Source organism: Peromyscus californicus, unplaced genomic scaffold (genome assembly GCF_007827085.1).
Source record: "Peromyscus californicus insignis strain IS unplaced genomic scaffold, ASM782708v3 Scaffold_6__1_contigs__length_162567912, whole genome shotgun sequence".
NCBI lineage: Eukaryota > Metazoa > Chordata > Mammalia > Rodentia > Cricetidae > Peromyscus > Peromyscus californicus.
Window position 1 is genome coordinate 146,708,006 of NW_026294584.1, and position 536,921 is coordinate 147,244,926.

At 44.2% G+C, this 536,921-nt stretch overlaps 10 protein-coding genes, 1 long non-coding RNA gene, 1 other non-coding gene and 2 pseudogenes across 22 annotated transcripts in view; 8 read left to right on the forward strand and 6 right to left on the reverse strand.

Annotated features, from left to right (window-relative positions):
- Positions 1–45,544: 45,544 nt before the first annotated feature.
- Positions 45,545–72,492, reverse strand: Mansc1 (MANSC domain containing 1). 2 transcript variants are annotated; one of them, XM_052720655.1, is made up of 4 exons: positions 72,082–72,492; positions 59,187–59,505; positions 53,801–53,941; positions 45,545–47,129 (listed from the first exon to the last, which is right to left on the reverse strand). In XM_052720655.1, exons 2-4 carry the CDS (start codon positions 59,407–59,409, stop codon positions 46,228–46,230), a joined length of 1,266 nt encoding a protein of 421 aa, XP_052576615.1. In that variant the 5' UTR covers positions 59,410–59,505; positions 72,082–72,492; the 3' UTR covers positions 45,545–46,227. The 2 variants fall into 2 exon arrangements, with proteins under 2 accessions (XP_052576615.1, XP_052576616.1); XM_052720656.1 differs by lacking the exon at positions 72,082–72,492 and adding an exon at positions 59,901–60,625.
- A 6,410-nt stretch (positions 72,493–78,902) lies between these two features.
- Borcs5 (BLOC-1 related complex subunit 5) lies at positions 78,903–159,518 on the forward strand. Of its 2 annotated transcripts, none has more exons than XM_052720193.1 (4): positions 78,903–79,192; positions 82,526–82,669; positions 131,031–131,188; positions 157,715–159,518. In XM_052720193.1, exons 1-4 carry the CDS (start codon positions 79,135–79,137, stop codon positions 157,940–157,942), a joined length of 588 nt encoding a protein of 195 aa, XP_052576153.1. In that variant the 5' UTR covers positions 78,903–79,134; the 3' UTR covers positions 157,943–159,518. The 2 variants fall into 2 exon arrangements, with proteins under 2 accessions (XP_052576153.1, XP_052576154.1); XM_052720194.1 differs by lacking the exon at positions 78,903–79,192 and adding an exon at positions 79,206–79,561.
- Positions 159,519–162,500: 2,982 nt separating this feature from the next.
- Positions 162,501–282,920, reverse strand: Dusp16 (dual specificity phosphatase 16). 6 transcript variants are annotated; one of them, XM_052720190.1, is made up of 11 exons: positions 282,667–282,920; positions 267,567–274,891; positions 265,039–265,109; positions 261,272–261,339; positions 253,681–253,822; positions 205,470–206,060; positions 203,254–203,392; positions 190,500–190,663; positions 173,587–173,746; positions 169,034–169,157; positions 162,501–167,621 (listed from the first exon to the last, which is right to left on the reverse strand). In XM_052720190.1, the coding sequence occupies exons 6-11, from the start codon at positions 205,695–205,697 to the stop codon at positions 166,457–166,459; spliced, it is 1,980 nt and encodes a 659-aa protein (XP_052576150.1). In that variant the 5' UTR covers positions 205,698–206,060; positions 253,681–253,822; positions 261,272–261,339; positions 265,039–265,109; positions 267,567–274,891; positions 282,667–282,920; the 3' UTR covers positions 162,501–166,456. The 6 variants fall into 6 exon arrangements, with proteins under 6 accessions (XP_052576150.1, XP_052576151.1, XP_052576148.1 ...); XM_052720191.1 differs by lacking the exons at positions 265,039–265,109; positions 267,567–274,891; XM_052720188.1 differs by lacking the exons at positions 267,567–274,891; positions 282,667–282,920 and having other exon boundaries at positions 265,039–265,286.
- Positions 282,921–283,042: 122 nt separating this feature from the next.
- On the forward strand, positions 283,043–313,713 carry Crebl2 (cAMP responsive element binding protein like 2). Its single transcript, XM_052720197.1, has 5 exons — positions 283,043–283,340; positions 301,342–301,539; positions 304,618–304,762; positions 305,705–305,741; positions 310,808–313,713. Exons 1-4 carry the CDS (start codon positions 283,326–283,328, stop codon positions 305,716–305,718), a joined length of 372 nt encoding a protein of 123 aa, XP_052576157.1. The 5' UTR covers positions 283,043–283,325; the 3' UTR covers positions 305,719–305,741; positions 310,808–313,713.
- Positions 291,103–296,724, forward strand: LOC128098778 (60S ribosomal protein L21-like; annotated as a pseudogene).
- On the reverse strand, positions 299,231–299,340 carry LOC128100271 (U6 spliceosomal RNA). The gene has a single exon (XR_008214772.1). It is a non-coding gene; the product is annotated as a U6 spliceosomal RNA (small nuclear RNA).
- A 10,131-nt stretch (positions 313,714–323,844) lies between the features above and the next one.
- On the reverse strand, positions 323,845–345,707 carry Gpr19 (G protein-coupled receptor 19). 2 transcript variants are annotated; one of them, XM_052719455.1, is made up of 2 exons: positions 345,509–345,707; positions 323,845–325,129 (listed from the first exon to the last, which is right to left on the reverse strand). In XM_052719455.1, the coding sequence occupies exon 2, from the start codon at positions 325,126–325,128 to the stop codon at positions 323,899–323,901; it is 1,230 nt and encodes a 409-aa protein (XP_052575415.1). In that variant the 5' UTR covers position 325,129; positions 345,509–345,707; the 3' UTR covers positions 323,845–323,898. The 2 variants fall into 2 exon arrangements, with proteins under 2 accessions (XP_052575415.1, XP_052575414.1); XM_052719454.1 differs by having other exon boundaries at positions 323,845–325,168; positions 345,509–345,705.
- Positions 345,708–345,841: 134 nt separating this feature from the next.
- Cdkn1b (cyclin dependent kinase inhibitor 1B) lies at positions 345,842–383,278 on the forward strand. Its single transcript, XM_052719456.1, has 5 exons — positions 345,842–345,958; positions 346,048–346,181; positions 378,705–379,222; positions 379,749–379,879; positions 381,959–383,278. Exons 2-4 carry the CDS (start codon positions 346,111–346,113, stop codon positions 379,868–379,870), a joined length of 711 nt encoding a protein of 236 aa, XP_052575416.1. The 5' UTR covers positions 345,842–345,958; positions 346,048–346,110; the 3' UTR covers positions 379,871–379,879; positions 381,959–383,278.
- Positions 383,279–386,897: 3,619 nt separating this feature from the next.
- On the forward strand, positions 386,898–414,992 carry LOC128099505 (uncharacterized). Of its 3 annotated transcripts, XR_008214553.1 has the most exons (5): positions 386,898–387,034; positions 405,919–406,218; positions 409,866–410,002; positions 410,369–411,209; positions 411,390–414,992. It is a non-coding gene; the product is annotated as an uncharacterized LOC128099505 (long non-coding RNA). The 3 variants fall into 3 exon arrangements; XR_008214552.1 differs by having other exon boundaries at positions 409,866–411,209; XR_008214554.1 differs by lacking the exon at positions 386,898–387,034 and adding an exon at positions 400,620–401,522 and having other exon boundaries at positions 409,866–411,209.
- Positions 414,993–415,744: 752 nt separating this feature from the next.
- LOC128099817 (40S ribosomal protein S2-like) lies at positions 415,745–417,043 on the reverse strand (annotated as a pseudogene).
- A 22,810-nt stretch (positions 417,044–439,853) lies between these two features.
- On the forward strand, positions 439,854–445,305 carry Apold1 (apolipoprotein L domain containing 1). The gene is made up of 2 exons (XM_052721203.1): positions 439,854–439,981; positions 442,197–445,305. The coding sequence occupies exon 2, from the start codon at positions 442,200–442,202 to the stop codon at positions 442,938–442,940; it is 741 nt and encodes a 246-aa protein (XP_052577163.1). The 5' UTR covers positions 439,854–439,981; positions 442,197–442,199; the 3' UTR covers positions 442,941–445,305.
- Positions 445,306–447,227: 1,922 nt separating this feature from the next.
- LOC128099106 (60S acidic ribosomal protein P1-like) lies at positions 447,228–449,992 on the reverse strand. The gene has a single exon (XM_052720792.1). The coding sequence runs from the start codon at positions 449,054–449,056 to the stop codon at positions 448,682–448,684; it is 375 nt and encodes a 124-aa protein (XP_052576752.1). The 5' UTR covers positions 449,057–449,992; the 3' UTR covers positions 447,228–448,681.
- Positions 449,993–468,125: 18,133 nt separating this feature from the next.
- Positions 468,126–480,739, forward strand: Ddx47 (DEAD-box helicase 47). Its single transcript, XM_052721032.1, has 12 exons — positions 468,126–468,255; positions 468,892–468,985; positions 471,788–471,976; positions 472,202–472,273; positions 472,456–472,574; positions 473,104–473,175; positions 473,760–473,876; positions 474,931–475,077; positions 476,059–476,196; positions 477,892–477,962; positions 478,683–478,812; positions 480,244–480,739. The coding sequence occupies exons 1-12, from the start codon at positions 468,169–468,171 to the stop codon at positions 480,373–480,375; spliced, it is 1,368 nt and encodes a 455-aa protein (XP_052576992.1). The 5' UTR covers positions 468,126–468,168; the 3' UTR covers positions 480,376–480,739.
- Positions 480,740–534,280: 53,541 nt separating this feature from the next.
- Gprc5a (G protein-coupled receptor class C group 5 member A) overlaps positions 534,281–536,921 on the forward strand; it is a 20,268-nt gene continuing 17,627 nt past the window's right edge. The window contains exons 1-3 of the mRNA XM_052721631.1: positions 534,281–534,293; positions 534,409–534,524; positions 534,767–534,872. Coding sequence (XP_052577591.1) covers positions 534,281–534,293; positions 534,409–534,524; positions 534,767–534,872 — 235 coding nt within the window. The remainder of the gene's footprint in view (positions 534,294–534,408; positions 534,525–534,766; positions 534,873–536,921) is intronic.

Consider the following 536,921-nt stretch of genomic DNA (forward strand, 5'->3'; position numbering starts at 1 on the left):
ATGGATTTCAGCTGAACTGCTTCTAAAAGACTAAAAGCTTAATCAAGGCTATAGTTCCTCGTCCTCACACCATAAATACCTTTCTGCCTCCTGCCATTACTTCCTGAGTGAGTCACCATGCTTGGTTGTTTCCAGTGTGGCCTTGAACTCACAGACATCCAGGCGGATCTCTGCCTCTGGAATGCTAGGATTAAAGGTGTGTGCTACCACTGCCTGACCTCTATGTTTAATATTGTGGCTGTCCTGTTCTCTGACCCCAGATAAGTATTAGAGTGCACAATTATTGGGGTACATAATACCACCACACTGAAGCACTATGCCACAACTTACTTGGCAATGACAGTAAGATGTCTTAAAGAAAAGTCTTCTAATTCAGGTAAAGCTACCCATGGAGGACAGAAGCTAGGGACTCTTGTTACAGAGAGCAATGGATGTATCTCAGTGGTAGAGCCCTCACCCAGCATGTACAACATGGCTCTAAGTTCTAGCCTTAGGACCACAAACATAAATAAATCTAGCTGGAACCATGAACTTATCTCAAAGCATCCAGTGGAACTAGACACAGTGAGTTATGGTTGGACAGTGTGGTAGAGAAGAGAAGCTAGGAAAGGAGATCAAAAGGAACTGAGTGGAAAACTGACTGAAGGTAGTCCCATGAAAGACAGGATGGTCATGAGGCGCAGGCACAGTGTAGTAAGGAGAGACGTGCTGGTAAGGGACATTGGGGCTTGTAACTACCAAAGGGTCATTAACAGGACTAGTCACTATTTATTGTGCTGAGTGGACAGAGTATTAAAACTGCTCCTAATGGCTCACTGCTGTACCCATAGACCAGAGCATCTCTCAACCCTCTTCAGAGAAAGCTCTCCTTGCAGTAGATGTCAATTAACACAGAGACCACAACTTGTCAATGTGTGGAGAAAGAAAGAGATCGTGGAGTGGTCAGCCCTGAGTGGGGCATACTTATCCATACCCACCCACAAGGCTCAGGGATCTTCAAAGAAGAGGGGGGCAGCAAGATTGTAAGAGCCAGAGGTGGTAGGCAGCATCGAGGAAACTTTTCCAGGTAAAACAGGGCAGTTGTGCATATCAACTTGGCAATTGTGACGGCATATACAAGACTTGCACCAGCACCAGCCAGACAAACCCCACCCCCAATAGAGGAGAGAAAGGTGGGCATGAAATCCCACCCCTAGCCAAGGAGCCATTGTCATTTGATAAATGATGGGCGATGGAGAGTCAGTTTTCATGAATGGGCCCCCTGGCATGTCAACGACACCCTTGGGCAGGCCCTACCCCCAAAATTAACTGGGCAGTACAAGCTGAACTTGATGCAGAAAAGGAAAATGAAAAAAAAAAAAAAAAAAGAAATCTCAAAGTTGAGTGGGAAGGGATGGGAGCGTGGAGAGAGTGCTTATGGGCAGAGTTAGGGGAGGGAAGATGGATATGGTCAGAATGCATTCATTGGCTATAGGAAATTCTCAAAGAGTTAATAAATAAAATAAATAAATAAATAAAAATATTGCTTAAATTTTTAGTCATTTATCTAGACAAAGGTAGCCCTTGAGCCTCTGGAGCCAAAGCTGCCTTAGAACGACTTTCTCTGTCTACCTCCCAAGGGCTGGCATCACAGGAGTGCACCACCACTTTTGACCCCAGTCTATTAACAATGCCAACATTTTAGGAACGCAACCTAGGAATCAAATACACACCTTTCAAACTACAGCCATACCTCTTGGAATTAATCCACAGAACCCCCCCCAAAAAAAAATTATAGACATTTTTATACAGAAATAAAGCCTTATAATAGAAAATAAAAATAACAGCGAAGTGGCTTATCAGTTGTCTTAGTTCGAGTTTCTATTGCTGTAACTAAACATCATGACCAAAAAGCAAGTTGAGGAGGAAAGGGTTTGTTGGGTTTATGCTTCCACATTGTAGTCCATCACTGCAGGAAGCCAGGACAGGAGCCTGGAGGCAGGAGCTGAGGGAGAGGCTATGGAGGGGTGCTGCTTACCAGGTCGCTCCACGTGGCTTGCTCAGCCTGCTTTCTTACAGAATCTAGGACCAGCAGTTCAGGGGTCACCCCACCCACAATGGGCTGGGTCCTCCCCCATCAATCACTAAGAAAATGTTCTACAGGCTGGCCCACAGCCCCATATTGTGGAGGCATTTTCTCAATTGAGGATTTGCTGAGGGCCACGGCAGTATACAGCAGGCTGACAACTAGTGTTTGGCAAGTCGACCCACCAGACGTAGAACTCCCTGACGGGGAGCCCCACCAGGCAAAGCCGTGGGGTCACTGGCCGTGGAAACCGGCTGTTTTCTGTCTGTGACTTTCTCAGGTGTCACCCTAAAAAGAACAGCTGTGGGGTTCCTTCCACAGCCCATTGGTAGTGTGTTTTACATCTTTGGGCACACTTAGAGTTGTGAATGGTCAGGGAGATGATTTCTGTTTAAGTTGTATAATTCTGATGTATAGAAATAATACCAGAATATTCTTCTTTACCGACACAGGATTGTAACAGTATTCTCAGTCACAAAGACAGTTAATTTTAAACTTTAAAACAAACCAGCCGGGCAGTGGTGGCGCATGCCTTTAATCCCAGCACTCGGGAGGCAGAGCCAGGCGGATCTCTGTGAGTTCGAGGCCAGCCTGGGCTACCAAGTGAGTTCCTCGAAAGGCACAAAGCTACACAGAGAAACCCTGTCTCAAAATACCAAAAAAAAAAAAAAAAAACCAAGCTGTTCCAGCAGAAAATACACAAAGACAAGATCCCAGGTGTTGTTTGTTGATGAATCAAGGTCAGAACTGAAGCAACTTTGGTAGACATGACTCCCTGCAATTCTCTTTCTGCACGTACCACTCAAGGTTCGGCCTGCTACTCTTGTTAAGTCCTGAATTTCAGTGTCATTCTCTGCCTGGGAAAAAGTGCAAGGCAAAACGTTTACTCACTGGCCAGTCTTTGTGACCAAACTAGCCTGAGAAAAACCGTGTGACTTACCATGTGTTATGAGAATGACTCGGACCCTGAAAATGTAACATATAATTGTGCAGAGTTTGGCTAAGGAGGAGAGTGAGCGATGTGAAGGAATGGTATAAAAGCCGGGCAGAGGGTACGAGTGAGTGTGTGAGTGTGTGTAGGTGTGCATGCTGAGTGAGGGATGTAGCTGAATGGGCAGAGAGAAGATGCAACATACAATTGTCCAGAGTTCGGCTGGGAGAGGAGCAGCGGTGTAGAGAGAGGGGCCGTACAGAGCAGCTGTGAAAAGAGCCGGGCAGAGGTGAGAGTGTGTGTGTGTGTGTGGGGGGGGGGGGTGCTGAGGAAGGGGTGTCAAGGAACTGTGAAGGAGCAGTGGGTGAGTGAGTGAGGTGTGGGAGGGTGCCAATGTGTGTGCTGAGTGAAGGATGTAGCTGTCTGGGCAGAGAGAAAGGAGGAGGAGTGTGAGAGATAAAAGAAGAAGCATGAGAGTAAGGTGAGAGAGTGAATGAACGAGAGAATGAGTAAAGAGTAAATAAATGATGTAATACGTGAAGGAATGTAACAGTAGAGAGAAGAAATGTGTAGATGTAACTGTGCAAAAGAGGTATGTGGCTGTGTGGAGAATTTATGGGGAATGTAACTGTGAAATGTAACTTGGCTGTATGGAGAATGTAACAGTGTGGAATGTATTTATGGGGAGACAGCTTTTCAGAGAAAGAGATTTTTCTAGATGGAGTAAAAGAGTAAGTTACCATCAGAGAGCATGTATGTTTCCTTATTTTACCCCTCAGATGATAGAAACTTATTTCTAAATACCCTCAGATTAAAAAACAAACAAACAAACAAACAAAGTTTCCCTAGCCCTCGCTACTCTGAGGCATTCTTTTTATTTATTTACCCTGGAGCAGTTCTGGGGAGCTGGCCTCCCATGGTCAGCGTTAAGGTTTCCTCCTCACAGATGACTAGAGTTTGTGCCAAGCTGACATAAATATAGCCAACACAGCAGTTAAGAAGTCAAAGAGTGCTGCTCTTTCAGAGGACCAGAGTTCGGATTCCAGCAGCCATATCGGGAAGCTCACGCTGCCTGTAACTCCAGCTCCAGGGCTTCCTATGGGCTCTTCTGGCCTCCACAATCACCAACATTTACACGCATATGCCCACACACAGACACAAATAAATCATAAAAAGTGTCAGTTCTTACAATTTGTCCTAATCAAGAGTCTGAATGCCCTTCAATAGGGAACAGATTAGTTATCAGTGTTTGCCTATGTGGGATTATTATACATCTGCTAGAAAAGAATGTAATTGATTTACATGTGTTTATTAGGAAGTGTAGACATACTGTGCTATTAATTTTATGGGATCATCTATATATCATGATGCAAGTTTTTATTTAGAGGAAAAGCAGCCAAGGGAGGAAGAGAAAGAAAACCAGAAGGAGAAATGCCACGTAGCTCTTCGATGTCTGGATTTGCACAGACAGGGTCGAAGTGGGGCAGTGAACATGAAGACGTTCACATGGACACAGAACATTGTATTTAGGGAGGTAGGAGGGCATGTCATTCTGCTGTAGTTTTTATTTTGTTTTTAGCATTCTAAAGTTCTCAATCTGTGGGACAACCCCTTTGGGTATCAGATACCCTGCATATCAAATCTTTACATTATACATTACAGTGCATAACAGTAGCAAAATCACAGTTATGGAATAGCAATGAAATAATTTTATGGTTGGGGTCACTACAACATGAAGAACTATATTAAAGACTCAGAGCATTAGGAAACGAGAACCACAAACAAACAGATTTTACAAATTCCAATAGCTTTGATTTTTTTGAATTTTTGTTTTGTTTTGGTTTGGTTTGGTTTTTTGAGACAGGGTTTCTCTGTGTAGCCTTGGCTGTCCTGGACTCACTCTATAGACCAGGCTGGCTTTGAACTCACAGAGATCTGCCTGCCTCTGCCTCTCAAGTGTGGGGGTTTAAAGGTGTGTGCCACTACCACCTGGTCTTGTTTTGTTTTTTTATTAAGCTATGTGCACATGTCCAAGGCAGATCATAGCTTCTAAAAAGATCTGAAAAGATATAAACTTTCACTTCTGGCTTATCTTTAGCCTTATCACAAATAGGAAGTAAAGGCGAAGGCAGAGTTATAAATAGCCTTGGTGTTGGATCAAACGCAACGCTAATTTGCAAAGACTTAGGAGTGAGGCTTTGTGTTTGGTTGGTTTTTTGTTTTGTTTTGTTTTGCTTTTTTAACTGTAGGAGCTTAAGGAAATTTCTGTTAAAACATTAGTTGGCCACTAATCTAAAGTAACATTCTACAAAGACCACACAACACAAAGAAAGCAATCATTAGAAAAGTGGTTTAGAAGAATCGCCACACCAACATCTCCAAGTAAAGCCAGCAAATACCGAGGAAATGACACCTTGATTCTCCAAGTTATGGGATTGTGTTCAAAATGTCCCGCTTTCAGCAACAATAAAATAGTGAAACACACAAGGAACAGTAAAGTGTCGATGTATTCATAGGAGGAGGAGGAGAAGCATAGAAATTAAAATGACTCTGGCTAGCAAGATGGGAGAGTACTTGCCAGCCGAGTCCAACAACCTGAGTTCAATCCCTGGAATCCATGTAAATATGGAAAGAAACAATTCTCAAGGATTCTCTGACCTCCAAGTATGTCACACACACAGAGACACACACACAGACACACAGACACACACACACACACAGAGTAAATACGTACAGACATACATATACGCTTAAAAAAAAAAGAAATTAGACTGTCTGCACAAGTACTTTAAGTCAACTATCTTAAGTATACTTAACTAACAAACAAACAAAAAACCCTACTCAGACAAGGTGGGAGCATGCTATTAACCCCAGCATTTGGGAGGTGAGGGTGAGGAGCAGGAGGAGCAGGAGAGGTGTTCAAGGACAGCTTCGGCTTCCTGCAAGTTTGAGATCAGCCTGAGCTAATGAGATCTTGTCTCAGAGAGAAAGAGATAGAGAGACAGAGAGGGGAGGAAGAAGGAAGGAAGGGAGGAAGGAAAGGAGGGAGGGAGGAGAAAAGAAATTAGAGGAAGTCAGGTAGAGAAATACAAACAGATACATAGATGTAGCTATATGCATTTCCTAGCCCTGGCCTATAGGCAGATGTGCCCGTTGAAAAGCAGTCACCAAGGCAAGATTTGGTGAGTAAGAGTTTTATCAGAGTGCAATTGCCTCCTGTGACTCTCAGGTCTTGATAGTCACACCTCTGTGAACTGTCTCACACTGGATAAGGCTGGCCTGCTGGAGCCATGGCAGAGTGTGACCTTACGGCTAGACGATACAAAAGAACATTAGCAGGTCAAGATCCACCTCAGAAAGGCACCTGATATCAACCTCAGGCCTCCACACGTTCTACACACAAGCACACCCCCCGCCTGAACAACACTGCACACCAAGAACAGTGGCTTCTGCCTTGAGCTCTTGGAGCACACGCTGCCATGCCATAGGACAATAATGAAGTCCAAAGCTAGTTGCATCATAATATGCTGGGTCTCTGCCCATCTCTTGGTTGGAATCATGGCAAGCTCACATCGGCTAGGTGCTGCCCCACCTGAGTCCTAGAAGGTAGCAGTTGCTGCATGAGCCCCTCCCCCCAGCGGGGGAGGTAAGCTGAGCACACACCTGTGTGCACAGGGTGAGGTGGTGCACTGGCTGGCCTTCTGGGTCCTTCTCTTTCCTAGGGTGATTGTCAGTGACAGCAAAACCAAACCAAACCGGAAAACCAAGGCTCAGCATGGCTTCCTGGAGTTTCAGACAAGTCACCATTTGATCTCTGCCCTCATTCCAACAGACAGTAGGGAGGAAACACAGGGAAGAAAAATGAGTGGAGCTAGCACCTGCCTAGAAACCCAGCACTTAGGAGGCAGAGGCAGGAGGATCATGATGAGTGTGCAGGCAGGCTGGTCTATGTAGAGCATTCTGAGCTGTGCTGGACTAAAATGAGACAGACAAAAACACAGACACAGACAGACACAGAGACAGGAGGCAATTCAAAGTTTCTCTATAAGTGGGTGCCATAAAACTTTTCACATGGGTGTCATGGGTGTGGGCAGACTTTTTATGACTGTGACAAAACGCTCAAGGGAGATAATGTAAAGGACAAGAGGTTTGTCTTGGCTGGTGGTTTCAGGGCCTGTGGTGAAGCAGAGGATCACGGTGGAAGGACAAAGCCCAGCAGAGAGAGATGCTCATCCTATGGTTGCCAGGCAGCGAAGAGTCAGATGCAAAACAAACGCTTCCAGGGCGCACCTACTTCCTCCAACTGTGCCACATTTTCTAACGCCACCATTCCTGGCTAATACCATCAGACCGTGAATCTGTCAAGGGTTTGTCCATTGATTCAGGAAGCGCCCTCACAATCCAGTGAACTCTCAACTGGATCCACCAGGCGGGACCTACCCTTCATCACATAGAGAGGAAAGGTCCTTCTGGAAATAATTCTAAAAAGTATTGGGGTGATGGGAAGTCCAGTTCTCAATCTCAAATAGCTGAAGACAAAAAGTTATTCGTATATAATTTACCCGAAAGAAACCTTTGAGCATGTTTTAAAATAAAAGTACTTAGGCTATTTGAAAGATAAACATGTTGTAAGCATAAAGTTTTATTATTTAAATCCATAGCGCTCTTTAATGATTTTATTTTTTTTAACTTGAGTAACTGCCTTTTCTCTTTTCTCCATATCCAAAATAGCTGTAGTTCATTCACAAGACTGAGTGGAACCTCAACATTTAAATGCCTAATCTCTTTCATCTTTGGCACCAATGAACTGGATTTCCCCGCATGACTCATCTGATAACAAATTTCCCAGCTCACATAGGTTTAAAGTTGTATTGTTAGTAAAGCAGCAGCAGGAACCGCGCCTCAGGGTTTGAGGTTCCATCCTTGACATTGTGTTTTAGCACGTGTGTCTGTCCTCAACACAAGCATTCTTCTTTCGTGCTCTGAAAAGGTTTTGTGACGTTAGGAAGTTTTCACGTCGTTCTACTTCTCTGCATCTCACTAAAATCTCACCACTTAATATGCTTTCAGCCCGAATCTGAACTGGGAAATGCCAATTCCTTCAATTTTTCACACAAAATGAATGAAATAATGCTGCTGCTGCTTTAAAAGCACATATCCAGGGCCTGAAGAGAGGGCTCAACTGTTAAGAGTACTGGCCGCACTTCCAGAGGACACAGGTTCAACTCCTGATACCCACATGGCAGCTTACAACTGGCTGTAACTCCAATTCCAGGGGATCTGACAGCCTCACACAGACATGCATGTAGGCAAACACCAACACGCAGAAAAATAAATAAATCTTAAAAAAAGCTTTTTAAAGAAAGCACATGTCCAGACACATAAAACATGGTCTTAATCACACTCCCATCTCCATTCCTAAACTCCCAACCCCTGATCATTCTTACCATTTCTGAGAGAGAGGGTGAAAAGGAATACTGCAATCAGGAAAGGAGAAATTATTTTTCCTTTTCTAATTTCAGAATCAATTCTATTTGAGGGATGTATAAATCTGGTTTTGCCTTCAAAATACAGAGAAAACAATCAATCGTATTAAAATTTACTTTATGTGAAAACACTGCAGCAGGACAAGTTGACTAGACAAGTTGACTCTCAGTAGTCAGAGAGCAGGAGAGAAGGAGGAGTCTGGGATTCCTGGCCCATAATTCCAGCTAGTTGGGAAACTGAGGCAGGGCTGCAAAGTCAAAGCCTTCCTGGGCTACAGAGTGAGTTCAATGCCAACCTGAGCAACTTGGTAAGACTGTCTTAAAATAAAAATTAAAAACACTGGTGGGAAATAGGAAGCTTGTCTAACATTCCCAGGGCCTTGGGATCAATTCTTAGTTACTCACACATATATGGATATAATCATATATATACATGTATATATTTTAAACACTTCTATGAAATATGCATTAATGCAAACATCTCCATTTTATATATGTGGGCATTGCAGGACTAAAGGTGTGATATCTAGCCTGAGATCTCACAACCAGGCCATCTGGCTCTAGAACAGAGGCTCTTGATAATCTCCAGTACTTCTCTTAAGCCTCATCCCAAAGGGAAAAATGGCAGATTTGAGCTGAAAAGGTAGAATGTAACCTAATTCCATAATCATTGTAAAGGGCCACCCTCCAAATGTCGGAACCCTCATCATTATCAGAACCGCCATGACTAGGTGTAAGACATCCTCAGTTATCAGGCCTGTTGGTTGTTGACGTTTCCTCAGAGAGGGAGGAGATGCAAAGGGTCATTAGACCATCACCTGAGATTTTAGCCACAGCCACCCCCACATTCTACCTAGCTGTTTGTGATTCTGCCCTGATTGCGTGTGGCTTCATGATCTCAGGTGGTGCTAGTGTATACAGTCAGTTGAAGGTTAACAGAATGGGGAACTCCATCTATAAAGCTATGATCAGTTCTCATCTATATGCTGGGGTGGCACTTTCTACCAGTGTAGCTGTCTGGGGCCACCTACGCTCCTGTAAGGAACCTTTCACCATGTTCTGTCAGTAAGCGCAATAAACGTACTGCTTCCCCAAGCTGGACTTCGGTGGAATCCAATTTTGGTTTGTCACTGGTGCTCTCTAGGGATGGGTAGATGTTAATGACCACCCCAGGTAAATCGTTCTCACAATAGTAGTCCAACACATAACACAACACACTCTCCCCTATACTAGAAAAATGCCCAAGATGCTCACCGATGTCTAACTTTCCCCGAGGAAGCCAAAGGAGACTTTGCACATTGATGACAGAAACTGAGCTCATATTTGAAGTATCAGGATGTGTACACCAAAAAGAAACTCAGACAAGGGGCAGCATGAGCAAGAAGAGCTGGGAGAAGCTAGGTGTGATGGAGCACACCTGAAATCTCAGCACTGGGAAGGTGGAGACAGGAGGATCAGGAGTTAAAAGCCACCCTCAGCCTCGTGTGCTACCTGAGACTCTGTCTCAAAAACACAAAACCAAAAGAAGAGGGCTGAGGAGGAGGCGCAGTGAGTCAAAGTCCTTGCCACTCAAGCCTGATGACCTGAGTTAGATCTCCAGAACACCGGGTGAAGAGAGAGAGCAGCATCCTGAAAGCTGTCCTCTGACCAGTGCATGTGTGTGAGTGTGTGTGTGTGTATGTGTGTGTGTGTGTGTGTGTGTATGTGTGAGTGTGTGTGTATGTGTGTGAATGTGTGAGAGTGTGTGTGAGTGTGTGTGAATGTGTGAGTGAGTGTGAGTGTGAGTGTGTGTGAATGTGTGAGTGTGTGTGTATGTGTGTGTGAATGTGTGAGTGAGTGTGAGTGTGTGTGTGAGTGTGTGAGTGTGAGTGTGTGAGTGTTAGTGTGTGCGCGTGTGTGTTTTTTAGATTAAAAAAAAAAAGTATGGCCGGGCGGTGGTGGCGCACGCCTTTAATCCCAGCACTCGGGAGGCAGAGGCAGGCGGATCTCTGTGAGTTCGAGGCCAGCCTGGTCTACAGAGTGAGATCCAGGACAGCCAGGGCGACACAGAGAAACCCTGTCTCGAAAAACCAAAAAAAAAAAAAAAGTATGAGAGCTAGAAGCAAGGACACCATTCACCATGGTAAGCCATGTGTTGGCATGTAATCTAAGCTGTAAAGAGAGAAAGAACTAAACACAACAGAGAAAAGAGAACCCTGATCAAGAAATGTGAGCTTTGTTGATGTGTTTTCTTTGAGATAGGATCTCGTGTTGCTCAGGCTGGCCTTGAACTTCATATATAGCTGAGGATGCCCTTGAATGTCTAGTCTTCCTGCCTCTACCTCCTGAGTGCTGAGATGGCAGGTATGAATTTATGTGGTGCTGGGAATCAAGCCCAGGGCTTCATACATGCCAAACACCCTTCCAGCTGAACTACATCTACAGCCTGAACTTTGTCCTCTGGCACAAGGGTTATCAGGGCATGAGCAGAATACAACTTAACTTTATTGCAACCCTTAGAAGCATACTTTGGGGTCTAGAACAAATCTCTCCCATTCTCTTCTGTCCCTCTGTCTCCTTTTCTATTATTTGCTTGTTTCTTATTTTAGCTACATACTTACTCATTTATTTTTTGATGGGAGGGGTCTTGCCATATAACCCAGGCTAGACCATAAGCTCTTGGGGTCATCAACCCTACTAACTTAGCCTCTTAGTACTGTAACTAGAGGCATATGTCACAACACACAGCTTTCTTATTCTTTTAAATCTCACTTTACCTGCTTTATTTATTTATTTATTTATTTGTATGTGTGTGTATTGTGTATCTGTGTATGTATGTGTCTGTGTCTCTGTGTCTCTCTCTGTGTGATATGTCCATGTAGGGAAAAATACGTGTGCCAGACATAAATGTGAAAGTCAGAGGCCACCTTTGGGAAGTCGATTCTCTCCTAGTGCTGTGTGGGTGCTCAGGTAATTCAGCTTTCAGGGCTGAGCCTTTTGGCTGACTCCCACTTTACCCAATTTAAATGTTTGCAGTGTGTAGGGAAAGGGGGAAGATGCTGGACTGTCTCTTCCCTGGAGATTCTCCCCAGCCACTCTCAACCCCATTCAAGCCAGCTGACACTCAGGGTTTATTAATGATGACGCAATGCTATTGAAGAGCAAGAAGTAATTCGATGACAATCAGATTTACCCTGTGTAGACTGATGTGGTTAAATGCGACAGAGGCAGGGTGTGACAGTGGTCCTATTAGTAACCATCATGGAGTGCTTTATAGTTTACCACTCTTTATAGTGTAACTCTTATAGTTACACACTGGGCTGTTTGATCATCAAAACAAACCAAGGAGGTAGGAATTATCCATTTAACAAACCAACTAGGTATCATCCCATTTCCCAGATGTAGGAGGCAAAGCTCATGGAGCCATGTGAGTGGCTGCAAAGAATGCACACGGGACTCCACACTCCTCCCTCCTAGCCCTGCTGTCTATGCGTCTCCTCTTTAACAACATTATTTGATCTTAATTTCTCCACATGCATTGGCTAGCAGAAGCTTGGAGACTTGAGTCTGCCTTCCCTTGCAAAGCATGGGTGTTGACCTCTGGCTACTGTGCTTGGCAATACAGCCCTCTGACATTTTTTCTAAGAACACTCTGATCCTTTAGTGGCTCAGTGGATCAATTGTGTATCTTGCCATGACACATATGGTCTCTTGCCTTACAGCTTCTCTCCTGCTGTGGCCAACCATCCGAACTTGTCCCAAACTGAAGAACTGAGGACTGTCACTGCTGCCCCAGGACAGTTCTGGGCAAGGCAGGGTGTAGCTGGAGTTTTCCTGGTCCTGCCTAGCCCACAGTCAGGACAAATCTCTCTCACCCTCCAGTCCCGCAGCCGCTCAGACCCAACTGAGTAAACACACAGAGACGTACATTGCTTACAAACTGTATGGCCATGGCAGGCTTCTTGTTACCTAGTTCTTCTATCTTAAATTAACCCCTTTCTATAAATCTATACCTTGCCACATGGCTAGTGGCTTACCAGTATCTTACCTGTTGGAACTCATGGCAGTGGCTGGCAGCGTCTCCTGACTCAGCCTTCCTGTTCCTAGAATTCTCTTCTCTCCTTGTCCCGCCTATACTTCCTGCCTGGCTACTGGCCAATCAGTATTTTATTTATTAACCAATCAGAGCAACACATTTAACATACAGAACATTCCACAGCAGCAGGGTGCTTGGTTGTCTTCTAGCGCCCTCTAAACAAACCCAATCTCTTAGGCGCTGGCTTCTGAGCATCTCTGGACCCCAGCAACTGCTGCTCCGTTGGAGCCTCCCTGTCTTTGCTGACGCTGTTCCTCCAGTTGGAAGTCTACATCTCTACCTTCTACTTTCTACTTTTGCTTCAAAACTCTGTTCTCAAGCGCAGATACTAATTTCTCTAGACCTTTGTTGATTTAAAGATCATCTCTTTTCTGTTTCCATCTCGATGTACATAGGCCATTTTCCTAACCTTGAACTTTGGTGCATTTTGTTTTTTCATTTGAGTGTGTTATAGGACTGAATGTGCCCTCTGAAATTCATGTGTTAACATACGGATGAGAAATGTTTTGTTTTGTTTTTCCTGTAAAAGATAGTTGGGTTTTTCTCTGTCAAAAGTAGTTAGCTACCAAGGATTCAGATTTCCTGAACACTCTCCTTCCTCCTTATATCAATTAGTCAATCAAGGTAGATTGTGAAGTGGACCTATCATCAATAGGATGAGACAAAGTCACAACCTATGTCATAGATAACAGACAGAAGCCATCTTGGCCAAGTGTGGGTCTTGGCAAATGCTTTGTACAAAAAGAATTGCCTTGCCAAGTTACCTTTACTTTGTCCATGTGTTGATTTGTGGGACACTGAGATTATTTTTGTTTGTTTGTAAATGTATTATCAATCAGGACATGTAATCCTAGCACTTGGAAATTAAGGCTGTAGATGAAATTCTAAATAGTCTCAGTAAATAAGAAACACAGAGCCAAATACAGGGGTAATAGCTGACGAGATCAGAGAATTAGCCAAGAACCACTGACTACCCTTTAGCTTACCACCAAGTCAAGTTTCCCACACGAGAGAGCTTCTTCATGCCTAACCTGCACTTTTATTGCTTTCCTGTTCTGCCTTCTCATTGGCTCTAAGCCCAGCCACATGACTTCCTCATCACTGCCTGTCTATACAGACCTCCAGGTCTCTGTGGTTGGTACTGGAATTAAAGGCTTGTGTCACCACGCTTGGCTATATCCTTGACCACACAGAGACTCTGCCTGCCATGTGATGAGATTAAGGGCATGGGCTACCACCACCTGAATTTTGTTCCTGGCTCGATATGACCTCTGATCTCCAGGCAAACTTTATTTATTAACATACAAATAAAATCACATTTCAGCACAATTAAAATATCACCACAAAAGGCAGAAGAACTGATAGTTCAAGGTCATCTTCGGAGACATATTGAGTTCAAGGCCAGCCTAATAAGCAAAGTCTTGGTATTAGGAGATGCGATTTTAGGGAAATAATTAGGTCTTTGGGAGGGCAACCTTTATCACTAGGATTGGCACTTTATAAGAAGAGTCATGAGAGGTGATTCTTCTTTCTCTCTGCTAAGTAAGGACACAATGAAAAGATAGCCGTCTACCAAGCAGAAAGCAGACTCAACCAGACCAGACACCAGTTAACCACCTGACCCTGACTTCCCAGCCTCCAGAGCTATGAGGAATAAATGCTGGTCATTTAGGCCACCCAGAAGAACAGCTTTTTAAACTGTGGGTCCTAATCCCAAGTATGCTTGTGTAATTGAATGTGGATGTTTTAAAAAAAAAAAAAAATCTGGCAAGAGCAAACATGCAACAACCAAAAATTAATTAAAAATCAAACGCAATAAAGCCAAGGGGCTTCTGGCAGTGCTCAGCCAGGCCGCCAGGCCGCCATGCACGACTCCTGAAGCCTGAGGCCCAAGCGCACCATGTGGGCACACCTTACACTATGCACACAGTTAGTTACACATCACAACACTAACCATCGCTGCCTGAGACACCTCGGCTGAGATTTGGAACTACTGTATGATTTGAATTGCAGTGTCTTTACTGTGCATCTAAGTATCTGTTCTTAACAGAAATATAATGGTTTACTTACAGAAAACAAAGACTTTTAATATTTTCCTACCATTATTGTCCACCTGGAAGTATAAAATTTGCCTGTCTTTGGGTTGTATTGTTTGAATATTTGATGGTTAATATTGAATAAATGGTAAAAATGTATACATATATATATTTATATCTCAAAGAATTGCCTTAAATAATTTTTTAAATTTATTATCAATGAGCATTTGATTTGCATATCTAGTTTACATATCAAATATGCCTAGGATCACATTAAAATGGAGCAGGGAAACAGAAGTCTTGAGTTCTCCCTAAGGAGTCTCACTGCAGAGAAGAGGTTCCATCAAGGACCCATGGTAGGAGACTTAAGAAATGACCAAGAAGGCTTGGTCTTCCATGTTTGGGGGTGCAGACTTACATGTTTAGGCAATGGAGGGACAGTAAAATAATCACTGGCCCTTTGTCTATAAACTTTGTTCAGGGGAAAAAGTGAGGGTAAAAAATAAACAGCCAGGGCCTTTGAGATGGCCCAGTGGGCGAAAACACTTGCCTTTCAAGCCTGAGAGCCCAAGTTCAACCCCTGGAACAAATGGTGGAAATGAGCCAATGCCCAACAGTAATCCTCTGACTTCCACAGGTGCACTGTAGCGTGCATGCATTGACACGAGAGGGCACACACACATGTGCACACACATACAATAATAATGTTTAAAAATAAATAAATAGACTGGTGTGGTGGCCCATGCCTACAATCTCAAAAAGTAAGAGGCTAAAGCAAAGGATCATACATTGGAGACTGCCCTGGGCTATACAATGAGACTCTACCTCAAAAAACACACAAAGCAAAAGCCACAAATAACAGTGTTGTATATACAAATGTATGCTTTTTATTTGGGGGCGGTACTGGAGCCTGAATTTACACATGCTGGGTAAGCACCCTGTGGTGGACTGAATGAGAATGGCCCCCATAGGCTCATAGTTTGAATACTTAGTCACCAAGGAGTGACATAATTTATTTGAAAGGATACGATGGGAACCACCTGCCAGGGGTGGCACCACCCACAATGGGTTGGGCCCTCCCACAATAATCATCAATTAAGAAAATATTCCAGAGGCCAATCTGGTTTTTTCTCTATTGAGGTTCCCTCTTCCCAGATGACTCTAGCTCATATCAAGTTGACATAAAACTAACCAGCACAAGGGATTAAACTCAGGACATCAGGACAGTGTATCCATCCGCTGAGCCTTCTCATCAGCCCCTCCATCTTATTTTTTGAGATAGGGTCCTGATGCAGTTGAGTTAGGATAGCAGAGATGGATGATCAGTAGCTGCTGGCAGACGTGACATACTTTATTTCAGGTGAGAGCATGCACCTTTGGTCCCAAGAACATATTATAGAAAATCACACAAAAGTGGATTCTTGCCAGAGAATTACATAATGAGTTACCTCACAGTCCTGCTTATTGTTTGCTCATGGTTCCCAGGACATCAGGTAGCAGCCATCTTAACTAAGCCATACCCGACGTCCCCAGCGGCTCCATGTTGGCTGTCTACATCTCTACCCGGCACTTCCGGCCTTAGTTCTCTTCAGGTCCCTCAGTGAACCTGGAACTTGCCGGCCAACCTCAGGCACCCATCTGTCTCTGCTCTCCAGTGCTAGGATTACAGGCATGCCCCAACCTGCAGAGTGTGTTTGTCTGTTTTCCTGGGTTCTGTGATGTCAGACTCAAGTCCTCATGATTGTGTGACAAGTATCTTATCATCTGTGCTGTCTCCCCAGCCTCAGGTCCTGGGGCGGGGGGGGGGGGGGGGGGGGGGGAGCAGGGGTGTGTGTGTATGTGGTGTGTTTGTGTGTGTGTGTGTGTGTGTGTATGTTCGTTCAGTAAGTCACCCAGGTTGCTCTGGAACTCACCCTGTATCCCTGACAGACCTTGAACTTGTGATCCTCCTGTCTCAACCTCCTGAGTAGCTAGGATGACGCTCCTGTGCTATCAGGCCAGGCTAACTAAACAAACATTTTTAAAGAAAACTGATGTGGTAGCTGGTCCAACAAGAATAACACCAAATAGTTCTAAAGGCTTCCTACTCTACAAGTACTAGACCCCCTCCTCAGTGCGTCTGTCTGTCTGTCTGTCTGCCTGCACAGGTGTACCTGGCTGCAGTGAACATTGAAGAGCAAAGTGAAAAACACTTCCTGAAATAAAAAGCTCAAAATAGTCTCGTGGCTGCAGAGGCACGCAGGCAGGTAGGTGCTGTATAAACAATTCCCTGGCAGCGTGAGTCTCAGACTTGATCTAGCTGCAGAATCACCTGCAGGGCTTAGCACAGAGATTGCTGTCCAAGCCAGAGCTGGGGGTGTGGCCTGCAGATCTGTGTTTCTCTTGCTGTCTCCCGGGTCTGCTGTCTGGCTGGAGACAAGACTTGGAGCACCAGCACTCTGGCACCCATGTCTTGATTCTCCCCCCACCTCCGAACCTGACTGCTCTGTCTTGAGACAATCGAGGTCAAAGTCCCTGAGATCTGAGATTTCCCTCTTTCCTTTCTGACAACATTCGTCCATCTTTTTTTTTTTCTCCACAGACTCCACCTCCTTTTATTTATTTATTTATTTATTTATTTATTTTTGGTGGTGGTGGTGGGGCAGGGCAGTCAGGTTCAAGGATGAACTGTTGATCCTCCTGCCTCACATTCCCAAGTTCTGAAATGACAGACCTATGTCAGCATACCTGGCCTCCTTCTTTTGAAAGACTCAGAATTGTGCTATGGTGTGTAAGAGAGAGGCAGGGGAAGATAAAAACAAACAAAACAAAACCCCACGTTCACTGTTCCTTCCTTTTTCCTCCCTTCTTCCCCTCCCTCTCTTCCTTTTCTCTTTTCTTTCCTTTTGAAAGGCTTTAACATGGTTCCCATTGACTGTTTTTCTTCCCCCCCCCCCCCCCCCCCCCCCCCCCCCCCCCCCCCCCCGCTGCCCTTTTCCATGCCGTCTAGCACTCTGCTGTTCATACAGATGATTTGTAACTGATGGGTCATTGCTGGTCCCGCTTACTCCCGACCAATCCACTCATCCTCCGTAAGTGTAGGAAAAGCCGGAGGTTTAGAACATGTCCCTCTATTAACTAAGTTTGCTTTGCTTTTCATTAACATTACTCACCCCAGCCCACACTTACAGTATAGAGACGAGTACTCACCTGGTCTGAATGTGAAATGTCCCCCCAGGTTCACGCGCTTGAATGGTTGGTCCCCACACAGTGGTACTCTTCAGAGAGACTGAACGACCTTTAGAAGGTGGAGACTGGCTGCTGGAGGAGGGTCACTTGGGGTGGACCTTGAGGATGCCAGCCTGACCTTGCTTCCAGGCCTGGTCGCTTCCTGACTACCACGATATGACAGTTGCCTCACACTCTGGCTGACATGGCCTGAGCCAATCCTGCTCCCATGCGGTTTTGGTCATGACGGCTGATACCCACCAAAAACATGAGCCACATGACTCCTTCCTCCCTTACTCACTCCTGTCAGGAGTACAGGAGGAGAATCATACAATGGCCCTCGTTAATAAAACTTTCACTTCAAGTAGATGTCCACTGGCAGTGCCCAGGCAATGAGCACCTTCCCAGCTCCTAGGAACAAACTATGAGAGGTTTAAGCAATGGTAAGGCCATTACCCAGGACCTCAATCAGTTTGATGCAGTCTGAGACTCTGCTCTGACCAATGAGACATAAGGAGACATTGTCCCAGGTGTGTCTAGGAAATGTGTATGTGTATATATGTTTTGCTTTTTGAGACAGGGTCTCAGTACACCCAGAATGGTTTTGAACTTTCTACATAAAGAATGAACTTGAACTGATTCTCATTTTGCTTGTTTGTTTGTTTGAGAAAGGTCTCACTATGTAGCCCTAGCTGGCCTAGGATTTACTATGTAGACCAGGCTGGCCTCCAACTTACAGAGATCCTGCCTCTGCCTCCCAGGTTCTGGAATTAAAGGCGTGCGCCACCATACCAGGCCTCTGGCCCTGCTTCCTGCTTCTTCATTGCTAGGCTTACGGGTACGTGCCACCACAACTAACAAACCCCTTTCTCCCCTCTCCTCTCTCCTTCAGGAATTGAACCCAGGGCCTTGCCCATGCTAGATAAGCACTTTACCACTGAGTTATACCTCAGGCCCTCTTAGAAAGTATTTTTTCTCCTTTAGAGAAAGTAAATAGAAGAAGGCTTTTCTGCAGCTTCCATAAGAATACAATGTTTGGTGCTACGGCCGCCATTTTGTCACAAAGAACAGTTATCTGCACAGACAAAAGGTAATAATACATTTAGGATGCCAAAGCAGAAAGTTGGAAACCACCTAGGTTATGTCTCTTGGCCACTTACCAGAACTCCCTATCTTTAGATTTCTTGCTGTGTGAAATAATAAACCCTTGTTTATTTTCTTTGAGCCTTTGTGCCTCTAAAACATTTTCCCCTATTTTGAGATTGGGTCTCACAACACAATATAACCCTGACCGGCCTCAACCTTGTAAGACTCCGTCATCTTGCTTCTGCCTCCCAGGTGCTGGGATGGCAGGTGTGGGCCTCAACACCCTGCTTCTCAAACTTTAATGTGCACATAAACTCCACTCCGCCATAGGCATGGCCATGTGCATCTGCAGTCCCAGGACTCAGGACCCTCAAGCGGGGTGGGGGTAGGAGGGTGTCACCAGAGTCCAGGAGTTTGAGACGAGCCTGAGCAGTAAATATGAGCCCTCTGTAACTTCCTATTGTTCTACCTGGCACGAAGAAACCTGAGGGAGGAAGGATTTATTCCAGGTCACAATTCGAGGGGAGAGAGTCCGCTGGGGAGGGGAAGGAACGGAAGCAAGAACGGAAGACAGAGAGTGGACAGGATGTGGAGTCGGGCTGTCCATCCCCAGGGCCCGCCCCCAGTGACACTTCTTCCATCCAGGCTCCACCACCCAAAGATTCCACAATCTTCCAAAACGGTGCCACCAGTTGGGGACCACACGTTCAAACACACAAGCTTATGGGGATACACTTCATATTCAAACAGCAACTCTGTCTCAAAAAAAGCAAACCAAACCAAACCAATGAACATTTCATCATAGAGCCTGGGATTCTACATTTCTTTCAGTCTCCGAAGTGATGTCCATTGCTGATCAAAGACCACACCTTAGATGGTAAGAATCTAGGTTATTTCCATCAAGCATTCTTTTATTCTTGCATCCTGGTTGATAGTATACCTCTAGCTTACATGCATTACTAAAATTAAATAAATAAGTTACTAAATATCTTCTAAAACTGCAACTGTAATGCTTTTCCAGATCCATTTTTGCTTTAAAAAAAAAAGCTAGAGCTAGTGGGATGGTTCACTGGATAAAGGAGCTTGCCACCAAGCCTGGAGACCTGAGTTCAATCCCCAGGACCCACACGGTGGAAGGAGAGAACTGTCTCCTGCAAATTGTCTTCTGACTGCCACATGTTTGTTGTTGGACATACTCTAGCATACACATAAATAAATAAACATAACCAAAAAATTAAAGTTTGATGCTAATAAAGAGAAAAGAGGGGACTCTCCTGAGAGGCTCATGTCCCTCTTTGGTGCATACACTGCTCTTTCATTTTTTTATTTTGTGAGATTCTATTTATTTTTTTATTTATTTAAGAAATTTTTTATTCATTTTACATACCAACCAACCACAGGTCCCCCATCATCCCCCATCCTCTCCTCCAAAAGGGTAAGGGCTCCCATGGGGAGTCAGCAAAGCCTGGTACAGTCAGTTGAGGCAGGACCAAGTCCCTCCTCACTGCATCAAGGCTGAGCAAAGCATCCCACCATAGGTAATGGGCTCCAGAAAGCCAGCTTATGCACCAGGGATAGATCCTGATCCTACTGCCAGGGGCCCCTCAAACAGATCAAGCCACATAGCTATCTCCCAAATGCAGAGGGCCTAGTCTGGTCCCATGTAGGCTCCACAGCTGTCGGTCTAAAGTTCATGAGTTCCCATGAACTTGGTTCAGTTGTCTCTGCAGATTTCCCCACCACGATCTTGACCCCCGCCCCTTGCTTATATAATCACATTTTACGTGTATGAATGTTTGCCCGCATGTAAGCACAATCATGCAGTACCTATAACGGCCAGAAGAGGGTGTTAGATCCACTGAGACTGGAGTTACAGACAGTTGTGACCTGCCATGTGGGTGCTGGGAATTGAGCCTGGGTCCTCTGAAAGGGCAGTTAGTGTTCTTAACCTCTGAGCCATCTCTCCAGCCCCACCACTACCCTTTCCTTAAGTCTCTGTGGAGATGACTCAGTGGGTAAAAGCACTTACAGACAAGCCTACAGCCTGAATTCTAACTCCAGAAAACCTACACAGTGGAAAAGGAGAAGCAGCCCCACAAGCTGTCCTCTGACTTCCACACATGCGTGCCCTCAAATGTTTAGAAAACATTAAAAAGAAAGAAAAGGAGTCCCAGAGAGATGGCTTAGGTTTGAGTGCTTGCTAGCTGGGCTATGATGATGCATGCCTTTAATCCCAGCACTCAGGAGCTAGAGGCAGATGGATCACTGAGTTTGAGACCAGCCAGGACTACACAGAGAAACCCTGTCTCAAAAATCAAAAGCAAAATAAAACAAAAAGAGTGCTTGCTGCTCTTCCAGAGGAACCAAGTTCTGTTCCCAGTACCCATGTCAGGTGACTCACAACTGCCTGTAACTCCAGCTCTAATGGATCAGACACCTCAGGCACCTGCACTTACATGCACTTTCCCACACCGAGATAATACACATAATTAAAAATGAAGTTGGGTTAGAGTAATAGCTCAGCAGTTAAGAGTATCACCTGCTCTTCTAGAGGACCTAGGGACAATTCCCAGCACCTACATGGTGGTGGCTCATGACCATCAGAACTCCAGCTCCTAAGGATCTGACACCTTCTTCTGGCCTCTTTAGGCACTACACATACATGTGGTACACGGACCTATGCTGAGGATGTCATTCTGTATGCTGTGAAAATGTGTTGCTCTGATTAGCTGATAAATAAAATGTTGATTGGCCAGTAGCCAGGCAGGAAGTATAGGCAGGGCAAGCAGAGAGAAGAATTCTGGGCTGAGTCAGGAGTTGCCAGCCAGACACAGAGGATGCAAGATGACAAGGCAGAACTGAGAAAAGGTATCAGCCACGTGGCTAAACATAGATAAAAATTATGGGTTAATTTAAATGTAAGAACTAGTCAGTAATAAGCCTGAGCTAATGGTCAAGCAGTTATAATTAATATACACCTCTGTATGTTTTCTTGGGGGACATGAATGGGAGTCGGGCAGGACCAGGAAAACTTTCAGCTACAGACATACATGCAGGCAAACACCCATGTACATAAAAACAAAATTAAAAATAAAATAAATTAAATATTTTTAAAAGAAAGAGAAAAAGCCGGGCGGTGGTGGCGCTCGCCTTTAATCCCAGCACTCGGGAGGCAGAGGCAGGCGGATCTCTGTGAGTTCGAGGCCAGCCTGGTCTACAGCTCGAGATCCAGGAAAGGCGCAAAGCTACACAGAGAAACCCTGTCTCGAAAAAAAAAAAAAAAAAAAAAAAAAAGAAAGAGAAAAAGATGCAGGGTGGTGGCAGCACACGCCTTTAATCCCGGCACTTGGGAGGCAGAGGCAGGTGGATCTCTGTGAGTTTGATGCCAGCCTGGTCTACAGAGTGAGTACCAGGACAGCCAGGGCAACACAGAGGAACCCTGTCTAGAGAAACAAAACAAAAAAAACAAAAAAAAAGAAAGAAAGAGAAAACTTACTTGCAAGCTCACAAATGTCCAGAATTTATTATTGTAGTCTGATCATAAGCTGTATAGAGATTACTAGTGTTATAGGCTCTTGTGTCTGGTGGGGGCTGTGAAAACGTTCATTTTTTTTCCTTTTTGCTTAAGTAGACTTCTGAAAAGTATTTCTATTCCAAGTTTCATACAGAGAAACTTAATTTATCCTAGCTACCTCCCACCCACCCCATGGAACTAAAAATAGCATACATGGATGTACTTTGTGCCAATTTCCCTTAGGACGTCTGCAGATGTTAACACACACTTCAAAGTCCAAAAAGGAACCTGATTTTCACGCAGGAGTGGGTGGAGAATGGAAGTCCCTTGATCCCCAGGAACAATGTGGTTGGATATCACTGTTGTTTCCTCTACTGAGAATTTCTTTGCTAGCAGAGTATGAGTCTTTTTATTTTAGTGAAAATTTGATACCTACAGTAAACTTAGAAGCCTTAATTCCTTTACTACCAAAATGTATACTTCCCTAAACCCAGGGCAAAATATGATTAATAAGTTGAACAGGCTAGAGATGGCACAGTGATTAAGACAGTTTCCTGATCTTCCATTGGACCTGACTCCAGTCCCAGGATGCACATTGGGGGTTCACAACTGCCTGTAACTCCAGCTCCAGGAAATCTGATGCCCTCTTTTGTTGTCCATAGGCACCCACACTCTCATAACGTATACCCATGTGTGTGCACACACACACACACAATACATACACATAAATAAAAATAAAAATAGTGCATCTCCCTTTTCAAAAAGAATAAATAAAACATTCATGAAAAGGGGAAATTCCATCCACTGAGAACTGGGAAAAGGATTTCAGGTGGGAAGTTCATTTATTACTTTGCTAAAAATGCAAATTGAAGCAAGTGTGTCGGTGCAAGCCTGTGATCACAGTTACTTGGGAGGCTGAAGTAGGAAGATTGTAGCCTGGCTCAGCTACAGAGTGAGTTCAAGGCCAGCCTGGACATCGATACCATCTACCATGGTTAATATTGTAAACTTGACAGGATCTAGGATCAGTTAGGAGACAAAACCTCTGGGCATGCCTGTGATGGATTATCTAGAGTAGTTAAACTGAGGTAGAAAGACCCACTTTGCTGTGGGTGGCACCATTCCCCGTGGGCTAGGGTTTGGTGGGCATTTTGTCATAGACCGGTAACTAATATACCATCTTAAGCAACAAACAAACAAAATCAATGAAGAAAAGATGGGTTTACCCCTGCAATCCAGCACTTGGGAGGTGGAGGCAGAACGATCAGGAGCTCAACCTCATCCTTGGTTACATTAAAGTTTCTCAACCAGCCTGGGCTACGTGCAAGACTGCTTCACACAAATCAAAAATACATTTTTAAGAGGGCTCAGGATATGGTTTGGTGCTTGCCTACAATGTGTGAAGTCCTAGGTTCAATTGCCAGTATTGCCATTTTAAAAAATGCTAGCTGATCCAGGTGTCTCGAAGTACACTTGTAACCTCAGCACTGGGGAAGCAAACACAGGAAGGAGGCATGTTCATGGCCAATGTCCGCATAGGCAGACCCTGCCTAGAAGAATAACAGAAAGAATAAACCAACACCAAATTGAACACTACTGCTCTATGAATACCAAAAGCATCAGGTGCCTGGGCCAGCAAGATGGCTCCACCATTAAAGGTGTTGTCTTTGCCACCAAGACTGACAACCTGAGTTTGATCCTGGGACCCACACAGTGGGAAGAGAGAATCATCAACTCTGGGTTCACTCCCCGTAAGGGTAAAAAGAATAACGAAAAGCATACGTGAGTATACAGGGGCAGTGGGGAGTTTAACTGCTACTCGTCTACCTGAAGGGCCGAAGGGTTACCAGAGCCTTAGACCCCGAGCAGAAGGGGTGCAGGGTCAGACAGTCGCTGGAGGAAGACTGCCAAGCCACAGAAGCCCAGCCCACCAGAAGCCAGGAGAATAATCAGCTGGCTCACATTCTCTGTCCCCTGCTCTCCTGCTGGCAAGTCCTGTGAGCCGAACTGAACAAGAAGCCAGAGGGGAAAGGAAGTCATCCATGCAGTCCGTAAAGGGCAGCTTCCTGGCGCGCAGAGCCAAGAGGAGAGTTAAGTACACCCGAGGGGCAACATGGCAAACGTCCAGTACACTCGTGACTTGGCACTCTACTTCCAGGTTACTTCGCTCTAGAGACCCTTACACCCGTGAACCCTTGGACAGGCATAGACTATCCTGCAGATAGTGGGGTTTTGTTTTTATTTGTCTCTGTCTTCTGGGTGTGGAATCACAGATGCGAGCCCCCAAGGGGTACTGAAGATCAAAACTAGGGATCTGTGCATGCTAGGCAACCCCCCAATCCCTTGTTTTTGATTGATTAACGGGTTGGTTAATTGATTGATTGACTGCTTGATTAAGACAAAGGTCTCACTATGTAGCCCTGGCTGACCTAGAACTCATTATGTGTACCATTCTGGCTTCAAACTCACAGAGAAATGTCTGCCTCTGCCTCCCAAATGCTGGGATTAAAAGTGCCTCCCACCACACCCAGCCTTTTAGCCTTACTTTTAACAATATTTCAAATGTATTCTTTTGCAGTTTCATGATGTATACAATGTATCTTGATCATATCTACCCCAATTCTCCCTTCTCAGTCTCCCTCAGGCACACCCCAGCACATCTGCCTCCCATTCTACTGTTCTGTCCTTTTTTTCTGTAACCCACTGAGTTCAATTAAAAATGCCCACTGGGAAGGAGCTTGGACCTGCCTAGGCGCAGTGTGCTGGGCTCTGCTGACTCCCCATGGGAGACCTCACTTTGGGGGGTGTGGGGATGCGGGATGGCTCAGGAAAGAGGGCTGGGGGGTAGGGGAGGGAGGAGGGGGGAATCTGTGGATGGTATGTGGAGTGAGTAGAAAATTTATTAATAAAGAAAAAATTCGAAAAAAATAAAATAAAATAAAAATGTCCACTGGAATGTTGACTTACCTTGTTGCCTTGGCCTCGTGTGGGTGACCACAGCTGTTGTGAGTTCAAGAGTGCAGCAGGCTGGGCGGTGGTGGCGCACGCCTTTAATCCTAGCACTCGGGAGGCAGAGCCAGGCGGATCCCTGTGAGTTCGAGGCCAGCCTGGTCTACAGAGCGAGTTCCAGGACAGCCAGGGCTACAGAGTGAGTTCCAGGAAAGGCGCAAAGCTACACAGAGAAACCCTGTCTCGAAAAACCAAAAAAAAAAAAAAAAAAAAAAAAAAAAGAGTGCAGCAGTTGTGTCCAGAAAAGAGCATTTCACAGCACTCCTCCCCATCCTCTGGCTCTTACATTCTTTCTGCCTCTTCTTTGGTGATGCTCCTGGAGTCGTGGTGGAACTGATACAGCTGTCCCATTTAAGGCTGAGCACTCCCATTGCAGATTCTCCCACAGAGACCATGACCTCCTAAGCCATGAGCTTTTGGCCAGGTCTATGGTACTAGGCATGAATTCCTTCCTGTGGAATGGGCCTCAAATTCAATCAGGAAGCAGTTGTTAGCTCCACCAACAGCTACATCTTGGATGACAGGTTGGCATTGTAGCATGCAAGATCCATCAATGGAGAGGACCACTGAAGCCTTTTCTCTCCCCAGTGGTCTAAAACAGCACCCTTGTTCCTATGAAAGCTAGCCAGCCAGGAGTAAGTGCTGTTGTGGAGTGTTATGTTAACTAGGCAAAAATGTGTTACATTTGTTTATGCTGTGGAATATTACTTTAACTGTGTAAAGCTGTGTTATATTTGTTTAGGCTGCATTTGTTTAATGATGTAAGGATGTGTGTTTGATTATGTAAAGATGTGCTGCATTTGTTTCACCTTGCCTGCCTAAGGCGCCTGATTGGTCTAATAAAAAGCTGAACAACCAATAGCTAGGCAGGAGAGGGATAGGCAGGGCTGCCAGGCAGAGAGAATAAACGGAAGGAGAATGTAGCTAGAGAGTTTTCTCCCCGGGTCCCGCCAAGCCCCAGCAGTCCGACAGCCCACTTATAAAATAAACACACAGACGCTTATATTATTTAAACTGTTTGGCCTAATGGCGCAGGCTTCTTGTTAACTGTTCTTATATCTTAAATTAACCCATTTCTATTAATCTATACTTTGCCACGTGGCTTGTGGCTTCCCGGTACCTTACATCTTCCTTGTCCTGATGGCGGCTGGCAGTGTCTCCCTCCACCTTCCTGTTCTCTCAATTCTCCTCTCTGTTAGTCTCGCCTATCTTTCTGCCTGGCTACTGGCCAATCAGTGTTTTATTTATTGACCAATCAGAGCAACACATCTGACATACAGACCGCCCCACAGCAGGAGAATCTTGTTTCAAAACAAGGAATGAAAGAAGAAGGGAAAGAGAATGAGTGAGAAAGAGAGGAGCACGCTCAGGGCAAGAAGCCAGGCAGCCCCCAGCCAGACACAAGGAGCAGTGAAAGTAAGACATACAGAAGGAAAGAAAAGTAGATAAAGAGAAGCAGGTTAACTTAAATTAAAAGAGCTCTCCAGAAATGAGCCTAAGCTAGGCCGAGCATTTATAACTAATAAGAAGTCTCCGTGTCATGATTTGGGAACTGGTTGGTGGCCCAAAAGAAAAAGCCTGGTACAAAGTTCTCTGGTTAGCTCCAGCTTGATTTATCTATGTCCTATGAAGGAAGTTATGTAGCGCCTTCAGCAGTATGGTCCTACGATCTAGTTATGGTGGGCAACCCAAAGTAATGAGGATATCCTGTTTCCCCAAGTAAAAGTTCATAGGAAGGGGACCCTTACCTGGTACCCATTTACTAAACCATGTCTTCTGGGGGTAGGATTGTCTATCCATGACCGGCACCTGTGTTCAAACTCCCCCTTTTAATTCTATTCTATTAGCTTACCATGGAGTGTGTTTGCATAAGGCTTTTTTGTGCATCCTTAGTTTTGGTTACCCGTCTCCCATCTCCTTGTTTTACCCATCTTGGCTGCATTTCTGTTGCTGTGATAAGAGACCACGACGAAGGCAACGGATAAAAGGGAGCATTTAACGGGGCTCCAGAGGATGTAGCGTCCTCTGGCCCCCACAGCTCTGCAGCTACTGTATTCGTGAGCACAGATTGCTGCCCCCCCCCACCCCCACCCCCCACCCCCGCCAACACACACTTTAAACAATTACATGCTGAATTTAAAAAACTGATGGAGTGGCCGGGCGGTGGTGGCGCACGCCTTTAATCCCAGCACTCGGGAGGCAGAGCCAGGCGGATCTCTGTGAGTTCGAGGCCAGCCTGGGCTACCAAGTGAGTTCCAGGAGAGGCGCAAAACTACACAGAGAAACCCTGTCTCGAAAAACCAAAAAAAAAAAAAAAAAAAAAAAAAAACTGATGGAGAAAACAAGACGGCGTGAAGGCACTGCAGGCATAACACGGCATTCTGTTTAATAGGAAATGTCTTAAAACATAGATAATAAACATTAAAAATATACAAACAAGTAAATCAAAATATAGAATAGGGATGGTGAGGTGCCCGCCATGCAAGCTTGACAACCTGAATTCAGTCCCCTGAATCTGTGTAATGGAAGGTGAGTGCCAGCACCTTCAAGCTGCCCTCTGACCACTACTCTCTCTCTCTCTCTCTCTCTCTCTCTCTCTCTCTCTCTCTCTCTCTCTTTCACACACACACACACACACACACACACACACACACACACACACACAATGTAATTTTTACAAGTTTAAAATATAGAACAGTCCGTATGTGAGCCTAAGTCATCGCCATCAAGTATGCACAGAGCATGTGTATGCGTTTGTGTAAGTGGCTTCATAGCAGGTCATCCCAGCATTATTACCACAAACGTATGAGTGATGCATCGTCCCATGCCATGCGGAAAGCTACAGTGTCACTGGACAATAGGGAATTTTCAGCTCCATTATAATCTCATGGACCCAGCTGTGTGCAGTCTCTTGTTGCCCTCCGTCTTGTTATGTGGTACACGACAGAATCCGATGCTTTAAGTTTACCACTCGGTGTCCTTAGTACTTCCCAATGCTTTGCAGCCACATCTTCAAGCTTGTTCCCAAACCTTTCCACCCTTCCTAAGAACCCCAAATCCATAAGCAGTTTCTCTCCATTTCTCCCTATTTCCAACCCCTGACAACCACTGACCTGCATGCTTCCCAGCTCCATGAAGGTGCCTGTTCTGGACATTTCTGCAGTCGGTCCGTATGACACAAGCATTTGTGTATTGCTTTCACTTCAGATAAGACTTTAAGATCATTGACATTGTAGCATATATGGATACATCATCCTTTTTCAAGGCTGAAGAGTATATGCACTCGAAGTCATATTTAAAATGATTTTAGGGCCATTAGGTAAAGTCAAGGCTGATAACCTGGGTTTGGTCCCCAGGAACATCTGGTGGAAAGAGAAAACCAACTCATTCTGATCTCTGCATGTGTGTTGTGATGTGTGTGTCCACACACTTTTGCACAAAATAAACACACACACACACACACACACACACACACACACACACACACACACACACACATATATATTGTTTTTTGAGACTCTTTTAAGTATACATTTCAAAGGCATTGACAATACATACTTCCACTGTTCAATATACACAACCATATTTGCCCTAGATCCTTGGGTTGCTTTTTTTTTACTTTCACTAGTGCTAGAGATTGAACCTAAGACCTTGTTTATGCTAGGCAAGAGCTCTACCTACAGCTAGATCCCTCTTTTTCAATTTCTTTTTTATTTGGAGACAGTGTCTCACTAAGTTGCCAGGTTGGCCTTCAGCTTGGGACTCTCTTGCCTCAGTCTCCCGCGTGGCTGGGACTTAGGCTTACATGAGTGCCTGTTTGAATGCTCTCCTCTTTCCTGCGTGACCAGAGTCAGGAGCTTGGGAGGAGGCCATCACCTGCACACTAGAAGGCAAGGCCAGGGGCCACATCTGGGTGTGACCGTGACGGTGTTTCCAGAAGACATTAGTGTTTGAGTTTAACTCAGTAATTACCTTCCTGGGTGTGGGTGGGTATTATCCAATCTGTTGAGTGCCTGAAGAAAACAAAACAAAGGAGAAACACACACAGACACACACACACAGACACACACACACAGACACACACACACAGACACACACACAGACACACACACACAGACACACACACACAGACACACACACACACAGACACACACACACACACAGACACACACACATACACACACAGACACACACAGATACACACACAGACACACACACACAGACACACACAGATACACACACACACACACACACACACACACACACACACCTTACAGCTTGAGACCTCTCGTTTTGTCTTCCTTTGCCCCCAAACTAGGATTTTCACTACCATCTCCTTTGGTTCTCAAGTCTTTGGACAGAGACTGACACAGTATTGACTTTTATTTTATTTTACTTTATTTTTGGTTTTTTGAGAGAAGGTTTCTCTGCATAACAGCCTTGGCTGGAACTCACTCTGTAGAGTAGGCTGGCCTCAAACTCACAGAGATCTGCCTGTCTGCCTCCCATGTGTTAAGATTAAAGGCATGTGTCACCACTGCCCGGTCAGCATTGACTTTTCTGGGTCATGTGACTTATCAGCCTCCGTAAACTATCAGCTAGTCCTCATTTTTTAAAATCTATCATCTACCTACCTATCATTTTTTATCATCTATCAATAATCTATTCATTTGAGACATAGCTTCCATGCAGCCCAGGCTGGTCTAGTATTTACTATGTAGCCAAGCATAACCTTGAACTTTAAATCAATTCTTAGTTTCCTAAGGAGAGTATCCTCAGAGTATTACTTCCAACAGAACCAGGCATGGTGGCACACAGGCCTGGAGTCTAAGCATGTTCTTAGCTATGTAGTGTGTTTGAGACCAACCTGGGCTACATAAGACCCTGTTTCAAAAGAAAAGACAAATTATAGCTCAGCTGGAAATGATTGAAGATGGAGGCAGGAGGATCAGAAGTTCAAGTTTTGGGCTGGAGAGAAGGCTCAGCAGTTACAAACATGTGCTGCAGGTTCAGTTCCCAGCACAGCACCCACGTGGGCGCTCATAACCCAACTGTAACTTCAGTTTCAGGGGATCCAGTGCCCTTTTCTGGCCTACATGGGCACCACACACTCACATGGTGTGCATGCATACATGCATGCAAATGCTCAAACACATAAAATAAAAATAAGTAAATCTTATTTTTAAAGCTCAAAGGCATTCTCAGTTATATAGGGAGTTCAAGGCCAGCCTGGGCTACATAAAACTGTCTCAAAAAAAAAAAGGTACAAACTGATAATTGTTTAATGTTAGAATGACAATAAGAAAGCCATTTTTTAACAAGTCAATGGGTAGATTAGTGAGAAGTAGAAATCAAGCATGCAGGGTTTTCTCGGCCCCAAAGAAATTCCCGGAGTTCCTGGTGGTCTTGTTCCTTGAGACAGAAAGGAGAAGCTGAGGTGTGGGATAGAGTCAGCTTGGGGTGGGGTGGGGGTGGGGTGAGGAATGGGGGTGGGACTGTGGGGCAGGATGGACAGCCTCAGTCGGCAGCCTCTCTAACTGGACATAGAGAAATGTAAGACTCCAGTCCACATGGGAGAGCTTCAAAGGTTTATGTTGTGTTCTTTCTTATCTCACTTCAAAAAAGCCTAAAAAAAACCTCTTTTGCAGGATTTAAGCGGGTTGTTTCATAGGCTCCTTTCCCAAACATTAGACCACTTAGCCCCCAAACCAAAGGGGTGTATTCTGGACAGATAGTGACTCCCAGCCTACCCATAAGGGACTGGGGTCCTGGGAAGGCTCAGTCTCCTGGCTAGAGCTCTGCTGTCCTGATTGCAAGTCTAATGACACGCCATTATGTCAAGACGGAAAATGGTCAGTTTAACAGTCGTCTTCTGAATTTACTTTTTCTCTTTCTTTCTTTCTTTCTTTCTTTCTTTCTTTCTTTCTTTCTTTCTTTCTTTCTTTCTTCCTTTCTCTCTCTCTCTCTCTCTATATATATATATACATATATATATATATGTATGTATCTATCTATCTATACATCTATCTATTTTGAGACAGGATTTCTCTGTGTATCCCTGGCTGTTCTAGAACTCTCTGTAGACCAGGCTGTCCTTGAACTCACAGAGACCCACCTGCCTCTGCTGGGATTGAAGGTGTGCCCATCACCACTCAGGTTCTTTCTTTCTTTTCTGTGATACTGGGGATTGGGGATTGAACTTAGGGCTTGTATATTGTATGTTTGAAGTATTCTACCACTGAGCTATATCCTCAATCCTTTAATTAATCATTAATTTTTGGTTTTTCGAGACAGATTTTCCTGTGTAGTCCTGTATGTTCTAGAACTCTCTCTGTGTAGACCAGGCTGACCTCAAACTCAGAGATCTGCCTGCCTCTGCCTCCAAAGTGCTGGGATTAGAGGTGTGTGCCACCACTGCCCAGCTAATATTTTTATTTTGAGAAAGAGTCTCATTAAGTAGCCTAAGATGGTCTCAAGCTTTCTCTGTAGGTCAGATAGGCTTTGAGCTTTCCATTGTTCAGATTCAGTTACCCAAGTGGCTGGGATTACAAACCCACCAGGGCCCACCAGGTCTGGTTTAAATTGACTCCCTTTGGGGAGTGTTTAAATGGAGCCGGGAAGATGGCCCAGCCAGCAAAGTACCTGCACCTGAGTATAAGGACCTGAGTTCAGATCCTTGGCACCCCTAAAGCCCAGGCTCAGGCTTTAGTCAGCATCTTTAGTCCCAAGCTTGTCTAACTCAGAGCTGGAGGGCTGGGGTAAAAACAGGTATATCCTTGAAGCTCATTGGCTGCCCAGCCTGGCTCAATCCATCAGGTCCAGGATCAGTGAGAGACCCTGTTTCCTAGTTGCATTTCCTGTTGCTGTGATAAGACACCTTGACAAAAGCAACTTACGGGGAAAAGGGTTTATTTGGCTCACATTCCCAGGTTACAGTTCATCATTTCAGGGGAAGTCAGGGAGGCGGGGACTTGAGACATCTAGTCGCATCCACAACCAAGAGCAGAGGGAGCATAAAAGCACGCATGTTTGCACTCAACCTGCTTTCTCCACTTTTACACAGTCCAGGTTCCGAGCCTAGGGAACGGGACCTCTCATATTCACGGTGGCCGTTTCCAGCTCCAACATGGCTGGCCTCAAACTCACAGAGGTCTGCCTGCTTCAGCTTCTTCAGTGCTAGCTAGGATTAAACTTGTGTGCTACTACACCTGGCCAAAAAAAAAAAAGTTTATATGGTATCAAATGTGTAAGTTACTCCTAGCTACCAGGCAAGTGTCTGCTTGTCTTTTACCTCTTGGAGGTAACTGAAACACTTCCTCTTTTAATTCTCCATGGGGAGACTGAAAGCCCAGACAATGGCTAGACCAACTGTGGCCAGTAAACTCTGACCCACAACCTCTGCAGTGAGTAATTGACTTCTACCCAGAATCCCATTCACTTTCCAACACAGGACCAGCCAGAAAAAGCCAAGTACAACTGCCAAACCAATTGCTTAAGATACTCCATTTCTTGGTAGCCTGCCTCCACCTCCCCTGTTCCAATGACCTCAGATCCCAGCCTATCCAAAGCTGTCCCTTTTCACTCTAAATTTTCTTTTCACCTCCTCTGTCTTCCTCGGGTCTCTGCCAGAGTCAAGAGAGGGTGGCCGACACCTTCTGCAGCCAGCTCTGAGTAGACATGTCCTCCACACTCGTCCGAGTTGCCGTCATTTACTTCCATGCCACTGGATGAATAATAAAAGATGCCATAAAGCCACGCTATGAAAAGAGCATCAGTTATTAAACATTTGTAAAGTGCTTTACAGTCACTTTGGTGTGGCTCATAAACACCTCCAAAGTACTGATACCCCCATTTCAGAGCTGAGAAAATTGAGAAGGAACTAGGAGATTAGGTGACTTGCCCAGAGCTAGGAGTGGAACATAAATTTTAAGGTCTGTTGTTTATGCACTGAGTGCAGCCTGCCCTTTGGAATCGTTACCATTTTAAAGTATTTGGCTCTGGGTTAAGTGAATATTAAGCAGTAGATCACATTTCAGCCTGGCAGGCGTGAAAGTATTGTTTTTAGTTTGTTTTTCTAACTTTTAGTAGGGGACATATGGGCTACATTAACTCTGCTGCGGAGCACAATTTCAAAGATAGTTTCTCTTCCAAAAAAATTTTCACCGTCATTTAGCATTTGAAAGTTCAGCACATGCCATCAGCCCTCTTGTTTTTCTCAAAGTTTTGCCTTTTGCAGGAAAGTGGGTGGGAGGTCACAAATCTAGCCAGGAATATGTTTTGTGATTGTGTCTGGGGATGATTTCCAATCATGAGGGGAGAGGGGATGGGGACAGCATAGACAAAGTTTCTCTGATACAGGGCTCCCCTTTTTCCTTCCTTCCTTCCTTCCTTCCTTCCTTCCTTCCTTCCTTCCTTCCTTCCTTCCTTCCTTTCATCCTTTCTTTCGTTCTTTCTTTCTTTCTTTCTTTTTTTCTTTTTAAACCACCCCTTCACCTCCATCCTCCACACCAGCCAAAGCCTTAAGATTGGAAACTGAGATTTATAGCACCTAATTAGAGTATGAGGATGCTGGTCTAGAAGGCAAGGGAGGATGGGAAAGAATGTGTTTTGCTGGCTCCTTGCTGTCTGCAAAAATGTAGCTGTCCCTGGCCCCACCACTCTTGAGTGTTTAAGGAGGAGGATTATTGGCAACAACATTTGATCTAATTGTCATTGTACCTGGTCATCCCAGCACAGAAACCCTTACTGGTTAGAGGACATCAGCCAAGGTTAATCAAGTCAGCATTATGTGTGTAGTTTCAGTAACGACTAAATAATAGAGCCGGAGGTAGCTCAATTGGTAGAGTGCTTGTCTAGCACACACAAACCCATCACTGCATGGACCAGATTGAGTGGTTTCTAATCTCAGCACTCAGGGGGTGGACGCGGGATGATTAGGAGTACAAGTTCATTCTTGACTATATAGAAAGTTTAAGGCCAGCCCGGGATATACGAGACCCTGTCTCAAAACAAACAAAATAAATAATAATCTACATTTGCCTGCTGCGGTGCATCTGCCTGGTCCCTGGACTCTCATGCTCCTGTGTATCTTGTCTCACCCACTTATAAGCACAGCTCCAGATCACAGTTCCCCTCCATTGCCATTTCTGATTTCTCCATTTTGTTCTTCTTTTCATCCCTGATCTTATTACATTCCAAGCCTGTAGATGTATGTGATCAGAAAGGTGATGTGGGAGTTGATAAAGTTTTCTTTGATGCCATAAGTGAAATGCGTCTTGTTTTGCTTTGCTTTTTCAGACAAAGTGTATTACTTGCCTGGACCCCCACCAAGTAGAGTAGCGGGGCTGGCTTGCAAGCCCCAGGGATTTACCTGATTTTGCCTCCCCAGAAGTGGAATCACAATTGTGAGGCTTTAAAAAAAAAAACACAAAAAACAGCTTTGGGGGACTGAATTTAAAAGGCTATCACATCACTTACTGAAACATCACTTACCATCACTTACTGAATATCCCCTTTTGTTGAAGAAGTATCTATTTTGGCTTACAGTTAAAGAGAGTACAGTAATCATGGCTGGAAAAGATGGCAGTGGGCATGCAAGGCTGCTGACTCCGGGTAGAGCAGAGAAAGAAATATCTACACTCCCTAACTTTTACAAGTTGTGTCTGGCTGCATCTGTGTTTCCTTTTGTGCCACGAAAAGAAAAGTCAGGGGATTAGAGAGATGGCTCAGAGGTTAAGAACGCTGGCTGCTCTTCCAGAGGTCCTGAGTTCAGTTCTCAGCAACTATAATGAGATCTGGTGCCCTCTTCTGGCGTGCAGGCATATATGCAGACAGAACATTGTAAACATAATAAATCTAAAAGAGAAAGGAAGAAAAGAAGAAAGGAAGAAGAAAAGAAGTAAAGAAAAGCCAGTAGTCTTTAGAGCATTGTAGTTTAGAAGATGTCAAAACTAACCACTAGGCTCCTCCCTCCCTCCCTCCCTCTTTCCTGCCCTCTCTCCTTCCCTCCCTTTCTTGGGCAATGCTGGAGTTGAACTTAGGGCCTCACATGTGCTAGACAAACACTCTATCACTGGACTATATTCTAGTGCCCTCCCCCAACTTTGTGCTGGTGGTGCTGGGAATCAAACCCATGGCCTTGCCACAACCAGGCAAGTGCTCTACCCCTGAGCTGTATCCCCCAGGCCTTCTAATCACTATGTATTGATCACTAATTCAGTGAGAAGGCCATTGGGGCTCCAAAGCAGAGAAAGCAAGGATGGAGGGGTGGAGGACCAGGTCAGACAGGTCCTGCGGCTCTCTGAGCCGTGTTTTTCTCGTCCCTCACAACATGTAATTAGGATTAAATGGGGGTGGGGGTTAGGTACACTCCAGCCACAGATGGCAAACGATAAAGATGCTAACAGATGAAAAAGAGGCTAAGATGAGTGCTAACCTTCCAGACATTCTGCGTATTGTCAGGCAGAAAAATTAGCCACATGAAAAGGCAAAAACAATCCAGGCTAGGTAGCACGTGCCAGCAGCCGAAGCTGCCCTGAAGCTACTCAGGAGGCTAAGGCAGGAGACCACTTGAGCCCACAAGTTCAAGGCTAGCCTGAGCAACATAATATGACAAAAAAAAAAAAGTCAAAAGGGTACCAAGATGCTGAGGTAATTCTTTTGTGGTCATTATAAAGACACTATGTACATAGTCATCAGAAGTATAGAATTTAGTTTCAGCAAATCATATATACTTTCATTTCCTTTATTTTCATATAAATGTATTTTTCTTACAAAGAATAGAGGGAAAAACAAATGTTTACTAAAGAAATTGTGCAGGGCATGGTGGCACTGTTCTGTAATCTCAGCACTCAAAAAGCTGAGGCAGGAGGATCACTGTGAGTTTGAGGCCAGCCTGGGTTATGTGAGACCCTGGCCCCAAAAAAAGGGGGATGCAGAGGAGGAAGAAACCTGGGAGGAATAATACCCACCTTGGAAGAGTATAGAGGTAGGGGTAATACTTGACTTGGTTTTAAAGGATGGGAGGATTTGCCAGGTAAAAAGGGGAAGTTTACCTACAAGCACAGTGGGTATCTTGACTTGCTTATGTATCTGGCATGTTAAAGAAATGATGGGGAGAGCTGAATACATCTCAGATTTTGTGGGAGGAAGGCAGATGTTAACAGCTACTTTCTAGAACTAGCTTTTAGCTAGTGGTAGAGTGCTTGCCTCGTGTTCTGTCTAGTTGTATGCCAACTTGACACAAGCTGGAGTCATCAGAGAAGAGGGAGCCTCGAGTGAGGAAACGCCTCCATAAGGTTGGGCTGTAAGCAAGGACATTTTCTTAATCAGTGATTGAGGGGGAAGGCCTAGCCCATTGTGGGTGGTGCCATCCCTGGGCTTGTGGTTCTGGGGTCTATAAGAAAGCAGGCTGAGCAAGCCATGGGGAGCAAGCCAGTAAGCAGTACTCCTCCACGGCCTCTGTATCAACTCTTGCCCTCAACGCTTGATGAACGGTCATATGGAACTGTGAGTGAAATAAACCCTTTCCTCCCCAACTTGATTTTGGTCATGGTGTCTCATCACAGTAATGGTAGCCCTAACTAAGACACCTATCATGTAACAGGACCTGGATTTGATCCCCAGAACTAGGTGGTTAGATGGTGTGGAGCATGAAGAGCCTTGCCATGCCGCACTCCGCTAGTAATGTCTGCTACGTAGTAGGGACAGATTGTCTTATGTTTGGTATTACATGCCTACGTGTTGTGATTAAAAGACGACTGGAAGTTGTATGGAAGGAATGAATTGGTGATGCAGGAGCAGAGGAAGGAGAAACAGGTAAGGACACTATCCTTGTGCTGCTGTAACAGGACTCCTGAGACTTAGTCATTTAAGATGAACAGAAGTTTATCTCTTACAGTTCTCCAGAATTGGGAATCTAAAGTCCCTAAGGCCGAATCTGATGAAGGCCTTCACCACTCTTTGGTGGATGGAAAGTGGAAGAGAAGGAAGTACCTGCATGTGAGAGAGAGAGAGAGAGAGAGAGAGAGAGAGAGAGAGAGAGAGAGAAGAAAGGGGGAGAGGGAGAGAGAACAAGAGAGAGAGAGAAAGAGAGAGAGAAAGGAACCCACTTCTACAATAGGTCATTAATCTATTCATGAGAGCAAAGTCTAGCCACTTTTTAAAAAATGGTACAAGGCCTCAAATGCTGGGCATTGCGCATGCTAGACACGTGCCCAACAACACCAGCCCAGTCCATTCATCTGTCAGTACTTCACCTCCTAACCCTGTTGTGTCAGAGAGTAAGTCTTTAAAACATGAACTTTAAGAAACAGAGTCAACCGGGCCGGGCGGTGGTGGCGCACGCCTTTAATCCCAGCACTCGGGAGGCAGAGCCAGGAGGATCTCTGTGAGTTCGAGGCCAGCCTGGTCTCCAAAGCGAGTTCCAGGAAAGGCGCAAAGCTACACAGAGAAACCCTGTCTCGAAAAACCAAAAAAAAAAAAAAAAAAAAAAAAAAAAAAAACAGAGTCAACCAAAGTGAGGAGGCAGTGGCACCAGGTGACTCTGAGAAGCATTTCTAAGAGGAAATGGAATCAGGACATGAAGGCTCGCTCCAGTAATCCCAGCACTTAAGAGGCTGAGACAGGAGGATTGTCATGAATTTGAGGCTGGCTCAGTCTACAGGGTGAAACTCTGATTCAAAAGGGAAAGAAGGTAGAAGAAAGGAAGGGAGGGAGGGAGGGAGGGAGGGAGGGAGGGAGGGAGGGAGGGAATAGGTAGTACATAGTAAACACTGGATGTAGTGGCCAAGGCAGTAGACAAAAGAAAACAGTACTTTGCAGTTACCCAGCGAAGGATGGACTGAAGCCGGGCGGTGGTGGCGCACGCCTTTAATCCCAGCACTCGGGAGGCAGAGGCAGATGGATCTCTGTGAGTTTGAGGCCAGCCTGGTCTACAGAGTGAGATCCAGGAAAGGCACAAAGCTACACGGAGAAACCCTGTCTCGAAAAACCAAAAAAAAAAAAAAAAAAAAAAAAAAAAGAAAGAAAGAAAATAAAAAGGGAAGATGGACTGAGTAGCAAATGGTACTATGTGGTGATATTGTGTTCCCCAAAATATTGTGCACCCTAATAAACTTATCTGGGGTCAGAGACAGAACAGCCACTGGATACAAAGGCTAGAAAATGGTGGCACTCACACCTTTAATCCTAGCGTTCCAGAGGCAGAAATCCATCTGTTCAAGGATACAGCCAAGCATGGTGACACACGCCTTTAATCCCAGAAAGCGAGCCTTTAATCCCAGGGAGTGATGGTAGAAAGGAAAGATATATAAGGCGTGAGGACCAGAAACTAGAAGCTTTTAGCTGGTTAAGGTTTCAGGCTTTCGAGCAGCAGTTCAGCTGAGATTCAGAGGCTTCCAGTCTGAGGAAACAGGACCAGTTGAGGAACTGGCAAGGTGAGGTAGCTGTGGCTTGTTCTGTCTCTCTGATCTTCCAGTGTTCACCCCAATACCTGGCTCAGGTTTGATCTTATTAATAAGGACTTTTACGATTCCTGCTACAGTACTATTTACTAAAATGAAGAAACATGGAGACAGGAGCAGCATGGCTGCCTAGTCCAGTGTTCTCCTGATAAAAGAGTGACTCTTCGTGCTGGAGATGTAGCTCAGTTAGTACAGGGCTTGCCTCGCATGCACAAGGCCCTGTGGTCAATCCCCAATACCCTATATATAATCCCAGTCCTGGGGAGTTAGAGGGTCAGGCATTTAAAATCATCCTTAGCTACACAGAAAGTTCCAAGCCAGCGTGGGATGCCTTTCAGCGGCTGACCTATTCAATTCCATATTCTTGTCTCAAGATGTCATCCTTTTAACAGCATTTAACAGCTGTTCTCTAGGACTAGGGTATAGCTCAGTGGTAGAGTGCTTAGCTAGCATGTGCTGGGGCCTGGGTTCAATCCTCAACATTGTAAAAAAAAAAAAAAAAAAAAAAAAAAAGAAAGGAAAAGAAAAAGAAAGAGAAAAAGAAACAAGTTGTTATCTAGATGTGTCTGTTTACTGCAAACCTGTTCTGGTTACAATGTGTAAAAACCTGAGGAGAACGAACTCTGAAAATGCACAACCAGGGCAAGCGGCCTGAGGCAAGTTGCTTAAATCTATCTGTGCTCCAGTTTCTCCATCAGAAAAATGAGGATTAAAAAAAACTCATGAAATTGTACTCTTGAAACAGAACTGGTGTTTGATGCTGGGCGCTCTGAAGGCCATGGCAGAATGCTTCAAGAAGCATTACTAGACAGCCTGGGTACCACATGGCTGGAACTGCCCATTCGGGTGATCCACCTGGAGGGAGACAGGTGAGAAATCCTAGATGCTCTGCCATTGACTCTGCACACCACATGCCTCCACATGGTGTGTGTGTGTGGGGAATGTGTGCTGGGCATTGATTCTTTCCACTCCAAAGTGCCTGCTGACAGAGCTCAAGGGCTTGACTACCAAGAAGGCCTTGAAGCTTCAAAGGAGTGTCAGGCAGCCAGAAAGACGGGGCCTTAATAAAGTAGGAAGTCCAGGGGGAGACCCTGATTGCCTCTACTCTAGCCAGCAATGCTTTAGTCCAACTCAAGGAGCATATGCTCTTCAAGGACAGCAAGCCAGGCACCTCCTGAGTTCACATGCAAGCCTAAGCCCTGGCAGAGGCACAGGCCTTCTCTGGAGTAGAAAGCCAAGACAGCTCCCCTGTGTGTGTTACGAGCCCTTCACAAGCCACATTCACAGACCCTTTGTTTCACAAGATAGCTTTATTTCTCGATTGATATTTAAAAATTAAAGTGTTTTGCATTGAGAAAAGAAAATTAAAGGTTGTTGTAGATGAGCCAAGTATGGTGGCACAGGCCTGAAATCCCAGCACTGAGGAGGGGGGGCAAGAAGATCAGGAGTTCAAGGCCAGCCTCAGCTACATAGTACATTCAAAGCTAGCTTACTCTACCTGAGACCTGGCCTCAAAAATTAAACAAACAAGAACATCTTTAATCCAACTGCTTCCTTACAAGACATATTCCATGGCTACTGGCAGAGAGAGTCTGGCCCCACAGCGTCCCTTACCTGGACTACAGATGGCTACAGCCTCCTCTCTGGTTGCTTCATTGGAGGAAGCATTTAGGAGGCTTATGCAGGCCTGTAATCCCAGCTTTTCAGGAGGCTGAGGCAAGAAGGTCCCAAGCACAGGGCTTGCCTGGTTGCAGAGTTGCATTTCAGGCCAGCTAGGACAACTTAGCAAGACCTTGTCACAAAATAAAAAAAAAGGGCAGGGTAGCTCAGTGGTAGAAGATGGAAAGAAGAAAAGGAAAGAAAGAAAGAAAGGAAGAAAGAAAGAAAGGAAGGAAGGAAGGAAGGAAGGAAGGAAGAAAGAAAGAAAGAAAGAAAGAAAGAAAGAAAGAAAGAAAGAAAGAAAGAAAGAAAGAAAGAAAGAAAGAAAGAAAGAAAAAGAAAGAGAGAGGTCTGGGATATAGCTCAGTCAGTAGAATGCTTGCCCAGCATGCACAAAGTTCCTGGGTTCCCACCCTACCTCTGCATAAAACCAAACACCATGGCATACTTCTGTAATCTCAGCACTCAGGAAACAGAGATAGGAGGATCAGAAGTTCAAGGATAAGCCTAGTCTCAGATCAGCATATGACTACCTGTCCAGTGGGTTTCCTCAGGGCCAGGCACCTGTAGAAATGGACTCTTGCTTGGCAAGGACCAGTAGTCCATGAGACAGCATAGGAATTTGCAAAATTCGGGCAGCTTACAGGCTCTTTTCTCTCTCATTATATTGGTGATTCTTTGGTGGTTTTTAGTTCTACTTTGGCAATCACACATGCAATAGCTGTCATTTTCCCTGGAAATTCTGTTCTTTCTTGAATATTATCTCCTAAGATTCAACAGGGGGCTAATGCTTCTCAAATCTCTTATCTGGAATTACTAACTACAACTCCTAATCCTGGGAACTTTTCTAACTCAATAGAGATAGTTAGGTACATATGAGAAAACAACACTTGAAACATTAACTATGTCTCACAGTTTTGGAAAGGAGAGTAAGGCATGCATACACAGCATAGGGGAAAAGCCTCAGGAATACACATAGTGCCAACTGTTGAGAGTAAGTTCCCTGGACACTAAGCATGGAATCATTGGTAGGATCTGGTATGCTCCAATGGGAAAAAATATAATGTAAAATATGGCATGGAAAGATCCATCTTTACCATACACAGGAGCTTATATTGGTGGAAGAAGTATGGTATAGTGAGATGGGAAAAGAGGGCTTTGTCAAGGCCTGCCTTTTACAGAGAGATTGGGACATGGGACCCTCCTTTAGAAAAGGAAACTGTATAAAAACATACCTTGCAGACATGAAAGAATTGTTTGGGTTTGAATATTGTTGTCCTTAAAGCATTGTGCCCATGTCTATTATTTTTTAACTTTGTAACAGCAAGTAGCTGCCAGCTGACATAAGAGCTCCAAGAGCGGCAGGGTGGTGGTGGCGCACGCCTTTAATCCCAGCACTCGGGAGGCAGAGCCAGGCGGATCTCTGTGAGTTCGAGGCCAGCCTGGTCTACAGAGCGAGATCCAGGACAGGCTCCAAAGCTACACAGAGAAACCCTGTCTCTCAAAAAACCAAATAAATAAATAAATAAATAAATAAAACTAAGAAAAAAAAAGAGCTCCAAGAGCAGGATGTGTCTGGCTCAATATTTAGTTCATCCTGCAAAAATACTGAACCCTATGTCTAGAATAAGGTTATGCAGGGGATGTGAAGGTGTATTTGGGGAAGCATAAAGGGGAACAATGGGGGCTTTCATAATGATCATGATGTATCCCTTAAATTATGATGTATTTCTTAAGATCAAAAGTAGAAGCCAATAATAGAGCTGTTCATGTAACTCTGGTAAGAAATACTCTGTTAAAGTGTAAATAAAGATGGCTCGAGCTATTCAGGGCCACTTGAGTGCAATCTACTTGGTGGTCAGATGTTTCCCTTGTGCTGATGCCCCTTTGCTGTCTCAGGACCTGAACCTGAACCTGAGGCTGGTGTTGGAGCCCACCTAGGATTTCCTAGTGGCTTTACCCAGAAGGACTGCATAAGAGGATGATTGGACCTCGGGTCTGGGTACCAGGTGTTTGGAAGGGTCTACACTTGGTTGTATCTAGCAAGGGGGAGGTCTTTTGCCTCGCCCCTTGGCATTGTTATAAAAAGCCCTTTGGAATAAAGTTCTGGACTGGTGGGTTTTGACCCAGGTCCTCCCCAGGCTGTAGCTGTATGGTCGCTACATGAGTGTGTGGAGTCATGTGGATCCATGGAATGAAGACACTCGTGTAGCGACCACATAGCTACATTTGGCGCCCAACATGGGGCTTGAACCCACGACCCTTCATCATCTAGGTATCTCTTTCTAGCTAAGATTTCTCACTTCTCCCTACTCAAGAGTACCCTGGGTCATAAAAGTGGGGACTGGTCTGCCACAGGCTGGACCCCAGCAAAGGATATCCTTGCCTGCATAGCTAGTTTGAAGCCAGCCTGCACTCAATGAGACCCTATCTGAAAGAAAAAGAAAAGAAGGAAGAAAGAGAGGGAGGAGGAGGAGGAGGAGGAGGAGGAGGAGGAGGAGGAGGAGGAGGAGGAGGAGGAAAAGGAGACATTTAGAGCCAGGTGTGGTAGTAAATAGCTGTAATCCTGTACTTCTAAATGGAAGGCAGGAGGATTGAGAATCTGAGGCCAGCCTGGGCTACAAAATGAGACCTTGTCTCAAAAAAGAGAAAGAAAAAAAAGCAAGCCTTTCCATCCTAGGAGGGACTGCAGCTAGGTGGAGCAGAGAATCAGGAGGAAGCATCCGAGAACACATAGCAAAAGCTTTTCTCTGTACTCTCCAAATCCATTAACAAAGAGGGGAGCCATTTTCAAAGCCCAAGGCACCTGGTTACTAATCTAATTCTGCTCTACAAGTGGATATTTAAAAAAAAATGCTTGTTAAATCATCTCAAGGCTTTATTTATTCAACCTACTTAAAGCTTATATAAACCCCTTGGAGATTTGTGTCAAGCTGTTAAGTTGGAAAAATAGGACTTTCAATGGGCCTGCTTTTCTCTTAAAAGAGTTTTGCCTAGACCATGGTGGTGGGCGTGGTTATTAGGAGAATGGAGGGGAGGAAGGAGGTGAGAGGAGACGAGGAAGAAGGGGAGAAGACTGTGTCATTTTCTCCTTATGCTTTCATGGCTACTCTTGGTAACCAGCTACCGCCCTCTAGTGCTTGCTATATAGTTTGCATATGAAGTCCAAAGGAGTGTGTGTGTGTGTGTGTGTGTGTGTGTGTGTGTGTGTGTGTGTGCGCGTGCGCGCGCGCGCGCGCGCCTGCCTGTCTGCATATGCATGTACATGCATGTAGGTACCTGCAGGGATCAGAAGGGGGTGGATGTTCAATCATCTGGAACTGAGTTACAGATGGGTGTGAGCTGCCATATGGGTACTGGCCACTGAACTCCAGGTCTCTGAAAGAGCAGCAAGTGCTCTTAACTGCTGAGTCATCTCTCCAGCCTCCTGAAGCCCATTTTTATCTTTTTTTTTTTTTTTTTTTTTCCATTTTTCAAGACAGGGTTTCTTTGTATAATAGCCCTGGCTGTCCTGGAGCTTGCTTTGTAGACCAGGCTGGCCTCGAACTCACAGAGATCCGTCTGCCTCTGCTTCCTGAGGGCTGGGATTAGAGGTGTGCACCACCACCACCTGGCGCCCATTTTTAATCTTTAAAAACCATGTTTAGGGACTGGGAAATACAGCTCAGTCAGGAAAGTGCTGCTGTGCAAGTTTGAGGACCTAAGTTAGGTCCCAGCAGCCACTTAAAAAGCAGGGTGCAAGGGTGCACGTCTGTAATCCTAGCACTGGGGAACTGAGACAGGAGGATTTCTGGAGCTCACTGTCCAGTTAGTCTTGCCAAATGGTAAGCTCCATATTCAGTGAGACCTTGAATAAAAAAATGAGGTGGAGAATTTGGTAGGGGGAAACAAGCTGTGGTGATTAATCTTGGTTGTCAGCTTGGCACACTTAGAAAGACCAAACCTCCAGGAAGAACACCCTCCATCACAGCGGCCTCTGGACATGTCTAGTTGATGCAGGAGGGCCCAGCCCCTGTGGGCAGGACATCCCTAGACGGAGGGGCCTGGGCTGTATGAGAAAGAGAGCAAGCCGATAAGCAGGGTTCCTCCATGGTCTCTGCTTCAGTCCCTGCTCTTCTTGCTAACCTGCTCTCTCTCACTGATGAATTCCCACCCAGAAGTGTAAGCCAAATAAACCCTAAGTTGCCTTGCTCATGGTGTGTCACAGGAACAGGGGTCAGACTAGACTCCCACCCAGCACTGGCCTCTGCACCCCACATACAGGTACGTGTGCATATACAAATGTGTCCAAACCCGTCTATATCCACATGGGTCTACCATTCTTGTTTTGTAAGAACATCGGAATTCAGATATGAGGTGTCCAGCTGACCCAGGTGGCCTTCTGTACTCTTAGTTACCCGGCCTCCCCCTTGTCTGGCAAACTCTCTTCCTTATAAGCATTTCCCAGAAATTTCAGAACTTAACCAATAAAAAGTATAGCATATTAATAAAAATACTATATATTACTCCTAATATCATCCCCAGTAAACCTGTAATTGACTGCTGTTCAAGTTTAGATAGTCATAAATAATATCAGTAATTTTTAAACTTGGTACAATTTTAGAAAATGTTAACACTTTAAAAGTTAGGCCAAATCCCAGATGGGTTTGTTTGGCTGTGTATTAGAACTAATTTAGCTAGGCATGGGGCACATATTTGTAATCCCAGCACTTGGAAGGTGGAGGCAGAAGGATCAGGAATTCAAGATCATCCTTGGCTCCATAGAGAGTTTAAGGCCAGTCTAGGCTACATGGAACATTGTCTTAAACAAATAAATAACAAAAACTAACTTTATCATTGTCTCCATGGTGGATTAATATTCTGCTAAAATTCTCCCAAAGGAACTTCTTTGGTCATTGACGGGAAAAGAGAGGTTGTCGTTTAACATGGAACACATATTTTCATCATTTCATCATTTTGCTGGTGGGAAGAAATTGAAAGCTATCCAGCTGGCCATACCACCTAGAACAATACTGAGTAACAAGAGATTTATTCAAATATTTAATTGGGCGAAAATACATCTGGAATGAGTTTTATTGGAATTCATATAAAAAAGGAAAGAGAATCCATTAAAACTAGTATCAAACAGTTGTCATTATCTGGAATGAGAAATAGTAACGAACTGTAACTTAGATGGCCTAAACTGATGTCTAGATGCAGGTTTCTAGTTTATACTCAATAATATTTTAGCTAGGAATTATTTTCAGCTACTGTTTTACATACAGGTCACTCAAATAACTTAGTGTCTTTTATCCTTCCTCTTCTTAAAAACAAAAACCCAAAAGCCAAGCAAACAAAAAGAGTGGTTGGGCTGGGATGTGACTCAGGAGCAGAGTGCTCGCCTAGCGTGCAGAAGGCCCTGGATTTGACCTCTAGTGCTGCAAAAGAATTCAAAAAAATTTTTTTAATTAAAAATTCAGACATGGTAGTGAAAACCTGTAACCCCTGAACTGGGGGTTGGGGGGAAAGGCAGGAAAAACAGGGGTTCAAGACCAGCCTGAGCTACCTGAGCCTGTCCCAAAAATGGAAAGAAAAAGAAGAAAAGTAGTGTAGGCATCCTTCAAGCTATAGTTCCTACTGAGATGGGCTGGGCTGAAGGAAGACAGGTGCATTTGGCAATGAGTTATTACATGAACTAAGAGATGCCCACTGTGTCTTTAAATGTCAACATAGATCCCATTGATCAAGTAGTCGAGTCTTGAATAGCGTTTCCTACGGAGGGATTCTGCCAGCATCCTACCCAAGAGGACGAGGCCTATTACCAGGAACAGGACACCAAAGAGCAGGGTCCCAATGAGAAGCCACTTCTCAAATGAAAGGCCATGCTGGCCTTTTGGAACTCTACTCAGTGATGAACTACCTACACTGACCCTCCCATTCTCCCAGGAAGCAGTCTTGCTTTTATCAGAAGACTCTGAGGTTGTCAAAGAAAGGACCGAAGAGCTCTTCCCATGCTCCATGTCTGAGGTTAGCTTGGAGCCTCCTCGAAAGGGCACTGTTTCTAAGATGCCTTTCGAGTCTGTATGTGCCTGAAAGACAGTAGTCGGAGCTGCCTGGTGGGTAACACTTGTAGACACAGGGGTTGCAGGGGGCTTCCAGGTCTCAGTGGTTACAGGTGGAGCTGTGGTGGCTACCCTCTGCTGTAAAGTCACAGGTGTTGTCGCTGAAGCAGTGGCCAACAGAAGTTCAGGCTTCAGAGTGGCAGAGACATCGTGGAGAGAAGCAACAGAGACGGTGGTAGATGGGGTAGTCACGTTTTCAGGGAGCAGAGGAGCCATTTTTAGTTCTGAGGTTAGCTGCAAACTCTGGGAATGGCCTTTTTCTTTATAAACAGGGAGCTGCGGGCTCGCTTCATCAATCTTGATGAGTTTCTTCTGTGAGTGAGCTGAGGCAGGGGACCTCTGCGAAGATACATCTCTCCAAAGCAGGCTGGTGGGCTTTGGGTAACCCATGGCGGGAGGGGCCCGGGGAGAAAGTACTGGCGAGGTAGGGACAAGTAAGGGAGAGTCTTCTGGAGTTAACTTTTGGAGTGGTGAAGTAGCTCTGGTCAACGGAAAATCTGGAAGTATGAAGGAAACAAAAAGGAGAGTTAAAACATCCACACTAAGATAGATGTAAAATACAAATGTCACCATGTCCCCCACTGCTGATACTTGATGCCTGTGCTGGTTAGTTGTTTGGTGGTGTTTTGTCAACGTACAGAAACCAGAGTCATGTGGGAAGAGGGGACCTCAGTTGAGAAAATGCCTCCTCCATCAGATCGGCTGTAGGCTAGTCTGTCAGGGCATTTTCTTGGTTAATGACTGATGTGGGCAGGCCTGGCCCACTGTGGGTGGCACCGTCCCTGGGCTGGTGGTCCTAGGTTGTATAAGAAAGCAGGCTGGGCCAGCCGTGGAGAGCAAGTCAGTAAGCAGCACCCCTCCATGATCTGTGCATCAGCTCCCGCCTCCAGGCTCCTGCCTTGGTTTCCCTCAATGATGAACTGTGATCAGGATGTATAAACCAAATAAACCCTTTCCTCCCCAAATTGCTTTTGGTCAGTGTTTCATCACAGCAATAGAAAGCAAATCAAGATGAACTGACAACTTGTTTCTCTGTCTCTCTGTCTCTGTCTCTGCCTCTCTGTCTCTGCCTCTGTCTCTCTGTCTCTGCCTCTGTCTCTCTGTCTCTGTCTCTGTGTGTGTGTGTGTGTGTGTGTACACTTGTACATGCATGCTGGAAATGAACACAGGGCCATCTTGTACACATTAAGCATGCACTGTACTACTGAGCTACATCCCCAGCCTTAGATACTTGATATTTCATCAAAGCATGTATAAAACAAAAAAACACCAATTGCAAAATATCACAACAGTGTCTCTCTACCTCACGCTGTGGTTTATTTCTAGCTTGGCACAGAAGAGAAAGTGGGGGTGGGGTGCATCAAGCTGACTGAGGCGTAAGTGGGAGCAGCAACGAGGCTGAAGAAGCATGGTGTAGAAGGCAAGAGGTTTAGGAGGATAAAGATGGGCGAGGGCAGAGGCAGGGCAGGGAGGGGCCGGGGTGGCCTGAGCAGGAGGGGACTGGCAGGGAAAATGCTGATGTGGGACAAGCATTCCTGCAGACATGTCAACTGCCAATGAGACAGGTAATCAGGGGACAGATGTTCCAGCCTGGGCATGGGACAGGTGAGAAAGAGTAATAGAAACCTTGGGGAAATGAGGAGTCATGGGAAGCAGAAGCCGGCCTTTAACAGTGATGAGCGTTTGACAGAAAGGGGAGGAGCGGACTTGGAGGGTCTGGACTCCTTAAAGAACACCGAGCCAAAGGACTAGCACAAGGCCGATAACATTTTCCAAGTATACTCGGGGTGGATGGCTCTCCAGTGTTATCAGAAGAGGGAGGTTATTCAAGAGACTTGATTCGTACTCTCAAAGCTTGGAATTATAGAGCGAATGAATGCCTTAGGTTATGAGTATGATGTTTGAAACCATAATGCCCACACTGGATAGGCAGAGCAGGGCTATTCAGACCAACTCCTAAGGAGGGGATTTGACTACCAGAGAACACTCAGGGTTTTGCTCTGAGCCACACAGCTACTTATCACAGTCCAAACTGGAAAAGCTTGTCAAGGCAATCAAGTGCAGTGAGGGGTAATTTAAATTGCTCGGTGTTAACTCTGCTACTTGGCTGTTTAAACTGCAGGTTGGGGCTGGGAATGTAGCTGGGTTGGTAAGGCACTTGCCCAGCATGTGTGAAGCCCTGGGCTCAACCCCAAGCCTGCCATAAACTAGGCACAGTGGAACACACCCATAACCCCAGCACCCAGGTGGTGAAGGCAGGAGGATCAGATGTCCAAGGCCATTCTCTGCTGCTACATAGCGAGGTCAGGACCACCAGGGGGTACGTGAGACTCTGACTCAGACACTAAAGAGAACCAGGACAGAGAAAACGAGACGGACAGAACTGCAGGGGATACCGACGGCAGCAGCCTCCTCTCTCCCTTTCTTCTTCAGGACTCCTCCATGCTGGTCTCCAAAATAGACCCGTCATCTCTCCTAACAGATCCAGAAACAACTGCAGAGGTGCGATATCTTGAGAGTGCTCACTAATCCTCACACTTTCCCATGGTTCTTTATTATTTATTTTAGCTTTTTTTAAATTATATTTTAAGCATTTATTTATTGGGGTGGGGGGTGGCACACATGCCCCAGCATATGTGTGTAGCGGTCAGGGGACAACTTGTAGAAGGTGGTTCTCTCCTTCTGTTATATGGGTCCCGGGGACCAAACTCAGGTCGTCATGCCTGGCATCAAATGCCTTTACCCACTGAGCCGTCTTGCTTCATTTTTTCGGAGGCCGTCTCGCATAGCTCAGGCTCTTCTTGAATCTGATACACAGTCAAGGCTCATCTTAAACTCCTGATCCTCCTGCCTCCACCCTGCTGGAATTATAGGCATGTATCACCCCACTAGACTACGTGAGCCTTTAAAGCTGCCACTTGATTCCTGTAGGACAGGGTTTAACGAGAATGGCCAAATCCCGCCTGCCACCCACCTTTCTGTGGTTTGCAAGCTGTGAATGAAGTTTACATTTTCAAATGGCTGAAAATAACTGTGAATGAAGTTTACATTTTCAAATGGCTGAAAATAATCGTGAATGAAGTTTACATTTTCAAATGGCTGAAAATAACTGTGAATGAAGTTTACATTTTCAAATGGCTGAAAATAACCAAAAGAATTTTTGACATGTGAAAAACCATACACTATTTGAATTTTAGTGCTCTTCAACCAAGTTTTACTGGTGTCCAGAATGTTCATTGATTTATAAATTCCCTGTGGCAGCTTTTACACTATAAGGTCAGCGGTGAATAGATACAACTGGTTGCACATGGCCAGAGTACCTCAAACACAGGCCTCCAAAACCTAAGTACTGTTTGACACTAGACAGAAAAGCTGGTCGACACGTGCTATAGGCTACTGTACTCTCCTCTAAGACAGAAGTAGAAGCTGGGTGTAGTGGTGATGCCCATAATCCCAGCACACAGGAGGTAGGAGAGTCAGGAGTTTACAGTCATCCTCAGCTGCATAGCCAGCTCATGGCAATTGAGCCTGGTTTACATGAGACTGTCTCAAAATACTTCACCTCCAACCAGCTTACAAAAATCTGGGTGCTTGAGCTTACTTTTTCCTCCAGCAGCACAGGCAGATCTCTCCCTCTTTAAATTTCATCCTTGTTTAATATTTTTTTATACATTACTACAGGTGACTTCATCACATTCACAGCACCACTATCTGCAGCGTTAGGTATTTAATAAAAATGATGACCCAGGGGTTGGGAGTGTAGTTTATAGTATGCATGAGCCCCCAAGGTGGATCCTCACGATCACACACACAAAACAAGCAAACAAAACACACCTCAGCATGTTTCATTTTAAAGATTAAAAAAACAAAAAAGTCAGTTAGATGGCTCAACTGGGCTGCCAAACCTGAAAAGCCTGAGTTAGTTCAGTCAGTCCCCTGGACCTACGAGGCAGGAGAGAATCAACTCTCACAAGTTGTCCTCTGAACGCCACACTACCAACGTGGTGAGCACAGCTACACACACACACACACACACACACACACACACACACACACACACACACTAAATAAACAAATAAATAAATGTTATATTAAAAACTTTAATAGTCTAAAGTAAAAAGAGAGCAAGAGAGAGAGAGAGAAAAAAAAACAAAACCACCCAAGACCGTTTAGCTAACCGACCTGCAGTCTGTGTGATATTAGAAGTTAGATACGTCCATTGACAAGAATGACCAAAACAGCTGTTTGCCTTCTCAAGCATTCGCGCTCAGCTGTAATGAAAAGGCAGCCCTAGTCCCATTTGATAAGACGCATGGGTTGGCCAAGAGCCTAGACCCACACAGAATCCTCCACACCTGCTCCTCTTACCTCGCCCACTGCTGTTTGCCCTGGGCGGGGCTTCTCTTTGTGGACATAAGCCACGGGAGCTGGGAAACAGCCCTGGGCCTTCACCTCTTCTAAGAGTTTTATTTTTCAAGGGATTTCACTGAGTAAAAAAAAAAAAAAAAATGAGGGACTATTTCTTGGAAACCAGCTAAGCAAACAGATTTCCAGTTTATTGGGTTTCTGAAACCCACCCATTCTCACAGTCCTCGGTAGAAAAGATACGTTACAAAACTATTAAAGACACGTTGATGTTGAGCTGCAGTATTTTCACAGACTGAGCAGAATCCACTGTGAGCTTTCAAAGTGTCAGTCTGTAAATATTCGTCAGTTGGTTACAGGAAATAAAAGTTCCTTCAGAACAAACCACCAACCAGATATTTATGTTTCAGTTCAGTTCAAACAGAATAATTTATGATCAATGGAATAACTCAGCCCATAAACACGAGTGTATTTATAAATAGAATTAAGAACATAACTTGTATACATCCTGTAGGAATAAACAGTCCTCTGCATGTGTCCAGGATCTGGTGTCACTGCCAGGAAATGTCCTTCCACCTGATCTGTGTTCATTATGCCCCCTGGTGGCTACCACCAGACAGCTTGATTCCAGTTCCTCCTCCTCGTACTCATCCTTAAAAGGATCCTATGGAGGTAGCCCACTTCCCTTCCCTCTTGGCCAGCATCCTTATCTTGTTTTTCTTCTTTTGCACATTCTAAAAGCAATAACAACTCTACAGAAGTAATTGGAAAGCGAGAAGACTCAATCTTCAATTGTCACTTAGGTCACCATAAGCAGATCATTAAAACAATCTGTGCTTTTCGCAACTGCTTAAGGAAATGTCTGGCACATTGGGTTTCCCTGGGTCTGGAACAAAATTCAGGCAACCCCCTGACTCAGGAAACGGAGCAGTCAACACCCAGGTGCCCCAAGTAGTTCATTCCACAAACACGCCAACTTAACAAGCAAGAGAGAACCCTTCATTTCACTCTATCTCCTGACTCTAAAACTCCTCAAAATCCCCCAGTTCACCCATCTTGATGTTCAATTCAAAAACTAGTATTCAGCCTTCTTGTGTTCATTTCCCTGGCCACCAGCAAGTCCTACCAACCTCACCTCTCTCCATCTCCTTTACCATCTCCCTGGACCATCTTCTGCCCACATCTCACCTTTCACCTCTCTCCATCTCCTTTACCATCTCCCTGGACCATCTTCTGCCTACATCTCACCTTTCACCTCTCTCCTTCTCCTTTACCATCTCCCTGGACCATCATCTTCTGCCTACATGTTACTTCCCATCAACCAGTCTTCCCATTTCCCCTTTCTTGTAGCTTCAAGGTAGTTCCCAAAAGAGTCACCAGTGAGAAGTCTACTTTGAGAAGTCTACTTAAAGACACCATGGATGCACACAGCCATAGTCCCAGCACCTAGAGACAGAGGTAGGCAGACCTTTGTGAGTTCAAAACCAGGCTAGTCTACATAACAAGTTTCAGGCTAGCCAACACTAAATCAGAAGGAGACTCTGTCTTACAAAAAAAACCAAAAAACTAAAGTAGGGGCTGGAGAGATGGTTCAGTGGTTAAGAACACTGGTTGTTCTTCCAGAGGAACTGGGTTCAGTTCCCAGCACCCAGGGGATCCGACACTCTCACACAGACACACATGCAGGCAAAATACCAATGCACATAAAATAAAAATGAATAAATCATTAAAAAAACAAAAGCAAAACAAATCATTTAGGCAGACAAGATGGCTCAGAGGGTGGAGGCACTTACTGCATAAGCCTGGCAATCTGAGACCTGAGTAAGACACCCAGAATGCACACAAAGGTAATCAGGGAAAACTAAGTCCACAGGCCTCTCGCTGACCTCCATGTATGCCATGTTATGTGTGTACAAGCGTGTACTCTCTCTCTCTCTCTCTCTCTCTCTCTCTCTCTCATAGTAATTTTTTAAAAAGACACCATGGAACATGCCTACTTAAAAACTTCCCACAGCTTCCCCTACACACCTCGAATAAAACCTACGTCCTCTGGATGACAAATGCATATGTGGTCTGGTCTCCCCACTTTTCCCTCCCCATACTCTACACAGCTTACTTTGCCTCTAGGGTATTGGAATGAATGATTGGCCTTCAAACATTCCAAATCCATTCTGCCTGAGGATCATCATCGTCCTGGAAGATCTTCCCCATCTTCTCATATCTGGCTCCTGGCTTTTCAGATCTCAATCTAGGGGTTACTTCCTCAGTGATCGACTCATTTAGGGGGGTCCCGTGGTGATGATTCTGTTGAGTAATCTCAACTCTGCACATTCTTCTTGGGCATGCATTATGGTTATTATCTCTATCCCCAAAAGTCAGTTTCAGAAATAAGAACCGTGGTTGTCATGTTCAGTGCATCATCCCTGGAGTATAACAAGTGTGTCGATGCATAGGAAATGCCAAATAACATTTGTTATTTATTTAATAAACTGAAAAATAGAGTATTAACAACCAACAGTTCTCTCTTAGGCTAGCCTGGGCTACATAGGAGACTTTGTCTTTTTTTAAAAAAGAAAAGGTTTCATAACAAACCTGTGCACTTTTAATAAATATGAAGGTAAAACAAAATTTAAAAAATACTGCCAGATGCTACCGTAGGAAAATATATTTTTGTTTAATGAATTTCAAATCATGAAATATTTATAAACTCTTTTAGTACTTAGGCTCTTATAGGAAATCTTCCACAGAAACCAGAGCTTTAAATAGTTCAGTCACAAAAGAAAGAGGACAATGCCTCCATTACCTCTGATGAGCCTGTAGCTCATAAGTCCCTGTGCTGGCTTCAGTGGGCAGGCTTCCTCACTGGGACAGAAAAACAGGAAGCAGTTGGGCTGGCTGGCTGGCTTCCGGGTGTCGAAGATCATCAGATTACATGGTTTGTCCCCTGCAATGAAAGATGTGCAAGCATGATTTCGAAACAGAACTCTTGAGAGAAGGGAGAGCTGGAGGAGGAGCTTTACATACTCCAGGGCACTCTGTTCACTTTGCTGACCCCTCAGACCATTTCCTTTTTCTTAGTTTAGTGATATAAAGCATCTTCAAAAGACATCGATTTGGTTTATAAACCCAAGTTAAAGTAATCTTGGAAAAACCATTTTTTTTCTATTTAAAATTTTATTATTAGCCGGGCAGTGGTGGCACACGCCTTTAACCCCAGCACTCGGGAGGCAGAGCCAGGCGGATCTCTGTGAGTTCGAGGCCAGCCTGGTCTACAAAGTGAGTCCCAGGAAAGGCGCAAAACTACAGAGAAACCCTGTCTCGAAAAACCAAAAAAAAAAGAAACAAAACAAATAAAATTTTATTATTATCTATTTTATATGTCTGTGTACCATGGGCATACAGTGCTTGCAGAAGCCAGAAGAGGGCATCAGATCTTCCAGAACTGGAGTTACAGATGGTTATGAGCACCATGTGGATGCTGGGATTCAAACCTGGACTCTTTGGAAGAGCAGCCAGTGCTCTGAACCACTGAGCCATCTCTTTATCTCCCCAAACCAATTTTTTAGCAGCACATTTAGTTCTCTAGAGCTAAATCTTCCCTTGGTTAAAATAGCTTTTGGAGGCTAGAGTGATGATTTGTATCCTAGCACCTACTTGACACAATCATCCGTGACTCCAGTTCTAGGGGATCTGATGTCCTCTTCTGGCCTCTCTGATACCAAGCACACACACAAGATAAACATATATGTAGGCAAAACACACATACACATAAAATAAAAATAAATCTCAAAAACAACCTCCCCGCCCCCCAAATCCCATGGTTTAACTAGGTGTGGTAGTATAGACCTATAATGTCAGCACTCAGGAGATAGAGGCTGGAGAAGCAAGAGTTCAAGGCCAGTCTCATGCAGTACAGAGTGAGTTTGAGGCCAGTCTATAAAAGATCCTATCTCAAAATACCGAAGTCTGTAGATAGGAAAGAAGAGTTAGGCCTTGCCAGGACTCTACTGCTTCTTCCTCCCTCACTCACCCGAGGCAGCCCCGCCTTTTCTTTTCCAGCAACGTGACTCACAGTGGCATTGACCACATTAACCGTCACCTTGATAGGCTTGAGATACACCTAGGAGTTAGTGAAGCACACTCCTGGGTGTGTCCCGAGCCTATTTCCAGAAAGGATTACCTTAGAGGGCAAGACCAGCCTCGACTGTGGGTGGACTGTCCCTTAGACTGGGAACCTGGATAAGGAAGAACGAAAGTGTGGAAGGGAGAATGCGAGCTGCACGGCAGCACAGGTCTGTAATCTTAGCACTTAGGAGGCCAAGGCAGGAGGGTCAAGAGTTCAAGGTCATCCACAGCTACACAATGAGTTTGAGGCTAGCCTGAGCTACATAATACCCTGCCCCAATCAAAAGCTGCACATAGTTGTATATCCTATAATCCCAGTATTTAGGAGTCAGAGGCAGGAGGGTCATTCCAAGTTCAAAGGCAGTCTAGTCTATACAGTGAAACACTGTCTCAAAAACAAACCAACAAACCAACAAAACAATTTATGTGAAATATAAATATTATCTGTGAGGACTTAATGCTGGATATATGGGTATTTCTCCTGCAACACAGAAAACCAGGCATTTGTCCTCAATTCTAAGAACTAACGGTTTCATACCTTATTTTACAGTGAAAGTACTCATACAGCTTTGCCACCCAATGGAGCTTAGTTCACAGATTTTTTTCTTTTTCATTCATTCATTTATTCATTTATACTTATTTATTTATTTTACATCCCAGCCGCAGCCCCCCCCCCATTCTCCCCTTCCTCTTTCCCATCCCTCCCTCCCCAATTTCTTCCTCTACCGTCTCCATCCAGGAAAGGGCAAGTTTCCTATTAGTATCAATAAAACATGGCATATTGAACGGAGCATGGTGGCACACGCCTTTAATCCCAGCACTCGGGAGGCAGAGGCAGGTGGATCTCTGTGAGTTCGAGGCCAGCCTGATCTACAAAGCAAGTTCCAGGACTCTGTTACACAGAGAAACCCTATCTCAAAAAACCAAAACCAAACCATGGCATATCAAGCTGCAGTAAGAGTAAGCACCTCCCCATGTATTAAGGCTGGGCAAGGCGACCCAGTATGAGAAGGAGGGTCCCAAAAGCCAATAAGAGTCGAAGACAGCTCCTGTTCCCACTGTTAGGAGTCCCATAAGAAGACCAAGCTACACAACTGTTACATATATACAGAGGGCCTAGGTCAGTCCCATGCAGGCTCCCTGGTTGTTGGTTCAGTCTCTGCAAGCCCCTATGAGCCTAGGTTGGTTGATTGTGTGAGCCTTCCTGTGGTGTCCTTTCTTCTCATTTATTCAGGAGTTAAACTAAAAACTACAGCTTTAAAATCCTTTGATAATTTGATGACGGCCATAGACTAAGAAAATGAACATCAACACAAAGGACACAAAATTTTGCCTATGATTTGGGGTTTTTCTGGACCTAGCACTTTATTCAAGAGCCTACTACTACGACAAAATAACTGATGTAAACAGACAGAGGGAAGAAAGACCAGCTGGAGCCCTTGGTGCCAGAGGCATCAGTCTAGGCACTTCCGGGGTGGTATGGAACTCATGATTCTGAGGGCTGGGATTTCAGGTATGAAATGCTCACCTCTACCTCTACTTCAGATAAATGTTTATCTCAACGTTTGTAAGATCATTGCTTTAACCTCTGAGCTAGTGAAGCTTCTACATCAATATTTATGTATTTAAAAAAGGTAGAAATTTAAGTTAAATCACTCTACGTTCTATAAACTACAGCACCAGAGAGCATACTGCTCAATTTGAGGTCATCAAAGGGTTACTTCCTATGGATATCAAGTATAGGGTCTCTTTCCACACCATCTCTCCAAACCCTTGCCAATAACTGGGTATCTTACAAGTCAACCTATTTCTGAATCTAACCAGCTGGGGTTAGCACCAGACTCCGTAGGCTTAAGGGTTCTCTGCTGCAAGCCTGCTGTCCTCTCAGAAGCCAGGGGAGGTGTCAGGTCTCAGGTTACCTAACTCTGTGACTTGACTGCAAATTCAGAGGTTGCTACAACCCTGCCCCTCCCATTTGATAATCTGCTAGTATGATTCATAGAACTCAAAGAATAGTTATATTTACAATTACATTGTAAGATGAAGGCCATAAATTGTTTTTGCATGTGTGCTGGCTATTGATAGCCCAGGGCCTTCCCCATATAAAATATAAAGGATACAAATGAACAGTTGGATGAAGGGGTACATAAGGAAAAGTCTAGAAGGGTCATGATTGTAGAAGCTTCAGTCCTCATGGAATTGGGGGATGTTCCCCTCCTACCACACAAACATATTCACCCACCTGCCTGGAAGCTCTCCAAAATTCATCCTTTAAGGACCTGTATGACAGCTCCATTGTATAGGCATAATCACTTCAAGTCACCGACCCTTTGGTTCAGTGCACCCTTCCCTGGAGACCAGGGCACAGGGATGAATGTTCCAAGATTCTGACCAGAGTTTGCTCTTTCTGATGACCAGCAGCATCTAGAACAGTCTGTAGGCCTGTTAAAGTAGCCTCAACTAGCACAAGTGAGTTATAGTTGAAAGGCACTTACAATGAGACTTGTTCCTGTCACTCCGTACATCCCAAGGGTTTAGGAGCTCTGTACTGAAAACACAGGACAGCCTGTATGTAATCCCAGCTACTCAGAGGCTGAGGCAGGAGACTGACAAGTGCAAGCCTGGCTGGACTACAGATGGGTTCAAAGGCAGCCTGACAATTTAGTGAGCCCCTGTCTCAATTACAAAGTAAAAAGAGGGAATTGGAGAGACAGACGGCTCAGTGGTTCAGAGCACTTGCTGTTTTTACAGAGGACCCAAGTTCGGTTCCCAGCACCCAAATGGCAGCTTACCTGTAACAGTTTCAGAGGGTCTGACACCCTCTTCTGGCTTCTACTGGCACTGCACACAAGTGGTGCACACACACACACACACACACACACACACACACACACACACATATATTCAGGCAAATACTCATGTAGCTGGAGTTTTCTCCAGTCCTCCCAGCCCCATGGACCCCACATCCACTTATAAAATAATCACTCAGAAGCTCATATTAATTAAACTGCTCAGCCATTAGCTCAGGCCTACCACTGTCTAGCTCTTACACTTAAACTCAGCCCATTTCTATTCATCTATACCTTGCCACATGGCTCGTGGCTTACCAGTACTTTACATCCTGGTCTTCATGGTGGTGGCTGGCAGTGGCTGGCAGTGTCTCTCTGCCTCAGCCTTCTACTTCCCAGACTTCTCTTCTCTCTTTGTCCTGCCTATACTTCCTGCCTGGATACTGGCCAATCAGCGTTTTATTTATCAATTAATCATCCACAGCACACTCATACGCATAAAATGAAAAATAAACCATTCTTTAAGTAAAAAGAGGACTGTGGAAAAGAGCCAAGTGGGAGAGCACTTACCTAGCATACATGTCCATGAGGCTGTGGGTTTTGTCCTTAGTTAGAGTACCACCAAAAAATAGGGATCTGAGACAAAGACTACATATACATTCCTCATGCCATGGCCTCATAGAAAGAGAGGCTGAAGAACAGACACCTGGTTTAGTGTCTTGCCCATTGCTGTTTCATGCTCCTTGATGGTGAGGTCTTCCAATCCTACGTACTAACTCCAGCACTTGGCAAGGTGTGGCATACTCAACAAAGTTAACATTGTTTCGCACAGAGAATTCAGATAGGGTCATGAGCAAAGCTGAATCACTGCCAGCTCTAAACACACACACTTCTCAGTTTGTCAATTTGAGGCCTGGGATGTTTGAAGGTGCTGATTTAAATCCTTGAGCCTACGTGTTCTTCTACGTCACATAAATGTATCAGATTAAATGATTCCCCTCCGGACCAGCAAGATGGGTCATCTGGTGAAGGGGTTACTGTGTAAGCCTGGTGACCTGAGTTTCATCTCTGAACCCATCTAAGGGGTATATGGACACACTTATCAGCAACTTAATACAACTCTAGGAAGGGATAGTGGAATATACTCAGGGACAACTCCCAGTCACTGTGTCACTTGTCTCTCTGCTCCAATGAGAATCACTGGTACAAACTAACCAGTCACACCCTCCAACTACCTTGTCACAAAACACACAGGCCCCAGCAGGCCGTACTGACCTGCTATGTCGTGTGTTGAGCAGCAGGCTCCGATGCAGTCTTCCTGAGTTACCGTGTGGACCGGCTCATTGCCTCGGATCCCTTTTGAAAGAGAAGACTGGATGTCGATGACAGCATCCTCTAGACTCTCGGTGAGGCACTTCTGACCAGCAGACAGCCTCGGTGTCAGCAAGCAAATTACTACCAAAGTATAAGCCAAGCTCTGTTCCTCCCTGAGGAGCATTCTGAACTCCTGCTAATCTTGGTCTCTCTTCAGAGGTCAAGGATGACTCTTTCGGTCTCAGCTTACTTCAGGATGATTGTACAGATTGCTTTTTGTCTAGAACAACAACAACAAAATAGAAACACATCAGTGACCGTTGGAGGCTGAAGCAGGAGGATCAACATGAATTCAAGACCCACCAGGGCTATGTAGTGTGAGTTCTAGGCCAGCTTGGGTTACAGTGTGAGATGGTGCAGCGGGTCAGAGCACTTGCCAAGTCCTATCATGAGGACAGGGGTTTGGATTTTAGCATCCATGTTCAGTGGTTCACGAACTGCCTTATAACTCTGACTCCAAGGATCTGACATCCTCTTCTGACCTCTGCATAGGCACTGGCACAAAGACAAGACAGACAGACACACACACACACACACTTATCTTTAAAAATAATAATATTCAAAAAACCAAAAAGAATAAAAGCAAATAATAATAGTAATAAAAGCTGAAAGTACCTGTGAAGAAGTAGAAATGGTAGTTCTGTCTTTGGGTTTGAGAGTCCTTCATCTCCGGTCCTTACCCACAGGAGGAGGAAGGCCATAAAACCGCCAGTGCTGAAGCAAGGCCGATAGCTCAGCACTCCGCCTTTCTCAGAACAGCAATGAGCCTGTAAAGCCGTGTGCTGGAGGCAGGCGCGGACTGTGCTAAACAGCTCACACACGTTCCCCTCTTGAGTCCTTGTACCACCAGCCCGGCAAAAAGTTGCTTCTCTTTAAATAACAAATGAGAGGCAGGAAGTCTCATGCTCGAATTCTAGGAACTGGTCCGTTAGAATGGAGAACATTCTGGCTCCGATAAGGGAAAGTTCAGGGGTAACTTTTTTTTTTTAAATCTCCAAAATACAAAAGTTAGTTACAGGAGTGGCACATGCCTGTAACCAAACAAGAAAAACACACAACTCTAGAAAAATCAGACTGTATTAAACACCAACCTCATAGGTAAGCTGGTTTTTTAAGGAGAAATGCTAAATTGGCAAGCCACACCTCACCTACCCATCCTCACGTTCCCAGAATACATATTTTGTTGGCTTAATGCAGAATTGTACTGCTGCTTTTCTTCTGTTCTTTCCTTATCCTGAGACAAGGTCTCACTGTGCAGAGCAGGCTGGCCTGGAACTCAGAGACATCTGCCTGACTCTGTCGGCTAAGTGCTGGGGTTAAAACTGTGTGCCACCACACTTGGCTGTGGGTGTGCACGTGTGTGTGTGTGTGTGTGTGTGTGTGTGTGTGTGTGTGTGTGTGTGTGTACATATGCATGTGTGTGTATGTGTGTGTGTACATATGCATGTGTGTGTGTGTATGTGTGTGTGTGAGACGCACATGTGTATGGGTGGGTGGATGTGGTTATTTGAATGAGAAATGTCCCCTATAGGCTCGTGTGTTTGAACACTTGGTCCCCAGTTGATGGTGATGTTGGGGAAGGTTATGGAACCATTAGGGCACACAGCCATGCTGGAAGAAGTACATCACTGGAGGGGGGGCTTTGACGATTTATAGCTTTGCCCCAGTTCCTGCTCCTCTTTCTCCCCCTCCCCCATTTTCTCTCTGCTTTCCTGTGTGTAGATAAAGATGTTATCATCCAACTTCTTGATCCTGCAGCCATTCTATACCTTTCTGGCCATTATAGACTCTCCCTCTGGAATTATAAACCAAAATAACCATATTCTTCTATAAGCTGCTTTGGATCATGGTATTCTACCCCAGCAACAATAACAAAAAATAACCAATACAGTGTGCACCACCCTACATGTGTGCGCGGAGGTCAGAAGAGGATGTTGAGTGTTCTGAAGCAGCACTCTCCAGCTTATTCCCTTGGGACAGGGTTTCTGCTGAACCTGGAGCTGGGCTGGCTTGCTAGGACACTTTCCACCCCAACCTCCGCATGCCCAGCACAGGGGTTACACAAATGCCTGGTATGCCTGGCTTTTTTTATTTATTCATGTATTTTTTTTTAGGTATGAGTACTCTGCATGCATGATAGAGTTTCAGATCCCATTATAGATGATTGTAAGCCACCATGTGGTTGCTGGGAATTGAACTCAGGAACTTTGGAAGAACTGCCAGTGCTCTTAACTGCTAAGCCATCTCTCCAGCCCCCTCTCACCATTCTTTTTTTTTTTTTTCTCTTTCCAGAGCTGAGGACCGAACCCAGGGCCTTGCGCTTGCTAGGCAAGCACTCTACCACTGAACTAAATCCCCAACCCAGTATGCCCGGCTTTTTATGTGGGTGCTGAGAATTCAAACTCAGATCCTCATGTTTGAGCAGCAAATGCGTTACCCGCTGACTCAGCACCCCCAGTTTCGAAGTCCTGCTTTTTTAACCTTTCTTTGACCATGATGTCCGTTGGTAATCTAAGGCAGCTTGGGCTCTATCCTGAGAGAAATGATCTAAAGTGCGTAAGATGGAGCTGAGGGTGTGGCGCGAAACTACCACACTTGCACAGCATATCTTAAAGCCCATTAGAAGCCAGTTATAATAGCAAATTCTTTTGGTTGTAGCTCATTTGTACTGTGTAAGGAGTCTTTTCCTGTCCTGTCAGCCAGGTCCCAAATAACAACATGGAGACTTATTAGTTTTGAATGCTCAGCCTATATCTTAGGCTTGTTCCTAACTAGCTCTTACAATTTAAATTAACCCATTTATATTAACCTACAGTCTAACACATGGTGTTATCTCTCTTCCATCTTTCATCTCCTGTTTTCTTTCCATGTCTCCTGGTATCTCCTGCATGCCTCAATTTCTCCTCCTCTTCCTTTCTGTCTGCCCAGAAGTCCCAACTATACCTCCTGCCTACCTATTGGCCATTCAGCTTTTTATTACACCAATCACAGCAATACACCTTCACACAGTATACATATACCCCACAACATTTCCCCCTTTTTGTCTAAATAAAAAGGATAAGTTTTAACTCTAATATAGTAAAACTATATACAATAAGAACAATTATCAGGTAAGAATTACTTTTACAATGTTCAGTCTATCTGTATTTAGCAAATTCAAAGAAAATACTCTATTATCTATCTTATCTTAATGAATTTAGAGTTTCATACCTAAACCACTTTCTATCCTAACTTGTATTATTATCTTAAAACTATTTTTTAGACCTCAAAACATTTTCTTAGATAAACAATTTAAGCTTTTATGCTCTCAACCTTATATACTTTATACTTCTTTTGTGAATTTCTTTTCTGAATTTGATAACAAGGAAAACTATAATTATAACTATCTAGTCTTCAACCCTATCAAAGACTGAGAAGGATATAATATTACCTGAGTAAACAGGAAGTGTAGCATAAACAACTTCCAAACTATAGAAATAACAGAAACAGTTGGCTGCCTGGACAGTCACCCAAGGATTCTCTGCAACAATGAAACATCCATCTTCAGCCTATAGGCCTAGAATATCTGACAGACTTTTCCGTGAAGCAGGAATTTTGAAGGACTGTCCTACCTTGTCTTGGCAAAGTTTGGCAGTTGCTTTCTTTTGTGTCATGCTTGTTCAGTTTGGACAGTATACTGTCAGCAATCAAGGCAAGGACAGTTTCTTGCCCAAATGGCTAGCTTTGCCATATTGAAAGCAAACTCCATATGGAGGTTCTTCGATACTCATCATCTTTTCTGAAGTAGTTTGGTGCTGCCAGGAGCAGATGTGTCTCAATGTCATGAAAAGCCTTATGTTATTAAAACAATTTAAATGCCATATTCTGTAGGTCTCTGAAGTATTTGAAGACCATCTAGCTATCTAAAATATATCTCTGTATGACCTTGGAAACGTATCTAACATGACTACAGGTTTGATTGTTACAGATGACTAACAATCTGTCTTTTTTTTGTATAATTCTAGATAGCTTAAGGACTAAAACTTTATATTACAGTATAACAAAAAACCCATAAATTTGTATCAATATACAAAAATCCATAGCAATGTAAAATATTTTCGAGTAGTGGTTGTTCAAAAGTAGACTCAACAATCCACCCTTTTATCCCATCATTTCTATACTATATCTCCCTTTTCCCCTTCAGAAAGAGATCCTCAGATCTAATCTAATTTAGCTCCTTTTTCCTGACTATGAGCAAACACAACTCATAGCCAACCCTGCTAAATGATGACAAACATCCATAACCCACTGAATGACCAAAAACCACCCACCACACCTCTTGGGAATGTGGACATATGTTTTCTAGACTGCTTCCTATTGTCTGGGGACAATAGCATCTTTAGGCCTCCCTGAGAAAATTGAGGTAATGGTCAAGTCTTGGGAGAGCTAATTGTATCACTTGTTGTCCACTCTCTGTGTTATGGGAAAGTATAGAGCTTATCTGAAGTCTAGCTGGAATAGTCTGTTAGGCTTAATCATCTCAGTTAGCAGCTTGGAAGTTGTTCTGGATGCAGAATTTTGAGGAAACTAACTGAGGCATTCTGAAAGGCTGGATCACCTGTGCTACTTGTCTTTATTGGTGTTTGGTCCTTTTTTTTTCTGAAAACACATAAACTTTTAAAGGTAACGTATATATTTGCATTAACACAAGTATGAAATGTGTAGTGTGTACATGTCAACTAAAGATGATTTTTTATTCTATGTTTGAGCCAATAAAAGGCATTTGTTAACTTTGTAAGTCTGTTTGGACTTTATAACCAAACCTCTATCCATGCCATATGAAAGGATGGTATGTAATAATAAGTCATGAGGACTCTGTAGCCAACAAGATTTATCCAGTCTCAGAGCTGTCCCCATAGCAGAGGGATCAGCATAAAATACCTATCCTGTAGGGTTTTTTTTTTTTGCCTTTTTCTCTCATGTCTGCAGCCAAGGTCCTGAGGAGATCTCCCCTGATCAAGTCTGATCTTTATTAATTTTGAAGAAAAACCATAACTTATTGTTTCCTGTGGAACCAAAGGCATAACCTGACTTCCATTTTGAAGTTAAGACATTCTTAAAATATATAGGTTGGTTTAATTTAGCAGTTTCCATAATCCAATGTCTCTCAGCAGCTATTTTTTTTGTACATTAGCATTTAAAAAATTCAAAGTCAACAAAGTGCCATAAGGATTCAGATGCCCTGTGTATTTCCCATTACATGGCTTATTCTTTTTATATTACTTTACTCTTTCTTTAAAGACTTTACTTTTATTATTTTTAAATTGTTTTTTTCTATGACTGTCTATATCGATTTTCTTTTCTTTCTTCAGTTTCTAAGCACATCTTTAAGCATACTGTGTCTGTTCAGAGGTTCTCTGTCTGGATCTGACTTGACTTAGAGCCTGCAGCTGCACACTTGCAGCGTTCTCTGACGCATGAGCCAAATCTCAAATTGTTAAGCCTTGGCTAAGCCCGCTGTCACTAGTACATGGCCTGGTGGCTGGCTCTGCCCCCGTAGGGTCAGTGAGAGCAATCCCTCGTGCCTGTGGACCTGGCCTGGAGCAAGTCTATCCGACCCAGCTCCAGTAGGTGCTTCTACCTAGTTTCCCACCACCAAGTAGCACGATGGCCAAGTGCTCAGTTATAGGACCTCTTAAAAGAGCCATACCTGTGTATGTTGCAAACACTAAGCCTACTCAGAACTTTTTCCCCCAGCTTTCTCAGGGCCTATGTAGATTTACATGCCCCATGTTGGGTGTCAAACGTAATGAGTCTTTTCCTGTCCCACCAGCCAGCTCCCAAATAATGACATGGACACTTATTAATTATGAAAGTTTGGCCTATGATAGCTTAGGCTTGTTCCTAACTAGTTCTTTTAACTTACATGAACCCATTTATATTAATCTACACGTATATATAATTCTATCACATGGCATTACCTCTCTTCCATCTTGTGCTTCTTGTTTCCTCTCCATGTCTCCTTGTGTCCTGTTTTCCTCAATTCCTCCTCTCCTTCCTTTCTATCTGCCTGGAAGTCCCGCCTATACCTCCTGCCTTGCTATTGGCTGTTCAGCTTTTTATTATACAAATCACGGCAATACACCTTCACACAGAGTACAAATATCCCACAACAGTACTGTTCATATAACAGTCACTAGGCTCTGTGTTTGGTTCCCAGCACAACACACACAGGGCCTGGCAGTACAAACCTACAATCCTAGCATTCAGGAGGTAGAGACACATCAGAAGTTCAAGGTCATCCATGGCTACATGACCAGTCTAAGATATATAAGACCCTGTCTCAAAACAAACAAAACCAAACAGATAGTTTTTTTTTTTTTTGGTTTGTTTGTTTACCTGTAAAACTCTAATGAGAGCTACAGGCCTAGATTAGTGGTATAGTGCATTGGTATAGTGCATGGTTAGTGTGTTCAAGGTCCTGGGTCCAATCCCAAGCATCAAAAAACAAAACAAAGAAAAAAAATCTATCCAGGAGGTGGTGGCACACATTGTAGCTGAAGTTTTTCTGGTCCTGTCTGGCTCCCATGGCCTGCAGCTGCTTGGACCCAAGTAAACACACAGAGGCCTATGTTAATTAAAACTGCTTGGCCATTAGTTCAGGCCTACCACTGACTAGCTCTTGCATTTAAACTAACCCATAATTCTTATTTATGTTTAGCCATGTGGGTTGGTACCTTTTCTCAATTCTGCCTTTACATGGTTGCTTCCTCTGTGTCTGGCTGGCGACCCCTGACTCAGCCTTCCTGTTCCCAGAATTCTCCTCTCTGTTTGTCCCACCTATACTATACTTCCTGCCTGGCTACTGGCCAATCACCATTTTATTTATCAACCAAATCAGAGCAACACACATTCACAGAATACAGAAAGACATCCCCCACAACACGCCTTAACCCCAGAACTAATGAGGCTGAGGCCAGCCTGGTCTACAGAGCAAGTTCTGGGATAGCCAGGCTTACACTGAGAGAAACCCTGTCTCAAAAAACAAAACAAAACAAAAATCTCTAGTGAAAGAAATAAAGGCTATCTAAGCAAATGGAGAGAAAGTCCATGTTTGTGGCAGGAAGACTATTATTAAGATATCAGTTCTTCCAAATATCATCTATAAATTCAACCCCAGCAATTCACTCTGTGGATAACACCAAAATGATTTTTAACAATTACATGGAAATGCAGAAATGAGAGTCAGTCAGCACAACAGTGAAGAAGAATGTCAGCAGACCAGCATTTCCTCATTCAAAGCTTACTAGAAAATTACAGTTATTTTTTTAAAGGTGTATTGGCAGAAGAACAGACAAAGAGATTAATGGAAGGAGATATAGGCTGCGAGGAGACAAATCCAGACAACTAATCTTTGGTAAAGGTGCAAAGGCAATTCAAATATAGTGTTGGGGGTAGAGAGACAGCTTGGTGCTAAAGAGCATTTGATGTTGTTATAGAAGACTGGAACTTGGTTCCCAGTACCACCTTAGGGAGGGAGCTCACAGATACCTCTAAATCCAGCTCCAGGGGCTCCAACACCTTTTTCTGGCCTTTGCACACATGTGTGCATATTTATACACAGACACATAAATAAAAATAAATTAGATTAAAAAATTGTGTTGGAACAGTGGGACAGACATATGTAAAAAATAAATGGAGAAGCAAACGTTTTACCTTACACAACAATGAACTCAACATGGATCTCAGCCATAAATGTATAACACAAATCTATATGATTCCAGGCAATAACAGAGGAGAAAAGTCTTCATGTTCTTTGATTGATTAAATGATGTGTTTTAAAGTACAACAGCAAAAGTATAATCCCTTTAAAAATCTGCGTTTTTTTCCACATTGATTTTCTGTGTATAAGTATTTAGCCTGCATGTGTCTATGTGAACCAAGTGCATGCACGGTGCCCACAGATGTCAGAAGACAACATTGGCTACCCCTGAAACTGGAGTTACGGGTGGTTGTGAACCACCACATGGGTGCTGGAACTGAACCCAGGTCCTCTGCAAGAACAACAAGTACTCTTAAGCACTGAGTCATGTCTCCAGCCTCTGATGTTATATTCAATTACAATTAAAAACTGCTGCTTTATAAAAGCCACTGTTCTCCGTGTGTGTGTGTGTGTGTGTGTGTGTGTGTGTGTGTGTGTGTGTGTGTGTCTGTGGGTGCACATGCTTGTGCGAGCTGATGTTCAGGATCTTCCTCAATGGCTCTCCCATCTTTTATTCCCATGGGTTTTAAATCAAACTCAGAGTTTGCTGACACACTAGTCTCTCTAGCCAACTTGCTCAGGATCCTGTCTCTGCCTTTCAAAGACTGCCCAGCCTGCCTGGAATTTGTGAGGGTTGGGGATCCAAACTCCGGTCCTCACATTTGCCCAGCAGGTGCTTTTACCCACTGGGTTTTAAATCATCCCAGCCACAGAGAAGATATTTGTAAAATACCTGTCTGGTAAAGGCCTAACATCTGAAACTTATCAAGAACTCTCAACAATAAGAGAAAAACTAAAAAAGGGAGCCTGGCATGGTGGTATATACCCTTAATCTCAGCACCCAGGTGGCAGAGGCAGGCAAATTATCTGTAAGTGTGAGGCCAGCCCAATCTATATATTGAGTTTCAGGCCAGCCAGGACTGCGTAGTGGAACCCTGTGGGGGGAAAAAAATCCCAGAAAAAACAGAAACAAGACCAAAACTAAAAATTCTCAAAAATGGGAAAAATATTTGAGATGTCATATATATATATATATATATCTGATGACAAATAAACATACTGAAAATGCTCAACATTGTATCATCAAGGAACTATTTCAATCAACACTGAGACACCACTACACATCTATTAGAATGGGAAAAATCCAAGAACAGACAGCACCAAACACTAAGATGTGGACCAACAGGAACTCCCATTCCTTGCTGGTAAGAATGCAAAATGATGGGGTGGTGGTGGCGCACGCCTTTAATCCCAGCACTAGGGAGGTAGAGGCAGGTAGATCTCTATGAGTTCGAGGTCAACCTGGTCTACAGAGTGAGTTCCATGAAAGGCTCCAAAGCTACACAGAGAAACCCTGTCTCAAAAAACAAAAACAAACAAACAACAACAACAAAACCAAAACAAACAAAAAAAATGATAGAGCCATTCTGGAAGAAATGGGGTGGTGTCTTTCAAAGTTTAAAGGTCATCTTACCATAGAATTCAGCAACTGTCCTACATGTATTTATCCAAATGCATTAAAAACTGTCAGAGGGACAGTTTAGCTGCTAAGAACAGATACTGTCTAGAGCTGTCAAACTCCAGCTTCAAGAGGATCTGACACCCTCTTCTGGCCTCTTTGGGCACTTCAGGCTCCTGCACAAATCAGTACACACACACACACACACACACACACACACACACACACACACACACACAATTAAAATTAAATTTTTGAAAAGTTTGATTCTAAACAAAAAAATCTTCATGGGAATGCTTATAGCAGCACTCTTCAAAACTGCTCAGAGTTAGAAACAATCAAGATGTTATTCCATAGGAAAATGGATAAATAAGACACAATCATGTATTTAAATGTTATTCAGCAATGAAAGGGAATGAATTATCAAGCAACAGAAAGATAGGAAAAAAATCTTCAATTGTATATTGCTAAGTGAAAGAAGCCAGTCTGAACAGGGTTGACTCTGAGTTTGACTCAGAATATATCCTGATAGTCTGGAAAAACCAAACCAAAAGTACCAGAACTGGGTCTGGAGAGATGGCTTTGAGGTTAAGTGCACAGGCTTCTCTTCCAGAGGATCCAGGTTCTAGTACCAGCATACGCATGGAGTTAACAACTATTTGTAACTCAAGTGCCAGGGGCTATGATGCCCTCTTCTGGCTTCCTTGGGGAGTGCACACAGGTGGGCACAGACCTACATGCAGGCAAAACACCCATAGACATAAAAGAAAAGAAAAAGGAGAATTTTATTCTTTTTTTATTATTGGCTTTTTGAGACAGGGTCTCTCTATGTAGCTCTGGTTGTCCTAGAACTCAAAATGTATACCTGATTGGCCTCAGACTCACAGAGATCTGCCTGTCTCTGTCACTCAAGTGTTGGAATTAAAGGTGTGTACCACTATGCCTGGTGAAAAAGAAAAATTTAAAACCCTAAACATATATTGGAGCTTACTAAAAGGGGAAGAGGGATGGATAGATGGAGTATGGAGGCTTCTCACAGCTGTGATATTATTTTGTATGCTAGCTAGTATAACAAATATCTCATTGTATATCTACTAAGACCCATAGAACTATAAAACACTTCAAGTGAACCCTACATGAATAATGAACTTTAGTTGATTAACTAACAAAAGTTAGCATACAAAGCCAGTCTATGATAATAGGACACAAGTATAATATTTCCTTTGTTATTACATCCAGTTTCTGTGTACAGTGAAAGGGAAATGTATCATTTTCACATGCCAGACTCTATGTACTTTATACAGATCATGTCCTCAAATCTTCACAAGAAATCCAGTGTAGCCCAGCATGGTAGTTCACACCTGAAATCCCAGCACTTGGGAAGACGAGGCAGAGGAACCAGGCTTTTGCATAGCCTGAGCTACATAGTGAAATCTAGGCCAGCCTGGAATACAGTGAGACCCTTAATACACACACACACACACACACACACACACACACACACACACACACACACACACACACACAGAGAGAGAGAGAGAGAGAGAGAGACTACCCTAATGAGACAGAGCCTATTTTAGTCCCACCTCCAGTTAAAATAAGAAATAAAACAACTGCGTGATGTACATGCTTCTTTATTTAATAAAAATAATAAGTGAAGTATCAAATAACTGCCACACACTTTTGAAGTAGTGTTGAGTATAATCTTTTGAGACATCTGTTAACGAGTAACACCTATGGAAAGTGTCTGTGCTCTTTAGTGGTGGTAAACCACAGTCACTGCTAACACTGCTGTGGCTTCTGTCTACATTCTTCCTGACGGAAATGCTGCTTTTCAGTGAGAGGCTAGGGAAGTAATAAATTTTCCCAAAGTTTACAGACTTCCTGAATTCTATCCATGGAGCCTGGAGAGTGGAGAAGGAAGGGAGGAGGAAGGGAGGAGAGGGAGAGTTTGATATAGTCTGTCCTGAAGCACTTGCACAGACACATGAACTGTGCAAGGAGACTGAGCAGGAGCTGTGCTCTCGGGGTGCAGGAAGTAACATCCCTAGAGATGGCTCAGTGGGTAACGGCACTTGCTGCCAAGCCTGATGGCCCAGGCTTGACCCTTGGGACTCTCACAGTAGAAGGAGAGAATTAATTCAAGTTGTCTTCTGACCTACACTATGCACCAGGGTATAAACACATATTCGTGTGTGCACACACAAATACATGCTGTTGCTGTTTTAACAACAACAAAGGTATTGGCATGGTGGCACGTACCTTTACACCACTGACTGTGGCAGAATATTTGTTTACACTGTAAAGATGTGTCTCTGCCAAAGGTGCCTTCTGATTGGGTTAATAAAGGGCTAAAGGGTCCACAGCTGGGAAGGAGAGGGTAGGCGGGACTTCTGGGCAGAGAGAGAGAGAGAGAGAGAAGCTGAGAGGAGAAACCTAGGCACATGATTTTGCTAGCAGACTTGGAGCAAGTCGGATGAGCGTACTAAGGGGAGGTAACCGAGCCACATGGCAGAACATAGATTAAAAAAATATGGGTTAACTAAGTTATAAGAGCTAGTTGGGGAAAAGCCTAAGCTAAGGTCAAGCTTTCATAATTAATAATAAGTCTCCAAGTCATTATTTGTGACTGGCGGTCCAAAGATAGCCCAACAGGAACGCTGGCTACAACTGGGAGGCAGAAGCAGGCAGATCTTTTGAGTTTGAGGCCAGCCTGGTCTACATTATGAGTTCCAGACCAGTCAGGGCTACACAGTGAAAATGCAATTAATTAAAGAAATAGTTTCATTAAATTTACCCAACAACTGGTTACTTAGGTTTCTGACCTTTTTTTTTTTTTTTTTTTTGTCCCCAATTAAGGATTATGTATTAGCACAATCCTGGGGCCAGGACCCAGAGCCTTCTACACTGAGCTGCACAGCAGCCCATTAAGTTATCCAATCAGCTATTATTTGGGGTTTAAGGCCTAGAAGCTCAACTTAATCTTGCTGAAAAGGGGGACAGACACAGATGGAAGAGAGAAATTCCAGCCTATTAGAGTCACTCAAACTTAACTTGTACGTAGTTATTTCAATTATTGGAAATTATTTACAACATGCTATCAAGAAGTCAATAACTGTCTCTCCTCTCTCTCTCTCTCTCTCTCTCTCTCTCTCTCTCTCTCTCTCTCTCTCTCTCTCTCTCACACACACACACACACACACACACACACACACACACACACACACACACACACTCACAATCCCTTTACAGAGTATCACACAGCAGGTTAAACAAGGAAAAGGAAAAACAAGCCATGTGAGAAAACATGGGAACTTTTCCCTTTGAACAAACCGTGTGCTGCTCCCGGAGTGCTTTGGCCTCCCTCTGCGGACAACTTAGAGCTTGTGCCATTTATAGCAGGTGCTTTCAACCCGCCTGCCATCTGCTTTGGGATATTGCAGCGACACACTTTGCAGACCAGCCCCTTTTTGCCCTAGCCTGGTCCCTGGGGTCGCTTTGGTGTGGGTGCCTGAGCCGAGGAAAAGAACAGCGCTGCCCTCGGCAGGGGTCCACTCTACCCGAGGCTCGCCAGGGGAGGAAAGAGACGCCTTTACCTGCAAACGAGAGATCCTTGTGGTCCCCGTGGCGCTTGGGCTCAAGGACAGCTAGGTGGCTTTTTCAAAGGACCGGCAAAGCGCATAAGGGTCTGGAGAGGATCGCAGGGGATGCTCCGCAGCTCGCACACTGGCTCCGCAGATTTGGTCGTGATCAAGTTCCTGCTTCCGTCGCAGCGACTGAAAGTTTGCACGGGGGAAGGGCGCGTCCCTGCCCTGCAACCCGGAGCTGCTTCCCAGCAACATCCAGCCTGACCGCCCCAGCCGGGACGTGGGAGAGCCCAGGCTCCAGGTCCTCAGCACCCGGCCTGGCGCCACCGCACCCAGCACACTGTGAGCCACTAGAGGGAGAAGTCCGGACCCTCCGGATCATCAAGCAAGGGTCTGCCGCTGTGCTGCCGGATGGCTGAGAGGCCCCGAAGGGCAAAGCACAGGTGCTGATGGGGGAGCCACACACCCAGGTGTGTACTCAACCCGCACACCAGGGTCGCAATCTTCTTGTTCCTTGCTTCAGACGCAACCACTGTAAGCGGCAGTCGCCGCCGCTTTTGGCTGATTTGGAATTCTTCGTGTAGGCAAGGGTGACCTTGAACTCCTGATCCTCTTGCCACTGTTTCCCAAGTGCAGGTATTAGAGGGGTGCACCACCACATTTGGTTCAGTAACACCTTCTTGGTCAAAGTTCACAGTGCATCCTATTTGGGCATAATTAGGAGAATCCTATTTCCATAACTGCAGAACAGGAGGGGCCTCAATCACAGCTGGCAGGTCCCCAGCTAACTGTAAGGCAACCCTGGGGGAGGCATTTGGCTTTGGGGGGATTTACTGAGTGGTTGTTGTTGCTGTGGGTTGTTTGGTTTGGTTTTTTGTTTTTGTTTTTTTGCTGCTTTGAGACCGGTTCTCACCAGTCTGGCTTCCAACTCCATATGTAACTGAGGAGGAACTTTTTTTTATTAAGATATTTTCTGTTCATTTTACATACCAACCACAGATGCCTTTCCCTCTCTCCTTCCACCCTCCCAGCCCCACCCCCACCCCTCAGCCCACCCCCCATTCCCACCTCCTCCAAGGCAAGGCCTCCCATGGGGAGACAGCAGAACCTGGTACATTCAGCTGAAGCAGGCCCAAATCCCTCCCCTGGACCAAGGCTGTGTAAGGTGTTCCCCCATAGGCAGTGGGGATCCAAAAAGCCCGCTCATGTCCTAGGGATGGGTCCTGATCCCACTGCCAGGGGGCCCCTTAAGCAGATCAAGCTATATAACATGCAGAGGGCCTAGTTCATGAGTTCCCTCTGGTTTGGTTTGGTTGTCTCTGTACTTTTCCCCATCATGATCTTGATGCCCCTTGCTCATAGAATCCCTCTTCTCTCTCTTAGACTGGACTCCTGGAGCTCGGCCTGGTGCTTGGCTGTGGATCTCTGGATCTGCTTCCAACTGTTACTGGATGAAGGCTCTATGATGACAGTCAGGGTATTCACCGATCTGATTACCGGGATGAACTTTTAAGTCCTGATCTTCCTGTCTCTACCTGCCAAGTGCAGGGATTACAGGAGCGCTAGTCCAGTTATGATTTGCCTGTGAGAATGGATAATAACGACGAAGGCAATGATGTCCTTTGCCGTGGTTAAAATGGCATCCCTAAACAATTAGCATAGCCCTTTGTATGTTAGAGTCGTTAAATGTATTTAGCTAAAATCTACTTGCTGCCAAATGAATGGAAAGCGAGCATTGATGGTTAAAGTAGCTCTCACCCACTGCCCCCTCACCCCTGCTTGCACAGAACCCCAAACAAATGAGCCCTCACTGACACGCTGATGCAGTTTGGTCTAACTTTCAGCAACATCTTCACTTTGGCTGGTGTGAAAGTTTTCAAACTGCAGTTATAGATGATTATTCTAGGCCGGTACAGCCAACGTGTAAACCCAGCTTTAACCAATAGCTGCAGGAGGTATACGTTGCCAGAGAAAGCTCGTGAACAACGGTCCATTGTGTGAAACCACCTTGCGGTAGGTAGACGGTGACCCACTTTCCAGTTATAGTAATGTTGCCACGGCTTGGTACCAAAGGGTTGCCAAGGGAAACTACACTCCGGTGTGGATTAATTACGGCACTGGAATAATTTTCCTGCTGCAACAAGATTCCGTCTACACATATCCCATCTCTGTAGATGATATGGTTGGGGGTGGAACCAGGTAGCTCCCCACCATTAGAAATTTCAGGTTACAGGGTGTCTCCACACCTGCCTCATAAGCCCCAAACTCAAGATGGGAAAGCAGGAAGATCAGGCCATCGTGGTTGCATAGCCAGGACTTCAGGAGGCCCTGTCTCAAATGACAAAGAAGCGTCGGCTTTAGTGTTCTGCGACAGTGCGTGTGTTGTACGTCTCAATTACAGCAGGGAACCAAGGTCACTGACGAAAATAATGACTAAACAAAACTTCCGGGAGCTGGACCGGAGGCACAGGTTTGTAATCCCAGCTAAAGATTAGACAGCAGGATCACAAGTTTAATGTCTGTCCGGGCTACAGAGTGATGGTACAGCTAGCAGGCCATTTAGTGAGGCCCTGTTTCAAAATACAAAATAAAAATATCAAGAGCTTGAAAAGTGGTTGTGTGGCTAAGAGTTCATACTGCTCTTCCAGAGGACTCAAATTTGGTTTGCCGCACGCACAGCAGGCAGCTAACAACTGCCTATTAAACACTTTTTGGAAGATTTATTTTTGCAGGGCATGGCGGCACGCACCTCTGATCCCAGCACTCAGGAAGTAGAAGCAGGCAGATCTCTGAGAGTTTGAGGCCAGCCTGGTCTACAGAGGGAGTTCCGGGATAGCCAGAGATATATAATGAGACCCTGTCTCAAAAAAATTTTTTTTAATTTTATGTATATGAATGTTGACCTGAATGTTGTGTGAGCATGCCCAGTACCCTGGAAGGACCAAGAAAGGTATTAAATCCCCTGGAACTGGAATTATAGCAGTTATGAGCCACCTTATAGGTGCTGGGAACCAGACCCAGGTCCTCTACAAGAATAGCAAGTGCTCTTAATCACTGAATAATCTCTCCATCAGGTAAAAAAATTAAGAACCGGCTATATAGCTCAGTGGTAGAGCACGTTCCTAGCATGTACAAGGTTCTACTTTCAAATCACAGAATAGTGAAAAGTATAAAATAAACATTTCACAATTCTGTTGATATGAAACAGATGTTTAAATAGAAACCAAATCCATTGCTACCTCATTGCACAGTGAGGTTTTGTTATGTTTTTGAAATGGGGTCTTCTTAATGCAGCCTAGTCTAGCCTTGAACTCAAGACCTTTCTTCCTCAGTTTCCTGAGTGCTGGGATAATATTACACTCTGCCCTGCTGGGTCCTCCAAACCCAATTGGGATGATGAGAGAATGAAGGTAGGACAGACACACAGACACATGTATAGAAAAGCTGGGATCCAGTAGGCTGAGCTTGCTCTAGTGGAGGACCACAACAGCAACAGAACCCAGAGAGTAAGTGCTCTGGATTGAGGAGGGAGGGCTGTGCATACAGCTGAATAAGGAGGCAGACTTAGCTTATATTGGTAGAAAGGCTCTGTAGGGAGCAGTTCCAGGCTGCAGCCATCCTGAGGGAGGAACCTGGGGTTGATAGTTTCTATATACACAGCATTCGAACTTGGACCAGAGAAAGCCTTTGTCATCCCTTGGAGGCTCATCTCGAAGGCTTTGCTACTCCCGTGGGTCTGAGGCACTGGGATCCTTGACATGGTGTGCTCATGTCAACAACACATTAACTCAGGGCTTCATCTGCCCCTTGCACATTCACTCAGGGCTCCCTCTGATCCCCACGGCATCACAAGTGTATCTCACTGGGTCTAGCACCTGAAGGGATTTTTGATCCTCTTCCCTAAGAGTTAGGACTCTCATCTACACGGAGGCACTTAAAAAAAAAATAAGCGTCTTATTAGAAAAATATCTGTTATGTACCTCAAGAGAAAAATCAATAAGACAGGGGGTCTGACCTCAAGATGCTGCAAGTTCTGTGAGCAAGATAGATATATCAATGACTGTGGACACACAGATAGTATGATAGAAGATGTTAACTAAGGAATCTCAGAGGATGGTCTTCCAAGAAGAGCCATATAAGTTAGATCCAAACAGGAGAAGCTCAGCTAGCTAGATAAGGAGGAAGAGGAGGAACAAAAAATTGAGTAATAGCCGGGCGGTGGTGGCGCACGCCTTTAATCCCAGCACTCGGGAGGCAGAGCCAGGCGGATCTCTGTGAGTTCGAGGCCAGCCTGGTCTACAGAGGGAGATCCAGGATAGGCTCCAAAACTACATGGAGAAACCCTGTCTTGAAAAACAAAAAACAAAACCAAAAACCAAAAACCAAAACCAAAACAAACAAAAAAACCAACCCCCCCCCCAAAAAAAAAAAACAAAGCAAAACAAAAAACTGAGTAATCCAGAGAGAGGAAACAGACCACTCAGGGATCAGACTATCTGGCCCGTAAGTTGCCTGTACATTAAGGAAAAAACAAATATTAGTCAGAATATATTAGTTTTCTCTCTTCTTGCTACATGGAGAATGGATTGAAAAAAGTGAGGTCAGAGGCCTTCTGACTTCTAAGAAATGATTTGAACTGGGCATGGAAACAAAGGAGAAATTAAAGAGACAAGCTCTCCGGGACTTAGCAACTAGTTAGATGCACTGGTGAGGCAAGTGGATTTTTGGATGGGAGACTGGGTGGATGGATGTGTTGGGTAATATAAGGAGGAAGAGGCAGCCTGGAGGAGGCATCAGCACGAAGAAAATAAGAAAACTTCAGTCTTGGGTGTATCACACCTCTGTGTGATCAAGAATAAAAACACTTCACTGGAAAAATCAAGAGAGTTGTTTCTAAGATAGGAATGATGGGACAGCCCTATAATCCAGGACTTGAAAGGTTGAGGTAAGAAAATTCTGTGAGTTTAAGGCGAGCCTGGGCTACAGAGCAACCCTGTCTCAAACATCAACAACAAAAACCACAGAAAAGAAAAGTTTTTTTTCATAAGATGTGATATGACTCATATATATGAAAGTGATATATGTAACAGAGATTGCTGCTATGATAAGAGTCACCAATCACAAATGCAGAAAACTTACAGTACAAACACTCATTACATTTTCTTGTCAATGAACTGTAGGTTTCTTAAGGATGAGGGCTACGTCTTGCTGAATCGTTTCTTCTTACCTCTAACATGTGCCTAGCACCTGACAGGTTTCCAGTTAACGCTGAGTCAGCAAATGAGGGCATACTAAATTCCATATTACATTACACCCACCCATTTAAAGTGTATACTTCAAAGACCGGAGAGATGGCTCAGCAGTTACAATTGTGTACTGCTCTTGAAGAAGGCCTGAATTCAGTTCTCAGCACTCATATCCCGGTAGCTAACAACTGGCTGTACCTCTAGTTCCCAGAGCTCTGGTGCCCTCTTCTGGTGTCCACTGGTACTTCAACCCACTTGTCCCTATTCCCGGCTCCAAATAAAGTCAAGAAGGAGGAGGAACAAGAAGAGGAAGAGGAGGAAGAAGGAGAAAAGGAAGAGGAGAGAGAAGAAGAAAAGGAAGAGGAGAGAGAGAAGAAGAGGAAGAGGAGAGAGAAGAAGAAAAGGAAGAGGAGAGAGAGAAGAAGAGGAAGAGGAGAGAGAAGAAGAGGGGGTGAGGAGGATCAGGGAACCCTCACTCTGAGGACTGAGCCACTCAGCCCAACCGGTAGTATGCAATTCTGCCTTTATTGCAGGTGGCCTTGGGGGTGGAGGACTACCTGGGGGGGGGGGGACTGGAGCCTATAGGTGGAGAGTGAAGGGTGGAGGCTCTGTTTACACACTAAGGGTTGGGTGAGTGATCCCCATATTGGGTGCTGAGCTTCCAGGGAAGCCGCTTTTAAGTCATCCATGGTTCCGCCTCACCCACTGTTCTGTAAACAAGCCTAATAAACTTATTGGTTCCTCAGAATGTACTTTGGTGGTAGTTGGGACTGTAGGAGGGTGTAGATGTATTTATATTCCCCCTAGGGAAGGAATTTTAGCAACACAGGCATATATCATAGAGACAGGTGCTTGTACTTTGTTGAAGCAGTTGAGGGACCCCCCCCCCCCCCCGCCCCGAAGGCGTTGGGTTACTACCTGTATATTTGGTTTGCTCAGGCAAGCAGTTTCTCTTTTGTATTATCTGTACATCTTCCTGGCCATTGGTAGTTCCATAGTGACCTGTCAATAACCATCAAGAGCCTCAGAAAGTGCCTGGGTGCACTTCCCGTTCAAGAGACGCAAAGCAGCATGCACTAACAGTTTCTCTCTCATTTCTAGCTCCTTTCTTTACAGTGTCTTGGCATTTTCTGTATGGTCGCCCACTGCTAAACCCCGTTTTCAAAGTTTAGAAAAGAGCTTTGCTTCTGTATTAGTGTGGATTGAAATTTGAGGTCTACAGACCACCTTTATTCTACATTGGTAAAACGGGTAAAAATTCCTATTTTGCCGGGCGTGGTGGCTCACCTCTATAATCCCAGGTTGAGTCAGGGGGATCGCTACCAGGGATACATACAGTGTGAGGTCCTATCTCAAAAATAAAAACCCAGTCCATTTTGCAAAGTTGTTCGAAAATCATCAGGATCACAGTGCTTAACCTTGGTTCTTAAAGGTGACGTGTCTTCGGTAGAAAAGGGAGTTACCCTCTGGACACCTTTGGCCTTCAGGAGTCCTGGCCCTTTAAGACAGAGCCGCCCCAACCTCCAGCGCGCGTCTCCCCGCCCCGCCCCTCGGATTTGGGGGCGGGACCTCCGAACCCGGAACTGACGGCTACGCGTAGCCGGTGCCGCCAATCGGCGTCCCGGAAGCAGCGAGTTTCGGCGTCTGAGCCAGTGAATGACAGCAGCGCCGCCCGCCGGTCACAGCGGTGGCCCCGCTGGCGTCCCGAGCCTCCTGTCAGCGCGCCCCTCGGGAAGGCGAGCGGCGTGCCTGTGGCCCCGAGGGGCCTCCCCGCTCTCCCCGGCCCCTACCCCGCCGTCCCTCCGCTGCCGGCGCCATGGGCAGCGAGCAGAGCGCGGAGGCCGAGAGCCGCCCCGGCGATCTGAACGCCTCAGGTCGGTGCCTCACCTCCCGCCCGGGCGCTGCTTGCGGAGCGGGCGGCCCCGCGTGGTGGGCCCACCGGGTGCCGTACCACAGAGAAGGCGTGGCCTCCCCCCCAGCCCGGGTCCCCTAAACCCGCACGCTCGGCTTCGCTCTGATCTTTAAAAGACGACCTCGTGAACGCTCGGTTCCAGGACTCGGCACTGACGCCCGAGATTTGGCTCACTGTGGATGGATAATACTCAGAACCTCTAAGATCGGGCTTCCTGCAAAAACGGGGCGTCGAGGTTCCTTTTTAGAAGGGACCTGTGAGCGCTGGGCGGTCACCTTCAATGTTTGGGTGCAAATGTTTCCAGAAACTGCTTTTTCCACTCAGGTGTCGGGTCTGTGGTTTTTTTGTTTGTTAGTGTTTTTAATAAGTTGGTCAGATGGCAGGCAGGGTCTGGCGTATCTTCTGTGGTCCACATTTTTTAGATCTCTAAGCGTTTGAGGTAGAAATTGGAAGAGTATTGTGCTAGACCTGTAGTGAGTGCTCAATAAAACAGTGGTAATTGAAAACCATTTGGTCCTTTTTTTTTCTTTGTTTCCCACTTAGTTAACCTCTGAAACTGCACTAGACTGGATAAGCTCAGGGCCTCGTTAGTTAAGACCTCTGACCTAAAGAGTCTTCAGAATGGCTCTCTACTTGGTAACATTTGCCACTCAGAAATGTGGAAGCTAACAGATGTAGGGGATGATTCAAGCTGAAGGCATTCCTCCAGACCGTTCCCTCAAGACCCTCTGTCTGGGAACTTGCATCTACTAGCTTTGCTGTGTTGCGTTTCCTTGGAAGACCCAGAGTGTCATGTCTGTAGATAACAAAACCGCTGTAATGGCCATCTCTGACTTTCTTGCCTCTATGCCCCGCCAAAAGCATAGTTCAGGGGACAGAGCTTGGCGTCCTTTAACACAGTTGCTCATCCAGGAACCAACAGCATAGGCTTATTTCTGATAGAATTTGCTTTACACATGTTTATGTGTAGTATTTATAGTAGCCCCATTTTTACACACATCTTTATCCATTTTATGCATAAAATAATAGAGGTGGACTAGAATGCTTTGAAGTCCCCTTTCCTTTGGAGTCTGGGGAAAGGAGGAATCATGTAATTTATAACAGGAAAGATGTTTTGGTACTGCTTTTGTAAAATGTTAGATGAATTACCAAGCCGGGATAAACTGTTCCTGAAAAGCAATAAAAGTAACAGAACACCCCTCCCAGCCCCTTCTCCCCACCCTGGTGCCCGCCCCGCCCCCAAGACAAACTCCAAGCATCAGGAGAGGCTAGTTTCCAGAAGGCGGAGTACTTCCGTGGTATCCTCAGATCTGACTGATGAGCCTGAGTATACCAATTGCCTACTAGAACCTTTGAGTATAAGACACTTTAAGGATTCATTCTTGTTCTAACCAGGAAAATATTGGGGTGGGAAGTCTTGTTCTAGGGAATCCCTGGAGGACTGAACCTCTTCCCTCCCAAGGAACCTGAAATTGACATGCCCCAGAAGTCCCTTCCAATTTTCTGAATGTTGCCCTGGTAATGCTGCACTAAGGCTCACTGAGCCTTAGGAATAGACTTATAATTTGGGTTTGAAACCAGAGGTTTTGGCTAAACTGGCTCTGTTCAGTACACCTGGTTAGCTTTGCATTCTGTGTCACTAAGAAGAGTCCTTGTCCCCAAGGACCCAGAGACTTCAGTGCCTTTCCTAACTCTGTTTCTAGGGCTGTTGGCCTTGGACAAGTCCCAGACAATTTTGTTCTTTCATTTGTAAACTATGGACATATATCAGGAGATCAGGACAATCAAAAAAAGGAGATGTTGGGCTGGAGAGATGGCTCAGAGGCTAAGAACACCGGCTGTTCTTCCAGAGGTCCTGAGTTCGATTCCCAGCAACCACATGGTGGCTCACAACCATCTGTAATGAGATCTGGCTCCCTCTTCTGGCCTGCAGGGATGCATGCAGACAGAACATTGTATACATAATAAATAAATAAATCTTTAAAAAAAAAAAAAAAAAAAAAAAAAAAAAAAAAAAAAAAGGAGATGTTAAAAAAATCTACATATAGGAAATATTAAAAAAAATCTGCCTATGCTTTTGTGTGTATAATAATAAAATGCTTGGTTATGCAAGAATTTCATACATGTTATATGTTTCTATATGTGCGAGAGTTTTGGTTTTTTAATGTATATATAATAGAAAATAGAAGTCCTGGGCTAGGGCCATAGCTTAGTGGTAGGGCCCTTGCCTAGTATTCGAGAAACTCTGGTTACAGTCCTTAGCACCACAAAAAAGAAAGAAAATAGAAATTCCCATAGTCTGCCTATGCCAGCTCCCACTACGTAGAAATATTCATTTTTTTCTTCCTTGGAGACGGTGTTTCATGTACTCTAGGCTGATCTATGCTCCCAATGCTGTATATTATTTTATTATGTGTATAGGTGTTTTGCCTGCATTCATGTCTGTGCATCACATGTATATAGTGTCTGAGGAGGCCATAAGAGGGCACTAGGTCCACTAGAACTAGAGTTACAAATAGTTTTGAACCAACATGTGAGTCTTGGGACTTGAACCAGGGTCTTCTGGAAGAGCAGTCCTTAACCACTGAGCCATATCTTCAGCCCCTGTTCTTGAGTTTTTAATCTTCCTGTCTCTACCTCAAGGAAGGAGATGTGAGCCACTATGTCCAGCTGAATTACATTTCCCCATAGTATTTTGTTGTTTAGTTTTATTTATTTATGTATTTATTTATTTTGAGACAGAGTATTACTATGTAACTCTGGCTATTCTGGGATTCACTATGCAGACCAGACTGGCTATAAGCTCAAAAGAGATCTGCCTGCCTCTGCCTCCGGAGTGCTGGGATTAAAGGTGTTCATCACCACACTAGCATTTACTTTTAGGTTTTTGTTGTTCTTTTGTTTTTTTGGTTTTTCGAGACAAGGTTTCTCCGTGTAGTTTTGGTGCCTGTCCTGGATCTCACTCTATAGACTAGGCTGGCCTCGACTTCACAGAGATCCGCCTGGCTCTGCCTCACGAGTGTTGGGAGTAAAGGTGTGCACCACCACCACCCAGCTGTTATTGTTTGTTTTTAAGCCTTAATCCACTTCAACATCTCAAATACAAAAAGTAGCCATTACCACTCTTGGGAGAAGTAATTTATCATTTTAAATAAGGATGGCTTTGACGAGAAGCATGTATGTTAAGATCAGAAAAACCTCTGTATACTGTGAACTACTCTTTCTAGTGACTATGTTGGTGGGCAATGGTGGCTTCCCATCATGCACTTCCTGATCTGTGTCACTTGATTTGCAGTGACCCCATCTCCAGCTAAACATCGGGCCAAGATGGATGACATTGTGGTGGTAGCTCAGGGCTCTCAGGCCTCCAGGAATGTCAGCAATGATCCTGATGTCATCAAGCTGCAAGAGATTCCAACCTTCCAGCCCCTTTTAAAAGGTGAGAGGTTATACCCTGTATTACCTGGACTTGCCGGGAAGGTTTAGATATGGCCCTGCTACTCTTTCCCCACATATCTGTATGCCTTACTCTTTTGTCTCTCTTAGGTCTTTCCCTAATTGGCATCTTCTCTGAAAAGTCTTCCTTGACTGCCCTGTCTGAAATTGGAGTCTCTTTCCCTGCCTTTTCTTTGTGTTCTGTAGCACTTAATCACCTCTGACCTATTGTAAAATAGAAAACATTTTTACATTTATCTGTTTGTGTGTGTGTGTGTGTGTGTGTGTGTGTGTGTGTGTGTGTGCATGTCACAGCTTGCATATGGAGGTCAAAGGACAACTTTGAGGAGTGTGTTCTTTCTTGCTGTCATGTGGGTCCTGGGGATCAAGTCAGGTTTAGTGTCTTTACCCACTGAGACATCTTGCCAGCCCAGCTGGTTTACTGTCTGTATTTTTCTATTAGAATGTGAGTTCCAGATGACAGGAACTTTCTGTTTCTTTCCACTATTGAAGTCCAGCACCCGAGATAGAACCTGATATAAAATAAGGATCGAGTAAATTAATGAATGAATCAGTGTTACTGGAGGTGGCCCTTCCCCGTTATATTTCCATGAAAAGATTTTCATTATTTGTGGTTTAGACTGTGGTATGGCCTGACTGGTTCAGACTCATAGAAAAGTTCTGTCACCACTGCTGCACTGGTAATTAATTCTGGCAACTGTTTTTTTTTTGCATGAGAGAAAAGTATGCTTATGAGAGGAGAGGTTACCTACCTGATTAGCATATTTCAAGATGCTTTATATGATGACTATAACTTTACTGTTTTCGTATTTCCCCATTAAGTGGAGTTTATTTTCTTTATCTTTTGTGTGGGTGTGTGAGAGTGTTGTGTGTGTACATGTTTGGAAGCCATAGGTCAACCTCCAGTGCTGGTCTCAGGAGCCATCCACCTTGTTTTTTGAAACAGGGTCTCTCACTGGGACTTGGGACTTGCCAATTAGGCTAGGCCAGCTGGCATCATGGATGTGCCTGTCTACACATACCTAGGCCCGGGATTACAAGTATGTGCTCCTACTTCCATTTTTTATGTTGTTTCTGGGGCTGGAACTCAAGTTCTCATGCTTGCATGAGAAGCATTTTACTGACTGAACTATCTCCCTATTCCTGGAAATGATTTTCTATTAACTGGATGGAGCTTCTGCTATGTGAGTTACTCAGATTCCCTGCCTCTACCCCCCACAAAACACCCCAAATAAAACCTAAGCAATAATGAGCATAAATAAGGGTTGTGGCTTAGTTAACCTGAATCTTTCTTCTTCTTCTTCTTTTTTTTGATAACAATATCAAAGACTGAGAAATTTATAAAGAAAAGAGGTTAATTTACCTTACCCTTCACAATGAAGACCATGGCTCTGGTATCCTCTTGGCATCTGCTGAGAGCCTCCCTGCTGGGTCATGACCCGGAGGAGGCTGACACTTCACAGGGCAGAGCAAGCTGCTAACTTGATCTCTCTTTCTCTCCAAATAAAGCCATTCATGCAGTCATAGGCTCCACCTTCATGGCCACCTCCTCTCCTGGTTACTTTCCAAAGGCCCCACCTCCAAATCCCGTTAGCCTATGATTTGTGGGGAGTAAGTTTCAGTATGAACCTTAGATCTGACAAACAACTAGACAAGAGCAAGCTGGTGTAACAGACTCAAATAAAGCATCTTAGTAGCTATTTGTATTAAAATGTACCCTGGCCCCACATCCATACACATACCATTCTTGTAATTCTTGCATCATTGAGTTTGTTTAAGTGATTTGTGCAAGATCAGACATCTGGCAGAAAGAGATTGCTTGAGACTTCTTCACCAATGTCAGGTCCTACATTAGTTACACCTTTCCGGGATGCAGCTAACAAAAACAAATAGCACATCCAGGTGATCTATATATATCGTATTCTTCCCAGCAATTCGTCTGCTTCACAAATGAAACCGTTCACGTTTTCACTCTCCCCTGCACTGGCCATGAGATGAAACTTTGATAAGCCCTCTACTCTATAAGAGAACATATTGTATTTTGTTACTTACCCATCTTCTCATTCATTTTCCCTATCTTGCGGAGTAACGTGATTCTCCAATGAAGCCAACATTAATGAAATTTCTCCCTTCACATAGACTTGCCCAATCTTGAGAAATGTAACAGCTGGATATTGATAGTGTACCCTCCACCCTTCCTGGATCTGCATGGAGTACTGTCCACAGTCACTTTCCACACACCTGCTTCCTGTCCTCTCCATCCTCTGACTCCCAAAGTCTTCCAGTCCTTCACTAGTCTTTCGTGACTTATTCTTGACCTTTTCACCTTAGGGAAACACTAAACGCAAACCAGAGTTTAAGATATACTTAATAATTTTCTGGGATTAGTTGTTTAATTATTTGAAATGATTCACATGAGAATAAACTGACTAGTAGGGAAAGTATCTAGGAGAAGACTTGGTATTAAGGGAAGCTAACATGAGTTAAGGTCATCCACCTTGAACGTGAGTGATGAGTGGGATATAAGTGAGTGCCTTGCAGAGTGATGCTCCTGGACTTGATTACCTTAGTAACTAGGCTATAATCAGGGCTTTGCCACCATCTAACTACATTGAGATAGTTATAGAGGAGAGGAAAGCTAGTGAGGGGCAGGTGACTCTGAGTATGTATCTGGATTTGGCTAAGGAATTTAGAGAGGTCACTTGATTAGAATGGCAATGTGTGGCTTTGCCCAGACCACAGGCACAAACAAAAGCGGTGAGTGTTTACAGATGCTTGTGTTTCATTTGTGAATAAGGAATCCCTTGGATAGTAATTGGAAAAGACAGGCAGACAGGACAATTGAGTAGACTAACGATGATAAGTGTCCAATTCCCCTCAGTACTTCCCCAGGAGAGCTATTTTGTTTTTTTCTTTATAGATGAAAACTTTGGGATTCACCTTAAATTCCTGGCCTTATATCACTGGTTGTATCACCAGCCCATCTTCAGGTGGTATCGGGACATGTTGACCATAGAGTGGGACTTGTTCCCATTGTAGCAGAACCTGTTTTGTAAATCACAGCTGGCCCAGGGAGATGGCGTGTGTGTGTGTGTGTGTGTGTGTGTGTGTGTGTGTGTGTGTGTGTGTGTGTGTGTGTGTGTGGTGTGTGAGCTTGTTTGGATTTTAGGTGCCAGATTGGTTGCAGAGCCTCCTGCTTTGACATTGTTCTGCCTGGTGATTTGAAGCTCTGGCCCCTGCCTCCTGGGCTGTTGGAGGAGTTGCAGGCCACTCATCACTGTTGCCTTTATACTGCCATCCCCTTCCCTGCCTTGCTTGCTTTCAGGGTGAGGCAATTTCTTAAAGCAATAAAAAAAAAAAAAAAAAAAAAAAAAAAAAAAGGCCACCCAGTGAAGGCTGTACCCCCCAGGTTTGATTCCAGAAAGCTTTTATTCAAGTTAATGAGAGTTTATTCTTTCAAAACAATATATTCAACTATTACAGAGTTCACTATTGTTCCATAATGTCATATGAGGTAATCTAATGCTGGTGGGTGATCTGCAGAGGCAGACTGGGCGAGTTTGGGGCTATTTGTATGTCTGAGGTAATGTTTGCATTTTAATAAGCAAGCAGATTCTTTGGTTTTAACTCTTTTGCATAAATATACATGGTATAATTTATGCTTTACAATACAAATATCTGTTCCTCTTTTTCAAATCAAAGAATTTTTTTTTTTCATAATAACCTCAGAGTTAGCAACTTATTTTCATATGTAAAACACTTACTAGGAAATGGAAGAAAACTAGAAAGTAGCAATGTGGCCGTGACAGAACACAGAAGCAAATTGTTGATTTCATGTCCGTTACTAAGATTCCAATGTATTAAATAAGCCCTACACATTGCTTACTTAGAATTCAACCACTCGTTTTTTTTAATGAAGCTGACTATTTTATATCATTCTATAGGAATGAAGCATTCGCAAGAGAAATGCAATATTGTTTTTATGTCAAAGTTACAAAAATATCCTATTCACTTTGGGTGGATGAATAGATGCATATACACACACAACACTGTTTGTGACTGACCTGCCATTTTTGTTCCTGACCTTGGATATAACATAAGGGGTTGTCTTACAGCCTAAGAAAGGACCGTCCTTGTTACCACCAGGAAGGTCCAGCTTATACAGCACAGATGCTTATGTGACACTGAGCAGCTTTGTTGGGTGTTTGGAGAGTGGGTGTTAAGAACAGAAGGCAAGTGAAATGGATTCGGATTATTAAAGAGCTGGGAGCTGGGGAGGGGTGCATGCCTGGAGTCCTAACACCGGGAGGCGGAGCTGGGAAGGGGTGCATGTCTGCAGTCCTAACACCGGGAGCAGAGCTGGGGAGAGGGTGCATGTCTGGAGTCCTAACACCGGGAGGCGGAGCTGGGGAGGGGTGCATGTCTGTAGTCCTAACACCGGGAGGCGGAGCTGGGGAGGGGTGCATGTCTGAAGTCCTAACACCGGGAGGCGGAGCTGGGGAGGGGTGCATGTCTGCAGTCCTAACACCGGGAGGCAGAGCTGGGGAGGGGTGCATGTCTGGAGTCCTAACACCGGGAGGCGGAGCTGGGGAGGGGTGCATGTCTGCAGTCCTAACACCGGGAGGCAGAGGCAGAAAGATGGTTGCGGCAAGCCTGGGTGTAAAAGACACTGAAAAGGAAAACAAAAAGGAAGAAACAAAGGCAGCCTTTTGTCTCGTCTTGGGTGGAGCTCAATCACACAGATCAGCAGTGAAGAGTCTCAGGCCCTTGGGGACACTTGGAACACTGAGAACTCTACTCAGCTGGGGGAAGATGAGAAAGAACAAGAGGAAGTGAGGTTTCTTAGGATCGGTTTTCTCCACCGTTCCTCTTCCCAACCACCCCCTCTGTCATTCAAAGATAGAAAGTTTCAGAATTCATCAGACAGCTGTCCTCTACCAGCTGCCAGACATCACTGAATTGGAGAATGGTGTACCGAAGGACTGGCTGAGAGAATGGATCTTTTTTATTTTTTTTAACTTTCTTTTTTATTAGAATGGGTCTTAATCAGAGGCACAGTCCTGTCTGAATAGCTTAAAGTCTTCTCCAAGGACAGATTGATTCTAAGTACAGTTTCTCCCAAACACCATGTTGGAAAAGTTGGTAGCTTATTCCTGACTACTTTGTAGATTTAGTTATGTGTCTAGTAGCTGTTGGGTTAAGCTTTTCAACATGAACTCTTCACCAAAAGACCCAGCCTAAACGAGTGAGAGGAAATGCCAGGTGGAGAGCTGCTTCAGTCGACTGGGAAGCTGAAGCATCTTCGGCAGCCTCAGTGGTTCGCTCTTATTCGCAAGCCTGCGGGCCTGCGTGGTTGGTCCTTGTTTCTGTCCCATCTCAGAGATGGCTGCCTTCTACTGTAACAGCCCACACACATTTACTTGGCTTCTGGATTTCTTTTCCTCTACCATCCGGCTTAGTGTGCCTCTCTTCTCTAGTTCAGATATGTACAGAAAGGCTCTTTAACCATTACTTTGTTTAGATTCCATCCTCCCTCCTAGCTACCCTGCTTTGCTCTTTTGTTCCAAACCTACTTACTAAACGGTCACTATATGCTTCTGCTTTTGCCGTTCTTGAAGTTCTTATTTGTTTTAGTGTGTGCATGTGCACAGGGCACACACATGCTGCAGCATGTGAGTGGAAGTCAGAGGACAGCTTGCAGGAATCAGGTCTCTCCTCCTCACTGTGTAGAAACTGGGGATGGAGCTTGGGTCAGCAGGCTTGGCAGCAAGCGCCTTTACCCACTGAGCCATCCCTACAGTCCCACCCTTGCTTGAGTAAAAGAGAATTACGCATGTTCTCTTTTTCCTCAGGCCACAGCTGCCTCTTCTTTTTCATATCTAATGCAGGTTTTCATCCCACTTCATAAATTTCCTTTTGGTGCTGTCACTCTGCTCCAATCCCATGATGCTAGTTTTTTCTAGCTGTTCATGCCCATGCTGGTAGGGTTTTCTGGCTGCTTATTAACCTCTGTTCTCCTCTACATGCATTGTTGCCTAGTGCTCTTCTGGAGAAACACGATTCTAAGGATCCTAAGTACTTTGAAATGTAGACATCAAGACGATTGTATTGTCTAAATTTGTATTGTCAATTTTCATTTTTGTCCTATTTCTCTAGCTATGAGCTAGTAATTTAGCCCTGTACTGTTGCTTTGTTTGTTTGTTTGTTTTTTTGTTTTGTTTTCGAGACAGGGTTTCTCTGTGAAGCAGTCTTGGCTGTCCTGGAACTCACTCTGTAGACCAGGCTGGCCTTGAACTCACAGAGATCCACCTGCCTCTGCCTCCCAAGTGCTGGGATTAAAGGCATGTGACACTGCACCCTTCCTGAGACTTTTTTTTTTTTTTAAAAATCAGATGATAATGTACACTTGAATGTCTTCTTGAAGAGAAAGGATTCTATAAATGTTGAGTATCAAGGCATAGTTAATAGTGTTCACATTGTATGTCTTTTCTGATTTATTTACTGTCATCATTTACTAAAAGAGAAGTATAAAATACCCAGCTATGGTTGCCAATTTGCCTTTTTTTTTTTTTTTTTGCCAGATTTTGCTTTGTGTAGTTTGGGAGTCTATTATTAGTCTCAGTAATGGTTACATAGTGATCTTTTTCATCATTATGAAGTTTCTACCTGTTGCCCCATCACGAAGTCTGTTTTGCCTAGCTTTCTTTACTTTATTCTTATACTTGTATAGTCTCTTTCCATTCTTCCCCTTTTAATCTATTTATACCTTTATATTGAAAGTGTATATTTTATAGACAACCAACTCAATAGTAGGTTGCTGCTTTTATCTTAGGTTGGACAGTCTGCCATTTAATCATGTATAACTTGATCTGACTATTGAAATTGAAATCAACCATTTAGTTTGTTTTTTATTTGTGCCTTGTGCTTTTGTTCCTTCATATGTTTTCTCTGCCCTTTTTAGATCAATTGAATATTTTAGCATTCTGTTTTAGTTTTCCCCTATTTTTGTTTATTTTTTTTAACAGCATCTTGTTCTGTAGTTGAAGTTGGCCTCACTTGAGACAGTTCTCTTGCCTCAGGCATGGACCACCATGCCAAGCTGATTTCATTTTCTTTTTAGTCTAAAAATTCTAGTGTATCTTGCAGCGTGGGTCAGCTGAAAAATGTCATTTTTATCCAGGTTTTTATAAAATCCTTAAAGAATGAGTACAAAAAGTACTCATTGTTTTTAAACAGATCCAGCAAGACTGTGAATCTCATCTTCCAACCCACTCTGTGTTACTGCTTATGGAATCTATTGGTGTACTTTTTCAAAAATTAGTACTGTTCTTTTTTTTGAGATAGATGTTCACGTAACCCAGGCTGGTCTCTAACTTACTGTATAACCAACACCAGCCTCAATTCATGGTCCTCCTGTCTCCACCTCCCAAGTGCCTAGGATTAGCATCAGGCATGTGCCACCTTGCCCAGCTGGAGGGTTTTGTTGGAATTAATTGTATTGTCATGGCTGCACAATGCCTTTCTTATGCTATCATCCCTTCTACAGTGACCAGCTTGCATTCTATTATAAGGAAGAGTTTCCTTCTCCCATTTGTTTATTTTTCATTTATTTAAATAAGTGTAGAACAGTGGACTCCTGTTTTGTTTTGTTGCAAGTAAAGTCGTTATTTTCGTTCTTCAGGTATTCCAAGTGTGTTTAGTTGCACACTTTTAGTCTAATTCTTCATGTCCCTTTGATGAATTCCTGCTTCTCCTTGAACACATCCTTAGTTTCTGGAACAGTATCATGCTGTCCTGTCTGACCCTAACACTAGAGTCAGGCACTCTTTAAAGTATGTCCTGGGTCTTCTAGTGGAAGGTAACATCGAGGAACCATCCTCACATCTCCTCAGTGGATTTAGCTAGGAAATATATGTATATGTATCTACCTGAATATACATAGTTAACACCAGAATGTGCTTGTTTTTGTTTTTACCTATATTTGAAAAATAACGAGTTCACACTGGTATGTGCCATGTATTGTCTTTTTAATTAAATTGTGTGTGTGCATGCACACACACACACACACACACACACACACACACACACACACGATATGTTTGTGTCAGCAATATGCCACTATGTAGGTATGTAGGTCAGAGGACAACTTTGTAGAGTGTGCTCTCTCCCTTCCTCCTTTACATAGGTTCTGGGGATAAACTCAGGCCACCAGTTGCAGAGCAAGTGCCTTTACCTTCTGAGCCATCTCACTGGCCTGTTCATACCTGTTTGTTTTAATTAAATACTATGGGCTATTATTTCGTTTAATATTTTGCCCCCACATTTCCCTTTCTGTGAGACTCAGTAGGTCTATGTTAGACAACTTGATATTTCCTCCCAGGCTATTATTGACTCCTTTCCCTTCTTGCCTCCCCTTTTTCCTTCCCCCTTTTTTCTTTTCTTTTAAATAGAGTCTTTAGAGTCTTGCTATATAGCCCAGCCCAGGTTGACCTACAAGTCATTATGTAGGGCAAGTGGCTTTGAATTATGTGTCCTCCTGCCTCAGGTGCTGGGGTTACAGGCTGCTCCTAACACCCAGCCTTCCTGTTTGTTTTCTTTCTGTAGTGCTTGGGCTCAAACTCGAGGGTGTTAGCAAACAAGCACAGTGCCACCGGTCTCCATCTCCAGCCCTGGTACAGCTTTCAGGTTTTAATTTTAGTCTTCTTCCTTTTTACCCTTATTTTGATTATTTTCATTGCTATGTTTCAAAATTTAGTAGTCTGTTTTCTCTTTTGTTAATACTGTTCTAAATCCATCCAAAGTTTTTTTTTTTTTTAACTTTTATTGGTTCTCTGTGGATTTCACATCATGCAGTCTGATCCCACTTATCTCCCCGTCCCCTCACACCCACCCTCTGCCCTTGCAACCTATCCCCCAAAACAAAACCAAATTTAGAAGAAAGACCAAAAAAACAAACCAAAACAAAACCAAAGAAGAGAGAGAGAGGAATTTTGTCGTGGAAGCTGTGGTGTGGCTCGGTGAGTCACACAGTTTCCCCTTTAGTCCATTCATCTTTACTTGCAAGTGTTCGTTGCTAGGAGTCATTACTCTGACTCAAGGTCTCTGGCTTCTGCTAGCTCTCACTGGGGCTCCTCTTGGATTTCCTGTTGTCCTGTGTTGTGGTGATCTTGTTTTGGATCTATACGTTTGTCCCTTCACATGCTCCAACAGTTCATAGATGAGGTAGATGATGGGGTGGGACAACTCATAGTCCTGGTTCTGGGCCTGGGTGGTAGTTCATCCAAAGTATTTTTAAATCAGATCCTGTATTATTCATCTTTAGATAACCACCCTGAAACTCTTCTATTTGTCTGCTTATCATACTATCTTTCTCTGTTTCGAAAATCTAAATGCATTTATATTTACTTTTTCTCATTCATTTTTTTCTCGATTGTAGTTTTTTTTTTTTTATTGGTCAAACATTCTCTTGGTTACAAGTCCTCTTCCTTAGCTTCTTTGCATGACTGAAAGTTTCTTTTTTTAAATTGTAATTTATTCATTTATTTATTTATTCTTCTCTCACATTCCAACCGCAGTTTTCCCTCCCTCCTCTCCTCCCAGCACCCCCACCCCCAGATCCACTCCTCCTCCATTTTCCTTCAGAAAAGAACAGGCCTTTCAGGTATATCAACCAGATGGCATAACTAGTTGCAATAAGACTAGGCACAAACCCTCTTATCGAGGCTGGATGAAGCTACTTAGGAGGAGGAAGAAAAAGGGTGGGGCTCCCCAAAGCAGACAAAGTGTCAGAGACAGCCCTGCTCCCACTGTTAGGAGTCCACAAGAACAAGCTACACAACCCTAACATATAGAGGTCAGACCCATACAGGCTCCTTGACTGTCGCTTCAGTCTCTGTGAGCCCCTAGGAGCCCTGCTCAGTTGATTCTGTGGGCTGTGTTCTTGTGTCCTTGACCCCTCTGGCTCCTACAATCCTTCTTCCTCCTCTAAGGGATTCTCCAAGCTCCACCTAATGTTTGGCTGTGGGTCTCTGCATCTGTTCCCATCAGTTACTAAATGAAGCCTCTCTGATGATGATTATGTTAAGCTTCAGTCTACAAGTATAGCAGAATATCATTAGGAATAATTTAATTGCTGCCCTCCCGCACAGTCCTGTTTGGTTCTATCCTGGGTCTCTCTGAGCCGTCCAGCCTCTGGTTCCTCACTCTCCAGGCAGTGTCAGGCCTGGGCTCCCTCTTGTGGCATGGCGTGGGTCTTAAATTGGACCAGTCATTGGTTGGCCACTCCCACAAGTTCTGTGCCACCTTTATCCCAGCACATCTTGTAGGCAGGACAAATTGTAGGTTGAAGGTTTTATGGCTGGGTTGGTGTCCCAGTCCCTCCACTGAAGTCCTTGCTTGGTTACAGAAGATGGCCAGTTCAGGCTCAGTATCCCCGTTACTAGGAGTCTTTGCTAGGGTCACCCTTGCAGATTCCAGGGAGTTGCCATTGCACTAGGTTTCTACCTCACTCTCAAAATGCCTTCCAGTTCCAGTTGTCTCTCCCAGTACTCTCTGCCTCCACCCCCTCCACCTGATTTCTCTTGTTCCCATCCCCACCCACCTCCAGTCCACTGGAGAAATCTATTCTATTTCCCCTTCCCAGGGAGATCCATGCATCCCCCCTGTACCCTTCTTGTTACTTAGCCCTTCTGGGTCTGTGTTTTGTAGTATCTTTTACAGCTAATATCCACTTATAGTTATACATACCATGTTTGTCTTTCTGGGTCTGGGTTACCTCACTCAGGATGATTTTTTTTTTCTAGTTCCATCCATTTGCCTGTAAATTTTATGATGTCATTTTTTTTAACAGCTGAGTAATACTCCATTGTGTATATGTACCACATTTTCTTTATCCATTCTTCAGTTGAGGAACATCTAGGTTATTTACACTTTCTGGCTATTATAAATAAAGCTGCTATGAACATAATTGAGCAAGTGTCCTTGTGGTAGGATGGAGTGTCCTGTGGTATATACCCAGGAGTGGTATAGCTGGGTCTTGAAGTAAATCAATTCCCAATTTTTTGAGAAACTGCCATATTGGTTTCCAAAGTGACTGTACCAGTTGGCACTCCCACCACCAATAGAGGAGTGTTCCCCTTGCTCCACATCAGGATCAGCAGGAGCTGTCACTTGTGTTTTTGATCTTAGCCATTCTAACAGAGTCATTTTGATTTGCATTTCCCTGATGGCTAAGGATGTTGAACATTTCTTTAAGTGTTTCTCGGCCATTAGAGATTCCTCTGTTAGAATTCTCGGTTTAGATCTGTACCCCCATTTTTAAATTGGATTGTTTGGTTTATTGATGTCCAGTGTCTTGAGTTCCTTATATATTTTGGAGATCAGCTCTCTGTCAGATATGGAGTTGGTGAAAATCTTTTCCCATTCTGTAGGCTGCTGTTTTGGTCTATTGATGCTGTCCCTTGCCTTACAGAAGCTTTTCATTTTCATGAGGTCCCATTTATTAATTGTTAATCTTAGTGCCTGAGCTATTGGTGTTCTGTTCAGAAAATTGTCTCCTGTGCCAGTGAGTTCAAGACTATTCCCCCCTTTCTCTTCTGTCAGGTTCTTTGTATCTGGTTTTATATTGAGGTCTTTGATCCACTTGGACTTGAGTTTTGTGCAGGGTGATGGATATAGATCTGTTTTCATTCTTCTACATATTGACATCCAGTTAGACCAGCACCATTTATTGAAGATGCTTTCTTTTTTCATATATATTTCTGGCTTCTTTATAAAAAAAAATCAGGTGTCCATAGGTGTGTGGATTTATGTTTGACTCTTTGATTTTGATTTGATTCCATTGATCAACCTGTCTTTTTTATGCCAATACCATGAGGTTTTTATTATTATAGCTCTGTAGTACAGTTTGAAATTAGGGATGGTGATACTTCTGGAAGTTTTTATTGTACAGGGTCGTTTTTAGCTATCCTGGATTTTTTGTTTGTCCATATGAACTTGAGTATTGTTCTTTCAAGGTCTGTAAAGAATTGTGTTGGAATTTTGATGGTGATTTCATTGAATCTGTGGATTGCTTTTGGAAAGATAGTCATTTTTACTATGTTAATCCTACCAATCCATGAGCATGGGAGATCTTTCCATTTTCCGATATCTTCTTTGATTTCTTCCTTTAAAGACTTGAAGTTATTGTCATACAAGTCTTTCACATGCTTGGTTAAAGTTACTCCAAGATGTATTATATTATTTGTGGTATTGTGAAGGGTGTTGCTTCCCTGATTGCTTTCTCAGGCCTTTTGTTGTTTACATATAGGAGGGGTACTGATTTTTTTTTTTTAGTTAATCTTGTATCCTTCCACTTCGCTGAAGGTGTTTATCAACTGTAGGTTGGTAGAATTGGGGGGCCACTTATATATACTATCATATCATCTGCAAGTAGCAATACTCTTTTCCTTTCTAATTTGTATCCCCTTGATCTCCTTTAGTTGTCTTACTACTCTAGCTAGAATTTCAAGTACGGTATTTAATAGTTATGGAGAGAATGCACAGCCTTGTCTTTTTCCTGATTTTAGTAGAATTTCTTTGAGTTTCTCTCTGTTTAATTTGATGTTGACTGTAGACTTGCTGTAAATCGCCTTTGTTATGTTTAGGTATATCCCTTGTATCCTTGATCTCTCCAAGACTTTTATCATGAAGGGGTATTGAATTTTGTCGACTGGAAGTTTCTTATAGGCTAATAACATTACACGTTTTATGGTTTTAGTTGTATGTTCCTTTGAAGGATGCTAGACTTTGCTCTGTCGTACATGTTGCAGGTTACTTATTTTTGAACTTACTTTTTTTTTCTTTTTGAGACAGTCTTTCTACATAACCCTGGCTGTCCTGGAACTTACTGTGTAGACCAGTCTGGCCTTGCCTCTGCCTCCCAAGTCCTGGGATTAAAGGTGTTTACCATGCCCAGTTCTGTTGTAGGTTCCTTAGAACCAGTGTGACTCTTTCTAGGCTTTTCTGTTCCCCAGTTCTGTTCTCCAGAGCAGTCTTTTTAATTGTTGTTTTAGCTTTTGAGATAAGGGTCCCATGTAGCCCAGGCAGGCCTCCAACTTGCTATGTAGACAAGGATGACCTTGAACTCCTGATCCTCCTGTCTCTACCTTTCGGGTGCTGGGATTACAGGTATGGGTCACCACAACTAGTGTAGAGCAGTCCTCAGGGTATCATATCCTTGCTACTCTGGTGATAGACTCTGAGCACTCTACCTGTGAGAACTCCACCTGTGGCCCCAAGTTCCATGAACTTATCTACTGGGACTAGTGGTAATATGAACTATTCTTGGCTTTGTATGAGATTGAAAATTGTTTGGTTTACCACTTTCCTGTGGTTGTTTCTCCAGCTTTGTGGAATTCATTTACTTCATGCATTTACATATTAGTATTAGTTGGAGATTGACGGGCATCCTGGTACAGAGTTCAAGGGTCCCTTTACTAAGGTCTTGCCTCTCCCACATTCTGCTGTGTCAGCTTGAGACACTAGTTTTTCAAAGACTGTTCCCTTTCTCTAGCTCAGTAAGGAAGCTGGACTTTTCTCAGAGATGCCCTTTGCTATGGACTGAATATCTTTAACAGTTTCAAACTGGAGGTTGCTATGGAATCCTATGATGGTATAGGGAGCCGAAACCTTGGGCCTCTAGGTGATTTACTTATAAGGGTGGCACCCTTAGGGGTGATTTTCACGCCCTTACAAGAGAAGATGAAAAGAAGAGCATGCTTGTCTTTGCCAGCTGGTGAGACAATAAGCAGGCTGTTGTCTGTAAGCTAGAACCAAGTCTCCGGGCTCTCAGGCCATGGATGTTCCAGGCTTCAGAACTAGGAGAAAGATTTGTTGTTGAAGCCACCCATCCATGCTGTTCTGGTTACAGCTGCCATGACTGAGTCACCTCCCTGGTCTACATCCTGGAAACTGCCTTTAGGCAGTGAGCTAGGAAAACAGTGGGCTTTGTTTTCCTTCTCTCAGGGACCAAAGTCTGGCCCTGCCTGTTGTATTGCATCTGAAGAGTAGCTCACATATTTTTTCTGCTTTCTATTTGTTTATGACTAGAAGGCATAATAGTAATTAATTCATTGTAGAAATTTGCAATTTCTACAAAAGTAGAAAGAAACTTTTTAATCCATGTTTTTTTTCTGTTTTTTACCCCTTCTTTCATTTTCAAGCCTCATGCCTGTAGCCTTTAAATCATTTTTGCAACACCCTGCTAAGTATCTGAGTGTTCAGACAGCACAAATGCAAATGATACAACATGGTCTCTAACTTTAGGAGTTTGGGTAGTTTTGTGAGCAATTTAGACAGCTCACAGTAATATAGTATGAGTAGTACTGCCAGTATACTCCAAAGAATAGGCATGCATGAGGGAGGATTATTAATTTAGTCTGTTAATTGGGAGTAGGTTTCACAGAAGGAGAAACATTTGAGCTGGACTCCAAGGAATGAGTGAGAAGTTGCCATATAAAGACAGAATCGGGAAGGGCATTCTTGGTCTTAAAATCTTTGATATAAGTAAAAAGAAGCTATATAAAGCCAAAATAACTCTTTGCTAAAATTATATTTGGGATATACTGTAATCTAGATAGTCATAGGTAAGGAAGTGAAATTCTGATTTCAGCTTAGGCCTTTTTTCTTTCCCCAAGTTTGAGATAAGTTCTTCCTGTATAGCCTAGACCATGATAGAAAAATACTTTAGTATTGGGCCATCCCTCCACTTCAACAGTAAACTTTGATCTTAATTTCAGTTACTCTTATGGTTAGCTCAGCTTGGTTATGGTGGATCACGTCTGTAGATCCTAACACTTGGAGGCAGAGGCAAGAGGACTGCTGAAAGTTGGAGGCCAGCCTGGTCTGCATAGCAAGTTCCAAATCTACTTGGGCTCCATAGTGAAACCCTCTCTCAAACAAACGAGAGTTTACACTTTAGAATAATTGCAGGCATATATACTAATTATTCATTTTTCTTTACATTTGTAATTTGTGTTATATTCTGAATTTAAACAAAAGTAAGTTCCTGGAGATAAATCATTGTAAACAATATAATCTCCTGTTTGAGCTAGTTAAAATACTGCTGAAGTGTGACAGTACTCGAGATGTATTTATTTTCTTTGAAGCTCTAGTTTGTCAGTGATGTGTGACAGCCTGAATAAATAAGGGTGGATGGCATAAAATTCTGTCAGTCTTTTAAGTTTCTCTACTTTTCAAAAACCCTCATATAAGCCATTTTAAACATACTAACATCTAGGAGTGAAATGTTAATTTAGGGATGGTGAGACTTTATAAATATTTCCAGAATTGGAAAAAATTTCTCTTCCTTCCACTTCCCAAATTTTAACTGATGATTGGATAGCTTGTTTTGATAACAACCTTACAGTATTCAGAGTTAATTATAGATAAGGTTCTTAACTCCTGAACAGAAGGGAAGTAGTATCCTAGATTTAGAACTGTGCTATTTATTTAAATATTTATTCATTTATCTGAACAAATTTATTCATTCTTTCTGTTCATCAGATATTTTTAGGCTAGAGATACAAAACCAGAAACCATGACTGTGCTCCATGAAGAGTTCCTGGTCTGTTTTGGGGAACTGTCATGGTAGCACATAGTAAGGGCTCACAGGGCTGTAGGGACCTAAAGGAAGGAAAGTTATTCTGAAACTTAAGGTTGGTAAGAATTAGAACAATGTGGGAAAACTTTTATTAGTGATCTTGCTAGTGTGGATTAAGCATGCCTTATTCTAAATGCTTCGGGAAATCAATGTTTCAGGTTTTGGAGTTTTTCATATTTGGGAATATTTTCATAGGCTTGAAATGCTTTAAAATCTGAAAATTCTGAGCACCGACACCATGTTCAAAAAGTTTTAGGGTATTTCCAGTTTTTGGATTAAGGATGCTCAACCTATAGCTTTCTCCCCCGGGCCGCGCCCCCCCCCCCCCCCCTCGCCAAAGCAGGGTTTCTTTGTGTAGCCCTGGCTATCCTGGAACTTGTTCTGTAGACCAGGCTGGCCACAAACTCAGAGATCTGCCTCCCCTGCCTCCCAAGTGCTGGGACTAAAGGTGTGTGCGACTACTGCCTAGTGCAACCTGTAATTATTTCCAAAATATTACTGTGCATAAGAAGCTCCCAGGTGTAGCTGGGCGGTGGTGGCACATACCTTTAATTCCAGTTCTCGGGAGGCAGAGGCAGGTGGACTCTGAGTTTGAGGCAGTTTGGTCTACAGACAAGACAACCAGGGCTACACAGAGAAACCCTGTTTTGAATGCCCCTCCCCACAAAAGAAGCTACTAGGTGAAACTTTTTAAAATGCTGATTAATGGTGAGGCCCTGGCTCCAGATCCCCTTTCAGCAATTGAGATATAAAGCATCTGTTTATTACACTAGCATTTTAAGTGACCTCGAATGGGTATATGGGCAGTACATTGGAAAAACTAATGTTCGAAGATGGTGAACTTGAATTCTGCTTATTGTCACGAAACTGTTAGATTGTTAGGCTAATGATTTCATTGGGTTTTTTCCTTTGTGGAGCTAGGGATTGAACCCAGGGCCTTAGGCAGCCTCGCAAGTGCTGTGCTATGGAGCTTTGTTCCTCAGCCCCTAGAGGTTTTTAAAGAGATGTGGTTTTGGAAACTTGTTACTGGACTTGGGTCCCGAGGATCAGTCTGAAGTCTCCAGGTTTGGATGCATGTACTCTAACTCTCTGAACCATCTAGCCAACCCAGCAGTTCTGGTTTTTGACAATACTTTTGCCACTAGATGTCACTAGACTAAAGCAGTTGGCCAAAGAAGTGTCTGCACCCTGTGCTGTTTCCAGAAGCTCTTGCTAAGAACACAGGCTTCAAGCATCTGGATTTCTTTTTAGAACCAGGTCACAGCTCATTTCAAGTGCAAGGTAGTTGGGAAAATATACATGTTCTGTGACATACTAGCAATCTCTAATGCTTCTTTTAGTGTTTATCAAGACAAAAGGAAAAAATTCTGACCACAGGAAAGTCTGTAGTGACTTACATTATGTGTGTAGAAAGCCCCTTTCAGTCTATCACTGTGCTCAAAGAAATAATTGAGTTTATTGAGTAAATAGACAGTTTAAATATCTGTCTGCTGGTGAGTGGATCAATGAAATACCATATGTCCAGGAAATAGAATAGAATACTATTCAGCACTAAAATGAAACTAATGGATGAACTGCAAAAACATGATACATGGATTCAGGAGAGCCGACCCAAATCAGAGGAGACCCCATCAGCAGAGTAGAAGGAAAAATAGACATGAAGAAAGTATCTAAGTAGAAATCAAGAGGTAAGAAGGCTTCAGTGAAATGATCTTAAGTTTGCAGGTTATCCTTGGTCCTGCCTTCAAGTCTGGGCAATTTTGGACCTGAGTCTCTGGATATTGGGTGGAGATAGAGTCATGTCATTTATTTTGTTTATTGTTAGTTGTTTTGACAGTTTCATACATGTATATAACCTACTCTGTTTACTCACTTTCTATACCCTCTCTTATCTTCTCTCATTCCCATGAACTCTCCAATACCCCGTCTCTTTCTTAGTTGACTTTTGGGTTAACTGGGGCCATCTGTGTGATCATAAGATTGAAACTATCCCTTGGAGCCTGGTAGGGTCACAAGTGGGGACACAACTGAAGGCAACGAGTCCCTTTCCCCAAATCTATTAGTGCTGAACTATTTCTTGAATCTAACATCTAAGGTTATTTTGTTTTGTTTTTGTTTTCTCAAGACAGGGTCTTATGTAGCCCAGGGTGGCCTTGAACTCACTGTATAGCCAAGAATGACTTTGAAGTCCTGGCCTTCCTACATCTACCTTCAAAGTGCTGGGATTTCAGGCATGCACCGCCACCCCCAGTTTTATGTGGTGCTGGGGACCAGTCTCAGGACTTCATGCATGCTAGGCAAGTGCTCTACCAGTTGAGCCTCATCCTGCCCCAGCTCAGGTTGTTACCATTAAGCAAATGCTGCCCTAGGTTCTTGTGTACATGTGCTTATATGAGCGTTTTCAGTTGCTTAGGGTCAGTTCCTAGCAGTTCCACGGCTAGGTCTTATATAATAAACTTTAATTTTACCAAATTGCCAGCCCTTTTCAGATTGGCTGCACTATTTTGCATTCTTTGAGCAGTGTTTAAGTATTCCATTTCCTCTGTCTTTCTGAATATAGCCATTGGAGTAGATATGTAATGGTATGCCATTGTGGCTTTCATTTATATTTCTCTAATGATGAGATTCTTTTCATTTTCATTAACTATTCATGATTCTTTATAAATTAATAGTTACTTAAATCTTATGCCATTTAAAAATTGTTTTTTAACTTATACAAGAATTTCTTTATACATTCTGTCAATATCCCCTTTATCATGTTTACAGATACTTTCACTCTAGTCTGTGACTTCTCTTTGTATTTTCAAAAAAATTTCAATATTATTATTTCATATCTATATGTTTTATTTGCATGTAGGTTTCTGTGCTACGTTTGTGTCTGGTGCCCATGGAGGCCAGAAGGGTGTCAGATCCACTATAACTGGAGTTACAGATAGTTGAGAGCCATCGTGTTCATGATGGGAATTAAACCTAGGTCTTCTGAAAGAACAGCCACTGCTCCTAACCACTGAGCCATCTTTCAGCCCTCCTGTATTTTACTGGGTATAGAATGCCCCGTTGGCAGAATCTTCCCCAGAACTTTGTGTGTCTCTCCAGGCTTCTGTCATTCTAGATCAGTCACCTTTCTCCTGTGCTCAGAAGTCTTTGGACTTTGGTCCTCAGCAGTTTGTGCCGTGGCTAGTTCTTGGCCTCTGTCTTTGTCCCATAGAGGGCTCATTGAACTTCTTGATTTTGTGGATTAGTATTTTCATCAGCCTTAGTAAGCTTCTCTCCTGGAATTCCCATTGAGTGTGTTGGCATGTATGATGTCGTTACATGGACCTCTGAGGTGCTCTTAATCTTTCCGAACCGTGCTTCCCTCCTGGTCTTAGAACGCAGGGTGTCTGTTCTCAGGCTCCGACTCCTCTGACATCCCAAGCTCCTGAGCTGAGTGTTTCATTATATTTTTCACCACCACAATTTCCATTTGATGTGTGTGTGTCCTCTTTATTGAGACTCTCTTCTTTGTGGATTCATTATGTTCACATGTTTATTTAGTTATTTCATTACGATTCCCTTTGGTTATCTACTGTAATAACTGCTTTGGAAATTTTATCTGGCATATCTTACACCTTGGACACTGAGCAGCTATTTCCATTACTGTTTCCTCCACTGAGTGTGACTCATACGTTTTTTTCCTTTGAATTACTCTTTTAAGGTTTTGATAAGAACTGGACATTTTAGAGGCTGGAGAGATGGCTCAATGGTTAAGAGCACTTGCTGCTTTTCCGGAAGACCTGAGAGAAAAGGAGTTTCTCTTACTATTATTTTAAATAGTGTGTGTGCACATGCATATGTACTCACATGTTCCTGTCTGTGCGGGTGGAGGCCATAAGAAGATGTCATCTTCATTGATGTCATCTGTCTCTTTTGAGACAGAGTCTTTCATTTGCCTGGAGCTCAGCAATTAGATCAGCCCTGAGATGTCCTATCTCAGCCTTCCGAGTGCTAGATTTTAAGTGCCTGCCCACACCAGGCTTTTTTTTTTTTTTTTTTTTTTTTAAATGTGGGTGCTGGTAAGGACTTTACTGTTGTCTAAGTGCTGGGGTTAAAGATATGCACCAAGTGTGACCAAGTCTGTTTTTCTTGTACATGTTGAAAATATGTCCTGGCTGGGCCTCAGGAGGCTGAAGAAAGAGGACCACAGGTTCAAGGCTTGCCTGCAATACAGAGGAAGACCTTGTCTCACCCTGCCTCCAAATCTCTATCTTCAAATACTTTTTTTCTTTTCCTTTCTTTCTTTCTTTCTTTCTTTCTTTCTTTCTTTCTTTCTTTCTTTCTTTTTCTTCCTTCCTTCCTTCCTTCCTTCCTTCCTTCCTTCTCTTCTCTCTCTCTCTCTCTCTCTCTCTCTCTCTCTCTCTCTCTCTCTCTCTTTTTTGAAACAGGGTTTCTCTGTGTAGCCCTGGCTGTCCTGGAACTCACTCTATAGACCAGGCTGGCCTCAAACTCACAGAGATCCGCCTGCCTCTGTCTCCCAAGTACTGGGATTAAAGGCGTGCACCACCACTACCTGGCTTCAAATGCTTTCTTTAGCATAGTTTAATTTCACTTTGATTGAAAAAAAATTTGCTTTTTGTTTCTTTTATCCCTTTCCCCTTCTTTTCTGCATGCTTAAGGGTTATGTTTTTTTATGGTCTGGTTTTTAATCTTCATTGGGGGCTTTAAAAATTCACATTCAGATTTAAAAACATGGCTGTCCTCGGATCTCAACACATGACTTTCTTTTTCATGATTTGGGAGAGTCTTAGGTAGGTCATGGGCCGTGCTGCCTCCCACTTCAGCACACATCTTCAGTTAACCCCCCCCCCCCCCCCCCCCCCCCGTGTGTATTTTACTATCATGCACTCCAGTTCCTCTCTATCTTCATGCTTTGTTGTCATGGTTTTCTTCCATGTATGCTATAACCCACAGTGTGTGACTGCTGCCTTTGCTTTGGATGGTGTAGGCTTTGTCGGCCACCTGGACTTTGTTATAAGATAGCAGCCATAGACGACGGATAAAGAATGTGACTTGACTTAGAAAATCCCAGTGGGGGAGACTTGGTCCTTGGATCATGCCTTGTTGACTCCCACTTCAGACAATCAGTGATTCAGAGTGATTAAAATAAGAAAACGGTGTTTCCTATTTACTTTTGTTTCAGCCATTTCTGGAGACTCCTGTTTCCTTAGGTAGATCCAGGTTTCTGTCTTCATCATGATCCTGCCAAAAGAACTTCCTCTACTGTTTCTCTTAGGGTAGGTCTGCTGGTAATAAGACTCTTGCCTTTGTCTTTTGTTTTCTGATAAGGTCTTTATTTCTCTTTAATTTTTTATAACTTTACTCTTTTAAAGAAACATTTTATTTATTTTATGTGTATGTAAGTCTGTGCATCACAATCACACAGTGCCCAAAAAGCCTAGAAGAGGGCATCATATCCCCTGGAACTGGAGTTACAAATGGTTGTGAGTTACCATGTGGGATGGGGAGGTGGTTTGAAAGAAAATGACCCCCAAAGGGAGTGGCACTATTAGGAGGTGTGGCTTTGTTGGAGTAGGTGTGACCTTGTTGGAGGAACTGCATCACTGTGGGGGTGGGCTTTGAGGTCTCTTTTGCTTAAGCTTCCCTCAGTGTGACAGTCAGTCAAATTCCTGTTGCCTGTAAGATGTAGCACTCTCAGCTCCAGCACCGTGTCTGCTTGTACACCGCCATGCCCCATTATGATGATAATGGACTGAACCTCTGAACTGTAAGCCACCACAGTTAAATGTTTTCCTTTATAAGAGTTGTTGTGGTTATGGTGTCTCTTCACAGCAATAGAAACCCTGACTAAGACAGGTGGGAACAGAACCTGGGCCCTCTCAATAGCCAGGGCTCTAACTGAGCCATCTCTCCAGCCCACTCCTCAGTTCTCAAAAAATAATTCTTGTTTTTCTTCTTTCGGTATCTCTTTTCTGTGTCTAACTTAAACAAATTTTCCTTTATTTTTTTTTAAATTAAGAGATAATTTAAATATAGCAAAATGCACCTGCTTTAATCTGTAATTCTGTAAACATTGATGGATCCATACCTGACAAACATGGTACATAGTAATTCCACTATTCCTCAAAACTTCTCCCATGTACCTTTGTGGTCAATCTCACTCCTTACCTTTGTGTCCCACTACCATTGATCTGCTTCCTGTTCCTCGAGTTCCTCTTTTCTGGTGCTGTATGGAATCATACGGTGTGTATCCTTTTGAGTCTGGCTTTTTTCACTTAGAGTAATGCAATCAAGAGTATGGATGCATACTATCAATAGCTTGCTCCCTTTCATTACCAATGTTTGATTTTATGGATGAGCCATAGTTTGTACATTTTCCAGGTGGAGAAAATTTGGAATGTTTCAAATATTTGACAGTTATAAACAAAGCCATTATAGTATCAGCTTTATGGATGTTACAATGTATTCCAGGATTGCTTTTTAAAATATTTAATGAAACCAGGTGTGGAGGTGCACACCTTTAGTCCTAGCACTTGGGAGGCAGAGGCAGGTGGACCTCTGAGTTTGAGGCCAGCCTGGCCTACAGAGTGAATTCCAGGACAGCCTAGACTATACAGAGAAACTGTCTAGAAAAAAAACAAACAAATTTAGTGAACCAATATACAGTAAACAAGGACTATCTAAACATTCAGTTCATAATATTCTTTCAACACCAAGCATTATTAAGAGTTTTTTCTTCCAAAACAGAAATGTTTTCTATTCTCATCATAAGACAATATGTATTCACTTAGAAATTAGAACAATCTTTTTTTTTTTTCTAAGCTGATCTGGTTCCTTGTGTAACATGATTTTGTGTCACTCAGCCCTCTGGTTTGAGACCTGCATGCATTCCATGTTGGTCCTTGTAGAGTTTGACCTATGCAACTGAGCACTTGCATTGCCATGCACGTGCAGGCTGGGTCCTTGTCTTTTCTGCAGGCTGGATCTTCTTTTTCTGCATGCTGTATTCCTTTCAGTGCAGTTCAAGTTTAATAAGGTTTCTTGGCAGCACATTCACTGGAGTCAGCTAAAACCCTAAAGTTTTGTTCACATGTCCTGATGTTCAGCCATACCTCCCCATCATCTGTTTTTACAGCTAGTTTTTAGATCGTTATTATAAAACAAATATTCATTCAACTCTGTTGTGCAATCATATTTCCATATTGTTGAAGCTTTTTTCTTTTTCTTTTTTATGAATCCAAGTGGGATTATTCAAATGATCTTAAAATGCTTAACAGGGCAGAACCCAGATGAGAGAGCCATCGGAGCTCATATAATACTTTTGTCTACAGAGCAAGAACTCTGTCTGGTAAGAATTTTTTAAAGAAATTACTTAGGTTCATCTTAGAATTTTGGGAGTATATCGCTACATTATGTGCAACAGGTAAGAGGTAATGTTGGTTATCTATTGAGACTCTGTTTTATTTTAGTTTTGAGACAGAGTCTAAAAGGCTGGCTCAAACTCACTATATAACTGAGGATGACCTCTAGCATCCCATCCTCCTGCCTTTACCCCTCAGTGCTGGGACTCCAGGGATGAGCCACTATGCCCTGTGCAGGGGATGCTGGGAAACTAACTCAGGTCCTTGAGCAGGAGGCAAGCAGTCTACCAACTGAAGTATATCTTTAGCTCCTCTTCTGTTTTTCTTTTCTTTTGAGAACAGTCTTCTGTAGTCTAGTTTCAAACTCAGTAGATAGCTGAGATTAGCCTTCAACTCCTGGGATTACAGGCATCTGCCACCGTGCTTTGTAAAATTTAAGATTAAGATTATTTATTTTCTACAGCATTTGTAGTGAATTCATCCTAAGCAAGTACTCTATGTCTGAGCTCTATCCCTGGCTCATGTGAGACTCCATTTAGTATTTTATTATCAGCACTGTGCTTATTCTGCTTATCATCAATGCAGGATTTATTATGATAGCCTATTCCTTACCATTTTGTATATTTATTACTAGTACAATGCTTACTTAAAACACAGAGGTGTTTTTTTCCTGAGACTTTAAGCACTGTGTGTGCTCTACTTCTTAAACATAATTACAGTAACCAGAGAGAGGTAAATCACACTGTTGAAAAGAGTAAAAATTTGCTTTTAAGACTTGCCCCAAACCTCAAATAGGAAGGATAATAGTGTCAAGGCTGCCAGTAATTTAGACTATATGATATCAACAAAAAGGAACAGTTGGCGATGGATAGTTAATAGCCAACAACAAAAGCAGTGCATCTGTAAGCAAAGTAAATCTAATAATGACATCCATTGCCGTCTTTGGTTGTAGTCATAGACCCTCGGTAGATAAGCCTATCAATAAGGCCACCTGGCCAGACAGCATCCCATAATTATAAAATAAGGGAAAACAGGACAAAGGATCAATAGTTAATGAAAGGAAACCAGGTGTATAAGGAAGACACACAGAAGAACAGGTAAAAGCCACTTGGACTGCTCTGAGCACCAGGAAGGGCTGATCTCAACACTGTAGCCAGATCGGTGTCAGCGCCTGCAGCATCTAGAGAGACTAAACATAGGCAACTCCACACAGTAAGGGTATTGCATGGAAATGGGAAAAAAGTTCCCAGATAGGAGCATAACTCTCTTTGGTTAGCAGTGATTGAAGTCAGTCCTCTTCCAGTGTGCCGTAAGTTCTGGCAAGGAGCTGTATTTCTGAGGCTTATTTATTTTGGCCTTGGTTTATTCCTATTTTGACTTTGGTAACTCTCAATTGAATCTCAGTCATTTCAGCTTAGGGATAAAACACAGGTTGTTGAGGCAATTGCTGTGAGTTCAGTTAGAAAGTATGCAGAAAGAGAACTATCTATAACCAGAGTACTTTCCTAGGCTCAGGCATATGTACACACACATACATATATACATAAATGTGTGGTATATGTATATGCATTTGTGTGTATGTGAGTGTTCACCCGTGCAACTTCATGTGGAGAAAAAGTTTAACTTTGGGAGATCTTTCCTCAGTCACTTCTCTACCTTATTTTTAATTTGTATTTATTTATGTGTGGTGTATGTGTGTGTGCAGGTGTGTATAGAGGCCAGAGGAGGACATCTGGTATCCTGCTCTATTACTGTCTTCATTACTTCCTGAGACTGGGTCTCTCATTGGACCTGGAGCTGGACTGGCAGCCAGCATGTCATAGTGATTCTCCTGTTTCCATCTGCCACAGTGGCACAGGCCATTCATACCCAGCTCTTTTTGACAGTTTGTTTATTTTTTAATACCAGTTCCAAACTCAAGGGCCTATGCTTGTACAGCAGCTGCTCTTACTCACCAAGCCATCTCCCAGCCCCTCTACCTTATTTATTTATTTTATCTGAGGTAAGTTCTCTTACCGAACCCAAAGCTTGCCCTTTTGGCTAGCCTGGTAGCTTAGCCAGCTTCTGGGATCCTCCTGTCTCCACTCACTGTGCCAGGGTTATAGACTTGTGCTGCTGTACCCAACCTGCTTTTGTTTTTTAATGTGAGTTCTGGTCTTTATATATATATATGCAGAAAGTACTTTACCCCTGAGCCAGTTCCCCAGCCATTACAAATAAATATATTTTTATTATGCACTTATAGAGATTTTTTCCCTTTTGTGCAGGTGAACTCAGCCCAAGAATTTCCACATGCTAAGCATATACACTCACCAGTTCTTCACCACAACTTCTAAGTAGTTGGTTTTGTTGTTGTTTTGCTAGTTTTAGTTGGCTGGTGTTTTTGAAACAGGGTGTGGCAGTTTGAAAGAAAATGACTCCCAAAGGGATTGGTACTGTTAGGAGGTGTGGCCTTGTTGGAGTAGGTGTGGCCTTGTTGGAGGAAGTGTGTCACTGTGGAGGTGTTCATATATGCTCAAGCCATACCCTTTGAGACAGTCTACTTCCTGTTGCCTGCATATTAACATGTAGCAGCTCCTTCTCCAGCACCATGTCTCCCTGCATGTTTCTGTGCTCCCTGCCATGATGATAATGGGCTAAACCTCTGAAACTGTAAACTGCCACAATTAAATATTTTCCTTTATAAGAGTTGCTGTGGTCATGGGGTCTCTTCACAGTAATAGAAACTCTAACTAAGACACAGGGTTCTTCTTTATCCTTCTCCTTCTCCTTCTTACTCTTCCTCCTCCTCCTCCTCCTCCTCCTCCTCCTCCTCCTCCTCTTCCTTCTCCTCTGTTTTCGAGACAACATTTCACTGTAGAGCTTTGGCTGTCCTGGAACTCACTCTGTAGACCAGGCTGGCCTCAAACTCACAGAGATCCACATACCTTTGCCTCCTGAGTGCTGGGGTTAAAGGTGTACACCAACAACAACTGCCTGAAACAGAGTCTTTCTATGTACCTCAGGCTGGACTTGAACTCACTATGTATCCCACTCACCTCAAACTTGCAGTGATCTTGCCTGAACCTCCCAAATACTGAGATTAAAGGCATGTAACACCATACTTGCCCTGCAATTTTGCACATCTTTGCTGGAATCTTCATTAAGCTTAGCTCTAACAGTATGACTCCTTAGAGTGTTTGGTTGCTGCTGTACTTGGGCACAAGCTCCTTAGCTAGATATGAAAATCTCAAGTGATCACCTCCTTTTCGCCCATTGCTTACATCTATCTTGAGCTCCAGAGCAGAGTGACAGCCACCTCTTGTCTTTATGTCTTGCACGCCTTTACTTGTACACTCTGGTTAGAAGCTGTCTTCTTAGCATTTCTTTAAGATGGAGATTTGTACACACATGAGGGCTACTATGTGCCTGGCTAATGTGCCTGTAGCAAAATAACTCATCTCTGTTCTGGAACTTACATTTTTTTTTCTCTTTTTGAAACAAGGTATCACTATGTAGCCCTGGCTGTCCTGGAACTTACTATGTAGACCAGGCTGGCCTTGAACTGGCAGAGATCTGCCTGCCTCTGTCTCCCAAGTGCTAGGATCAAAGGTGTGTGCCACTATTCCCAGGGAGAGTACTTACATTTTATTTGTTCATCTTACTAGAATGTAAGTTTTTCTTAACCTATCTCTCTCTCTCTCTCTCTCTGTCTCTCTCTCTGTCTCTCTCTCTGTCTCTCTCTCTGTCTCTCTCTCTCTCTTTTCGAGACAGGGGTTCTCTGTGTAGTTTTGGTGCCTGTCCTGGATCCCACTCTGTAGACCAGACTGGCCTTAAACTCACAGAGATCCACCTAGCTCTGCCTCCCAAGTGCTGGGATTAAAGGAGTGCGCCACCACCACCCGGCCCTCATCACCCCTCCCCCCTTTTTTTTAACCTTCTACAGATTGAAAATGACATATTTAAGTAAATCACAGAAAAGAAAAGGAGGAGATATTTGAGATAGCTACTATGGTTGTGCAAGGAGCATGTTGAAAGTCTAATTTTAAAGTATGTATCCAAAGTGTAGAAGGAGAAAATGTACAAAGGCAACTAGAAAACTATGATATGAGTAAGCAGAGTCAGGATATATCAGAGCTGGGATCAGCAGACACTTCTGAGGCGATGGGCATAAGGGTGAATACGGAGGAGCGAAAGCAGCCATGAGGGGCTCAGTCAGCTTCTTGGGCTGAGGTCATCCCAACGTGTGACAGAGCGGAGCTGTGTAACACCTCCTTTGCTTCCCTATTTTCTGTCGTAAAGAAAGGTAATTAACTGGAAATGACAGGACACAAGTCACTAAAACCCCAGACAGAAATCGGGAAGTCTAGGAAGCTGATGGAAGATTTTTGCTCCTCTTTTCCACTGTATTCTCTCTCCCTGGTTGCCCTCCTCTCCTCATCCCTCCTGCCGAGTGTATTGAAGGACTTTGTGAATGGAATTATTAAACTATGGTTTTTAATGAACTGTGGAGTACAGGAGAGATGCTCAAAGCGTAGACACAGGAAAGAGAAGAAGTTAAAGCGGGGAAATGATTCCAAAGGGACCCCACTGCAGCTTCTAGAGATCAGAGCCAACTCTTTCTACCTTCAGAGCGAGCTGCCTTCCCGAGCCTAGTGTCTCCAGTCTTCTGTCCTTTACAAACTAACACATTTCAAAGTAAGCCCCTGTCTTAGTTAGGGTTCTATTGCTGTGAAGAGAACCATGACCACAGCAACTCTTATAAAGGAAAACATTTAATTGGCACTGGTTTATAATTTCAGAGATTTAGTGCATTGTCTTCATGGTGGGGAACATGACAGTATGCAGGCACACATGGTGCTGGAGAAGGAGCTGAGAGTTCTGCATCTTGATCCGCAGGTAGTGGATCTGATCTCTGGTCCTCATGACAGAACAGTAAGCACGTTTAACCTCTGAGCCATCTCTCCAGCAGTGACCCCCCGAAAAAAAATCCCACAGCTTTGAATGTGTTGGTGTCATGTTTCCTGTTGCAACTGACTTGAGTTTCTGAGACCTCAAAGTCCACCCCTACAGGGACACAATTCCTCCAACAAGGCCACACCTCCTAATAGTGCCACTCCCTATGGGCCAAGCATTCAAATACATGAATCTATGGGGGCCATACCTATTCAAACCACCACAGGCCATAAGAAAATCAAAAGATGTAGGAGGGTTCTGATTTTGACCTTATTCAATATCATGGCAGCTGACTTAGCTACTACCTGAAGAACCCAGATGTACTATGCTGTGGGATGGTCTGTATGGCAAATGTGTTGCTGATTGGTCAATAAATAAAACACTGATTGGCCAGTGGCCAGGCAGGAAGGATAGGCGGGACAAGGAGGAGAATAAAGCTGGGAAGTGGAAGGCTGAGTCAGAGAGACACTGCCAGCCACCACGGATGAGAAACAGCATGTAAAGATGCTGGTAAGCCACGAGCCACGTGGCAAGGTATAGATTTATAGAAATGGATTAATTTAAGCTGTAAGAACAGTTAGCAGGAAGCCTGCCACAGCCATACAGTTTGTAAGCAATATAAGTCTCTGTGTTTACTTGGTTGAGTCTGAGCGGCTGTGGGACTGGCAGGTGAGAGAGATTTGTCCTGACTGTGGGCCAGGCAGGAAAACTCTAGCTACAGTAATATGCACTCACTGGAGATTTGTTGATTAGCTCTCAGGAAAGAGGTAGAGACATAAGAATCACATTTGTCGATGATACTGGATAGATTATCTAACATGGATGGATGCCAGAACTAAGGGTCAAAATGGTCTCAGTAGACTCAAAAGACAGGCTGAAACCACAATAGCATTTAAAATCAATACCTCGACTTATACATTTAAATTAAAAATAACCAGTCATACATGGATGTGGCACAAATGACAATGACAATTCAGTGCAGAATTTTAATGGTCTCAAGTCTAAAAAGTGGTCATAGGCACAGAATGTGGTCCCAATGACTGCTGGAGGCTTTTCAGGCTAAAGAAAGGAATTTGGAGGCAATGACTTGAGATTAACAACTGCTATTATGGTTTTGTTTGTTGCACCAGGAAGCATGACACTGGCACATTCAAAGCTGTGGGATTTTTTTTGGGGGGGGGTAAGAGTTGCTGGGGAGGTGGCTCAGAGGTTAAAAGTGCTTATTGCCCTATCCTGAAAACCAGAGATCAGATCCCAGCACCTTTACAGCTGGGCAACTTACAACTGCCTGTCACTCTGGCTCCAAGGGATCTGGTGTATGTTTTAGCCTCCATGGGCATTTGCACACAGTTGCACATACTCTCCCACAGATATACACATATAAATAAAAGGAAAATAAATCTTTTTCTTATAAAAAGCTGTGTTTTTGGGTGATTGGTGTGACAATGGTCTGAGATGGCCACCCAGGTAGGTAGCCACTATAGTTTTCTAGTGATTGTAGCTGAATGTTTTCCTGTGTTCTGCCCAGTCCGCAGCTGCTCAGACCCAAGTAAACACACAGAGGCTTATATTAATTAAAACTGCTCGGCCATTAGCTCAGGCTTTGTACTGACTAGCTCTTACACTTAAACTCAGCTCATTTCTGTTAATTTATATGTTGCCACATGTTCCGTGGCTTTACCTGTTGCCTTTACATGCTGCTCCCTGGACGGCAGGCTGGTGTCTCCTGACTCAACCTTCCTCTTCCCAGCATTCTCCTTGTCTGCTTATCCTGCTTATACTTCCTGCCTGGCTACTGGCCAGTCAGCATTTTATTTATCAAACAATCAGAGCAACACATTCACAGCATACAGAACATCCCACAGCAAGTGATAGACTGATCAAAGTCCTGGCTGAGTTAGGGACAGTAGAAGGAGTAAATCTGAAATATCTTAAGAAGAGATGAAAGACTGGGTAGATGGAGAATGAGAATGAAAAGCAAGAGAAAATATACCTGACTGGGGAAGCAGAATAATGGCAGAATTGAGAGGAGAGATTAATTAGTTGAATTGTCTCATCTGAACCACGACTAGTAGAGTAATTTCAGTGGTGTAATGTAGGCTGGACGGCATGGCCTAGCACCTTGAAGCACTTCTCTGGTTGTGAATGAACTCTCGATGAGGTGGGACTGTTTGTGGAAAGGAAGAGCAGCAAGTGTCTTTTAGACTTGATGGTTTTCTAAGTTGATTTTGCCCTGGCGGCAGCCTCCCAGTCATGGCAAACACTCTGCATTGATGTGCTTAGCACACATGTACTGTTATGTGCAAGGCTCTTGGGAAGTTGGGGGGGGGTATGAAATCATTGTACTATTATTTCAGTGTTCGTGCCAGAGAACCATCCATCTAAAGTGTTCTGCATCTTTAAACCAGGGTGAGTACTAATAGGAATTTATAGCACTCTTGTTGGAAATTGCTACCCTCGTTTAGAAGCCATTAACAGTTGTGTTGATAAAATAATGTTTTAAATGGAACATATGAAACCCATGCTTAGCAGCTTTACCCTTCCAGAACACTAGCTTATAAAGTACTCATCAGAGCCTGTGGGTGGGATGAAGTCACCTGAGCAATTTTCTGTAATTACAACCTTCAGAGCTGCTTCCTTTGTCTTTTTCAGGTTAACTTAAAACAAACTCAGCAGCACAGCAGTGCAGAACCTATGATTTTCATTTTCTCTCTGAACGTGTTTGTCTGTGTGTGTGTGTGCGCGTGCGCGCGCGTGTGTGTGTGTGTGTGTGTGTGTGTGTGTGTGTGTGTGTGTGTGTGTTGCCAGGGATGGAACCCAAGGACTCTTGTATGCTAGTCAAATGCTGTACTACTAAGCATACCACATCCTGGGATTTTGTTAAATAGTCACAGTTACAGGGGAAGAGAGTTTTCTATTCTTGTTCCTTCTTCAGTTTACTCCAATTTGTATTTCTAAGAATGTTGGAACCCACAAACACCAAGCTATCTGCCTGAAGATTACTGGGCTCTGAGTGGCACCTCTCCAATCACTTCTAAATCAACTCCTCTAGGATGCCCCGAGAACCCCAGAAGGAAATGCCGGTGTCGTGTCCTGTCAGAGCTCTGTGGGTTGGACTCCTCATGCATATCCCGGAATGTGACAGAATCAGCCAGCACTGGAGGCAGCTTCTGCTTTCTGATGCTTAGACCCGGAATGATGACTTTCCCACTGTAGATTCTAATACGAAAGGACCTACACTACAGGGTAGTTGAGGCCAAGGGGCCTTGGAGGGAGGATCTGAACCTGATATAGTTAGCTAGTGCCATCACTTCCTGCCACACGTAAACACCCAAACCTTATTTTCTAGTAAGGTCTTTGAATTTTAGATTGCTTCATGCGTAGAATAAAATTGTTGGCTTTCCAAAGCACTTAATGGTGCCTTGCCAGAGTGTATAGTGGGGAGTATGTGACACATCCTTCCTTGCTTTTTTCATCTCTTCTTTTTCCCATCCCTCAAGTAACAAAAATGATCTAGAATAGTCTGGGGCTTGTATTTTGTTTAGGATCTATTAGCTCTTTCTTACAGCACTCAAACAGAAATATCTTTTCAGGGGTTAAAAATGGTCAAGTCATCTTGTGATGTTACCCTTTTTTTTGTAACTCAGGGACAATATTCTGTCTTGCTGAGGCTGTCTGGAAAGTTCTTTGAGCGCACGTATAGGGCCTTAGGTCATAGAGATGTTTCAGAAGATCTGTGAATACATCAAGAACATGGGAAGAGCAAACAGAAGGAAGTTAATCATCTTTGTTGCTTCAGAACTGAGCAAACGTTTTGGGAGAGCGAGGTTTGTGCTGGACATCACTGAATAAGAATGAGTTGATGTCACAGTTGGCCAGAAGCAACTTTTTTTTTTTTATACAAATAGTACAACATGGTCGGGAGGAGAGATTGAAAGCAAAGGGAAAAGAATTCTAGGGGAAAATAAGCTGGAGAAGGAATGTAAGAATGACTTACTTGTTGTGGATAGAATTACTATGGTATAAAAGCCATGCTTTTCTTATCAGGAGAGTCTGCCTTAGAACAGAAGCTGAGGAAGGGGGGATGTTTACTGGCTCCTCTTCTGGCTCAGAGGACTGCTGTGTGCTGATCCCTGAAGAGGGTTGTGAAATTGTCTTGACTCACTGTCTAGGAGGAATGGCCCCGTTGCTCTTTTGGTTCAAAATAGCCCTGCAATAAGTCTCTAAGATGTGGTAATATGGAACTCAGAATAGTCATTTCAGCAGACGTGTTCAAACACTGGAGGAAGTGCCACCATCTCTGCCCCACCCCAACCCCAGTAAATAGGTGAATTTATTGGAAATTTGGGCAGCCAGATTCAGGTGACTTATTGTCCATATTTCTAGAAACTCACCAGTGTCAAGATTGACCAAATACAGGGTGAAGTTACCTGGAGTGATCTAAGTAAATGTCTATGGTCCAAGCTTTCTTAAAATGGAGGCGTGGGCGGCAGGTGCCGCTGGCATCTTGAGTGGGCTCGTTTTCATTGTGTGTGTACTGTGCTGTGTTTGGAGCTGGTGAGCTGCTCACGAAATACCAGTAGTGCCCCCAGTTCTGTGACAGTTAGGAGAGGCCCTCATTCTTTGGGATTTTCTTGAGAGGCAGGGGATACTGAAGATAAGATATAATACCAAACAGTACAGTTTTCTTTGTGGTGTAGCTAGAGTTTTCCTGCCTGGCCCACAGGACAAATCTCTCTCACCTGCCAGTCCCACAGCTGCTCAGACCCAACAAAGTAAACACAGAGACTTATATTGGTTACAAACTGTATGGCTGTGGCAGGCTTCTTGCTAACTGTTCTTACAGCTTAAATTAATCCATTTCTATAAATCTATACCTTGCCACGTGGCTCGTGGCTTACCGGCATCTTCACATGCTGTTTGTCATCGTGGCAGCTGGCAGTGTCTCTCTGACTCAGCCTTCCACTTCCCAGCTTTATTCTCCTCCTTGTCCCGCCTATCCTTCCTGCCTGGCCACTGGCCAATCAGTGATTTATTTATTGACCAATCAGCAACACACTTGACATACAGACCATCCCACAGCATTGTGGTTTGTTTATGTAAAAATCTTGAGAAGTTTTAGGAAATTGCACACTTGAAGTGCAACACAGCTTTCATTTGAAATGGATTTTATTTCTGAAAACAAAAACTAGATAAAGTAGTTTGGAAAAATGGATGGTAGCAAAGACATTGTCAGGAAAGAGAGAAAAAGGCACATGGCTTCTTAAGTAGCCTGCTGTTTCCCAAGCGGCACCAGCTGTCTAGTCCTGTGGGTGCTTCCGCTACTTTCTAAGAGGTGGGAGGTGAGCAGCTCATGGTGGAGACAGGGGTTGGAGGAAAGAAGATCCAGGACGTGGGGAAGAGGCAGGCATGATGAAGCAGTTGGGATTGTACGACGAGAGACAGAGAGATCGTGAAAGATGGGAACGAAGAAACGGGAGATCTCCTGTGATGTTGTCAAGCTTAGAACAGTGGTACTTCTGGGACAATTTGGAATGCCACAGATCTGAAGCTTCTAAGAGCAAACCCTCTGAGATAATGGTACTATTGACAGACTGTCACCTGCATGCCAGAATACAGTATTTAATGTCCCTTTGCAGGTTTCAGCTTATAAGCATAAGACATGTGTCTTCCTAGATGTTAAGCCACCATTCAGTAACACTGTGTCTTTTGCTGTCATTGTGGTTTCTAGTCTCAGTAGTCATTTACCCCCAGATTTCACCAAGTCTGACCCAGAGAGTCATAGTTTTCCACTGATTTGGACTTTCTGAAAGTAATGCAATGCATTTTTGGAAAAGCTATGCACCATCACTAGCCAAACATTAGCTTCAAATTTGCCAGATGAAATGCTATTAAATAAGATGCACAAATAAAGGAAAAATTTATGAAATATGAGCAAGACTCCCTAATCTTTGTTATCAGCTTCTAACCTTGGTTTTGCACCAAGGCCTAATTGAGCCTAAGAACACTTCTTGGACTGCTTCCCCAGCATTCATTCGGTTCTGCAGACAGACCTTTAGTTGTATGCTTAGTGCTGGCTTTTTAAGACTGGCCAGTTGTCACCCTAGCAGTCTTTCTTCAAGTGAAAGTCTCGTTTGTGTCACAGGCTATTTCTCTGAGCACCCAGTGTGTCACACCATCTTGTTAATTGTCCAAGCTTGCTAACTTTTACCACAAATAGAAGTTACCTGGTCAACCACACGACTAAAGAGAGTTCCTAGTTATTCCCAAATGTTGCCTGGGGCTGAGGGCAAGGTGTACCAAACCCTCTTTGGGAAGTAGCACCATGGCTTGCATCAACTTTACATCCTAGAGTTTAAGGATTCCTGCTGTGGACAGAGAGCCTTGTCCTCAACAGAGATTGCCTCAGTAGAGATCACTAATGCTTATCATAGGATTATTTAGAAATTCTCTTGCATTTATATTCTCTTGGCATATAGAAGAAGTAACAGATGCTCTCTATTCATTCAGTTATATCAGATTTTAATAATTTTACTATATTTGTTTCAGATCTTTTGTCCCTTCAAGAAAAAAAGAAATAAACTTAAATCTCCCATCTCATGGGTAATGGCTAATTTTGATTGTCAGCTTGAGACTCTTAGAGGCCAGGTGGCACATGCCTCTAATCCTAATCATTAGGAGGTAGAGACAGGATCAGGAGTTCAAGGCTAGCCTCAGCTACATAGCAAGTTTGAGGCCAATTTTTGGTACATGAAATACTGTCTCAAAAATAAACAGTAATAGTAAAGAATTAATTAATTTGTCCCATAGTGCACACATTTTCACTTTGCCACACGTAATTTAACCTTCAAAGTGGTTATGCCGATTTATACCCTTGCTTCCTATGTTGAGTTCCTGTTACTCCATGTCCCCAATAAAAGCTGATATTGACCAGCTGTTCCATGCTTACTGATTAATTTAAAGGTAGTGATGTGCCTAGCAACCACCACAAGCAAGACTGCTATAAACCTGACTTTCTAATTCCAGCCTTCCTCCTTTAAAAGGATTATTTTACTTCTGTGTCACAAATCCAAGATAACTATTCTATAGCTTTTTATGCTCAGTTTTTGATAACAAAAGATTATGATTACTTTAAAGAAATGGGGAAACAACTACAAAAAAGAAAATTAAAAAATTCTACCACATAGGAATAGCCATTAACACTTCGTTGTGTGTTTCCTGCTTGTCCAGTGGACAGACACTGGGGCATGCATTTGCTTACAGTTAGAATTGTACTGAATGCATATTTTACGTCACAGTTTTTATTAAAATTACATTCTGGCTTGTGCCATATCGTTTGTATATTATTTGAAAACACCAACATTATTTGCTACCTTTGGGCAAATATATTAATTTAATCATTCTCTTGTTTGAGGACGTTCAAATAACACTGGAGCCTGAAAATAAAATCTGGCCGTGTAAATCCTCATATATGTTTCTCTGGGATAGCTCTGTAGGAGAAGTCAGGGAATGTTGATGGGTTTGGGTCCAATAGGTTGTGACCACAGCATCTAGGAAGGGAAACATGGCTGAAAGAGGAAAATAACATGCTTCAGAACCAGGGTATCCATTCACTTTCTCTCCTGGTTGAGTTGAGTGGTAAATCTCCTCTTGCTTCAGTTTGGAGGTCCTTTTGTTACTAGGGGCAGTACTAGAGCAAAAATTTGCCCTTCTATGAGCACCCGGGAGTTACTTGTCTTGTAGCATACAAAGCTCATAGGATCTCAGAGCCGGAAGGGACTTTGTTTCTGACTTGAGTGATATGCTAGTTACTTTTTCCTTCCTTCCTTCCTTCCTTCCTTCCTTCCTTCCTTCCTTCCTTCCTTCCTTCCTTCCTTCCTTCCTTCCTTCTTTCCTCCCTCCCTTCTTTTCTAAAAAGATTTGCTTTTATTATCTTATTTATATGCATGTATGTATGTATTTCTGTGAGTGAATGCCATTTGTATGCAGGTGCCAGAGGAAACCAGAAGGATCTCTTAGAGCTGGAGTTACAGGAGATTGTGAGACACCCAGTATAGGTGCTGGGAACTGCAGCTTAGCCACTGAGCCTGTGAGAGATGGCTTTTTCCTCAAGCCATTTACTTTTTTCATTGCTCTGACGAAAGCAATTTAAAGAAGTGTTGGTTTACCTCCACTGGCTCACAGTGTGAGGACACAGTTCCTCACAGCAGGGAGACAAGGCAGCAGCTGGGCCTGTTGTATCCAGCCAGGAAACAGAGAGAGATATTTGTGCTTGTTCTCAGCTTCCTCCTGTGTATTCAGTCCTGAAATGGGGGTGCCCGAATTTAGGGCAGGCCTTTCCACCATAATCCTAACCCAGTTTAGGAACTCCCTTAGAGCCTTGCCCAGAGGTTTGACCCCTGTTTGGTTCTAAAGCCTGTTGAGTTGGCAGTATTAACCATCACAGACGTCTGGTTTGGAATGTCTTCCTGAAGTAGACTGTTGCCCTTGTGTGGCCAGAGAGCTCATTGGAATATAAGGCAGCTGTTCCCTTATTGGACAGCTGTGATTAATTGAATCTCCTCCTCCAGATGAACCTAAATCTGGCTTTCTATAACCTTCACTTAGTCTTAGTTTATAATGAAAGGCTACCTAGGGCTGAGGGGATAGTTTAGTGGTAGATGACATGTTTATGCACAAGGCTTTGGGCTCAATGCACACCTAAAATAATTCTGGAAATATTTTTACTTTATGTATTTTGTATTGGTTTCTACTATTATTAGCATAAAAATATATGTGTTTGGCTTGCTTTTAAATTCATAAAAATTTTAGCTTTATTTAATTTTATTTTCTGTAAGACTACATGCCTGCATGTGTGCATGTATGAGTGTGTGCCCACACGTGTGTCTATATGAGTACATGCCTGCATGTGTGTCCATGGTTAGAAGAGGGCACATCCCCTGGAACTGGAGCACTGATGCCTGTGAGCTGCCTTGTGGGTGATGGGAATAGAACAGTCCTCTGGAAGAGCAGCTGGTGCTCTTAACTGCTGAGCCAACTCTCCAGCCTGCTTTTATTAAATTATTTATTTTCTTCCAATGTATTTTGCTTTGTCTTGTCTGTAGAGAAAATTATGTACATAAACATTAGTAGGATAGGAAAACTTTCTATGTATTTTTATACTCAATGGATAGACAGGTCCAGAGTGTCCAGGGCACTACTCATTTTAGAATTTTTTAGAAGTCATATATAAGAAGTGGTTTGAGTGCACATAGTCCTCCTTCTCCATTAACAATAGAAACTACGTTGTCCTTTCTTCTTTCTTTTTTTGGTTTAAAGATGTTACACACATGATCTCATCTAATTGCTTTATAAATATCTGGGTCAGCATTTCCTCATTTGCTAATGAGGGTTGCTGAGACTGAAAGAGCAGTCAGAGCTGAAATTTAAACACAAGTTTAGTTCGAAAGCCTGTTGATTTCATCAGTTTGCAAGCCTGTTTCCCTAACCAACCTGACTTTTACACACGTGCCTGTTCAAAATGCCGGTGTGATTTTCGAGTACTGAGTCACTTTGTCACACTGGCAGCGTGAGTGTGATTTCTGGAGCTGTGTGGCTTCTGCTTGTTTTCCTTGTCACTCTCACCTGCTCTCTTAGTTTTGGGGCCATCAGAATAGAACCTCCTTTGGTGGCCCAGCTCTCCCTGTACCTTTGTGATGCCTTTCTGCCTCTGGAGAAACGGAAGCATAAAATGAACGAAGGGCTACAGAGAATCACGTGATGTTTCTTATGAATGTTATTGACCCACATTTTCTACAAAGAAGCATGTTTTCACAGCTGTGTGCCTTAGGGACAGTGGGGGGGTCAGTCTGAATCTTTTTAACTCAAGTATTTTCTACAGCAAGGGTACTGATGCATGTGTTCGGGGACTTAGAATGTGGAAGCCCATTCTTTCAGCCCCAAGGTGGGAATCTTTGTGTTTATGGTTTCATAGCGATTCAGATATATTATCACAGTGAACTTGGGGCCAGAGGTCAGAGAACTAACTAATGAACCCACTGATTGTGTCATTTATTGCTGTAGGTCAGTCAGACTCTGTGTATGTTTTCATGGAGTTGCTAGGGAAAGGAGCAGAGTTTACTATGTGGTATTGTTGATCTTCGGTATCATTTTATCCTGTAGCTCCATATAACTGCTTTTCTGCATTTTCAAAGGCTGCATCAAACAGTTTACAGATAAGGCCTCACTTAGAACCTACACATATCTTCAAATAAGGGTGAGGTAAGCTTACTTCAGAGGCAGGAATGAGTTCATTTCTTTGCAGTGACAGGAGTAAAATGTGTGTCATACACTGGGTGTGGTGGGGACACACCTATAATCCCAGCACTCAGAAAGTTGAGGCAGGAGGATTGCAGCAGGGTCACAGACTTGCCTGGGCCACATAATGAGTTCCAGGCCAGCCTGGGATGGAGTACAGAGTGAGACCCTGTCTAAATCTCTCTCTGACACTCTGTCTCTCTCTCTGTCCTTGTCTCTCTGTCTCCCTGTCTCTCTCTGTCTCTGTCTGTCTGTCTGTCTCTCTCTCTCTCTCTCTCTCACACACACACACACACACACACACACACACACACACACACACACGCACGCGCGCGCGCACACACACACACACACACACTCTAAAGTGTAGTTACTCAAAAGGTAAGTACATTTAAATGCAGTGGGATGGTGGGTATTTAAGTTTCTTAGATGTTGTTAGAGAGTTTGAGCCCTGGCCCAAGAGAGTGCTGTCTTAGTCTGTTTGTGCTGATATAATGAAACACCCAAGAATGCATACTTTAGAAGGAACATTAATGTAGTTTTTACAGTTTTAAAAGCTGGGCTACACAAGATCCGGTGCTTACAACTCAGTGAGGATTCAGGAATCAGGCTTTGCTCTGACCCCATACTGAACACAGAAGCTGAAAGGACAGAAAGAGACCTCCTCTGTTGAGTCTTTTATAAAGGAATCTCATTGCCTAGCCACCTCATACAGACCCTACTTCCTCATACTGTCACAAGTTTGGAGGGACATATTCAAACCAATAGCAATCACCTAGTGTGTAGATAACCCTTCCCTTAGAAAATGAAAATCTGGGGGGGCTGGAGAGATGGCTCAGCAGTTAAGAGCACTGGCCATTCTTCCAGAAGACCCAGGTTCAGTTCCCAGCCCCCATATGGCAGCTCAAAACCATCTGTAAATCCAATTCCAGGGGATCTGATACCCTCACACCAATGCATATAAAAAAAAGTAAAGTAAAATAAATTATATAAAAAAGAAAATGAAAATTTGATGGGCCTAGAGAAATCTCAGTGGTAAAGAGCATTTGCTCCTCTTTTAGAAAACCTAGGTTTGGTCCCCAGATTTATAATCATCTATAACTCCAGTTCTAGGGGTTCTAACGCCCTTTGGCCTCTGAAGGCACCAGATATGTACATGATGCACATGCATATATATTCAGGCAAAGCATTGTTATACTTCAAAAACAGCAAAAATAACCAGGCATGGTGGTGCACACCTTTAATCCCAGCACTGGGGAGGCAGAGGCAGGCGGATCTCTGTGAGTTAGAAGCCAGGTTGGTCTATATAGCAAGTTTCAGGCCCACTAGGAATACACAGAGAAATATATTGCGCGCGTGCGCGCGCGTGTATGTGTGTGTGTGTGTGTGTGTGTGTGTGTGTGTGTGAAAAAGAAAATGAATTTTTGAGGGCCAGCAGATAAAGACACTTGCTACCAAGGCTAATGACTTAGTTAAGTCCCTGGAACCTACATGGTAGAAAGAGAGAACAAATTCCCCCAAGCTGTCCACTAACTCCACACACGAGCCCTTGGATATATGTACCCCTCCTCTACACAAAATAAATGAAATATAAAAAGAAAATTATGGAAAGTGAAAATTATGCAAGTTGAGACTTGGAGGAAAACTTGGTTCAAGAACTCTTGTTTCGAGGCAAGGAAATGTAATTTTCATTTTGTTTCCTGTTGATCTCTTTTCCTCTCTTGGCGTTCTTATTACAGGAGTATTATAGAATGCGTTTGCTTAGTAAAATCCAAAATTAATTGTAGTTGGGCTTTTCTTTGGGCTGCCTGCTCACAAAAAAATGACCCAGAGACTTATATTAATTATGAAAGCTCAGCCTCAGCTTAGGCCTGTTTCTAACTAGCTCTTACAACTTAAATTAGCCCATTTCTATTAATTTACTTTCTGCTTTGTGGCTTTATTACCTTATCTCTGCACTGCCTATCTTGTTTGCTCTGCGTCTCCACCTCCTTCTTCCCAGTGTCCTCTGTGCCTGGAAATCCTGCCTAGCTATTGGCCATTCAGTTTTTTATTAAACCAATCAGAGTGACACATCTTCACAGTGTACAAAAAGATTATCACAGAACAATCAATCAGCCTGATTTAGTGTTAACTACACATAACCTAACGTGTATCATCTCACCCCTTTTCTGAGGTTCACTGGTTTCAGTTCATTCCCAATGTACTGCAGTGTCCTGACTATCAACCTCCACTTTTCCACACTCTCAAACTGAACTCTGAAGCCATTAACCTCCTAAGTCCTTCTGCCCCAGCAGTGGCAACCATTATTCTCTTTCCTTTCTCTAGGAATTTCACTGTTCTGTGAACTTCATGAAAATGAAATTAGATAGTAGTTGTTCTTTTCTGGCTTACTTCAAATAATGAAATGTTTTGAAGGTTCATTATTTAAGTCTGAGTAATCCTGAGACCAGACTTCAGGAGTCAGTTTTCTCCTCTTTTCAGAGTCTTATGCTCATTAGACAAGTCTTTTGCTTCCTCCTGTGAGTTATCTCCTAAGTACTTTAGGCTTTTGATGGGATTATTGTTAAACCTGCTTTCTTGATTCCTGTGCTTTGTAGATTTTGCATTATTAGTTCATGGAAATGCAACTGACTTTTGAGTTGACTTTGTATCACCTTATTTTACTAAGTTTTGTTTATTAATTCCAAAAGTATTTTTGACCAGTGTTTAGGGATTTCTACACAGAAAATCATCCCTATGATCAGAAGCCACTTCATTTGTGCCTTCCAGTTTGAACACATCTTCTTTCCTTGCTCAACTGTTCTGGTTGAAACTGGTATCATGCTGGGTAGAAGGGCTAAAACATGGGCTTACTGCTTTGTTTCTGATCTTATGTCTGGTCTGGTTTTTTTGAATAATTATTTTTATTATATTTCAGGTCACTTGTCAGTCTTATTTTTGGAGACATCATACTACTTTGCCTTTTTTGGTGTGTGTGTGTGGGGGGAGCTCTTGTGCCCCTGTGTGCTCTCTTGCACCTGACCATCAAATTGTCCTTACTTTCTTTTTATTCCTGCCTTTCTTGTGCTTTTTTAAAATAGGATCTCATGCAGTCCTGGATGATCTTGAAGTTGCTGTGTAGCCAAGGCTGGCCTTGATCTCCTGATCCTCTTTCCCCCATCTCCCAAGTGCAGGATTACAGTCATACACATCACCATGCCTGTCTATATGGTGACTTTCAAAGTAAAAGACATTTCCTCGTGATGTGTCCTAGGGTGCTGCCTTTATAGCCTGAAGTCCAAACTATGGATCTACCTGCTTAGGTGGGCTGCCCTGCTGATGGCAAATCAGCTTATGAGCCACTCATGGTAGTTCAGCTGTTTCCTGTGTAAGGATCAGCTGATGGGGCCACAGTCCTGCTTCCAAGGACCTTAGTAGGCCTAGCCACTCAGGGCAGGTGCCTGGATGTTCTGCAGTGTTGCTGACTGACACCTCTTTGCACCTTTGTGACCCAAAGCAGTCATCAGAGATCTGTTCTCAGATCCCTAATATTTAGAGGACAGATTCATTTTGTCCACTCTTTTCCATCAGTTCAGCTCTTCACTTGCTAGGTTTATAGCTTTGTGCATGGAGCTGGGGAGTTTGGGAGGGGTAGCTGCTACCATACTAAAACTAAATTTGACTGAAATTAACTTCAAGTTACTGAGCAAATCTACTACTGGAAGTAATTCTCTGTCTGTCTGTCTGTCTCTGGTTAAAAAGATGAAGAAGCCGGGCGGTGGTGGCGCACGCCTTTAATCCCAGCACTCGGGAGGCAGAGCCAGGCGGATCTCTGTGAGTTCGAGGCCAGCCTGGTCTCCAAAGCGAGTTCCAGGAAAGGCGCAAAGCTACACAGAGAAACCCTGTCTCGAAAAAACAAAAAAAAAAAAAAAAAAAGATGAAGAAATGTAGGAGGATTCGACCTACTTCCAACCCTCCCCCAACACCTTTTGTTTTCTATAATCAAAACAACAGCCAACCTGAGAAATGTTACCTCATTGTGGTAGCTTTGTTGTTGTTTTCTGTTGTCTGAAATGAGGTGTCTTACTCTTTAACCCTGGCTTGCCTGGGACTCCCTATGTAGCCCAGGCTGGCCTTAAACTTACTGCAGTCCTCTTTTAGATGTCTGCTACCTCGCCCATCTTATGGTTTTGTTCTGCATTTCCCTGATGATTAGTTATGTCTGACATCTTTTATGTATTATATCTATTATGTATTACTGGCTGGCCATTTTAAGATTGTTTTGAGAAATGCCTCTTTAAGTTGCATTTTAAAAATTATTTTTATTTTAGCTCCTATTCTAATTTACCTTCTTTACCCCCCCCCCCACTTTTGGTTCATTGTTTGTTCATTTATTTTTTGGTTTCTGACACAGGGTTTCTCTGGTTGTTCTAGAACTCACTCTGTAGACCAGGCTGGCCTTGAACTCATAGATCTGCCTGCCTCTGCATCCCAAGTGCTGGGATTAAAGGAGTGCACCACCACTGCTGCCTGGCATTTTTTTTTTCTTTCTTTCTTTCTTTCTTTCTTTTTTTTTTTAAACCTTCACATATCTAATGTCTGCTTCTGGTGGTTACCTTGGGAGGTGGGATTGTGTCTTTGGTATTTCCTGTAAGGCTAGTACGTAGTGATATGTGCCTAGCACACACACATGGTATGATAAGTTAGCTCAGTCCTACAGACAGAGTTTGTAACCCTGCTCATTTGGCTCCTGCAGGAGCTGGGAGTTGGCGACTTTGGGACAGAGAGTAAAGGTATGTAAGTGGAGTGTGTAATCTGTGTCAGGTGTAGCATCGTGTAACTCTTACAGTTACCCTTAAGGTACAGAACATGAAGAGCTGGAGTGTGGAGAAGTGTGATGGCCACTCCATTACATGTACTCAGTGACAATATCTGGATCACAACCCCAAGTCTACCTGACCCCAGAGCTCATACCTTTTCCAGTATCCCTCGGTGTCTCTATTTCCTACCAGATGAGTTCAAACAGAGAACAAGCCTGGGAGCCTGGAGATTGTTCAAGAAGAGAGAGGACTCGAATATTTGACTTAGCATTTCACAATCTCCCTTTTCATTTAAATAACTAAATTCTTAACTGGAGGGGACATTTCTTGATGACACTGAGGTGTCATTTGTGCCTACAGATCACCTGTGGAAAAGCTATGTGTACTTGGGGTCTCACATCCTCTGATCTTGTTTCTTTGGTCCATATGCCATGTCCAACTAAGCATTTAACCTTGTCTGGAGGAAGAGCTTTTCATGCCCTGACACAGATTATCTTGAGGACTGAGTGCCACTTCAAAATTCTTGATTTTTTTTTTGGATAGGATTTCATATAGCCCAGGCTTCAACTTGCTGTGTAGAGAGGATGAATTTAACTCCTGGTCTTGCATCTCCATACCAAACAAGGCTGGAATTCTAGTCATGCCCACCCTGTTCAGTCTATGCATGAACCTGGGCTTTGTGTATACTCATCAAGCACTGACCAGCTGAGCTACCTCCCAGCCCCACCAGCCCTACCACTCTGATTCTTAGAGAGGGAGGAGTGGGACTGATGAGTTGGCAAAGCAGGGTAAGACACTTAGTCTACACACACACACACACACACACACACACACACACACACACACACACACACAGAGAGAGAGAGAGAGAGAGACAGACAGACAGAGACAGAGAGAGAGACAGAGAGAGCGAGAGAGAGAGAGAGAGAGAGAGCCAAACATGGTGCACACCTATAATCCTAGTACTGGGAGGTGGAAATGAATATCTGTGGGATTTTCAATGGCAATTTGAGGAGGACACTAGCATTTAGCTCACACAGAGGGATTTTTCTTTCTTTCTTTTTTTTTTATAGCATGTTGCTTAATTATACCTTCCCAGTAACTTTTGCCAAAGTAATAGAGTCTACTTTCTAGATTCTGTCATTTGAAAAAAAATATGTGTCCAACATCATACTATTAATTTCTAATTTTACAACTAAGCTCTAATGGTTGAGAAATTCAGTTTGGCAATGGCCTAATTTAATAAGCACATGGCTCTGTACTGTGCTTTATGTTTTAACTCTTACGATGTTTAACATAAAAGAACTCAGAAAAATGGGCCCCCAATTTCTAACACCTGTGATTTTTCCACTTAGCCTTTTACATGAAGTTGGCAGTTTGTTGGCTCTATTAACATCTGTCTGGACCCTTACCTCACCAGTCCCTGGAGTCCACTCCTCATTTTGTATAAAAAGAGTGGTTTCAACATGTTCTTAAGAAATCTGTCCAGTGTTTGCCATTTGCAAACCCACCACTTAAAAATGGAGTCCACTAGGCCAGGTTTTAGCTCAGTAAACATCTACTTTGTGTGAATCTCTGTTATGAGCTGAAGACAACTAGAAAACTAATAGCAGTGGCTCTGTTCCTAACTAAATTAGAAACTTTATTTAACATGAAAGTCAACCATAAGTATGTGGACAGATGTCTTTTATGGAATGAGGTGTTATGATGTCTGCTTTTTTTTTTTTTTTGGCTTTTTGGCTTTTTGGCTTTTTGGTCTTTTTCAAACACAAAGTTTCTCTGTGTTACCCTGGATATCCTGGAACTTACTTTGTAAACCAGGCTGACATCACACTCAGAGATCCACCTGCTTCTGCTTCCGAGTGCAGGGATTAAAGGTGTGCACCACTACCACCTGGCTAATGTCTGTTTTTTGTTTTTTTTTTAATGGCTCAAAATATATTATAAAATTTGATTTGTGGAACCTGGATGTATTTGGGTATTCTTTTACTTCCTGGTTTTTCTATAGTTTGAAAATTGTGCAATAAAAGGTAAAAAAGAAAAATCCCACTTACAACTAATTATTTAAACGTAAATTCTACCCTGGCATATAACTCATTACTTTGTTTGACACGATCTTGTGTGTCATAGGTTGGTTTTGGATTCATTACATAGTTGAAGATGAACTTGAACTTCTGATCCTCATGCTTCTGCCTCCCAAGTGCTGAGTCCCATGAAGATGTGAGCACTGTGCAGCATGCCTGAGGATTCTTGACACAGCACAACTGAATGGCCCACTGTGTATCATGCTGTTGGGGAAGAACTTTGGGTTGAGTTCCAATGTACGAAAATAGCAAGGGCCTGATGGTGGAAGGGAACAGGATGAGTTTTGGCATGGGCGGCCCAGCACTTGCCCATCGTCATATGTCTTACACTCCTTGTGCTCTAGTGTAAGAACAGCACAATATGGCATAATGAGTGATTCTCAGACTATGCCACCTGGAGGGCAGATGTCACAGGATCTTCAATACCCAAAAGGTAGTCTTCGAGGTCAAACTATGTTTGTGATAATATTTGGACATAATTTGCAAACCAGTGTCAATCTCAGAAGTGTGTAGTAGAGTTTCCCAAGACTCTATGAGGATAAATGGCAACTTACATGCAGAGGAGATAATAAGATCTATCATTTTCTATTAAGCAAAACACTGAAAAGATTATAGTGGGTATAGGTCAATAGGCACCCATGCTTGTCATACTTATAGTCATGTTAGTTAGGTTTTTAGATATACAGATATATATGTCAGATGGATAGACAATCTTCAAACACTTTATAAACCTAAAGAATATAGCATTTAACTGTTTTAATAACTTAGAATTCTGTTGACTTGAGACACGATTGCTCCTGGCAGCACCAGTCTACTTCCGAGAGGATGTTGGGCATTGAAGACACTCCATATGGAATTTGTCTTCTTCTTGGCAAAAATGACCTGTTGGGCATAGAACTGCCCTTGCCTCAGCTGCTGACAGTAAGCACTCTGTCCATTCTGGACGAGCAAGACACAAGGAAAAGTGACTACTGAACCTTGCCAAGACAGGGTAGGATAGTCTTTCAAAAATTTCCTGCTTCTGATAATGGTCTGTCAGATATTCTAGACCTGTAGTCAAGAGTAGATGCCCCAATGTTGTAGAGAAACATTGGATGACTGTCCAGGCAGCCACATGTCTTTGTCATTTCTTGCAATATTTCAGAAGTTGCTTGCTTGCACTTTCTGTTCACTCAGGTAATATTACTTTGCTTCTCAGGTCTTTGATGGTTACAGTTATATTCCACTTATATCTTAACTAAGAACATATCAGGTACTAGATTTATATTCTTCAGAATGGGACAGCTATTGGAGTAATCTCTGTACTTTGCCATTTACCTATATTCTGGACATCTAGTATGTGTTTCTTGCTTGATGTTGTTCTTGTTAGTTGTAGTTCCATATTTGTTTATGTTATTACCCTTTCTTTCTCCTGGACAATACTTGATAGTCGTTCTTATTGTATATACTTTTGTATTAGATTTAGAACCTTCTTATTGAGACAAAAAAAAAAGGAAGTGTAGTGGGTATTCGTTCCACTCATGACTTGGGCCTACCTACCCCAATAGAGGTGGTGCTTCTTGTCTGCCTACATAACCTCTTAAAAAGGAAGAGAAAGGGGGGGGTCACACTCTCTCTTGGGTGGTGAAGGCCAGGTCATGGGGTATGAAGTAGCATGTGATCGGTCTCCAGCTTTCCAAGGACTCTGTAATTGGGTTTAACATATCCTGTATTTGTGAATGTATTTCCTCATTTCTTATCTTAATAAATCCTTGATACCCCTTAAACAGACTCTCAGATTTTGCTAACAAAAGACTTCTGAAAATATAAACCAGTATTACCCTTCTGACATTTTTGTTTTGGAAAATAGAAATATTTTCCTCAAAATAGGTTATATGTTAATCTGTGAAGTGCTACTATTATTTTGAATATTTGTGAGACGCATGCAATTATTTAACACTAAAGAATTTTATCAGTCTTTTAATAGGTTAATAACAGTAGATACAATGTCAGTAATTATTGAGGATATATAGGAGGGGCTTGCTTGATACCACACTTGCAGAACTGTTGCCTTGGCAAATAAAAGTCCATGGACTTAAGTTCTAGTCAGGACTTTGCCCTCTGACCAAGTATAGTAGCCTCTGTAACTGGATTGATTTCTTTTGAAGTTGATGGTAGTAATTTTACCCTGACCTATGCCCCTATAGGAAAGCATGGTGGTTCAATATAAAAGTGTCAAGAACATAGTCTTCTACAGCTAAGCCAACTAATGTTAGGAAAAGATGCAGCATTTCAGGCCCGTTAGCTGGCAGTCTGGCTTTTGTTTTAATTTTGGTATTAAATTCTTATAATTTCCTTATATATTTTTTCTTAGTTTCTCAGATAACCATGTTAGTAACCAATAGGAATTAAAATTAAGTAAATGCATCTTCCATCCTGTTGGGGAATATGTTATAAGATATATATTACTTTTGTTTATATTGCATTTGTTTAACTCTATGAAGCTATGATACTTTGCCTGTCTAAAACACCTAATGATCTAATAAAGAGCTGGACGGCCAATAGCAAGGCAGGAGAAAGGATGGACAGGGCTGGCAGGCAGAAAGAATTAATAAAAGAAAAAAATCTGGGAGAGAAGAGATCTAGGAGCAAGAGAAGGAGGAGGACATCAGGGGCCAGCCACCTAGCTACACAACGAACAACAGAGTAAGAAAGAAAGATATACGAAAATAGAAAGATAAAAGCCCAGAGGCAAAAGACAGATGGATTAATTTAAAATTAAGAAAAGCTGGCAAGAAACAAGCCAAGCTAAAACTGGGTATTCATAATTAAGAAGAAGTCTCAATATGTGATTTATTTGGGAGCTGGGTGGCAGGCCCCCAAAGAGCTAAAGAGTAAGAAAACAACCAACAACATAATCCTTTTCATTCAAGAAGAGATGTCTTCTTAATACTTCAGAGTAGTGTGGTAAGGCCAGGAGCATGGTCTGAGGGAAGCTACTGCTCCTTTCATGATGATCAGAAGTCACTCGGCCTCTCTGTGTCCTGGCTCCCTTGTGTGGAAAATAGGGCTAAGGAAGTAATGCAGAGGCAGCACCTGGCCAAAGCATCCAGTGAGTGGTTGGCATTCCATAAAAGAGCAGAAAACACAAAATTAAAGTCTCTTTCCTGCCTCCGTGAACCCCAGCTAGGTTAGTCACAAGTTTATCAGCAGTAGTTCTCATTTCATTTTTCCCCTCTCTCCTTTGAAGGGCTCTTGAGTGGACAGACATCCCCAACAAATGCCAAACTGGAGAAGCTGGACTCTCAGCAGGTGTTACAGCTCTGCCTACGGTACCAAGATCACCTGCACCAGTGTGCAGAAGCGGTTGCTTTTGATCAGAATGCTCTAGTCAAGCGAATCAAAGAGGTAATGCATCTGGGGCTGGGGGAGGGGTGGGGCTACCATCCCAGACTCATGGGAGTAGTAAGACATGCTGGTGAAGAGTGGGTCCAGGTGAGACCAGCCTGGTGTTTTGACTCCTACTTTACAGCTGACTTGGTCAGACTTGTTTAATTTCTCTGAGCATGAGAAATGGACCTCATAGTAGCAAGGTTGAGTGTGATGAGACTTCTCAGTGGTTGTTAGCTGTATTAGTATGTAGAAAGTCTTGCCATCATAAATTTGCTCTAGTTATATCTGTGTTTAGCTTTTTTCTTGTATATAATTTCTATATTTTTCAAAGTAGATAATGATTTATTTTGAATGTAGGAGCCTTGACATATTCTTTGCTCTTACTTTTCACTATGTTAGTACATGAAAAGTTTAGTGGTTCTTATTGGCTATATGTGATTATGCCTTTTTAACCCTAAATGTTTTTGTGACTACAGATGCAGTATCATTCGTGTGAAATAGCCTATAAACGAAGAACATGGTACAGTCTGGGGCTGCAGATTTGTTGGGAGACTGCTTGGTTAGCAAGCGTGGGTCACTGGGTTCCATCCTCAGACCATGTAAACTGAGATGGTGGATGTATACATGTGATCCCAGTGCTCAGGAGGTTAAGACAGGATCAGAAGTTCAAGGTCATTCCCAGCTACATACCAAATTGGAAGCTAGCCTTGATATATGAGGCCCTATCAATAAATAAATAAATAAATTTAAAAACATGGTACATATGTGTAGTTACCAATAACCATAGTAGGTTCTTTGAGCACTGAAATGATTTATTGACCAGTTACATGGTACAGTTTTGAGAGCACCGAGGAATAAGCAAATACGCATTCTAAAATTTTCAGTCAAGGAAGAACTCAAATTCCTGCTGTGAGGTAGTATCATATAAAGGAAAGTTTGAGAGCTTTATCTAGAAGAAATTGCTTGGGAAGATGGCACCACTGGGTTTGTTCAACTGGCATGGGCCCATCAACTCTGCTAAGAGAAGATGGGTTGTCTGTCACTACACATTGTTTTCTAATTAGTAATAAAGACAGTCTGTTCTAGGAGATTCTGAAGTAGTCATGTTACAGTATCGAGTTTCAACATTTAGCATTATTTTTCAAGAAAGATATAAATATATGCAATTTTCTTTCATGAGTAAATGACTTGGTCAGTCAGACTTACATCACAGTCACAAAACGCCTGGCATAAATTTATCTAGTTTCAGCACATGGCCATGTGTTTCCATGGTTTCTAGGTTATGATGAGGCACAGCAGCATGGCAGGAAGCATGCAGTAGAGCAGAAGGGTTCGGCTTGTGACAGCTGAGAGGCACATATCAAGGGGCCAAGGCTAAAACATCCTTCAGTGCATGCTGCCAGTGACATGCATCCTACAGCTAGGCCCTCATCTTCCTGTACATGCCATCAAGCTATCAACCTACCAAGGAGTTAATCCTGATTATGTCAGAGCCCTCATGATCCAGTTACCTCCTAGTGATTGGATCCATATGTTGGACCCCAAGTCTCAAAATAGGAACATTTTGAGGAGGACTTCATGTCCAAATCATAGCAGATGCTATTATCTGGCTCCATTCAGTATGACCTTCCTCACTGCTAGGCATATATATATATATGCCTATATATATGCCTATATATATATATTTATATTTATATTTAGAGAGAGAGAGAGAGAGAGAGAGAGAGAGAGAGAAAGAGAGGGTCTCATGTAGTACAGGTTAATACATAGCTTAGGATAACTAAACCTATGGTCCTCCTGCTTCCACTTTCTAAGTGCTGGGATCACAGGTGTGCACCACCACTCCCAGTTTATGCAGTGCTGGGAATGGAACCTACGACCTTGGGCATGCTAGGCAAGTACTCTACCAGTTTAACTATATTCCCAGCCCTGGCCTTTCAAATATTATATACTTTTCTATTTTTTTTTTTTTTTTTGGTTTTTCAAGACAGGGTTTCTCTGTGTAGCTTTGCGCCTTTCCTGGAACTCACTTGGTAGCCCAGGCTGGCCTCGAACTCACAGAGATCTGCCTGCCTCTGCCTCCCGAGTGCTGGGATTAAAGGCGCGCGCCACCACCGCCCGGCTTTTAATTTTTTTTTATTATATTATGATCCATATAGTTCTTATCCCCAAACATGAGTATGCATAAGTATTACTTCAATTTGTTCATTTGAATGATGTGTTCTCCCCTCCCTCACTAGGGTGTGGCCCATGAATCATTGTTTTAATAAGCTTGCCAAATGATACCTAGTGCTGCCCTTCATTAGCTAGGTTGTGGGAAGCACTGGTATAAAGGGCTACTTTCCAAAACAAGTCCTAAAAAACTCATCCCATGTAGGTTAAGCTTCTTGCATATTCATCACCACACCTTGGAAACTCACATCACAGACATTTGAAGTTCTGCATACTATTTAAAGTTCTTAGGAGTCTCACAGTAAAGATAACCAGTACATTCCAAACTAATTTCACCTCAAAACACTTGTCTTAAGTAACATCTGTTAACATCCCATAAAAGTAAAGCTTCTTATTAGCATATATTTACTGTACAGAATAATCTGTTTCATTATGACACTTTCATAAACGTGTACCATATAATTTGATCATATTTACCTCTCAGTTACCCTTGTTTGTCCTTCTTCATGCCTCTGCTGACCCTCTTCAAGTAGTTTCCTTCTATTTTCTGTCTTAATGCATTTTTCAATAGTATTTTTTATTTATTCTTTAATTTCAGAGATGTATACAGTGTATTTTGGATTATACCCATTACATATCCCCCTAACTTCTCTCAATGCCATCAGCATACACATCCCTTCTAACTTCATCCTCTTTTTCTTTTTCTGACCCACTGAGTCGTAGTTAGTGCTGCCCATGTATGCATGGGCATCTGCTGGAGCATGAGCAACCCCTACCAGAGGCTACACTCCTGAAGAAAAGTGATTTATCCTCTCCCAAGAGCCATCAACTGCCAATATCTCCTCAGCTAGAGATGGGCTTCATATCTCCCCCATTCCATGATGGAATGTTGACTAGCTTGTTCTTGTTTAGGCAACCATAGCTGATGTGAGTTTATGAATGCAAGGGCCCTGTTTTACAGCAGTCCTACCCAACCTCTGGCTCTTATGATCTTTCTGCCACCTCTTTTGTATTGTTCTATGAGCCTTGGAGTAGCAGGAATGATACCAATCCCCATTTAGAGCCAAGAAGTCCACAGTCACTTACTGTCTGCTGGGACTGATCTAGAAGTTTCTTCCCTTCTAGCTTGTTTTGAAGTGCCAGGAGGTGCTATGTAGGCTGTTGGGGATGAGAGTGGGGTCAGTCATCAAGTCTTATCTGCTGTGATCCCTGTGAGCTACAGTACCAACCAGCCAGCCATGACATGTCTGTTGGTACAACAGTGACAGGGGTGTTGTGGGGTAGCCAACCATTTCCTGATCGGAAAATGCGGATGCCCAATCTCTTTCTAAGTTAGACCAAAATCCTTTAAGGGCATTGGCCAGAAGGAAGGGAAAGCTAGGTGCCAATATTTATGAAACCACTCTACGTGATTTTCATATGGAGCCAGGGTTGAGATCCAGTGTTTTGAAGCACTCACTTAAATACATTAAACTGAGTTTAAAATTCTATTTGAGAAACTTTGAGATTCAGTTTGAGTAGTCACGGTATAGTGAGCATCTCCAGTGCAAAATCCATAATCTGAAATGCTCCAAAATCTGAAAGGTTCCCACAAGTGTAAAATTCTGTATCTGAATTAATGTGATGATCACACTCAATACACAGGCAGAGGGATGTGGGTGTAGCTCAATGGAAAAGCACTTGCCTAGTCTGGCCAAGGCTCTAAGTTCTATCCCAGCACTATAAACAGGCAAACAAACACTGCACAGGCATGCTAAAAATACCACATATAGCCATCTTCAAGCTATGTGTGTAAGATACATATGAAGCATAATTCTTTTTTAGAATTAGGTCCCAGCCACAGAATATCTCATTAAGTTTATGTGGCTATTCCCAAATCAAACAACAATAAAACTTCCTGAAACACTTCTGGCTCCAAGTGTTTCAGAGATGGGATGGTCAGTCTCTAGTCACTCAGCATTATTACAAAACAAGGAACAGTTCTTACAGTGCTGAACAGTAGTACCTCAGCAGCTCTTAGGGCAGAGGGAGTGACAGTTTCAGGATTTCACTGGTGATGTCATGTGTCCTCTGTGTTTCAGTGGGTGAGTGTTAGCAAACCCCTGAAACATGCATCCATCTCTGCTCACTGAAAACCCAAGGGTTGGGATTAGTCACTTCCAGATGAATAAGGCAGAACACATAGTTTTGAGCAAGCACAGACTCTCTGCACTTACCCCAGATGCTTCCTAAAGATTTGGTTGGAAGTGTGAAGAAGTGACATAATGCTGTATGTGTTGAAAAGTAGAAACTTAGTAATCCCTAAGACTGTGCAGTGGTGGGTTAAGCAGACATCCATAAAGCTACAGCCCCTATGATCACTTTGTTTACATCAAAAGGAAACTTAGCTGTAACCATTTTTGATTCACATAAAACAATGTCAAATTTAGATAAGCCTTTGATATGAAAATTGGGTGGTGCTCTTGAATGATAAATTTATGTTTACAAATACATACATGTAAAAGGGGAGAACAAGGAGATGGCTGCCTTCACAGCCTGTGGGGGATATTCGATTACACTGTGAGTTTGCATTTGTGGTAATTAAATAAAATTAACCTTGGGTCAGGAGGCTGTGTTAGCAACTAGTTGACAGAAAGTAATAGCACCTCAGAGGGCATCCTGGAGAGATAGACACAGGAAGTAGTAGAGTGGGTTTGGAGTGGCGCAGCTTTTTCTGGTTTGGCAAAGCAGAAGCACAGGTCTTCTGTGGTTGCCAGCAAGGGAAGAGGTTGCTACTTAGCCTCTCTGAGCTGGCAGGTTTTCACCCCAGCCTTTGACTCTCGAGTCTTATTCATAATTAAAATGACAGGGATTTAGTTAAAGCTACATTTAGCAGCAGTAACAGGGCCTGCCTGTGGGAGCAGAATTCTCGCCAGGCTAGAGAAGCAGGCCAGTAACTGTGAAGTTGCAATTGCTGGCTGTGATAGCAGTAGATTAAGGCGCAGCCAGTGTGCCAAAATTAAAACATTTGGTGTGCCACGTGGGGCACCATTTATAATTGGTATTTTCTTTGGGCCACCAACTAGCTCCCAAATAAAGACATGGAGACTGAATATTAATTATGAATGCTCAGTTTTAGCTTAGGCCTGTCCCACTCTTTTAACTTAATTTAACCTGTTTCTATTCATCTACATTTTTTCTTTCATTCTGTATATCCTACTTTCCTGCTTCCTCTGTGTCTGTCTGTCTGGCCCCGTCATCTCTTTTTCTTTCTCCCTCAAGTGTAAATATTCCTCTTCCTACTTACTCTCCCTGTCTGGAAGTTCTGCCTATACCTCCTCCCTTGTTATTGGCTATTCAGCTTTTAATTATACCAATCAGGTGCCTTAGGCAGGTAAGGGAAAACAGCAACACACCTTTACATAGTTAAACAAATGCAACACATCTTTGCAGAGTTAAACAAATGTTCCACAACAATAGTCTTACAGTAGACCTTGACCACTGGTTTACTTATTGGCTGTAAGGTGACCCCCTACCCATCACTCAACCAATATTGCTGAGTAACTATGGCATACCCACTTAGAGGGAGGTCCCTTGGGGATTATAGGGAAATGTGACCTAGTCCCTATTCTCTGAAAGGTTAGTCTGGCTGAGGAAATGAAAACACACAGGACAAAAATATAAAAGCTACGTCACTATCAATGAAGCACTGTCAGTAGAGTGCTGTCAATGGGGAGCATTCGGGATATCCTGGAGCAACTGGGGCTAAGAGAAATATTAGAGAAAACTGGTCTTGTGATATGAGTGTAGACAGGTGGGAGACAGCTTGACAGTCTTAGAGGAAAATTAGCTTTGGGACTTCAGAGACAGTGAAGAAACAGAGTTGAGCTTTGATGAAACAGTCATATTTCTGCATTAAGGACCATGGCATATTGGCATTGAGAGGACCTCGGAGATCCCCTGGTCTACTCTCTCATTATTTAGATACATAAATTGAAGTCAGTTAAAGCAGCTTGCTCATAGTCATAAAATAAGATAGTGACTGAAATTAAAATACAAGTGAATAAATATCAGAGGGAATTTTTCTGTTTTTAACTGTGTGTGTGTGTGTGTGTGTGTGTGTGTGTGTGTGTGAGAGAGAGAGAGAGAGAGAGAGAGAGAGAGAGAGAGAGAGAGAGAGAGAGAATATGGAGAGGGAAACTCCACATGAGATGCATTTGACAAAATTACAGCTGTCACTTCTCTTTTGGGATTTGCCATGTTGAACATCTGGTGTTTGTGTTTGTGAGCCATTGCACATAATGGTTCTGTGAACACTAGAGCCACACAGCAAGGTTCTGATCCTCGCACTGTCTCTAACCAGTTGGGTAGCCTCAGACTGCTTTAGACTGGTTTTCTCAATCCTTGAAAGTTTCTTCAGTCTCCTGGTCTGTTGAGAGATGTAAGGACAGTAGCTGCCTGGGACAGCTCTGAGGAGGGTTACATGAGTTCCCCGTCAGTACCATTGTGTCAGCCGTCATCTTCAGCGCGTGTGGTGGCAGAGAGAAAGGCCTCACTTGCCATGAATTCCTACGTGAAGTTTCTTGATTCTAGCAGTAGGCTAAGTACTGGCCCATTTAGAAAGAACCCTGCCCTCAACAACGCATGCGTTAAAGACCAGGAGAGGGACAAGGCAGATATTTCTGTGAAATGTGGTTTTCCACAAACCCTGAGTGATTTCTTTCATGCCAGAAATATGTGATTTGGGAGATTTTTGTAGTTAATTTATCTGTTTGGTCTGATTCTAGTAATGCTTGTGAATAGCAAACTGGTTCACTCCCCAGGAAGCTTGGGTCTCCCGGAGATGTGGAAATAGATGGTGGTAAAATAGAGGTCCCTGGCTTCTAAGCAGTGGACACATCCTTCTGATCACTTTTGGAGATTTTCTTGTTATCTTGTCATTTCTGTTAAAACTTGAAGGTGACAGATGCTTTACATTTTAGGCTACATCTATTTTTGAAATTCAGGTTTACTGAAAGGCAAAAGAGGAGATTGCTGGTCAACTAGTGTGTTTTTCTTTGGGGATAGGGGTTGAACAAGACTATTCCTTCCAGCCAAAGCTGCCACATCTTTGGGCATTCTGCTGGACATACTGCAAAAGCCCATCACAGGTACCTGTTGACTGTATTTCCCTTTCCTCATAAAAGGAGGGAGTGGAGAGGGTCATGGGATCCTTACCTGAGTGTCAGCCACTACTCTCAACCAGGTGCATGCAATTCTGCATTAATTGCTCATTGTCTTGAGGGTAGGGCTAAAGGACATGGGTGGGGAATGAGAGCAGGTCCCATCTATGCAGCCCTGGAGGGAAGCCCTTGTCCATGCTGGGTATAGACCTTCGAGTGTGGCTGCTTTAAGATGGCCTTTGGTCCTGCCTATAACTCCTCACCCATGCTCTGTAAGGAAGCCTAATAAGCTTGTTGGGAGAACTTTGGTGGAATCATATCCAGATTCGTCCTTTGGACTTTAGGAGGAGGGGTAGGTGCTATTTACAGGGTTTCTGTCTCTCCCAGGGAAGGAATTTTTAGCAACAATGAGGAACTAGGGAGGAGGCAAGTGGCAGAAGACGCAGCTGAGACAGTGGAGCTTCTCCTGTCACACTGATCTGGGTCATGATTTGGTCACATTTCTACTTTAGCTGTTGTTCCTGGACACATTTTCATAGCTTCTTACCTAGGATTAAGCTACTAGGCATATTTTGTTGTAGTTAATCTGCTATTATGTTCTTGTTTAAAGCCCTTAAGAATAAACTCTGAGCCGGGCGGTGGTGGTGCACGCCTTTAATCCCAGCACTCGGGAGGCAGAGCCAGGCGGATCTCTGTGAGTTCGAGGCCAGCCTGGTCTCCAAAGCGAGTTCCAGGAAAGGCGCAAAGCTACACAGAGAAACCCTGTCTCGAAAAACCAAAAAAAAAAAAAAAAAAAAAAGAATAAACTCTGGTCTGATTTTGGTAAGGCCTGTGTTTTTTTTTTTAATCTATTTATGTATGTATATATGTATGTATTTGTTTTCTTTTTTAGATTTATTTTATTTATTTATTTTTTTAATGCCGAATGCTGTTTATTGAAGGAGGGAAGAGGTCTTAAATACAGGCTTACAGCACAATGGGAAAACCCCTGAGGGCAGAAGTTCGCTATGATGTTTGATGTTTTACAATATTGCATCTAAACTGCTAACGCCCATTATGCAGGATACACAGACAAGGAACTTCCCTTAAGCATTTAGGAGGGTGGAACCCGGCAGGGAATTAGCATAGGGAGGATATCAAGGTCAAGGTCAGCAAGCAAGGCAACAGTTACCCAAAACGGGGCCAGGACCCTACAGGTCCCCTTTTTACTAAAAAATGAGCTTCTGACTTAGGTTGCGTGGGACATCAGCCACCTTACCCGTCATGGAGACAAGGCCTGTGTTTTTAATTCTTAGGTGCATTGGCATTAATATATCCCATTAGCATAGGATGCTGAGACGCATTGGAAGGAGTTCTGGTGAAGAAAGAGCTGCAATCCTGCTCAAGCCACATGAATACATAGACTGGAAACAGACCCTGAAGTTTCAAACTCACTGCACAGATCAAGAAACCTCAGTCCTTAAAGTTTACTGGGGACTTGCCAGTAAACTTTACTGAATTTTCTATTACTGAATGACTAAAGTGATATCAAAAGATGAATCGGTGTATATGTGTGCACATGTATGTGTGCATGTGTGCAGAAGCCGGAAGTCAACCTCAGGTGTTTGTCTTGTTTTTTGAGACAGGGTCTGGATCTCACTGATTAGGATAGGCTGGTTGGCAAACCCCAGGGGTCTCTCTAGTGCTGCCATTACAAGCAAACATCACCACTCCCAGTTTTTTAAAAAATGTGGGTTGCAGGTCAGATTCAGGGCCTCATGTTTGCATGGCAAGCTCTTTACTGACTGATGGGTCTTCTGACTGCTACTACTCCTTTCCACTCTTTCTCCTGTGAGGTAAGCATCCCCAATCCACTATCTAATCCAAGATACTTCAAAATAGGGAGCTTTTGGAGCATTGACCTGAGAAGCAAATAGTATTAGATTTGGGAGCACTTACATTTCAGATTGCTGGTTCAAGGGTGTGCAAATGGTAAAGTCTATGCAAATATTCCAAACTCCAAAAAAGACCTCCAAAATCTGAAGTACTTTGAGTACAAACATTTCATATAAGGGAAACGCATACTTATAGTCTCCTTGTTTGGAACCCTTCACTTCACTTTTAGTTACTTTTTTTTTCACAGTGGACACTCAACTGATGTGTGAAGGAATATGTAGGAGCTGCCATTTCTGAGTCTACACCCAGGATATGGGGTGTGTGTGGGTAATGGGAGACTGCAGGGGTTTCCTTCTGTAATGGAGACCTGGCTGTGGCCATTTGCAATGTGAGCTGACTGCCTGTACTATGTGTCCTTGCAGGGTAAAGACTGATCACAAGTAAGAGTGGTTAATAGTACAGAAAACCCTCATCTAAGCTGGCATTATTGTTCGCCCTCTCTGCCTTCAGTTCACAGTCTGAGTAGCATGAACTACTGGCCAGGCAACTCCGTCTGCCACTGTACACTGAATCTCTTTCAAACAACATCAGCTGATTCCTGCCCCTGTTTTGAACATGTTCTGGCATCCATTTCTGCTTTCTTGACTTGAAATTATAAAATGGGTTGAGAGTGCTAGATGGCTGGCTTCTTTTTGTTGAAATATCTAGACAACGCATTTACAGGAAAGTTCACATTTTTTTCTTCTGTTTCACACATTACTCTGATATAAATTTCAGGTTGAGACTATGCAGTGTAATTATACCCCCCCACCACCACTTATCCTCTGGGCAACCTTTCTTTGCAATAAGAAATACAGCTGGTCCCTTGGGCAGCAGGAAATATAGATGGGAGAGTGGGCTCACTCCAGCTCTGGCGGTAAGGCCTGCTGTGCAGTGCTTCCTCAGGCCTGGCCCCAGGCTCTTTTCCACCATCCTGCCCTGCCAAGACAGAAATCCTGGAAGAGGGCCAAGTCGAATTTATTACTTGCCTGTTGGAAATGCAGGCTTGTGGGTTTTGGCTAGGCGTGAGCACAGCCTGGTTATTTGACTGCTCCTGCTCTGAGACTGAACTCCCTTTCCATTCTGGACACTGACTGGAGCATGTGTGAGCAGCCCTGCTTACTGCCAGTGTGTCTGCCCCAGATGTGGCCCTAGACAGCTGCTGTCAGCTCTCCTGGGGCTGGCCACATGTGCCAGGCTCTAGACCTGTCTCCTTCCACCACAGACTAGGCAGTGTTAGAGGCTTTGGGGGTAGCCTCCTCTTGTACAGAACCCCAGAAAATGCCTGCAGTCTATAAACTAGTGGGTGGGTAGTTTATAGAATTGGAACTGGGACTTAGAAAAGATCTTCCCTGTCCTACATGTCTTTATTAAAATTATAAGGAATATTAGCAAATTTGGACATTAGTGCTACAATAGTTTAGATCTTAAATGTCACCCAAAGGCCTGTGTATTAAAGATTTGCTCCCCAGGGTCACACCATTGGGAGGTGGTAGAGCCACCCAGAAAGCAGATTCCCCAGGTTGTTCATGAGTGCCAAATCCTTCAAAGAAACCCCAACCTGTGTAGTATTAACCTCTTGCTTCACAGCCACAGAGTGAATAGTTGTCCTCTTCTGCAAGTTCCTATATGCCAGCCTTGTTGTGGGAAGCGAAGCATTTCCAGAAAATTCCATGTTCCCTGTCTATCTTACAAGTTACTGTGGCACAAATTTAAAGACTAGTATAAACATCTAAGCTGGTCTATGAGGGTTCATTTTTTTTATAGTGATGGGAAGCTGACTCACTGTTGCAGTGCCTAAAATAATGCCTGGCTTGTAGGAAACATGAGTACAGTTCAGTGAATAGCTTCCTAGAGTCTTGGTTACTCCTTCCAACAAATTGATAAGCTTTCTCATTCTGGCAGGGCAAAGAACAGTTTTGAGAGTTGGGTTAGAACTGGGAGGCTAGGCTGCAGCTGGAAATACACCTGGCCTGTGTCATCTTTCAGATGTTACAGGAGTGTAGCTTGTGCTGATGTTCAGAGTAAATCTTTCTTGTTAGCAGATGGCTCTCTGTTGAGTTCAGGTTTCAGGTTCTTTACATCTGTGACTTGTGATCTCTACAGCATCTACCTGGCAGAACGTCATGGAATGGACTGGGAGGGCCTCATGGGCTGAGCCTACCAGTTTCACATAACTCTGGCTTGAACTCAATTACTGGAGCCTGGGAATGGGTGTGTGCTCATGGTTAGACTCAACTTGGATCTGTAGTTGGAGCATCTGTGTCATCTTTGGACTTCCACTCCTACAGTATACATGTTGCAAAGTTTCAGACTCAGTGTCAGGTCATAGTGAACTCCACATGGGGGAGGAAAGTGGATAGCATGTAAGAAGATGAAGGTTGACAATTACAAAATAAGGTAAAGGGGAGCATGTACTGTCAGTGGTCTACAAGTTGTAGACAGAGTGGCCTGGGTAGGCCTTCCTGGAAGGAAACCTCTGTAGACCTCCTAGCTAATCGAGAGAGCATCAGAAGACCTGGAACTATCTCTACTTGAAAGTCACCAGGCTTGTTGACCAGTGTCAGTCAATGCCCAGGAGTCTACTCCTTGCCAATCTTTTCACGCTGAACCTTCTGCACATTCTGAAGTCTCCGTTGTTGCTGGGAGGACACTTGCAGACCTATACCACTCCTTAGGAAAGCATCTCCTCCTACTTCCAGACCTCGAAGATTCCTAAAGGATCTCTTCAGGGGCTGGCCCCAAAGCTTGGGGCAGCAGTGGATTTGCTTCTGCCCATGCTAACAGGCTGCATGCTAAAACCATAAGGCTTGGTTGGCATTTTGGTGGGACTCCACAGTTCCCACTCTGCACACTGGTCAGGAGGGCTGCTCGCTTGTCTCAGGGCAGACTACATCACTACTGGAAATTGCCCATGTAGGAAGGTGACAGCCGGACTGTAGATCACAGTAAAGGACCCTAAAGGAGGTCTGAAAACAAAACTGTGATTTCTGGAATGAAACTCATTTATCTCAAATGCAGAGAGGCACACAGAGAGGGAGTGCAGAATGGTATTCCATAGAAGTGAGAGCGTGGCTTCCATGATGGCTTCTTCCTGCATCCCAGAGTACCACAGCCTGTGCGCTTCTTTCTCTTCTCTTTTTGCTAAGACTTGGATTCTTTGTAGTCAGATACTCACCTGCCTTCCATCTAATGTGTAATGGTCAGAACTGAGGTCTCCAAAATCCACCAAATTCAGGCTGCTGGCCAGCCTCTACTTCTGTTCTGTGCCTTCTGTTACATCCATGCTGCTAGAGTAATCCATGCCCTACCTCTCTGCTGCACCTGTTCTCCATCAGGCCACCAGCCTAGCCATATAAAACCATCCTAGTTTCCCTGATCAGAATGAAGCCCTTGTTTCTTCCTTAGTTCCAGGAAAGTGTTTCCTGGATCAATTTCACAGTGACGCTGCATAATTACCTCCACTGAGTAGGGAATGATATGGGCCTCTGAACTTATGATGCTCCCAGCTCATGAGCAGCCATCCAGTTACTGTATAGAAGCTCCTGGCTGCTGGCAAGGGTGGCATACCAAATCCTTAGTCAGTGGTCACCATCCCATGTTGAACATTCAGGTTCATTCTGCAGGCCGATGGTAGAGGAGTTCAGTGAGGTACTTCTCTCCACCACACCTGAAGTCTCCTCTCTGGGTCACAGGGCAGTGCTCACACTGTGAGAGCCTTAGTAAGGGATTACAGAGCACTTAGCTAATCCAGTTTGCCACTGTATAGACGTCAGCACCGGTGGGAAAATACCAGAGTGTTACTTAACTCAGACTTCTACTTTCCTTTCATCTTAGACCTTGGAACAAGGAGTCCTAAAATGACAGCTCTGCGTGTTTGGGGGTCTTCATCTGTCTGACTGTCTCCTCCAATTCCCGTCTGGCCTTTGGGGCCCAGGACTTAGCATCAGCCCTCCACCCGCAGGGTCTCTGACTTAGGGCCTCAGCTGAGAATGGTGGTATGGAGTGAGACTCTCAGACCTGCACTGAGCCCACAGCTCCTGCCTGTCTTCTGTCTGTCTGCTCTTCTATCTTGCTCCCATACTGTTTTCTTACTTGCTGCTGTTTGTACCTTTTAAAGCCCAGGCTAGGGAGCATGATCTACCTGATTTTTAACATGTTTTGTTTGGGGAACTGACTGATTAAGGTGTTGAGATTTCTTTCTTAGCTAGACATAATGCAGAAGGGAGGCTGGTGTAAGGAGAATCTGGGCAAGCCATAAACTAATGATTGGAACAGAGTGATGATGCTTTGGATTCCCCAGCTGCTGGTATCTCCTCATTCTCTCAAAGACATGAGTAAAATGTGTTCCTCTACTGAGACACTTGGATAGAGTATTTGAACAAAGGAAATGGGGTCATTTCAAAATGTCCAGTATGCGGTAATCAGTGCCACCCGGCCTGTGGTGTAATTAATGGAAACATTGGCGACAGTCTGCCCATTGTTTGCCTTTGTGCAACAGGAAGTGGCAGGGCAATCGGGAGCCCAAGGAGAAGGTTTACGTAATGCAGAAGGAAGTGGCCAGAGCCCTGCTCAGCAGCAGCTTTCTAATGCAGACCGTGGCTCACCTGAGTGCCTTCCTTCTCCTAACATACACAGAGATGTTCATTTGTTGAGAGTGTCGTTTGGTCTTTGACCTTATTTAACAATAGATTTTTGTTTCCCTTATAGCTAGAAATGGTGTCCTGAGAAACTTAATTTTAGATCCCATACAATTATAACTCAGTTGCAAGGCAGAACAAATTATGGAAAAGAAAATGTGAGCAGCAGGCTTAACTGTGCACTGGACTATGCTGTGGTGGCTCTTGAAGTCAGGACATCTGGAGTTGGGTGTTGGCTGTCCATATCAGCTGTGTGACATGAGACAAGGGGCCTGGCACTCTTTAAGAGGAAGGATGGGATTGTGACATCTTGAGGGCCCTCAGCTCTCCTCTGCTTTGTCATGAGGTCCCTGAGGCCTAGCAGGTGGAATGTCTATCTTAGTGTGTAGTGTGTAAAGAGATGCTAGCCCCTGCATGTTCACTCAGATTTGCTTTGTAAATATCCACACTGGCTCTGGGAATGTATTGCTTTTGTTTTTTAAAAAGTAAATGTTGGTGTTTATATTAGAAATCAAGTGTTTTCTTACTTTACTTGAAAATTCATTCATTATGGGTTTTGAAGAGGTATCACAAACCTCGCTCAATGTGGTATGGATTTAATTAAAATAAGCTAACATCTGAATTAATGGTTCTGTAGAAAAAAGGAGTGAGCAGAAATGAAGTGGAGGTGTCTGTTTGTGAATCCCTGCTCTACTGATTTAGTTGTTAAAATAAGGAGTGAACCAGTGAGTGTTGTACACTGGGCTCCACCTTCCAAGTCAGTCTGTGGATTACCAAAAGACGCAAACCCAACAGTGTGTTTCATTTTCTGTATGTCAAGTTAACTGCCATTTGCTGGGATGGGGTTTTGTTGTCTAATTTCCAGAGTAATAGTATACGTATGAGAATGAATGGCTGGAGTTTATTCTGAAAGCTGCCGTTGCAGTCTATTCAAAACTCTCCTACTGGGGAAACAGGGTCACTTCAGAATACCAGTATGTGGTCACTGGTGCCATTCAGCCTGTGGTATAATTAATGAAAACATCTATCCATTGTCAATTGTGCAAGAGAGTCATCCAGAAAAGACTCCTGCGGAGAATGCTGAGTCCTCTGTGGGAATAGAAGAGGCCAGAGAACACTTAGGTGACCCTGAAAGGTTCGGGGTTGAGCCTTTTGATTGTCTGAATCCCCACTAGACATCATGAAGTGGAAGTGTGACGGGAGTCAAGAGTGATGATGGCCAGAATGGGCCAGCTTTGAGTGATAACGGGGTTGCCTAGTCTCTGAAGTGGAGACAGCTAATGAATGGAAGCTGGCATAAGGAACCTAATCACCCAGGGTGTGGAATGCATACCTTAAAGGTGCCTCCAGTCAGGCACAGAGAAGTAGCCTGACTGCCAGAATCCTCTCGCTGTGTCACAGACGTCAGATTGTCATGCTGTACTCCTTAGGAATCCTTGGTTTTTATTGAAAAATGAAAGAATGTAGCCAGTCGGAGTCAATTTCCAAACAAGAAGGAAGGGGTGCTGAGGGTGCTTCAAGCCCTTCATTGCGGCTTAAAGCATGGGGCTGGACATCCGGCTTTTCCCTTGGATGGCGGCTCTTGTGGCCTGGGTGTCTACCTTGGGTTTGGAAGGCTTTCCCTGTCCGCAGTGGTTTGTTTGAGGTCCACTGGACAGTGTTTAGTTTAGGACTGCCAAACAGGTTTCATCATTGTGAACTCTGATCCTTTGCGAGTGACCACCTGGAGTCCAGTGTCAGGACAGGCTCCCCATCTAAATCAGACTTAAGAACAGCCTCAGGGAATCGCTTGGTGCTACTACAGGTTTGGAAAGAAGTTCAGGGATTGGGTTCATTTATTTAAGACTCAGATCCGATCAACAAGAGAGAGGGAGAACAAGGAATAGGAGACCATGGTAAATGAAGACCACATGAGAATAGGAAGAAGCAAAGTGCTAGAGAGGCCCACAGAAATCCACAAAGATACCCACACAACAGACTGCTGGCAATGGTCGAGAGACAGCCCGAACTGACCTACTCTGGTGATGGGATGGCCAAACACCCTAATTGTCGTGCTAGAAACCTCATCCAACTACTGAGGTATCTGGATGCAGAGATCCATGGCCAGGCCCCGGGTGGATCTCTGGGAGTCCAATTAGCGAGAATGAGGAGGGTTTATATGAGCGAGAATTGTTAAGACCAAGGTTGGATAAAGCACAGGGACAAATAGCCAAACAAATGGAAACACATGAACTATGAACCAATGGCTGAGGGGCCCCCAACTGGATCAGGCCCTCTGAATGGGTGAGACAGTTGATTGGCTTGATCTGTTTGGGAGGCATCCAGGCAGTGGGACCGGGTCCTGTGCTCATTGCATGAGTCGGCTGTTTGAAACCTGGGGCCTATGCAGGATCGCTTGGCTCGGCCTGGGAGGAGGGGACTGGACTTACCTGGACTGAGTCTACCAGGTTGATCTCAGTCCTCGGGGGAGGCTTTGCCCTGGAGGAGGTGGGAATGGGGGGTGGGCTGGGTGGAAGGTGAGGGGGGCAGGAGGGGGGAGAACAAGGGAATCCGTGGCTGATATATAGAACTGAATTGTATTGCAAAATAAAAATTAAAAAAAAAAGACTCAGATCTGAGTCCCATAGCTTACTCATTTACAGGGTACAGTTCAGTGGTCATTAGTATAAGTGAAAGATTCTGTAGCCAACACAAGCAATCCCAGAACACTTGCCCCACCCCAGAAAAGGACACACATTGTCACTTCCACTCACTGTCCCACCACCTGGCACCATTTGGGGCCTTACATGTGAAAGGAATACTATGACATGGGACCATGTGTGTCATGTTTCTTCACTTAGTGTGACACTTCTGAACTTTATCCGAGTCACAGTTTTACATTTCATGACTTTATGGCCAAATGATACTCTGCTCTATGGACACACCACATTTTGACTCTCCCTTCCTATACTGAAGGATACTTGGGTTATTTCTGTGTCTGCTACTGTGAAGAATGGTACTGTGAACACGGACATAGGAAGTTAGGCATTTCTGCAGATTTTGGTTTCCTCCTGTATTTTCCTGGGAGTTAAAGGCTGGCTAGGGATAGCTCTCTATACCATTTTGAATGCCTACTGTTAGAGAAGGGGTACCAGCTTCTCCACACTATTGCTGACACTTGTGTGGTGGACTAGTCACCACTTTTATGACCCAGGGTACTCTTGAGTAGGGAGAAGTGAGAAATATTAGCTAGAAAGAGATACCTAGATGACAAGAGGAAAGAGAAAACACAGGACAGCCTCGAGAGGGCCTGGATCCTTATCCACCAGCCCAGAACTTTATTCCAAAGGGCTTTTTATAACAATGCCAAGGGGAGGAGCAAAGGACCTGCCCCTTGCTAGATACAGCCAAGTGTAGACCCTTCCAAACACCTGGTACCCAGGCCTGTGGTCCAATCATCCTCTTATGCAGCCCTGTTGGACACAGCTGCCAGGAAACCCAGATGGGCTCCAACACACTTGCTGTTGTCTGTCTTTTGAATTGAGGCCTCCTACTGGATGAGTAGTCTTTCTCTGCTTTGGTGTTCCTTTCCTAAAGGACTAGAGACATCAGCATCTTCTCATGGGCTTACTGTCTGTTTCTGTCTTCTTTGGGGAAATGACTAGGCTGTAATTACACCTCATTCTGCCTGCAGGGCAGTGCTAATTCCTGTAGCTACACTAACTGATTTCAGCTCAGAGTAGATGCACTGAAGAAGGTCAGCGTTAAAGCAGTTTTCTTTGAATGTGGTCATATAATTTGGGAATTTAATTCTGAATGCTATGAAGAACAAATCTCCAAACATACTTGCCTATCCAGTGAGACTTGTTGTAATAATATGACCTTGCAGTTTATATCTCTGTTTACAAGTCACACTTGCATATATCATCTCATTTGCACCTTTTTAAAAGGTTTAATTGTGTGTGTGTGTGTGTGTGTGTGTGTGTGTGTGTGTGTGTGTGGTGTGTTTGTGTGTATACCTGTGAGTGGGTATGCACATGTGAGCGTGGGTACCCTCTGAGGCCAAGGGCATTGGATCCACTTGGATTGGAGTTGCAGATGGTTATGAGCCTGACACTGGGTCTTCTAGAAGATCAGTACACTCTTAACCACTGGGCTGTCTCTCCAGCCCTCATTTATAATCTTAGTATCACTCCTGTGAGACAGAAGAGAGGGGTGCTGCACTCCTCATTTTAGAAAGGAAAAGCCAAGACTGATTTCTGAAAGCCATATAAGTAGCACAGTTTACATCTGTGACTTCTGGTTTCTGTTTCTTGTGGCAATAAATTAACAGAGCACTAGCGTCTACTAACCTGGATGCTAAGAATGTCAGAGAGCATCTGAGGCCTATGGGAGAGGTTTCCCCACTTTGTCAGAGCGGCCTACCTGATGTTCCCACCAATGGTTTTTACAATTTTCTGTTGCCTTTAACTATAAAAACTTCATGAGATGAGTACCACAGTAGAACGCTGTATCTAGGGTAGCCTGAACCTGTTCTCAGGCCACAATCACTCGTATTTGGCTCCAGAACAAACTCTGAGGTAAAAGCCTTTTTGTGTTGATAGTGCCTATCGCCAAATAGACAAAGCTGGTCATGGCCAGGTCCCAGTAGACCGTTAACGACCTCAGAATTCACCAAGTAAGTGAGTGAGTGTCATTTCCCCACTTAGCTCTTCAGGAAAAGAGCAGAATCATGTGTCCCTGCATGTTCTTGCATTATCCATTCAGAGAGGGAACAAGGCTGTGATAGAGGAGGAACTGGAAACATGACAGGCAGCTGCTAGTCCTGTCCCCCACGGCCTGTTGCTCCCTAAAGCCGTGTTCCTAATGTGTTCTTCTTGTGAAATAGGATTTTTTTTAGAAGAGTATTCTTATACATTAATTCTTCATTTTTTAAAAGATTTATTTATTTATTTACTATGCATGCAGTATCCTGCCAGAGTGTATGCCTGTAGGCCAGAAGACGGCACCAGATCTCATTATAAATAGTTGTGAGTTTCCATGTGGTTGCTGGGAATTGAACTCAGGACCTTCAGGAGAGTAGCCAGTGCTCTTAACCTCTGAGCCATCTCTCCAGCCCCAGGAAATAGGATTGATGTGCAGAGAAGGTGAGCTATCTATTGGGATCAAGTCACAATTGACCTTGAGGCCGAAGTTAACAGAGATGTCACAGTAAAAGCTGAACGTTACTTTTAAAAACATTACTTTTAAAGAATGAGAAAAACAGATAATTTTACATATTTTCTTACTTAAGCCCATGAGCAATTTTTGTTTTGAGATAAGGTCTTGCTATGTTGCCCAGGCTAGCCTTAGTCTCCTGAGCTTGGCCAGTTTTCCTGTCTTTTCAGTGCTGAGAGTACAGATATATAATACAGTATTCAGCTCATGGTTCCTTTCCACTTAAGTATTGGAGAAAAATTAAAAACTTGCTTTTGTTTTGGGTGTCACTATGTCACTGGCTGGCCTTGAACTCAACCTGCCTGCCTCTGCCTCTCTAGTGCTGGAATTAAAGGTGTGTGCCCCCATGCCTGGCATGTTTTCAAAATGTCTTATAAAGGGCTTGGGATGTGGCTCAGGTTTGCATAGCATGTATGAAGCCCTGTGTTCACTCCCTAGCACTGATAAAATATTTCTAAAAACACATGGACTTGTGTGTACTTACATCATATTTTTATTGCTATCCTGTTGGGTCTGACCAAGTAGTTGTAAGAGCCACTTATATTCATAGCTGAAAACAGCAACTGAAAAGACTTGGGGCCAGGGCCAGAGCATGTGCCCAGCCTGGATCATGGGTCCCATCCCTGGTACTCCAAACTGCTGTGGATATGGCTCTGTATAAATAAAACACTGATTGATCAGTAGCCAGACAGGAAGTATAGGTGGGACTAACAGAGAGGAGAATTGAGGGAACAGGAAGGCAAAGGGAGAGACCTGCAGCCGCCCGCCATGACAAGCAAGATGTAAGGTACCGGTAAGCCACAAGCCATGTGGCAACTTACAGATTAATAGAAATGGGTTAATTTAAGATATAAGAACAGTTAGCAAGAAGCCTGCTATGGCCATACAGTTTGTAAGCAATATAAGCATCTGTGTGTTTATTTTATAAGTGGGCTGTCAGACTGCCGGGGCTTGGTGGGACCTGGAGAGAAAACTCCAGCTACACCAAACAGATAACAAAGAAAGGACAGGAAGGACTTGTGAGTAACTAGAACTCGGCTTCTTTGGTGGTGAGAATTTAGCTCTGTTGGGAAAGTTGGAGGGGAACAAGTTGTAAGATTTCATAGGTCAGAAGTTCACGGCAAAGATAGTCTTGGGAGACACACAGTGGGAAACTGTAGTGTGGTTGTGCACGGCCTGAGGATGGCTCTGGCCTTGGAGATGAGACACAGCACCTCCACCTTTGCAACAAGGACACTTGTGTGTCTCTGTACCTTTCAGTTGCACACCACATTTCCCTTTAGCAATGCTTTCCAGTCTAGATTTCTAGAATGTGTTCCTGTTTCAGTTCACATGATCAGTTACCTAGTTTGTTTTCTGCCTCTTCTAGACATTGCCTACATTCTATCAGCACTCTAGGGCAGGACTCTACTATCTCCAGTGGAGGGATGAGGAAGCTGAGGCTCAGAGCTGTTAAGTAACCAAAGCCTCCAAAGGTGATCGGCCTTTGTTTAGTGAGACCAGGGTTTAGACCCAGGTCTGGCTGATCCTCAGCCTTCACACGTGGTGTGTATCTGCCTGTCACACTGGAATGGCTCTTTGGCCTCCTGCTCATTGTATTGTTCCTGTGGTAGCCCTCTCTCCTCCTTCCATGCTCTGAGGGCCTGGACTGGAACTTGGAAAAGCCTTCTTGTGTCTGCATAGGCCATCTGCAGGCTCTGGAAGGCTGACCTACTCAAAGGTTGAGTTCTGCCCAGGTATAGAAAGTGAACCATTGGGAATTTCAACCAGGACTCTGAAGGCACCTAGATTCCTTCACCCTAGCCCAGTGAGGAACAGGACCACTGGAGCAGGCCCCTCCTGAAGCTGGATGTGTGAGCCCACTGGACACAGGAACCATCAGTGGCCACTGTACATTTGATAACCAGGAACTACCTGGAGACAAAGGACAGTCATGAGCCTGGAGCCCCAGGTCTGCAGAGTGATTTGAAAATTGAGCAGAGGACCTAAGTTCTGATCCCAAGAACTTAGATAAATCCAGGTGTGATAGTGCATGTCTGTAGTTCCAGCACTTCTAGGTGAGATAGGAGGAAGAGGCAGGGGAGTCCCAGAGGCTCACAGGCCACCCAGCCTGGGGTCCTCAGCAGAAGAACAAAGATTCTCTAGCCAAGTGAAGGTGAGGATTGATGCCTGAGGATGTCCACTGACCACACGTGTCCCATGGCACACACCCACCCAACTCAAACACACACACACACACACACACACACACACACACACACCATAAACACATAAAAGCAACAAAATGAAAAGCGAGCATAGCTTGCTGCTGCTCTCACTGTGGTGGGGCTCCCAGGGTCAGTCAGTGTAGCTCTGTGATAGCATCTGGCTGTGCTTCTTTCCTGAGTATGCCCACCCCGTGCCCATCGGCTCTTCATGTCCTAGGTTCCCTAGTTCCTCTGAAGGGATGGAACCTATTCCAGGCAGTCCTTAGGTCTTCCCTCCAGGTCAGTGGCCCATTGTTCCCTGCTGCTTTCTCCCTCTCTCTCTCTCTCTCTCTCTCTCTCTCTCTCTCTCTCTCTCTCTCTCTCTCTCTCTCTCTCTCTCACACACACACACACACACACACACACACCAGAGTCATTTGATGTTTAACAAAACAGAGACACACTCCTTAGGGATTTATTTTATGATCATGTAAAAACCTAGCTCTCACCTCAGAAAATAAGATAGTTTATTCGGAAGCCCAAAATTCGTGACTTGTCTGGGAATACTGATTCAGGTTACCCTGAATGCTGTATTTCAGTTTGGTAACAGCTTCATGAAGTTTTTGTAGTGGTAGGACAAAGAAAATCATCTAGATTCTGCATATGTGAGAAAACATGCAACATCTAAGCCAGGCTGATTTTGCTCATAATGACAGTCTCCTATCCATTTTCCTTGCAGATGACTTAATTCTATTCTCCTTTTATTCATTCTTAGAGCTGAACAAACTCTAGTGTGTATGTCCTGCATTCTACCATTCATGTCTTGATGGATGTCTGGACTGACTATTCTTTTTTAATGTGTGTTCTTGGTGCTGTAGACATAAGGATTTATTTCTGGGCTGTGTTCTGTCCATTGGTCAGTGTGTCTATTTTGACTTCTGTAGTTTCATAGTATGTCTTGGAGTCAGGTATTGTAACACCTCTAGCTCTGTCCTTTCCTCCAGGGCCACTCTGCTCAGGCTCCACTGTGGCTCATCCAAGTTTCGGGAGCACCTTTCATGTGTCTGTGCGGAACGTCCCTGGTGTTCTGATAGAACTTGGATTTTTTTCTTAATACTAATTGCCAATACTAATTGTTTTTCTGGATGTACACCTCTCAACAGTGAGATCCTGAGGGTTAACTGAACAATGAGATCCCGAGGGAGCAGCACCTCTTTCTTATGCTGGTGTCACAGCCCCCCCACCCCAATGGCAGAGGCTTATGCAGAAATTAGAGACTGATTCTCCCTGGCCTGGCACAGTGGCTCTTACCCACAAAAGACCCATGGCTCAGGCTTCTAGTAGTTTACCTCCCTGCCAAGCTCTAGGCATGACTTCCAAGTTCTCCTTCGGCTGCAGCAGAGGGGATGGAGGAACGAAGCAGCGGTGAGCAGCTCACTGCAGTTGGCGACTGACAGACCCATCAGAACAGACCAGGACACAGGCACGTGACCACAGCCGGGAAGGGTTTAAAACACAGTTGTGGAGAATAAACAGTCGTTCGCTGTTTATTGGAAAATCAAATTGTTTGTTTAAAGAGTCGGGCTTTCTTCTAGAAATTCCTGTAACCTAGTTACTTGCCACTTTTCTCTTTCTGGGCCTGCTTGTGTTTCCTGGAACAATAAAATCACGTGAACAGATAGCAGAAAGTCAGGTTACTGTGCACAGTAAGTGGTGTGGGTGGAAGGAGTTTGGGATTGGAGTGTCTCTGTCCTGAGAGCCACAGTCTCTGGAATGGTGTGCACATTGTTCACCCACAGAAGTGCCACCTCCACTAGGCAGGATCCACATGCCCAGCTGGATATGGGGCCTGCAGGGAAGCGTGTGCATCTTAACAAACACTTCACAAGATGGTTATAAAACCACTGAACTGCATGCATGTCACGGTCCATGAGTTGATTGCCAAGTACTTTAGCTATGGCCCACAGGAGCCTGGGAGGTCAGTTCAGGTAAACTCTGACTTCATGTGTCTGTCCCTGTGGTTGGGTCAAGGATGGTGAGCAGGGGAATCTCCCAGCAAGGTAGGACGTCACGGCTGGAGATGGTTCTGGAGTGTGAGCACCTGAATGAGCTGCGCTGGCTATACCCTTCCACTCCCCCTGCCCCTCCCAAGAGATTTATTTGGGGGCATCTGGGCAGACCCAGTGGCCAGGAGCACTGAGTGACTGGCAAACAGCTTCCTAAGAGCTAAGTAGTTCATGGGCAGGTCCTCAGAAGGTATCACTTTCACACTGAGTTCCCATCCAGGTGGATTTGGGGTTTTGTTCTGCCCCTCTGACCAGCTGTCCCTTTTCTCCTGAGTATGTGAAGACCAGCAGGAGAAGTACTAATACTGTCTGCCCTCCACCCCCGCCCATTTCACTGTGTACAAATAGAAGGCTTGGCTTTCTTCAGGCCTGGCTTTGATCTCCCATCTTTGTCAAAACCTTTTTCGAAGGTTCTACGAGGTACGACATTCTGTGCTCCATGCTGGAGCCAGGAAGGGAGTAAGTGGGCAGGAGGAATGGTTGTAGTATTTACAAGTTTGGGGTGAGATGAGGGTCTTGAAGGTGTAAGTGTCTGGTAAGGAAAGGGGGCATAGGTATAATGGGGTCCTTGCAGAGGGGTACAGGCATGCAAAACACAGGAGGTACCCCCCTTATCTTCTCCAGTGATAGATCTGCGCAGCTAAGAAAGGGGCATTCCAGGCATTGTTCAGGGTCTGATGTTCTGTCCTCCGTGTGGGCTGGAAGTGCTGCTGGCACTTTGTGTCCTGGCATAGGAGCTGTGCCTTCCCCTGGAGTTTCCCCCAACTGATCACAGCTTCACCAAAGCCACTCTGGGAGGAGGGGGATGAAGACCGAGTTTTGAAAAATCTCGGTACCATGAGTCCTGTGCTAGATATCTGTGTGCCATTCTGTCTTTCCCGAAACTGTGGATTACAGTCATGTGTGTGTCCTTTAATGACAGACAGATGGTCTAAAAACTGGTAGGTAATTTCCTTGTGGCATGTGAGGTACAAGCATGCACAGCTGTATGGTAGAGGCACCACACATTCAGCTGTGGGACGGTCAGTGCCTGGTAGTCCTCGGCTGCAGCCTGGACATATGCTGGGACTGGTTGTCCAGGGGCTGACACGGGGGCCAAGATCTGTTCACTTCATAAAAGCTACAGTGAGAGAGAGAGAGAGAGAGAGAGAGAGAGAGAGAGAGAGAGAGAGAGAGGGGTGCCCGTGTGGGACACTTGGGGTGTGAGGGAGTGCGAGGGAATGCAGCGCGGGGGGAACCGCTGTCTGCCCTGACTATACACTGGACTCAGGCCGCACTGCCGTTAGATAAAAAGTTTCCTCAATACATTCATCTTAGCTTACAGGAGGGGTTACTTTATGAACTAAGGGTTTTTTGTTGTTTGTTTTTTGTTTGGAGAAAGGGTCTTACTATGTAGCTCTGTTTGGCCTGGAACATTCTATTAAAGGTATGTGTCTGGCTAAACTTTAAATTCTGTAATTACACTTAAAATGCATATTGTACTACTATGCAAAAAGTTCTCTTCATATTCCATATTCTGCAAGCTTTTTCCTATTAGTTTAAAATGTTACCTTTGAAACTTAATAGATTTGTTTTTATTAGGTGTATGACTATGCAGGAGCCCTTAGGGGTCAGCAGAGGGTGTCGGATCTCCTGGAATGGGAGTTACAGGTGGTTGTGAGGGTGCTGGGATCCGAACCCTAGCTCTCTGCAAGAGCAGCATGTGCTCGTAACCAATAAACATCTCCGGCCCCATTCCACGTTGGTGGTGGTGTTGCTGCAGTGTAGCGCCAGGCTCGTCAGCGGCACACTCCACTCTCCATCTTGTCCCATCTGGTATCTTGGTGGGCAGTGACAGGCCTGGGGGTCCTTTCCTGTGATGACAAAGCCTTTTCCTCCCAAGGACCTGTCTGAGTCTGTTCTGCAGTTAACTTTTTTCTTTCTCCCTTCCTCCTTCTCCTCCTTCCCCTTTCTTTCTTTTCCCTCCTTCCTTTCCTTTTTTCTTTCTTAAAGAGAGAGAGTTCTCTGTCAAACAGTGACAAGGCATCCAGCACCATGGTTCTCAACCTATGGGTCACAACCCCTTTCCCAGGGGTGGCTTAAGACATCGGAAAACACACATATTTATATTACATTTCATAACAGTAGCAGAATTATAAAGTAGCAACGAAAACAGCTTTATGGTTGGGGGTTACATCGTGAGGAACTGTATTCAAGGGTCGCAGCATTAGGAAGGTTGAGAGCCACTGTCCAGGCAGAAGTCTAGAGGAAGCTGACTAGTGTCAGAGGCTGTGGCCATCTTAGGACTGTTGAGACCTGTCCTGGGATATTTGGGAGTGTGTGTTACTCATTCTCTGTTGAGATTTCTCTCTGAGAAAGAGTCCTGGGTCTGGTGAGATGGCTGCATGGGTAAAGGTGCTTGCAGTCAAGGCTGATACCCTGAGTTTGATCCCTGAGACCCACATGGTGAATGAAGAGAACCTATACTCCCGAAGTTGTCCTCTGACCACTGCCAACGCAGCATGAGGACATCATGTGGAGGAGCTGACAGGCTTTGTCAAGCGAGCTGCTGAAATGTATGCCTTCTGTCCCTTTCTCTGCAAGAAGGAAAAACCACACAGTACCATTTCTTTTTTGTCGCTAATTACATTTTGTTTACTCTGTGTGTGCACAGGCTCATCTGTGTATAGACGAGCCACAGTGTGCCTGTGGAGGTCAGAGGACACCTTGAGGGTGGCAGTTCTCACCTGCCACCATCTGGGTTTGGGGGAACGCATGGCTCACAGAACAACGTGTCAGCCAGTGCAGGGTTGTCCCTAATACTATAATAGATAGAAAACACCCCATGACCTGGTCAACTCATGCTCATGTGGTACGTAAGTAAAAAAAGCTGCCAGTCACATCCATGTCCAGAACTCAGCTACATGCAGAATGGAACAGGAGGTATTGAAAACATGCAGCTCTTACTGGCTCAAGGTTGTGCTAGATCAGTAGTTCTCAACCTTCCTTATGCTGCAACCCTTTAGTACAGTCTTTGGTGTTGTGCTGACACCAATCATAAAGTCATTTTTGTTTCTACTTCATAACTGTAATTTTGCTACTGTTATGAATCATAATGTAAATATCTTATATGCAGGATATCTTATTATCTGACCCCTGTGAAAGGGTTGCAACCCACAGGTTGAGAACCATTGCTCTAGACACTGGTAAGCAGAGTATGTTTTTTGTTTCTGTTTGCCTCCTACAGATGGATCTGTCCGTGGAAACCCTCTTTTGCTTCATGCAGGAGCGCCAGAAAAGATACGCCAAGTATGCAGAGCAGATCCAGAAGGTGAATGAGATGTCGGCCATACTGCGCCGCATCCAGATGGGCATTGACCAGACAGTGCCACTGATGGAGAGGCTCAACAGCATGCTGCCAGAGGCCGAGCGCCTGGAACCCTTCAGCATGCGGCCTGAGCGTGAGCGGCACTAGCAGGCACCTGCCTCCCGAGCAGCTCCTTCAGCCTCTGCCTGGGCCCTGATGTTTGCTTAGATGTGGTCATTCTTGATAACTGAAGATGGGACAGTTGAATTCCTTTGAATTCTTTAAAGAACTTGCATCGAGAGTTATTTTTATTTTGCTCAGATTTTTTAATTAAAAGTGTATCTAGACTAGCTACTGTAATGAAACTGGAGAAAACGTTAAGAAGCCATGTTCTCCTTGGCACCCTGGGAGACTTTACTCAGGCCCTCTGGGTTGTGGTTGCAAATATAAGATCTAACTGAGTCCAGTTATTGTTCCCACGAAAGCTCCCGTCACATCAAGGAGGTATCTGCAGTGTCTTCCTTTCCTGCTGGGACACTGTCTCTTTGTTTCCAGGTACCATGCCCCTTTTGTGGGTCACTGGAAACTGAATTCTCCCTTCACTTACTCCTGAAGTTGTTGTCTGTTAGTAACTGCTTTCTCATACAGAGTCCAGCCTTCCGTCACCTCGGCAGACCTCCGTCTCCGTAACAAGGTTGGCACCAACATTGCATCCTGTCCACCAAGGGTGGTCGTTCTCTCACTCCAGAGACCCACTGAGCTCTGCTGATGTGCCAGGGACGCAAGAGGAGGCAATGCAGCGTCTGCCCTCCATTGCCATCTGTAGATCATGATGCCCAGGAAAGAGATGCTGCCCATCTCATGAGTTCAAGGAGGAGATGCTCAAGGGAGGGAGGGGTGGGATAAATGGAGGGGGCAGGCCTGAAGACAAGAGCTGGGGTCTGAGGAGATCAGGGCTGGGAGCCTGAAGCCTTCACCTTGTTCCCTGTATTCCTCCAGAACCCAGAGGTGATTTATCGGGAGTCAGAATAGCTTTCAGTGTTTTTATAAGATTAAAATTAATCTGTTTACTTTATTGTGTAGCAGCTAAACTTGATCTGATTCTAATCTTACTTTTTAATTTTTAATTTTATTTATTATTGTCATTTTGTATACGATGTGTTATGTGTGAATAAGATTGTTATAACGCATGCTTGGAGGTCAGAAGACAGCTTTCCAGAGCTGCTTCCCTCCTTCCACCTTTATGTGGATTCTGGGGATCGAACTCAGGTCTCTAGGCTTGTATGACAAGCATCTTTACCCACTGAGCCCATAAAATCCTTTTTTCTTAATCAGATACTAATTTATAATGTTTTTAAAACCCAAAATAAAATGTAGGGCATACAGTAGTAGAGGAAGCATGAGTATTTAAACTACCAGAAAGAAAAAAGATTAAATCAGAAATAGGGAAAAAATGGTAGTGCTGTGGGACGGTCTGTATGTCAAATGCTCTGATTGGTCAATGAATAAAACACTGATTGGCCAGTGGCCAGGCAGGAAGTATAGGTGGGACTAAGAGAGAGGAGAAAGGAGAGAACAGGAAGGTGGAGGGAGACACTGCCAGCCGCCGCCATGACAAGCCGCATGTGAAGATGCCGGTAAGCCAAGAGCCACGTGGAAAGGTATAGATTTATAGAAATGGATTAATTTAAGATGTAAGAACAGTTAGCAAGAAGCCTGTCACGGCCATACAGTTTGTAACCAATTTAAGTCTCTGTGTTTACTTGGTCGGGTCTGAGCGGCTTGGGACTGGCAGGAAAACTCTAGCTACATAGTAATGTTTAGTAATTTCTTTTGTGGGGGTTGGGGGTTGAAACAGGTCTGACTGTGTACTTCTAGCTGGAATTCACTACAGGCCAAGCTGACCTTGTGGCTGCTTCCTGCCTGTGTCTATAGTGCTGAGGTTACAGGCACCGTTTCACCATGTGTCTAGAATGTCCCAGATGACTAAATATATAAAGATTGTCCATTTCCTTAGAGCTGGAAGAACCCAGGCAGGACCCACCCCTTTCAGGGCAGTCTTTTGGTCATATTCTGCTCCCTTCTTGGGGCTGATGCCTTCATTCCCCATGTGGAAATAGGTGAGGTGGGTTGAGAGAACTCTGGGGAGCTACAGCAGCAAGCGGGGAGTGGGCCATTGTCTCACCTGTGCTGAGCCCCTGGTGAAGGTGAGCTTTACGTTTCTGTCTCATGACTGGAGCTCTAGCCATTGCTAGAGCAGTTCCCAGTGTGGTACAATTTAAAACAGATGTTCTGTACCTCAAATCCTATTAAATACCCTAAGATGGTTCTAGACCATGTCCTGGGTGAAGGAAGTGGTAGCTTGCATTGAAAAATCCCTCCAGTGTTTTCAGTACACTACCCTTCTGTCTTGTGTATGCTCAGTTCTCAGATAATTGAGGCTCTAGTTCCAAACTGAGTTCTGATTCATTATCTTTTCTTCCCATAGTGTTTCATTCTATTTTTGATTTTCCATACTGCTTTAGTATTATTTCCACAAAGTATTTTAATATGTGATGTAGCTAGATGAGGCCCCATTTACCCTCAGAAGCAGTTTTTCCTTTTTTCTAAGATTCAGATGGGCAGAAAGTTGAACGGTAATGCAGTAGTACTCATGTCTTCACTAGACTGGGGCATTTTTAGACTACCACCACATGGTCTTCCCTGAGTTTCTGGAATGTTTAGAACCCAGCTCTATGCACAGAGACATGCTCATATCCCTTCAAAGAACGAAGGGCTAATTGTCTACAGAGCTGTGTGAACAGTGCAGGCTTCCACCGGCACCATCAACCTTACTTTGCTTAGTGAGTGCCTGAAATGCTGCTCAGACTCAGCCCCTGAGGACCGGGCTCTTCTGTCATCTCCTCATTTCATGGCAGAAGGATTGGGGATGGAAAAAAGTTGGAGCAGCTAGCTCACTTTCTTCAAGAAATTAGGGCAGGGCTAGAGTTATGCTGGGGATTCACCTAGTTGCTGTGGGTGGGTGAGGTGGTGTGAGCTTGGCTAAGCTGAACCATTTCCCAGAAGCCCCCCCTGGTCTCCTTTAGGGTGGCGTTGGCCACCAGCGAAGTTCTGATGAGATTTGGAAGAAGAGGGTGCTGAAATTTGTCTCAGGTCAGGCCCCGTTCCATCTCATACACAGCTACTGGGGTGTGCTGCAGCCTGGGTAGTGTCGGCTTCTTTGGAGCGTTCCCGTGTGCACATGGATGAAAGCTCCCGTGTGAGGAGAAGCTGCTGAGGGCTTCTGAGGCCCTTTTCCAAGGGAGTCTGGGAAGTGAGTGATGTATCAAAACATCCTTATGCTGTCTCTTGGTCGGGTAGTATCCTATGGCCTATCTGGCCAGTACAGGTTGTTGTGGAAATGAAATAGCCAGTTGTCATCAGAGAGCCCAGGATGGAAGTTTCTGTCCTTGATTTTTGGTAAGCCATCTTTATTTCCCTGAGCCTCAGTACTAGTTTGGAGCTAATGTCCCTCATGAATGTGAAAGGCCCAGTCCCCAGAAAACGGTACTGTTGGGAAGAGGTGGGACCTAGGAGATGGGGCCTGGTGAAAGGAAGTCAGGTCATTGGCAAGCATGCCCTTGAGAGAAGAATGTCTCGTTTCCCATCTACTGTCAAGTCTGTGATACTCAACTCTAAGTCATTTGTTTTGGTTTTTGCGATAGGATTTCATGTAACCCAGGCTGCTGGCTTTGAACTCCCTATGTAGCTGAGGATGTGACTTTCAGATGCTGCAGTCTCTTTCCCCAAGTGCTCAGGTAACAGACAGGTGTCACCACACCGGGCACTTGGAGAGCATCTTTACCTGTTTAGGCTGTAAGCTCCCAGGATTACCCCGCCCTCCCTCCCTCCCTCCCTCCCTCCCTGCTTTGTAAACCTTGCCTCTAAGAGCCTGTTTTGCTTCCCTGTGATGTGCTTATCTGTATTTAGGGACAAACAGCACTGGCTGCAGGTTCTTTGCTACCATGAAGGGTAACTGAAGCTGGTCATCACCTCTTGTTTTATGTGCCGATGTTTTTAACACCCGTGGAGTGGCATTAAAGCAAGTACTAACGAGGTCCGGTGGTGGTCACTTCTAGTCTCAGTGCTTGGAAGGCTGAAGCAGGCAGATCACTGTGAATGCAAGGACAGCCTAGACCACAGTGAAACGTGATATCCAAAACAAAAATGAAACCACACACACACAAAAAGCATGCTACAATACTAGGGCATTGTGGTAGATGTTTCTCTGGCTACTTTCAAGTCAACTTGACACAAGCCAGAGTCATTTGTGAAGAGGGTACTTCAATTGAGAAAATGTTCCCACTTGATGAGCTTGTGGGCAAGTCTGAAGTACATTTTCTGGACTGATGTGGAAGAGTCCAGCTCACTGTGGGCAGTGCCACCCCTGAGCCGGTAATCCTGGGTTAATAAAGCTGGCTGTGGGGAGCAACCAGTAAGCAGCACCCCTCCATGGCCTCTGCATCAGCTCCTGCCTTCAGATTCCTGCCCTGTTTGAGTTCCTACCCTGACTTCCTTCGGTGATGGACTATGATGTGGAAGTGTAAGCCAAATAAACCCTTTCCTCTCCAACTTGCTTTTGTTCATGGTGTTTTATCACAGCAACTCAACCCCAAGACATATCTTTGTTTCCCTCAAAGTTGTATCATTAGTAATCATATGTATGTACATATGCATATAAGCATGTATGCATGTATATGATTTCTTACTTTTCAGAAGTTAACTCCTCAGAATATAAAATATACCATGAACCTAGATACCTAACCAGTATTGTCTGCAGAGTAAATATTTGGTGAAATGAGTTTCAGGAGCACCACAGGCTGGAACAGAGGAATGGTGCCATTGTTTGGGTTTTATGGTTTCTTTGGTTCACATGCCAGGGAATCAAACACAGGGCCTTGCACATGCTACTTACGCACTGAGCTACATTCCCAGCAGCTGCCTGGAGCTCTCCGTGTTCCTGCCTCCGTGGGTGTGTGTGTGTGTGTGTGTGTGTGTGTGTGTGTGTGTGTGTGTGTGTGTGTGTAGTTCATAGAACTGTGGAATTGGTTTTCTTCCATCTTGACATGGGTTCTGGGGAATCTTGAAATCAGGTTGCCATGTTTGCATCTCACTGGCTAACGATTTTCTTTATCCCATTCTGTCTGCCTTGTACTGACAGCATTTCATCTCTTTAGTGTGTACTTTTGATTAAACTGGTGAGGCTAAGCTTCTCATATGATCAAATATCTAAGTAGAAGTCACTGAGACATACGTAAGATGGAGAACAAACTGTTGTTGTTGAGATAGGGTCTCACAGAGGACAGAATGCCTTCCTAACCCACTGTGTGGCCAGGAATAACCATAAACTCCTGAAGTTTCCACCTTTATACCCTGAGTGCTGGGATTTCCATTGATAACTGTGGGAGGCCAGCTCCCACCTTTTAAAAGGGTTCCTATGAGGAGGAGAAAGGGATAAGAAACTTAGATAGAAAAATAGCAAAAAGAAAGACAGAAACACAGGATAGCTTCGGGAGGACCTGGATCAAAACCCAGCAGACCCTTCTTCCTCTTCAAAAGGCTTTTTATAACAATGCCAAGGGGTGGGGCAGAAGCCCTCCCCCTTGCTAGATCAAAGCACACTGCACAGCCAAGTGTAGACCCTTCCACACACCTGGTAACCACACCTGTGGTCAAATCATCCCCTTAGGCAGCCCTGCTGGGTAAACAAGCTCAGATTCTCAGACCCTGAGTAATTTGGACCTCCACAGATAACCATGTCTGGTTTATATGGTGCTAGGGATCAAATTCAGAGCCTTATGACTGAGGCGAGCACTCTACCACCTGAGCCTCATCCCAGTTTCCAAGACAGTCTTCAAGAACTACCCTTCCTGAGTTTTTCCTGGAAGGACTATGGAGTCATATCTGTAGCAGGTAGACATGCAGGCAGCTGTCCTTTCCTTTCTACACTGTCCTTGTATACCCTGAAATCAGGCAGGTAGAGCTTCTACAGTGTGCACCTGGAGGGGACGCAGGCCAGCATCCACCACTGCTCCAGGTGAATGACATATGCGATGTATCACCTGCCACTTCCATTTTAAATGGCTAAACTCTCATTTGTGGTTCTGTGACTCCCTTCTTTTGCAACTGAAGATAGGGTGGCTCCCATCAAGGTAAGAACTGCAAGGAGAGGTAGCTTCTCACACTTATGTATAAACAGGTACCAGTTTTGATTTTATTTCATCGTATTAACATACATGACACATCAAAATGAGAAATGCACAACTGGACCGTTCAACAGCTTGCTTTACTCCAAAGAACACTATATTCATATGAAACATTTATAGTCTTTCCACTCTAACTTTACAAACGGTCTAAACGGTTTCCAGCATTTCTCAGAGTCTAGTTTTGCTCACTAAAATCACTGCTTTGCATCACTGCAGAAGACTCCAGGCTTCCCTGTGCTCACATGAGGAGAGCCAACCACCACACCACCACTGTGTGCCTCAGAGGCAGCCCTTTCAGCATGGTAGCTATGATTCCCAGAACTGATAATGTGACGTTAGCGATGAAGACTGACAGCTGTAGAGTGTGACCATCAGCTACACAGAAGGACCATGGCCAGAGGGCCCTACATGATGTACGGCACAGGCAGCACACCGCCCAAAGACACTGACGCCAACTCCCTTGGTCCTCCTGGAACATCCTTAATGACGGAGCTGTGGCTTTCGCTTTTCAGTTATGTCTTGCCAGTGTGACCAGATTTTAAGAGAGTGGATTCTTACACATTTAGCGTGTGTACCAAAATTCACTGTGAAGCTTTGGGAGCTTCTGATTACATAAGAGATTTTGATGTATATCAAAAACACAGCTTGCTGAACAGAACCTCCACAGAGTGGCAATCTGCTCCCTGGGCAGTGTCTGCTCTGCCGTCATCTTAGGCCCAGACACAGCTTATCTGTACAGAACCAGTATGTCCACGAGGCTCATAACCCTCTTGATCAAGCCCTTTGGCTTCGACCCATGTCACTCTCTGCTGGTTTTAGCGATCACTATAGGAAACATTAAGTCACATCCTAGTCAAAGGACCGTCCACTTCACAAACACAGAACACCCTGAGGTATGAGTCAGCCCCTTGCTACACTTCCAGTAAAGAACCATGACCATACCTGCCCACACCCACACCCTGCTCACGTGAATTAAGGCTGGACTCTAGAGGAGAAAACTCAAGCCAGGAAGGTGAAAGGCAGATGTGTACTGTCATGAACACACTTGTTCTTACTACCTTCTATTCTCAGCTGCCAGGATTGTGTCCACACAGTGATTGTATGCCAGGGACTGAGAAACCACTGTGGTCCTCCACTCTGACATGTCCCTTCCTCAGAAAGCAGGCTGGGACAGCTTTTGAAAAGAGCTTTCCTGTATTCACAACTAAACAAAATTCAACAACTCCTTTGCAACCTTTCTAGTATGTTTTACTCAGAATAGTTCTTGCTTACCAAAGCCCATGGTAGATTTGGAAGTCTAAGAAGATTCTAGAAGTAGTACCCTTGTTGCATACCACAGGAAAAAAAGGCCACCTAAGAAATCGGTTTCCTGCTTCAAGTTTTACCTTCCCGAATCTCCCTATAGTTTTATTCCATGTCATGAAACAGAACTAAAAAGCATGTTTTGGCTGAGAACCTGAATGGGCTATCACTCCAGCTACCAAGCCCAATGATTCACATTTACCTCTAAACCAAGTCTGTGCTCAATTTAAGGATTAACAATCCCACTTTAGATAATTCTTTGATTATTATAAAGAGGGAGGGAGACTGTTTAGTGTCCCATGCCTGGCTTAAGTCTCTAAGCTACCTGACTGCCCAATCTCTAGCTATGCTGAACTCCAGTTGGTCCCCTCTTCGTTAAAGCTGAGAAGAAGGGTACATGGCAACTGCTCGTCCAGGCCCACTGGGATTTTGTGCATAGACGGTATGAATTTGTCTGGAAAGTGACAAGTTACTTACTTATTCACAATGCCTAGAAAATGGGCTCCTAGACATGGTAGTGGTGATGGCCCCAATGTCTTGTCTGAGGTACTGGATTGGTTATAAGTAGATCTAGGCAAGGCTCCTAATAGTTCATCCAGCAGAATGATGTCCATGTCCTTCAGCTGTCAATCAAGCTTGGATTTATGACTCAGCTTTAGACAGGATCATTTCTCTTGGACTTCCCACTAGGCTCTGTCCCTAAGAGGGTCTTTCCACCTGACCCACAGCTGGCTCAGTCTCAGCGCTAAGGTGCACTAGGGAAGGGCCTGGACAGAGATGAGTTCTGGAGAGCTCTGCTGCACATGAAAATGGGAGGGATTCTGCCCTCTACCATCAAAAACAAAACCCTTGCTTTTGTGGGAACAAGATGTGCAATTCACTGAACAGAATCTCTTCTCCTGTCTGGGGGACTTCTAACATCTACCCTCCCACTCTTCTGAGAGCATTAGCTGTTCTCAGTGCAGGTGTTGAGAGAACAGCTGTGTTGATCCGTCTTTTGCTTTTACACCATAGCTCTATATTCCAAAAATAGATATGTATATCCTATACATATTTCAGATTTACAGGGAATATTTTTGTGAACAAGAAACAAAACAAAACAAAACGTCAACAGAAGTTGCATGGGTCTTTCTTCTCAGGAGACCTCAATGATTTCCATGCTGCCTGAGAAGCTAGACTGACTGCCCACTTTCCCCAGCTCTTCCCTTGACCTGGTCTCTGACATGATGCTCTCTCCAAATTCCATTTGGCAGCTCCTGCGCTTAAACTGCTTCTCAAAGGGGCTCTCTTCATGCCAGCTCCGTCTCGAGTCAGCTCTGTCACCGGGCTTCTGCCGCCTACGAACAGAGTAGACTTGGTCGCTGCAAGTGGGCAGCTGGCTACAGCTGTAGGCAGAGTAACTGGTGTTGCCTCCATAGATGGCTGAAGCAGAGTAGAAGTGTGAAGGCTCTGTGGCAAAATACCAACTATTGGTCAGGGAGGGGGCAGAGGATTGGGGAGCCAGAATATCCGAATGCCAGCCCTTGAGACCATGCCCTGCAGCGGACTTGGTGAGGTGTTGCTGGCTGGTGGAAAGGCCGAAAAGAAAGTTAGTGTGGTAATTGTCCTCTACACTCCCACTCCGATGTAGCGGTGAGAAGAAGGACCTCTGGGTGGCCCCACCACTGCTGGTTCGCACTGAGTGCAACCTCTTGCTCTGGCTCTCTGAAGGCCTGCTGAGTTGGGGCTGCTTGGGGACGTGGGCCTCCTCCTTATCTGGGCTGGTCTCTGGAGTCTGCTCTGATACCTCCTGAACAGGGGAGAACTGGCAGAGCTTGTTGGTCCCATCCAGTGTGGCAGAAGGTTTGTAGTATTCCAAAGCATCCTCTGATGAGAAGCCATGTAAAGATGCTGCCACACTGGCTGAATACGAAACCGATTTGATATCAAGAGAGAAGGAACGCTTGAGCTTATTGCTGTCTTCCAGCTTCTCCGAGGCCAGCTGGAGCCCGCTGAACGCCTGTACCAGTGGACTGTCCTCTAAGAGGGAAGGCTGTAAGCTGGGCACACTGGCAGGATGCACAAGCCTTTGCCCTGCGGCCTCTGAGGTCGAGCTGGCACAGGGTGGACTGAGAGCCAGTGCACTCTTCCATCCGCCCTCCGAGGCTGCAGGCTCACTGGGTTTGTCCAGGTGCAGCAGCTTGAGTTTGCTCTTTGGCCCTGACACTCCAGTCTGTTTCTTAATCGTCTTCTCAAAGTCCATGAGTTGGCCCAGAAAATTAAAGTTCGGAGATATGGTAGGTCTTTTTTCTTTCACAAATCTATAGAGAGGACAAAGCAAACCCCTGAATTTTACAACTGCACTTTGTCTTGAGGACACTAAGAGCAAGTGACAGGACATTACTATACCTTCCCAATGCTTTGGAAGAGAGTGCATTTCTAAGTCCAGCATCAAGGTGGAGAACACCTTACTAGGGGAGCTGTGGCATGGTAGGGTGCAGCCTCCAGGTGGTTCCTTATTTCTAAGAAGCCAAGGCTTCCAAAGCAGTCAGTAAGAGGACGAGTTGCTCAACCCCGCGCCCTGCCACACACACTGGCCAGCCCAGCAGTGCGAAGCCATTCAGCAGCATCAACACTCCAGGATCCCCTCCTGAGCTCCCACACTCAGGTCTCAAGACAGTTCCCACAAAGATGGCACCAGACGGCAGTGAAGAGCGCTCACTACGAAGGGTCTCTGGTGCTAAACCCTGTCCTGCTGCGCCGAGTTGTTCAGTCCTCACCCTGCTTATCTAGACCAGGTCAAAAGTCCCGAGGTTTAGTGGTCCCACAGTGAACAAAGCTACTCAGTGATGGAGCTGGTTTCAAAGCCTCGACTGTCTAATGCCTGGGCCCATTTTTGTGGCCACCATGTTAAAAATTTCGTCAAGACATAAAAACTCACAGAATAAAACTATAATGTGGTATGAGGGTGTGGGCTTTCCCTGCTGGCTTCAGCCTAGGCAGAAGGGCGACAGGGACAGAGGCCTCACTTGAGAGAGCTAGTGCAGAAAAGAGGACCATCTCCTCCAACAAGACAGGCTGTCTAAGCAGCTCATTTCTTTATTCCAGAATTTATAGTTTGAGAAATTCAAATATTTAAAAAAGCCAACCTAGTATATCTATATTCTTATTCTTTTTCATATGAAAACCAAATACTTCTTGCCAACAGGGCATGCAGTGAACTCAGACTCATTTGTCACCAGAGAAGACACCAGTTCTCAGTGGTCCTGCCACTTTCTGCCTTTCCCACTGAGACGAACGGAGAAAGCAGCCTAGTCAGAATTACTACCTACAGAACCTTGCCAGTTAGACAGGACAGGAAGTTTTGTTCAGACTCTATACGTGAGTGCATCAGGCTTCTTCACCTCGGAAGTACAATCAAGCAGAATGGACTCTGAGGAGCACTGTCAATCAGAAAAGGCCATGCTTCTCTAGCAAAAAAAGAGAAATAAGCTCTCCTAATCTAGTGTCACTAAAAAGCAGCTGAGGATGAACACCACACATTAGCGAGAACTACAGCTAAGCAGAACTGTTCTCTTTCTCAGACTCTGCAAGACCATGAGTCACCAGGAACCTGTGACGAGTGTGACCCAAATCATCTTGGTCTGCCTTCATCTGGCCACCCACCTTCATAGCTCTTCCTGTTGCAGGGAAAATGAAAAGCATGTCCCATAAGACATGCTCCTGTCTGTACCTGTAAGCCTCATCTAGAGACATGTCCATCCTCTTCATGATGTAGGCAATAGCAATGGTGGCGGAGCGAGAGATCCCAGCTAAGCAATGAACCAGCACACAGCCATTGGAAGCTTTTGCTTTCTCTGTGGAAGCAAATTTAAGAAAGGTCACTAGGAATCTCTTCAGTAAGGAAATCTTATACTCAGCATTACTCTGAATGTTACTGTCCATGTCTTCACCTGAGACTTCAAAGCAGGTCTGTCTCACCTGTGTAGCCTCCTAGTTATCTTTTAGCATTGTTTATCAGGAGGAAGGGGAAAGGCAGTGATCTTGCCATTAAGGTCCCAAAGGGTTATTAATAAGCAATGAGTTACTACCTCAGACTGCTTGGCTCTTCTCTCAGAACTTTCGCCATGTAGAGTGTATGTGTGCAGGAATCCATGGAAGACAAGTCAACCTCAGTCGTCACTCCTCAGGTGTACTTTGTTTTTCAGACAGTACTTCACTGGCCTGGAACTCACCAATAGGCTAGGTAGTTGGCAGGCGAGCCAGCAAGCCTCAGGGCATTCTCCTGTCTCTGCCTCCCCAGTAATGGGATTATAAGCAAGCACCACCAAGCCCATCATTTTCACATGGGTTCTGGGGACCAGACTTGGGTCCTCAGGCTTGCACAGCAAGCCCTTTAACAGGCTGAGCATCTCCCCAGCTATTTGCTTAACTCAAAAATCATGAATACACTAGACCAGAGCTCTCTAATAGGAAGCAGGAGTTACTAACATATTGCATCATTTTAATTCCCCGGAACATATGCAAGAGACTCATGGATACATTAGAAGCAAAGCCAGGGGGATTCACACAGGGCTGCCCTCTTTGCTGATGAGGAGCTTCAAAAGCTTACATGTAGGAACAGATGACATTATCCCAAATGGCCTGGAAGCAACTACCATGACTGATTCTGTTCTGAACAACTACACATGTGCTCAGCCATAAAGCTGTTGCCATGTGGCCAAATCCTTCCCTTTTCATTTATTAGTTAAAGCTGAGGTTAATTTTTTAAGGCAGGGTTTTTCTGTATAGCCCTGACTGTCCTGGAACTCACTCTGTAAAACAGGCTGGCCTTGAACCCAAAGATCTACCTGCCTCTGCCTCCCATCTGCTGGGATTAAAGGCATGAGCCACCACCACTGGTGGCGAGGTTAAAATTCTTAAAATTATGAGAACACAAGGGACCTGCACTGGCTCCTGAACAGAAAGCTGCTCCAGGCTCACAGCCTGTGATACAGACTTCTAGTAGACATGATTTCTTATTCATTATATACTAAGCAATTTAAGAGTACACAAAGAATAAGCAACAAACAGCGTCCCTGCTGAAAAAGGGAGTCAAACAGGAACAAATGAACACAATCTACACTGACACCCAGAACCAGGCTAACATAAGTAACACCCGGGCCTGTGTGGAACTCCTGTATCATCAGCCACCAGCACTGATCTTCTACTCCGTATTCTCTCTTTTTCTTGGGTTAGAGCTTCAAAGCTAAGGTTTCCACCTAATGGCAATTCTAGTTCTCTGTCATAGCCACTGGACTTTTCCTATAATTTGATTCTTCTCCCCTTTTTTTCTATCTCAAGTATATGGATGAATGTGTATATGTTGATCCCAATCCCCAGCTGGAAGCTGCTCCAAATCATGATGGGAAGCAGGCTTGGAAGGTCTAAGAGAGAAATGCAGTGTAGACCACTGCCTAGCATGTTTAAAGCTCCAAATTCCATTCCCAGCATGCACACTAAAATAATTTGGTTTCAGTTTTCCTAATTTGAGTGTATTTTCTTTTACTGCTAATAATGATCTGGGGCTGGAGAGGTGGTTCAGAGTACTTGTTGCTCTTGCAGAGGACTGGGGTTTGGCTCCCAGCATCCACACTGCAACTGTGTGTAACTCTAGCTGCAGAGTATTTGATCCCCTCTTCTGACATCCCCAGCACCAAGCACATACACACATGTAGGTAAAACATGCATAAAGATAAATCCAAAAAAATCTAAAATAAAATTTTAAAATAATTATTATCTTAAAAAATAGACTAGCCGGGCACTAGTAGCACATGCCTTTAATCCCAGCACTTGGGAGGCAGAGCCAGGCAGACAGATCTCTGTGAGTTCAAGGCCAATCTGATCTACAGAGTGAGATCCAGGCCAGGCACCAAAACTACACAGAGAAACCCTGTCTCAACACCCCCCACCCCCAAAAAAAGACTATAAGAATCTATCATGGTCCTGTTCTCACACTCCTCAATGGCTCAAATACTAGCAATATTATACAAGCAGTTAATACTGTCTGGCACATATTTTTAAAAGATTATTTATTTTTAAAAATGGGGGAAATGGCAAGAAGGTTCAGCAAGTAAAAGTGTTCGATGCATAAGCCTAACAACCCGAGTTTGATCCCTCGAATCCACAGTGGAAGGAAAGAACCAGCTCCCCAACGTTGTCCTCAGCCTCCACATGTGTGGTTGCATACGTGTGCCCACACTCATGATTCATACATACACAATAATAACAATAAAATTAAATTAAAAATTTTGAAGGAGGTTGCAAAGAGATAAAACTGACAGTCATACAGCCACAGCCCGAGTATCAATGAAGCCACATAAACAAAGGAGATGCTGTGTCCAAGTAGAAGGTGAAAGCTGACCTGGATTGTCCTGACCTCCACACATGCACCATGTCACATGTCTGCTGTGTCACACACATGCTTATGTCCAATACATACAAGTAAACAGGTATTTTTTAGAACCCTGACAGTAACATGCATTACAATATTGATGATACATTTCCTTTCCCCTTCGGTTTTCTGTATTGTGCTCATGCTGTTTTTACAACCACAATTCAGCTGATAATTTTTAAAATTAAATATAAAAGTGCTTATTCTAGAGTGGGTTCATCTGCACATAGGTCTTGACAGAGTGTGAACCCAAGTCTTGGCGTGGAAGTCACACACAAAGACCTGGCAGAGAAGGCCAGGACCATCATGCACAGGAAAGCCCTATCAGTCCTGAACGGGGCACTCAGAAAGCAGTCTACCTTGGCCGGCACTCACCAGCCATGCAAGAAATAACTGGAGGTGGCTGCACCCGTGGGAGCAGGTGTTGGGGCGGGGCTCCTCGGGAATGTTAGGCTAAGACACATTTCTGTGTAGGAAATTCAGGAGCCGCTCCAAGTTCTGGAGTGAGGAACAAGAAGACAGCGATGGAGAAACTGGAAATAACAGCAAGTTAGAACTGCAGAAATCCAGGGACAATGTGTAGGTTTAAAAAAGTACAGAAACCTTTGCTCTAACAACAACATAGACAAAAGGAGAGGGCTGAGAAGTTAAAAACTGAGGACGGACTGACAGTGAGGAGTCGGAGAGCTCATAAAAGGAAGTAATGGCCAAGGTCAGTTAGATCTACAGACAGGGAGTATTGTCAGTCAGAGAGGGTAGCCTGGGCCTGTAGTCCCAGCTACCTGGGAGGAACGTCTGGGCCCAAAGTCTGAAGCCAGCCTCAGCGGCATAGCAGGAACCTGTCTCAGAGAAAGCAAGGGTAGAAAAAAGAAAACTATAAACATTTCTTCAGAGCTACCTCTGAGCTGAGTACTTTGTAAAGTGTTTGGTGCATGTAGATTATCTGCTTTAATCCTCACACCTTCCCGACAAATTAGGTCTATTACCTTCAGCCTCTCTTTCAGCAAACAGGCACACAAGAGTTTTAAGTTAGTTACACACAATCACTTAACTGATAACCAGGGAAGAAGGACTCAAAGTTTGGCTCCAAAGTACATCCTTTTAATCAACTCTCTATGTTGCCTCAGAGCAGAATCATAGACTTAGTGGGGGTGGGGTTGAGCAGGAGCTTGGATCATGTCTCTGAATCAACATGACATGCAATGGAAACATTAATCACAACTGTCTTCTTTTTATTTAAGGGCAAAAAAAAATTGAATATACTTCTTAGAGGTGCAATGAGAAAGTATTAGTTGAAAGAATTTTCTTTATGATTGTTTTAATGTGATACAGACTAGCTTCTGTTCATGCATGTGCAAGCATGTGCTGGAATTTCGCTGGATTCAAAACTACTTGAAACTATTGATGCATAGACTGAGGCTCAGGAAATCCTGTAACATAAAATGACTTCATATGTAATGGGATGTTTTCACAGGACCTGACTTTTCCCAGGGAAAACACAGGACCAAGTATGAGGGATTATCAGCCAGATTCATCAAATGTTTTCAAAAGATTTGAAAAGTGGGAGGGTGGGGGTTAGTTCTGAAAGCTTAACTGATTTTTAAATACTTGCAACACATAATCATAGATCTCGAGAGGCTTAACCTTGGTGCTGTTAAAAGTTAGCTAGCAGGTCACAAGGCCAATCCCTTAGGAGTAGCATGGCACATGTCACCTTGACCATGAGTAAGTAAGCAACATCATGTGCTGCTTTCAGACTAAAATCTCTAAAAGAGGCAAAAAGGGAGGGAGTAGCTATACCTGTCTGTGACATTGTGATTCAAAGGCTTGGACCCTTTGTCATAGTTACGTACCAATGAAATCCACAGACTTGTCCAACCAGGGCAGAATTTTTTCACAAAAGCTGTCATTCACAGGCACTCGCAGGAAGTGAGATTCAGGTATGAAGTCAGGCTTTGGACAAGTATTGCTGGCATTTAACACATAGCCAATCCCATTCTGTTGCATCAGCTCCTATAGAGGGAAAGAACAATTAAAGAAACTAATTGTACTAAGAATCATTTTGAAAGATTGATGCTTAATACTATGACAAATATTACCAGTTTCTTTGCAATAGTTATTCACATAGTGAAATCCAAAAATCCAATGAAGTGACATTTACATATTCACAGTTGAAAGTGAAAACAATTATGGACATTCAAAGCCATTTAAAATCATATGCCTGAAGAGCAACCACACATGGTCAATACAGTCAAGTCTCAGTTGTCTCCACTGCTAGAGAGAAGCAGAACAAAGAATACAAGGAAACAACAGTGCATACAGCTCTCTTCCCACATGACCAGGCTGGGTGTTCTCGAAGATGCAGGCCTGGGCATTCTTGTTGCTTGGCTTAAACAATCTTTCTGAAGGCTGTACTTATTTATGTGAGTTTATACCTACTGGATACTGGGATGTCCCACAGACTTTTCACATTCAAACACAGCATCCTTCTCTCTTTTTGTCCTAACTCCTGCTTTCTCTCATCCCAACACTGATGAAAATGATACACTGAGAACATCCACCCTGCCAGCTGGCAAGAAAATACTACATGGCTCTTTTTTCTTCCTCGTAATCTCAATTACTTCTTCCATTCATTCTCTCTCTTCTCTCTATTCCCATCCACCATTCAGTGATCAGTCCTCAAGATAACTTTTTTAAAAAGCCACTAGGGAGCTCCTGATGTGTGGGGTGTATTTCCCCTCCAAACCATATTCTTTACAACAACTAGGGTAATATTTTTTTTCTTTTTGAGACAGTGTCTTGCTGGGCATCCCAGCCTGGTCTCAAACTCCACACTCAAATGATTCTCCAGCCTCAGCCTCCAAAGTATCTGGGACTACAGGCACATGCAACCACACTCCGCTAATCTTTCTTACAACTAAGAGTAGGCTAAGTGCTCCTGATATACACAATCCCATAGCATGGCATGTGTACTCACCCACCCTTCTGTGTTTAGAAGGCTCTGCTCCCGTCTTCTTCCCACTTTTCCCACTCAGCCTGACCTTATCTATGAATTCCTTCTCATGGACACACAACCATTCCAAGCTCCATTCTTGTAGAGTGCTGTGTTCACAGCATTATAACAACTCAGCATTGTATACTGTGTTAACAGTTAACTCCTGTCTCCCTATTACACAGTGAAACAATGAATAAGGTCATGTACTGATCTTGTTCTCCTGTGTAACTGCACTAACAGGAATCTGTCATTTGATAAACACATCTACCACTGACCCAATGAGTAGGCAAGCAGAAGCAGCCCCGCTCTGATGAATCTTCCCAGTGCTGCCTCTAAGGACATCTTCTAAGCCTGGATTATTACTCTAAGCAACCCTGGTCATTTCTTCTTTTTCTTGGAATACCACCTTTTTTACACTTTTCCAACTACTTTAAAGACAAATGGTAGTTTCCTTCCTGTTTACCTTTCTGAAACATACTGGATCTCCTCTTCATTTTGCACACTTGGTATAGTAAGTGTATTTTATTTTGTACAAAGGATACAGATTGTCTGTATAACCCTTTCTCATTTCTGAGATAACATCAAGAAACACCTTTGGCCTTCTAGGATTGACCAATCCCTTCTTTACACCAGAGCACAAGGCCCCTGGTGGGCTCATCTGCTCCAATTAAGCTCAGGATCAGACCATGAAGATCTTAATGGTGTTCATCACAACCTTTAATATCCAGTGCTTGGGGCAGAGGGACACTCGTTTTTTCTGTAGGTGAACCACAGATACCCTGGGTTTAACTAAGTACCATCTGACTCACTGCAGGCCCAGTATGTACCTGGTAAGGAGACCAAAGAGACCCACTAGAACTCAATCAGCCTCTGAGGCTTTTCTTACTAATGTCCTTAAGGAACCACACTATACTTCTTTCTCTTCTTTGCCAGTAGTATTAATTACTAAGTTACATTATGTTAAAGCAAAAGGAGGGGACTGGAGAGGCGGCTTAGCAATTAAAAGCACTTTTTCTTGTAGAGGAAGGAGGTTCTATTCCCAGCACCCATGTGACTCACAATCATCTCTAACTCCAGTTCTAGGGACTCTGGCCCCTCTTCTGAACTCCGTGGACACTGAGCATACTCATGGTACATATTTATACATGCAGGCAAAACTCTCACATATATAAAGAATAAGTGAAGCTTTTTGTTTTGTTTTGTTTTTCGAGAAAGGTTTCTCTAAGTAACATTGCTGGCTGTCCTGGAACTTGCTTTGTAGACCAGCCAGGCCTCGAACTCACTGAGATCCGCCTGCCTTTGCCTCCCAAGTGGTGGGATTAAAGGGGTGCGCCACCACCACCTGGCCTATTGTTGTTGTTGTTGTTGTTTTTTAAGAAGCAAAGGGAAATAGTGGCAGAGTGTTCTATCTACCGACTCAGTAATGAAGATATAGACTTTTTAGAAAGGCTGGACACACTTGCTTTAACATTGCTAAGGACAAAATATGCTGCATGTCATTAACGGCCATAGAGAGAATAGAGCAAGTGCCTGACATGTAGCCTGATAATCCACATGTTACAGAAATGACAATTTAACCTATATTCAAAAATACTTGTGGAGCACCTTTGTTAGAGGACTATTAATAGAACACTGTGATATATGGTACATATTAAGAAGATGACATCTCAAATATTAAAGAGACAATACCTACTATGTGCCAGGCACCATACTAAACATTTACTAGTTTTGCTGAACCTCACACTTTCTGTGTGATATGTGCTATTATCATCTCCATTACAAATGCGAAAACTGAGGCTTGGAGGTTCTTTATTTCCCAAGTCTCACCTCCACACACTGGTCCTACCCTGCTAGAAAACAGTACCAAATGAAAGATTCAAATCCAAACATACTCATCTCCAGAAACTACTCTTTCAGTCCCCATAATACACTAAACTTAAGTTCCTTCTATAGCAAATTAACCTGAACAAGAAAGCAACAATTCCAGAAACCCACGAACTAAGTGTTATGGTGCCTTCCTGTAATCTTAGTGCTGAGCAAGGACAGACAGACATCCCTGGAGCTCCCTGGCCTACTGGTGAGTGACCCAGTCTCAGAAAGCAAGGTAGATATCACCTAAGGAATGACGCCCAAAGTTGACCTCTGGCCTCCACTCACATCACTCAATTCACCCACTCCCACACAATCTCCTTATAAAACCTATTACCAGCTGCTACCTGAAATTCCTTTGGGAATAAGATAGAACTTTATAATAAAACAAGACCAAATTTGAAAACAAAAGGCAAACCAAGTACTAACGTGCCACGTAAAATGAAAATGTAATCTGACTACCAAGTTAAGCTGCATAGGGCCTGCGTGTGTAGATCTGTAGTTAGGACATCAGTGGGAGTGTCAGTTAAAGAAGGAAATCATGAAGGAGGACACATACTTGAAATGTGATCTCGAGCTTAAAATTACATATTAAATAATTTATACGGAACATGAAAACAGGAGCAGGGCCATGTGGGAAAGGGCGAGAACTTACTGTGCAGAACAGAGGACAAAGATGGTTTGGCCAAAGTACACAATACATTTGAGTGAAAATGTCTTCATAAAACCTACCATACACAATTAAACAGAATTCCAGGTCAGCTTGGGTTAAAAAAATTAGTAAAACAAATGTACATTAACACACTAATTTCTAATGCAACTTCTCTCCTTAGCTGAGTAGTTTTTAGGAAACCACACTAAATGCAACTATCTGTTTTTAGTTTTTGAAAAAAAGCAAGATCTCACAAAGGGCTGGAGATGTAGCTCAGTGGTAGAAAGGTTGCCTAGCATATATGAGGCTCTGGGTTTTATTTCTATTACCAAAATAAATAAATAGATAGATAGATAGATAGATAGATAGATAGATAGATAGATAGATAGATAGTAAATAAAAGGAAGAAGGAAAACAAAGAACTTAGGAAACAATGTCAGTTCAGACATCTCTCCATTACGAATACCTCCCAAATATTTATGGCTGCTAATTTAGCTGAGGTCATACAAAAACAAGTCTCTTCTCTCATTCTTATTCCATCAGACCATGACTATTTTAATTAATGTACATAATTATAATAGCAAGCAGACTAGCCCAGACAGGTCTGAGGGCAAACAACTGACTCTGGTAAGTACACTATTCAAACAGGGTGGCAGGTGTGCTGCAGGAAAGCCCACAGCTAGCCTGAGGGCACAAGGACGTCACAGTGAATCTCTGATGTTAGGTGAATAAGTTTTAGGAGTTCACTACAGCTCTATTAGTTGTTCTCTTGATTGATATTTCTTTAATATTTTGGTGAATGTGCATATAAGTGGCTGACAGGGTATATTAATTTAATATTTTTTTTATTTTCATGTGTGGGTTTATGTATACAACATGCAAGCAGATGCCCATAGAGACCAGAAGAGGGTGTCAGATCCCCTGGAACTATAGATAGAGGCAATTGTAAGTCAACCATGTAGGTGCTGGGGACCAAATCTAGGTCCTCAGCAAGGATAGTAAATTCTCTTAACTGATGAACCATCTCTCCAGCCCAAGGCACTGTAATTTTTTGTTGGTATATTTATGAAGAATAAGTAAGTATTTTGTGAAATGATTATTCTTCCACATAAATGGGTGCTAATGCCTTTGTTATAAATTAGATACATTTATGTAATTTTCATTTTATTTTGCCACATCATATAAAATATATGCAACTGAATAATTACTCTGTTCTGTAATTAAACAGTAAAATCTTTAAGCTTCTAGAGAGTAGTCATCTTACACTGTTATTTAGCTTGGACTTTGAACTACTGCTAATATGTGCCCGTCCAGTGATAAGATAAACCTCTGGTCTTCAATACTTTCTGACATCACGGTGCTTGAGTTCTTTGGACTCAGCTTCACTGCTTACTCGCATGACCTCTAGCCTACCATCTATTAGCTACAAAGCTTACAAAATTGCCATTGCCTGAACCCACTCTTGGACACCCTTACCCTCTTTCCTGTTCACTCTCTTATTCCACTACACCCAGAACCCTTCAGCCCTTCACTCTGATGATCCTACTCACTTTTCCTGTTCTTCATCCCCACAGAATCTGCCTTCTTTGTCCAACTTCAACTCCAGAGGCAATTGCTACAACCACTCCCTTGCTTCTGTCCTCAAGTCCTTTGCCGCTGTATCACTTCTTCATGCTCGTCAGCTCTAATTACTAGGTAACATCAATCCTCCACTGAATCTGCAAGTGTGCTCATGGAGCTGCACAGGGCTATGGGAAACCTTAGCAATGTCACCTGCTTTCACTTTTGATTCAGACTCCTCAGCAGTCAAGGCATTCCCTAACGATGTGCTTTCCCCCTCTTGTGCCATCCCACCCACTTCCCTTCCCCTCAAAACTTCCACTATATTTCTGCTCATCCTTACTCTCAGCTGAAAACTCTCGTTTTCCTGCTACATGGGAAAGTTAGACCAATTACAGGCAAATTTCATTCCATCCACCACATATACCTTCTACCAGCACACACATCTGTATCTTCCCAACTGTTGTTACAGATGACCAGCCAATGTCCATAAGGTCAGTCCCTCTGCTTGCTTAGTAAATTCAATCTCTTCTTATTCAAGGATATGATTTCAGCAATTGTTGGCCTTTCTTCTACATCAATTCTCTACTCTCTTGGATGATTTCCTCTACTAACAATCAAACAAGTATTTCTCCCATCTTAAAAATATTTCTTTGCCTTAGGCTCCTCTTTTTAGCAAAATTCCTTGGAAGAGTTGCTTATGCTGGCATCTCCATTCCTTTCTGCTTATTACGTCTTGCGCCCATTTATCCCACAAGCTTTCCCATCCCTCTAACAAGACACAGATCATAAATTACCCTAGATCTCCATGTTGCTCTATCCAATGGCCAATTCTTAGCTTTCATCTTTCTTGACCTACAGCACCATCTCTCACACTTAATTAGACCCTCTTCCTGGAAAATATCATTCACTTGCTTCCTGGGCTACTAGTCTCCATTTCTTTCCTGCTTCGCATTTACTTCTAAGAATACTTTGTTGAATACTTTTTAGGTCCCCAGACTTTCAGTGCTAATTGCCCTATGGCTTAATCTACTCCATTTAGATTTTCTTAATGATCTTATATTTATGATACTAAATACTGTCCACATGCTAATGACTCAACTTTGTCCCTCCTGTTTCAAAGGACTCATTCTGATTCAAAGCCCCACCTGACTCCCCAGCATGTCCACCTGGAAGTTTAGTAGGCATCATGAACTTGGTGTGTCCGTCACTGAGCTGTACTTGCCAGCTGCATCTCCTTTCTCCTTGACATGCCACACACACTCCTGCCATCTAGTCTACCAAAAAACTCAGAGCTTTGCCTTCAAATCTAGCCAGAATTCAACCACTTGTCACTCCTGTTACCAACTGGATTCCAACCACTATCAGACTACCAGGCCTGCTTTGTGGCCATTCTGCTTCTGCTGATAGGTCACACCACCTGTTTTCAACACTGGCACTGAAGTGACTTCAGAAAATCATGCCCTATTTCTCCCAGAGGAAATCTTTACGAGGTCTCAATGTACAGTCTCGCCCTCCTCCCAGTCTTTCTCTCTGGCCAAGCTCCCATGCTCATTCTGTTTCAGCTACACTAGTCTCCTCTGCTATTTTCCTGGTGGCTTCTTCTGCCTGTGTTGCTCTTCTCTAGATAGCCAAGTGATTTGCTCTTTGACCTCTCTCAGGTGTTTGTTTAAATCCATCTCAGTCTCAGTGAGACTTACTTTTTTTTTTTTTTTTTTTTTTTTTTTTTTTGGTTTTTCAAGACAGGGTTTCTCTGTGTAGCTTTGCGCCTTTTCCTGGAACTCACTTGGTAGCCCAGGCTGGCCTCGAACTCACAGAGATCCGCCTGGCTCTGCCTCCCGAGTGCTGGGATTAAAGGCGTGCGCCACCACCGCCCGGCTGAGACTTACTTTTATCACCCCTTTTCATTAAAAACCATACCCCACGGAAACTCCCAACCTCTTACCCTATTTCCTTCAGGGTACTTATCTCCATAAGCATTTATCACCATAAGACACAGGTAATAAATATGGATTGCACTATATAATTTACCTGTTTACTCCATTACTGTCTCTTCTCTTTTACAGATGTTATCTCCAGTATTGAGAATACTATTTGGCAAGCAGTAGAGACTCACTATTTGATGAATGAACTATTATCCTTAAAATGACTAAAATCATAATCTAGTAACTGTTTTATTAGTATCTTTTGATGAAGATCTCCATAAATGTTTCTTAAACACTTTCATTTAGGAAGCCATAATAAAATGTCATTAAACTATGATCCAATCTTTCATAACTTATGAGAGACTGTTTTACCTGGTTTCCCAGATTTATTTAGAAAAAAAAAGGTATTTCTGAGTAAAATTAACAGCATAGGGAAAAAAACATTTTAGCAGCTATGTTGAGGTAATTTTTTAAGGACAAGGTAAATTGCCTGCATCAGGTTGCAACTGTTTACAAATAAAGTTATAAGTATTTGAAAATAATCATGTAGCGCTTATCACAGATCAAGGTGCTCTATAAGCATGCTCTGAAGCATGAAGAGCAGGCCATTCCATCAACAAATGAACAGTCTATAAGGCAGTTAGTTGCATAAATATCAACACAAAGAGGAGTCTGGTGTATATGGCAGAGCAGACCAATCAAAACAGCACTGGAGTAAAGCCAAAATGAAGGCTCTGAAAGGACCCTAAATGAGAGCTACAGTCTTCATCTGACAGACAAAGATACAGTCATCCTGCAGTATCCAAGGAGATTGATTCACACCTACAACAATAGTAAAATTACTGGATGTTCAATCTATTTACAAAAAAATAGCACAGCTTTTGCATATATACTCTTATATTCATTAAGTCAACTCTAGATTACTTATAACACCAAATATAATGTAAATACTATGCAAGCATATGCAATACTACATTGTTTCAGGGGTAAAGATGAAAGTGAAGTTTGTATTAGGTTCAGTACACATGTAATTTCTTGGATATTTTTAATATGGAGTTGGTTAAATCCATGGATGCGGAACCCGAAGATACAGAGGGTAGCTGTATAGTTACTGTGAGTGGAATGCAGAACACAAACGAAGACAAAGAAAAGTTTAGAAGTATCTGGAAGCACTAGTCTAGTCTATTCTGAACCTGAGAAGGTAAGCCAAGGAAGAGATCAGAAGAGCTGAATAATTATAGTCAGGTCACAGAAGTCTTAAATGTCAAAGGAAGGAGTCTTCATGCTACCAGGCTTCAACTCACACCTGGAATTTTAGCCTTCAGGAGGATAAAGCAGGAGGATTACATCAAGTTTGAGGCTATCCTGAGCTAACTAGTGAGTTCCAGGACTTCCTGGCCTATAGAGTAGGATGCTGTCTCAAAAACAAAGCAAAAATTTTAAAAAATTAAAATTAAAAAGACATCTAGGTGTGGCATACACCTGGACAGCTAGAGCTACAGGGCAGAAACTTGTCTCATCAAACTCGTAATCCACCACATTTACTGCTAAGTAAAAAAGAATTTGATCAAAGGATGATAAAACCATGATTTATTAGAAACATTTCATAAACAGTGTGGCATGGAATAATGAAGAGAATGAATCACAAACCCCAGAGCACAGCCTAGCAGGTTTCACTCCTGCAGTGTCCTGGGTTGGCTCCCTCTCCTCCCTCAGCTTTAGTTCCTTCCTGTTAATTAAGGCTAACGGTAAGGATGATATAATGAAGGTAACAGTATGAGGACATACAATATGTAACATATAAAGTCTCACTAAATACTATGTCACTTTATCCTGTTCTTAAAACAGCTTGTAACTGGGCATAGTCACACACGCCTATAATCCCAGCACTCAGGAGGCTACAGCAAGAAGATAGATAACAAGTTCAAGGCCAGCCTGGGCTCCATCATGAGACCTCCTTCTTCTGTTTCTTATAGGAAGAATGTAAGTTATATGATATATGAAAAATATATATATCAATATATCTATTACCCAAAAAGCCTGCAATGTAAATTCCCTATTAATTCAAACTTCTCTTCCTCTTAATTGGCATTAAGCTGAATAAAGCAGGTAAGATATAAGAAAGGGTTCTCCCACAAAATAAAAAATAAACTTAAACAATGTGTTCTGGTTCTAACACACAATTAAAGATGTTCAAAAATGGTAATTATAGCCAGGTGTGGTGGTAAAGATCTTTGATCCTAGCACTTGGCAAACAGAAGTAGGAGGATCTCTGTGAGTTCATGAACTACCTGGTCTACATAGTAAGTTCCAGGACAGTCAGGATTCCATAGCAAGACTTGTCTCAAAAGAAAACAAAAATAGTAATATTTATGAGTCAAAAGAGAACATTTAATTCTGTTACTATAATTTTCATTAATTTTGTTTTGAGACAAGGTCTTGATATACATAATAGGTAGCCCACTTTGGCCTGGAACACTCTAGCCCAGGCTGGCCTTGATTCTCAATTCTCTTGCCTCAGCCTCTGAAGTACAGGGGTTACAGGAACACACTATCTCACTTGGCACTTCATTCCCTGTTTTTGCTTGTTTGTTTGTTTGTTTAAGTTTGTCTCCTATACTATGAAATACACTCTCTCTACAGTTAAGACTAATTTTTAAGTACAGAGTCTATAATCTGTTCATAAGATCATGGAGTCTTAAGGAATACTGATTACAAGATGACCTTACTAAAACTGGTCTTCCCTCCCTCGTCCCCTCCCGCCCCCCCCCCCCCCCCCCCCCCCCACTTACAAGTACTTTATGTTAAGCAGCTAGTTTGAGAACAGAAGATCCCATTGAATCATGGGCATTGAACTTCTGGGTAATGTTACTTTAATTTTCCTTTCTGAAGTCAATTCCATGGCACTTTGCATTTGCCCCTCAATTTGCATTCAACATTGACCTCAAGTTCTACCTGCTCTAGCCAGGCTTTCTCAAATATCAACGACCACTGGATCTACCACTCACTTACATATGCTATCCTATGATGACCATAATGCATGCTCCCATCCTATAAGATGCACTAGGTCATTTCATCTGAATATCATATGAGTATTAAGAGTCAGAAATCACCAGTTTCCAGGGGGAAGAAACCACGATTGAGTGACTTGATGAAAGTGACAGAGTAGTTAGGTGGAGAACTGGCATGCAAAACTGTTTCTACCCAAAGCTGTCTCTCAGCCATCATGTGGTACTGCTTTAGTACTGGGAGTTATGCTGAACCACCTTGTTGTGTGAATTATTGTTTAACAAATAAATCTTTCGCCGGGCGGTGGTGGCGCACGCCTTTAATCCCAGCACTCGGGAGGCAGAGCCAGGCGGATCTCTGTGAGTTCGAGGCCAGCCTGGGCTACCAAGTGAGTTCCAGGAAAGGCACAAAGCTACACAGAGAAACCCTGTCTCGAAATACCAAAAAAATAAATAAATAAATCTTTCTTATCTAAACAATCAGTGTATATACTGTACAGTGTTCTACACATGGTACCTACAATATTTTTAATGATAATTTTAGTGATCTTATCTTCTTACATCATATACTTCCCTGAGAAACCTCCAAATCAGCACTTGACAATGCTGTGTACAGGCTATTACTAACACCTGTACAAAATAAATACATCAGCACTAGTCCTTCCTGAAGCATAATAAGACAGTGTGGGAAAAATCAATTTTTGGCCGGGCGGTGGTGGCGCACGCCTTTAATCCCAGCACTCGGGAGGCAGAGCCAGGCGGATCTCTGTGAGTTCGAGGCCGGCCTGGGCTACCAAGTGAGTCCCAGGAAAAGCGCAAAGCTACACAGAGAAACCCTGTCTCGAAAAACCAAAAAAAAAAAAAAAAAAAAAAAAATCAATTTTTGCATGTTAAAAGGCCACAATAAAAAACCACGTAAAGAATGCTGACAACAAGCCGGGCATTGATGGTGGTGCACACCTTTAATCCCAGCACTCAGGAGGCAGAGGCAGATGGATGTCTGAGTTGGAGGCCAGCCTGGTCTATAGAATGAGTTCCAGAATAGCCAAAGCTGTTACACAGAGAGATCCTGTCTCAGAAAACCAAAAAAAAAAAAAAAAAAAAAAAAAAAAAAGAAAAGAAAAAAGAATGCTGGGAGCAGACAGTTTGTGACAGCTTAAGTGGTTCACTCCAGACATACAACAGTTCCAGGCGACTCTCAATAGATAATTTTATCAGTACATTCGGAGTATTTAAGTATAAAATCTAAAAACTCCTCTAACTTTTAAGGGATAAGAGAGAAAAATAATCAAGAAACTTGAGGGACGACAATACAGCTCAGTGGGAGAACACTTGCCTAGCACACACAAGGCTCCAGAATTGTAAGAGAAAAGAAAAAAAATCTCATCATTCAAATACTAGAGATTCTCAAACTTCTCTCATTCCAGATAAGAAATGGGCATCAGCGAATGACTTTAATGCAGTACAATCAACTGTTCTCATTTCAGCTAGTAAAGACCAGAGAACAAGAAAACAGTATAAGAAACAAAAAGTACAGTGCAAAAGGAAGGAGAAGGATACTTGGCAAGCAGTGACTTCTCATGGTTTTTAAACAAAAGGCACACCTTTAAAATGTGGGAAATAACTAGTTCATGCCAACAGTTTAACCTTACTGTCCACTAAGGTACCTGAGGCCTCATATTGCTCTTACCATCTCAAGTCTGACCACTCCAAATTGAGGTGTGAAGTATAAAATACATGGCAGGCTTCAAACACTTGATATAAAGAAAAGAACATAAAACAAATTTTTATATTGACTATTAAAATACTGACTTAAGTGAAATGACTTAACTAAAATTAACTCTAAATTGTCATCTTTTTAAATAATGCTGCTATAATATTTTAAATTATGTATGAGCTTGTTTTCTACTGAACATCACTGATAAAGAATTAGTTGTAGAAAAAAACCAGGAGGGGAAAAAAAACCCTCAACTATGATCCAAAAGACTGTTGGGATTTGTCAGTACTTGCGTATAGCCTGATACAGAGAATTCTATTTTCCAGAAAATGGCTAAGCTCTCTGCCACCGAAGCCAATGGCAAAGCCTTGGGTAAATGACTTAACACCTTGGGACCAGCCTACATCCCAATCCTATGTGGGTTAAACACAACAGTGTAAACAGCCTGAACTTTTTTCTTTTCTTTTTTTTTGTCAGTGCCAAGACAAGAAGACCTCACTATACAGCCCAGGCTGGTCTGTAGCTCATGTTGAGATTACAGATGTAAGCCATTATTCCTAAGAGCCAAGCACTTTAAATGTATTATAGTACATATTGAAATTTGGGGTCAACCTATTTTCAACAATTTAGCATTGCATTATATTCCCTCCATTATATTAGCTATGAGCCTCCTAAGAAAATATCTGAGCTTTTAACAAATTTTGGTGACATTTTTATTGTGTGTGTGCATATGTATATTCATGTATGGGTGTGGGTGGACGTGTACGTGTGTGTGTGTGTGTGTGTGTGTGTGTGTGTGTGTGTGTGTGTGCACATGTAGAAGCCAGAGGACAACCTCAAGTGTTACTCCTCAATAGCAATCCACTTTTATTTACTATTCAGATAGGGTCTCTCGCCAGAACCTGGGGCTTGCTGATAAGACTAGGCTGGCTGCCCAGTGGACCCCAGGGATCTAATTGTCTGCATCTCTTCCATGCTGGGATTACAAACACATACCAGTGGTCAGGATGGAATTCAAATCCTCAATTTGTGCTGCAAGCACAACACACACACACACACACACACACACACACACACACACACACACACAATCTAGATATCTATATGTACACAGATATATGTATGTATATGTGTATATATATATGTATGTAACATTTGTTTGTTTATTTATTTAGTGTGTATGTTTACACACCATGGATTACATGTATAGGTCAGAGGACAACTTATAGGAGTCAGTTTTCTCTTCCCACCATGTGGGCTCTGGGTATCAAACTCAGGTTATTAGGGTTGGTAGCAAGTACCTTTATCCACTGAGCCATCTCCGTGGCCCAGCACTTTATGATTTTTTTTAATATTAATAACATTATACCTGTGCTGGACAGTTTTATGTCAACCTGACACAAGCTAAAGTTATCTGAGGGGAGGGAACCTCAGTTAAGAAAATGCCTCCATAAGATCCAGGCTAGCCAAGTGTGGTAGTGCACGCCTTTAATCCCAGCACTTGGAAGGCAGAGGCAGGTGGATCTTTGTGAGTTCGAGGCCAGCCTGGTCTACAGAGTGAGTTCCAGGACAACCAGGAATGTTACACAGAGAAACCCTATCTTGAAAAACAAATAAACAAACAAAAAGATCCAGGCTGAATGCAAACCTGTAGGGCATTTTCTTAATTGATGTAGGAGGGCCCAGCCCATTGTGGTGCTATCCCTGGGCTGGTGGTCCTGGGTTCTATAAGAAAGCAGACTGAGTAAGCCACGAGGAACAAGCCAGTAAGTCGCACCCCTCCATGGCTTCTGCATCAGCTTCTGCCTCCAGGTTCCTGCCCTGTTTCAGTTCTTGTCCTGACTTTCTATGATGAGGAACAGCAATATGGAAGTGTAAACCAAATAAACCTTTTCCTCCCCAACCTTCTTTTGGTCATGGTGTTTCATCATAATAATAGTAACCCTAATTAAGACAACAGCCTTGGAGACCTTTTTTTAATGACTTCAACTTCTAAATTTTAATAAAAAGGAACATATCATTATGGAAGATCATTAAATTTTTACCTTCAGAGATCTTGAAGAAAAAATAAGCATATACTATTGTTCCTGGAACGTTTAAATCAGGAGGTTGAACATGAAGATCCTTTAGTTTATAATTGTGATTTCAAAGAAAACGGTCCCCAAAGGGAGTGGCACTATCAGGAGGTGTGGCCTTGTTGGAGTAGGTGTGGCCTTATTGGAGGAAGTGTGTCATTGTGGAGGCAGGCTTTGAGATCTCATATGTCCTCAATCCATACCCAGTGAGAGACCCTTTCCTGTTGCCTGTCCCTCAGCTACCTCTATAGCACCACGTCTGCCTACATGCCACCACATCCCACCACCATGATACTGGACTAAACCTCTGAACTGTAAGCCATCCAATTAAATATTTTCCTTTTTAAGAGTTGCTGTAGTCATGGTGTCTCTTCACAGCAATAGAAACCCTACCTAAAACAATGATGCTTGTGAAAGAGTTAATCTGCCATGTATCTGTAATCCCAGCCTTCTGAAAGGAGTGGCAAGAGGGTCAGAAGTTCAAAGTCACCCTCAGCTAAATAAGCTCAAGACTAGCCTAGGCTTATGGACCCCGTCTAAGAAAAACAAAACTTAAAAATAAACAAAAACAAAATTGGGCCATGTTGTGAGTTCATTTAACACTTTTGTAATAACAGTTTTTTCACACAGCAAAATTAAAGTGGCTAACTGTTGATGTATTTATTGCCTGTATACATTGTATAGTTACTGTACTTATTGTATATAGTTTTTCTTATATTAGTTATAAACTTTTTTTTATTTTAGACAAAAAAGGGAAAATGTGGTGACATTTTATTTGTGCTCTAACAAATAAAGCTTGCCTGAAAATCAGAAGGAGGAGCTAGCCACTAGTTAACCATAGAGGTCTGGAGGTCTGTACAGACAGATAGGAAGTGACAGAGCTGGGCAGAGAGAGGAAGTGACAAGGAGCGGTGGAGGGAGGAGCTCGCTCTCTTTCTGTGGAGGATTTTGTAGGGGTAAGAACTAGTGGCTTGCTCTGCTTCTCTGATCTTTCAGCTTTCACCCCAATATCTGGTTCTGGGTTTTCTATTAATAAGACCGGTTAGCAATCTGTGTTACAGCTAACTAAATCTCTAAAATCTTCAATTCAAAACGTTCTTGTCAACAGTGAAATTCATGGTCAAAGACAAATTCCTGTCCAATGTTTCAAAGCTGCTCAGCCTTCCAATGCTTCTTAGTACTCTCTCTCTCCCCTCACTTCCATATCTGTGGTAAAGAGGCTTAGTGACAGTCTTCCACAGTGACTTCTGGCTGAACTTATTGTTCCACAAACACCCCCCACACACACCAAACAGTGTTTCGCTGTGTAGTTTTGGTGCCTGTCCTGGAACTCATGTAGATCAGGCTGGCCTTGAACTCACAGAGATCTGCCTGCCTCGGCCTCCCAAGTGCTAGGATTAAAAGTGTGTGCCACCACCGCCTGGCTTCCTGGTTTCTGTAAGTCCGTTCTCCACCCACAAAGATTACATGTTCTGTTTATTACAAGTTAGAAGTCAAGGCAGCAAGTGAAACCAGAAAGCACACATTTCCCTATTCTCAATCCAGGTTCTGGTTTGAATGCCATCACCCTATGAGTGCTCACTCAGTTGTTAAGTTGAAAAGAGTACAGAGCAAAAATCAATGTGTCATTGTCAAAAATAAATAACAGGATTAATAGTAGTCCCATGCTCAAAGGCAGTGTGACCCCACCAGAGAGGTTCCGTTCATATATAAGCTGTCAAATCTTCAGTAGGCAGACCTCATCACAGAGGAGCAAACACATGAATAACACACCGTGAAGGCAAATCTTACAGAAGCAGGGGCTCTGGTGGAAAAGGAATAGTAAAAGTGCTTCACTGATGCCCAAATAGCATTTTTCCTTCTACAAAACTTTGTTTTCTGTGCTAAAAAGACTACTGTGCACTCTCCAGACAGCCCAATTGTTCACATCATTCAAGGAGAAAATCCTTAGGGAAATTGATGCCTTCATAAAGTAGCATTCTCAAATCATCAAGAGCTGAATTAAGATCGCTAGTTGCTTTTTCAATTAGCAACACCATAAATTAAGAAATTTTAGAGAAAAGTCGCTTTTCCAAACAGGAAGAACACTTTCACTTTTTTAGCATTCCTGCTTAAGAGCCTGTAAACTGTAGAATCAGATTATAGTACTAATATTGTTATGTTTGTGCCATTATATACAAAAGCCTCCATCCAAAACAAACAAACAAAAAAGCAAGTGCTGGGCGGTGGTGGCACACGCCTTTAGTTCCAGCACTTAGGAGGCAGAGGCAGGCAGATCTCTGTGAGTTCAAGGCCAGCCTGGTCTACAGAGTGAGTTCTAGGACAGACACCAAAGCTACACAAGAAACCCTGTCTCGAAAAAACAAAAGAAGCCTCCATTCAGTATGTGTTTCTATAACAGGGCATGACTGTTCCGTGCTGTCCACAGCTCTTCAGCAAGACTCCATGTTCCTCTCTGCAAACTGTTCAGCCAGCTTCAAACATAGCCTAACTAACAAAGCACACTTCTGAGTTCTCTCCTTGACATTTTAGATCATCTCTCCCTATTCTCCTGCCAACTGTCATCATGAGGATCTTCCTCAATCCAGACCTGACCTGAATCCCTTTCTAGTATGCTGCAACAAAACAAAACAAAAACCCAATGCATTATAAGTGTAGGGCACCCAGTTACAGGAACAGAACAATTAATAGCCCAAGAAGACAACGCTAATGGTATGAAAAAAAAAAAAAGAAAAGACTCTTATTTCAAGTTTCTTGGACCTATGAGGAAAACAAAAACAATTTGGGTGTCCTATGGCAATAAGTAACACCAAACAAAGTAATATGGGAAAGATAATGGACACTTAGCCTGGTGAGGGTGTCACACTAACGATGTTCCTCCTTTCTGGGATTACAGAATGTTCCATTGCTGCTTCACCAGCTGCTCCCAACAGATACATAAAGAAAGGCATTTTGAAGCACCCACCTTGTTGAGGACATCTCGCTGGCAGCCAAGATAGAGATTGGGAAGAATTCGAGTTGGCCCAATGTTGGCAACAGGTAAGCAAGGCTGAGATATGCAGGTAGGGACTAGAGTGGATTTTCCTTCACAGAGGCCAGGGAAACAACGAGAGAACTCAGCAAACCCACCTAAGAATAAACATTGTAAGATTATGCCATGTACAATGTAACATAAACCAGCCTTCTGGGAACTACTTAACTAAAACCATTTAAAACAGAAAAATCAGATGGTACAGAGCCAAGCAAATAACACTGCCTATGTGCACATTCCTTCCCACAGCTGCTGATGCTAAACTGATGTAGAATCCAGCACTGAGTCTAGCTTATAAGGCTGTAGTATGGACGGACAAGTTCTGAGGGCAATGAAAATAAACCACTACCTTTTTCAGACAGTCTCTTAATCCTCACATACTCTATGACATATGATCTCCCTTTCTCTCTCCATAAAAATGTTATTTATGGGACATTAAAGAGGACTTTAAATCAATAGCAAAGAAGTAAAAAATAATTATTCACAACAGCAAACAAATGGGTATTTTAAAAAGTGATAAACTGAATGTTATTCTTTTAGAATAAAAATAATGCTGTAAGCTCTTCCAAGATTTTAACTTTAAGTTTTCCAACCATACAGATTACTGTGTAGTATTGTGGTAGGATAAGACAAGGTCATGAGCCAGGCAGTAGTTGTGCACACCTTTAATCCAGCACTCAGGAGGCAGGGGCAGGTGGATCTCTGTGAGTTTGAGACTAGAATGGTCTAACAGAGTGAATTCCAGGACATCCAAGACCACACAGAGAAACCCTGTCTCAACAAAGGAAACAAGACAAGGTCTTGACTAACCTAGGCATGCTTCAAACTCACTATGTGGCTGAGGATGACCTTCAGTTCCTCCAACCTGGGCCTCCCAAGTGCTGGGATTCAGGTTGTACCATCCTATCTGGCCATTTTTCTCAAGACATCAAAAACTTGCCTTACTCTTAAAACTTATCTCTATTACAAGTCATTACAGTTCTGTACACAGTTAGTCAAGGCTAACAAAGAAGTGTTCACAGATCCTAAATCATTTATAGTATATGAATTCTTGTGGCAAGAATTCTGGGTTCAGATGTAGAACTTGGGGTTGTTTGGCTGGCCTCAGGCTTTTTATTTTTCTTTACGTTTATTTAGTGAGTGTATGAGAGAGAGAGAGAGAGAGAGAGAGAGAGAGAGAGAGAGAGAGAGAGAGAGAGAGAGGTATGGAGGCCAGAGGACAAGTTGCTGGAGTCCTTTTTCTACCATGTGAGCTCAGCAAAGGCCTTTCCCTACTAAGCCACCTCCTTAGTGCCAGTCCTGTGGTTCCAGGCTTATATTTCTAATGAATTGTCCTATGGCCTTCATTAAGTACCATAGTCTTGCCACAATTCAATAGAGAAATCCATATAGCATTCTGAACTCATCTGAAGGGAGAAAATGTGAGGAAGGTCTTCTCAGGAATTTGCAATTTAAATAAATATTCCTTTCTATCCAGATGAAAATACAGGAACCAAATTGTTTCTAATAAAATTCCTTACTACCCAAATGCTTACCGTTTTTTTTTTTGTTGTTGTTGTTTTGGTTTGGTTTTTTGAGACAGGGTTTCTCTGTGTAGCTTTGCGCCTTTCCTGGATCTTGCTCTGTAGACCAGGCTGGCCTCGAACTCAGAGATCCGCCTGGCTCTGCCTCCCGAGTGCTGGGATTAAAGACAGGCGCCACCACTACCCGGCCCTTACCTCTTAATATCTCAACTCAGGAACCTTGAAGATTAGAATTATGGAAAATACTTGTTCAACTCAAGTATAATCCACCAGGACCTGTTTCTACTGTCTATGTTCAGTCCAGGGTCCAGGAGCAGTGAGCTCCAACAACAGGAATTTGCAACAACACTTAAGCCACAGCAAAATATAAGACAACATTCCTACCTCCAGTCTAAGGATCTATAACTTTTTTTTTTGAGACAGGGTTTCTCTATGTAGCTTTGAGCCTTTCCTGGATCTTGCTCTGTAGCCCAGGCTGGCCTTGAACTCACATAGATCCGCCTGGCTCTGCCTCCCGAGTGCTGGGATTAAAGGTGTGCACCACTACCGCCTGGCAGGATCTATAATTTTAAAACTATTCTTACACACGAGGAATTGAAAGGTCTAAAGCTAAATTGGTGGATAGAGCAGGGGGATCAGTTCCACTGTAGAGATCCAAATTACTTTGTACGATGGACAAGGCACTCAAATCTACACCTGTATGGGTTTTACTTTTCATCATTTCCAAACATGACTTCCAGCCCCATAAAACTTATTTCATACTGCAGGCACACCATCACTCTGCCTGCACCATATGTGCACACATACATGCCCAGTGACCACACAGTAGGGAAAGCAAGAAGACAAGCTCCTATATTCGAGTTCACTCCTGCCTTTCTTTACCTGCTAAACTACCTTGCTGGCATCTAATTTAGTAGTTCTGTAAAATTCACTTAGTGTGGTGACACATATCTATAATTCTAGCACTTGGGATGTGGAGCAAAAGCAGGAATTCAAGGTTATCTTTGGCTCCTGTTAAGTTCAGAGCCAGCCTGGGCCACATGGGGCCCTTATCTTTAAAACAACAAGAAACACACAAACAAAAAGTAAGTTCTATAAAACTCATACTGGTGATTGGGCAGAAGTATGAAGGACCTGGTAATTGTGAATTTGTGTGTGTGTGTGTGTGTGTGTGTGTGTGTGTGTGTGTGTGTGTGTGTGTGTTGTGATCTGTCTTGTTTCTCTAGCTATAATTCATTGTGAATAACACTCTTATAATCACTTCACCATTTACCATAGTGCCTAGCATATAATTAGAATTCAGCAAATGTTTATTGAATCCTTTCTTGTTACAATGAATAACTGTTGATGGACACAAATTTTGTGTATTTTTAGTATTCAGAAAGGATTTCCTGATTCCATTCAAAAACAACAGTTAAGCTGGCATGGGTGGGGGCACAAACCTGCTTCCTATTTGTAGACTACAATGTCCCAGAGACTCTTAGATGAGAGAAAAGGCACAGAGCAAGAAAAATAATTTCCTGCTATTAAAGGGAAAAGGTAGATCTAGTGAATGCCATTTTGGTCAGCCAACAGCAACACTGCATCCTTATAAGTCTTTACTCAGGGAACTTTTACAAAGACATAGCAAGTCAAGTTTCTCAAACATCCTAGGTGACCCAGGATTCTGTAACAGTGTGCCGGTAGTCCTGTCTTTGCGGCTCAGGGAATCAAGGGCACATCCTTAGAAAACCTTTGGGACAATGGTTACAATCACACCCCAAAGAGGATGAGGTGGCTGCTGGAAGTGCCTTAAGTGATCTGAAATATAATTATTAATCAAGGTAATTTTATGAGTCAAGATAAAAAGCAAACATAAGTCTCCACTCCAGAAAATGATTCACTCAAATCCAACTAACTAGTACACGGTCATGAACCATTCACTATACATGTCAGTCACCTTTCTATGTGCAGTTCAAAACTTCCTAATCTACTCTTGGGCAAGCTTCTCAAGACTATCTGTGTACTGTACTCTTATCAACAGTCTTCGCTGGGTCTGGTGGAGTAAGCCTGTTAGCCTAGTTATTTAGAATCTGAGACTGGAAGATTGCAGATTCAAGGCCAGCCTGGGCAATTTAGTGAGACGCTGTCTCAAAAGTAAAAAGGTGGGCGTATAGCTCAGTGACAGAGCATCTGCCTACTATGCACGAGGCCTAGGTTCAATCTCCAGTAGTGCAAACAACAACAAAACCCTGTCCTCCCTCCTTGACCAACTTCACAATTTCATAGGAGACTTCAAAAACAGTAGCAAAGGAAGAAAATGATCCCTATTCAATAACCCAAGCAACAATAAAAACCACTGGGATACACGCTTACAAAAAACAAAAAAAAAAATTCAAGATCCTGGTATGTGGTACACACCTTTGATCTCAACATTTGGGAGGCTGAGGCAGGTGGATCTCTTGTGAGTTTGAAGCCAGACTGGTCTACGTAAGGTTTCAGGACAGCTAGTGTTACATAAAGAATATGGGTCTCAAAAACAAAAAGGAACAAATAAAAACAAAATCATCAATGAGCATGTACTGTGATCTGGACCCAGTGCTAAGCAAAGGGGCCAGTGGACGAAGACAGAGACCATTTCTGGAGTTCACAACTTAGTGAGACTAATTTTAACCAAATGATGTAAGATGAACACTTGACTAATTGTGTTTGGTAGCTAACAAACTGTGGTAACCAATTGTACCTGGTAACCAGGAGAAGGTTTAAAATGACACTGAATGTAGGACACACCTAGATAAGTGGCAGAGAAAGAGACTCCAAGGCAGAGAAGAAAAAGTTTTCTGTGGAGGTTCAGAGACCATAAAGCTACAGATTTAAAGCAAATGGGATAAAGACTGATGGTCTAAAAAGGGAGGAGGAAAAAGGAACAAAGGGGAAGGGGGAAGGGAGGGATGATACCGAAGAAGGAAGCAGAGCGTAGAGGAGAGAAGAGGGGGAGGACAGGGAAGGGAAGAGGAGAGAAAGAAAGTGCAGAGAGAACATGGCTCAGGCAGAGAGGCGACAGAAATCAGCCTCTGTTAGAGTTCGGGATTCTACAGTTTATCCTAAGATTAAATTGAAAGTGAAACAATCTGGAAATAAAATATATTTAACTTTGGCTCCAACTGTGCATGCTGGCTGGAATGTGGCAGGCAAGACAGAGGATGTGAGAACAATTAGAAGCTCCTAGAGCATTCTGGAAGATAGACAGTGTTGGCTTGACTGAGGTCATAGAAGATGAAGACTTCTTACAGATGGGAGAAGAAAGACCTGGTGATTGTAAGATGACAGATGTTACAGCCCAATCTCTGACAGCTCACAATGCCTACCACATCTAAATAAACTCTTATATTTAAAGAGCTTGTATAATTTCATCTCAATTCCCATTTCTTCCCTTTTGCAGAAAAAAAAAATCCCCACCAATCTCCTCATAATCTTCTAAATCTATCATTCCTGTCTGTTTTGTTTCTAAACATCAAGTTATATAGCCTAAACTGACCTTGACCTCATAATTCTTCTGTGTCAGCCTATAGAATGCTGGAATTAGAGGTGTATGCCACCACTTCCATGTTTTGTGGTGTTGGAGATTAAATCCAGAGCTTCCTGAACACTAGGGCAAGCACTGTACCAGCTGAGCTGTATCTCCAGATCCTGGCTTTAATGTAGTATTTGCAGAAGGGGAGTGTGTCATGGCACATATACGGAAGTCAAAGAACTAACCATGGGGTTAGTTCTCCTTCTACCTTTTTATGGGTTCTGGAGACTGAATTCAGGTCACCAGGTTTGTGTAGCAGGAGCTATCATACTGAACTTCTCCCCCACTGAATTTGAAAGAACTTCCACACTCAAATATCACTCAGTTTTCAAGGTTCAACTAAAATTCCATTGCTGTAACTAAATCTTGCCCTGTTTCTACAGAACTCACACTGAACCATCTCTTATCACTGTATCTATCACACAGCACATAATCATGTGCTTCCTCTTCTTTCATTCTGTTTAGACATGTTTCCCCAAATTAACCAGGAGACTCTTGGGGTAGGGACAAGCCTTTGCTCTCCCAGTGGCCCCTTCCCTAGAGCCAAGTCCACAGCACAATCACAAATGTGCCCATCGAATTCTGAAGGCTCACCGTAAAAAAGCCAAATATGCCCAGACCTGGCATCTCCCCAGAGCACATAACAACACAAGTGGAGTAAGAGTAGACTGATGTCACTGTTGTCTTCCAGGTGCTTTTGTCTGGCTTGTGGAAATGTCGGAATGAGGAAACAAGTAACTACTTTAGTTGGCTCTGTAGCCCATTTTATCAAAGACATAGTCTCAGGCATTATGTCTCAGTCACTGAGAGCTAGAAGTGACAAACACACTGGCAAGGAACCAGTGCAGGAAAGACAGTCTAATTCAATAACTTCACGCAAACTGAGACTCAGAGAACACTGGGCAAACACATGGCAACAAGTAGCAAAAGTGATGATTCCTTTTCTTCTAATTTGCTTCAAGTATAACTGGCAAGTAAAACTTGTATGTTTATAAGTAATCATTTGATATAAATTTTGAAATGTTATCATACTTTATATACTATCTTTTTTGTGGATATAATATTAACACGTTCTATTCTCTTAGCAGATATAATTAACTATAATCACCATGTTGCAACTTTCAGAAACCTATTCAACTAGTAACTCAAAAGGACTGTATCAACATCAGCCTCATCACTCCTACCACCCACCCATTCAACTGTTTCCTTTTTGGTTTGTTTATTTATTTTGGGTTTTTTGAAATAGGGTTTGATACAGCCCAAGACCGATCACCCTAAACTCCTGATGCCCTAAACTCCTGATGTTTCTGCTTCCACTTCCCAAGTGGTGTGTTTACAAGCATACACCACCACATCTGGCTTCAATTCTCTGCCTCAGTGACTTTTAGATTCAATATATAAGTGAGTCTGATGCAGCATTTATCCTTCTGTACCTGGCTGATCTCACTCAGCATAATTCTTTCCTGGTTCATATTATAGAAAACTGCATGCTTTTTTTCCACTGAAGTCCTAAGATTGATCCCAGAGTGTCATCTATGTTGGGTAAATATTCTACCACTGTGCTGTAACCCTCAACCCTTTGCTTTGTAAGGCTAAATAATTCCACTGTATATGTAAATGTAAACACCTAATTTCAGTGACTCTCAGTCACTACAGGTTTTTGTTTGTTTTTGACAAATAGAAACCAATTCTGAATAACTGAAGTGCTTCTACTGAAATATATTTATTTCAATCTTTTAAAAGATGCTACAAGTTTTGGTATGGAATGACTGAAGATGTTATTTCATTTTCAAAGGGGAAGAGGCATCAAACTAGGTAATAGAATTAATAATAATAATAGCAAAAACAGGAAATCTGTAACCAGAAAAATCAGTTCTATTATGCTTTCCTTGGGAAGTGCAGTAATTAATTCTGTAAAACAGAAATTTAACATTTATTAACGAACCTATTAAATCACTCTAGACCCCTGTTTAAAATACATAAAGACTCAATATACATTTGTTCATTCATTTGCCTACACTAGGCAAAACTTTCTTAAAAAAAAAAGTAAAGTATTTGTCCTTTACTCACAGCACTATAGCCCACAAAATACCTAATAATGGTATTTTTCAATAATTACTCAAATCTACTATTTAGCATAGGACGTAGTTATACTTTTATTTGATGAGCCCCTCACTGGCTAAGATAATTTAATGCTTTGAAGTTTTTATGTACAGTAATTTTTATACATTGTTTCATTCCATAAAATGTGAAGATTATGACTCTAAAATCTATAAGAGGCTGAAAGAGCTACTAAAAAATGTCCTTAAGAAAAAGCATCCGGGGCTGGACAGATGGCTCAGTGGTTAAAAGCACTGGCTGCTCTTCCACAGGACTTGGGTTCAATTCCCAGCACCCACATGGCAGATCAAGCTGTCTGGAACTCCGGTTCTAGGGGATCTGATATACACTCGTACAGACAGACACGCATGTGGTGATACACTGTATATCAAATAAAGTTTGCCTGAGGAACAGAGGCAGCTACCAGATAAAACAGAGTGGCCAGACAGTGGTGGCACACACCTTTAATCCTAGCACTCGGGGGTCTGGATCTCTGTGAGTTCAAAGCCACCTCGGACTACATGAGATTGATCCAGTCTAGGAGAGAAACAGAGCCAGGCAGTGGTGGCTCACACCTTTAATCCCAGTACTTGGGAGTCATGGGCCTTTAATCCCAGCACTTGAGATCTCATACTATTGCTACCAGTATTTGGGAAGCACACACGCCATTAATCCCAGCATAGGAAGGAAGTGAAATGGCTGGGTGGAGAAAGGCATATAGGGTGTGAGGAGACAGGAAACTTAGGCTTTTTGGCTGAGGACTCAGTGGCATTCAGTCTGAGGATTCATGGAGATGGAATCTATTGGCTGAGGAGTTGGCGAGGTGAGAAGTAGCTGTGGCTTGTTCCTTTGTCTCTCTGATCTTTCAGCATTTACCCCAATATCTGGCTCAGGGTTTTTATTATAAGACCATTTAGGATTCATGCAACACATGCAGGCAAAACACCAATGCATGTGAAATAAAATAAATAAATTTTAAAAAGAAAGAAAGAAAAAGCATCCTAGGCCAGGCATGGTGGTTCATGCCTTTAATCTCCATATTTGGGAGGCAGAAGTAGGACCATCTCTATGAGTCTGAGGCCAGCCTGGTCTACATATTTCAGGACCACTGGGACTACATAGAAAGGCCTGTCTCAAAAAAAAAAAAAAAAAAAGAAAAAGAAAAAGTACTCTTAATTCCCAATCTAGGCTTAAGAAAATTATAGAAGATTCTAGAAATACTTGTAGGTATGAGCCTTAGGCTCATTGGTGAGAACTTTGAAGAGTTGAGTCACTGAGCCATTATCTGTATGTGAAAGAGTTGAAGTCTATGATTCATCTGTGAGTTTCATCTGCTGTACAGTTAGCCTGTCACTCATCACAGGACAGATATGAGCTACGGACAAATGAGCACAGCATTTGTCCTGTGTTCGATTTTCTATAATCACAGGAAAGGAAAGGGAAAGGGGGAGAGGGAGGGGAGGAGGAGGGAGAGGGGAGGGGAGGGAAGGGAAGGGAATATGTGGGCCTATCTTTTCTTCTCTCCTTTCTTCCTCTACCCTTCCTTCTAGAAGTAAGGCAATTATGAGATTCAACCCAGGATCTTCCTTGTTAAGCACATGCTCTACCACTACACTACACTCAAAGCTGCCCTTCTGCATTTACTCAGTGAGGAAAGAGAGCCAGGCATGGCTACACCCACCCATAATTCCAACACTCAGGAGGCTGAGAAAGAAGACTGCGAATGCCATAGGTTGTGGTAGCACATGTGGGTAAGATATAAAGAGGGAGAAGTGGAGGCAGGAGGATCATGAAGTGTGGGTATGTCTCAAGACTAACCAAAAAGGGGGGGAGTAACAGAATAATATGATTTATCTGTAGATTATCTTTTAACATACTTGCTATCAAATTAATCCATTTCTGCATCTTTTTTACGTTAGTATAAAACGAAAGCCTGAACTAGGCGGTGGTGGCGCACGCCTTTAATCCCAGCACTTGGGAGGCAGAGCCAGGCAGATCTCTGTGAGTTCGAGGCCAGTCTGGTCTACAGAGCGAGATCCAGGACAAGCACCAAACTACATCGAAAAACTCTGTCTTGAAAAACCCCAAAAGACAAAAAAACAAAAAATAAAAGAAAGTCTGAGTTAAAGGAGCTTTTTCTCCTATATTTATTGAGTTCTGTGAAATAAATCTAGCACTCTTAAATAAGGACAAGGACAAAAAGACTAAGATGACAAAGTGAACAACAGTGTGTAAGTAAAAGCCAAGAAACAAGTTTGTTTTTTCAAGTTTTCTTAAGGTTAACAAAACCAAAGTAGTTGATCCATAAGTCAATATTAGCAACTTCTTATTTTTGTCTTCTAGTTCATAATGATGATAGTCTTAAAAAAGACCACTGAAACATATTTCACGTGTATTATCTGATCCTCACAAAAAAATATTCTCAGAGTAAACGAAACATCTATTTTTTGATAGCTGGGAAAGAAAAAAACAAAAAATGTAACTCCAATTAAATGACTTTTCTAAAGACAGTCAGCCATGAGCAGCAGCAGTTTTTAAAAGCACAGTCCCCATTTTTCTCAGCTTCATGTAGTGTGTCAATAAACATGTCAGAAACCCAGGAACCAGTGCTAGTTTGTGGTGATATATTGTATACCCTAATAAAATTTGCCTGAAGATCATAGAACAGAACAAGCCACTAGATTAAACATAGAGGCCAGGCAGTGGTGGCACACACCTTTAATCCTAGCACTTGGGGAAGCAGAGATCAGTTTGGATCTCTGTGAGTTCAAAGCCACCCTGGACTACATGAGATTGACTCAGTCTAGGAGAGAAACAGAGCCAGGCAGTGGTGGCGCACACCTTTAATCCCAGTACTGGGAAGCACACACGCCTTTAATGGCTGGATGGAGAAAGGTATATAAGTGTCCCTTTCGGCTAGAAAACCTTTTCAGGCTGAGGAGTTGGTGAGGTAAGAGGTAGTAGCTGTGGCTTGTTCCTTTGTCTCTCTGATCTTTCAGCATTTACCCCGATATCTGGCTCCGGGATTTTTTTTAAAGACCATTTGGTGATTCATGTTGCACTAGTTTGGGCACCACGGCCATCAGAAGACCCTGACCCCTCCAGAGCACCCACCCTCTTCTCTGTCAATATCTGAGGTTTATATATCGTCAAAGGCTGCAAGTGGCTCCTCTGTGTTCTCTTAGAGCCCATCTCCCCTTCCTCACACCCCAAGCTTGAGTTTCCCTTCTGTAGGGCAAACGGCAGGAATAAGCACTGGAAGAGCACAGAGCGAAGGGGCTGCCTCCCTCTTGCTCTAGCTCCCATGACCTCTAACCCACCGCATCTGACACCCCTCCCACTGACTCAGCACTCCACACATCCAGGAAACCTTTCTTGTACGAAATGGGAATGAGGTGTTCTGACTCAGTATGTCACAAGGTTGGTCCAGCTGGTCAGACTGCACTCCTATTCTTCCTTGTAGCCCAGTGAGTGCCTCTCCCAAAGCCACACACAATTGATAACCTTTTCACAAAACAAAGGAAGGCCCTCAGCAAAGGGAATAAAGGACGACGGACGGTAGGACATCTACCTAGAAACTCACTGTGAGCACACCTACAGAAGGGCTGTCTGTTGACCAAGCTGTCAGGTCAGAGCTCCCCACAGGGAAAATGTTTAAGAAAGTGGGTGGGCTATCCTGACAAACTCTTTAAAAACTGGGACAAGGGGTATGATTCAGTAAATAATACGCTTGTCCAACATGAGTGATCCCTACATTCTGTAGGTTAGTGAAATGAGATCACGACAAACCCTGAACTCACTAATAGTACTCTGAGGTAAAGTCCATCACAGTGGCTACAAAATCTTGAAAGGAGTTCCAAATTTACCCTGAGATGAACTTGAATAGTTGTTATATCTAATCCACTTATATCCCCTTGAAAATGTGCCTATCAGGATGGGTAAGAGGCCAGGGGTTGACTGGCTCAGTGTTAGAACATACACTAAGCATTACATACATCGATCAACAGAGACAAGACAAAATATAATAAATCTTAGTCACAGACTTCTGTAAACTACCATACAGAGAGACCTGGAGAATCACAGCATAAACGTAAGGTGTGGTTAGAGATGACCCGAGGGGGGAAGGCAAACAAAAACAAACAAACAAACAAACAGCTCTCCTTGCTCCTAGAGACTTAAAGCAAAAAGGTGTGACAGAACTGGAGACCTCACCTAAGTCTGCATGGAGTGTCACAGTGTGAACGTTTAAAAACTAGTCACACAGCAACAACCGACCAATCTTAATATTGATGTGTTTATAGTTCTAATAACTAATTACCAATAACTAATCAAGCTCACTGCATCCTCCTTCCAATAAACACCAAAGGTAGAAAATGACAATGTCTATCAATATCTTTCCTTAGGTCACATTTAAAAAAAAACACTCTGGTATTACGGCTGGATTCTGTCTGGTAGCAGCTTTCTGTTAAGGTCCTATGCATTGGTCAACTGTATTTTCCCATTCTGTGAGCTAGCCCCAGGGAGAGCCAGTCTGCAACAGGTAAGCCAAGGATGAACAGTTTGTTTTCATTCCCTGAGACAGATGCACCTGCCACACTGCTCTTTCTCAGGGAGAGCAGTCATTCCCATGTGCTTTACAAAATTATCCAGTTGCTTAGCATTTATATATTGAAACTTTTTCCAAGCACAAAAAACAAACAAAAATCACACACACACAAATACACAAGTAAGTAAGTTTTAAAAGTCTAGCCAGGCAGTGAGGGTACACGACTTTAATCCCAGCACTTGGGAGGCAGAGGCAGGCAGATTTCTGTGAGATCCAAGCCAGCCTGGTCTACAGAGGAGTTCCAGGACAGGCTCCAAAGCTACACAGAGAAACCCTGTATCAAAAAATAACAACAACAACAAACAAAAAAAGTCTACCTAATAATTAGAGGAAATAGTCCGCATAATTTGTTCCTCATTTTATTATTCACATGCCCAAGAAGGTGAGCTTATCTGGAGTCTCTCTCAAGTGTTTACGGTAAGAGTCTGACACGGTGATGCTGGTCTGGCTCTGGCCACAAGGTAAGAATTCATAATAGCTGAGCTGTGGATCACACAGTGTTTACACAGCAGGAACACAGAAAATCATCAGACTTGACAAGCAAGTGGCTCTGAGCTAGCCATATGTGATATTTCCAGCTAATAAAATACCAAGAGGCATTTTAGCCAGGTCAGATGACACTGACCAAGCCAGGTGTGATGGTTCACACCTATAATTCCAGTACTAGGGAAGCTGAAGCATGGGACTGCTTCAAACTTGAGGCTTCATAGTGAGACCCGGCTTCAAAATCAAACAAACAGAAAACAAAGCAAACACCACTGACTAATTTAATGTGGAGGAATAACAGTATTCAAGATCAATGGAACCATTAATCAAAAGCTGTAATTCACTTTACACACCAGTTGTGATACTGCTTTCATACAACAAAGTAACAGACCAAGTCCTTTCCACTGTACCCAGACTCACCTGCAAGCAGGTGAACAGAGTTGAAGCTCTTCTCCAGTTTACCCAGAAGTACAGTGAGAAAGCAGTCTGACGATAGAGAAGCAACATCTTGGGAACTCTGATCATAAACTACCACCTTCTGGTTGCAGTCAATGTCAACCTAAAACGCAAATATGAAGCTTGTTAAGAAGGAAGGTGAGAGGCTGGCATGGCGGTGCACACCTGTCGTCCAGCACTTGAGAGGTGGAAGGGAAGAACCAGGAGTCAAGGTCATGCTTACCTAAGACAAAGTCAAAGCCCATTTGGGCTACTTGTGACCCTGGCTCAAAAAGGGATTGGGGGGTGGAGGATGATTTGAGAAAAATAATCTAATAAGCCATTGGCTTTGTAGAAACTCACATTTTACTGGTTTTGAAACAATTAACAGCTTCTTATTTTCCATTATTAACTTGAATAAAATGAGATTCAATCAATTTACTGGGTAAAATTAGCATAGAAGTGGTTAAGTGCTAGTAAAAAATGATTTTTTTCGGCCGGACCTGGTGGCGTAGGCCTTTAATCCCAGCACTTGGGAGGCAGAGCCAGGAGAATCTCTGTGAGTTCAAGGCCAGCCTGATTTACAGAGTGAGATCCAGGACAGGCACCAAAACTACACAGAGAAACCCTTTCTAAAAAAAAAAAAAAAAATGATTTTTTTCAAAGGCAAAATTGGTGCTACTTTTATGATGTCCTGAAAACTTGACAAAAGGGTAAAGTTGACAAACAATATAATTTGCAAAATAAAAATAACAATCCTTCACCTAAAGAAACATTTATTAAAATAGTTCCTACAGGAGACTGACAACTTGAGTTCGGTCCTCAGCACCCATATAAAAATTTGAGCATAATGTCTCGTGTGTGTGTGTGTGTGTGTGTGTGTGTGTGTGTGTGTGTTTTCTTCTGGCCTCTGTGTATTCACGTGCGCGCGCGCACACACACACACACACACACACACACACACACACACACACACGGTTCCTATGTAACAAGAAAAATCTATTAAAAGATGCTATTTATTAAAAGATACACTTATCAGGAGGTCAAGACCATCCTTAACTACATAGCAAATTTGAGAACAATCTGAGCCATATAAGACCTTGTCTCAGAAAAACAAAAGGAAAGGGGGAAGGAACAGCCTTCCCTAACATGTGCACAATACTTCATTATCCCAAGAGTAATTATTTCCTTAACATAATGTCTTAACTAATATTACTACATATAAATGTTACTTTCACTTCTAATAATTAGTTCTTACTTTCAAAGCACTTGAAAAGAATGACTTTCAGTGGATTTGGAGAAAAGACAAAATGTTGTTTAAATTGATAAGACAACTTCATTGAGACATTAATACATAAATAAACACAGTACTATTTTTCCTTCCCTGACATTTTTGAGACAGGATCTAGCTCTGCAGCCCAGGCTTACCTTGAACTTGGAGTGGTCCTCTCCCGCAGCCTCCCATGTTAGATTACAGATAGGCATAAACCACAATGCCTGACTTAGTTTAAAATATTCTTTTTTTTTTTTTTTTTTTTTTTTTTTGGTTTTTCGAGACAGGGTTTCTCTGTGTAGCTTTGCGCCTTTCCTGGAACTCACTTGGTAGTCCAGGCTGGCCTCGAACTCACAGAGATCCGCCTGGCTCTGCCTCCCGAGTGCTGGGATTAAAGGCGTGCGCCACCACCGCCCGGCAAAATATTCTTAATGTGACAGTGTGATTGTTAATTTATTTTTAGATATGGCAAAACTGCCAGAATCTAAAAAGCAACCAAAACTTCCTCAAATTACTTTCTGTACTTTAAAATGAAGTTTCAATTAAAATATTTCCTCAGTGTGTCCACTTACTTTAAAAAGTGTAGTGGATCTATGTTCTATCTATGACCTTGAAACACGCCCCTAGAAATGTAGCAGGTAACTGTCCTACCTACCTATGACCTTGAAGTACCTGCCCCTGGGGTGTGGCCTCGGGCTACCCTTAAGACCTGAGACACACTTAGGCCTCATTCTTCTCTCCCTTGTGGGCTTGGACGCTGGGACAGACTTAGGCGGAAGAACAGCGTGGGACTGTACCTCGGCCTTCCAGGACCCCACGATAAGTCTTCTACTCTGTAGTAAGTCTTCCTTCCTAATAAATCCCTTTACCTTTTAAGTAGACTGACTCTGTGGATTTCTCAAAGTAAGAAAGCCATGAAAGATTTTACCTTGTGTCTTGCAGAATGCTGGATAAGTTCTGTGATTAATACTTTGTCCTGTTGCAACCTTCGCTTCATCAGCTTGGAGCAGTTGATATTAATGGCTTCCAAAATGTGGCATGTATTATAGTCCACAAATGGCCGGCTATCAATTAGCAGCACTTTTTCCGTTCCACTTTCCAGCAGAGCCACCAGCCTCTCAGTAACAATTTGAGTTCCAATCATCTCATGGGCCATGACAACAATAAGTCCTCTTTTCCCACCTCGTTCTTTAATTTGCCCCGATGATGTAATGGTGGTGTGCTCAAAGGCTCAGCCACTCCATTGTACTAAAAATGTATGAGGTCAGGCTAGTGGTGACTGGCAAAAGGAGAGTTAAACCCATTTCAGCAAGAGCTCTCCAACTGAATGTCTCTTTCTCTTTCCTGTTGACGTGCTCTTGCAAAGGACTCCTTCCACAAAGCAGTCCCTCACATTTGATTCATAAAGAGAGGATGGGAATAACCATCCACAACAAAAGATGCTTTGGGGCAGCCAGGGCATTACATCATCCTTTACCTTTGCTCCCTCACTCCAACAGCTTTGCACTGGACTGACAACCTGTATGAAGAGAGAAAGACAGAAAACAAAACATGGGGTCAGAAAAATAAGAATGAGTACCAGATTAGAGAGCGTATGATTCATAATATTTACTTCATTAATCTAATTCCATACTTAATGCACTGTTTCATTTGAATAAATGAAGATTAAGTAGACATGGCTTCAGGAGGGGGAAAGTGGTATACTATTAAATAAGTTAACCTCAAAATGTAAAATCTTCAAGAAAACAAAACATAGCTTTCATAATTATAATCACCTGAGATCCTAATGATCTAAATGATTTGTATGAAATTAAAGGGGCTAGAAAAGGCAGCTCAACGTATTAGTATTCCAAATGGTTTTCTTTCATTTTACTTATTTATTCCTTGATACAATACACAGACCAATAGCAAAGAATCAGGTTTGTAATTCCATATTATTAGGAAAGAAAAAAAAACCAAACTTTTTTCTCCTGGCTTAAGAATTACTGTGATGAGCAGACAGGTGCCCCTTGAGAAGGATCAAGAAAACAAGGTTCCACAATTTCAGTTACCTTTTAAGAAGAAAAGGGACAAAAAAAAAAAAAAAAAAAAACAGTTGATTTGCTTGTCAACAGGACTACAGAAGGCCTGTGATGTACACAGCTCTATGGCCATGACCTTGGCCCATCTCCTTCCAGAGCCCATCTCTCCACCTCAAGTTCCCTGACCTGTCATAGATTTCCCTTCAGTTTTCACACCACATTCTCAGGAGAATCACTGACTTCTACCTTAGAAAATCTCACCGCTGTGGTGGTTTGACAGAAAATGGTCCACACAGGGAGTGGCACTACTAGGGTCTGTGTCACTGTGGGGGTGGCTTTGAGGTCTCTTATGCTGAAGCCACGCCCAGTGTGTCACACAGTTGCTTCTCCTCCCTGAGGATCAAGACGTAGAACTCTCAGCTCCTTCTCAGCATCATGCAGGAGGCCATGGCCCACCATGATGGCAATGGACCAAACCTCTGGAACTGTAAGCCAGCCCCAATTATAAGAGTTGCCGTGGGCATGGTGTCTCTTCACAGCAATAGAAACCCTAACTAAGACAACCCCTTAACCTGGAATTTGAAGATAGTATGCAGAGCCCTTAAAATGCTTCCCCCATCTCATCAAACTCTTGTAAGAAACCATTTCCTAAGTAATACTAATTGGAGTTTAGTGGTCATAATTTGGGCCAGGTTCTAGCCTTCGACATTCTTAGATTTGTATCTATCCTGGTCATTTTCCTTACATGAAATATTCTCTGTCTATAATCAGGTATTTTCTGTTGGCATCCAACTTCTAGAGATGAACATTTGGTAGAAATTGCTTGTATTAATTTCTTACTTCCACTATGCTTATAGATAAGACACTCAATTTAACTTTCATAATAAGTAAAAGGTTTCTTGTTCCAAAAACAGTTTAGTATTATAAATATTTGACTGCCTGATTTCAGAACAAGATGGTAGAGATTTCGATCATCTGAAGGTCATATTCTCTAATTGGAGAAAAGAGACCAGGCTATAGAGAGAAGTGGCCTGGAAGTTACTGGTTATGCAGCTTCTACAAAATACAGATGCAGCAGTGACTCTATCTCTTCACACATATGTGTTCTGAGGACAAAACTGCCTACTTTTTCTAAAATCCATAGATAGGGTGACCATGGATCAAACAGAGAGGGGAGGAGGGATGCACTCAAGAAGGAAGCACTGGTGAAGGCAGCATGACAGTGCCCGTCTTTAATGCTAGGACTCAAGGGGCTGAAGAAGACGGAATTCTGGATTCCAGGCCAGTCTGGACTATGTAGTTAGATTCTCTGTCTCAGATGGGGGAGGCAGCATTGGTGACCAAAGCCCACTCCTATCTGGAATCAAAAAGACATCACTGAGGCTAGAGATATGGCTCAGCTGTTAAGAGCTCTAGCAGCTCTCAGAGAAACAAAGTTCAATTTCCAGCACCCACATGGTTGCTTACAACTATCTTTAACTCCAGTCCCAGGTGATCCAATGCCTTCTTCTGGTACCTTCTCAAGCACCAGGCACATACATGGTGCACAGACATACATGCAGACAAAACATCGAGGCACATAAAATACATACTTTCTTTTAAAAGAGACATCACTGGGTAGATGAAAACAGAAGTAATTCCACTCTCCTATACAGTCCAACTACCACTTTTCTCACAGACCCTGACAAGAGGCACCTGAGAAATCTTATTTTACAAGTCCTACGTTTAATATATTATATGTCCATGTCTTGTCTTCTAAGCACTGTTTCATTACATTGTATTTATTTTCAGTATATAAAAAAATATACTTTTTTATCAGTGAGGAATAAGAGTCACCTCTAAGTTCAACTGAAGAAGCTAGAGCAAGAGATTTGTCTTGGCAATAACAAACTTTTGCAGTCCCCAACACGTCCACAGCACTGACTAAAGTCCTGACTGCTCAGTGACACAGATCATGGCAATGAAAGGCCCTACACTAAGAATGTCTAACTTTCAAACCAGAGCTTCTACTACTGGGTTACCCAGTTTCCTCTCAGCACCTCTCCCACACTGGGACTGGACTGGGGAAGAGTGATGCGGCGTGTGCACAAGGATGCCCCGACGGCACAGAAAGCAGAAATCTGAGAACAAGAGCAAGCCGATTCCACCCACAGCACTGAGTCTCTGAGTGTGGCTGGCTGCTCTCAACGATAAAATCAGGATGAGACACAGTAGTGGTCTGGGTTAGGAGACGACAAGAGGAGGGAAGACAAGCAGACATGCACAGGCTGAAGTAGAAAATGCTCAGCTTTGCTTCCCTTAGCAGACAGTTCTGCCAGGCACGAAATGGCCGAGCTGGCTGCTGCAGGTACAGAAAGACTCCTGTCTTGACCAGGAAAGGATCTTTCTCTGCTCAGTCACTCTAAGTTATACGGGATATAACTTAAGCAAAGGGATGAGAGTGATATAAATTCGTACACATTTAGTACTGTGCCAAAGCCAGCTAGAGTCCTCTTGTCCCTTTAATACTCAAAATCTGATTTTTCTGTAGTCCTTATTATGTGGCAGAACCCTGACAAAGAGTTGTAGAGAGTGAGGTACGAATGGCCTTAACCTCCCTTCTTTATAAGTAGAAATTTTTAATTAAATACCAATAGTCTGCTTCTACCCTGCAGGCTGGGGTGTATCTCAGTGGACAGAGTACTTGTTTATCAAGCATGAAGCCCCGCGTTCAATCCTTAGTACCCCATAAGCCAGATGTGGTGCTGCACACCAGTAATTCTAGCCCTTGAGAAGTAGCAGCAACAGAATCAGGAGTTCAAGGTCATCCTTAATGACATAGAGAACTTGAGGCCAACTTGGGCTACATGAGACCTTGTCTCAAAAATAATGATAAATACTTAAAAATTTCTCTTCAATTGCTGCTCATTCTCAAGAATGCCAATACTCTGAGCTCAGACGCCTATTTGTGATGGTTTTGTTTTCAAACTTTTGTGCTTAAAGTAGGATTTAAAAAATGGCAAGCAAATAGTTCATTGTGTGCAAAACCATCCACCTAACCTCCACATGTTCTTCTTTGTCTGTGTGTGGCATGTGTGATGTGTATGTGAATATGGGCACAAGCATGCCACAATCAACATGTAGAGGTCAGAGGACAATTTGTGGGAGTTGGCTCCCTCCTACCATTACCTAAGGGTTCTGCAGACTGAAGCTCAGCTTGTCAGGCTTCTTATATAGCAAACACTTCTACTGGATGAGTCATCTTGACAGCCCTCCCCACAGTTTCTACTCAAAGTCCAAGGCATTAATATTCTCAAACGGAACCGCACGAGCCTAACTTCTTTTTTTTTTTAATTTTTAAACTCCCCACCCTTGTCACCCTGCCCAAAAGAAATGAGGAGGAGGAGGAGGAGGAGGAGGGTGGGGGAGGAGGAGGAGGAGGGTGGGGGAGAAGAGAAAAGGGAAAAGGGGAGAAGAGGGAGAAGGGGGAAGAAGGAGAGGAAGAGGAAGAGGAAGAAGGAGGAGGAGGGAGGAAGGAGGAGGAGAAGAAGAAGGGAGGAAGGGGGAAGGGAGAAGGGAGAAGGGAGGAGAAGGGAGAAGATGGAGGAGGAGGAGGAGGAAGGACCAGTTTGCTCTGGCCATATATTCACTGGAGCATGGTCAAACTCCCAGTGGTCAGACCCTTAAAGAAAACTGAGTTCTTTTCCACCCACACCTTATCACAATTTTTTATCTCCCAAGTGCTGGGATTAAAAGTATGTGCCACCAATGCCTGGCCTCTATAGTGAACTAGTGGCTAGCTCTGCCCTCTGATCTCCAGGCAAGCTTTATTTGTCAGAACACAAACAAAATATCACACAACACTCCTGGATGGCTTTCTGTCTAGGCTGCTACTTTTTTGAGGGAGGGAGGATAGGGGTTGTCACAGAAGCCTTCTATGTCCCTCTTCCTCAACTGTGAGTCTGCAGTCATGAATACCACTGCAAAAGTAGTTTCCTTGTCTTTTACAGACAGCAGGAACATGGATCGTGGACTTACACATGGTTTTTGGCAGCAGCACGGACCACAGACATCCACATGGTCTCCAGTGTCAGCATGTGCCATGGACCTCAACATGGTTTCTGATGGCAATACAGACCAGGGACATCAACACAGCCCCCTGCCATAGCACAGGCCATGGACACCATCATGGCCTCCTAGGCAACACAGGCCATGGACACCAATATGGTCCCTGGTGATAGCCCAGCCCATAGACATCAACATGGCCTCGGCGGCAACACAAAAAAAAAACAAACATCCGCTCAGCTTTCAGTGGTAACATGGGCCATAGACATCAACATGACCCCTGGCTGCAGGAGGACCATGGACTCAGACAGGTTTTGGTGGCATCACAGCCTACAAACATCAACATGGTTTGAGGCAGCAGCACAGACCACAGACAGTCACATAGCCTTTGGGTAACACAGGCCACAGACATCGATAGCTCCCAGCTGAGCCGAAATTCTTATAACCTACTACTTAGCCAAATTTCAAAGCTTTTACTTCCTTCTTTCCATTTTCAATAGATATTTAAATGGTTCAAAAAATCTAAAATTGCATGCATAACATGCCTACAGTGTGTATCAGTTATATTTTGATGAAGGTGTTACAAATTGCCATGATACTGAAACTCCCAATACTATTCTGAAGTTTTTAAAATGCATATATTGTAAATGCTCCTCACTTGTTCTTTATACACCTAACTGGTGACCAATGCTAACAGTAGCCTCTGATTTCTTCCTAAGATTGTTTAAAGTAAATACAGAAAACAGAAATGTTATTTTTCTTCTCCTTTGTTCAAATAGTTCACAGAACATACAGTTTTTATACCTTGCTTTTTCCTTCATTCACAATACTCCAATTTGATTTTTTTAAATTTCATTAGAAACTGAATCAATCAATATACCCATGGGTCTTCCATATATAGCATTTCAGAAATCTTAATGAATTATATATAGATAACATAGACCTAAAAGACAATGCCCTCAAGCCAGGTGGTGGTGGTGCCATGCCTTTAATCCCAGCACTGGAGAGGCAGAGCCAGGTGAAACTCTGTGAGTTCAAGGCCAGCCTGGTCTACAGAGTGAGATCCAGGACAAGCACCAAAACCACACAGAGAAACCCTGTCTCGAAAAAACAAAACAAACAAACAAACAAACAAAAAGACAATGCCCTCTTTCCCTAAAACTGTACCTGTTCAATTAGCTCTTTATCTAGGTACCTAACAACTAAAAAGCACTATGTCTTAGTGCTGGAGAAGTGACTTCATGCTTAAGAGCACTTGCTGCTCTTGTAGAGGACCTGAGTTCTGTTCCCAGTATCCACATGGTGGTTCAAAACTGCAGGGAATCCAACAACTACTTCTGACCTATGTGGGCACTGGGCAAGCACATGGTATATATACATACCTTCAGATAAAACACTCATACAAAAAAGGAGAAAGGAGAAAAAAAGGAGGAGGAGGGAAAGCAGGCAGGCAAACCAACTTTTCCTTGGGCTGGAGCGAAGGTTCAGTAGGCAAAGTATTTGCTATACAAGAATGAAGACCTGAGTTCAGATCCATAGCACCTATATAACACCAAACAGGTACTGTAATCCCACTGCCCCTCCAACAGCATGGAGGCAGACATGGAGAAACCCCAGAAAATAACAGACCAGTAACCTGATGTATGCAACAGTGAACAAGAGATGTTGCCTCTTACAAAGTGAAAGACAAGAATCCACACCTGAGGCTATCCTGACATTTGACAGGTGGTAGGTGGCATGTGCACCATACACTCACAAACACACCAACACACACATCATAAACAAAGGTCCAAAGATTAAGAAATACCATTCCTAGTATATTTTACATTTCATCAAATGATTCAAGCTTTATATGCTGTTGTGACATCTAACATTAACAAACATTGTATAATAACTTTCCCCTTAAATTTATAACTTTTAGTTGTTTTTATATGTAATATATCTAATGTTTATAGATTCAATGAGAAGATATATCTGACTTCATGACAGAAATGACTGGAGTTTTATCTATCAAAATTTACTCTATATTTAATCTACATCAGTGAAACATACTACCCACTTTATTATGAGTAAGAATAGTAAGGTGGAGAAGTGGAGTTTGTTTTAATTAAAGGAATAATATAAAATTAATTTTTAAAGAGTCCCAATTATTTGCCCTTAAAGTAATTAAGAGAAAAGACACTTGGGTTGACTTTCCTTGGTACACACAGCCAGCAGTGTACCCAACTAGAGTTCCCTCTCCCCAACTCCAGTAATTAGGGAGTTAACCCAGAGCCTCAGGCCTACCAGGTAAGCATCTTCAACTCAACAATGTATCTTCCCCATTCTGGTTTTTTGTTGCTGTTTGTTTTGTTTTGTTTGTCGTTTTACTATTTTGAGAGGATCTTAAAATAGATCTGTAAAGTTTTCTATACTTAGCCTTAAACTTGCTCTATAGCCTAGGCAGCCTTGACCTTGCAATTCTCCTGCCTCAACCTCCAAGTGACTAAGACAACAGCTCTGTACCACCAGATCCTGCCAGGACTTTTACCCCAGATTATTATTAAATGAGTCTACTAAACATTTTCTTAGATGAAGCATTTTTCTCTTAAACTTCGCAATAACGTGACCATGGTTCCAAGTCAGGCATAACGAGGATATGTTCAACTGCAAAAATAAAAAGTTCCTCTTTTCCACCGGGCAGTGGTGGCGCACGCCTTTAGTCCCAGCACTCAGGAGGCAGAGGCAGGCGGATGTCTGTGAGTCTGAGGCCAGCCTAGTCTACAGAGCGAGATCCAGGACAGGCACCAAACTACATGGAAAAACGCTGTCTCAAAAAAAAAAAAAAAAAAGTTCCCTTTTTCTTTCTACTCATGATTATTTTATGTCAATGACAACAAGGTCTGCTACTGGGCAGTGCTGCCCTGGACTCACCCACATGGCCTAAATCAGACACAGTAAAGAAGGAGGCTCTACAAACATCTCAAATGATGTTCTGGAAAGTGAGAAGGCAAGGGTTCCTGCTGTACACTCAAACTTGCATTTTAAGCATTTCCTTTACAAAGAGAAATGCTCAAGGGAGGGAGAGCATCCCTATGGCTATGGGGTGCTTCAGAGTCCTAATCTTGAAGAAAAAGATGTACCCTTGTTTGCCCGATGAGAGTTCAGGTTCAAATTCCCAGAAAGTCATGGGAAGGATAGACGTTTATCACGCTACAAGCTAGGCTTAATCTCCAGCCCCCACAATAAAAATCAATGAGACAGACTACAAAATAAAACGGACTTTTAGAGGAGCTCTAAATGGATGTTAGTAACAGGAAACTGTACAGATCTACAGGGAGGACTAAACTTGATGCCTGGAAGCAAGCAAGAGCAGTGTAGGCTTTGACTGTTGCGGTTCTGCAGGGGTTAAAGCTATCGTCCAGGAGTCAGAGAACTCAGAGTGAGGCCCTGGATCAATCCTTAGCTCTGTCAGCATAAAAACTGTAAAAACAAAACAAAAAACCTGATAGAAAGTCCGAGATCTGATGTCAGTAAATATGTTCAATTAAAACAAACTAACAAAAACCCATCTTCACCAAAACTGCCTTGAACTTAACATGTTTTGTCCACATTTTCTTACCCCAAACCTGAAGACATAAATACTGACAAGTGATAGTAACAGAATAGACTGCTTGAAGAACATCTACCTAGACAACTAATATTAGACATGGAGACAAGAGCATAGTAAAGTCCAGCCTCTCACTGCTAAAAGCATCCATCATGTTCAGGCTGTTTCTGTGTCTCTGGAGAACCACAGACGAAGGCAGAGCAGCAGTTAACTTTCAAAGATTAACTTTCCTTTGAGATACTGGCCAGCCAAAGCAGAGGCCAGGTCTATGAGAAGCCTTCAAGAGTTTCTGCTAGCCAGGAGAACATACTCTGGTACTGGCTCAGCAGGAGCTTATGTCTTTCTTCTCAGGATTGCTTCCTGTTTGTTAAGCTGACCTGTGTCAACACCTGGCTTCTCACTCCCTGATCCACCTGAGCCCTTATCCTTCTTCCCACACTACCTTCCCCTTTCCTCCGTCACCCATACTCCCTCACTGATCGACATCTCATGTTTCCTCCTGTCCACTAGAAAAGAGCCTGGATATGAGATGGTCATCTGCGAGTAGGAATGCAAGGATCCCTAGAAGGGAGCCATCAGGCAAGAGGAAACCTAGGGGATGGTTTAATCTGGGAGCACAGAAAACATTTTGGAAGGCTTCGCATGATAAAGGTAAACTGGTGTTGAGAAGAGAGATTTACAAGCCAGGATCCAGTGAGAAGGATGTATGTATCCTGTACTCTTGAGCATCTCCCAGACCTGCTGTAAATAAGTCAATTAGTGATTATTGGACACCTAAAATGTGCCAGACACTGCTGTGAAAATACAGCAATAAATGATAACTATCATTATAAATTATAATTGTAAATGTATTGCCTAGTTATAAATTATGCAAGTAAAAAATTCTTGCCCTATCAGATTTTGTACTGGGATACTGAATTAGTCATTTTTCCATTACTCTAAGAAAATCTAGCTGGCTTGTGGTGGCTCATGCCTTTAATCCCAGTACTTGGAGGCAGAGGCAAGTGGATTTCTGCGAGTTTGAGGCCAGACTATCTACAAAGTGAGTTCCAGCACAGTCAGAGCTGTTATTTAGAGAAGCCTTGTCTTGAAATATCAAAACAACAACAAGAAAAACCTGAAACAATTAACTTCTTAAAAGAAAATACTGTGTGTTCATATGCATGTACACGCTTGTGTGTCAAGGGTCAGCCTCAGCTGCCATTCCATCGTATGCAATTCTCTTTGCTTCTTGAGACAGGGGCTCTCCCTGCAACCTAGGGCTTGCAGATTAGGACAGACTGGCTCACCAGCAATCTTTAAGTTTAAAGATATTTTGATCATCTTCTTCCCCTCCCCCAAGTCCTTCCAGATCCTCTCCCCCTCCCTACCCACCCAACTTTAAGTTCTTTCTCAAAAACCAAAAACCCAAGAAAACAAAACCACATACCGCCCCCCAAAAAACCACCAAACTGTAACCAAATCAAAGCCTGCGCGTGTGTGCGCACACACCCACACCCACACACCAAAAAAAAAAAAAAAAAAAAAAAAAAAAAAAAAAAAAAAACCAACAACTGTGGAGTCCATTGTACGTTAGCCAACTACTCCTGAACATAAGACCTGTCTGGAGTAGTTGATATACCCAGTATCACTCTATTAAAGAAAAATGATTCTTCCCTCTTCCAGCAGGTTTAAGTGACAGTTCAGCTGTTAAACTTTACCTTAGTGGCTAGGTTTTCATTTACTCATTCGTTTTTTAAAAACAAAATAAAATAAGATAAAACAAAAATTATCACATTGAAGTTGGACAAGACAAATCAACAGAAGGAAAAGAGCCCAAGAGAAGGCACAAGATTCAGTGGCCAGGCAGTGGTGGCATACACCTTTAATCCCAGCACTCAGGAGGCAGAGGCAGGTGGATCTCTGTGACTCAAGGCTAACCTGGTCTACAGAAATAGTTCCAGCACAACCAAGGCTACACAAAGAAACCCTGTCTCGAAAAACAAAAAGCAAACAAACAAAAGATTCAGAAACCTACTCACACTGATACACTTAGGAATCCCATAAAAACACTAGACTGGAAGCTATACTATGTGCATGTTGCCTCAGTCTCTGTGAGTTTATATGAGCTTTGCTCATGCTGATTTAGAGGACCTTGTTTCCTTGGTGTCCTCCATCCCCTCTGGCTCTCATACTCTTTTTCACCTCTGCTGGAGGGGGGTGGCACTGGGGTGGGGGGAAGAACTCCCTAAGCTCTGAGGGGAGGGATTTGATGGAGATGTCCCATTTATAGCTGAGTGTTCCAAGGTCTCTCACTCTGCATAATGTCTGGCTATAACATACCCAGCATTTTACATGGGTGCTGAGTGTTGAACTCAGGTCCTCCTGCTTGCACGGCAAGTGGTTTGCCGACTGTACCATTTCCCCAGTTCCTAAAAAAGCTATTTGGCTCAGAGTTTGGGAAACTCCAGTCAAAAACTGAGCCGATCCCCTGCTCTGGGTACTTCCTGTGGGCATGTCAGACAGCAACGGCCAAGAATGTGCGGTCAAGCAGACTTCTCATATAACTAACCTGCATGCAAAAAAGAAGCCGGCGGCCCATAATCCCTTTTGAAGGCATGCCCCTTGTGACCTAAAATTTTCCCACCAAGATCTTACCTCCTAATTACTCTACTACCTCCCATAACACTAACTTGGGGACTAAGTCATTAACAGATGAACCTTGGGGGGGGGGCATTCAAAATGCCAATTATAGAAGGTACATATAATAGACAAAATAAAATATGTTATGGCAGTGAAAAGTTCTATGGAGAAAAAATAAAGCAGAGTTAAGAGGGAAGAGATGCTAGAGAAGGCTCAAACCAATCATTCAGAGGCCTTCCTCCAAAGAGATCACTGAAATAAAATTATGAAGGAGGTGAGAAAGCAAGCTAAGAAGATACTTAGAAGACTGTAGCTCTACGCCAAAATCCTGATTGAAAATAATGAAGACACTGGCCAGAATAATCCTGAACTAGGCAAATTCTAATAAAAGATATGGCAGATCTTCAGTCTTCAGAACTATGACTATATTTACTAGAAATGCATTTCCAGGCATTGAGATTTTTAACTTTAGTGTGAAATATATACAAGTATGCATGTAGGTGAATCCACACACATACTAAACAAACTTAAAACATTTTCTTTCTTTAATACTGCAAAGAAAGGTGCTGTGGTTCCTAAATTAGTGTATGTCTTAGCCAAGACATAAGGAAACTATACGGGAGCCGGGCGGTGATGGCGCATGCTTTAATCCCAGCACTTGGGAGGCAGAGGCAGGAGGATCTCTGTGAGTTCAAGGCCAGCCTGGGCTACAGAGTGAGTTCCAGGAGAGGCGCAAAGCTACACAGAGAAACCCTGTCTCGAGAAACCAAACAAAACCTGTACAGGAAAGATTACAATGTTCACACAGTACACCACTTCTAAGAACACAAACATTTATATATAGTAAGTCTTGAGGGTTGTTCTTTTTGTTTTTTTGTTTTTGGGGGTTTTTTTGGCAAGGAATGGAGTAAAATATAACGGACATACTAAGCAGGATAGAAGTATGAAAAAATCTATACAAGAAGTATTTTAAAAGTCTTTTCATTAAAATAAAAATGCTTTCAAGATATTCTTCTTGTCAAAGCATAGATCAAATAACTCAAGAACTTATACTCAAGGGGTTGGTAACAGTAACTTCAGAATCTCTGTCTGTATGTAGCGCCTTCAGCCAATTCACCACCATAACAAAATCCACTACAAGAAAGACAGGGAATGCTTTGTCGATAGAAAAAAAATTATCACCAAGTGCTAAGATGGGGCAAACATGGATAATCTGGAAGCAGTCTAATGGAAGAAAAGTTATAATTTAATTTCTCAGAGAGTGTCAGGAGGCTGAGGAGCAAGCAATGGAATGCAGTATGGTGGCACATGCCTTTGAGTCCAGCACTTGGGAGATAGAGGCAGGAGAATTAGGTACTCAAAATTCATTCTTGGCTACAAAGGGAGTTTAAGGCTATGCTGAGATATACATAAACTTGCTTTTAAAAAAAAAAGGAAAGCATTAACAAATGACATCACACACACACACACACACACACACACACACACACACACACACACACACCCCCTCTTCCTGCATTTGTTAGCAGGACTGACTTTTAAAAAAAAAGTTGGCGGTGAGCGGGCAGATTAGAAATGAGCTAATACAATATATGAAAACTGATGTTAGCCCTCAAGGGGTGAAAGCCCAGCTATTGCTTCACAAAAGAACTTGTAAAGATTGTAAAGAATTCTTATTGTAGGGTACAGCATTAGCCTGGCATGCTCAAGGACCTCCAGACAATAAACACATATACATACATACACACACACACACACACACACACACACACACACACACACTTTTAAATAATAATAATGTTTAAGAAAATGTGAAAATTATTTTTTTGTGTGTATGTGTGTGTGTTTACTGGTGACTGAACTTTATGAATATAAACCACTGTCTACAGCACTGAGTTACATCTCAGTTGCCCCAAAAATTAAAGGTTAAATCATATACTTATGACTAGAAACCTGAATTATAGAACACATCAGTTGAAGTATACTTTTTAATATAAAATATCCAAGGGACTTATACTGATACTCTTGTTAGTTAATAAAGCACTAATACTCCTAAAATATATTTTGAGTGTTAAAAGTTTTCAAAGCAAAGCTGCTTAAACAAATCACAAATGTAATAGAGTATGACTTTTCATTCCTCACCAGAAAGGTGCAAATTCTTCGGGCAAAGTAAAGCAGTAGGGTTAGGTCACCACTGTCAGCTCCTACATAGACAAGCACAACAAGGCTGAACACATTCCAGGAATGGCCTTCAAGCGCAGACCACACCTGCTTCCAAGGCCCTGGGGCTAAAAATAATTCTGGGGCCTCAAAAATGGGATGCCAGCCAGACCCAGAGGTAACTGCTGGCCCCTTGCTCAGCTCTACTCAGTGAAAGCAGGAGCTATAAAACTGTTAACACACACACACACACACACACACACACACACACACACACACACACACACACACTTCCTTCTCTAAGTTTCTGTGCCAAGCACCCACAACTCAGGCCAGCTCAGTTTCTTTGCAGCTTCCAACCAAAACTAATCCTAGGAGTTTAGAAAAAATAAATAAAAATGAGATTTCATGATGTATTGTTTTTTAAAGAAAAAAAATTGGACAGGACTCAGGAGACCTTGTTCCTAATTTCAACTTTACCAAAATGGTCAGAGGCCCTACAGAACATGTCGCTGACCAATCCTCAGCCTGTGTTAGTGTAATATGTAAAGTGAAGAACTGAGTGATCACTAACAATGGAACAAGAAGGTGCCAGGGATGTTCTGATCACCCAAGTTATGTAAAAATGTCACAATTTATATCCTCACATTAAAAGGATAACTCTGGGGCAATGGGTCCACAACCAGCATAGAAACTGTTCCAAATCATCCCTTTTATGGCTGGGGATTCCCAAGGCTTGATCTGAAATAACTATTTCCACTTCTCTGCCAGCCCCAGGATAAGAGGAAGTCATGCAGCAGAGAAAGATGGGTAACACCATTGTTCACACACTCCAGGAGCCTAGGCTATACTAATTCTAACATTACTGCATCTGTCTACACACACACACACACACACACACACACACACACACACACACACACACAGTAGATACTGAGAATTCAATGGCATAAAGAAGCTATACCACCAGGGAAGAGAACCATAGAGTGACAGGACCAGGGCCCTGGGCCGAAGAACGGCATGACAGCAGGAGAAGCAGGGACCAAACACTTGCAAAGCAGGGATGCTGCCAAGGCCTTTGATATGCTGCTATTATATCAAGTAAGCACAACTGTTCAGACTAGACTATTTTGACACAGTCACCAATGGGTCTGGTGGTCTGTCAACATTTAAAATCTTTATTACTGTAAAACTTTTTTAAAATAAAGTTTTATTTTAAAGGAGGGTAAAAAAGAAATTCCAGCATGATGTTTCATACATAGCTGGCTCCACAAAGTAAAGATTATTAAATCTCTGGCTTATGCTTTTATCAGCCCTTAAATACTGTGACGATCTAGATACAAAGACCAGGCTTGACCTAAACCTCAGAGGAAGAAACAGATTCTTGAGGCTTCCACAGTTGGATATGTAGAAAATAACACTATATAGATTATTATACAATCCAGATTCATATTTGTAAAATAAAAGGTATCCTCAGCATGGGTGGACAAGCCAAGCTTCATCAAGGTGTGAGGGCACCTGTGGCCCGCCAGTCACCTGACCCTCCAGCCTCTTGTAAACCACTAGTTTCAGCTGAGCACAACCTGACCCAGAAGGAACATCAAAGAAAAAAAAAAAAGGCCAGAGCACAAGGTGTTCATTACAAGTCTTGTATCTCAACGCCATACAATCCTAGCAATACAATTAAAAAAAAATACTGGATTATAAACCACAGAAAATAACTGCAGAGTCAAAAAAAAAAAGGCTGTTGAGAAAACACCCATTCTACAATGCAAGCCTGAGAGGATGTCACTTCTGCCTTCTATTCTTCAGATTACTGTCTTTCTAAGAGGTTATCAGCCATCTTCACACAGCAAGATGGCCCTGCCCCCATAACCCAGAGGTGACATCAGGTTCAGACATGCCATATACAGCAAATACTGTCCAAGTTTCAATTTCTAGCTGAAAAATATCAGTGTCAGCATTGGCTTATCTTAAAGTAATAAAAGGTATTGTGGGAAAAGCAAAAGAGATAGTTAATCTCATATAAGTATAAAATAATTAAGTATAGCCGAAATGACATTTGGGATGAATATAAAAAAGAAAGCCTTCCTAGAAAAATTTTAATTTCAAGATGACTTTTGAGGGGAAAATTGAGACATGAACTAACTCCCAGAGAGAAATGAGGAAGAAAGTTCCAAATGAGATAAATGTATGAACTCAAAGAGAGACATAAGCAGATTTTCCTGGCTGGAGCACAGTGTATCAGTGTATAACAAAATAAGTTAAGGCAGAAGGGGCTAGGTGGTTAAGCATCCTGGAAGGCATATGCCATCAAAGCCACCATAAACTGTATGAAAATGTGAAAACATCCCTGGAAGAATTTCCCTTGGTAACTATTTACAATGGACAGAACAGAAAACTAAAGCAAGAAGACTTAGACAGAGCCCTCATGGCTTTAGACGTGTGAGGATGGGCTTGGTCTGGAACAGTTACTGTAGAGTCTGATATGCAAAGAAAGCATTGAGAGACAGCTGACGGTCTAAATCTAAGGCAGTGTGCCTGGTACTACAGCACACCTTTATTAAGTTACAGACCTTCTGACTGACAGTGCCAATGAAAACGCCATCTACACTACATCATTAAATTATTCTGTGATAACATCTGAAAGATCTCGGTACCCTAGTCTGTCCCTGCTTCAGATGAGCTAGTATAAACTAAATGAGCATTATGTCCAGGTTCAAGTTTCTATTTACAAATAAAGTGAACTGAGCATTTGTTTTAAAAAGGTTAAAATAAGCCAGGCATGGTGGTGTTATAAATCCCAGTATTCAGAAGGCTGAGGCAATAGGATCTTGAGTTCAAGGCTAACCTGAGCTATATGAAAGATGCTGTTAAAAAAAAAAATGAAACTAAATGCTAGTATGATTCTCTTCTGTAAGTTAAACGCACACATACACAACACACACACACACACACACACACACACACACACACACACACACACACACACACACACAGAGATTCATCTTCAGGCCCTGATTTTTTTTGTTTACTCTTAATTCATGTCATGCTAAGAATGTTAAAAGGAAGAAAGATACAGAAACTAAAATACTGTGCTCTATTTTCTCAATAAACTAAGTAATGTTATTTTTCACATTATCCAAAATCAGTTTTATTGGAGTGCCATGGGATTCATTCAATGGTAAATGGTAGTATAAAAGAATTGCCTAATTGGCAGGGCAGTGGTGGCACACGCCTTTAATCCCAGCACTCAGGAGGCAGAGCCAGGTTGATCTCTTTGAGTTCAAGGCCAGCCTGGTCTACAAAGTGAGATCCAGGGAAGGCACCACTACTACACAGAAAAACCCTGTCTCGAAAAACCAAAATAAAATAAAATAAAATGCCTAATTACAAATTTCTATGTCAATTACCCTACAAGATACAAGGTACTCATATGTGCTATGGTTTGAAAATGAAGTCTCCCTCTACCTGCCCCCACAAAGACTCTGTCTAAAGCTGATGGATACAATCACTGAAAAGTGACTGCAACATCCCCCATTTGTCAAGTAGAAGCAAGAGAGTCATTAGAAGTTCAAGTCCATCCTTAACTACATAGTGACTTGGAGAGCAGCCTGATCTAAGACTGTCTCAACAAGCAACAGCAAAGAGAATATTTTCAGGCACGATGGCTCGTGCCTATAATCCAAGCATTCAGGGGCCTTAGATAGGAGGACAGTCACAAGTTCAGAGCTAGCCTGGTCTACACAGAGTGCTGAAGGCCACCTGGGGATAGACACTAAGACCCTTTCTGGGGTGAAGTAGAGGATAACTGGACATGAACACTCTCATAGTAAGATGACATTATTGGGAAATGGTGGAAAATTGGAGGTAGGACCCAGCTGGAGAAAACATGCCACTGAGGAGATGCCCTGGAAAAACACAAACTTGTTCTTGGCCTTTTCCTGTCTCTCTGTGCTTTCTGGCTGTCATGAAATGAGCTATCTCTTTCACCATACCTTTCAACCATGATGTTTTCTTCCTCACCTAAAAGCAATGGCCAACTAGCCACCTACTGAAACCCTAAACCAAAACAAAGCCTCCTTTTACATTGTTTCTCTAGCACAGCTGTGTTTCACACAGAGCAAAACAAATAGACAGGTATGGGGCCATGTTTCTTTTTCCATATGTAAAATTGGCAGGAAAAGTATAACAAATACATTAAGTTTGGCATGAGAGAATTTTGGTATAAAGCAGATTACAGGTTTCATGAAACTGTTAGGGCTTAACACTAAAATACCTGACTTCACAATCTCATCTAATATGTAGTGAATGGCACAGTTAGACCTCAAGAATAATATTCACACAGCTTTACTGTTTAATCCTACTGTACCAACTCTTAATTAGGTTCAAAAGAAACATCATCATTTGCTATTAACACATTTAAGTATCACATAGCACTAAGTAACAGAGCTAAGGTATTTTAAGCACAATACAATAAATGTTCAGCAGTGTTCATTCTTTTTAATTCTGGGGTTAGACCTTAGCTAATCTGTAAAACCCTAAGAAAAAACACATGGTTAGGAGTACAGATGTATTCATTTATTGGGTACTGTGTATGTTAAACTTATAACGTATTTCCTACTTCCATTTAATCACATGAATTACTTGGACACTTGATAAAACTACCCATCTAGTTCTACATTTAGAGATTAATTCTTGAGTCTAGAATTGAGTCTAAAAATGTCACTGGAGGCTCATAGGATCAGGTAAAAATACTGTCCTAAAGGTATCTTTGGCCTTTCTTTCAACACTCACATTGATTCAGTTGGTAAAATGTACAGATTTTCTGTCTTTCTCACCTTGAGGACAAAAAACTAGATTTGAAATTAAAATGCTAATAAGATAAGCCAGGTATAGTGGGTTTTGTGTGTTAGTAACCCTAGCCCTCAAGAGGCTGATGCAGGAAAATCAGAAATTCAAGGTCATCCTCAGCTACAAAGTAAATTTAAGGCTATTCGTGAGCTATCATAGGCTGGCAGGGTATAGCAGGCTTTTTTGGACAGCCAGCCCCCAAATCATGACATGGAAACTTATTATTAATTATAAATGCTCGGCTTTAGCTTAGGCTTGCTTCTAGCTAGCTGTTTTAACTTAAATTCACCCATTTCTATTAATCTATGTGCTGCCCTGAGGCTCATTTACCTCATCTGTGTACTGTCTATCTTGCTTTACTGCTTCCTCTGTGTCTGGCTGGCTGGTCCCCGACTAGCTAGACCCTGGCTCCCTTTTTCTCTCTGCCCACCAACCCTGCCTATCCCTCTTCTGTCTAGCTATTGACCGTTCAGCTTTTTATTAGACCAATCAGGTGCCTTAGGGAGACAAGATGAAACATTATCACATCTTTACATAGTTAAACAAATATTCTATTCCACAATGGAGTGGGGGTAGCACAAAGAATGAAGAATCCCAGAAGCAAAATCATTTCTACTTCACTGCTGTCTTAGGATTTCTATTAGTATGAGGAGATATCATGACCAAGGCAATTTATAAAGAAAGTTTAATTGGGGGTTTCCTTACAGTTTTAAAGTGTTAGTCCATTTCCAGTGTGGCAGGGAGCATGGCAGCAGGCAAAAAGGCCAGCATGGCACTGGAGCAGCAGCTGAGAGCTCAAATCTGATCCAAAAGTTGCAGGCAAAGAGAGTGAGAGTAGATCTGACATGGGCTTTGGAAACCTCAAAGGCCATCCCCAGTGACACACCTCCTCCAACAAGGCCACACTGTAGCTAGAGTTTTCCTGCCTGGCCCATGGTCAAGACAAATCTCTCTCACCTGCCAGTCCCACAGCCACTCAGACCCAACCAAGTAAACACAGAGACTTATATTGGTTACAAACTGTATGGCCGTGGCAGGCTTCTTGCTAACTGTTCTTACAGCTTAAATTAATCCATTTCCATTAATCTATACCTTGCCACGTGGCTCATGGCTTACCGGCATCTTCACATGCTGCTTGTCATGGCGGCGGCTGGCAGTGTCTCCCTCACTCAGCTTCCTGTTCTCTCAATTCTCTTCTCTGTTAGTCCCACCTATACTTCCTGCCTGGCCACTGGCCAATCAGTGTTTTATTTATTGACCAATCAGAGCAACAGATTTGACATACAGACCATCCCATAGCACCACACCTCCTAATCCTTCCTAAACAGTCCACCAACTGGGAAACAAACATTCACATATATGAGCCTATAGTAGAAGAGTTCTTATTTAAACCACCGTATCAGGTCACTGTGAGAATACAAAACAATTAAAGTGTGCTTTAAAAAAAGTATTTCATAAATTATAGCATTTTCTGAAAGAGGGAATAATTATAGAAACAACAGAGGAGTATTTTAACTAGTCAGTAGTTCTAAATATTGGCTGCATATTAAAATTACCTGGGAGCTCTAAAATATCTTAAACCTCAGACCGATAAGTTACAATCTCTGAGAATGAGAACCATTATCTATAGTTTTTAGACAAGCAAGCACAGATGGATTCTTTTCCAAAAAAAGTTCAAAGGACAGTCTTTTGGAAAACAAAATTTTGGAATTAAGAAGGATCAATAAGAAATTCCACAACCTGTGTCCTACTGTGATTTACCTGGTCTTGATCTATTATACTGTGTTCTAAAGTTCTGAGGAGATGTTTAAGTAAGAGACCAAGTTTGCCAACATCACCACCTCTGTAATTTCAAGGAATTGGGGGAGGGGGAGGCACAGTAATTCTACTGAACAAACAAAAGGTGGAAAGGATATGATGGGGCAAAATTCTATCATGGCCTACTAAACAGTTTATGCTTGAAGTGATATAATTCCCAATCTTTCTTCACTGTATGTTAGATACAGATATAACAAGGAAATGTTTTCAAAAATTGGAAGGAGGCAACACAGAACTCAGTGTACGGATTCAAATTAAAGATTTGTTCCCTTCAGAAATATCCCATGAGAGCCCATTACCTTCACAGGGTCATGGAGGCCTTTGGACTTCCTCCCTCTAATCTGATCCAGTTAACATAAGATGCTGAAGAAAACCAGTATTTGAACCGCCAGCCAGCCAGTCTATATTACATTAAAGGGCATCCTTACTCTTCTAAGGGTCGGTTTTTGTTCATAGCATACCTTGTAACATACAACCAAAAGAACATACACTAGCAAAGGCTTATTCCATTATCTCCCTCATATAGTGGATCTAACTCAAGGCTCACTCACTTATCCAACAATTTTTGAGCATTTATATTGTGCAAAGCTTTTTCCTCAAGCACTTTTGGAGGACACGACTTCCTCTTAATCCACAGGAGGAATGAATGAAATATATATGTGGGAATATAATGTCGCTGTTAAGAATGGAAATGAAGCCGGGCAGTGGTGACACACAACTTTAATCCCAGCACTTGGGAAGCAGGGGTAGGCGGATCTCTGAATTCCAGGCCAGCCTGGTCTATATATCGAGTTCCAGAACAGCCAGGGCTACACAGAGAAACCTATCTTGGGGGAGAGGGGAGCAGAAATTAAAAAACAAAAAACAAAAAAATCCAGAGGCAATGCCTGGAAGCAGAGTCCATGAGGCTCTCCTCCTTCAACTCCTTAGAGTACTACACAAGCAAACTCTGGCCAAAGGAAGTACGGGAGGACTAAGAAGATCATTGGCCAGAAAGCATCTATTAATTCTGGAGACAATTATCTTTGGCTTACCCTGAAGGCTTCCTGCTTTCTGCAAGACACGACTTAGTACAATCCACCTTTAGGAGGCAGTCAGATTGTCCAGTCTTATTGGTGGTAGTGAGTGAACGAGAGAGAAGAGGAAAGGACAGTTCTGTTTCCTCAAAGTACACGATTTTCATACCCTAACACAACTACAAACACAAAAAGGAGCATAAAAAAGATATCACCTAAGCCTTACATCTAATTGTTATCTTACAAGGTTATAGTAATGTTATTTCTAGCCAGCAACATCTGCCTCAAGGCACAACTATAAAGGAGGAGAAATAACAGAACTCTTATGGAAATGAGTTTACTTTATTGAAAGGCCCAATAGGGTAGGCAAATGGTCTAAGCTGTTGAGAGTTGGTCAGCCTATAATAGTAGATAGGAAAGTAGTCGACTGTCAAAACCTCAGGCTTTTTAGTTTACAGACTACTTCACAGTGCCAAAAATGTTTGGGTGTGTGCTTTCCTAACAAGTATCTCTATAACTCAGCAGTTCCCAACCTGGCGAATGACACTTTCACAGGGGTCACATATCAGATATTTGCATTATGATTTACAACAGCAGCAAAATTACAATTATGAAGTACCAATGAAAATAATTTTATGGTTGGGTCACAACAACATGAGGAGCTGTATTAAAGGGTCACAGCATTAGGAGAGAACCACTGCTCTAATTAAAGGTGATACACCACAAACCTTAGCATGAAATAATGGTGAAGAAATTTCTACAGAGTGCCTTAGTGAGATATGGAGCCTAGAACAGAATATGCATAACAGAGAGTTGAAGATACAAAAAAAAATGTACAAGAATATAGTACTATATGGCAATTAATGGCTGCTGAAAGAGAGGAGAATCAGAGGTGTGACCCTCAGAAGCTACTCACACTCTAGCAGATAGCCCTACACCCATGTACATACTGCCAGCATTAAGCAGACTCTGTAGGCTTAAAAAAGAGGGGGGGGGGTGAGAAATCACATGAAATTAGGAAGAAATAGTGGGTGATGGTGAGGATACAGGAGGGGTTGGAGGGGAGGGAATTGGGGACAGACTTGATCAAGACACATTATATGCAGCTATACCACTCTTGGGGCATACACCCAAAGGGCTTTACATCCTACTACAGAGATACTTGTTCATGTGTCCCTATTCATAGAGACATGTGTAGTGGGAATTTGCTCCACCCATGACTTGGGCTATCTGGCCTGATAGAGGCTGTTCATGTATGTGTCCCTATTCATAGAGACATGTGTAGTGAGAATTTGCTCCACCCATGACTTGGGCTATCTGGCCTGATAGAGGCAGTGCTTTTTGCCTGCCTATGTGAACTCTTAAAGGAAAGGGGAGGGGGGTCTCAAGCTCTCTCTTAGATGTGGAAGGCTTCATGGCACAGGGATCAGGTGGCATGAAGCAGCCTGTGATTGGTCCCCAGCTTTTCAAGGACTCTGCAACTGGACTTACCTTATCCTATATCAGTGAGTCTGCTTTCCCTATAGAACCCCTTAATAAATTATATATATATATATGTATATATATATATATATATATATATATATATAGAGAGAGAGAGAGAGAGAGAGAGAGAGAGAGAGAGAGAGACCACTGAGGTTCTCGCTACAGACATGAACCGCGTTCATTGCTGTTCTATTCATAACAGCATGAATAAAATTTTCAATCAATAAAAGCAAAAATAAATAAGCCCCCCCCCCATACACATAAGTTGCTAATGGCTATAGTCACAGTGTTTTGTTTTTTAAGAGATTGTCTCATGTAGTTCAGACTGGTCTAGAACTTACGATGTAGGGAAGACGACCATTTATTTGCCACAAACATCACTTAAGTCTGTCATTCACAGGGGCTATAGGGAAATTGAGGGAATGGGATTTTTCCATAGTACATGACTTTTGTTGCTATTATAAACTAAGAAGCTATACATTAACTAGATTCTTAAGTCATTTATAGGATAAAATGTAAATAACTGCTTTAATTGCATACTTCAAAGAGTTTCAGTAGAGTTTCTAGGCAGCATTTAGAAACTAGGTGGTAGTGGAATTAGATATCTCCTTATACCACTTAAAGCAGTCATTAAGTACATATACAACTTATTCTTTAAAATACAACTTAAATTACAAATGTTTTTTGGTTCTTAAATACCTAAGTTAATGGCATAAATCCTAAAGTTCTCCCAATACTGATAAACCAAACAAAATATACCAGGGAACCAAACATAGCAGTACTTGCCCAGAATTACAGCTACTCAGGATGCTGAGACCGAAGAATCCCAAATTCTGAGCCTGCCTGGGCTATACAGCAAATTCAAGGCCAGCCTGGGCAATTTATGAGATTCACAAAATAAAAAATAAAGCCAGACATGGTAGCACAACCCTGTAACTTAGTAGTTCAGAGGTAGCCAGGCTTACACAGAGAGATCCTGTCTCCACCAAAGAAAAGAAGAAGAGGAAGACGAGGAAGAGCATGGATGAGATAAAGCTTCATGGTAGAACACTGGCCTATGCTGAAAGGTTCTGGGAACAATCCTCAACACCACAAAAAACAAGTAACAAGCATAAGTAAATTGCATTTCTATAAAATTGGTTTTGGTATAAGATTAGTAGTTTGGGGGCTGATTTTAACAAACTCTCATAAACAGTACAGTGTTTCACACATACTAGAATTGAGAATATGATTTTCAACTCATTATGTATCCAAGTTCATATAACTTTTGACAAAACTCCATGTGAAGAACCAGGTTTTGTTCTAGAAACAGAACTAGAAGTCACTTGATCATACCTGATGTACCTGCTTATTGACATGTAATTTTTAATATAATGCAGAAGGAATCACCTGTCATTAGTTGTCCTTTTATCTTATCCGAGCAAATATGCAGCATGAATGCTATCATCAAATAACAAATGTCGAACAAAAGGTGAGAGTGGGCCAGGTTTCCCACAATGGCGCCTAAAATACATCTTGTTGGACAGGAAGGCGTTTCCTTAGAAGTCTGCACTAAAGGTATTTATAGACTATACACACATATCTTCCCTAAAATTAAGATATAGAGGCTAAGTTATAGCTAAGTGGTACAGCACTTTCATAGTATGCAAAATGCCACAAAAAATTATTTTTAAGTGCAATTACTTTTTCATTCTCAATGAAAATTTAGAAAAGTAATGAACAACTATCAAAAGCCAAGACAACTTTAAAGAACTTTAATCTTCTTTCCCATCCTTTGTTGGGGATATCACCCAGCAATTAAGATGACCACACAGTACCATATCCTCTCAAATCCTGTCCATTCTTCTGATGATAAAATACTAAGTGGTCAGAAGAACAAAAGAAGAGAATTATCTCAGGGCTGGCAAGATGGCTCAGCTAGTAAGGTGCTTGCCACCCAAGCCTGAGCTAATCACATACTTCTGAAAGAGTTGTAGTAGCAGGAAAAGGTTTCTAAGTAGAACAGTCTGAGTTTGACCCCCAGAACTCATTTTAGGTTGGAAGGAGAGAACCAACTCCACAAGGAACCACACACAAGCACACACACACACACACACACACACACACACACACAGACACTAGCACACATGATTAACACACAGACACTGACTCTAATACACACTACACAATAATAAAAATATATCAAAAGTTACCTCAGATTATCAAATGCAATGCTCTGTTTTAGAGTTGAGAAAATCAATGCCTGGGTGCCTCTAAATTAACTCTACAACTGACTGGAACCAAAGCCTGTATAATCGTCCCTAAAATGACGAAGAAAACAGATGCAGTGTTTTAGGAGGAACACTAGAACAGTCTCCAGACTACAGACAGCTGTTTAACAAGTTACCAATGCTCTCCTTTCTGCCTAACTGCAGCAGACACACACTTAACTATTCAACAGACCTTTCCTCCTGCTCCAAAAAGCTAACAGAACCCCAGTTTTAAGCTGAAAACTAGGTGCCTCAGCCAGGTGATACATAATACACACTAAGCCACCACTTCCCTAACTCAACATTCATTGGCAACATCTCTCTTGTGAGTGGGGGCAATCATGCAAAACAATTCAAGCAAATGAGACTTGAGAGGAAACAGACAAGAGTTTCTATGAAACACTGTTGAGTTTTAGTATGGTTTGGTTTTGGTTTAGTGAGGCAGGGTCTCACTACAGCACAGGCTGGCCTAGAACTCACTATATACACTACACTGTCTTTGAATTTGCAATCCTTGTAACTTCTGTCTCCCAATTTGAGTGCAGGCGTGTGCCAACTACACGAGGCTTAAGCGCCTGATTAGGCAGGTACAACAGAAAGGACCACTAGCTCTATTCTCTTCCTCCCTCCTGCCTTGAAAAGGGATATGAGGTCTAAACTAAAGCAGCCATTTTGTGACCAGGCAGCAACAAGTGTCAGGATACTAAGGAAGTGTGAAAAGATGGCAGAGTCAAGGACTGCAGAGAACTAGGGAGCTTGATGACACTGCTAAGCAGCCTAACAGATGCTGAGACCTTGACTGGACTCTGAACTGCTTAAATAAATTATAAATGGCTTGTGGTTTAAGTCTCTGAATGTATAGCTGAAGGTAGACTTGAATTAAAAATATTTCCCCCCTGTGGCATGCTGTGCTTTTCCTGCTTAATCTCACCCATACATACAATACATTCTGCTTATACTACATAAAAATGGAAAAGAAAGAAGGCAACAACAACGACAAAAACGAAGACAAAGAAGAAGACAAAGAAGGAGAAGAAAAAGAAGAAATAATGCAGGAATACAACACTGCTCCTGTACAAAAGATCAACTTAATTACTTTGCAGCTTGATATGTGGCTTTATTAAATAAATACCATCAATGGAAAAACTCTAGGATAAAAATGATACTTTTTTGTATCATGTTTGGTCTTTCCTTCTGCCATTTCAAATCCCTTTTAGGAGCAGCACCACACATATAACAAATTGATAAATGGTATCTACCTGAACTAAACTCCTGTCTTCTTTAAAAGTCTTAACTCCGTATTAAGAAAACATAAAGCATTAAATATCATTCTTTAACGTGGATCCTCAAACTTTGCCTAGTTAATATTCGCATACACTGATGACTGTAGCCTAACACTTCAAACTCTTCACACTCATTATACTGCTAATTCCCCCAACTGTAACTGAATCCATGGGACATAACAGAATTTGAGTACTGGTAAGAAATTAAAAGATCAGTCAGTCATTTTAACTTTTAATCCATTTTGATGTTTATCTCCGACTCTTCATACATTCATTCCTGTACTGCTGTGCCCGAATCCAGTACCCAAGCACACCCACTAGCCCTCTCCTTCAATACTTAGCTCCATTCTCTGACTGCAACCCAGGAGGAGAGCAGAACATGAAGATACAAATATCCACTCTTCACTCACAATTTCTCCTTTGGAATGTCTGTTTTCAGTTATCCTTCAGGATTCTCAGGAAAATTAAAATCAACAGCCTCCCTCTGAGTTGAACAGAACAAGTAACACTAAAGGATGTGATCCTCTCTACCCTCTTGTCATTCAAAAGAAAAAGAGATCACTGATTTTAAATATGGATAAAAAAGACAATACGGGGCTGGAGAGATGGCTCAGTGGTTAAGAGCACGGATTGCTCTTCCAAAGGACCTGGGTTCAATTCCCAGGACCCACAATTGTCTGTAACTCCAAGATCTGACACCCTTACACAGACATACATACAGGCAAAAACAACAATGCACATAAAATAAACATTTTTAAATTAGTATGAACATGTGTAAGTGCACAAATGGGGACAGTGCATTTTAATGTTTTGGTAGTGAAATGAGAAGAACACAGAGCACTTCCACAGCACACCTAAATACAATGCCTGTCTTCAGGAAAAACACTTAGGCAACTGTTTGAGTTATGAGTGTTTCTCAGAGAACTCCATTCTGATTTAAAAGGATAACTTGCAGACAACTGGAGTAATTCATTTTCTCTGAAATGAAGTGAAGCCTCTCTCTTCAAAACTGTCAATACTGATAGCCAATAATAAAGTTCAGAATTCTGGAAAACAAATTCACTACCAAGATCTTGACTTCTTTCAATCTCATATTAAGGAGTAGTGCTTGGTTAATACTGTATAATCAAATGTGAATTTTGAGTGAAAAGTTCAGTAAAATTCAGTAAATCATTATCTTCCAAATGACCATGCATATTACAAAATGAGACACGGGTCAAAGATTCCTAAGAATCACAAGATGGACCAATAGATATTTAATATTAGAGAATACAAAAAAAAAACATGTAGTCTCGGATTCAACATTGCAACTAATATTTAATATCCATATTTATTTAAAAAGACCACTAAACAGTCCATCTTTTTTAACTATGTATTTGAGTACAGTTTGATTTCAGTCTTTACATACTGTAACTAAAACAGCAGGTCAGATACTGAATTTAGAAGTTACAGCTATGCAAACCAAGCCATTCTATATTCTAGTCTATTCTGTTAGCCAATACATTAAAAAGAAGAGCAAAATGAAAAATAAGACTACATTGTTCACTAGATTTAGAAAAAATTAGTTTTTTACATCATTAATGTTAACTGTTAGTATTAAGTAAAAAAATATTTTAAACATTTTAATTTCTGGTGTGTTACCTAATGACATAGTTCACACAAAGATACTTGGAGTACTCAATTTTTAAGAGATAAAGATGTTTTGAGACTAATATGCCTGAAAATCACTGGTTTATAGCACCATACTCCCCCCTCCCAAAGAAGCAAACACCAGAGTACTGAGTTGCGCCTGGTGACACATACCTATGATCCCAACACATAAGGGAAACAGAAGAGGACCACAGACTCAAAGCCAGCTGAACTACAAAGCAGAAACCCTGTCTTTAAACAATAGTCTTAATGCTGGGCAGTGGTGGTGTACTCCTTTAATCCCAGCACTCAGGAGGCAGAGGCAGGAGGATTTCTGTGAGTTTGAGGCCAGCCTGGTCTACAAAGCAGGGACAGTCAAGGCTATACAGGAAAAACAAAAACAAAAAAGATCTGGAACAGGCTTTCTTTCAAGCCACCAACCAGCTCCCAAATCATGACACAGAGACTTAATATTAGTTATAAATGCTTGGTCTTATCTTATGCTTGTCCCACTAGCTCTTATAACTTAATTTAACCTGTTTCTCCTCAACTACATTTTGTCTCAGGGCTTTTTATATTTCATTCTGCAAGTCCTACTCTGTGTCTAGCTGGCTGGTGGCTGCCTGGTTGGCTGATCCCAGGAACCTCCCTCTCTTTCTCCCTTGTTCTCCTCTCAAACCTAGATTTCTTCTCCTATTTATTCTCTCTACCTGCCAGCCCTGCCGATCCCTCTACTACCTAGCTATTGACCATTCAGCTTTTTGTTAGACCAATCAGGTTCCTTAGGCAGGCAAGGTGAAACTGCAACATATCTTTACATAATTAAACAAATGCAGCATAAACAAGTGTAACATCTTTACATAGTTACAGTAATATTCATAACAAAGATCAGATTTTTTAACAACATGGTATGACTCACTAATAAGGTGATATTACCTGTGAAGTAAAGGATAACCATGCTACAATCTACAGACCCAGAGAGGCTAGGCAACACCAAGGGGGGGGACACACGGCTCTCCCTGGGAAGGCCAAATAGAGATCCCCTGGTTGGATTGAGAGCAAGTGGGCATGGGAACTTGAGGGACTGGGTTGGGGAGGGTGGAGGGGGACAGTGCTGAAAGAGATGACTGGAAAGGGGGCCTTACAGAGTTGGGTAGAAGCCAGATGCAAGAGAAGCTTCCATGAGTCTGCAAGGATGGCCCCAGCTAAGACTCCTGGCAGCGGTGGAAGCATAGCCTGAACTGGCCGTCCCCTGTGATTAGATTGGTGACTATTCCGGTTATCATTAGAGAGAGAGCCTTCATCCAGTGACTGATGGAGGCAGATTCAGAGACCCACGGCCAAACAATGGACCCTGCTTGGGGAATCTTGCTGAGAGGGAGGAGGGATTACAGGAAAGAGTGGGGTCAGGAACATCACAGGAAAAACCACAGAAACCACTAGCCTAGCTCATGGGAACTCACTGAGTCTGAACCAACCACCAGGGAGCCTGCATGGGACCAACCTAGGCCCTCTGCATATTTGCAACAGTTGTGTTGCTTAGTCTGCATGTGGGAATCCCGGCAATGGGAGCAGGGGCTGTCCCCAGTGCTTTGACGGCTCAGGAACCTATTCCTCATGCTGGATTGCCTTGCCCAGCCCGAATACAGGGGGAGGTGCTTGTTCTTATGGCAGCTTCATATGCCATGCTTTGCTGAAGCCCATGAGAGGCCTGCTCCTTTCTAAGTGAATACAGAAGAGGGGTAGATTGGGGGGGGGGGGGGCGCAGAGGAGAGGAGGGGGGAGGAGTGGGAAAAAGAGGGAGGGGAAGATGAGGTTATGAGGTTGAGATGCAAAATAAATAAATAAAAATAGTAATACTCCAGAAAAAAATAGTCTTTGTATTTATACACACATACAAAGTATAAATCAGAATATTTTGACTCGAATTTAGCAACACTTCTTACTTTGTGATTCAACTAAATTACTCAGTGTCTATCTCCAAGGCCGTAGCTTCCTCATCTACAAAACAGAAAATTCTGAATAAAAATCACAAAATATGTCAAAGCATATACTATAAACTATAAGATATTACTGTAAGATGTCAAAATTGAATTTTAAGCACTTCTTACCTTTCTATAAAACTTCCCCCGTCTTACAATTTTGTTACTAAAAAATTTACAGAAAATGCAAAATAGAAATCTCTAAGTAACCAATTAGTTCAAATGCCAAAACATCTGTTTGTTAGGATCGATCCACGTGAGTCTAATGGGTAATTGGGATTTATTAATATATAAACTGGGGAAATATACTCACGAATACAGAACTGAGTAAACAGCTGAAGTCATCCTCTGTTCTGTCCAGGAATGAATGCACCTGGCCCTCCAGTTTCCTATCACACTGAAAAGAACAACATGACCCCTCTCCCTTCCTTTTAAGAGGTCACGTATGAAAGCAAGAAGCACCGCCTCTTTCGGGGATAGCCCAAGGTCATGGGCAGTGCAAATACCACTACACTTCCCCTTTCTGACTAAATAAGAAAGTTCTAAACCTAATATAAACAATATACAACAAGAACAATTATCAAGTATTGTCCAGGAGAAATCAAGGGTTGTAACACAAACAAAAGTGAAAATACAACCAACAAGAACATCAAACAAGAAACACATACTAAATGTCCAGAAATGTCCAGACCATAAGTGGATGGCAAACTAGAGATTACTCCAATAGCTATCCTATCCTGAAGAATCTAAGTCTAGTACCTAACATGTTCTTAGCTAAGATACGAGAGGACTGTAACTGTAACTATCTAGTCTTCAAAGACATGAGAAGGAAAATAATATTTACCTGAATAAACAGGAAGTACAAGCAAGCAACTTCTGAAAAATTGCAAGAATTGACAGGGACAGCTGGCAGCCTAGACAGTCACCTAATGTTTCTCAGCACTGTTGAGGCATCCACTTTTGGCTACAGGCCTAGAATACCTGACAGACCGTTATCAGAAGCAGGAATTTTCAAAGACCGTCTTACCCTGTCTTGGTAAGGTTCAGCAGTCACTTTTCCTTGTGTCCTGCTCATCCGGAAAGGACAGCGTGCATACTGTCAGCAGCTGAGGCCTTGGGAATCAATTAGTTGATTCAATCACATTTTAAAAAATGAGTTCAAAAGGCCCATAAACTACCAATAAATCAGCCCAAGTTCTTTGGTGGGCTATTGAGATACTGCTATTTGGATTTGTGATTACTATAAATTACTGTTGGGCTGACAATTTGAATTGAGATCAGGAACACCTACATTCTTTTTTTTTTCCCCCTAAACCAAGTTTTAGTATTTTTCATGCTGGCATCTTCCAGGTGTGAAGGAAGGAAGACTCTGCTCTAGCGGTGCTACGCGTACCTCCCTAGTGCCCAAGCCAGCACTACTTCCCCCATCCATGGCAGCACCTGGCGATGTATCCCTCAAGAATTAAAATGTATGTTTCCTAAATGCCAGTGTGGGGCAATGGGCTCTGCATGGACTCCTGTTCTCCAGGCCAGCATCTGTAGACTGTCTAGGCTGAGTTAGTGTATGTAGCCATATGGGTGCACGTGGCTACCATTCAGACAGGGAGATCTGGACCTCTGCAGATGTGAGGTACAATGTTCATTTGTAGACTTCGTGTTTGAGTTTACAGTTAGGAGACGTGTTACCCCATTGGTTCTTTTTGAGCAAGCAAAGGTGTTTTTTTTTTGTGAATGAACAAACCCTGCCTCAAGTCCCAAAGTACCCATCTTTGTTGCATCTATTTTGTTTTGTTTTGTTTTGAGCCAATTTGAAGCAAGCTTTATTAAATACTGGCCAGGATGATGGACAATGGTCAACTCCATACCCAGGATTCCCAGAGTATGGCTCAAAACATTTAATTTTATTGTGTTTCTTTCTCCACACTGATACTTGATAATATATACTTCAACACATTATTGTGTATTTCCAAATATATGCAAATATACAGAAAAGAATAAACTCCAAAGTATCCATTACCAAGCTTCAACAATATTAAATTGTTTTTTATCCCTGCTTGTACTTGTGTCTATCCTGAAGTTTTCAAAACAAGTACCATGCATATACTCCTAAATTTACCTTTAACAGACCAGAGTTTAATATAATGATACCATATAGAATTCCATGGTCAAGTTTCCTAAATGTCTCAAACAGTCTTTGATTTTGGTTGGTTTGTATATCAGTGTACCATTCTTACTAGCTGTTTTTCAAATGAATCAACATTTTTAACTAGAGCTATGAAGGAAAAGGAAACAATACCATGTTCATGTTTCATATGTCATATACAGTTCATAAAGCAACGTCAAGAACTATTTTCCTAAGTATGCTCCTCCACCAACCAAGTCACAAAAACAAGCAACAAAAAACAAAATACACTAAAAACAAAATACACTATAAGTCATCACGTGATACAAATACTTGAATATTCTGAGAAATGACTACAAGAGGACATAGCTCAGCTGCTCAGTGAGGGAAAGAACTATAAATTATGAGAAGAAAGAGGTGACAAGGATCAACCACCTGCCATTTCAAAAAGGATGAGGTCAGGTCAGCAACAAGGCAAAAATTCAATGAGTCAGCAAATGTTTATCAAAAAATTATAGTGCTAGGCACTATCCTAGAATGTGAGTTATGTATTAAACAAAACTAATATACACAAGGCCTGGAATGTTGCTCAGTTGGTAGAGTGCTTGACTAGTGTGCAAGAGGACCAAGGCTCAATGCCCAGGGCTGAAAATATACACCAAAATATGTTAAGATATTACTCTAACTATGTAAAAGTTATGTTGCATTTGTTTATGCTGCGTTTGTTCAACGACGTAAAGATGTTTTACATTTGTTTTACCTTGCCTGCCTAAGGCACCTGATTGATCTAATAGAAAGCTCAATGGCCAATAGCTAGGCAGCAGAGGGATAGGAGGGCTGGTGAGCAAAGAGAATAAATAAGAGGAATCTACACTTGAGAGAAAGCGAGAACGAGGGAGAAGAGAGGGAGATGCCAGGGGCGAGCCAGCCAGGTAGCTGCCAGATAGACAGACACAGAAGAAGCAGGAAAAGTAGGACATACAGATGAAAGAATGAAAGAAAGGCAAAAAGCCCTGAGGCAAAATGTAGATGAAGAGAAACAGGTTAATATAAGTTATAAGAGCTAGTGGGACAAGCCTACGCTAAGGCTGAGCATTCATAACTAGTATTAAGTCTCCGGATCATGATTTGGGAGCTGGTTGGTGACCCAAAAGAAAGCCTGTTACAAAAATAGATACATAATACAGACAAGTAGCATGTATCTCTCTACATGTATTCTCATAAATATTAAGGGGGAGGAGTGGACATATTAAAATTAATTACCTTGCTATATCAAAACATATATGGTGAACCTTTTTCCTATAAACTGTACCAATCAACTACCACTATCATACAGAGATATTAGGTAAATATTTTCAAGGCACACAAGTCGGGTTAGTTTTTTGTTTTGTTTTAACTATTATTTGTGTGTGTGTGTGTGTGTGTGTGCGCGCGCGCGCGCGCGCGCGCGCGCGTGCGCGCACAAACAAACATACAGTGTTCAGGCTTGCATGCCATGGTGTGCATAGAGACAAGAGGACAACTTTATGGAGTGGGTTCTGGGGAATCTACCTCAGGTTGCCAGGTTTGCATGTATTTGGGACAACTATGCCCTTATCCAGTAGGCTATCTCAAGTTAACTTTACTTACATAAACTAAAGATCCCCAACATTTATATCCACAAAAGCTTTTCTAAATGAAGTAGTTCAAGAAAAAAATTAAAGAAACACTTGCTTGGTGTGGTGGCTTATACCTACAAGCCCAGCAATAGAGAGGCAGGGGCCAGAGGATTGCTACAAGTTTGAGAATAGCCTAGACTACATAGCAAGCTCCAGGCCAGACCAGCCATAGTTACACAATGAGACCCTATCTAAAATAAAAAAAATTTCCTTTCTTGCCATAAAAGTTTCTTTCATATACTTATCTACAATGTGTCAGAATATGACCTTGAGAAAACTGGTTAAGTACACACAGAATAATTTTTGAGACATTTTTCTTCCATAGAGAGATACACAGTAGAAACACTTTATGGAGAGCTAGAGACGTGGCTCAGTGGTTAAGGGTACTTCCTGCTCTAGAAGGGGGCTGGAGATCAGTTCCCAGCACCCATGTCTGATGGCTCAAAACCATCTATAACTTCAACTCCTAACTCCACCCAGCTCCTGAGGATCTAATGCCCTCTTCTATCCTCTTCAGTCACCTGTACACACAGCATCCATTCACATAAATGCACACACATACATAAACACATAAAAAATAAATTTTTCTTTAAAAAAGAGAGGGACCCTTTATAAATTTCTTTATCTCAATTTCAATTCTTTACCCAAATTTTAAAGGTGTAAAAAAAGAAATGAGAAAGGGGATACAATATGTTTCTTACAGAATGCTTAAGCAAAATACAGTGATGTGGTGGCTTGTGCCTATAATCCCCAGCATTCCAGAGGCTGAGGGAGAATTGCTGTGAGTTCAAGGCCAGCCTGGGCTACATACTGAGTTTCAAGCTAGTCTAGGCTACAGAATTTTGACATTACCTTTTTAAAAAGAGGGGGGGAAAAATCCATGGGAGCAACACCTGTAATCCAGTACTTCAAAGGTACATGCAGCAGGATCACAGGTTCAAGCACAGCCTCAGCTATATACTGAGTTTTAGACCACCCTAAGTGATATGAGAACCTCTCTCAAAAAAATTATAATATCATAATCAAAATAAATTATTCAGAATAACTTGGGATGAGATAAACACATATCTCACTTGGCGAAGTGCTTGCCTAGCATGTTTGAGGCCCTGAGTTCAATCTCTATCACCACCCAAGGAGTGATGGTGAAGGCCTGTAATGCCAGCTCTTGAGAGGTGGGGGCAGAAGGATCAGAGGTTCAAGGTCATCAGTAACCTGGGAAACATGGAATCCTGTCTGAATAAATAAGTTGATTAAAATAATGACAGAAGAATAACTGGGAACTTCCTTAATCTTTGTTTTATTACCAGTCACCTGACAGGACTTTGCAAGTACTGTTTACTTGTTTATTGTCCTTATTATGTTGCCCTACTGTTTTCTCCTATCAGACTGCAAGTTTCATAAGGGCAAAGACTTTTCAGTTAATAGCATTCAATCATAAATTTGCTGAACAAGCAGAAGGAAGAACAGTTACTATTCAATCCCCCTAGTTTCCCTGTCTCAACACACAGTATACACAGCCATCCATTAAGGTCAGGGTCAAATTTTATTATCTCTGAACTACATCCTTGAACCTTCCAATCTCTTTTCTTCTTACACAGTGAATCTGGTCCTTACCAACTGTCTGAGAACTGTTTATCTTCACTCACACACACACACACACACACACACACACACACACACACACACACACACGCAAGTGCACCTTAAAATTCTTATAACCTTTCACTCCTTAAGGGCATCGACCTGGCCATCCATGTAAACAGGGTACTTTATCCAGGAGCATGGTGGTGCACACCTTTAAGCCTAGCACTCTGGAGCCAGAGGCAGACAGATCTCTGTGAGTTCGAGGTCAGTCAAATCTAAATAGTGAATTCCAGGCCAGCCAGAGCTACAAAGTAAGATCCTGCTTCAAAATTAAATGAATAAACAAAACAAAATAAAGAGCATGCCTTTAATGAATATTTTTGATTTGCATGTAAGTTAATTTGGAAATTTACCTAATAACTTCAACATTTTATCATTTATCTCCCAAATCAAAATGGGCCACGAAACTGTAGTGGGTCCTTCTACTTTAAACTTCTCTCTGGGAATTAAGTTTTTATGCTCTCATATAGTTGTATAGTCATGATAATCCATTCCCTCAACCCTAGATTGTATTTTTTATGTAACAACAACAACAATAATAAAAACTGACTTTTTGGTGACATGAGACCCATGTAATTAACTAATACCAATCAGGAAGGAGGTGACGTTTTATTATTTTCTTCTTTTGTTGAAGCACCAATGGGTATTTTTCCACTTATGCCTCTTTCCTTTCATGCCAAGATGTACCCCATTTCCTCCTATACTGGTCAGACCCTGGCAAGTTTTTTGTGTGTCTGTCCTCAGTGATCTGCCTTCGATCCTTCTTTGAACCACTCTTGTTTTCTCCAGTCATTTATTTGATTAAATTGCTAACCTATCTCAGTCAGTCTGTGTATAAGAATGACCTCTTCTTAAAGTATAAGCCTGCTTCTTTACCTTCAACCGACCTTCATGACCCTTCCTTCACAAAGCCAATCCTGTATCTATCCGAATGAAAGAAATACATAAAAATAACAGATTACACAGTAATCAGGGGGACATGACATCTGGCTTTGAAATATAAGTAGCTCTGGGCAAGTTTTATGATTTTGCTTAAGCCAACATTAGTAAGAGTTTTCTTCTGTGATGGTGAGTATCAGTCTCACTTCTAAAATCTGATGCAGTTATCACTTTAAAGACAATCAAGCATCACGTGTGTTTTGTTTCCTATGAGGCCTTCTTAACACGTTCAATCTGTTGAAATATGTCATAAAACTTGTTTTCTATTACTCTTGGTTATCTTTTAGGGCAATTTTAATCCAAGTGAGAGTTCCCTATATTAATCTACTTCAAGTTATGCTATCTTCTGTTGGAGAACTCAAAGCACTTAAAAAGCACTGAAGTGTCCAAAAAAATTATTAGTCCAGGTAAGACACATAAGAAAACTGTCTGTTGGAAATTCCAGGAACACATGAGACTCCAGGATAAATTACGCTGGTAAATTACAACAAATTTTATTTGGCAGGACTTTATGATTGGTTGAAAATAGAAAAGGCTTAATAATGGACACTTATATAAACTTGCTTCCTCAATATGTTAAGCCCATATAATGAAAATTCTATAAAATTCAATTTCCTAATTCAGGCAGTTATAGAAAAAAGCATATTTTAAAAACTCAACATCAGCCGGGCGGTGGTGGCGCACGCCTTTAATCCCAGCACTCGGGAGGCAGAGCCAGGCAGATCTCTGTGAGTTCGAGGCCAGCCTGGGCTACCAAGTGAGTTCCAGGAAAGGCGCAAAGCTACACAGAGAAACCCTGTCTCGAAAAACCAAAAAAAAAAAAAAAAACCTCAACATCATTCCTGCCCTTCTCTTACCTCTAGCCAAAGCTCTCCAAGCCTCTCAGACTTACTTTTTTTTGAGGGGGAGGGGAGCATGGGTTTATATCTGGGCCTCACCTAACTCCAGCCCAGACCTACTCTTAAACTAGCTGACCTCAGCCTCCTCTTTTCCACTCCACAAATAAACTTTTGATGTGCAAGAATGGGTAGGGGGACTAGGTTACCAAATCTTCCTTTTTGCCCCCTTCTCAACTACTATAACTTTGACCTTTGACCAAACAGACCAGGGGATTCACTGGTTAATTTCATATTAACATTTAAATTTTGTAGGTATTCAATTACATTCACCAAGCTGAACCAAGGGCAGGAACTTCCAAACTGAACAGAGTGGGGGGTGATTGTGCACCTCTGTTCCTGGCCCTGTCCTTTATAATTTACCATCTGAAACACTAAAGTAAAATCAACACAATTTTAAGACACCTATTTCACTTGAGTTGCTGACGTACCAGAGATTAAAACAAGACAAAACAAAAGACTGTAAATATCATTACCAACAGTTTATACTTTTTGAATATCAACTTATTCACTAATTACTAAAACTCTAAGCTTATTTCTAATTTTCTCTCCATGTGGGACTCTGATAAAAACAAATTACTGCACCTAAAAACTAATTCAAGCTGCAGTCAATTAGCCTGAATTCGTACATAAGATGGTACATGTTAACAAAAAAAAACTTCCCACATTGTCTTCAAACACAGTAAATTCCACAGCTTTATTTTTAAAACAAAGACAAAACCCTTTTGCAGTGCCTAGTCACGTTTTGACTAAAACACACAGAGCCACAAATACTTCAGTTTTCAATTTATTTCTCCAAGCTGCTGGTCTTCACCAAATACAGAATTCTACAAATCTCAATTATAGCCTCCCAAACTGTGCTCACCAATATATGTGATTTTCAAGTAATTAAAAAGTAATTAACTGTTAGGCTCTTTTATCCTTCTCTTGAGATTTTACCTTTAAAAGTCTCTTCTTAAGGAGATGAAAAGGTGCAGGTCTTTTGTGGAAGCAGTTGTCAAACTGTACGTACCACAGAGTGGCTAAGGAGGCTTTTCCCCCTGACAGTCTATTTCCCAAAAGGTTAGAAAGTCTTTTATGGATGGCAAATCACACACACACACACACACACACACACACACACACACACACACACACACACACACACACACGACAAAGACAAGAAACATACCTGGTCATTTTCGAAACAGGTTGGATAGGTTTGATTCACTTGTAAGAGCAGAGTATTTACTTATAATCTTTTGAAGCAAAGTGGCGGCTGGAGCACTGGGTAAATAAAAACTTCAGAGGTTTTAAAAGCCTCATCTTAACTCACTTCCCCTTGGTTCAAGGGGACGGCACAGCCAGCCCCACAGCAAATGAGATTATGCAACAGGTTTTTCCTCTCTAATCACGGGCTGATTAGAGGTGTGCGTTCTCCAATCTGAGACACCCAGGACTTCAAAAACACCAAGGATCTTTGCAACAGACGTTTAAGAAAGTTCTTTCGAATCCTGCAGTAGCCATTCATTTGAAGATCTGCTTGTACTTTCCCCAAGTTTATGATCAGCTTTCTGTAGGAAATGAAGCCAGCACCCGCTCTACAAGAGTTTGCATACAGGTCCCCCTCAGTGGTGGTTTGGTTTTTTTTTTTTTTTTTTCCTACATGAAACTACACGATACACAGACCGTCCCTTGTCTCCCCGGTTTTGTTTTTGCTTTTTATTTCTCACACTTTTACAGCTACTGTAAATATAGAAGTCACCGAGGCACCGTTTTCCCCCCAACACGATGACGGGAGTCCCAGAATGAAACTCGAGGTTTGGGGGTGGGGTTTTTTTTTGGGGGGGGGGGGGTGTTGAGTTTGAGGAAGCGCCACCGTCACTCCCCAGGTGGCCTCGCTGCCGTCCCCGAAGGTGAACCTGGGCTAATGGAAACCGTCAGGCCGGGGCCCCACTTGGCAGGCGTGTTGTGTAACAGTGGGGAAGGCTTCGCCCGCCCAGGTGCCCGCGCCCCGCGCCGGGGAGCTCGCTCAGCTCGGCGAGGCCGGGACGCGGGGAGCCCGGAGCGGCCGTGCGCCCTGGGCGGCTCGGGCCGACCCCCAGCGCGGCCTACGCACCCCCCCCGCCCCGGGCTCCGGGCCCCGGGCTCCGGGCTCCGGGCTCCGGGCGCCGGGCTCCGGGCCGCCCTGGCCCGCCGGCCCCCGGGGGGAGCGCGCGGCGGCCGGCGCGAGGTGCGGACGCGCCTCCCCGCCGGCCCGCGGCCCGCCGCGCACACTTACGTGAGGGGCCGCCGGGCTCCAGGCTCGCTCGGAGGGGAGCGAGCGTTGTCACGGCGTCGCCCGGCCGTCGCCGCTCGCGCGTCCTCCTCGCCGCCGCGGCTTCTCCTCGGCGGGGTGGGCGGGGAGCTTCCAGCCAGAGCCCGGGCGTTTGCAACTTTTCTTCACTTTCTCTTCCACCGCCCCCCGAGAAGGAAAGGAAAGAGGAAAAAAAAAAAAAAAATGTCGACAGGGATGAAGAAGTGGAGGAGGTCAAGTTGGGGGTCCGCGCGGGAAAAGTGGAGCGGGGGAGAGTAAATGGTTGAAAATGGCATGAGAGACCCCCCCCTCAAAAAAAAAAAAAAACAACCCGGTGACACCCGCAGGAGGGGACCGGGGGCCAGGGTGGGGGTTGGGGAGAGAGAAAGAGTCGCTGGTCAGGAAACTTCAAGCGCGGATGAGGTCATTGGTTTAAAAATAAAGAGATGGCGTCACTTGAAACCAATCCCAGTGAATGAACTCAGCGGAGCCCGCGGGGGAAAGGAGGAGACAGGCGAGGGCAGGGCGGGGGGCGGGGGCGCCGGCGGGCGGGGCCGCGCCTGGCCTCGCCCGCCCCGCGGCTCGTCCCCGCCAGCCGGCCGCCCGGGACGCTGCGGGAGGAAGGAGGGCGCGGGTCACGTTCCCGGCCGACCCGGCGGCTCGCGGGCCGGGTCAGCGGCTTGCTGCGCCCGCCCGCGCGCCTCGGCGCTCCGGGTTCGCGGCCCTGGAGCGCCGGGCCGTAGTCCGCCCGCCCGCCCGCCCGCCCGCGCGCGGGGGCATCGCTTCCCCCCCCCCCCACCCCGGCAGAGGAGGCTCCCCTAAACCCCCACGCTCGTGAAACGAGAACACGGTGATCTGAGACTGGGGCAGTCGCTTTGTAAGAAGGTTCTGGAATCCGCAGTCCGGGGCTCTTCTCCTGAGAGGGAAGTTACAGGTACTTTAAGGGAAGTTGCACACGTGTTGCCAGACATTCACCCATGTCTCCGTCCTTGAAAGGAATGACCCCCACACCGATGCCTCTTTTTACGGTAAATGCGGCCAAGAATTATTTAAAATCTTTCCTGCGGGCCCACCCCACCCACGAATAAATCAAATGTAATGAAAACTTTAAGGTGTTTGGGGGCGGCTAAGAGCGCGGACTGCTCGATTCCCAGCACCCACGTGGCAGCTCACAACCATCTGTAACTCCGGTTCCAGGGGATCCCGTGCCCTCGACTGACCTCCTTGGACACCGAACATGCACGCGGTGCACAGACACACGTGCAGGCAAACACCCGTACACATAAACTATTTCCTGCATCGGTAGGTAGTACGGCATCATCTCTCAGTCACAGCGGAGTTCGCTTTCTCTCAGAGATGCAAGACCTAGCTGGTTGAACATCCAAGTCTCTCGTGCTTTTCCCCCCTCTTCAAAGTAGCTTTGTTTTGAGACACGACATACTTTGGAAAACTAGAGATCTGAGGTGGCGACAACCCAGGACTCTCAGCCACTGAGTAAAACAATCGAAGCTTTATTCCGGTGTTCTTTGAGCATTTGCGCATGAAGCTGCTTTTTCTAAGAAAAGACTCACGTGGATATCATATAACAAAGATGAGATTAATGATGGAAAAGCACACTTCGAGTGGACTGTCCCATGAGCCAGATTCCTGTGGAGGAAGAATTTACCCCTCAAAACATGCCGTTTGCAGTGTGCTGAAGTGGGGACTCTGGCCCTTCAAGCCAGTATGTTGAGGTACACCGATGAGGACATTGCCTAGGGGACCTTTTTAATTGGCAAAAGAACTAAGGAGCGAGTTTGGAGTGGATTAGAAAGAGTATACCGTTCAGATAGTCCTTCTCTGCCTTTTAACCCTGCAACAAAGGTGCATCCGTTATGACTGGCAATCATTAATCACTTAAGGTAACCATTATGGAGTGTGCCTCCAGGTACTTCCAGTTCATCTTCCAGAGGAAGAAAAGGAACCCGTTTGGAGGCGAGGACAGCAGAAGATTTCAAGCTGTGCATGCCGCTTGGAGGAGGGGGCGCCTTTGACCTCTGGCAGACTTGAGTGGAGGGGGAGTGTCCGGCGGCTCTGTCCTCTCGTGGCAGGACGTGGTACTGCAGCTCCACGGAGCCGATGCCTTAACCACCTAAAAGCCAGTTTTTGGAAGTTTGGAGAGAAGTGGTAGTCAGAGGCGTTGGGGTTTATTGGAAGGAAGGAATAGAGGTGTGGAGCGTGACTCTCGCCTGGATAAAAGACTCCCAAGAATTCGATGGTGCATGCCGAAGCTTTGCTGTAATTGACACATCTCCAAAGTTACTGGCTCTTACTTCATTCATACATTTAAATTGTAGTGTCTTCCCTGCGTGTGGTGGGTGCTGTGAGAGCCATTCTGGGGCATCTTCTCTGGATATGATCTAACTAGAGATAAGACATGGATTAAAGGTGGAGGCAGCCTCGACTACCGAATGAGATCATTTCTGAAAAATAAAAATAAAGCCTGGCATGGTGGTACAGGCCTTTAATCTCAGCCAGCAGATCTCTCTGAGTTCAAGTCCAGCTTGGTCTACATATGGAGTTCCAGGCCAGACACAACAACATTTTTTTTTTTTTTTTTGATTTTTCGAGACAGGGTTTCTCTGTGTAGCTTTGCGCCTTTTCCTGGAACTCACTCTGTAGCCCAGGCTGGCCTCGAACTCACAGAGATCCACCTGGCTCTGCCTCCCGAGTGCTGGGATTAAAGGTGTGCGCCACCACCACCCGGCCACAACAACATTTTAATACCCAGTCTTAAATAACAATAACAAATAAATGGAGAAGAGCCTAGAGGAAAACAGATGTGAGAGATGTAAGAGTGATTTGCGGGAGGGGGCGGGTGTTGAGACAGGTTCTTGATATGTAGCTATGGATGTCCTGGAATTCACTCTGTAGACCAGGCTGGCCTTGAACTCACAGAGATCTACCTGCCTCTGCCTCCTGAGTGTTAGGATTAAAGGGGTGCATCACCATGTCCAACTGTGATTTTTTTTTAAGGGAAATCATCTCAGGAACAGTTCAAACCTCCTTAGAGAATAATTAAGGCTTAGTTTGTGATAAAAGACTCAGTGAAAAGACTATTTTTTTTTTATTTTTGCTTTCTAAGACAGGTTCTCCCTCTGTGGCCCAAGCTGGTCTGGAACTCAGTATATAGCCCAGTTTGGTTTCAAACTCATAGCAATCCTCCTGCCTCAGCCACCTGAGCACTGGGTTATAGGTATGAGCCACCATGCCTTCCATGAAAGGACTATTTTACAGGGAATATGGGATAAATGAAGACATGGAAGTTAAATGAATAATGTGTGTTCAGGTGACAAAGGAGTGGACCCTCCCCATAGTCAGAGACTTGGGTTTTGGCAAATTGGATATGAGGTCAAATTAAAGATATTCAGAGGTACATAATAGAAGCACTTGAATGTTAGGATAAACACTAGACCAGCAGGGTAAAGAAAAACCATTGAACAAATTTACTTTACTGAAGAGTACATTTCTCCACTCCTCCTCCTTCACTGGACACACACAGAGAGAGAGGGAGAGAGAGAGAGAGAGAGAGAGAGAGAGAGAGAGAGAGAGAGAGAGAGAGAGAGAGAACAAGCATGAAAACTTTTTAATTCCATTACAGTTTCATCAAAGAATATTTACCTTGTGGTTGTTGCTGTATTGAAATCAGAGTCTCAGGTACCAGAGACTAACCTCAAACTGAAAATAACCTAGAAATCCTAAGCCTCCACATCGATAGAACTGTAGGCATGGGCCACAATGTCCAGCAAAGAATATGAACTTTTAAAGCATAAGTTAATAAAACATAAAAAAATGTGTAAGATGTAAGCTCAAATTATAAGATTTTCTTGAAAAATATTTAACCTGATTGGAAGAACTAATATAGTAGTATTTAAAAAGTGTAGTGAAGATATCAATTCTTCTCCAAAATGGCCTACAAAATTAAAACAGTTCCCAACAAAATCCCAGAAAGAGTTAACAAGCTTAAAACAGTGCCCAACACATAGAGGACTGAGTTAGTGTTGGATTCCCAAAAGGCCGACAAAGAACTCAAACTCTTAGGATACCAGCAAAACAGGCTCCGAGATCTTACAATCCGGTAACATGAAAGAAACTGTTTCACTTCAGGACATGTCAGTTTAGTGTTGTTCTTAGCATAAAATAGGAGCACCAAAATATTTAGTTGGAATTAAATATGGAAAGCTATGACATATACCTGTTTTTTGTTTTTGTTTTAAAGTCAAGACAGGTGGATTTTGAGAGTTTTAGACCAGCTTAAGCTTCAAAAGGAGACCCCCGTCTCAGAGGGAAACAAAGGAAGGGGGAAATGTTCCTTTTTTTAATGTTCTGGTCTGGCCGGTGTGATGGTACACAGATAATTCTGGCACTCAGGAAGCTGTGGCTGACCAGCCTGATGGACCAGAACTTTTTACTTGTTGACCAGAGTTCCATCCTGGGACCCACAAGGAGAGAGTGGGCTTCTGATTTCCATTTGTCTTCTGGTCTCCACACCCGACATGTGGCATGTGTGTGTACACTCATCACATACATACACAATAAAACACTTTAAAAGAGACCATGGCAAGACGGTTGAGAGTTAGAAGCCAACCTATGCTATAAAGGGAGACCCTGTCTCAAGCAACAAACAAAACCCAGTGCAACTGTCCCCTTCATGAAGATGGCCTCTGTAAAGATTGTTGAATCTGTCTTTGGTTTAACAGGGAACTGGCAGAGGGTGGTTTCACAGAAAGCAGTCTTGCAGTCTTAAGATTTCAGTGAGTTAGAAATAGAAAAGCATGAAAAGAGTGAGGTACCATTCTTTTAAAACGCTTGAGAAAAAACAGGTTAATATCCACTAAAATACAGGGGTGGAACATTCAAACTCTACAGTCGTAGAGATCCGACAGCCTACCTAACCTTCTTCTTGCTTCTGTGGGTTTTTGTTGTGTGTTTGTTTGCGTTTACATTTATTTATACAGTAGGAGTGTGCCATGGTACACTTGTAAACATCAAAGAACAACTTGCCAAAATCACTTACTGTCCACACTGTGGGGCCTGTTGATCAAACTCAGGTCATCAGGCCCGGTGACAGACACTTTACCTGCTGAGCCACCTCACCACCATGGTTTGGGGTGGTTTTTTGTTGTTTTGTGTTTGAGGCAGACTCTCACTCTATAGCCCAGCTGGCCTGGAATTTCACTGATCCTGCTATCTCAGTCTTTGGGGTGCTAGGATGACAGACAGGAGCCACCGTGACTGGCCTCCCTAACTTTATTTTCAGTATTAGGTAGAATCCAAATTTGGGGTTCTTGTCAAGAGCATTTCTGGAAAATGGAATAAAACAATAAATAATTTTAACATCAGATATATATGTGCTGAAAATCCTTTTTGTTTTCCTTGTGTTTTTATGACCTCACTTCCCAAGTACTGGAACTACAGGTGTGTACCACCACACGTGGCTTACACTGGGTTTTTAACCCTTATAACAGCCATAAGAGTTGAGTGTTATTTTATTTCCTATGTATTTTTATTTTATCTATTTATGAGAAGAACTCTGGCTTTGTAGCCTAGGTTAGCCTCAGACTCATGTAACCCAGGCTGGCCTCAAACTTGTAGTCATCTTGCTTCAGCTTCCCCCAATGCTGGATTACAGGCGTGTGTCACCACACACAGCTTATCTTTATGACTTTACAGTGAAAGAAACCGAGACGAGGAAAGACTGAGGTGCTTGTCCAAGGACACAGAGTGGTAAGTAAGAAGGTGGCATTAAACTCAAGTTTCCCCAGGAGACCATTTTGCTGAGAAGATGAAATACAGACTATAAGTTCCCAATAACACTGAAGCAGTATTTCTTCTCTTAGAAGACACTTCTATGAAGCTTGTAACTCAACCGCAAGCTGCAGAGGCTGGGGCAGGGGAGCCTGCTGAGATGGAGCTGGACCCAGCCAGCTACAAAATCCAGGGTGACTGGGGGAAATTGAGAAGGTGGTTAACACTAGGCTCTCTGAGTGACTGTGAGGTTTAAATCCAAGTACAGCGCCAAGAGTGACATGTGGCAGCATAGTAACCACCACATTCTGATTCCCTCGGCCTTAGGAAAGCCTCCTCTGAACCACAGACCGAACTGGGGTAAAGAAAAGGAGAAAGCTCATTCCAGGAAGAGAAAACAAGTACTGTTGGAGAAACGGAGGGAAAGTGTGTTGAAACAGAACATTTGACTTCAATAGTATACAGTCGGGAAAAACATTTGGGAGCTAGATTACATTAGGATCCAGCCAAAGAATTTACATGTTGTAAGTAGCTGAAAAAGATAGGATTTTTTTTTATCATAAAACTATATATATATATATATATAAAAACTATATATATATAATTTATTTTCATTATAAAACTATACATATACATTGTAGAAAGCAAATTATACACAGTGTAAAGAAGAAAGTAAAAATCTTTTTTGCCACAGTCCAGCTGCAGCCTGGGTTCAGGTCCTGATGGGTAAGGGGTGTCGACATGAAGAAATGAAGTGTCCGACCACCAGATGAGTTTCACACAAGTGACCGCCCAGAATAGCCCCAGCCATCTTTATTTATACATCAAAAATAAGCATGTTTTTCCAATGCTAACAAACAAGTTTTTCCCATCCTCCAAACTTTAACCTCTGGCAAAGACAAATATGTCAAGTATGGTTTTCCCTACCTATATATCAAAACATCCTTAAACTGAAAACACTTACCATTTTGTTAAGTTGGCCAAATATCAAGCCAGGTACATCCCGTCTGTACAAAACTAAAAGGTGATTGACATAGGCACACTTTTCAAGAACAGCAATATTGTTCAAAACACATTTACAGAAATAGGGGTGATCTGCCTCCGATCCTGTGAGCACTGAATCAGGACAGCTCCCGGGTCTGAAACGACAGCTGGCATCCCCAGACAGGAAACCTTGAGGAGCATCAGCTCCCAAAGAATTTTAGGGGACAATATTCTAGAAAAAATGGGGTTTCCAGGAATGATCACATCTGTCCCATGCATGATTGACAAAATGATACTAAAACCACCAAGAGAATCACCAATATTACAAGAGAAAAGAGCATGCAGGCCACGCGGTCCCAGCAGCATTCTGCGCTGTCCCAAAGTCCACTGGTCCTTGCCGAGTGAGACTAGCCCCGTGGAATTTTGCCTCCCCTAGAGACCCGTTGGACAAGCACGGCTCCCAACACTTTTTCACCTGGTCTGGTGGCCTTTAACTATAAACTCAGCACTCAGTAGGTGAGGCAAGAGGATTAAAATGAGGTTGAGACCAGCCTGAGCTACATATCAAGATTCTGTTTCAAAGAAGGGGGAAGGGATCACCTCATTCAATGGTTACTTGAGAAAACTTTTTTATTGTTAACATATTTTAGTACCGTGTTTTCTATCTCCTCCTCCGAACTTTATTGATATTGACAAATATAAATTATATACATTCAAGGTATACAGTGTCATGGCTTGATAAATGTAGGCATTGGAAATGATTACTATAACCATCTATTGCCACATATTATTAGCATTCCCTTTCATGATATTTTGCTTTTCTTCTTTTTTAATTATTTAACACAGTCATTTATTATTATATTCATAATAAAGTTTACAAATATGTGGAAAATACTAAGTAATTTGTCTTTTTCTTTTAAGGATTTTTTAGTGTGAATGAGTGTTTGCCTGCATGTATAAATGTGCACTACATACATGGCTCATAGGTCAAAGGAGGGCATCGTATCCCCTGGAACTAGTTACAGATGTTTGTGAGCTTCCTTGTGGATACTAAGAAATGAATCTGGGTCCTCTGCAAAAGCAACCAGTGCTTTTAACTGCTGAGCCATCTCTTCAGCCCTAAGTAATTTATCTTTTATGCAAAAATTTGTCTCTAAAGTGGAACTGCTTATTTGAGATGGTCCTATTACTAGTCTTAGTTCCCAAGACTAAAGCAAAGCAAGTTTAAACTAAACATTTATGGACTGCAATAGTTTTTACCTTTATTATGTATCTTGTCCTGTAATTTCAACATCTATTGTAACAATTTTCTCCTTTTTCTCTTAATAGAATACGTTATTTAATTTCTGTAGGAAATAGTTCTATTGTCACACTACCCAAAGACCATTTGTGGGGACATTTGAGTGTCTCATCCACCTTAAAAGTGTGAATGTCGAGACAGCTGGGTAGAAGCAGAACTGGAGCCGCCTTAGTCTGACCAAAGCACATTAGAGAGACTAAGGAGGGGATTAGGAAGAAAGGGTCCCCATGTTGGACGATGGCAACAACTCGAGTGTAAGTCAAAAAGAAGTGAGACCGATGCGGTGGCAATGGACCTGGAAAGAGAGGGGCAAACCCAGGACACGGTACAGGGGAGAGCTGAGGGGACTTGACGATACACACTATGGAAAGTCATGAAGATGAGTAATCAAAAATCTCAACTTCAGCAATTTGCATAGGCCTCCAATTCCTCATCTAATAAACAGAGTTAAGAAATGTGGGAGGATTAAATGGATGACATATAAAATGCTGAGCAAAATAGCAAGAATGCATTCTTATTAAATAGCTGTTAAGTTGGGCAGTGGTGGTGCAGGTCTGTAATCCCAGCACTCAGGAGGCAGAGGCAGGTGGATCTCGTGAGTTTGAGGCCAGCCTTGTCTACAGAGCGAGATCCAGGACAGCAAGGGCTACACAGAGAAACCCTGTCTAAAAATAAATAAATAAAATTAGTTGTTACTGTTACTACAGATGTTGAAACCCGATGATAAATTAGGAATAAAATTTAGGGGCAGGAACTATGACTCAGTGGTTAAGAGTACTTACTGCTCTTTCAGAGGAGAGTGCCATGTACTGCCTTTAACTCTAGTTCCAGGAGTTTCTTTCATTCAACTTCTTTGAAGGCAGTAATTCTCAACCTGTGGATCTCAAACCCTTTGGGGGTCAACGATCTTTTCACAGAGGTCACCTATGAGCATCAGAAGGCACAGATATTTACATTATGATTCATAACAATAGCAAAACTACAGTTATGAAGTAGCAATGAAAATAACTTTATGGTTGGACCACAATATAAGGAACTGCATTAAAAGGTTACATCATTAGGAAGGTTGAGAACCACTGTGTTAAGGGCACTTGTTATTTTATTAGTCTACCTGGAAAATCCAAATTATTCTGCTAATTAGCAGTCTCTGTGTGTGTGTGTGTGTGTGTGTGTGTGTGTGTGTGTGTGTGTGTGTGTGTGTGCAGGTGCCTGTGGAGGCAAGAGGTCAACAATGGTGTCTTCCTCGACTGCTGTTCACCCTATTTGGGGAGACAAAGTCTCTCACTGGACCTGATTCAGTTAAGCTAGCTGGTCAACAAGCTCCAGGGATTTGCCTGTTACCACCTCCCCAGTACTGGACTTAGAGATGCATATAACCAGCATTTTTGGTTTGGTTTGATGTGCTCATGTGTACATCAAATGTGTGCTTGTGCACCCTTCAATGACATGATTAGTGAGTTGAAGTCAAAGGTTAACTTCCAGGACTGGTTCTCTCTTTTCACCAGAAGTCCCAGAGATTGAACTCAGATCATCAAGCTCATGCATCAAGCACTTTTTGCCCACTGAGTCATCTCGCTGGCTTCACCAATGCTAGGAGCCCAGACTCGGGTCTTGATTCTTGCAAAGCAAAGCAAGCACTTTTCCAACCTCCCCAACAATTAGAAATTGCAATTCCCTTTGAAAATGTAAATCCCCTTTCCTTGTAACCTAGCATAGTCCAGTGCCTGAAGATGAAGACATAAACCTTTTAGAACAGTGTTCTACTTCCTACACCATTTCCTACACAGAAAATGCCAGGAAAGTTTGCCCCTGCTTTGTCCCTTTGCCTTGCAGGTCCTGATTAAGCAAACAACGAATGGGCAATTCCAAGTTGAAAATTTTTATACACTTTCCTAAGATTTTTTTTCTTCTGATGTAACCTGATTCTGCTTCATGTTATGCAGTAATCTTTTTGTACACTGTGAAGATATGGTTTTGCCAAGGTACCTTCTGATTGGTTTAACAAAAGGCTGACTAGCCAATAACTAGGCAGGAAGAGGTTAGGCAGGAGAGCCAATATGAGAGGATGCTGGGAAGAAGAGCGGAGTCTCAGGAGTCATGAGGTAGATGCAAAGCATGCCATGCTGAAAAAGGTGCCACCATGTGGCAGAGGGTAGATTTAAAAAATGGGTTAATTTAAGTTGTAAGAGCTACTTAGTAACAAGCCTAAGCTATCGGCCCATCATTTATAATTAATACGTCTCTGTGTGGTTATTTGGGAGCAGGCTGGTGGGACAGAGTTGACTGGTGATCCCAATGAAAAGCTCCTCCTACAGCTTCATACCAAAATATTTGTAACCAAACACAATGAATGTTAACTAACTACAAATTTCTAAAGAAACAGTGATCTCAGTAGACCTTGTCCAGCAAGGGAAACAAAGATTTATCATTAGCTGTAACATGAATTTCTAAATGGTCTTTTAATAAAAAAAAAACTCGGACCAGATATTGAGGTGAAAGCTGAAAGATCAGAGAAGCAGAGCACTCCTCAGCCTGAAAAGCTTTCCTCAGCTGAAGCACTCCTCAGCCTGAAAAGCTTTCCTCAGCTGAAAGACTTTAGTTCCTGTCTGCTCATGCCTTATATACCTTTCTCCACCCACCCAAATCATTTTCTGTCTCAATTTTCCTAGTGCTCAGATTACAGGCATGTGACTCCCAAGTACTGGGATTAAAGAAAGGTGTGAGCCACCACTGCCTGGCTCTGTTTCTCTCCTAGACTGAGTCAATCTCATGTAGTCCAGGGTGGCTTTGAACTCACAGAGATCTCTGCCTCCCTAGTGCTAGGATTAAAGGTGTGCGCCACCACTGCCTGGCTTCTATATTTAATTTAGTGGCTTATTCTGTCCTCTGATCTTCAGACAAATTTATTAGGGTACACAATATATCACCACAATTAGCCATTCCTTTTTTTGTTTGTTTGTTTCTTTTGGGGGATGTTTGTTTGTTTTTGTTTTTTTGTTGTATTTTTTTTTTGAGACAGGGTTTCTCTGTGTAATTTTGGTGCCTGTCCTGTATCTCGCTCTGTAGACCAGGCTGGCCTCGAACTCACAGAGATCTGCCTTGCTCTGCCTCCCGAGTGCTGGGATTAAAGGCGTGTGCCATCAGCCATTCATTTTTATAAATGATGATGTTGTTTCTGAGACTAATCTGCCCTACAGATGCACCATGGTCTTCACCATTACAGCACATTTCTTTGAACAGCCCCTCAACAGCAATGTTTTCAGTTCAGCTTCAGTTGATTGATTAATGGACAGCAGAGTCTGTCCTCAGACAGGTGAAAAATATCAGGTTGCAAGGCAGATCATGTAAATATATCAGAGGTGGGTTCCCCCTGCCAAAAAAAAGAAAGGGGAGGGTAAAAGGCCTTGAATACTATTTTAGGAACGCCAAAGATTCAGACCCTTGTAATTAGCAAAGAACAAACTTCGATGCCTTTGGGTTTCACTCTAGAATTCAGTATTTCTGTCTTTTGAGTTCCTTTGCTTCAAGTAATATAGATGCACTCAAAACAATTTTAGACAAATCTGCAGTGAAAATGTTAATACTTGATCCAGTTTTCTAGTGGTTGGGAGGCTGGCTTAGCGTGAGATCAAAGGGGAACTGGCTTGAAAAACCAGGGCAGGACAACGCTACATTGTTTTATATCTTTGGGAACAAGAGGAGACAGTCAACAAGTATCAAGTAGCTATGGCCCAGCACTGTTTCTGCTCCCATCTCACTTAATTCCCACAGCAATCCAAATGCATAGTCTTTCTTAGCCTCACTTTAAACTTGAAGAATTGTGGCTCTGAACAGAAGCGATAGCTCACAATCCAAGTGAAGCCGGTACACACCTTCTCCACCTCCATCAGCTGCTCTTACTTGCTTCCAGCTACAAAGTAAGGGACTTGAGTTACTCTCTGAGCTCCTCAAGTTCTAACTGTGTGCATGGCCTTTGTGGTTTGGAAGAAAACGAAAGACAGTGAGGGGCCTCGCCATGGGATGGGACCTCTTTTTCTCTTTCCTAGAAAGCACAGCACTTACCTGTACGTTTTGATTCTCTGTCTCTATGAAAGGACAATACTGCTATTGTTCCCACTACAATAACAATGGGTGCTTCATGCCTGCAATCCTTGTATTCAGGAGCCTAAATCACTCTTCAACTGAGGCCAGGCTAGGCTACAAGGTGAGTTTTAAGTCAGCTTGGGCTATAGAGTGAGACCCTGTCTCCAAATATGTAATCAGAAACATACACATAAATTTAAAGATACTTTCCTGGTTTCTCCTTTTTGTGGACCTTTTTAAAATGAATGTTCATTTCAAAAAACAAATCAAGCAATATTTATTGATGATATTTTATTGTGTCATCTAGTTATATTGTGAGGCTTTGTCAGGCAGCAAAGCAGTATAAGATATAGTCTGTGTCCTTAGGGAAACTACAGCTAGCTGAGAAACACGGCTACCTTGAAAAAATACATGAATGGTCCAGACAACAAGCACTCTGTGAGTACAGAGAAAGGGAAAATGGAGGGAAGCTAAAAAAAAAAAATAATAATAATCCATGAGAACGGGGACAAAGAGTACCGTTCACCTTGCATTGTGGGCTAGGCTCTCTTGGCCTTCTCTGTATTGTGAAATCCTGGTATGAACCTCTCACATAGTTCAAACACTCTGGGCTGTGCGAGTTGCAGTGCTGTCCTTCATATCACGTCATCTAAATGCCACTTCATCTTTATTGGCACTCTTGGGAGGGTAAAACCCAGTGGTATGCAAACACCGTCATGGTTAATTGCTTCAAGCCATGGGAAGTTTCGTGCAGAACCAGTTTCTCAATGGGACAAATGTTGTGTCAAGGTGTAAGGAGCTTGAGAAACTGTTAGAGGCAAAGCCTGTTGTGGCAGGAACCAGATTTAAATGGGGGCACTTCCTTGTCTGTATCAGCAAGGGTCAGTCTCTGGCCCTCCACCTGCAGGGTGACTCCGCTCAAGCTCTTCAGCCCTTTGGCTCAGAGGCTCCTGGTCCTTGTCTTATGCAGAAGGAACTACTTAGCCAAGCTGTTCTGCATCTATTCACTCTCATATGCCAATCCATAGATAAGATGCTAGATATGAAAACTTATTCCAAAATTCTGGACCCCCTCCCTTAGAAAACTAAGCATCAAATCCCACCCTAAATATAATATGGGAATCTGATCCCAAAAGATGACGTGACATAAAGTAGTCACCATATGTTTAGTGTGGGTTCTGAAACAATACTAGATTTAAAGAATATTTCCCAAATTATTTTAAGATAAAACCAACACACAGGAATCAGTAGCTAGGTGCATCCATCAGAGTATTACCATCAAGTGCTAAATTAAGAGTAGCTAGAGCCCAATGTAGTGGCTAATGTTGCATCCCCAGCATTTAGGAGGCCGAGGCAGGAGGATGGCAAGTTTGAGGCAAGCCTGAACTATATAGCAGGACCCTGTCAAAAATAAGTTTAAAAAGAAAGAAAGAAAAGAAAAAGAGGAAGGGTAATGGGTTTAGTGAAGTGATAAGAAAAAATTTCGTGGAGACAAGGATTAGGATTGGCATTATAGAACTGGAAGAATTTGAACAGTCAGAGAAGAGAAATTACGACATTCTAAAAATGAGGAAAACAGCACTGGAGGCAAGAACAATGGAATGTACATGCATGAAAAATGGAAGTCATCAGCCTGTCTTGGGGAGGGTGGTGTGAGGCTGGACTTAGCAAGAATTTGTGGGAATGACCATATAAATGAGACTAATCCAGGGGCTAGGGAAGTAGTGTTTGCTTAGCATGTGTGAGGCCCTAGGTTCTATTCCACAGTACCACATGCACCAACATGGTGTGCTCATGCCTGAATACTAGCAATTGGAAAGTGGTGGTGGCAGGAGGATCAGAAGTTCAGTGTCAATCTTGGCTACGGGGGTGGGAGGGTGGGGGGTGGGGTTTGAGGCCAGGATCCTTGTATCAAAAAAAAAATCTGATTCAATAAAAAACAAAGTAAACATGTAAGTGCTGGTTATATTCCACTGGGTCTCTTGCCACGAAGTAACAACAGCTTAACCTGTTAAAGTTTACAGTGTTCCAGATACTATGTTAAGCACTTCACTAATATTAAATCGCCCATCCTCGATACAGAAAAAGGTAAGTCCAGAGAGGTCAAGGAATTTGCTCCGGGTCACATAGTTAGTAAGTGGAAAAGTCTGAGAGTAAGCCAAGTGAGTAATTTCAAACATGGGGTCTGAGCACAACACTAAATTGCCTCCACACATATTATCCCATTAAATCCTCATTAAATCCTCTGTGACACAGGCATCGTTATCCTCATTTGGCAAATGAGGATCCAAGACACCAGGAGTCAACCAATTGCTCAAGGTCTTCCATTGAATACAGGGCTACAATTTGAAAGCAGCTCTATTCCAAACCCATTAAACTTTCCATTACAATATAGCTACCTGGCAAAGGTGCTGTCCAGATAGGATCAAATTATGGAAAATTCTGACAGGCCAGGAAGAGCAAGAAGCCTTGACAGGAACAGGGAAGAATGTCAGGGTTTTGAACAGGCATGATTAGATTAATGAGGGTCAGTCTAGGTCTAGACTCAGCTAGTCATAGGAAATGGGCTCAGGGAAAGGGCAGAGAAGATACTAGATAATATCATAGATGGTAAGAACATCGAAATGGACAAGGAAGAGAGAAAGACAGAAACAGGATCAAAATGGGTCACAGGAAATCAAATGAGGGAAGGAATATACAACAACCCTAGCTGACATTAGAGGTGGTAAGTATGTAGAAGTGGACAAGAAGGAGGAACAGAAACAAGATCAAAATGTGAAAGAAAATCTGATTGTCTTTGGGGCGCACTGGTTGAGAGCAAAAGCGACCAAAGAGGACTTTGAGTCTAAATGACTCAATGGGTTACTGACGAAGACAGAGACATCATACAAGGACCTGGTTTGAAACAACAACAAGAAGAAATTGTTTTTAAACATGTTAAACAATCTGGAGCTGAAAGCACTGGCTGCTCTTTCAGAGGACCTGGGTTCGATTCCCAGCACCCACAGGGCAGCCATGAATGAGGACATAACACCAATGCACATAAAACTAAATTAAAAAACATGTTACAATCTGTTTTATAAAACAATGGCCTAAAGGACTAATCAGTAGGTAGTTCAGGGATGCAGGTTTGGGGGTTTGAGATCAGGTAGAGAGCAGAAGCTAGAGAGCAGAAGTTGTCAATCACAGTTGACCAGAAAAGGCTATCCGATGGCCAGTGAAGAAGCAGCCAGGAAAGGGTTAGTATGAGGGCCTGAGGCTGCAGCTCATTTTGTAGAGTGCTTGCCTGGAGTACACCAAGCCCTGGGTTCAATAAACCGGTCAGGTCAGCTAGTGCCTGTAATCAGGAGCTGGGGAGGTGAAGCTGTAGGATCAAGAATTCAGTGTCAAGGCTGGAGAGATGATTTAGCAGTTAAAATCTGGCTGTTCTTCCGGAGGACCTGGGTTTGATTGCCCCCAGCACGAACGTGGCCGCTGACAATCATCTATAACTCCAAATCCAGGGAACCCAATGTCTTCTTTTTGCCTCCAAGGGCACTGAACACACATGGTGCATAGACATACATGAAGGCAAAACATGCATGCACATGAAAAAAAAAAAGTTTTTTTAAACTTTTACAAAAAAAGAATTCAAGGTCAATCTTTTCTACATAACAAGTTTGAGGCCAGCCTGAGTGACATGAGATCCTGTCTAAAAGGTAATAAAAACAAAACAAAACAAACAAACAAAAAACTCAAAGATTGGAATGAGCCAGAAATCAGCACAGAACAAAAACAGCAAAACCAGAAAACAGGATGAGTGGTCAGAGGCAAACAGACGAGAGTGAAAGGGACAAGGGGCAAGTGACAGCAACGAGGGGGAGGTGGCCGCAGAGCAACTTCCTGCTGCTTTGGTAATCTAGGGTATTTCCTCCAGGAGCCAAGTCCAGCTTCTCGGCCGGCCAGCCTACAGAATAATCAGGAACTTCCTCCCCTAAGAGAGTGATGGGTAACATCGGCACAAGGACAAACTGAAGTCATCAGAAGGCCTAAAATGACACCATAACAAGAACTATCTCCCCAAATTTATGTATCTAGATATTCCCTGAAAAATCTTCACTTCAATTTTAGCTTCTTCTCCATTTGTCCTTTTCTTTAAAGATCTTTCCTTCCATCAGGTATGGTTTTGCACATCTATAATTCCAATCTTTGGGAGGTAGAGGCTGGAGGACATCAGCCTTGGCTATATGTCACCTATGGGGCCAACCTATGCTACATGAGACAAATTTAAAATTTTTTTTCCTTCCTTACCCAAGTTGGTCGTCATAATACTGAGAGGGTGAAAGCTCTAATGTCCTTGGCTCCTGTAGGTTTTCAATCTGGAAAGCAAACAGGGCCATCAGTTGTGAATAACTTGCTACAAAGACTCTTCTTGTGAAGCTAGATATGGCAGCACTGGCCTGTAATCCCTGAACATGAGATTGAGGCAGGAGGATCACCAGTTTAAGACCACATAGTAAGACCCCGTCTCAAAAAAGAAAAAAGTAGAAATGAACCAACTCCTAAACTCCTCTTCTGGCATCTCTGCTTCCTGTCCTTTTCCCCCAGAGCATTAAGAACATGACACACGGGCCAGCACCCCACCCTTTGTGACCTCTTCTGCCTGGCTGAATTAAGAAAGTGAGACTGAGCACTTTAGCCAACGCCCAGAAGGGACTTGCCTGAGACACGAAGTGGGAGTCCTGTGATTTCAACTCCTGCTTGCTGTCTTTTGGACATGTCCCGTAAGGCTCTAGGGTATGCCCTCTGACTCAGAGGTCACCTCTGAGCCTATATCAGTTCTTCTCCCACAGTCCATATAACTCAACTCTTAAGTCAGGGATCCTCCACAACCCAGGATGCTTTAGTGTGTTCCTCCTGTCTTGAAAGTAGCAAGATAAGGAAATGGGGCCCAGGGTTGTTAACTGGCTTGCCCAAGAGCACAGGGAACGAGAAGGAGAGATAGGCTTTCTGACCCACCCTCCAAATCAGCTAGACAAAGGTACTGAGTAAACAGTTTGGAATTCTATTTTTATTGAAGCGTTTCCCAAAGATTGGCCTCTTTTACAGTCTTTTTCTTACAAGATGTTTATAATGTCTGGAAATGCCAGTTTATAGTTTAAAAGGGAATGGGAACAGCCCTAGTTGGTGAGGAGGCCCATTGGTTACCCACAAAACCATGTCAGCCGCCTTTTACACTATGGCCAAAGCCCAGATCCATGCCCGCCCTCGACCTTTTTATGGCAAAGCTTAATTGAGGGCCCTGCATGCTAGGCCTTTCTAGGCCTTTCCATCATTGCCTCACACTGACCTTGATGCCTTCCACTGAAATCCTTGATTACCAAATGTCCACAGGCAGCTAGTCAGCTTGGGATGGGCCCTGCACAGCAAGGCAGCAGAATGACAGGCCAGCTCATCAGAAATGCATTTATCAGGCAAACTTCAGGGCAAACCGGCTTATCCAGCTCATCACTCAAGAAAAGCAGTTCTGTGTGAAGCTTCACATGATACGAAATAGATGTAAGAAAGGCTGTCCCATCACCACACTCATTTGGATAGGCATCTAAGGTCAGGGCATCACACAAACAGACCCTCCCCTTCCCCAAAAGTAGAAAGGTAAGCAGACAAACCTGCTCTCATGAAACCTACATATTTTTCCTATGGGTTTTTTTTCCCCAGGATCTCATGTAGGTCAGGCTGTACTCCAACCTATAACAATTCTCCTGCCTCCTACAAGTTTAGAGCTACTAGGTCATAGAATTATACTTCGAAAAGGAGTTTGCAAATCACCTAACATAGCCCTAACTTAGCAGAACAGGAAAGTAAGTTTCTCATTACTAGAGTAGAGTGCACTCATTTTTCTACAAGCTAAGACTGCACCATTGGCTCTGGTGAGGCTGGTGGTTAACCTAAAACCCGTAATATTCTTCAGATAAACCACTGCTTGGATCAAATTTTTCTCCATCCCAATAAATTTCTTAAATTTTTGTGCAGCTTACATTTGCCTTTCAATTCCATTTTGTTAGTTTTAACTCCATATTTCTGCCTAGAGTTTTAATTTGGAACATCTTAATTTTACCAACTTTTTTCAGAAGAGAGAAAATCTCTTGTAGTATATGCTTTACAGAATGCCTGAGAACTCATATTTAATCATTCTTTTTAAAAGTCTTCATTTTTAGTTTATGTATATCGGTGTTTTACCTGCATGTACACATTGCCCATGGAGGCCAGAGGAAGACATCTGATCTCCCAGAACTGGACGTACAGATTGTTGTGAGCCACTATGGGGATTTAACTGAGCTCCACTGAGAGACTAGCCAGTGCTCTTAACCTCTTGGTCATCTCTCCATCCCCACCCCACCCCGACTTTCAGTTTTTATTTGTTTTACAGTTAAGTCATTCTAAATAAGGCTCTGCTTATGAAAACAATTTAACTTGGTTAACTTCCATTCACTTAGTTTCTTTAAGGATGGCTGATTTTCTTTCTACATGACAAAGCTCTAAAATATGGGTCTTTCTTGCATAATACTGAAGGATATTCCTGCAGGGAACAGGAATGACTGAAATAAAAAGCTACCTTGTAGAACTCCAGAATTTGTAGTGTGTGGGGGTGGGGTGGGGCGGGGGTGAGCCCACGTGTGTGCACGTGGAGGTCAGAAGTCAGCATTAATCTTTCTTAGTCACTTTCCACTTTATTTTTGGTCTCTCACTGGACATGGAACCCCCCCCCCCCCAGTTTGACTAGAATGATGGCCAGCAAGCCCCAGGCCCTCTGACTGCACTCTGCCAGCACTGGGATTGCAGTGCATGCTGCATATCCAGCTTGTTCGCATGGGTGCTGGGAGTCAAACTCAGGTCTTCTTGCTTGCACACCGAGCACTTTACCAACTGGGCCACCTCTCCAGCCCCGGAAGGTTTATATGTGTGTACCTTTGGATACGTAAGTTAATAGTGTATTTTCCAATAGTCATAAAACCCAGATACGTCAAGAATTTCAGAAGTAGGAAGGAAAGGATTTCCTTATCTCTTTATACCACAAGGATATCTGCTACATGCAAAAGGACAATTAAAACTTAGATAAAATATTTATGATTATTTTATATAATGCAAGCACCTGGTACCTAATTATCTGAGCCTTGTTTCTTCATTCTTCATATCTAGTAAGAATGGCTAACGTTTATCAAGTTCTCACAATGTTCCAGATGCTGTGCATACACTTTATAAACTTTAATCTTCACAATTGTCATGATTTTAAAAAGAATTAAACACAAGGTTCCATTTATGTTAGGGACCAAGTATTCAAATATTCTACCCTCAACTATTCCTTCAACCCAAGAGTGACTTTTTTTTTTTTTTTTTGAGACAAGGTTTTATGTATCTCCAGGCTAGCCTATGTAGCCAAGGATGCCCTTGAACTTCTGGTCCTCCTGCTTCTACCTCCCAAATGCTGGAATTATAGTCATGCACCACCATACCTAGTTTATGTAGTACTGGGGATCGAAGCCAGGGCTTCATGCATGCTGAGTAAACTCTACCAACTGAGCCACATTACTAGCCTGAGTATTATATTGAACAGGTCAAATTTCTTGCTTGATTTAACTCACATACCTATGGTAGATAGAGTTTGATTCTCACCAAGTTATTGTGACTCCAGAGGCCAAAAGCTTACCCACTATTATGTATTAGTCCAGGTCTCCTAGGATAACCATTGGGCCATGATGTAGGTATGGTCCGTATGAGTCATGGAAAGAAGGAAGGGAGGAAAAGAGAATGGGAGGGAGGGAGAAAGATTGATGATGGAAGAGTCTGAGACTGCACTGCTGTAGTAAGAGAGCTCTTTCAGACCAGTGGAACATCTTAGAGGCAACGTTGTACGCCATTGTAGTTCCTCATTCCTCAGACACAGACTTGGCTTGCTGTCCCTTCTAATTCAGCCATAAAGCAGGCTTTAAGAATCATAAGGGACTGGAGAATTGGTTCAGTGGTTAAGAGCACTTGTTACACTTCCAGGGGACCCAAGTACAGCTCCCAGCACCCACCTCAGGCACTCCCAACAGCCTGTGCCACTCCAGCTCCAAGGACTGAACACCTTCTCTGTCTTCCTCAGACACTTGCACACGTGGTATACAGACACACATACACATAAATAAAAATAAAAAGAAATCTTAAGAAAACAAAGAAAAGACTAAAGAGATAGCTCTGGTTAAGAGCACTTAATATTCTTTTTTAAATGTATTTATTACATTTTATAAAATGTATTTAAAAAAAAGAATATTTGCCATGCTTTGAGAAAACTAGTCAAGTTTTCTGGTAATTATGAGAGAAATATAATTAAATTCAACTTTACAATAAAATAAACAAAAATGCCCCAGTGTAAAAAAAATAAAATAAAATAAAAAATAAATGTATTTATTTATTTATTCTATGTGTTTTTCACATCATGTGTCTTGATTCCGTTCATTCTCTGTCCCTTCGCACCTGCCCTCTGTCCCTGCACCCCCCAATAAAACAATATTCAAGAGAAAAAAATGAAGAAAATAAAATGAGAAAAAATTTTAAAAGGGAAGGAATTAAAACTCTTGTCACGGAAGCTGCGGAAGAGCACTTAATACTCTTCCAGAGGACCGGGGTTCAATTCCCAGCACCCCGTGTTGGTTTACAACCATTTGTAACTCCAGTTCCATGGTATCCAGTGCCCTCTTCTGGCCTCCAAGGTCCCAGGCACAAACGCAGAACACTTACATACATGCAGGCAAAACACTTATACATATAAAATAATAATGATAAATTTTTTTTTAAATAAGAAATCATGGTCTCAGCAAGAAGCCACGACAAGTTTCCGAACACCCTGGGGGAGCAGCAGGTCACATGCGCTCCCCTCTGGACAGCACGCTTTCATTGCTGTCTCTTCAAGCAAACGTGCTAAGTTTGTCTTCAGTAATAGCTCCCTTGCTAAGCTAGTTCAGGATGCTCTCATCACAGACCTATACAATAGCATTCATTTACCATCTCCTAATGGCCAGCCTCAGCTCCCTTAAGATGGTCCCCTGCGGTGCTCCTGGAACTATGCCTTCCTATACAAAATCCAACTATAGGGGAACTCAATTTCAGAAACTGAGTGGAGACATCTTCTTGTCATTCTAATGATGGTATGATGATCCTCTAGCAGTATATAGATGACAAGAATCTCACCAGCTTTCATTAACTAGATTAGTTTCAAATTTGCTTTACATTCTTTTTGGTAGGGCCATCATTTATGAAATTTATATATGGGCCTCTTCTGGTTACCACCTGTCATCCATATACTTAAAATTCTTTTCCAAGTATTTGATCATGGTATACCAGGACCCAGCCACTCCCTACTTCTTCAACATTACGTCTGACACCTATTCCTTGGCATTTAACAATTAAAAACTACAGCACTGTTTCTGCAAGCCCATGCTCATGCCCCTCCCTTTCCCTGGAATGTCATGATGGCTTCTCCCTTTCCTCTGCCTTTGTGCCTATGTTAATCTCATTTTAGATTCAGCATGGCTGCCACCAAGTTTCTAGAGTTCATATAGACCCCAGTCCAAAGATGATTTAGTGCAATCCCTAGCCCAATTCAGGAACCCTCTCTAAAGCATGCAACCAGGGAAGAGATCATTTATGACTGAACAAGACAACCAGCTATACCTCATGGTCATACAAGTCCATCATAACCACTTAAAAACATCTTTTTAAAAAAATTGTTTAGGGGCGTTTTGCCTGCTTGTGTGTCTGTGTGAGGGTGTTTTAGGTCCCCTAGAACTGGAGTTACAGATAGTTGTGAGCTGCCATGTGGGTGCTGGGAATTGAACCCAGGTCCTCTGGGAGAACAGTCAGTGCTCTTAACTGCTGAACCATCTCTCTAGCCCCTTAAAAACATCTTTTTAAAAAATTTGTTTAGGGGCGTTTTGCCTGCTTGTGTGTCTGAGCACTACTTGCATGCTTTGTGCCTGTGGGGGTCAGAAGGCGTCAGATCCCCTGGAACTGTAATTACAGACAGTTGTGAGCCTCCACGTGGATACTGAGAATCGAACCTGGGTCTTCTGGGAAAACAGCCAGTGCTCTTAACTGCTGAACCTTTTCCCCAGCATGTAACCCCTTATTTTTTGAGACAGCTTTTTCCTGTGTAGCCCTGGATGATGAAGAACTCAGTATGTGCCAGGTGGTGGTGGTACACACCTTTAATCCCAGCACTTGGGAGATAGAGGCAGGCAGGTCTCATTGAGTTCAAGGCCAGCCTGGAGAGAGAAGTCCAGGACAGCCAGGGCTACACAGAGAAACCCTGTTTTGGACAGAAAACCAAAAGGGGAGGGGATGGACTTGGTATGTAGACGGGCTGGACTCAGAACAATAGCAACATTCCTACCTCTCTCAAATCCTAGAAGTAGAGGTGTGTAGCACCATTCCTTGCTCTGTACTCTTGCTCTGTTTCATTGAGGATCTATTAATTCCTCTCCCTCCACCTTTTGGGGGCTTAGCAGTTAAAAGAAACAGCACTCACTTGAAGAAAGTTGAAAGAACTAAAGACAAGAGCACTTACCTTAAACTTCAAGATGGATGGAGAGTCAGAAACCTAAGGGAAAGGTTCCCTTGGCAAGTTCCATGGAGAAGACTCTGAACCTTTAGCTTGATGTCTGGAGGGAGTGGAGGCTGGCTAGATGAGGATGAGGATAAGGATGAGGAAGGACAGAGCTCAGCAGCTAGCTCCAGGTCATTTCCTTCTGTTTCATTGCTGTGAATTTACTGTCTTTTCATTTCCGAGTCCCCTACTTGTGACTCACACATGTTCAAGAGGTTTTCAGAATGTCTGTGGACTTCAGGAAGGAGGCCAAGACAGACAGCAGATTCAATCCATGATAAACCACACAAGGATTAGCATTCAGCCAAAGGATCTTCTGTTATTAAGATTCTAAATGTTTTCCTCGGTACTTTTTGGTAAACCACCCTTTTTTGCAAGGCTGAAAAATTGTATCTTTGCTGTGGGATGGTCTGTATGTCAAATGTGTTGCTGATTGGTCAATAAATAAATCACTGATTGGTCAGTGGCCAGGCAGGAAGTATAGGCGGGACAAGGAGGAGAAAAATCTGGGAAGTGGAAGGCTGAGTCAGAGAGACACTGCCAGCTGCCATGATGAGAAACAGCATGTGAAGATGCCGGTAAGCCACGAGCCATGTGGCAAGGTATAGATTAATGGAAATGGATTAATTTAAGCTGTAGGAACAGTTAGCAAGAGGCCTGCCACGGCCATACAGTTTGTAAGCAATATAAGTCTCTGTGTTTACTTGGTTGGGTCTGATGGCTGTGGGACTGGCAGGTGAGAGAGATTTGTACTGACTGTGGGCCAGGCAGGAAAACTTTAGCTACATATCTTTGAATCACGTATAGATGGGAGATAGTACAGAGGGAAAAATAGTGAACCAAGATTGCCTGCAGAGCCCTAAAGTTGCTGGGATTATGGGATGAGAAAGATGACAGATGTAAGTCTTCACATCCATATTTAAATGGGCATCCTGCTGCCTGCTCTTAGGCGACTTAGAGGACTCAGCATGGTGGCTGAGTCAACATAAGAACATTGTCCAGTGGTTTTCAGCCAGTAGTTTACTTTGAGGAAGCACAAGGACTTGTAATAATTGTGAACAAATCAGAATAACAGGAATGACTAAAAGACTCATCAGGAATGTTTACACCGCAATATTGGGAATGAAAACAACAATCAAAATGGTACTGGCCATTATGAGTCATGAAATTGTCTTACTAGCCATTGTAACTCTGATCAAACAAGCATACAATTAAATTTTATATTAGAACTCGAGCATAGACCATCTGGAAATACAAACAAGAAGAGAATGATGAAAGGAAATTAGTTCCATCAGATTTCAAAATATCTTCTAAAACTGCACTAATTAAGACAGCTGTTACAAACCAAACCAGACAGGGCAGATCAATGGGAAGAGAGAGACAGTCCACAAATGGACCCACATACCAACAAGATTAGTTTATAATAAAAGGAACATTCCAGGGCTGGGGAGTAATTCAGCAATAGAGCATTTGCCCTAGTATGCACAGAGCGCAGGGTTCAATTCCCCGATACTGCAAATAAAACATTCTAGATCAGCAGGGAAAATATTCACTGAGTGTGATTATAATAAAAATTTAAAATCAAAAGGATAGAAAATCTATATTTTGCTCTTTAATAGAAAATAGAGCAGAGCATAATGGCATATACCTGTAATTCAACACTCAGAAAACTAAGCAGGAGGATTGTTACCAATTTAAGGCCAACCTAGGCTACATGAGGAATTCAAGGCTAACCTAAGATAGACAGCAAAACCATATCTCAAAATAAGTAAGTAAATAAATAAATGCTGGGTAAAAACTTAAATATAAAAATGAAATTATGAAGTTATTAAAATAAAACAATGAATTTGTGTATATCTTTGTATATAATCTTGTCACGAAGAAAACTTTCTCTGATTATAGCATAAAATTCAATAATCACAGAGGAATTGTTAATAAATATGACTTAAAAATAGAAACGTCTGGGTTGAAGACGTAGCTGAGTTGATAGAGGTGTCATGCTTGCCTGACGTGCACAAAGCCCTGGGTTCTGTCCTCAGTACCACAGAAAGCAGGAGTGGTGGCACAGGCCTGTAACCCTCACACTTGGGAGGTAGAGGCAGAAATATCATAAGCCAACCTTGGCTACATAGTGAGTTCAAGGCCAACTTGGGCTACTCAAGACCCAGTCACAAAAAAAGGAATACTCCTTTCACAAACACATTGATAAGCATGGGGAAATGTGCAAATGTTGGTGAGAGAATATGTGTTTGTGATGCACTTAGAGGAAAACTGCAGTCTCAAGAGTTGGCTCAGTTGTTAAAAGCACTTGATTTTTTTTCTAAGCTGAGGTCTCACTATGTAGCTCTGGTTGTCCTGGAACTCACTATGTAGGCCAGGTTAGCCTCGAACTCACAGATCCAGCTGCCTCTACCTTCTAAGTATTAGGATTAAAGTCATACACCACAACACCTGGCTTACACCTGATGCTCTTGTAGAGGACCCAGGTTCAATTCCCAGCACCTACATGGCAGCTGAAAGTCCTCCATAACTCCAGTCCAAGGGTACCTGACACCTTCTTCTGACCAATGAGGGCACCAGGTACCCACAGGGTCTACTTACATACATTTAAGCAAAACACTCACACACATAAGATAATAAACCTAAATAAAAGAAAACAGCAATATCTGCAGAAATTGAATTTGTGTGTGTGTGTGTGTGTGTGTGTGTGTGTGTGTGTGTGTGTGTGTAATGTAAAAGTTCTTCCACTAGGCCTCTATCTTACAAATTCACACAAGAACAGAGAAATGTATCATTAATAATCTCCACGTCTATATTAATAAAACATGAAGTAAAGCAACAATTCTGAAAGAAAAGGGGGAAGATATGGTGTTCTACCCAACAGATACAGAATAGTATCTAATATATATTATTGACTAAAAAAACAAAAAGGTTAGAAGCTGCAACATGGTGGTGTGTGCCTGTAATCCTCGCCCTTGGCAAGTACATATGGGGTATCAAGAACCCAAGGTTAGCCTCAGTCACATACTGAATTTGAGGCCATCCTTGAGACCCTGCCTTCACCTCACACACACAAAATGGAGTATAGCCCAGTGACAGAGTGACAGAGTGACAGAGTGCTTTTGCCTAGTATGCACGAGGCCCTGGGTTCTACTCCCATCACACAGACACAAACAAAGTTATTGTCACTTTTCAGAGACATTACAGTAGTGTGGATTATAATTTGGGGTGAAGGGAGAGCTAAGCAAATGTCTGGAAACATGTACTGGGCACTGTCATGTAGCTGTACTGCTTATCTGGGGAGATACCCTATTGCTCCAGTATGACAGAAAGCGCCCGGCAGGGAAGCAAGTCATTGGTCATAGGTGAGAGACTTAACATCAGAGTTCCTTCACAGGCACGGGTTATGAAGTGGTTAATACACACCAGGCCCTCACACTGTAGTGTTCACTTCTGTATACTATACCATCATATAAATGGTCTAACACAATAAAATCAAATTGCCCTCAGTAAAACAAGGAACTGCTAAGTATGTGTGAAAGGACTGAGTCCATTGTCACTCTCATGTTCAAATCCTCAGTGGTCCCCAGTTGCCTTCAAATCAAGTCCGCTCTCCTAAGCCCGCCATTTAGAGTGCTCCATCATCTGTCACCTGTCTCCTTCTTTGGCTTGGCTCCTGACTGTTCTCACCTCCGGGATGCCTGTGTTGCCCCCAAACCTACCTGTTTGCAGTTCCCCACTCTACTCCATGCCATTGTGCCTTTGCAAATATTCCTTTACTTGCCTGCTTGGAAAAACATGTGCTCCTTTTTTGAGACTTGGCTCATATATTAGCCTTTCAAGAGACTTGCCATGGTTCCTCTCTATTCTATTTATACCTGTATTATCCAACTTAACACACTACCCTGCAGTTATTCATTAAATACTCATTTATAAGAATGTAAGCAGATCTTAAATCCCCACTATAACTCCTTGAGGGTAGAGACTCAGTTTAGTATTTAGTTTTATTGGGGTGGGTGTATATGCATGTATGTGCTCCTCTCCCTTCCCCTCTCTTTTCCTCTCCCTCTCCTGTCCTCATCCTTCCCCCTCTTTCTTCTTCTTCTCCTCCTTCTCCTCCTTCTCTCTCTCTCTCTCTCTCTCTCTCTCTCTCTCTCTCTCTCTCTCTCTCTCCAGTGCACATATGGAAATCAGAAGACAACTTGTGGGAGTTAGTTCTCTCTTTCCATGTAAGTTAGAGAGAACCAACTTGAGTCATCAGGCTTAGCAGCAGGCACCTTTACTTCCGGAGCCATCTTGCCTGCCCTGGAAGGATGTCTTTGTAGTGTTGATGTTTACTGACACAGAGACAAACTGGGTACAACCTGCACCTCTCTTGAATCCCCGGTCCCTGTGGATGGTGGACCTCACTCTCCATGGCTTTGGCATTGAGATTCCTGTAAAGACTCGTTCAGTGTGGACTATACAGCTGGCCCCGACTTGCACAGGGGAGGGTTTACTTTCAAACACACCAGAGCCCTGGCTATACATCATTCCAGTCTTGACAGGGAGCTTTTAGGCAAATGCTTGAACTTTCTTCCTTCACATAGCAAGCATCTCTCCAAACAAGCTTGGATGGTAAATTGTTTTCTTTGGCAAAATGATTAATGGGGACAATTACTCATATGCCTGGTTGCATGACATTTCCAATAACATTGCCGTTTTGTTTATGGAGTACTGGGTAAAAATACCCAGGAATTTACTACCAGTGGAGAGACCACCTGTCTGCTAGAGGCACTGAAAAGAGAAGCTGGGGAGGCAGCTCCCTTGAAGAGTACTCAAGAGAGTTTAATTCTGTCACCAGCCTCCCCCTAACTCCCCACAAATGACCTCTTAGCTTCCAATAGCACCTGTGGAAACAAGAGAAATGCCTTGGGCTGGTGGGGGACCCAGATACCCTACAGGCAGCTGGTGAAACTGTGGAAGCTTCTCTCATGCCTGAGCATAGAGGAGCAGAGGAACTGGGCAGCCAGGAGAGCCAAAACTTCCAACTGAGGGATAGAAACAAGGGAAGCTGGCGGGGCAGAAACACGTGATATGACCGGAAAAGTAAAGCAAGGGTAGCTAGTCCACACTTCACCTTGCTTGGGACCCGCAGTGTGGGGCAGGCGAGGGCAGGGAGGAATGATGAAGGGAGGTGCTGATGAACAGGAGGCACCAGCTGTCCTCTGGCAGCCATAACTGGGCAGGAAGGTTAGAAGCCCACAGTTGGGCTTCATCTGCATGAGCAAGAAGAGATCAACAAATTCCACACTTTAAAATCCCTATGCTAAACTAGGTGCTGTGTTAGCATACTTGTAATCCCAGTACTTAGGAGGCAGAAACAAAAGAATCAGGAGTTCAAAGTCATCCTCAGATATGTAGCAGGTTCAAGGCCAGCCAGGACTACATGAAACCCTGTTCAAAAAAGAAAAGGAAAAAAAAATCCTATGTTGCATTATAAAATGAGTTCTATAAGAGAACTGATTCTATCAACTCTCAGTTCTGATACTACTACCTTATTAGGGAAGCATGGGGACTATCTGAACAACTAAAGAACAAGCAGGAACAAAGCTTATTGGCTACAGAAAGTACATTCTGTGCACGGAATAGAGCACGGTGGTCACTTGTCCAAAAAGTTCTAGCAGAAAGCTCCAGAAAAATACCAGATTGGCCCAGAAAGGTGGCTCAACCAGTAAAGCACTTGCCACACAAACCTGACAACCCAGTGTGACCCCCAGAACCTACATAAAGGTGTAAGAAGAGACTCAACTCCACAATGTTGTCCTCTGACCTCCACATGCACACTGTGGCATTCATGTGCATACACAAACTAATAACAAGATGATGATGATGATGATGATGATGATGATGATGATGATGTCAGGTCAAACCAAGTATGGAAACAGGTGTAAAAGGAGACTATTTGCAGGACCATGGTGGCACATGCCTTTAATCCCAGCACTCAGGAGGCACAGACAGATGGATCTCTGTGAGTTCAAGGCCAGCTTGGTCTACAGAGAGAGTTCCAGAACAGGCAGGGCTACATAGACCCTGTCTCAACAAAACAAAAACAAGAGAGATATAAATTATTCATTCCACTTAGATTAAAAAACAAGTTAAAAAAGGGCTGAGGGTGTAGCTGTTGGAAAGGCTTGCCTAGCATGTGCAAGCCTCTTGTTCAACCCCCAGCACTACAAAAACAAAACAAAACAGACAAGCAAAACTGTGACTCATCCATCCCAGGAAGAGATACAGCAGAAGCAGCTCAGGTGTGTACTTTAGGAAGAGCACCAAGGAAAACACCATGTGGCTAAGGCCTATTGATTTAACTAGAGGGTTTGGAGACAAGGTCTCATGCAGCCCAGGCTGCTCTTGAACTCTTGATCTTCCTGTTTCCACCTTCTGAGCGCTAAGATGACAGGCATATACCATATTGGACTAAGGCCTTTCCTCTGTGTATGTATGCATGTGTTTTGGATATTTTAAATTTATTCTTTGACAATTTCAAACAGGTATACAATGTATCTTGACCATATCCAGCAAACCCCCCTTACCAGTCCCCCGGGTTCTGCTGATACTTTCTCCTCCCCACTTCATGTCCTTTTCTTTTCAGAGCCCACTGAATCCAGCTAGTGCTGCCTGCATGCATACAATTGTGGAACCATCCACAGGAGCATGGGTAACCTAGCAATACACTACACACTCCTAAAGAAAAAGGACCACCCCCCATTGACTACATCCATCAGCTGCCAATAGTTCCTCAGCTATGGGAAAGCCAAATGAACTCCTCCACCCTCCATGCTGGAATGTGGACTGACTTGATCTCATGCAAGTCTGGTGCTGGTAAGCACAGCTGTTTTGAGCTCCTTGACCAATGCCCACTGCACAAAGAAGTTTCTGACCCAGGTTGAGGGTAGCACTAAGCCATGGCATAAATCTAAGTATTTAAAAGGCAGTTTGACAGCGAACAACAGTGGAGGGTCCCCCAGGGCCATGGACTTTAGACCACAGTGCCAGGCAGAACTCCTGCCTCAAACCCAAGCAGAAAACAGCTGGTTGTCCTCATAACAGTCATGCCGCTATGGCACAGGAGGGGCATCACGCCTGGCAGGCTGGCGCTGTAATACGCAGGGTCCACTGCTAGGTAAGTCCACTGATGGCTTTTCTTCCTTAGTGGGGCTGCATAGTACCTTTCAGCACTATGAAAATTGGCTGGCAGGGAAGAGGTTTTCAGGTCAGTTCCAGATTGATTATGTCTCCATATCCTGCAACCAAAGTGTGTTATATCTTCAGCAATAAGATCTTAGCATTAGAAAGACCTTTGCAAAGCAGTACCGTTCACCTTCGACAAGTAAGACTGAGTCTGTAAAAGCCATCCACAGTGAGGAGAGAATTTAACATGGGCTGGATTACAAAATAAGCATGAAAGGGTGTCATTTGAAACCCGTTTGAGATAATCTTGGAATGCATGCTTTTTAAAGGGTATTTCACATAGCAAGTAAAAGTAATCTTTAATGATTTGGATGACATTCTTAAGCAAAACCTGACACCTAAACAGAGTTATACTAACATTTAGGGATAGTGTTAGCTAAAACAACTATGTCCTCTAACAAAATACTCGTGGTGACAGAAATCATGTGCTAGGCCAGAGGTGATGGCTCACACATGTAATCCTCGAGTCAGAAGGTTGAGACAGAAGGTTCGTGAGTTTAAGGTCAGCTAGACTGCACAGTGAGAACTTGCTCAAACAAATAAATAAATAAAAATTGTATATTAGGTAGCTGAGGTCCCAAGTAGCAATACCTTCATTCCAAAGAGACAATATTAACACAGAGATTTTGAGGAGCACTTGGATGCTATACTGTTCAGGTATCACTGAATTAACCAGAGAAGATAGATAGTAAATACCTTCAAATTTGCACAGAAATTTCAAGAATAATTCTATGAATCAGAAGAATTTGAAGAATATATACTATTTGGAGAATATATGAAGATATGTGCTGGAGTGGAAATATTTTTTCAAATAGGGTCTCATGAAGTCCTGGCTGGCCTAGAATGTGTTATGTAGCCAAGGCTGGCCTTAAACTCCTGATCCTTCTGGCTGGTACAGGTGTGATAACATGCCTGGTGTTTTGTTTTGTCATTATAGATCAAGCTGGCCTTGAAATGGTAGCAGTCTTCCTGCTCAGGCTCCTGAGTGCTGGGCTACAGGCCCATGCCCCCATACCCAGCCCTAGCATGGAAATCTTATATGTTTAAAAAAGAAATCTGTAGCTGGGGATATATATACCCCAGTGGCAAACCACATGCTTGGCAAATTCAAGTCCTTGGTTTGATCCCACAAGAGAAAAACAAAACATATAAGCACAGATGTGTGAATAATGTGTGATCTCAAACAGAAAAACCAAAATATTTGTAATGTTATAAAATAGTGTTAGAATCCAAGTCAGGATATATTGCTGGAACTCAAATTCTTCTAAACATTGCCTGTGGCCTGTGAAAACATTTTATGGTCATAACTGTGTCTATAGGATCCCAATAGTAAATTTTAAAAAAAGTTTTGTTTTGTTTTGTGAGACAGAGTTTCTCTGTGAAACAGTCCTGACTGTCCTAGAACTCACTCTGTAGACCAGGCTGGCCTCGAACTCACAGAGATCCACCTGCCTCTGCCTCCCAAGTGCTGGGATTACAGGCTAAAAGATTTTTTTAATTTAAATTCAGGTGTGTGTTTTTATGAATGTATGCCATGTGTGCAAGTGCCTTTAGAAGCCAGCAGAGGGCATCAGATTCCGCCCCCACAACTGCCCCCAGATCTAGAGTCACAGGTGATTGTAAACCCCTAGACCTGGGTTTTGGGAGCTGACCTCCAATCACCTGGAGTAGTAGGAAGCATTCTTAATCATTGAGCTATTCCTCCAGACAATTAAAAAAAAAAAAGATTGGTTTTGTTTATGAGACAGAATCTCACTGTGAATCTCTGGCTAGATTAGAATGCACTATTTGAACCAGGCTGGGCTGGAACTCACAGAGATCTGCCTGCTTCTGCCTCCTGAGTGTTAGGATTAAAAGTGTATGCCACCCAACTTTTATTGTTCGATTGTTTTTGAGACAGTGTCTCAGACCATAGCACCAGCTGACTTCAAACTCTTGGTGATCATCATGCCTCAGACTCCCAAGTGCTGGAATTACAGGTTATAAGCCACCATACCTGACTCTAATAATAAATTTTAATTTACATTTTCCCCTCAGAAATGGGGGAGCTGAGCAGGGGTGCAGCCCAATTGGTAGAGTGTTTGCCTAGCCTTCATGAAGGTCTGGGTCGGATTCCCCAGCACAACATTCACCAGGCATGGTGGCCCACAGTCGTACAGTTTGAACAGTTGCTATTTACCTAAAGGAGTGTCCTACTGTCTCCTCAAATAAGGGCACGTTTTATTTTTTTCTACTGGGTGGGGGATAATGGCTCATAAAAAAACAGCAGTATTTCAAGTAGAAAGGGGGTAGAATTTAAAATAGAGATCATAAGCCAGGTATGGTGGCTCACTGAGGAGGCTGGGTCAGGAACAATTGCCATGAGCCAGTTCAAGGCCAGCAGGGCTACCTAACAAGACTTTGAGTCTGAGGCAAAGCTTTAGTACCCTGCTGAGGAGGAAGAGGTGGCTGAAGGTTTGGATTGGGGAGGTTTTGGTTCTTTGGTTCGTCTTCTCTTCCCTATTTTTCTGCTGGTGATTGACTCTCACTTTCCCTTCAGGTCAGCAATAGTTTCAAAACTTCTGGGCTTTAGTTTTTAGAAAACACATAGTATATTTATTTATTGTTGGGGCATATAAGCATGTGGAGGTCAGAGGTCAGCGTCAGTTGGCTCCCTCGATTGATTGCGACTTTATTTTTGAGACAGGGTTTCTCACTGTACCAGGAGCATGCCACTTGGGTTAGGCTGGTGGCCCAGTGAGCCTCTGGGTTCTGCCATTCCCTGCCTACCCAGCTATACTGGCTAGTTTTATGTCAATTTGACACAAGCTAGAGTCACCAGAGAGCCTCCGTTGAGAAACTGTCTCCATAAGATGTAGCTGTAAAGCATTTTCTTAATTAGTGATCAGTGCGGGAGGGCCCAGCCCACTGCGGGCAGTGCTATGCCTAGACTAGTGGCTCTGAGTTCTATAAGAAATCAGGTTGAGCCAGCGTGGTGGCGCACACCTTTAATTCCAGCACTAGAGAGGCAGAAGCAGTTAGATCTTTGTGAGTTCAAGGTCAACCTGGTCTACAAGTGAGTTCCAGGACAGCCAGAGCTGTTACATAGAGAAACCCTGTCTTGAAATAGGGAAAAAAAAAAAAAAAAAAAGCAGGCTGAGCAATCCATGGGGAGCAAGCCAGTAAGCAGCACTCTCCATGGCCTCTGCATCAGCTCCAGGTTCCTGCCGTCATATGGAGCTGTGAGTGGAATAAACCCTGTCCTCCCCAAGCCGCTTTGGTCATGGTGCTTCCACACAGCAATGGCAACCCTAAGACACCAGCATTGGGGCTACAGATGCACTCAGCTGTACCTGGCTTTTATACCAGTGCTGGAATCCGAACTCAGGCCTCATCCTGCTCAGCAAGCACTTCACCACTGAGCTGTCTCTCCAGCTCCTCTGCTGTTTTTTGAGCCAGTCCCCTGTTTGTAGCCTTGGCTGGCCTGAACTAGCCACGTAGACCATATGGGCCTGATCTCTGTGGCAATCCTGTGCTGGGATTATAGGTACACGCTACTATACCTGGCTTTTGACACAGGATTTCAATGTGTATTAACTCAAATGGGCCTTAAATTCATTATGTAGCCCAAGCTGACCTCAAATTGTGGCAAACCTGCCTTTGCCTCCTGAGTGCTGGGATTACAGTACAGGGATGCTAACATTCCCTGCTCTCCTCGGCCTCCCACACTCCCTCCCTCCTTCCCTTCTCCCCCATCTCTTTCCTTTTCTTTCTTCCTATCCTTTTGTTCTTTCTGAAAGCTAGAGGCCAAATTACTCACTCACTCTGACCATGATCCTCCAGACTCTTGTCTCAGAACTTCTAGTCAATGCAGAGAGTTAAGTAGGTGTGTATGTATGTATGTAAATGTAGGCATATTTGTTCGAGTAGGCCAAAAGGGGGCAAGGCATGTGGCCAAACATCTTTAGAACAGCAACAAACTTTTTAAAGCATTGTTGAAAATAAGCTAAAGTTTTAGGAAACAATGAATGCAGAGGACTACTTCTCTGTCAAGTAAATCAGGAAGGGGAACCGCACACAAAACAAAACGTGACTAATACTTGAGCAGTGAGTTCACCTCAAGCATTTCATGAATGTCACGTGACCCACCCACTTTTCCTCCCGCACCTCTGAAGATTACCGTATCAGCAGCAATAATACCCTGTTGTTCAAGTGCCAGATTTGTATCTCAATAGCCCCAGCATTCCCGAATGTAGAATACTGCACTGTTCCCTTGGTCGTGGCTTCTCTGATAAGGTTAAATTTTGTTCCCTTCGCCTCCTCTCTTAATCTCATTCCACCCCCTTCCTCTCTTCAATTGGTATTTTTTTTCCCTCCTTTCCTTTCTCCTTTCTGTCGTGGTTTGCACAATGTACAAATTCATTGTGTAAACCATGCTACATTTTAACATCTTAACACTCAGTACAGACTGTCCACTCTCTAAAGATAGGCCAGAGAAGGAGAAATCAGGAGCAGCCATTTCTGGATGGCCTCTGGAAACAGAAATTCATGATGTCTGGTAACACGGTTCAGAAGGTAGACTGGTGAAGGGCTCACCTGTAGAGCAAAGGCTTGCTCCCCAAAGCCACGGGCTTGATGCCCAGCAACATAAACTAAAACATAGGAAAAACACATTGTGGAGCACGGTGGCACATGCCTGAAATCCCAGCACTCAGGAGTCAGGGGAAACAAGTTCAGTACTAGCTAGGACTACATAGTGAGGCAGACTGTCTCACAAACAAACACACAAAAAACAGAACAAAACCTACACATGGAAACTCACGTTAGGAAGACATTAACACGAGGAATTTCATGGCCACCTTTCTCTTTTTGTTTGTTTGTTTTCTTTGAGACAGGATGGCCTCTAATTCCATAGGTAGCTAAGGCTGCCCTTGAACTCTTGATTCTCTTGCCTCTGCCTCCTGAATACTGGGATTATAGGCCTACACCACCACACTGGTTTATGCAGGGCTGGAGTTGTAAGGATTGAACTCAGGGTTTTGTACATGTAAAGCAAGCACTCTATCAACTAAGACACACACACACACACACACACACACACACACACCTCTTTGGTAGGCCTTTTTAAAAAAGACTGATATTTCTAGACTATATTAATGCCAAATTTGCATCAAAAAATTTTATCTTCAATGAAAGTTAGGAAAAGGCAGGGCAAGTTTTCAGTCACATACTTAATGGGAAGACTCTTTTTTGAGGCAAGGTCTCATGTACCTCAGGCTAGCCTCGAACTGGCTATATTGCTGAGGATGACTTTGAAATCTGGATTCTCCAGCCTGTACCTCTCAAGTGCTAGGATTAAAGGCATGCAGAGCCACCTCCACATTCACAACCCACCGTAATGAACCTCCTCTCCATATTACATGTGCTCTAGCAGATCTGTGAGCCTCAGAGAGTGGTATCATCCTGGCTTTGTTTAGACACCTGTGCTCTCTGAGCCCAGCTGTAAGAGAACCACCAAAGGCAAGTGAGGGACAGAAGGAAAGGGAGGGAGAAGGCAATGGAGAGCAGGCAGACCAAGGAAGGGTGAGCACCTTTCTGGGCAAGGCATCAGTAGGAAGGCTCGGCAGCTGCGGTCAGGCTTAATGCACCCTAAGCCAACAGTGCCTCTCAGTGGGTGTCCAGTAGTAGACTATGCAAATGTGGTGTACAGAAGAAGGAATGAAAGAAGGAGAAATTCGTGCCCGAGGCCCCCCTCCCCTGCCCCCCCCCCCCCCCCCCCCCCCCCCCCCCCCGCAAAGGAATTGCACGTGTTTCATTTGAGAAGACACTGTAGAAAAAGATTAACCTGGACTTGGTGGCATCTGCCTGGAATCCTGAACTTGGCAGGTGGCAGCAGGAGGGTCCCTCTTCCTTGACACAGACTGACAGCACATCCCTTTGATTTTCTCTCATCTGCTATCACTTTAGTTTCCCCCTTTCCCTTTTTGTTTATTCTTTTTTTTTTTAAGACAGGTCTTGTGTATCCCAGGATGACCTCTAACTCTGAAGATTTGGGACACCTGTTTTTTATGTGGTCCTGGTCTTAAACTCAGTGCTTCACACGTTAGAGAAGCACTCCACCAACAGAGCTATACCAGGAGGAGAGTCGGTGCTTTAGTTTTAGTTTTTTTGGTTTGTTTACTTATTTATTTTTTAAAAAAGCAGAGATGGAAAGCCACCCTACACAAGGGGTGTGGCGTGTGTGTTAGTAGAAGTCAGAGACTAATTTGCAGCAGTCAGTTCTCTCCTTCCATGCTGTGGGTTTCCAGGGATCAAGCTCAGATCATCAAGCTTGGCAACAGATGCCTTTACCACTGAGCCGCCTCTCTGGTCTCTAAGGATTCGGTCTCCTAATCATTAGAAAGGACAACACTAGGTGCCCCTTTCATCACTAGAAATGCCAGCTGGGATGGTCTGGCTGGGCCTGACCACAGCAGGGCCAGCCTGCCAGACCTGTTTCTAATGTCAAGATCTGGGTATGAGGTGCCACTGTGGGAAAAAACGGATCTTCTCTAGTTCTCCTAAATCTTCACACGGCTCTGACAAAGACCATTCAACCTTCCTGTTTGAACCAGGTGAAAGAGAGGCTGCCCACTTACATTCTAGTTGACTGAAAATCAAAGAATTTGTTTTTCAAAAAAAAGAGTATCTTAGCAGGGACTGGAGAGATGTCTCACTGGTAAAGAGCACTGCTGCTCTTCCAGAAGACCGTGGGTTCAATTCCCAGGCCCCCACACAGTGGATCACAACCATCTTTAACTCAAGTTCCAAGGGTTCTGGCACCCTCTTCTGACATCTGTGGGCACTGCATGCAGATGGGGTGCAGACAGAAATGCATCCAAAACACCCATACACAAAATAAAAATTTTACAACTGAAAAAATTAACCAGTATGTCTTATTATGCCAGGAATGGTGGCAAACACCTATTACACCAGCATTTGGGAGGCAAAGGCCAGAGGAATGCCTCAAGCGTGAGGCCTGCCTGTTCTACATATTAAGTTCTAGTCTCTATCAAAAAAGGAGAGAGGGCTACAGGGATAGATGCACAATTATGAGGACATGAGTTCAGACCCCCAGGACCTATGTAAAAAGCTGTGCCCCCACACCTGTCACCTCAGTGCCAAGGAGGCAGAGATGGGTGGATCGCTTCAAAGAGCTCACTAGCCAGATAGCCCTGTGACCCTGGGTCAAAAATGTCAGTCAATATGGAGAAGGGCATTTGAGGTTCATCTCTGACTTCTACACAAATGCACATACACATGCATGTGCACACACATATGCATATGACACACCCACACAAAACGTCTACAGACACACACAACTAAAATACAAATCTAACTATATATCCTAGATATTTAGTACTAATTTCTGGAGTGCCACCTCAGTCGAATTTCGAAAAGGGTACTTTGGAAGTCTTTGTAAAGTACGAGCTCAAGGCTTTTCAGAAGTAACAGATAAAAATTACAATCTTTGGCCAGTTCTCAAAGCCCAGGAGAAGCTGACAATAACCATTAACAAAGTGGCTTACTGATTTAAGAGACACTCAGGTGTTCTCTTTATAACTTGACTGAAATGCTCAGTAACAGACCTTTTAGCTTATTCACAGTACCGTGCAGACATCACCAAAATCAGTTCAGACCGTTTTTCACCCCTGCAAAAAGAAACCAGAATTCCTCTCCTTCTCGGGCATTCCTCAGTCCCAGCATTTGGCAACTAACGGACTGGTCTCTTTAGTTGTGCAATTCTGGACATTTCCTTACAAAATGGATCACTGCCCACTTGTTTCCCAAAGCAGCTGCCCGGCTTTACCGTGGGCCGGCGCGGGGAGAAGGAAAAGCATTTGCCCTAGCTTCCCAGAAGAGGGCCTGTTTCCAGTTCTCCACCTCCAGCTCGGCCTCGGCAGGGCCTCGACCTGTCTCCCTTCTCTGCAACGTCCCACCCTACGGCAACCAAAACATTATTAAGACTAAGCGTTGTAGTCTTGGTCCAGGTCCGCCTCCAGGGCGCTCCTAAGCCACAGGAAAACATACAAGCCAGCAGAGGCTACCTGGACGTCGTAGTTCCCTTTGCAGTTAGCCTCTCAGAGCCTATGAGAAGTAAAACTACAACTCCCAGAATTCCGCCGTGCTATGGCGGCCGAAGAGGCCAATTGGCCAGCAGAGCCCCGCCCCCCTTGGGTTGGGCGGCCAGCCAGCACCTCTGTAAACACGCCGGGGGCCTGTCATGGGGCGGGTGAAGGAGGCGGTGGCCGAGTGGGGCGGCGCCTGGGGCAGCCTCCAGGGTCCGCTCTGCCATTCCTGAACTGGTCCGGGTCCCCGTGACCGTGGCTTCAGGGAAGCGAACTGTTAGGCGAAGGAGGAGGCACTCAGAGCCATATCCCCTTCTTCCCCGGGGCGGGGGCCGGGCCTGGCCGGCTGAGGCGGGGGAGGGCCGGGAGGGCGCCAGGCCGGGCCGGCCTGTCTGCGGAGATGGATGACAGCAAGGTAAGTCCTGGGCTGGCCGCCGCCGCCGCCTGCTTGTCGCCGCACGTAGTCCCGCCGCCCAGCCTCAGTTCAGAAGTCCACGAGCACTCACGAAACACCTGCCATAGATACCAGTGTGCCTCGGGCCCTTGGCACCCCGCCAGGACATTGGGGCGCACCGGGCTGCAGTTTTCTAGCAAAGGCCTTCTTCTCCCTTGCATAATTTTCACTCCCGGGGTCACCGTGTTTGCTAGGGGTTCCAAGGAGTGCAAGCCCTGACCTGCAGGTCGAAATAAGTGAAGAAACTACCGTGCTTTTTTCTTTTTGCTCTGTCTTGCCCCCTCCCAGCGTTTTCCAGTTGGGAGAGATTAATTAGTGCATCCTGAACTCGACATAATCACCCTTGGTGGTTTTCCCTCCTTCCCTCAGCCTCGCTCCCTCAATGCCCCATTCATATAATCAGTTCACTCCCCCCTCCCCAACCCGAGCTGTTTTCCTGTGGTTGGTTGGAACGGTGCTTAGCTCCTGTTGCTATCTGGCCAGAGCCTGTAATCTAACCTCTAGAAATCTTAAGAAAAACAGTATTTTCTTTCCCGTTTTAATCCAATTTAGTGCCCCATCTCTGGCTATGTTTTAATCGCTAGCGCACTTTCTATGACTATAAAATTGCGCTCATTATGGGATAACTATTAGACTTGTGGTTCTATCTTCTCATATTACTCGTGCTTCACATTTCATGAAGACAGGACTGGTCAGAGAGTTCCTTATTAATGTTTTATGATGTCTGGGAGCTGGGCCTTTTAAGGATTCAAACTTACCAATTTGTCTCTTTTTGTGGAGCCGGGTCTTATGTCGTCCAGGCTAGCCTCAAACTCTCTCAATAGCAGAAGATGATCTTCAGCTGATCCTCCTGCCTCTTCCACCTGCCAAGGGCTGGGATGTCCAATGGGAACCTCATGCCTGGCATACATTTTGTCAATATTTAAAGCTTTCTTCCCTATGCTTTTCGAAGTCTAATTCTTCATAGTCTATTATATTCCTTGGGAGAGCTTTTCCTCTAGGACCCTTTATATATATAAAACAACAAAATTCTGTTGCTCTTAAATTTTTTTGTTGCGTGGTGGGGGGATCCAGTTTATCTTGGCTGGTTGTTTTATTCTTTATTAACGCTTCCCTTTTATGTGGAAGGCTATGAGAAGAGTGATAGAAAGGAGAGCCCAGCACTGTAATCTGCCTCCTGGACACACCTAGGAGAACCAATGGCTTATGTAATTACAAACCCCTCCTCTTACAGGAAGTGGTATTTTCAAAATAGAAAGGGAGAGTTCTGAAAGTTTTCCCGAAAATATTTTTCCAGTCTTTGCTACCTTGATCTTTCACTGTTGATTCTGAAATGAAGGCTGTAAACTATATCCATTATCCTTCCCAGAAAATAATCTCCAGGATGCTGAAAGAATGTAGTATTCACCTTTCCCAACTGGAGACTTTCACGGGATGTAATTTCCAGTTGTATTTTTTTCCCAGACCTTTGAAGTATTTAACAGCCTTCCTAAGGTCTCCCGTAATTTCAAACAAAAGTACATATGATTTTTGAATTACTTTATTTACCAAAAAAAACCCCACATACAGTTTTTTGTTTGTTTTTGAGGGGAGTGTTTGTTTTCAGAAAGAGTCTTTTGTAGCTCAGGTGGCCCAGGTTGACCTCCCAGTTTTCTATGAATCCAAGGACAGCCTTGAACTTCTAATCCTCCTCCCTCCGTCTCTCAAGTGCTGGGACTGTAGACTTGTGCTACCATACCTGGGTGTATGTGGTGCTGGGGACTGAACCTTAGGCTATGTGCATGCTTGGCAAGCGCTCTACCAACTAAGTTATACCCCCAACTCCATAGAGTTTTTTTTTTGAAACTAGCACATGATAATGGGGTTAGAGGCAATTTTATTTAAATATAAAATTTTATTTAGTAGTATAACTTAAAAATGCTACATAGTAGTGATTGTTTGAAACAGTGACATTAAGATTGCCTGATGTACTCGAGCTTCATTAACTAATGTGCCCCAGGTGTGTTCACCAGCCAGCGCAGATGTACTGTTGCAGCTGGGAAAAAAAAGTAGATCATAAGCTAGAATCTCGCTGCTAGATTGAAAACCTAGGAAAGAGGGCCTGGGAAAGTACTGAACAATAGAATCAAATTCCTAGAGTCCTCTTAGGTTTGTTAGGAAGGAAAAGCTAGCTAGATTGCTGAAGCTCTCTGATCTTCTACCTAGTCTTAAATGAGGCCACTCCCTTCCTTGGAGGCTTGCTCAGACTGGGTTTGAGAAGTTGCACCTAAGAGTGTTTAGTACTGACTCTCACACACAGTCAGTACTCAGCAAACACAACCTTATCATATTACCAAGCAGAGACATCTGTGGGTTCTGACATCCTTGTTTTAGTCATTGCTAAGTGACATTTGTAGCCATGTTTATACTTACCTATACCCCAGACAGGACAAGAGCAGCATGATGGGACATAAGATGAACTTGAGCTCTGTCCTTGCATTGTGTGACAAAGGTCACTTTCTAAGGCTTCCTGTGCATCTTCCACTAGGAAGAAAGAAAATAGAGATACCCTATTTTAAATCATAGAAGGTTCTTGTGTGTTTTTTAACTTTTATGTTTATTGAAATATTCTAAATCAGATGTGTTCTTGCCTTCCTCTGAGGAGTATTGCCTAGTCCAACAGTATAGGACAGCTTTGTTGAAGGAGTGCGTCAGCTACTGGCCACAGTGTTAATATGGGCCACTGTTTCCTTCCTTCTCTCCACCCTGTGCTACACACTACTGTGTAGATGTGAGGTTTCTCACTCTCTGCTAACCTTTTGTACCCATCAAGGGTCTCCGTCCTTGATAGTAATTCTAAATAGGCGGTGGTAAGGAGATTTAACTTCAAAACAAAACCCTGACATTCAAGTCCCGACATTCTCCCCATGGCCCCTTAGCTATCCTCTGCCACACTGGAGCCTTCCTCCTAGAAGTGTCATGTAAGCCAGCAATCTGCTCCTGTTCCTAGCCTCCTCCAGCAACACTTTCCACAGCACCAAGATAGAAGAGCCAGCACATCTGAATACGTCTGGCAGTAGATGTCTGTGCACCTGCTTTTCTGTCCACGAACTTACACAGGAAATTTGTCCATGAACTTGGGTACCTCCACAGTTAAGTTAGAAACCAGATCCAGGCATGGTGGCACATCCCTGAAACTCCAGCACTTTGGAGGTAGAGGCAGGAATATCAGGAGTTCAGGGCCATCCTCAGCTATACCTGGAGGTCAAGGCTAGGCAGGGACACACAAGACCCTCCTCACTCCTCCTTGCCTCCCTCAAAAAATAAAACAAAACAGAAACTAGGTGAAATCTTATTTAAGATGTTTTACTCTTAAGGGCTTCGGGAAAGCTTGCTTGCTTGTTCATTAATTTATCAAGTACTTGTCTACCTACAGTGTACCTGTGGTAGGCAGTAGAGGTGGAAATTAGTAAGCACTTGTAGCTATTTTAAAGGAGCTTTCATTGCTGTGGGTGAGGCAGACAATTAGAAAGGTAATTACAACCAGGAGATGAAAAATGAGGGTGATGGTCAGGCATGGTGCTGTACACCCTTATCTCACACAACCCAGGCAGACCAAAAGTTCAAGATTTCTGGCATTCCAGGCATGGTAGCACAAGCCTTCAATCTCAGGCAAAGGTAGGAGGATTTACATGGTAAGTTCCAGGCCAGTCATGGCTATGTAATGAGACCCTGTCTCAAGTAAAGAAGTTGAAGGTTATTGTCAGTTTGAGACTGGCCTGGGAACACATGAAACCCTGTCTCAAAAAAAAAAAAAAAAAAAAAAAAAAAAAGGGAAAGAAAAAAATACACACCCACACTCAGCAAGAGCAGTTTCAGCAGAGTAATGATAGGGCAGACAACAAACCATGTCCACTGTGGAAGAACTAAATGGCAGAGAAGTATACACGGTAAGTGTAGACCATTGAGCCCAGTCAGGCATTGCTAAGGTCCACACAGTGTTAACTGTACAGTACTACTTAGCTCCAGGGTCAAACAGAATAGCTCTGTGTGGCCCCAGGATAGACCTGAGGTGGAAAGGGGATGTGAGAGTTAACGCTGGGTTTAGAGATGCTACGTTTTCTTCTTTCTCCTGATAGGAGAAGCTGGCAGAAAGGTTAGCAACAGGAAGACGTGGTTACACTCTCTTGCTTTCTGAAACTCTTGTTTTAAAAAAAAGTCCTAAGCCACACAGTGAGGGAAGTCCCTGAGAGCCCCAGAGAGAGCCACTCTCCTGCCATTTCTTGAAGGTGGAGAAGGGCAGTGGCTGGGACACAACTGTCTCTAACCAGCAGGTAGTACAGCTATGCTGTGTGTTTCCAAGGGAAAGGTGAGGTGAGGCCCTTTCTCTCTTGGTTGAGGTTGTGATACCACTTCTCTTAACAATGGGATCTTTATTGAGTTGCCTTAAGGAGCATTATAGTTAGAGATGTGATTCTAGCACTTGGGAAGCTGAGGAAGAAGGAATGTTGTGAGTTAAAGGATATTCTGGGCTACACAGTGAATTTAGGTCAGCCTGGGCAATCTCAAAAAACAACCAACTAAAAACCACTAGAGCATTTGAATGTAAATAAATGCATAAAAGATGGCAAAGTAGAGTTTTACAGTATTTGGTCAAAGTGTTTATTGAGCATAAGAATAAATTTCTGCCTCTTCCTGTAAGCCCCCTGAGGTGACCTGTGAAATAGTTCACTGTACTCTTGACTCAGAAAATCATGCAAACCAAGAGGCTCAAATCTAGGGGCTGGAGAGACTACTCAAGTGGTTAAGAGCACTGGCTACTCATCCAGAGCACCTAGGTTCAATTTCTAACACCCAAAGGGTGACATAACCACCTGTAACTCCAGTTCCAGGGCATCCAGTGCCTCTCCTGGCCTCCAAGGGCATGAGGTACTCATGTGGTACACAGACTTACATGTAGGCAAGCATCCATACTCATAAAAAATAATTCAAACAAAAAATTTAAAGGTTCAAGTCTTCACGTTTACTTTAAGATCCCCTGTGAAACTGCCCAGGCATCAAAGATGTGTATATCTGAAAAGCCACCAAGTGTCTGAAAGATGTCACTTTAAAGAAGCAGTGTGTGCGTTTTGGTGGTATAATAGAGCTGGTGGTTGTGCCCAGGCTAAACACTAAGACTGGACACAGGGTCAGTGACCCAAAAAGAGTGCTGGACTTTTTACTGCACATGGTTAAAAGAACAGAGAGCAATGCTGAACTCAAGGGTTTAGATGTAGATTCTCTAGTCACTGAACACAAAGCACCCAAGATATGTCCTTAACCCACGAATGAGCTCCCCTGCCCTGCCACACTGAGATGATCCTCACCAAAAATGAACAAGTTGTTCCAAAGCCAGAGGAGGAGGCGGCAAAGAAAACATATTCCAGAAGAAACCAAGACACAAAAACTTGTGGCACAGGAACAAATTCAGCATAAAAATATGCAAATAAAAGGGGTTTTGTTTTTTTAATAAAGGATTGGGTTTCCCCTTTTTATCTGAAAAAGACGAGGATAGAAGTGTTTGTGTAAAGGGGTGTGGTGTCATGAGATAGCACGGAGGGCGCCTCACTCAAGCCTGAGTGGACAAATAGTGCTTTCTCATGCACACCTTGGTTTAACCAAGAAAAAAAAATCCTCTTTCTTCCAAAAGACTGGAGGTAAACAACAACAACAACAAAACTCTTAAGAGTCTTTGGAATAGGATTAGGGTTTCTTATTTTGAGACGCCCCCAGAAATTCCTACAAAACACACAACTACAATCACGTCCTGGCTTCTGCAGAAGTTAGAGTTGTTCCCTGAAGTCTGAGCTATCTATAGTATCCTCAGGCCTTGCAGAGTATTTCCTTTCTGTTGGCTTGTTTATTTACCTATTTACTTACTGATTTACTTTGTTTTGTTTTGTTTTTTTTCAAGACATGGTTTCTCTGTATAACAGGCCTGTGCTGTCCTGATTCTTCACTTCTACTCTTCATTTTCCTTTAAAAGTGTCTGCCTCAGTGTCGAAGGGGGTGTGCACATGCCACTGCACACTAACAGATGTCAAAGGAAAACTTGTGGGAAGTTCTCTCCTTCCTCCATGTGAGTTCCAAGGATTGAACTCAGGCCCCTGACCGGCCAAACCACGTTGTCTGCCCCTACGTTGTTGCTATTGTTTTAATCACAGCTTTATTGAAAGATAATTCATGTATCATAAATTCACTTCACATACAAATTTTTTTTTAGTATGTTCACAGTGTTACATGGCAATTGCTACTAGTTCTGTTATATTTCATCTTATGAACAAACTAATGCATCCATACAGTGCAGTGTTATTCAGTAACGAAGAGAAACATATGAAGTTATGAAAGGTTCCATGGAGTTGTTTAAGACTCCAGGAGCCTTAAATGCGAATTACTAAGCAAGAGAAGTCAATGAAAAGGCTGCATGCTGGTACTTCTGTGTGACAGTCTGGAAAAGGCGGAACTGTGGAGAGAGGAGATCAGTGGTCCTGGAGCTTCAGAGAGAGGAGTAGGTGGGGCACAGAGGACACTAAGGGGAGGACTGTGTGACACTGCCTTGTCAGGTCGTGTGCTTTTGTCAAAACAGACATGCACAGAAGCGTGAACTCAAGTGTGGACTCCAGTGGCTGACAGCAGGTCAGCATTAGCTCATCAGTGTTAACCAACGTCCCATCCTATCCCATGAGGCTATGAATGCCGTTACCACCCTCTTAATTGGGTTTTCTTTTCGTTATTGACTTTGGAGAGTTCTTCAATGTGCTGGGTACAAGTCCTTTACCTTAAATATGACATATGAATGTTTTCTACTCAACTGTGCATTGTCTTCTTACCTTGATAATGTCTTTAAAGCACCAACTTTTTAATTTTGATGAAGTTCAGTGAGTAATGGTTTTGACTGCTTTATGTTTGCAGTATCACAGCTAAGAAGGTATTGCCCAGTGAAAAGTCACAAAGAGTTTGATTATTTTAGTTATGATTATCATCCCTTTGTTTGTAGTTAAATTTTATTACATTGTTTATTTGGGGGTATGTCTGTATCTGTATGCGCATGTACAAAAATTAACTGGAAGGGCCAGCAACATGGGTTAGAAGCGCAACACAATTCTTTTTCATGTGGCTACCCAGCTGTCCTAGAACTCTATTAGTATGACTGTTCTTTCTCCTTTAACTGTTTTGTTGTCAGCTGGGTATGGTGGTGTATGTGTTTAGTCCCAGCACTCAGGAGGCAGAAGCAGGTGGATCTTTGAGTTTGAGGCCAGCCTCGTCTCCATATCAAGTTCCAGACCAGCAAGCATTACATAATGAGACTCTTTGACTCAAAACAACAATTAATAATAATAATAAATTATTTTGGTATTTTGGGGGTTAGGGAGCTAGAGATTAAACCCAGGGCCTTACACTTTCAAAACATGTACCTGTGCTAAACTGGTGAACTACACCCATCTGTACTTTCTGAGAATGAGTTGACCATGAATGTGAGTATTTATTCTAGATTCCTAATTGTTTTTCATTGATATAGTTGACTAAGACCAATTTCCAGAACTCTCCTGGTGGAAAGAAAGAAGCAGCTCCTACAGGTTGTCTTCTCACCTCCACACACATGCTATGGTGCATGCAAATGCACACATAAATAAATAAATAAATGTGAATAAAAAGAAACACTTTCCTTTTGGGCACAGCAGCCATCTTCCAGGAACCGGCCAAAATGGCAAACACCAAGGGATAGAGGACGGGCACTTGATATATGTTCACTAGGCCTTTCAGGAAACGTCGGGTTGTCCCCTTGGCCATGTACATGTGAATCTACAAGAAGGGTAACATTATAGACATCAAGGGAATGGGCATTGTTCAAAGGGGAAGGCCCCATGAGTGTAAACAAGGCAAAACCAGAAGAGTCTACAACGTTACCCAGCATGCAATGGGCATCACTGTAAACAAGCAAGCTAAGGGCAAGATTTTTGCCAAGAGAATTAATGTGCAGATTGAGCACATCAAGCACTTTTAAGAGCTGAGATAGCTTCCTGAAGTGGGTGAAGGAAAACGACCAGAAGAAAAAGGAAGCCAAGGAGAAGGGTACCTGGGTTCAGCTGAAGTGTCAGCCTGCTCCACCAAGAAGCACACTTTGTGAGGACTAACGGGAAGGAGCCTGAGCTGCTGGAGCCCATTCCATATGAATTCATGGCCTAATGGACAAAAAGATATAAAGAACCTGGACTGTATAAAAAAATGAAAAAGAAACAGGCTTCAGCTTTAGCACCCTGCAGAGAGCAGTGGGTATGGTGGTAATAGAGTTGGTTGCACATCAAATTGCTTGTTTGCCAGTTTTTTAAGATTTATTTATTTTATGTGTATGGGTGTTTGCCTGCATGTATGTCTGTACACCATGTGCATGCAGTGCCTGAGGAGATCAGAAGAGGAGGTTGTATCCCCTGGAACTAGAGAGGCTCAAATGTTATGAGCTGCCCCATGTAGGTTTTAGGAATCAAACCTGGGTCCTCTGCAGGAGCCACAGTGCTCATAACCACTGTGCTTTATCTTCAGCCCCAAAATTGCTTTCTTATTTTCATTTTCAGATTTTCCTTGATAGTGAATAGACTAGAAACACAATGGTTCTTTGTATGTAGATCTTGTGTCCTGCAACCTTGCTGTACTCATTCATTTGCTCCAATAGTTTTTGTGTGGATTCTTTTGGATTTTCAACATGCAAGATCATGTTATCTAAAGACAGAAAATTTGGCTTTTTCATTCTCTATCTGAATTGCCTTCTGTTTCTTTTTCTTTCCTGTTGACTACGAGTGGTGAGAGAAGACACGATCCTTGTCTCGCTTCTAATCTTTGGCAGAAAGCATTCAGTCTTTCCTCAACAACTATGATGCTGTGGGTGTTTTGTAGATGATCTTTATCAGACTGAGAAAGTTCTCCCTGCGTTTGCTCTATAGTTTTATCATTTAAAGGCTTCAGACTTAAAAAAAAAGTTCTTTTGAGTTGCTCACCAGTTCTGAGAGGAGCGTGAGGAGGCGGCAGCTGCTGGAGGATGCTGTTCTTTGGCCTAATTACAATCAATTAGGGATTTCTTCTGAGACTTGAGTTAGACGTGGGAGTTCAGATAAGTGGGGCTGTATGGCTGTGGTGAACACTTCAAAAGAAGATAATGGATTTATCAGGAATGAAGAAGAAGAGCTTTCAAGGAGTCAAAGGAAATAAAAAGCCCAGTGCTAGGGCTCTTACCAAACCCAAGGACTACTCCCGTGACGGCCCTAAAGCTGGGGGCTAAAGGCATCAAGCAAGAAGGACTGGCAGGGACAAGACTGAAGAGGCGCAGTGCTTCAGGTGCAGATAACAGCACCAGGTCCCTGTGCAGCTCAGCGTCCAGCTGCAGCTTGGGCCTGAGCAGGGGCTCAGGAAGCTCCAGGATGACCCACAGTCACTCTGTCTGGTTCCTTAATGCCTGCACAAGACGGGCACTCCTGCCCTGAATCCAAATCAGCTGAAAGAGGACAAGGCAGAGCCCTTCTTAAACCCACCATGAAGATGTATTCCACCTGTGGGAAAATCAAAATGATCGATGTACCTATAGAAAGGATGCATCCAGGGCCTGAGAGAGGGCTCAGCAGTTAAGAGCACTGGCTGCTCTTCCAGAGGACCCAGGTTCAATTCCCAGCATCCACATGGCAGCTCACAACTATCTGTAACTCCTATTCTAGAGGATCTGATCCCTTCTCACCAATGCACATAAAATAAATTTTCTAAAAAGGCTGCATCTTCATCTTTCCAAAGGCTGCACATATGTAGAATTTGAGAATCCAGGTGAAGCTGAAGAGACGCGGAAACACACAGGTGGAGGACAGACTGATGGCCAGGGGATCACTGCTACTGCTGTTTGCCTCCTTGGTCTCGGCCACACCTGTGGCTATTCAGCCCTACAGGAGAAGGCTGCCACTGCCTCCCATGTGGTGCAGATGACACCTTGGATGAAGAGGAGGTGCTGCTCCTGTAGGCTCAGGTGCCCTTTGTGCCAGGTCTTGCTTTCCCAGTCACCAGCATCACAGGAGCTGGTGTTTAAGCAGGGCTGCTGAAGCTCCCCTGTCACTTAGGGTCTGCTCAGCTCAGTTTCATCACTTCTCTAACCACAGAATTGGTGAGGGGTCCCTCGACTGAGAAAGCTTCTAAGGCAGCAGTTGAGACATTTGTCTGCAGAGGTACTTTGTGTGTGTGCTCTTATTGTATAGTCTATACTATAAAAAGTTTTGTAACTTTTCATCACTTTGGATAAGGCTGTATTTGTACTTTATATAAAGGAAGTGAATAAGTATAATTAGAATGAAAATTGAATCTTGAAAAAAACTTGACTATGTAGGAATTGGGGGGGGGGTGTAATTTATTTGACATTGTCTCATGTAACCCAGGATACTCTTGACACTGGACTGACTGACTCTCTCTGCCTCCCTCCCTCCCTCCCTGTTAATATAGTGTTTTGTAAAATATCTCCAGATGTTAAACTTGTCTTTATTCCTAGGATAAGTCCCTCTTGGTCAAGGAGTAGAGTCCTCTTTATGTTACTGAATTCAGTCGTATGGGCTTTGTTTGTTTGTTTTCTGTTTTGTTGTTTGTGACTTAGTTATTAGTGTTTCTGTCAGTGTGCATGTGTATGTGTGTGCAACTGCACATGTTAATATCCTCTTCTATCACTCTCTATATATTCCTTTGAGGCAGGGTCTCTCTCTGACTCAGGGTTAGGGTTCTCTCTGAACCTGGGATTTGTATTTTTTCAGCCAGGCTAGAAGGTGGCAAGCACCAGTGATTTTCCTCTTTCTGCCTCCCTTAGAACTGGGGTTTATTGTCCTATACTAAATGCCTTGCTTGATATATGGGTGCCAGGATCTGAACTTTGATACTAGTGATTATGCAGCAAGCACCCTTAACCTGTGAGTTATCTTCCTGGCTCCCCCTCACTTTTTTGTGAGATTGAGTCTCATGTAGCCCAGGCTGACCTAATACTCAGTATGTAGATAAGGATGATATTGAATTTCTAATCCTCCTGCCTATACCTCCCACATGCTGGGATTACAGGCATGTGCTAGCATGTTCAGTATATGTGGTGCTGGGAGTTGAACCCAGGCTTTATGCTAGATAAGTACTCCATCAGCTGAACTACATTCTCAGCCCCTTGTTCCTGTTTGGAGACAGTCTTACTATATAACCCAGCTTGGCCTTGAACATGTGATCTTCCTGCCTCAGCTTCCTGAATCCTAGGATTACCACCCCTGGCTCCTTCTAGGAATTGGGAAATGTTCTTTCCTCTTAGATTTCTTGAGAGAATTTGTGAAGGGTTAGTGTTCATTCTTTGGCTTTGTGTTTTGAGGCAGGGTCTTGTGTAGCCCGGGAGGGCCTTCGAACTCGACCTCCTAAGTGCTTATAGACATGGGTCACTATGCCCAGCCTAAGTGTTCATTATTTAAATGTTGGTATAATTTACTGGCAGTCACCTAAAACTGGCCTTCCTCTGATTTTCTAGAACTAATTCAGACTGCTTGTTAGAGGTCCCGCGCACACACTCTCTCTTGAGCCTGCTTTCCTGCCTTGCGAAGGGCCCCCCTGCATGTATTACCATCTGTCTTCGCTTTGGCTCTGATTTTCTACTCTTCCTCTAGCTACTAAAGATGGAAGGTTGGGTTATTGATTGTAAAGCTTTCTTTTTAATGTTGATGGGGAATGTCCTCTGAGCAGTACTTTAGTTACATCATGTAAGATTTGGTATTCTGTTTCTCATTTTCATTCAGAGGCAGAAATAATAGTCTGTTTTCTCAAAATAGTTTTCTAATTTCCCAGTCTTCTCTGATTATTGAGAAACATTTTTATCACACTAAATATTTATTACTGTGTACTCAGAATTATGATATTGTTCCAGGTATTTAGTTTCTAAAAGTCATGACATGTTTATTTTAGTTTGACTTAAAAGAGAAAAAAATTGTTTTGTTTTGTTTCTTGAGACAGGGTTTCTCTGTGTAGCCCTAACCCTAACTGTCCTGGAACTCACTCTGTAGACCAGGCTGACCTTGAACTCAAGACATCTGCCTGCCTCTGCCTCCCGAGTGCTGGGTTAAAAGTGTGCACCACCACACTCAGCTAAAAGAGAAGGTGTTGTAAACAGATAGTTCACAGATGCACGTCTGTAAGTTCCAGCACTCAGATAGTTTACAGATGCACGTCTGTAAGTCCCAGCACTCAGGAAGCAAAGGCTAGAGGATCCGTTCAGATATGAGGCTAGTCTGCTCTATATTGTCATCCTAACTAGCTAGAAAGAGAAAGAAACAAAGTCAATACTTTTTAAAATATTATTTTTTTAATTTTGTGCATGTGTTGGGGTGTGCACGTGTGTGTACAGGTGCCCACAGAAGCCAGAGACTTGGGATCTCTTTGGAGCTGTAGTTACTGGTAGCTGTGAGATGCCTGAAGTGGGTACTAGGAACCATACTCAAGTTCTGTGCAAAAGCTGTGCATGCTTTTAACCATTGAACCATCCCCCCATTGATACTTAAATGGCTTATGAAATGCATAAAGTTCAGGTGTTATAACAATCCTCTGATACTAACAACTCTCTGGAACGCTGGTGTACTTAAATACCAGACTGTGGCTACTACAGAAAGCAGACACTGTGGCCCATTGCAGAAGCAGTGAAGCTAGAGAAGTAGTGGTTATATAGCATTAAATCTAATTGTATTGATAACAAAGTACAGAACCTCCCAGTTAATTTACTATGCCTTTCAGCTTTAAGAAAGGAATACCTGGGGTTGGAGCGATGGCTCTGCAGTTAAGTGCATTGGCTGCTCTTCCAGAGGACTCAGGTTTGATTCTCAGCACTCACAACTGCTTCTAACTCCAGTTCCAAAGCGACCCAACACCTTCTTCTAGTCTTCACAGGCATCAGGTACACAAGTGCTGCGCAGATATACATGCAAGCAAAATGTCCATAATACAAAGAATAAATGGAATACAGTAACTGCATATTTTACTATGAAAGCTAAATAGGTAATTATGATTTGTGTAATGGCTATGCTAGATTTAACTCAGAACTCTGTTGTATACTCTGTTCTCTTGCTGGCAGAGATGGCTGTTTTCAACAGCAGCCATCAATGAGTTAACTAGAGCAGCAGTATGTGAAGGAGTGATACAGCACTGTATGATTGCTGACTCACCTGTAACATAACAGATTGCCTTTTTTAAAAAGAATTATTATTGTGACTGTGCGGTGGTGGCACACGCCTTTAATCCCAGCACCGGGGAGGCAGAGGCAGGCTGGTCTCTGTGAGTTTGAGGCCAGCCTGGACTACAGAGTGAGTTCCAGGAAAGGTACAAACCTACACAGAGAAACCCTGTCTCAAAAAAAAAAAAAAAAAAAACAAAAAACAAAAAAAAGAATTATTATTGTGGTGTGTATGAGAAAAGAGAGATCAAGAGTGCACACGTGACATGGCATGCATATGGAGGTCAGAAATCAACTTTTTAGGAGTTGATTTTCTCCTTTGGTCCCACCATGGGATCCAGGAATTGAACTCAGATCATCAAGTTTATACAAAGAGCACCTTTATTCTCTGTCATCTCATTCATTCTTATGGGGATAATGTCTCACTATGAAGGAAGCACAGGCTGCCTTCAAATTCCTGAGTTTCTTGCTTAGTTACCTAAGTGCTGAGATTATAGACATATGCTCTGTCCTTCCTCTCGGTGTGTCTGTGTCTGCGTCTGTCTGTGTCTATCTTTAGAAACAGGGTCACATTCTGTAGCTGAGGTTGATCATGAACTCAGAGCAGCCCTCCTGCCTCAGCCTCCTGAATACAGCATGTTCTACCATGCCTGGCATTATATATTGCATGTACATGTTGGGCAAGTTCTGTACCTCTGTGCTTTGTCAAACCTGGCCCTTTATATTGCTTTCTGAAAACTGTAGCAATCACAAATTCAATGCAGGATTGTTTCAAAATATTGTTTTTAACTTGTGTAGTTTACGAAATATAAACATCATATAAAATTGCATAATGCTGAGGTCACTGAGGCCATTCTGCAACTACTAATATTTGGCCCTGGAAAGCTTTCTGGTTATACTGGAATATAAACATGATGATACAGACCTGAAAAGTTTTCAAAGAACCAATTTTTGACAAGTTAAAACTTACCAGAGAAAAGTATGAAAGTAACTAGCTTTTAAATTTTTTTTAATATTTGTGTTTTGCATGCATGTTATGTGTATCAAGTGCATGCAGTGTCCACATCAACCAGAAGAGGGCACTGGATCCCTAGGGACTAGAGTTACAGATGGTTATAAGCCTCCATGTTTGTGGGGGGGAATTGAACCCTGATCCTAGAACCACTGAACCATCACTCCAGTCCACTGCCAGCTTCTAATATGGTAGTGGAAATGACACTGTCTTCCCCACAGCTATGAACTAGCCTGTCTCTTTTCAAAGGTATCCTGTAAGATTCTAGATGCATAGAAGTGGAATTTGATAAAGGTATAAAAATGGCCTATTTGTTTTTAAAGTATGGAGGATGTTAGTTTTGGTTTTTAGGGCTAAGGCTCTGGGTTGGAGCTCCAGAACCAATAAGTAGATAAATAAGTTTTGGTTTTTTGTTTCTGTTTTGTTTTGGTTGGTTGGTTGGTTTTTGAGTCAAGATCACTGTGTAGCCCTGGCTGGCCTGAAGTTCACAGAGGTCCACCTACCTCCTCCTAGAGTATACTGAGATTAAAGGTGTGTGCCACAACACTGGCCTTAGGTTTTTAAAATTTCAACCATTATATTTGGTGGTCTGCTTTTTTTTTTTTTTTTTTTTTTAGGTTTTTCGAGACAGGGTTTCTCTGTGCAGCTTTGTGCCTTTCCTGGATCTCGCTCTCTAGACCAGGCTGGCCTCGAACTCACAAAGATTCACCTGCCTCTGCCTCCCAAGTGCTGGGATTAAAGGCATGTGCCACCACCGCCCGGCAGGTGGTCTGCTTTTTTATAGTGTGCTTGGCATTGTTTGTATGTGATACTATTAATGGTCTCAGATAAACAAATGAATATTGCCCTTTAGTTTTATTGCCTTGCAGGTTTTACATTTATTGTAGTGATTAATTGCTGGTGTTTCATTTTATACCTTCTCTTTTAGAATTGCCTTAAAAGCACTCAGTATATTGAGGGTATAAATGTGCATTCTTGAGAGAGATTGTATGGGTGGAGATGAGGATTGAACCCAGGGCTTTATACAAGGTTGGATTCTACCTCTGAGCCCCCACTCTGTCACTGAGCTCCAACTCCACTCTTTCTATGAGGGTGGTTTTCAGGGAAAATGGCGCATCATTCAGTCTTGTCAGATGAAGAGATGGACGGTCAAATTGTGGAGAATTAAAGAGCTCTGAGTTGTGGGGCTTGTAAAAACTGTGTCCAAACAGGACTTCCCCAAGAAAGGCGCAGAGTGGCATTGCTGGAGTGTGACTTGGCTTCAGAACCAAACTGTGAGGAAGTTTAAATGTCTTTGTCTCCTAATAATTGTGCCTATGCAGTAAGTAAATGCAGATCTGGAGTGTGAGTCTGGGAGCAGGTAGAAACCCGAGACAGTCTGGGGCAATGATTACTGGCTTCTAAAGGCAGGAGGGAACGTTTCCTGAAAATTTTAGGGTTGGTCTGGAGAGGTGGCTCAGCAGTTAAGAGCACTGGCTGCTCTTCCAGAGGTTCTAAGTTCAATTCCCAGCAACTATATGGTGGCTCACAACTATCTATAGTGGGATCTAATGCCCTCTTCTGGCATAAAGTTGTACATGCAGCTAGAACACTCATTTTCTTTCTTTTTTTTTTTTTTTAAATATGGAACACTTCATGAATTTGCATGTCATCCTTGCACAGGGACCATGCTAATCTTCTCTGTATCATTCCATTTTTTTAAGTATATGTGCTGCCAAAGTGAGCACTTATATTCTTAAAATAAATAAAGCTTTAAAAAAAAGTCAGGGTCTTTCTCATTCTCCCTATGGGCTCAATAAATTTGAAGAGGGAACTTATAGCTAAGTCACTTAGGATACATATTAACTTATATCTATATACGATTTAATGTAGGCATTATATATTTTATCTAATTTAAAAATCTTAACAATAAAAAGTGAGTGAGTACGTGTGCGCAGGTCATCCAGTAGCAGCCTCCAGTGGATTATCCCTGCAAATGGGTTCTGCAACCTAGGGCCCCAGGCCTTGCTACCGTGACCACCACAGAGATATCCACAGTGTACAGGCTCTGAAATATGGCAGCCACCTTCCAGTGGCTCGCTCCTGGTTACCCATGACCGGTATCTGCGACGCCTGGGCACCTCATCCGGCAACAGCTCCTGCTGAAGTGTGCTTAGTACTCTGGAGACACCATGCCCATCCACTGGGATCTCTCCAAGGCTGACCTGGACCACTAGTAGACCAGCTTTTTCGGGAAGCCCATCCTCCCATTCATGGCCACAGTATTGAAGTTTCCTGAGCACTCGGCAGAATCCTCCCTCCACCCCCATCCCGCATCCCCACCCCACCCCTCCACCCCCAAGCCTCCAGAATCAGGATCACCTGCGGCCTGGCTCCTAAAACCATGAAGAACCAGCCAGTTTTCTGGCCAGGCCAACAGCAGGGCCCCATCCTGACCTGGCAGAACCACCAGGCAACCCAAAGCTTCAGTGGTGCTAGGCCAGAGCCCCACTCACCCACCCCTACCCTGTAAACTAGGCAGGCTGCTAAAAGCACCAGCACCAGCAGGAGCTGGAGAGAGCCCCTTCTCTCCCAGCACTGAACTTTCCTGACCCCATAGCTGTGCCTTGCACCAAACAAAGAATAAACTCTCAGCAGCCATCCTCAAAAAAAAAATCGTGAAATATACATGAGATAAAACCTGTTCGTAGTCAGACCCAGCAAAGAAGTTCTTGTTTGTTCACTTTCTTGTGTTAAAATCATGGTAAACTGGGGCTGGAGAAATGGCTCCATGGTTAAAACACTTGTTCTTACAGATGACCCGGGTTTGAATCCTAGTGCCCATATGGCAGCACACAACTGTCTGACTCCAGCCCCAAGGGATCCAGCGGCCTTTTCTGACCTCAGCAGATACCAGGCATACATGTGCTATACAAACTGTTCAGGCAAAACACCCGTACAAAGAAAACTTTAAAAGACATTATGATAAACTTAATTTTTTTATTTTTTAAATTAAAAGTTTTTTTCATTATTTTATGTATATAAGTGTTTTTACCTGCATGTATGTCTGTGTACCACATGCATACTTGGTGATAGAGGAGGCCAGAAGAGGATGTCAGATCCCCTGGAACTGGAGTTACAGATGGTTGTGGGCAAGCATGTGGGTGCTGGGAATCAAACCTGAGTCCTCCACAAGAGCAACAAATGCTCTGAACCTCTGAACCATCTCTCCAGCCCCAGATTTTGAAGTTTTTACTTATTTTAGTTTTCTCAAGGCAATAAACGTGACTGAGATGACTCACTGGTTAAGAGCAGGTACTGCTCTCCCTGCACAGGAAATGAGTTCAGAGCCCAGTGTTTGTGTCAGAGTGCACAGAACTCCTTCTGCCGGGGACCCAACACCCTCTTCTGGTCTCCATAGGTAACTGCTCTCACATGCACAACCCAACACACACATAATTTAAAAACATTAAAAAATTCTAAAATATCCATCTTCATAGGGCTTATAGAATTGATTGTTAAACTATTTAAACTTTATTATTATTGATGAACCTTATCTCACATTCATGATGTCAAAAGTATGAAAAAAGTGGGGCCCCAGAAAGACTGTGAGACAGGATCATGCTTTCTTGGCTCTGTAGGCTTCACTTATTATTTATAAACATTCTCTTTGCTAGTAGGCAACCATAGTTGTTTTTTCATAAAGAAAACTAAGAGGAAAAGCTGATGTCTCCTCTCTCTTGCTGAAGGTGGTTGGAGGCAAGGTGAAAAAGCCTGGTAAACGAGGGCGGAAGCCAGCCAAAATTGACTTGAAAGCAAAACTTGAGCGGAGCCGACAGAGTGCAAGAGAATGCCGGGCCAGGAAAAAGCTGAGGTACCAGTACTTGGAGGAGTTGGTGTCCAGTCGGGAAAGAGCCATCTGTGCACTTCGAGAGGAACTGGAAATGGTAAAGTCTTTCAGCAGCAAGACCAACACCCCTCCTAACTTGGCTGTCACGGGGCACACAGTGAAACAGCAGTTATACCAGTCTTCACCTGTCCCACTGGCAAACACCAGAAAGAATGCTAGTCTTTTATGCCACATTGTAGGAAAATAGGCATTTTTTAAATAGAGTGCTGGAGGGAACATTAAGGTATTGTTTATGATAGAAAAACAATGGGGACTGGAGTGATGGCTCTGTAGTCAAGAGCACTGGCTGCTCTTCCAAAGGTCCTGGGTACAATTCCCAGCAACCATATGGTGGCTCACAACCATCTTTGATGGGATCCAGTGCGCTCTCCTGGTGTGTAGGCATATATGTAGACAAAGTACTCATAAGTAACATAAACCTTTAAAAAAGAGCTGTAGCTCTCCCAAATTGAAAAAAAAAAGTAAAAAAACAAGGATCCCATTTTTAAAAAGAGAAAATAAAAGAAAAAAAAACAATGTACAAAGGGCTGATAGGATGGCTCAGCAAGTAAAGGTGCTTGCCACCAAGATTAATGACCATTCACTCCCCACTAACCCGCCCGGTGGCTGGAGAGAACCAGTGTCTACAGGTTTCCTCTGACTTCCACATGCAGCGCATGGCACTGTAGTCAGTGGGATGCAAGTTAAAAACAATGGGGATACAGCTTAGTTGGTACGGTGCTTATCTAGCATGCAGGAGGCTCTGTGTTTGGTGCCAGCACTGCATGAGATGGGTGTGATGACACAGCCTGTAGTCCTCACTCAGGAGATGGAGGAGGCAGGAAGATCAGAAGTTCAAGGTCATTTCCAGCTATCTAATGAGTTGGAAACCAATCTAGGATACATGAGACCCTGTCTTAACCCACCCCCAAATAAAGACTAAAGAGCACTAGCAGATTGTTTAGCTATACGTCACACTATATTCATATATGAGACTACTTGTGACCAGTGTGGGGCGATCACAATACAGCCAAGTTTGGGGAAGCACTTAGAAGGCTGAGGCAAGACACTAGTACGTGGGGTACCGAGGAGCTGTCCCCTAAAATCACAGTGCACATGTGTATTTACTGATGGAGAGGGATGCTCATGATGCATTGCTAAGTGGGAAAAGCCACATCATAGTCCATGATTCTGCATGGGAGGCTGCCACTTGTGTTCCCATGAATTTAATTACTTTACATTCAGAATTTATTGCAATTGTAGAAATGTGAGAGTAGAAAAAATAATTCAAACCCTTTAACTGTGAACTCAGGGATGAGGTAACAGGTGAGGGAGAAGATGTTACTACCATGACTGTTGCAAAGCTGACTTTTTAGAAAGTAATGAAGCTGGGTGTGTGGTCCATGCCTGGAATCCCAGCACTTGGGGGATAGGGACAGGAGGATCAGGAGTTCAAGGCCAGCCTCTGGACTCTATCAATAGATTATGTTTAAAAAGAAAACATGCCGGGCTGAGAGGATGACTGAGCAGGGTGCCTGAGGGCTGATCCTCAGGACCCACATAAAGCAGGATGCATGGCAGTGCACATCTGTAGTCCCTGTGCTCCTTGGCAAGATGAAGGACAGAAACAGCAGTCTCCAGAAGCTCAGAGGCCAGCTAGGCTGGCCTATGCAGCAGCAATGGCAAGTGACCCCTGTCTTAAGGTGGAAGAGGACTAACACCAAGGCTGTCTTATGTGACTTCCACACGTGCAACTGATACAAGCCCCAAGAATTTAAAAAGAGGGATGGTCGCCGGGCGGTGGTGGCGCATGCCCTTAATCCCAGCACTCGGGAGGCAGAGGCAGGCGGATCTTTGTGAGTTCGAGGCCAGCCTGGTCTCCAAAGCGAGTTCCAGGAAAGGCGCAAAGCTACACAGAGAAACCCTGTCTCGAAAAACCAAAAAAAAAAAAAAAGAGGGATGGTCAAGATGACTCATGGAGTAAAGCGCTTAACACACACAAGCCTGTCAGCCTGAGTAGTTTGAGCCTCAAGAGCCACGTTCAGGTGGAAGATGAGAGCCAGCTCACCAGATTGTCCTCTGACCTCCACATAAATGCTGTGGCATGTAAGCTCACACACACAATAGTAATGAGTACAATTTTAAAGGGCACTGAGGAGATGACTGGGTGACTCACTGGCCATGCAAGCATGAAGGCCTGAGTTCAATCCCCAGAATCCACATAGCAGGTACAGTGGTACACACTTACAGCCAGTACTGGGGCAGGGGAGACGAGGGTCCCTGGAGCCAGCTGGCCAGCAATCTAGCCAATCAGTGAGCTCCCAGTAAGGGAAAAAGAAGAGGCGAGTGATTCAGGGAGACACCCAGCATCAACTGCTAGTCTCTACACAAACTCGTGTGCAGTGAGCGAGACATGCACACACGCACATGTGCACACATACCCATGCACAAAAGCAAAGATGTAATAAGGGCATTAAGAGAGGAAAGTAAGTATGCTCCAGATGATGCTATTCAGTTTATTTTTTTGTAATACATTGCTATTGATTTTTATGCTGAATTTGATCTGTTATATGTCATTATTAATAATGATTATTTTAGCTTCTACAGTATAAGTTGCCTGAGGGCAGAATCTTTTATTTGCTTCACTTTGGTTTTTTTTTTTTTTTTTTTTTTTTTTTTTCGAGACAGGGTTTCTCTGTGTAGCTTTGCGCCTTTCCTGGAACTCACTTGGTAGCCCAGGCTGGCCTCGAACTCACAGAGATCCGCCTGGCTCTGCCTCCCGAGTGCTGGGATTAAAGGCGTGTGCCACCACCGCCCGGCCAATTTGCTTCACTTTGTATACCCCCAAAGTCCATAGTGTACACTGTGGTAGAATGTGTGTGTGTTCTCATACATGTAATAGTAATGTGTACAGCTACTACTGGTAGTTATTTAGTGAATATTTACTAGAGAAAGGAAATCACTACAAGTCTCCCCACATCCAGTACTGGGTATCAAACCCAAGGCCTCTTGCATACTCAGCAAGTGAGCAGTGAGCTACAGCCAAGCCCTCGGGGGAGCCCTTGTGTATAGGATTTCCACACGTGCTGCCTGAACTCTGACTTAGCGTCTTACTTAACTGTATTAAATATTTCAGTACAAGCAATGGTGCATGGCAATGGACCAAGGGAAAATCCCTTCTGAAATAAGGGCCCTACTCACTGGAGAGGAGCAGAACAAGTCTCAGCTGAACTCAAGCAGGCATCCCAAAGCTGGGAAGACAGAGGCTAACACCAATTTGTGTGAGTACCAACTACAGGAGCATGCCTGTTAAGCAAGCATCTCAAGGTAGAATGTGTGTCAACCACTAAGCTGTGTGACTTGAAATCAAGTGAAGCACTAATGTCATTTTAAAAACACTAATCAGCAAGTGTTGTGGCAGAGGAGCCTAAACCCTGAAATGAAAGCCAGCTAAGGCTGAGTGAGGTGGTATATGCCTGCTCTGCCATCACTTAGGAAAACTACAAGTTGGAGGCCAGCATGGGCTTCATAGAAAGACCTCATGTCAAAAGACAGAATAAACCAGCCAGTGATGACTGTATGGTAGACAGTCCATAATTTAAAGTGGCCCTCAGAGTGTTGTTAATGCCACTTTCTTTTACTTGTGTTATTACTCACAACTTACAAGGTACTTTAACATTTAACTTAGACATTTACTCCAGTAGTAGTGCTAAAGAACTGTATTCTTAGGTGGCTGTAGCTTAGCAGCAGGCTATGTGTTAAGAGTTGGCATGCTCTAGGCCAATGGTTCTCAACCTTCCTAATATTGTGATTCTAATACAGTTCCTCATGTTATGGTGGTCCCCAATCATAAAATTATTTTTTATTGCTGCTTTAGAACTGTAATTTTACTACTGTTATGAATTGTAAGCCGGGTGGTAGTGGCACATGCCTTTAATCCCAGCAGTCAAAAACAAAAAAATAAAGGTGAATTGTAATGTAAATATGTTTGGAGATAGAGGTTTGTTAAAGGAGTCTCGACCCACAGGTTGAGAACCACTACTCTAGGCCCAGGATTCAGTCCCAGGACAAAAACCAAAACAGGGAAATGAGGAGAAATAGCCGAGTAGCTGGGTGAGGCCCTGGGTCTCTCAAGTATAACTTTAGAAGCTAGTCTCACAAGTTCAGGCTCTTGCTACAGTAAGTTGTAACTGAGGCTGTTTTTTTTTTTTTTTCTTTTGCAGTGCTGGGGAATTGAACCTGTGGCTTCAGAAATGGGAGGTAAGTTCTCTACATGCCCAGCCCATGGTTGTTTTTATATTTGTTAAGGTGAAATTCATGTAACATGAAGTGAACAACTTCAAAAAAAAATCTATCATTTTAAAATGTCAAGCAGAGGCATTGTATATTTACAACGTTACACAACTGTCGTCTTTAACTACAAATATGTGACCACCGTAAAAGAGAACCCTAGACCATAAAACAACCCTTTGCAGCCATGGACCTGAGGTCCCAGTGGATTAATCCATTGTAGATATTTTGTATAAATGGGATCATTTAGTATCTAATGCATCTGAATTCTTTAACCTAATCCTAATCTTTTAACCTAAGCCTAATCTTTTCGTGGTTGATTCATGTTATACCATATATCAGAACTCCATTCCTACTTATGGTCCATTATTTTATAGATGCACATGCCACGGTTGTTTATCCATCTATCCATTAATAGGCATTTGTTTCTACCTGCTGGGTTCTGGGATACCGTCATCACTGCTGCTATGAACATGTGTATACAAGTATTTGTGTATGGGCTTGACTTGTTTGGATGGGGGTGCTGCAGCTCACTGTATAGCTGGAGAACCTGTATCCTCATCTTCCTGCCTTCACTTCCCAAGTGCTGGGATGACAGGTGTGTGCCACCACAGCGTGCTTAGCTGTTTTGAGTATGTACCTGGACTCAAACTGATGGGCCACATGGAACTCTGTTCAATTTTTTTAAGAACTGCCAAACTCTTTTTTTTTTTTTTTTGGTTTTTCGAGACGCCAAACTCTTTTTTATGATGGCCAAAGTATGTTAAATTCCCTTGACAGAGCTCTCTCTACATCTCATCAGTACTTGTTATTTCTATCTTTATTTTATTTTGTGAGAGATGAGATCTCACTGGGTTGCCTGGTCCTGACTGAATTCCAGGGCTCCGTTAACACTCTGCCTCAGCCTGTTTGGTAGCCAGGATTACAGGCATGGGGCACTGTGGCAGCCCTGTTTGGGGTTTTGTTTTATTTTTTTTAATTAATTAATTTATTTATTGGTTTTTCAAGACAGGGTTTCTCTATGTAACCCTGGGTGTCCTGGAACTCGCTCTGTAGACCACCTCAAACTCAGATTCACCTGCCTCTGCCTCATGAGTGCTGGGATTATTGTTTTTTTTTTTTTTTATTTATTTTTTAAGACAGGAGTCTTGTAGTAGAAAGTTTTTCTGTGTCCTGGCCTGCCAGCAGTCGGGACAAATCTCCTACTCGAGTCCCCCGAGTAAACACACAGAGGCTTATATTAATTAAACTGCTCGGCCATTAGCTCAGGCTCACTACTGACTAGCTCTTACTTAAACTCAGCCCATTTCTGTTAATCTATATGTCGCCACATGTTCCATGGCTTTACCTATGTGCCATTACATGCTGCTCCTTGGATGGTGGGCTGGTGTCTCCTGACTCAGTCTTCCTCTTCCCAGAATTCTCCTTGTCTGCTTATCCCACCTATACTTCCTGCCTAGCTACTGGGGCAATCAGTGTTTTATTAAACCAGTGTACAAAAGCGTTATTCCACAGCATTTCCCCTTTTCTGTTTAATTAAAAAGGAAGGTTTTAACTTTAACATAATAAAATTACATGTAAAAAACAGTTATCAAGCAAGAATTACAGTTACAATATCTAGTCTATTTGTATTTGGCAAAATTAAAGAAAATATTCTATCTATCCTGTATTTGTGAGTCTAAAGTTTTATATCTAATTTATCTTTTATCATAACCAAGGGAAATTATAACTATCTAGTGTTCAACTACATCAAAGACCCCAGAAGGATATAATATTACCTAAGTAAACAGTAAATGTGTTGTAAGCAACTTCCAAAAATCTAGAATGACAGAGACAGTTAGGTACCAGAGTCTTGCTATATATCCCCAAATGGCCTAGAACTCATGTTTACTCTGCTGGCCTTAAACTTACTTCCTTCTGCCTCTGCCTCCCCTCCCAGGTGACAAGGTTACAGGGCTGTGCCACCATGCCCAGTGTCCAGGCTGTTTGTTTTTAAGCTATAGCCCTCCTAGTAAGCATGAAGTAGTATATAATTGTGTTTATTACCGTGTGTACATGTGCACAGAGCATGTGTGGAGCTCAGAGGACAATTTTGTGGAGTCTGTTCTCTCCTTCTGCCTTTATGTCAGTTCTGGGAATCAAACTCGGGTCACCAGGATTGTACAGAAAGCACTTTTAACCACCGAGCCGTCTCACTGTCCCCTCATTGTACATTCCCTTAATGAATATTGGTTCTGTCTTTTGTTCTTGTGTTCTCTTGTTCTTGGCCATTTGTATATGCCTTTTGGAGACGTGTTTAAGTTAAGTGTTTCAGTTAGGGTTTTGTTTTGTTGTTGAGGCTTTTTTGTATTGTCCTGCTTGTGTTTTTTGGAGCAGGGTCTCACTATCCAGTCCAAGCTGGCTGGAACTCAGTGACCCTCCTCCCTCAGCTCCCGTGAGCTAGGGTACGGATGTGTCCCCATGCCCTGCTGTGGGGTTTTAGGAGTTCCCTCTTGTCTGGACACTAGGTGTGCAGTTGGTGTGTGGCTTTCAGGCTTCTCTCTGCTTGCTCAGCTGTGTTTTCACTTTCCTGATAGTGTCCTTGGATACACAAAGATTTAGCTCTGATGAAGTCTAGTTAGCTTCTTTTATCTTCTGTTGCTCATGTGTTTGGCATCATAACAAAAGATTCCATTCTTAAATCTAGGCTGGGAAATTTTACCCATTTCATCTAAGAATATTACGGTGCCTTTGGCTGGGGGCATAATGAGCTCAGCTTCCTTTGTGACATGACACAGGCTCACAGGACACAAAGACTCACCTGGCACAGAGGCTCCTGTCTTGCACGTGCTGGTTGGTGGAAGAGAGTGAAGATTTTAAAATAGCTGTCGGGGTTCCAGTGTGTAATCTGCCCCAGGAGGTGGAGGGTGAAAGTGTCAGGGGTTTTCTTCTTTGTTCTTGTTATCTGGGAGGACTTGAAATAGTTATAAGTAAATGTTGCCACACTGGGTGCCCAGTGAGGTGCAGGCAAGACTGTCAGGAGTTCAAGATCATCCTTGGGTACTTACTGAGTTTGAGGCCAACTTAGGCTACATGAGACCCTATCCCAAAAAGAGTTATGAAAGGAATTGGGTTTTTAATAACTCTTTTTTTTTTTTTTTTTTTTTTTTTTTTCCGAGACAGGGTTTCTCTGTGTAGCTTTGCGCCTTTCCTGGAACTCGCTTTGGAGACCAGGCTGGCCTCGAACTCACAGAGATCCACCTGGCTCTGCCTCCCAAGTGCTGGGATTAAAGGCGTGCGCCACCACCGCCCGGCTTAATAACTCTTAATAGATAACATTGGACCTTAATCTAAGTTAAACTAGTGAAAATAACCAAATTAAGCCGGGCGGTGGTGGCGCACACCTTTAATCCCAACACTCGGGAGACAGAAGCAGGTGGATCTCTGTGAGTTTGAGGCCAGCCTGGTCTACAGAGTGAGATCCAGAAAAGGCACAAAGCTACACAGAGAAACCCTGTCTCAAAAAACCAAAATAAATAAATAATTAATTAATTTATAAAAAAATAACCAAATTAACTAATTTTCTATATAGTTATAATTTTTAAAAAGTCTTATTAGCTGAACACATGACTCACACTTGTCAACTGATCACTGAGGAGGCTGAAACAAAAAGATGACTATGATTTTGAGGTCAGCCTGGGCTACTGTCTTAGTCTCTTTTCCTGTTGCTATAATAAAGTACCTTGACAAAAGCATCTGGAAAGAGTTTTTTGTAGGCAGAGTTTTTCTGTGTCTCAGCAGTCGCTCCCAGATAACCACTCAGAGACTTATTAATTATAAATGCTTGGCCAATAGTTCAGGCTTATTACTAACTAGCTCTTGCAACTTAATTTAACCCTCTTCTTTAATCTATGTGCTGCCCCAAGGCTCATGGCATTTATCTTTCCTGCATGTCCTGCTTCCTTTCCATCTGGCTGGTTACTCCCCTGACTCTGTCCTTTTATTTCCCCAGCATTCTCTCTGCCCCCAAAATCCTGCCTACCCATTGGCCAATCAGCTTTTTATTAACAATGAGAATAAAGCATTTTCACAGTGTACAGAAGGATTATTCTACAGCAGTTTATTTTAGCTTGCAGTTCAAAGTACAGTCCATCATGGTGAGGAAGTCAGAGGTAAGAGCTTGAGGAAGCTGCTCACATCATATTCCCAATAAGAAGCAGCAGAGAGTGAAGGATGCATGAAGTTACTGCTCAGTTCCTTTTGTCCACATATGCATTCCAGAGTTCCCTGCCTCAGACATGGTGCCACCCATAGTTAAGGTGGGTCTTCACATATCAATTAGTGGAACAAAGTAATCCCCCACAAGCCCTTCTTCCAGGTGATTCGAGAGTCTGTCCATCTAACCATCATAGCTACATAGTTCCAGGCCATCTGGGATGGAGCAAGATCTTGTCTCATAACAAATCAAACAATAACAACAACATCAACAGATGCCTTCCTATATATTAACCTGAAGAAAAAGTTAAGAATTTTAGCTCGGTATGGGGGTGCACACCTGTAGTTCCATTACTTGACAAGTGGGGTTCAAGTTTATCCTCTGTTACTTAGAGTGATTGAGACAACCTGGGCTGTACATAAAATCTTGTCTCAAAAAACTAGGACTGTTTATGATGGGCTGGCAAGATGCTTCAGTGAGTAAAATGCTTCCTATGAAAGCTTGAGGACCTGAGTTTTGTTCCCAGAATCAGAAAGCCAGGCACCGTAGTATAGTCTGTGATCCCAGCACTTCCATAGCCAGATGGGAAGTGGAGATAGGAGAGTCTCCTGAAGCTCAGAGGGTGGCAGTTCTGTGTACACAGTTGAAAAACAACAGAGCTCCTGTCTCAGACCTTGTAAGGTGAAGACTTGTCCTCTGACCTCCACATGTGTGCCATGGCGTGTGCCTGCACTCACACACAAGAATAAAGGAACAAAGAAATCCATGAATTTAAAAACCGATTAGTCAAACTTCATTGACTAACAGCATTCTTATGTTGGTGCATTTGTTTTCTATCCAGGGTGAAGAGCATGTAAAATGCAGCCAGTGATCAAAACCAATGGTCTAATGTCTATGGAAGACAAACGGCCAGGACTTTGCTTCTTGGCTCCATTTACCGCTTACTGCTCAGTAGGCATATTTGTAAATCCGAAGTTTCTACCAAAATGTGTGATCAGACATCACGAAGGCCTTTGCTTTAATTTTCCACACCTAGAAGACTTGCCAACATTCAGACCTGCTCTGTATTGCTCTCCATGCTGGTCAACAAGTTATAATGCCTGAAACCACAGGAGTAGAGGAAAGGGGATGAAAAGCGCATGTTTGCACCTTAGCCATATGGCTTTCCTGGTTAATTTATATTTTCCTATGTAAGCTGTGTGTTTGTTTGTGTGTGTGTTGAGTTGTCACTTCTCTTCATGTTTTTAATCACCTACAAAAACCAAATAGGCTGTGTTGTTTCCTGTGGTTCTCAGCCTTTATGGACCCAATGTTACTCCTTTCTATTTACTTGAGTAATGTTTGACCGTCTGTGAGCCATTCCAGCATAAGCTGTGAGTACATATTAACAGATATATACATTTCTATTTTTATAATCCATAGTGATATGCCTGTTTTAAAGAATGTTCATAAGAAACGCAACAAGAAAGCCCCAGACAGCCTGTTTGTGCTGTTTCCTCAGACTGTGTTTATGAAAGTTGGCTTGGGCCAAATCCATGCTTGGAGAATTAGCCATGTTTTATTTTTAGGTGAAAAGTAACCTTTCAGTAGCATTCATTATCTTAACCGGCAGTACGCATGTGCACATGTGTTTCTGTTGTATGTCTACATGTACATGGGTAGACAGGAGTGAATGTTCACACACACTTCCTTGTGTACTCAACTACAACATGGAATATTTTTCTGAAGAACACAGAATGCAACTAGCTGCTGAGACTGAGTGTCTGCCCTCCTGTCTAGAGCACGGGCACACTGCTGGTAACGCTAACGGCTGCTGCAGTTGGCAGAATACTCAGTTTCCTCCTAACATGAGTGTCCTTATGAATGTGTTCTGAGCCGGAAAGAAGCCGACTGTGTGCTCGTACCCACTTCAGCCTGTGCCTCCACTGTGGTGGGGCATCCTGAGCTGGACCTGGCGCTGCAGCTTGGGGCCTGGCAGGTGTGTGGAGTGGCAGGTGGCTCTGTATCACAGCTGCACTTACATGGCCTGGAGTGAGGGTTGAGGGGCAAAGCTCACAGTAGGATACGCGGAGGACTCTCTACTTCTTCACTCTTGCTACTTCAGTCAGATGCCCTGTTCTCTGTTGCTGCTAAATTAGAATTGGTCCTCATGCTGATGAGGCAGGAACTTGGCTTCCAAAAAAGAAGTGTTTGCCGCAGACTGGCAGTTGAGGAGGAGGTATCGTAGTCTTCAGGCATGTCCAACCCTTGACATTGTGACTTGAAGCCTGAGAACTGAATGTTTTAAGTGAGTTTACAGATTTGTGCTGGGACACATTTCCTAGCTATTCTGAGGCTTGTGCAGCCTGCAAGCCATGGCTCAGACATGCCTGGCAGGTTGTCTGTGAGGTGGAACATGAGATGGATCTCTTGGCAGGCATTTAAACAAATGCTTCCCCTTAGCCTAAAGATCCCTTGATCTCAAGCTTCAAACTTAGGTGTGTATGACCACTGACAGACCACTAGCCCAGCTTGCTGGGTTCTCTGTGCTTAAGAAAAATGGACATTTAAGGATATTTAATGTCTTCTTAGGACCATAAATGTAGACAAAGGATTGTTGATATTCAGGCCCTTCAGAATTTAAGTGTTTTTAAATATAGTGTTCAGACTGTAATGGGTGTGTTCTGCCAGCTGGTCTACTCAGTCATATTCTTTTTACTTTGCAGAACAGCCCATGACTTTATGTTGCTTTGTTCAGTACCTTTTGAATTCTCTAGAAAAGTTGTTTTCAAAGCAAACATTCCATGATGAATGTGGCTCCTCAGTGGCATGTCTGCATTGTGCTTGAAGATTCTGCAGGTTCTGATTGTAATTGCAGGGTCAGCCCCAAGTAGAGGAGATGGACTTTGGAGTGAGATTGGATTGCACTTTGAGTCTATTCGTGTGCCTAGATAGCTTTAGTGTTCTGGAGTAATCAAGCCAAGAGAATGGCCCTTGGTGGTGAGTGCTCTGGGAGCTGTGCTGGCCCCTCTCCCTCAGCCTGGGATCTCATCATTGGTCCTGATGCAACAGCATCTCCATCTCCATTCCCATCTAGTGGCACTGCAGACTAAGTGCACTTCCTTCCCAGAGGACAGCAGGCTGAGAGGACAGAGCCCTGGCCGTCATCCGGGGCAGGAAGAGGCCTGTGCCCCACTCAACAGAGCCCGTCTCCTTTTTCTTTTGATCTCAGATTAAGGAGAAAATATAATTGGGAATTCACACCAATCCAACTCTGTCATTTTAGAACCCACTTCCCACATATTGGAGCAACCAGTGCAATATGGAATTGATCTGGTGTGGTCAACTTTTAGGCTGTAACTGAAGTTCTTAATTTATTTTCTATCTTATCTAAAATATTTTGTGATACCTGAATCAGAACCTTATAGCAGCCGTCCCTGTCACTATTTGCCTTGTGGACAGTGCTTAGCATCACCATCTAGAATTTACCATCTTTGAACTGCGATGGGTTTGCTTTGGCTGGTTATAAAAAATACAGATTTAAACTGGGCTTCACTTTTAGTTAAAGGCAAGTAAAATTAACAAAAATAAATATATTTCACAGAAATCAGCTGCATGTTGTTACAAATATTAAAATACATATTTTGTTTTTTAAAGATGAGAGCTAATTAAACCACATGGTATTTGGGGGCAATGAAGGATGTTTTTCTTAGAAGAGCATTGTACAATTATATTTTTTATGAAAAATAAAGTATATTCACCAAATCATGTCAAATTGCCTGTTTCACAATGCTGAAATACTCTGTATATACTTAAAGCAGTTAAAAGAAAGAAAGAAGGGAAGGAAGGGAGAAAGAAAGAAAAGAAAGAAAGGAAGAAAGAGAGAGAGAGAAAGAAAAGAAAGAAAGAAAGAAAGAAAGAGAGAGAGAGAGAGAGAAAGAAAGAAAGAAAGAAAGAAAGAAAGAAAGAAAGAAAGAAAGAAAGAAAGAAAGAAAGAAAGAAAGAGAAAGGAGGGGGCTGGAGAGATGGTTCAGTGGTTAAGAGCACTGCTTGCTCTTCCAGAGGTTCTGAGTTCAATTCCCAGCAACCACATGGTGGTTCACAACCATCTATAGTGAGATCTGTTGCTCTCTCCTGGCATGCAGACATATGTGCAGACAGAACACTGTATACATGATAAATAAATCTTTAAAAAAAAAAAAAAGGAAAAGAAAAGGGGGTCTGGGGTCCTCAAGATGGCTCATCAGGCAAAGGCACCTGCTGCCAAGTCTGACAATCTGAGTTCAGTCCCCACAGGGTGGAAGGGGGAGAACTGACTCTGGGGAGCTATCCTCTGCTTCCCACTCAAGTGTGGTTAAGAGGGCTTACTGTTCCTGCAGAGCACCCTTAACCCACATGGTAGCTCACACAGCCTGGAACTGTAGTTCCAGGGGATCCCCTGGGCTCCTGCACATAGGTGGTGCACAGACACACTAAGGCAAGCACACATACCCCTAATTCTTTTTTATTTAAATGGGACTAGGCAGGTCCTCAGTCCATTTTCTGAGTCACTTTTAATTATCTAATCAGCCGACTCCTCATCTGTCCACACAGTCACTCTGAAAGGGTAACTGGTGCGATAGATAAGTTGGGTCATCTTTGTCATTTTTCTTGCTGTGACAGAATGCCTGATGAAGGGTTTATTTGGGCCCATGGTTTAAGGTTCAGTCCTTAAACCATGAGTATGAAGCAGCTAGTCACAGCATGTGCAGTGAGGAGGCAGGGTTGATGTCACTGCATCTGCATCAAGGAAGCAAGGTTAGTATCACTGCATCTGCAGTGAGGAAGCAGGGTTGATGTCCCTGCATCTGCAGTGAGGAAGCAGGGTGGATGTCACTGCATCTGCAGTAAGGAGACAGGGTAGATGTCACTGCATCTGCAGTGAGGAGGCAGGGTAGATGTCACTGCATCTGCAGTGAGGAGGCAGGGTAGATGTCACTGCATCTGCAGTGAGGAGGCAGGGTAGATGTCCCTGCATCTGCAGTGAGGAGGCAGGGTGGATGTCACTGCATCTGCAGTGAGGAGGCAGGGTGGATGTCACTGCATCTGCAGTGAGGAGGCAGGGTGGATGTCACTGCATCTGTAGTGAGGAAGCAGGATGGATGTCACTGCATCTGCAGTGAGGAGGCAGGGTGGATGTCACTGCATCTGCAGTGAGGAGGCAGGGTGGATGTCACTGCATGTGCAGTGAGAAAACAGGGTGGATATCACTGCATTTGCAGTGAGAAAACAGAGTGGGTGTCACTCCATCTGCAGTGAGAAGGAGGGTGGATGCTTCTGACAAGTTTGTTTTCCTTTTATCCTGGGTCTGGGTCACCAGACAGTGGGATAGTTCACATTCAGGGTGAGTGCTCCCTCCTCTGGAAATGTCCTCATAGTAAAATCTCAGCAAGTTGACAAGATTAAACATGAGGTATGAAAACCTGCTTGTCAAATAGTACAGGACGGGGCTGGCAGGACGGCTCAGCAGGTAAAGGCACTGGCTACACTTGACAACCCGAGCTGATCCCTAGAACCCACACATACAGCTGAAGGGAGATCCCTCTCTCCCAAGCTGTCCTTTGATCGCACACCCATATACACACTAAACAAATGGGAAAAATAAAGATATTCACAGTATGTAAGGATTTAAGTTATCAAAAAGAAAGACATTTAATGAACTCAAAATGTAATGTTAGCCTATTCCCAGGTTGTTTTCTGTATAGTGCTATGCTTATCCTTTGAATTGGTATAATTGGAGACTCTTGTGGCAATAATAGCCCTCAATTAATTAGGTTCATTTTAAAAACCGCTGATGTTCCAACTGGTGATATTATGCTCTGATTATCCACATACAATGATTTTCAGGCTGCTAAATTCCAGGGTTGTTTTGTTGTTGTTTTTCCAATTCATCGTTTTACTTAATTACAAGTGGTCGTTAATCCAAGTCTGGACTGTCCTGTAAAGTTGTGCTGATTTGTGCACTGCACAGACACACAGTTAAGGTGGCTGATGGGCCTGAACTCTAGCTCACATTCCCCCTTAATAAGCCCTGTAGAAGAAAGCCACCTGTCATCTGCTCATTGAACCATGCCTGTTGCCTAGGTCTGCCCAGAATTTACCCAATCAGCTCACCTTCTTTAATTCCTCAACTCACTAGGGGTGCTCTTTTGAAAAGTGTGCAAAATAATGGCATTTTACAGATGGCTTTAGCCCAATTAAGTGTGTATCTTCTACTCTATGATCAGTGACATTGGTATGGTAGTTACTTAGCAATGGTAGGTGTGTGTACTCCATGGAAATCAGTGAAGGCTACAGACCATGGACAGTCAGTCTCCAGCGCACCACTGAAAATGGCCGAATGGAGGCTAGCACAGCCCAGCTCAGAACAGGTACATCTGAGGCCCCACAGTGTAGGCTTTAAGAACACGGGGACTGGAGGATCTCAGAGACTGTAACAGCATGGAGCTGCCCAGAAGTTCAGATTCTGTTGCAGGACAGATTGTAGTTATGATTCCGAAGCTGCTGAAGCTCCACCCACTCTAGGACCCTGAGACAGAAGATCAGCTGAATTTCTTTTTCTTTTCTTTATTTAAATAAGGTATCACTCTGCAGCCCTGGCTGGCCTGGAACTTACTATGTAAATCAGACTGTCCTTAAGCTCATGGAAATCCACCTGCCTCTGCCTATAGAGTACATGGGTTAAGGGCCTGTGCCACTACATCCAGCTGAATTTTTAAATCCTGGGGTCTCCACAGACTCAACTAATCCCCTTATTGTGTTTGACACAGGATCCCAAACACTGTGGGCCTGGGCTGGCCTGGGCTGGCCTGGGCTGGCCCGGGCTGGGGTTGGGCAGTGAGCTGTGCCGGACAGACCGTTTGGGTCTGCAAAGATCTGAACAGGAAAAGCCCAGTCCAATCTTGTGTCCCTCAGCACCCTCTTCCTGGCAAGGACTTGGAAGACCCTGAGACAGATAAAGTGACATCAAATGGAGTCTAAAGGCCGGGAAGCTCAGAATCAAATAGGGCAAAGGCCACACCAAGACCACACCAAAACCACCCCTTCCAGGGCCGCAGGAGAGAAGATACAAGGTCTACGGCAACAAACAGGAAATGACCCTCATTAAGCCTATCCGGCTCCTTTCAGCTGAAGGGAAAAGGATCACCCTCAGCTACATAACAAGTTTGGGGCCAACCTGGGATATGTGAGATGCCATCTCAAAAAACAAAAAGATAAATGCATAGTGAGTCTTGGGCCAGCCAGAACTGTATATCAAGATCCTTTCAAAAAACAAAAAACCAAAAAACCCAAGACTGACAGAAACTGCTGTTGAAGCTCAGCAGCCAGGCCCCACAGCCACACAGGAAGACAAAGGAACATCAAAAAGACAAGAGGAAAGCAGGTCAGGGCCTTCATCAGAAGGCTGGCTTCTGTGAGGGCTGACAAGAGACACAAGCTGGGAATGCCCCTCACCGTATTAGCGTTCCCCCATCTTTTTACTAGTACAGGCCAAAAAGTGAAAATCCATGTGAACATGAGCTTTTTCAACCAGAAAGACCAAGAACTATGCCAAACATGGGAAAGGAAAAAAGAAAAAAAAAATAAGATGTTTTTGAAAACTTTGAAACCTCTTCCTGGAGTGGAGCATCATGAAAGAGCCTTGAGTACAAATGACAAACAGCCCAGTTCCAGAAAGACATCACACTGGACCCCAAAACAGTATTTTAGAAGAGGCTTCTGAGATAGACTATCTAGAAACTTGAAGTGTCCACATTTGGAAAAAGTCCAGAGCTGCCCAGATAGTAGAGGGTCTGAGGTCAATGAGATGGGCCTAAAGTGAATTCATTCCACACCAAATTTAAGTATTTTATCCTGCGCATGCGCGTCCACTCAGGGGGGCCTACAACGTACTGCTACAAAGTCTGCACATTCTCTGAGCCAAATTATGAAAGCAGAAGAGGTTTGGGATGTAGCTCAGCTTGCACAGTGCTTACCCAGCATGAACAGAGTCCTGGGTTTGCTGCCCAGCAATGAATAAAACCAGGTGTGATGCCGCATGCCTGTAACCCCAGGACTGGGGAAGTTGAGGCAGGAGGATCGTTAGTTCAAAGCCAGTCTGGGATGCAGGAGACTCTGACTTAAAAAGAAAGGGAACAGAAAACTGAGAGGCCCCGGTAAATGCTGGTGGTACCACTGCCAGTTTGGTGATCTATGGGACTTTTAAAGCATGATCACATTTGTAAAATGGGTTTCAAACAATATTTCGAGTAGTGATTTCGTGCCTGTAGGGTGTATTATTTGCTAGGGAATCTCCTCCGATTTTTTTAAGCACACTGATTGGTTAACCCACAGCTGAGTCTGGGAGCTCCGCAAACTTGGCTGTGTGGTTGCTAAGAGACGAAGGTTTCTCTGAATTCCGGTGACCAGCTCGGTGAAAAGAAGCCGGCTCTGCCCGCTAGGCACAGCGCCACCAAGCGGCGTCTCGCAGAACTGCGTCCGGGTTCTCCATCCTTCCCTTCGGATGAATTAAGAGAACAAAGGACTGTGGTGTCCTTTCAAGGTCGGCCCTCAGCGAGGACGTTTATTCTCCAACAAATGAATCGTGAGAGATACAGAACTAGTTGCCATATTTATTTAAAAATAAATTTTAAATAAAATTTATGGGGGTGTGGAGAACCATAGCAGGTGTGTGGAAGTCAACTTTCAGGAGCTGGCTCTTTCCACCCAGGGACAGAACCCAGATCTTCAGTTTGGTGACAAGCACATGCTGAGCCATCTCACCCACCCAGTTTGTCAAGAATGGTAGATTACCTCTAACTTTACTTATTGGCCTGAGGCTTCCAGGGCTCCTTCTGCTCTGAAAAATGTGTATTTAATTTAAATTGTTATTTTATGCATTTGCTTTTTATGAGACATAGTCTCATTTTGTAGCCTAGGCTGTCCTGGAACTCAACTATGTAGTCCAGGGTGACCTCAAACCTATGACAGTCCTCAGCCTCCTAGGATCCAAAGCATGAGCCTAAATCTTTTTTAAATGTGTGTGTGTGTGTGTGTGTGTGTGTGTGTGTGTGTGTGTGTGTGGTGGTGGTGGTGGTGGTGGTGGTGGTGGTGGTGGTGGTGGTGGTGGTAGTGGTGGTGACTAACTTTAATGTCTTACATGTTAGACCATCATTTTGCCATTGAGCTATATCCCCAGTCCTCTTTTTAAATTTTTTTTCAATTTTAAGAGGGCCCTACTGTGGCAGGGCATAGATGACACATGACTTTAATCCCAGCACTCTGGAAGCAGAGGCAGGCAATCTGTATGAGTTTGAGTCTAGCTTGGTCTACATAGTGAGTTCCAGAACAGCCAATGCTACATAGTGAGACTTACCCACATTCCAACCCCTTCCCCCAAATTAAATTAAAAAAAAAAAAAGACAAAAAAACCCAAAGCTGGGTATGGTGCTGCAAACTGGTAACCCCAGTATTTGGGAGGTAGGAACAGGAGGGTCAGGAGTTCAAGGATAGCCTTGTCTTTATAGAAAGTTTTAGACCAGCTTGGGCTACGTGAGACTGTATCAAAAACAAAAACAAGGCCGGGTGGTGGTGGCACATGCCTTTAATCCCAGCACACGGGAGGCAAAGGCAGGCGGATCTCTGAGTTCGAGGCCAGCCTGGTCTAGAGAGTGAGTTCCGGGACAGCCAAGGCTACACAGAGAAACCCTGCCTCAAAAAACCAAAACCACAACAACACAAGTAAAATAAATAGAAAATTTAAAAAAAACCCTAAATAAATAAAAGTGGAGCAAGTGTGCTGGTCAGCCTTTTGTCAACTTGACACAAGCTAGAGTCATCTGGGGAGAAGAACTTGAATCGAGAAAATGCCTCCATCAGACTGGGAGCAAATCTGTTGATGATTGATAAGGGAAAGTCTAGGCCACTGTGGGCAGTGCCACCCCTGGGCTGGTGGTCCTGAGCTGAGCAAGCTCTGGGAGCAAGCCAGTAAGCAGCATTCTTCCTTGGGCTCTGCTTCAGTTTCTGACGCCAGGCTCTGCCTCGACTTCCCTTCATGATGGACTGTAAGGTGTGTAAGATGAAATAAACCCCTTTCCTCCTCAAGTGGCTTTTGGTCATGGCGTTTATCACAGAGACAGAGCAAACTAGGAAAGCCACTGTTATTGCTGAGTGAGCCTGGCATAAGTGTGCACACACATCATACATATGCACAATAACAATAATAAAGTCAAATTAAAATAAGCGGGGCCTGGAGAGATGTCTTAGCAATTAAGAGCACTTGCTGCTCTTGCCGAGGACTGGAATTGGATTTTCAGGAGGTTCTGATGCCCTCTCCTGGCCTCCATAGGCACCTGTACACATCTACAATACATGGACACACACATACACACACACACACACACACACACACACACACACACACACGCACTACAATCAGTCTTTAAAATAAGTGCCAAGTGGTGGCACACATGCCTTTAACCTCAGTATGGGTGAGTTAGAAGCAGGCGGATCTCTGTGAATTTGAGGCCAGCCTGGTCTACAGAGTGAGTTCCAGAACAGCCAAAGCTACAGAGAAACTCTCAAAAAACAAAACAAACAAACAAACACAAATAAATTAACAGAACAACTAGAAGGGTTCTTTCTACTTTAAAGTCTGAACCATAAAATAAAAGGGCCAAGGGAGGCATCTGCCTCATTTCAGAGACATCTGCTAAGCCTGTGAAGAGGGAAGAAAGGGGATAAAGGGAAGCACTTATTTTCTTTTATATTTTTAGCCTTTTGAATTGGTCCTTTGAAGGAAGCATCTCAACCTAAAAGCATTTCTGAAGGTATTTTTTTGTTGTTGTCATTTGCTGTTGAGAACAGTCTCACTGATGGACCCCGCTGGCCTGGAGCTTACTGTGTAGACCAGGTTGACCTTGAAATTCTAGGTCCTCCTGCTTCTTGATGATGAAAAGGGTGTGCCAGCATGTTCAACTCCTGTAGATGGTTTTAGAGCAAATATCTTATTGTTCTGTCGGGGTTTTGCCTTAGCTTTTGAGACAGGCTCTCACTATGGAGCCCAGGCTGGCCTGATCTTGCTGTGTAGACCAGGCTGGCTTAACCTCAGGGACCTGCCTGTCTCTGCCTCTTGAGTGCTGTGATTTAAAGCGATTGCTGTCCTTGGTCACAAATACCAAACACAATCTTGTCTTATTTACTGGTGTTTGTGAGACTAATTTCTGGATCTCAAAACACTCAGTACCAGAGATTGAAGAACCAATCCATGGCCAAGAGAAAGGTGTGAGCCAGCTCATTAAACTCCATCGCCATCAGAACAGTCAGATTACCTTAGACCTTACAGTTCTACCAAGGTTGTGATCAGGCCAATGGGGCATGTCTCATTAGGGCCACTCACGTTCTCTAAGGAGACATCTGAAATGGTAAGGAATGAGCCACAGGGGGAGGGCCCAAGTCAGAATGCCAGCTGTCACATTCCGACCTGACAAGCTGCATCACTGAGTTCTAGTCTCCTTGTCTGGTAAATAGAAGCGATTATGAACTCATCACAGGTGAGGCTGAGGCAAGATTGCCTTGAGTATGTAGCCAGCCTGGGCTATAAAATGACACTCAGTGTAAAAGAACACAAACAAAAAACATAAACACATCATGGAGTTGTTGAGAGGATGAGCTAATACAAGCAGATTGCTAAACAATGAGTTATTACATGCAGCTCATGTTAACTAGCCATGAAAATGCAAACCAGGCTTGTCTGTAAGCCCTTATTTCATCGAAATAAATTCCTTTTGTCTTGTGTTGTACTGCCTTTGAGACAAGGTCTCTTATGTGTAGTCAAGGATGACCTTGAACTCCCGATTCTCCTGCTTCCATCTCCAGAGGGCTAGAATTATGAGTGTGTGCTATATCCAGCTATTAAAAAAAAAAAAAAAAAAACACTTCTAGGGGCTGGAGAGATGGCTCAGAGGTTAAGAGCACTGTCTGCTCTTCCAAAGGTCCTGAGTTCTATTCCCAGCAACCACATGGTGGCTCACAACCATCTGTAATGAGATCTGGTGCCCTCTTCCGGCCTGCAGGGATACATGCAGGCAGAGCACTGTATGCATAATAAATAAATCTTTTAAAAAAAATTCTAAATGTACTAGTGCTAGATTTCAAATAATGTACACCTGGGAACCAAGGAGTCAAATCCTAAGTCACACAGGAAAGGAGAGTTTGAGTTTGGAAGGCGAATCATGGTTCCATCTAGAGAGAGAGAAGAGAACCATATCTGACTGGAGATGAACCTCATGGGGCTAGAGGCATGGCTCATCAGTTAGGAGCACATACCGCTCTTGCAGTGGACCCAAATTTGGCCCCCAGCACCTGTGTTGGGTGGCTCACAACAGCCTATAATTCCAACCCCACCGGATCCAAGGCCGTCTTCTGGCCTCTATGGGCACCTGCACAGACACATAAGTTAAAGTTTATTTTCTTAATTGCAATTACAATGAAAGGCTCCTGTCAGAATTTATAGGAGAAAAACTAGTCAAATCTTGCCCTTTGTGTCCTGGTCACAGCAGGGCCAGGCTTTTGAAGGTCTCTTTGTGAACTGCAGAGCAATTCCTGTGTTTGGCAAGCCTGGCAAAGTCGCTTGCTCCTCTGCCTGTGTATGACTTAGGGAAGGGAGACATGGGTCCTAGGAACTGTGTGGAAGGGTCACAGGTACGCGGGAAATAGCACGGATTTCAAGGCGTAGACCAGCAGGAAGGCTCAGTGGGAGGGGCCTACTGTCAAGCCTAATGACCTAAGTTCAAGCTCCAGAACCTACACAGTGGAAGGTGAGAACTGACTCCTCCAAGTTGTCCTCTGGTCTCTCCAAGTGAACCCCACCACCACCAATAAATAAAATAATGAATTTTCAAGGCTTCCCCAGCTGCTTGGATTAAGGAAGGATGAAAACAAGAAAAGGCAAGGAATGTAGATGACTCTACCCATTCTCTCTCAAGCAATGATTAAACCCATCACAGGAGGCCTCCCAGCAGTTCTGTTAGGCTCTGGTGGATGGTCAACAGCCAGTGCCCCGCCCCCACTTCAGGAGGTAACATGCAAATACATACTGCGTTGCTGAGCCGGAGAAACATAAGTTCTTGAAATATATCACTTATGGGATTTCAGTGAAACAGGAGGCCACAGTTATAAAAATTCAGTAGAGAAAAGACAAGAAAAACAAAATAAAGCAAGACAGAACCCAAAATAGAAGCATGTGTATACTGACCTGATGATGGAGCAAAAAGTGTTTTGAATTTTTCTTTCACATTTATTTAGTGTGAGTGTGTGCACACACAAGTGCATGCATGCCACAATAATTGTGTGGAGACCAGAAGACAACTTACAGGAGCTGGTCCTCTCCTTCCACCATGTGGATTCCAGGGATTGGACTCGAGCTGTCAGACTTGGAAGGAAGTACCCTTCTCCTCTGAGCCATTGTCCCCATTCAGGAAACTTTCAAACGAACAAATAAGCTTTTTTTTTTTTTTTAAATTTTATGTGTACAGGTGTTTTGCCTTTATAAATGTCTATGCACCACAAGTGTGTAGTGTCCTGAGAGGCCAGGAGAGGTTACTGAATCCCCTGAAGCTGGAACTAAAGGTGGCTGTGAGCTGCTGTGTGGTGTGGGTGCTGGGGTTTGAACTTGGGTCCTTGGAAGACTAGTTAAGACCAGTGCTCTTAACCACTGAGCCATCTCTCCAGCCCAGGAAAGAACTTTTCATGGGCATCTAATGGTGGAGCGCTACCGACCAACAAAAAGCAGCCAGAACAAAGTCCCAGAAACCATAATCAGCAGTGAACGCACTTTACAAAACAGACAGGTGAGTGAAAACTACGGAAATCACTCCCCTCTCATAGTTAAAGCCTTTTAATCTCCGCACATAACAGTGAAAGAATTCTTAGAAATTAGACAAAAGTGTTTGGTGGGTTTGAATTGATGGGCCAGGCAAGCTTCTTTTCCCTGGCTTCTCGGTCAAATGAGTCATAGATGGAGTCTTTGGTTATCGTCCTGCTCATGGGAGGGATTTCTGAAATGCCAACATAGTTTCTTTTGGCCATCCTTGAACTGGTGGTGATGGTGTAGGCATTGCTGCGATAACATTTCATGGAGGACATGCAGAAAGTCTCTTTCATCCCTCTCCGAAAATTGGCATTATAAATCGAGTAGAGAGTGGGTTTCGAGGCTGAAGAACTAAAGGATACCCATGTAACCGCTGTGAAGACAAGTGAGCTCTTTTTGTAGTCTTGCTCATGGGGGTGCCAGAGCTGAGCCACATGGAAAGGCAGCCAGGAGAATAGAAACACCACGTTCAAGAGGAGAAACATCTTGACCGTTTTCACCTTTGTCCTGGGGACAATGTTCATTGTCCTCCTCAGGGTCCGCCCATCAGTGCCTATTCTCCAGATATACTTTACAACCTTCTGGTAAAATAAGATTATGAGGACAGAGGGAATCACAAAGCCCACCAAGAAGTGGATGACCGTATAGGCAGTTCCCTCCCAGGAGGGAGGGAGGAAGTAGTTACAATGGCTGTCCCAGCTGGAGCCATAGAAAAAGAAGACAGGCGTCACAAAGGCTGCATCCAGGATCCAGGAGGCTGCGATCATCTTCTTGGCTTTTTCTCTGGACACCTTGAAACTCAGCGGGTAGACGATGGTGTAGAAGCGGTCTATGCAGATGGAGAGGAGCACGTAGATCTGGACGCCGGGAGTGAGATACTGGAAGTAACGCACTACCTTGCACATGGCACTCCCGAGGGTCCACCTTCCAGTGGTGAACTGCAGCACAACAAACGGTGTGCTGGCCACACTGATGAGGAGGTCGGCACACGCCATGGAGACTACAAAGTAGTTGGTGGTGGACTGAGTCCTCCGGCTCCTGTGGATGACCAGACACACCAGGGAATTGCCAAAGATAGAGAACAACCACAGAGCGCCAAAGAAAATGCTGGCTGTGGCCACCTCTCCAGGGTTCAGTCCATACTGAAGGTCTGTCCTGTTGCTCATCCAGCTGTGTTCCTCATGGAAGTCCATCAGGCCATGGGGCAGCAGGGCCTCGGCTGCTTCCATGCAGCTGTGGTTCTGAAGGGGCGCCAGCAGGGTAGCAGTAACCACAGGTGGCTGGTCGTTATCCATTCTGTGAGCAAAAACCATAGTCACTCTTTTCCTCTTAGGTCTAGATAAGACAAGAAGAACAAAGCCTCCTGTTAAAACGCTGTCGTGTAAGCTGGCTACTGACAAGACAATCCTTCTTAGAATATTCACTGTATAGTACTGGGTTGCATAAAGACATTTCATTCAAGCGAGTCAGGTGCTTAACCACATCCACTCTTCAAAACATCCCTTTCTCCCTCTTGCTAGTCTCTTTCTTCTCCCAGACAATCTTGCTTCTATGTCATGTCTCTCTCTCTCTCTCACACACATGTACACACCTACACACATATGTATATATTAATGAGTTTATGTATCTATTCAAAATCTACGATCCAGAGATGGGAGAAAACATGTGATACTTGTTTGTCTGCGTCTGAGTTTTTCTGTTACTAAGATCTCTGCTTCCATCCACTTTCCTGTAAATGATATAATTTCATTCTTTATGGATGGACAGGACTCCACTGTGCTCGTGTGTGTGTGTGTGTGTGTGTGTGTGTGTGTGTGTGTGTGTGTGTGTGTGAGAGAGAGAGAGAGAGAGAGAGAGAGAGAGAGAGAGAGAGAGAGAGAGAGAGAGATTTTCTTTACTCATCTATTGACTGGTTCCACATCTTGGCTGTGGTGAGTTGTGCTGCAGGTACCTCTGTGGTAGGCCAACTTAGAGTCCTTTGTGTATATTACCCAAGAGTGACAGAAAGACTATCCATCCACTGTATTTGACACTGACAGAGGTGGTTTGTCAGTGATTAGAACTTGTGCACTGGTAAGAAAATGTAACTACTGAGCTGGGTGTGGAGAACTCCATGTGTTCCAGGACAGCCAGGGTGATGTAGAGACCCTGTTTCAAAAAAGGGAAAAGGAGGAAAGAAAGGAAGGGAGGGGGAGGAAAAGAGGGGGGAAGAGAGGAAAGGGAGGGAGGGAGGGAGGAAGGATGGATCCTCAGAAAGATAAGGGAGAAAAAAATCCCGGTAAAATAGCACAGAGGAGAAATTCAGAGGGTAGCCTTCTGGGTTGATCTTTGAGGCCCCTTTTTCCTTAGAGACACAGCCTCCTTCAAGGCATACCTCCTAAAGCATTTTTCTGTGTGTGTGTCTGGGTGATGCTCATTTGCCTGTGTGTGGACACTGGTGTATCTTCCTCGCTCACTCTCCTCTGTGTTACGTTTTAAAACAAATGTGGGTATGGGTAAGTTGTAATATCCACACATTATTTTAAAATTGCTTTAGACTTATGTGTATGAGCCGTTCTCCTACTTGCACGCATGTGCACTGTGTGCAAGCCTGGTGTCTTCAGCAATCAGAAGAAGGCGGCGGATCCCCTGGAACTGGAGTTACAGGCAGTTATAAACCGCGATGCATGTGCTGGGAACCAAAGCTGGGGTATCTGCATGAGCAACAAATGCTCTTAACCACTGAGCCACCTCTTCAGGCCCTCCACTGTAGTTTTTGACAAAGGCCTCGGACCGGCTAGCTAGCACCTCCTGAGGTCCTCCTGTCTCCGCTCTGCACCAGAGATAGCAGGACCATTCGGCAGTGCCAAGCCCTTCAAGTGGGTTCGAGGAGACCAAGTCAGGTCCTGACGCTTGCATGGCAAGTACTTGACTGACTGAGCCATCTTCCAGCCCCAGTGAGCATGTGTGGTGGGTGCTTTGCAATCAAACTGACCTGAGACTTCCCCACGCTTACGAACAAAGGCTGTATTTTCTGCACTCGTGGGCTGAAGCGTACCTGGATAGTAGGTTAGCCTGTCCAGAATGGCTGTGGTGCCCTGTTGATTCAGCACTTAATGCTTCATGAGGTTTTCCCGTTTTTTTTTTTTTTAACTCTAGCTTAGCAGTACACTGGAATCTCCCAGAAACCTCTAAAACAGACTGATTTTGGTCCCATCCCCCAGCCTGGGATTCTGATTGAATGAGTCTGGAATGTAGACGGCATCGGGGTGTTTCAGAGCTCCCCAGGTGACCCTAATGTTCAGTCACGATGAAGAAGCACAACTTCGGAAGGCTTTGCACGTTTCTGTCTCCCCCATTGAACTATGGGTTCTGGAGGAGGTATTGTTCCTTTCTCCATGCCCCACAGAGTCTAACTGAAGTACTCTGCATTAATAATGGCTTGTTAAATATTAACTAAACTGGATCCATAAGGACAGAGAACTTAAATAAACTCCTCCCACCCATGGCTCTGCTAGGAGAATTCAGTGGCAGCGGACAGAAGATCACTGTGTCCTCAGGGAGCTGAGACACTGGTGACCACAGACAGAGAGGAAACCATGACTGCTGAAAGAGAGAGCGGTAAAACCGGTCTAAGGCAGTCTAAGGCACGAAGGCAGAGGAAGGACAGCTTAGGTGTCCTCAGACAGGTCTAACCCAAAGCAGGGGAAAGCCTGCTCCTTGTCATTCTGGAGTCCCAGAGTAAAAGTTCTCAAAGGCTTCTGCTAGTATGGAAATCAGTGCCTTTCAGGGAATGGTTCTGAAATAAAGGGCTGTTTAATTAGTGACTATGCCTAGAGTCTCCTATACATAGTAATTTTAGAAGTGACGGATACACTGTGAAGTTACATGTTAACTTACATATTCCTGTCTAGCTGAACAAATAATCCCAAAGGTTAGGCACTTGCTGCCTTGTAGGACATTAACCAGTTCTGTGTCTAACCAGCTGACACTGTTTTAATGCTGACTTTTTTAATGCCTCTAAATCTGCATTCTTTCAAATGCTCTTAGAACACCTTATCTGGACATCTCCTTCAATAGTAAGTGAACAAATCTTTCACGTTCATCATGTTTGTGTAAGTTACACCATTAACTTTTTGAAACTTATATGTAGTGGATGGAAGAATGGGAAGATGGATGGGTGGATGGATGGATGGATGGAAGGAAGGAAGGAAGGAAGGAAGGAAGGAAGGAAGGAAGGAAGGAAGGAAGGGTGGACGGACGGACGGACAGACGGAGGGACAGATGGAAGGGTGGAAGGAAGGAAGGATGAATGGAAGAACGGATAGATAGAAGGAAGGAAGGATGGATGGATGGAAGAACGAATAGAAAGAAGCAAGGATGAATAGATGGATGCATGAGTGGAAGGATGGATGGACAGATGGATGGATGAAAGACTGGAAGCTAATGAGATAAAGGGAAGAACCACAAAGAAGAGAGGGAGCCGGGCGGTGGTGGTGCACGCCTTTAATCCCAGCACTTGGGAGGCAGAGCCAGGCGGATCTCTGTGAGTTCGAGGCCAGCCTGGTCTACAGAGCGAGATCCAGGAAAGGCGCAAAGCTACACAGAGAAACCCTGTCTCGAAAAACCAAAAAAAAAAAAAAAAAAGAAAGAAGAGAGGGATTCTTGGCTGTGATGACACACACAGCTTTAATCTCAGCACTAGGGAAGCAAAGGCAAGTGGATCTCTATGAGTGCAAGGCCAGCCAGAGCTGCATAGTGAGACTCTGTCAAAAGAAAACAAACAAAAACCCAGAGGAGCACACACGATGAACGCTGTGTCCTGTGGAGGACCGACCCCAGCTAAGCTGATCAATGGCTAGTTAGTTAGTTTCTATACCATGCAACATCACACCTAGGCAGTTTTAAAACTCCAGTAAGGGGAGCTAGGAGAATGCTCAGTGGGTAAAGTGCTTGCCACACAAATATCCAACAGGGGTCTTAGACCTCCAGAACCCACATAAAAGCTGGTGGGCACGGAAGCCTAGCTATAATACCAGCACGTGGGAGACCGAGACGGGGTTCCCAGGACAAGGTGGCTGGCTGGACTAGCCAGCTCCGCACGCTCTGCTTCAGTGGGAGAGCCTATTTCTAGAAGTAAGGTAGACCAGAAAGACGCCCAGTATCAACCTCTGGCCTCCGCACACACATGCATGTGTACCACACATACACGTGCCATACACACATACAAACATCCCTAACAATTGACTTTTTTCCTCCTGAAATAGCCACAAGCTTTATTACAAATATTCATCAGCATTCTCACTGCATAGGAAAACCATTCTTTTTGTTGTTTTGTTTTGTTTTCTGAGGCAGGGTTTCTCTGTGTAATAGTTAGCCCTGGCTGTCCTGGAAGTTGCTCTATAGACCAGGCTGGCCTCGAACTCACAGAGCTCCACCTGCCTCTGCCTCCCGAGTGCTGGGATTAAAGGTGTGCACCACCCAGCTACCATTCTCATATTTGAGATTTAAAAATGTAATCTGGCGGGGGCGGGGGGGGGGGGGGGGGGGGGGGGGTGGGGGGCGGAGGCTGGAAAGATGGCTCAGCGGTTAAGAGCACTGACTGCTCTTCCAAAGGACCCAGGTTCAATTCCCAGCACCCACATGGCAGCTCACAACTGTCTGTAGCTCCAGTTCCAGGGGTCCCGACACCCATGGCAAAAAACACCAATGCACGTAAAATAAAAATTAAAAAAAAAAGAAAGAAAGAGAAAAAAGAAAATAGGTCTTTAAAAAAAAATGTAATCTGGGAGTGGTAGTGCATGCCTGTAACCCAACACGTGGGAGGCTGAAGCAGGAAGATTTCTTTGAAGACAACCTGGATGACATAGTGAGATTCTGTCTCCAGAACCAAAAACTTAAAAAAAAATCCAATCTTATCTTGGGATTTTTCAAAATGCTAGTTTTTTACTTAATTTAGTTTAGAAAGTTTTCTATAAAATGGTAATACAGACTGCAGACCCTAGTGTCTCTTTAGATAGCAGTGGCAATTCGATTACAGCGGGGCCATGACAGCATTAATCTCACCCCCAGTTAGTACTTCCTGTGGTCAAGGATGGCCTATGTGTAACTCTTAGGGCAGATATTACTTACTAGTCGATTTCACAAGTGAGAGGAGCCTGAAGCTTGCCCCTTGGTCACACAGTTGGAAATGGTGGCCACCTCAGGCGCTTCACTCCCTGGGTGAGCTTCATGCACGGAGACAAAGGGCTTGACCTGAATCCAGAGGGTCACACAAGCTGTACTTGGAGGCCTTTCTGGATTCCTCATCCAAAAGCAGAAATACCAAGTTATCCCCCAGAGCCTCCTGCCTACCCACAGATAACATCTCCTCAACTCGAACTCTGGAATTTGTGATACGTCCGTCCCTAGCAGTTGTCTTTGGGGATATGACTATGCTCCACTGGATGGTCCCACAGCCATGCATATATGGGCAACACAAATTGGACTCAGCGAGTTATTAAAAACAAGAACAAAAACAGGTCAGGCATGGTGGTGCACCCCTGTAATCCCAGCACTCTAAGGCAGAGTGCTTCTACTCTGTACTTCAAACTCTGCAAATCTGGGGGTGGTCTGGTCTATTTATTGAGTTCCAGGCCAGCCAGGGCTACATAGTAAGACCCCATCTCAACCAAAACACACAAAAACATGATTTTGAAAGGCAGGGGTGAAGGGGGAGATTGACAGGAGTTGGACAGGGGAGCTGGGGTCAAATATGATCAAAATACATTGTTTGCATGTATGAAATCTCAAAAAATATATAAAAAGGTTATATATTTAAAAAGAAATATGCAACATGGCGAGCTGTTTAAAAATCACAGCCACCACCCGGGCAGTGGGGGCACACGCCTTTAATCCCAGAACTTGGAAGGCAGAGCTGGTGGATCTGAGTTTGAGGTCAACCTGGTCTACAGAGCAAGTTCCAGGACAGCCAAGCTTAGGCGATGAAAGTAACCATCAAAAACAGAAAGTTGATGAAGATGTAATTGAATAACGAGGCCATGTTCCAGCCCCAGCAAGCAGCAGAACTTAGCAGCTTTGGCCGTGGTTCTGGATTTAGAGTTAAGGATAGAAAGAAGGAGTTATGGAATAAAGCTGCTAAGGCCAGGCATATTTCAGGGGTGTCCCTGAATGCAGGCCTAGAAAGGCCACTGCGTGAAGCTGTGAAGTTGAAGTCTGGATTGCCTTGGAGACCCCAAGATGCTAGAGATGCCAGAGTCGTGGGATACCCACTGAGGAGAGCTGCTAACAGGGAGTGGAACCAGCCCAAGAGAAAGACGTGTGTTGCAGTCAACAAAGCTGAATGGAATTGGAGATGGGAAGAGTGCTTTGACATCAGACATGGAGATGCAGAGGTTAGAGTTTGCCCAGCTGGTTTTCAGTCTTGCTTTGGTCCAGTATTTCCTCACTATGCTCCCTTCCCTACATTTTGGAATGGTTATGTATATCCTGTGCCATTATATGCTGGAAGTATGTGATCTACTTTTTTATTTTAATTTTATAAGGGATTACAGTTAAGAGATTGCACGTATCTCAAAAGAGACTTTGAACTTTGGACTTTTGAACATTGTTGTGATTGTGATGGACTATGGGGACTTTTGAAGTTGGACTAAATGTATTTTGCATTATGATATGGCTATAAGCCTTTGGGGGCCAGGGAGTAGAATGTGGTGATTTGAAAGAAAATGTCCTCCAAAGGGAGTGGCACTTTTAAGAAGTGTGGCCTTGTTGGAGCAGGTGTGGTCTTGTTGGGGGAAGTGTGTCACTGTGGAGGCGGGCTTTGAGGTCTCATATGTGCTTGAGTCAAACCAGTAACTCAGTCCACTTCCTGTTGCCTTCATATCAAGATGTAGCCAGCACTATGTCTGCCTACACACTGCCATGCTCCCCGCCATGATGATAATGGGCTGAACCTCTGAAAATGTAACCCACCCCCAATTAAATGTTTTTCCTTTTTAAGAGTTGTCATGGTATCTCTTCACAGTAATGGAAACCCAAACTAAGACATATTCACACCACAGAAATAGACAAACATGATAATTTTTTATCTTCTTCTCTATAGAGCCAGTTACTGAACAACTACTAGCATGCCACTTCCAGGAAAACAGGTTCACAGCATGCCCCTGAACTTACAGAAGCTTCTGGATGCTTGCTGTCTGGCCCTGAGCTAAGAGACTGGGGTGGAGACACTGTGATAAATGCTTTATAGAATCCCTTGAGGTAGCCACTGACATACCTGCAGGGAGGAGATGGAAAAACGAATGAGAGTAACACAGGTTCTAAATGATAATTAGGTACCCTAGACCCTTCACAAAAGCCATTTATCCTTAACAAGTCCAAACCATGGGACTAATGTTAGTGTGCTCACTCTAGTACATGATGTGTGATATGGTTTTAAAGACCTGAGTTGACAATACTTAAGGTTGTGGGTTTTTTTTCAAAATCACCCGTGACAATCAAAACTAACTACCACATGCATTCTAAAATATCAGAAAGTCTGCATGTTTAACATGATTTTAGGTGGCCAGGAAAGCTTGTATCCTTCAGTCTCTCATAACTACAGCAACACTCTTTTAAAGTCAAGGTCTCCACAGGCATAGTGACACATGCCTGAAATCTCAGCACTAGGAGACAGGAAGAGCATTGAGAGTTGAAGGCCAGCCTGGTCTACATGGCAAGTTCTATGCCAGCTAGTTTCAGACTCTGTCTCAAAAGACATAAGAAGGGCCAGTGATTCTCAGTGGAGCATCTGCCACGCAAGCCTGAGAAGCTGAGCTAGAGTCCTAGAACCCACACGGAGAGAGAAACAGCTCCCAAAGGTTGTCCTCTGACTTCCATATGCACACTATGGCATGCACACGTCCACACGTACATACATCATGCACATACACACAATAATATGTTTTTAATTTAAGGACATAAAACTTTATGAAAATGTAACTTCTTTTTAAAGAACACATTATATATGAGTCCTGACCTCTAGGACCTATTCAAGTACCAAAGCCCATGGTTTTAGTGAAAATGAATGCAGGCCTATCCTGTAATACACTGGTCTTGGCGGGCTGGGCAGTGTTGCAGCATCAGTGATTACAGGAGTCTGAGGATAGCACCTTGACAATGATTCTGCCCAGAGCTCAGCCCAGCTCCACAGTGTGGGACCATAGGCCAGGGCTGAGGATGAGACATACGGCCCTACCCTTGGCCTCAGACATCAGAGAAGGGCTACCCTTTTTTAGGTGTCTCGTGATGAACAACTGTGTACTTGAGGCTGGCCTTGGATTGCCCTCTAGGGCTAAAACAGTGTCAACACACAAAACCATAGCCTTGAGTAAACCCAGACTTAGGATGCCATCTAGTGTGCCAGCAGAGAGCCCACAGATATACGGGCTTGCTTGAACTACAATGACAACTAAAACGTGCCAGAGTATGAAGACAGGGACAGACAGCTAACCTTTCAATGTCCGGCCCACAGTCCACACTAACAAGCGTTAAGAATGTTTGAGAGTTGGGGAACAGGTTTGCAGAAAGATGGCTCAGCAGGTAAAGTGTTTGCCTTGAAATCTTGGATACTTGAATCCATTGCTCTACCTGAAGTAAGGAGGGGAGGAGAGAACCAACTGAAGTTGTCCTCTGGCCGGGCGGTGGTGGCGCACGCCTTTAATCCCAGCACTCGGGAGACAGAGGCAGGTGGATCTCTGTGAGTTCGAGGCCAGCCTGGTCTACAAAGCGAGTTTCAGGACAGCCAGAGCTACACAGTGAAATCCTGTCTTGAACCATGCACCCAAAAAAGAAGTTGTCATCTGGCCTTCACACATGGGCCATGAAACACGAGCACCCCCTCCCCCTAAAAATAATGAATACAAATTGTTGAACAGAACTTTTAGGGAACAACAACAAAGAAGAAGAAGAATTGGCTGGTGATACAGCAGTTACACAGTGCTTTCTCAGCAGACTTAAGAGTCTGGGGGTAGGGGAGGGAAATAGTCAGGTTCGTGATTCACCCATGGTCAAAAGAGGGCCACCGAAACTGACACAGAGTAATCCTCGTGGAAACTCTCGCATGGAGAGTTAACTGATTGATTTTCCTTTATAGAACTGGGAATTGACCTAATACCTTATGCAAAAAACTTTTTAAAGTTAAACATTTAAAATGGGCATGGTGGTACAGGCCTTTACTCTCAGCACTTGGGAAGCAGAGGCAGATGGATCTCTGTAAGTCAGAGGCCAGCCTGGTCTACATAGTGAGTTCCAGGCCAGGCAGGGCTGCAGAGTGAGACCCTGACTCAAAAATTAATTAATTAGTTAATTAATTAATTAATTAGTGCATGTGTGCACATGCACATGTGTTTATACATACATGCATATATATATATATATATATATATACACACCCTCACCCAAAAATAATAAAAATTGTTATATATAACATTGTTATTAATTGTTACACACACACACACACACACACACACACACACACACACACAGTGAGAGAGTATGTGTCTAACATAGTAACCAATGGTGACTTTAGTAGCCCATTTTCTGGAATGGACAGGTCCTCCAGATGTAAAGTCAGTAAGGGAAGAACAGAGTTTGATGGCACCACAGCCCAAAGGGCCTCACAGACATCTCGGGAACATCCCATTCAACAACTGCACGTGCCTTCTTCCAAGCAACACAGGGACCACTCCCAGGACAGGCCACAAAACAGTCTCAACAAGTGACAGCACAACAAAAACCTGAAATCATAGTGAGTCTATTTTCCAACTATACTGTAATAAAACTAGAAATCAGTAACAAAAAAACTGTGTAAACTGTACAAATATGTGGATGTTAACTTATTCTTGAACTTCCTTGAATCAAGGAAGAATTTTTAAAGTTTCTTTCCTTTTTCTTTCTGTTTGTTGTTGTTTGTTTTAGACAGGATCTCACATGTCCTAGGCTGGCTTCAAACCTGATACACAGCCAAGAATGACCCTGAACCTCTTTCTTTGTTTTGTTCTGTTTTTTGTTTTTTGAGACAGGGTTTCTCTATGTAGCCTTGGCTGTCCTGGAACTCACTCTGTAGACCAGACTGGCCTCGAACTCACAAAGATCCGCCTGCCTCTGCCTCCCCCGTGCTGGGATTAAAGGCAGGCACCACCACTGCCCGGCCAACCCTGAACTTCTAATCCTCCTGCCTCTACCTCCCAAGTGCTAGGATGTTAGGTGCTGCCTCTAATCTTAGTACTAGAGAGGAATGAGTTAGGAGGAATGCAGATGTGAGATCAACAGCAACTATATAGTGAGTTGCAGGCCAGCCTGAACTAAATAGTGAGTTATAAGCCAGCCCTACAGTATAAGATGACACTGTCTCAGAAAATAAAGAGTATAATAACAATAAATTCAAAATTGAATCTTTTGTTTGTTTGTTTGTTTTTCCAAGACAGGGTTTCTCTGTGTAGCCCTGGCCGTCCTGGATCTCACTCTGTAGACCAGGCTGGTCTCCAACTCACAGAGATCCGTCTGTCTCTGCCTCCCAAGTGCTGGGATTAAAGGCATGTGCCACCACCGCCACCACCACCCGGCTCAAAATTGAATCTTGCTTCATTACTTAAAAACTCTCAACAAGCCAGGCAGAGGCAGGCAGATCTCTGTGAGTTCGAGCCAGTCTGGGCTACAGAGTGAGTTCCAGGAAAGGCTCCAAAGCTACACAGAGAAACCCTGTCTCAAAAAACAAAGCAAAAACAACAACAGCCGGGCAGTGGTGGCACACACCTTTAATCCCAGCACCTGGGAAGCAGAGCCAGCTGGATCTCTGAGAGTTCGAGGCCAGCCTGGTCTACAGAGCGAGATCCAGGACAGGCACCAAAACTATACAGAGAAACCCTGTCTCAAAAAACAAAAAAAGGGCCGGGCGGTGGTGGCGCACGCCTTTAATCCCAGCACTCGGGAGGCAGAGCCAGGCGGATCTCTGTGAGTTCGAGGCCAGTCTGGGCTACCAAGTGAGTTCCAGGAAAGGCGCAAAGCTACACAGAGAAACCCTGTCTCGAAAAACCAAAAAAAACAAAAACAAAAAAAAACAAAAAAAGGGGGCTGGAGAGATGACTCAGAGGTTAAGAGCACTGGCTGTTCTTCCAGAGGTCCTGAGTTCAATTCCCAGCAACCACATGGTGCCTCACAACCATCTTGTAATGAGACCTGGTGCCCTCTTCTGGCCTGCAGGCTGAACACTCACTGTATAATTGACAAATAAATAAAATTAAAAAAAAAAAAAAACCCTAAACAAAACAATAACATAAAAAACAAAAACAAAAAAACCCTCTTAACAAGTTAGGAATAGAAAAATCATAAACATACCTCAACACAACAATAAAAGCCAAACACAATGAGTGGGGGAAGGCTGAAAACCTTTCTCTCAGATGGAACAAGGTAAGGGCGCCCTTTTCCATCACTTTAGTGCTGTGGGATGGTCTGTATGTCAAGTGTGTTGCTGATTAGTCAATAAATAAAACACTGATTGGCCATTGGCTAGGCAGGAAGTGTAGGCGGGACAAGGAGGAGAATAAAACTGGGAAGTGGAAGGCTGAATCAGAGAGACACTGCCAGCCGCCACGATGAGAAACAGCATGTGAAGACGCCGGTAAGCCACGAGCCACGTGGCAAGGTATAGATTAATAGAAATGGATTAATTTAAGCTGTAAGAACAGTTAGCAAGAAGCCTGCCACGGCCATACAGTTTGTAAGCAATATAAGTCTCTGTGTTTACTTGGTCGGGTCTGAGCGGCTGTGGGACTGGCAGGTGAGAGAGATTTGTCCTGACTGTGGGCCAGGCAGGAAAACTCTACCTACACTTTTATTTAGTGTTATACTGAAAGTCACAAGCAAAAGAAAGAAACAAGGATACATCAAGGTGGCAAAGAACAAGCCAAGTTGTCAGTTTGCAGATAGTATGCTCTAACGTGAAGAAAACCCTCAGGTACCACCGAAAACTATCTGAATAAGCAAATGGGGCGAAGTTACAGGGTACAAAATAAATACACAAAAGCCAATAGCTTGATATACATCAAGAGCAAATTACCTAAACTAGGATCAAGAAAGCAACCTCATTTATAGTGGCTGTAAAACATACATCTAGGAGGAAAGGTAGTCAAAGATGTGAAAGCCTGCGACACTGAAACTGTAAAACACTGAGAGGAAACAGGAGATGAGGAGGGTCAGAGGAGGGAGGGAAGGAAAGGGGGAGGGGAAAAGGAAAAGAAAAGGAAGTTTGTGTTCATGGAGAGAAGAATCAGTATTGTTAGACGTCCATAATGCTCAAAGTGATCTCTAGATTCAACACAACCTCTGCCAAAACACCAATGACATTCGTTATAGGATTAGGAAAAAAACAATTTATATCAAACCACAAAAGCCCCAAATAGCCAAAGCCAAGCTGTAGTAATCAAGCCAGCATGGTACTGGCATTGACACAGACACACAGACACACAGACACAGACACACAGAAATCGAGGGTTGTCAGGGAGCCTGCTCAGATGGTTCCACAGGTAAAGGCATCTGCTGCCAACCCTGCGAACTTGAGCTCCATCCCTGGAATCCAGAGTAGAAAGAGAAAACTGGCTTCCACAAGGTGTCCTCTGACTTCCACATTCCTGCCATGGCAAACACAGCAACCTCCCCTCCTCAAAAAAAAAAAAAAAAAAAATGTGAACACCAAACACATACACTCCTAGAAGTGAACTGCACAACTAAACCCAACTGATTTTTTACAAAGGTGCTCAGAACACATATTGGAGAAGGGACTTTTTTTTTTTTTTTTCAATAAACGGTGCTGAAAAAACAGGATTATCTTCAAGAAAAAGGATGAAATTAAATTCCACTTCTTGCCAGGTATAAAAAGAACTAAAAGTGGATGAAAAGTTTGAATGCTAGCCCTCGAACTGAGAAACTACTAGAAGGAAGCAAGGAAGGCCAAGGACACCGGGATTGAGGAGATCTCTTTGGACGGCATCCTAGTTCACTCTGTGGAGTTGACACAGCCTAGAGTCATCTGTGAAGGGACTTTCAGCTGAGGGAAAGCCCACAGCAGCGTGGCCTGTGGGGATTTTCTTGATTATTAACTGAGGTGGGGACCCAGGCCACTGTGGGAGGCAGCATCCCTTGGGCAGGTCTTCCTGGCCTGTATAGGAAAGCTAGCTAATAAGCACGGGTCCTGCAAGCCAGCCAGGAGGCAGCCTTTCTCATGCAGTTCCTGCTCGAGCTCCTGCCCTGACTTCCCTCCATAATGGACTGTATACTGTAAGCTGAATGCAAGCCTTTCTTCCGCTAAACTACTTTGGATCAGAGGTTTTTATCACAGCAACGAAGAGGAAGTCAGGAAAGATAGGATGCTGATAGTACAGGAAACAAAGACAAAATCAGACAGATGGATGGGGGCTGGAGAGAGGGCTTGGCCGTCAGAGTGCTGGCGGCACACCTGCTGCTCTTGCAGAAGACCAGTTCTGTTCCCAGCACCCATGTCCGGCAGTTCACAATTACCTGGAACTCTAGCTACAGGGGATCACTTTCTTCTGGCCACGATGGGCACCTGCACGCACAGGTACATACACATACAGACATATACAGACAGACAGAAATACAAATAGAGTAATCTTTCTTTAAAAAAGAAGGGAGGGAGGAAGGAAAGGAATGAGAGTCCATCGAACTAAGAGGCTCTGCTCGACTTCTAGGGAAGGCAGAGGATTAGAAGCTGCGCTGTAATACAGTGTAGAGGAGTCAGGATAAGAATAGATTCCAAAGAGGAAAAACATTGCGAGTTCACAAAGGCTGTGACAGGACACCAAACAGTTCAGAGAAACTCTCAGCAAAAAGAACAGAGCTGCCCCAAGGACCCGAAGATGGACAGCCAATGTGGGGAGCACGCATCCACATGCCACTGCCCCAGATAAGAGACATCCAAGGGATGCAAGTGGAGAACAGGACAGCTTAGGGCACAGAGGATCTGCCTGTGCAGTGGGACCGACAGGAGGAGGTAGCTGCCCTGGTGGTTAGGGGCTGACCTCATCAACTGAGAGTCCAAAGGCAGTCTGTGGTCAACTTCTGGGCTGACCTAGCCGCCATGAGGGTCACCGCTGTAGAGGGGATCATACATGTCCACAGCCGCACCCCCTACAGGACGGTGATGAACGCTTGATGTGTCTGGAGTATGAAGACAGGTCTGCCTGGACAGATCTCAGTGCTGTGGTTTCCTCCCCTACACCTGCCAGCTCGAGCAGTAGCCACCACACGGTCTAAACACTGGAGAGTTTGGGGAGGGTGGGAGCGCCTGCACACACACACACACACACACACACACACACACACACACACACACACACACGGCTGCAAAGTTGACTGTGGAAACAAAGGCCCAGGGGTGCACCAAGGGAAACACTTGTCCAGCACAGGCAACACTAGCTACACATCACAGGGAGGACGCGTCTTCAAAGTCACGGCCCCTGCCCCGGCTTCAGCTCCCTGACAGACCCAGCAAGAGGCTCCTCCAAAAGTTGCTTTCCCCTGTGTTTCCTGTTTTCTTCTTTTTTGCTGTATGTTTCAGTGTTTTTGCTTTGTCTTACTTCTTAGGTGCACGCATATGTGTACATGTTCGCATGTGTGTGTGGAGACAGGACAATCGTAGGTGTCTTTCTCAGGAATGCTGTCCACCTCCTTTGTGACAAGTGTTTGCTATTGGCCCTAAGGTCATTAATTAAACTAAAATGGCTGGCCAGCAAGGCCCTAGGATCCTCCTGTCTCTCCCTCCCCAGCACTGGGATTCCATCCACGATGCCCAGCATCCTTACCACACCTAGCACGGTACACAGGAGCTGGGCAGTAATCTCAGGTCCTCCTGATCACAGAGCAAGCGCTTTACTTGACTGAGACCCCTAAACAACTTTATCTTATTTTTTTTACTTTAAAAAAAGATTTATTTATCATATATACAGTGTTATATACATGTTATATATGCCTGCATGCCAGAAGAGGGCACCAGATCTCATTATAGGTGGTTATGAGCGACCATGTGGTTGCTGGGAATTGAACTCAGGACCTCTGAAGAGCAGCCAGTGAGTGCTCTTAACCTCTGAGCCACCTCTCCAGCCCCTATCTTATTATTTTTTTAAGTTTTTGTATTTTTTTTTTATTTAGACAAGGGTTCATAGCCCAAGTTGGCCCCAAATTTGAAATGTAGTCATGGATGTCCCTTAAACTCCTAATCCTTCTACGTCTACCTCCCACACCGTGAGATTACAAGTGTGCACCCAAGCCTGGCTTTTACAAGAAACTGTTTTTTCCTTTCGCTGTGTGGGCCCCAGTGATCCAATCCTGGTTGTCAGGCCTGGCAGCAAGCACCTTTACTGGCTGAGCCACCTTGCTGGCACTCTGTACATTTTAGGTATGAAGAGGTTGTAGAAGCCAGAGGCTGGGCACCGGGGCTTCAGTCTGGCAGTTCTTAGGTAGAAACAACTTTATGTCCCAGGAGACATATGGCAACGTCTAGAGACATTGGTTACTGGTATCTGGTAGGAAGAATCCAAGGATGCTGCTAAACATTCTACATATATCAACAAATATCAAAGAATTATCTGCCCCAAATACTAAATGTGGTGACAAAATGCTGCAGAGCTAGCCCGTCTGGGTTTCAACTCACAGTCTGTGTAGCCACTGGCGAGTTAATGTCTTTGTGCTTATTGTTCTCATCTATAAAACGACAGTGCCTACTGATATGTTGTCAGAATAAAGTACACGAGAAAGGGTTCATCCAAGTGTGCTGTTGTATGGTCGCAAGTCCAACACTTGGGAGGCAGAGGCAGGAGGATAAGCAGTTCATTTCAAGCTCCAGAGATCCAATGCCCTCTTCTGGCTTCCAATGGTGCGCACGCACGCACGCACACGTAATTGAAAGTTTTCTCTGGGTCCCACCAAACCCCCTCAGTTCCACAACCCACTTATAAAATAATCACTCAGAAGCTTATATTAATTAAAACTGCTTGGCCATTAGCTCAGGCTAACTACTGACTAGCTCTTACATTTAAATTAACCCATAATTCTTATTTATGTTTAGCCACGTGGCTTGGTACCTTTTCTCAGTTCTGTCTTCACATCCTGTGTCTGGCTGACGACTCCTCACTCTTCCCAGAATTCTCTTCTCTGCTTGTCCCACCTATACTTTCTGCCTGGCTACTGGCCAATCAGCACTTTATTTATTAACCAATCAGAGCAACACATTTACAGCATACAGAGCGATATCCATAGCGTGCTCGCGCGCGCGCGCACACACACACACACACACACACACACACACACACACACACACACAAAGTTAAAAAATAACAACAACAAAGAAAGGAGCCAAAAATACTATCTAGAACAAAACGAGGACTCAACAAACATCTGCTTTTAGTGATACACATTAAAAAAGACTAAAAAGAAACATCAGGATTTTTAACATGTTCTTGTTTAGCATTCTATATTTTCCCAATTTACTTAAAAAATATGCACCGTGTTTTGCCTGCATGTATGCCTGTGCATTACCTGCATGCCTAGTTACCCTCAAAGTCCAGAAAAAAGCATCAGGTTCCCTGAAACTAGAGTTAAGACAGTTGCGAGCAACCATGTGGGTCCTGGGAATTGAACCTGGGTCCTGTGGAAAAGCTCCAGTGCCCACTTTTCCAATTTTTGAGAACTATGTTTTTATTATTTTAATACCTAAATACATTATTTTTAAAGAACAGAAGAAAGAACATTACTGGCAATATACTAGGACCAAGGAGAACTAGTTTAATGCTGGCTACTAGTTGTGACTTTAGACGGGTTAGTTAATCTCTCTGAACTGTAGTTTCCTCCGGGCTAATACAGTATATCAGAGTTGCTCCAAAGATTAAATATGACAGCTGCCTGGTGCCTGGGAGAGTCTGTTACATGAGCTGCCTCTTTCGAGTTTCTGCCAAGGGGAAGTGACGCTACAAACAGGGTCATGACAGTGACTCTCCTGCTCTTAACCTATGCCCTCAGAGAAGTCAGCTCCATTTCATTCCACCTTTCACCATGGCTCACGGAGGATACAGCACCCACACTTGGCCCTTGGCTCTATTCCCTGCCCTTCTGATACATATACCCTAGGGAGAGACGCAACTACACTACAAGATGGGACCTAGCCATCGCTCTCTCAGAGTCTGCACTCAGGTTTGCTGGCCACTTCCTCATAGATCTTTCACACCTACCCTCCAAATCAAAACCATGGTGTGAGGGTTTCTCCTCAAGGCAATGACTCTACTTTCTCTGTTCTGTCTTCTGTTCAGCAAGTTCAGTGGGCTGCTCCTTTCAGATTCAAGGGGGCAGGTAGAAAGCCCAGCTGGGCCTCAGCTGTGCTGCCCTGTATCTATGCAGTCGGCAAGCATTGCAACTGCTCTTCCAACAGGCTGCTGTTCTGCTGTGTAGCAAACTTAGCAGGTGACACTGGTTTAATTAGATAGCAAAATAATAAAGGCTGTATTGTGTGTCTGACCATGAGGGTGCCTAGTTTAATCACAGTTGGCTGGCCAACTTGAACTCACATCCTAAGCAAGCTTTCAAAAATGTCCTAGCAGGGTTGGGGCTGTCACCTGCCAGTACACACAGGCCCTGGGTTTGACCCCAATGCCACAGAGGGAAAACGCCTTGAGACAGTATCTGTCACACAGGTCCTGACTGCCACATTCTGGCTCAAACTCGAGCTGACACTCAGGATCTCAAGAGTCCCTAGGAAAGTGTCTATTCAGTTCTGAGATTTCTTTGGACAGTGTTCTGGGGCCTGGATACCCGACTAAACAACAGAATGCATGGGGCAGAATCACTGGAGATGTCCCCTCTCAACCTGAGGTGAGCTGTTTAGTGACAGGAAGAAGTGTTAGACAAAACACTACAAAGTGTGGGACTGCTGGGGCTGTCCCTGGCCAACTCTCCAGCATACTACGAGGGTTTCACCTCAAGTACAAATGAAGTATGAGGAGGGCCAGTGATGCCCAGGGAAGAATTTATGGACACTACTGAGCTCTGGTTCACGATGAGCCGAGCTAACATACATACACTTCAAGCATAGTTTTGACTGCTGCCAAATTCTTACTGCATATTTGCTGCTTCACTATAAACACATGCAAATAAAATAGACTCAGAGCTGGGCATGGTGGTTCATGCCTGTAATCCCAGGACTGGGAAGGGGAGGCAAAAAGGATCAGTTCAAGACCAATGCCAGCTACATGGCAAGTTTGAAGTCAACCTAGGCTACATGAAATCCCATCTCAGAAACTAACTAAATAAACAAATAAAATAGACACAAGCCCCCAAATTAGCTGCAGTAGAATGCTGCTCAGAGTCTTGAGTCTTTCCATCGTACGTTCACATATGTGTACTGAGAGATTACCATTCAGTAGGCCACTTTTCAGGTTACCTGTCCCAGAGAAATGTCTATGTCACCAAGGAAACAACTATTCTTCAAAGTGCTTTGCAATGAACTACTAGAGGGGAACACAATGTTTTGAAAGAAGTTTGAGAACCCGAGCTTGCTGCCTATCTTACCACTTTATGTTTTAGGTCCAGCACCTCTTTCAATTTTCCACAGCATGGAGGATTTAGATCAGGCATCTTCTATTATCAAAGGTCAGAAGGAAACTCACACAGATCAAGGGGGAAAATCTTTCACGTGTTACGTCTCTTTTCTAAGTCAGAGGCTCGCTCTGTAGCCCAGGCTACCCTTTAACTCTTAATGACCCTCTTACTTAACCTCTCACTCCTCATCTGCAATTACAGGCATTGTCCACCACTCATGGTGAGAAAATCCTTTTGTGTGTGTGTGTGTGTGTGTGTGTGTGTGTGTGTGTATGTGTATGTGCCCATGCAGACCACAGGTCAAGGTTGACGAGCCCAAGAGACCCTCCTGCCTCTGCCTCCCAGTGCTGAGATTACAGGTACACATAGCCACATTCAACTTTCTTTTCAACTTCAGTGCTAACTAGCTGAAGTCAGATCCTCACACCTGCTACCACTTTATACATTGTGCCATCTCCTCAAACCCAGAAATACCTAACATAAAAGTCTTAGAAAATTTCTTTTACCCTTATAAACCTAAAATAGTTTGCAAAGAGAGATCTCCTTGTTTTAAAAGCATATTATTTAGAAACAACGAACCCAGTCAGGCATCATAGTTAATATGCATATTTTTTAAGGTTTTCTTCTTTTATTGAGACAGAGTCTGACTCTGTAGCCCAGGCAGGCTTCAGAGTTGTGGAACTCTTCCTTCCCAAGTGCTGGAATTGCAGGCCTGAGCCATCACTTGTCTTGATATACTAATTTTCTTTTGAGAATCAGATGAAGGCAATATGCTTAGGCTGGGCTTGCTACTAGGTTCCAAGGATGGAAGAATATTTCTAGGTTTGATTTAAAAAGTCAACCATAACATAAATTCCAGATTTATCTTTTTTCCTTTAGACTCAGTGATTACCATAGTAACATGGTGTTTTACTACTAGGTGTCTATGCAGCACAAGAGGGAGAGAATAGGCAATTACTTACTGGGTTATTTGGGGGTACAGACCATGACTATCTGGATAATTCAAAATTAAATATAGATTTCACTGGAGATCTGCTTTAGCTAAGCAAGCTGACTCAATCTTCTAGTAGCGTCAGCTGAACAAAATTTGTAGCCCAATAGACTGTTGACATCATTTGGGATAACACAAGAAGGCAAGCAGTATAGCTCCGTGGTTAAGAATGAGGACTTCAAGATCTTGAGATTCAATTCTTGTTCTATTAGGTGCTCCCTAAGTGACCCTAGAATAGCTCCAGAACTAACTCCTCTATGCCTGGGTTTATCTCTAAACTGTATTCTGTAAAGATTAATGATTACTTATGCTTGGAATCATGGCTTTCATAGAACAAGAACTTTTTCAAGTATCTGTTAAATGAAATTCAGTGTGGGTTTGCCAGCTCTTTGTGCTGGAGAGAAATACTGAAAGAAACCAGGATGAGTGTACGGCAGATTGTAGCCTTTAAATCTGGCAGGTGCCTCTAAGAGCTTCCCTAGGGCTTTCCATAAGATGTGGCATTCTGTGGCAGTCCAGTGTCCTAAAGCAGAGCTTGGGGACAATGCTGGTGCTCCTGGTATCAGGGATATCAGGAGGATGAGCTAACAGCACAAAGGAATAGCAGGAAAGGCTCCCTAAGCTACAGCCTGTAACCTCTTAGAACACTGGCACAGAACAGCAGCTCAAAGGGATGAGACAGGATTTTCTAACAGTGACAATGAGATCTAGCTCTTCTGAGTAATCAGTTTCCCACCCCTTCTGAGATTACAGGAAGAAATCCTTTCATCAATGAGTTTATAGTTTTATTATCAATTACTATATATATATATATATATATATATATATATATATATGCAATTTCCAACCAATTTTTTTCATCAATAGGAGCTTACTCTGGAGAAGTATTTATTTTACAGAACTATCTAGGCATCTTTTCTGGACCTGTAACAAATCTAATGCCCCTAACACGCATTTAAGCCCGGACAAAATCTCTAAATTGCCTGGAAAAAATAAGAGAATGAGAAGGTATTGTGTCCTCTGAGGCAAATCTCGGCTGTGATGGAACAATCTCGAGCACATACCTTCATCTGGACTAGATTTCAGGGTCAGTCTCCGTGGGTCTTCTTGGTCAGGAACAGCTCTCGGACAGGACTTTGGAGGATGCCATAAACCACCAGGAACCCTTGGGAACACATTCATATCTGTCCTTCCCCCAGCTCACAGCCTGCTTCCTGGTAGGAGACCAGATGACGCTGTGCTGGGCTGCCTGCTAAACCATCTTCCCACCCCCAGCCCCACTCACGGGGCCCCTCCTTCTCCTTTCCAAGGCTCTGGAATGTGTCACATGGGAAATGGATCATGTGGTTTGGGGGGAAATGTGGCCATCGTCTCTCTCCCTTCCCCCACTTCTCTTTTCAGGAGCAAAGCAGCAGAAATCTCTGACCTGATTGGCTCTGATCAGAAAATCTCCATGTGAAAAGGGCAGATCAGCCGCAGACCTCCAGCCTTGCTCGCTGCTTTTTTCCCATCAGGTAATTTTATCCTGAGCTTTCAGAGTTGCTTTCACAAAGGAAGAAAATTATGCTTTCTCTCCAATTCCTCATTCTCTTTCTATTAACAGCATCCGATGGGGCTATGTGTTCCTTAGTCTATCTTGAGGGCACCCTTGAAGCACATCTGGGCGATGGCGTGTTCAGCACCACGGACAGCATTACCCTCCCTTCGGCACTCCTTAAAGTCATTTGTCTACTGCAGGTAAACAAAAACATTTTTAAAGCTTTGCCCCGAAGTCTTATATTTAAATACAAATCACACCATGTATGTGGGGCTCTGACTTCCTCTACTGTCAACTTACTTTACTTAGGAGAACAAATAATTTCACTAAATCTACATCAGCTTTCTAGCCCCTAGCCTGCAATTCACCTCTGCCTCTTATCCCTTAAACATACTCTTTGGGGGTTTTGTTTTGTTTTGTTTTGGTGGGGGGAATTTCAAGATATAGTTTACTATATATATATATGTTCCTACATCTCTACTTATGGGAAAATCCACATCAACACACAGGAATGTTGGGGTGTACAAGCCTAGATGGTTTTAGCTCCACCAGTGGGCCTCAGGCTGAGTTGAACTGGAGGCAGGAGAGAAGCCTGGCTGCAGCTATTTTGTGTGGGTCTATCCTGCTTTGCTGACGTCCTGGTTGCCATGGTGCTAGGTAACTGCTGAAGGGGACTATTGCTTTCAAAACCCGTCACCATGGGACCCTGCCAACTAAAGAAAGGGGAAAAAGAACTGAATTGTTGAAGAGAGCTTTTGGTTAGCATTGGCAGAACCAAATCTACCTTGTGGACTTCTTCCTGACTGGACTGCTGTGGCCCTACATACTGCCAGAATTCTAAGAACCCACATTTACACTAAGACAGTAAGCCCTCCCATCCTCCCTTGCTTCTTTCCTTAAAACTATTTGGACTGAACTGAGATGCCAGCTGTGTAGAGTATTTGAGGACTGTTTCCACAGGGCGGTGGAAGCACACAAAAAGGCATTTCTCTATGAGATTACGTGTCTGCCTTTTGGAAGCCACTTCTGTGATTCCTAAGAGTCCATTGCAGAGACATGTAAGGAACACAACTGTATGTTGACCACGAGAACCAGCTTGCAAATGCTTTGCCATTTTACAGGAAAAATAAAAAGATAATTTGAATACAGATCGCTAAATTAATTTTAAAACATAAATTCAGGTAATAATTGGAGGGCATATGGATTACCCCAAATTAGGAATTTAAAGTAGCTATATATACTCTGGCTGGCAAGATAGCTCAGGGTGTACAGGCCCTTCCTGACAACTCAAGTTCATTCCCAGGACCAACATGCAGAAAAAATATCAGATAGTTGTCCCATGACCTCCAAATGTGCCGTAGCCATAGCCATAGTGTTCTTGTTCTTTCTCTTCCTCTTCCTCTTCCTCCCTCCCTCCCTCTCTCTCTCTCTCTCTCTCTCTCTCTCTCTCTCTCTCTCCCCCCCCCCCCCGCCTCTCTCTTCCCTCTCTCTAAGAAATAAATATCTGGGGAGATACTTGCTGCTTTTCCAGGGGACCCAGGTTCAATTCCTAGCACCTACAAGGTGGCTCACAAAGGCCTGTAACTCCAATTCCAGTGGATTATGACGCTGTCTTCTGGCCTCCACAGGCACTAGACAGACATGGTGCACATACATACATTTGGGCAGTCGTACATGTAAAATTAAAAAAAAAAAATTTTTAAAAGAAGTAAATGTAAATGTGTAGCTATATTCTTGTTTCATAGGCTGACATATAACTTAGTATTTCTCACTGAGAATACAAACCAAGGCACTCCAAATATTATTGTTTGGGAGAAGAAATGCTGATTTGCAAGATGTGAAAATGCAGACTTTGAAATAAGAGAGACAGCTGGGCCATGCTGATGCACGACTTTAATCCCAGCACTCAGGAGGCAGAGGCAGGTGGATCTCTATGAGTTCAAGGCCAGCATGGTCTACAGAGTGAGTTCCAGGACAGGCAGGACTGCTTCACAGGGAAACCCTGTCTTGAAAAACAATATAAAATGAGTGAGAGAGAGAGAGAGAGAGAGAGAGAGAGAGAGAGAGAGAGAGAAAGAGAAAGAAATTGAGATTGATTAGCTCCTTCCTGGCTTAATATCCACAGCTAAAGGTGTATTTCTCTCTGTGTGTCTCTCCCTCTCTCTCTCTTTGTGTGTGTGTATGTGTGTGTGTGTGTGTGTGTGTGTGTGTGTGTGTGTGTGTAAGCATGCATGCACACATACACATCTGTGTGGGGACCAGTGGTTAACATTGAATCTCTCCTCAATCACGCTCCTCACTATTTTCTGAGACAGGGTCTCTTTCTCACTAAACCTGGAACTCACTGATGTGGCTAGGCTGGCAAGTCAGCCAGCTCCAGCTTTTGACCTGGGTGCTAGAGATCCAAACTCAGGTCCTCGAGCACTTTTACTGACCAAGTCATCCCCCAGTCCTGTATTTTCTACTTTTATTTTATGAAAAGGACCATGTTCATTCTTTTCCACATAAGACTCAGAATACTCTTGCTATATAGTTCAAGCTAGCCTCCATTCATGGTCCTTCTGCCCTTGTCTCCCAGTGCCCCTATCCGCAGTTAGAAATTCAGTTCTTAATTTTAACATTTGCCACATTTAAAATTGCCTAAATAAGCTGGATATGTATTATCTACTTGTTTAGTTTTGTTTGAGTTAGGTTGTCCTCAAACTCATCATCCTCCTGTCTCAGTCTTCTAAATTGTTGAGATTACAATCATGTGCCACTGAGCTAGGCTCTAGGTGTGTTTGGCCGGTCAGGAGGCTGGTCAGTACTTATAACAGCACCAAGAACAACCAACCTATACCAGCATTTTAGGTAGCAGGAAGATAACCAGTCCAAGCCAGCCTGACTACAACAAGATTCTGTCTCAAATCAAACGAACAAAACCCACCATCATCAATGGTGGCTGGGGTCTGTTATCTCAGCACTTGGAAGCAGAAAGAGCTTATGGTTAAGGCCAGCCTGGGCTACCATAACAAGGCTTTATCATTCAAAACAAAACAAAATACTAAACTCACCCACTGTAACCTCAAAACCTCCAAGGGTTATATTCTTTGAACTTATAAAAACCTCTTGAGAACCAAACAAGATAAGCGAATGGCTTAAATAACTGGGTAACTAATCGTATTAAGAGAAAGGAGCAGGATGGCTGGTAAAGGTACTTGCCACCAAGCTCAACTGCCTGAGTTCGAGCCCAGGGCCCATGTGGAAGAAGAGAAATGACTTCTGTAAGTTGTCCTCTGACCTACACACACACACACACACCTCGTGTGTATGTGTATACAAAGATACACACAGACACAGTAAGTGCAATCAATTTTAAAATAAAAAGCATCTTCCCAATTGCTTCAAACATTAACTGAAAGAAAACCACTACCCAATTGTCCCTGGAAAAGTCATTAAAATGTTTTCCTTTTTTAAGTTCTCTGTGTTATGCCTCCATGGTTTAGGCTTGACAGTTTCTGTCTTGTCTACTGTAAAAACAGACTAGTCTCTCAAACTATTGTTTTTTCTTTTCTCTTTTTTTTAATTCTTTTCTCATACAATACATCTGAGCCAACCACAACCTCCCCTCCCTCTACCCCTACCATTCTCCCCCACCTCAGATCCACTGCTCCTCTGTTTCCCTTCAGAAAAGACCAGGCTTCCCAGTAATATCAACTGAACGGCATAACAAAATGCAATAAGACTAGGCACAAACCCTCATATCAAGGCTGAGGACTAGGCAACCCAGTAAAAGACAAAGGGTACCAGGAGCAGGGAAGAGTCAGAAACACTGCCCTCTCCCACTGTTAGAAGTCCCACAAACACCCCAAGCTAAACAACCACATATGCAAAGGACATAGTGCAGGCCCATGCAGGCTCTGTGGTTGTCACTTTAGTCCCTGTCTGTGGGACAGGTTCTTCTGATGTCCTTGAACCCTCTGGCTCCTACAATCCTTCCTCCCCCTCTTCTGCAGGGTTCCCCAAGCATATCTGGGTGTGGGTCTCTGCATCTGCTCCTATCAGCTGCTGGAGGAAGCCTCTCTGATGATGAACTGGGCCAGGCACTGATCTATGAGTATAGCAGAAATATCAATAGATATCACTGACTTTTTTCTTTCAGGCAGTGTCAGGCATGGGCTCAGTCTCGTGGCTTGGGCCTCAAGTTAGACCATCATTAGTTGGTCACTCTCACTAGCTCCAAGCCACCATTGTCCCAGCACATCTTGCAGGCAGGACAGGTGTGGGTTGAAGGTTTTATGGCTGGGTTGGTGTCCCAGCCCCACTCCTGGGAACGCTGCCAGGTTAGCAAAGAAAATATCTTCCCCTTGGTTCCATATCTCACCCACTTCCCCCCCTATCACGGTTAACTGGCAGCATGATTGGTCTAAGAAACCCCTCAGGGGCTGCGGAGATGGCTCAGTGGGTAAAACGATATGGCCCTACAACACGAGGGCCAAAGTTCAGATCCCTAGCACTCATGGAAAAACGGGACACAGAAGCAAGAACCTGTAATCCCAGTGCTGGGGAGGCAGGGTCCCTGGACCTCACTGGCCAGCCAGCCCAGCTAAACTAGTGTGCTCAAAGTTCAGTGAGAGATTCTATCTCAAAGAATAAGGTGGACGTCCAATACGTGCATCACCCCCCCCACCCCCCACCCACCCCCACACACGTGCGAACGAGCACGCAGCATTAGTGAGGCACATCTTTCGAGTTTATCTGTGAAGGTGTTCCCAGTGGTTTAACTGAGGAGGGAAGACCTACCCTGGGCTCTTCAGCCCATGGCTGGGATCTTGAAATGAATAAAGAAAGAGATGGAGAAAGCTGAGCACCAATACTCATCTCTCTGCTTCCTGAATGGAGATGCCGTGCAGCTCACACCACATGCCTTCCTCTCCATGCTAAGCTCGGATAGACCTTGAGCCGAAATAACACCAACCTCCTTTCTTAGAGTGCTTTGGTCAGGTGTCCAGTCACAGAGCAGGTGAAGACCCCAGACAGGACCCTCCAAGTTCAGTTACTCACGTCTGTCGTCTTTAATCTGTGGTGCTGAGGACCGCACCAGGGCCTCGGGCATGGCAAGCATTCACTTCATAGCAAGTCACACTCCCAGACACAGCTTCCTTTTTACCATATACTACTTTAATTTTCACACATATTACTTCTGTGGATGAATTCATTGCATTTCAATTGTTTGGTTATAGGGGTTGTTGTCCTTGTAATTTTTTGAGACAGGGTCTCATATGCCCCAGGCTGGCTTGGAGCTTGCCCATGTCACTTTAGGTGACCTTGAACAGCTGATCTTCCTGCTCTACCTCCCAAGTGCTAGAATCAGAGCTACCATGTTTATAATATATTGCATCTTGTTCAAAGACTATAGTAGGGAGGATCCTCATCAATCAATCTTTACACCTTCAAGATTAAAAAGAAAATTAAGATTTCTTAAAATTTGTTTTATTTAAAAGTATTATATCTGCACGTGTGTCTGTGCACCATGTACACACACCTAGTACCCAAGGAGGCCAGAAGGTGGTTTCAGATCCTCTGGAACTTGAGTTACAAACAATTGTGAACCACCATGTGGGTGCTGGGAATCCAACCCAGGTCCTCCAGGGCTCTTAACTTCTAAGTCATCTCTCCAGCCCCACAAAATTAAAAAATTTTTAAAGCCAGCTAGGTGCTTCTGGCATATTAAATAAATGTGAATTTGGTATTACCCTAAGGGAAATTAATTTTTATTTTTCTCTGTTCCTTTAAAAACATCTTGTATATGTTGATCCTTTTATCCCTGAATTAAAACTTGGGTAGTCCCATTATTTTTCCTGGATATTTTTACTTAAAAAGACACTACTAATTGAAATATTCCGTCTTTGTTTGCATTTGGTTTTTGAGACAGGGTCTCATGTAGCCCGGGCTAGTCTGAAGGGTTCCCTATGCATCCTGGAATGGCAGTATGCATCACCAACTATGGGGACTAAACCTATAGCTTCATGCATGCTAGTCATGCACCCTACCAACTGAGCTCCATCATCCCAGCGCCCCCTGAGGTTTTTGTGACTTTTGATCTGCTTCCCTTCACCCCATCTCCTATCTTTCTATCCCATTCCACTACGCACTTCTGCAGAACCTGCTCTTCAGCCACCTCAGGCGTCTAGTGACTGTACCTCCGCAGGCTCTGGACTCTTGCCTCCTAACCCCCAACACTAAGCATGTGTCCTACCTCTAGGCTATAAACCCAAACCTCCTACCACATTTTTTTTCCAGCTGGGCCTATCTTTTTTCTTGTTTTCCCTCTATGCAAAAGCACTGGTGATCTCCAGCAGGTGAAAAATCAGTCATGAACCGGCTAACTCAAACTCATAAAAATCATCTGGGGTGGTGAGATGGCTCAATGAGTAAGGTGCCGGAGAAGCCTGGCAACCTGAGTTTGATCTCTGGAACCTACATACAGGTGACAGAGAAAATTGACTCTAGAAAGTTGTCCCTGAACCCCACACTCATGCTTTGGCAGGCACAAGCCCACACACACATCACATTCACACACACACACACACACACCAATAATAAATTAATTCAAGTTTACAAAAGAACTACCTGAGCCAGACACTAATCTCTCCTGCATGCCTGTCTGTCGTAGAACTATCTTTCACATATATGCCTGATTCCGTAAAAAACGGGACCTACTCCATGATAGTGTCCTGGTTGCAGAGATGATTCAGGGGTTAAGAACACCACCACTACCAACACCACCACCACCACCACCACCACCACCACCCCGCCCCGCAAAAAAAAGAGAGAAAATTTCTCTCCCAGACATTTCCCATCCCCAAGTGATCTTGGTTTCACTGAGGAAGGCTATAAAGATAGGCTTAAAGCTTACTTTTCTCATCTGTCAGTAACAACAAAACCGTTGGTGTGGTCAGATCCACCTCATCCCTCTGATAGGCTTATGGAAAGGCCTCATTATCGATGCCTGCTAAGAAGGCATTCCCACCTGTCCTCACAGGAGAGACCACCCGGGTTGCAAACACTTTAATCATGCCTTCCCCAATCAATGGAGCAGAGCAGCTCCAGGTGGCAGGGAAGCCAAGCCATCTTTTGTGTTGCCTGTGGCTAGATCAAAGGGCCAGCTTGGGAGGTTCAAAGTCTCCCATAGAGCAAATTCAGTATGTTCCTGGCATCCATAGTCATGACAACACTAACTGCTCCCACGTTAGCATGCGTTAGCATGCGATTGAAGTGCCTTCTCTCCACAATAGACCTCACTGTGCCCAACTCATCTTCGAATGTCTAACTATGCAGATCAGCAGGTCTTAAGCCACCAGTCTCGTTTTCTTCATTTTCTAGAGGGATCTCTTTAAGCAGTGGTTCTCAACCTTTAATAACAAAAATAAAAATTGAAAAAACAGCTTTAAAAAAGAAAAATACTAATGGAGGCTGGGCATGGCAGTGGACATGCACACCAGATCCCAGCACTTGGCAAGAGAATCTCTGTGCGTTTGAGGCCAGCCTGGTCTAAAAAAAAAACAAAACAAAACAAACCCTGATGGGCCAAAGAGATGAGTCAGCAGGTAAGAGTGCTTGCTGCCCCACAAAGCAAGCCTAAGGAGCTGAATTCCATCCCTGGAAACTAGAGAACAGAAGGAGAGAAGGGACTCCAGAGTTGCCCCTCTCACCTACACATGCGCACTGTGGCAAAAGCATCCGCATACATCATATACTGACACTGACCAACAATGATAAAGATAAACTAAAAGGTACTGATGTTGAGCCACTGAAATGGCTCAGCTGGTACAAGTTTGCTCTCAAACCCAAGGACTCGAGTTTGAAACCTGGGACCCAAATGATGTTGGGAAAGCCAACTTCTGCCAAGTTGTTCTCTGGCCTCTACACACAAGCTGCGGCATGCACATACTCTCTCACACACGTGTGTGTGCGCACACACACACACACACACACACACACACACACACACACACACATAAATCTAAAAGTCTTAAAATAGAAAAAACTACTGGTGTCTGGGAGCACCACTCCCAGACATTCTGATTTAACTGATCTGGGGTAAAGCCAGGCATTAGAATCTTCAGAGCTCCCCAGGTAATTCTAATGTGCAAGCAAGAGAAAGGACCTGTCCTTAAGGCTTTCCATTACAGACAGACTTATGCTCCACGCAGCACCCACAATTCAGTGGGTAGGTGGCAAGCATAAATGCTGCATAAGAAAGAAACTCTCCCTTACTGATCCTATATGATATGCTAAGTTCTATGCTGTTAACACATTTTGCCATTATACTAATTCTTGAAGAAAAGTTTGGAGAGATGGAAAAACGTCTCAGTAGTTAAGAGCGCTGGCTGCTCTTCCAAAGGACTCAGTTTCAATTCCTAGCATCCACATGGAGGCTCACAACCATCTGTAACTTCAGTCTCAGGGGATCAGATGTCCTCTTCTGGCCTCTGAGGGCATGAGGAACACAAGTGGTACACAAACATATAGTGCAGGCAAAACACTCACACTGGTACAATCAAATAATTTTTTTAAAAGATACTCTTATCCTTATTGTCTTGCCCTTTTATAAACAGGGCAAGTAAGCCTCTGAGCTGTCATGTGGCATGATTGGCAGATCTAAGAGTCTAGCCTCAGGTTTTGGATCCCCAATTCTAAGCAGTTTCTGATATTACACTTAGATGGTGGATGACCCCGATCCATAGCCAAATCCTATTCTATTGTATCATAACTTTTTCCTGTGAATTCAGCACATACAGCCTACAGGACAGAATACAGTGTCAAAATACAGTGCTCTAGGGAGAACTTCCTGGCAGGGTCTACATGTCTGGCCCTTTCTTCCCTCATTCCTTCCTCTCTCCATCCATCTCCCAGGCTGTTTCCCAACTAGGTTCAAGCAATCCTCCTGCCTCCTTGAGTAGTAGGTGTATGACGCTATACCTGGTTTCCAGCATTTTCCTCTATATGTTAATAACTAGATCTTTCTCCATCATTGCCAGCTTTAATCCTAAGGCATTCCATTTTTTGTTTTCTTAGATGAAGGAAGCTATATTGCTCATCTATCAGCTACTCTTTTGTTGGCCTCACTAGGGGCCCCAACAGTCTTCCTAGGTTTACTGTATAGAGCACACAAAGGATTAAAATATATTCAGAACTGTTCCCAGCACACACCTGCAGTATCAGTTATTAGGGAAGCTGAGGCCAGAGGACTGCCTGAGCCTAGATTTTGAGCCCATTTAGCCAGTCGTGATCAATACAGGGAGATGACTCTTTCACACAGAAAGGGAGAGAAGTCAGCCCCCAACATAAATGGGTTTCACATCCTCAGATTCAGCCAAATGCAAAAAAATATTGAGAAGAAAATTTGCATCTGTAGTGAATGCTTTTCTTGCCATTACTCCCTACACAAAATAGTACTGGAGCTATTTACATAGTATTTACATTGATTTACATATCACAAGTAATCTAGAGACTGTTTACAGGAAGATGTACACAGGTTATATGCAAATAGTACACCTTATTACACAGGACACTTGAGCATCATGGATTTCAGTATTCGTGCAAGGTCTGGAAACAATCCCTGGGGGATAATGAGCAATGGCTGAATACTGTGTTCTACAGCACTGCTCCCGATATTAAGATGGATTCCAACCAAGATTTACAGAACCAAGAGGGTACAGACTAGGAGTACGCAGTCTTGTAATGAGCCAGTGACACATTGAATAACCTGTAAGCTAAAGTTCATTCTGGCTGAAAGGTGAGGGGATTCTACTGGTAAGAGGATACTTCAGGTGTTGGATGGTACCTTTGAGAGGTTGTAGGGCAAAAATCCTGTGTTTGTGCAGGTGTTCCATGTGCCCTGAGAGAGAAAAGAGGCCCGATCAGTGAGACCCCTCCACACTCCCAACACTCTAGACTCAAGATTACTACGTTTTACCCAGCCCCTACCTCAGCTCTTGCTCATAACTCCTGTAGAAACGTCTCCGTCCGTTCAGTCAGGCACTTCCATTCCACTCTCTGCTGTCACAGACCAAAAGGCATTTCTGCCTTCTTGTTTATAAATATGCAGAGACTTTTGGGGCTAAGCTTCCTCTACTCCCTATAGTTAATTCTAGCCTCATCTCTCAAGCATGTGGTACTGTCTTCATGTACCTCGTTCGTCTTTAAAATCTTCCACCTTCATCCCACTGTATTACCTCGGTCCACATTCACAGCCTCTCAAGATCTTCAAGGAAAAAAAAATCCTTTCGTCCCTCGGGTTTGTCCTTTTATGCGGCTCGCAGAGTTACCACTCTACGCAACTAAAACTCCACATTTTATTTTAAAACCGTGACGGGCTCGCCACTCCCACTCTGGCTATTGGACTCGCTGAACCCTCTCAGGAACTCATGACCCACATACGAAGAGAAAAGAGGGGGACGCGTTTGCATTCAAGTGGGATTTCGAACGAAAATCCCTAAGAACGTGATGCTGTGGCTTGAACGCCGCCAAGACATTCCTCAGGGGCCGAATTCAGCCACCTGTGACCAAGCAGGAAGTTTTGAACCTCGTTTGCGCGCCAAAAAGCCATACGCATGCGCACTTAACACGGAGAGGGGGCGGGGGTGCGTGGAGTCACGTCCTGGCACAGGATCTCGCGTTGTTTGGGGAAAGGCCAGCGCTGAGGAGTTTTTTATGTGGCGTTGTAGGGCCCGCCCACCACCTCTCCTTTCTGGAAAAAAAAAAGAAAATTGTCTTTTCTTCCTTTCAGCCTCAGCGCTGTCCCAGGCGGCTCCGGGCCGACGGTTCTCCCATGGTCGCGGAGCTGGTACCTCAGAAACCGAGTGAAAGAACAAGAGCCAGATAGTTTGTCGTCTTAGAATGCAAGGGTTTGTTGGGCGTCCCCACCCCCACCCCCTTTTTTCCTACTATGCAAAACAAAAGACAAAAACCTTGGCCCACGGCGCATGCGCAGTGCTTGTTTACCGCGGGCCGAGCGCAGGCCCCTTCCCGCCGGCGTGAGCCCGCTCCTGCGCCTGCGCGGGTGACGTGGCTCGCTGGCTCTCCGGGAAAACGGCGCCTGCTTGTCCCGGGACTAGGGAGCGAGGAGCGGAGGTGTAGGACGGCGCTGTGTGCGCTTGAGAGCTCGGAGGGCTGAAATGAAAACAACAACGCCCAGAAGTCGGGTGTCGTGTCAGAGGCAAGAGCACACATGGCCCAGATGCTGGGCACTCCACCTCCGCCAAAGTGAGCAGCGGAACGTGAGCGCGAAGGCTGGCAGCGCTGTCACCTAATAAAGGATGGACTTTGCTATGGCAAAGATGCAAATCAGGCTGACCCTGAGGCCGCCGTGTTCGAGCAATTCCTGCATGGTTTAAGACTGATTCTTGAAGCAAACTCAGAAAGGCAGCCATGCAAATTTTGAAACTAGAAAGAGCTGACACTAGAAGCAGTTGCCAGATAAAGCAGAAGCCTAAATGCTGGTTTTTAAGAGTTTGAATGTCCATTCAAAGTTCGCTTCAAGTGGACTCGACAATGCTTATAAAGTACGATCTGATAAGCACATTTGATTTAGATTATTTTAGGTATGATTATCCATTTGCAAGTAGAGGCAAAGTGATTTTTTTTTTAAGTTTTGTGAAAGAGTTTCTATTGATATATTCCAGTATGCTCAAAAACCATAAATAAGCTAAGCCTGGGTATTTTTCTTGGTTTAAAAACAATTGGTGTTTTGACAATTTTATTAGACCCTAGTTATTTTCTGACTGGTGAATTTGAGGACTTTAAATTTGTAACATTTGCTACTAGAAAAGTGACATTTCAATCAGTAAAAAAGAGGAAAATGTATGTATGTGAACAAACAGGGCCAGATTTTTCAAGGCTTTTCGTGCTCCCCAAAACCAGTCACAGAGAGAAGCCATCATCTCAAAAGCTAGCCTTTGGATTTTCTTCGTGTTCAATATAATAGTTAGATTAAGTATAGTATTTTAAACAGTTTTTCTGTACCATTGGGTATGGTGGTACATGGCAAAAAAAAAAAAAAAGAGGGGTAATATAGATTGCTGGGGTCTGTAGTTGGTAGGAGGGGTGATATAGATTGCTGGGGTCTGTAGTTGGTAGGAGGGGTGATATAGATTGCTGGGGTCTGTAGTTGGTAGGAGGGATGATATAGATTGCTGGGGTCTGTAGTTGGTAGGAGGGGTGATATAGATTGCTGGGGTCTGTAGTTGGTAGGAGGGGGTGATATAGATTGCTGGGGTCTGTAGTTGGTAGGAGGGATGATATAGATTGCTGGGGTCTGTAGTTGGTAGGCTCCTTGCACAAAAGCCACAGGCATCATCCAGAGCTGAATGAAATGGGGCCTGGTGGCACATGTCTGCGCATTCCCAGCTGTAGAGGCAGGACCAGAAATTCAAGGTCATCCCCACCTACACACTGAGTTCCAGGCCACCTTGGGCTACAAGAGACCCTATCTTAAAAACAGATACAGGTGGGAACTTACTTCAACATTCTCTATTATCTACAGGAACAATAGCTTTACTTAGAGGTAAGATAATAACCAGTTTTCTAAGCCTATGTTGAACTGACATTTTCTTCATAAAAGAAAAAATATAGAAAAGGTGTATGAATTTCTTGTTCATATTTATGATTAACTCAAAAAGAGGGCTTACTTTGTCAAGACTGACAGCGATCACAAAAGAACAGATTGTAATGGTAATTTATTGGGTTTTTTGTTGTTGTTTTGGTTTTGGGGGTGTTTTGTTTTTGTTTTTGTTTTGAGAGAGGGTCTTGCTGTGTAACCCAGGATGGCTTCAAACTTGGAACCCTCCTGCCTCATTCTCCCAAGTACTGGGACTATAGAAGTGTTCCACCATAACCCCCCCTAAAAGACTGTTTCGAACATTATGATATGTCTCTAATGGAATTTCTATATGAGAGTTAGATAGAAGAGTTCATACACTCAGGGCAGGGAGAGGTGGCTCAGTGGTTAAGAGCACTTACTGCTCTTGAAGAAGACTGGAGTCAGGTCCCTAGTACCCACTTGGCAGCTCCAGGGGATCCAATGCCCTTTTCTGGCCTCTGTGGGCACTACATGTGAGGCATATAAATGCATGCAGGGAAACACACAAACTAAAAACTAACTCACTCTCTCTCTCTCTCTCTCTCTCTCTCTCTCTCTCTCTCTCTCTCTCTCTCTGTCTCTCTCTCTGTCTCTCTCTCTCTCTCTCTCCTCTCTCCTCTCTCTCTCTCTCTCTCTCTCAAAGAGTAGATAAAGCCCTGGCATCTACATATGATAAAAAATTAGTGTAGGACTGGTAGTGGTCAAACAAAATGTCTCTCTTGTAAGTAGTGGCTCACTCCTTTAATCCCAGCACTCGGGAGGCAGAGGCAGGCAGATCTCTGAGTTTGAGGCCAGCCTGGTCTACAGAGTGGTGCCAGGACAGCCAGGACTACACAGAGAAACCCTGTCTTGAAAAAACCAAAAAAGAGAGAAGAAAAGGAAGTGAACTAGAGTAATGATCACCCATTTAGTCTCCTATGTAACTGAGAAAATATACTTAAAAGTTTTCACAATCAGTAACTAAAAAACTTCTGAGTACCATTTCTTCAACCAACTTTCTGGGCTTGTGCCTTTGTTAGACTTTCTGTTGCTTCAAAGAAACACCATGACCAAAAAAAGCAAGTTGGGGAGGAAAAGGTTTATTTGGCTTACCACTTCTCTATCACAGTCCATCATTGGAGGAAGTCAGAACAGGGCTGGAACCTGGAGGCAGGAGCTGATGCAGAGGCCATGGAGAAGTACTCCATACTGACTTGCTCCTCATGGCTTGCTCAGCCTGCTTTCTTAGAATCCAGGACTATCAACTCAGAGATGGCATCACCCACCATGGGCTGGGCCCTCTCCCATTGATCAATAATTGAGAAAATGCCTTACAGCCGGCTCTCATGGAGGCATTTCCTTAACTGAGGTTCCTTCCTCTCTGGTGACTCTAGCTTGTGTCAAGTGGACACACACAACCAGCTAGTACAGCATATTTGCCTATGATTATGACACTGTATAGTACTGAAAACTCTGCTGTCCTTTGTGCCCACATCTGTAGGTAGAGTTTCCTGCCTGGCCCACAGTCTAGGACAAATCTCTCACTCTCACCTGCCAGTCCCACAGCCTTTCAACCCAACCAAGTAAACACAGAGGCTTATTTTGCTTACAAACTGTATGGCCGTGGCAGGCTTCTTACTAACTGTTCTTACAGCTTAAATTAACCCATTTCTATTAATCTATACCTTGCCACGGGGCTCGTGGCTTACCGGTATCTTCACATGCTGTTTCTCATCGTGGCAGCTGGCAGTGTCTCTCTGACTCAGCCTTCCACTTCCAGCTTTATTCTCCTCCTTGCCCCGCCTACACTTCCTGCCTAGCCAACGGCCAATCAGTGTTTTATTTATTTACTAATTAGCAACACATTTGCCCATACAGAACTTCCCACAGCACACATCTTGAGTGAATACACATTTTTGATATTTCTGGTGGGTGGTGGGGGACTTTTTTTTTTTTTAATCTTTGCTGTCACGTTTAGCTCTACATTAAGTAAGTACTTGTTAAGTACTGGAGGGGGGGTAATCCAACACACTTGTTATACCTTAAGAAATGATATGGACTGGGTGTGGTGGGTGCATGCCTTTAATCTCAGCATCCCAGAGCAGAGGCAGGAAAATCTCTGAGTTTGAGGCCCAGCCTGGTCCTGCATATCGATTTCCAGGACAGCTCGAACTATACAGAGAGACCCTGTCTAAAAAAAAGAAGGAACTGATGGGGGGAAAGAACCTTCAACAAAGGAGGGAAAGGCAGGAAGAAGGGGCCGGTTTGGTTTGTTACTGTTTCGGCAAAGCCCATTGAGGAACTTGCTGACGCACTCTACCTTCTGATAGGGAGCTCTGCCCTTGCCTCCCTTTGCCCCGTGTCTGCATGGTTGGCTTCATAAATTTACATCTCTGATAAGAAGAATGCCCTTCTGTTATCGCTGCTGTGTTAAAGAATCTTTTGTCATTATCCCAAAGTAGTTGTCACACCCCTACACATGTTCTCAATAGGAAATGTTCCAAAAAGAAGGAAAGAGGCCACTGGGCATGGTGGCATACGCCTCTGATCCAAGCACTCAGGAGGCTGAGACAGGAGCCAGCCTACTTAATCTTTCTAAATACGTAAGGGATAAGGAGTGTGGGTAGCTTTCCAGCGTTCCTCTTGAAGTTTCTCTTGTAAGGACAGTTTCTCCCCCATATGACTTAATAGATATTCATTTGTATTATATTACTCAGAACTCCATCATATGTTAAACTTCCATATTGAGCTACAAGTATATACACAGAAAAATAACGTTCTTTAAAGTAACATTTTAAGCTGATCATAGTGGTGCACACCTGTTGTCCCAGCAGTTTGAAGGCAGAGGCAGGAAGATCAGGAGTTCAAGGCCAGGCTGGGCTATTTATTATTTGTGAGACCCTGTCATAAATAACTGCCTCTAAAAATAACAAGTATAGAGTTAGGAACAGTCCATTTAAATTTTACCTAGGGACCTTAAAAATAGTGTGGTGGTAAAAAGTACACAAGGAAATCTCAACTGGCATTTGGAAGTACTGGCATAGCCTTTTAAGGTTTTCTGCCCACTGTGATAGAAAAATACCCTCTGTTATTGACCAGCACTCTGGCTATGGAGCACTGAACTGTGCTGATCCAAATGAAGATGGATTGTAAGCATAAAATATACTAGATTTCAGGAAATCAGTATGAAAAAGGAAATATAAAAGTCGAGGACCTGGGTGTGATGAGTCATCTATAATTCTGGGACCCGGGAGGCTGAAGCAGGAGGAGGGCAGTAAATTTGAAGCAGGCCGGGGCTACATACTGAGATCTTGTCTCAACAATAGCAACAAAGTCTTGATAAATTGTATATTCATTACATGCTGAAGTGACATTTCATTTGTTTCTATTTTACTTTTACTTTGTAAAAATGTGGCCATTAGGGAACCCAAATTGCTTGTGTCCCTGTTTCTGTTAGACATGCTGCCTTAGAGCCTTTAATCCAGGAACAGGTGCTGCTTCCTTGAACATACATGCCCTTAAGGGCATTTGTTGGGATTGACAACAGTTTCAGGCCAAGTATAGTGATGTATGCCTGTCTGAGCCAGCCTGGGCTACAGAACGATAGATATTATTTCTCAAGAAAACAAAAACAATGCAGTTTCATCCAGACCTAGTGTCATAGGCCTACAGCCCCAAATAGATAGGAGAATGAGACAGGATGATTGCAGTTCAAAGCTTGCCTGAGCTACAGAAAGAGTTCACGGCCAGCCTGGGCAACTTTGTGAAACACCGAGTCAAAATAAAAAGCAAAACTGTGACTGGGGCTATAGCTCAGTGGTAGAGTATTTGTCTAGAATGTACAAGGTCCTGGGCTCAATCTCCAGTACTGGTTTCACACTAAAGCAAACAAATGCAGTTTCATCAAAATTTAAAACCAAATCCAAAAGTTTGCTTTAAAAAAATTGTGTGTGTGTGTGTGTGTGTGTGTGTGTGTGTGTGTGTGTGTGTGTCTGTGTGTGTGTGTGTATGCATGCATGCCTTGCATATGCTAGGCAAGTACTTCCCTGGCCTTATTTTGTCTTGAAGTCTTACTATACAGTTCAGGCTAGATTTGAACTCATTGTGTAGCCCAGGCTGGTTCAAATTCTCAGTGATCTTCCTGCCTTGGCCTTCCTAGTGCTAGGATTACATATGTGAGAATCATGCCCATGTTTTGTCTGTTTTTTTTTTTAAAGACAAGCTCTCCCAGTGTTGACCAGGCAGGCCTTGAACTTGAAATCCCACCTCAGCCTGAAGAGTAGCTGGAGTCACATGGGTGTGTTACAATGTCTGACTGGATATTGCTTTTTTGATCAGTCTGTACCCCAACATACACAGGAGAAAGTGGTTTCACACCTTCATTTACACTTTGCAGCTTTACCACATAACTCAGTGTTATGAAATGAGTAAAGGATTTTATTGTTTTGGTGCTGGGGAACCCAATGCTGTCTTGTCTTTTTTTTTTTTTTTTTTTTTTTTTTCTGGTGGGGCTGCACTCTGTGCCTCAGGCTATCATGGCACACACTGTGCAGCCTGACTGGTCTAGAACTTGTGGTGATCCTCCTGCCCCAGTTTCTCCAGTACTGGGATTACTGTGCCAGCTGAACCGAGGACTCTGTGCACATGCGCCACCATTGAGATATACTCCCACCCCAAGAGCTGGTGGTTTGACTCACATCTCCACACCCTATCAGAGTCCAGCAGAGCTCTCAGAATGAGTAGTGTTAGAAAGTCAGACTGAACGTTAGAGTAGGCACATGGCAGTTTTCAAATTTTATTTTAAGCAGTTATGACTATATCCATGGTAAACACGGACTTGTGATAAATCTGGATCTAAACACTGATGAATCATATATAAATATATATATATATATTTTTTAAAGACATTTATTTTTATTTTATGTGTATGACTTTCTGCCCACATGTACTGCATGTCTGTTTGGGCATGCATGCATTTATGCATGTGTGCCTGTTACCCTTGGAGGCCAGCAGAGATCCCCCAGAACTGAAGTTACAGACGGTTGTGAGCTACCATGTGGGTGCTAGGAAATGAACCCAGGTCCTGTACAAGAGTAGCAAGTGCTCTTAGCCACTGAACCATCCCTTCAGCCCTGGGATGAGTCAAGACTTGTTTCTTTACCTCCCTTTCTCTTTACTCGGTTCCTCTTCCCTTTCGTCCTTTATTTTGAACATGCGTTTACTTTCTTTTTAACATTTTTTCATCTGTTTACTTCTGTTGGTAATCACCTAAGGCAGGCCTGCAAATCCAGCAGAACGGTCTGGAGTTTGAGGCCAGCTTTGCATACCTGCAGTGACTCCCAGGCCGGCCTGTGTCATATATTGACACACTGTCTCAAACAAAAGAAAACAAAGGAAGAAAAGAAGTCACTAAGGGATATATAACTCAAGTCTAAAACATCCTATCACACTAAAGTCCTGTCAAATGCACTTGTGTTGAATAGTGGTTACATTGAATTTGGTCATTATGAATCCTGACCGTCTCGTTAGGCCGTTCCACATACCAGTGATCCAGGCACTGAGGAGCTGTGATTTAATTCTGTCCTTGTGTTTTCGCTTGCCTAAACAGTATACTGACGCAAACCTCATCATGACTGATAGACTGTATGTGGGTAGAGGAGTTCTGTCAGAAAAATCTGAATGCCAAAGAGAATCTACCATTTAAGAAATGAGAACTGTGTTTATTACAGATTAGATTTTCTGTAATTTGTTTGTTTCTTCTTTTTTTTTAAGTTACATTTGGTCAAATCACTGTACCCATTAGAGGTCAGAGTACAACTTGGAGGAGTTGTTTCTATCCTTTTACCATGTGGGTCCCAGGGACTGAACTCAGGTCATCAAAGTTGATAGTAAGAGTCTTTGCCAGCTGAGCCACCTCACTGGCCCCATTGTTTTGGATTTTCTATGGTGTATCTGAGCCTTCCCCACTGATACCTAGTCTCATTTGTCTGTGGAGCTTCTTTGTGTCTGTGATTGCAGCACCCAGCATAATACCTGACATGTTGTAGGTTATCAACAGATACATAAGGACAGAACGGAATACATCAAAAGAATGATCAAATCAAACTGTGACTGCTCTGTGTCAGCTGGGCTCGGGTAACTGTGTGCTTGGCTTGGATATGGAGTATTAAGTCTGACTTGCTTCTGACCACATGGAGAGTGTCTGTAGCATAATTTAGACCTACCTCTGACTAGGACTATGAGATATGGTTGAACTATGTCTTTTGGACGAAAGGGTCTGTCTCACTTGTCACCACAGGTAACGTGTGTAATGTGTGTTCATGTGTGCCACAGGAATGTTAATCATACTGCCAAGTTCTTAAAACATGAAAAACTGGTCTAAGGGACATTTACAAGGGTCATGTGGCTTTTTTATTATTATTTTAATGTTTTGAGGTTTTTTTTTTTTTTTGGTTTTTCGAGACAGGATTTCTCTGTGTAGCTTTGCACCTTTTCCTGGAACTCACTTGGTAGCCCAGGCTGGCCTCGAACTCACAGAGATCCGCCTGGCTCTGCCTCCCGAGTGCTGGGATTAAAGGCGTGCGCCACCACCGCCTGGCTGTTTTGAGTTTTTTGAGACAGGGTTTCTCTGTGTAACTCTGGCTGTCCTGGAATTCACTATGTAGACCAGGCTGGCCCCAAACTCTCAGAGATCCACTTGCCTCTGCCTCCCTAGTGCTGGGATTAAAGGTGTGCGCCACCACCATCCCAGCTATAAGGGTCACATGAAACAGGAATAGAAGATTTCTTAGAAGTTTGGGGGATCAGACACCTTGTCATAGATGTCCATGTTTAAACATTACAGTACACTGTGACTGCAGGTCCTTGTACAACTTCACTCTGTCTGTTTGGCCTCTTCTCTCTGTTATCTCTGATTCTACCGAAGAACCTTCCAGTTCTAACTATTTTTACATATTTATTTTGTTAATTATTTTTTTGTGTATGAGTGTTTCGCCTGCATGTATGTCAGTGCACAATGTTTGTGTCAGGTGCCCATGGAGGTCAGAAGAGGACATCAGATCCCCTGGACTGTAGTTACTGATGATTATGAGCTGCCTTGCAGGTGCTGGAAATTGAACTTGGTTCTCTGCAAGAAGAATAAGCACTCTTAACTGCTGAGTAAACTCTCCATTCCCCTCAGTTCTAATTTTTGGGAGTGTAAGGTTGACTTACTTAGTAACCATTTTCCTTTTTGAGAGCAAAGTCTGTACTAATGACCATTATAGGAGGCTGGAAAGATGGCAGCTCACAACCATCCACACTTCCAGTTTTAGGGGATCTGAAGGCCAGACATACATGCAGGCAAAACACTCATACACATTAAATAAATAGATGATAGAGAGATAGAGAGAGAGAGAGATGATGGTTTTGTATGTGTGTGTGGTACATGCATATTTACATATATAGATGTGTGCACAAATATGTGAGGGGTACACCCAGCTCACAAGTCACCTTTTAACTTAATTTTTCCTTTTTTGGGGGTGGGGGGCATGTTTCCCAAACCTGGAACTTGCTGTGTAGCTGAGGTTGACCTTAAAGTTTGATTCTCCTGACTCTGCCTCCCAAGTGCTGGAGTAACAGTCATGTCCCACCATGCCCAGGTACTTCTTAAGGGTTATACTGACTATACAGGCAATTAATAGTGTAGAGAAAGATATCCCCCAGCACCCTATCATAAATTAAATGTTAAATTCATATTATTATGTTGTACTGTGGGAAAAAGTTTAGCAGGTAGAATGTTGGCAGGTTTGGAGTTCAGTTAAATTTCTAAGGATTAAGCTAGGCCTGGTGGTGAACACCTTTAACCCAGCACTCAGGAGACAGAGGCAAAAGGATCTTTGAGTTTGAGCCCAGCCTGGTCTACAGAGCAAGTTCCAGGACAGTTGGGGCTATACAGAGAAACCCCGTCTCAAAAAACCAAACCAAAATACTTCTACTAATAATAATAATAAACAAAAATTCTAAGGATTAAAACTTTATTTAAAATTTTTTAGATTTATTTATTTTATGTGTATAAGTGTTTTTGCTCACATGTATGTCTGTGCATCACGTGTATTACTAATGCCTGCTGAGGTCAGAAGAGGGTATTGGATCCTTTGAAACTGAAGTTATGGATGGTTGTGAGTTATTATGTGGGTGTTGGGAATTGAACCCAGGTCCTCTGCAAGAACAGGAAGTGCTCCTAACAACTGAGCTATCTCTCTAGACTTGAGGATTAAAATGCTTGTAGGTATGTTAGGAAAGTAGATTACAAATACAGTTGTTGTTTGGAATATTTGCAGAATTGGAGCTGATGGTTCTGGCCTAGCAATGCCATGCTGTTTAAGCAGAGCCGTAGTCGATCATATTCCTGCTTCCAGGATGTTCTGCTCAGGGCAGAGTAGGAAATTCTAGCTTATTACTGTCTTCTGTCCTCCTTTGGCCACAGAGGGCCTGACTCTTTTGGATATTTCTGCCTTTTCAGTAAAGAAAGGCAAAGAAAGTTAGTCTGAAGTAACTGAGTTACATTCTAGGTCAGAAAAAAAATCTAATTCTGAGTTAAGGGAGAGGCAGAAAGTTGTACATTGCATTTGGCCTTAGAGATATCCAACCCACTGAAATAGAAAGATCAGAAACAGTGAGCATAACATTAGTAAAGGCTTTTTGTGAAAAATCAGTACAGCCAGGCATGTTGGCACTCAGGAGGAAGACCAAGTGTTTCAGATCAGCCTAGGCTACATTTCAAGTTCCAGGCCATCTGTGGCTACATAGTAAGACATAACTGGAAACAACAACCAAAAACAAAACATAAACACCCACCTTGCTGCCCTTTTCATATAATAAGAATCTGTAATAATGACTTACACTTTATTTTTGTGGGTTCAGAAGATAGTATCCTGCTGTGATTAGCTAAGAAAAACAGCTGCTTGAAACCTTCTTCACATACCTTCAATCCCAATATTTGGGAGGTAGAAGCAGGAGGACCAGGAGTTAAAGGGCAGCCTCACCTACACAGGGAGTTTCAGGTCAACCAGGGCTAAATAGGACCCTGTCTCAAAAAAAAAAAAATTTTTATTTTCAATTCTTTTTTTGAAACAGGGTCTTTAACACCTGTGATAGTTTGAATGTAATTGGCCCACATAAGCTCATAGGGAGTGGCATTATTAGGAGGTGTGGCCTTTGAGTAGGTGTGGCCTTGAAGGAGGAAGTGTGTCACTGTTGAGTGTGCTTTAAGGTCTTCTACGCTCAAGCTACACCTAGTGTGGACAGACTCCTGTTGGCTGCAGATCAAGATGTAGAACTCGCAGCTCCTTCTCCAGCACCATGTCTGCCTGCATGCTACCATGTCCCACCATGATGATGATGGACTGAACCTCTGAACTATAAGTGAGCCGCCCCAATTAAATGTTTTTCTTTATAAGAGTTGTCGTGGTCATGATGTCTCTCCTCAGCAATAGAAATCCTAACTAACACAACACCTAAGCCAGTCCAGACTAATTTCTAACTCATGGCAATCCCCCTGCCTTAGCCTTCTAAAGGTCACAGGCATTAGCCACCACACTCAGCTTTCTAAAAAGTGTAAAGATATTTGTTGGTACAGCAATGTATTCTGAAATTTAAGAAAATAAGCTAGGTATGGTGATATATCTCAGCCTTTGGAAGTAGAAGCAGGAGAATTAGGAATTGAAGACCATCCTCAATTGTACATCAAGCATGAGGCCAGCCTGGTCTATATAGTCTTGTGTTTTTTTTTTTTTTGGTTTTTCGAGACAGGGTTTCTCTGTGTAGCTTTGTGCCTTTCCTGGAACTTGCTTTGGAGACCAGGCTGGCCTCGAACTCACAGAGATCCACCTGGCTCTGCCTCCCGAGTGCTGGGATTAAAGGCGTGTTGAAGGTGGCAGTATAAAACCAATCAATGGAACCGAAGAGAGGCAGTCAGTATGGGGGACACTTTTCTTCAGTACCAGGAACGGAACCCAGAGCCTTGTGCACACTAAACACACTGCCCTCCCCTAAGCTGCCCTTCAGCCCTATGTGACATCGTTTTAAAACTCTTGCTCTCCTAGCAGCCATACCTCACTGCTGGCTTCTCTCTGGCCTGCTCCCAAACTGCCTTCATGACATCAGGCCTATCATCTGCTTCAGCTTTTGTGTTGTTTTTGCTGTTGTTTTCCACATGGGCATATCCACAGCTTTCTTTTCAGCCTTCCACATCTACATCTTCCACTCTCTCAACACGCTTCTTTCTTTCTATCTAGTTAGTTAGTTCATTTTGATGCAGGGTCTGTGTAGCTCCGGCTGGCTGTCCTGGGACTCACAGAGATCCTCCTGCCTCTGCCTCCAGAGTGCTTGGATTAAATCATGCACCACTACACTCGGCTCCAACATTCTTATCAAGGTCAACTGAACACAAGTGTGAGTTCCCACCCTTCCTTTGACTTGACCTATGAGTTGCATTTGGTCAAATGCTCTCTCCTGCCTAGAAACACTTTTATATGGTTTCTGGGTCACTTCTAAAAGTTGTAGTGGCCTAGTGCTTACTGCTTAGGTTTTTTAACCCCTCTGTCTAACTTCATCCTGTAGCTTCTTTAAAAACAGAACAAAATACCGAGGTCTCCTTTGCCTAGGCTGGCCTTGAACTTGCTATGTAGCTGAGGATGGAAAATGATCTTGAACTACTGGCCCTCTTGCCTTCACCTCCCAAATGCTGTGGGTCTAGCTAGACCTATGATGTTAATATCACCTATGTGCTCAAAATTTTCAAATTCATATTTCCAACATAGATCTTTCTCCTGAATTCAACCAAATGCCTATTCAAACTTCCATCTGGATGTCATAAACATTTCAAATTTAACATTTAAAAAAATTTTAACTTGAAGCAATCCTCCTACCTCTGTCTCCCTAGTGCTAGGATTCCAAGTGTATGCTACTATGCTTGGCCCAAACCTAATATGTTTAAAGCAAAATTTGTTCTTCCTTTAGTCAAACCCAGCTCAGCAAACAGCTTCTTTCATGGTTTTGGCCAAAACCTTCATCATTATGGTCTCCTCTCTGTCATACACAGATGTTTCCAAAGCTTTAGCAAATCCCATCAGCTTTCCCCGCCTCTCCACCTCCACAGCTACCGCCCTGGGCTGAGCCTTCGTACCTAGGGTACCGTAGGGTCCTCTAGCTGGTCTCCCTATGTCTCTCTTACCTCTTTGAAGTACTTCCCACTCAACAGTCAAAGGAACTGAAGTTGGCCAAAGTCAGATCAAAACTCTGCTCAAAGACGACCGACTTCAGTAGGAATAATGAATTGTACATCATCCGAGCCTCTACTTTCCTATTTGATCTCATCGTCTACCACCCAGCCCCCATCACTACATGTCTGGATTATTAGCTCTCTTGTTGTCCCTCAACCATCCATCCCAAGGATATTCTGAACCTCTGAGACTTTAGATTTGCTATTTCCTCCACCTGGAACACAGGAACTTCCATGATCTCTGCCCTCCCCCATTCAGGTCTCTACTCAGATGCCATTTTATTGAAGAGTCCTTTCCTGTTGGAGCAGCATGGGCCGTCATTCCTCTCTCTCTCTCTCTCCCCCCTCCCTCCCCCAACTTCTCCTTTTGTCTTTTTTGGCACTCACAACAACATGACGTATTACGCTTATTTATTTGTGTATTGTGTGCCTTCCACACTTGAGTGTAAGCACCATTCCATGACAGCAGGGACTTGGGTCACTCTTGTTCTCTGCTGTGTCCCCAGAGAGCCTGGCATCTGCTAAGGGCTCATTAAAAATTTAATGAAGGAAGAAATGAACAAATAATCATGTGAATGATTAGTAAGAGGGACTGATCAGAAACAGAGAGTGGGGAGTTTCCAGGTTTTGTTGTTGCTTTTTTGCTTTTTTTCTTTTCTTTCTTTTTTTAATTTCGGTGGAACTTTGAATAAACTGAAGGTTGAGGTTAGAATTGTGGGAAATTTTCTCCATGCTTTCTCAATCTGAAGAAGAGAATATAGTTTTAAAAGGTGGGTCGGTGACAAGGATGTTCATTATTCTAAATTCCATGTTTCACTTACAGATGTGAAAAGTGAATTATGTTCATGCTTTTGAATTCTGTGTTTATTCCTATCCATAGGACACCGGCAATACCGCTCAGCTTGCCTTTGTATACTACATTTTCCTCAAAACTATTTTTTCCTCTAGCTAAAAATGGCCAATTTTTAAAAACCCTGACCTTACCATATTTAAATTATTTCATTATTAATTTTTTTTTTTTTTTAACTTTTTGGTTTCTCTGTGTAATACCTCTGGCTGTCCGAACTCACATTGTAGACCAGGCTGGCCTTGATCTACCTGCCTCTGCTGCGATTAAAAGCACACACCACCACTGCCTGGCCTAAAAATTTTATTTTAAAAACATTTTTTTTGTTGTTTTTGTTTTTTCGAGACAGGGTTTCTCTGTGTTGTTTTGATGCCTGTCCTGGATCTTACTCTGTAGTCCAGGCTGGCCTCAAACTCACAGAGATCCGCCTGGCTCTGCCTCCCGAGTGCTGGGATTAAAGGCGTGTGCCACCACCGCCCGGCCTTAAAAACATTTTTATGTGTATGACTGCTTTGCCTTCATGTATGTATGTGCACCACACTCATGTATGGTGCCTGCAGAGGTCAGAAGAAGGTGTAGGATCCCTTGAAGCTAGCGTTACAGGTGGTTGTGAGCTGCCAAGTGGGTTCTAGAAACCAAACCTCCGTACTCTGCTAGAGCAACAGGCACTCTCAACCAATGAGATAACTCTCTAGCCCTCTTGTTTTGTTTTTGAGGCAGGGTCTCACTCTGTAACCCCAAGCTGGCCTGCAACTCACTATGTAACCCAGGCGGGCTCACACTTGTGGGCATTCCTACTGTCTCATGTCCTGTCCCCCCAGTGTTAGATTTACAAGCAGGAGCCACCACATGCAGCTGACCTCTTCTTACATCCAAAGATTCCACTTTTCTCTAAGGATCTGAAAAAGCATCTGTGTGTGCATGTGTAATGTGTGTGTAGGCACATGAGCCAGGATGCATGTGTGGAGTCAGAGGACAGCTCTGTGGAGTTGGCTCTGTCTTTCCGCCTCTATGTGGGTTCTAGAGGTTGAACTCAGGCTATCAGCCTTGCCAGACAAGCCCTTCTACCAGTTGAGCCATCTCCCAGCTCTAGAACCTTCTTTTTATGACTTATTCATTAAGCCAAAGAGGCCTTTGAAGGGGGTGCAGTGTGCAAAGCCATCAAGTCATTGCACCTCCTAAAATGAACTCTGCAGTCACCTCCAGAAGAGGGGTACCCTAGTCTGAGAGCCTTTAGAACACTTAGTCCTCTGTCTCAGAGTTTCATGTGCATAAGATGGTCCTGGTGTCTGCATCAGGATTGTGGTCATCGCAGGCTCAGGCTCAGACAAAGCCAGAGGAAGCTGCTTCCGTTATGGAGAGTACTGGGCTAATCATGAATGTCAGGGTCCAAGAGAGAAACCCATAACACAGTAGCTTGGAGCAAAAGATGGGTAATGCTTCTATTAACATAGGACAATGTCTTTGAAACTTGCTACCGGGAGTCAGGTCTACAGCGCCCTGGCCTCTGTTCTCTGGCCATCATCGAGTGTTCTTTTTCTTCTCTTCTGACACTTAGCAGACAGACGTTATCAGCATTTCCATCACACATGGGCTGAAGATAGTGTTTTTAGAAGGGCACTTCTCATCTCAAGTCCACATTACCTTATTAGTCTTTAACTCACCGCGATCTGTTGCCTGTGTGTGCAGCAGCCTCCCAAATTACCTCCCCGTGCAGCCTCTCCAGGCGTCACACCCAACCTTCACGTTGCTGTCAGACTCCACTTCCTAAGACAAAGATCTCATTGTCCAAGCCAGTTGAGGCCCCTTAGCAGCTACTTCCCTGTGCACAGCCAAGGCTGGAGGCACCAGAAAGCAAGTGCAGCCATGCCTTTGAGGTTCAGGAGATCATGCCAGGCTGCTTCCAACCCTGCCTCATGGCCCTTCTGCCTCCCACTGTCCTCGGCACTGCCTCCCAGTTCCCTTTGGAGTCATTCTACAGCAGGACTGTCTGCCCAGCCTTTCAGCTAGCTCCAGCCTTAGACACTGTTTCTTAGATGACCCTCAGTTTCAACCTCTGGAGATCACTTTTGTCTGATAAATCCAAACCTCAGAACCCTAGCCCAGGCCCAGGCTTGCCTTCATTCAGGGGACAAGTTTGGACAGCACTCAGTCATTCTCTTCAGCAGAAGTCCCAGCAGTACCCACCACTGGATACAGAAGACAGTTTGTTTTTGCTTGCCTTCTCTGCCCTGTGACTGATCTCATCCCCCTTTCCTCCTGATATATGCTTATAATTTTATCAGCGTTTTCTTTCTTTCTTGATCTTTTGAGGTTGAGGTCTGATAGAATCCAGACTGGCCTCCAGCTCTCTTCATATACTCAAGGCTGCTTTTGAACTGATCCTCCTGCCTCCACCTCCCAGCTGCTGTGATCATGTATGTCCACCACTATATCCAACTTCTTCCCTCTGAGAAGACAGAGTTTCAAGTAACCCAGGCTGACCTGGCCTCAGACCCTTTAGGTAGTTAAGGCTGGCCTTGAACTCTTGATCCTCCTGCCTCTACCGTCCAGTGTGGTTATAGGCATGTTGCACCACACCGAGCTGACATCTTTAAATTTTTTTTGTAATGACATTTACATATTTGATATTTATTTATTTATGTATGTGGCATACATGTGCCATGGAGGTCAGAGGACAACTGGTAGGGACTGGTTCCCTCCTCCCGTCATGCGAGTTCCTGAGACTGGGGGCAAGCACTCCTTACTAGTTGAGTCATCCTCCTAGCCCACATTTTCCTTGTCCTTCAAGACCCCAATACTCATGCACACGGTAGCTCTTCACTTCATCCTGTTCATCTGTGTTTCCCTTTCCATCTCTAGTTCCTTGTGTATGTGGTGGTCTGCCTGTATGTGTACTCCGCAGGCGAGAACTATGACTTATTCATCTCTTTATTCCCCCGGCTGCTGTGAAAGAGATGCCCTAGGAGTTTCTTCACACAGGGTAAGGTCACATCATTCTGCTACTTAAAGCCTCCGGACGTCCTGGTGCCTTCCTTTGTTCCTGGCTGTGAACAGCTGTATTTCGAGGCCCAGGTGGCCAGTGCTCGCCAGTGCTCCTGTGGACACTCCCCCCTTGCTTTGCCTTGTCTGCAAGCACAGGTGTCCTTGAATGAATGCCTCCTGCAAGGTCCCACCAGAGCCTCTGAGCTTGCACTTGTTGCTCCTGGGACACACTCTCTTCTCAGATACCTGGCATGCCTGTTTCCTCAAGTCCTCAAGCCTCTCTGGAAGGCCACTTCCCGGGTCACCGCATCCTCATTGTCCCCTCCCTTTCCCTTTGCTCATGGCTGCTTTTCCATAGTGTGATATCTCTACATACCCTGCATTTTACTCACTGTGGTTATCTTCTGCCCACCTTCTCTTATTAGAATGTGAGCTTCATCCTAATTTCAAACTCTTCAGTTCTGTATCCCAAGTGCCAGGATGACGCCTCGTAACAGGAGATGCCAATAAATGTGTGAAAATGGCAAGCGAGGCAGCTATGTGGTAGTGCATGCCTGCAACCTAGAGGCTGAAGCAGGGAGGCTGCCAGCAAGCTTAAGGCCAGCTTGGATTACACAATGAAACACTTTCAAAAACACACACACACACACAAACAAAAACCCAACCAAAGAAAACCAAAACAACCCCCCACCACACACACAAAGAAACAAACAAGAGCAACAATGATTATAACCCCAGTTGGGTAGGGTGGTACACCTCCATAATCATAGCATAGCACTCACAGGGGAGGAGTAGAGGCCCTGGCAGAAGCTAGGCAGGAAAGGAGGCCTGCCGAGGCAGCCTAAGTAAGCTACGTGGTGAGTTCCAGGACCAGGGGATGGAGGTGGGGGTGGGGGAGACGACGAAAGCAAGGGGACAAGAAAGAAACGGCATGTTAACGGAAGAAGCTCAGTAAATATTGGTTAAGATGAATTAAAAGTGTCAGAAACCAGGCACACCTTTCCCAGCTCTAAGAAGAAGGCAGCTGAAGGACTGGTGATGTTGCGTGAAAGCTGTCCTGTTGTGTGCGTTTGCGGTGGAGGACAGCGGGACATCTCACAGACACAGTGGAGGCTCACAGTTGCTCTGTGAGGATCGCACCTGGGAGCCGGGCTGCTAGGAGCTGCTTGCCCAACCCTTTGGGACACGAACCTTCCACACAGGTGTTTTAAATCGTTTTGATCTTAGCCTCTTCCACTAAACTCATGAAAGTCTCAAACAGGGGTGGGGAGTGGAGGTGAAGGGGAGTGACATTTCTCAGCGCTAAGAAAGCATGCAGAGTGGAAAAGATTACCAAGCTTCGCGAAGGACTACGGGGTCTTCGAAAAGCAAGCCCCATTGAAGAGCAATGTGCTGTGGGACTTTATTCTACCCGTGTGAACATTTTCTTCCTGGTTTACTTTTCCGCAGGTCCCTAACTTTCTACAAGGGACTGCGCTCTGCTCTCCGCCTCTTCCTCCACGACTCCATAGTATTTTTTTTTTTTTTTTTCACGCTTCGCCGCTACTACAGCAGACTCCTGCCTTCTCAGTATTTGCCTTACGATCTTGGGTGCCTTGATTGTAAACAAAACACTCTAGATCCGTAGTGAGGTCGGCTAAGCTCAGCCTTTCTGCTGGCAGCCAGACTTCTTAAGGTGGAGTGGCCAGGACTGCTTTACGTGAGATTAACACATCAACAAAATGGTGCTTCCACAGAATGCTGAAAGATTCCTTCCTGCCATGCAGGGACAGAAGTATTATGTTTCTGCTTTCATATGGATATTAAATCTGTGACGAATTAAAAAAAATCTTCTGTAGTGAGTTGTAATTTCTCCGTTTTACATAAGAGCTATAGTTCACACACTGAAAGACAGGCAGAGAGGAGATCCTTGCAGACTAGTAATCACATTTTATTCTAGTTTAAGTTTGAGGCATGGTCTCACATAGCTAAGGATGGCCTTGAACTCTGTGTAGTTGAGATCTTACCTTTACCTCCACAGTGCTGGGATCTCTAGCATTTAAAATTTTTATGGTGTTGGTGTCAATAATGGACATATGTTGTGGACATAAGGCTCACCCCGATTTTACTACGCCTTCTTCCCCAGTTCAGTATATTAAGTAGGAATGTTAAATGGGGGGGGAGGGTAATTGGGGAACTACATTTAGTGTGTGTGTCAGAGGTCATAGTATACCTTGTAGGAGTCAACTCTTATCTACCATATGGATTTGGAAAACTGACAGCTTGTCAGACATTTTGGCAAATGCCTTTACCTGCTGAGCCATCTCTCAGCCCAAATCTAAAATATAAAACAAAATAACAACCTGGGCACAGTGGAATGGGCCCGTAGTTCCAGCTACTGGGTTTTTGTTTTTTGAGATAGGGTCTCCGGTATCACAGTCTGACCTTAGCTATGTAGTCAAGAATGACCTTAAATTCCTGGTCCTCTTGCCTTGCTGAGGCACCAAGGCACAAGCCCAGCCCAATCCTAGCTCCTTGGGAAGAGGCCAGGAGTTCAAGGCTAGCCTGATCAACACAGCATAAAACCATCTCAAACAAAACACTGCAGAAGATGTAACTTTCCACCTTGATCCCAACTAAAGTCTTTCATGTGTGTTAATTCAGAAGGCCTGGCTTTGAAGTCCACCCTATTCCCTACTCTCTGGGTATCATCCATCTTTATGGAATCTGTCTTTCAGTCGAACTAGTAGATGGTGATACCAAAGGCTGGCGACAGCTGCATTAAATGATAGTGACATCAAGGAAACATCTGCAGGCAGCCCAGGCCTGGAAAGAGCCATTTTGGATCCTTGGAAGACCGGAGGGCCTGCAGACTGCAGCCCAGGCAAATCCAGACAAAACCCGGAACCCTGCGACCACCAGGAAGGAAAGGACAGAAAATGAACCAGCCTGAGAATGAGGAGAACTGCATGTAGTCCTGGCTCTGCCACCAACTGAATGGAAGTCCCCAGACAGGAAACCTGAGTCTCAGTTTCCTCATTGGTAAAAAAGAGGCTAAAACCACAGGGTCCTAAGGGCCTTCTGGACTGTTACATTCTGAATTTAGGAGGACAGGCAGGCAGGCAGGCAGACACACACACACACACACACACACACACACACACACACCATTCAATCTCACCTACAGCATAGGTGCATAAGAAAACTATGCCTCTGTGTGATACTAAAACAAATTTAATTTCTAATAAAATGTATTGGGTTCAGCACAAACCAAGACTGTTTTGGGAATACCAGTGGGTAAAGCTTAAACTTAAAGTCCCACTAAACTCTGTTTGAGCTATGGCAGGCCTGCCTATTCTGTTTTAACCTCCATCACTGTTGCCACCAGGAGCAAAGAAATACCCAAACAATATTACTAGAGTTAGTAATACTGTGATGGTGGTATTATAAAACACTTGCTAATCGAGAATCGGATCCCTAAAGGAAGTATTCTCAGCCTTTAAAAGCCTGTAGCTCTCTAGAAGTATTTGCTTGTATTTGAATATTGCTGAGTGGATCGGGAGCTACAGGCTGGTGGGAGAGAAGAGGGGAGGAAGGAAGGAGCTGTTGTAGTTGGCGTCTGGACTCAGGTGGAGGAAACGGCTTCAGCCCGGGAAAGAATTGAAACGTATAGAGGCGAGTTCCCACACGCAGCCTATGGCTATGTCCTTCGCTGTGCTTGGGAAACAAGAAAATCAGATTCTGGGGTGTAACCTGACTTTTTCAAAATTTAGTGTCTGGGATGGCTATAAAGCAGATGAAGACGCTTAAGAGAGCACCAGGGTTTTTCAATCACGAGATCCCTGTGGAGGCAATGCTTGGATTCAGAAACACCCTGATAACTTAAGAGCCATCAGTCCTGGCTCCTTCCTGAAGCCCCGGGCTTGTCCTAGCATAGCAGAGACTTCTGGGGTCAGACTAAGCGGCCGATTCTTGCACCCCAGCTAAGGCACCCTGCCAAGGAGGGGTGGGGGTGGTCCCAGGCGCTGAGCCAAGGTTTCTCCGGTCTCCCGCACACCCTCCCGCATTCCCACCTCAGCGAATGCAGGCGGGCTGAACTAGCCACCGGGGCCCCTAGTGAACCCCAGCGACCTTGGAGCCCACTAGCCCGGGCCCTGTGTTTTTCTGGGCTAAGACCTGGAGGTCGCAGTCGGGAGCGGTGGCGCGCCTGCCAGCGCAGCTTTGCAGCTCCCGGACCTAGATCTCCAGGTCCCCGCCTGGCCGCCGCGCAGGCCCCTCCCCAGCTCTCCAGCCGTTTGGCTAGTTTGTTTGTCTTATTTTTAATTTCTCCGGGGCCAGCCAGAGCAGGTTTGTTGGCAGTCGTACACCTCTGAGCAGTCACGCGACCAGCCAATGTCCTGGCAGCACTACGGGGAGGCTGCGCGCACGGGAACGCGGAGAGGCGGCGCCGCCGCGCCCGGGGCCACCTTAAGAGCGCGCTCGCCAGCCGGGGCGGAGCGGCAACCGGCGCCGCAACCAATGGAGCTCCTCCTCTGTTTAAATAGACTTGCAGTGTCAATCATCTTCTTCTTCGTCAGCCTCCCTTCCACCGCCATATTGGGCAACTAAAAAAGGCGGGGGGGCTCCTGCTTTCGGGGTGTTTTTCTCCCCTTCATCCCTTGTCCCTACTCACTCGCGACTCCGGGACTCGCGCGGCGGCAAGGTTTGGAGAGGGGCTGCGTTCGCGCGACCCACGGGCTCGCCCCAGCCTGCACTCCGACTGTTCGCCACCTCCTCTTGCCTCCTCCCCTCCCTTCCCCGCCCTCCAGTACACTTGATCACTGAGCCTCGAGCTGCGCGGCCGGGGCGTCCCTGCGCTCTCTCCCCCAGACCTGCGCACTCCTGCGGCTCGAGCGGTCGCTCGCCGGACTCTGCTCCACTTGACTCCCCGGGTGCAGTCGCAGAACTTCAAAGAGGGGTTCGCGCTGCGACCGGGGCGTTTCGCTTTTGTTCGGTTTTGTTGTTTATTTCGTTTTATTATTATTATTTTTTTTTTTTTTTCGGAGAGCGCGAGCCGAGGCGGTGGTCCACACCCGCCCGGGGAGGAAGATGTCAAACGTACGAGTATCTAACGGGAGCCCGAGCTTGGAGAGGATGGACGCTAGACAAGCGGAGCACCCCAAGCCCTCCGCCTGCAGAAACCTCTTCGGCCCGGTCAATCACGAAGAGCTAACCCGGGACTTGGAGAAGCACTGCCGAGATATGGAAGAAGCGAGTCAGCGCAAGTGGAATTTCGACTTTCAGAATCACAAGCCCCTGGAGGGCAGATACGAGTGGCAGGAGGTGGAGAAGGGCAGCTTGCCGGAGTTCTACTACAGACCCCCGCGCCCCCCCAAGGGCGCCTGCAAGGTGCCGGCGCAGGAGAGCCAGGATATCAACGGGAGCCGCCAGGCGGTGCCTCTAATTGGGTCTCAGGCAAACTCTGAGGACCGGCATTTGGCGGACCAAATGCCTAACCCGTCAGACAGTCCAGCGGGGTTAGCGGAGCAGTGCCCAGGGATGAGGAAGCGACCTGCCGCAGACGGTAATGACCCTTTGAAAAACGTAAAATGTCTGTCTCTGTAGCGCCTCTCTGCTAGACCCTCTTCAGTTGGCTTTTCCAGTATGTTCTGCTTTAGCTCTGGGAGATCGAGCTTGTGCGAAGCTTAGGTTTGAAATGCCCCTTAGCCGACTGCTTGGCCTGTTTATGATTTTGAAGTCAGAAGCCGGAGATAGTAAGATCTGATAACTTCCCCAGCCTAACACATCGCAGTTCCTTCCCGCTAGCCAGCTGTAGGTATGTGACAAAGTTGGGATGTTTACCAACTGCCTCCTCCTTGGCTAGGGCGAGAGAGAAAGATGTGGGGTGTAGAATACGCCTTCTGTTAGTGGAAACAACCTCATTTTTTGTCCTTAGAGGCTACCGGGGATGACGGGTCCAGGGGTCGTGGGTGGAGGTGGTGGGTTTTTCATCCCTTGACTCTTGGGCCAACTTCTGTCAGCCATTGTTCTCGCTAATAAAGATGGTTTGTGTGTGTTCTTTTAAAAATTTCCCCTTGGCCCCCTCCTAGATTCTTCTTCGCAAAACAAAAGGACCAACAGAACAGAAGAAAATGTTTCAGACGGTTCCCTGAACGCCGGCTCTGTGGAGCAGACGCCCAAGAAGCCCGGCCTCCGAAGACACCAGACGTAAACCGCTCCGGTGGGTTAATGAGGAAGAGCACAAAGCTGACACCCCAGCTGGGCTGCGCTCCCCGGGGGGGCCTGCAGACCCCAGGTCTGCTGGCAGATTAGTTGCCTGCCAGGGGGAATTATTTTCCTGGGTCAAAAAATTGCCAGTGGGGAAGGCTGCAATCACTTGGTGGGGGACCGTAATACAAAGTGTTTATGTCCTGAGATGTTTTCCCGAGTCAAGTACTTCTCACCAAGGCCCCAAAGAATAGGAAGGCCATACTCTTAGGATTCCCACCAAAACTTAGGCCGAGAGTGACAATTTTCTTCCCCATCTAAACAAGGACTGAGGCACCCCCAGTCTCACTTCATGAAAATCCATTTCCCATAGGTTCATTTTGAGCTAATAGAACCTATTTTGACTAATGGATAAGTGGCAAATACACAATTACATTTAAATTTTTAGGAGAAACGTGAGGTACTCATAGTTCACACTTGGTTCGGAGTGTGAATAGGGCTGCCGTGTCCTGCATTTTCAAATCATTTTTATAAGCTGTCACTTTCCTGTATCCTGGTGTTGGAAAGAGAGAAGGGAACTTCTTATTAAAAAAAAAAAAAGCTAGAATGGAAAGTTCAGAAGTACTATTGCTCCCACAGATTTTCTGATTTTAGCCCTGGGGTTACAAAGCAGAAGTTAAATGAACAGAGGAAGCAATCCCCCACCACATCAGCTGTGTGTGCTAATTGTGCTGAAACGGAATGGTTTGGGTGTTTGAGGGGGAAATGGATGGTAGATGTTAGGACCAGTAGGGCCAGCACAAGTGTGGATTTTTCCATGTATCAAAATCTCATCACCCTGATTACCTAATTAGAGTAGCCCAGCCCCAAATTTACATAGATTGACTATTCATAATGACCTGACTACATATATTAATAGTTTCTAAGCTCCTTATAAACAAAGACTGTGGTCTCTATTTCCAAAGCCCACTCATAACCCAGCATATAAAGAGATCTTAACAATTTATTGTTAACTTTTCAGGTCCTCATTTATAGAAATTTAAAAATAAATTAAGGAACATAGAGATAAAGTAGGGTTCTGGTTTGTTGTGTTTGTACATAATATACTTTCTCCTACAGACCTAGCATTTTCAGAGCTGATAGAAAATGGAACATTAGAACCACTTTCCATACGATACCCTCGATAAAGTAGAAACAATGGATGGAAGTTCTTTCTCAATAGCTATCACACCTGTAGCTTTAGTTAGTTGGCTTGTGTGACTTGTGGCCTAGCTCTTCAGATGAGCCTCCTAGATTTTTACCTGGCCCATTCTAATCAAGAGGCATTTGTTAGTAGCAGTTTAGAGCTGACTAAGCAGCCCTAAGGCTCAGTCAAAAGCATTCATGCAGATATTCTGCATATAAATAAATTGCAATTTTAAAACCATTCATAGACCTCCCCGCCTCTGGGGGTCTTTCGAAATTTCATTTCCAGGTATTTTTCAAGTTCAAGAAATTATGCTGCTCTGAAGTGTTACGGTTCCTGAATTTCTTTTCTTTCTCATTTTGCAATTTTAAAACCATTCATAGACCTCCCCGCCTCTGGGGGTCTTTCGAAATTTCATTTCCAGGTATTTTTCAAGTTCAAGAAATTATGCTGCTCTGAAGTGTTACGGTTCCTGAATTTCTTTTCTTTCTCACTCTCTTTGACCCAGATTCTTTAGAGTGAGTTTCTCAACCTCTGTACTGTTGACATTTTGGGCGAATTATTCTTTGTTGTGGGAGGCTGTCCTGTACATTTTAGAATGTTTAGCATTATCTCTGGCCTCTCCCACCAGATGCCAGTAGCAATCCTCTTCTCGAAGTTGTGACAGTCAGAATGTCCCTACACATTTCCAAATGTCCCCTGGGGCATGGGAGGGCTGCACAAAATTGCCCACTTGTTAAGAACCCTGACTCTTGACACCACACAGAGCAGAACAAAAATCCACAGTGCCTGTGTTTATCCCCCATCACTGAAGTATTTGTCAACTAAGATAGTAACAAAATAATTCCTGTACTTTGGCAATGTTACTCTAGTGTTTTCTCCCTAATTCTTTTGTTTCTTTTGCAGAATTAAGAATATTCCTTGTTTATTAGATACATCACTGCTTTATGAAGCAAGGAAGATATACATGAAACAATTTAAATACATATCGCTGACTCCATGGAATGGACATCCTGTATAAGCACTGAGAAAGCAACAACATAATAACACTAAACATGTTAGGCACTCTTAAACCATCTGCCTCTAAAAGCATTGGATGTAGCATTGCGCAATTAGGTTTTTCCTTATTTGCTTCATTGTACTACCTGTGTATATAGTTTTTATCTTTTACTATGTAGCACATAAACATTAGGGAGGGGAGGGGAGGGTGGGGCTGAGGAATCGGCATCGGTGGGGTGTGTGTGTGAAGAACTTGCTTCAATTTGTAGCAAGGAGAAAAATATTTGACTTGCATGAAGAGAAGCAACTTGGGTGGGGGAAGGGTTTAAATTGCTTTCTTTAAAGATGTAGTGTCCCTTTCAGTAAGAACTGATCCTTTATTTTAAAATAATCAAAATTTGAGTAATTGCTACATATAGTTGCTATTTATTTTTACATGAAACATTCTTATTTGGGAGTTCTGAAGATTCTGTTATGTAGCAACAAATGGCTTTAAAAAAACAAACAAACTACTTTTTGTTTTTCCTCTCCCTTAAAATTGGAATTTACCAGTTAATTATTTAGCAGTAATCATTCCAGGTAATACTGGACAAAAATCTGGGGTGCATGACAGGAAATTCTGAACTCTTAGAATTGACCATTTCACATTAGATTTGTTGAGAAAATGTCTTTGTTTTCTTCTCTCTTGAGCTGTGTAGACAGTGAAAAGAACCCTAAATCCCTGGATATTTTTAGAAATCTGTAACTTTACACAAATAATGAAATAATTTTTAGTTCAAAGTTTCTCATCCTACTTGTTAATTTGCCCCAAGGAAAGTGCTGTTTTTAAAGGAAAAAAAAAGGAATGTGCTTTTAGGAAAAGCACACTTGTAGAATAAGTGAAATGGATACCACATCTTTAAACAGTGTTTCTTCATTGCCTGTGTATGAGAAAACCTTTGAAGTGTGCCTGTGTATATAACTCTGTAAAGACACTGAAAATTATACTAACTTATTTATGTTAAAAAGAGATTTTTTTTTAATCTAGACAATATACAAGCCAAAGTGGCATGTTTGTGCATTTGTAAATGCTGTATTGGGTAGACTAGCCCCCCCCCCCTTTGTTAAATAATATGGCTATGCTCAAAAGGTTGCATACTGAGCCAGGTATAATTTTTGTAATGTGTGAAAAAGATGCCAATTATTGTTACACATCAAGCAATCAATAAAGATAACTTCCGTAGCTTTGCACTGTGTGCAACTGTCATGTGCTTTACTGTGCTTGAGGTATTCAGCCTGGCATGCCCCTGATAATCACAGAAATACAATGGGAAGTGGCAGACATCTAGAAAATGTAGGCCTACATTTCTATCACACGATTTTTGTGTGTGTGTGTGGGGGGGGGGGGGGTCCGAATGTAACAAGCAGTGGCCATTTTTGTCTTAGTCCTCTCTGGGTAGACACAGCTGAAGTGGAAAGAGGAAAAGCCACATTCTCATGTAAGACTGTCAGCAGTCCCCATTTAGTTAAAATATTTATGTTTTCTAGGATATGAGTGTATGAGAACCAAAAGGGGGGGTCCCTTACGTAAGTGTAGTCTGATCACACATCTGCAGTATTGAAAATGAAAGTGATATAACGACTCCTCTAGATTCTCTATTTACACTTTTGAAGTGGTGTGGGTGATGAAAACCAATGTCCAGACCCCCTGACCCACCAATCTTGCCCACAGTATTCAAACATACAAATCCTTAAGAAACTGATGTTTAGTCTACACTAGTTGGTTAAATGAAATTGCTCATACACAAATTCCTCAATTTCTGAGTATTCATATTATAGTTCACACATCCAAAAAAAATAGTTCAAATATTAAAACTGAGAGTCTTGTGTCCTCATATCTGCTCAGCAAAGGTGTATATTTTTTTACTTAAAAATATAAAGACTGGGCATTTTAAAGCCAGGTTTATCAAAAATAATTCTTGAAACATCACATTCCAATTTTTAAAATGTGGTTAAAGTGTAAAAGTAAATTATAAGAGAATTTATGGGTAAATTGTGAAAAATCTAAATTCGGGTTAAACATTCACTGAAATACTACCATTTACATCACCACACCCAAATGCGATTATAAAGGTAATTCTAGCATTTCTGAGTCAAAATTTTTTTTCTTTTTTTTCCTTTTTAAAAAATAAGGCAAGAGTTGGTTTTTCTTCCTGTGCCAGATGGGAAAGCAGGTCTTTTGGTCGCTGGGCCACGTCCTTCAAGTAGGTATTATTTTAATTAAAGACTAAAGGTGTTTTTGTGGTTCTGTTTAAAACATAAAGGGTGACTTGCAGGAGGACCAAGAGTCAGAAATCAATTCAAAATGGAAAAACACACCTCTTTATTGCTGCACGGACCTCATTTTCCTTCCGTAAAGCTTCTTTCTTTCTTTCTTTTTTTAATGTGTATTTTAAGAGACTGCATTTTAGGAATGCTGGGCCGGGAAGATGTTGATGCTCTCTACGCCAGGCAAGTCCACAGGAACGCACCCCCCCACCCCACCCCCGCCCAAGTCACTGTGTTCTCCATCCTCCGAACGTCTGTGTCAAGCCTCCACATACAATCTGATGGTTCAAATGGTCCTTCTCCCAGGACCTGGACTCCTGTGCCTGCCGCGAACGTCCTTTTGCGGGTTTGCGGCCGCCGCCGGCGTCAGCCACCCGCTACCCCACTACCGCGCGGTAGTCTCCCGAACTGTCCCGCAGCCCTGATCCCCGCCTGGTCGCTGTGGCAACTCCGTAGTCCTGCTGGCTGGCGCCTCTGGACCAAAAGTCTCTAATGTAGTCGGTTTCTTGCAAGTCCCGCACTGCTAGGGTCGCTGCGCGCAGTTCCCGCGCCCCGGGCGCCCGCAGGCCGCAGAAAGCGGCCGCGTCTCTGTCCGCGCAGCCGGGCAGGGCTACTTTTCAGAAACCTTCCTCCCTCACCATCGATCTTCCGGACGAAGAAAATCGCTATGGAAGGCCTGCGATCCTCTCCAGAGGACACCCCGCCGCCCCCAGAGCCCTGGGGGACTTGCCCGAAGGGACCATTTTCCCCGAGTTCGTGGACCCTCCAGGGCAGCACCCGCTCCCACCCCTACCGCAGGGCTCCAATGATCCGCAGCCCCGCGCATTTCGAAAGCCTTCCCGGCTCGCCGGCGGCTAAGGGACGGTCACCGAAGCGCACAAAACTGTGGAAAGACACTGCCACTTTCGGGGATCGCCCCTGCATTGCAAAGTGTCCCCCACCATTGCATCCTTGGCTGTCCAGAGCCGCAGACCCGGGCAGGGAAGAACTGGGGGAAGTGTGGATTTGTGTGTTGGGGGGGGGCATGATAGGTTAGATTGGGGGCCATGGACATTCATAAGTGGGAGGGAGCAGGTAGTCGGCCTTTCAGGTCACTGTGTGCCCACCGCCCTGGCCGCACCGAACGACCTTTCCTAGGCGCCAGGCAACTCTGCCTTCGCCATTGCACCCCCATCGCCAGGAGACACGATTGCTCTTCTAGCGCTTTGGACTAAAAGGTGTTTTGTTTAGAAGTTCATTTAGGATCCCTGATCTGTTTTTCAAAGTGCGGATTCTTTTTCATTTGCCATCTTTCACCTGAGCCACACCCTATGTCTGCCACCCCCTCCTTCCTGGCTAAAAAAATAAGGCAAAAAATCTTGCAAACGACACTGCGGGGGAGAGGGGCCCAGGAGGCTGCTTAGAAACCTAGGGGGTCGCCGCCCTGATTTTACTCGCGTGGGGTTGGAAAAGGGTGGGGTCGGCCACAGACGGATCTCGGAGAACCGAAAGTGCACTTATTTCCACGTAAACTGAAGTCTCAAGTCCCTCGGGCCTCTATCCAAGTCCCAGACTTGTCATGCTCGGGGACTCAGAGCAGAGGCGGGAACTAGAAAATAGAAAATCTTAACAATTAAAAAAAAAAGATAAAAATAAAATCCTTATCCACGTTTTGGGCGCGAAACTTCGACGCACCTCTATAAGGAACGTTAAGAGAAAGGCCGGGAGAAGGGAGCGCGGTTCGGGCGCCGGCCGGGGGATTGCATCATTTGCAACTCCCCCTCCAGAACACGGGCTGCGAACCGCAGCCACCATCATGGCGCTCGGATCTGGCCGCGCTTCCCGCGTCCCGGAGCGTCCAGGCCGTGGCCAGTATGCTTCGATAGAAGCGTTTGCAAACCATGTTCCCTGGCCGCCGAGCGCCGGCCTTTCGCCCCCTCCTTCCCTTTGTGTGCGTGTGCATGTGCGCGCGTACGTGTATCTGCCAGTATGCGTGTGTCATGTGTGCATGTGTAGGAAGAAGTTTAAGACCTCTCCCCCCCTTCACTTCTCACCCCCCCCCCCCGCCCCCCACCCCGTCCCGAGCTGGTGGTTGTAAACTTGATTGGCATTGGCTGCGCCCACTGATCCCTGCACCGAGTCCACTGAAGATTTAAGGTGGATCTGAGAGGCTGCAGCTGCAGGCGGAGCCTCGCTCCTAACTTAGTTTTGGAAGAAAAAACCCCCAAACCGTGCGCTCGCTGCGTTTTACGAATCTTTCGGTCCTCAGGTCCGCGGGTCCCCGCCCAGCCCGCCGCTCTTCCCCCGCCCACCTTCCCCTGATTCCCCATTGGCCGGCGCGTGCAGTTTGAATTTTTTTTTTTTGGTTGCTTGTTTTCTTGTTTAAAAAAAAAATTACAGTACCGTAGATCATGTGATGAGAATTACTTGGGCAGCCTGAGGTAGGGTGTTTTAGCTGGTTTGGTTGAAGGCGGTAGGGAGCAGGATGGGTGGAGCTTTCTGTTCCAAAAGTCACCCCCCCACACCCACCCAAGTGCCGTTGACACAGTGCAGGCGGGAAGCTCGGCTGGGTTAGAGATGTAGCATCAAACATTCATGGATGTCCAGGGAGCGCGGGCCCACAGGCTGCTGGCCAGAGGTACTAGGAGGGCACAGGCTGGAGCCCGACGAGGATGCACCTTCCCCTGCCTTGGAAAGGTAGATTTGGGGAGGGTGGGAGCGGGTAGGTATCCTGGAAATGAATACTTCCCCATCAAGGAAATAAACCAAATATAAGGTGTGTCTGTAGACTCTATATAGAGCAAAGAGGGTGTTATTCCAGGGGTTAGAGTGTCAAAATCCATCACGATAAAGGCAGTCGGTGTCATTTTCTTTTTCTTTTCTTTCTTTCTTTTTTTTTTTTACCTTAAAGAAAAAAACAAAAAGCAAAACCCAACAAACTGTTTTCCAGTGTTTTTGCTTGAGGATGAGAGAGGGTATATAAAGTCCCTTTGATTTCTGGGTCTGAAAACTCATTGGAAAGAGTATGTTAAGATTTAGGACAATTTCCTTGGTAGTAAGGAAAGTACAGGTCTAATGCAAGTGATGACCCTTTTTAATTAGGATCCAACTATGTTTCTCTTTGCAGTGAAGCTTTTAAATGTTTATAGTAGCCCCACATCAGTCTTTCTCTGTGTTAGTGAAGTCAGCATACACATACCTTTTTCCCTTTGCTTTTCTTCCCTCTCCTTTTCTTTCCTTTAAAAAAATTTTCCCTGATGTCTCCTTCAGCCTGTTTTAGCCAGATGCCCAGCCCTGGCCTCCCCATAGTTCTAAACCAGTGTACTGTGTTTTTAGTTTTTTAGCTACCCCATTCTGAACTGACCAGACAAACCCCTTAACTCTCCCAGCTCACTAAACTCTATGACCCCCATCATAAACCAACCTGCTTGAGCTGATCTCTAGGCTGTATTCATTGACTCTGTTAGAGGTGCACCGGTCAATTCTGCCTTTCAAAGGACCCACCTAATCAGAATGGGCACTCCATGAGGACACAGGGAGGAACTTTATGGGGAAGGACTGTCTAGTCTCAGGAAACAGGTCTCCATCTTGAGTGTGAATCAAGCACTGGATGTTCCCCTGATGGGATGTTATAGATAAGATTCAGGCAGCAAATGACTATGCAAACTGGTTTTCAAGTTTGAACTTGGCATGGTGGATGGAGCACACTTGTAATCTGAGCACTTGGTAGGTGGAGGCTGGAGGATCCAGAGTTCAAGGCCAGCCTTGCCTCCATAGAGAGTTTGAGGTCAGCCCGGGCTGCACGTGACCCTCAAACATACAAACGAGGGTACAAACAAAAGTGGTCATTAAATAATACCCCATTGGGCATAGTGGTGCACACCTTTAATCCTAGTACTCACGGGCCAGAGGCAGGTGGATCTGTATGAGGTCCAGGCCGAAAATAAAAAATAATTTAAAAAAGACATTTGCTCCCCACCTCCCAGATGAAGTCTTGCTGGCTTTGAACTCCTGAGCTCAATGGATCTCTGACTTTAATCTCCTGACTAGGTAGGTCCATAGGTGTGTGCTACTGCACCCACCCTGACCTTTCAGTTAAAGGGAGGCCTTAAACTCAGGCTCTGGAACAGCTAAATAGAAATCTACCACCGTCTAGGGCTTGGCAGGGAGGGTGTTGCTTGGTGGGCTGAATGTTTGCTGCACAGGTGTGAGGACCTGAGTTTGGATTCCCAGAACTTTTTTAAGAGCCGGCTTTGGCGGTGCACAGTTTTAATACCGGAGCTGGTGAGTGCACAGAGAAAAGTAGATTCTTGGGTCACAGTGACAGTCACTCTAGCTAACAGAGTGAGCTCCGGGCTCATTGAGATGGACGGCAATAAAAGATACCAGTGATGACCTCTGGCCTCCACATGGGCATGCACACAGGACACACAAAAGAACTCTACTAGCGCATGAAAACCTACTCTTTCCTCTTTAACCAGCACTAGGTTTGAGCCAAATTATTGGGGTATGTTACTGCTGACAGTGGTCCCAGAGGACAAGAATGGAGCAGATAAAGTACTGCATGTTGATGTTGGAGCTGTTCTAATATCATAGCACTGTGCATTATTCACGTTTGTAGTGATACTGGAATAAACAGGCAAGAGTGCAGGCACATGCCCTGCCATACAATTATGTGCAATACTGGATAGTGATACATGACTGTTACTGGCTTGTGCACTTATTACAGTCAAGTTTCTAGTGCATGCTTTCTATGATCATTTTAGGGTACACTCCTACTTAGATATATGGAAAAGTTAACTGTAAAAGAGTCTCGAGCTTGTCCCTCAGAATTCATTATTGTCATCATGGGAGACAACAGTTATAGGTATGTCACTGCCCCTGACCCCTTCCAGGAAGACTGGATAAAAGGTAGAGGCAAAAGATGTCATATCAATTATACTTTGCGGTGCGTGGATAGAAGCCAGAGCTTGTCATGTGATAGGCAAGCATACTAAAATTCAGTGGATCTTAGGCTGGCCTTGAACTTACGGAATAGCTGACCTACAGCTTGAAGCAATCTTCCTTCCTCAGCCTCCCACGCACTCATCCTATTGCAGATGTATACCACCACACCTGGCTCAGATAATGATGAACTTGAGCCTGTGTAGGCTAATGCATGTGTTTGGAACTTGGCTTCGAAATACAACACAAAAATATTTTTTAAAATGTTTTGTTTTGTGGTTTTTTTTTTTGTGTGTGTGTGTGTGTGTGTGTGTGTGTGTGTGTGTGTGTGTGTGTGTGCATTGGTGTTTTGCCATGGGTCCCCTGGAACTGGAATTACAGACAGTTGTGAGCCATGTGAGTGCTTGGAATTGAACCTGAGTCCTCTGGAAAAGCAGTCAGTGCTTTTTTTTTTTTTTTTTTAAAGATTTATTTATTTATTATGTATACAGGAGAGGGTGCCAGATCTCATTACAGATGGTAGTGAGCCACCATGTGGGTGCTGGGAATTGAACTCAGGTCCTCTGGAAGAGCAGTCAGTGCTCTTAACCTCTGAGCCATCTCTCCAGCCCCGCAGTCAGTGCTCTTAACCACTGAGCCATCTCTCCAGTTCCAATTTTTTTTTTAAGTAAATAAATTAAACTAGAGAGGCTGGGGATGTAGGTAGAGTGCTTGCCTAGCATGAACAGGCAGTAGCTGTGATTCCCAGCTTTCTGGTGCATGCCTGTAATCCTGGCACTCGGGAGGCAGAGGCCGAGGCAGGAGGACCAGAAATTCAAGGTCATCTTCAGCTATAAAGCAAGAGGCCAGAGTGGCCTATATGAGACTATCCCAAAATGAAACAAAACAACAACCAAGCAACAACCAAAAATGACCTCACAGGTAAAGCACATAAAGAAAATATTTTTAAATATCTGTACAATGCTTTCTAAGCTAGATGTTATTTCAAACGTTAAAAAGGGTTAAAAAAAAGAAAAAAGAAAAGAAAGAAGGCGGCAGGCATAGCAGTACGTGCCGGTGATCCCAGCCCGTGAGAGGTGAAGCTCAAAGTCACTCTTGGCTACACAGTGAGTCTGAGGGCAGCCAGGGTTACAGAGGGAAAAAAAAGTAAAAAGTAAAATAAAAAAATTAATCTAATAAAAAACCAGTATATTGTAGAAATTAATTTATTATTTTAAAAAGAAATGGTTTAAAAAAATGACGTTTAGTCCAATTGTCCTGCGTGTATAGAGTCCACAGTAATGTGTATCAGGGGTCTCCACATTCATTGCCTGTTACTTGCTCATTGATTACCCCAGGGCAACTCCCAGACATGCATGTTCTGGTCTTGGTAAGAGTCCTGTACAGTTACAGCGTTTTATATTTGTGTTTGTTTGTTTTGAGACAGCCGAGTGGCCCTCAAACTTACTATGTAGTCAACGTGGCCTTAAACTTGGTCTTCCTGTCTGCCTCTCAGAGTACTCACATTAAAGGCAGAAACTACCACACTCTGCTTCCATTTTGTATCTTTTCTACAATATTCTTACTCAATATTTTATACATGGCGCAAGCGATTTTAGACAATGTTTTTACTTTTCTGGGCTTAGATGTTTGGATATACAAATATTATTGTTACAATCACTTAAAGTATGCGATCTAGGACAAGCTGCTCAGATTGCTGGGAGCTGCAGCTCTATCCTGACTCCTTCCTGGGTGTACCCCTGGCTCCAGCATCTGGAGTCGACCCTGGGGTGTTCACACAGTCACAACGCATTGGTCAGAAGTTGCCCCTGTGAGCAGCAACACATGACTGTATATCTGATGAAATCGGATTCGATCACCATAGCTCTCCTGTTCTGTGAGGAGAGCCAGGGAAGTCTGGTATATTAGGAATAATTAAGGAAATGAACTCCAGAACTCAAACAGGTCACATTTACTACTGATACTTAAGGAATGAGAAGGTGGTGGGAAGATGCGGAGTTCTCATTCTAGGGTGGGGTCTCTAACAGGTGACCCGGACTGATGAAAAAGGGAACTGTATTCTTTGACAGGAATACTGGCCATGAGAAAGAAGACAACCCTTACTAATGCCTTTACACTTAACTAACGATAAACTGATTATCTTGTGTCCTCCCCATGACCCCCAGGAGCTAGGGATCCAACCCAGAGCCTTGTGCATGCTAGGCAAGTGCTCTTCCACCGAGTCACACCCCTGCCCTCTTTTATTATCCCCCCTCCCTTTCTCTATCCTTCTTTGTTTTATTTTCCCTTCAGTCTCTCATGTACCCAGGGCCACATTGTTTATCTGAATGCAGACTATGGTTTCATTTCTGGTGAGATCAATCCTTTTGCTCTGTCATTCCCATCCCACCCCCCTCCAGAAATTTCCCAGCTTCTTTTGGCCTATATAGATTTAAAATGTCTGATTCTAATTATTGTTGGCTTTAAAGAAACAACAGGAGAGGCCAGATGTGCGGCACACATCTGTGGTTCTAGCACTGTCCAGGCAGAACCAGGAGGCTAAGGAGTTCAAGGTCATCCTTAGCTTTGCGGTGAGTTTGAGCCCAGCCCAAGCCACATGAGATTCTATTTTGAAAATAAAAGAAGAAAAGAAAGAGAGAGAGAAAAAAAAAAAGGAAACAAAGGGCCAGGCAGCCATGGTAGGACAGTTGTCTAGTATGCATGGGGTTCTGGGTTTGCAGCCCAGCACCACAAGTAGCAATAGTAAAACGCACCCTTACCTCACATTTTTCACTGGGATAAACTCTTGAAGAATTAGAAAGAATGAAATAGAGGGGTCAGCAAATTCACTGAGTAGGTAAAGAGACTGACTAATCAAAAGCTGGTAACCTGAGTTCAATCCTGAAACCCTTGTACGGGTGGAAGGAGAGAACCAAATTCACAAAGTTGTCTTTTTTCCAGTGTCATGTCCCACACCCCCAGTGTCTGTCTGTCTGTCTGTCTCTCTGTCTCTGTCTCTCTCTCTCTCTCTCTCTCACACACACACACACACACACACACACACACACACACACACACACACTAAACTATTTAAAATTGAAAGAAAAGAATGGAGTAGGAAAATATAAAATCATAAATATACACAAAGAAACCCGAGAAAATTTTTAAGAATTGTGTGTTGTGCCATGTGTGTGCTATATGTACTTGTTAGTGCTAGTGTGTGTGTGTGTGTGTGTGTGTGTGTCCCAAGGTTGCGGTCAGGTATCTTTCATTCATCACTTTCCACCCCATTTTTTCAGACAAGGTGTCCTACTGACTCTGAACCTCATCCGTTCGGACAGGCTGGCCGGTCCTTGCTCTTTAGGGACCTGCCTGTCCCTACTCTCAGAGCCCTGCTTTGACTGTGCCTTTGCATGGGTCCTGGGGAGCCAACGCTGGGCCTCTTGCCTGCTTTACAGGCATTTATTTTACCAACTGAGCCATCGGCCAAACCCCCACCACCACCCGAGGAAATTTTTGAAAATTAAACATCAGAGTGGGGAAGGCATTTCTAAGTATGATATAAAAAATTAAAATTCATAAAATGAAATAATAAATTGGATGACATAAAATAAAAAATTTTAATTAATTTTCTTCAGTGTAGAATGTACCCTAAGCAAAGTTAAAATAAATGGTGATAATTGTACAGTGATATGAATGTAAAAAACTTTAAAGATTGTCAGGTTGGTGACTGTTTTGACCTCATGCATGTCTATGTACTGAGTACATGCTTGGTGCCCTCAGGTGAGAACAGGTCATTAGATCTCCTGGAGTTGAACTTACTGAAATTTGTAAGCTCCCGTGTGGGTGCTGGGAGCAGAACTTGGGTCCTCTGCAAGAGCAGCCAGTGCTTTCAACCACTGAGGCATCTCTCTAGCCCCAATAATGTAAATACATTTAATGCCACTGAACTGTACTCTTAAAAAATAATCTTAAATGATGAATTTCAAGCTCTGTGTCTTTAATCACACACTCAAAAAAAAAAATGCACAGAGGCGAGGCTGGAGAGATGGCTCACTGGTTAAGAGCACAGGCTGCTCTTGCAGTGGACAAGCATGGAGTTCCTATCATTCATTTCAGGCAGCTCAACCACCTGTAACTCCAGCTCCGGCCCCTCTTCTGGCCTCCTCAGATAACCGTGCTCACGTGTGCACATGCCCTCACATAGACACACGTGTATACATCGTTAAATTAAATATTAAAAAATAAATCCACAAATGGTATTAGAAAATTAAAGTTTGTTCCTGTTCTATCTAAAAAGAATTTTGCACATTCACCCCCTTCAGACAACTGGTACAGTGGTTGGATTTCAAGCTCTGACTGCTTGGATTTGAGTCCCATTTACTTAACTTTATTTGTTTGGTTGGTTTTTGGGGGGGGTTTGTTTTGTTTTGTGTTGAGACTGGGTCTCATGTAGTTCAGGCTGACCTCAAACCCACAATGTAGCTGAGGATGGCCTCCACCACCTAACTTCAAGGAACCATGTTGTCTTTCATATATGAAGATGTTTAGCGTTTTCACAAAGTTATTAAAAATGTCTAGTGGAGGCTGAGTGTGGCCTTTAATTCTGGCACTGGGGAAGTGGAGACACAGGGTCAGGAGTTTGAGGTCATCCTTGTCTGTATATCCAGGTTAGGGACACCTTGGTCTATGTGAGACCTTACCTCACTGTCCCCATCCAGTGGACTAATGTGTGCAGTACTTAGCACAATGCCTGATATATAATAAACAATAACAATTAGATATTTATAAATAATATAAACAGTGATACTCCCCTGCTCTTCCTTTGTCCTTTTCCCCTCACTGTTTTCTTAAGTACCCATAGCCAGAACTTTGCGAATGTTGTAAATCTATTTCTCTCTCTCTTTTGTGTTTTTCCTTTTTCTCTTTCTTTCTTTCTTTCTTTTTTTTTTTTAAGATGGTCTCATGTAGGGTGGACAGGCCTTGAATTACTGACCCTTCCTTCTGTCTTTGTCTCTACATGCTGGGATTATGGGCTGATGTCTCCATGCCCAGCTATACATTTTTATATTCTCTCTCTCTCTCCTTTTGATTTTTGAAGGCAGGGTTCAAACTTATGGTGATTCTCCTGCTTCTGTCTTCCAAACACAGGCTTACAGATGTAAGCCCACATCTATTTTTCTAGTTTTTATAACTGCCATTATTATCCTTAAGAAAAACAAAATTTTGCTATTATTATTCCATTTTATTATTTTTTTTTATATGGGTCTTAGTATGTAACCTTGGCTAGCCTAGAATTCACTATGCTGGCCTTGAACTGTGATCTTGCTTCAGCCTCCAGAGTACTTGGATCACAGATCTAGGCTACCACACCTGGCTTTTTTTTAGGTAAGTTTTGTTACTCTGTTTTTGTTGAGAAAGGGCCTTGCTCTGTAGTCTAGTCTGAACTCAAGAGGATCTTCTTGTCTTAGTTTCCTGAGTGCTGGAATTATAGGCATGCACCATCATGCCTGGCTGAAAAACCAATTGTTTAAAATTGACATTCAGTAAACAAGAGTCAAAAATGTACAAAAAAAAAAAAAAAAAAAAAAAGGCTGAAATGGTAAATTTGATGGGTTTTTGTTTTTGTTGTTGTCGTTTTGTTTTTGTTTTTGTTTTTTAACCAAGATTAACAAAGTTTGAACAATAAGGCACTTGTTGGATTTAAGCCCATCCCTAATAATTTCTGAAATGGCCTAGCATAGGTTTATTTGTAGTAATGAGTAACTCACCCACATACAAAGACAATATTGGAGTAGAAAAGGGTTGGGACCCATATATCAAAGTGGTAATTTATTAGCTGTTAATAGTCATACCTGCCTGTAATCCCAGCCCCGGGGAGACTGGAGCAGAAGGATGATGAATTTGGGACAGCTTTTGCTACATAGTGAGATCCTGCCTCAAACAAACAAAGGGACAGAAAGATTGTGCTGTGTGCTGTGCTGCCTGCTAGGAATCCCAGAACCCCAGCGGTGCAGGCAGGGGATCAGTTACAGACCAGCTTCTGCAACATTGAGTTGGAGGCCAGGATCCACAAGGCCATGTCTTACTCCACAACCACCAAAAGAAAATGAAAACCACCCCCAAAATAAAACCAACAAAAAACAAAGAACTCTCAACCAAACTGGAAAAAAACAAAAACAAAAACAAAAACCATCACTAACAACAACAACAACAAAAAAACGAAACAAACCATACACACACACACACACACACACACACACACACACACACACACACACACACACACACACCATAAAGTTTAGGTAAATTGAGTCAGGAAGCACAGTGCCCGAAGTGAACATGGCTGTTCTTGAGTTTCACTGCTACTTCCCTCCAAGGCTCAGTGACTTTTCCCAGCTTCACTGGTGACCAAGGAAGCAAGGAGACTGTGTTGTGGGATCTGTGACTAACTCAGAGTCAGTGAAGGAGCCCTGGTCTTCAGAATACCTAAGCCTTGGCATAGTGACCTCACCTCCTTTACTGCAGACGCCCCAGGTGGCCCCTTGTGGTTGGTACAGCTGCCTCTCACAGGCCTGCCACCCTGCTTCCGATGCTGAACGCGACCAGGAGCTATTTTCCTCCAAACTGTATTTGGGCCACCACACTCAGCTGAAGTGTCATTTATTGTTTATTTCATGACAAATGTGAAATGTCACATCAGTGGAGAAAGACTATTATACAACTGGTGGTGGCTGGTGATAACAATACTTGAAGATGTTAAATCTACCCCCACACACATATACATACACCACACATATACACACACACTACACATTATACACACACCACACACATATATGTACACCACATACATACACACACACTACACACATATACACACACTACACACATATACATACATATATACCACATACATACTTATATATATCCACACATACACACACACATATACACAACACATACATGCACACCACATACATAATAACACCACATATACATGCACATACCACACACACATACACTTCAAAAAGGTACACACATATATACATGCACACCTTCACAGAGGTCACACATACATATATGCACATACACAAATATACACACACCTCATACACATGCATACATTTAAATACATGTATCATACACATTATTATATACTGTTGGTTTAAATGTATAGTCTTTATTTCGCTATTCTTTTTTACAGATTTAGTTTTTGGGAAACAAACAGTCGTGTGTACTTTCTAGAATGATTGTACTGTTATATATTAGATTTTCTTTTGAAACAAAAAAATAACTGAACAAAACATTTGATGCTGGGTATGGTGCTTCCTACTGGCAGTCCTCCCACTTGGGAAACAGAGACAGGGGGATTGCCAGGTGTTGGAGGCCAGCCTAAGCTTCATCACAAGACCCTGTCTCCTTTTTCATGGTGTGTGTGTGTCTGTGTGAGAGTGTATGGCACACCTTATGGGTGCCAGTAGAGGACAAAAGAGAGTGTCAGGTCTCCTGGAGCTGGGGTTACAGGTGCTTGTGAGCCGCTTGCCCTGGGTGCTAGGAATGAAATGCTGCATCCTCTGTAAGAGCAGTGAGCACTCAGCCACTGAGCCATTTTCTAGCCCCGAGACTCCATTTAGGATGACAGGATTCATTATCTGATTGAACTCATAGCACGCACGAGAATGATAGATAGTATAGACGTCAAGATATGCCTGGTAGGGCTGGGGTATAGCTCAGTCAGGGAGTGCTTGGGTGTGGATTCAATCTCCAGCGATAGGAAAATCAAAAACATGAAGCCCACACTTAGGAGTTTTTTAATTTATTAATAGAAGTTGGCCCTGTTATATGAATGCAAAAAGCAGTCAGAGCAATATTTGTAGAATGAAACACTCTTGTGGAAAACTTAGGGTTCATATGTATGCATAAAATGGCCTAGAACAGTGATTCCCAACCTGTGAGTCCCAATCCCTTTTGCAAACCTCTGTCTTCATAAATATTTAGGTTACAGTTCATAACAGTAGCAAAATCACAGTTATGAAGTGGCAACAAAAACTATTCTGTGGTTGGGGGTCAACACAACATGAGGAGTTGTATTAAAGGGTCAAAGTATTAGGAAGGTTGAGAACTATTGGTCTGGAAGGTTACTCAAGAAGTTAATCTCTCTCTCATGTCTCTCTCTCTCTCTCTCTCTCTCTCTCTCTCTCTCTCTCTCTCTCTCTCTCTCCCCCCCCCCCTCCCCTCCCTCCTCTCCCTCCCTCCCCCTCTCCCTCCCCCTCCCCCTCCCCTTGTCTTCTCTCTCCCTCCCTCTTTCCTTCCCTCCCCAACTCATTAGGGTCTGTAGTCCAAGCTGACCTAGAATTCTATGTAGCCGAAGCTGACTTTGAAGTAGTAGCAGTTCTCCTGCCTCAGCCCTAAGTGCTTAGATTATAGTTGCAAGCCACCACAATCTGCCCCCCAAACCTTTCCTAAGTTGCACCTGAGCCTGCTCTGCCCAGATTCTTCTCCTTCTGCTGCCAGCAGCTGCTCAGCCTCCAGCGCTCATCGTGTTTCCTAGTTCGTACTTCCAGGTTAGTGGCTGGGGCCTTCTTTTTCCCCTTTCAAAGGCATAGTTGTTGTTTTTTTTTTAAAAAAAAAAACAAAAACAAAAACAAAAACAAAAACAAAAACAAAAAACTTCAGAGCATTATTGTACAGGACAGAGGGCCACACTTCGGCCTGCCCTCTCTGAAATTTTTAAATTGTTACTGCTCTGAGATCCCTGGGGACCCTCATCATGATCTCTGTTGGCATTTCAAGAGAGTAGGACCAGGAAAGCTCAAAGGTTCCTTTTAAACAGGGGCAGCACTATTCACAGTCCTCCTTTACACTGGAGGTGAAAGTCACACTGGAATTTATCTCTAAGTCAATTTTCCCTTCTCAAATGTCTCTCCTCCATATTTTCACTGTCCCCTGTGACCGCTTGTTCCTAATTTCTCAGTAGATACAATGTCTTCATCCTTCTTTGGATTTTTTTTTTTTTTTTTTTTTTGTACCTAGAGTTACTCTTGCTGAGGTTCAACTATCCAAAGTGACTCCAGTTTTTCTGGACGTCAAGCACCCAACATCAGAATCTCCAGAGACTCCTTTCAGTACTTTTCTCACTTGTTCCTCCTTGGCTGCACGAGGCTGGGGAAGCTCACTCTGTCCTCCAGACCTCAAGCATGTTCTTTTCCCACTGACTTTGCCCCTGGACTCCATCATTTGGGGTCTGCAGCCCTGGCTCTTTGGGGGGCTTCTTGGCCTTCTTTTCATCTCTCTTTATCCCAAGCTCCTCCACTGTCTTGGCTGTTCTTCTTTGGTTTTCTTATCTGGAGCTGGGGCATTCTGTGATCTGGGGTGGCTAAATCTTCTACACTGGCTTCTGCTTCTTCCGTTGTCAGGATATTGCTAATCTGCTCTTCCCCGGGATCAGTTCTGTTGGAGAGGATTCCCAGGTGTTGTTTCATTTTCACAGGCTCTGGAGATGTGTGTCTCTCTAGGAGCAGCCCTCTGATTCTTAGGTGCAGGCTTTTCACTTGTTGCTTCCTGCTGAGGTGACACATCGCAGCCCCCTGGTTCTTGATACACTTGCATCTCTTGCAGGCTTCCTCTTGGGGGACAGGGAAGCATTGCTCAAAGGCATAGATCTACAGGGCAGTTGATGGTGGAGGTGGGGGATTAGTATACTAGTTGTTAATAGGAGTGTGAGGCGGGTGACATTGCTTCTGAAGTCAGGTAACACAGAGAGGGTGATGAATGGTGGTGTCCGGCCCACTTTTGCCTTTTTATTTAGTCTAGGACTCTAGTCCTCCATGAGGCTAGTGCCATTCACATTTAAGATGGTGTTGTGTGACAAAACTTTTCCGGGGAGATGCAACACACACACACACACACACATACACACACACACACACACACACACACACACACACACACATATCTACTCACCCCAGAAAAAGAACCCACAACAGACCAAAGTACAGATACCACCAAAGTCCAACTTGGGAGTTTATTGGGGTTATTTACAGGAATATGGATGAAGGTCACTTACAGGAGCAGAAATGACTCAAAGACAGCTGTATCACCAAAGCCCACTCCAGCATGAGTGACAGGTCACAAAGCTGGGAACCTGGAGCTCACTGCACAGCCTGCAGGCAGCTCAACAGGCTGGAGAGTGTCCTTTCCAGGTGCCCCATTGGTTTAGCCCTCTTCCAGGCAGCTCAGCTGGTTTCTGCTTCTTCCTGTCAGCTGGTCTGGTCTCAGAGTCTCCCTTTCAGCTTTGCCTGTCTGAGAGTCTTCTTTGCAGTTCTGAGAGGGATCCTAAGCTTTTATTGTTTCTGAAAATTATTACTTATTTTTCTGGCAGGGAGGGGCAGAGAGAATCTTGTTGGTTTTGGGGACTTCCTGAAGCCTTTTGAGTTGTTTATGTTCCTGCTTAAAAAGCTTCCCTGCAGGATGGAATGTTTCAATCTCAGGGGAAACTGTTACACAACAGGTGGGTCTTCCCACATCAGAAAGAGGAGGGGGAGGGGGGAGGGAGGGAGGGAGAGAGAGAGAGAGAGAGAGGGAGAGGGAGAGGGAGAGGGTGAGGGAGTGAGAGAGGGAGAGTGAGGGAATATAAATCTCTTAGGTGTGTAATGTTTCCTCTTAATATCAACTTGACAGAATCTATAGCCTCCTGGGAAATGGGACGCTGGGTATGCCTCTGGGTAATTATCTTATGTTAGTTGGTGCGGGAAGACAAGGCATCATTCTCTAGGCAGAGGATCTTGGACTGTGTCAGAGTAAAGAAATTGATCTCAGCAGTAGTGCACATGCGTTCATTGCTGTCTGTTCCTGACTGAATGGAATGTGGCCAGCTGACCCGGTCTCTTGCCTTTGTGACTTCCCTTTTATGATAGTTTATAGCTTGGAACCGTGAGCTAAACAAAACCATTTCTCCTTCAGTTGCTTCAGTCGGGATATTTCATCACAGCAACAGGAAATAAATTAAGACAAAGTGATTCTAGATCTTGTCTAATTGGCAGTGTATATGCATGTGTGTATATTTGTATATACATATTGTACTTATTGATTTATTTATTTTTTAATTGAAACAAAGTCTCGGGCTGGAGAGATGGCTCAGAGGTTAAGAGCACTGACTGCTCTTCCAGAGGTCCTGAGTTCAACTCCCAGCAACCACATGGTGGCTCACAACCATCTGTAATGAGATCTGGTGCCCTCTTCTGGCCTGCAGACATAACACTGTATACATAATAAATAAATAAATCTTAAAAAAAAAAAAAAGAAAAAAGAAACAAAGTCTCTCTCTCCATGGCCCTAGCTGTCCTGGAACTTTCTATGTAGACTAAGCTGACCCGGAACTCACAGAGATCCATTTCCCTCTAACTCCTGAGCACTGTGCACTACTACTCCTGGCTCTATGTGTGACTTTTAAACATTTCTGTCTGTGTGTGTGCACATGTAGGGAGGTCAGAGGCCAACTTTAGGAGTCAGTTCTCTCCTACCACCATGTGGGTTGCAGGGATAAAACTCAGGAGGTCAGGCTTGGTGGCTAGTGCCTTTACCTGCTGAGCTGTCTCAATGATCCTCAAGGTGACAATATTAACTATTAACAAAGTCTCCTGTAGCCCAGACTAGCCTCAAACTCCCGGCATAGCTGAAGATGACCTTGAACTCCTGATCCTCTTGCCTCTACCCCCAAATTCAGGGATCACAGGTGGGAACTACCATGCCCAATCTTAGGAGTGAATTTGTTTTTCCTACATGGAGTCTTTTCACTACATAGTGTAGTTGACCTGGAACTTGCTATATAGATCAGGCTGACTTCGAACTTCCTCTCCAGTGCTAGGACTATAGGAGGGTGCCACCATACCTGGACCTTGGGGATGGATTTTTTTTAAGGTCCCTGGTTTTTGTTGTTGTTTGTTTTGTTTTGTTTTAATTACTAACACAGTTTGCCCTGGGGAAAGATTTTAGATTTTAGTTCCTACATCTTTGCTCAGTTAGACACCATTGTTCGGGCCTCAAACTGTCAGAGCATAAAACTGAAGTTCTGAGATCCCTTCCTAGCATTTATCCTTTAGAAGTCTTGCCTAATTCTCGGTAGTAATTACATTCCTGTCCATCTCCTCCAGCAGACTGGAGCCTGGGAGTACAATACACTAGTCATGTTGAAGATAACAGACCTGACCTGACAGTGGTTGCCAGGTGAAGCAATGTTTGGCTCTTTTAAGCCATCAAGGTACATCGTCACACGATTTTCTTTTTCTAGTAAGATCATATATGTTAAATGCTCATCCTACACGATGGCACTGTTGTTTTCCCTTTGACTCCGGTGAATGTGTGGTTTGTGGCCAAAAATTAGGAACTTAGCTTTCTTGGAAAATAACCTGATCCGTGTCAGCGGAATGCATGATACCGAGAAGGAAATAGGAATCCCGGGACCGTGGCCAGAAGGAACCTATAAGTCATCTTGTCTAACGTCCCGGCAGGAAATCACCGATTAGAATTTTCTCATCTGTAAATGGAAAGATTGGGCGAGTGACCTCGTGCACCCAATACTCTGTGATCTAGCTCAGGTCAGCCAAGTGCTGAGTGGCAGCTAAAGACTGGCCTGCTAATGGAAATGGGAAACGATTTTCCCGGAAAGTGTTCTGAGTAACTCTCGGAGGCAGCAGCTAGTCTCGCAGGCGGCATCCCCGGGTGTGCCAGCTGCCAAAGATCAAGGACTAGGAGTTTGGGGATAATGTTCCCGGTAAGATCCATGTGGTAAAAAGACGGAGAGGCTCAGTTTTCTGTGGTTTGTGAAGGCATCCCCGAGTTAATGGGGATGATATTTATACCTCCCTTATGTGCCTTGGAAACCAAACACACGGCACACCCCTCTTAACTCATCTGTGGATGTAATGCTATCTGTTGTTAAATAGAAAAATGGAGGAAAAAATTCTAGAAATGCCCTGAGCATGCTGGAAATGGGACAGGAGAGTCAGGGGTGAAGGTCAGCCTGAGCTACACAAGGAGTTTGAAACCAACCAGCGCTACATGAGACCTTGTCTCAAAAAACTAAAAAAGGGCCATGGAGATTTGCTCAGTTGGGTAAAGGCAGCTGCCACCAACCCTGACAGCCAGAGCTTAATCCCTGGAACCTATATAGTGGAAGGACAGAGTCCTGCAAACTGTCCTCTGACTTCCAACATGCTTACCTGTGGCATATGTGTGCACTCACGTGTGTGTACCACCCATACCCAATAAATACATAAATGGGATAAATGTTTTAAAAGAAAATTGTGATATTAATTATTGTGTGTTCGTTTGTGTGTATACATACGTGTGTACGCATGTGGAAGCCAGAGGTTGAAGCTGAGTGTGTTTCTCATTCCTTCTCTTCCTTATTTTTTGAGACAGTCTTTCACTGAACCTGGAGCTCCTCTGCAGAGGAGCAACTTGAACTTTTTCTTTAAAGATTTATTTATATTTTTATGTGGGTGAGTGTTTTGGCCACATGTATGTCTGTATACCACATGTGTACAGTGTCCATGGGGACCAGAAAAGGGCATCAGAACCCCCTGGAGATGGAGTTACCTATGTTGCTAACTACCATGTGGGTGCTGGGACCTGGGTCCTCTGCAGTAGCAACAGGTGTTTTTAACTACGGAGCCAGCTCTCCAGTCCAAAACCCCCTTTTAAAAAGAATTTTTTTTTTAAAATTATGTCTATGTGTGTATATGTTTGCTCATGTGCGTGCTGCGCCCTCAGAGGCCAGAAGAGTGTGTCAGAACCTCTGGAGATAGAGTTATAGGTAGTGTATGCTGCCTCATGTGGTGCTGGGTCCTTTGCAAGGGCAGTATATGTTCTTAATTATTGAGCTGTCTCCAGACCCCAAACCTCGAACTTCTGATCCTTCTTCCACCTCCCAAGCATTGAGATAACGGGCATATGCCACCCCACCCAGCTCAGCTGTCATAGCTTAGCATACACACACACACACACACACACACACACACACAATATTAAAAGAAAAACTATAGCTTCATTAAATGAAACAGATAGATATAGGATAGCATGCTTGGACCATCAGAGCACACAGTAGTCATAGTGATATGATTTAGGTTTTTGAAGAGTGATATCCCAGCAAGAGCTAGACATGTGAGGCCTGAGGCCAGTGCAGCTCAATGGGAGAGGGCTTGCCTAGCATACATAGACCCTGGGTTCCACCCCTAGCATCAAAGGGAGAGAGAAAGGCCAGCTTGGATTCCATAAACTCTGTCTAGAGTCAGCATTCTGAATCAGAGGCCCCAGGAGGTGGACCTCGTAGTGGCTACTGCTCCACCCAGTTACTGGTTTTAGCTGGAGTTCCCTTTTTATTGTCATAATAAGTGGCTGTTGTGCTATTTTAGGTTCAATTGGTGCTTTTCTCTTTGACTGTGTAAGCAAAGAGCCTACAGATGAAAAAAGACTCATTTTCTTTAAAGAACTCAGCATTAAACAACTTAATTAAGCCAGGCAGTGATGGCACATGCCTTTAATCTCAGCACTTGGGAGGCAGAGGTAAGTGGATTTCTGAGTTCAAGGCCAGCCTGGTCTACAGAGTGAGTTCCAGGACAGCCAGGGCTACACAGAGAAAACCTGTCTCAAAAAAACAAAAACCAGCCGGGCGGTGGTGGCGCACGCCTTTAATCCCAGCACTCGGGAGGCAGAGCCAGGCGGATCTCTGTGAGTTCGAGGCCAGCCTGGGCTACCAAGTGAGTCCCAGGAAAGGCACAAAGCTACACAGAGAAACCCTGTCTCGAAAAACCAAAAAAAAAAAAAAACCAAAACAAAAAACTTAATTAATTTGTGTGTGTGTGTGTGTGTGTATGTGTGTGTGTGTGTGTGTGTGTGTGTGTGCGTGTGTGTGTGTGTGTGTGTGTGTGTGTGTGTGTGTGCGCGCGCGCTAATGGGCACATGCCACAGCAAATGTGTGAAGGTCAGAGGACAACTTTGGGAACGAGCTCTCTTCTTCCAGTGTTTGGGTTCCGGGGCTTGAACTCAGGCTTGGCAGCAATTGAGCCATCGTATGGGCTCAGCATTTTGTGTTTTTTTTTTTTTTCATTTCTATGTTGTTTTAATTTTAAATTATTATTATTTATTTCATGTGTATGAGTGTTTGCCTACATATATGTTATGCGCACTACATGCATGTGGAGGTCAGAAGAGGGTGTGGGACACCCTGGAACTGGAGCTGTGGGTGGTTGTGAGCTAGCACAGGAGTGCTGGGAATCGAACCCAGGTCCTCTGCAAGGGCAACAAGCGCTCTTAACCACCAAGCCATCCCTCCAGCCCTTTTCCCTGTGTTTTTGAGATAAGATCTAATATAGCTCAGGTTGGCCTTAAATGACCTAGAAGGGCTGGAATTCTAGGCATGTGCCATCACATCCACATTTTTATCTCCTAATTTTTTCTTGTCTTAAAGTTATTACCACTATTAATTTTTAGACAGGGTCTTACTAGTTGCCCAGGCCAGTCCAGCTTTGATCCTCTTGGTCCGGCCTCTTCCGGAGCGCTGTGATTGGAGGGATTTGCTACCATTTCCTGCTATGTCTTTATTACTTTAGCTTTGGAAGAGGCTTCAGACGGGGCATCATAAAAAAAAAAAAAAATGAGCAACCCAGGAACTTTTTTGTTGTTGTTTTGTTATTTTGGAACTTGACGATTAGCAAAGAGAGCCCTCTGCTGGCCAAAGTGGCATAGTACTAGAGTTGGTCTGTGGCCAGGCCAAAGGCCACCATGGTGATCACCTATCTTTGGCTTTTTCAATTAGCAAATTGATGCGGTTCTGTTTCTTCGGCTGCCAACTCAGGTTTGTTTGGAGCTCATGAAAGTGATCTATAGTCCCCAACCCAGTCTCCCCTGCCCATTCATGTGTAGCTGAGGATGACCCTGAACCTCCCATCTTCCTGCCTCTGCCTCCAAGTGTTAGGGTTACAGGTGAGCACCCCAACTCCAGTCTTATGCTGTGCTGGGGATGAAGAACTTTGTGCATGCTAGACGAGCACTCTCCTAATGCATCCTCAGTCTCCCATTGTTTATTTTTTAATAGTTAGGGGGGAAAAAGTTCTTATTGGATATGGGAGCTCATACCTGTATTTCCAGGCACTTGGGAGGTTGTACAGAGAATTGCTATGAATTTGAGGCCAACTTGGGCAACAAAGTGAGTTATAAGCCAGCCTGGACTACTCCCCACACCCCCTACCCCCATGTCAAAAAACAACCAAGACCAAAGAAGAGCTGATCATGGTGGTGGTGCACATGTTTAATCCTAGCATTTGGGAGGTGGAGGCAGGGTTGGTCATCAGCCACACATACTGAGCTCAAGATCTTTCTCAAAAAAGAAAAAAGAGGGGAGGGAGACAGAGAAAAAAGTTAAAAGGCTCACCCTTCATACTTGTTGAAAATAATAACTATCAGCTCAGCCCTGAAATAACTCCTATATCTTATCATCTTTGTTTCCCTTTTCTGCGCCCCGCACTGTGCTACTCCCCCGACTGCCCTGCCCTCCCCCCCACTTCCCTGTCTTCTCCCCACTGCGCTGCACCCCTCCATCCCTCCCCCCCCCACCCCGCGCCCTGTGTCCGTGGTCTGGTGCCCCCTCCCCCCAGCCACTTCGCTGCCTCCTCTTCCTAAGCAAGACAAAATAAAACCGATCTTCATTCAGAAGAGTGGTGCCGATGGAAAGTGAGCCCGGATAGTGTCTGCTTATCTCCAGCGGATCCCAAGCTGAATGCCAGGGCTGGGGCCCCGACTGGTGCCACACACCTGAGAAGAGCTGGACTTCTAATGATGTCCCTGGCGGCTTCGTTGACCGTGGGAAAGCGGGTGCACAATGGAGGAGCGCTGGGTTGGTTATCAAGAGGAGAAAAGGGGCTCTCCTGGGGACCTTCGGTGAAGCACTGATAACAGTGAGTTTCGCTGGTGTACTTGGACTGAGAACTTACCCTAATTACATTTTTTTTATGAAATAATAATCTTATATAGGCCAGGCTGACCTAGAACTCTTGATCCTTCTGTTTCTAAAGACGGTAGGCATGTGCTACCCCTAACTCCCAGCAGGTGTGTCTCTGCATAATCTTTATTATTGTTATTATTATTATTATTATTAAAATTTGAGACAGGGTCTCACTATGTAGTCCTGACTGTTCTGAAACTCGCTCTGTAGACCAGGCTGTCCTTGAACTCACAGAGATCCACTTGCCTCTGCCTCCTGCGTACTGGGATTAAAGGTGTGCACAATCTTAAAAGCATTTTTTTGGGGGGGGGGGGCCTGGAAAAAAATACATGTGAATAGCTAAGTGAAAGTCCTGCATGAAATAATAGTATTTTATTACATTGTCCCTGTAGAATGTGATACACACTCTATCCACAAGCGGAGGGTCTGTGTGTGTGAGTGTGTATACATTTGTAGAGGCCAGAGACTGGTATTAGGAGTCTTCCTTTATTGCTCTGTACCAGTGGTTCTCAACCTGTGGGCCGTGATCTGGCTGGCAAACCTGTACCTCTAAAAATATTTTCATTATGATTCATGACAGTAGCAAAACTATCGTTATGAAGTAACAACAAAAATAATTTTATGGTTGGGGGTCACCACAATGTGAGGAACTGTGTTAAAGGGTCACAGCCTTAGGAAGGTTAAGAACTACTGCTCGCCTTTAATCCCAGCACTCGGGAGGCAGAGCCAGGTGGATCTCTGTGAGTTCAAGGCCAGCCTGGGCTACCAAGTGAGTTCCAGGAAAAGGTGCAAAGCTACACAGAGAAACCCTGTCTCGAAAAACCAAAAAAAAAAAAAAAAAAAAAAAAAAGAACTACTGCTCTACACTTTATTTTTAAACCAGGGCCTGCCATGGAACCTGGAGCTCCCCAAGTGTCTAGAATGGCGGGCCAGTGAGCCCGTGGGATCCTCCTGTCTCTGCCTCTCGGCACTGAGCTTACAGGTGTGCTCCACTATACACCTTTCTGAGGCACAGGACATCAAGCCCAGGGCTTCGTATACACCAGCCAATCAACCACTCTGCCCACTGAGCTGTATCCCCAGTCATGAAGTAGCGCTGTCTGTGAGACACCTGCCTGTCAGTGCTGTGCTCTGTGAAGTTGGCTTTCACTTGTACCTTCCTCCTCTTCAAAGGTTGTTCAACACCCTTCTAGGAAGCCCCCATGGCTGCATGCTCCCACACAAGCACCTGGGTCCCTTAGTCAGCCACCTGGCAGCTTCTACAGCCACCTAAGCAATTTTTTCTCCTTCCTCTAAATTTACTTTGAAGCTGGGCATGGCTTATACACCAGTGATCCCAACACTTGGGAGGTGAAGGTCAAGGTCAGCTGAGGCTATATGAGATCTTGTTTCAAAAACAGAATAAAGGGCTGGGGAAATGGCTCGAGTACCATACTTGTCCCATAAGCATGAGCACTCCCAACACTCAAGTAAAAAGCTGGGCTCGGGCTGGAGAGATGGCTCAGAGGTTAAGAGCACTGGCTGCTCTTCCAGAGGTTCTGAGTTCAATTCCCAGCAACCACATGGTGGCTCTCAACCATCCGTAATGAGATCTGGTGCCCTCTTCTGGCCTCCAGACATACATGCAGGCAGAACACTATATACATAATAAATAAATAAATTAAAAAAAAAAAAATCTGGGCTCCATGACATGTTGTTGGTTTTTTTTTTTTTTTTTTTTTTTACTCTTTTGACTCTTTTGGGACCTGCCACCCAGCTCCCAAATAAGTCACAAGAAATCTTATTATTTCTTATGAATGCCCAGTCTTAGCTTGGCTTGTTGCTAGCCAGCTTTTCTTAAATTATCCCATCTACCTTTTGCCTCTGGGCTTTTACCTTTCTCTATTTCTGTATATCTTTTCTGGTTCCTTGATCTTTTTTCTTTCCCAGATTTCTCCACTCATTTATTCTCCCTGCCTGCCAGCCCCACCTATCCTTTCTCCTGCCTTGCTATTGGCCATTCAGCTCTTTATTAGAACAATCATGTGTTTTAGACAGGCACAGTAACACAGCTTCACAGAATTAAACAAATGCCGCATAAAAGAATGCAACATATCTTTGCATCATTAAACCAGTGTCCCACAGCATTAACAAAAGTAACACATCTTAAAGTAATATTCCACAACAATGGCACGTGCCTGAAGTTTCCCTGCTGGGTAGGCAGAAACAGGCAGATCCCTCGAGCTTACTGGCCCATCAGCCTAACAGAATTAGTGAGCTCTAGGTTCAGAGGGACTGTCTCAAAGACTAAGCTGGAGGGCTGGTGGGATGGCTCAGTAGGTAAAGGTGCTTGCTGAGTAAGCTTGGTGGCCCGAGGTCAGTCCTAGGAACGCCCATAAAGGTGGAAGGAGAATTCTGCAAAGTTCTCTTTGAGCTTTGCAGGAGTGCTGTGGCACTCACACAACACACCATGTACACACAATAGTAATAAATACAATTTAGAAATACATTTAAAAAAATCTAAGGTGGATATTGACTGAGGAAGACAGCTGGCGTGCGCGCGCATGCGCGCGCATACACATATATACACACACACACACACACACACACACACACACACACACGCACGCACGCACGCGCGCGCGCACACACACTGAGAAGTAAAAGTTTTGTGGGTTTACCTTAAGTTTGAATGTATCAAAAGTTGCCTCTTACTGTACCTGTCCCTACTTCCTTGGTGTAATACGGTACATTTTATTGCAGGTGCAGTCTCTTAATCCAATAGGTGAAGTGTTTAATTCTAGGAATTTCAGATACTATAGTGAGCCATATTTTACTTTATTATTGCCTCCCCCAACCCCGTGCTGGGGACCAGACTTTGGGCCTTGCACATACTAGATAAGCACTCAATACTGATCACCTCTACATCCAGCCTGTAATTGTACAGTTTTATAAAACAAAGTGCCCTTGTAAGAGTTTCAAACTACACCCTGTAGGTTCCGATACTGGTATACTGTTTGTATACTGTATATTGTGTATGATATTATTGTATTATACAGTATATTGTATACTGTTTGTTTGCTTATTTATTTAGTTGTGAGCAGGGTCTCATATGGGCCAGCTGGCCTTAAACTCACTATGTAGCCAAGGATGACCCTGAACTCCTGATCCTCCTGCCTCCACCTCTAAAGTGCTAGGTTAACAGGTGCGTGCCAACACTCCCAGCTTCGTTGTTTGTTATTTTGAGACAGGGCCTTGCTATTTAGCTTCGGGTGGCCTGGAACTCTCTATGTAGACCGCTTGAAGTCATACTCTTTCTACATCTGCTTGTAGAGTTCTGGAATTACAGGCCTAGGGTACCATGCTGGGCTACACCGTTGATGTTTACTGAAGTTTTGTGAGTGATAAATTGTCTCCTTCTGTTGTTGCCACAAAATTATGTTTTGGGGCAGATGAGATGGCTTAGCAAGTGAAAGATGGCCTGAGTTCAATTCTCAGGACAGACATGGCAGAAGGGAGAGGTGACTCCAGCAGGTTTTCCTCTGACCTCCACACACATGCAAATAATAAATTAAAATGGGGTAAAAGAACCTTTTTTTTTTTTAATTTATGATTACTTAGGGGCTGCTCACAATGTATGCTGGACCATATTAAGCCCTGAGGTGATCACAAAAGAAGTTTGCCTGGGACCCATCTGTCTCCTGCTGCTGTCCACAAGATGGAGAAGGCGGAAGCAACCTGAGGAGCCGTCTTTGTCTGTAAGGATAGAAGGTCCATTGTGGAGGGGAGAGATACAGGAACTATATAGGCGAGGCCCTACCAGCCCCGCATTTCTTATCTCCAGAATTCTTTTACAGAAAAGAAAAATAAACTTTTATCTGGTTTAAGCCACTACTGTTTCTAGGCTCTGTTACTAGCTGCCAAATGCATGTGTTAACTGATAGAGAAGTCCTTGATGCATTTTGAGCAAGGGGGACGGGATTCTGCCCTTTTGGTGGATCTGCAGGGGTGGATTTTGGGGAGTGGAGCATCCTGGAGAGCACCAGGAAGTAAAGATGGCTTGGCAGGTGGGGCAGACAGTGAGAATACACCTCACAAGGGTCACTGATTTTCTTTTCCCCCAGGACACCTCTGCTGAAGTGCTGTTATACAGTGGCTATTTAAATGTCTATTGATGGAGTAACTTGAAGTCCGCTATTGTCAACTGGCCTCAAAGCTGGGCCATTGAGTAGATGGGTGCTCTTTGTGGCTAAAAAAGCAGCAGGTGAAGAATGGCGCAGGAAAGGGGTATCAGCATTACAGGAAAGTCAAGTGAACTCCCTGGAGGGATCTCCAAGGAAAGCAAGTTTTGTTATATGTGACTGTCTAATGAAGATACATTCGAAGTCTGATGAAGATTGTTTTAACTAGGTAGCAAATGTAAATAATGTCCAAAATGTATACCCTGCTGTAACTTCTAAAATGAATTCACATGCTACAGATTTCTAAAAAGGGGACCATGAATTTTACTAGCTTTAAGGTGCATGTAACTCATTGAGAATGGCTATCTCTTCATCATTACCTCATCATTGTGAGGTTAGGAAGGATTCCACATTTTACATTAGACATTTACTGTTTACACGGACTATAAAATATGACCTGTCTCAAGTAAATTACACATAAAGGTTTATTCTTAATTGTAAATACCCAGCCTGAGATTGGCTGGTTTCTAGCCAGGTTTCCTTAATTTTAAATTATCCTGTCTACCTTTTGCCTCTGGGCTTTTTCCTTTCTCTGTTTCTGTGTATCTTACTTTCACTCTTACTCTGTGGCTGGCTATGTGACTGGCCACCCTCCTCTCCTTGTTCTCTTGCTCTTCTTTTTTCTCTCAGATTTTTCCTTCTATTTATTCTCTCTGCCTCCCAGCCCCACTTATCCTTTCTCCTGCCTTGCTATTGGCTGTTCAGCTCTTTATTAGACCATCAGGTGTTTTTTTTTTTTTTTTTTTTTGGTTTTTCGAGACAGGGTTTCTCTGTGTAGCTTTGCGCCTTTCCTGGAACTCGCTTTGGAGACCAGGCTGGCCTCGAACTCACAGAGATCCGCCTGGCTCTGCCTCCCGAGTGCTGGGATTAAAGGCGTGCGCCACCACCGCCCGGCAACCATCAGGTGTTTTAGACAGGCACAGTAACACAGCTTCACAGAGTTAAACAAATGAAACATAAAAGAATGCAACACATCTTTGCATCATTAAACAAATGTTCCACAGCACAAACAAATGTAACACATCTTAAAATAATATTCTACAACAATTACCAAGCTCTGGTTCTAGCTCATTCTTTGAGCCTAGCACTTGGAAGACTGAGGCAGGAAGATGGCTGCTATGGAATAATTCTTCTGTACATTCTGTGAATATGTCACTATGATTGGTTTAATAAACATGCTGACTGGCCAATAGCTGAACACGATAAAGTTAGGCGTGAAAGCCAAACTGAGAATGATGGGATGAGGAAAGGCAGAATCAGAGGAGTCTCCAGCCAGATGCAGAGGGAGCAGGAGATGAATGTACCATGCTAATAAAGGTAGAATGTAAATAAGGAATATGGGTTAACTTAAAATGTAAGAGCTAGGGGCTGGAGAGATGGCTCAGAGGTTAAGAGCACTGGCTGTTCTTCCAGAGGTCCTGAGTTCAATTCCCAGCAACCACATGGTGGCTCACAACCACTTGTAATGAGATCTGATGCCCTCTTCTGGCCTGCAGGCCTACACGCAGGCAGAACATTGTTGTATGCATAATAAATAAATAAATCTTAAAAAAAAAAATGTAAGAGCTAGTTAGTAATAAGCTTGAGCTATCGGCCGAGCATTTACAATTAATATGTCTCTGTGTGCTTATATTGATAATTTATTAATTATTTGGAAGCAATTCTCAAGACAGGAAAACTCCACCTACAGATGGCTGTGAGTTTAAGGTCAGCATGGGTGATGTAGTGAGTTCTAGTGGCCTGGCTACAGTATTAGACTCTCCTCTCAAAAGATACAAAAAACAAGTTCTGTTCCACAGCTCACGTGGTAAAGCAGCACAGAGGTTAGCTTGGCCCTGTGTATTTTTACCATCTTTTCCTGCTGTGTCCTAACCAGTAAGAAGCCTGAGTCCAGGGCCAGTGAGATGGCTCATCAGACAAAAATGCTTTCCACTCCAGATCGATAACCCGAGTCTGATCCTGGAACTGACTCCTGAGGATTATCTTCTGCCTGCTTCATTTGTACCTTGGCACCTATATGTCTGGACAAACACACACCACATGTTTCTCTCTCTTTCTCTCTCTCACATACATATGCAACAACTACTACTATTACTACTACTACTACTACTACTACTAAATTAAATTAAAAAATAAATCTTAATTCCAAGGCATATATCTCTTGTGAACTAAATGTGCTAGCTTACTATTCCATCTTTTTGTTTTCTTAAAACCTGAGTTGGGGGCTGGAAAGATGAGTCAGAAGTTAAGAGCACAGGCTACTCTTCTGGAAGACCCAGGTTTGATTCCCAGCACCCAGGAGGCAGTTCACAACCATCTATAACTCCAGTTCCAGCCCTCTTCTGCCTCCCTGGGCACCAGGCACACACATGGTGCACAGATATTCATGCAGACAAAACACCGTATGAATAAAATAAATAAATGAATCTTTTAAAAATATGAGTTGGGACCCTAAAGTTCCTTTCAAACTTAACATGAACAAATAATTAGAAGCCTCAATACACCTCCAATTTCAGGTCTCTTGAAGCACTGCCCTTTAGCCTTTCTCTTCACTTAGGGAAGGACAGATGCTACCTGAAATATCTTTTTAATTGATCATGTCTCTTCATCCTTTGCCTTGATTTTATCAAAATGACATGCAAGAATTCAAATTCTACTGAATATTCAGTTGCAGACTTCTACACTTCTGCCAAAGGATTTTATTAGTAACATGAGTTAACCTTCAATTTATTCAAGGTAATTTTCTTTTTTCTTTTTTCCTCTTTTTTTGTGGTTGTTGATTGTTTCTCTCTCCTTCCTTCCTTCCTTTCTTCCTTCCTCCTCCTTCTCCTTCTTTTAAATTCTGTCTTGCGATGATGTAACCTGCTACTCACTATGTAGCACATAACTCTTGGTGATCCTCTTACATCAGCTAAGTTTGCAGGCTTGTGTCACCATGTCCAGCTTCAAATATTAAGAGTCGGAATGACACTTCCCTGGAGTTCCTGGGTTGCATTTTGCTAAGATCTACTCACTGGAGAAAGTAAACAGAAACGTGCAATTTGCTACACGCACGTTCTCTGTCTCCCCTTAAATGATATCAATAGCTCCCGTTTATGAGGGGCTGTGCGCAGGCAGCTAAGCTGCTGATCCCTATTTTAACCCTGATGAAGATTCTGGGAAGCAGCCATATTGTCGAGGAAACAGTTTCAGAGCTGTGGCTCAGAGTCACAGTGAGCAGCTGAGCAAGGGCAATTTAAGGTCTTGCTGACTCCTGTGTGGCTCAGAGGCTGACCTGTCACTCTTATAAATAACCTGGAGGAGAACAAGGCCAACTGTCTCTGGGCGACACTTGATCCCCCATTTATCCTCTCACTCTGCCAAACTGAAAGACCTTACGGTGATTAAATGTTTCTGGCCAGCAATGCCCTGCCATTTTGTCGAAAAATGATACACTGATATCTTTTATAGTCTCTTTTTGTTATTGAGACAGGGTCTCATGAAGTCCAGACCAGTCTTGCAATTCATTGTGTATCCAAGGATGACCTTTAACTTCTAATCCCCCTGCCTCCACCTTCTAAATACCAAAACTAAAGGTGTGCCCAGTTTATCAAACCAAGGACTTTATGCATGCTGGGTGAGCACTCTACTAACTGAACCACATCTCCAGCCCTGTAATTGTTTCCATAAAAAACAAACATTCTGTACCAGCATTAGCTCTCTAGAGAGGGGGATATGCTGCACAAGCTGCCCCAGTCACTGTAGTTCATCGAGGATGTAGTGTGGAGGGTCCATTCCTTACACTGTCTCTTCCTGGATGGACAGGACTCTGCCCCAGGGAGGGCCTGTCTCTGAACGTCCAACAGTAATCAACAAATGACAAACCACACACGCACACAAAATACCCCAACAAACAAAAGCAAAGCAAAGGTAAATGAAATAAACAGGACTGGCGAGATGCTCCGTTGGTAAAGGGGGTTACTGCTAAAGCTGACAATCTGATACCTGGCACCCCCGTGGTGGAGGGAGAGAACCAGTCCAAGATTGTCCTCTGAATCCCTTTTTTTTTTTTTTCTCGACAGGGCTTCTCTGTGTAGTTTTGGTGCCTGTCCTGGAACTCACTCTGTAGACCAGGCTGGCCTCGAACTCTCAGAGATCCGCCACCACTACCCAGCTTGTTCTCTGAATTCTATGCTCATGTACACACACACACACACACACACACACACACACACACACACACACACACACACAAATAATAATAATAATAGTAAATGTAATTAAAAACAACAAACTCGCAGCCCCACCGAGTTTAAACGACTAACGGGCACATCTTTATGTCTCCGTGCTCCAGTCTCTGCTGAGGCAGAGAGAATGGTGGCTGTGAGGAGAAGAAAAATGTTGGTTGCCATTTTCCTCAGGGAGGGAGGAGCAAAGAAATCCCTTCTCAAGGATGAAGGACGTTTGGTTGTAAGAGAAGCATGCTGAGCTCGCAGCAGTTTTGGTCAGACTCTTTTTTTTTTTTTGATATTTTAAGGTTTTTAGGGCAGAGTTGGAGTTTGTTAGGAGATTTTCATGTGGAATTGAAGCCCTATGGTTAAGAGAAAGGAAGGTGTGAAGAAAGAAAGTGAAACCCAACCGAGAACTAGGATGTGGATTTCTCAAAGAAGACTTGCCCCTTGCACGCTTGGAGTCCACATTGGTGTTGGTGTTTCTCCAGCACTGCGTTTTTCCAAGGCAGAGAAGACTCCCGGTCAAAATCATGCATCTGCTAAGGCCTGCCGACAAGCCTGTAGTGTGTTTTCTTGAGTAATGATTGATGTGGAAACGACCCAGCACACTGTGGATGGTACCACCCCTGGGCTGGTGGTCCTCAGTTCTATGAGAAAGCAGGCTGAGCAAGCCATGAGAGGCAAGCCAGGAAGCAGAGTTCCTCCCTGGCCTCAGCTTCAGGTCCTGCCTCCAGGTCCCGGGCCTGACTTCCTTTGATGATGGGCTGTGATGTGGAACTGTACGCTGAAATAAACCCTCTCCTCTCCAAGTTGTTTTTGGTCATGGTGTTTTGTCATTGCAATAGAAACCTAAGACACTTGGGCTGGTAGAATTATCCAGTATCTTGGTTGTGGTGGTGACAGGGTTGATTTTGAAGACAAGAGAAAAACATGCACACAGGTAAACATTCCCTGTCTAGGAAGCTAATAGAAAACTTTGTGAGGGGCGTGTGTGTGTGTGTGTGTGTGTGTGTGTGTGTGTGTGTGTGTGTGTGTGTGTGTATGTGCTTTAACAGACTAAATTCACTTTATTTTTCTTGTATAAAAACCCCTCTGTGGCGACCACAGCTCGAGTCTGGGTCCTTTGAACAGAGACTCTGGTGTGGGTTATCACAAGATGGTCAGTGAATTCCTCATAAGGAGACTTGGTGAACACAGTCTCTTTCCAGAGGTCAGGGGTCAGGTAGCTGGAGGTCTTAGAGATGGCATCAAAGGTGGCCTTGGCGAAGGTGCCCAGGGTAGCAGTGCAGCCCCTGGCTGATGGGTAGCAGTCATCAATACTGGCCATTAGCAGCACCTTCTTGGGCCCAGGAGCAGAGACGATGCCAGTGTCTCTGGGGGCAGGGATGAGACGCACCAACACAGAGCCACAGCAGCCTGTCACTTTGCATGGAGCAGTGGGGGGCTTGCCAATCTTGTTCCCCCAGTAGCCTCTCCGCACAGGGACAGTGGACAGCTTGGCCAAGATGATGGCCCCTCGGATGGCAGTGGCTACTTCCTTGGAGCACTTAACACCAAGACCAACATGACCATTGTAGTCCCCAATAGCGACAAAAGCCTTGAATCTGGTCCGCTGGCCAGCCCGAGTCTGCTTCTGCACTGGCATGATCTCTAGAACCTCATCCTTTAAGGATGGGTCCAGGAAAAAGTCAATAATCTTGGATTCTTTAATGGGCAGGGAGAACAGGTAGATCTCCTCCAGGGACTTGATCTTCATGTCCTTAACCAGGCGGCCCAGCTTGGTGACAGGGATCTACTCCTTGTCTTTGACTTTACCTCCAGGAGCCCCATGGCTTTGGCCGTGACCACGACCGGACCATGACTGCAGCCTCTAAGACCTCTGCTGAATCCTTCATGGAAGCTATTGCAGCCTCCTAATCCTGGATCCCCAGGTCCTCTGGGCCCTCCTGCTGTACCAGCGTCATCCGCTGTTTGGTGTTTTCCAGAAAAAGAAGAAGAAAAAGCTTGTTTGTGTGTTTTTAAGATACATTTTTATCTTATTTATGTGTATGTATGCTATACAGTCATCCAGTGCTGTTTAGGGGATAACAAGAATAAAAAATCTATACAGTTCAGTGCAGCTACAAATACTTTTCAAATGTTTCCCACCAACAGTTGACTGAACTCACACATGTGGAATTTACAGACATGGAAAGCTGGAGATATTATTAAATGTGAACGAAACGCGTCGAGTTGGGAGCTGTTTGCGTCCTTGATTCCTTGGCTCTGGCTTAGTGGGTTGGTAAGATGTCTCTAGTGCTGTCTCCACTTGTCATTTCCATAATCTGTCACCGCCAGTGGGATCCATGTTTGCTGTGTATTTATGGAGTGCCTTTACTCCCCACTCCTCATCTTGCGCCCATGCCCAGCATCTCTAGTGATCCTTCCCCAGCTCCTGGCCTGCAGAGAGGCCCTGGCTGAATTAGGAATCTGGTTTTATGCAGTGCCTGATTCAACTCAAGATTCACATTTCTGATATCTCTTCACCGAAGACTTGTGTCTGCCTAGATCCCATGCCTGGGTGACCCTGACATTGCCTTCTCTTCCCCACTGAGTTCTGGCCTACTTGGAATTTTGTTTTATGTCTACGTGATAGAGGGGACGTGTTAAAATGATGCACTGCCAACGCCTCTCTGTCTACAAGAGGAGTTGGAGCTCTGAACCACATGCTCTCTAGAGTGCCTTTGTTGAATCAAGCAGGGTCATTGGCAGTGAGGAGAGCCAAAATGCTGAGAGGAGGCCAAAAGGCTCTTCCCAACACAAAAGGAGGGTGATGTGTACAAGGGAACTGTACAGGAAACTCGAGAGGGAAAGGAAGGTGTGTAGAGGAGGAAGCAGGCATGGGCTAGCGCCACGGTTTGGGAAGGAAGAGAAAGAAATGCAAATCATAGTGTAAAGGAAGTTTTCTTGCTTTTCACATTCCTTTTGCTTCTTTAAATGTTCGAGTTGGGTAGGGTGGTGCACACCAGCAATCTCAGAACTCAGGAGGTTGGAGCAGGAGGATTACCAAGAGTTCAGTGTAGATGTATCCAACCTTCTTATTAAATAAGAAACACAGAACCAATGCAAAGAAGAAAGCCAAGAGGTGAGAGCTAAGAGCTAAAACCTTACCCTTCCTCCTGCGGTGGTCCTACCTCTCCGAACCAGAGCTACCCCTGTGTTAAAGTCTTTATATAGAGTTCCTGTCCTGCCTTCTCATTGGTTGTAAACCCAACCACATGACCGCCTCCTCACGGCCTGTCTGTATAGGCCTCCAGGTTTTCCATGATTGGTATTAAGATTAAAGGCATGTGTATCCAATAATGGCTGTATCCCTGAACACACAGAGACTTACCCAGCTCTGCCTACCAAGTGCTGGAATTACAAGCGTACGCTACCACTGCCCTGCTTTCCTATGGCTTGCTAATAGCTCTGACCCCCGGGCAACTTTATTTATTAACATACAAATAACATTTTAATACAAATAAAATATCACCATAGTTCAGTGCCTGTCTGGGTACAGCAAGGCTTCCAGCGGCACATCCGATATCTCCTAGTGCTGTCAGCTGGCCTCGTCATGATCATTCAGGGAATTCTCTTTTAGTTAATTGATTGGTTAAGGAATAATGGATCGATTGAAATAGTGTCTCACTGTGGAACCCAGGCTGGCCTCAAGCAAACTTTTCCTTTTCCTTTTCCCTCTCCTCCTCTCTGTCCTCTTCTTTCCTGGGATTTACAGGCCACTGCAGCCATGTCTGACTAGTTCAAAGATTTAACTATAGTGAAATGATACAGGTGTATCTATTATAAGTAAAATGCCTTCGGGGTGGTGGTGGTATACCTTAGTGGTAGGATGCTTATTTAGAATGCACAAGGGTTTGGTAGCCATGGAGGGGCATGAGATATTCAAACAAGAACTGCTTTTCAGAGAGAGATACGACAACCAGCCCAGCCTATATATGGAATTCTAGACCAGCTTCATGAACACAGTAAGACCCTGTTTCAAACAACAAAATCCAAAACACCAACCAAAGGCCAAGTCGATGGCTCAGTGGGTAAACACTTATGAAGTAACCCTCACGACCTGAGTTCTAGTCCCAGAGCCCCAGGAAAGGTGGAGGAGAGCACCCTTTCCACCAAGTTGTCCCCTGCTCTCCACACATGCACCGTGGTACGTTTGTGCCTGTACACACATCCAACACAATAATAAAAAACAAAAGAACAAACCAGATCTGGGATTATAGCTCAGTTACCAGAGTACTTGCCTCACAAGCAATAAGCCCTGGCTTTGATCCCTAGAACCCCGGAAACGGTGTAGTGGCTCAAAGCTGTGATCTCAGCACTCTGGAGGTAGAGGTAGGAAGATCAGAAGTTCAAGGTCAGTCTCCACTACAGTCAAGTTTAAGGCCAGCCTGTGAAACATGAGACCTTGTCTCAAAAATGAAACAAATCAAAACAAACCAAGAGACTGTCCTAGGTACAGAGAGTTGTGTTGTGTTAGTATAAGCCTGGCTCTCCCCGACCACCCCCTTTCCTAACTCTGCCCTTGGACTGGTGGCTTAATTGGCAGATTTGGGGCTCTTTCCCAATAGAGCTTCAGACCACTGAATCTTACTTATCAGCATGATGTTGGGAAACTTCTGATTCTCACTTAAACTACGTTCAGCAACCCAGCTCCATCAGGGATAAACAACGATCTGGCGTCTCCTTCCATTCCTCTGTCTTGTTTGGCTTTGTTTAGAACTCTGAGGAGGGGTGTAATTAGTTCACTGGGCACCCTGTCAACGTTCCAGGACTTGGTGCATTGGTCAGAAAATTGATAAGTAAGAAATAAACACAATTAGGGAGAAGCAGGAGAATAAACACAGAGAGACCAAGGATTCTGGAGAGGCCAGAAACTGGCCTTGGTCCTGGAGCCTTCCCTTTCATGTGAGGGATGTTTATCTCGGGCTGGCAGTTTGTATAGTTTATCTTGGGCCAGGTAGGTTTTTATGATGGTGCAGTCAGCTTGTGACAGCTGTGACCTGGGGAAAAGACCTTGGAAAAGCCATTCAGGAGTTTGGAGGGCCTTGGCAAGGGCACTGGGGCCGTGCTAGGGCCTTAGCAGGGGCCAGCAGGGTGGGAAAGCCTTATAATCTATTACAGCTTGGGCAGAGGTTCAGTTATGGGGGGCATCTTTTCATGTGTTGCCTTTTTGGATATTAGGGAGAAGGGAATTTGCTGGGGCTTTTGCTGTTTGTTTAACTGTGGGACAGCTTGGCTTTTCATGGACCACAGAGCAATCACAAGAGATTCACTTTCAATAAAGCTAGTGCTAGGTCTAGGGAGGCAAACAAAGAGCCCTCATTTTAAATTTTCTTTTATGTTGTTTTGAGTTATCCTCAAGGGCAGAGGAGGGAAGGGTAGATGAATTAAATGTGAATTCACAAGGCTCAAGAAGCAGTGCCTTGGGAACTGGGAAGATGGCTCAGTGGGTAAGAGCCCGTGCTGTGCGATTGTGAAGAGCAGAGTTCGAATATCTAGCACCCACTTAGAAAGCTAGGTGTGGCAGGGCACACCTGTAACCTCGAGACAGTGTGTGGGGCTCGCAGGCTGTCTGCATAGCCAAGGCAGAACAGCAATGGAGGCCTCAGCAGGCAGTGTTCACACTCAATGCAGTGGTGTGGTCCTGACTCCGAGGATTTAACAGGAGCCTGGAAACGCACAGGCACGAGAAAGAAGGCTCTGCAGATGAGATATGCTGATGGGGGATGCTGCTGTTGGGCCTTTCTGAACTTTGCAAGAAGATACTCTGTCACACTCTCCGGTGACCCTTTCCCAGAGAAACTTGCACAGTGCCACAGTCCTGAAATTAACTTACTGGTTAGCATATCCCCACGAATTGGCATTGCATTCACAGGCAATATATTCGGGACATTGGTCAGCCAGCATCTTGGTGAGGACACAATTTCTGCAACTGACTTTGACAGTTTGATATTGATTCTGTGGGTTGTAGCCCAGGCTGGTCTCAATGTTACAGAAATTCTTCTGCCTTTCCTTCCCCAGTGCTCAGATTACAGGCATGAACCACTGTGCTAGGCCCCTTGAATCTGTGTATGTGATTTAAAGAAAATTTCAAAGTTCAGTTATATGCTAACATTTAATTTTATTTGTGTGGACGTGTGCGTGTGTGTGTGTGGGGGGGGGTGGTTATTTGCCTGTGCATGCATGGGTCACTTGGAGCTGGAGTTACCACTTGCTACATGAGAGTTGGGATCCAGACTCCAGTCCTTATGATTGAGTAGCAAGTGCTCCTAACTGGTGCTCCATCTCCCCAGCCCGCCTGTACATGTGATTTTGCTTGAGCTCCTTTCTAGAAATTGTGGCTTTGTTTCTTTGTTTCAGGAAGGGTCTCACTATGTATCCCTGGCTAGTTTGGAACTCAATATGTAGCTCATGTTAGCACAGAACTTACAGAGATCTGCCTGCCTCTGCCTCCAGAGTACTGATATTAAAGGTATGTACCATCCACCATTCCTATCTTTAAAATTTTTAGAAATTACATTAATTAATTAAGTGATTGATTTGTGTTCCTTTATGTGCAGGGGCACTCATGTGCTACACTGTGTGTGTGTGTGTGTGTGTGTGTGTGTGTGTGTGTGTGTGTGTAGATCAGAGGCCATCTTGTGGGTGTGAGTTATCTCCTTCCACTATAAGTGTCCAAGTTTAGTGGCCTGCACCTTTACTTAATCCATTGAGACACCTTACTGGCCTAAAATGTTGATTTTTTTTTATTTAAAAGTTATTATCATTGTGTGTTCATGTGGGTGCATATTGCCATTGGCCACTTGTATGGAGGGCAACTTTGTGGAGTCAAATCTCTTCTTCCACCTTTAGGTGAGTTCCAAGGATCGAACTCAGGGCAGCAGGTTTGTGTAACAAGCACTGTAACCTGCTGAGGTACCTTGACTGTCCACACAGTGGAGCCCAGGGGAGTCCTGAATGCCTGATTTTCCTTCACTCCTTCAACACATCCTTCCAGTGTGTGCCACCATAATTATGCCTTGCCTATTATGTTCTTCCTAGAAACTTGATAAAAATGACCAGTATGTCTTCTACATGGTGGTCTTTGCCCTCTTGCTTAATGTAGCTGTGGTTAAATCCTCACACAGCCTTGAGAATTAAAGCACCCTAGTAAACCCCACAGCCACTATTTATAGGGTAAAAAGCCTGAGCTCAATTCCAGGACTTGAAATCCCACAGATCCCTGAGCTCAAAAACTCACCAATTCCTGGGCTCACTCCAAGCTCAGGACTTGAAATCTTACCAATCCCCACCTTGGGAAATTCTACCCCCAAGAAGCCATGTATAAGCCTTCCCTGCTGCTTCTCACCTGAGCAGAGGCAGCCACCCTCCTGTGTTTTTCCTGATAAATTTCTTGTGTGAGGTTTGTTGTGTGGTGTGACTTTGTGGTAATCCTTGACTCTGGACTGCCAGGATACCTTCTCCTTCAGAGCTGTAACACTTATTACTATCCCTACCCTTCTAACCAGAGAGCCACTAAAACCCCAAACAGTGTAGAATCTCTCCTGCATTATTGGAAAGAGTAACTTTGTGATAAAGCTTGATTTTTCTCAACAGGATTGACATTGTGTTATTGAAGTTTTTCCTCCCACTCCCAAGACGGGGTTTCTCTGTGAAACAGCTCTGTCTGTCCTGGACCTCACTTTGTAGACCAGGCTGGCCTTGAACTCACAGAGATTTGCCTGCCTCTGCCTCCTGAGTGCTGGGATTAAAAGTGTGCACCACCACCACCTGGCTTATTGAATGTTTTTTTAATGCATGACACAGAGTAGTGCTGTGGGATGGTCTGTATGTCAAATTGCTCTGATTGGTCAATAAATAAAACACTGATTGGCCAGTGGCCAGGCAGGAAGTATAGGCAGAACTAACAGAGAGGAGAATTGAGAGAACAGGAAGCTGGGTGAGGGAGACACTGCCAGCTGCCGCCATGACAAGCAGCATGTGAAGATGCTGGTAAGCCACAAGCCACGTGGCACGGTATAGATTTATATAATTGGATTAATTTAAGATATAAGAACAGTTAGCAAGAAGCCTGCTACGGCCATACAGTTTGTAAGCAATATAAGTCTCTGTGTTTACTTGGTTGGGTCTGAGCGGCTGTGGGACTGGAGGGTGACAGATTTGTCCTAACTGTGGGCCACGCAGGAAAACTCTAGCTACAAAGTAGTATGCTTTTGTTATTTTTATCTCAGTGATGACCCTCTGGTATGCTGTATGAATTATGTGGATACTTACAATAAAAATGGGCAATAGATGAATGAATGAGGGCTGGAGACATGACTCAAAAGAGAAAAAGAACATTTGCTGCACTCTCATGAGGATCTGAAGTGGATTCTCAGCACCTACATTAAAAGCTGAGCGTGGCCATGTGTATAAGTCACTGTTGTGGGAATCCATTCTGTACAAGCCCTAGGGCATGGCTTTGTCTGAGTAAGTGACCCCTTGAGAGCGGAGAGAGAGGAGTCATTCTCTCTCTTGGGTGGCTAGGACCGAGTCAAGTGGCATGGAGCAACTTGCAATTGGTCCCCTTCCTCCCCCGCCGGGGGTGAGGGTGAGGGGGGCAGAAGGACAGGACAGCAGTAGTTGGACCAGCAGAATAGCAATGGCATCTTCCTTATTCCGTATCAGTGAGTGTATTACTCCCATTTTATACCTTAATAAATTCTTGAGATCCTTTAACAGACTCTCGTGGTCTCTCATAACATGTCACCCCAACACTGGGGTGGGAGGGAGACAGGAGGATTTCTGGAGCTTGCTGGCCAGCCAGCCTAGCTGGAAAAATGGTAAGCCCCGTGTTCAGAGAGAGGCATAAAGTCAGAGGGTGATACAGCAGGACACCAGATGACCGCCTCTGGCCTGTTGTGAAGCAGTTTCTTCCTAGTTAAAGCCTTCCGTTTTGGAGGGAAACTCCTCAAGGTATAGAATATAAAAAGGGGGGTGAAACAACAGGGTATTTTAAACAAGATGGTTACAGGGAGGTGAAACACTTTATCCTGCAGGGAAACACAGTAACACAGTAACATAACTCAAAATAGCTTGGGGGGGCGGTGTTCCTGAAGCTGACCAGATTCCTAATAGTCCCACTCCCTATAAGCTTAAGGAGCCCAGTTGCATTCAGACTACCACACTTGTCCTTCCCTGTGCATCATCGTTACCCTTGCTGCTGTGGGCACTTCATCTCAATATACAGTATCTCTTTGTCCTTCCAACAACGTTTGTTTCGGTTTCTTTTTGAGACAAGGTGTCACTGTGTTTCTCGGACTGCTCCAGTCTTTCTTTTGGAAAAAAGTTTACTTTTTAAAATTAAAATATAACGACGCCGTTTTCTCCCTTCTCTTTCCTCCCTCCCACCCTTCCCATGTCTTCCCTTCACCCTCCATTCCTTTTATTCCCTCTCAAACTCAGGATCCCGCAGACGGTCCTAGTTACACTAAGTCAGTCACATAATAAAACCAAGAGTCAGGAGTCTGGGAAGGGACCGAGGGAGGAGGCACAGTGGCTGGTGCAGGTGGGGAGAAAAGAGAGAGGATATCCAAGAGGGTTTCCGGGGTTCACCAGCTGAAAGTTTCAGGTTCAGCAAGAGTCCCTGTCTCAAAAACTAAGGTGGGGAGAAACTGAGGAAGACATCTGATGTGACGGTCAGCTTTAGCTGCCATCCTGACACAGCCTAGAATTCACCTGGGAAGAGAGTCTCCCTGAGGGATCGCCTAGATCAGGCTGGCAGGTGGGCATGTTTGTGGAGGATTGTCCTGCTTGCTTTATTTAATGCGGACATTAAGTAAAGTAAGACCCAGCCTCAATGCGCAGGGCACCATCCTGGGCTACGAGCCCTAGATACAGTTAGAGAAAGGTAGCTGAGCAGTAGGCAGGCACATATGCAGAGATGGGGTTTGACATGACTAGATGTTTTAGATCCCGGCCACCTTGACCTCCTGCTGTGATGGACTAGAACATGGAATTGTGAGCTAAACTAAAATCTGGGGGGTAATCAGTTTCTCCTCTTAAGCTGCATTTTGTCAGGGTATTTTATTTTCTCACAGCAACAGAAATGAAGCAAGGACACCGATTGTCACCTGCTGGCCTCCACAGGCACATATGCACCTGCACACACATGTGCACACACACACACACACACACACACACACACACACACACACACACACACATTAAACTAGGACACCGACCATCACCTGCTGGCCTCCACAGGCACATATGCACCTGCACACACATGTACACACACACACACACACACACACACACACACACACACACACACATACATTAAACTAGGACACCGACTGTCACCTGCTGGCCTCCACAGGCACATATGCACCTGCACACACATGTACACACACACACACACACACACACACACACAGTGAGCAACACAACATTCCATGTTTGGGATGCTCCCCTGGCCCCTTTTCCTAGCGACAGGAGTTTAAATTGTTTTTCACTTCTTACAAACAATGCTGAACAATCCTACCCTGTCCGTTTGGAAGCTTCCTTTGAGATACTAAACGTGTAAACTTAACGTTAGAATTACGGTGGTAAATGTCTTGGCATCTGGGTCCCAAACCGAAATTAGTTGTCTGTTATATGAACACTCTCTAAAACTTATCATCAGGATATTCTTTGGGTTTTATTTTTAATCATGTGCTTAATCCAACACACTTAGAAACTACTGGGACCCTTTCTGGTCAGATTAGTCTAAACAGTTAGGGATTGTTCTCTTTCCTTGACAGAAAGCTGATTCAAGGATTACACTGTCTGAATAGCTGTAAGATTCAGAAACTCTCATAAAGACACACTTATTTGGGGGTTAAAAATATCCGTGGTTTCTTTTGGATTAATGGCTTAAATATGAATGTTTGGCTGTAGCTGTAGCTTGCCCCTTCCTATTAGTTCTGTGGCCCCAGGAAAGGAAAGTGTTGGGTCTCTATTGAGTAAGTTAAGTTAAATTAATAAATTTAAACTTTAGATATTTCTCTGTGTGTGTGTTTTGTTTCGAGGCTAGGTGTTGCTATATCATCCTAGCTGGCTTGAATCCAACATCCCCTTCTGATTTCCTTGGGCACCAGGCATGCATGTGGTGTACATACATGCATACAAGCAAAACATGAGTGTCCACACAAAAGGATATTCACTGAACTATTATTTATAGTAAACCAACGGAATATATGGTATTTGTTTCTCAATAAAGGCCTGGACAAATGAATCATAACCCAGTCCCTATTATGAGCGACAGAGGCAAGTATCACTTTGGAAGACTGTCCAAGAGAGAAGATGCTAGCGATGTGTGGTCTGGGAGATCGTACTTATAACCTCAGCTCGTGGGAGGCAGAGACAGGAAGATTGTTGAGAGTTCAAGGCTAACCTGGACTACTGTCTTAATAAAAAGAAATAGTTAGAAATGGTTCAAGTGAACATATTTTTATTTCTTTGTTTTTGAGACAGGGTCTTACTATGTAGCTCAGGTTGACTCTGAACTTGTTGCGGACTGCAATATCTCCCCCTCCATCTTTTCTCAGAGTTTGGCATTCAACCCAGGTTCTCATATATGCTGAGCAAGCATGTGACCACCAAGCCACACCCCCAGTACGGTGCCATATATTTTTTGTGGGAAAAAAATCACATATCAATGTGTAATATGTCATTTTTGTGAAGGAAAAATAACAGTAACACTTGAAATACCCATACTTATGAGATCGGTGAGTTGACTAATTAGGTAAATGTGCTTGTTGCCAATGACCTGGCTTGACCCCCTGAACCAAATGGAGAAAGGACAGAACCAACTCTCACGAACTGCAGGTTGACCTCTGACCTCCACACACATCCTGGCATGTGCACACCACCTTGACAATCAAAAATAAATGTGAAAAGAAGCCCCACGTTCTTGTTTATTTAAACAAATTTGTAGTCTTTTATTTTTATTTCCTGTATATGTGGTTTTGCCTGCATGTAAGTCATGGTACTATCTGTGTGCGATCCTGTGCTGGTGAGGCCAGAAGGGTGGGTGATATCAGATTCCCTGGGACTGGAGTTACAGATGTTTGTGAGCCATTATATGTGTGTGCTGGGATTCGAACCCAGGTCTTCTGTAGGAGCGACCAGTTCTCTTAACCACTGAGCCATCTCTCTAGTCCCCTCCCTATATTTAGGGTGTTACATGCTACAGTTATCTCCTATAGTAAGAGGATGAGACAGGAGGATTATTTGAACCCAGTAGTTCAAAGGCCATTCTGGGTAACATTCTAAAAACGAGAAAGGTGGAGACGGAGACAGGAGATTAATGAATACAGTCAGAAGCATCTTACAAAGAAGCACTTAGTAGATGGCCAGCCCCAGTATTATCTCCAAGAGGGAAAAGCAGAGGGAAAATTTTATTTCCTTTTCTTTAGTTTCCTAAGCCTACCCTCATTTTTGCTGTTGTTGTTTACCTGTTTGTTTTGGTTCTTAGCACAATGTCATCTTTTCAATGTGAGAAAAAAAGAAGCATGTTCAACACGAAACAGGAATCTGAAGTAGCACAGGGCCGAGTAGGATGGGAAGGGCCACACAGAAAAGAGCAGGATGGTGCAGAAATCATGGATGGTGTCTGGGGACCTTTCCTCTGGGGATGGATCCAGTGCTGAAGTGGCAGCATGCCCCTTCCCATGGTAGGCATGGTATTTTTCTGAGGTGAGAAAGAGGAAGGGAGGGCTGGGGATGTAGCTGTTGGCAGAGTGCTAGGCCTAGCATGCATGAAGCCCTGGGTTTCAGACCCAGCACTGCATAAACAGGTGTGATGGCGCCTATCTGTGGTTCCAGCACTTGGGAGGTGGAGTCAGGAGGATCCAAAGTACAAAGCCACCCTCTGCTACCTAGTGAGTTCGAGGCTAGCCTGGGATACATGAGCTCCTGTTCAGCAGGGAAGGGGTCCTGGAGAGATGACTCAGTAGTTAAGAGCACTTGCTGCTCTTACAAAGAACCCTGGTTTCAATTCCTAGGGCCCATGTTGGGTGGCTTACAACTGCCTCTGACTTCAGCTGCAGGGGATCCAGTGCCCTCTTCTGGCCTGTTTGGGCACCTACGCTCACATGTGCATACACACACACACACACACACACACACACACACACACACTTAAAAATAAAATAAATCTTAAAAAAAAATCAGTGACATGCCTAGTTTGTTTGGGGCCCTGGGTTTTATTCCAAACATTACACACACACACACACACACACACACACACACATACACACACACACACATACACACACTCCCCAATGACATACCTCTACGACAATGGCCAAAGTGTAGGACACACACTACCTGCTGGTGAGGCAGTGGAAGGGGATCCACACTCACTGCTGATGGGAATACAATGGTGCAACCATTCAGGAAGACAGGTCCTTACAAAACAGAACATACTAATCTGGATGGTGGCATGTGCCTTAGCCCAGCACTTAGGAGGTGGAGGCAGGAGGATGAGGACTTCAGTGTCATCCTCAACTACACAGTGAATTGTAGTCCAGCCTGAGTTACATGAGACTCTTTCCCAAAACCACTGCAAGAAAAATACCTTAAACAAACAAACACAAACCCAAGCATAATCTTAGCATAAGATCCAGCAACCAAGAGCCTTGGTAGTTACTCCAAGTTGAAAACTACATTCAATATATATATATATATGCACTGATGTTATAGCAGCTTTGTTCGTAACTACCCAGACTTGGAGGCAACCAAGAAGCCCTTTAGCAGATGAGTGGATAAAAAAATATGGATACATCTAGACAACAGAATATCAGTGCTGGGAGAGGGGGCATTTAGGCCAAGTGCAGTGGTGCATCTTTTCATTCCAGTATTCAGGAGCAGAGCCAGGAGAATGAAGAGTTTGAGCCCAGCCAGGGCTACACGGTGAAGATGCCTTTTAAACAGAACAAAATAAAAACCACAAAAAACAAAACAAAAAAAAAAAAAAAAAGGGAAAAAAGATGATGATGATTTATCAGGCCAAAAAAGGATGTGAAGAAGCCGGGCAGTCGTGGTGCACGCCTTTAATCCCAGCACTGTAATCCCAGGCAGAGACAGGCGGATCTTTGTGAGTTTGAGGCCAGCCTGGGCTACAGAGCGAGATCCAGGAAAGGCTCAAAGCTACACAGAGAAACCCTGTCTCGAAAAGTCAAAAAAAAAAAAAAAAAAAAAAAAAAGGATGTGAAGAATGCAAATTGATGAGTAGAAGAAGCAATTCGAAGACCTTACACAGTAGGACTCCCACTTCCCAGGGAAGGCAAAACCATGGAGACCGTGAGAAAAGTCAGCAGTTGCTGGGGCTTTTGACATGGTGGAAGGTTGAGTAGGTGAAACAGAGGATTTTTCAGGCAGTGAAACTACCAGGTATGATGCTGTCCTGGTAGATAAAAGTTGTTAAACATTTTCCCAAGCCCACAGATGTCATGGGCTTGGATCAGTGTGGGTTCATCCGTGTAGTTGGAAGATTTCCTTTGTCCCAGCCTGCTGGTGGTCAGGACAAATCTCTCCCACTTGCGTCCCCAAAGTAAACACACAGGCTTATATTAATTATAACTGCATGGCCATGGCTCAAGCCTTTTGCTAGCTAGCTCTTATATCTTAAATTAGCCCATAATTATTCATCTATGTATTGCCACATGTTCTGTAGCTTTACCTGCATCCCATTACATGTTGCTCCTTGGGCGGCTCGCTGGTGTCTCTCTCTGCCTTCTTCCTGTCTCTCCCTTTGAATTTCCTGCCTGCCTCTAAGCTGCCTTGCCATTGGCCAAACGGCTTTATTTATCAACCAATCAGAGCAACACATATTCACAGTGCACAGGAAGATATTCCCCCATCACATCCATTGCACAGCACGTACCCCTCTGCAGGGAATAGTGATGATGGGGAAGGCTCTGTGTGTCTGGAGACAGGGAGAACATGAGAAATCTTTGCACTTTTCACTTGGTTTTAGGGTGAACTTAAAAGACAGGTAGTAAAACAAGAGGAAGGTCAAGGGAAAAAGTAGATTACATGATCTCTTAATTCCTTTTCTATAGCTCTGATAAGACACCATGACGAGGCAATGTATAGAAGAAAGAGTTTATTTGGGACCAACAATTTCAGAGGGTGAGTTCATGACCATCATGGTGGGGAGCATGGCAGCAGGCATTAGATTGGAGCTCACATCTTGAGACACAATCATAAGGTAGAGAGAGCTAATTGGGAATGGTGTGGGCTTTTTAAAAAAAATTTATTTATCTTTATTTTATGTGCATTGGTGTGAGGGTGTCAGATGCCTTGGAACTGGAGTTACAGACAGTTGTAAGCTGCCATGTGAGTGCTGGGAATTGAACCCAGGTCCTCTGGAAGAGCAGTGAGTGCTCTTAACCTCTGAGGCATCTCTCCAGCCCCGGTGTGGGCTTTTGAAAGCTCAAAGCCCACCTTTAGTGGCATACTTCCTCCAAGAAGGCCACATTTCCTAATCCTTCTCAAACAGTTCCACCAACTATGGACCACATATTCAAACATATGAGCCTCTGGGGGCCATTCTCATTCAAACATTACCATCTTATGGTCACCTAACTCAAAAGCAGATTTGAAAGTCAACTATAGAAACTAATTAAAAAGCAGGCCTGGGGAGATGGGTCAGTGGGTAAGGCACTTGCCATTCAACTATGAGGTCCTGAGTTCAGATCCCCAGCACCCACTTAAAGCCAGTCACAGTAGTGCATCTGTAACCCCAGCACTCCTTCAGCTTCTAAAAGATGGAAGCCAGAGATGGAAGGATTCTTGAAAGTTTGTAGGCCAACTGGCCTGAAGTGTGCAGCAGCATGTAACAAAAGACACTGCCTTAAATGAAGTGGAAGGCAAAGACTGGCCTCAAGGTTGTTGTCCCCTAACTTCTGCATGGGCATACACACACACAGGCAAAGGACATTTAGTCATGAAGGTATACTGCTGTACTCCGAGCTTTGGGGAATTGGAAGCAGGAGGACCAGGAGTTCAGGGTCATCCTTGGCTACACAGTAAGTTCCAGACCAGCCCAGGTTATAGGAGACTCTCTCTCTCAAAAAAAAAAAAAAAAAAAAAAAAAAAAAAAAAAGCCAAACAAACAGGTCTGCGGATGCAGTTTAGTTGGTAGAGTGCTTGTCTGGCAGGCACATGGTCCTAGGCTCCACCCCAGCACTTTATAAGCATGAACATGCCTGTCATCCTAGCACTTGAAAGGTAGAGGAGCAGGAGCAGGAATTTAAAGTCATCTTCACCTACATAGTGAGTTTGAGGCTAGCCTGGGGTTAGTCTGGGTTATCAGAGACCTTGTCTCAAAAAATAAAATATATAAACCAAAAATCAACTAAACCAAAATAACTCCCGCTACACGTACACATAAGACAAGCAAATTAATTCTTGTATTAATAATAGGTTTAAACTAGGTGGTGGTGGCACACACCTTTAATCCCAACACTCAGGAGGCAGAGGCAGGCAGATCTCTGTGAATATGAGGCCAGCCTGGTCTACAGAGTGAGTTCCAGAACAGCCAGGGCAACATATAGAAACCCTATCTCAAAAAACAAACAAAACAGAAACAAAAACCAACAAAAAAGAAAGTTCACATAGTGAGACCCTGTCTAAAAGATAATAGGTTTTGCAAAGTTAGAATAGAAAAACAGTATCTGATGTTATCTCACTCCTAAGAGACATGCAATAAATGAAACTATTTAAAGAGTCTACACGTTGAGGGAGAGCTTAAGATTTATTATGCCTCTGTAGATACAAGACAAGCAGGTGTTATAATCTAGGAGCAATGACTGTTGTGTATGTCTGAGAACTTGCAAGATAATGTAAGCCTGGGAAACCAAGAGACAAAGTTAATTGTTTCCCAGTGTCCCAGGAGATAAGAGGCTCTTTATAGGCAGGGGAGGGCTGTGCCCTCAGCTTCAGTCTCTCTGGCACCTCGGGAAAAGGGTGTGGTGAACTCCACATGCTGCAGCTCGGCCCATGGGGCATGCTTGTCTACTGATGATAAAATGTATGTTTCCTCGACAGGACCCCAGGTGTTCTGTTCAGGTGTGCATCCCTGGGGAGGAAGGGAGGTAAACTTAAACTGCCTTCCCTTGATTACATTAGGGAGCCTGGGACAACTGAATTGTCCTGGGGGTTAGATTTCCCTTAAAAAAAAAGATTCAAGCCTGTACACACACACACACACACACACACACACACACACACACACACACACACCCTTAATGATGGTACACTCTTGCTTTAAAAACTACAAGTCCTGGCATGTTTTGTTTGTTTTCTTTGCTTTTTTGAGACAAGTCCCTATAGCCTATGCTTGCCTACAACTTCTGGTTATTCTCTGTCAAAGCCTCCTGAGTGCTGGAATTACAGTTGTGTACCACCAACCCTGACTCTGGAGCAGTGATTTTCAAAATACATCATGGAATTTAGAATAGATAAACTGCACAGATGTGGCGGGGCATGCCTATACTCCCAGGACTCAGGAGCCTGAGGGAGGATGCTTGCCCTGGTTTGAGTACAGCTAGGGCTGCGTAGCAAAACTCTGTCTCCAAAAGCCAAAATAAGGGCTGGGGATGTAGCTCAGTTGGTACAGTGCTTGCACATCCTGTAAGAGGTCTGTAATGGGTAGCCATTCCAGCTTTGACCTGGAAGTTCCAACCCCCATTGAGGCTTCGGTAATGGTCACACCTACAAGGCGGGGCTGAGAGAGGACACTGAAGACCCAAGATCCAGATGCGCAGATTCTCTTGGTTCCTGGACCCTGGATGCTGGAGCTAGACCGAGCAGAGTTCTCCAGAGAACACGGCCGGACTGCGCCACACCTTTTCCAGACCCTGTAACCTATCCCTTCACTTGTAAGTTACCCCACAAAATAAACCTCCCTTTTAACTATGTGGAGTGGCCTTAATAGTTTCACCAATAGAGGGCCACTATTTGATCATCAGCACTGTATAAAATGAGGTATATTTGAGCTCTTTCTTGGCTACATTCTGAGTTCAAGGCCAACCTGACTTACACGAGACCCTGTTTCAAAACAAAAACCAAACCAAACCAAAACCAGGGGCTGGAGAGAAGAGCATGTACTGTGGGAGAGCAATGAAACAGATATTTTGATAGAGGGAGACATCATAGGAATAGGGAGAAACTTGGTGCGAGGGAAGTTCCCAGGAATCCACAAGGATGACCCCAGCTTAGACTACCAGCAATAGTGGAAAGAGTACCTGAACTGGCTTACCCCAGTAATCAGATCAGTGAATACCCTGACTGTCATCATAGAGCCTTCATCCAGTAATTGATGGAAGCAGATGCAGAGATCCACAGCCAAGCACCAGGCTGAGCTCCAGGAGTCCAGTCAAAGAGAGGAAAGAGGGATTCTATGAGCAAGGGGGGTTAAGGTCATGATGGGGAAACCTACAGAGATGACCAAACCAAGCTAGTGGGAACTCATGAACTTTAGACTGAGAGCTGTGGAGCCTCCATGGGACTGGACTAGGCCCTCTGCATAAGAGAGACAGTTGTATAGCTTCGTCTGTTTGAGGGGCCCCTGGCAGTGGGATCAGGATCTATCCCTGGTGCATGAACTGGCTTTCTGGAGCCCATTACCTATGGTGGGACGCCTTGCTTAGTCTTGATGCAGCAGAGAGGGTCTTGGACCTGTCTCAACTGAATGTACCAGGCTTTGCTGACTCCCCATGGGAGGCCTTACCCTTTCAGAGGAGGGGATGGGGGGTTGGCTGGGGCAGGATAAGGCTTGGGGGAGCGGGAGGAGGGATGAGAGGGGGATCTGTGGTTGGTATGTAAATGAATAAAAAATTTCTTCATAAAGAAAAACAAAGAGCATGTACTACTTTTGCAGAGGACTCAAGTCTGGTTCCCAGTCCCCACGTCAAGTGACTGACAATGGTCTATAACTTCAGCTCCAGGGAGTCCAATCCAGCTGAAGTCCAATCCTCTTTTGGACGCCACAGTAACTTGCGCTCACATGTACATACCCATACACATACATATATACAAAATTTAAAATAAAAAACCATCAATCTTTAAAAAGAAACAGAAAAATAAAGCCATAACCTAACAAAGCAAAACCTCAAAACAGCAAAACAAAACATTGTAAATAAACTTAAACTAATCAGTGAATAATTGCAACAAACCAAAATCAGACAATGAGATGTATACAAAGCACTTTAATATAAAAAGTGGAACCAGTTTGGAGAAGGATAAGATCCAGTTGAGTCAAATTAGGTTAAAATACACTGGATATTTTCTGTAGTTGTCCATTTGTCTTTCTCTAACATGTGAACTTCACTGTAATTTTCTTTCTCACCCTGGCCAGCACAGCCATCAGATGGACACTAGACCCAGCAGTTGCTCCAAGAACCTGTATTCTTCTGCTGATTTGAGGGCAAGATAGACGACAGCTGGTCAGTGGAACCCAACAGGCTGCCCTCCAGCTTCTGGACCCTCCATGACTGGTGTGTCCCCTTCCTTTCTTTCTTCCCTCCTTCCTCCCTCTCTCTCTTTCCTTCTTTCTTTCTTTCCTTCCTTCCTTCTCTCTCTCTCTCTCTCTCTCTCTCTCTCTCTCTCTCTCTCTCTCTCTCTCTTTCTTTGTGGTTTTTGAGACAGGGTCTCTCTGTGTAGTCCTGGCTGTCCTGAAACTTGCTATGTAAACCAGGCTGGCCTTGAACTTGCAGAGATCCTCTTACCCCTGCCTGCCAGGTGCTGGGATTAAAGGAGTGCACCACCACACTCAGCTGCTTTTCCATTCTTGACTACTCCCTTAGTGTGGGAGTCTGTGGGAGTTCAGCTTCGACCTGTTCCCACCTATTGAAGGGGTCTTGGGTGGAGGAGAGAGGAATGAGGAAATGATAGGTAGAATGATAGAAAGAGATGATAAGAAAGACAGAGACACAGGATAGCTTCGGAAGGACCCTGGATCAATACCCAGACAGCCAGAGGTTTATTCAAAAGGGCCTTTTATAATATACCAAGGGGAGAGGCAAAAGACCTCCCCCTTGCAAGATCAAAGCACATTGTACAGCCAAGTGTAGCCCCTTCCAAACACCTGGTAACCACGCCTGTGGTCAAATCATCCCATTATGCAGCCCTGCTGGGTAAAGCAAGCTCAGATTCTCTGACCCTGAGTGAGGTCTCACTAGATAACCTCTGTGGGCCTCCACACCTTAGACACCAGCAGTATTTCACTTTCATCAGCCAGAGTGAGATTCCTGCTACATCCAGATGAAGGCTGAGTTTCTAAAGAAATGCCTGAGGAGGAGGAGTCCACACAAGATGGCGATGGTGCTTGGTGTTGTGTTCATCTCGGAAATGTCTGTCAGGCCGGCACTCGGCAGAGGGGCTTCTGTTGCTTACCTCTCCCCGTAGGAGAAGGATAACTTCCTGTCCCTTTATGTTTTATTGACCACATGGCTTTATTGACAAATACAGTGTAAGTAGATGGGTGCTACATCTGAACACAAGCTTTAAATATGATCTAAGGGAGATTAACCGAAAAATAAAAAATGAGCAAGGGGGAATAGGTTCTCATGTATCCCAAGCTGGCCTCGAATTCACTATATAAGCAGAGATGACCTTGACCTTCTGATCCTCCTCCTCCATCTCCCCATTGCTCGGACTGCAGGTATGCATTGTGGCTAGTACAGTCCTGGGGTTAGAATCATCACAACCTGAGAACACCAACCTCATTCCCTTTACATTCCTAGCTCCCCCTCTATGTTTCAGGATTTAACCCCCCCTAACGTCCCGGACACCCCTCTGCTGTGCCTTTGGCTCCAGCAGCTGCCCTTCTCTCCCCCAGCTACTTTTTGTCCAGGCTCAGCGCTGTACCAGTCCTCCCAGACAGTCTGTCTAGCGTTTCTGAGGTGTATTTTTTCTCCGTGGGTTTTTGTTTTGTTGTTTTGCTCCTGCACACATGTCTGGTACTTTCCACGTCAAACTGGAATGATCTGGTTTGTGTCTTTCTCTTTCAACAGACTACTCTCTGCTGAAGGCAGGGATCACATCTTTCTTAACTTTTCAAGCCCAGAATCTATGTCTGGCCTACAGGAGGTGCTCTATCCACATTAGTGGAGTTGAAATAAACCAAATCAAACATCAACAAAAGAAAACTCCGAGTTGTGTCAAAGCCTCTGGCTTATGAGGCGGATCACACAGTGATTGGCTCTTTTGAACAGAAATAGAGTAACATGTGACAGACATCCACTCTCCCTCACGTACTGCTTTCCCCTTTGTGAATACTCCCCCAGGGGGGACAAAACCAAAGAGGGAAATGTGCACAGATGTCCTGGCAACTGTAGCTATAACAGTGAAAACTGGAAGCAGTCCAAATGTCTAACAGGGAAGTGACTGAGCAAACAATGGGATTATTATATAGCTATTAAAAATGACAGAGGTGAGAACTGTCAGCATGGAGAGTTATGCACTGGCAGGAACGCTGAGTGGAAAAAGAACACAGACTAGCGTTTGAGGGTGTGTGTGCACAGTCATAAAGATCAGAGGCCAATCTGGATAAAAACGAAAATGGCTGCAGTTCAGAGTCCTCTGGATGTTTTGGAAGATTCCATCCGTTTATGACAATCATAGTTGAGATCTCACGCAATCCTTAGAGGATCGTGCAGAACGTAGTGTGGTGGCACATGCATGTAATCCAAGCACTTGGGCGGTGGAGGCAGGAGGATCAGGATTTCAAGGCTATCCTCTGATACATGGTAAGTTTGAGACTAGCCTGAGTTGCCTGAGACCTGGACTCAAAGAAACAAAGCAAAAGTTGGACATTGTGCCTTACCTCTTTCATCCCAGTGGAGGCAGAGGCAGGCAGATCTCTGTTTGAGGACAGACAGGGCTACATAGTGAGTCCCTGACTCAGAAAACAACAATAAAACAAAAACATCACACCGTCTTCAGAGGCTGGGGAGAGATGACTCAGTGCTTACGAGCATGAGCTGCTCTGGTGGAGGACCTGGGTCTGGTCCCTAGCATCCATACCAGGCAGCTCACAACAGCCTATAACTCTAGTTCCAGGGGGACCTGATGTTCTCTTCTGGATTCCAAAGGTGTTGTACTCACATGCACATGCCTATATAGACACAGACAAACATACACTCTCTCTGAAAAAGTTTTAAGCCTTCAGAATAAATACTCTATGCTATCTACCAGGTAGAATATTCTAAAGAGGTATTTAATGTCAACTTCTCAACATTGTTATGAAAACAGTGACTTCTCCTCCTCCTTCTTCCCCCTCCCGCCACCGCCACCCCAGATCTTATTATGAAACCAGAATGGTCTCAAATTTGATATTCTTCTGTCTCCGCCTCCTGAGTGCACAGCTGCAGATGTGTTTCAGCACTCTATCTCGGGTGTGTGCTCATGTGTATGTGAGTGTTTTATTGCTGTGGTGAAATGCCAGGACCAAAACCAACTAAAGGAGAAAAGGCTTTTCCTCTTGTGCTCCACCATCCAGGGATGTCAGGGCAGGAACTCAGTTCAAGGCAGGAGCTGATGCAGGGACCGCAGGGACCACAGAAGAACAAGGTTCCCCGGCTTCCTTTCTCTGCTTGCCAGTTTTCCTGCTATACACTCCAGGACCAGGTATCTGCTCAGGAACGGCGCCCACAGTGAGCTGAGCCCTTCTACATCAATCACTACACAAGAAAGTGCCCCACAGACTGAGTTCCCTCTTCCCAGATGATCCTGTCTGTCAAACTGCCAAAACCTAACCAGGATGAATTTGTGTGTATGGGCAAAATGTGTGTGTGTGTGTGTGTGTGTGTGTGTGTGTGTGTGTGTGTGTGTATGTGTGTTGTGTGAGCTGGCCTGGAACTCTATGTAGCCCAGGCTGGCTTGGGCCTCACTGTATAGCTCATACCGACCTTCTACAGTTTGGATGTGACCCCCAAAGGTCCATGATTTGAAAGCTTGGTCTCCAGCATGGCACTGTCACAAGGTGGTGGAACTTTTAGGGGTTGGATCTAATGAGAGGGCTGTGCTTGTTTGGTGTGTTTGGTGACATGCCATTGAAGGTGATCATCGTGTGGAACCCCAATTCCCTCTTCTTCCTCTGTGTTTTGCTTTTCTAAGGTATGAGCAGTTTGCCACACACCCTTGCCCTGATGTGCTGCCCAAAGCAATGGGGCTAACAGGTCGTGCACTGGAACCTCAAAGCTGTGAGGAAAATAAGTCTGTTTTTCTTTCTCCCCCTCTACCGTCCATGTGTGTATATGTACATGTACATGCATGTGGAGGTGAGAACAATAACTGAGTATAACTCCTCATGTGCCGGCTGCCTTTGCGTTGTTGAGGTAGACAGAGCTCGTGAAGCTGGCTGGGCTGCCCAACCAGTGACACCACACTTGGTCTTTCTTAATGTAGGTTCTGAGGACTGGACTCAGGTCTGTATACTTCTGAGTTCCACTCTACAGCCCAGGCTGACCTTGAACTTTTAGCAACTATGATGTTTCAGCTTTCCAGGTGCTGGGATTGCAGGCTTGTGCCACCATGCCCAGCCATTCTGCCTCTTACCTCAAAAGTACAAGTCGATACTGGAGCCACCTTGCTTGAAGTTACGTTTATTCTGTTAGGAACTATAACCAGAATGTTTGGACATGGACTAAATTCAGACTGATCAAGTTCAAAAGCAGCAGAATGTAACAGCAAGTGGCATTGCTCTGATAAAGACAGATTATCGATACGAAATCGAGGGGCTTAATTGTGTTCTACAATGACAGAGCCCTTGAGATTTTCCGAATGAGACAGAGGCAAGAGGATAAATACAAGTTCAATGCCAGCCTGGTCTTTGTAATGAGTTCTAGGTCAGCCAGGGCTCCATAGTGAGACCCCACGTCACAGAAACAAAACGAAATACTCCAGATGAACTAGGGAGGTTTTGAGGGTTTTTGTTTGTTTTGTTTTTTGGAAGCAGGGTCTTACACAGCCCAGGCTGGATTCTAACTAGTTATGTATCTGAGGATGACCCTGAATGTCTAACCCTCAAGCTTTTACTTCCTAGTGCTGTGATTACTGGTGTGGACCACCATGATGAATTTATGGGGTGCGGGTGTGTATGTGTAGCCTCCTGCCCACTAATCTACTGAACCCCCAGCTGGAGACATGAATCATTAAGTGAAAACCAGTTTGGCCTTCCTAATCTGAAATCGACAGTGTCAGACAAAGGATCCTGTATTAGGGGCAACCGCCTTATGACTAGTTTCTGGACTAAGCTCCACCCACCTCTGGCGGCTTCAGGGACAGATAGCTATGGTGTATCTCCACAATCTGGTCTGTGTAAGCGCACAGAAGACGCACTCATTTTCCTGCCTGTATTATCTATAATAGATAACTGCCCTGATGAGGAACCTGAGGATAGAATTCACGCATTTAACCATCATGTGAGCCACAGCTCATGCTTCAGATGAAAACCCCGGAAGCCATCATCTCTCTGCTGCATGGGAAGTGTATAATTAGCTCGGTGTGCAGCTTGACCCCAGTGATTTTTCTGACGCACTTGGCCCTCAGTGTATGCCCTTTCTGAGACCTCCTGTGTCTTCTCCACAGCTGGAGATGCCCAAAACTGCACGCAGCACTTCCCGTGGGTGTGGCCTTGCGTTCTTAGGCGCTCCTTGGTGCTGGCTGCCCCCACCCCCCAATGGGTCACATGTTTCAGCTACTCACAGACCCACGGAACTCTTTGAAATGGACCATGAGTGGCTCTATCAATTGTAATTGAGTTTTCCAGTCCCTCCTATTTCTTTTTAAAAAATGATTCTCTGATAGAGTCTTCTCAAAGAAACACTATAATTGGGCAGCCTGGGGCATGTGGGAAAGCCTCCCGATGCGTCAGTAGCTATTCTCAGGAGAGGAAAGGCAGGGTATCCCCACTGGGGGATGACGGCACTTGTTTCAAGTTGGGGAAGAGCCTGTGGTTCTCTTCCTGCGTTTGGAGGGGAAAGCGAACACACAATGTTCATTTCCTAAATACGGGATGTGCTTTGCTAGCGGCTCATTTTCCAACATGTCATATCCTGGCTGAAGGCAGCAGGGGTCAGGACAGGAAACAGCCACTTCTCAGAATGAGACAAGGCTTTCCCAGAGCGGTCATTGGCTCCTGGGAACTATAAAGCACGCTCATCCAGAAACGGCCACCTACTTTTCTTCCTGGAGGCCAGAGTGAAGGGTAAGTGCGGAGTCCAAGGGGATGGGTCTGAAATGGGATTGGTGACATGGGGGTCAACTCTTAGGCCATCTTGTACTTGGAGCGACTTTTGCTCCTTCGTTCTTTTTACCTGAAAACTTCTTACTGGTCAGATGGCTCACGGAGGCCAACAAGGAGCAGCAGGTCTCCTGAGTCAGGAGACCCGTGCTCTTCACAGAGCCCTGGGAAGCATCGGCTGGATTTGCAGCCTGTCTCTAAAATCCTCCATCTTAATAGATTCGGATGAGTTCTGGCTGTGTGTGCTGATGCAAGCCTGAGATCCTAGTACTCAGGAGGTGGAAGCTGGAGGATCAGGAGTTTGAGGCCAACTTGAACTTAATAAGATCCTGTCTTTAAAAAAAAAAGACAAAAACAACAAATGGAAAGAGAAGAAAATATTTAATAATTTCTGCCCTGATATTTGAGTTTTGATATGCTCTTTCTGTGACTAATTTGACATTTCTAAGACGTTCTGAATGGTAGAAAGTAGAGTGGGTATGAAAATGGGAGTTTCGGGCAACCAGGACAGATGAACTGTCTCCATTAGTCACCTTTTATGACCCAAGGATGCCTTCAGGGAGTTGCTTCTCCCCCCACCCCCTTCTTTTTTTGCCTTGAGACAGGCACTTGTTAGGTAGCCTTAGATGGCTTAGAAGTCAATATTTAGACCAGGTTGGCCTCTCAAGGATCCAGCCTCTGCCTCCCAAGTGCTAGGATTAGAGGTGTTTGTCACCACACTGGACTTGGCTATTTATTTTATTCCGTTGGTTAGTCTTTCTTTCTTTTTTTAATGACACTTTAGAAGAGACATAGTATTAATTGGATGTAATTTAGTTTTAATTAAGCTTCCACCAAAGATCAAGATGTCTGAGGACTTTAGGATCTTAAATTAGAATAAATAACAAATTATATCTTAGAAACAAAGTCTAGCAGAAGAGAGTGACTTCAGAAAAGCAGCTGACTTAGAAAGAGTAGGTATTTATTTATTTAAATTAACACAGTATTAGGGTTTATTTTGGCATTTTCAAGCAGAATTTGTTTTTGTTGTTTCTTCTCCCTCTCTTTCTCCTACACCCCTTTGCCCTAACCTTTCCCTCCTTTTTTTGAGACAAGATTTCCTCATGTAACCTAGGCTAACCTTGAATTCACTATGTAGCTCAGGATAGCCTTGCTAGAAAGAATCGTTTCTTTAGTTTGATAGATAATATACTTTTTGAGGTTGGTTATGTGTGTGGAGGGAGGAGAGGGATGGCAGGAGGGAAGAGGATCCAACTTGATCCAAGGAAGCGTTCAGAAGTTGCTATCCCCCCACCCCCTTTCTTTGTTTGCCCTGAAACAGGCTCTTGTTATGTAGCCTTGGATGGCCTAGAACTCAATATTTAGACCAGGTTGACCTTGAACTCTCAATGATCCTCTGTTTCCCAAGTGCTGGATTAGAGGGAGGGAGGGATGGGAGAGAGAGAGAGAACACGAAACTGCTGTATCTCAAGTCTCTAGGATGCAGGTCTCCACATATTTGAAAAGCTCTTGTTACGTGCCCAGTTTGCCACTTGTAAAGTGTTTTTCTTCTTTTTCATGGTTCTTATTTGCCAGGGGAAGGAGGAGGGGGTATAGGATGGGGTGTCATACCCAGAGCTTTGCACTTGCTGGGCAATGGCTCTACCGTTGAGGTAGACCTTCAGCCCAAAGGTCATCTTGAAGACAGAGCGAAGTCTTGGTATTGGAGCAGCCTTCTAATAGTCTCCACCTTCACGCTTAAATCTTATTTAACCAGAGGATGAAGTCCGTAGATTCTGTTCCCTGGGAGAAAATCAGAGGACAGCGTAATCTCTATTTGCATGCGCAGTTAACAGGTTCTGAAAACTTGTATGGCTTGTCCCAGACTCCAGAGCTAGCCTTTGAAAACTTGACACATGACCCAATGGTAACCTACCGCACCGTTCCCCCACGCCCTGAGGGGTAGTAATGGATATTTATTTATTTATTCATGTATTTATTTCTGCGGCGTTGGGGGTAAAGGTAGGGGTTGCATGCTAGCCAAGTGATCTCCCATTAAGATACACCTCCAGCCTAAGGTCTATTTAATCTTTGAAGACTCCCTCTTGTGCACCAGCCAGCTCTAGGCTTGGGCAGCGGCGGGCGTGGAGACTCCGGGGCTAACTGCGTGTCTGTGTGTCCCCCCCCCCCCCCCCCCCAGGGCATGGAGAGGCTGGCGGCCTGGGAGCCGCAGGGCGTGGATGCGCTGCGGCGCTTCCAAGGACTGCTGCTGGACCGCCGCGGCAGGCTGCACGGCCAAGTGCTGCGCCTGCGCGAAGTGGCCCGGAGGCTGGAGCGTCTACGCCGGCGCTCCCTGGCGGCCAACGTGGCCGGCAGCTCTCTGAGCGCCGCGGGCGCCATGGCCGCCATCGTGGGGCTGTCACTCAGCCCGGTCACCCTGGGGGCCTCGCTCGTGGCCTCGGCCGTGGGCCTAGGGGTGGCCACCGCCGGAGGGGCGGTCACCATCACGTCCGACCTCTCTCTGATCTTCTGCAATTCCCGGGAGGTGCGGAGGGTGCAGGAGATCGCCGCCACCTGTCAGGACCAGATGCGCGAGCTCCTGAGCTGCTTGGAGTTCTTCTGTCAGTGGCAGGGCCGCGGGGACCGCCAGCTGCTGCAGAGCGGGAGGGACGCCTCCATGGCCCTTTACAACTCTGTGTACTTCATCGTCTTCTTCGGCTCACGGGGCTTCCTCATCCCCAGGCGTGCCGAGGGGGCCACCAAAGTCAGCCAGGCCGTGCTGAAGGCCAAGATTCAGAAACTGTCTGAGAGCCTGGAGTCCTGCACCGGCGCCCTGGATGAGTTTAGTGAGCAGCTGGAGTCCCGGGTCCGGCTCTGCAGCAAGGCCGGCCGCGGCCACAACCTCAGAATCTCCGCTGATCAGGATGCCGCGTTGTTTTTCTAAGAACATCCTTTACCTACATGGGATGTTCTAGATCTGTAGCATCCACGGGGAAGCGCCACATGGGTGGAGTGCAAAGGATGACAGACACTGTTCTTATGGGATGTTGGTCCTCAACTCCTTGCGTGTGAGGGACTTTTTCACTTGTGGAATCCCAATGGAGTATGTGACCCTAAACCACCCACTTTGATGGTGGGGGGCAAAAATCCTTTTTGACCGCACACAGCTAGGCGGACTCTCCCTTTTTAGAGTTATGGGGGAGGGGACCTTGATGGTTTGAGCTGGGGTCTGGAGAGGTGTCCTCCTCTGGGACCTCTGTAAGTTCTTACTAGAATCCTGAGATTCTCAAAAGATTGGCCAGAGGAGACATTTGCTTTACAACTTAGCTTCTACAGTTCCTGATACACAGAACTCCAGAATCCCAAACAAGAAAGACCCGCACTTGTCTTGGTGAGGATTGTAGACACAGACTGGGCCTCGGAGCTGACTCGGTCAGTTTATCCATTCACAGACCCTGCCTGAGTATTGCATAGACTTTTTTTTTCTCAGAGTGGCTTCACATCTACACCTGCAGGTACCCCGAGAAGGAAAGCCACCCCAAAAGAGTCACTTGAATTCAAACCCACCTCCTCTGCTTCCACAAAGAAGCTGAGGGGGAAATGAAGCCCCTAACAATTTCCATGGCTGACCTGGTAGCATAGAGCCGAGAGCAATGGCCTTTGAGTTAAACAGTCCTGGAGCTATTACAGGGTTTGTCACTATGGTGTGACTTAGCCACCTCACCTTGTTGAGACTTGGTTTGTTCAGTGGAACATGGATAGGGGGGTAAGAGCTCACCCTACTGTGAAGCCTTGAAACAAGAATGACAAGCAGAGTCTAGGTCACAAAATGTGGTTTCCGGCCTGGCTCCTGGCTATCACCTGGGAGCTTGTTGGAAAGGTAAACTGTTGGGCTTCAACATAAATGTTTCAGATTTATGAAATCAGAAACTGTAGATATGAGACCCATCACTGCCTCATTCTAATGACCCATAACATTTGAAAATTGTGGCAAGAAATATTCATTTCTAGCCAGGTGTGGTGGTATATACCTGTAAGCTTAGCACTTGGAGATGGAGGCGGTGGACCAGAACTTCAGGGTCATCCTTGGCTACATAGTAAACTCAAGGCCGCCCAGGATTATAGGACTCTGATCTCAAAAACCAAAACCAAACCAAACCAGCAAAAAGCTAACCTGACTCCCTTTAATAGATTTTTTCAAAGTCTCTCCAGGGACTTGTGATCTTCAGAATCATTCACAGAAAGCCCAGGACAGACTGGCCCAGAAGCTAAATAAAGACTATGCTGTGTGCACATAAAGCCAGTTACTCTGTCCCCTATGAACTAGGAGATGGTACACCACAGGCCTGTAGAGGGCAGTGTGGCCCGTTCCTTGTAGAAACTGGTACAGAAAGGAATGTGAACTTCACCAGAACAACCCATTTTTCTCTAGTCTCTGAAAACTCTAGACGACATAACTTTATTTATTTAAAATGTGTTATTTAATTACTGCCTATTATTTACATTTGATTTTATTTAACCATCACATTTAGAAAATAATAAGAATAGTAAATGTCTGAATGGGAGTCTCTTGTGGCTCTTTTCAAGATGTCAAGTTTGAATTTCTAGTCTTTTTCCCTTTGAGGGGATTCTCTCCTCTAGTGTTTTACATGATCCTTGTAAGTAAGATGGGGGAGTCCTGAATAGAGAGACTAAGCTGATTTTTAAACTGGGAAATGGAGTCTTGAATTATGGATTATATGGATGATTAAGCCTATGTGTCCTGAAGGTACTTTGCCAGAGCACAACACTTGACTTGAAAAGAAACCCTGGAATTTAGTTCAGGGATAGGGGAGCAAATAGAGACGTGTGAAGGAAGCGTTTAGACCTTGGGAGCCTGATGTCCTATGAAATTCTGTCCTATAAGATTGTGTGATGGTAGAGATACGTTGCATTTTTGACTCTGGGGGCTTAAGAACCTGTTAACTATGTTTAAGAAAGTACTTCTAATTTATTCAATGTCTTCCTAAATTATCCTAAAAAAATAAGCTGGAAAGTCTTTGGGACCATACCCAAGAAACCTTGGTTGTATTTTTAAATTATTTAATGTTATACATTTGTACAACTCCTATGCTTCCCAATGATGGCCATGTGTCGGAGGGGAAACAATTTTGGCATGAGGGGGAGGGGCTGCTGTTTCTATATTTGTTTTCTTCTCCTATAAATTGTAATTGAGCCATATCTTGGTTTAATTTGACATTGATTCTTTTTTTTTTCCCGGGGGCGGGGGAGATACTGTCTGGGATTAAAAGAGTATGCCACCATGCCTAGCTTGTTGTTTTGTTTTGTTTTTTTTAAAACTAGTGTCATTTCTAGACCGCCTTGTGTGAATGCTGGAGTACACTTTATACTGTCCTTATATCATTCAGCTAAAGCCATTCCCTTATGCCATATGCTGAGCTGTTCCTTATAAACCAAGATGGGAGTATTTTGAATCTAGCTAAGTACTAAAGTTCTGCTTTCATCAGTGGTCTGCTTTATGCGTGTATGGAAGAGTGTCTATTTTCTATCAGTAGTTGGATATAGTAGTAACTCAGCATGCAACCAGGGCATGGTGGCAGAAGGGTTGAGAGTTTCAGGACACCTGAGCTACATAATGAGGCCTTACTTCAAAAACAAAACAACAACAAAAGCTGAGAACACATTTGAGTAGTTCACTGTTTGGCTGTGTTTTTAGGGATTGCTTGATACAGAAGGATTATTCATTTTCTTATGTGTATGCATGTTGTGAAGATTGGAGTCTTTATGAGGAGTTAAAGTCCGTTTAAATTGATCCTAGAGACAGATTGTTTACTCCTTTCATGGGACTGTGGAGTGGGTTTTCCCTTCTATAAGCAAACAGGTTGAAAGGGTTTGTTGCAAAAGAGAAGAGAGAGAGAGAGAGAGAGAGAGAGAGAGAGAGAGAGAGAGAGAGAGAGAGAGAGAGATGCCAGGTTTGGAACATACATGTTTATACTAAATGTTGGAATGTTTCTCTGTTCTTTCCTTGGCTTTACAATCTTCGGGACTGTTTTGTTGCTCAGCAAAGGGAATTCATTTGGTCTGCATCTTAAAGCTCTAATAAAGCGACATTCTGTTCCATTAAGTAATAATCCTTCTGGCTGGAGAGATGGCTCAGCAATTAAGAGAGCTTGTTACTCTTGCAGATTGTACCAGGGTTTGATTCCCAGCACCTACATGATAGTTCACAACCATCTGTAGCTCCCATTCCAGGGGATGTTCTCTTCTGACATCCGAGGGCACCAGCCGCATATATGGTACACATACATATATATGGGCAAAATATTCATACACATAAAATAAAGAAATCTTAGAAAGACAAAAAAAAAAAAAAGAGATAATCTGTAGCAAGTATTCTGCTCCTAACTCCATTGTATTTGTCCTAGACACCTGCCACTTCCAGTACGGTGAATGTCAAAGGTAAAAGTCTTTGCTGAGGGGAAGAGGGGAGCGGTGTAGAGACTGTTCTAGATTGGGTACCTCAAACAGTCAACATCATATATCTCTCCTTCAGTGACTTGGTATGAAAAATAAAAGAAATTAGACAAGGAGGTTGTATGGGGGCTGATTTGATGGTTCAGTGCTTAAGAGTATTTGCTATTCTTTTACAGGACCCAAGTTTGGTTCCAGCACCCATTTAGTTGGCTCACAACTATATGGAACTCCAACTTCAGGGGGATTTAACGCCCTCTCCTGGCCTCTGTGGTCACCTGCATACCCTCATACAGAGAGGTCGTTCAGAGATAAGTGGAGACAGAGCTGAATGTGGGAGCCTAGTTCATTTCTCCCACGGCAGTGAGTTAGTCCTTCCCTTTCGATCGGAGGAGGCGGCTCAAGTCTAAAATCTTTTTATTTTCTCATAGTTACTTAGTCCCGCGTTTGTCTTTGAATGCACTTAAGCTATATGAATCAATTGTTTAATCCAATTATATACAGGAATTCCTGTGTTATCTAGAAAGCAGTCTTTAGCCATCTGGAAAAATTGAAAGTGGGTTGGTCCTGGTGACACGTGTGGGTAATCCCAGTACTCAGAAGGCCGAGGCAGGAGGTGAAGGAAGGAAGGTCAGCAATTCAAGGTCAGCTTTAGCTATGGAGATCAGCCTGAGCTCCATGAGACCCCATCTCAAAAAAAAAAAAAAAAAAAGCATTCAGAATTATCAGTTGTGGCGAGGTATGGTATCTATTCCTAAAATCCAGCCCTAGGGAGCCCCAGGGAGGAGGGTGAAGAATTCAAGGCTAGCCTGGTCTACAGAGACCTAACTGAAAAACAAAACAAAGCAAAAGCCTTGCTGTGGTTGCCACAGGCAGTGGGGTCTGATGCTCTGGAGTGGTCTCACTCTAATTGCCCATCTATGCACCTGCACTTTAGAAACATTCCTAGGTCTAGAAGTTGCCCTGGTCTGTGTCAGCTCCACTGTTCACCACAGCCAGCCACAAGCTGGAGTCCTCTCCTTGCTGAAGCATACGGAATTCCTATAGTAACAAGCATCCCCTCAGTTAATGACCACAGTCCCTTGTTGATAGGAGTTTGGAAAGTTACTTCTGTTCATGGCAAACCTGAAAGAGGGGATGTAAACCCTCTGTGGGCTGGAGCTGGACAAGGAAGGCCCTAAGATCTGGGAATGTTCTGTTAGCAACCAGAGTTGCTGGAAGGGAAATTGTGTTGATAGAGTGAGTCCCATCTGGGGACCAGGAATGCATATTTGGGATCCTCAGCAGCTGCTGCCTGGCCAGCACTGACACTGGGCTGTGGAGAGTGTGGCTTTGCTGTGGCCTCACTGTTTAATGATGTTTTGTATCTCCACTGTAACACCACCCCCAAAACCATACCCAAAGTGGGGTGCAGAAAGGCCTGATGTCTGCTTGATCCCAGAGCTTAGGCCAGGAGCAACTGCCAAGGTCTCTGGCTCCCTACCCACAGCTAGATGCTGACTGGTTCTCAGGGCCAAATTTGTGAAGATAGATGAAATTGACAGAGGCTATTTGTATAGGTAGAGCTGGGAGGGAGTGATCCCTCAAATCTTTCTCATAGGTGGAAGCTGCTTTTTCTAAATCAACAAACACCACTGCTCTCACCTTATGACTTAAATTGAACTCTCACAATGTAGTTAAAAACTATTATTATGCTGGGTGGTGGTGGTACACACCTTTAATCCCAGCACTTGGGAGGCAGAGGCAGGCAGATCTCTGAGTTCGAGGCCAACCTGGTTTACAAAGGAAGTCCCAGGACAGCTAGGACTGTTAAACAGAGAAACCCTGTCTCAAAAAACAAAAACAAAAAAAACCTATTATTGTTGTTGTTGTTCTTTTAGCTAGACTTGGTGGTGCACGTGTATAATCCTAGCACTTGGAAAGTAAAGGCAAAAAAATAAAGAGCTCAAGGCCAGCTTCAGCTACATAGGAAATTTGAGGTCATCTTGGCCTATGACCCTGTCTCAAAAAACCAACAATCAAAACCAATACTTGTAGCTGGAGTTTTCTCCAGTCCTGCTCAGGCCCGCAGCCACTCAGGCCCAAGTAAATACACAGAGACTTATATTACTTATAAACTGTATGGCTGTGGCAGGATTCTTGCTATCTAGTTTTTGTTTTTTGGTTTTTTTTATACAGGTTCACCTTTTTATTGGACATGTTAACAAAAGAGGTTTAGTCAAAAAGACCAAAGCCCATGTCATCATCAGACTCCTTAGATTCTTCCTTCTTTGCTTCCACTTTCTTCTCCTCAGCTGGGATAGCAGCAGTAGAGGGGGCAGGACTGCCTGTTGGCATGGCTCCAGCTGATGGAGAAGGCCCACCAGCCCCTACATTGCAGATGAGGTTCCCAATACTGACATTGGCCAGGGCCTTTGTAAACAAGCCAGGCCAGAAAGGTTCAACACTGACACCAGCTGCTTTAATGAGGGCATTGATCTTGTCCTCAGTGACCATCACCTCATCATTGTACAGGATGAGGGAGGAGTAGATGCAGGCGAGCTCGGAGATGGAGGCCATGTTGTGGACTGCCGGCAAGGTGCTAGTCATTGGATGAAGTAAGGGCCTCACCCCAATGTGGCCTTAGCTTCCTCAGAAGAACCAAGCACCTTGGAGGCAGCTGAGGAAAAAAAAAAGGCTATCTAGTTCTTATATCTTAAATTAACCCATTTCTATTAATCTATAAGTTGCCACGTGGCTTGTGGCTCACTGGTACTTTATATCTTGCTTCTCATGGCAGCAGTTGGCAGCATCTCCTGATTCAGCCTTCTACTTCCCAGAATTCTCCTCTCTCCTTATCCCACCTATACTATACTTCCTGCCTGACTACTGGCCCATCAGCATTTTATTTATCAATCAATCAGAGCAACACGTTCACAGCATACAGAAAGACATCCCCAGCAAATACTTCTTTCAGTGCTTATAAAATTAGATTCTGGCAAAATGTAAAACCTTTCTGGTAAAGTATTTAATAATCATAGCTAACAATTATTAAGAACTTACTAGTCTGTTCTAAGTACAGTTTGACTATATTATCTCATTTAATGTATAATAGTCTCATCAAATGGACACTCTAGTCACCTTGTCTTGTTAGATACTATGAGGAACTTGAGAGGGCACACAATGAGAGTAACCCAAGATTTGAGTTCTAGAATGGTCTGATTCTAGACTTATGCTCTTCCCTATTCTATTAGTGCATATAGTTCTGCCTAGCATAGTGTCTCATGTGTCTAATCCTACTATGCTGAAAGCTGAGACAGGAAGATTATGAGTTCAAGGCCAACCTGGGCTACAGAGTGAAGTGTAGGCCAGCCTGGGATACAGAGTAAGATCTTGTCTAAAAAACAAGGAAGGAAGGAAGGAAGGAAGGAAGGAAGGAAGGAAGGAAGGAAGGAAGGAAGGAAAAAAGGAAGGAAGGAAGGAAGGAAAAAAGGAAGGAAGGAAGGAAGGAAAAAAGGAAGGAAGGAAGGAAGGAAAAAAGGAAGGAAGGAAGGGTGGAAGGAAATCCAAAGCCAAGGGTGAGGCCTTAGCTCTTTGAAAACAAAACAGAACAAAACTGGAATGGCAGGTGGAAAGAGAAGGAATCTGTGCTAATTGCTGAGGTGCTGAGATCTTCAGTGTTATCAGAGGCAATACAGCCGTGAAAAAAGCGGTTACTCTGTGTACTGGCTAATTTTACGTCAACTTGACACAAGCTTAAGTCATTTGGGAAGATGGAACCTCAGCTGAGAAAATGTCCCCACCAAGATGACCTCTGGGCTAGCCTGTGGTGAGCTTTCTTGTTTGATGGTGGATGTGGGAATGCCCAGCCCACTGCCGGTGCTCCCCCCAACCCCGCCCCCCCCCGTGGTCCTGGGTGATAGAAAGTAGGCTGAGGCAGCCATGAGGAAGAACCCAGTAAGTAGCATCCCTCCAGGCTTCTGCTTCCTCCAGGTTCCCGTCTCCAGCTCCCGCCCTGACTTCCCTGGATGATGGACTGTGAGGTGGAAGCCAAATAAACCCTTTTCTCCTGAAGTTGCTTTTGGTCACGGTGTCTTATCACAGCAATAGAAACTAAAACAATCAACAAACCTCTTAAAATGAAACGAGGTCATTTCATCAGAACTACCTCTGACCCTGGTTGTCAACCTTCATTTTTCTTCCAGCTAGGGTGTGCACTCACTTTCAGTCCAATTGTGTAGACTCACTTCTGGAAGCTTCTAAGTGAGTAAATGGGTGTGAGGATGAATAAAACTCTGGGTTCCATTAAACAATGCCAAGTCATGGTGCTTTTTACAGATGATTTACTTTTGACATTACCCTCTGAGATGCAGTAAGACACTATCTAATGTTTACATTTCCTTATAACTTCCCTATAGCATTTGACGTTGGGGACCACCTGTGCTAGTCTGTGTCACTTCCACACAAAATAGAGTCACTTGGGAAGAGGGAACTTCAGTTGGGGTATCGTCTCCATCAGATTGGCCTGTGGGACATTTTCTCCATTAATGATTAACGTGGGAGGCCAGCCCACCGTAGGTGGTGCCACCCATCACAGGTGGTCCTGGGTTATAAGAGAGCAGGCTGAGCAAGTCATGAAAAACAGACAGTAAGCCGTGCTCCTCCAGGGTCCCTGCCTCAGTGCCTGCCTTGAGTTCCTGACTCCCTTCCCTCAGTGAGGGACTGTGGCTGGGAGTCCTAAGATGAAATGAAGCCTTTCCTCCCTGACTCGCTTTCGATCATGGTATTTTACACTATGTAATTCTTTTTTAAATTTTAATTTAAAAATAAGCAAATAATAATTGTGTGTGGTTGTGCGTGTGTGAAGGTCAGAGGTTGGGTCAGTTGTCTTCGTCGATTGCCCTCTACCTTATTTTTGAGACGGGGTCTCTCTCTGAACTTGGGCCTCACTCTTTTGGCTAGCTGGGAAGCTAGCCCTTGGGACCCAATTGTCATCGCCTCCTCAGCGCTGGAGTTATAGCCATGTCCCGGCAATCTGAACCCGTGTCCTCGTGCTGCTGTGGCAAGGACCTCACTGAGCTGTCTCCTCAGGCCAGGCTTCCTAATTCCTTCTGTGTTTCCTCCCTCCCGCCTCTTCTGCCCTTCTCTCCCTCCCTGCCTCCCTCCTTCCCTTCATTTATTTATTTTTTATTTATTTTTAATTTTTTTTTTTTTGTTTCAGTGCCGTTGATCAAATCCAGGGCCCTGCACATGTCAATTCTTAAAATGCTCTTCTTCGTTTGAATTCTCACAGCCTCTATAGATGTTTCTGGTTCTTAACTTCCTTGATAGTTTTTTTCTGTCTTCCATTCCTTCAAGTATCTTCTGATTTTAGACTCTTTTTTTTGTTTGTTTGTTTATTTATTTATTTTTTTTTTGAGACAGGGTTTCTCTGTGTAACAGTCCTGGCTGTCCTCAAACTTGCTTTGTAGCCCAGCCTGGCCTTGAACTCACTGAGATCTGCCTGCCTCTGCCTCCCAAGTACTGGGATTAAAGGCGTGCACCACCACTGCCAGGCCAAATTTTAGACTCTTTTTTTTTTTTTTAAGATTTATTTATTTATTATATATACAGAGAAGGGTGCCAGATCTCATTACAGATGGTTGTGAGCCACCATGTGGTTGCTGGGAATTGAACTCAGGACCTCTGGAAGAGCAGTCGGTGCTCTTAACCTCTGAGCCATCTCTCCAGCCCTAATTTTAGACTCTTAAGTGGTACCCTCTTACCTCCACTGCCTCCATGCAGCCCCTCACCACGTATTGTCCACTCCACGCTCCGCGTCTCACTGCCGCTCCTGAACTGGTAGACCTGGCTTTAAAACATTCTTCACTGGGCAGTGGTGGTACACACCTTTAATCCCAGCACTCAGGAGGCAGAGGCAGGAGGATCTTTGTGAGTTTGAGGCCAGCCTGGTCTACAGAGCAAGATGCAGGAAAGGCACAAAGCTACACAGAGAAACCCTGTCTCGAAAAACCAAAAAAACAAAACAAAACTAAACATTCTTCTCTTGGGTCAGCTTGAACTTGATGGATGTGAAATGAGATGAAGAACTATGAAAACTGAGTAAGAAGATTGCAGGTGGAATGTATGAGGAGAAAGAAAGGTCTGACTGTGTGCCTGTGACCCATGTCTGTCACTGCAGAGCCACACTGTGACTTCAGCCTGATGTCCAAAAGCCTTGGGTTTGTGTTTCTCCCAATGGCCAGTTTTACTGAAGATGTTTATGCTGACCCTGAGGTCCTTAGGGACAGAGATCTGAATCACAGATATCATCAAGCCTCCCTATGGTGGTGCCTCTGGCTCCTACTACAACATCTGTTGAATGAACATTTGAACAGCGCTACACATCTCCATAGAGACACTGACATTGCTTCCCACCATGTAGAGTGCCCCTCCACCTTCTCTGCTGTGAAACTGGCCCAATTTTTACCACTCTTCTGTCTCTATCAAAGTTAGCACACACTGTACCCCTATAATCTTATCAAAGATGGCACACACTGTACCCCTATAATCCTATCAAAGATGGCACACACTGTACCCCTATAATCCTATCAAAGATGGCACACACTGTACCCCTATAATCCTATCAAAGAAAGATGGCACACACTGTAACCCTATGCTCCTAGCTCTTGGGGGATGGAGGTAGGAGAACCAGAGGCTCAGGGTTATTCTTAGCTACACAGTGAGTGTGAGGCCAAACACAGCTGCATGAGGGAAATGGAAAGACCATGTGGATGTCCCAGTTGCCTATCTTGTAACTCCGTTGTCTGCATAGCTCCCAAAGGCTTATTTCTCAGTTATAGCTCTCCCAAAGTATGTCTTTCTCACTAAACGTGCCCAATCCCTTTTCCCTTTCCTTCCCTTTTTTAATTCTTTGTTTTTTTTTTTAAAAAGAAAAAGTATTTATTTTTATGTTATGCATATATATGTGTGTTTTGCCTGGATGTGTGCTGAGTCAGGAAACTTGTGAGTTCCAGACCAGCTTGGGCAACTTATAAGATTCTGTCAAGGGGGAAAAGAAAATCTCTAAATAAGTCGATCAAATTTGGTTCTGAGTTTGAGTGCAGACTTCAGAGGCACGCCCAGATTCTATGGGGTTTGCGCTGCTTACTCAGTGCATTAGGCTAAGATGATTTCAAGTCATGGTGTAGTGTAGGACTGTTAAAGGGCTGAGTCAGAAAGAACAGGGGCAGGGTGGAGGCTCAAGTTGGGTGATCAGGAGAGGAAGAAAGGAGGAAGCAAAGCGGGTGTTAAAGCCAGGGCCTCCTGCAGGGTTAGTTAGTTCTCACGTATCCTGTGGGCCTCGGGGATTGAACTCAGGTCAGCAGCCTTGGCAGCAAGCACCTTTACCCACTCAGCTATCTCACAGCCCAGCCTAGAGATTTTGAAGGACCAGGAGAAAAGAATCAGAGACCATCATACACCACAGAAGCAAATCCAACAATATGTTCCAGGGAGGGTGAAGAATGAGCTGGTTTCTCTTTTAAGGCTATGGACTCATAATGGGATGGATTTGCCCATCTCTGGGTAACAGTTCAAAAGATGCTGAATTATCACTGAGCGTGATGAATCCACATGGCAACTCCAACTCATGCCTTTCTTCTTGTTTATTGGTGGCAGTCATGCTGATGTCAATGCATTATATTGGAAGGGTTCCTGTTTTAAAATGGGCAAGGCTGCTGTGTGTGTCATCATGGCAAATGTATGCATATGTCAGCATGTCAGCATGGGAAAAGTATCTGGTTGCCAAGGAACTTCGTAAACATCTCCATCTTTACCAGCCTGTGGTTTTCTTTTTAACTGTGCATGTCTTTAAAAAGAAAACACTTGTGTTGTGTATAAGGAATCTGAAATGACCAGGAAATGAGTCAAAGCCAAAGCTGCTTTCCTTTATTAGTGCCCAGCCCACAGTATGAACTTGACCTTGAAACCCTAACTTCTGTGGATTTTGACATAAGGATCATAATATAACATTCGTATTTCCTGCTTGTCGTTGACTAGATTAGACGCATTGCTTCCATGTTTTATTTATATCTTAGAACATCGTTGTCCTTTTCACTACAATATTCGGTGTGAGATCCCAGATATTTTGGGATCCTAGACACAAACATCTTTTTTTTTTTTCCCCAGCTGAGTCAGCGAGAAAGATAATTTATTGTACACGAGTTCCACTTGGCCACATGTGAGAACAGAACTAGTCCAGAATGCCACAGGTCCAGGGCAGAGGGCCAGCGGGACTGTTTTGGTTGTGATGAAGGCAGTCAGGTCTCAGGTGGTCTCTGCGAGCAGATGGTGATGTTCCAGGTCCACTGAGACGTATACCAACAGTCGCACACAGTCCAACAACTTGTATCAGCATCTGGGGCTTCAGCATCTCTTGCTTCTGCTCCTTCAGCCTCTGTGGGTGCATAAGCTGGTTTACTTGGGACCTCTGCCTCAGCTTTCTTCTCTTGCGCTTCAGCCTGCGCATGCGCTTCTTCCTCCACTTCGCTCTCAAGGTGCAGCAGTTTCAAGGAAGATGGCGCTAAGGCTGAGGACACAAACCTCTTTTATTCTAATGACCTAAAGATGGAGCTTTCACATGGGTGCTAGTGACCCAATCTCAGGTTCTCATGCTTGTGCAGCACCATTTCACCCACTGAATCATCTCCTCAGACCATCCTTTCTCCCGTCTCATTCAGTTCAGGATCCCCGTCCAACAGATGATACCACTAAGGCTTAGAGCGAAGTGTCAGTGATGAAGGCAGAGCCACAACTCCACCCTCTCAGCAGCCTTCGGAGTTCCCTTAGTGTTTTAGAGACCACGACTCAGGCCAAATCAGGATGCAAGGATAGCTTCAGTTCAAAAGAGAATTTCAGGTCTAGCCAGTCTGAAGCGGGGTCAGAGATTTCATTGAGGATATTTTAATATAGGCTTAATCATGATGGTTAAGGAGAAGGAGAGATGCTCAGAAAGACATGCTGTGTATAGGCTTCTCAAGGAAATCACAATGAACTGTCTTGACATTAACCACACAGACCATTTTGATGGCTCTCAAATGACATCTAAAAAGATTGCTAAGAATCCCCCTCCACCTGCTTTGTTCTCGTTAATGAGTGAGGTCATACAGTGGGTCTGGAGATGTCCTGGATAGAATTACAATCAGATGAGATAAAACCTGGAGCCACTCGGGTTGCACAAGGAGTTTAGTACATGTTCTTTCCCGGCAGATGGTGAGATTTGCAGGGAAATCCTCACTGTTAAATCATTCTGGTGAGATTCCTAGAAAACTGAAGGTTTACAAGAAGAGAGGAAGGCCTGAAGCTGCTGTTAATTGCAGTGGAAGCCTCACTTCTCTGTTGATGAGAGGCTTCAACCAGATTCCTGGGTGGGAGCTCCTCTTGTTTCTTGCCGCCCCCCTACCTTTCCCTGTCTTTCTAACCTGCCTCAGCTTCGGTTAAGTTTCCCTAGCACAGACAGACCCACAGGTGTGTCTCCTAGGTGATTTTTGAATCCAGTAAGGTTGACGATGAAGATTCGTCATCACACCATCTGAACTTGACCTTTCCTGTTCACTCCCCTCCCATGCTGTCCCTTTTCTGGTGTTTTATAGCTATGTTTATCATTCTACTCCCTTCTGCAAGCCCAACCCAGAAACCTAGGAGGAACCTCGGACACATTTCTAACCTCATCCTCCCTGTTAAACGAATCACCAAAATTTATTTAACATCACCCTTTAAGTATCTGCTTCTCTTTAGCCCCACTGTCCACACTCTGGTCTATCATACTACCATCATTGATGCTGCCAATTGATCTTCCTGCCTCCTCATCCTCTCCCCAGTCTATTCTCCACTGCAACCAAGTTAACTTTTCAAACATATTTCTGCTACACATCTTCAATAGCTTCCCATTGTCTTTAGAATAAAGTCCCAAATAACCCTGGACTTTTGAATTATAACCTGTTTTTATGTTCAAGTTATCTGTGTATTATTTCTCCTGCAGTTATACATAAAATGTTTTTACATTAAAAAAGGACAAATACTGTAGAATTGTATTACTACAGAATATACAAATTTATAGAGACAGAAAAATGAGACGTTATCTCAAGATGAAGAAGAAAGGAATATAGAGCAATGCTTTCCTAAGTACAGAATCTCTGTTTTGTGTGATGGAAAAGTCCCACAAACGGAGAGTAGTATCAGGACATAATATCATGAATGTAATAAATCAATACAATTAGTGTAATTAATGAATATCATAAATATAATTATTGAATGAATACTGCAAATGTAATCAATGAATACCACAAATATAATTAATATCATGAGTGTAAATTAAAAAAAAGAATAAAGTCCCAAATCTCTAAATTCTTAACCTAATCTACAAGACCATAGATGTCCAAGGCCTTGCCTGGGATGGTTAGCCTTAACTGTCAACTTCACAAAACCTGGAACCACCTAAGATATGAGCCTCTGAACATGCTATTGGGAGATCATCTTGATTATATTAACTGATATGAGAAGATTCATCTTCACTGTGAGAGGGACGGTTCTCTGGGCAGGGGACCCTGACTGCATAACATGGAGAAAGGGAGCTGAGTGTGCATTCATCTCTATCTATTTCCTGATTGTGGATGTGATGTGACCAGTTGCTTCAAGCTCCTGATTCTTTGACTCCTCTGCCATTGTGGACTATACCAATGAACTGTGAGCTGAAATGAACCCGTTCTTCTTCAAGTTGCTTTTGTCAGGGTAACACACACACACACACACACACACACACACACACACACACACACGCACACACAGAGAACCAGTGCAGGACCTAGTGTAGAAGGCTTTCTTACTGTCGTGAAGGACTTCTCACAACCCACATGTTTTTGGCTGGTGCTGTTTAAAAGCCCAGGAGACATTTGTTTGCAAGTCATAGAGGACATGTTTATGAATCCCACGGAAAGGCTGGGACAGCTCATTATGCGATGTCTTAGCACCTGATGTTTCTCGTAGGTATCCTTCGTTTCACTTGTCATTGCTGATAGACTACCTTAGTGGTAAAACAGGATTCCTGTGATATTATGGATGACCTTGCTCAGATGTATCTGTCAGCACAGAAAGAATGTCTGTAGAGACAGCCTGTCTCCCAAGGCAGTATGTCAGGAAGGAGAGGCTGCAGGAGAGAAATGTGGGCTATGGCTGCAATAATTTCCTCATTTCCAAGTCCCTCACCCTACTCTCATAAAAGGTCTCAGCCAGCTCCCCAACCCCTGGCCAACCCCATAATTTCCCATGGGAGAGAGGCTGCCCCTTGCTGTGTGAACTAATAACATAGTCCTGTCTGTTGAAGGTCAGACTTCTGTCTCTTTACCTTGCCTTAGAAACTTGACCATTGTAGGGGTTGGGGATTTAGCTCAGTGGTAGAGCACTTGCCTAGCAAGTGCAAGGCCCTGGGTTCGGTCCTCAGCTGGGGGGGGGGGGGGATTTAATTGACAATTGCTTATTATTATTGTTATCAATTTATTTTTGTCTGTTTGAGACAGAATCTTACTATGTAGCCCAGGCTAACTCCAAACTCACAATCATGTGCTGCCATACATGGATTTTTACAGTTTTCTGCTGTACTACATGAAGATTTACCAATTAATTTATTAAAAAAAAATTTAAACCAGGTGTGGTAGCATACTCCCAGCACTTGGGAGGCATAGGCAGGCAGATCTCTGTGAGTTCCAGGCCAACCTGGTCTACATAGTGAGTTACAGGACAGCCAGGGCTATGTAGAGAGATCCTGCCTCAAAGAAACAAAACCAAAACCAAACTTACTTTAAACTGTTACGTGTATGGGTGTTTTGCTTTCATGTATGTCTGTGCACCATGTCCTGGTACCCAAGGAGGCCAGAAGAAGGCATCAGATCCCTTGGGACTGGAATTATAGACAGCCACCATGTGAATGCTGGGAATTGAACCTGGGTCCTCTGAAGAGCAACAAATGCTCTTAACTGCTGAGCCATCTCTCCAACTCCAAGGCTTTATTATGATTTTTTTAAAGCATGGGTTTCATGTTTACTCCTGGATTCCTAGTGTCTGGCCTAGGGCCCAAGGGTAACATTTGAGAATATCTGTTAAGAAAGAAAGAGAAACCAGGTATGGTGGTACATGCTTGCACTCTCAGGACTTGGGAGATTGAGGTAGGAGGATTGTTATGAGTTTGAGTCTAGTCTGGACTATATCACAAGACAGTGTGCTAGCAATAACAATGTTATCAACAACAATAAGCCTTTTCAAAAAATAACTCTTTGTTCCCCAGACACAAATTAGATAACTAAACAATTTGAACTTTAACACTATTCCCTAGATCCCTATTGACTGTCCTCTTTTCTCTGCCCTCACTGTTACAACAGCAATGTCCTTTCTTCATTTGGACATACAAGTGTTAGTATTCTGAACTGCCCCTTGGGGACCCACCCAGCGACCTGACTTCATCTTATATAAAGTCCCCTTTAAGAAAAAACTCCTCCCCACCCCCCTCTCTCTCCCTTTAATAATAAACTTTCCACATGGACATGGATCTGCAGGGTGTAACTTTCTACAGCTCCATGCTGCAGCCTGCTACTCCATCTGCATGGCTTGTCTCCCTCACCCACTGGGACACCTTGAACCAACCCACCAAGACCTCCCCTGCACCACATCATAATAAAAAGTTCATAATAGACCTTAACTTTTCTAATAGCAAATTTTCTATCTAATAGCATATTTTATAGGTTCCCTTAGTCACGACAGTAAAGAACACTTTACTGCTGGTTCTGAACACACACCACAGGTACTGTACATGCTATCCTGCCACACAATGCCAATGAACCACTGTTCGAAACACCTCAGTGAAGATTCCAGATGCACTGTAGGTTACAAACTGCATTGCTTTTAAAAAAACAAGACAGCCGGGCGGTGGTGGCGCACGCCTTTAATCCCAGCACTCGGGAGGCAGAGGCAGGCGGATCTCTGTGAGTTCGAGGCCAGCCTGGTCTACGGCGCGAGATCCAGGAAAGGCGCAAAGCTACACAGAGAAACCCTGTCTCGAAAAACCAAAAAAAAAAAAAAAAAAAAAAAAGACAAAACAACATGGCCTAGAGAGATGGCTCAGCAGTTGAGAGCACTTACTGCTCCTCCAGAGGCTCAATCCCCAGCACCCACATCATGGTGCTCACAGCTGCCGAAACTCCAGTTCCAGGGGTATTCTACACATCTGGCTCTTCAAGCACCTGAACACACATACACACACAAACACATAATTAAAAACAATAATTTTTTTTCTGGGTGGTGGTGGCACACACCTTTAATCCCAGCACTCAGGAGGCAGAGGCAGGCGAATAGCTGAGTTCAAGGCCAGCCTGGTGTACAGAGCAAGTTCCAGGACAGTCAGGGCTACACACAGAAACCCTGTCTTAAAAAAACCAAACCAAACAAACATCAAACCAAAACAACAACAACAAACCACGCATATTCAAAGTCTTCTGCTCTTATAGGAATGCTGGTTAAATACGGGAAACAAACTCTTCTAATTCCTTCTGTCGTTCATTGGCATGTAAGTATCAAATTAGTATATTTTTACATTATATGGTGATAGAAAGTTTGCTTTTTAAAATCACTGAGTAACTGGCATGTTTCATAACAAATTATTTGATCTATTTTGACTTGGGATTGGAAAAGAAGTTCCATCAATTTCTGAAACAGCCCCAAGCATACGCCTGCCAGCTTGTACCGCTCATATCTGTGGAGTGGCATTGTTGGAATCCACAATTATAAAGTCAAACTGTTCATCAACTCTGAAAAGTTTTAATTCTTTATAGCCTGTATTATTGAATATTCAGTTAAGATTTACTTCTTCGAGTAAAAATAAACAGGTACAGTTGGAAAAGAGAGAGAAGAGTACGTCCTTAAGTTGGGAGCGCATTTTACTTTTGGTCCAAATACACTCAGATGCTGCAGCAGCCCAGCATGCCTGTGCTCAGCAGGCCTCACCCTAACCTGCATCTTAGCATCTTAGAGCTGTAAGTCCTAAGCCCAGCAGCTCCCCACCCCCACTACCCCCACCTGCAGGTGAGATGCAGTGCTCCCAACACCGCCCCCCCCCCCCCCCCCCCCCCCCCCCCCCCCCCCCGCTGTTCTCTTCAGCTTTTGTGACAGAGTCTTTCTTGTGTGTAGGCCAGGCTCTCCTCAAACGTGTGACCTTCCCACCTCAGCCTTCAGAGCAGTTCTGTTTTTTCTGACTTTAGCTACCTGTGATCAGCTGTGGCCCCATCGTAGTAGACGGAGCATTCCAGAAGAAAGCCATCTGCAGCAGCTGTGCCTCTGTGACTGGCATGATGAAAACTCACACTGTCTTGCCCAGGATTGCTGCTTGAGACCTGAATTGCCCTGGTTTTTTTGGTGTTCCACACTATATGTGGTAGGTGTCACTTGTAGCTGGTGTTGGTTATCAGAACAAGGCATGGTGGTCTCCAAAGTACGAGAGTAGCCAGGCCAGCAATGTCTAAGAAAAAGCCACCGTGTCTATCCTTTAACTGCCATCTTACATCATCACAGGATACAGTCGGAGAGAGAGAAAAAGAGAGCACAATATAGTCACCTCATTTTAATTAAAAATTTTTTTTTTAATTTTAGTTTTTTGAAATAGGGTTTTTCTGCACAGTCCTGGCCGTCCTGGAACTTGCTCTGTAGACCAGGCTGGCCTTGAACTCAGAGATCCACCTGCCTCTACATCCCAAGCACTGGGATTACATGTGTGCACTACCACTGTCTGGCCTATCTAACTTTTATTACAGCTATTGTTACATTGTTATAACAATTATAATATTGTTCATAACAATTATTGTTATAATTGTTGTCTTGTATTATTAGGTGTTGCCTATATCTTACTAGGCCAAATTGTTTTTTGTTTGTTTGTTTGATTTTGAGACAGGGTTTCTCCGTGTATCCCTGGCTGTCCTGGATCTCACTCTGTAGACCATCCTGGCCTCAAACTCACAGAGACCTGCCTGCTTCTGCCTCCCGAGTGCTGGGATTAAAGGTGTGCGCCACCACCGCCCAGCCTAGGCCTGGCTTGTAAATTAAACTTTAAGGAGGGAGAAAACAGCATCTCTAAGGGTTGGTACCACCCATGGTTTCCAGCATCCACTGGGGGGCTTGGAACATACCTTGTATGGGTGGGGGGTGGGGCTACTTTCCAGACCTACTAAAAAAGCCTTCAATGTCTTTTAGGAGCAACAGGAAAATGCTCTTTTAGACTAGTCAAAGAAAGCACTGTAATACAGAATGCTATGCTCGTCTTTATGCTAATGCAACTGTAAAAATAAATTTTATTTTGAAGAATTTTGGTGTATTTTGGCTCTTCAAGTCAGGAGGTCAAGGTCTCACTATATAGCCATAGTTGGCTTGAACTCATGGCATTTCTTCTGTCTCAGCCTTTTGAGTGCTGAAATTACAGGCATATGTTGCCATACCCAGATGAGGAATATTTTTATATATATGTGACAGAGAGAGCACATGAACACACGAGTGTCTAGAACTATGAAAACTTTTCAGAACATGATAACAATCAGTCACTCAGACTCTTTTGTGTCCAGTGTCTTGCCTCAGGCTTACTTTTGCCCTCTATCAGTTTTAGAATTTATTTAGATTTCCTTTCTAACCTTCCTTATTGTTCTGAAAATACAGGATATGACAGGGCTCAGTTACTAGAATGGGTCCTTGTTGTTTCCGGGACCAGAATATAAATATCCAAGCTGCTCCAGGCCTATGGGGTTGCTCAAAGCAGTCAATATTCTTAGGTGACATGGTTTGTTCCTTAGAACATACCCGTGGTCACCCCAGCAGTTGGACATGAATGCTGTCCCAGGGTTGTTGGAGGCTTAAAGCCTGCCTGCAGGTCATAGACCAGGAATAGAGCCACACAGATGCTGTCGTCACTGTATACCCCATGGCTCTGGAGGCCTTGAGGATGCTGGCATCAGAGGAAGTCTTAAAAATAGCTGGTGTCCGAATTATCCAAAAATAGACAAAAAGGACCCTTGCTTGACTAAAACGGGGAGGTGTCCCCCATCCCAAGGCAGGATTACCCTATGTAGCCCCAGCTGTCCTGAAACTTGCTCTGTAGTCAAGGCTGGCCTTGAACTCAGAGATCCACCTGATATTAAAGGCAGGTGCCACCAAGCACAGTTTGTTTTTTAATTTTTTTTGAGACAGAGTTCCTCTACGTAGGCTGGCCTTGAACTCAGATCTTTCTGCCTCTGCCTCCCAAGTGCTGGGAATACAGGCATGCACTCTTATCCTGGCTTGGAGTTTTATAAAAACAAGGGAATGGTGTAAACCAATTCCCTTAAAGCAGCAGTCGGTGATAGAGAGGGGTCAGGGGCCAGGTGATGGGTGAGGAGGGCAATGGGTGAGGATACAAAAGCATGTTGTACGCATGTGCGATGCCACAAACCTACCTGTTGCAGGAATCCTAAATGGTCTTATAATAAAAACCCGGAGGCCAGGTATCAGGGTGAAAGCTGAAAGATCAGAGAAGCAGAGCAAGCCACAGCCACCACCTCTTATATCAACAACTCTCCTCAGCCTGAAAAGTCAGTTCCCTGTCTCTTCCTGCCTTGTATTTCCTTTCTCTGCCCAGCATATAATCACTTCCTGTCTCAATCTTCCTAGTGCTGGGATTAAAAGTGTATGCTCCCAAGTGCTGGAATTAAAGGTGTGTGCCACCACTGCCTGGGTCTGTTTCTCTTTTAGGACTGGATTAATCTTGGTGTAACCCAGCATGGCCTTGAACTCACAGAGATCCAGATGTATCTCTGTGTTACAAGCCACAAAAATATATGAAGTAGGATTTCAGCTGATTATGACAAGCTAATACCTGGAAGAAGTCAAGGGCCTTCCAGAGGTCAAGCTGAGGCTCAAGGAGGTCTTGGTGACATTGGCTTTTGATTATCAGCCGTTTCCCTACTATGAATTTCTCGTGTGCTACTGTAGCTTTTCCATCATTCTTTGGGCACAGTTTTCCCCTCATACTAAGGAATACTTAGATAACCTTCTGAGCAGTAATGCAGCCAGGAGCCTTAATTTCAGGCCTTTCTGTAATTATTGTCATTAGCCAGCATCTGACCAGGACCATCCCTGGAGGGACCAAAGTATCTTATCAGAGATACCTCTGTACTCTCTAAGAACAGACCTTAAGCATCCAGACTATCTGTTTGAGAAGGCCTGGCGGATGTGCTAATTAAGCTTAACTTTCTCCTATTCCTAAAGGCTTATCTCTGGTTTCAGATCCACCCTTAACAATTAACTCAGAACTAAAGGGTTCCAACTTACAGGTACATCTAGCTGTGATGGAAGTTGCCTAGCCAAGTTGCCTAGCAACCGAGCACACTTGCCAGAGGGAACAGAGGGTAGCTGGGAAAGATAAGGGTCGAAGTGATTAAAAAGGCAGTTTTATTTTCAGAGAAGGATGAGATGGAGAAGAGAAAAGAGAATGGAGGAACTAGATGGGGGAAGAACTAGATTGATGGGCTAGAAGAGAGAACTAGAGGAACGAGATGGAAGATGAGGAAGAACAAGATGAGAAAGAAGGAGATGGGAGAGGAGCTAAGATGGGAAAGAACTAGATGAATGAGAACCTAGATGGGGAAGAACTGAGATGAGAGAATTAAGTTAGAACTTAGAAGGGACAGCAGATAAATGTAGAGAGAAATCAGGCAAGAAAGGAGCAGAATTGAAGCTGTGTAGAGAAAAAAACTGACTCAGAAGAATAAAGTGTATGGACTAAAGAGTTTCGTGTACGTAGATTCATTTTATCATTAAAGATTAAATTATCAGCTGGTTGTAGAGTCTTCCTGGACCCTGGGAGGGGACTATTAAGGGGCTGGACCCCCTTAGTCCCCGATATCCCTGCCTCTGCCTCCCGGGTGCTAGGATTAAAGGTGTGTGCCTCCACTGCCTGACCTCTGTGGCTGACTCTGTCCTCTGATCTTCAGGCAAGTTTTATTTCTTGAATTACAAATATATCACCACACCTATCGTCTCATACTTCTCACAGGTGTTAATAAAGGGGAGGCACAGTCAATTCCCAGACAGATTACATGTGTTGTTTTTCTTTTCTGTGACATCGGAATTTGGGTACCTTTAGATGTGGCATCTACGTCTACTACCCTTCCACTTGTTTCTACCTGGGATTCTGGTCTCTGCAGCCCCTCAGCTGCCCTCTGCTCTAATTTCCCTGTCCTGCTCTCTTGAGGGAAATCCAAGTCCATCCAGCGGAAATGGAAATGCTGCAGGGGCTCTCCTCTTGGTTTGTGGAGAAGAGTTTGCTTAGAATTCAGAGCGCAGAGGGAAGCTGGTCTTGACAACGCACAATGACCTTCAGGAAACTTACTGGTGTTGACTGTGGTGATCTTTAATCCCAGTACTGGGGGCAGGTGGATCTCTGGGAGTTCTCTGGGAGTTCCAGGTCAGTTGGGGTCTATAGAGTGAGTTCCAGGCTGGTCAGGGCTACCTAGTGAGACCCTGTCAGAGAGAGAGAGAGACAGAGACAGAGAGACACAGAGAGAGAGACAGAGACACAGAGAGAGACAGAGAGAGACAGAGAGACAGAGACACAGAGAGAGACAGAGACAGAGACAGAGACAGAGACAGAGAGAGAGAGAATAAAAGAAAAAATAAAGTCACATATCTGGGCCTCAAGCATGTTGGATTCTGGCCTTGACCTTGTCACCCAGTGACCTTGCTGCATGATCCTGGACACAGGTCTTTTTCTGTGGGACTTAGGTTCTGGTCAAGTAAGAGAATGAATTCCTCAGGAGGTCTGTGTAACTGCAGCCAGGAGGGGAAAGGACAGAGCTACAGTGGTGAACAGACTTTCTGCAGGATGAGTCAACTCCCTCTTCTGCCAAAGAGTGTGTTTCACTGTCAGAGACCCCCTGAGTTCCCAGGCGTGACAGTGCATGTGTGTCCTCCCAGCATTTGGGAAGCAGAGGCAGGAGGATCAAGAGTTTTAAGGTCAGCCTCTGAGACACAGGGAGTTTGAGGTAAGCCATCCTAGGCTACAGGAGATGCTGAAGAACATAAAATAGAATAGAAAACACAGAGGGTTGCTGTGGAACACTTGCTTAATGATGCAGAGGTGTGTTACATTTGTTTATGCTGTGGAACATTTGTTTAATGATGCAAAGATGTGTTGTGTTCTTTTATGTTGTGTTTGTTTGACTCTATAAAGCTGTGTTACTTTGCCTGTCTAAAACACCTGATTGATCTAAGAAAGAGCGGCCAATAGATAGGCAGGAGAGAGAAACAGGCAGGACTGGAAGGCAGAGAGAATAAACAGGAGGAGAAATCTAGGCTCAAAAAGAAGAGCTAGGAGTAAGAAAAGGAGAAGGAGAGGAGGACTCCAGGGGCCAGCCACCCAGGCACACGGCCACCCAGCCACACGGCCACCCAGCCACACGGCCAGCCACAGTAAGAAGGGAAGAAAGACACATAGAATTAAGAAATGTGAAAAGCCCAGAGGCAAAACATAGAAGAAGAGAAATGGGTTAATTTAAATTAGAAAAGTTGCCGGGTGGTGGTGGCGCACGCCTTTAATCCCAGCACTCGGGAGGCAGAGACAGGCGGGTCTCTGTGAGTTCGAGGCCAGTCTTGTCTACAGAGTGAGTTCCAGGACAGGCTCCAAAGCTGCACAGAGAAACCCTGTCTCAAAAAACCAAAATAAATAAATAAATAATCCCTCTGGTCTGCCATGGTGCCCGCTCCCAACACTTTACCCAAACAGCATGTGCTTAGCGTCCATTTTGTCTCCTGAACCCGGGAAACAAAGATCATCTCTTGTCTCTGAGTTGGGCTCCTTTCCCAGTTTCCTTTCTATAGACCAGCATTATGGAGGGTAAGAGCGATGTTTTTGCTTTGTTTGTTTGTTTGTTTTGTTTTTCAAGACAGGGTTTCCCTTGTGTAGCCCTGGCTGTCCTGGAACTCACTCTGTAGACCAGGGTAGCCTTGAATTCAGAGATCTGCCTGCCTCTACCTCCTAGGCTCTGTGATTAAGGGCATGCGCCACCACACCCGGCTAAGAGCAGCGTTTTGATTACACGGATCATATCAGTTTCCTGCCCTAGTTTTTCTCTGTTTAGGACAACTCTCCAAACCCCATACCTTTTATCACAAGCCCTGAAGGATCTGGCCTGAGTCTACCTTCCCAAGTCTCACCACTTCTTTGTTGTTACAGACACCCACTGGGCTCCTAAATCGGGGTCTTCTGAGGCACTGGCATGAGAGGGTGTCAGGCAGTTGGGTTGAGTTCCTCTCAGTTCCCTTCCTTTGCTTTTTCTGTTTCTTCTTTCACCTCTTGTTCTTCTGTTTTGAAATCCCAACTTTGAATTTCCTCTCAATTCCCCTCCCTCCACAGGCAGCCATCACAAACGCTTCAAGTGCAGTTTCTGCTTCGTTGTGTTTTGGCAGAATGTTGCTACATACAGACACACACACACACACACACACACACACACACACATATATGTATATACAGAGTTTCTCTGTGTAGCCCTGGTTGTTCTGGAACTCATTCTGTAGACCATGCTAGCTTTGGCCTCACAGAGATCCTCCTGCCTCTGTCTCCCAAGTGATAGGATTAAAGGCGTGCATCACCACTGCCTGGTCTTAGTCTTGTATTTTAAATATTCGTAAGCTAATCTATGCTGTTCCCATGAAGCATCAGGTCGTGGAGCCCTAACTGCTGTTAAAGGTATGTGTGATATACCCTGCGCACATTTTATCAACACACTTTGCCAGAGAAAATGACATCAGATTGTCTCTGATTCCTCAATTTCAGAAAGAGTGCTGCTTTGAAAACCCCACACATTGAGAACTCCTGTGCCTCTCCATATGGGTGCACTTGTAGGTACAGGACATGCAACATACACTGAAACTCTCTAGCCTGAGTGGTGGCTGTGTTTAGAAATCTCACTGGCCTCAGGAATTTTTTTATGTACAGATCCACTAGTCTTGAATAGTTATCCCCTGAACTGCTATGAGTGAGGTCCCAGCTCAAATATCACTGCCTCAGAGACACCTCCCCAGTTTTGTAGTAATTCTGACAACTCTATCTCCAAAGGCTTTGTTCCCTTATTTTTATGTGGGCTTATTACATCATAGCACTTTTTACAATTTAAAGTGACCCGTTATTGCATATTCATTATCTGCCTTCTCTCCCCTAGGGCAGTTGATGTTGTCCTATCCTGTCACTAGACACCTAACACAATCCAAGTATATATATATTCGGTTGTCAGTTGCCGAATATATGAAGTAATGAATAGATATTGCATGTGTTTACATCTCTACAGTTAGAAAAGTGGTAAGAATGGGAAGAGAGAGAAGGCTCTGAAAGCCTCAGCTACAGAATGAGATCCTGCCTCAAGAAACAAAAAAAAGGGAGGGGCAGAGACTTAAATGGCAGCAGAAAGGGATGGCGTGTCATTAGTCACTTTTCTAGGCTTAGTTGCATATGCACACAGACTTCTAACCATTAGGGCTCTCCAAAGCCCCACCGATGTGGGGCGCTGCAAACCCAGAGCAGCCAGCAGGGGGCGCGCAGAACGTGCAATCGAGGAAAGAGTGAAACTACATTTCCCAGCACCGCGTGCGCCGCCGTTCCACTTCCGGAAGCCACAGGCAAGATGGCGGCGTCCGAGGAACACGATTCCTCCGCAGAAGCACTTCAGACAGCTGCGGAAGAGGAGGAAGCTAAAACATTTAAGGACCTGGTGAGAATGGGTGATGCTGCTATTTATTTTGTGGTGCTGGCCTGAGGCTCACCCAGGGTTTGGGTACTTTATAGCCAGGCCTGTAGCGTATAAAAGCACTTTGGGGCCTAGCTTAGCCTTTCTTCAGACTGTTAGAAACTCCGGCTCTCATCGCTCGCCCTCGGGTGCATTTGCCTTGTAGGATGCTGCTGAGTCCGGGAGCCCCCATTTGCCTTTCCACCGTAGTGTCGAGCCGTTTCTTATCCAGGGTCACGCGTGATTGGGTCTTGGTAGTTGGAATCAGTTTTGCCTTCTGACCCCGTCACCAAAGGCAAGCAAGCTCTTAGGGCTCTCCTTGCCTCACTTTACACACGTGTAAATTGGGTACAGCAACAGCCAGCCACTTGTCAGAACTGGTTTGGCGGTTAAATGAGACAATACATGTAAAGCAGTTGGCACCGTCCCTGGTGACTGGAAACTGTCTCCTCCGGGAGCTGTCTCATGGTGCTCAGATAAAGTAGGTGCTGAGATGCACAATGATGTCAAGTGTCAGGGGCTACATATCCCCGGCAGGGGGGCTCCGATAAAGAAGGGCATTTAAAATGGAGGGAAGGGAGGATGTATGCTTTGCTCAAGTGCGGTTTTCTGAATTCAAAGGGCGTCACAGATGTATTGTGCGAAGCTTGTGACCAGTTGGGATGGGCAAAGCCCACCAAGATCCAGATTGAAGCTATTCCTTTGGCCTTGCAAGGTAGGTTGAAATTCAGTATGCATATTCAGTGTGAAGTTATGCTCAATTAAATGTTACACTTTTAAGATCCGTTGCTGGCACATTTCAAGTGAAATAAAGATAGAATGTCTACCTGGGTATGACAGGACTCCTTTTCTGAACTGAAGAGGCAGAGGCAGGAGGATAGCTGCAAGTTTGAGATTAGCTTGATCTACGTGATGAGTTCCAGCTCAGCTAGGGTTACATAGTAAGACCTTGCCTCAGACAGACAGACAAGCCAAAGCTACAAAGCTAGACTGGGCCTCAAATAAGTAAATAAAGCCAGGTGTGATGATGGTACAAGCCTGTAATTCTGACATTTGAGAGGGAGACACTGGTGTTAATGAGTAGTGGAGGGATGACAGCTTTTTTTTTTTTTTTAGCCCCCTAGAACATTCTGCTGTCTGAATTTGCAGGGCAGATCCTGGCTAAGTGATTCAGAGATGGGAATTGAGAACCCATCATACTGTGGCTTTGAACACCCTTGGCCATTCCTCTCTTTTTTTTTTTTTCCCTCTTTGAGACAGGGTTTCTCTGTGTATTCCTGGCTGTCCTGCAACTCACTTGGTAGGCTAGGACTGCCTCTGCCTCCTGAGTGCTGGGATTAAAGACGTGTGTGCGCCGCCGCCACCACCTCTTTGAGGTTGTTGTCATCCTTAATTTCAGAACGGTATTTTTTTTTTTTTCCGAGACAGGGTTTCTCTGTGTAGCTTTGCGCCTTTCCTGGAACTCACTCTGTAGACCAGGCTGGCCTCGAACTCACAGAGATCAGCCTGGCTCTGCCTCTGAGTGCTGGGATTAAAGGCGTGCGCCACCACCGCCTGGCGAGAACAGTATTTGATCTCGTGCCTCTCTAGCTGTTCATTTCCTCCCCTTTGCTTTGTAACAGTGACTCTGTCATCACCCTCTTTTCCTCACGCTAAAACAATCTGGACCCATCGAATTAGGATTTTCAGATATAAAGCTGGGTGACAGTGGCACACGCCTTTAATCCCAGCACTAGGGGAGGCAGAGCCAGGCGGGTCTCTGAGTTCAAGGCCAGCCTGGTCTACAGAGTGAGATCCAGGATAGGCACCAAAACCACACAGAGAAACCCTGTCTCAAAACAACAACAAAACAAACAAACAAATAAACAAACGCAAAGCAGAAAGAGTTTTCAGACATGGGACATGGATGGAGATAGGCATACATCCCTCATGATTGTAGCTGATGTGTCTGTCCCTCGGGAAGCAGTAACCAGGAGAGATCCACCGCTCCCATGTCTGCATTGCTAGCATGCGTATATGTATGTATGCGTGCATCTCCAGCACTGGGAATGAGGTGGAGCATGCAGAGGAGGGAGAGCACGGGTGACTGAACACAGGCCTTCTGGGAAAGGGAAAGAATGAGGCTGTGAAGATGCTCATGGGTCAGTTAGTTATGGAAGTCAGGGACATTTCATGATCTGTTCGTCAGGAAGTTAGCTCAAGGACTGCTGGCATAAGTATGTCCAGTTGGCTTGTGGCTGACTCTCTCTGAACCTTCTCTGTATCCAGAATTGTTATCTTCCTCCTAGAATAATTGTTCTGTAGTTCCTATTTCTATTTTTGGCTTTTGAGTTTCCCATAACTAGATTGGTCACCCATCACATTTCCTTTCACCCAGTTTTTGTTGGTTTCTGTGTTTGAGATGGGTCCTTGCTGTGTTGTCCAGGCTGGCTTCAAACTCCTGGGCCCAAGTGCTCCTCTCTCCAAGCCTCCCATTCAGCTGGGCCTAAGGTGTGTTTCATCGGATGCACTGTTCAGCTCCTTGCCTCATCCAGGTTTATCTTGCTGAAGAATAACATCAGTTGTGAAATTCCCTGTTTATCAAAACTTATTGGGGATTTATGAGTTCCTTTCTGGTCTCACTCCTTTCCCGTATAATGCCTTTGTATTCAGTCCGGATGTGGCTTCTCACTCTTCCTTTGTGCGCTGTTTCTTAAAGCCCCAGCCCCTTTCCTCATGAGGAATAGCTGTCCTTCCCTTCTTTGCCTACTTCCAGACAGAACTTGGAGGTCTCTGTTAGCCTGGCATTTTCCTTTATGGTCTCATTATATTTTCTAGGGTCTGTCATTAAGGCCTTATCAAATTAAACATAATTGTGTTGGTGAGGTTGTTCATTGGTTAAAGGTACCTACTGTTAAAACTCATGACCAGAGTTTGATTTCTGGAACCCACATGGTGGAAGGAGAGAACTGACTCCTACAAGTTGTTCTCTGACTGCCATAGCTACACTATGGAATATACATGAATATACAGAGAGAGAGAACACACAAATATAAGTTTTTTAAAAAATTAGCTTCAAATTAAGCCAGGTGTGGTGGTGTATGCCTTTAATCCCAGCACTCAGGAGGCAGAGGCAGGCAGATCTCTGTGAGTTCGAGGCTAGCCTTGTCTACAGAGCAAGACCCAGGACATGCACCAAAACTATACAGAGAAACCCTGTCTCAAATAAAAATAAAAATAAATAAATAAAGTACTGCCATGTGGCAGAGGGTAGATAAGAAATATGGGTTAATTTAAAATGTAAGAGTTAGCTAGTAACAAGCCTAAGCTATTGGCCAAGCATTTATAATTAAAAACCTAAAAAAAAAATTAGCTTCAAATTAAACATATTTTTGTATTTGTCCTGTCATTGATTTTAGCTTATCTAGGTTTCATTTATTCAGTCTCTAATGCTCAGCACTGTGTAACTATAGACAACTTTGACGGAGCCCAGAGGGCATTTCTTTGTACTAGGGTTTTGTTGCGTTTTCTTCCTCAGGCCGTGATATTATTGGGTTGGCGGAAACCGGGTCTGGGAAAACAGGGGCCTTTGCTTTGCCCATTCTGAACGCACTGCTGGAGACTCCCCAGCGCTTGTTTGCCTTGGTCCTCACGCCTACTCGAGAGCTGGCCTTTCAGATCTCTGAGCAGTTCGAGGCCCTGGGGTCCTCCATCGGAGTGCAGTGTGGTGAGTGTCTAAGAAGAGCAGCAAGCACCCCGGGTGTCATCACAAGTGGGGAAGAGTGGGAAGGAGAGGGAGGAGAGCGCTGGTAGCATGCTGTGATCTAAGCAGTTGGTGCTGTGGTTGAGCTTGGGCGGCTGGACAAATGTAAGTAGAGATCTAGCATTGGCTTTGCAGGTGTTCAGTGAGAAGACTGAGAATCACTGTTGTGTATTTGCTTTGTTTCTGCAGCTGTGATTGTTGGTGGGATTGATTCAATGTCCCAGTCACTAGCCTTGGCCAAAAAACCACATATAGTAATAGGTGAGTCCCTGACAGAGGTAAAGGCCACCATGGCCGGATGGGTTGGAGGAAATCTACCATGTTGGGTGGCACCTGGGGAGTGGACCCTGACACCTTGCTTAACTCTCAGGTGTCCTGTTGTTTTATGGGGAGCAGATTACTTTCTCATCCTTGGGTCCTTTCTCCTCAACCTTTCTTGGTAGCCACTCCTGGCCGACTGATTGACCACTTGGAAAACACCAAAGGCTTCAACTTAAGAGCTCTTAAGTACTTGGTCATGGATGAGGCAGACCGGATACTGAACATGGATTTTGAGACAGAGGTGAGTTTTAACATTGGTCCTCCCTAGAGCTTCTCTGGTCCTCGTTCAGGCTGCTTTTGGTTCCTTGTGCACGTGGTGTATAGCGCACCTTGTCAGCCTCAGCAGCGTGTCCATGGGTTTTCTGCATTCTTGGTGCCTCTTAGAATACAGTTGTGACTGACTTCAGAGGTGGGACTTCACTTGGCCTAAGTCTCTTATGTATACCTTGGAATGTCTTCACTGTCTTTGATAACCTACTTGACATTGTTTATTTAATTGAGTAATATTTATTTTTTGGCCTTTTTCTTAACTTAGCTTTAAATTGTTCTTTTAATGGTATTTTAAAAATATAAAACATCTGGTCTAGTAGCAAGAGTGCAAATGTCCAGTAAATTCTAGATGAATTTAAATTGTATTTTAAATCCTAAACCTTCTGAGATTTGGTTCTCAGTCCCATCCCCATGTGCGTTCCCCTACCTCCACCCCATCCCAATGCAGAGAATCTATAGACATCTTAAATATTAGTGGCATTCTTTCCTGTGTGCCTCAGGTTGACAAGATCCTCAAAGTGATTCCCCGAGATCGGAAAACATTTCTCTTTTCTGCTACCATGACCAAGAAGGTGAGGTTTGCTTGGACTACTGTTTTCCTCTTACAAGAATTGATACATGAACAAGGGCAGGTAGGCCTCGGTGAGTTCAGGTCAGGCTGGTCTGTATGGTGAGATCCTACCCACATAAAACCCAAAATTAATTAATTTAAAAAAAAGGAATTGATATACAAACCAGGTGTGGTAGTGCATACCAGCTATTTGGGAGGCTAAGGCAGGAGGATCACAAGTTTAAGGCCTTGTAGGCCACAAAGTAAGCTCAGAGCCAGTCTGGGTACCTTAGTGAGACCTGTCTCAAAGTAGAATGTCAAACTAGGGCTGGAGATGTAGCTGGTAATAGAACAATTGCTAATCACGTGGGTGATGCTCTGGATTCAATGCCTGGTGCGCGCGCGCGCGCACGCGCGCGCGCGCGCGCACACACACACAAACACACACACACACACACACACACACACACACACACACACACACACACGCGTGCGCGCACGCACGGGTGGGTGGGGAGTCAGTGTATAACAACAGCAGTGAAAGCACATAACAATAAAAACATCGAGCATTTAGGAATTGATGTGTTGTTCTATTTTCTTCTGCAGGTGCAAAAACTTCAGCGTGCAGCTCTCAAGAACCCTGTGAAGTGTGCCGTTTCCTCTAAGTACCAGACTGTTGAGAAGCTGCAGCAGTATTACCTTTTTATTCCCTCCAAATTCAAGGTGAAGTGTTGACTTTGTCATTGCAACCATTCCTGTCCTCACCAAAGCATCTGAGAATGTGTCACTCTTGACCAGCCGAGAGCTGCGTGTCCAGCTTGTGTTTATCACAGATAAAGTGAACATGCCAAGAATTCACAGCATTAAACCAAAGTAGAAGCTGTGATAGAATGTCAGAGTTCCTTCCTCCCCAGGTCACCCTTGTGCTCAGTTTTACGTTGTCTGCTTATTTCATGGCTGCTTTAGAAAGACCTTGCTTGGGTGCTGTGTACAGATTTGTGTGGCCTCAGGATGTGTTGGGGTGCTTGGTTCACAGAGCTCATATAGCTAGCTAGGTGTGACAGTGCATACCTGAAATCCCAGCACTGGAATCTGAAGCAAGAGGATCACCATAGGTTCAAGGCCAGCCTGGGCCTCATAGTAAGTTTTGAGGCCAGTTTGGACCACATAGTGAGACCGGCCACAACCTGGGCATTGGGATTGACCTAGATAGGGCAACTGGAAATTAAGAAACCTTAGGCACAGATTAGCTGGGATTGGGTGGACTGTGCATTCTGATAGAGTCGCATCAACAGCAACTGGGAAAGCCAGCGTGTTTATTTTATTATATACACGAGTAGGTTCAGCTGTTCTCTGTAGTGGGCCTGTCGAGGGGCAGTCTCAGGCTGTACACATCCTGGAGGAGGAAGCTGTGATTGACAGTTTTCTGCACACTGTCAACATTGGCACACTGGTGGGTCCCTGAGCCTGACCAGGAAAGGCTTGCTGTTTCCATGGGTCTGGAGCATCGGGGGCCTTCATGGCCATTTTCTTCATGTCAACAACAACTCAGGACAGGACTTCAGTCTGCTCCTTCCACATTCTCTCAGGGACTCCTCCACTCCCCACAGATACCCTGTCCAAAAACCTGGGAGTAGCAGGGAAGAAGTGTAAAGCTCAGAGCTGGTGGTTGGATAATTGAGACACTCCCACAAGCTTGGTCTTTTTCTCCATGTTGCTAGGTCTCCCACCCTTCTTCCAGGTCAGTTATGTTCCTTGTTTTGGGTTTGTGATTTAGGACACCTATCTGGTTTATATTCTCAATGAATTGGCTGGCAACTCCTTTATGATATTCTGCAGCACCTGTAACAATACTCAGAGAACGGCTTTGCTACTCCGAAATCTCGGATTCACTGCCATCCCCCTGCATGGACAGATGAGTCAGGTAAGAGTCCTGTGTCAGGAACTGCTGGGATGAGGATGGCAGACCTGCATCAGTAGATTAGTGTGCATCAGGACGGAGGGTACCTGTGCCCATTGCACACTCCGCCTAGTCTACGGGCTTTGACATGTTGCTTTGTAAGCTTGCTTTCCTTTTCAGAAGCGGGTTGCTCATATTGAATATTTCGTAGATGAGATGGTTCTGTTGGTAAAGTACTTTCCATGCAAGCATGAGGAACTGAGTTTGAGCCCCAGAAACTCCCAGAGCTTTGTGTGGTGGCCTGTGCTTGTAATCCCAGCTGCCTGGAGCTCAGCTTACTGGTTAACCAGCTTAGACTAATTGCTGAGCTTCAAGTCAGTGAGAAATTGTGTCTCAAAATGAGATTGTCACAACACCTAAGGGTGTCCTCTGGCCTCCCTGTACATGTTCATGTGTGTACTCATGTGCGTCTCTGTATACATGTGAATACACATGTACACAAAAGAACATTTTATAGGCAGTTGTCTGGTTTGTAAGCTGTTGAGTTGATGTATTAGCAGTGATGATTCTCTGGTCTCTGAAGACTGTTAATAACATATTTTTTGATTATCTTTCTGACATGTTGGAAAATAGTCTTTGTTTTGTGTTACCATTTGTGGCCTGTCTTAAGTATTTTTTGTTGTTTCCATATTTGTTTTGACTTGTGAAGCCCTGGCCTTGACTTAGAAGGGAAAACTATATAAAAACATTATTTTTTTGTTTTTGAGACAGGGTTTCTCTGTGTAGCTTTGTGCCTTTCCTAGAACTCACTCTGTAGACCAGGCTGGCCTCGAACTCACAGAGATCCGCCTGGCTCTGCCTCCCGAGTGCTGGGATTAAAGGTGTGTGCCACCACCACCCGGCCCAAAACATTAATTTTTTATTGTGTTTGTATTCCGTGTCAAGTATGCCAGGATTCCTTTATTTTTCAGAATAAAAGTTTCTCATTTCTTTTCCTCATTTCAGAGCAAGCGCCTTGGGTCCCTTAATAAGTTTAAGGCCAAGGCTCGATCCATTCTTCTAGCAACTGATGTCGCCAGCAGAGGTCTGGATATACCCCATGTGGATGTAGTGATCAATTTTGACATTCCAACTCACTCTAAGGTAGGTCCTCTTGCTGCCTGGACTTTCTAGTTCCAAAGATTATTATTAAATAATGTGGGGTTTTTTTTTTGGTCGTTTGATTTTCCTTAGTTAATATGTAGTGTTTCTGTCCTCTATTAGTTCAGTATCAGAATCTGAGAGAGTGGTGGGATAGAGCTCATTGGGAGAACTCTTGCCTGGCATGCATATGACTCTGGGTTTGAGCTGTAGCCCCAAATAAACTGGGCATGGTAGCCCAGGTCTGTAATCTCAGAGGAAGATCAGGACTTCAAGGTCATCCCCAAGGACATAGGAAGTTCAAGACCAGCCTGGGCTGCATGAGACCCTGTCTCAAAAAGCACCAACTGAGAAAGCTCTTGACTGATTTATCCTCACCATTTGCACATGCCTGTGTTTGCAGCTTTGCTGATGTGAGTGTGAAGGTCCCAGGCAGAGTTACTAGACACAGTCCAGACCAGAGAATCATCACTGCTAATACACAGGGCAAATACAGGATGCTGACCACTCGGTCCCTTCTTTACAGACAGCGGCTTCCGATGCTTAGTGTCTCAGCATTTCTCAGTGTTGGCACTGATAGCGTCTGGACTGGTGGATTCTTTGTCTTGGGAGTCATTGTTTGTGTTCAGTGTGCTTAGCATTCCTCTAGTCTACTTGACGATACTATCTCACACTCTTCCAGTTGAGACAACCAAAAATGTCCCCTGGGAGAGGCAGGATCACCCCTGGTGGAACTTTGTTTCTCTTGGCTCCTTGTTGAGCTGTTACAGATAAGTTGCTGTCTCATTTGATTTTTACAACAATTCTAAGTTTGGGCATTCATTTCTAGCCCTGGTCTATAAATAGGAACTGAAGTTCAGAGAAGTAGATGTTCAGATAATTGTGTAGGACCCTAGATCCAGTGTTCTACTTTTTTTTTTGGTTTTTCGAGACAGGGTTTCTCTGTGTAGCTTTGCGCCTTTTCCTGGAACTCACTTGGTAGCCCAGGCTGACCTCGAACTCACAGAGATCTGCCTGGCTCTGCCTCCCGAGTGCTGGGATTAAAGGCGTGCGCCACCAACGCCCGGCTCCAGTGTTCTACTTTATCCAGTGTTGCCACAGCCATGGAGATAGGTGCTGTGGGTTTGTCTTTGTATAAGAGAAACAGGCATTGGATGAATTTTGTGCCATGAGAATGTTAAAACAAACAAACAAAAAGAAATAGATTGCTCAGCAAATTCCCAGGGCATGTCCTCCATGTTCCAGAGGTCTGTGTTTTCTTTGGAAGGCTTGCAGCAGGACTTTGCACACGTCCTTTCTTTTTTACCCCTCATTTTTATTTATTTATTTATTTTTCTATTATCAGCTTGATACAGTATAAATTCTTATCCTAATAGTGAAATGTTTGATTGAGGCTTGCCCAGTAATTGAGTAAAACCAAAACTTATTATAAGCCACAGTCATCCTGCTATGTCGCCTCCCTGGTTCTATGGGTTGCAGTCTGATTGTTCTTTGCTTTATATCTAGAATCCACTTATGAGTACATACCATGTTTGTCCTTCTGGGTTTGGGTTACCTCACTCAGGATGATATTTTCTAGTTCCTTCCATTTGCCTGCAAATTTCATGCTGTCATTGTTTTCTCTGCTGAGTAGTACTCCATCGGCGTCCGTCCGACCTTCCTTACCTGATCTGAATTGATTCGCCTCTTCTGTTCCAGGATTATATCCATCGAGTGGGGCGAACTGCAAGAGCCGGGCGCTCTGGAAAGGCCATTACTTTTGTCACACAGTAAGTCAGTCAGTGCTGGGACAGGGCAGTGCAGAGACAGACAGTCTGTGTAGCTTTGCGCCTTTCCTGGAACTCAGTCTGTAGTCCAGGCTGGCCTCAAACTCACAGAGATCCATCTGGCTCTGCCTCCCGAGTGCTGGGATTAAAGGCGTGCACCACCACCACCCAGCTGACTTTTTTTATTTTTAATTTTTTATGTATATGGGTGTTTTGCCTGCATGTGTGTCTGTGCACCATGTGCATGTCTGGTGTCTACAGAGGCCAGAAGAGGGTGTCAGATCCCCAGGGGCTGGAGTTAGAAACCATTATGAGCTATCATGTGGGTGCTGGGAATTGAACCCTGGTTCTCTGGAAGAGCAGTCAATGCTCTTAACCAGCAAACCACCTTTCCCCATCTTGATCATACCCTCCACCAGGTCCCCCCTCACTCACTCTCCTCTTCCCTTCATGTCCTTTTGTTCTTCTGTGTAACCCACTACATCCACTTACAGTGCTGCACATGAATACATGTGGGACACCTATGCTGTGACTAAATAATACTATGGGCAATTTCCCAACTGTCCAGGCACAAAGGTTACATTTTTACCTGTGTTTTGAGAAGGAATCATATATTCAACATTGTTTAAAACTGGCCCATACTCTGTTATACATGATGGCACTGGGCATTGGAAGATGCTGGCTTTGCCAGCCCAGCAGAGCCAGGCAATTTTCTTTCCTCAGGTACGATGTGGAGCTCTTCCAGCGCATCGAGCACTTAATTGGGAAGAAACTGCCTGTCTTTCCAACTCAGGATGAGGAGGTTATGATGCTCACAGAACGTGTGAGTGAAGCCCAGAGATTTGCCCGAATGGTACGCAGGGTCTGCTTTCACCAGCTTCTGATGATGTGCCCTCATCATATGCTTGCATTTTGTTCCAGATTCAAGATGGGCAAACAAAGGTTGAGGGTTCATGGGAAATGCACCACTGAATCTGGGGTTGGTGTAGTCTGACCAGGGTGACCACATTCTCCACTCTTCCTGTGTTGTGCCCTCCCTCCAACAAAGGTCAATCTCAAGGTCAGAAGGCTAGCTGTGGCTAGAGTGAGCTTGGTCATTTTGCTCACATCTCAGAACCAGTTCCTCCCCTATAAATGGGGAAGAACATTTCCTTGAATGCCTTCAGTATATCCTAGCACCAGACAAGCTGTGTGAACTGACTGTAGTAGGGGTAGTGGCAGTAGCAGCAGAGAGAAGATTCTAGAGGAAACCCTTGGAAGTTTTGCCTTCAGGCTTGCTGTGGTTTTTGTTTATAAAATTGCTGTCTGTGGTGGATAAGAAAGGTGCACAGCACCCCAGGTTGTTCCTTGGCCTGCATGTGCATGCACACACAAAATGGACACTTCCCCCTACCCCCAAACACACACACACAAGTGCTACCTATAGTTAAGTATAATGGCATATGCCTATAATCCCAGCACTTTTGAAGCTGAATTGGGGGTCACTGAGAGTTTCAGGCCGGATATATGTACTAGGAAAAAAATTTCAGAAAATACAGAAAGTACTAAAGTAGTAACTGAAGAGGTAAACCAGATACCAGGGAGAACCATTGATAGCATTGACCTAATTTCAACTTACCTAATTATATTTGACTAATAAGTGCGTTTCACCAAGTATAATCATGTGATCTTCTTTTTTTAGTCAGTTCTACTCTCCTGTCCACCATGTGATCGGTTTGCTATTTTTGGATTTTTGAGGCAAGGTTTTTGCTTTGTAGCTCAGGTTAGTTTTGCACTTACTGTGTAGCCCAGGCTGCCCTTAGACTCATGTCTAGCCTCTTGCCTCAGCCTTTTAAGTGCTGGGATTATAGCTATGCACCACCATGATCAGCACATGGGATCATTCTTTAATGACTACAAAGAATTCCATCACATTCAGGTTACGTGATTTATATTGATGAATGTTTGTTTTTCTCCACTGTAACAATGGCTTTGTTGAATATCCTAGTATGTGTACCTTTGTTTGTTTTCTTAAACTTCTAGAAGTGAAATTGACCAAGGAGTACACATACAAAGTTTGAATTTCTACAGAATGCCAGATTGCCCTCTAGAAAAGCTGTGGCAGGTCATGTGACTGGGGGCACCGGTACTAGGATCACCATTCTCTTATATCTGTGCCAGTCTTATTTTCATGCTTTGGTCACTGTGTATAAGATTTGGGGTTGATTCTTTTCCTTTTCTTGGTAACCTCTGACCTGAAGGCTGTTAACTCATGTCCAATCACATCCTTTGTGCTGTCCCGCAGGAGTTAAGGGAGCATGGAGAAAAGAAGAAGCGTAAGCGAGAGGACGCAGGAGATGATGATGACACCGAGGGCGCTATCGGTGTGAGGAACAAGGTGGCTGGGGGGAAGATGAAGAAGCGGAAAGGTCGCTAACGGCTTCAGAGACAGGACTTCTGCTCAGCTGTGCAGAGATGGACGGCAGCAGGGACCCTCCCCTCTGATCCTGTCCAGAGGCCGCTCGGCCAGCTGGGAGCTCAGTTTCCTCTCCGAGGGTTGGAGTGTCATTGCAGTGGGACAACTCTGACAGTGTTGACCCCGACTGACTGCTCTCCAGCTTGCATTCCTCGCCTGACACAGTGCTGTGTGTTCTTCTGCCTTTTCCACCTGCAAGGCAGGGCCTGGCCGAGGAAGAGCATCATCTGTCGTTAATTGTAAAGCTTTTACAGACTGGGGTGTAAACCTATCCTGCCGTCATTAAGCCTGGTGTGGAACAATAATTATTATTTTTAAAGATGTATTTTTATTATTTGTGTGTGTGTGTCTGTGTGTGCATGCACACACTTTTGTGTTAGTGCCCTCAGAGTCCAGAGGAGTCAGATCTCCCTGGAGCTGGTGGTGAGCCACCTTTGTGGATGCCAAGAATCAAACTCTAAAAAGAGCAGTATTCAAATTCTTTGGAGACCTTTCTGTTAAAGGGCTTTGTAACTCAGCCGGGTGGTGGTGGTGCACGCCTTTAATCCCAGCACTCGGGAGGCAGTGGCAGGCGGATCTTTGTGAGTTAGAGGCCAGCCTGGTCTACAGAGCGAGATCCAGGAACGGCGCAAAGCTACACAGAGAAACCCTGTCTCGAAAAACAAAAAAAAAAACAACAAAAAAACGAAAACAAAAAAAGGGCTTTGTAGCTCTTGCTGACAGGGACCTGTCGGTGTGGTTACATGACAGATTCATTGGTTGTCCTTAATTAAGGTGAACACCATTTTGTGATGGAAAAAAAAATTGAGAGCAAGATGATGGATGGCTTTAAAAGGGAAGTCCTCTTAAAAGGAGGTTGCATTGTCTTTGCGTTGGTGAAGCTGCAGAGGGCTTCAGAGCCCAGAATACATTTTCCTGCTTTCTTGGGCTAACCGAGTGACAAGGAAAACTAGTTTCTTGAATAATTCCTGTTCCTAGGTGATGAATTGCATCAGTGCATCAGAAAGGAAGGTAATTCTACGGTCTTAACTTCATCTTCTTGTTATTGTACATCATGTTACTCTTCTTTCTGTTGGGTGAATTCAGATATGAGCTGGGACATTGCCAGAGGAGGAAGTAGCTCCTGCCCTGGAAGTGTAGTCAAGAGTGTGGGTTGTTGGACATCAGAAACCCCTTTTTGAGCTGCTGGTTCGTGAATAGTCCTGAATTCTGAGGGCTTTTACACATGGAAGGTGCCCAATGATTTTTGTTGACTGTCATGGTTTTATTAAAAGTGTGTGTGGAATGTTAGGTCAGAGATGTCAGAGAACCACTGATGGACACAGATTAAGAGTGAAACTTGGAAAAAGAGATGCTTGACATGTGCAACTGAGAAAAGTGCATGTTCCAAAGGTTGTTTTTCTCAAAGAGAAAGTGTAAGAAGGATATTGTCTTCTAGTGTAGTCCAGGGTGGACTCTTCAGACTGTTCATTGCATTGGGGATAGGGCCTGTGTGTGTGTGTGTGTGTGTGTGTGTGTGTGTGTGTGTGTGTGTGTGTGTGTAGGTGTGTGTGTGTGTATGTATGCATGCATGTGTGCACACGTGCTCACACAGCCAGAAGAGAACACTGGAGGCCGGTCTTTATGACTCTTTGCTTGACTCCCCTGGACAGTGTCTCTTTCTGAACCTGCAGCTAGACTGGCAGCCAGCAAGCCCCAGCAGTCCTCTTGTCTCTGACCCCCCAGCTCTGGGGTTAGAGGTGAACATGATCACACACCCAGCGTTGTACATGGATGTTAGAGATCTGAACAACAAGCACTCTTCCCTGAGCCATCTCCACAGCTTCCCATCCCAGCCTGGTGACTAGTGTGTGTGAGGGTATGCACGTATGTGCTCATGCGTGTGTCGGTCAGCCCTGGGGCTCATCTTCAGGAACACCATCCACCTCCCTTTGAGGCAGTCTTTCGTTGGCCTGGAGCACACTGATTGAGCTAGGCTGCTTAGCCAGTGATCCTCAGCAATGCGCCTGTTCCTGCTCCTCAGCACTCGGATTACAAGTGTGTGCCGTACCTGGCTGTTGATGACTTCCGGGGGTTGAACTCAGGTTCTTGTGTTTTCAAAGCAAGCTCTTCACTAACAGCTTTCTCCCTAGCTCTGAAAGGGGTTTGTTTACACCACAGATGTTCCTTGGAGCAGTACCTATGGTTAAGGCCTTTGTAGTAAACTAAAATACAGCATGTAGCTTTGCTCTGGTTTGCTCTTTTTTTTTTTTTTTTTTTTTTTTTTTGGTTTTTTCGAGACAGGGTTTCTCTGTGTAGCTTTGCACCTTTTCCTGGAACTCACTTGGTAGCCCAGGCTGGCCTCGAACTCACAGAGATCCGCCTGGCTCTGCCTCCCGAGTGCTGGGATTAAAGGCGTGCGCCACCACCGCCCGGCTCTTTTTTTTTTTTTTTTTTGGGGTTTTTTTTTTTTTTTTTTTTTTTTTTGGGGTTTTCGAGACAGGGTTTCTCTGTGTAGCTTTGCGCCTTTCCTGGAACTCACTTGGTAGTCCAGGCTGGCCTCGAACTCACAGAGATCCGCCTGGCTCTGCCTCCCGAGTGCTGGGATTAAAGGCGTGCGCCACCACCGCCCGGCCTGGTTTGCTCTTAATTGCCTAAATTCTTTTTCTTTTTAGCCAGGGTCTTATGTATCCCAGGCTGGCCTCCAGCTCATGTAGCTGAGGGTGGCCTTGAACTCCTGATCCTCCTGTCTCTGCCTCTGAGTGCTGAGGTTATACATGTGTACCACTCTGCCTGGTTTATGTAGTGATGCTGGAGATCAAACCCAGGGCTTTGTGCCTCTTAGGTTAGGACTCTACCGGTGGAGTGACAGCCCCATGCTTTGAGTTTCATTGCTGCTCATGATGCATTTGAGTGAAGGGTAAGTTAGAGGAGTCAGACAATCCAAAGGAAGGGGGAGGGGCAAATAAATGAGAGGGGCCATACTTGTGAGGAGTCAGGCACCCCTTGAACCCAATGTTCTACAAATCAAATTTTCCTGAGAGGCTTCTTCAGGGTGGCTTTGGTAGTAGCATCTTTATCTTGCATCAATGGATGGCTGATGTTTTCACTCTGTGGAGGACTTTTAGAAGCAAGTTAAAATTGAATTGGGGTATGACTGGGGGAGGGGCACAGTAAAGAGAGCTTGGAATTATTTCAGCCTCAATTTTTCTTTTAGGTCCAAGGAGCTGAGGGATATGTTTATTTTGGAGACACTTTTTAAAGCGTGATCGAGGAAGACACCAGACATTGACGTCTGGCTTCTACACACATACACATGAGTACACAGGTACACACAGGAGAACAAGTGCATAACACACACACACACACACACACACACACACACACACCTGTGCTAGGCTTGGAAGTATAGCTCATAGTTGTTGCTATGAAGGGCAAAGACTCAACTTGATCATGTTTCTTCAAAAATGCAACAAACATCCCAGAATTCTGGCTGCTCATAGACACCTGGATTAGAGCCAGGGAGCTTTCCAGGTAGCTTCCTGCCTGGCAGCTCTCTACCACCTCTATCAGACTCCGTCTACTAAGTACCTCAAAGCTCTGGGAAATGGGACCAGAAAGAACCAGAGGCTGTAGTGTTGGTTACAGAAAACAAAGGAATCCACCTTACCAGAATTATGTAGCAAAGCATGAAGAAGGCATATCCTCAAGAAGAAATTAGACTAAAGAGAATAGACTACAGCAGTTCTAATCCAGACTTCTTGAGGTGAAACCTAGCCTTGGGGCAGATAATGAAAAGGGGTGTGAGTCACTCTCGGCTGGAATGACAGACTCAAGGGTGGCCCACACCTACATTCCTCTTCATGCCTCACCTGTCTCAAGAATGCACTAAAACTACAGCTAAAAATAACTGCAGAAACTTGAGGTCTGGGAAGTATCACAAAACAGGCACACCTAAGAGTCAAGAGCTGATTTGTGCCAAGATGGAAGACAGGAAGAGAATGGGCTCAGCCTGAGGCCACACAACCTCTAGGCCCCTGGTGTCTGTTAATACTGTTGGAGTTGTCTTAGTTATACTGTTCTACTGCTATGAAGAGACACCATGACGAAGGCTACTTAGAAAAGGAAGCATTTATTGGGCATTTGCTTACAGTTTCAGGGGGTTAGTCCATGATTATGGCAGGCAGGCAGGCAGGCATGGTGTTGGAGCTATAGTTAAGAGCTTATATCTGATCCACAGCAGGAGGCAGAGAGTAAGGGAGACTATTGAAACCTCAAAGCCAACCCACAATGACACACCTCTTCCAACAAGGCCACACCTCTTAATCCTTCCTAAACAGTTGGAAAACCAAATATTCAAATATATGGGCCTGTGGGGGCCATTCTCAAGTCACCACAGAGCTTTTGCCTGCTTGTAGCCACCTGTTCACTTGATAACTAGTTCCAGATCTTAGGAGGAAGAAAAGATCAGTTCAAGGCCAAGGTCAGCTGCATATGAGTTTGAAGCTAGCATGGGCTACATGAGACTCTCAGCTTAAAAAAAAAAAAAAAAAAAAAAGCCAGTGAGATGGTTTAGCAGTTAAAGGCACTTGCTGCTGAGCCTGAGGACCTGAGTTTGAGTTCCCAGAACCCAGTGGTTGAACCGACTTTCACAAATTGTCCTCTAACCTCTACATGCATGCGGTGATATGTTGATACCCTACCGCCAATAAATAAATAGATATAAAAATTTTTAGATTAATAAGAACCAAACCAAAACCACACAAAACAAAAAAGCAAAACCAAATTTGATTCCAAGTCTCAGGCTTACACTGAAGATATGAATATGTATCTTTTGTGTATATCATTTCACATTACATACTCCGTGAACACTTACAGAACAAAAGGAGCCAGCCACCATTGGCAGTATTGCCTTTCTCAAATGTGCTCCACATAACAAATGAGTATTATGCCAGTAAGCTTTCAGATGCCAACTTAGTTTCCAATTGACCACAATTAAGAAAAAGAACAATAGAGCATTTTCATTTTCACCAGTAGATGGCAGATGCGGGAAAGCTCTCCCTTACTTCCTCCATGGGAAAAAAGTTGGAGCACATGATTAATAGCGAGCAGTGACCGAGGTGCAGCTCAGAATAGAAGAGCACGTAGTGTACTCGGTGTGGCCCGGAGTGACTAAGGGTAGTAATCAGGGTGGGTATGAGAACTACCTACAATAGCTGAAGGGTGTCACCCTTCAAGAGGACTGTCAGGGCTCTGAGCGTTACTTTTCTGGTAGAGAGCTTGTCTTCTATGTGCAGGGATCTGCTGGACTACCCAGGAGATAGGGCTCTGCTGTCCTCCCTGGCCCGTCTATGCTTGCTCTCTATTTAAAGTCTGCCCTTCCTTTCTGGAGTTTGATAAGTCACCAGTCCCTTAATCTCCCCACTCCAGTCTGTAGCCCGAGGACACTGGCACTTCCTTCCCAGTGCACATGGCTTATGGTAGTAAGTTGCTCAGTGTCTTGAACCCCTTTTTACTATATCACTCTACCTTGCTGCATCTTCGTCTAGTGGGCCAATCCATAGCTTCTACTCTGTGAAATAAACGTGATGCTAGGTAGCTGGGTCATCCTTTCTGTCTTCAGCCCAAAGTGATGCAGACTTGTCCTCCATCCGAAAGAGCTATAGCAGCAGTCAGGCATGGTGGTCAATGATATTGGGCTGTGGGGCCGAGAGCGTAGCTCAGTGGCAAAGGATGTGTTCACATGCATTTGGCTCTGGGTTTGACTCTGGCATTAAGTAGAAGATGAGAGGCCAGGGAGATTGCTCATTTGCTGAACTGCTTGCTGAACGAGCCTGAGGACCCGAGTTCAGCTCTCCAGCGCTCATATAAAAAGCTGGTATGGCAGCATGCACCTGTGATCACACTTGGGGAGGGAGACTGTAAATCTCTGGGACTCACTGGCCAGCCAGTCTAGTCAACTGGCGAACTCTGGGTTCAATGAGAGACTCTGTCTCAAAAAATATGGTTGGGAGCCTGTGGGGTAGCTCAATGGGTAAAGGCACTCTCTGCCAAGCCTGACCGTCTGAGCTTGGTCCCTGGACCTATATGATGAGAGGAGAGAAAAAGTGGAGAGAAATCAAGGAAGATACTGGATGTTGACCTCTGGCCTCCACACACACATGTACACACACACAAGTGAGCCCCTCCCCACACACACACACAGAGGAGGGGGGGGGAGATTATTCTACCTGCCACACTTGAACTCTGGCTCTTTCCCCACCGTGATTCCTTGAAGAGGGGTCCCCTGGTCACTCCAGCTCACTGTCCGACATCTCAAACTCCCTAGCCTTGGCTATTAAACCCAGTGCCACCTTCACCGTGACAAGTTTTCTTGGTTGCCACATTTTTCTTTGTCCAGTTGTCAAGAGTTGTTTTAAACCAGCGATGCTCAGCACTGAGGCCCTGAGGCCCCGCCAAGCCTGCCGTGTGCTTGGTGTCCTCAGGGTGCTGGCATCCGTTATCTCCCTCACTGGAGGGGATGACTCCTTTTTTGAGGTGACTTCTGAAAAGCTTGTTTGTGGTATTTAATAGCCGCATCCTGGCCATCCCTTACTGTGTCTACCTCTTTGTCCAAGGAGATTCAAGGATTCGGTTAGGGGGCTGAGATTTGCTTGTGATGGAGCTGAGCCAAGGCTCTGTTTGCACTTTGTCGGTTTTGGTGGAGTTCAGAGGGCTGGGGGTAGGTCAGGCTTGTAGTCCTAGCACTCAGAAGGCAGAGACGGGGGATTGTGAGTGTGTGGCCCCAGCAGGCCTGCATGGAAGATCCAAAAAGAGAGGAGAGGCTGGTGAGACTGCTCAGGGGCAAAGGCACTCGCAGCCACGCCTGGCAAACTGAGTTTAATTACTGGGACCCACATGGCAGAAGGGGGAACTGACTGCTGGTTGTCCCCCGGCCTCCACATGTGCGCCTTGATTGTAGCGGGGCTCGAGCACACAGAAATAAGTAGGATAATTTAAAGAAAGAGGAGGAAAAGAAATCGGTTTGAAATTTGGTCTCTACCACAATATTCTCAAGAAATCTCACATGAAACCTGAATTTTAGACTTAGATGATGCTGGTCAACAGAATCTGCTCATTTTTTTCCTAAGAGGGCCCTTAAAGGAAATTTGTCTATGTTTACCCATTTGTGTGTGTTTTATGATGTGCCCACAAGCTCACAGCTGTTTAAAGAGAGACAGTAAAACAAATTGTCCCTGCTCTTAAAGCATCCTAGCCGAATTTTGCTTGTAGTTTCTGCCCAAGGGAGTTACAAAACCTCCTCAGGACTAACCCTGCAGCCCACAGTCTTTTGTGGAAATATTGCTGGGAGATGACAAAGAGAAAAGGCGCTTTCATTTTTTATTTTTTTATGTGTGTATGTGTACATGTGCACACTCATATGGAAGTCAGAGGACAACTTGTAGGAGTCGGTTCTCTCCTTCCGTGATGTGGGTCTGGGCATTGAACTCAGGTTGTCAGCCTCGGCTGCAAGCCCCTTTGCCCACTGAGCCATTTTGACAATCTTACTTTAATTTTCTTTATCTTTCTTTCTGTTGTTTTGTGTGTGTGTGTGTGTGTGTGTGTGTGTGTGTGTGTGTGTGTGTGTGTGTGTGTGTGTGTTGAGATAGGGTCTCACTATATATCCCTAGCTGGCCTGGAACTTGCTATGTAAACCAGGCTGGTCTTGATCTCATGTTAATTTTCTTAGTAAGTGCACATGCTTTCCTTAGCTAGTGATGGTTGTGGGAGGATTATAAGTCACAGTTGGCACCACCTCTCTGCAGTGTCCTCCTCTGGGGACTTCAGATTAACATGTGATCATGGAGGGTAGCCTTGGAAGGGACAGAAGACCTCCTCGGGACAGGCCTGCCTGAGAGGCTTAGATGGAAATAAGGAAAACACTGCACCTGGGCCGGGTGCGGGCTGAGGGGAAGTGCCCAGGTTTATAGCCACACAAACCTAGGGTTTATGGCTAACCAGCATCGAGTCATATCCTGTCCCTCCTGTTCTCTCTACACGCCTCGGGACACTCCCTGGTCAGCAGCCCATGGCCAAGGCTCATTTCTTTTTCCTGTGGCACAGAGGAGTTATTTCTGAAGAGGACATGTACAACTGGGCGGGAAACAGGTTGCAAGATAATCTGTTCAGATGTCCAAAGAAGCTTCTAGAACTTTTATTTATATTTATTTATTTATGATTTCTATTTTTGCTTTATAACAGATATAAAGTGTTACTACAGTAATAATTCATAATGAATAAGTAGAAATAGGGAACATATAAAAATGTTATGTTGAGAGTTGTAACTTGGTGGGATGAAGAAGCCCTGAGTCTAATCTCCAGTGCTGAAAATAAAAGTTACATTGAGGGCTAGAGAGATGGCTCAGCACTAAAGAGCACTGACTGCTTTTCCAGAGGACCTGGGTTCATTTCCAGCATCCACGTGGTGACTCACAACTGTCTGTAACTTCAGTTCCAGGGGATCTGAATCTCTGGCCTCCATGGGCACCAGGTATGCACATGGTGTGTAGACACACATGCAGGAAAGCACCTACACACATAAAAATACATTCTGAATAGGATGGGGTACAGTAGCAAGAAAATTGGAGATAATAGCCTCAGAGGGTTACCTGGAGAAAGTAATTTATTTGTTTGTTTGCTTATTTATTGATACTGGGTCTTATTTCTCATAGCCCAGGCTCATCTTGGTGGAACAGGATGGCCTTGAGTTCATGATTCTTCCACCTCCCTAGTGCCGGGATGACAGATGTGTGCCACCACATCCAGCTAAGTCCTTTAAAAGCTTCATGTTATGTTTCATTCTGAGATTAAGTTTAACTTTTAGGCAACATTCTAAGGAGGCCTTGTATTTTTTAAATTATAGACTTGGCCAGTGAGGTAAAAGTGCTTGCCGTGGACACCTGACAGTTTGAGTTCAATCCCTGGATTACCCCTATGGAGGGACAGAACCAGCCTCCGCTTGTAGGTCCTGGGGCTCAAACTCAAATCATCAGGCTCCGTGGCAAGCACCTTTACCTGCTGGGCCATTTTGCTGGCTCATGTCAGGCTTTTTGATTTCAGCCATTTTCATTGTAGATTTTCCCACGGGAAATTAGTCTCCCTTCCTATCTCTTCCTCCTTCCTCCCCTCCTGCTATACAACTTCTCAACATATTTACTGAGGTGTTAAGGATGTACCATAAACTACACATATTTAACATGTGCAGTTTGATGCATGAGTGATGTGCATATACACCTAAGGCATTCTTACATGTTGAGAAGCTGAGCCATCCCCCAAATAATTCTTCATGCTCCTTCTAATACCTTCATCCTTCTCCTAGCTCTCCTCCTTCCTCTCCTAGCCCCTCCTCCTTCCTCTCCTAGCCCCTCCTCCTTCCTCTCCTAGCTCCTCCTCCTTCCTCTCCTAGCCCCTCCTCCTTCCTCTCCTAGCTCCTCCTCCTTCCTCTCCTAGCTCCTCCTCCTTCCTCTCCTAGCCCCTCCTCCTTCCTCTCCTAGCCCCTCCTCCTTCCTCTCCTAGCCCCTCCTCCTTCCTCTCCTAGCTCCTCCTCCTTCCTCTCCTAGCTCCTCCTCCTTCCTCTCCTAGCTCCTCCTCCTTCCTCTTCTAGCTCCTCCTCCTTCCTCTCCTAGCTCCTCCTCCTTCCTCTCCTAGCTCCTCCTCCTTCCTCTCCTAGCTCCTCCTCCTTCCTCTTCTAGCTCCTCCTCCTTCCTCTCCTAGTTCTCCTCCTTCCTCTCCTAGCTCTCCTCCTTCCTCTCCTAGCTCCTCCTCCTTCCTCTCCTAGCTCCTCCTCCTTCCTCTCCTAGCTCCTCCTCCTTCCTCTCCTAGCCCCTCCTCCTTCCTCTCCTAGCCCCTCCTCCTTCCTCTCCTAGCCCCTCCTCCTTCCTCTCCTAGCTCCTCCTCCTTCCTCTCCTAGCTCCTCCTCCTTCCTCTCCTAGCTCCTCCTCCTTCCTCTTCTAGCTCCTCCTCCTTCCTCTCCTAGCCCCTCCTCCTTCCTCTCCTAGCTCCTCCTCCTTCCTCTCCTAGCTCCTCCTCCTTCCTCTCCTAGCTCCTCCTCCTTCCTCTCCTAGCTCCTCCTCCTTCCTCTCCTAGCTCCTCCTCCTTCCTCTCCTAGCCCCTCCTCCTTCCTCTCCTAGCTCCTCCTCCTTCCTCTCCTAGCTCCTCCTCCATAGTGAGACCCTGTCTCAAATAAATTAGAAAAAGGAGGAGGAGGAGGAGGAGGAGGAGGAAGAAGAGAAGGAGGAGGAGGAAGAAGAAGAAGAAAGAGAGGGAGGGAGGAGGGAGGGAGAAAGAAAAAAAAAGCCTGTTTTGGTCTCTTTTTGATGCTACCCCCACCCACACCATGACTGCAAAGCTTGAAGGATGTCACACATGCCTTGGCCCTTCCACAATTCTAACTTCTTCACCATCCTGAACCATCCTAGAGAATGTCCCTGACAAGGAGACTGCAATCAGAAATGATTAACTGTTTTCTCTGGAGACCACTGGGATTAATCCCCTCATACCTTATAGCCTCCTTTACCTCTTAACTCCCTGATGTCCATACTCTGTGCAGAACAGAGTGGATGACACCTGGACAGTGCGTATGTGCATGTACATGTATGCAAGTGTGTGTGTGTGTACAGGAGTGTGTACATGTGTGCTATGGCACAAATGTGGAGGTCAAAGAAGAACTCTAGGAGTCTGTTGTGTCCTTCTGCCAAGGTTTCCAGGAATCTAGCTCTGAGGCAGGTAAGGCCGAAAGCACTGGGCCATGCCTTAAGCGGAGAGCTCTGACATGCGCAGCAGTAGTATCCTGACTCAGAGGAGCCTGAAACCAGACCCCCAAGATGACAACTGCCATCGTAAGACCCAGAGCCAGCCAGGAAACACCACAGCAGCTGGAAGCAGAGCCCGCCAAAAAGTACACACATAAATACCTCAGTCTTTTGTTTAATAAACGAGATTGCTTGCAGTCTACCAGAGCTTGTGCTGTTGGTTCTGTGTCTGTTCACCCCTGTCCCCGGGATCAGAGACAGTGGGACCCCAGCTGCAGAGCCTTAACACAGCTCAAGTTGTTAGTCTTGATCAGCAAGTGCCCTGCTCTCTGGACAGTGTTGACAGCCCCACATTCCAGTTTTTCCACACAGCCTTTACTATCACTCCTCAGATTTTCTTCCTCTCCATTTCCTGAGAAGCCCTAGTCGGAGATCCTCCCTCTATAGACCAGGACGGCCTGCAACTTACAGAGACCTGCTTGCCTCTACCTCCTGAGCACAGGGATGAAAGGCATAGGCCATCATGCCCAGCACATTTTTTTTAAAGGATGAAGAATGAAAAACAAACTCACAGTATCAGTGAAGTCGGCAGCATCTCCTTCACTGCTCACTATAAACCTTAGACAGGGGATGAAGCTGGGCCTGGATTTGCTGCCAGGCTACACCATGGACGCTCCGTTTTTCCCTTGGAAGAGGTTTCTACACTACAGTTGACAATGTCCGTTTCTTTTCGCAAACTTTGCCGACTCTAAGTGCAGTGGCTTGGCTCCATGTCCATCTCATCCCTGGATTTTGAGCCAGCCCTGAGATGAGGATGCATCCTGCAAAGTGGAAGCCAAAATAAATGCCATGGTGCCCCGTGCAGGTTTCCCAATTTAACTTTTATCAGCTGCCAAGATGCACAAAATACTGAACAAAGCACAGAGTTGAAACGGAGACACTAGCTCCAGGTGCAGTGGGAGTGCAGAGCCCAGAGCCCAGAGCCCGGGGAAGGTGCAGCCTAGAACCTGTCTGACCTCATTGCTGTGGTTCTGAGGGGGCCAACGTGGTGAACCACCACATCCACTGTTCACATTCACCGGACTTCCTTCCTCCCTTTCTTCCCCCTCCCCCACTCTCTCTTTCTGTCTTTTGTTGTGGATGAATCAAATCCAATGCTTTGAGCCCATTTTTTAAAAAATGAGGTCTCATGTTGTCCAGGCTGGCCTTGAACTCACTATTTACCTGAGGAGGACCTTGAAAGATCCTGTCTCCACTTCCCATGTGCTGGGATCACAGGCCGGGGCCACCACACCCAGTTATGTGCTGCTGGGGATCCAACCCAGGGCTTTGTGTGTGCTGAGCAATCAGTCCACCAACTGAGATACAGTCCTAGCTCTGCTTATGTTGTTGTTGATTTTTGAAACAGGATCTCAGTCTGTAGCCCAGGCTGTCCTTGAACCTACAGTAATCCTCCTGCCTTGGCCTCCCAAATGCTGGGATTACGGGTATGAGGCATCATACTTGGCTGAAATGTACATTTCCAATTAGGCTCTTCCCCCACTGGTTGTTTGATGGAGCTGATGGACACTTCAGGGATCTGATTCACCCCCTTAGCCAGGTGGGGAGAACACACTTATGCTTGTTTAGGGCAGGACCCTGTGATGTCTGTGGTGCTGGCTAAGGCCAGAGAGACCTCAGAGGAATATGGACAAAGCTAAGGGACATCCTGCTCACATCCAAAGGGGATGGTGTGGGTGTTGGTACTGCTGTGCATGTTGTCATAGCCTGCGTTTATAATTATGCCACTCTCTGAGTTCCTATGAGGCATAAATGACTAATCCATGGCTAGGGGTGTGGTTCACTCTGCAGTGTTTGCCTAGAGTACCTTGGGTTCAATTCCCAACACTGTCTAAATAAACAAATGAAGAATGTTAATTTCAGCCGGGCGGTGGTGGCGCACGCCTTTAATCCCAGCACTCTTGGGAGGCAGAGCCAGGAGGATCTCTGTGAGTTTAAGGTTAGCCTGGTCTACAGAGTGAGATGCAGGACAGGCACCAAAACTACACAGAGAAACCCTGTCTCGAAAAACTAAACCAAATCAAAACAACAACAACAACAACAAAGTTAATTTCTGTAGTAGTAATAATAGAAGATACTAAGTGCTAACTACAGTGATCGTGACAATGGTCATTTCTGTTTCTGACCTGAGGTACCTTCAAAGTTCTTGTTGTTAGGCATGGTTGTACATATGCAGGATCCCAGTAGTTGGATGACAGAGGCAGAAAGATCAGGAGTTCAAGATTATCCTTGACTACTTAGTGAGTTCCAGGCCAGCCTGAGCTACATGAGATCCTGTCTCAAAAGACCAATGATGAGATGCTGGAGAGATGGCTCAGCGGTTAAAAGCACATGTTTGCTCTCCCAAAGGATCCGAATCTGGTTCCCTACATCCACATGGTAGTTCCCCAACTATCAGCTATTCAAGTTCCAGGGGATCCAACACCCTCTTCTGCCTCCTCTTCTGATGCACATATGCAAATGCAGGCAAAACACTCTTTCTTAGTCAGGGTTTCCATTGCTGTGAAGAGACTCCATGACCACAGCAACTCTTATAAAAGAAAACATTTAATTGGGGCTGGCTTACAGTTTCAGGGGTTTAGTTCATCATCATCATGGTAGGACATGGTGGCATGCAGGCAGACATGGTGCTGGAGAACGAGCTGAGAGTTCTACATCTTGATCCACAGGCAACAGGAAGTCAACTGCGTTCCACAGTGGGCATAGCTTGAGCATAGGAGACCTCAAAGTCCACCCCCACAGTGACACACTTCCTCCAACAACGCCACACCTCCTAATAGTGCCACTCCCTTTGGGGGCCATTTTCTTTCAAACCACCACAAACTCATATACATAAAATGAAATAAAATGTATTTTTAAAAGCCGGGCGGTGGTGGCGCACGCCTTTAATCCCAGCACTCGGGAGGCAGAGGCAGGCGGATCTCTGTGAGTTCGAGGCCAGCCTGGTCTCCAAAGCGAGTTCCAGGAAAGGCGCAAAGCTACACAGAGAAACCCTGTCTCGAAAAACCAAAAAAAAAAAAAAAAAAAAATGTATTTTTAAAAAAGACCAATGATACATAAATGAATAAATAGTTTTGGGCATGTGGGGAACAAACCATGTGACCACAGAGACAGAGGTTGGTGTGGTATAGCTATAAGCCAACCAACACCAGAGCTTGGTCCTCTAGAGAGACAGACCTGCTCACACTTGGTTCCAGCATCCTCTGAGACAGGGCTTTGGGAGTATTCCATGGCCTAGAACTCAAACTTAACATCTTTCTGCCTTAGCCTCCCAAGTGCTATGTGTTTGTTTGTTTAAGATTTATTTATTTACTTGAGTATATGTATGTGTGTAACAGGGTTTCTTTTCAGCCACCAATCAGCTCCCAAATCATGACATGGAGACTTGTTATTAGTTATGAATGCTAGGTCTTACCTTAGCTCTTGTTTTAATCTGTTTTTCTTTTTGCCTAGGGTCTTTTCATCTTTTTTTTTTTTTTTTTTTCCGGAGCTGAGGACTGAACCCAGGGCCTTGTGCTTGCTAGGCAAGCGCTCTACCACTGAGCTAAATCCCCAACCCCCGCCCCCCTTTCATCTTTCTTTCATTCTGTATATCTTACTTTGCTCTTTCCTCCATGTCTGGCTGCTTCTGGGCCTGGGTATCTCCCTCTCTTTCTTCTTTGTTCTCTCTCCTCTCTCATTCTCCTCCCAAGCCTAGATTCCTCCTGCTACTTATTCTCTCTGCTTGCCAGCCTCGCCTATCCCTCTACTGCCTAGCTATTGGCTGTTCAGCTTTTTATTAGACCAATCAGGTGCCTTAGGCAGGCAAGGTGAAACAAATGCAGCATAAACAAATGTAACACATCTTTACACCATTAAACAAATGCAGTATAAACAAGTGTAACACACTTTTGCCTAGTTAAAGTAATATTCCACAGAATACGTGTGCCTGTGTGAGTTTATGTACACCATGTGTGTGCAGAAGCCCTTGGAGGCCAGAGATGTCAGTTCTCCTGAAGCTGACATTATAGCCAGTCATGAGACACCATGTGGGTGCTAGGAATGGAATCCAGGTCCTCTTGAAGAGAAGTAAGTGCTCTTAACCATTGAGCACCCCTGTAGCATGAATCTTAATGGGTCTTATTAATAAAAACAAACCCAGGGCCAGGTATTGAACACTGGAAGATCAGAGAAGCAGATCAAGCCACAGCTACCTCACCTTGCCAATTCCTCAGCTGATCCTATTTCTTCAGACTGGAAGCTTCTGAGTCCTCATCCAGATGGATCTCAGCTGAACTGCTGCTCAAAAGCCTAAAAGCTTAACCAGCTCTAGTTCCTCATCCTCACGCCTTACATACCTTTCTGCTTCCCGCCATCACTTCCTGGGATTAAAGGCTCTTGTTACCACGCCTGGCTGTTTCCAGTGTGGCTTTGAACTCACAGAGATCCAGACGGATCTCTGCCTCCGGAATGTTAGAATTAAAGGCATGTGTGCCACCATTTTCTGGCCTCTATATCTAGTGGCTGTTCTGTTCTCTGACCCCAGATAAGTTTACTGGGGTGCACAATATATCAACCACATGCCCCTCTCCCTTTTAAATCATGATCATGGAACTGTTGTTTATGACATTAGATTAGGAAGCCCAGACTCCATTAAGTTTATACTAGAATAACACAAGCTAAACTTGAATGTAAACTAGCCATAGAGGTCCAGACCTGTAATCTCAGCACTAGGGAGGCCGAGGGAGGAAGATAGCAAGTTTGAGACTAGCCTCGTCTACATTGTAAGACCCTGTGCTTTGAAGACACAACACCAACAATAAGCCCACAACCCACAAAGCTGACTCAAGCAGGTAGAATTCCTACAAAGAGAAGATGTTTTTTTCTTGAGATAGGATCTTGCAATATAGCCCAGGCTGAACTGGCAACCATCCAGCCTCACCCGCCAGAGTTCTAGGATTACAGGTGTGCATCATTATGCCTTGTCTCACAGCAGACACTCTGGCTTTGGGATCTGCCATTTTTTGTAAGGTACATCACTGCATCTAGACAGTCAGATGCTTAGATTAGGTAATAACTCCCCCCCCCCCCCCCCCGAGACAGTGTTTCTCTGTGTAGCTTTGTGCCTTTCCTGGATCTCGCTCTGTAGACCAGGCTGGCCTCGAACTCACAGAGATCTGCCTGCCTCTGCCTCCCGAGTGTTGGAATTAAAGGAGTGTGCCACCACCGCCTGGCTAGGTAATAACTTAAGCAGAAGCAGAAGTCGGTTTAAGTTGAAGTTATGTCTAACTTGGAGAAGTATGAAGCTAGAACAATGAAGATGAAAGTGTATGGGATGATATCATCATGGAGATTCAAGCATTCTGAGATGTGTCTTCAGACTCTAAAGTACCTTCAGCTGAGGTAAACTTAAGCACCTGAATCTAATGCCCACATGTGCTGATGAGGTGGCTCAGTGGTTAAGGTGAGGATTGTTAAACCTGTGCTTTTTTGCGCTATGGTCAGAGACAGAGCCCTTTGTGTCAACAAAGGTCTTTAGGAGAATAGTCTGAGTTTTGTATTTTGGAGTAGGAGGGGGAAAATACATGTTTCCAGGTGTGGTGATACATACCCGTAATCCCAGCACCAGGAGTTTGAGGCAGGAGGAACCGGAGTTCAAAGTCAGGCTGGGCTACATACTAAGATCCTAGAAGAAAAATGAAATCATGGGACTAGAGAAATAGATGAGAGACTTAGAGTACTTGTTGCTCTTGCAGAAGACCAGGGTTCTGTTCCCAGCATCCACACGGTTGCTCACAGCCATCTATAGCTCCAATTTCAGGGCATCTAATGGCTTCTTCTGGCCTCCTTGGGCATCAGGAATGCATGTAGTTCATATACATACATGCAGGCAAAGCACTCATACAAATAAAATAAATCTAAGTAACTTTAAAGAAAAATGAAATCATGACATTTACAAAAAAATGAATGAACCAGGAAATTGTAAATATTGAACATTTTTGTCCATATGTAGAACCTAGATCCTGTGTGTATGTATTGGTCATGGAACTAGAAAGGAGACTGATGTGAAAGCAGGGAAGGGGAGGGCTGTTTGGGAGGAGGAAGGAACCAAGCACAGTGGGGGCCAGGGGCATGAGAGAGGGCACTGGGGTCTGGGAAGACAAGAGCCGAACATGGTGACGCGTATTATGAAAATGCAGTAAGGAAACCATTACTTGCTTTAATCCCAGCGGGCCGAGGCAGGTGGATCTCTGTGAATTCAAAGCCAGTCAGGTTTACACACAGAGTTCCAGGCTAGCCCAGGGCTGTATGATGAGACCTGTCTGTAAATTTAAAAGTCAAGTGAGTGCCTTGGCTCAGGCCTGTAAACTATGCCTTGGGAAGGAGCGGCAGAAGGATCAGAGATTCAAGGTCATTCCTAACTACAGAGTAAGTTTGAGGCCAGCCTGGGCTACACACTAAGACTTATTTTTTCTCAAAACAAGAGCAGCAGTAATAAAAACAAATAACAAAACACACTCCTTCCTCCCTTAAACCTCTTGTTTACATTTCTTCCTGGATCCCCTGGATGGCCCTTGGTCTTCTCTGGTGACTGCTCGGTTACCTCAGCTCTATCCCCTCCACCAGCTATATAAACTTTCAAAGGTTATTCACATACTTACGCAGCGACTGGAAGATAACCTGCATGTGCCAGTGCAATCAAGCCACACTTCTTAAAGTGCCATCCCTGTGTCCACGTTACAAGTGATATTCAGCAAGGCTGAACAACTGACTTGCTGTTGTTGTGGACTATTTTGATCACACTGTGACACTCCAGACTGTTGATAAAGTTTAACTTGAATCAGGGGGTGGAGCCAGCAACCAGCTGATGGAATTTGCCATAGAGAAGCCAGAAATTTGGATAGAGAAGACGCACAGGAAGGAAAGGGCAGGGACTAGAATTTGAGCTTCCTTTTGGTTCTGGGATAAAGGAAGAGATGTGTATGTGTGTCTTTCGATGTTTCTGGCCAAAAGCAAGGTCATCTGGTTGCTTCTCTGCTTCTCTGATCTAGAAGGTTTTCACCCCCACATCTGACTTCTGAGTCTTTGTTGGTAAATAGAATGATAGAGACTTACTTTAAATCTATGTATCTCATCCCCAGAGCAGAGCTGGGGCCTTAGGACTGAAAGCCCCAGGGCCAAGGCCTGAATGGCCGACAGGGCACTGACCTCAGGGCCATGGGGCAGCAGGTGATAATTAAAATATCAGTAGATTCATATGCAGCCGCTCAGCTGACAGAGAAACATCACAGTGTTCTGCATGGACCCAGGTACTGCTGAGCACTGGAGAATGGGCTTCAACCAGAGGGAATGCCGTTCCTCACGTCACAGGGTGACTGGAGCAGTCAATGAGTGGGCTTCAACCTCCTCACATCACAGGGTGACTGGAGCAGTCAATGAGTGGGCTTCAACCAGAGGGAATGCCGTTCCTCACGTCACAGGGTGATTGGAGCAGTCAATGAGTGCTGTTGTTTGTTCTTGCTCTTTTGGGGGGCCTGACACCCAGCTCCCAAATAAATCACACACAGAGGCTTATTCTTAATTATAAATGCCAGGCCTTAGCTTGGCTTGTTGTTAGCCAGCTTTACTTAACTTATCCCGTCTAGCTTTAGCCTTTGGGCTTTTACCTTCCTCTGTTTCTGTATGCCTTTCATCATTTCTTACTCAGTGGCTGGCTGTGTAGCTGGGTGGCTGGCCCCTGATGTCCTCCTTCTTATCTAGCTACTGTCTCCTTTCCTCCCAGATTTCTCCTTCTATATTTTCTCTCTGCCTGCCAGCCCCGCCTATCCTTTCTCCTGCCTCACCATTGGCCATTCAGCTCTTTATTAGACCATCAGGTGTTTTAGACAGGTACAGTAACACAGCTTCACAGAGTTAAATGCAACATAAATAAAAGTAACACACCTTAAAATAATATTCCCCAACACATGAGACATTCTAAGAAAGTCCTCTGCTCACTGCTGACAGTTTGGATTCTCTCAGTTACTGTGAGCTCTTCGTTCATTCATTCATTCATTTATTCAATTTCATTCATTATTTATTCAATTTCATTCATTCATTCATTCAGCAGCTACCACCCTTCAGGTACTATCATCAACATGAGGATCTGAGTAGGCCAGCCCATTTAGTATAAGACCAAGACTAAGAAAGAATGCTGGGGGCTGGCGATGTAGCACAGTTGGTAGAGTGCCTGCCTGGCATGTAGGAAGCCCTGGGTTAATTCCCAGCACCCATGAAACTGGCTGCAGTAGTTCAGAACTGTAATTCTAGCATGGAGGGCAGTTGAGATAGAAGAGCAGAAGCTCAAAGGCATCCTTGGCACATAGCAAGGTAAAGGTCAGCCTGGGCTCCATGAGACCCTGACTCCAAACAAACAAACAATCCCAAGTTGGATAAAGTGTTCATCCCTGTGTCCTAACACTCCAGAGTCTGAGGCAAACTAGGCATGGTGGTGTGTGACTTTAATCCCAGCACTTGGAAGGCATAGGCAGGTGGATCCTGTGGGTTTGAGGCCAGCCTGGTCTACATAGTGAGTTCCAGGACAGCCAGTGTATATAATAAGATCCTGTATCAAAGAAAGACAGACAGACACAAAGAAAGAACTGTAGCTAGAGTTTTCCTGCCTGGCCCACAGTCAGGACAAATCTCTGTCACCCGCCAGTCCCACAGTCACTCAGACCCAACCAAGTAAACACAGAGACTTATATTGGTTTCAAACTGTATGGCCGTGGCAGGCTTCTTGCTAACTGTTCTTATATCTTAAATTAATCCATTTCTATAAATCTATACCTTGCCACATGGCTCGTGGCTTACCAGCATCTTCACATGCTGTTTGTCATGGCAGTGGCTGGCAGTGTCTCCCCTCTCCTTCCTGTTCTCTCAATTCTCCTCTCTGTTAGTCCCGCCTATACTTCCTGCCTGGCCACTGGCCAATCAGTGTTTTACTTATTGACCAATCAGAGCACATACAGACCATCCCACAGCACTTCCCCTTTTCTTTTTTAAAAAGGAAGGTTTTAATTTTTACACATCTTCAAAGTCAGCTTGGTATATTTGGGAATTTGGGTGTAGCTTCTCTTACTACTTCCTGCTGGAGGGGGGCGCTGTATCTTATGGGGACACAAAGACTATTTTAGGATTATGGAGTAGTCCGTGAGGGTGTATTGTCTGAGCCAGTTGCCTTGAAACGGTTCTAGATGTTGGATCATCTGGGCCTTGGTGTCATTGGAGTCCTTTCAGGGGGTCTTGGCTGGTCAAACCTGATGTATCTTAATCTGGAACAAATCCATAGCCTCTGGCTTTCTGTGGAAACAAAAACAGAGCCTCCTTTCCAAAGCAACATATCCTTACATCCAAATTTTAAAGTCAAGGTACCTTTAAAATATACATTTTGGAAAGCCGGGCGGTGGTGGCGCACGCCTTTAATCCCAGCACTCGGGAGGCAGAGCCAGGCGGATCTTTGTGAGTTCGAGGCCAGCCTGGTCTACAGAGTGAGATCCAGGAAAGGCGCAAAGCTACACAGAGAAACCCTGTCTCGAAAAACCAAAAAAAAAAAAAAAAAAAAATATACATTTTGGAAGCCGGGCGGTGGTGGCGCACGCCTTTAATCCCAGCACTCGGGAGGCAGAGCCAGGCGGATCTCTGTGAGTTCGGCCAGCCTGGGCTACCAAGTGAGTTCCAGGAGAGGCGCAAAGCTACACAGAGAAACCCTGTCTCGAAAAACCAAAAAAAAAAAATATATATATATACATTTTGGCACAACTCAACAACTTTTGCAATCAAATGTTTTTGTTCAATTATGAATATCAAAGAGAACATAATCCAGATTTTCTGTGTGGTAGCCATCTTTATGTGGCTTATTTTTTTATATTACCTTGAGTCTATTGCTTTAAACTGCAGCATTCTAAAACTGAACCGGTGCTGTGGCTGCTGGCTCTGCCCACTTTAGCTTTCCAACATGGCGGTGGTACGTTTTCCGCCAGCTCTGGGAGCCGTCAACTCTCAGAAATAGTGGGTCTATGCTTCTATCAAAGCAGCGTGTAGTCCAGAAACCTCTTTTTTTGTTTTGTACTAGCAAAGGCTAAGTCCACCACGCAGTTTAATGTGTCACTTGCAGAGGGCCAGCTTAAAGTGCCACTTGTAAAGGCCTCATTCCCACCATACTGTAGGTTGAGCACACATGCCAGGAACCTGCCATAGTAGCTCAAACATGCAGGCTGCCTCTAACTTGAAAGAGACAACTAGGAACTGTTTTTAGCTCGGTTTTAGTATCTTTTTTCTCAGGTTTTAGGTGGAAACTCTTGCCCCACGTTGGGTGCCAAAAACTCCTTTTATTATTTCCAAAGATAAGGCCTTTCAAGTGGGAGATAATTAACAAAGTAGTCATAAAACCACAGTAAGTTCACTGCTTGAGGTTGTGTCTCCTGTTCTGTTCATCTGATATGTGCTTTCACAAGCCTAGGTTATCGTCAGCCCTGACTTTTTTTCTACACTTGACTGTTTGTTTTTATTGTATTTGCTTATTTGTTTTGTACAGAATCTTACTATGTAGTTTTGATGGTTAGTCTTGATTTTCTGATTGACACAATGCAGAATGATCTGGGTAATCGGGGCTCAGTGACATACTAGACCGCACAAGTGAGGACAGGGAGAGGGAAACTCTGTACAAAGACTTAGATCAGATTGTGATGGTGCATACCCATCATCTCAGCATGAAGAAGGCAGAGGAAGTAATACCAGTAAAGGGTCATCCTCAGCTACATAGTGAGTTGAGGCCAACCTGGGTTACATGAGACCATGCTTCAGAAAAACCAAAGAGAAACAAAACAAGGACTCCAAGAGTATCTGGAAGGGACAATAAACATGACTATTCAGGTGTACTATTTACTTGCTGCATCATTTTGGATAGTGATTTAATCTTCTCGTCTCAATTTCCTTATATATAACATTAAGGCAGCCATAGTCATGGCTATGTCATAATCATGATAGTTTGAGTATATTTTTGAGAAAGGGTCTCATGTAACCCAGGCTGGCCTTGCACTTGTGGCCAAGGCTGACCTTGAACTTCTCATCTTCTAAGCCTTTCCTCCAAGGTTCTAGGATTACAGGTATGTATGCGCTGCCATGTCTGGCTTTATTTATTTATTTATTTATGAAAGGGTCTTAGTATGTGGCCCTGACTGGCCTAGACCTCTGCATAGACAGGCTGGCAATCTTCCCACCTCCACCTCCCCAGTTCTCAATCGAAGACACAGGCCTCCACATGTGCCATAGTTTATAACTTAAATGTCCCCCCAATGCTCTTGTGTTAAATAAAGACTTGGTCTTTAGTCTGTAGCACTCCTGGGAAGTTTCATAACCTTCAGAAGGTGGCCCTAATGGAGGTCTTCAGGTCACTGAAATGTACCTCAAAGGGGACAGTGGAACTCCAACCCCTTTCTTTTCCCTTCTGTGTGTTTGTGTGTGATATGTATGGGTGCGTGCATGCATGCGTGTGTGTGTGCGCGCGCGTGCGTGCGCACACACACACGCATATGCACATGGAAGCCAGAGGACACACTCAGCTATCACTCCTCAACGCTATCCACCTTGTGCTTTGAAATGAGTCTCTCACAGACCTAGAACTCTCCAAGTAGGGCTTCACCTGTCTCTTCCTCCCTAGTACTGGGACTACACACGTAGAGGCCCTCACCCACCGCCATGCAGCACAGGCAGGGCAGGTGCCACTTTGATGAGCAAGTGTGTGGTAGAGAGATGGGAGAGAAAGAGAGGTGAACTAGACATGTGAGGGTGGTGAGGAACAGCCTTCGTTGCCACCTGACGCCAGTGCTGCTGCCGAGGGCCCTGTCTGGGTCTGTGGCCCAGGCTACCACAAAGGCCATCCAGACAGGGCCTGTTCTGGGCTGCCCCCTGGGGTCCCACCCCTCACTTGGGGGAACTGGCCCTGCCCCTCTCTGGGGCAGTGCTGGAGAGCTGGCCCCAGTGGAGTGAGTGAGGGAGAGCTGGTCCCACCCCTTGCCAGCTGCCACAGGCCGGAAAGCCAGTCCCATCCTTGCCTGGGCAAAGCAGGAGAGGCCACCTTGGTGGTGCTGGTGCAGGAGAGCAGGCGGGATGACCAACTCAGCTACCACCCAGGCCCAGAACCAGGGCTTTGAGTTGGCCCACCCCAACATCTACCCCATCCATGAACTGCTGGAGCTTGTGAAGGGGCCGGTCCTGTAGATGAAATTCTTAACGGTCTTATTAAATAAGAAACACAGAGCCAAATGCAGAGTTAAAAGCCCAAGAGGTCAGAGCACTAGCGAAGCCTTTAGCTTACCAGTCGCTGCTGTCCTTCCCCTGAGAGAGACCTTCTGTGTGACCCGTCTTTTTATTGCCTTTCTGTTCTACCTTCTCATTGGCTCTAAACCCAACAACATGACTTCCTCGTCACTGCCTGTCTATACAGACCTCCAGGTCTCTATGGTTTGTACTGGGATTAAAGGTTCAGGTCACCGCTTGGCTGTGTCTTTGACCACACAGAGACTCTGCCTGCCATGTGATTGGATTAAGGGCATGTGCCACCACCTTCTGCTAAGTGGCTTGCTTTTAGCTCTGATTCCCAGGCAACTTTATTTATTAACATACAAATAAAATCACATTTCAGCACAAATAAAATATCACCATATGGTCCTGCAGAACCAAAGCTGCAGGATCTCCGTGACTCTGGGCAACAGCAGGATATCTGTGAGGAGTCCCAGTGTGGATCCAGTATTGGTAGTGCAGCAGAAGCCAGAGGCCTGAACCAGACCAATGACTCATTGAAATGAACACTTGCAAGTAAAGCTGTTTGGGCAAAAGGGTGTACTGTGTGACATGCCAAAGCTTCCAGGCTGAGAGCTTTTTGCTTGTTTGTTTGTTTTTTTTTTTTGGGTGGAGGTTATGAGGGTGGAGGGCAGATATGGAGGGACAAGGAGATGAGTGGGATTGGGGTCATGATGTGAAATTCACAGAGAATCAATAAAAAGTAAAAAACAAAACAAGACAAAAACAAAAACAAAAACGGTAAACCAAACCAAACCAAACCAAACCAAAAAAATGCATTTATAGGGATCCACCTGTCTCCACCTCCCTGGTACTGGGTTTACAAGCTTATAGGGATCCACCTGTCTCCACCTCCCTGGTACTGGGCTTACAAGCTTATAGGGATCCACCTGTCTCCATGTCCCTGGTTCTGGGTTTACAAGCTTGTACCATCATGCCTGTCTGCCTTTCTCTTTTTCTACAATGTGAATTCCAGGCCTGCCGGGGCTACATAGTGAGATCCTGTCTCAAGACAAACCAGCAAACAAACAGACCAGCAAACAACAGCCAGCTTTCTTGGGTAAGTATAGCTCTTTTTACAGCAAATGGAGACCATCACAGAAAACCACAACTGGACTTAATGCAGAGAGAGGTCCGTGGGTCATCAGGAGCCAAGGTCCCACGGATCCATGTATAGCACAGCTTCCACATCTGTGGTTCAGGGAACTTCACAGAAGAGAGGGACAGAAAGATTGTAAAAGTCAGAACACCAGTAAGTCTGTGGTGAAACAGCCTCTCCAGAAATGGCTGCATAAACAAGACCAGAACAATGGCACGCCAGTGGACATATTACCGTGGAAGGCGACAGGGAATTCCACAGGGTCCCAGCTCTAGACACATAACTACACGCAGCTCATGACTGCCTGGAGAAGAAGTAGCTTCTATCAGGAATGAGACCCCTTACTGGTTAGCCATTGTAGGTAGAGTGGTCAGCCCTGAAACCATACACAACACACAAACAACAAAAACAGACTTGGCAGGCTGTACTTACATATTTGTGCATATATACAAACTTATATACATACTAAAAACAATCAAAGACAAAGACTATCAACATGGGAGTGTTGGGGTCCAGGGGAGTACATGGGACATGTACCTGAGAGGGGCTGGAGAAAGGAAAGTGATGTAATTCTATTTCAATTAAAAACTAGTTTTTCCTGAGACAGGGTGTGGTGTCTTGAATGAGAACGACCCCCGTAGGCTCATATGCTTGAATGCTTAGTCTCCAGGGACTGGGACACTTTGATGTGATTAGAAGGATTAGGAGGTGTGGCCTTGCTGGAGGAAGTATGTCACTGGGTGGGGGGGCTCATACCAGGCCAGTCAGTGTTTTTCTTCTCTTTTCCTCTTCCTCGTCCCCTCTCTCTCTCTCCCTCCCCCTTCCTCCCTCCCTCCCTCCCTCCCCCTTCCCTCTAAACCTCTGAAACTGTAGCAAGCCCCCAGTTAGATGCTTTCTCTTTTAAGGGTTGCCTTGGTCATGGTGTCTCTTCACAGTAATAGAACAAAGGGTCTCTTAGCAATCCTTCTTGTCTTGGAATTCACTCTGTAGACCAGGCTGACCTCGAACTCACAGAGATCCACTTGCCTCTGCCTCCCTAGTGCTGGGATTAAAGGTGTGTGCCACTATGCCCAGCTTGAAAACCTATTTTTAAAACAGACAAACAAGGCAACTTAAGGACAAAGGTTTCTGTCGCTCAGATTCGGAGAATCCAGTCAGCCCATCCGGAGGCAGGCTGCTGGTCACACTGCATCCTCAGCCAGGAAGCAGAGTGAGGGCTCTCCTGTTCCGTTTGCTTCCTCCTTTTCATATAGCCCTGGACCCCTGTCTGTGGACTAGTACTTCCCGCTTCAATGAACTTAATCTAGATAATCCCTTTCCGGTGAGCTCAGAGGCCTGCCTTCCAGGTGATTCAAGATTCCGCCAAGTTGGCAATATGAATCAATTACAAATTCCATCCAGGAGTAAAGGATACAGATTTTATTATTGTTTTTCTAGAGGTTACAGATTTTAAATTTAGGGTTTTTTTTGTTTTTGTTTTGTTTTGTGTTTTGTTTTTGTTTTTTGGTGCCCCTGGGGATTGAGCCCAGGGCTTCATGCATGCTAAGTGTGTGTTCTATAATACTCGTTTATACTAATGTATAAACCCAGGCCAGAGATTTTAGATGTAAGCAGGGCAGTACGGACCAGATCCCTCCTACCAGTCCTGGCAACACTGGAGACTGGATCTGGAGCATTGTGCATGCCCTACCTCAGAGCTCCAGAGCAGGAGTTTTAGAAGGATCTTCACACGATATTACAGGTCTCCAGTGGAGAAGGAGACCAAATCGCAGGCTCTGTGTCCGGGCTGCTGCCTGCAGGGTTGGGGTGACTAAATGGGTAAGGAGAGGGGTGGACCCGCCAAAGGTCACAGTGCTGGTTAGTGACAAGCTGGGACCGGAGTTGCTGACTGATTACACAGGCATTTCCTGCCAGGAAATTAACCTTTTTCACTTGTTTGTTTAGGCCTAAGTTTAATATGTGCCATTTGATAGAGACAGATATATAGAAGGAGCGACCCACTCAGGTGGCGTAGGTGGGAAGTACGGGACACATTTCCCCTGCTTACTCCTGCAAGGGCTGATAATGGCTCAGTGTGCCCTGGTGACCTGTGCACCTGGGAAACTACACAAAGTGGGCTGTTCTCTTTGAAGCAGAGGTGATTTTTCCCCGTCCAGACCTCCAGGTTGGTTGTTGGCTCACACCCCATCTTCTCATAGCTGCCTTATTTGCCCTCCTCTGGGTCAGCCTGGGAGCGTTTATTTGCATTTTCTCATTTAATTGCCGTGTAAAATACCGGTTACACGTGACTGGCCACCGTGTTGGGGGTGTCGCTAGCCTTTCAGGCTGTGTTTCCTAGACATCCTCAGTGGCACAAGTTTGTCCTGAAGACCCTGTTATAAGAAAAGACGGATGAGATGAGGGCGTCTGGGGACAGTGGCTTCTGGAGGTGGCCATACGGGGGAGGGCTTCTGAGGCAGGGGTCTTAGTTACTTTTCTATTGTGCAAAAACATCACGATCAAGACATGTCTTATGGTTTCTACTGCTGCGATAAAACACCAGGACCAAACAAAAAGCAAGTCAAGAAGGAGGGGGTTTATTTAGTTTACACTTCCACAGCACTGTTTATCATTGAAGAAGTCAGGACAGGAACGCGAACAGGGCAGGAGCTGATGCAGAGGCCATGGAGGGGTGCTACTTCGGGCTTGCTACCCCTGGCCTGCTCAGCATTATTTCTTATATAACCCAGGACCACCAGCCTAGGGATGGAACCACCCTCCTGGACTGAGCCCTCTCCCGCGAATCATTAGTTAAGAAAACGCTTTACAGCTGGTTCTTAAATTTATTTTATTTTTTTAAGATTTATTTTTATTTTATGTGCGCTGGTATTTTGCCTGTATGTGTGTCTGGGTGAGGGTGACAGGTCCCCTGGAACTGGAGTAACAGACAGTTATGAGCTGCCATATGGGTGCTGGGAATTGAACCCCAGGTCCCTTGTAAGAGCAGCCAGTGCTCCTAACTGCTGAGCTATCTCTACAGCCCTAAAAGTTATCTAGTACAAATGTTTTTTTTTAAAGATTTATTTATTCATGTATTTTATGTATATGAGTGCTCTGTCTTCATGTACACTGGAAGAAGGAATCTGATCCTATTACAGACGGTTGTACAGCTGGATTTTCTCAGTTGGGATTCACTCCTTTCAGATAACTCCAACTTGTGTGTCAAGTTGACGTAAGACCAAGCAGCACAGCGTCACATATAAAAGAAGATGTTTAATTGGTCTTCCAGTTTCAGAGGGTTAGAGTCCATGATGGTGGAGGGAAGGTGTGCCTGCATGAACAGCCTAGAGTACATGTCTCAAACAGGAAACAGGAAACAAGGATCACACTGTGAATGGCAAGGAGTCTTTTGAGACTCCTAGTAACACACCTCTTTCAACAGGGCTGTACTGTTGAGGAATATTAGTTTAACTGGGCAAAGATGTGTTACATTTATTTAATGACGTAAGGATGTGTGTTTAATTATGTAAAGATATGCTGCATTTGTTTCACCTTGCCTACCTAAGGCACCTGATTGGTCTAATAAAGAGCGGAACGTCCAATAGACAGGCAGGAGAAGGATAGGTGGGGCTGCCCGGCAGAGAGAATAAATAGGAGAGAGAATGAGGGAGAAGAATAAGGAGGAGAGAATGAGGAGAGAAGCCAGGCGGCCCCCAGCCAGACACAAAGAGCAGTGAAAGTAAGATATACAGAAGGAAAGAAAAATAAAGAGAAATAGGCTAATTTAAGTTAAAAGAGCTAGCCAGAAATGAGCCCAAGCTAGGCCGAGCATTCATAACTAGTAAGTCTCCGTGTCATGATTTGGGAGCTGGTTGGTGGCCCAAAAGAAAAAGCCTGGTACACCACATCTTCTAATCCTTCACAAACAGTCCACCAACGGGCATCGGGTAGTCAACCATAAGAGCCTATTGGGACCGTTCTCATTCAAACCTTCAAGGAAGACTAAGTTGGCTGCTGGGACTGAGGGCACAACCTGAGCCTGGTGGAGACCTTGGGCACTGGGTAAGGTGGCCCTGATGGCCAATGACGTCTTTGGGATCTTCCAGACCTCTCCCTTCATCTGGGAACATCTGATACTATGTGGGATTCGTCTGAGAGCATGGACTGGGTTCACCTGAGAGAGGCCTCCTTCCACTCCCGTGGTCTCACAGGTCACCTTTGTACCTCTTTCTGTCTGCTTCAGCGAACCCCCGAAGGACAGTGGGCACTGCATACTCAGCTTTATTTTATTCTTGAGACACAGACTTGCTACATAGTCCAGGCTGGCCTCAAAAATCATTAAGTAGCTTAGGCTGACCTTGAATTTGACATCTTCCTGCCTTGGCCTCCTGAGCGCTGGGATTACAGATGCGTGACACCATATAGAAGCAGGTTACAGGCATTTTTCTTCATTATTAAAAGAATACTTTATTATTTTCTGTAATCAACCAGTGTAGCTGTTACATATTTAATACATTGTGTTAACTTGTGAAAACTGAAAATATTAAGTTAAATATTTCCAGACCGATACGGTTAATTTCAGAATAACGCCATACCAATAGATTAAAGTTTTTATACATTAATTTGTTTTGTGTGTGCACGCACATTTGCAGGCTCTCACAAGCCACAAAACATGTATGGATTTGGTTCTTTCCTTTTACCGTGTGAATCCTGGGGATTGAACTCACATCACCAGGCTTGGTGCCCACTGTGCCATCTCACTGGACCTCAATTTCAGTTTGTATTTATTATTTTATTTTTAAAAATTTTTATTTTAATTATGAGTCTGTGTGTGGGTGTGAACGAAGGTGTGCAGGTGGCTGGGAAAGACAGACATACTGGATCCCTCCGGAGCTGGATTGTTGGAGGTTGTGAGCCTCCTACTGTGGGTGCTAGACACTGAACTCAGGTCCTTGGCAAGAGCAGTGTGGGCTCCTAATTGCTGAGCCATCGTTCTAGCTCCATGGATCACAGTTTTAAAGTTGGATAGGTGATAACTAACCACATACGTAAGGGAAAGCTGATGGGAAGCTACCAGGCCAGGGCAGGGCTGCGTCCCTGCAAAGGTTAGGCTGATCTGTCCCCTTGCAGGTTGACATCTGACAGGAACATCTTTATGGTGATATTTTATTTGTGTTGAAATGTGATTTTATTTGTATGTTAATAAATAAAGTTGCCTGGAGATCAGAGCTAAAAGCAGGCATTTAGCAGAAGTCCAGCAGTGGTGACACACGCCCTTAATCCCATCACATGGCAGGCAGAGTCTCTGTGTGTTCAAGGACATAGCCAAGCGGTGACCCGAACCTTTAATCTCAGTACGAACCATAGAGACCTGGAGGTCTGTATAGACAGGCAGTGACGAGGAAATCATGTTGGGTTTAGAGCCAATGAGAAGGTAGAACAGAAAGGCAATAAAAAGACAGGTCACACAGGAGAAGGTCTCTCTCTGAGGGGAAGGACGGCAGCGACTGGTAAGATAGAGGCTTAAGCTAGTGCTCTGATCTTTTGGGCTTTTAACTCTGCATTTGGCTCTGTGTTTCTTATTTAATAAGATCGTTTAAAATTACATCTACACATCTTCTCTCCAGAGACCTGGTGTTTGGGGAGCAATCATCCTGACAGTTTCTCTTTACAGTCCTTTGGGGTTGTGTATCGGGGTACACACCTTTCATCTCAGAACTCAGGAAGCTGAGGCAAGAGGCTTATGAATGCTAGCCCAGGTTGGCTACACAGAGAGTTTGTGGACTATGCTGAAAGAAGAGAGAGGGAGGGGGAGAGAGAGAGAGAGAGAGAGAGAGAGAGAGAGAGAGAGAGAGAGAGAGAGAGGGTTCACTGGTTAGAAGTGCTGAATGTGGTAAGCTCCAACTCTCTTGGGGAGAATTTTCAGACCTGCAGACTAGTCTCCTCTGAGTCTCTCTCTCTCTCTCCTTCTCTCTCTGAGTGTGTGTGAACTTGCACATGTGTGCACATGTCCATGTGTAGGTCAGATGACAACTTCCAGAGTCATTCTTCAGGCGCCTTCCATCTCTTTTGTTTGAGACAGGGTCTCTTATCGGCCTGGAACTTCATCATGTCAGCTGGCCGGTGAGCCCTAGATCTGCCTTCCATCCCCCAGCTCACTGTTTCAGAATTCTGAGACAGAGGAACGGGACCCTGAGGCTTTCTTTCAGGAAGCACTGTTAGTTCACACCAGTGCTGGCTCAGGGGGTTCGCATGGAAAGGCTGGGTCCCGGGTGCGCTGTGGGGAGTAGTCACACATGTCCTCTATTCCCCTTTACACGTTGGTCCCTTTGTCTCCCTCATATGGTAGCATGCGTTTCCACTGTGTGGTCTACGTGACAGGGCCATGACAGAGTCACAGATGCACACATGGATACTGACGACGTCACATTGCCTTTGTCCTTACTACGTCACCATTGTTGGGATGTCCAGCATGTGCCACCACACCTGTGGTTCTGAGAGTCCCAACTCAGGTCATCAAGCTTGGGAGGCAAGTGCTTTACAGAATGAGTCTTCTCACTGTGCTTGAGTTTTTTTGAGATGTGTATAGCTCAGACTAGCTTCAAATGTAGCTGAGGATGGTCTCGAACTCCTGATTCTTCTGCTGTTACCTCCTAAATGTTAGGATTATACATGTGAGCCACCGAGTCCTGGTCATTTTTCCGCTTCTGTGACACAGAGCTCTAGACTGAATTCCTAGAAGGTCTTAGGAAGGGGAACGCATCAACCATTACCTTGGGTACGAGGACAGACCCAGTCTCTGGTCAGTGAGACTTGGGGTTATGCCGGCTGGCTCTCTGGCTAGGTTTCTACCTCGGGCCATTTCATTTACCTTATTAAGCCCATTACCTGCTCACTCTCTCTGGATGTTTGCTAGAACCCAGGGCCTTGTGCACACCAGGAATGTGCCCGACCACTGAGCTACGTCCTCAGCCCTCCATCTGGGGCTGTGAGCAGAGAGTGAGGAGACGTGGGTGCAACCCTCCTCATAGTGCAGTGAGGAGCAGACTCTAAAGGCCCAAGACATGACAGGCAAGAGGCCGCAGCAAAGCCGGACGTGGTGGGCTGGCTCTCCAATCCCACCTCACGGGCTGTGTCTCGAGGCTACACTGTCAGCCAGCTGGGCTAAGTTTCTTCCATTGCCCTCCCTGGCTGCAGTACCCTCCCCTCATTCACACTTGTTTTCTGGGTTCCCTTGCTAATAACCTAATGGCTAAGCGAATGTAGCCCAGGCTTGCCTTAAACTCTGGACTGTCATCCTGCCTCAGCTTCCCAAGTGCTAGGATTATAGGCATGAGTTCCCACACCAGGCTCAGCACAGACACTTTAGAACAGGATGCTTAGTAATGCTTAGGCCAGGCATCTGAGGACATCGAGGGGCTGGAGAAACACTGGTGATCAAATTCCTCCAGAGGCTGGTTTTCATTTGACTAGCTTTTCTCGTAAACATTCCAGGCTCACAGACCCTCTGCTGTTCCTCAAGAGTGTGGCCAGTGTTTGCAAAGCAAAGCACCTTCATTCTGCAGAGAAGCAGGCCCCACCCACATGCAATTTGACTGTCTATCTATGATGGCACTTGCGAAGTGTAGCAGGCAAAGAGAAGTTAGTGTTTAGTTTGAGAAGGTGTGGGATCAGGGTTTGTTGAGTGAACGCACAAGGGAAGGAAAGGTAGAGGGAAGGTCATCATGTCTACTTTAAAATCTCCCCTGCCACCTTCATCCCAGTAGAAGAAATCAACCTCTCTCTTCCCAGGTTCTCCACCTCTCTCCATTGACTTGCTGCTCTAATCATGTGCTTTTGCATCTTTCTCCTCCAGGAGCTGGTGAGGGCCTTAAGGACAGGGGATATACTTACACCCTCCACTCCAGAGCCTGACCTCTGGGAAGAAGGTGGCTGCTCACTAAATACGTGAATGAATGAACAGGTGGCTAAGCTGAGTGTTGCCTAAATTCTATAGGGGTGTGTGTGTGTGTAATTAAAATGATGTCCCTTGGGGCTGGAGATGTAGCTCAGAAGAGTGCTTGCTTGCCAGCATGCCCTAAACCCTGGTTTCCATCTCCACCACTGTATAAACCGAGCATGGTGGCACATGGTGGCACATGGTGGCACATGGTGGCTCATGGTGGCTCATGGTGGCTCATGGTGGCTCATGGTGGCTCATGGTGGCACATGGTGGCACATGCCCACAATTCCAGCACTGCTGAGGCAGAAACAGGAGAACCAGAAGGTCAAAGTCATCTTTGGCTACGTTGAGAGTTGAAAGTCAACTTGGACTATGTGAGAACCTGTTTCAAAGTAAATAAGTAAGTAAATATAAAGACAGCCGGGCATGTGTACCATAATCTGAGCACTTGGGAGGCAGAAGCAGCAGGTGGATGTCTGTGAGTTCAAGACCAGCCTGGTATACACAGTGAGTGCCAGTTCAACCTGGGCTGCAGAGTGAGAGGCCTTGTCTCAAAACAAAACCAAAACCAACCCCCCCAAAAGACCCCAGTCTTCCCCAAACAAACAAACAAACAGCAACAACAACAACACCCCATTAATCCTGAGGGTCACGTAGCCGAGGGACAAGTCAAACAGCTGGACATACAGAAGTGACAGTGAACACCAATGGCCCCGGTTAAGCAAAGGCTGATCACTCTCGGGGCCTTTCTGATTGGCAAAATGCCTGAGGGTAAACTTAGATAACCACTCCTTGGGAGTGACCAGAGGGGACCAGAAGGTAAAAGCCAGTAGTCAAAAGCTCTTTCCTTTCCACACCAGTTCAGCATGCTTAGGTGACAGATGGGACAGAAAAAGAGGACTCTCTCTTTCTCTTCCATGCTTATAAATTACTTCCATTTGTGTGGGAACCCGTTCTCGGGTTCCTCTGGCTTTACCCAGCAGGTCCGCATAGAGGAGGATTAGGACCACGGGCCTAAGTGCAGGTGTCTGGGATGGTCTGCACTTGGCTGTGCTGGGGGAGGAGGTCATTTGCTCCACCCCTTGGCATCTCTATAAATACCCTGGGGCAGAGACAGTCGGCCCGTTGGAAAAGGTTCCAGGCCCTCTCAAGGCTATCCTTTATTTTCTATCTGTTTATCTCCGAAATATAAATCTTTCTATCTAATATTTCCTGCTGCTCACATTCAAGAAAACTCTGGGGAGCTGTGGGGTTGGTGGGTAAACGCCCCACACGTTTGTATTTGTATTTATTTATATTTTAAGTGCCTTGACATAGGTGGGCTTATCTCACAGCACACATCTGTGAAGCAGTCTTTCTGAATCACTGGTAAAACTGAGCTATGGAATTTTCCCTCTGAAAAAATGTCAAGTACACACACTTTCCATGATCTCTCGAGTTTGGGAGGTTTTGGGTGCAACAATCTTTGTATGGCTGGAAGGGAAGGGAAGGGAAGAGAAGAGATGTGGTGATATACTGTGTACTCTAATAAAATTTGCTGGAAGATCAGAGAACAGAACAAGCTACTAGATTAAACGTAGAGGCTAGGCAATGGTGACACACATCTTTAATCCTGGCACTCGGGAGGCAGAGATCCATCTAGATCTTTGTGAGTTCAAAGCTACCCTGGACTACATGAAATTGACTCAGTCTAGGAGAGAAACAGAGCCAGGCAGTGTTGACACACACCTTTAATCCCAGCACTTGAGATCTCATGCCTTTGCTTGGGAAGCACACACGCCTTTAATCCTGGGAAGTGATGGCTGGGCAGAGAAAGGTATATAAGGCATGAGGAAACAGGAACTAAAGTTTTTTCAGGCTGAGGAGTCCTAGAGGTAAGACATGGCTTGTTCCTTTGTCTCTCTGATCTTTCAGACAAATTTTATTAGGGTACACAATATACCACCACAAAGAGAGACCATCTGTCTCAACCCTTCACCTCCAAACAGTACCCAGGAGTTAAGCCACTTAACTGACGAAGTCTCATAAATCATGCTGCGGGGCTGTGGGTGGACCTCAGTGGAGGAGCATTTGGCTACTGTGAGTGTGAAGCCCTGGGTTTAATTTCCACAGAGCAAAGATATAGGTTAATAAATCAAACCCAAACAAGTCCTTGTCAAAACAAACCCTCGCTCTATGTTGTCGTTCAGCCATTTCTTATTCTTCACTACTTCCTGTCCCTCCTGCTCTTCTTTTTGAGGCAGGATTTTGCTATGTAACCAAGGTTGGCCTAAAATTTACTATGTAGCCAAGCATTGAACTTGAGGAGATCCTCCTGCCTCAGTCTCCTGACTGCTGAGGTCATAGGTGTGTCACCACACCTGACTTCTGTTTCCTGTTCCAGGAAACAGTTGACTCAGACAATGAATCTAGAGAAGTACCCTGCAGGTGCATGCTTATATTCCTAGAATTTGGAAGGCTGAGATAGGAAGATTGCCATTGGCTCAGGCTAGCCTGGGCTACAGTGTGAGAACCTGTATCAATCTAGCAAAAACAATAATAGTAACTTAAAAAATATGGGCTGGAGAGATGGCTCAGCAGTTAAGAGCACTGTTTCCTCTTCAGAGGACGCAGGTTCAATTCCCAGCAGCCATATGGCTGCTCACTACTGTCTGTAACTCTAGTCCAGGGGATCTGACACCCTCACACAGACATACATACAGGCAAAACACCAATGCAAATAAATAAATAAATAAACAAACAAACAAACAAATAAATAAAACACCTGGGAATGTTTCTCAATTGGTGGAGTGCTTGCTTAACAACTAGGAAGCCTGGATTTGGTTTCTAGCACTGCATAAAACCGGATGTAGTGGTGCAGGCCTGTAATCTAGCGCTGGGGAGGGAGATCCAGGATGATCAGGAGTTCAAGGTCATCCTCAGCTGTATAGCAAGTTGAAGCCCAGTCTGGGCTACATGAAACAACCAGGGAAATAAAGAGAGAGGGCACTTAGTGTATCGTGAAAATGTATTTGTTCTTGGGCCATGGCCACTCACATTTGGCTCCAGAATAAATTATTGCTTATCCTGGAGGAGGAGGAGGAGGAGGAGGAGGAGGAGGAGGAGGAGGAGGAGGAGGAAGGGGAGGAGGGGAGGAGGTGTCAATATATAAACTAAGTAACATATTTCTGGGATAAAGACGAGGAGGCAGGTTAGAGATGGCAGGTGTCCAGAGGACAGAGGGAGGGACACACAGGGGGTGGCTGGAGCTACAATTCTACGAGCATGTCTTTCCCAGTTTGTTATAGACAGTTCACCTGAAATGGCTTCTAGACCCCAAGAAATGAGGCCTTGTCCATGGTCAACACAAAATCAAGACAATATTGGAGAGCTTTGCCCTATGTGGTAGAGCGCAGAGAAACTGAGTAACCTCGCACACACAAATGATGGAAAACAGGCCGTGGGTGGAGGCGTTGGCTGAGAGATGCCAGCCTGGCTCCGGTGAGGTCACTGTACCAGCTATTTTCACTTGGGAAAGAGAAGTTCAAGGAGGGGCTTCAAACGCTGCCAAACCCAACAGTCTGGAAACAGACCAAGAGTGAGCCCCAGGCATCGAGGAGCTCAGCAGGGCGGGGCCTGGGAGGCCACTGAGTTCTCCAGGGAGAACGTGGCAGAGGGCACAGCCACCTAAGTCCTATAGTGTCAGCCACAGGTGGGCCAGATGATCTCACAGGGGACAGAAGGATGCAGAGGAAGATGGCATGGCTATGTTGAGGGGCTGGGCTTGGTGGTCGCAGTAGCATCTTCTAGTGGTTATGTACACCCTGAGGTCCTGTAGCTAGGCTGGTGGTCACAGTAGCATCTCCTAGTGGTTATGTAGACCCTGAGGTCCTGTAGCTGTGCTGGTGGGCTCGTGCCTAAAATCTCAGCACTTGGGAGACAAGAGGATCACCACCAGTTCAAGGCAAGCTTGGCAGCCTAGACTATATAGCAAGTTTAAAGCCAGCCTGGGCTATATGAAGCCCTGTCTCAAAAGCCAAACCAAACCAACCAACCAACCAAAAACCAAATAAACAAACAAAAACTACCAAAACTAGAGTGAAGACAGTGAATGGGCACTTTGTAGAGTTTTTGACCTGATAAAAAATAAGGCACAACTTTAAGTCTTTTGGGAAACCAAAGATTCTGGCTACCCAATGTCATTGTCACGTAATAGAAACTAAACTGGTTTAAACAAAAAACTATTCTTGGAGCTGGAATGATGGCCAATCGGTTAATAGTGCTGTTTTTTCTGAGGACCTGAGTTCAGTTCCCAGAACCATGTAACTTCTGCTCCAGGGCATCTGATGGCTGTCTCCTCCCCAGACACCTGCACTCATGCACACACACACACACACACACACACACACACACACACACACACAAACTTAAAAAAAACACACTAAACTGCTTATTCTTTCTTATGTATATTGTTATGGTACATTTCAGTGAAAAGAAAAAGATTATCATTTAAAAAATAATTTTCTTCTGTAAAAAGAATAAGCTTCATACAAAATGCCAAAACTAGGGAAATATTTACTCTCCAGGACTGACTCTGTCTTTCTCACTCTTGCCTGACACACCACCACTGCATACTTCATGTCACTTGAAGAGTGTATAATATTAACATTAAAAGCTGCATACAAGCCTGGCAAGATATCTCAGTGGGTAAAGGTGCTTTCCACCAAGCCCGAGTTCAATTCCCTGGACCCACCTGGTAGAAGAAGAGGAGCGATTCCTGAATTGTTCTTTGACCTCCTTAGGCATGCCATGGCACATGCACACACACACAATAAATAAAAATGTAATAAAGAGAAAATTTAAAAGCTCCATGTTGGGGCTGGAGAGACGACCTAGCCATGAGGATCGAACGCTAACTACTAAGTTCAGTTCCCACCGGTGTGGGTAGCTCACAACACCTGTAACTCCAGCTCCAGGGGACCCAGTGCCCTCTTCTGGACTCTGAAGCCACCTGTACTCACACATGCACATTCCCTCACGCAGACACAAATGCATATAATTGAAAATAAATCTTAAAAAAAACATACATATATCTTCTTTGCTTTTTCTTTTTGCAATCCACTGGGGAATTTTATTGATTTCTCCCAAAACATCAAATGCCTACTAAAAAAATTTTTTCATTAGTATGTTAGTTATGAATACTAATGTGTTTTATTGTGGCATTTTTGTACATGTATGTAGTACATTTTAATCATATTCATTCCTGTTTGTTGTTGTTATTGTTACTTGTTTTTTGTGAGAGTCTCAAGTAGTCCGGGCTGGCCTGGAACTCCTGATCCTTGTGCCTCCTCTGAGTGCTAGACTTCAACATATGAGTATGTGGGGAGTGGTGTACAATTCAGTCCACAGTAGCATAGTGTGCCACCACAACCCATTTATGCGGTGCTGGAGGACAAACCAGGGTTTTGTGCCTGCCAGGCAAGCGCCCTACCAATTGAGCTATATCCAGCCTTTGGTGTCTACTCTTATGAAGACACCAGTGCCATCATGAAACCCAGTCCTGTGACCCCATCTGAACCCAGTGACTCCTAATGGCCTTGCCTCAAGATATCATCACATTGTAGCAAGGTAGTAGGTATTAGGATCCTGGTGCTGGTGACTATGTACCAGCCGCGTGGTCACGCAATGCCCGCCTTAAAAAGCCAGATGCGGACTCCCACACTCTTTTTCTATGTTTCCTCTCTGCTCTGCTCCTCCCCCCAGGCCTGGCTCCCCTCCTATTCCCTCCTTTTTTCTAATAAAGCTCTTTCTAACTCTGGTAGTTGTGGCCGTGGACCGTGACTTTTCTGCTGGTAACCAGTGCCACCAACCAGCACCGTTTTACTATCAGTAGGAACCCTAAGTAATTAAAATATTTGTAGGAAATCCCATTACTGGGTGAGGTTAAGGGTGAGGACTGCCAAAGCAGAAATTAAACTGCCTGAGGGGGAGAGATTATCTCCCAGCTAATCTACATATTCCTGCCCTTGCTCAGTCTTTTCTACAGAATGTATGTGTGCTACTGGCTAGGCAGATGAACACACACACATACACACAACACACACACACACACACACACACACACACATACACACACACACACAAACACATACACATTTCCTTTTACTAGGTCCTGTTTCTCAGGTTTTCCCCAAAGCTGTGAACAAAGAACTCAGATTTGGGATGCCTCAAGGGCTGAGACTTCAACATGTGGATTTGTGTGTTGATGGGTCCACAGTAGCAGGTTGTGAACCTTGCTCTGCTGAACACTGGAGTCGATCAATGTCTGTAGGAACAGTTAGACAGTTATCTTCCCCTCATTCTTCTTTTTCCTTTTTATTGCTTGAAAAACAAGATAAATAAATTTTACTTAAAAAAAATAAAAGAAGAAAAATGCAAAAAAAAAAAAAAAAAAAGAGAGGCAAGATCTGTGAAAGTCTGTGGCTAGCCTGGACTCCATATGCAAACCCTGTCTGGAAAGGCAGAATGGCAGAGTTTATTATTTAAAACGACTATTCTGGGCTGGAGAGATTGGCTCAGAGGTTAAGAGCACTGGCTGCTCTTGTAGAGGACCTGGGTTTGGTTTCCAGCACCCACATGGTGGCTTACAACCATCTATAACTACAAGTCTAGGGGATCTGTTACCCTCTTCTGGTCTCTGGCACAGAGGTAGTTGAGTGCTGCATAGACATACATTCAGGCAAGGCACACTGTGGTGATATTTTGTTTGTACATCCTAACAAATAAAATTTGTCTGAAGATCAGAGGACAGAGCCAGCCACTAGATTAAACACAGAGGCCAGGCAGAGGTGGCACACACCTTTAATCCCAACACTAAGAAGGTTGAGACAGGAAGTGATATGGCTGGGCAGAGAAAGCAATATAAGGCAGGAGGAGAGAGGAGGTCGGGGGCCCTTTCGGCTGAGGGCTCAGAGGCATTCTATCTGAGGATTTGTGGAGACAGGATCTTCCCCTTTTGGCTGAAGAGTTGGCGAGGTGAGAAGTGGCTATGGTTTGTTTCCTCTGATCTTTCAGCATTTACCCCAGTATCTGGCTCCAGGTTTTTATGATAAGATCAATTAGGATTTGTGCAACAGCACTCATACACATAAATAAAAAATAAATAAATCTCAGGCAGTTGTGATGCATGCCTTTAATCCCAGCACTGGGGAGGCAGGGGCAGGTGGATCTCTGAGTTGGAGGCCAGCCTGGTCTACAGAGCTAGTTCTAGGACAGCCAAGGCTATACAGAGAATGTGGTGATTCATGCCTGTAATTCCAGCACCTGGGAAGCTGAGGCAGAAAGACTACACACAAGTTGGAGGCCGGCCTGGGGTACATAGGGATTCCCAGGCCAGCCTTGGGACTTGCTTTGAAAAAGAAAAGTTATCCTTAGATGGGTAATACTGTAGCTGGCTTTCTGGAGCGGAAGTCTAGAGACCAGGGTTCTAGTACTGGCCCATCCAGACTTGGGGCCTAATCCAGCATGTAGTCTGTCTGAACTTCCGTGGTCTCAGTGGTTAAACTTAGTCCCACCTGACGCTGCTGTGTACGGATGTCCTACCACAGGCCAGACTCTGTGCTAAGAGTCCTTCTCCCCATATGATTACTGGCTTATTTTAAAAAGCAAGACTTACTGTTCCCACTTACAGACAAGGAAACGGAGTCATAGAGAGATTATTTAGCCGTGTAAGGTCACACAGTTACTTAGAGAACAATTTACGGTCAGCTCTCACACTTTGCCAACTTTGGGCTTTTGCTGAATACAGTTGTTCTGACATCACAGTTGTGTGGTGAGAATTCGAAAGTGTGGGAAAGTCTTTCGAAGAGTGTCATGTACCTGCAATCCTAGAACTCAAGAAGCTGAGGCAGGAGGACAGCTGCAAATTTGAGGCTGCCCTGGGCTAAATAGGGAGTTCAGGACTATAGGATGAGACCCTGTCTTAAAAACCAAAAACAAAGACCAAATAAAAATAAAAAATAAAAAACTAACAAGAAAAGGGTCTGAGGAGATGGCTCAGCCACGAAGAGTGAGGACCAGCATTCTGACATGCGCAGCCACGGAGTAAGAATGAGCTGGACATCCCGCACATCTGCAGCCTCAGCTCCGAGGGGTGTGGACACAGGAGGAACACAGGGCCTCCCTGGCTTCCAGCTTACCTGAGAAAACATGAGCTCGAGGTTCAGGAAGGGACCTTGCCTCAAAGGAATGGATGGGAAGTGACAGAGGAGGACGCCCAGGGCCCTTTCTAGCCTCTGTGTTCATGTGCTGGCTTGGACCCTGTGAGACCTGTGTTCCCGTACAGTCACACGAACACACTAAATAAGTCTATTAATATTTAAAAGACCATGGGCTGGCAGGGCGGCTCAGGGGTTCAAGCCTCTTGCTGCCCAACCCGATGACCTGAGTTTGGAAAGAGAGAAGCAGTGCCCGGAGGTTATTCTTGGATCTCCATTGCTCTCTCTGTCCTGTGGCATGCTGTGCGCACACGCACACACACACACACACACACACACACACACACACACACACGGCTGCTCACAATAGTCTGTAACTCCAGGTCCAGGGGATCTGTCTCCATCTAGCCTCCAAGGGCACCAGACACTCATATGATGCAGAGACATACATGCAAGCAAAACATACATACACATAATAAGTAAATTTAAAAAAAAGTTCAGCATGGTGACACATACCTTTAATCACAGCACCTGGGAGGCAGAGGCAGGTGGATCTCTTTGATCGAGTTCAAGGCCAGCCTGGTCTACATAGTGAGTTCCAGGACAGCCAGGGCTATGTAGAGAGACCCTGTCTCAAAACAAAGCAAAACAAAACAAACAAAAAGCAAACCAAGAAAAGTAACTAAATAAATGTAATTAAAAGCAAAACAAGAAAAAGGCACAAGACTATAATTCTAGTACTGGGGAGGCTGAGGCAGGAGGATCAGTCTGGTCTGCAGATCGCAGTCTAGACCAGTTAAGGCTATTTGGTAAGAGTTCATCTCAACAGACAGACAGACAGACATGCTATGCCAACCTAAACGCTCCAGCTTTCGTCTGACAGCTATAATGCCTGCCTTTTCCCGCATGCGCATGTCCGTATGCTTAAGCATGTGCAAACGCCTGCCCAGCTCTGCAGTTTGTGAGAAGACATCTCCTTGTCTGTCATGGAAATGAGATTCCCACAGGTCTCGGTTCCTAAGTTCTTTCTCAGGGCACCGCTCATTACAGGGAAACCACAGTCAGGCTGGGAGTACCTGGGATCTCCTGTTTAGCTTGGCCTTCTCTTTCCAGAGCTCCTTTTCGGGGGGTGGGGGGCTGTTTACACTGATTTCTTCCAAGGCCACACCCATCAGCATCTTAAAAAGGTGTTTCAGTGGTTTGGGGTACCGCAAGAGCGTAAGGAAAAGGCTGGCAGGTGAGTTCAGAACCCAAAAGTATCCTTGTTCTGCTGCCTGCCTGCCCGGGACAGGGCGGCTTGGGTGGTGCCACCACAGGGTGTCCCCGGAGGGGCCTGAGGTGTTTTGCCGGCCCAGAGTGCCCGCAGGAGTTTCACTCTGCCTTGGGTCTGTGGTGTTCTTGGGATTAGTCAGTGAATCAGACAGGATCCTGTGTCCGCAGTGCCGCTGGGAGGGGACAGAACTGGACTCAAACATTGCTCAGGGACTGGAGAACAGAGTGAGGGGCCCTCTGACGCTGTTATCCCCCTTGGGAGGCCAACCCAGCCCCTTCGGCTGTTTCTGGGATTCCCACCCACACATGGACTTAGCCACCAAAGGAAGAAAGGTCGTGAGGTGGCTGCACTACGCCTTTCTCACAGAAGGGCGCCGTGAGGCGAACGTTTGGCTGACGTGAGGCGGCCCTTTCATTGGCTGCAGGTTTCATCGGACACACTGCCTGTGCGTGGCACATAGCAGGAGTCACAAGTCACAAGTGTGCGGAGAGAACGCATGATTAGCCCTCCTTAGTTCCGCTGCTCTGCGAAGGGACCTGGTGCGCAGTTTGTCCTCTCTCAATGCTTCCCTCCTCTTCCCCTCTCTGAAGAAACGACAATTGATTAATTCCGAACTTCTCTAAGGGTTGGAAAATTCATGTTAATTTATTTCCATCCTTCCCACTCACCTCCTTCTCTCTCTCTCTCTCTCTCTCTCTCTCTCTCTCTCTCTCTCTCTCTCTCTCTCTCGGTTTTTTGAGACAGGGTTTCTCTGTGTAGTTTTGGTGCCTGTCCTGGATCTCGCTCTGTAGACCAGGCTGGCCTGGAACTCACAGAGATCTGCCTGGCTCTGCTTCCTGAGTGCTGGGATTAAAGGTGTTAGGCTGGTCTCCAACTCAAGACCTTTGTGCCTCAGTCTTCCAGGTGCTGGCATCCAGACATAAGCCACCATGCCCAGCTTCAATTTCTGTACCCTAACATCTGTGCCACCAGATGCCTGTTTCACCATGGAAGTGTTCCCCCTATCCAGGTCAGCTGAGCTGGTGCCACCGCCTTTACTGGGAAACAATAGAGAAAACTCCTGGGGGTTGGTGAGATGGCTTGTCTGTTCAAGATGCTTGCGGCCAAGCCCGACAACCTGAGTTCAATCCCCGGAGCCAACATAATAGGAGAGAGTCAATTCTCATAAGTTGTCATGTGAGTACTAGAAATAGAACCCGGGTCCTCTGGAAGTGTAGCCAATACTCTTAACCACTAAGCCATATCTCCAGCCCAATTTGTTGAGTTTGAGAATTGGATACAGTTGTACAACAGCTACCACAGTGAAAACAGGGAACAAGGCGTCACCCTCAAAAAGTCCCGAAGGCCCTCGAAGGAAGTCTCAGCCCTGGATAACTTTCAGTTTGTTTTCAGCTGAGGAAGGGTCTCATGTAACTAAGAGTGGTCTGGAACTTCCACCTCTCCTGTCTCTCAGCCAAGGGCTGGGATTGCAGGGGTGTGTTCCCACACTTGATCTGTGCCGTACCGAGTGAGCATCAAGCCTGCTGGACACACATTCCACCAACAGAGCCACGATGTTTGGGTGTTTTTGAGTCAAGATCTTACTATACAGCCTGAGCTAACCTGAAACTCACTATGTAGACCAGGTTAGCCTCGAATTTGTGACAATCCTCCTACATCTGCCCTCTAAGTGCTGGGATTGCAGAAATGTGCCATTATGCATGGCCAGTGTTTGGAATTTTTCCATATCTCTATTTAAAACAAACTGAAAAACTGGCTAATGCAGTGGTTCTTGCCCGTAACCGAGCACTCGGGAGGCTGAGGTAGGAGGATTACTTCAGATTTGAGGTCAGCTTGGGATACACAGTGAGTTCCAGGACAGAGGTTTGGGCCATAAAGTGAGATACCCTATCTCAAAGAAAGAGATTTTTAATTAATTAAAAATTAATGAACTTATATAGGAACAGCGGGACCTAGTACCTCACATGTGGCAGGAAAGTGTTCTACCACTGAGATGTGTGTGTGTATGTGTGTGTGTGTGTGTGTGTGTGTGTGTGTGTGTGTGTGTGTAGCAAAGTGCTACATTTTCTTTTCTCAGTTGAGTCAGTAGGTATTTCTTCCTAATATAAGACACTTCCGGAAAGGCAACAGGCAGTCCTTTCCATTCTTGAACACTTTAGTATGAATGAGTTTCCTTGGCTCAACCATATTCTAAAGTAGAAGGATATTTGTAGAGAAGATGGGGAGAGGTCACACAGACGCTGAGAGGCAATTTTGTCAGCCCCCCACTTGTCTTTGGGTGCGATCTCAGGAATCGATGTTCCATCTGCAGTACTGGGACCCCAACAGTAAGCACACAGATATTGCTGAAGGTCTCCATATACCAACCATAGCATCTGATGCTCACCATGAGCCTGTGAACTGGGATTAGGGGTGTTCTTTGTTCTGATGAGGAAACTTGACAGAGTTGATAGCAGGATTCAGGATAGTCCTTTCTTTTCCTCTTTCTTTTTAGATTTTTTAAATTTTATTTTAGGTGTATGAGTGAGTGTTTTGCCTGTGTGGTTTGTCTGTGTACCACACGTGTGCCTGGTGCCTGCAGAGCTCAGAAGAGGGTACCAGATCTCCTGGAACTGAAGTTGTGAGCTACCATGTGGGCACTGGGAACTGACCCCACGTCCTCTGAAAGAGCAGCAGCCTGTGCTCTTAACTGCTGAGCCGTCTCTCCATCCTCCAGGCCAGCTCTTTCCGACACAGAAATTTATTCTAATAGATTGCCTTATGGTCTGGTGACAGGCTTTCAATAGCATGAACAGAGACGGACTGGTGTGTGGGGCCTGAGCAAGTGCGGGCTGAAGTCGGGTATTAGAAGCCCATGCCTGTCATCCCAGCACTTGAGAGGCTGAAGCAGCAGGATTAGGGGTTCGAGACCATCTTCAGCTACATAAAGAGTTTGAGGGCAACCTGGGCTACATAAAATCTGGTCTCATTTTGAGGCCAGTCTGGTCTACAGAGCGAGTTCCAGGACAGCCAGAGCTACACAGAGAAACCCTGTCTTGAAAAACAAAACAAAACAAAGCAACAGCAACACCCCAAAAAAGAAAGAGAAAAAAAAAAGAGGCTTGAAGGAAAGATGACCTGGCGTGCTGTGGCCTTCCTGGCCAGGCCCAGCTGTCTGCCTCCCTGAGATGCGCAGAAGAGGGAGAGAGAAATCAGGGCAGACACATCCACTGTGGGAGCTGTTTTGTTCTGAGGACGGGTAAGAGGAGACTTGGGTTTCATGTCACAGAACCAGTCAGAGCACTTTGTGGGCTCTCCAACTTGGGGTTCCTAGCAGCACCTTATGGGTTCAGCACAGAGGCTTCAGTTGGGAATTGCTCTTGGAGTGGAGTGTTTTGTGGCACATGCCTGCAATCCCAGCTCTCAAGCGGCTGAGGCAGGTGGATAGCCTCAAGTCGAAGCCGGCTTGGGCTACACCAGGAGACTGTCTCAAAAACCAAGCCAAGGATACAGAAGGGCAGTACCTTGCCTTGGGATGAAGCCTCCGAATCAGCTCAAAGTTAAAGTGTGTTGAAGAAAAGTTGGGGAAAGCTGAGCTGAGAGTAGAGCGTTGTTAAAACAGTCTGATAAGGAGAGACTGCAGGGCTGGAGCTGGTGGCTGGCCAGCCTGATGCTGGCCGGTCACAAGTGCTGGGTCCTTGCAGACTGCATTCCGAAGCTTAAGTGTCACCTAACACCCCTGAGCACTCTAGTCCTCTCCCTTCCACCTGGGCAGGGTGGGGAGGTGAAACCATGGCCACTTGGAGATTAAGCCAGAGACTCCTGACGTGCCTCTGGCTCTTCCGAGAAGCCCCATCACCTGTTGTAATATGCAGATGCTGTCCATATTCCTGAGGTGTGGAGGTCATAGGTTAGACAACTGTAATGATGGGTGATGCTGTATGACAAATGGATGGCTTGAGGCCACAGGAGCTTATTTTCTCCAAGTTCTGGGGCTGGAAGTCAGCAGTCAGTGTGTCCATCCACAAGATAGCTTCCTTCTGGAAGCTGTCTTCCCTATTCTAGTGGCTGCCATCTGTCTTGGTGTTCCTCATCTTGTGGCACCCAAACTCCTGTCTCTGCCCCTCTCTCTCCAAGACCTGTGTGTGCCTCCTCCATGACTGTGGTCTTCTCTTCCTCCTCACTGAATGTGTGGTGGTAGTTCCCAGCAGCAGGCCTTCCATGCCTCTGAGAAGCATCTGGAAATTCCAACTGTCCGCTGGCTCCTTCTCCAGCCTCAGCCTTCCTGTCTCACTCATGTTCCCAGGTTAGTAATGGCTGGGCTGCTGCTGCCTCTGTGTTTTTCCACATTGTACACTGTCTGTTTGGAATGCCCCTCTCTCTTCCCATTCTTCATATCTTTTCCACCCTTAGACCTCTCTCCTCAGTGGGGTCTAGCCTGTTCTCCACAGAGAATCCTTTTTCTCCTATCCTTTTCCTCTCTTGCAGTACTGGGAATTGAACCTACGGCCTTGCACATTGCCAGGCAAGTACTCTTCCACTGTGTTACATTTCCAGTTTCTTTTTTACTTTATAGTTTGAGACAGGGGTCTTGCTGAAGTACCCATGCTGGCCTTCAACTGACTCTGGAGCTCAGGCAGGCCTTGCATTTGTAATTCTCCTTCAGTGGCCTCAGAAGTAGCTGGGATTACAGACATGGAGGACCAGGCTTGACTCCATAGGGACTCTTGACAGTGCCCTTTTGTGCCTGGCTAGGGTCCTTGTGTTTTCTTCAGTGTGATGCCTAACACAATACAATGGTCTTTGTTTTATTACTTCTGTCTTCCTGCTAGACAGAGCCCCTTATACACAACTTCGTTTGATTCCCAGCACAGTTATTGGAAGTGTTGCAGCTCTGAGGGGAAAGGTATCCTGGCGGTTGAGAACCAAGGAATACCACAAAATCATACTGCACAACAAACCTCACACAAGAGATTTATTGGAAAAGACACAAGAGTTTGGCCACCTCTGCTTGGATGAGAAACAGCAGAGAACTGAGTGGGAGACAGGCTAATATAGGGTTTTGGGAGTCAAGTTTTCCACGGTGGAGTTTTCTAGGGTGGGGATTGGTAGAATTTCAAATCCTGAGCTTGGTGGGCCCAGGGGTTGGTGGGATTTTGAGCTCAGGGACTGGTGGAAGTGAGCTTGGATTTTTTACCCTATAGTTATATAGCTCGCTAATGGCTGCATAAATATGAAAATCCCTTCAGAGGACAGAGACTGTGAAGAGTCTATCCTAGACTTAAAAATCAAACAACGTTGGATGTGGTGGTACAAGCCCTTAATCGGCAGGAACAGGCAGATCTCTCTTAGGCTAGCCTGGTCTACGTGGTGAGTTCCAGGCCAGTCAGGGCTATGTCTCAAAAACAAAACAAGATGAAGGACAGGGTCTCATGTAACTCAGGTGTCTCCTAGTTTGACATATAGCTGAGGATGGTCTTGAACTCTGGATCTTCCTGCCTCTATCTCCCACGTGCTAGGACTGCAGGTGTGAGGCACCACACTCAATAGCACCCTTCATCGTCTTCCTTTTCAAATTTAGATTTATTTTAAGTGTGTGTGTCTGATTTTCCTGGAGTTGGTGTTACAGGGAGTTGTGTGCTGCCAGATATGGGTGCTGGGACTCAAAGCCAGGCCCTCACAAGAGCAGGACCAGCCATTTCTCAAGCACCAGCACCCTCCCTCTCCTAGCATTTGGGAGGCAGAGGCAAGAGGCAGCAGCTCAAAGCCAGCCTTGGCTGCACAGGGAGTTGGAAACCAGCCCTGTTACCCCCCCCCCCCGCCCCCCAAGAGGAGATCCAAGTGTTCCGAGGCAGCATTGGTGAGTGAGTCAAGATGAGGCTACTGATAGAGCATCTGAATTTCTGCCATCCAGAGCAGAGAACATGTGGGGGTTTGTGGGTAGCCATCCATGAAGGTGGCAGCAAAGTTTGAGATCCCAGACCCCAAACCAAGGCAAGAGCTGTGCCCAGCCTCAGGGACCCTGAGGCTCCCAGCTGGCCTGTAGCAGAAGGAGGGGCTTCGACATTACTCTCTCTTTTCTCTCAGCCTCATTTCCAGTCAGGCAAGCTTCCCTTCTTCGTTTTCCAACAACACTATCCACCATGTGGTCACACTCCAGGACAGACAGTCTGAGTTGGATGAAATCTAGGTCTCCAGACTCCTTTTAGATTATTTCTTTCACTGACTCCTAAGTCTTTGCTTTCATAGCCTATTATTTATTTAATCTTATTGTTTATTTATTTATAACTTTAAAAATTGCTTACTTATTATAAATTATTTATTTGTGGTATAGGGATAGAACCAAGGCCTCATGCCCCTCATGTGCTAGGCAAGTGTTCTACCACTAAGTAAGATACATCCCTAGCCCCCAATCTCTCCCTCTCTGAGATGAGGTCTCATGTAGCCCATGCTGGCTTCAAACTTGCTACACTGCTAAGGGTGGCCCTGAACACCTGGTCCTCCTGCCTCTGTCTCCCAGGTGGTAGGATTGCAGGAATGTGTGTTACTAAGCCCTGAATATTTTTCTTTTTAGTGTTTATAGTTTTCATTTGTTACGAAATACTCAATACAGTCAAATAGGTAGCACATAGAGAAGCTAAAACAAGAAATCAAACATCTTTGCATTACTGCCCAAGCAGACATGAACAGCTTCGAGGCCCTCTGCTTTATGTTCACAGGGCTCTTGCTCCCTCTCCCTTGGGGTTGATGAGGATGCCACATTCAGTGTTTAATGGATTTTAAGATTTATTTCTTTTAAATGTGTATGTTTGCCTGCATGTATGTATGTGTACATGGGTATTCAGTGTTTGCAGAGGCCAGAAGGCATCAGATTCCTTGGATCTGGAGTTACAGATACACCCTGATTTTTTTTTTTAAGAGTTCTTTCTTTGATTTTAATCAGTTTACTTAAAAAAATTATTTAACTTTATTTTATGTATATTGGCATCAGATCTCCTGGAACTGGAGTTACAGACAGTTGTGAGCTGTGATGTGGTGCTGGGAATTGAACCTGGTTCCTTTGGAAGAGTAGTCAGTGCTCTCAATCGCTGAGACATCTCTCCAGTCCCCAGTTTACTTTTTTTTTTTTTTTTTTTTTTTTAGATAGGGTTTCTTTGCATAGCCCTGGCTTTCCTGGAACTTACTCTGTAGACCAGGCTGGCCTTGAATTCAGAGATTTGCCTGCCTCTCCCTCCTGAGTGCTGGAATTAGAGGTGTGCTCCACCACTGCCCTGGTTACACCATGATGTTTTTTTTTAAAGATTTATTTTTACCCTGTCTCGAAAAACTGAAAAAAAAAAAAAAAAAAGATTTATTTTTATTTTTATATGTATGCACCAGGGATTACTGGGGATATCTTTCTGTACACTGTGAATGTGTTGCTCTGATTGATAGCTAAAATGCTGATTGACCAGTAGCCAGGCAGGAAGTATAGTATAGGTGGGATAAGCAGAGAGGAGAATTCTGGGAAGTGGAAGGCTGAGTCAGGAGAAGCTGCCAGCTGCCGAAGCCATGAGAAGTAAGATGTAAAGTACTGGTAAGCCACAAGCCACGTGGCAACTTATAGGTTAGAAATGGGTTAATTTAAGATATAAGAACTAGATAGCAAGAAGCCTGCCACGGCCATACAGTTTATAAGCAATATAAGTCTCTGTGTGTTTACTTGGATCTGAATGGCTGCGGGCCCCGGTGGGACTGGAGAAATCTCTAGCTACAAGGGATAAATCCAAGTCCCCACAAGCAGACCAACCTACGCAACTGTCACCCACATTCAGAGGGCATAGTGCGGTCCCCTGCAGGTTCCCCAGCTATCCATTCAGAGTCTGAGTTCCCACTAGCTTGGATCAATTGTCTCTGTGGGTTTCCTCATCATGATTTTGACCCCCCCCTTGCTTGTACAATCCTTCCTTCAAGTGCTCAGCCCTGTGCCTAGCTGTAGATCTCTGCATCTGCTTCTATCAGACACTGGATGAAGGCTCTATGATGACAGGGTATTCACCAATCTGATTACTGGGAAGACCAGTTCAGGAACCCTCTCCTCTATTGTTAGGAGTCTTAGCTGGGGTCATCCTTGTGGATTCCTGGGAATTTCTCTAGCACCAGGTTTTTCCCTAACCCCGTAATGACTCCTTCTATCAAGGTATCTCTTTTCATTGCTCTCCCTCTCCATCCCTCCCCCCACTTCTCCTTGTTACCTAGTTTCTCTGAAGTTGTGGATTGTAGCCTGGTTAGCCTTTGCTTTGCATCTAATATCCACTTACGAGTGAGTACATACCATGTTTATCTTTCTGTTAACCCATAATTTTTAATCTACATTCTCTCATGAGCTCACTACCTCATCTCCATTTGCCCACCCTGCTTCTTCTGCATCTGGCTGGTGACACTGTGTTTCTTCTTCCCAGTGTCCTCTCCTTGGAAATCCTGTCTAGCTATTGGCCGTTCAGCTTTTTATTAAACCAATCAGAGTGACACATCTTCACAGTGTACAAAGAGATTATTCCACAACACTTGAATTCACTGTCTAGCCCAGGACAGCCTTAAACTCATAGTAATCCCCTTACCTTAGCCTCCCATGTGTGAACTACCATGGGTGACTCACAGGCCCACTTTATAAACAACATGGGTTGAGGAAATGACTTAGTGGTTAAGAGCACTGGTTGCTTTTACAGAAGATCTAGGTTTGGTTCCCAACACCCACATGGCCACTCACAACCATCCGCAACTCCAGTTCCAGGGGATCCAATATCCTCTTCTGACCTCCTTGGGTGCCAGGAATATACATGGTACACATACATACACACATACAAGCAGAACACTCATGCACATGAAAGAAGATACATTTTAAAAAAATCAAAGGAGGATGGGAGAGAGTGCTTAGAGGCCAAGGAAGCGTGCCAGGACTTTTCCTGGGGAGACATAAACAAAGGTCTGTTCAGTCCAGACAGGGCACTGACTGTAGAGGAAACGGTTCCACCCAAGTCTAGCCTAGTAACCAATGAGCTCACTGGGTTGCTTGCGGGGGCGTGGTTAAAGAGTGATTTACAGGAGCATGGGTGACTCAAAGGCAGCTGCTTCACTAAAAAGTCCACTCCAGTACCAGGTGATGACTCAAAATTATCCTTGGTGCTTCCTGCCCGGCTTGCAGGCATCTCCACCAGAGAGTCTCCACTGTCTAGTGATTGTTAACTGCTTATGTAACCGTGGGGTGGGGCCATGTAACTCTCATTGGCTCCCTGGGTCTCACGGATTTTCCTCAAGGAGGGAAATGTTTCAATTAGGAGGAAATTTCCTGCATGACAGGTGGACATCCAGAGTCAATGGCAAAATGAAATAGAAGGGCGAGAGAAAGAGAGAGAGAGAGAGAGAGAGAGAGAGAGAGAGAGAGAGAGAGAGAGAGAGAGAGAGAGCGCACCTTCCCATCCAAGGGGTCTCTTAGCCATCCATCCATCATCTAGACTCTAGAGAGTAATGAGCATCAGGGAAAGTGGCTGTGGCAAAGGAGAAATCTTGTGCCCTCTGCTCTTGCTTCCTCAGACCTGACATCTTATGCTTGATGCCATGAACCTCACCCCAGACATAGTGACTCAGACCCTAAACTGCCAGGGCCAGAAGTGCCCTCAATGACAACTACCTCTGTGCTGTCCAGGGTGGCAGCCACTAGCCACACACGACTTTTGATCCCCTGATATGTGGCTGGTCTAAACTGGCATGGACTTTTGAGGACATGGTTTGACAAAGTCATGCAAAATAACTCAATAATTCTTTTGTTTTGACAAAGCTTCACTAAGTAGCGCAGGATATCGCTGAACTCAGTATCCTCCAGTATCAGCCTCCCGAGTGCTGGGATTATGATCATATGTCATCATGTCTAGCTTTGTATTTTATTTATTTATAATTAAAACAAATTTAAAATTACACTTACGTGTGCACTTATTTATTTAGTGTGTGAGTATGTGCCATACATGTGGAGGTCAGAGGACGATTTGCAGAAGTTGTTTCTCTCCTTCTATTATGTGGGACTCAGGGACAAAACTCGGGACATCAGGATTCATGACAGTGCTTTTACCCACTGAACCATCCATCCCACCTGCCCCTTGCTTCATTAAAAAGAATTGTTTTCTGTGTATGAGACAGCGTTTTGTCTGTGAGTGTGTCTGTGTAATGTAATGGGTACCCACAGAGGACAGAAGAGGGCACTGGGTCTCCTGAAATCAGAGTTGCAGTTATGAGCCACCATGTGGTTGCTGGGATTGAACTCAGGTCCTCTGGAAGAGCAGCCAGTGCTCTTAACTGCTGAGCCATCTCTCCAGCCCCCTCACCCTCTGGCCTCATATTTTAGAAGATGGATAATGTGTTGAGATGATCCTACTTGGGATCTATTGGTTTAAATATATGATAAAGTTAATTCCTTTTTCTCTCATTTCTTCTCCTTCATTTTTTCCCTTCTTGAGATAAGGTCTCACTTTATAGCTAAGGTATGGCACTAAATATGTAGGCTTGAATCGACAGCAGTCCTCCTGCTTGTTTCTCAAGTGCTGGGACAATGGGTGTGAGCCACCATGCCCAGCTCCCCTATGTCTTTTACTTCTTATAACTCGGCTGCTGGAAACTGTGCTGTTTCAATGTATGAATCCATGCCTAGAATTTGCGGACTGGTTGTGGTTCTGTTGTGCAATGGTCTAGTTCAAGTTTTTATAGACCGAGATAGTAGAAGTTCAGAGAGAAGCCCTTTCCAGCCCCATCATTCTCAAAGTACTTTCCCCAGACCCCTGTCCCTTGGTGAACCCCAGGAGAGGAAGAGTGTGCTTGAAGACCTCTGACCTGCTAGCCTCTAGGGAAATGGCCAAGCTAAGGGACTGGCTGTGGTTTCCTGGGCATGAGATCAACAGGGCATGATCTCCAAAGACTCAGAGTATTCTGGTCCCGGGGCTTGAACTCAGTACCTTGCACACCATAACATAAGCTCATGAAGAGTCTTTCTGTCTGTTTGTCTTTTTTCCTAATGCACTGTGTGTGTGTGTTTCACTCACCATGGTCACTGTGTGTAGCTCAGTGGACAGCTTTGCAATCTTGTTTCTCTTCTTGACTCCGGTGACCTTCATGTGGATTTTGGGTTATCAGGTTGAGCAGCACATGCTTTCCTGGCTAAGCCATCTCTGAAGCGTTTTTGAGACAGGCTCTTGCCAGTAGTCCCCACTACCCCATAGTCCCTATGGGGTATAGGCTGGTGGCCATCTTCCTGTTCCCGTCTCCCAAATGCTGAGATTACAGGCACATGCTGCAATTTGCAGCAAGCACCTTGTGTTTTTGTTTTTGGAGACCGGGTCTTCTGTAGTCCCGGGTGACTTCAGAAGTTTCAAAGTCCTGTGTAATAGAAAGTGGCTTAGGATTCCTGATCCTCCTGCTTCTGCTTCCCAAGTGCTGGGATTACAGGGGTGTACCACCATGCCCAGCTCCTTAAATTTTAAAAGCATTTAAGGGTGTGGAGATAAGAAGGGAGATTTTTTGGTTGCCCTAGGTCAGTGGTTCTCAACCAGTGAGTCGAAACCCCTTAGGGAGTCCAACAACTCTTTCACAGGGGTCACCTAAGACCATTAGAAAACACAAGTATTTACATTGTGATTCATAACAGTAGCCAAATTACAGTTATGAAGTAGCAATGAAAATAATTTTATGGTTAGGGCCACAATGTGAGGGACTGTATTAACGGGCCACAGCATTAGGAAGATCGAGAACCACTGCCCTAGGCCTTCCCTACCACTTTAAATGTCCAATTCCCTCAGCCCACCGAGGTGACAGGGTGGAACCTGGCCCAATAACACATTCCAGGACTTTTTGACCACTGAGCAGGTGAGTTTCAGCCAGACTGGCCCGATAATGGAAGAGCTGCGGGCACCCGCCTAGACAGGTGGAATCAGACACCAAAGGCAAATTCCTTGGTTTCACAATTTTATCTGGCGTCTTGTTGCTATCACCCTGCTTTGTCAACTGTTTGGAGAGGTGGTTGGGAAAGATCCCTCAGCCCAGGGCTATACTAACCTGGTTATGCGACCACAGTTCCACCAAGTGGCCTTGCTGAACCATCTTTGGGTCCTCAGGGGACTTTTCCTTGGTCTTTACCTTCTTTGCCTTGACTCGGGGACCCATAAGAGGGGGGCCATCTCTTTTCGTTTAAGCCTGGCTCCTCCCTGCGCACCGGAGGAAGGAGTGATGGGGGAGACAGGTGACGCCAAGGGGAAATAAAGACCAACGTCTCCCGCAGAAAGTAACAAAGGAGCTGCTGGCTAGGTCTTTGCCCCTGGGGCCACCTCGGGGAGGATGGGTGTGGCTCCCTCCAGGAGGTGACAGCTGGCAGCGCCCATCCACAGCTGGGTTCACGGTGTGGCCCTTTGCTTACCGGCGCTCCGGGACTGACGGGAGCGCTCGTCGTGGGGAGCTACGCCTGGCAGCCTCGGCGGGTGCTTCCCCCACAACCCCGCCACCTATTTTATGAGTGACTGTGCTTCTGACGTCAGGGAGGCTTTCGGTTCACTCTCTGGCACGGTGGCTTTATTTTCATAACAGCGAGAAGTGCCGCGGAACTGGATTAGGCGTGTCCTCCCCCCCCCCCCGCCCCGCCCCCGCCCCCTGTCCCTCGGCTCACCCTCTCCCTCCCTCCGGCGACAGAAGCCTTTATAACTGCTCTGCGCGGCCAAGGCGGGATCGGTGTCCCGGGACGTGCCCAGCAGCCAGGGGTCGCACGCTCTCCCCTCCCACGCGCGAGCTGCAAGTTCTCGGTTCAGCAGCAGAGCCGGGCGTCCAGGTAAGAGGGACGGGCGTACCGAGGGGCACGCGGGGCCCCAGCTTTAAATCCCGAGAGTGGGGAGCCCGTGGGGTAGGAGAGTGTAGACAGCCTGTGATGGACTACAGCTGCCTGGGAGAAACAGATGAAGCGGAGAAAGGAATGCCTTTAGCTTCACTCACCTCGGAATACGTTCGCTGGGCTTCCCAGGCTAAGACAGAGGGGAAGTCCAATAAGCAAGCAGTCAGGAATTGTAACACAGGCCTGTAATCCTGCACCTGGGAGGTAGAAGCGTAAAGACCAAGAGTTCAAGGCCAGCCTCAACTACATAGTGAGTTCCAAGTCAGCCTGGGCTACATTAGTCCCAGTCTCAAAATACAAAACAATTATTTTTAAATATTGAAATGAAAAGAGATCCGTCTTGAACTGCACTTGAACTACTCCCAGGTGCTAGGGAGCCCCTGGTGAAAGATGGGTTGTTACTGAGCTTTCAGCTCCCGTCTGAGTTTCAAGGGACTGTGAATGAATGAATAGAGTGGGTAGGGGAAGAGAGTGTGAGCCGCTTCCTTCCCAAAGGAAGTAACTTCCCAAAAAGAGTAACTTCCAGATCTTCCCCGAAACACAGGCTCATGTGTGTGTCAGAGCAAAAACAAGGGGAGTCCTTGGTGTTCCTCCACCCGACTCTTTACTTTTCCTAGTGTCCCCACTTTCCAAGACTTTTCTACCTTTTAACTCCTGCCTGCCCGGCAAGAGGGTGCAAAGCTCATCTTCCCAGAGAAGCATGGCGGCAGGCAGCAACAGGAGGCTGGCTGATCTCACTGAACCTGAAGACAGGAAACCATGGTTGTTTTTGTTTTTTTAGATATTCAGGCTGGCCTCAAGCTTATAACCATCCTTCTGCCTCAGCTTCCAGAGGGCTGGGATTATAGGTATCAGTCACCATGCCTGACCGAAACTGTCTCTTAAACATCTATAGTGAAGGCTCCTAAATGGCAAAGCCTGCCTGGATCCAGGAATTGGAAGGACCAACATTCCAGCCTAGCTTTCTTCTTTTGTTGAAGCCTGGTGACGGGTCCTTTGGAATCAGCCACTGCTCTGAGCTCATTCCTGAAGGAGAATTCTTTAGCCACTTCAGACACAATGGCTGGGGGACTTGGAGGGGAGGGTGAGGCTAGCACTCCACCCTTAGGGGTTTGTGGGCTGGCCACCACTGAGAGAGAGAAGGTAAGGGGAGGAAGAATTGGGAGGTGCTGCCCTAGGATCAAAGCAGGAATGGAGAGGCCCAAATGGAATGGCCAGAGCCATCTCTGATTTCCCAAGAAGAGGTCTCTTCCTAGCCCCAGGCAGTCCAATGTTTCCTGGTTCTGCATGTCATTTATCAAGCAACCACCTGCTCCCTGAGGTCTTTATGCTGAGGGTGTCTTTGGGGATGCCCCAAGCATGTTTTCTGTGTATAGATGCTTGCTTTCCTGTGGCTGCACGGTCTCCTTCCGAGGGTGGTTGAAAACTTGCATTTTCAATTCCATTCCATTCTTGAGAGGTAATTGAGGATAACAGAGTGTGAAGAGGAATGCTGATTGTGGACTTTGTTCTTTCTGGAGATCCACAGAGGGAACAGTGCGATCAAACTGAACAGGCAGGGCAAGGCTAACTTTTTTCTTGTTTGTTTGAGCCTCATCCCCTCTGTCTGTCTGTAGGTGTGAGCATGCCACAGTGCACATGGGATGGTCAAAGGACGATGTGAGGGAACTGGTTTACTCTCCCACCGTGTGTCCTGTGTGCGGAACTCGCCTTTACCATTGAGCCGTCTTCTCAGTTCTTGATACTGTTTTAGGAAAGGGATTCTGAAGGTACTTTTTTTCCCCTGGAGCTGAGGATCGAACCCAGGGCCTTGTGCTTGCTAAGCAAGCTCTCTACCACTGAGTTAAATCCCCAACCTGTTTTAGGAAAGGGATTCTAATCGACTTGACTGGCCTGGAATTCACTGTGTAGACCAGGTTGCCCCCAATCAGATTTACTTCTGTATTCCCAGTGCTGGGATTACAGGCCTGAGCTACCCCTCGAAAGCTC

Coding starts and splice junctions, on each gene's coding strand:
- Borcs5 (XM_052720193.1), top strand. CDS start 79,135: ATGGGCAGCGAGCAGAGCGCGGAGGCCGAGAGCCGCCCCGGCGATCTG. Junction 82,670..131,030: donor CTTCCAGCCCCTTTTAAAAG/GTGAGAGGTTAT, acceptor TCTCCTTTGAAG/GGCTCTTGAGTGGACAGACA. Junction 131,189..157,714: donor TAGTCAAGCGAATCAAAGAG/GTAATGCATCTG, acceptor TGCCTCCTACAG/ATGGATCTGTCCGTGGAAAC.
- Dusp16 (XM_052720192.1), bottom strand. CDS start 205,697: ATGGCCCATGAGATGATTGGAACTCAAATTGTTACTGAGAGGCTGGTG. Junction 169,158..173,586: donor CAAGTCTGTGGATTTCATTG/GTACGTAACTAT, acceptor TTGCTTCCACAG/AGAAAGCAAAAGCTTCCAAT. Junction 167,622..169,033: donor TCTCTAGATGAGGCTTACAG/GTACAGACAGGA, acceptor TCCTCTCTATAG/ATTTGTGAAAGAAAAAAGAC.
- Gpr19 (XM_052719454.1), bottom strand. CDS start 325,146: ATGGTTTTTGCTCACAGAATGGATAACGACCAGCCACCTGTGGTTACT.
- Crebl2 (XM_052720197.1), top strand. Junction 301,540..304,617: donor TTCGAGAGGAACTGGAAATG/GTAAAGTCTTTC, acceptor TAAATATTTCAG/TACAAGCAATGGTGCATGGC.
- LOC128099106 (XM_052720792.1), bottom strand. CDS start 449,056: ATGACTAGCACCTTGCCGGCAGTCCACAACATGGCCTCCATCTCCGAG.
- Ddx47 (XM_052721032.1), top strand. CDS start 468,169: ATGGCGGCGTCCGAGGAACACGATTCCTCCGCAGAAGCACTTCAGACA. Junction 468,256..468,891: donor CTAAAACATTTAAGGACCTG/GTGAGAATGGGT, acceptor CTGAATTCAAAG/GGCGTCACAGATGTATTGTG. Junction 477,963..478,682: donor GCCATTACTTTTGTCACACA/GTAAGTCAGTCA, acceptor TTCTTTCCTCAG/GTACGATGTGGAGCTCTTCC.
- Apold1 (XM_052721203.1), top strand. CDS start 442,200: ATGGAGAGGCTGGCGGCCTGGGAGCCGCAGGGCGTGGATGCGCTGCGG.
- Cdkn1b (XM_052719456.1), top strand. CDS start 346,111: ATGGCGTGTTCAGCACCACGGACAGCATTACCCTCCCTTCGGCACTCC. Junction 346,182..378,704: donor AAGTCATTTGTCTACTGCAG/GTAAACAAAAAC, acceptor TTTTTTTCGGAG/AGCGCGAGCCGAGGCGGTGG. Junction 379,223..379,748: donor GAAGCGACCTGCCGCAGACG/GTAATGACCCTT, acceptor GCCCCCTCCTAG/ATTCTTCTTCGCAAAACAAA.
- Mansc1 (XM_052720655.1), bottom strand. CDS start 59,409: ATGCTCCTCAGGGAGGAACAGAGCTTGGCTTATACTTTGGTAGTAATT. Junction 53,942..59,186: donor CTCAACACACGACATAGCAG/GTCAGTACGGCC, acceptor CTTTCATTGCAG/GGGACAAACCATGTAATCTG. Junction 47,130..53,800: donor GAGCTACAGGCTCATCAGAG/GTAATGGAGGCA, acceptor TCATACTTCCAG/ATTTTCCGTTGACCAGAGCT.